At 46.0% G+C, this 576,716-nt stretch overlaps 20 protein-coding genes and 1 non-coding gene across 45 annotated transcripts in view; 10 read left to right on the top strand and 11 right to left on the bottom strand.

The window, feature by feature from the left end:
* Positions 1 to 19,895, bottom strand: part of LOC119396231 (synaptophysin-like protein 2) — a 35,647-nt gene extending 15,752 nt beyond the window's left edge. Inside the window, exons 1-7 of one of the 6 annotated variants that reach the window (XR_007416570.1) lie at positions 19,770 to 19,895; positions 19,571 to 19,657; positions 18,664 to 18,730; positions 17,741 to 17,856; positions 16,324 to 16,534; positions 14,600 to 14,797; positions 7,604 to 11,784 (exon numbers count right to left, since the gene is read on the bottom strand). Coding sequence is in view for 2 of the 6 variants with exons in the window: in XM_037663352.2 (XP_037519280.1) it covers positions 11,593 to 11,784; positions 14,600 to 14,797; positions 16,324 to 16,534; positions 17,741 to 17,856; positions 18,664 to 18,723 (777 nt within the window). In the remaining 4 variants the exon portion in view is untranslated. Of the gene's footprint in view, positions 1 to 3,129; positions 11,785 to 14,599; positions 14,798 to 16,323; positions 16,535 to 17,740; positions 17,857 to 18,663; positions 18,731 to 18,799; positions 18,824 to 19,570; positions 19,658 to 19,769 lie in introns of those variants that run through there. The other 5 variants (XR_007416572.1, XR_007416569.1, XR_007416571.1 and 2 more) reach the window with 5 other exon arrangements.
* A 356-nt stretch (positions 19,896 to 20,251) lies between these two features.
* LOC119396234 (translocon-associated protein subunit delta) lies at positions 20,252 to 32,206 on the top strand. Its single transcript, XM_037663358.2, has 5 exons — positions 20,252 to 20,404; positions 21,616 to 21,734; positions 23,114 to 23,278; positions 24,350 to 24,415; positions 32,001 to 32,206. The coding sequence occupies exons 1-5, from the start codon at positions 20,260 to 20,262 to the stop codon at positions 32,103 to 32,105; spliced, it is 600 nt and encodes a 199-aa protein (XP_037519286.1). The 5' UTR covers positions 20,252 to 20,259; the 3' UTR covers positions 32,106 to 32,206.
* A 1,797-nt stretch (positions 32,207 to 34,003) lies between these two features.
* LOC119396224 (protein SSUH2 homolog) lies at positions 34,004 to 108,918 on the bottom strand. 2 transcript variants are annotated; one of them, XM_037663342.2, is made up of 12 exons: positions 108,763 to 108,918; positions 96,055 to 96,221; positions 73,329 to 73,433; positions 67,627 to 67,699; positions 67,150 to 67,279; positions 64,203 to 64,263; positions 62,261 to 62,448; positions 61,042 to 61,136; positions 60,163 to 60,255; positions 58,583 to 58,685; positions 52,745 to 52,849; positions 34,004 to 41,879 (listed from the first exon to the last, which is right to left on the bottom strand). In XM_037663342.2, exons 1-12 carry the CDS (start codon positions 108,777 to 108,779, stop codon positions 41,733 to 41,735), a joined length of 1,284 nt encoding a protein of 427 aa, XP_037519270.1. In that variant the 5' UTR covers positions 108,780 to 108,918; the 3' UTR covers positions 34,004 to 41,732. The 2 variants fall into 2 exon arrangements, with proteins under 2 accessions (XP_037519270.1, XP_049272967.1); XM_049417010.1 differs by lacking the exons at positions 96,055 to 96,221; positions 108,763 to 108,918 and adding an exon at positions 78,243 to 78,448.
* Positions 108,919 to 121,346: 12,428 nt separating this feature from the next.
* Positions 121,347 to 132,955, top strand: LOC119396229 (testis-expressed protein 264 homolog). The gene is made up of 3 exons (XM_037663350.2): positions 121,347 to 121,873; positions 126,413 to 126,634; positions 127,862 to 132,955. Exons 1-3 carry the CDS (start codon positions 121,613 to 121,615, stop codon positions 128,216 to 128,218), a joined length of 840 nt encoding a protein of 279 aa, XP_037519278.1. The 5' UTR covers positions 121,347 to 121,612; the 3' UTR covers positions 128,219 to 132,955.
* A 3,860-nt stretch (positions 132,956 to 136,815) lies between these two features.
* On the bottom strand, positions 136,816 to 150,225 carry LOC119396226 (transcription factor Adf-1). 2 transcript variants are annotated; one of them, XR_007416573.1, is made up of 7 exons: positions 149,943 to 150,225; positions 149,262 to 149,385; positions 143,782 to 143,874; positions 142,350 to 142,442; positions 139,416 to 139,501; positions 138,134 to 138,202; positions 136,816 to 137,186 (listed from the first exon to the last, which is right to left on the bottom strand). XR_007416573.1 is itself a non-coding variant. In XM_049417012.1 (6 exons), exons 1-5 carry the CDS (start codon positions 150,085 to 150,087, stop codon positions 139,441 to 139,443), a joined length of 516 nt encoding a protein of 171 aa, XP_049272969.1. In that variant the 5' UTR covers positions 150,088 to 150,225; the 3' UTR covers positions 136,816 to 137,186; positions 139,416 to 139,440. The 2 variants fall into 2 exon arrangements, 1 of the variants encoding a protein (XP_049272969.1); XM_049417012.1 differs by lacking the exon at positions 138,134 to 138,202.
* Positions 150,226 to 159,507: 9,282 nt separating this feature from the next.
* On the bottom strand, positions 159,508 to 186,828 carry LOC119396221 (uncharacterized). Of its 4 annotated transcripts, none has more exons than XM_037663332.2 (15): positions 186,569 to 186,828; positions 186,325 to 186,451; positions 186,158 to 186,241; positions 180,315 to 180,380; positions 176,875 to 176,967; positions 176,377 to 176,445; positions 175,901 to 175,969; positions 172,493 to 172,561; positions 171,415 to 171,510; positions 169,417 to 169,509; positions 167,936 to 168,025; positions 165,607 to 165,678; positions 162,926 to 163,021; positions 161,736 to 161,813; positions 159,508 to 160,078 (listed from the first exon to the last, which is right to left on the bottom strand). In XM_037663332.2, exons 1-15 carry the CDS (start codon positions 186,708 to 186,710, stop codon positions 159,892 to 159,894), a joined length of 1,431 nt encoding a protein of 476 aa, XP_037519260.1. In that variant the 5' UTR covers positions 186,711 to 186,828; the 3' UTR covers positions 159,508 to 159,891. The 4 variants fall into 4 exon arrangements, with proteins under 4 accessions (XP_037519260.1, XP_037519261.1, XP_037519264.1 ...); XM_037663333.2 differs by having other exon boundaries at positions 175,901 to 175,966; XM_037663336.2 differs by lacking the exon at positions 167,936 to 168,025.
* A 718-nt stretch (positions 186,829 to 187,546) lies between these two features.
* On the bottom strand, positions 187,547 to 187,618 carry Trnae-cuc (transfer RNA glutamic acid (anticodon CUC)). The gene has a single exon. It is a non-coding gene; the product is annotated as a tRNA-Glu (tRNA).
* Positions 187,619 to 201,176: 13,558 nt separating this feature from the next.
* Positions 201,177 to 201,844, bottom strand: LOC119398019 (ADP-ribosylation factor-like protein 6). The gene has a single exon (XM_037665288.2). The coding sequence runs from the start codon at positions 201,760 to 201,762 to the stop codon at positions 201,193 to 201,195; it is 570 nt and encodes a 189-aa protein (XP_037521216.1). The 5' UTR covers positions 201,763 to 201,844; the 3' UTR covers positions 201,177 to 201,192.
* A 122-nt stretch (positions 201,845 to 201,966) lies between these two features.
* Positions 201,967 to 226,275, top strand: LOC119396220 (transcription initiation factor TFIID subunit 3). Of its 2 annotated transcripts, XM_037663330.2 has the most exons (11): positions 201,967 to 202,397; positions 204,634 to 204,876; positions 206,228 to 206,390; positions 207,573 to 209,604; positions 211,226 to 211,249; positions 211,347 to 211,397; positions 213,710 to 213,919; positions 214,522 to 214,592; positions 215,721 to 216,009; positions 217,965 to 218,065; positions 219,904 to 226,275. In XM_037663330.2, the coding sequence occupies exons 1-11, from the start codon at positions 202,232 to 202,234 to the stop codon at positions 220,025 to 220,027; spliced, it is 3,474 nt and encodes a 1,157-aa protein (XP_037519258.1). In that variant the 5' UTR covers positions 201,967 to 202,231; the 3' UTR covers positions 220,028 to 226,275. The 2 variants fall into 2 exon arrangements, with proteins under 2 accessions (XP_037519258.1, XP_037519259.1); XM_037663331.2 differs by lacking the exons at positions 211,226 to 211,249; positions 211,347 to 211,397 and having other exon boundaries at positions 201,968 to 202,397.
* Positions 226,276 to 227,147: 872 nt separating this feature from the next.
* LOC119396219 (E3 ubiquitin-protein ligase UBR5) lies at positions 227,148 to 343,754 on the top strand. Of its 11 annotated transcripts, none has more exons than XM_049417006.1 (47): positions 227,148 to 227,338; positions 228,390 to 228,513; positions 228,870 to 228,946; positions 229,853 to 230,117; positions 230,235 to 230,294; positions 230,867 to 230,963; positions 235,251 to 235,388; positions 236,272 to 236,307; positions 237,017 to 237,204; positions 237,760 to 237,873; positions 247,096 to 247,364; positions 249,517 to 249,759; positions 256,568 to 256,877; positions 257,276 to 257,486; positions 258,592 to 258,746; positions 261,454 to 261,648; positions 262,335 to 262,416; positions 262,599 to 262,724; positions 262,927 to 263,005; positions 267,193 to 267,377; positions 272,907 to 273,027; positions 274,146 to 274,398; positions 275,260 to 275,498; positions 286,204 to 286,325; positions 289,157 to 289,407; positions 290,706 to 290,872; positions 292,187 to 292,364; positions 295,849 to 296,004; positions 296,415 to 296,532; positions 296,612 to 296,719; positions 297,308 to 297,553; positions 303,259 to 303,539; positions 303,662 to 303,878; positions 306,065 to 306,288; positions 306,934 to 307,182; positions 307,899 to 308,306; positions 308,656 to 308,849; positions 313,992 to 314,250; positions 317,204 to 317,480; positions 320,243 to 320,466; positions 321,769 to 321,899; positions 327,312 to 327,524; positions 328,661 to 328,889; positions 334,247 to 334,372; positions 340,320 to 340,464; positions 341,164 to 341,249; positions 343,438 to 343,754. In XM_049417006.1, the coding sequence occupies exons 1-47, from the start codon at positions 227,277 to 227,279 to the stop codon at positions 343,648 to 343,650; spliced, it is 8,451 nt and encodes a 2,816-aa protein (XP_049272963.1). In that variant the 5' UTR covers positions 227,148 to 227,276; the 3' UTR covers positions 343,651 to 343,754. The 11 variants fall into 11 exon arrangements, with proteins under 11 accessions (XP_049272963.1, XP_037519250.1, XP_037519256.1 ...); XM_037663322.2 differs by having other exon boundaries at positions 289,154 to 289,407; positions 303,241 to 303,539; XM_049417002.1 differs by having other exon boundaries at positions 227,164 to 227,338; positions 230,867 to 230,939; positions 289,154 to 289,407; positions 303,241 to 303,539.
* Positions 343,755 to 349,355: 5,601 nt separating this feature from the next.
* On the bottom strand, positions 349,356 to 351,874 carry LOC119396218 (40S ribosomal protein S18). Of its 2 annotated transcripts, none has more exons than XM_037663320.2 (5): positions 351,750 to 351,874; positions 351,475 to 351,573; positions 351,304 to 351,390; positions 350,418 to 350,611; positions 349,356 to 349,463 (listed from the first exon to the last, which is right to left on the bottom strand). In XM_037663320.2, exons 1-5 carry the CDS (start codon positions 351,750 to 351,752, stop codon positions 349,385 to 349,387), a joined length of 462 nt encoding a protein of 153 aa, XP_037519248.1. In that variant the 5' UTR covers positions 351,753 to 351,874; the 3' UTR covers positions 349,356 to 349,384. The 2 variants fall into 2 exon arrangements, with proteins under 2 accessions (XP_037519248.1, XP_037519246.1); XM_037663318.1 differs by lacking the exon at positions 351,750 to 351,874 and adding an exon at positions 351,663 to 351,713.
* A 96-nt stretch (positions 351,875 to 351,970) lies between these two features.
* On the top strand, positions 351,971 to 368,231 carry LOC119396217 (vacuolar protein sorting-associated protein 52 homolog). 2 transcript variants are annotated; one of them, XM_037663317.2, is made up of 18 exons: positions 351,971 to 352,152; positions 352,326 to 352,401; positions 352,488 to 352,540; positions 352,621 to 352,696; positions 352,778 to 352,845; positions 352,929 to 353,042; positions 353,133 to 353,194; positions 353,289 to 353,439; positions 354,312 to 354,545; positions 354,898 to 354,955; positions 357,031 to 357,164; positions 357,914 to 358,069; positions 360,208 to 360,326; positions 361,368 to 361,491; positions 361,623 to 361,826; positions 363,715 to 363,892; positions 366,721 to 366,839; positions 367,876 to 368,231. In XM_037663317.2, exons 1-18 carry the CDS (start codon positions 352,126 to 352,128, stop codon positions 368,020 to 368,022), a joined length of 2,100 nt encoding a protein of 699 aa, XP_037519245.1. In that variant the 5' UTR covers positions 351,971 to 352,125; the 3' UTR covers positions 368,023 to 368,231. The 2 variants fall into 2 exon arrangements, with proteins under 2 accessions (XP_037519245.1, XP_049272954.1); XM_049416997.1 differs by having other exon boundaries at positions 354,898 to 354,965; positions 357,041 to 357,164.
* A 6,660-nt stretch (positions 368,232 to 374,891) lies between these two features.
* Positions 374,892 to 391,992, bottom strand: LOC119396214 (WD and tetratricopeptide repeats protein 1). 2 transcript variants are annotated; one of them, XM_037663314.2, is made up of 15 exons: positions 391,874 to 391,992; positions 390,900 to 390,992; positions 389,250 to 389,333; positions 388,396 to 388,442; positions 388,198 to 388,309; positions 386,854 to 387,041; positions 385,580 to 385,775; positions 384,477 to 384,561; positions 383,550 to 383,753; positions 382,871 to 383,018; positions 380,931 to 381,110; positions 379,389 to 379,624; positions 377,704 to 377,896; positions 375,978 to 376,170; positions 374,892 to 375,301 (listed from the first exon to the last, which is right to left on the bottom strand). In XM_037663314.2, the coding sequence occupies exons 2-15, from the start codon at positions 390,954 to 390,956 to the stop codon at positions 375,104 to 375,106; spliced, it is 2,121 nt and encodes a 706-aa protein (XP_037519242.1). In that variant the 5' UTR covers positions 390,957 to 390,992; positions 391,874 to 391,992; the 3' UTR covers positions 374,892 to 375,103. The 2 variants fall into 2 exon arrangements, with proteins under 2 accessions (XP_037519242.1, XP_049272952.1); XM_049416995.1 differs by lacking the exon at positions 391,874 to 391,992 and adding an exon at positions 391,226 to 391,245.
* An 87-nt stretch (positions 391,993 to 392,079) lies between these two features.
* Positions 392,080 to 403,568, top strand: LOC119396216 (proteasomal ATPase-associated factor 1). Its single transcript, XM_037663316.2, has 11 exons — positions 392,080 to 392,312; positions 392,471 to 392,511; positions 392,587 to 392,690; positions 392,895 to 392,984; positions 393,119 to 393,214; positions 394,655 to 394,805; positions 397,058 to 397,249; positions 399,045 to 399,136; positions 401,798 to 401,913; positions 402,135 to 402,217; positions 403,309 to 403,568. The coding sequence occupies exons 1-11, from the start codon at positions 392,248 to 392,250 to the stop codon at positions 403,467 to 403,469; spliced, it is 1,191 nt and encodes a 396-aa protein (XP_037519244.1). The 5' UTR covers positions 392,080 to 392,247; the 3' UTR covers positions 403,470 to 403,568.
* An 8,288-nt stretch (positions 403,569 to 411,856) lies between these two features.
* LOC119396213 (peroxiredoxin-4) lies at positions 411,857 to 414,635 on the bottom strand. Its single transcript, XM_037663313.2, has 6 exons — positions 414,382 to 414,635; positions 413,993 to 414,110; positions 413,794 to 413,910; positions 413,423 to 413,545; positions 413,178 to 413,343; positions 411,857 to 412,152 (listed from the first exon to the last, which is right to left on the bottom strand). Exons 1-6 carry the CDS (start codon positions 414,551 to 414,553, stop codon positions 412,093 to 412,095), a joined length of 756 nt encoding a protein of 251 aa, XP_037519241.1. The 5' UTR covers positions 414,554 to 414,635; the 3' UTR covers positions 411,857 to 412,092.
* A 2,609-nt stretch (positions 414,636 to 417,244) lies between these two features.
* On the bottom strand, positions 417,245 to 418,958 carry LOC119396212 (CWF19-like protein 1). Its single transcript, XM_037663312.2, has one exon. It carries the CDS (start codon positions 418,818 to 418,820, stop codon positions 417,279 to 417,281), a length of 1,542 nt encoding a protein of 513 aa, XP_037519240.1. The 5' UTR covers positions 418,821 to 418,958; the 3' UTR covers positions 417,245 to 417,278.
* A 265-nt stretch (positions 418,959 to 419,223) lies between these two features.
* On the top strand, positions 419,224 to 426,091 carry LOC119396209 (ADP-ribosylation factor-like protein 13B). Its single transcript, XM_049416996.1, has 7 exons — positions 419,224 to 419,311; positions 419,616 to 419,686; positions 420,749 to 421,001; positions 421,458 to 421,563; positions 422,096 to 422,304; positions 423,831 to 423,930; positions 425,646 to 426,091. The coding sequence occupies exons 1-7, from the start codon at positions 419,280 to 419,282 to the stop codon at positions 425,904 to 425,906; spliced, it is 1,032 nt and encodes a 343-aa protein (XP_049272953.1). The 5' UTR covers positions 419,224 to 419,279; the 3' UTR covers positions 425,907 to 426,091.
* An 824-nt stretch (positions 426,092 to 426,915) lies between these two features.
* Positions 426,916 to 428,355, bottom strand: LOC119396211 (tetratricopeptide repeat protein 32). The gene is made up of 3 exons (XM_037663311.2): positions 428,100 to 428,355; positions 427,852 to 428,009; positions 426,916 to 427,642 (listed from the first exon to the last, which is right to left on the bottom strand). Exons 1-3 carry the CDS (start codon positions 428,246 to 428,248, stop codon positions 427,539 to 427,541), a joined length of 411 nt encoding a protein of 136 aa, XP_037519239.1. The 5' UTR covers positions 428,249 to 428,355; the 3' UTR covers positions 426,916 to 427,538.
* Positions 428,356 to 428,884: 529 nt separating this feature from the next.
* LOC119396210 (iron-sulfur cluster assembly scaffold protein IscU) lies at positions 428,885 to 441,442 on the top strand. The gene is made up of 5 exons (XM_037663310.2): positions 428,885 to 429,103; positions 429,642 to 429,755; positions 431,451 to 431,561; positions 435,061 to 435,139; positions 441,217 to 441,442. Exons 1-5 carry the CDS (start codon positions 428,891 to 428,893, stop codon positions 441,324 to 441,326), a joined length of 627 nt encoding a protein of 208 aa, XP_037519238.1. The 5' UTR covers positions 428,885 to 428,890; the 3' UTR covers positions 441,327 to 441,442.
* A 27,029-nt stretch (positions 441,443 to 468,471) lies between these two features.
* Positions 468,472 to 470,443, top strand: LOC119397476 (testicular acid phosphatase homolog). The gene is made up of 2 exons (XM_037664902.1): positions 468,472 to 469,115; positions 470,107 to 470,443. Exons 1-2 carry the CDS (start codon positions 468,472 to 468,474, stop codon positions 470,441 to 470,443), a joined length of 981 nt encoding a protein of 326 aa, XP_037520830.1.
* Positions 470,444 to 502,503: 32,060 nt separating this feature from the next.
* LOC119396207 (metabotropic glutamate receptor 5) overlaps positions 502,504 to 576,716 on the top strand; it is a 410,873-nt gene continuing 336,660 nt past the window's right edge. The window contains exon 1 of the mRNA XM_037663306.2: positions 502,504 to 503,012. The gene's annotated coding sequence lies outside the window, so the exon portion shown is untranslated. The remainder of the gene's footprint in view (positions 503,013 to 576,716) is intronic.

Raw genomic sequence — 576,716 nt, 5'->3', positions numbered from 1 at the left:
GCAGCACTGCATTTGCAACACGGCTTGAGCTTGGAGCTGCAGCTTCTTCTCGACCCGTGGCAAGACAGTGATTGTGCGATGAGCAACACTACAGCGCTATTGGTGTTTTTGAGAACCACTGGACATAACGAAACTTTGTGAATGACTCTTTTGCATATATATGTGTGTTTGTGAGTCTATGTATTATCTTTGTGTATATGTGATCATTGTACATATCATGGTGACCACCTGACACCTGGAGTAGCAAGCCAGGCGATAAACCAGGCTAATGTCACTGGGAATTTCATTAAAGATTGTTATCTCTCACCAAAATAACTATATTTGCTGGAAAAATGCAAATAAGCCCAAAAAAACGCGACAAGCGGCTGGAAAATTCTACAAGCGACTCGGCGAAAAAAGAAGCCCAAATCCGCTTATTATAAGCGGAACTGGCAACTCTGGTACACACTTCTCCAGCAAAGACGAGCACTTATTCAATGACAGGCCATGCACAGTTAAAAGTCAACCATTACATAACTTGCTGAGAAATCAAAATTAATTTCAACATAGGTCAACCCATATTCTTTTGAAAAAATGAACAAACTTTAAACATGACACGCCTTCATTTACCATTGTCAGTCAGTGGCATCCATGGTTGTTTTCTAATAGTTTTATACATTGTGTAATGCTATTTTCTGCCTTTCCTATTCTGGTTTGTCTGCTTACCGAAAATGTTTTGTGTATGATGTAGCAGTGCAGCTAGTATTGCTTGAAGAATGGCAGACCCAACATAGTAACTCTGTTTCCTATCAATAGTTCTGCTAGCTTTGTTCACAAATGCAATTCTAAATTTTGTGCCCACAAATATTGGTCAGTAGCACATTTTTTATAATATTTCTGAAAACATAAAGAAGACCAGCCTATATTCAAGTTGGTTTCCAACCGTAAATAGTTACCAATGAGGTATTATCGGTAACAGGTTACTTTTTGAGGTAACTTTTGACTTGTTACTTTTTCATTAGAGCAACGTGCAACTGTAACAGTTACTTTCTAAAGTATATGGCAATGCTACTCTATTGCAGTTACTAAAATTCGTATAGTTGTATCTGACAAATAACATTTTATCAATTAAAGAAAAGGCAAAAGATGAAATAGCTGTGGATACTTCTGATACCTATGTTTATCATAGAAACGCAATATCATCTCTTAGCCATCGATCGCAATATTGTTTGTGCCTGTGGCGTTTTAGTTGCTGTTAAAAGAAAAAAAAAGTAAGCTACTTGATTGGTGGTAACTCTAACAAGTTACTTTGCTTGGTGACTAAGCCTTAATTAGCTTTAATTATTTCTACATAACACAGAAAGGTCTTTTAAAACTACCCTTCTGAAGGTAGGCACAGAACAACCAACTTAGGATCAAAGTTAAGAAAGGTTTCTAAAATGGCAACATACTTTAATCAGCAGTGTTGTTAATAGTAAGGCCTCCTCCTTCATTAAGTTTTGATAAAAGTTATCAGGTTTTTCTAATCATGTTATAAAGTATGCTGAAGGCAGAATGGCAGTAGTAGTATTATTATACAACAGAGCTGGAAAATCTACCTCACCACATGACCACATAGTAGTTGAGGGGTTTTGCACACAATTGCTCGGTAAGATATGTTGGCTTAGTGGCTATGCTATTTTACTATGAATGTCGTAGGCTTACGTGGAAAAGTACTAGTTGTGTGTACTTTGTTTAACGTGACATCCAGGGAGCCTGAATTAATTCAAGGCACTCCACTGCAGCATCTACCACAGTTTTGCTTTGGGATGTGAAACTTCATCAACCAACTGCTCGAACTTCACGACACTGAACTGGCTCATTCTTAGACATGGTCCACTTTTTTTGTTTTTCTCTTTTCTCAAACCCACTCAGACTTTCCATACTGTACTGCAGCCTTGCAGGATAGCCCACTTGCAGGACAGCCCTCATGAAACAAATCTGCTTTTATTAGCGTTATGTGACTGAAGGGGGAATATTTTTCCAAGAGGCTTCGTTTGTACATTAGACAAAACCAAATGAATCGAGCAGACAATTAGGCCAGGGAAAGCATTAAGGACATTAATTATTGTCTTTAACCCATACATGCCCAAACTTAGAAAAAATGACAAAAATATTTTTTTTTTCACCAAAAGTGTACTTCTACCCTCAAAAGAAAGCACAAGTGCTTTATTTACTGCTAGGTAAACCCAACACTTTTTTTTCAAGCCGTGCTGTACATATATAGGACACTGGGCATTAGGGGTGCTATGTGCGGGTGTGGTAAGATTTGAAACATTTCACGTGCACATCGACATTGCACTTCTTCCTCTTCATGGCGTATTTCATACAAAGTATGCGTTTGCCCAGAGGAAGCGGTCGGCATTTCACGTGCACTTCTTCCTCTCTATGACGTCTTTCACACAAAGCACGCGTTTGCCCGGAAAAGTGGTCGGCACATGGCAGCATGAAAAGCAAGCAAGCACATGTTGAGAATGAGGCCTGCTTGATGTGCTGTAGGTGGCGCTAGTCATCAGCTAAAGAAATAGCGATGTTAGAGTGCATCAAAGAAGCGTCCTATATGTAGGACACTGGGCATATATGGGTTAACTGTGGTGTGCAAATTGCGACACAAATTGAAATGAAGTAGACGAAAAATCACTCTTCCCGTCGGTAGTATCTGAACCCACAGAGCCGTGCAGTAAACTATAAAAAGTGCCTCAATATTCTTATGCAGTAAAGAAGAGCACAACTCCTTCTGTAAAGCACCACCTCCATTTGCTTGGGTCTTTGGTTTCTGGTTCTTCTCTCACCAGTAAAAAGCAGTTTAGCATTACACTATTTCTAAAATAAGCCCACTCTAGTGAGCACACCAATCCAGGAGACTGTGACAGCAAAGTGGGCCAATCCTAGAGACAGTGGCTGATGAGACCAGCATGTATCTGATGGACAGTGGCCGATGAGACCAGCAGCATACCTTGCCAGCATGTGTCTGTAGGGACGTAAAATGCAGTCACTTGTGCGGCATTTCATTAACCGCTTCACTAAGACATCGCTTCTCATATTCCACAACATGGGTCGGATCTGGATAACTTTCTTTATTGACTGTTCAGAGTAACACATTTACAACAGTTCACGTTTCGAAGCTTTATTTCCAGTAATATATTCTCTTGGACATTTACATTATGTACTATGTACATCTCTCAAGAGTGTCAACAGTAACAGGTTCCTCTGAGACAGCTTTGAACACTGGTCACGCATGGGAGGTCTCACAGAAAAAAAAAAAAAAAAGAAGGAAGGACGAGCAGCATGCAATAACTTGGCTCTTTCTATGGCATTCATGCACACGACACACACACACACACACAACACATACTGTGTAGACTGTATATACGCATGCGGTGTAGTGGCACACCCAGTGGATTGCCATTCACATGACACAAAATGACAACTGAAGTTAAGAAAACACGGGCGTTGGCAAAAAGTTCCATTACAGATTTCAAGTCGGCGACATTTACTTTCGCAAATGTACACACGTGCACAAACTTCTTGCTAGGAAATCTTTTCACACCATCCTATTACATGCTTTCGGCAAGGCAAATATGTTGACCGGTTGGTCTCTTATGGCAGCAGTTGTAGACAAACTGGTCGCACAGCTGGCTAATTTGTGCTCAAAATTTTATGAAGCAGTAGCGGCTGGTAGTATCTTTTGTAAAGGACAGCTTTGCTGCAGTATTTGCTTGTTTGAACACTTTCGTACAGAATCTGTCTAACCTAAGCATCATCATCCATTCTCGAGCCCAAAAGAACAGACACACCATTTGTGCCTGAAAAAAGAAATATCCAGCAAAAGGGAAGCCTTTTATTTCTTCCTTTTATTTTTATGCCGAGTGGCCACAGCTTATGGTCTATTTGATCTCTGGATATATGCAAGAACCATTTTCTCCAGACGAAACTATCCAGTTTATGCAGTGTACTGCGTTATACTTTTGAATCAGTTCGCATGGGAGAGGCAACTGCTGTATTAAAGCTTGGTGACAAATGCACAATGAAATGCCACCACTGTTGTGCAGTGTTTGGGTGCGTAAGAGTCAGTGTGTTTTTTTTTTTTTTTTTTTTTTTTAGCCAGGAGAGAACACTACACAATTAGAAGTAACCTGCGAGATGCTACCTCATTCACATGCTGAAGAAGCCATTTAGTAGAGATTTTCTCGGGATTATTTCATCTTTCCCTGAGTCATTTTCCGGCTTGGCACAATTGACCAGGTGGAGGAAGTTGATCAAATCCTGCTGACTTCACTTAACACTCGTGAAATTCTGTTATTAAAAAGGTTCTTCTCATGACGTGCACAGTTGATACCGGATGTCTAGAATGTAAAGCTTGTATCTAAGGCATGTCACCTCACGGCAAACTAGAGGTGGTGCTTTAAGGATGTTTCCAGGTTTCTGACAAAATGCATTTCTTTCTTAAACTCCCTTATGCTGAGCAGAAAGTTTCTATATAGTGCTGCTATAAGCTGCTACACTGCGTAGGCCATGGAACTGCAGCCTATTGTTAGTGACCATCGTTAATGACTTGAATTGGCATAATGCCGCAACAAAGTGCAGCTCAGCACACGAACTCCCAACTGCCCGAAACTAGATGAGAATAACTCAACCAGAAATCTCTCAAACCAAAGCGAGAGAATGGAACTTGTCCTTCACGAACCTCACCACAGATTCTCCCAAACGGAAAGGTGACAGAGATTAATTAGGCAAGGCATAATGGAAGCACGATAGGACTTTGATAACGTCATGGTCAGTCGGTTGGAACTGGTCGCCTCTGGATGGGAAAGCTGTCGGGCTGGCACGGCGCTTGCTTCATCCACACTGTTTGTGTGTTTGCAAAGTAGTGAAGCCAGGAGCGTGCCGCGACAGCAGAGGCAACAACAGCAGGCATGCGAGATAGCTAGAGAGAGAAGAGAGCTGGCAGTGCGCTCTTTTGGACACGCGAGCGGTGTCGCGACCGGTGTGCCCTACACGCATGCTTGTGAGCAGAGTTTGACAAAACTTAGGGAAATCCAAGAAACGACAGCATCCACACATACATACAAAAGCAGCAGAGAGATGGCGGCTATTGCCACCCAATGCAAAGCAAGTGAAGTGCTCGGGCCACAAACGGTTCACAGAAAGGTGGATGACCAAGCACTTCTTTTTTAACAAAGTCACAAGTGCTCTGAAATGCAGATCCGCACAGCAATCCCAGTGATGTTTCACAGCACACTGTGTGCGTGGCAGTAAGCGGTGGCTCTCTTTGACGCATACTGGCAGCCTCCAACATGGCGGTTTACGAGTTTCCGGTGTGCAGGCTACAGTGCATGCATGGGCGACCAAAGTGCTTGCAGTATTGCAGGTCATGCACCAGGCAAAAAAGCTCGCTAGGCTAGGACAGAAAAATAGCTGCAGATTCTAACGCTGCACGGTGCGTCAAGTAGTCCATCGTTGCTACCTCAGTTGTCCCCCCTTAACACTTTAACATTCAAAGAGAAGTGTGGTATATGGCGTATATCTTATTTCTCACTTTCTTCGCTCACGTGTATGTTCTCACACATGCACACACACATACACATTTTTACACAACAACGCTAAAGTACCACAGTTCCTAAACAGCAATAGTCTTATGTGCTCTGCCTAACAGGGTGTTTTGTATTTTGTCAATAGTTGCAGATACAGAATGCTTGGGGGGCTTGGTTTGATGGTTATGCCACTAAATAAAGGCGATGTCCAGAACTGCGACCATAACAATCTATCCTTTATGCCACTTTATACCAGGCATAACATTTCGGATATAGCTGATGGTATGGCAGCCACTAGAAACATCAGAAGTTCTGTGGGTAATAGCACAAGCTACAAAGATAAGCAGGCAATTTTATGACTTACAGACAGGGACAAAAAAAAAAGAAATTGCGACTTCAGCTTGCAACAATGCATATCTTTATTTTAAAAAAATAAATGTGCTTTAACTCAACCACAATTTTCCACATTTCTCGTGAGCAACACCCACTAGAGGGCATTGCATTCGCAGCGTAAAGTTAAGCCTCATCTCGAGTGCTGTTAATTTTGCAAGCTCCAAAACAACATTTTAAACATTTATTTTGTACTTAATGGTCACAGCAGCACTTTGGCCAATAAAGTGCAATTATTACGCCAGAAGGAATACAGCAGTAGTATTCAGCAACGCGTGACTTTCTTTCGTTCAAGCGCATTAACTCTGCTTGAAATGGCACCAAGATTATAAGTGCCACCATTCACAATGCTACCGGATTATATCTACCTTGAAGTCAATTGATACTTTCCGACGCAACAATACCGCGAAACGTGTTAGAACAAGATGTGCACAGACACAATTCTACAAAGTCTCTGCGAGTAGGAACACCAATGAAGCCCCTATACGCGGTCACTGCCACACCGTGTGTTGAAGCGACAAAACCTACACGGTAGCCACTGCTTATTGCTGGCTCTTCATTGGTTACGCTCACCATAAACGAAGCTAAAAGGGGGATATATATATATATTTGCTTCCTTTGTACAAGTGTCACACAGATGGCACCAGATTTTGAACTTTCAACAAACAAGACCACCTAATAAACACAAGCACCTTCGTTTGCACAGTCAACCTCATGTACGTGAAAAAAACAAAAAACACGCTATGTGGTAAAAAAAATGCACTCCTCACGTGTGCATGTTAACAATGCACAAGTTCTTCGTGGCAGATTCTTCTATTTTTTTTTCCGTTCCACAAACTTTAAAGGAATACTGAAGAAAACATTTGCCGCCAAGACTTACAGCCAAATTGAAAGATTGGGTGCTGAAATCGATAGACACAACCTTCATTTCAGGCAGGAAATAGAGGAAAATAATGAATTTAATGTTTTCACAAACAGGTGCACCGTCGACTATAGGAGGCGAAGTTTGGTGATGTTTTATGTACCCGAAAAGGGCATCTGAACCCGCTCAGCCCCCGCTACGGTTCCTAGAACCACTACAAACGGTGCCGGCAGCGAACAATGCTCCTGGGTGGGATAAAGCCCCTAAAGAGGGGGGACGTCTCAGCGCCTTTGTGGAAAGGGGAGAGTAAGATGTAAAGGAGAGGTGGACAGGAACACGTGCACCCTACATGTGCTGCGGTAAATGTGACGTCACGGCTCGCAGCCGCCGCGCGCTGGAAATCCAACAAAAATACAGCCAACTGTTCAAAAATACGCGAAATAAACTCCGTTTATCGGAACAGCCGAGTCTTCCAAGTAGAATTTTGAAGTTTTCGTCAGTTTTTACAATTTTTGTTCAGTATCCCTTCAAATTTTGCCAAAACTGCATTACACACAAGACCACTGGAGCAATGACACACAAATATAACATCTGTGCTTCGTTAACACAGCGTCCAAAGAAAAAATAAAGGCAGACTAACTAGACACATGCGAACAAAATATGCACGTGTTATTGGTCTTGTGACCCACACATCCAACGCATAGGCAGATTTTCATACATGGGAAACATTGATGGATGTTATATCCTTTGAGAGTGCAAGGTATTCCAAACAAGCACTTGTTATCGCCCCCCATCAAACAAGCAATTTGTAAATAGAACAAACAGGTCAAAATAAGCGAGAAAGCTGTTCACAAATTCAGCTAACATCAAACTAAGAGATTAACAAAATGAGGTAATAAAAAGCCTCCAATACCCAAAGGCCACATTTTTTTTTTAAGATTTCGTGTGGCGTGAACGCCACAATAAAAAAGAAAAATGGAATGTTGTACTAAAGAAACAGGTTTGCACTAGCGCTGAAGTATACATGTGTGAGTATCTTTAAGAGGGTGCTGCCGCCCCACTCTAGTAAGCGAATTCTCCGCCAACCACGCTCGAAGAACTTGGCTCAGAGTGAAATGTAACACTCCATGCAAGAAAAATACAACAGTACTGTGCCGTACAAAATATAAGTACACTGAACATTAATAGCAATGTCGTCACAACAGTCGCACATCATCTGACATAACGGTGTTGATTTGCAAAATATACGTGCGAAACGTGAGGTAAATGAAAGTTCGCTACTACTTATCTACATACACAACCGAGAAAAAAGGGTGGTTAAATAGAGTGAAAAGCTCACTCCGTGGTAAGGAAAGCTAAATAAGACAATCACAACCTATATAAAGTAACATGGCAGTCTCACATGCGTTGACCATATTAACATAACGGGGCCCCTTAAACATCCTTACTACCGACTCACTGTCAGTCACAAATGTGAAATCACTCAGCCTGCGTTATGTAGTTCAGTTGAAAGTGTTGTTCTGCCAGCACATTTCAAGCACGAACCTATAAGGAAAAAATTATATGTGCAAGTGTCTCCTGCATCCAGTTTTGCATTGCAAATGATAAAAACATTCATAGCGGTGTCACTGCATGCTGAAACCCTTAAATTCAAACAACTGGCAGTCCAAACATGTTTTGTTTGCCTTGTAAAAACTTAACTGACGCAAGGCAACAGTGAACATGTTTTGAGTGATATCAAACTGAAGAGAACAATTAGCACTACTTCTCCAAGTAAATAAACAGCAGAGAAGAAAAAGACTCGCTTCTGGATTTCAGTTGCAGCGATATTACATTGGTTTACACGCCCCACCTCTATATAGAGATTTAGATGAAGTTATTTACATCAACTCAACAACACTCATTTCGCAACAAATGCAAGCTAGGTAGTTTCCACGTTGTTCCCTCTGGTACAGCCAGATGACTAACCAGGCCTTCACAACAATGAAATAAATGCTAAAGTGTAAACATGCGCAGTTGTTTTGGTAAAAAAAAAAAATATCAGAACCTCCGTAACATGTTTCTCTCGGGACTGCGGAAACTGACTGCTGGAACTAGGAAAAGGCGTTACACAAATGTTCCAAATACACTGAATGTCTCAAGGACAACGAGCACTTTCCTGGGAGGACGTGTTAGTGGCTTTGCTCACATATGAGCAAACGAGTTTTCAAAAGAGTGTAGTGCTCGATGCAGGCCAAACTAGCATTGAAAAGAGCTCACCACAATAGTTCGATAACAAATAAGTTAAGAAGTCACCGGAGGAAACAAATGCACTAAATAATGCCAAGTTTTTTTGGATTTTGGCCTTCTTTAGAAATCACAAAAGTGTGTATGGCACTAAGGCTGCAACTAAAAGCATGAAGCACACATAGTGATCACAGAGATTCGTTAAGTATAATGTACAGCTATCAGCCTTTGAATCCAGAATGTAGCGAAACAAGACACCTCACAGTCAGCTGTCTTGGATAGCTTCCCTTGACAAACTACTGTGGTAAACTCACCACCATGCGATGTTTTACCTGGTTTCTTACTTTAAAGGGCTCCCCACCAGGCCTCGTCAAAACTTTTATGCACTGCAAGTTCTAAAGCACCCTCTAATGAGCGGCGAATGGCTGTTCATAATGTTCAGACCTAATGAGTGACCCTTTAAGTAGTCTGCAGCTCGTCACTCGATGCGGGGAAGTCGGTACAAGCCGAAGCCAGCTTAGCATCGGGAAACAACTGCCGCCGTAGCTAAAAAGCACTCTTGTTCATAAACTGCATAGGCAGTTAAGGGGACTTCACAAATAAAAAAGAAAAATCCTACTAATGGCAAGAGCCCAGTGAAGCACTGTTCTCTGCTCTCCAATAATGTATACAAACACACACATACTTAAGTATTAGGTCCACTCTGCAAAACCAATTCACTGGCAGTCTCAAATTTCATTGCGCTATCATCCTGAACCACACTCGCGACCTAAGTGGCTGAAGAGGCAAGGCCTGTAACATGTCATCGTACAAAGTCTGTTTGTATTGCTATGTCGAACGGAAAACAACGACAAAAAATAAACTGTCCGACCACTGCACAGTGTCAAACAAGGACTATGAATGCTTTCTTCAGGACCACAACTATGACTGGCTGAAACTATGCGAATCATAAGTAGGTGAAGAAAAAAAAAATGCAAGTCTGTGTTTGTCTACAGAGCACAACTGGCAAGAATTCAGGCATGTGGTAAATTAAGTAGTAGAAACAAAACGTGCCACACTCAACAACGTAGTACCAAAAGGCAAAAAATAAGAGACAACAGTCTGCTTATACGTAAGCTCTTGGCTTCTGGAGCTCAGCAAAATGAAATTCAAGGCTGAACGCTTCACACACATCAAAATATTGTTTAGGTTCAGCAGGCATTTAAGAGATTTATGCTCCTTTATCCAAACAATATCTGCAACTGAAACGTTATAGAAAAAATAATAACCGTCGAATGTTACAGAGCACAAGCAGTAGCTCTACATGATGTCAGCTGCTGGCAAAAGCCAAAAAAAAAAATAATAAAATGCATTCATTCTGCCAGACAACCTTGAGAAAGCACAACCAAAAGAAATATTAACGAGCAAGCTTCTTATAGCTTGTTATGGTTTTGCCGCATATATGAAGACACTTAGGAAAACTTTACATCAAGAGAGACGGAACTTTTGCGTATGCACTTAGGTTAGCCCATCTTAGGTGCCGTTAAGAGCCTGACATTAAAGTCTTGGTATGCAAACCTCAAATGTCAAAAGACTTTCAGAGGTATGTTTCTGCTCTCTTAAAGCAATGCAACTAGATCCAATTTAGCATGTTTCAGCAGGCATAGTGGCTTTCGAAAGAAACAGAAGTCTCCCGTCTTACGATTCATGAATGTGCCATAAAACAAGCACTGTAAATGTAATGGGGGCAACCTATGGAAGAGTCAAAGCAACCACCAGCACACCGGCAAAACCCCAAGTGAGGGAAGGTGGCACGAATACTCTCTCGTGATGAAATTTCCTTTTCCAAATACTCCGGCGTAGTCGGCAGCTATCCCAGCAAGCCGAACTTCCATGCAGTTTTTCTCCCTTTTTTTCTTTTTACTTCACGGTGGTCACGAGAAACAACATTGCGTCTGCTAACATGGCAAGAGCCAATTTTTGCAGACACAAGCACTGCAATGTCATGCTGCGCTTTCACTATCAGGCTTACATTGCATCAACGTAGGTAGATGAATATGCTCTCGCACAAGTGCATCTGCAAGCATTCAGATTTGCCTCAGTGCCAGCCTACATTAGACAACCGGGCTCTTCAGAACTCTGGCACATAGAGCAAAGAGTTCATTTCATGTGACGAGCATGAGGCAATAGGGTAGACAAAGGGAGGCAGGTGCATTATGCCTGTATTTCTTTATCCGCTGTACCAACCTCTGTCTTTTAGAAGAGAAAGTTAGGAGCACCAGCACAGTGAATAAATGTTGCAACAGGACAACCTTGTCTGCAATCACACCCCCTTTGTCTGCACAGGTGCCACCAGACTGACACTCTTTCACATATCGTCTAGCTCTCACAAGTTGCCCATCTATCTATTCCAAGGGTCTTTCTTAACAAATGCTTCAAACTTTCCAGGTTGCATTAGGGCAGCTTGCCTCGGTGTACTAAACCCCAATTCCATGCTTTTTTACACTCGGACCCTCCAGGCACGACTTCCCACCAGCGGGGGTTTTGCCAAGGTGCACTAGTAGGCTTAATGTGTGCTGGGGCTCAGTACTGCGTCCCAAAAGTTGGGCTCTGGATCGGTGGTGGGGACTGCGGCGGGTACTGGGCGTTAGACTGCGGGAACGGTGGCACTGCCCCGCCCACTGGGGGCGGTTGGCGCTGGCCGTGGAAGCTGGTCTCCTTGTAGACAAACCAGCATCCAGCCATCCAAAGAAGCACGTTGAAGAATCCCAAGATCTGTAAAAAAAAAAAAAAGGAAACGTGTGCCTACAGCAGGCTACCTTTCGAGACATTTCCGAACGCAGCGAAAACACCTAGACTGCATTTACACTGCCAAATGACAGAGGTCACATAACAGACCGTGACTGCTCACCACGAATCTACTCACGACGACAAGTGCTACTGGCTCAACACAACAATTAAATGTGGAAGTGTGCTCAAAGTTCATGGCGCCTTCTTGCAACATCATCACCGTGTATTACAGTAAAAGCCTCGTTAATTAGGAAAATCAGACAACTTATTAAACTCGTCCACTGGTACCACAAAGCATATGCATCACTGTATTTACAAAGACAATAGCAGGAGCACACCGAGCACAAAGTGCACAAAACTTGCGATGTGAGAGTGTGAAAACTGCGCAAGCATCCAACTAAAACAAAGTGTCACAGTCCGCATCGCCACAATCATCAGCGCTATACAGTAACAAAAAGCCAAAACACTGCATGCCTATTTGTGTTTGCCACTGCATTGGTCGTGCGCCTTCAGAACTGCATGGCCACTATCCACAATCCCATTATTAGCCGCTGCAGTATCGTCCGTGGCGGTTGTGGTAAACAGTACATTTTCGTACAGCATTACGGCCATAGAGTTAATATACTGACTCTAGAGGAAAAGCACCCCACAGGGCCCATGCATTGAAAGTTATAACTGCATGGGTTCCGTCATGATGGAACAAAACGAACGTTGCCAGATCCTGAGACGCTCGCTATATTTGACAGTAGTAATCAGTTTTAATCTACCAACCTAAGCCAGCTACGCGCTGTTGGTGCTGTTGGCACTATCGTACGAACATATGCTGTGTTTTGATGCGTGAAGCCGTGTGTTAGCATAGCATTGTCTGTGAAGCTGGACCGATTAATAACAGTTAAAATGTCCACCAGTTTGTGCATGGTTTTTAGTAGGTACGCCCTACCAATAATGCATAACGAATAAAGTTTCTCCATTCGCTGGCACAAGGTTCACTCGACGGATTCGCAGCTCGAAGCAAAGAGCATAGGCCATGGTCACGCAATGCTTCGACTTGCAATGACGAGACACATGTATCCACATTCTTTTTCAGCTCATTGCTGCCGTACTTCAACACAGAGAACCATAAAGCAGAAAAATGCTGATTGCACCATGCAGCGGCGAATGTGAGACGTCGCCCGAAAGCTTCAATCAAAACTCAAGTTACACGGCACAAGCAGTTTTCTCACCGTTAAAAAGACTAAAAACTTCGGTTGCGCCTAGTTGGTACATAACTTTCAGAGCTTTGTCTCATCTCTTCTTTGCCAGCCGTCCTGGTCTGCACTCAAGTTTTCAGCTTGAAAGAAAAAAGGCTGTCACATGAAGTCGAGTTGTTGGTACATGGCGACAGAAAACACACACGACGGGACACTATGACAACTACGATATACACGACGCGCAAACCGACGCAATCGGCTGCGAGCGCACACTCACGCACTCTGGAGTGTTGATGTGGTTATGGTGGCGCCATCTAGTAAACCAGCCTGCAAATGCTCCCTTCCGCGCGCAATAAATTGCATAAATAGCCATGGTATTCTTTCGTAAATGTTTTCAAAATAAACATAAAACAATATCCGCATGTTTTCAATTGTGCAAATGCTTATTTAGGATTGATATATTGAGTATTGTGAGCGCTGCATAACGCTAATTTTGGCGCATCTTTAAAGTAATATGATGGCAACAATGGACAATATTCCAAGACTGTCAGTGTTCTTGTGCTTAGCGGTTTCGCAGCCCAGCTTTTCCTCTAGAGTCAGTATATTAACTCTATGGTTACGGCCGCTTGCCTTCACAACCGCATACACAGTTGCCATCTGTCTTTGTGCGGTTAGTGAGCTAGGTTTCATCCACAACGATTGCACAAAAGAATACAGTTTTATTTGACTCTGTATGCGTAGGCCACACGCATGCTTTTAGAATTGCATAGACAATAGTATTTACAGCCATGTCAATAGCAACTATGGTCTTGTCTGCAGCAGCTGCAGGAAAGCGTAGTTATGTTATTGTTCCTAAAGCAATGACTGCTTGCCTTCACGACTGCATGGTCACCATTCATGACCTTGTTAGCAAGGTAGTTTTTATCCGCAGCGATTGCGGCAAACAATGGTTTCGTTTTGACTGTGTGCATGAGCCACGCGCCCTGCCGTGGATGCTATCTATGATCACGTCGCTTGCCGCCATGGTTTTGTCCTACAGTGGATGTGGTGCTCGAAAGTTTCCATTTTGATTCAGCGCAATGTGCACGAAATGTCACAAACATGCAAACATGGTACAAGCTACCAAGAATGAAAAGCAATTGTACCGCAGTCTGCATGCTGGCATCAAACTCACCACTGGCAAGCTTCATAACAATAGGTCAGACCATTGCCAGCCAGCTCACTGGTGATAAAGTTATCGTAATGCGGGCATGGTGGTGGCACTATTAATTGGGGAGGCAGTACTAGAAGACGGGTGGAAAATAATGCCTTGTATAAGAGACAGGTCGTGCGCAGCGGCCACGCTGTGACAAGACTATGAGCTTGTACACTGCTTTTATGCAATATAAGAATGGGATTTGCATATTCAGTCATTAAATAAATGTATGTTGATGTAAATTCGTGAACACGAGGTGTCGCTGGAGACAATGCTTCGACAAGCTGTTGCTGTTGAGTTGGGTTTTATGGCGCAAGAGCGACTAAGGCTATGCTGCGCCAGACACAACTTCGACAAGAGGACTTGTCTTCTTCAAGGCTACAACAGATGGAAACATGGGTCCTTGCACACTAACCAAGGACACGTTGAGAGTGGCGAAGCTTCCACTTGACTCAGGTGCGCACAAGGCCTTTTCGTCCCTACAGATGCCGATGGCGGGCCACTTTATAATGTTGTCAGGGCTCATGTAATACTTGACGTCTCGCACTCCCTGGGCCCAGGCACACGATCCCGCAAACCAGAAGAGTGACATCAGTGCTGTCAGGCCAAGATCCTGCACAGTAAGGATGCAGAAGTTCAACATTCATGCCCATGGGCATCAACTGCACTAACTTCTATTATTGAAGTGTCCGTAAAGTTCTATCAAGTTTGTGTTACGATTACAGAAAAACTCTCGCTTTACCGTTCCAAGCACGTTTGTTCATCCATCTGTTTGATATAAATAAGTTGACTAGGCGTTTGCAACTATCAACTCCTTGATTCGAAGTAAAATCGAAGCCAGCAGTAATTACTAGCATCGAATAATTTAGAAGCGAATAGTAGTTCGAACAGTGGAACCTTCATAACAGCTTGACACGTGTGCTGGATGTTGAAAAATCTGAAAAAAAAAAAAAGTTGTTTCTTTTCTTGTCAAAAAGAAAATTGGTTCATCTCTGGAGTAAGTTCACTTTCCAACGTGCTGCTCAGGCCCAAAGCCAGGAAGGGTGGGGCCTCGCAGTAACCACCCTCCCCCCAAGAAAAGTTCCTCCTGGCTACGCGCCCGGTCCTGCTATTGAGATACCTTCATGCAAAAATGAAAGTACGACATTTCTTACAACTCCAGCAGCATGGAAAATTTGTTTACAGGCTTTTGCTCACAAGAGCATTTTGTGTTCACCCATAGTGTGCTGTTGCAATGCTGCGAAATGAAACATAGAATGCAAGAAGATTATGCTGTGACACGTTATTCTTTGTCTACACATGAGCTAAATCCATTTCACCACCATTGCCTTCTTGTTATTTTCTTGGTTTCTTCACTCTTTCTGAGTTGTGCTAATTCATGAAAACATTTTTGCAGCACCATTAACTTACCCAAGCTGCCACCCTTATGAACTAAGCTTGTTCCATTTTGTAAGTGTACCGACAAACTTGGCAGGCCTGTTCTGAAGGCACTGTTCAGCACGGTTGCATGTGGGCACATGTGAGCACATATAGGTTTGCAACAATATCTGCAGAAGCGTTAGTGAGTTCTCGTGTATGCATCAGAAGTGACCTATCGCATCAATGTCATTAAGTAACATGTGCTTATGAGTTGCATGTTATACATGTGTCCTTTGGCCAATGCATGTGATTTTGCAACGCATTCACAGAGGGGTGATGAGCTGTCTACTTTCCAAGGGCTTTCTTATGAGTCTCATGAACCAATCTGCGCCCTTCTCATGCTTCTCCTCCCTTTCTTTTCACTATACGCACAATTCTACACTGCTTTTGAATTTCTCTCATGCTCTGAACAGCAGCTGCCACAGCTCTCTGACGGTGCACATGTCGCAACCTATGCATATAGATTGATCAACAGAAATCTCATGCCCCAACTGCCTAACTCGTAACTGCTGCTTCAGTAAAAGAACACGTGAACAAGATGCACAAAGCCAGAGAAACAACAGCCCGGAGCCTCTCGACACACTGTCTCTTCACAAGAGAAAACAATTACACTTTTAAACAACATCCAACAACGAAAAATTGCCGGTTCTTGTACTGCATGCAGTAAATCGAGATAGTATTCCATCTCGTTTAACAAGCACTGATCATTCGTAGACTTACCACAATGGGTACAGTTTGATTCTCCGCATACATCTTGCTGGAGAAGAGGTAAATGCCAAGAATGCCCACACAGTAGAGGAACGAGAGCACGCCCGTGGCGACAAAGAACTCTGCATTGCTGGCAAAGTTGAAGGGCAGCTCAATGCTATCGAGGTTGCTTTCGGGTGTGATAGGGCAGGAACGGGGCACTTGGAAGGGGAAGTAGGTCATCCTGCAAACAAAGAAGCCAACAGTTCATTAAAGGGCCCCTGACACCAAAATTGAAACTTCGAGATGTTTGTGTTGTTTGACTTTCCTGTATACCTGGGCACTTCTGACCAATTATTAGTGGCAAACATTGCCTTTAAGATATTTTCACTTGGTTTTAAAGTAAGTGTCAGTGCTCATCCGAGTTGGCAGCACCTCGCAACATCACCACTGGTATGACATAGATCGAGGCTCCGTGTGACACCACAGCTTGAGCGCTCCCTCGCATGGGGCACTAGTTTCTTATGATTTTTAGGCGGGCATTTCGAAGTGACGCTAAAATGGTCACAATTAACGACGCTAGCAATAATTATATAATACATTAGAGCATTTACGATTCAATTTCAGGATTACTACAAATTACAGTAAAAATGTCAGGAGGAGGAATAAACGTTTATTGTACGAAACGGTGTCGCGGTGCTAGTCCCGCGTCTACCCTAGGTGGGAGGTCTCCTCATTCCAGGAACCCTCTGGCCTTAGAACCTGGACCAACAACAACGTCTCGTCGCCAGTAAAAATGTCACAAACAAAAATTTCGCTGTCAGGGATCTTTTTAAAATGTCCCCTGTTGGCATCATCTTAAAGGTGCACTGACAGCTAAATTTCAAACTCAATATGTTCATATTGCTTGAGTCTCTTGCATATAGAGGTGCCTCCAACTGTGTATTGGTGGTGAACGTAGGATTGAACATATTTTAATATAGCTTTAAAGGGACACTAAAGAGAAAAACGATTTTTTCTTGTATTAGTGAACTACTCTTTCACGATACGAAAAATACCACACTTGCTGCGAGAAGACTCTCAGTAAGCGGGAGAACCCTTAAAAAGAAAATGCGGGTGGCGACGCCACCACTTGGAACAGCAATGATGCTGTTCCAAGCAGCACAGCCTGTTTTTGTAGGACCATCATCGGGTGACGCTGCATACAGTTGTGTCACGCCGGGCTAGATTATGACAAGGCGGAGGCTGCACCGATTTATGCACAGAGTGTCGCTACACTGACATCATCCTTCTGAAATCCTCAACAAAACAACTGGCTGCTGGCGCCGCAGGCAAACTAGCATGCAGTATCGTATGGAAATTTGGATAAAGAGCACTGCAGCGGTCATAGCAAAACAAATGCCAGCTATGTCGTCAACAAAGCCCTGTTACCGTGGAAGTATCGGCTCACCTGAATGGATACCCAAACTGGACATTGACATTAAACGGGCTTGCCGAACAGGTCACCGAGAAGATTGACGTGGTCCCAAAGCCAGATGTGGTTGCAAAAGCAAATATGGAAAATACCTGCAAAATAAATTGGTCCAGCAAAGCTCAATGTTCGCCATGGGGATGAGCATGGATTGCATAAAGCTAGACAACCACTCAAAAATCCTAGACAAGCTCGTGAAAGAGCACTTAAAGCTTCAAAAACAATCAAACCCTGTTACGACAAAGTTCTGTGTGACGTAAAAAATGCCCATCATCATGTCCCGCATTAGTTATAACCACACACACTGATATTTGGGAACAAAACATTTTGAAAACTTTATAAACTAAACACAGTTAAGCTCCATGGTTTACACAGGCCCTGAGTAAAAGCTCGGCATACACTTTAAAGGAGCTCTTCATTGGTCCTCTGCTGAAACTTTGAATATGCGTAAGCTGTTTTAACAGGTATGATTAATCGGTGATGGTTTATCAAATTTTTCACAGCACAATGGAAGCCTCAAAATATTTTATGAGATTGAAGCAAGACTACTATGGTACGTAGCACCATTTTAATTAATTTGTTTATCCCAATACACTGCAGCCTTCAGGGACTATTGTGCGGGGATTAGCAGATACAAAAAAAAAATTGCAAAACAAAAAATGAACTGAATGTGAATATCAATGGTTAGAAATATGCAATAGGAATTCAGCTAGTGGTTTCATGAGAAGGATATCCTACATATCCTTGACTACCCACTTAGCGAAAATCTCTTGATGACGATAACAAAATTACATAAGTAACAAGGCTTCTGCTGCATTACCTTCACAATATCAACTAATCAATCAACCCATTCAAACATCCACCGCCGTGACTAAAGTGAACAAAGTTTAGATCACACTTACGAACTGCAGGACTCTGATGAATCCCCTGGGTTCTTTCAGAACTCTGAAATTGAGGTCCATCGCTGGCCTGGGTGGGGCAAAGAAAAAACAAATTAAAAGAGGTCTGCCGCATCAGAAAACAATGGCAGGAAACCACCTTCGCAATTGTGCGCACGCAAAGTGCGCGACCGTCACTACTAAGCGGGTTCAGTCACAGAGGAGAAATAAAAAAATAATAATAATAAGCTGTCGTCACGTTATAGTACCCCTTCTAGCTATCACACGAGCATGATGTAGATGAGCCAAAGTGGCTGATCACGGCCGAAATAGAACAGTTCACCTGACCAACCGCAAATCGATACAGCTTTCCGTAGCGGAATAAAAACATCGCCCACGCGATCTCTAGCGAGCGGTCGCGCACTCGAAGCCTCAAAAACACCTGGCTGTGCAGCGACCGAAACAACTGTGATTTCGTCGTTGCTCGTAGGGCAACGGACCGCAACATTCCCTGCGGCCTTCCACTTAACGTCAAGCCGCAGCATTTGTACGGCGAGCGCGCGCGCGTTCGCTCAAGCGAGCCTCGGGCAAAAGAGAGCGCCGCTCCCAGCGAAGTTGCGTCACTGCCCAGAGAGAACCCGAGCGCGTAAAAATTATTGCTGTTTACATAACCGTTCGTAGTAAACACTCGCGTCACGCGGCTGCATTCCGCGACTACAAATTGGCCATCCCGACAAATTTCCACCGCGGGTTGGAAGACCGCGGACGGGGAGATACATATCGATCTTCGGTGTCTAAATGCGGACCGACACATTCCAAGAAAGACTGTTTCCCAGGGTGCGAAACACGACCCGATTAGACTCCCTTTCTGCGGCAAAACGTTTAGCATTGCCACACGCGCTTGAGAGAACTGGAAACCGAGGGGAACTACCTGAAATAATCAACCTGGAAACTCCGATGCCCGCTGTACGCCCGCACCAGCCGCTACCTTGAGTCTTCTCTCGCTCCTCCACTGGCCCTGCGCGAATGGGCGGGGAGGGGAAAAAAATCAGGGCTGCAGCTATCAATTCTTTATCAATGACTCGTTGTGGAGCGTCCGCACTGATTGCGGGTTCGCGTAAACGTTTTACCTGTCAGAGTAGCAGGCGCGCCCGACAACCAGCTCGGCTGTGCGTGTTTTCGTCCCGTGTTTTCCTGCCGCTTAGCTTATGCGGAATCCATAGGCTCCGCTGATATCGGCGCCGCCCGCCACACACAAGCAACTGCCTGTCTTTTCGAGCGTCTGCGACGTCGTGGTTTTAGGCCGTCAGAGAGCGCTAGCTACCATGTACGCTCATATAAAAAGAATTTTAACTTTGAGTTCATTACTTGGTCACAGACATTTACAACGTATTCATTGCGGAAAATTCTCGCTCGCTAGGTTTTCCAATGAATCATAAATTGCGCGATGAACGAGTTACGTGATACGTTATGCAGCGTCCTCCTGAGACGACAGTCTTCAGCTATATTTCACAAAAACGTACTTTAAATTGTCGTTTTACGTCAGAAAATAAATTAGCTGCATAACTTTGTTGCCTCAATACTAATGATATATTAAATTATCGCTAGTTCGATTAAGGAATGATTCGGTGCGAAGGGATGCGTTGGAGAGTTCACCACCACGTCATCGACGTCATTACACGTGTTCTCCCCCTCTTCAGCAACATGGCAGCGTTGAGGTGTGTGGTGGCCGCGATTCTCTTGGCGTTTTTCGAACTCAGCTATGGTAAGTTTCGTTTTCTCACCGTCGCTACTTCTTTTTAGCGTCGCAACACTAATGTGCTTAGCCACTCAGCTGTAGTATGGTGTTAGTTTACTTGTGTTGCATTGTGAAAGCCGTTCAAGCACCACTCGCCGGTGGAACATCAAACACTTTTAAGTGCACATCGTGTCTATATTTCTCTTCCTTACGTAGTAGTTTGTTGAACTTAAATGTAAGTGGTGTTAAACAAACAGCTTATTCGTTTTTGGTAACGCGCTGCAGCTTGTGTACCTTTTCTTGGGCACAGCAAACGAATCTGTGCAGTCGCTTTCAGTTGTGGAGTTGATCACCTCCCAGGCTGGTTCAGGCGTCGAGGCCTTTTCGTGCAGTTTGCGGTCATATTAAGGCATTTTTGCTTCTTTAAAGAGATACCTAGAAGTCGTTGAAGACGGTGGCTTTGTTGTGTATTCAGCGTTGGTACATTTTTGCACGAACTGGCGGACACATACAACTGTCAGACTACCCTTCAGCTTCTATGAAGTATTTGGCAAGCTCTCCGAAAATTTTGTGTTTTTGTCATAAAAAACGCGGGCCCTTCCGAAAGATAGAGCAGTTTCGAGCTGATTCAGACCTAGCCTTAACAAGCAAAATTCTATGTACAGGATTAGCCAGCTTTTCACAGTTGACAGCAACGCTAGGTCACACACAGCCTAGCTGGCGCAAGGAGCTGATTCGTAGGGACAGAATTCAAGATCTCGGTGGCACTTTCGGACGTTTATCACAAGGCAAAGCTCACACTTGGAGCACAGCAGCATGAGCATCACCAAGGTTAGGCTATGGACAACGCAGAACTCGGTGCTTATGAATTTGTTACAAACAAAAGTTTTATCTCACTCAAAAGTGCCCCGTATGACCGAGTTATGGTACTGAAACAAGCGCCTTTTGGCATTTTCAAGGTCATCTCATTTTTCTTCCGACCCCTAGCAACTGGTTTTAGTGGAACTGGTAGGATGAATTGGAGAGTTAATCTTGCAGCTTTGGGTGACCCAAAGTGGACTTTTGCATACACATTGTCACGTTGTGCTTGCGTTCTTTTGTATACTGCTTTGGGCTTTTTTGTGTCACCAAGTTGCGAGTATGGGAAATTTCGTGCTCTCTGCTGAGTCTCGGTGATTAGTCCACCACGACCGACACGGCCACACTTCATAAAGTGCATGTTGTTACGTGTCTTACAGGTAAAGTCTGTGAGAACCCCGAGGTGACGCCGAAGGTTTACACAACCACTGATGGACTCGTGGTTGCAAACATCGCATTCATCGCGGAGTTCCACTTCAGGTGCAAAGAAAATGTGCAGGTAAGGGATACTACTGGCTTCACATGTCGTGTTATCGTGTAGTGGGTGGTCGCCTAGAGTTTCCTACAATATTTACTAGAGGGAACTCTGGCACTGGTGTCTATGGGAGCTGCAACGCATGGCGCTTCAGCCAGCATGGGAATGATGGGTAGTGCACGATTTGCCTAAACTTCGTTCTTTCAGCTCCGTTTATCTCCGCGTTGCCTGTATCCGCTTTGTCGCAAGACAAAGTTCAGCAAAAGTCAGCAGTTCCACTTCACCACTTTAACCTTTTTAGGCTCACCAATTCAAATCTGGTCACGAAATTCACAACGGTCTATTCTTTAATCCGAAATGAACACCAAAACACAACAATAAACAAAGCCACAAGTGCGTTCGAAGCCGTAAGCACGAAGATTAGCAAATCCGCATACTACCCATCATTCCTATGGTGGCTGAATGATTGCAGCGCCAGAGTTCCCTCTAGGTAATTGTAGGGAACTCTATGGGTGGTCGTATTAGGAATGAAGTTTATGCTCTAGCTAGTACTGTAACTGGTACTGTGTTTCCAGTTGCCACAATAGATAGAATGATTATACATTAACATCGACTGCTGACCCAAAGGCCACAGGATTGAATCCCGGCCTTTGGGATTCAGTTCTTTAAATATTCAGTTGCTTTAAATGACTCATTTTGATGTACCCACCCTAGTGTTCTCTATTCATCTTGCCTCGATGTTTTTTAATGGCCACATAAATGGTGTTACGGTGACTCAGTAGCTGCGGTATTGCATTCTCGAGTGAGTACTTGTTGATTCAATTTCTGGCCATAGCCCGTTGCACCACAAGGGAGGCTGACTGCAAAAACTTTTGCATTTATGAATTCAGATTAAGTTAGGGCCCTTCATTACACCATTCCTCATAACCCTCCGTTTCAGCAACAGGGTGTTCAATGGCGCAATTCAACGTTAGGGAGTTGTGTTTAACGATTCCTTGTAACTTTTTAACAAGCCGTATGGCTATGCTGAAATGCAGGATTGGACTTACTGAAGGAAACTCAAATCTTCATTATTGACTATCTCGTTATTATTTATAACATTATTTGTATCATCTGTTCTAAATGTGAAAACTTTCAAATGTGTAGCTCAGTATTTAAAGCCAGTATAAATGGGATGTTTGCATTCATGGTGATTTCAAGATGTTTCCTTATTCAATACCTCAGTTTATTTTGTACACTGTGAGTGCAGCTTGCCTTTCAGCTGGTTGTAACACTGTGTGCTCACTGAACTTCATCTCAATCTCCCACTGCAGTGTTTGAAATCATGGTATACCCTTGCAAAAGCTCTTTACTCTCTTTGTTGCCTGATAGTGTAACATATATTTTGCTTTGTCACATTTCAGAATATCCCACTGTATGCGGATGTGAAAGGCAAAATTGTCCCAGTGGTGAAGTCTCCTGAGAGCAACGATTACCAAGTAAGCTGGACGGAAGAACTGAACAAGGCCCAGTCCGGAGACTACCTGCTCAGGGTGTATGACGAAGAAGGCTACGGAGCACTCCGAAAGGTAAGAGGCGTTTTTAGACACACTGATTTTGCTTCTATAGGGCAGGCATTAGAAAGTCATGACATGCAGCTTATCACTACCATCTAACATAAAAACTCACAATCATTGCATTCTGCCAGCATGACTAATGTACAAAGCAAAAACTTGCTGGTTAACGAAGTATGAAATAAACGATCAGGATTGCACACTGATTCATGAAATAACAAAAAATAATGCCATGACATTAGGATACTTGAAGACGTTGGTGTGGGTTAAAGAGCAAATCGGATGCATGCTATCCTGGTTTACATTAAAGGGATACTTAAGTGAAACAATGAATCAGTTTAGTCTGATAATTAATACTCTGAAAAAATAATCGCTAGTTGCAGCATCCTAGGTCTATTAATAGAAAATAAAATAAAAGTCAAGGTATCGTTTTTAAATTTCATGCCGAAATCTCTGCTTGTGACTTAACTGATTTCAAAGTATTTTTTCGCATTTTGACGACATTGGTTCAACGAAATATCCTGAAACTTAGTATGCTAAGACTAGGGCCCCCTCAGAGGACGATGTATTTCATACGGTCAGATTAGGAACTATGTAGGCCCTAAAAGGTGTCGTCAAAATCTATGACATCATAGCGATTGGTTTCGGGATGTTGAAGGTGGCGTCACCACCCGCATTTTCTTTTTGCGTGTTTTCTCACGCCAGGTGTGGTGATTTTCATATTGTGAAGGCGTAATTTACTAATACGAGCAAAATCACTTTTCTCTTTAGTATCCCTTTAAGAGAAAAAATGCCTTTGGTGAGACATGTGACATGCACTCAGCACATTTAGTAAGAGTAGTAGTATGATGTGTGAGCGCAGATGTGTGGTAGGATATGCAGGACGGCAAGCGCGGTCGACAACATTACATACCATGTAATGAAATAAGAAAATCTGTGGGCACAAGATGGTGTCAACTGGTTCAAGATAACTGGAGCATGCGGAGGTCATTAAGAAAGGACTTTGTCCTGCGATGGACTATGGGCTGATAATGAAAACATGAGCGTATCTTTGAGATGTGATGGCACACAATTTTGTACTTCTAGGCCCAGCGCACAGGGGAAAGTGCCCAGGGTGTGACTCCTCTTTTCACCATCAATGTGCACCATCCGGTGAGTACTCGCAGACTTTTCTATCGAGGCTGTACTCTGTAGGTATCCACTGAGTGTGCTTTGTGTTTGTAGCGTTCTACTGCTCGCAGTGAAGACACTGGTTCACTTGCCGACGGCATTGCATTTATTGATGGAGTGTGGGGGGGTCAACAGCCATGAACATTCGAAGTTGCTTATGATGACTGTCACTGCTCTGCAGCACATTTTTGTAACTAAGCATTTGTAATACATGAACTGTCCGAAAAAAGAAAGAAGGAAAGCAGATGATTTTTCAAGGGCTCGTTTATCTTTGTTAGACACAATATTAATGAGAACTAACAGACAATAACGCCAAGGAAAGTACAGGGGGTGTTATCTGTAGTATTTAGAATATAAATGTGAAGAAAGTAAAGTGGACGAAAAGATGACTTGCCGGTCCCTGCCGGCGGCAAGTCATCTTTTCGTCCACTTTACTTTCTTCACATTTATATTCTAAATACTACAGATAACACCCCCTGTACTTTCCTTGGCGTTATTGTCTGTTAGTTCTCATTAATATTGTGTCTAACAAAGATAAACGAGCCCTTGAAAAATCATCTGCTTTCCTTCATTCATAGCGAGGGTCTCGTCCTGGCAGACTTAATGCCTTCAGGTAGTATGCGAGGGATTATTGGTCAGCTGCCAACTCGTATAAAGATCACGTGCTACGTGACGCCAACAGGCAAAAAAAGAGTGTTCCACACTCGCCGCCATGGCTGCGATTGGCGCTGACTAACACTCCTAGGTTTAAATCAACATATATACCCCAGAAAGTGGACGGGAGGATGACCGCCGCCGTAGCTCAGTGGTAGAGCATCGGACGCGTTATTCGAAGGTCGCAGGTTCGGTCCCTGCCGGCGGCAAGTCATCTTTTCGTCCACTTTACTTTCTTCACATTTATATTCTAAATACTACAGATAACACCCCCTGTACTTTCCTTGGCGTTATTGTCTGTTAGTTCTCATTAATATTGTGTCTAACAAAGATAAACGAGCCCTTGAAAAATCATCTGCTTTCCTTCATTCATAGCGAGGGTCTCGTCCTGGCAGACTTAATGCCTTCAGGTAGTATGCGAGGGATTATTGGTCAGCTGCCAACTCGTATAAAGATCACGTGCTACGTGACGCCAACAGGCAAAAAAAGAGTGTTCCACACTCGCCGCCATGGCTGCGATTGGCGCTGACTAACACTCCTAGGTTTAAATCAACATATATACCCCAGAAAGTGGACGGGAGGATGACCGCCGCCGTAGCTCAGTGGTAGAGCATCGGACGCGTTATTCGAAGGTCGCAGGTTCGGTCCCTGCCGGCGGCAAGTCATCTTTTCGTCCACTTTACTTTCTTCACATTTATATTCTAAATACTACAGATAACACCCCCTGTACTTTCCTTGGCGTTATTGTCTGTTAGTTCTCATTAATATTGTGTCGAAAAAAGAAAGGGAATATAAGCTGCTTCCTTGCATATCACATTGCATGTGATATGCAAAGAAGTGGCTTATATACAAACAGGGCTTCTATTGAAAGGAGGTGCTCGTTAAAGGGACTGACAACCAATTTTTATAGTAGTACTTGTTTTCTTTAGCGCAACGGAAAGCTTACCTGTGGAACATTTTAATTATGAAATGATAATGCGGAAAATGTTGTGAAACATTCAAAAGCAGCACCGCTTCTCGGTGTTAACTCCTGTTACTTCATAATGATCATAGAATAAAGCAGGGGTGCCTTATAATATACAGACTAATTTTAAGCGAGAATCATGGTGCACCTAAACAGCAGACTACATACAGCAATCCGAGCAACTCATTCGAGCAGTATCAACGCTTGACCGCCAGGTAATGCAGCATGCCGGTTTTTGTGACTTTTAAATGCAATTTAAAATACAACTGAACTTCATCAATGCTTCTTTTTGGGCAAGTTGCTTCATCGTGAAATAAGGAGGTACAGTTGAAGCCTGCAATAACGAAATCGGCAGGGAAATCACAAAATTTCGCTTTTGCGGGAATTTCGTTGGCGTGAGAATGCGGCAGAAAAGACATGGAATTTACAAAAAACACATTTTATTTCCAAAAGTCAGTAAGTTTGCTTTGGCAGGCCTTACCATGCAGCAATTTCATGCCTCTCGATCGGGAATCTCGTTTGCCACGGCGCAAAGTTCGCCCCATGCACTGGTCAGTGACGGCGGCACTGCGCTGTCACCAGTGCCGTCATCAAGTGCGCCTACAGGCGAACCTTTTTCCGGCTCCACTGGATCAGCGCGGAATCGTGGACAGGGCGATGTCCATTTTTTTCCTGCCCTTTTCCACCTCACTGATGATTGCAGCCTTATCTTCCAGCGTGATGAACTTCCGCTTTTTCGTTGGAGGCGGCATCTCCACAGGCAGCGAAATCGGACGAAGCAATCGCAACACACAGGTCACGTTGCACCAAGCGACCAAGCAAACGCTCCACAAATGGCTCCACACACGCGACCATGTGCGTGCAAAGCCGACAAAGCCAAGCACGGAGCCAAGCCAACGAACGAAACTCCATGAGTAGTGTGGATTTGGCTACGTAGTCCGCGATAATGAGCAGGTGTTTCGGCAAGCCATCATCATCATCATTGTCGCCAGCTTTAAATTTTTTAACATGAAAGTGTTTTATGCCGGGATCCACCAAGACTTCAGTGACGTATTTCCGTCACGGAAATGACGTCGAAAAAATATACACAATCAGATGGCAAAGAAAAAAAGGTACTGTCAACGGGCATCGAACCCACGACCGCTCGGTCCGCAACAACAGATGCCGGGCATGCTATCCACTGCGCCACGGTCACAGACTGTGGAGGACTTACCAACGCGCCTTTTATATCTACCACTCTCCCGGTCGGCTGGGTGGTGTTAACCTCTGGGAGTGGTAAGGTAAAGTAATTCGTCGTTGCTGTGGCCTCCGCGACTAGCACCTGCAACGCGTTACGCGTCCGTCCCATGTGGCGCGTTTTCAATAGAAGTTGAATTTTGTCAATGCCTTAACACACTGCGAGGTGGCGGCCTTTGCCCAAGCGTCGTAAAAGCGTCGGCCTCGCTCAGCATCACGCTAATACAAACCAAAAATAGCTCTGCGACGCGCGCCTGCCTCACCTGGCTTTAACCCTGCATTCCCCGTTGTCGCGCTCGCCCCGAGAAAAATCGCGGCCGGGCTACCGGGGCGACACGACGCGCTTTGCGTTTCCCTCTAGTGCGGCCGTGGGTGTTCAATCACATTTCAACATGCCGCGGGATGGCGAACAAGCTCTGCGTCCAATATGCGACGCTCTTCTGGCTATCACACCTCGTTCACTCATTACGCTTTCACCGTTTAACTACTACAGCTACCACAAGGGTTTGTTTGATCATTTAACATGGACGTTAGTCGTCGGGATGGAGATGTACCACCAATCATCAAAGTGGGTGCATGCACGTTAACCGGTGCTATAGCTGCCAGACGTCAGTATACATTGGGCAAACTCTCTTATATATCAATGTACGGTAAACATTCAGTTACTTCTGTAAGGGCACGCTTTACTTTCGTGTTATTCCGATTCCTTTGACGGAGCGATCAACCATCTTTTTTTGTAAACAATGATGGCAGTTGCTTCTCAAGTGCGCTGTAGCGATAGTTTTGCACAATTTAAGTGTAGCATGAATGCATTTTAGCAGTTTTCGAATGTACTAGTTAATGTTGCGAGAGTAGATTATTTGCGCACTTGTGTTTTAAAAAATTTCATTAATAAGGGACTGCGGTATGAATATCTTTCGTAGTCGCGAGTTACGAAATGCATTGACTCCTATGGGTGTTCGCTGGTGCTCCGAAAATATTTCGTTGCGGTGAGAATTTTGTTCCCTCTGGATTTCGTTATTGCGGGTTTTGACTGTACCAGTGTTAACGGACACCTACAAGAGAGATGACACATACACACAAACGTACGTCTTCGTCAGCCAGCGCCTGTGTGTACGGGTCATCTCTCTTGTGGGTGTCTGTTCGCGCTGGCACTTCCGCATTTTAATTAAAATGCAAATCTTATTCAAACTGTGAAAAGAATGCTTGATTCTGTCACTAAAATTCAGTCTTTCCACTTCGGACACTGGTTGTCATATTGGTTGTCAGTCCATTTAACCACAGACATATTACAGGTTGATCTCGCCAGGCTGTTTGCGCTTAGTGGAGCTTTTCATAACTGGCACTGCCACCAGGCTGAGTGTCTCGCTCAATGCGTGGATTATATCATGTGATATGGCCAGCTGTGAGGTTTTCTTCGACTGAAGCTCCCTGTGACGACTCGCCCGCTTGGTCAGCCACCGAGCATGCTCATTTATTTATTGGCCATGCTGCTGGTGTGGGTGTTTCAACACACTGCAATATTTATAGTTATGTATTTTGTGAGAAAGAGAAAGTGGTCGTTTTACCAATGGTAGCTAGCTTCATTTCGCTTCATTTTACCTACTCTAGCTCAGTGGACCCTGTTATATAGTATATGCAGGTGGAATTAAAGAAGCTCCTAGTAATTCTTTAAGACACATCAATAAGATTCAAGTGAATCAGCCTCAAACAGCAGGCAGTAAAAATATTGTCGGCTTAAGACCACTGCACAGAACTCCATGCAGCTTCCTCTGCAGTATTCAAAGGAATGCCAGTTTACTCTTGAATGCTGTTTGTAACTTTCATTCTAGTTGTAGGGCCTCGCTGCTCAACACTTCAGTGATATAGCAGCAGTCTGTCTGCAGCAGTGGCTGTTTCGGTTATTTTGTATCAGTTGTCCCTTTGTTGATGAATACTTATTTTGCACAAATGTAATACAAATTACCCTGTGCAAAGAATGAGCTCAAAGAACTATGCAATCAATACCTTTTCCCCGCTTTGTTCTTTATAAATAAAACCACAGATAGCCCAACTGCCGTACAAACAAGTGAAAAACAAAAATAGAAATCAAGGAATTTGTGCGAGGAAGCTCAGTGCTTTTAGAGTACTGCATTTGAAACCATGCACCGCATGGTCCAGTATTTATTTATTTGCTTTTTTTTAAACCAAAGTTCCACGTCAAGTAAAAATTACGACTTGCTTACAATTGTCTCTGAACATAGAAAATATATTTGTACGAAAGAAAACTGGAGTTTTATAGCTGGAAAATAACTTTTTTAACTATCCACATTTTAAAACTCTTCAGCATATCGCAGATGTTACTGTACACTGTGCATCATGTTTACCATGCCTACATCAGAATTTCAAGGTGCCCAAAGGTCGCGGGATCAAATCCCGACCGCGGCGGCCGTATTTCGATGGAGGCTCTTGTACTTTGATTTAGGTGCATGTTAAAAAACCCCAGGTGGTCAAAATTTTCAGTGCCTTCCACTATTGGCCGCGAGATCAAGCGGAGTCGCCGCCTGGCGGCTACTGGCTGAAGCACGCCTAGTGTGGATTGCTCCATGCGTCGTCTGCTAGCCGCGTTGTGTTTGCATGTGCGCGTACGTCATGCAGGGCCTCAAAAGGTGGTTTTTCCCGTTGCATTGGTGCAACTTTAACCGCTTGTACGTATACCTAACACGATGTAAAGAAGCATTTGGCCTTGATCGGCTCTATATGTACTGTAATAAGATCAGTGAGTGCACTTGTCGAGAGTGCTGTGTGTGGTCGTCGTACCGTCCGTTCACGAGAGTCATATCAGTGTAGGTGCCGCTCTGTGGTTCAAGCGCATTACAAAGTGCACTTGGCGTTGTCCTAAAGATGAGAAGTATTAAATCTCATGTGAATATAGCCTTTTAGCGGCTCGGTGGTTAAAGAAAAGGCTCTCATGCATTTGCGCGTTGTGGTTAGGTGTACAACTTCGGGACTGTCGTTTATAGGTTACGCGACGAGCTTTAGTTGTGTACGGTCCTGGTCCCATTGCAGAGAAATATTTCTGTCAAGTCACGTCTGACACTTCCAGGGGCGTAGCCAGGGGGGGGGGGGTCTTATCTGGACTTAAATACGAAGCATTATTTGGGCAACTTTCCAAATGCTAATTTAGATCTGTGTCGCCACAATCCGCTCGCATGCGAAGCAGCGTTCTGAAGTGGCCTGTATTTGTAGAGGAGGCTGTGCTTTCTATAATCCATGGGACCACTGTCTCTATGGCCACGGAGAGCCAGACCTTGCCGCCCGCAAAAGAGAACTGTCTCAACAATAAGCTGTAACTTCCTTCGGTTCTCTCTTATTTGAATTTGCCTGCCATGGTCCAGTTGATCAACACTGGGCACACATCCTGAGAAGGTTTGAAGAAAATTATCGGCTTCCAGCTGAGCATCAGTGTGATATTTAGTGGCTTCGTGTGCACCGAAGACTTCGAGGGCGTGCTTCCACTTTTGAAATGGTTTGGATACGAGGGCCCCAGTGCGCTCATATTGGCCCTTGCCAACCTCACTTCTACTAAAAAGGGCACACACTCGGCGAAACGCACCCTCTTGAAGCGCTGAGTAGCTGCATGGTTGAAAAAAATCTTGCAGAAAAGGCACCTTCCAGGACCTTTCAACTGTCTATGGCATTGTCGTGCTCGAAAAAAATACATTTTAGACGACATCCTGGGGGGTTTTCGGTGAAGGTGGTTATTTCGGACGGCGGTGTATAATAGAACGAAAAACAGAAACATTTTCAGGGGGGGGGGGGGAGGTGGCGAGGAGGCTGAAGCGCAATAAGTCCCACCTACTGGGTGACGCCCCTGGTCGGTGGTGTATGAGAGCACGAAGAATTTCGGAGGGGGGGGCTGAAGCCCCATAAGCCCCCCCCCCCTGGCTACGCCTCTGCCCAACACTTATTATCATATCTTTTTTGGCAAGTGCATTTAGGACACGATGTGCGCCACGAGTGGGACATTTTGGATATTATCTCGACACAACATCAGAGAGTCCAGAGTACAATCAACCACTAGTAATCAAACTACTTGCGATAAAAAAAGAACCTTCCGTGCATCACAAGATGTAATAAAATGTTGCTTGTTCGTTTCTGTTTAATTAATGAAAAAAAAAGAACCTCTTGGCATTATCGTGGGGGATGACGCGAGTGGTTCAAAAGTTCTGTTTTCGTCGAGCTGTGCGTCTCGGTGGTAGTTTCGTTATCACATACTGCTGCACGTGCTTGGCTCTCGCTATTTTCACACTGTTGATACTTTACTGCTGCTGCTGGCGAAGCTAAGCTCCATTACAGTGAGCTATACAGTTTCGGAGTGCCCCGTGGCTGCGTCTTGGCAAGGTTGATAGCCGCTGTTGCGCAAGAAACCGTAGCGTTGGCGGCCGGGCAGTAAAGGCGGGCAACGTTGGGCACGGCAACTGCTACGTCAAAAGGCCCGTTCAGGCGGCTGATTTGAAGTGTGCTGACGCCGTGTGGACCACTAAAACGTGATTTTCTTTCAAAATAAGCATTTTCTTTGCACGAAACAAGCACTACAAGGTTTCTGGAACGCTATTTCAACAATCAACGTCGACATAATACTTGCCTTTAGTGTCCCTTTAAGCTTGCTAGGTATGCAGTGTGCAGTTTCGTTTTTGCTGAAGTTGTATGCTTTCGTTCTCTTTTATCCAGGGTACCTACCGTGGCCCATGGGTCCAGAGTGAGTTTGTGGCTGTGTTGGTTGCTGCGCTACTGTGGTACTTTGCCTACAGTGCGAAGGCAAAGCTTCAGTCATAGGACTTTTGTACATGCATACGTTCATGTTGTTTCATCATTTCTGTCTCCCTTTTATCTTTCCTTTTTTATATACAAAAATAAAGGGATCCAGTGGTGCCTAACATGTCTCTCTTCAATGAATCCTGGTATTCTTTCTGTGTGTAGTGCTGAGTTATGTTGCAAGCTAGTTAATGTGCTGTGTGTGCAGTTCACATGCAAAAATTTGTGTATGTGCATGTGTGTGTTTTACGAAAAATTATCTTACAAGTTAAATGTGGCTTAATGCCCAGGTCGTCTTTTTCTAGCTAAGCCTTGTGCATGTTTGTGGGGCGAAATGTGAGAACACTTGTGTAATTACTTGTTGGCGTGCATACAAGATGGTACTATAACACCATGTGGTAAAAATTAATGTGGAGCCCCGAGCTTTGGTGTCTGCCTAACATTTTGTGCACGTTGCGGGCACTAAATACCATAGTTTCCCTTTGTCGACAAACTTTTGCTGCATGCTAAGCATAGGTCAGGATTGCTTTCCGTTTTTCACTCAGAAGTCCGATACTGGTCTGTCCTGAAGTGACTGATGTTTGCGAGTGTGTGTGCATGCTCCTGCCACCGTGGATCCCGCATCTCCCATCACACTGCCTGCTTATTTGACATGCTAGACAACCGGCATCAATATGCCTAGCCTGTCAGCATGCTAGGCTATGTTGCCTGTCATGTATATTACTTGCATAGTTCCTGTTCTCTGCTCTGCCTCGCTCATATTCAGTGCCTCGGCATTGTGTTCTTCCATATGGAGTTTCCATGGCATCCTGCACAGACTAGATTACGGGCAGGACTCCCTCCCCTCCTCCACTTCGAGCCTTTGACGAATAATGGATTGGTGGTCCACATTTTTTTGCTCTTAGGTGGGGTCATACAACGAAAGTGGCAGCGTATTCTTTTAAGTGAATTTTTTTAATTACGAATGGCACAATCCACAAGCAACACATTGGGATACTGTGGTGTCATTCTCACAGTAGGTCAAATAATAGCAGTACCTGCTAAAGCTGCAAGAGGTACATCAGACTAAGACTACTTCCAGCAGCCATGCTCATCATCTGTGGTAGGCTGTGGCACTTCTTTCTTGACGTGAATCCTTCCATTTCAGAATTGATACACCATCTGGCCATTTCATAGTAGCTGATAACAACAACCAGAAATATTCTTACTTGTATGCCTCTTGTAGGACTTCACTGTAAATGATATCTGGCATGTAAAGCACAGTCTGCCCAAAACGAGAGTTCCTTCCTTTGCTCGCATATGTGGTGTTTAAGCTGGAATCCCAGTGGTATGAATCGCTGATTCGGTTTGCAAATAGCTACGATGAGGCCTAGCTGGAAAGAATCTCATTGCCAGCAGCTCAGATGCGTCATTATTGTGTACGGCATTATTCAATGGCAATTGGCCACATCATGATCATTGCTGACTGAATCGGCAGTCCATGCCATCATGTAAATACTACCATGTTAGTTGCATCCGCAGGTCATTGCTGAGTGGTCAGTCTCAGTTTGGTGGTATCCTTAATATTGACCTCAACTTACGCACTGCTTCCCATGTTTCCATAGTGACAAGCCAGTCACTCAGCATTACTAGAACTACTATAATGTGTTTTTTTTTAATAATTTATATAACAAGGAACCATAAAAAATCTTGAAGCTTGTCATGTTATAACAGACTGGAGGTTTTATAAAAGAAAATGAAGACATTAGCAGCCCACTTAGGTGTGTGTGTGTGTGTGTGGCTTACTTCCCATCAGCAAGTTCTTCTGCGTGTCCACATCTTGAAATGCGATCAGCTGAAAGTCAAGACTGGCATTTTGGTGGAGCCACCCTTCATGGCTCTGTGAAATTCTTGTCCGCCAAAGACAAACAGACAATGTGATAAGATTTAAATAAAATTTACTGACAGTTGCAACAGCTTTTAAAACGACATACATAAAATGCACACGCACCGAGTGAAAAAGAAAAAATCTTTTCATTGAATCTGGAACATAGCAATGTTACAGAAAGAAAACACAGGGTCGTTGAGTGCGTGTATATTGCCGAGTAATTGGTGGTACACCTGAGAGGACTGATAGGTGAATGTGCAGTATGATATCACTGCAAGCGCAGAACCAAGTGCAACGTTTTGTAAGCAGCAGTGATGTACAGAGTCGTCCACCCATAAGAGGAACACTTCACTAGTATTCAAGATGTCGCCACGACTTTGCAGATGTGTGGCGATATTGGAAACAGACTCATTGAAGACAGCAAAGCTGTAATATATATGAGAGTTTTCCCTTTGAAAGTACTACGGGCTTGTTCTGTTCCTGCTATAGGTCACTTGCCAACAGCCTGATCATGTGACATTCCTTTAAAAGTAAAAATTTTTTACTGTGGCAAAGATCACTTTTCAAGCCATTCTTTCTGAAATTTGATACCGCTGCACAAGAATGGCTGCACCACTCTCTTGACAGCTCTGCTGTAAATGATAAGGAACCGATATAATCACTCGGGCAGGCGTCTGTAAACCATGTAAGAATTTGTCTCCAGAGCTTAACGTCAAACTTAAGCTTCCATAAAGGATTGAACACTAGTGAGATCTAATCGTTAACATTGGACAATTCTCCTTACATCTTATTGGAACTGTATGCCTAAATGTCTAGACATTCTGCAATGCCTTTCCTTCTGGTTATTTGCAAAGGCTGCTATGCCTGTGGCAAGATGGGCAATGACGGTTAACGACTTGCGAGAACCTGTCCGAAATAATCCACACAGTCTTTTTACTCTTACGCCTGTACTTAATTTTAACTAACCTCTGTAGACTAACTCATGCTGTTTCATCTGGCAGTGGTCAGGTTAAGTGACAAGACGTACACACATACATCATCAAGCATATTTTGTCGCCTACCTTACAGTTGTGGCAATGTATGTTCATGCATTCATGTTTTACATCCGGGGTGCAGATTCAGCAATCGTATAACTTTTAGGGGGCCATTGCTTTTTGGCGTTTCAGTATTAGCTTAAACAACAGCACTGTGTGCCCCTGGGATAAATTTCAAAAGCTTTCGTATCAGTAACTTTGATTTCATTTCAATCTCCACACTTGCTTCTGATGCGTAGTACTAAGTACAGCCACAGTGATTCGAGTTTTGCGTACAAAACTTGGCTTTTGGCCAAAAACAGGATCACGCACTGTTCTGGCTATAGGGATTACGAATGCTGGCATCAAGTACATGGTGTGGGAAAACCGCCATAGTGTTGCCTTTCGTTTATCCAGTATGGCTCTAGCTTTTGCCATCACTTCATAGTTAGTGAAACTGCTGCACTGGAGCAAAACACGCCAGAATCTGGTTTATTAGAGAGATTTAGCTGAGCGTTTACACCTTGCTCCGATCAGACGTGTATGCTAGCAATTCTCACAAAAACTAATAGTGGCAACGGTAGTGCACGTGCGCAGAATGATCGTGTGAGCAGCAGTACGTAAAACGCATCTCTCTCTGCTCTAAAGCCAGTGGACCGTGATGGCGCATCTACCTGGCTTTGCTGTCGTTTCACAGATAAGTTGACTGTGTCCTTGTAAGACATACTAATCGAAAGTGTGAAATATAGGCAATTTCCTGCACTGGCTTGGGATGCTACACCTGAGCGGAGCGTAAGCAACGCGCAGCTCGAAATATTTCTCAATAGTTTTGTGATCAGAACTACGTGGCATTCACATTCAGGACATTGATGAATGCAAAGTTCTTAACAATGCCCCAAGGGTGTTCATGACACACTTCCCTTGAGTATGGTGCACAGAAAAGCTTATCCGTTTCTTGCTGTATTTCATGATAAAATTTTGGACCTTTCTGGCTGTTGACACTAAGTTTACATTTCCATCTGCTAATGTTACCTTGTCTACAGTCATTATTGCGCTGATATCACTAGCATAGAGGGGCTGAAAGCATACATGCCATCTTGGGATAGGATGCCTGCTGCAGAACTTCAGAGACTGTGTGAGTATTGAATGTGTGCATGTATTTTTATGCTTTCTGCTGCCATGTCAAACAGTAAGGAGGACACTTTCAGCAGCTGTTTTAAAGGGGAGAGTACACAAGAGAGTGCATTTGTGAATTTCTTGAACACTTGACTTGGTGAGTGAGTGAGCCACTTGTGCTATTGTATTTGCATGAATATAATGCTAGGGTTGTCTTTCTTACACTTTAGAAATAAAAATTTAATATTGTGGTCAGGATAAATGTCAACACTGCATCCAAAACCCCAGAAACCTAGTCAGCAATGTAGCCTAATATGGCAATATTGCTTGGTGCTGCTGTTGTATGCTATGTGCATAAGGTAGTCTTGTTACAGGTCGTAAATGACCTGACGGTGGTTATCTTCAATAGCTCATGTGACTGGCGCTTGAGACCAACTTAAGAAGAAAAAAAAACAAGAAAGATTGTTGCTTTATACTCGTAGTAGAGTATTTTAACGTGAGCTATAGTTTCAGAATTAAAACGACACACAATAGAAAATTATATTCATGCAAATACGGTGCTTTGATTATCTTCATACAGACGCTTGGGACTTGGTTTCAACCGCAGACGAGTTGTATATGAGACTAATACCATCTTGAGTATTTGTCAACTGATTGGACCTCGCTCCAGCATTTTGCGCCGATACGTGCGCTTTTTTTGGGGAGGAAACGCGAGAACACTTGTTTCGTCACATTTGTGTCGCCATGACGCACAGCAAATTTAGGACAGCACAAGTATTTGGTCCCGTTGGGCCGTTGTTTGCACAGTGCAAGCCTTGATTCCCGCAAGTTACACACATTAAAACAAGCTGCTTTTTATGTTCTGCTCTTTGTGTTCTCATCACTTCACAGAAATGGTACGAATAAGGGATGTGGTGGCGAGGCATGGAGTGTGTAGTGTGTAGTTTAGCATGTGTTCTTCGTGTGCTATTGTATCGTATTGTATTGTAATTTGTATCTAGCTTTGTGTTCACACCTTCAGCCGCAGAAACTTTGCGTGCAGGCTACGTTGCCTGTCAAGTATGGGCAAGTATGAATTAACAGCGGCTAAAAACGAGCGTGAACAGCCCAAAGTTGAAAGAAATGCCACACGTTCAGTTATTGTTTGCATCACTATCATTTTTCCTATCGTTTTAGCTGTTCCCCATCGACTTTAAACACAGCCCCTCAGCAGTACGCCTACAACTGTCCTTACAGATGATATTTCACGTACACACACGCACACATACACCGGTGACACGCTTACAATGTTTGAAACACATTCATGGTGAGAGTATCTGAGAGATGTGCTGTCTAGAGCAACGTACATTGTGTAGTTCCTTCTAACAACAATGCTGACATGCACGGCTTTTTCCTCCTGCGTGCTTTTCTCATACACTGAATCCACTCTGGCATCACATACAAGACACGTATAGTCTCAAGCACAACACTTAATCAGCGGGCACTGACACACTGCGTACGGTGTACAGCAATGACACGTTGCAACATCATAGACATTGCCGGACAATGAGCATCTTACACAAGAGCTCAATGCATGGCCTGTATTACAACATCTTTACAATCTACAACTCTATTGTACAAGCTCATCTTTGGAGGCAAGCCTCAGCAACAAAACATCAAGTATTTCCGAAACCAAGCAGCTACTGAGCAACCAGGCTCACTTGCAAGACAAACACTTTGGAATATCGATGCACAAAGTTCACGAACAACTATACAATTACCCGCATGAATATAGAAAGTCATAAATACTGCCAAGGTTCAAGGCAGGCCAAAAGAATGTTTTTATAACCTCTTAAGCACTTTTAACGAACCTAGCTTGTTAATATTTGTTTTGTTTCATTTATTTGGACATTTCAGGGTTTCAAGACATAATCTTTGTGACCGAAGCCTTCGCCTCAGTATTGTAAATTTTCCATTGCGATATTCCCATTTTGAAAGTGTTTTAACAAATGGAGCTTTTCCACTTAAAGCTAAGTGCTGGAAAGTCACGTTTATAGTCTCAGCATGTAAACCAGTGCCCAGACAGCGTTTTTTAAATTTCACTTCATGGAATTGTTCACGTAGAAGCACTCTAAAATACTCATTTTCCTGGTATCCTGCTGCATCTTTTGTGGCAATGACGAATTATATTACTCGGTAAAGAGGAAAAATGAGGCTTGCGCATGTGAAGTACGAAGTTCATTGGTTTTGAAAAGTGTTTTCGAAAGGGGGACGTTTGGAAATGTGACATACTAAAACAAAATAAGATGACCTTTAGTAAAAGTAAAAAGCACTTATGGGGTTAACATGTTAATTTTTTTGATAAGGAACATGTATGTCTCGTTGCACAGCGACTCCATATACTGTCTATTTAATGATCTAAGGTGCACTCAGTGAAGAAATCGATACAGCATATCGATTTGCCAATGTCTGCCTGCAGCTACCACTGCTGTAGCGCTGCTGTGTGAGTTGACAATGGCCCACAGGTGCAACAACCATCGAAAAAGTTTAACATGGCTTTTTGTACACCAGGTTTACAGGTAGAGTCTCCTATCATTGTATGCAAGAACTGCCCATCTTACGGCATTGTTTGTATGCTTTTCTTCCTTCTTTTGTTATGACATTTTGTACATCCAGCACAGCCTCTAAATGTACTCTGGGCATCACCTGTTCATAAAACCCCTACCAACATGCACAGCGAACCTTGTGTTGCTTGACCGAGGGCTACAGATGTCTCGATGACAAATGTACGGACCCGTTACATAGTAGCCCTCTGACCGTTGAACTCTTTCTCTCTCAACTCGCTTGTACTCCATCACGATAGCTTCCTTCAGTGCTGTCATGGATGCCTATAAAGAGCTGTAGGGTTCAGCCACGCCATGATTGTTTTATCACCAAAGCGTTTTATCTGTACATGTAGTGTGTGCCCTTATTCACGCATGTGACACAAACGGGGCAGCTGCGCACGATGTATCTGAAACACATATGTGAAGCATATATGTGTTGTATCTGAAGCACATATGTGACCATCCTAACGCAGCGCAATCACATCAGAGCCACGTACAAGAAAGGACTTTGCCACATTAAAGACGACACAATCACAAGAAAACGCTACGGCAAGCGTCCATGTCTCGTTGGATGGAACTGCTTGCAGGTCTTGCAGCACTTGAGGAAACTACTGCGACAGAGTACAGGTGTACAATACGTGATGAATGTTTCGACAGTTGGAGACTTCGACAGGTGTATACGCTTATACATCCACGAAGCCGTGTCTCCGGACTTCTCTTATGTAGCACGTCCACAACCACGCCTGTTCACAAGCGGCTTTAGGATCTTAAAGCCTTTTCCCAGAACCTGCGTTTCTGTAGCGTCGTCACAGGTGTACTGCTAAAGCCGTTTAAGCGCATTAGCAACATCATCGCAGTGCGGGGGGCGACTTTGTGGCGTCAAGAAATCTACCGCGAACACCACCGATGTATGCCTAGTCAGTCATGCTCTACAATGCACACCGCGTATAGGTACCACGTGGAGAAACACGCGGCGCCCCTCTGCCCGCGGCTGAAATGTGCCGTGACGTGCCGAAATTTACGCCGCCCGCGACATCGGCGCCTCCTCCCTACTTCGCGTGCAAGCGTTGTTCGTGGCACGTGCCGCACAACCGTGCGTAACACCGTAGCACCGTGGTACCATAACCGCGGGGTGCTAATCTGGCCGTTGTCAAATTCCGCCATGTTGTTCAGTTCCGGTCAACACTGATTGGCCCAGAGGGCTGATGCGGCCTCTCTGATTGGCTTAAATTGCCGCCATTACGAAATTTGACAGTATGGCGGAATGTATAGTGTACTAGAATAGCGGAATGTGACAATATCCAGCTTAGCTAGTACCCCTGTATTGCGCGCCTAAGGTCGGTTCATGCTCGGGCCTTGCAGCGCACGAATGTACACAAAAGTGAAGGAATGAAGAGTTGCAAGAAGAGTGCTACTCGTTCGTCTACGGGCGCGCGCTGCAGCTGCTGCGCAAGATAATTCTCGTCAAAGCGGTGTTCATAAATGTCTCGCAGCACCGAGGATCGATATTTCGGTAGAGCATAGCGCGGACATTCTTGCTTCTTGGGGGACATGAACAAAGGCTCGCGCTTTCAGCTGAACATGGCGCTGCTAGCGCATTCGACGAAAAATGGCTGCCATTACGCGCTTGACGTTCGCGATAAAAAGAAGCTGAGGGAGGGAATAATTCGCGCTCCGTTGGGCTCGCTCGGCAATGGAGGAAGACGCCGGAAGACGCACTGCGTTTATTTCTCGGGGGCGGCATTCGCGCGAGAAGCCGCGGGAGGACGCGGTCAAGATCAAGCGGGCGCGAACGTCATGCACGCTTGAGCGACGCCGCCATATTCGCTTGTTAAAACCTCCCGCGCGCATCGAGAAGCGAACGGAAAACGTTCGACGGGTTTACGACCTTCGATGACGCGGTGCTAGAGAATGTCTCCACGCAGGAATGACGATGAAGCGCTGAGTTATGTTTGCGAAACCTGCCGCGGAGTGAGTTGCCGCGACGAACAGCGTACTATGCCGAAGCTTCGAAAGAGGCGCATAGTACTCGCGCCCGTTGTGTTATACCGATCGTCCACAACCATAATTGTTTCTATATATGTAACCGCAAAGCGCGACTTTGCTACTATGTACACGAAGAAATAAAAACAAATATGGCGTAAAAAAAAAATAGCGGGATGCCCGAAAGACTCCGCTCAGGGCAAAAACACTGATATAAGAAAGCCGCAGCTTCACGTTGCATGTTTGAAAGATTTTCTCAAGTGCGGCTGACTGCACTTCGAGAAGTGTAGTTTACTGCTATATGTAAATACAGAAAGAAAAAAAAAACGAAATCGGCGCAGATATCGAAAACAATATACTCGGAGAAACTTCTAAAAGCAGAAACCATATCACATACTGTCGTGGCTCGTCCACATACAAAATATTGAAATGCTTGGTGGGAAGTTTAAAGCGCAATTAAAGCATAGCTGACAGCCTCGTAGTGGCGTCACTTGATCACGCAGTTGCTCTTTAACGCAACGAAAGAATACTTAAATAAACATATACAGTGATGACTATGGGCCGCAGTACGGTACCGCGTAGTGCGAAGCGAACTATAAGTACCTAATACGGTATATATATACACTGCACTCTGTGAACCGCTATAGCCCAGTTAACAGATTCAAGCGACCACTGGTCTAACAGTGACTGTCTGCTTAAATTATCCAGGGCTTTGTATTTCGGTTTGCCCAGACCTATAGCTGACCGAAGTGATCACGTGACGTTGTTTTTCCGTTCAGTCACGGTCGTGCTCCGGCTTCACTCTTTGGGTAGCAGTAACGTGAATGTGGTGTACTTTGCTTCACGGGTCATAAATAAGAACTGCGTAAGCGCAGGCACATTCGTCAGCGCTGAATCCAGAGCGATACCCCCTGAGAACAAAGCAACGGAGCCGTTTCCGCATGAACAGAAAAGTCCACGTTCACGTAACCGTCACTTTTTTCCAAGCAGGTGCGCCATGTGCAACTGCAAGAATGTGTGGTCGCGTACGTGCATACACGCTCAGCTCTTCACAGACGTGGCGCAGTCGTCCGCTGGGCGCCGTTCAGAGGATGGTGCACCCGCAGCAGCAGGTCTGCGGGTAGTCCGGCGCGTACGCTTTCTTCTCGTGGCCGAACACGCTGAAGGTGCCCACGTGCGAGCGCCACTCGTAGTACACCGTCGACACCGGGATCACGCGCACCCGTTGTCTCTGCACAAGGACACGAGGTTGTGGAGAAGTTTGAGTCAGGCTTAGCGTGCGAAGGTACTCGTTTCACATTTTCAAAAAGAAAAAAAAAATGAGTAGCGGCGAATACAGACACGGTAGGATGCTGTAGAGTCACTGGAAAAATTTCAGAGTATCGCATCTGTTTTCCGCGCGCCGCCGCCGACGCGATTGGCTTACTCGGATCACGTGACCTCTCGCCGCCATATCCCTTCCAAGCGCTTTGGGTGCAGGCGCGTTCAATGCAGAGCGTGGCAGGACATTTAGCAGTACCACGGTCCCCAGAAGTACTTCGTCGCTTTTATAACGCGTCATGCAGACAGGGGCGTAAGAAGACATTTTTTTCGCGCGGGGGGGAGGGGGCACGGGCCCGGTGTGCCACCCCCTGGCTACGCCACTGCATGCAGATGCGAGAAGAGAGTAGCTCACCATCAATCGAACGTTACTGGTGAGCTACTCTGGGAATCTCGTTTGCCGTGTGGGAAAAATTAATGTCAAAGAGCGCCGTTCTACGTGGCTGCATAGTTGGCCTGAAAGTATTCGCCCCCCTTGAATAACACTCCTTCCTGCAGTGAACTACACTAACTTTGCTGGAAAAGATCATATGCGACAGGATACTTCACCTCTTCGGTTCGTTATGGTCAGCAATATTGAAAACTACATACCTTTCTATTTGCTCGGCTCTTTATATCTCGATCTGTTGAACAGATTACGCATGCTATCCGAGTTATAAGCGTGTCACGCACGAGAGCGAAATCAAACATTTAATAAAATAATAACTGTTTACTGGTATACCTTGAAGGCAATTGTGGCATGATCTTTGGCACTGCACAAAATAGAAGCATGGAACTCTGTTAATAAACTTGGTATAAGACAATGTTATCAAGCGTATTTTTAAACTTGTTGCAAAAAAATGCTGCTAATGCTGCATTGCACCGAGCGTACCCTTAAAATACTGTATAGTTGGTGAGAAATGGTCAGAGCAAAAAAAAAAAAAAAGCAGATCCCACGCATTCAGGGAGTCGATTTTATGCGAGCCCTAGGTCTATATACATACTGTGTTGCAGTAGCATGCGCTTTAAAAATTCCGGGATGTGCTATTTCAGATCAAAAGAATATCAAGCACCGTGCCGAGGAAGTTTTAATAAGAGTGCAGTATGAAAAAAAAGTGCAGCAGTGTAGAAACCGAACCCCAGCTGTTTACGCGCTGGCAACGCCAAAAAAAAAAAAAAACTGTTTGTCGGAACACAGCAAAATATTTGCAAATTAATTGCAACGTTGGGAATATTAAGGAGACAAGACATAGGAAATGAAACGATTAGGTAGTGATGTCAATCATTTTTGATGGCCTATTTTCTACGTACCGTAAGTTAAGATGCACCTTACCTACCGCACGCCGATTCGCCCGTGCGTTCGGCTGCTGACGTTCCGAATCACGACGTCGCGCACAACTTCCAATTACACACAACTTCTATTACACACACACAACTTCTATTACACATATCAACCGGTTGAACAGCAAGCACGGTGCGCAAGCAAGCGATGCGTCAGCGATCAGTCGAAGGACGCAATGTTGAATCGGTTGAATGTTCTCGACGTTGTTCGATAACGTTCTCGATGTTGTTCGATAACGTTCTCGAGTGCAGTGAACCTGAACACCTACTGCAACACTAGCGCAAACAGTCATGATTCATCAAATGTCGAAGTAAATGGCATCTCGCACGATGTCTCTGCGCTAATGCAACTATGTTTACAGAACCGGAGCTAGCGAACACGCCCGGGCGTGACACGAAAAGAGATCGATGAAGCCATCAAGAGAGTTCGCGAGCACATGGCAACATTCGCCGTACGTTTCATTAGTTACACCGCTAACCGCGCAGTCGATCCATACCTCTCGATGACTCGAAATCACTTCTAATATCCTCTTGAATAAACACACACACATAATGCCGTTCTACCGAGCGTAACACGGCGCTGAGGCTAAAAGAGCGGTCACTTCTCAACACACGCTAGCAACGCGCCGGACGGTCTGGAAGGGACATGGCCGCCGCCACCCAATGTTTCCCGCTTGCAGCCTACCTTTGCGGTACTCTGATTTTCCAGTGACTCTAGGATGCTGCAGGCAGGGCTTAAAGTCAGGGGGGGCTCGGAGGGGCCTGGCCCCCCTTCCATTTCTTAAGGAGGGGCTGTATGTATGCGTGTATGAATGTATATATAGGCCGCCGCCCACTAAGCCCCCCCCCCCCCCCTCCAATGAAGGGAGGCTTTATGCCCTGGCTGCAGGAGGCTCAGGTGTCCGCACAACCACGTGCGGATATACCTAAGCGTACACAAGCGGTACGTCGCACAACATAATAATGTGGTCTTTTTTTTTTTTTTCGGCGAACACCTTCTATCGTAGGGAGTGCCAATGTAATTGGACGTTTCACCGCAGCCCTCCCGCCCTCCGTTTCGACGAGTCCGAGAGAAAACAAGCTTCGAAATGGAGGCAAAAGTGAAAATGAAGCAATGACATGCAGCTCAACGGCCTTCCTTTGGTCCCTGGCTTGTACAGGTGGGAAGTAGACCGCTCTTGAAATGACACATCAGGGGTGCTCGGCCTTCATTATCGTCAAGAACCCGCAAGGTCGTTTAATGTGCAATTCTGCACATTAAACGATGGACCTGTCCTCTCATCGTTTAATGCGCAATTCTGCACATTAAACGATGAGAGGACAGGTCCGGCTGAGTAAAGATATGGGATTGACGTGGCGATAAGCCCCTCCTCCCTCCGTGCGCACGCCTATGTTCGCAGGGGCGCGAAATCTAATTCATGAAAAGTTTCCGAAATTGATCGGGCAGCGCAATGGCGCAGTTGCACTGTACATCGTATCGTTTATTCGTATCAGTAAGAGGGGTTTAGAAAAAAAACGTGCCTGAAATAACAAAACAAAATATATGGCAAAAATGACTGAGAAGCTATATGAGTCGCGAGGTTTGTTAGGATGGAAGAATAAGGCCCACGATAACTAGGAAACGGTTCAGTGGGCTACTGGTATTCGTCACTCGTCCGTTTATTGAGAACACGTCAAAGGATTAGACGAGCGACTGAATGCGCCGCCGTGAATGAGGCTGCTGTGTACCTGCCTGCATATCTTCACGCAGCGCAGCACAGCGCACACTGAGATGGGGGAAGAGTGAAGTCGTCGGTCAATAAACGGTCGGTCGCTGCTAGTTAAAGGGTCTCATCACTCACGGCACGTCCCGGGCCCACGCTCGATCACTCTTCGCGACCAGGGCGCGCACCAGTGCATGGCGCCGCGTGTTTACCGTGGCACGCTGCCATCGAGGAAGGCGGGCCGGACGTGCACAGCACAAGCAAACGGTGCCGGGAGGCCCGGCCGCGTAAAAAGAAACAGGAACACGAACGAACAAAGCGGTGCATTTGTCCAACGTGCGCTCGACGCTGCAGACGGGTGATGCGTGCAGCGATATTCGCGGTGCGCTTGCGAGTTTCTGGCACGTGTACAGCAACTCTTTTCAAGTTTCGACATTTACAGCATCGCGACGAGGTGGGCGGCCAGGACGGGCATGCCAGGTAGCAGAAAAGTTAAAGTGTGCACATGTTTGCGAATACGTAGCCTTTCTTCTACATAACTGTAACACATCTCTCCAAGCCACCGACACACCAACGGCGTGACTCACCGCATATTGCCGGCCGCCAAGAACGCGATCTGGGTGCCGTATGTGGCGGGTTACTTGCGGGCAGTGCGCACGGTACGTCGCTAAGTAACTCTGCGAAGGATGCTGTTCTGCGTGGACAATGTCTAATACCGCCATATTGTACAATTATATAACTGCTGCAATTTCAGTCAATCAGAGCTTATATACAAAATGGAGGATCGTCGAATTCCGGTGTACTGCCAAGTTCTGTTACGGCGGCAACCAGGCATGCCTACGTAGCAGCCTTCTAGACAATTCAGAGCTGAGAAGACGGCGAATTTGAGGATGTCCATGATATATCGCATCCAGTTGCCGGAATAGTCTGTTAAGTAAGCTGAACTCCGCAAGCCATTTAACTCTTAACTCGAACAGATCACTCGCGGCCTTTTGGTCATACGTAGCTAACTTACTCTGACACTGAGGACATTCACAACGAAAACGTTCGGCGCACCACTCGAGCTCTCATGCCTCCGCGTGGTCATGACCTCCCGAGTGGCCTCACTCGTCAAGAGCAGGTATCGCTCCGAAGAGTTCGCGTGAGTGCGGCTGTGGCGCCTTCAATCCGCACAGAGTGAGGGTACACATCCAAACAGGATTGAGCTGCCCGTTTTGTCCTGCGCCAGTGCGGGAAGCCGACCTGAACCGCCTTTTATGGACGTGCGCCTTGGGCAACAAGCGGCTCGTCGACGCCACCTGCGGCGTGCGGGACTTCAGCACACCAGGCCGGCAGACTTACAGCAACACATCGTGTGTCCCCTCTGGACTTTATGGGGAAAACACAGCTGCACAATTCTGCGTAAAGTGTATTGATGCCGAAGGGCAAACTAACGAAACTTAAAAAAAAAAAACTAAAAGCTGGGGGTGTCACTTAATTATGGATGGTGTGTTTGCCATCGGTGCGACTAGCACAGTGTGTCCGTCACCGCAGGCACTGTGCACTCTAGTTGTTCTACACTTTCAGCTGAAAAAAAAAAATTACTGCTATAGACTCCGTGCAGTTACGGATCGCCGTGGTTCAATAGACGAGAAAAAACAGATCGATATTGAGAGAGAGCACGCGTTGGTGAAGGACCGTATAAAGGACACGTATTTAGCTCTAAGCCTGGCAATATGCTCACGCTGGGAAGACGGACACGGGCGAATGACAGGGAAAATAAGTGTAGCGAAGTCTGGGTGGATTCGGAAAAACGAGCAGACCGATTCACAAAGTACCGCAAGCACAATGCTGCACACTATTCAATGATCTCATTGGTGAACAAAATTCGGTACAACTGAACATTAGCGAGAACAGACTGTATAGAGTTCAGTCTCCGAATAGCTTTAAATCATATTCGGCTCTTTGATTATATTCGTCTCTATAGGCGTACATAGTTACGCTTGGAAGCTGGACAATATATTCATTTATGGCTCGAAACAATTATTCTAGTGTTTTAGATGCGAAGTATCTTATGGTGGAGTTCAATCCGGTGGTGGTGGTGTGCGGCGTGAACACCCTTACTGTGCATGCCCATACCCTCTCCCCTCGCCCTCTCCACTTCCCCTCTCCACTTTCCCTCTCCCCTCCCCCTCCCCACTTCCCCTTTCCGCTCTTCCTCTGATACGCGGGCTAGACATGCCGAAATTCTCTCCTGCGCAACTCCGCGAGCATGCGCGTCCCCTCCCCCTCTCTCTCCCCTCCTACGCTGCTCCCCTCTCGCACGCCTGCCGACCGCGATCCCCGCTCGCCTTGTGAGAATTAACGGCCAGGCTAGAGGGAAGACAAGACGCGCGTAGCGTTCCTCTTCGCGTTCCACGACGTGAAGTCGGTAGCATGCCCAAAGAACGCCAACGGAACGCGATCGTGCAAGTGCTCCGGCTTCGCGTCGCCTCATGGTGCCCTTTAGCGGGAAATGGTGTAATTTTTTAGTGAATGCCCGCAGGTAAAGTATATGACAATTGAGAAAATAAAGAAATATATGGCAGTTGGAGATTTTTATGTGTTTCTTATACAGACAGTCCTATGGTTGTTTTCACGAGATATATGCAGTGGACACGTTGCTGTTGTCGCTAAATAGAGTCAACTAACAGCTGCGTGCTTGAACGCCATACCGGACTTACAAGGCAGCCTGGACTCGTAAACGCTGATCTTTTTATAAATTTATGCCGTAGGGCGTACTGGCGCCAATAAAAGAATAAGCTCTCGGAGCAGTCCTTTGTGCAGTTCGTGACATAAATGCCAGCGCCGTAGTTTTTCATAGGGAATCACGTGACAATATTGAGGATACAGCCCCAGTAAGACCTGATCACGAGGTGTTTATGTACTAAGATCAATTTCATCTTGCCAGTCGCGCAGACAGAGAAATCATCGGCCGCTCAACTGTCTGCTAGATAATCCTTCTTTGGGTCGTCGCGTCCACAGTAGACAGCTCACTAATTCACTCGATCAGTCACTCAGTATACAAAGGAGTTCAACGACAATTTTCCAGCAGCGGCAACATGCCAGCGTAGTGAAGTGCACAGGTGCACTGTATACATTTGGGCGGGGGGGGGGGGGGGGCAAGGAGACGCAGTCTCTGAAAACAAAATCTATATTGTAGACCTACGATAGCTCCCTTCACTGCCTTATACAAAAGTATGAATCGCCCGAATTTGATACTCATTGGCCCTTTCATTCATTCATTCATTCATTCATTCATTCATTCATTCATTCATTCATTCATTCATTCATTCATTCCTTCATTCATTCATTCATTCATTTATTTATTTATTTATTTACGAGGCTTTAATTGGCTGGCTCGTCCACTAATTGCCTGCGCTCACTCGGCTGGTAAAGGCAAATTTACCACGCTTCGCCCGTTTCCAAACGCGCGAGCATAATCATCGCGCGCTCGGCTCGAGTAATTAAGGCCCAGTCCAGCCCACGCAACGCGTGCTTCGCGCCGAATCCGGCGATTTTTTTATCCGCATACACGGAGAAGACACGACAACGTTGTTCGCTCGGTCGTCGAATTAAGAAAGACGACTCGCGTTGGTTGCGCATTAGCGTCGTTCTCGTGGCATGCGTGCGTGCGTGCGTGCGTGCGTGCGTGCGAATATAACGAGCTGCCGCACGCGTTTGTGCGTATGTATAAAAAAATTCGCGGCTGCAATGCTCGTGGCGGGTTCGCGCGTGGCGAATACGCGCGCGTGCTGTCCGCGGCCACGCTCGATTCGACACGCTTGCGTAGCCGCGACCGCCACCGGACGCAAGGACGCACCGCGGATGCGCACGCGACGCATGCACAGGGAAAACGAAGGTTGGCGGGAGCGGGACCATATGTTAGGAGCGAAGTTCTGCGGCAAAAGCTCTTATACTTCGATATTCGTGAGAAATACGCTATAGTCGTAATTTCGTAAAGGAAAATATAATAATAATAATAGTACTTGGTCGAAGGAAGAGAAAATTCAAAACAAGAATGTGTATGTACTGTATTAGATGAAAAAAACATGGCTGATTCCTCCGTCATAGGAATCGGTATAACACGAAAGTGAAACGTGTCTTCACAGAAGTAGTGCATATGATATATGAGAGCTTGTACAATGTCTATTCGTGTTTGGCAGCTATAGCACCATTTGACGTGGATGCACCCATGTTGACAGCATGTCTCTATCGCGACGACTAACGCCCATGATCATGATAAAACCGTTGAGGTAGCTGACGGTGTGAACATATATTTGGACACAGCGAATCGTTAATCGCGCGTAAGGATGATATCAACAAGCTCATAATCAACACTGGTACCCGGTATGCGCTTCTTCAAAGCGTCGTCAATTAAGGAGAGAAACGGCACGGTGTGCGCTGTCTAGTAATGGGTAGCCGACGCCTGTGCTCATGCATACATAACACATACTGCACTTCAGCAACGCGGGAGGTAGAGGTTCGTAGCCTGAGCCGCAAACGCGTGCGTCCCGCTGGCCTCTGTCTCGCAGGCGCTGCTCTCGCTCCACCAAGGCACGACATTCGCCCGTCGAAATCGCGTCCTTTCTGCAACGCATATTGCAGCAGTTTTGTTAGTCGGTGCTCTCGCATTTGAAGTAGTCGGCGGCAGAGAAATCCCGTTCGTGCACGTGGAAGCTGCACTACTCCGATGAGCCGACGCACGCTAACACGAATCCAAAGGCAAAGAACGTAACTGCGTCAAGGGTGCCTCGGCGACGCCAGCGCGGCCAGTCTACCTCTCTGGTATCGAGACGCTTTAACTGCTTTAACCATGACCTCCGATATCACGTGCAATCTCGGAGTAAGCGCTAGTAAGTGTCGATCGTGAAGCATTACTTCTTTCCACCTCTCACAGACGGCGGCACCGCCCCGCTCCGCCCGCCGCGAAAGAGAATGTGTGAAAGATATAAGGCGCGTTCGCGCCGTGCCTAGCATCTCCCGAGTTGGCTTAGTCGGTAGAGCGTGGGGCGCTTGCCGTCGCGGCCGCAACGTCGTGGGTTCGATTCCCAGCGGGGTATCTTTTTCTTCATAGAGTTAATATACTGACTCTAGAGGAAAAGCTCCCCATAGGGCCCATGCATTGGAACCTATAACCGCATGGGTTCCGCCATGATGGAACGAAACGATCGTTGCCAGCGTTGCCAGACCCTGAGACGCTCGCTATATTTGACGGTGGTAATCAGTTTTAATCTACCAACCTAAGCCAGCTACGCGCTGTTCAGAGAAGATCAGCTGTGTTTTGATGCGTGAAGCCGTGTGTTAGTGTACGGTTGTCTGTGCAGCTGGTCCTGTTGATAACAGTTAAAATTTCCACCTGTTTGTGCATGGTTTTTACTAGGCACTCCCTACCAAAGTTTCTCCGTTCGCTGGCACAAAGGTCACTCGACAGATTCGCAGCTCGAAGCAAAGTCCGTAGGCCGTGGTCGCGCGCTGATTCGACTTGCAATGGCGAGACACCTGTATCAACGTTCTTTTTCAGCTCATTGCTGCCGTACTTCAGCGCAGAGAGCCGTAAAGCAGAACAATGTCGATTGCAGCATGCAGCGGCGAACGTGAGTGAGACATCTCCCGAAAGCTTCAATCGAAACTAAAGTTACACGGCCCACGAAGCTTATCGCCGTTAAAAAGTATAAAAAAAATCGGTTGCGACTAGTTCGTACATTCAGGGCTTGTCTCATCTCTTCTTTGCCGTCCGTCCTGGTTTGCACTGATGCACTGAAGTTTCCAGCTCGAAAGAAAAAAAAGAGCTGTCACATGAAGTCGAGTGGTATGCGGCGACAGAAGACGCACACAATGGGACACTATGACAACTACGAGATACACGTCGTGAACGAAGTTTCAGGGGCGTTGACACGACGCGCAAACCGGCGCAATCGGCCACAAGCACATACTCCCGTACTCGCGAGTGTTGATATGGTGGTGCCATCTAGTTAACCCGCCTGCAAACGCTCCTTTCCGCGCGCAGTAAATTTCATAAATAGCCGTCGTATTCTTTCGTAGAAGTATTTAAAATAAACACAAAACAATATCCGTAAGTTTTTAATTGTGCAGGTGCTTCTTTAGGATTGATATGTGATGGCAAGAATGACAACGTTCCAAGATGTCAGCGTTCTTGTGGTTATAGGTCTCGCGGCCCAGCTTTTCCTCTAGAGTCAGTATATTAACTCTATGTTTTTCTTGGTTTTTTTCTTTCTCACCCGTTGGCGTCCATTTTATCAACGTCATATCCGTGACGGATGTACTTGGTGGACCCCGGCATAAAACACTTTCGTGTTAAAATCCTTGAACAAAGGGTGTGGTTGAATATATATATAATGTTTCAACAAGTGGCCTTGTCTATACTGCAACTGCATCGTGCTATATATAGGGTGAGCTGAACCCCTGAAATTTTAACCAGCCCCTTGACATCCCCCTTCCGGAGTACCCTAAAGAGTGCCCTAAGCCCCTCCCCCCTCCCCCCGCACCTAGAAGGACCTCTCTCAATATTGAGGTGCACCCCTGACGACGGGCCGAATTAGAGCTGGTAAGGTATGTATAAAGGGCAACAAAAGGACTCGCAAAAGGACAGAATGGTGACAAAAGTGGCACAAGGGTTCTTAGTTGACATATTTAGATTAATTATGACGAAACAGTGCAGACAACTGGACAATGCGCTGCCTACGAAGTGAGTTTTCTTTTATTCGGAGTCATACACAATATGCAAGACAGAGGACACAAAAGGCACAGCGTTATCTATAAATGGCGCGGCCGGCCGGCCGGCACGAAACGGCAGTGATACATAATCAAGGACTCCTTCATTATGTATCACTGCTGTAGCGTGCCGGTCGGCCGGCCTGCCGCGCCATTTATAGATAGCGTTGTGGCCTTTCGTGCCCTATGCCTTGCATATTGTGTATGACTCCGAATAAAAGAAAACTCGCTTCGTAGACAGCGCATTGTCCAGTTGTCTGCAGTGGACCACTGGAACCATATTCCACCTCCGCATTTTCAATGTGGCCAACTGGAGAGGTTTCTCTTTATTATTTTCAATTATAGTACTGAATATACGAATACCCGAAGTGCATTAGCACCGCCGCCGTGCTGTCCGGCTGTCGACGGCGAATTTGCGACAAGCGGGTACACTTATTATGTGTCGACAGAAGACCAAAGCGTCAGTTTGACGAGTTCCACCCCGCTCCCCCTCCTGACCAAACTAACTCGTCCACAATGCCCCAGACGATGATGGGAATACGCTTCGATGACACGGACAGATAAAAGATGCCACCCCCCCCCCCTATTTTTTTTTCAGCCGCATATATCTTAGCAGCCCTATTCAGCGGATCCATTCTTTTGCGTGGTTCAATGTTCGAATAAACCTCGCACAGCTAAGCGTTCAAATTTTGATCACTACAGTGGTAGGTTTGGGCTTGACGATACCCACTGATTTTGTAGCTTGTTTCCTTGCGAGGCGACGTCCGCCAAGTGGTATAATTCGTTGTACATCAGCAGAATTTCGCGACCACGCAATTACGCTGAAGGAGCAACAAGAAGCAGGGCCAATATATGCATGCCCAACGTATGTCAACGTGCACCTCGGATCGGAAAAGAGTTGGCCCTGCGACTGGCTCCAACTGAACTGCTACTAGTCTGTGCGTCCTTCGCTTTAACGCCATTGCCGGGCACGCGCAGATCGCGTTGTGACGAGGCTTACCTGCATGAGGATCTTCTCCGACTTGAAAGCGGCCGCGTGCTTCTGCACCAGTTGCACGGAGGCCATGTTCACCGTCATGTCGGGAAAGTGGTTGATCGGCCAAATCTGTTGAGGCAAAAGGGCATATGCGCATGATGACATCCTTCTGTAATAAATCAAGCCTTTAATTCTTTGTTTAGTTCGAGTGTTACGTTCGTTCTCTGGTGTAGCTATTGAAATAAAGATGATATTTTGAGGACGATGTCTTCCCAAGTCTCCGTTACAGGTATGATGTCGACGATAACTTCTCGCCGAATTCAACTACCGCAGTTATTCGCATAGGATGCAAGCACTGATTACAAGTTTACGGCTGGCTACTGTTAGCTAAACGATGGCGTATTGATGGCGAACGTTGGCTATCCGCTTTTATAAACGGAACGTTGTCTTTATTCAATAATAATGCAAAGACTGAGTTGTCTGCCCATTTAAATGAGTGAAAACCATAAAACTTGCAAAGGAATCAACAGAAAACTTGAGAACATAATTACTCTAGATGTGGACACTTTTCCTTATGGACAAAGGATAGGAATGACATGTCACGGATACTGAATGGCTGCCCTGAATCGGATGTATTATATTGTCACGTGGTCGTGACGTCGACGAAGACAGCAGTCGGCGTTTGCAGGATGAAACTGTTTATTTGGCCGAACTTGTGGCCGGAAAATGAGAACTAGAACTACAGCAATACACGCTGTACAATAATAGCAGCGAACAGGGCGTCGTCCGTCGATCAACTGACAAGCGGTCAAGCGCGTCGGCTTTTATACAGGCGCTATGGAACTTTCCAGCAATATCGCTGGTGGCGGCGTTATCTCTCGACAAAGCTGGAACATTCGCGTGCGGCGCGCAATCTTAACAAAACGATCTACCAAAATCGTGAAGCTTCTCGAACACTGCATCGGGGCCAGCGTCGAGCGTTGATAACCGTCCTTGCCGGTCAAACTCAAACACATCAAAATAAAAGAAGAGGCGGCCGTGGCATTGCCCCCCTCTGAAAAAGCATCGTCCCGATGCTTGCAACAGAACACGGAAAGGAAAAAACAAGTGCATACACAAATAAATTACAATAACAAAGGAAAAAGTAGAGTCCCCAGGTTCGCTAGCGCGCAAAAAACGGCTTAAGGCGCACGACATGGACGACTTCAGGTCGTGCGCGGCGTCGCTGGGAGTTCGTAATGCCATCCGGGACGACCTCGTAGTCAAGAGCGCCGTGACGTCGAAGCACCTTGTATGGCCCGAAGTATCGCCGAAGAAGTTTTTCACTGAGCCCACGTCGGCGTATCGGCGTCCAGACCCACACACGGTCACCGGGTTGGTACTCCATGTGGCGTCGTCGAAGATTATAGTGACGGCTGTCGACCCTCTGCTGGTTCTTGATGCGCAGGCGGGCGAGCTGTCGAGCTTCTTCGGCGCGTTGCAAATAGGCGGCAACGTCGAGGTCGTCTTCGTCGGTGGCGGTTGGTAGCATTGCGTCGAGCGTCGTTGCCGGGCTCCTTCCGTAGACCAGCTTGTACGGCGTCATTTGCGTCGTTTCTTGCATGGCCGTGTTGTATGCGAAGGTCACATACGGAAGGATGGCATCCCACGTCTTGTGTTCGACGTCGACATACATGGCCAGCATGTCGGCGATGGTCTTGTTTAGCCGCTCGGTGAGGCCATTGGTCTGTGGATGGTACGCTGTGGTCCGGCGGTGGCTTGTTTGGCTGTATCTCAGTATTGCCTGAGTTAGGTCAGCAGTAAACGCCGTACCTCTGTCGGTGATGAGGACCTCTGGGGCGCCATGACGCAGGAGGATGTTCTCAACGAAGAACTTCGCTACCTCGGCGGCACTGCCTCTGGGTAGGGCCCTTGTCTCGGCGTAGCGGGTGAGGTAGTCGGTAGCTACGACGATCCATTTGTTTCCGGTACTGGACGTCGGGAACGGCCCCAGTAAGTCCATCCCAATTTGCTGGAACGGCCGTCGAGGTGGCTCGATAGGCTGCAGAAGTCCGGCTGGCCTAGTCGGCGGTGTCTTGCGTCGCTGACAGTCCCGGCAGGTCTTGACGTAGCGAGTTACGTCGGCGACAAGGCGCGGCCAGTAGTACTTTTCCTGTATTCTTGCGAGCGTGCGAGCAACACCCAGGTGTCCAGACGTCGGGTCGTCATGCAGAGCCTGGAGGACCTCTGGTCGCAATGTCGAGGGCACTACGAGAAGGGAATCGGCTCGAAGCGGCGAGAAGTTCTTCTTAAGGAGAACACCGTTGCGCAAGAAAAACGACGTCAGTCCTCGCGTGAATACCTTGGGAACAACGGTGGTCCTGCCCTCGAGGTATTCCACAAGGCCCCTGAGTTCTGGGTCCGCTCGCTGTCCTTCGGCGAAGTCTTCGGCACTTATGGTTCCGAAGAAGCAGTCATCCTCCATGTCGTCCTGCGGCGGTGGGTCGACGGGGGCGCGGGACAGGCAGTCGGCGTCGGAGTGTTTTCTTCCGGACTTGTAAACGACGGTTATGTCAAATTCTTGAAGTCGTAGACTCCACCGTGCGAGGCGACCTGAAGGGTCCTTCAAGTTAGCTAGCCAACACAAGGCGTGGTGGTCGCTCACAACTTTGAAGGGCCGGCCGTAGAGGTAGGGGCGAAACTTCGATGTAGCCCAGATGATGGCCAGGCACTCCTTTTCTGTAGTTGATTTCTGCCTTTGATAGCGACCGGCTAGCATAACTGATGACCCTTTCGAATCCGTCGGTCTTTTGCACAAGGACGGCGCCGAGTCCTACGCTGCTTGCGTCGGTGTGGATTTCCGTATCGGCGTATTCGTCGAAATGCGCAAGTATGGGAGGCGTCTGCAGGCGTCGTTTCAGTTCTTGAAATGCTTGAACTTGCGACGTTTCCCACGTGAATTCGACGTCGGCCTTCGTGAGTTGCGTCAGTGGCTCGGCGATCCGTGAAAATTCCTTGACGAAACGTCTGTAATAGGCGCACAAGCCGAGAAAACGGCGTACGGCCTTCTTGTCGGTGGGCGTCGGGAAGTCAGCGATGGCAGCTGTTTTCCGCGGGTCCGGGCGAACACCATCCTTGCTGATCACGTGACTCAAGAACAAGAGCTCCTCGTACGCGAAGCGGCACTTTTCAGGCTTCAAGGTGAGTCCGGAGGTCTTGATTGCTTGAAGTACAACTTCAAGGCGCCGAAGGTGTTCGTCGAAGTTTGAGGAAAACACAACGACGTCGTCCAAGTACACGAGACACGTCTGCCACTTCAAGCCGGCCAGTACTGTATCCATAACCCGTTGAAAAGTCGCAGGTGCCGAGCAAAGACCGAAGGGCATGACCTTGAACTCGAACAGGCCGTCTGGTGTTATAAAAGCAGTCTTTTCTCGGTGTCTCTCGTCGACTTCTCTTTGCCAGTAACCGGTCTTGAGGTCCATCGACGAAAAATACTTTGCGTTGTGTAATCGATCCAGGGTGTCGTCTATCCGGGGAAGGGGATACACGTCCTTCTTCGTGACTTTGTTCAGGCGACGATAATCGACGCAAAAACGTAGAGTCCCATCCTTCTTCTTCACTAGCACCACCGGGGATGCCCACGGACTCTTCGACGGCTGGATGAAAGTCGTGTAGCATTTCGTCGACCTGTTTCTTCACGGCCTCACGTTCTCGCGTCGAAACTCTGTACGGGCTCTGACGGAGTGGTCTGGCGCTTTCCTCTGTTATGATGCGATGTTTTGCCACGGGAGTCTGCCGAATTCTTGACGACGACGAAAAGCAGTCCTTGTATTGCAAGAGCAGGGTTTTGAGCTGTTCTTGTTTGTGCTTCTGAAGGCTGGGATTGATGTCGAAAGCTAGCTGCGGCGCTTTATTCGTCGGAGTAGGCTCGGGAGAATCGGTGAGGCCGAAAGCATTGCTGGCTTCTAAGATTTCTTCGATGTAGGCGACCGTCGTGCCTTTGCTCACGTGCTTGTACTCGTTGCTGAAATTCGTGAGCATAACTGTTGCTTTCCCTGCCCGCAGCTCTGTTACTCCTCTTGCGACGCAAATCTTGTGGTTAATCAAGTGGTGCTGGTCGCCTTCAACAACGCCTTCCAGGTCTGCTGATTTCTGAGTGCCGACGGAAATGATGACGCTGGAGCGAGGGGTATGGTGACCTGGTCTTCCAGCACATTCAAGGCGTGCTTTCTTGGCGGAGTGTGCGGCGGTAGTGCCTTTTCCGTGGACAGTGTTATTGACTTAAACCTCAGGTCGATGATTGCACCATGAAGGCCTAAGAAGTCCATACCAAGGATGACATCTCTCGAGCAACGCGGCAGGATTACGAAGTTCGCGGGATAAATCCGGTTGTTAATGGTGAGTCTCGCTGTGCAGATTCCTTCCGGGGTTACGAGGTGACCTCCAGCTGTCCGGATTTCGGGGCCTTCCCAGGCTGTCCTAACTTTCTTCAGCTTCGTGGCGAACGGTCCACTGATGACAGAATAGTCGGCTCCGGTGTCGACGAGGGCTGTGACGCTGTGGCCGTCGATAAGAACGTCGAGGTCGCTAGTTCGTCGTCTTGCGTTGCAGTTAGGTCGTGGCGTCGGGTCACGGCTACGTCGGTTTGTTCCGCTGCTTCCACGTTGCGTCGTCCTCCAAGGCGAAGCTGCGTCCTCCAAGGCGAAGTAGACATGCTGTAGCTTGTCTTCACTGGTCCAGGCATTGAAAAGGGCGACTCGGTCGTAGGCTTCGAGCCAGCTCTCCGGGTCTTCGAACGACGATCCGCGGAAGGTTGGCGGCTCCTTGGGCTGGCGAAAAAGGATTGGCGCAGGCTGCACGTGGTCAGTCATCGTTGCTGTGGTCGATGTTGAGATCTGCGGCTGCCTGGGTTTTTCGGGAAGGAGCCCGTGCTCTGGCTGCAGTCCCTTCTGCCTGCGGCTTGTCCGACGATCCGGGATTTCCTTGCCGTCGTCCTCTTCGCGGCTTGGGCTTGGGTCAGCGCTCCGCGGTGGCGTCCGGATCATGAAGCAGCACCTCCACCAGATGTCACGTGGTCGTGACGTCGACGAAGACAGCAGTCGGCGTTTGCAGGATGAAACTGTTTATTTGGCCGAACTTGTGGCCGGAAAATGAGAACTAGAACTACAGCAATACACGCTGTACAATAATAGCGGCGAACAGGGCGTCGTCCGTCGATCAACTGACAAGCGGTCAAGCGCGTCGGCTTTTATACAGGCGCTATGGAACTTTCCAGCAATATCGCTGGTGGCGGCGTTATCTCTCGACAAAGCTGGAACATTCGCGTGCGGCGCGCAATCTTAACAAAACGATCTACCAAAATCGTGAAGCTTCTCGAGCACTGCATCGGGGCCAGCGTCGAGCGTTGATAACCGTCCTTGCCGGTCAAACTCAAACACATCAAAATAAAAGAAGAGGCGGCCGTGGCAATATCCGGAATCGGGCGCTGGGGACCACACACATGTACTAATACCTTTGGCCCCGCCCGCTTTAGAATTATAATTGGGTTTAGTATGGTGTGACGTACGTACAGTATACTCACAGGTTGAAGCGCGACAATTTAGGGCTATAAGTAATGCGCGTACTTTCGTTTCTACCGTCTTATGTTTGTGTCATATCGGCATCATTCCATCTCGAACACTTACATCAGAGCCTACAATACATTTAACGGCCAGACTTTATACGTCTTTTTTTTATTATTAATGTCGCGTTCCAGTCCGCGAGTACTGTACAAGACACCTCAGGCTACGATCTGTGCCCTTTCTGAAAGCCTGAGTGCTAAACCACAAGTGCTGAGCACAAGGATTGCACACAAGAAGATAAGCATGCAGGCAAACTCACCCTCGAGTTCTGCTCTTCGAAGACCAGCTGGCCCGAGACAAACTTTATCTGGTCGTCCGGTACGAAGGAGTGCTCGACCACGTGGTCATCCGTCTTCGTCGACCTGCGAGTCGTCACATCGGTCACACTGCACTCGTAAGTGGTAACCACGCGGACAGCGTAGCTTTTGCACGTATTCGCAGCTTCGCTTTGCATCGCAGCGTTGTGTATGTGCGTCTATTTGACATCGCGCAAAGCGAGATGCAGGCGCGCTGCAGGTGTGTATTATATACGTATAGGCGATGCCAAAAATGCTCGCTGGAAACAACGCTGCACGTGGTTGCCGCTCCGCGTGTGTCCATCTAATTCGCTATAAGCACTACAGACTGGCCAAAAAGCAGGATTTACGAATGGCACCAAAACGCAAAACTACAGTCGTCAAATGAATGAATGACGCTTTGTAAGTCGCCTCCACAACTCGAGAGTCATGCCAGTCCCAAAGTGCAAGGCAATGAATTTCTATAACAGCAGACGTCGTTCCCCTTTTCACGAGAAAGCGCAGATCGACTGCAGTGAGCCTCACTTTTGCCCAGTTTGATGAGCGTCACTGCGAACGACGCTGAATTCCAGGGGCGTAGCCAGAAATTTTTTTCGGGGGGGGGGGGGGTTCATCCATACTTTATGTATGTTCGTGCGTGCGTTTGTATGTGTGCGTGTATATATACGCAAGCAAAATTGAAAAATTTCGGGGGGGGGGGGTTGAACCCCCCCCCCTTTGGCTACGCCCCTGCTGAATTCCCCGCGACGTATTTACTTGAATGAGGCAGTAGGGAGTCGAACATCTTCAGTCTTGTGTTCGGCATGTGTATGAAATGTCTTGCTCGAAGACTTCGACGATGCTTTCGCGTTCGTCGTCGTATATCGTGCGCGGTCGGCCAAATGATTTCAGAGCTAGCGTCGAAGACCAAGGCTGCGGAGCTGTGCATCGTGCATTCTGAGAGAAGCGTAACCGCTACAAGTGTAAGATCCCCCTGCTTGCACCTCTCTCTCTCTCCCCTTTCCCACTCTCTCTCTCTCTCTCTCTCTCTCTCTCTCTCTCTCTCTCTCTCTCTCTCTCTCTCACACACACACACACGCACGCACAAACACACACACACACACACACACACACACACACACACACACACACACACACACACACACACACACACACACACACACACACATACATACACAGGCGCGCCTAATTTCCTCAGAGTCACTACTGGAGAATTTCATGCATGCCCTTATATGTATACACATAACCACGTACTTGAAGAAGCCCACGGAATTTGCCGAGTCGCAAAGGATGAATGATCCCTGCGCTCTTATTCATATACGAGTCAAACCACTCGTGGTGGCAGTATAGGGAGATGCGGAACACGCATCTGGCACGGCACACTGACTCTACACGATAAGGCTGCGGAATTCGTGATTCCGAATGGACACCGCTATTACGATTTCATTTCTCATCAAAATCGCCCGTTGTTCCTGGGCAGGCATGGCATGGCCTATATAGCGCGCGAGTGAAATACGCAGCGGTACACGTGGACGTCACTTACCAAACCACGGTGAGCTTGATGTAGCACTTGATCTGGCCGGTACCGGAACAAGCGCGACATGGAGCCACGCCGTCGCCATTGCATTTCCAACAACTGCGGGCGGGTGTGTCATGAAAAAAGAAAAAAGAAGCCGCACAATGATATACCCGTTATAACTACAACTATACCACGGCACTTGCGCATGCGCAGTGTGTAGCCAGCACGCTAGCTTTCATCTTTTGCAAAAGTTCGTCTGCTCTATGGTTATGTTGTCATCACAAAGGTGCTATAGACAGTCGGCCACTCTGACTACAAGTAAGTTAAAACATTCGCGAACGTATGTATTTAGCTAACCGTGCTTCTCTTTACCAACTCCGTACAATGTAACGAAACCTACGGGTGTCAAGTCTAACGAGATGGCAACGAGAACTGGTCATCTGTCTCAAATAATGCTGCACTGTTAATCCCCGAGTTATCCTTTAACTTATTTAGCGTATCCCACAGTGAAATTATATCGTTCCTGATGGGTTGCTGTCGCCGTCTCGAGCTTAGTTTGTGAGACACTGCAGTGATAGTTACGCTGCGTAGAAGGTTGTCGAATGCGGATACCCTACGTCTATGAAGACTGAGGTAGTGAAGAGCCCGAATCACGTAACGCGGGGTATATTAACAGAAAGCGTGAGTTACAATAGCTTACACCGGCTGTACAATAGTCATCCGTGGTACGGGCAAATTCGTTTATCAAGAGCATCGATATAAAGTAGAAAGTATCCATAGCTGTTAAAAGCACTACGACCACCTTTGACACTCATCAACTTGGTATCTCCCCGCCGCGTGAAAAACAGGAACGCTATCGATCAACTCGATCGGCCGACAGCAACGATTGTCACTCGCACTCACCGCATCCTACCCATGCCGTGACACTGGAAACATCGATCGTTGTCGCCCGATAGACTTCGCTTCTGGCCGTCGCCCTGACAGTAGTTGCACTGCTCCTAAAAGGGTTGCACAGATAACAAACGTAACGTTTCAGTTTGACGACTCGTAAACACACTATATATACAGTTTTCAAGTCAGAAGAAGGAGTGTGTGTGGCATACAACGAACAACGCAAGGTCGCGAAGGCGAGTGACGAACTTCCGTTACTGCAAACTGCTCCTCGGAAGACAAGATTAAAGCAACATCCGCGAAACGCTTTCTGAAGGTTTTTGCAGGATACCGAAGATTAACTACAATTTGTGTTCGTCTGTGTTTTCTCTTGTCCCTTCCTCCATCACCCCCTACCGCAATGTACACCTTTGTTATTCCTAACACAGACGACCTCTGCACTATGCGTCGCGGCGCCTCCTGCTTTACGCGCATGCGGGGCTTGTTTATATGAAAACGTCCTTTTTCTATGCAGGTCAGCTTTGGTGCTACTGACAACGTAATACTACGGGCGCATTAGATGGGACAATTCAGGCGCGTTGCTCTACAGTAGCACAGCACTATAGAAGCTGCCTCGAGGCCTTCCTGTTCAACCACCCTATACCCCAAATACGATGACACCGGAACGATTTTCAAGACTCAACCCACAAACTACGCACAAGTACACTGGAACCAAGAAAACATTTTTCCTGGTTCCTGCAGTCATGACTGCGATATATCGTGTCTTGGTTGCATATCCGATCGGTTGTTTCAAAGCGTTCTGCAATCCTATACGGAAATTTCGCATTGCAGTCTGAGAACGAACACGCCTGATATGCTGGCACTAAATATGAGTTTGCTGCACTAGAGTGAACTGCGCGAAGACGGGACATGAAAGTAAAGTGACAAACAAACACGATCGTACACTATCAGCAAATGATTTATCCGAAAATACACAGAAAATATATACTTGACTCAAACGCACGCGTGGTTAGTCTAAGAATGAGTGTCTATCTGTTAGCCAAGGTAGTCAAGCTTCTTATCCGTTAGATCAACAGATTGGATGCTGACGCAACTACTGTCTCTTCGATGAATCGCATGGGCCTCAAAGATTTCGCGCATGATGATGTAAGTACGTCTTCAATGTGGTGGTATACGCGCAAAATCTGTGTTTGGGTCTTGAACGACATTTTCTATAAAGGAGAACACTCACGTATCCGTTTCCGTTGCAGGTGGCGCACCGCTTCCTTCCGACGCCGCCGCAGGTGTGGCAAGTCTTGACCGAGGCCGTGTGGGGCACTTCCACCGAGGTCGTCTGGCATTGGAACGGCGTCGCCGAGGGCACCGGCACCTCCCAGGGACCAGGAGCGGGACCCGCCGACGGCCCGTCCACCGGACCACCTGCGCCACAGTCGGCACTCTTTCTTACATATTATTCTATCTTTTGGCTGATTCGGAGCAAACTTTCGAAAATCCACGTGAGGTTACGAGAATAACTGCAAACAACTTATTGGAACGATAGCTCTACTCGTCCCTGGTACAAACCCATAAAACGCCTTTGTGCATGCGTTTGACCTTAATGCTCAGTCAAGGTCAATTACCTCCTCGCACGTGCGTCGTCATAGCAACGGACACGCGCAGCGTCGGTTTTTATTGCTTACTGCCCTCTTGACCAACTCGGAGCAATTCTTAAAATGAGTTCACGTAATAAATTAACAGCAATGAACTAGATCACCTTTAAAACATTTCTCTAAACCTAATGTCTTCAACGGAAAACTGCAGAGCGTACGTATTAATTATTGTACGAATAATTTCCGTCCGTGATAACAGCTATCGTAGTTCTTATTTTTCCTGGTTTCTAAGAAAGTGTGCGAGATTTGAAAAAAAGTACCACGTGACCGTGCACGCACCTGCGCGCAAGGACATCGGCACCCTCTGGCAGGTCACCGACAAACGATTGATGATGTAAGTTTGTCGCATTCCCGTAACACACGTGAATTCTTGACAGCTTGGCCAGAGATGGCTGGGAGACACTGGATACTGCTTCCTTTATAGTAACAGTTCACTTTTGCAAAGATACAATTAGGACAGAACTATGAAGGAAGACGCAGGCTTGAAGTGATCGTAGAAGTCATTGTACAAGGAATTTCGCTGGAGCTAGCGTTTCGACGAGAGGACTGCGCAGTGGTGAATGCAGATCACCATGTCGAAACAATGGCTCCAGCAATATTACTCGCGCCATGGCTTCTGAACACCAATGCTAAAGAGGTACTCGCATGTTTACTAGTGAAGTACGAACAGCGAGGAACACTGGCCACGGAGCCAATGTTCACACAATGTTATAAATTGGCCACTGAGCCAATATATAACAGTTGTCATGAATCTTCCGCCTCCTCCTCCCGCGTTGAACAAGTGTTCCCACAAAAATTCAAGCGCATATGTCATCCCAAAATAATTCGCTCAAGGGCAACTCGGCTGATACTAAACGGAGCCACTGTAGCGAAAATGAAAACTACGGTCACCCCCCCCCCCCCCCGTGACCCGTGTTAATTTCTTTGCATTATACGTGTTACACTATATTCCTCAGATATTTTTCTCCTAAACATTTGCCAACTGAGCTTAACATAATAATTTCTGGGGTTTTACGTGCCGAAACCACGGTATGATTATGAGGGACGCCGTAGTAGCGGACTCCGGAAATTTCGACCACCTGGGGTTCTTTAACGTGCACCTAAATCTAAGTCACGGACCTCAAGCAATTTCGCCTCCATGGAAATGCGACCGCCGCGGCCGGGATCGAACCCGCAACCTTCGGATCAGCAGCCGAGCACCGTAACCATGTTGTACCACCTCGGCGGCTTTGAGCTTAACATACGTCGTCATCATTAGCGGACAGCGCCCTTCGCCACTGCGCCATTAGTAGAAAGTTGTAGACGGTATAGAGGAGGGAGACGGTTGTGCCGATTGGGCTCAAGTGAGATCTAATATCTTTCCATGCGGCGAGTTCGTGGCCGCGTCCTCGTGCACCGCTTGTCAAGTCAATGTAGATATATGCCTTGACGGTTTCAAGCCTTTCTTTAAAGTACGGCGCGTAAGTCTAACAACGCAGCGCAAGCTTTGAAAAAGCACGGAAGGAGGCCCCCCATCTGACTGACCTGTGTATGGTTCGAAGCACCAGGCTGTCTGCCGCTTCTCAGTGAACGTCTCCAAGGTGTACTGGAAAGCGAATAACATTGTGTTACGCGAGTGCACACAACTACGGCGTGTATTCTCATATTTCACCCCCACCCCATTCCTCAAACAAAAATGTTTTTTTAATCTGGAAAATTTTGACATTTTTAAAAATTATATTGCGACAGTTAATTGGCCTTCGTCTTAAGCATACTTATGCTCCTGTATCGTATGTATCCAATATAACTGTTAGCTTGAACCAGAATAATCGATTTCGTACTTTTTAAAACAAATTTTCTGAATACTCAGGAAACGGAAATTGCTCGGAATAAAAATCAAACCGTTACTCGTTGCTTATGCCACTACAAAAAAAAAAAAAACGCATTCGCAGTTTTGTTTACAACAGTAAAAAATTGGCTGCAGTGATAGCTCTCGCAATAGCGACTCAAATAAAAAAAGAAGAAAGAAACTCATGAATTAACGTAAACTGGACTGGGAGAACAAATGCGTAAGGTTTGTACGCTGCGGCACGAACTGGATTTTTATTGCGTGCCCTGTTTGAACAACATATGTTGCTAGTTTGAACAAAAATGACAATGCAATGTCAACGTTAATAATATCTGGGGTTTAACGTCCCAAAACCACGATATGATTATGAGAGACGCCGTAGTAGAGGGCTCCGGAAATTTCGACCACCTGGGGTTCTTTAACGTGCACCTAAATCTAAGCACACGGGCCTCAAACATTTTCGCCTCCATCGAAAATGCAGCCGCCGCGGCCGGGATTCGATCCCGCGACCTTCGGGTCAGCAGTCGAGCGCCATAACCACTAGACCACCGTGGCGGGGCACCAATGTCAACGTTAGACGGTCATTAAAATGTCTCGGCGGTGCTCCAGTGAATTATTAGTACACTGCTGCATCGAGATATGTGATAGCAAAGCTGCGTGCCGGTGAACGATACTGGCAGGATTCAGTGTCATACACACACCCAAAACACTCATTCGAACAAATTCAAAAGAAACGCACATTCAAAGCAGAACACGCTAGTCATCAGAGCACAGACACTGGTGCCCTTTTATAAATGCTTGCACCGAGACCAGTTCCTGCTGAGCGCCGTGTTCTGTCAATGCAGCTCATTGCGATAACTTCAGCTGGAACCTGCAGCTGGGACACCGTGCAGTATACGAGCAAATTTAAGTGGAGTGTTCACTCATTGTAGTGTTCCGTTTAAAAATGTACCGGACTGTATTTGAAACAGCCTGAAAAAAAATGTTTTGTTTCCGTTGTTCTTCGTTAACTTATACATTGATTTAGAGAGAATAATGAACATGTTTATTAAATGTATCTGACGTCGGGTGCCAACTAGCAGGTCAATGTTTTCGGCTCTCAAAAAAAAAGGAAAAAAAAAAGGATTGCAGATATGGCTATCGTCAGATGGTGTCTTGCCTGCGGGGCTCCCATGCGTCAGAGGGAACAGTCCCATGGCGCTTCAACTACACATGGGCCTGCTGCCAAGTTCATTCGGGATAAATATATAAGCGATCGATCCCGAACGGCGATGAGGGTCTACTTCGGCGAGTCTGCTCAAACTCCAGCGTTTCTAGGCCATATAACAAGCTGTCGGGACAACGTACAGAGAGACAAACGCGGCCAGCGCCGTTTCCCCTCGGAGCCCAATATTCGCTCGCCGATCGACCCGCGAATCGACCAGCGCTACACCGCGGTGGCGTGTTCAGTGGTTGTTTGCCTTATCGGTTCGGTTTGGAGCAATGTTCGCTGGCGCTCCATGCTTATTTGTAATGTGAACTATCGCGTAAACGCTCGTAAATTCGATTTGTTTTGCGATTTTACCCGTGTGCGATTTCTATACAATACAAGGACACCGGTTACAACGCCCAGAACCGAAAGTGTGGATACACAACAATGACGACGTGGCTGAGAACCACCTCGGTTTTTTTTTTTGTTATTGTTGTTCTTGTTTGTTTGCTTTTCGCACAGCGCACAATGTTTTCATGCGATGCTGTCACGTCTCTGGTATAGCAGAAAGAAAATAAATGAGAGAAGAAACATTCTGAAGTGTTTTATACTCTTAAACATGCGCGCCTGTTACACGCGTCGATTACAGTGTACAATCTTCGAAACCAGATCCCTCAGCTGTGAGTGATCGCGTCATCTGACGTCGCGAAAAAGAAATGCGTGTGTGCAGTCGGCACCAAAAGTTTGGAGACCACTAGGTTTGAGAAAACTTCAAATTTTTCAGCAATTTGTGACTGTATCCGGTCGGACTGCACAGTACATAATCTTCTAAATTGGCTAGTGCGAAAATCGACAAGGACTAAGAAGGAACACTGATGTACAGGACAGGCAATTGATTGATTGCCTGTCCTGTACATCAGTGTTCCTTCTTAGTCCTTGTCGATTTTCGCGCTAGCCAATTTTGAAGATTATGAACCAACTAGCCCAACAACGTATACTCTTATGCACACTACATGTTGTTAGCACGCTTTAGAACAAGTCGGAAATGTGAATTCAAGGCTGCCTGCCGAAGCAACGGGAACATTCAACTTCTGCTGCTGTCTTGTGGTCCTTAAACTTTTGATGCTGACTGTACGCGTGCTCGTGCTGCGAGTTCACGCCAATACAGAGCATGCCGGTATTGATTGATTGATTGATTGATTGATTGATTGATTGATTGATTGATTGATTGATTGATTGATTGATTGATTGATTGAGTGAGTGAGTGAGTGAGTGAGTGAGTGAGTGAGTTAGTGAGTGAGTGAGTGAGTGAGTGAGTGAGTGAGTGAGTGAGTGAGTGAGTGAGTGAGTGAGTGAGTGAGTGAGTGAGTGAGTGAGTGAGTGAGTGAGTGAGTGAGTGAGTGAGTGAGTGAGTGAGTGAGTGACGTCATCCTGACTTTCATCTGGCCACTCACGTGGAAGGCGGACGTGTGGTCGATCTTGGTGATGGCCATGTCTCGTGCGCACGCCTTGCCGTAGCAGCAGTGCTTGGCCACGTGCTTGGTTAAGGCTTGCCGGGCCTCTTGCTCCGTCACCTGCGGAGTGCTGCGCGCCACCACGTGAGCGCATACGCCATCAATGGGGTGTCATAGAGAGCACGCACGAACTGACTCTTCTCAAGCTTCAACCATGCACTCGTGCTATGCATAACCATCGCACTGCTGGTACGCACAACGGCAATGATGGATCCCTGGAGGCTGGATAAACGTGAACTTGCACGCACGTCGCCATTAACTGCCCCAGTGTAAGCGTGGTATCCATATTCTGACGCTATCGATACGATCCCGAAACGTGCTACTATAGGACACAATGAGAACATGCGCCGTGCACAAGGCGATACACGTACCTCCTGGAAATAGTTACTTCTATAGACAGATGAAGCAGCTTCGTACCATGGTAGCGGCGCTCGCTTAGGAGTATCCTCTTCTTTGGGTGTCGAGGGCGTGTACGGAGGTGGTACGTCCACTGCGAGGAGCAGAGATAATCCCTTCTTATTGGTATAATATAGATATATACTATTAATATACAGCATAACACTTATATTATAAATATATAGCTCGTCATAAGGTAATTATTCTTATTGCTGTAAAAAAAGAAGGCTTTAGCCAATATGGAAATTTGCTTTTAAAAAAGGCTATACTTCTATATTGTTGCAAATTTTGCGCCTAGAACCAAGAGCTCGACCTCGCAACTTTCGCTTTTTCTTTTCTTTTTGAGCCATAATTGGAGCGAACGCTACAAAACACTCAAAAATAATTCACGTCATGCCGACGTATGCCTTCGTCGACACTTCAAAGCGAAACTTAGAATAATGAAGTCAAGTTAAGGGTTCACCTTTTCTCGCTAATAATCAACCCTTTTCTATCAAATGAATTGAAGTGAGACTTTCGAAAAAACAACAAAAACGTTACCACTCTGAAAAGCGATCTGGTGCCGCCTATTTTATAGTGTTCCTGTAATGCAAAAACGTTCGCGAAAGGATAGCACTTTCGAACGACGCTCACCGAAACCGAAGACGTACGGCTCGATGGCCACCACGACGGGCGGCTTGCGCTTGCCGAACTCGACGGGCTCGAAGAATATGCTCGTTTGGGCCATAATCTCTACTTTTTCTTTCTATTCGCCGCCGCCGTCGCCGCGCGGATGCCGAACTCCTCCGGCTTTGCGGCGCGATTCACTCGGTCGATCACGAGAAAAAATAAGGAACGCATTTTCGCTTTATTTCCCTCTTTCATACCCTCCTCTTTCTTCGATTACTTATTTATATTTTTCCTTTTACCATCTCGAGCAGGGAGGTCGCGCCGCTACGGCAAAATCGCAGCTCCTAGGAAGAGTGAGAGAGAGAGCGTCTTCAAACGAAGCGCGTCCGCGTAGGTCACGTGATCGCGCGTCTCGTAAACACAAACGAGCAGACGACGAATGAGCTCGTGCTGTCATCAATGTCTACATCCATGGACTCTGGGCCTATCCATGGACTCTTCGGAGATGCCAGGGTTTTAATGAACAAACAAACAGAAATCAAGAACATCCCCTCTCTACGCACGCGTCAGTCTATTGTCCGGCGGCGTAGTCACCTCATTGTTCTCCCCCCCCCCCCCTCTCCCCCTTCTTTACGGGCGCCGCGGCGTGATTTCGATAACAAAGGTTTCATTTGCTTCTTATTTCTTTATTTGTAAAGAAGCCCAATCGCACTGATGACATATACACCGGAAACAATTAATGGCGCTGTCGCCGAGGAGGCACGAGGTAATACGGTAAATTCGGGTATCCGTTTTCCTCTCCCGCACGCGTGGGACCTTCTGTTGCTTGCTTTTTTTATAAAGAGGAGTGGGCAATGCTTTGTTTTTCTTCGTTTCGGTGGTGTAGTTCGGTGCAGTATGTAAAATGGGACCAGTGGCTCTGCCTTGTGCGATGGATAACGCGGAAAGCATTACCTATATATAGCATGCACGAGTGAAACAGTTATGTATTTATTTTTACCAAAGAACATAACAATGCTAGGACATACATGTACACGCAGTTTTTATATAAAGTGATATATATATATATATATATATATATATATATATATATATATATATATATATATATATATATATATATATATATATATATATATATATATATATAGTGCAACGTAGGACAGTCATCGTATCAGCCACAGTGCTTACGGGAACCAGCGCAGTGATACACAGTTCAGTGATCGGATTTTCGCATCAGTAGTTGTTCGTTAACTGTTAATTAATGTGGGCGTGCGCTCCTCGTGCATTCAGAGCGACAGACACACGAGCGGGATTTCTTTTTTTTTTATCGCACTGTTGCCATAGTTTCGAAACACACGCACGACGAAAACGCATTATCAGGATTATTATCATTAGTAACTGCAATTACTCCGCATAATTCGTGGCTGAGCGAACGTGTTTTCCCGTCTAACGCATTGTCTGTGCTCGTTTTGACCAATCACGAAAAGTTCCTATAGCGACGACGGACCTACGTCATGCAGGCAACGCATTCCTCGACTCGACATGATCGACTTAGGATTATAACTGCAATGCGTGTTGGATGTCATGCATCTTGCAATATACTGCACTGTAGCGCGAACGAGACGAGGGCAGACGAGAAGCGCACGAACGCGAGTACACGGCTCCTTCGGGACTATACGCCGTCGATGAACTACCATAGCTGACGGAGCACTGCACGGAATTAAACGACGCGGAGCATGGTAGACGTTTCGCACGCGATTTGTAGACGACGCCCCGTAACGGAAGCCCATTTAAGCGACGCTATACCTTACCGGTGTCGAGACGCCACGGAACCTCCACCAAGGCGTGATGCTTCGTGACCTACGCGCGTGTTACCGCGGCCTTCCTTTTTTTCTTGCCACGTGGACCTCGCGCGTGCGACATGGAGAACAGCGACGTCATGCACCCTTGTTCCACGGAGTCTGGGGCCGTGCCGCTTACGCATCGCGGTGCTGCACCGACCTTGTATAGCCAACAGCGGAGACCAGGCGAAAAGTAAGGTTGCCTCCCCTAGAGCACTGCACGGGCCGGATTTTACGGCCCGGGCCCGGCCCGGGCCCGCTTTATGAAGCCCGAGCCCAGCCCGGGCCCGTGGTCCCAAGCGCAGGCCCGGCCCGGGCCCGGGCGTACATGACCGAGCCCAGCCCGAGCCCGGCCCGGGCCCGTGGTTCCAAGCCCTGGCCCGGCCCGGGCCCGGGCTTACTTGACCGTACCCAGCCCGAGCCCGGCCCGGGCCCGTCGTTCCAAGCCCGGGCCCGGCCCGGGCCCGGGCGTTCATTACTAATCTAATCCAGGGCGCGCTTGTTCATGACCAGGCCCGACCCGGGCCGCTAGAGGATATTAGTTGTTGATGATGATTATTAATGATGCCGTGCGCTTTGTAGCAGGCGATCGGACGGAAAATCCGGTGTGTACATGCATCGAAATGTTGCCCGCGGGGTAGCTCAGCAGTTAAGCTGTTTCGCTGTTAAGTCCTTGGACGCAGGTGCGATTCCCGCGGCCACGGCGGCCGCAATTTGATGGGGGCGAAATGCAAGAACACGTGTGTATGCACTTATCTTTAGGTGCACGTTAGAGAACTCGAGGTGGTCGAAATTGATCCGGTGCCACTACTGCGTGCCTGGTAATCATATCGAGGTTTTAGCACATAATACCAAGGAATATAAATGAAATGTACCGTATGTGTCAACCTCGAATAAAAGGACCGAAATTTTTATTCCTCCCATGGGAACAACCCTGATCTGGCCCATTGTTAGTGCTGTTAATATATATATATATATATATATATATATATATATATATATATATATATATATATATACGGGATCTGTCGTGTTTATAAGGAAACCCACCGCAATATACTTGTTCCTTTGACAAAGTCTGGTCCAGCAGACCAAACGTTAGTGAAAATATACAGTGCCAATCTATATCTATACTGGTGAAACAAAAATAGCACTTCAACTGCTTTTCTATATTTATTGCTAAGCTTTACTAAGAGCCAGCTCTTTGCACGTGTCACTTCAGCTTAGTACAGTATACGTTAGACCATGCAATGCATAACGTTCCCGTGTGCTCGGAGGCCCGACTTACGCCTTGAGTCCGGCCCGGCCTGCAGCCTCAAGCCCGGGCCCGGCTCAGGCCCGCGGCTTCAAGCCCGGGCCCGGCCCAGGCCCGCGGCTTCGAGCCCGGGCCCGGCCCGGGCCCGCACTTTCAAGCCCGAGCCCAGCCCAGGCCCGCCGGAAAACGCTTCGGACGGCCCAGCCCGGCCCGCGGGCCGGGCCGGGCCCGGGCTTTCGGGCCGGCCCGGGCCCGTGCAGTGCTCTAGCCTCCCCTACTTCATCAAAAAGTACACAAAAAAGTCATTGCTTTAATTCGCTGACATAATTAGCGCGTACTACAGTTTCCTGCGTTCCCATGTTACACACTTCACTTGGCTAACGTATACGCGATTTAAATCAAACAAATTTAAGTGGTTTACCACTAAAACTGCTCAGTCATTGATTATAAAGGTATAACGGACATCGTGCAGATCCGGATTCATTTTGACCAGCTCTGCTTCTTTAACCTGCGCTGTTGTCCCTCTGCTCACAGTTTTGAAATATCCACGGGGTGAATGATGATGAGTGGGGCGAAGCTACGGAAGGAATCATCTGTAAACCGTGAAACTCTTCCGTGAAATGCGCCCAGTACATAATATAAAGAGTGTGAAACATCGTGTGTATATTAAACATCAAACTTTTATTGTACTGTTGGTTTACGTGGTCCCTTCATTATCACTTGTGGTCGGTGAAATGCAAGGAAGAAGTCCGCTCCCGAGCGACAGAGCGCCAAGAGCGACCGCATTCCCCGCTCGCCCTGTGCGAATTAAAGGCAAGGCTAGAGGGAAGACAGGACGCGCGTTCCACGACGCGAGGTCGGTAGCATGCCCAACGAAAGCCAACGGAAGGCGATCGTGCAAGTGCTCCGGCTTCGCATCGCCTCATGGTTCCATTTAGCGTCCCAAAACCAAATATATTGCTCAAGGTGTGCCTTGCGTTTTTCGTAGAAATAATTTCTTTATCATGTACATTAAGATGAAAAGTTGAAAGCTCACTAGAGTGTATCGCCCGCAAAGTATGTCTTTTAGTGTGATTTAACTCTCGTACGGCAGGGTCCTCGCGCCGTTGCCGGTCCACCTCGCCCGTTGACGATCGGGCGAGGTGGCTACATAGAACAACTACTACTACACTTTAAGAAAAACATCTGGCGTTCTTTCGTTCTGCTTTTACAAAACATCTGGCGTCTTTCGTTGGTTTATTTCATCAATCAACGGCGTTTTGAACAAAATTTTTATTGTTTAATCACGCACAGGAGAAATCTCACCAGGCACTACCTTGGAGGTAAACAATGGCTGCTAATGGCAATGAGAGACAGAAGAAGTCGGCTTTTAGCTAACACTTACACTTCTACTTCTACTAACGTTTCCTACTGGAACATGCCAATGGCTGCTAATGGGGAATGAGAGACAGAAGAATTCGGCTTTTAGTTAACGCGCACGCTGCGAATTTTTTATTGTTCAACAACGCACAGGAGAAATCTCCCACCGGCACCACCTTGGAGGTCAAAGCGTAAGACTTGTTACTCACTACTACGATCACGACGACTACGAGGGACGAACGGGTGCCGCCTTAAGGAGCTTCGCCCCTAGAAACTGTACTATTTCCCCCTGCAAGTTCGGCTTCTCATTCCTGCTGTACTCGCAGCTGCAATGCGGCGTAAGCTACCATAGCCGCCGCGCCGCTCAGTGTCATCGCTGAGCAGTCTGGTCTGGAGAGGTGGCTGTTACTCAAGTACAACTAAGAGACAACACTGTGCTAGCCTTAAATCGGTTAGATGCCGAGGACATCGGAACTCTGCTTGCAAATGCATAATTACAAAAGCCTAACCGGACCTTTGCTTGCCCATTGTGGTTGGTGCTCCTCTGCACTTCTACGTGTAGTTAGCGCAGTATACGCTTACTTCCTAGTGGCCGAGTGTGTATTATAACAGACCGATAATGGCAGCGTTGGATTGTAATATGGCAGGTGACGTACCGGCGTCGAAGGAGGCCTGCTCGTATCCGTCCACTTTATCCATGAGCTCGAGCGGGGGCGCCGAAGGCTCTGGCTCGTCGTCCATCGCGAACGATGCATGAGACCCTGCAGGAGAACAACAACAACGAGATCAATAAGACGATTGGCTAATCGGAAAGAATTCATCGGTGTGGTGCTACGGTCACCAGCGGGAAAACTGGCTTTAACAAAGAAAAAAAGAAATAGCGTCAGCATTGACGTGAATTGGAGAGGAGTGAAACACTATCAGCGATGTCTATGGGATCGCTGTATATACCAGAAAAGGGGAATTTTTTTTGACGAGCTCTTTTTTTCGTGACATACAACCAAAAGAATCCAACAGATACAATTAGGCCAAGGACAGCGCAGGGGACAATAATTTACTTTAACTGCAGTGCAGTAATTATGACGTCAATTAAAATGAATTGAAGTGATCGGAAAATCACCCTTTCTGTCGGTGGGATCCGAATCCACAACCGTATATACCATTTACGTCGCCCGGCGGAGTAACAAGGCTGACATCTCCACTGATACATAAAAATCTGTCTCTCTCTCTCTCTCTCTCTCTCTCTCTCTCTCTCTCTCTCTCTCTCTCTCTCTCTCTCTCTCTCTCTCTCTCTCTCTCCCAGTGCTGAGTTCAGGTCATGGCCGAATTAACGAATTTGCATTCAAACAAAATATCCCTTAGAAGTCATAGACATATAACGCAAGTGCGACCGTACATACTCTGAAAGTGTCGTACGTGTTCACCCAAATCACTTGTTAGATCCGCCCAATTCGTCCCTGTGTTTTGCCCTGGTGCTAGAAGAACGATCCCTTGTTTCAATTTGTCTGTTCTTATTCGGTGCTTGCGCAACATCCGTCATAATCAGCAAGTTGTGTTTTGGGTGGTTAGAGAGCATGGCGACGATAAGAGGTGCCATTTAGAATGGGTCTCGCGTCAAGTTCAAGTTGCCGCGAGCCAAGGATGCGTGGGATATCAGGTTATCCCTGCAGGCGACTTTTGTCAATCGAGGCGAAAAGCAGTGACTCAAATAACCCAAAGCTTGAACTGATTCGTGTACCTAAAGAGTACATTTATTTACTCGCGACAATATTATGAGCGGTGGTCTGTGGTTATCGGATGCTGACGCTACACAAAAACAATTTCGCACCAATGTGACGACACATCTCGCGTACTCGCTCTGGGCGTCAGCTTCGTGAAAGAATAACCTCGCCAAAAGATACCATCATGGTTCCTATACCTGATGATGACGGCCTCAATTCGTAAAACCTAAAAACTTCTACATTGAATGGTGCCACCAAACACCAAATGAGCGGAAACATGGAATCTGTATATTTTTCTATTAATTGATTGATTGATTGATTGATCGATTATTCGATTGATCGATTGATCGATTGATCGATTGATCGATTGATTGATTGATTGATTGATTGATTGATTGATTGATTGATTGATTGATTGATTGATTGATTGATTCTAGTCGTTTACTTTGACTTGGATTCATGACGAGGAGCGTTGATCGATTATATTAGTGTCTTCTTTTTCTGGCACTAAGGCCAGTTACAGCCATCATTTATGAAGTGAACATGTAATGTGACTGTAGAGAGGTCTAGGATCAGTCGCTGTGTAAGTGCGCAAAATAAAAACACGACGTATGACAATGACAAGTGACGTGTGTTATGTTCTTATAGAGTAGCTGAGTTTGCTCTTTGAGATAAAAATTACACCATCTCCCGCTGAAGGGGACCATGAGGCGATGCGAAGCAGCGTTTCGGCATGTCGAGCCCGCGTTTCAGAGGGGGAGTGGAGAGGGGGAGTAGAGAGGGGGGAGTGGAGAGGTGAAGAGGAGAGGGGGAGTGGAGAGCAGGTGTGTGAAGAGGAGGTGTGTGGAGAGTGTTTGCGCATGTGCAGTAAGTGTGGTCACGCCGCACACCGGATTGAACTCCGCCATCAGATGCTTCGCATCTAATAGTCCCGAAGAAAGAAATAGTGCGTGACCGACTAATCCGGAACGGTAAATCTTTCTATTCGTCAAAACACAGGTGCATATTCTACTGCACTTTTTTAGTATATCACTGCCGTTGCAATTTTTAATAAATACTACTTAATTGCCCGCCGCAGTGGTCTATGGTTATGGTGCCCGACTGCTAACGCGGTCGCGGTATTGAATCCCGGCCGCGGCGCTCGAATTCGTTGGTGCACGTTAAGGAACCCCAGGTGGTCGAAATTTCCGGAGCCCTCCACTATACGGCGTCCCTCATAATCATATCGTGGTTATGAGACGTAAAACCCCAATAATTATTATTATATTCAAGGTAATTAATTAATAGAACGAAACCAAGAGTGTCCGACTTCTAGGATCTCCGCATTACCGGTAACGCTGACCCTGAGGCACGCCGTGGTAAAAATGTCTTTTTAAAAGATACCACGAGACCTTCCGAGCATCTCCAGCGTTTAACTCCGCGCCGAAAGCTGCGTGGGTGCCCGTAGACAGAAATAGAAGCGTTACTTGAAGACCTTCCACACATCGCTTGCTGTTTGAAACTTCGAACATCTTTTTTTTTCTTCTTCTTCGCTGTCAAACAATCCACGTGACAGCTTACGGATAAGTGAAAAAGAAAAAAAAAACAGAAAAATTTCGTGACCCATGCGGAAACGTAAACCATCGTCGTGTAGTTCCGGCAGTAATAGTTAACGGTTTCGCTGTACGAAAACTGGCCGTTATAAATGACACCTTCGCTGCGCTGAGACAAGCGCGAAAGGAAAGGTTTATATTTCTTTTCTGTTTTTTTTTAAACGATGACTCACGGGGACTTGGACAGTTTCAACCGCTTATCTTGGCACGTGTGAAGAAGTGCAGGAGCAAACCGCGGACGTTAAAAACTGAAGCGCGTCAGGGGCTCGCCAGTGAACCTTTAACGTTTGACCACGTTTACAGAAGAAAAAAGAAACGCGTTATGCAGGCTTAGCCACATGTCCCACGTGACAAACACAACAGCCAACTGGACAGGAAAGATACGGAAAAAGGACAGAATGTTGACAGACGCGAAAGAGAGCGTCTGTCGTGTTTGTGTACCCCTTGTGTCGTGTGTCTGCGCCGGTTTTCACGTTAACAAAAATGAGGCGGAGGCGTTGTGTACGGGTCCGTTTCCGATTTCCTTACCTAAACGCGCTTATGTAATGCACAAAAACTATTGTCAGGCAAGAGCTGGACCAGTATGAATGAAATGTGTTACACCTGAAAGAAGATAAGAATTGTGTCGATTTCAGAGAAAGCGGAATAACCAGTTACAAAATGTAAATGGAAGATGACGAGGACGACATTGCCTTGGGGAGATTGTATTGCAAGCATTTAGGAGCGATGCGCAGTACGTCAATATTGTCCGTCCACTTTAATCGAACAGCCGCACTGTGCAGAATCATTTTCAATTTCTGAGTTGCACAGTTGCAAATAGTACTTGATACTTGACATTTCTTGAGGTTTCCAAGTATTTTCTTGATCTTTTTAAATGGCTTTCATGGCGTCAATTGAAAAATCCACTTGCTACAATAAGTATAGACTTCCACTTTTATGCGCGACAAACCTTCTAATAATAATAACAGTTGGGGTTTTACGTCCCGAAACCACGATATGATTATGAGGGACGCCGTTGTGGAGGGCTCCGAAAATTTCGACCCCCTGGGGTTCTTTAACGTGCACCTAAATCTATGTACACGGGCCTCAAGCATTTCTTCTCCATCGAGATGTGGCCGCCGCTGCCGGGATTCGATCCCGCGACCTTCGGGTCTGTAGTCGAGCACCATAATCACTAGACCACCGCAGGGGGTTACGCGACAGACCTTTTAAAAATCGATGCGAACAACGCTGAGCTAAACGATTTTTTTCTGTTCCCACGCATTTAGACAGAAGAACTCGAGGTTCAGCTCCCGTTAAGCATACCGAAGCAGAACCCGGTTACTCAGCTCCATTTCCATTTGGAAGCACTAATTATTTGAATTTTGCATAGTTATTGGTGAACGGACTCCGCTGAGAGCGACTGCAAGGTGCCTGAAGATGCATCTATTGAAACTACCCAAGGTTACGTCATACGATGCCACAGTATGCCAAGGTAACTTCAGCTGCAGTGTTTACTGATCTTGAACGGCTCTTATGTTTATCGCGCACTTTGTCTATGAATTACGTATGTCTATGAACGACATAACAATGCACGACTAAGGCTTTAAGTGCCTTTTATTCCACGAGTCAGTGTCGTCAATGCTGAACTAAAAAAATATAAAAAAAAGAACTTGGCATTTGTCCAGGCCCATTTGGTATATCTCAAAACGCGTCACTCCTTCTCTTAGCCTCTCCCTCGCCCGTTTTCCCTCTGAGCATTCTACGTGACATTCACATAAGTGAAACGTCCGAGATGCGAAATTCCGACGCACTTAGATGACGTCGGAACACTAAAAATAATGCAAGACTTGCAGGCTGACACTTGTATCGTAAGTACAGGAACCATACCACAAGAAGTCCTAGATACTGCGCTTGCTTCCTTCTGGTTGTGACATTCGGTTGATCCTTGCAACGTATCCCTTAGTAAGCAGCGGACTAACCAACAAGTGTATCGAAAAAAATGCGCAAGTCCTCGACGAACGTTACAACGGAATAAAATATTAGTAAAAATGAATAATAAAAAATATACATATTCTTCGGTTTGGGCAAGTCAGCGCGACGTGCTGCAAGGTAAACCAGCACGAAAGACGAGCATGAAACAAAATCAGGACCAGTGCTGATCAGCACTGGTACTGTGCGTTCGTTTTTGTGCTGATTAACCTCGAAGAAAGAGCTGGAAATCAACAATTGAGAACAAACACGATACGAAGGACATGTCATCAGTGCTGCACGTCACCTTTGAAGCTGTGCCTTTTGTAGCTGGAGTTTGAGGACGCCACGCTGAGCTCGCGATTGAGCACACGCCGCGTGCACGGCGGCGCGCGCTTGCAGCTCGTCTTAGTGCTCCGCATCGCGAGCGGACACGATGCGCCTACTCCACAGGCGGGCCTTAACACGAACTAAAGGATTGAGTGCGAACTCCTAGCCCACGACACAGTGACTGTACGGCACGCCGAACTGCAGACAGTAGGTGCTGGTATGGAAGCGATCGACAACACCGAGACACATCTGATGCAAGGCGATCACCGACCCTTCCAGCACGTGCGAACGTTCAATGCTCGGCGACGGGCGTCCAGAACTTTCGTGTAGAGTTCAACAGTCGACGAAAGCGCGTAAACAGACGCTCGTCATGGGAGACGTGTTGTTGTTGTCGCTTCTTCAAGGTATAAAGAACGATGGAAAGTGTTCCGGGACAAAGGGTCCATGCACCGAGACGACGAGTTGAACGTTGACAGTGGTGGCCAAGAACCCAAACTTTAGCGAACCCGCAAACTCTGGTGCCCCTGGAACGCGGACAGAGCCAAGAAGATGTCGTCCTCCGAATTGCCAAGACACGCTTTTGTCATCGCGGCATCGCTTGCCAGGTTGCGCGAGAAACAAAGAGCCCTCTTGATCGGCACCACACAGAGACACACCCTCTTGGCCCGTTTAAGCGTTCGTTATCGCTTTTCTTGCCCTTGGCGGTGTGTATTTACGTCGCCGAGGGGCACACACGTCGCCCTGGCGACGAGAGACAAGGAGCTTCAATTGATCGCCTGCGGTCGTGCTGTGGTTCTTTGGGCGATCCGTCTCAACCTTTGCGACTGGATGAAGAGCGCTGAGCTGTAGGCTAAAGCGTCGACCCTCAATGGCGTAGACGAAACAGTTAGTTGACAGTGGGACGACGGGTTCTGGTGTTATATTTTGGCACCTCCGCGGTGTCACGACCTGGCAGCAGTTTCCTTACGTAAAGGTTCTATATTTCACAGGACACTCGGTTTCGCTACAACACCAATGGATACTTCAGTATTCAGGAACGGAAGTCAGTGTCAAAGCGCTTGAACACAGCAGTGTTTGTCACAAGCAGCACTTCGGTTGTTTCTCAAGTAGCGTGTTTTACCAGAGGCACACCCACTCGATGTTTTCACAAGGTTTTGGTGCAAAGGCGCTCCAGTTGCTGCAGTGCCCCACTCTAAAAGTCACACAGCGATTGTCACCTGATAAACGACCCGTAAGAACCTACAGTGGTATACTTCGAGCACTCAAACTTTCTGCGCAGTCCGAACGCAAGGATCTACGCACTCTGACCGCACAGAGTTCATAAGCGCGAATTGGATCTGCGACGATTTGCTACACTGACCAGTGTCCACGGGATGACCAGAGCTCAAGTATGTCCACAACGTCGAATTGACACGCCTTTCTCCAGCGCGTCAAATAGCCAACGCCCGGCGAGAGTCCTCGTCCTTAGGAGTGACCGCTGTGTCACCAAAGGCCCATGTAACGTTCTCCGGACGAGCTCGGCCACTCCGTTGACCACGTCACCTTCTACAGGTTCCGGATATCCCTTGCACGTCAGCAGGCTTTCGAAGAGTCGGCCCTCGAGCACTTCAACTAAGACAAGGTCGCAAACGCTCGTCCCTCTTCCGCAAGTCTTCGCGCCGACGGTACACCAGAAGAAGGAAGTCACGTTTCGCACAAGCCTACAGGCCCTCTAGCTAGCTCAATTCCAGCCTCAAGCGGGGAACTGGTTCCGCGGTTCTGGTGTCGCTCGCGCACTCGACGTCAACCACTCGACGACTCGACGTTCGAGAGAGTGGATGGACCCGCGTCGCAGCGGGCTTCTGAACGCCGTGTGTGGCGGCGGATGCGGTAGAGAAATATGTGGTTCGTTCTGGCAGCTGGGAATCGCTCGCTCGCCGACGGCAGTGAGAGGGCGACGCGGAGGGTGAGAGGATGGGGGACGACGATGAACGAGAGCGCGTTTCGCGGTTACGTTGAACGCGAAGAAGAGAAGAAAAAAAAAGACGTAAAGGCCCATGGCCGGGTCCTGCTGTAAAAGCGAGCGAGGCAAAGAAAAATACATTTTTAGGGGCCGCGCGGGAGAGGGGTGTGCTCGGATTCTCTCGGAAACCGGGCCAACCAACCGACGACTCCCGGAGACCTCACCGCGTGAACGCCGGCCCTCGCGGGCTTGAGCTTATTTTTAGGAGGAACCCCCTGGTCTCCCACCCTCAATCTCTTTTCTATCTTTCTTCGTGCTTATGTCCCCTTCCTCGCTTAATTCTTTCTTTTACGGAAGTGTATTTGTAAGTTTTGCCCTCCACAAAAACTGTTACAAGCTTAATTCCCGATGATCTACTTAGGCTATACCCTACGTAGGTACGCAAATGCGATGCACGGCGACGGACGTGCAGACACCGAGGAACGGAAAACGGTATCGTGGTACATTAAGAGCGCTTGAAACCACAGAAATAAAATGAAAGAGAGGAAACTAAAAGCCCGGTCACAAGTTTCGGAGTGGAAGGAGATGTACGGGTACGTGCAATATTGGTGGTTGTCTCTTTCCCAGGGGGGGGGGGGGCATTCCCTTTTTATCAGTAGTCCTTTTTTCGACGCAGCCGCCTCGGGAAAACGGCGGTGAGCGATGACGGCCGTCGTTCCTCGCTTAAGAAAGACAGGCCTTGCCTCGCTTGCCAAAACTCGGGGCATGTCCGCCGGGACGCGGCAGCGGCAATGGACCCCAGATACGCGGTTCCGAGGTCTCCTTTTCCTTCAGCCCCCCACTGCATTCCGCACCCTCCGTGGAGGACAACTTTCAGCTGCCGCTTCCACATCATGCGTCCGCTGATGCAGCTATATAGGAGAGCGGCAAGGCTCCTCCGGTCTGGCCTTCGTCTTTCTTCCTGGGTGAAAAGGAAGAGCCAGAGGCCAGCTGTTCAGACGAATCTGTAGCCTTGCAAAGGCATAGTGGCAATTGTCGTGTACGTGGAGTAAACATTACAGCGTAGTTAAAGGTATGGTATGGTATGGTATGGTATGGTATGGTATGGTATGGTATGATGTGGCATGGTATGCCACGATGTGGCATGGTATGGAATGCCATGACATGGCATGGCATGACATGGTATGGTATGGTATGGTATGGTATGGTATGGTATGGTATGGTATGGTATGGTATGGTATGGTATGTGACGTATGCGTTGGTCACTCCTCGCAAACACTGCTGTAAGGAGGAAGTGAACAAGGCGGTCAAACGAAGTAGGATGCCCTCGGACCCCAAGTACAGTCTCACTACATCAGGTGATTGTTGGCTCTTATCAGCTACCACTAATAAACGTGAACGCTCGCTGGACAAATCGGCTTGCCTCGCTAAGAAACTTTAGTGTGACGCGAAACGCTTCCATTCAAAATAGGTAATATATAGAAAGGCAGAGATCGCTGATGGGCCCCTAAAACACTCCGAGTTCAAAGACGAGAGAATGGTTTCTTTCTCGCGTTCACTACCCTTCCTACAGGCGCTATATCTTCCTCGCCAATTATTTCCTAATAAAAAAAAGCGGACAGTGTCAGCATTAAGCGTTGAACCAATCAGGATTTCGCTCTTTTCGGTTACACGCTGTTATCTCCGCTTACGCGGTCGAAATCGCACAAAACGAAGTCAAATCAGTTGATCGCGCATGATGGCCATGCGAGGCAAAGCAGAACGGGAGTGCGACTGCATGACAAAGCAGGATAGCAGACAACTCGCAATTGATATCCCTCGTATACGGACCAATCGAGAGCTTATTTCCTCGTGACGTCACGTGAACAGACTGCTGGCGTCACGAATTTTGCCGAAAAGACTGCAAACGCCAGAAGAGAATAACGCGCTCGATCTTTGTTTATTCGGAAGTTGTTTAGAGGGCGCTTTAGCCAGAGGTAGTCCCGGTTGCCTACCCTGTAAAGGGGAGGAAATGCCGGGATAAAAATGAGAAGGAGAGCGGAAAGCGAGAAAATAAAGAGACGCGAGTGGGTCCCTGCGGGAAGACCACAGGTCGCGTTGCGTCGTCCGCGCGTCAGGTTGGGTATACATTAGTGAATTCTTGGCTGTTGATGAGTGGGCGCGCGGGCGGCGCTGTTGTTCGGCGTTCACACGCTCCCTTCCATGTGGACAGGCGTGGCGTTGTGGCTTAACATCTCGTCGACAGATGAGGGAGTGCGCGCGTCTGAGCGTGTGTAGCCTGCTTCCTGTCGAAAACACGCCTCTTACGCACTTGCCGGCCGACACGAAAACAGTAAAACCGCGTAAACACCTCCCTCTGTAAACTCGGATCTATCTCTAGCAAAAAAGAAAAAAAAAGAAAAAAAACCTTCGCTTCCTTCATTCCGCACAGAGTGCCGCGCTTGCGGCAAACAGAATTCAATCGTCGCTCACGTTGCAAGGGGTTTGTTTATTCCGCCTACTGCTTTGTGCGTCCATTTTATCTTCTTACCGCGGAGAGGGTAGGTAACAAAAGACAAGAAACCGGCTGCTGCTTCTTCGTTGGAAAACTACCCGTCATTTTCTGACGTCCGCAGAGCTACAATTTCACAACGACGCAGTAGGATGTGTAGTAATACTCTGTTTCTTGCGTTAAAAACTCCAAATTTTTGCCAACGGATGCAGCCTTCTCCCAGTGCACGTTGTCGGCTGGGACCCGTGCCAGAGGCGCAGTTTCGATATGCAGAATAATCTTCTTGAAATCGACTACGCAAGTGCCGGCGAGTCGCTGGAATCGCGAATGACCGGATACACCATTGCTGAAACTACTATAACTTAAGCTTTCACTTTCCAATGCTGCTACCTTCGATGCTTCACTAAGTGTAGCTTATCCTCTCGTTTGACATGACGCGCAATATTTTGAGTGAGTGAGTGAGTGAGTGAGTGAGTGAGTGAGTGAGTGAGTGAGTGAGTGAGTGAGTGAGTGAGTGAGTGAGTGAGTGAGTGAGTGAGTGAGTGAGTGAGTGAGTGAGTGAGTGAGTGAGTGAGTGAGTGAGTGAGTGAGTGAGTGAGTGAGTGAGTGAGTGAGTGAGTGAGTGAGTGAGTGAGTGAGTGAGTGAGTGAGTGAGTGAGTGATGAGTGAGTGAGTGAGTGAGTGAGTGAGTGAGTGAGTGAGTGAGTGAGTGAGTGAGTGAGTGAGTGAGTGAGTGAGTGAGTGAGTGAGTGAGTGAGTGAGTGAGTGAGTGAGTGAGTGAGTGAGTGAGTGAGTGAGTGAGTGAGTGAGTGAGTGAGTGAGTGAGTGAGTGAGTGAGTGAGTGAGTGAGTGAGTGAGTGAGTGAGTGAGTGAGTGAGTGTGTGTGTGCGCGCGCGTCTGTGTGCGTGTGCGCATGTGTAAACACACCTATGTAGACGTGTTATGTGCGCGTCACACACATGCGCGCGACACACTCACGAACGAACGCAGGAGGACGGATATATCTGCGACCGCCTTGCCGTCCCCGTGCCTCGCGCTTTCGTAACTGTCAGCCGGCGTAACGCTGCCAGAAATGCCACCATTAAATTTATATAAAATATATATACAGACTGAAAAACGAGGTTTGTCCAACCAATCCCTGAAACGCTTTTTCTGAACCCCTACGCGGTTCCTGCCAAAAGATAAGGTTATTAGTAAATATACGGTCGGCCTCCAAAACGACGCCAGAGCAGCGTGTGGAACTTTTCGCGCATTTTAGAAGCGAGGCCATTAGTCCTCGCTACGCCTCCGCCCCTCCCGTGTTTTCTTTTTCCTCTAATTCCAACGAAAGATCGCCGTTCCATTCCCCTCCCCTCATCCTTTCTGATCCTCCTCGCATTCACGGCTCCCCAGTGCGAGCCAATGAGGAAAAGCCACAACCCTGTACACACTGGTTCATCACGTGGACGAAGCATTCCTGAGGCTTCGTATATGGTCTAGAACACTCGGAACGAGAGGAGACCACAGTGGCGGAAGGCTATACGGCTGAATGGCTTTGAGCCACGGGGTTTTAAGCCCGCAGGGCACCGCCGGCGTTTATTTTGCCAGCCGGCGCGCTCGGGGAACATCCAAATCGAGGGGAACGGCCTCGCTGCATGCTCTACAGCGCGAGTGTGCGCCGTGACTAATCGTCGCAAGGCTCTCTCTCTCGAGAGAGAGAGAGAGAGCACGTGGTTTACGGTAGCTAGCTGCTGCTGTGCCATGCAAGGAGGAACCAGAGGAAAGCGCAGCTGTCATCCTTCTCACTGCGATCACCACTGCGCAGTCCGTTTTAGTACCGTTTCCGGCACCCATTCCGGCCACGGTTTACAACTGGAACACGGCTCACCGCGGCGTCTGACGCCGGTTCGGGCCGCATGGTAACTAGGCACGTTAAAGAACGCGTGGCTTCCTTGCTCAGGAACTACGCACTGCGGGGAAAGGAGAGAAAGAGAGACCGGTGCAGATCGCTGACTAACAGAGGCTCTGGGTATTAGTAAACGTTGCGCTCGCTTCTTGCGAAACGTGCGTTAAGTATATTGTAAACGTTGCCATTACTGATGAATTGTGTATCCCTCTTGGTTAAAGTGCGCTGTTGTGGGCTGGTCGTGCCTGTTGGTGATTTATGCGCCGAACGCAGGCCTTTTTTGGAAGCCGGAAGGAAAACAACGCATGGCTTTCGACTAGTCTTTTTTTTTTTTTCTCCTTATTTTCTTTTTCTTTTTTTCTTTTTTTACCGTTTGCTCGCTGCACTTGTGACGTACGGTCCTCCAGGAAGCCAAATCATCACTCCTGCACATCGTTCCTCTCGCCACTCGCACCGAAATGCTGTGTATCCACCACGTGCACATACGACCACCTATCAACGTTCATTCTTCCTGCATACTGCCGGCGAATGGAATGCCCTTCCATCAGATATCGCCCTCACCACCGACATTGCTCAATTCAAAGCTGCCATTGAAGACCATCTTTTTTTCAAGTCATGAAATCTAACCTGACCCGCCAGTTTTTTCGTTCGCCCACCCCTCATGTAATTTCCCATGTGGGACCTTTGAGGTATTATGAATAAATGAATAAACAATAGCCGGATACTATGCGCACAGTCGGTATGTGCCCTACGTATCTCTTTACTGTGCGGCGTGTTTCACTGGTTAGTTACACCTATGGCACGATTTTTATTGTAGGCATGCAACCTAATCATATAACCTAGCTTCCTTGTTTTGTAAGGTCATGCATTAGCCCTGATTCTTCGTACGCCACTCAGACCCGCCTTCTAGTCCTCTTATCCCTCACCAGCTACAGCGAAGTGTCACCAATCTACATACTGAGAATTTATAACACGCCTTCAAGTGCATCGCTAACGTTCATGTATAAACAAGACGCGATCAGTAAACCCACCTTGCGTGGTTTCCTGAAGGGAATGTACGACACGGTGAAAGCCATTACGATTCCAACAAAAGTCTGATACCGGTGTCGCATTGGCACTTTTGATCGCCATCAGGGCCGATCCGGATTGGGCTCGATCCGGATCACGTGCTGCTACACGGTCAACTTTCAATCGCTATCATTCCCAGTTTGGGTCGAGACTGTGGTAGCGTAGTCCATAGGTCGGCAAACTCAGACTCAGATTGAGCCGTGAGTATGAGTCTGAGTGAGTTCGGAGGAGGAATATTTTGGTGAGCGTGAGTCCTAGTGAGTCCGGTTGAGAAAAATTTTAGTGAGTCTGAGTCTGAGTGAGTCCGTTTGAGGTATATTTCGGTGAGTCTGAGTCCGAGTGAGCCCTAAGCGCAAGATATATTTCTTGAGTGAGTCTGAGTGAGCTCCACACTCTTTTGCCGACTTATAGTTCTATCTACACAACTTCAGCATTACTATCAGCCTTATGTGGGCTCACGTTTATACTACCATCGACTCACACATACTTCAAAGCACTAGATTTCATCGCCAGCTCAGTATTTATTGATCAGAGGCGTGAGTTACGGAGGGGGGCAGGTGCCGTGACCCCCCTCCCTTCCGCAAGCTCTTTCACAGGAAGGTGTTAGTAAAAATATCTCGTGTGAGTCATCTCTTTCAATAAAAATGTCCTTACTATATTGCAACCACTGATAACGCATACCTGAATGTACAAGATCAAAAGGTGCCAAATAAAGCACCAGTTATTCAAGATATTGGTCTTAAAGAGCATAGACGCCATAGTCGAAAAAGCTAATTATACGCTAATGGACTCATGAGTCGACTCACTCAGACTCACTCAGACTCAGATAGAGCCGTGAGTCTGAGTCTGAGTGAGTCCGAGTGAGTAATATTTTGGTGAGTTTGAGTCCGAGTGAGTCCAGCTGAGAAAAATTTCAGTGAGTCTGAGTCCGAGTAAGTCCGGTTGACGAAAATTTTCGTGAGTGTGAGTCCGAGTGAGCTCTAAGGGCAAAATATATTTCATGAGTGAGTCTGAGTGAGCTCCACAATTTTTGCCGACCTATGGCGTAGTCAGTGGTAGCAAGTGCCGTTAGTATGCAATTAAATTCAGTGGTTGAAGTCACGCGACTCAGTAAGATGCCTCGTTAGACCGCACTGCCTTCAGGATCGGTCCATACTTTTCGTAAGACATCGGATATCGTCCCATCCTGCTGTATAATGCGGTTGAAAGTGTGCTAAAGAGACAATGTGTTCCATAGAACGCTTGAGTTCAGGAGAAGTCGCACGGTCAAGACGACTCGAAGGGGAAAGCCACCTTCTTCTTCTTCCCTTGCTTCTTCTTTAGTCAGTCGATTGTAATGATTCATCCGCCCTCCCGCGACAGTTTTCTGCACCTAACGTGGTTTCACGCTGCCTCCAGGATCAGAGGCATCGCAGCTTTCTGCACCCCACGTGGTTTTGCAGTAATGCCTCCGAAATCAGCACACGTTTGACCAACCGACTATGTCGTGTGACGGCGTCATCGGGTGACGCCACAGTGGCGCCAGGAGGGCGTCACAATCATGTTTTGACGACCTGTGACGTCGTGATGACGTCATATGATGCCGTCATCTCATTATGACGACATTTTGCATAACTTCGTGTTGACGTGCCAATGATGACGCATCGAGTGTTTTCGCCTTAAAAAACGGCTATCGCATCACCACCCCGATAAGGCCTGTCGCCAAATGCTTCAGACTCCACGTGGCATCCAAAGTTAAAAGGTTTCTCTCCAACGTCGCCGCCACGCGTGCGGAAAAAAGAAAGGAAACAAGGTCGGGACAAAACGAAAACGGATGCAAACCCATCGCGAGTCTCGAAAAAAAGTGCAGTCGGCGGTCCTCTTGTCGGCGCGTTTGTTTTGGCAACCGTCTTCCTCACCGTTTTTTCTCGCGCTCGCTTTGTTGCCCAATGGAGCGAGCGGTCTCGCACGCGAGCCCGTTAAATCGCGGAGAGAAACGCCAGTAGGAACAACTCGAAGCATCGGAAATGGAACCTACCCCCCGCTTTTAGCCCCGACGAAAGAAAAACAAAACATTTCCAGAACAAAAGGGATGCGTCTGCACGGCCGTCGTATACGTTTGCATGATTCCACTGAGCAAGCCTATTGGGAGAATCGGGCCAAGCTCTCCTTTTTTTCGCACGGATTTCGCCACCACGAGAGCAGCCCTCTTTATTTTTATTCCGAGTTCAGCTGCATATGTTACGTCTTGCTGCTCATGCTGACTAAAGTATACACACTTGCCATTGTCGGCAGCAAGAGAAGAAAAAAGAACAGCAACCTCTTAATATACGAGTGCTGTAGCTAAGAGCTGCAGCTGGCGCTGATTTCATCACAGCTTCTAACCTCGAACGTTTCCTTTTCTCGTTCTTCTCCCCTCAAACCAAGCTGCGCAATTCGCCAGTACGAGGCACACTTAACATTAATAATATCTGGAGTTTTACGTGCCTAAACCACGATTTCATCATGCAACACGCCGTAGTGGTGGGCTCCGCAAAATTTCGAACGTCTGGTGTTTTTTAACGTGCACTGAAATCGCACAGTAGACGGGCGTCTAGCACTTCGCCTCCACCATCGCGGGCGGGATCGAACCCGCGACTTTCGGCACAGCAGCTGAGCACTGCAACCACTTTACCACCGTGGCGGACGCCTGCTTAACATTAATACGCAATGAAAGCTGCATGCGCGCGAGCTTTTATGGGACGTCAAGCCAATATGTGTTCACTGCGAAGATATCGAAGTTAAGCGGGAAAGCAAGATTCGCTCCTGCGGTAGTTTTAACTGTGCGGCGCTTCTTTGGTTTACACGTCAGCTTTTCTCATCACAGATGTGACACTGACATAGTGTTCATTCAAGCGAGCTGATAGCAAAACGTACGTGTTCGTTCTCAGCGCGAATTCAGCCTAAACGACAAAGGACAATTATATCAACTAATTAGATAATTGCGAAACAAGATTGGATGAATGAATAGTTATTAAGCTCCGTTATTAAATACACGCTATCAAATATACGTGCGCTATAATGGTGAAGTCACATGTCGAATTGCTATGCAATACTATCGCTTCCCGGAGACAGGTTTAACCCATTCATTGAAAGTTTTACCTCGACAATGTTAGATTTCAATACGGAAAGGTAGGTCATTCGTCATTCACGTGTGAGTGAGAATAACCGTGTATTAATGTATGTCTATTAAAATGTGCCATCAACTAGCCATATTGAAAAGTTTGCAGCCACGAGCCACTTGTGGAAACCTCAGATCGGGCATCTTACGCAAACTGATGACCCGAAGTCAAACTGCTCTTCATCAACAAAAATATACCTAAGTTCAGCGCTTTAATACAGAAAATGCATACGAAAAACGGTACAACTTTTTTCAGATGCGAGTTTTATATTGGCCTTCGCCGTGCACATGAGTTCAGGACATTCTTTATCAGTGAATTGCTGAACCTTTTTTTAAGACCCACGACTCGCCACAGACATCAACGCAGAAAAATAATATTTGAACTCATTCCGGAAATTCGTGCAAACCTCGCCGTCAGGTGTTATAAAGTTGTGCAGACGGCACCGAAACTCACGGTAGTGTAACACATCAGCCCATACACAGCGCGCAAGCGTCTTCTTAGCAAGACACAGAAACCTTGCGTGAAGCACGCTTTACAGGACAAACACACTTTTGCTGGTTTTCTCTTATTTCCTCTTTTCTTTTTAAGGCGAAAGCCTTCGATGCATCATCAAACGCGAAAACTGACTGTCGGCGTCCCGCGCCGTCGGCGTCAACACAAGTCCTGACGTCACCATGGCCTCACAGATCGCCAAAATTTGTGACGTCATCATGATGTCACATAACGTGGCGTCAAATGACGACGCCATCACATGACACCGTCGCTTGAACAAGGGTGGGCCGATCACGGAGGCAATGCAAAACGAGGTGAAGTGCAGAAAGCTTTCGGAAGTGGGCGGGGGAGGATCAATACATCCACTGTGAAGAAAAAAATTCGGCAGATCCCACGTACCATGGAAGTCGATGTTATGCGAAGCATGCGGCGGGTAGGGGACGGTGGCGTAACTTTTTCTTACTGAGCGACACGTTAAAAAATGACGCTAAAGATTTGTATAAATTTTATACGCACACATATATATGTTGCAGAGCCGCATATGTGTTATATAACCAGTTGTTTACGGTTACGTATGCAACGTGGGTATTACCAACACCAGTAGCGGTAAGCTGATACGTAGTGCTTATACCTGTCTCAACGCACGCACGTTTCAGGAACCCGTGTACATGTGTGCAAGAAGTTCTTGACAGTTCTTGAAGAAGGGCATCATCACCGTAATCAGTGAGCACCAGCAGCTGGTCATGACTTGTTATAGTATCCGGTCGTGATCGTGGTGACGAGGGGTCCATGTGTAGTGAAGTATGTGGTATAGTAGAGCTGTTGGAATTCGTGGATGCCTCGGTCATTTCGTCGACAAATTGTCTGTCGACAGAGCCGGCGACATGTCGGAACCTGAAGCCACCCATCGCATTGGTGAGGTTCAGGCCGTCGAGGCTGGTAGGCCTGGATAGTGCTACCAACATCAGTGGATGGTGTTTGTCGTGTTCGTAGACTACCTGGGTGTGTGTGGCCTACGTAGCCTAATCTACAAAGCGGCTGTCAATCAATCTGGCATCATCCTCGGTCAGCATGAGGCCATCGCCCAGCCTCGTAAGAAATGAAGAGGACACTGCGCCGTTCTGGTGGACGAAGTGCACTTTACGGTGTGGTGATGTGAATATCATATGTAACTTTCGTTAATGTATTCCTCCGTGGTCGAGCAATGCTTCAATATAGCTTGCTGAATCATAGGAATACAAACGTAATGTTTATTAGACTGCTATAAAAGCGGAGCCGACACTGGAACTACAGACGTTATTCTGATACGACGCCTGTATCGTAGTACATATGTTGTGTTTATTGCTTTCTTGCAAAATTAGATCGCCAGCACCACAACCACAATTGACGTTGTACCGAATTACGCCTGCGTAGGCTGTTTTTTTCAAACCAGTTTATAGACCTGGCGTGGCTCAGTGGTAGAATACCTGATAGCCACGCAGAATTCTTGGGTTCGATTCCTGCTAGGATCCTAATTTTCATTCTTTCTATTCGTTGAGTCAATGCTGCCGATGTTGGTTTTCCTTAACGCTTTAGCATTTAAGTAACCAATGTCTGTTCTCGCCGTTCCTGGGTAGATATAAACTGTCAATCACCTGTGGCGCATACCCGTACACCGCGGCCCATGGTAAACGGGTATGTGCCACACGTGTCTAGTGGAAAGGGTTTGACGACGTACGCGACAGGATTTTAACGTTAGTCATGTCATGACCCGGCAATCATATTCGTCAAATCCTCTTACCCTCCCATGCAAATTTTGGTCTACACCAAGTTAAGGAGGGGATCATGAGAGCACCCAGACGTAGGCGGATAGATAGATAGATAGATAGATAGATAGATAGATAGATAGATAGATAGATAGATAGATAGATAGATAAATAGATAGATAGATAGATAGATAGATAGATAGATAGATAGATAGATAGATAGATAGATAGATAGATAGATAGATAGATAGATAGATAGATAGATAGATAGATAGATAGATAGATAGATAGATAGATAGATAGATAGATAGATAGATAGATAGATAGATAGATAGATAGATAGATAGATAGATAGATAGATAGATAGATAGATAGATAGATAGATAGATAGATAGAAACGCTCAAAGTGCCAGAGGTTCGCTAAGAAATGCTTCGCATTTAAAAAGGAGATGGCTTTCACCTCCGGGTCGTTTTAGGCGAATGCATGAGGGACCCCGACAGTTTTAAAGACGATAGTCTTTCTTGGGGAACTTTAAACGCAGAAATTTTGGTCTGTCTTTCTGTCTGTCTTTCTGTTTGTCGGCACGTCCCTCGATTCAGCCACTCGGCCAAAGTTGAACCACTTGCCCAAGGGCCAGCCGTCTTGAACTGGTACGGCTGTTCATACTTGTGAACGTTGTCGATCAAAAAGTAAATATCATACATATCTGAGGTGCAACATCACTAGGTAAGTATTAGGTGGCGCGTTCCTTTAATAGAAAATGCATACATACGTAATTTTAAGGACCCTAGTTTCTTAAGCTGCGCTGAAAATGCATAAGAATGGAAGCTTGAGCGAGTTGGTATGCGTTCATCTTTGTTGAAACAGCGCTCACTAGACGACGACGAAGTAAAAGAAGGCACAGGACAGGCGCTGCCTGTCCTGTGCCTTCTTTTACTTCGTCGTCGTCTAGTGAGCGCTGTTTCAACAAAGCTGAAAATGCGACTGCGCTGAAATTTGCCTTCCTCCGTGCCCTTCGCACGAGCTCATTGTTGTGTTTCGGTTTCGGTTCTGTATTGCACTGTACGAATGCCATAGGTTGGTGTTGAAAAACTTTAGTTTTGAGAAGGCCAAGAAGGTGAAAAAAAAAATATTTAAAAAATGAAAAAGCAGCGTTGTGGGCGGCCTTCAGGCTACCGGTTGTGGGCGCCGCTCTGGCGTTCCTGTTTTACCCAGGCGACGTGTAAATAAAAGAGTGTGTGGAGAGTACTCGTTGAGTGCGGACGTTTCTCTGCTTCAGCGCTTCGCGCCAAACCGCGTTTTCGGGCTGGCTGGCGTCCCCGCCGGTCGCGTTGGTCACCGCCGGTCTTCGCCTGCTGCTGCGCCGGGACTACCAGCACGCAACACAGCACTCACGTTTCCCGACGTATTGCCAGATGGCGTCCATATCTCACACAGCGCCTCTTCTATCGTCTTTACACGACATTTGCAGCGAAGCACGCAGATACGCGGCCAATTTTTTTTTCTGTTTTCTTTTTTTTTTAGCATTCAACGCAAATTGAACATTGCACAATGGAGCAAGACACATAATAAAAGACTGGCCGCTTATCTGCGTGCTTGGCTTCAAATGTCGTCGAAAGACGATAGTCATCTGCCGGCCATACTACATGAGTCCTGGTCTCATCCGCGGCCACCCGTGATGCTGTTCCCAGGGCCACCACCAGGTGGCAGCACCATATCGTCGGCAGAGGGCATTTTCATAGCATCGCATTTTCAGCGCAGCCTAAGAAACACTAGGGTCTTTAGAATTACGTATCTATGTATTTTCTAGTAAAGGAACACACCACCTAATACTTACGTATTGATGTTGCGCCTCAGATATGCGTAATATTTGCTTTTTGATCGACAATGTTCACAAGTATGAACGCAGCTACCAGTTCAAGATGGCTGGGCGCTCAGCAAGTGCTTAAACTTTGCCGGGTGGCTGAATCGTGTGACAGACAGACCAAAATTTCTGCGTTCAAGTATCCCAAGAAACATTATCGTCTATAAAACGCGACACCTCCTGAAAACCTTAAGAAGTAAACATGGGACTAAGAATGTTACGAGTCATTTCTAACTCCGGTAGTGTTAATTCGCTTCTTTCCGCACCTATCCTTTTCTTCTGTTGCTCATCCCACCGATTGCCTCCCATCCATGGAAGCTCTTCCTGTGCACAGTCCAATCACCGCTACATCAAAACCCACCTGTCTCCACAAATAAATGTTTAAGTTTGTACATGCAGAGCTTTGTTTAAGGCAAGATTACTTCCATCAAAAGGCATCCATGACCTTCAGCCTTCAGTGCAGGTTGCGATAGCTCCTACCACAATCGTTTACATAATAGACAATCTTAAATGGGCAGGAAACGTGCACGCGAACACCCAGCCCGAAAAAAAAAAAGAATGGGTTTACCCTGAAGACATGAAGGTGAGGCGTAGACAATGCTTCATTGTGCCGATGCAAATTATCCGACCGAATTTGACTTCCTTTGTGTGCACTTTTGTCGCAAATACAAACACTCATTATACTACGTAAATAATGCAACAGCGAGGGCGTAGCGCGGTGAAAATAAAGGAGGAGATGGATAAAACAGAAGACGGTGAATCTTAACATTACCGGCCAGGGTGGTCTAGTAGTTATGGTGCTCGACTGCTCACCTGATGGTCGCGGGATCGACTCGCGACCGCGGCGGCCACATTTTCGATGGAGGCAAAAATGCTTGAGGCCCGTGTACTTACTTAGGTGCGTGTACTTAGGTGCGCGTTAAAGAACCCCAGGTGGTCGAAATTTCCGGAGCCCTCCACTACGGCGTCCCTCATAATCATACCATGCTTTTGGGACGTTAAACCACAAAGATTATTATTATTATCTTAACATTATGCTCAAGATCGTGGCGTTTATTTATATTTGTTCGAGCTACGCGGAAGCTGTGTACAAGCGTTGTAATATGCGTCCAACGTGAAATGCTTCCTAATTTATTTATTTACAATACTGCCAGTCTCATGTCGAGACCATAGCAGGTGGGCGTATCGTTGTACATAAATGCAAATTTGAAACAATGGGCAAAAAGCAAATACAGCAATTTTTCAAAATCAAAATACAAAAACCTATAATACAGCAAACAAACGCGACAAACTGAAATAAACTGAAACTGGAATTTTCAACACTGAAGTATGAACACTGAAAGTAACATATGCACCTGATAGAATACAAAAAACAAACACACAAAAATGTTTGGCTCAGAAAAGTGGAATTTTAAACAAACGTCATTACAAAGAATTCGGTTCAGACAAATGGACGTTGAGAAAACATAATTACACAAACCCTATCTTTCTAACTATGTATGACATCCTCCAATAACTTAACGAAATCGGACTGTGATACAGTGTTAGTTATGGATGCATCTAGGTTATTCCGCTGATAGACTGCCTTTCGAATAGACTGCCTTTCAAATTTAATCAACCTTCCATTTTACATTTCATCTTGTTTATACTTTTGTGTGATAGTTATCACGTCATACTTTACTTTGCTGTAGTGATATGTTTCTTGGCAATGCTAGCCTCGAAAATGACCCATTTTTAGGAGAACCCCAAAACCCCCTCCGAGACCACAATTTACTTCCTACAGAGTGTATCGCGTTAAAAAAACGAAAACAAAAAAAAGAACTGATATTGCATTAGCAGCATCGGCCTCAATTAACTATAAACCGGTGTGTTCTATTTGTCCAAACATCGATCAGACGATCTTTCGTGTTTTTTTTTTCCTCTTCCTTATTGCGTTAGGGCGCACTCGTTCATGTCTGCTCATTGCGAGAGCGGTCAGCGTTAATTACCCAAGAGGGGCCAACTGCAAAGCTTCAGCCAGCAAAAAGAAGGAAAGAGTAATGTCTTTTCCGAAGCTCGTCGGCTGGACGTTGTCTGCAGCCACCTCCACCCGCTCACCGCCAGAACACCAGCGCACCGCACCCCACATCCCCCTACCGCGATTCCTTTCTTGTATGAAAAAAAAAAAAAAAGAAAGATTGAAGCGGAGCTCGAGCGCTTAGCTTAAACACTGAGCTCTTTATCGGGTACGCTAATGACTCTTGCGTCACCGAGCGCCAACATCAGGTCTCCAGACACTGCTGCTGCCTTTGTGAGCCTCTTTTTTCTTTTTCCCCTTGAAGCGGTTTCAGCTAGAAAAGCCACGTCGTCGCTGCAGTGGGCGGCGCGTAAAAGTGATGCAACGTTCGAAACGACAATATTGCCTTCCAGAATATTTCATTAATCATACTGCCGTGAGTTTCGCAAACGCTGAAGTCATCAGCGCATACGATTCGACGTAACTTAAAGCTCTTCCCGTGCTTCCCGTGTTTCTTTTGGCCGCAGAGAGAGTTACACTTGGTTATAATTTAATAAAGCATTTACCACCGCACAAAAATCGACTGTTTCTTTGTAACGTATGCGCTTGCTGCGGATACAAAATCACGCATGCGCACTGCTGTTAAGTGAGCACTGCAGACGGACGACGTTGATTGATTGATTGATTGATTGATTGATTGATTGATTGATTGATTGATTGATTGATTGATTGATTGATTGATTGATTGATTGATTGATTGATTGAGAGAGAGAGAGAGAGAGAGAGAGAGAGAGAGAGAGAGTGAGTGAGTGAGTGAGTGAGTGAGTGAGTGAGTGAGTGAGTGAGTGAGTGAGTGAGTGAGTGAGTGAGTGAGTGAGTGAGTGAGTGAGTGAGTGAGTGAGTGAGTGAGTGAGTGAGTGAGTGAGTGAGTGAGTGAGTGAGTGAGTGAGTGAGTGAGTGAGTGAGTGAGTGAGTGAGTGAGTGAGTGAGTCATGTTGCGTCCGAACGGTCACGCCCTTCGGTGTGTGGCTTCCTTGATGAGGGATTTGCCTCCGCGACATCTTGCTGAGCGACAAAGCATTGTGCCTGCCTACGCGCCCGACGTTGAAGTATAGCGGAACCCGTGCAAGTACGGCTGCGGCAGTCACGGACAGCGAGATCTCACCGTTGCTCTGCTGTTGCTGGTAGATGGCGGCCTTGTCATTCTGCTGCTGCCGGCCGCCCGGTGCGTTGGAGACGGGCGTCAGCGGGGGCGGTGGCGACGACGGCACCAGGCTGGGCGTCCACGGGGGGGCCGATGGTTCAAGCGGCGGCATCACGTACAGGACGCCCCTGGGATTGTAGAATATATAGGATACCGTATACATGTGCGCTGATCGACAACTTGGCGCATTGCGCATACTCGTTCCTCTCGTGACACGATTACGAGTAGCCGCTAGATGACTTAACGAGTCCATAAATGGTTTGTATCAAACTGATTTTAGAACAAAGACGAGTAGCATTTCAAGTTGCGAGAGTTCTTATTCACGCTATAGAGCAAGCAATTATTAAATCAACGCTCGTGGCCTCATGGCAAACAAGCAGCAAAAAAATACATAAATAAATCATATATGAACAACTCAATTGTTTGATTGAAATTGAATTAAGGCAGTTAGCCGAGATCAATCCATATTAGTCATCATGTAGCGAACAGCTATTATCCAAGCTAAAGCAATGCTGGCTGGATGCGAGTTAATAGGGTAGTTGATATCATAATCATGCCCCTTTACAGGAAGTGGGTAGAAGAGGCCCAGCGTAACATCGGACACGGTCACAGCGAATCCAGCAGCTCTATAAGTACGGAGAGACCGGACATCGTTAAATATAAGTCGCCTGTCTACATGTGACACGTCCAAATAAAATAGAAATTCAGGGGAAGACGGAAGCTTGAAGGGATGAAAAATCCTTAAACAAGGTTTGTCGCTGGATGCAGCGTCTCGACAGGACCAGGACACCCCATGTTCAAGGATTTTTCCACGTGTGACATGCGTGACAGTGACACATTTATGCGCCACTCAACTAGCAGGAGGCAAAAGTTTCTGAGCATGTACAAATCAAACCACAAAGTGCGTTAACACTGATATATATATATTTTTTTAATGCGGAGCATTTCTTAGTCGCACCTGCGGCGTCGGCCGCCGTCCACACCCCCACTGCGCATGCTCGGCTCGTCTCGTGGCGGCAGCAAGCCTCTCCTCTCCCTCCCTCGCATGCTCGGCTCGTCTCGTGCCGGCAGCAGGCCTCTCCTTTCCCTCCCTCCCTCCCTCCTCTCGATCGTCCTCTCGATCGAACGCGGGCGGTGTGTATATAAGCGGCGGAGCGCGCGTTAGGAATTCAGTCAAGGGCGTCTTTACTTGGCTTTCGCTTGACTTGACGCTTTGCTTGACTCGAGTAGATGCGATGGAAGCAACAGTACCTTCAATCAGCGTCCCATCACTCGTTGAAGGCAACGTTACCCCACCCTCACCGTCGTCGGCGTCAACAACAGCAAGCAACGCAGAAGACAAGGCTGCGAAGAGACGAGCATACGACGCTGAACGCAAGCGTTTGAAGCGAGCTGCGGACCCGGAACTTCGTGCACGAGAAGCTGCTGCGAGACGGCAACGACGGGCTGCGGATCCTTCACTCGGGGAACGAGAAGCAGCTGCGAAACGGCAACGACAGACTGTGGATCCTGAACGTCGTGCTCAAGAAGCAGCAACCGTTCGTGAACGTCGAGCAGCGGATCCATCACTCGGGCAGCGCGACGCTTCTGCGAAACCCAATTACGCAACCTTCACGCGATACCCCCACCACTCTGCGACGCATTTACTCGAGTTCCCCCCGTGGGAAGATGCGGGAGACATTTTTTTCAGTCGAAGACCAAGTTTACACAAATCGCTCCTGTTCACTGTTTACTACGCAGAATCTCACAACTTTAGGAAGAGCGACAAGTACACTGCGTGTGTACAATGATGCATCAGCCAATAGCGTTTACTCGCATCTCTGACGTCACAGTGGCGTTCGTAATTTCGAGATAATGTCTAGAAGCGCGGAAACACTAAAAAAATTACACCATCTCCCGCTAAAGGGGACCATGAGGCGATGCGAAGCCGGAGCACTTGCACGATCGCGTTCCGTTGGCGTTCGTTGGGCATGCTACCGACCTCGCGTCGTGGAACGCGAAGAGGGACGCTACGCGCGTCGTATCTTCCATCTAGCCTGGCCGTTAATTCTCACAGGGCGAGCGGGGAACGCGGTCGACAGGCGGGCGAGAGGGGGGCAGCGTAGGAGAGGAGAGAGAAGGGGAGGGGACGCGCATGCGCTCGAGCTCATCGCGGCGTTGCGCAGGAGAGAATTTCGGCATGTCTAGCCCGCGTTTCAGAGGAAGAGTGGAAAGGGTGAGGGGAGAGGGGCATGGGAGAGGGAAAGTGGAGAGGGGATGTGGAGAGGGGAAGGGAGAGGAGGTGTGTGGAGAGGAGGTGTGTGGAGAGGGTATGCGCTTGCGCAGTAAGGGTGGTCACGCCGCACACCACCACCACCGGATTGAGCTCGGCCTTAAGATACTTCGCATCTAAAAGAACACACGGTGCGATTACGCAGGCACAAACCTGCACCGAATTCTTCGGTTGTTGCCGAATGTGTTACTTGGGGGTCAGGCGCGATGTCTTCGAAATATCTACCGTCAATGTCCTTTATTATTAAGCTGGTGTCTCCGTCCCTAAAATGCTGATGCATCCTAGAAGCTTCTAATCGAACCTAACCTATCCTAAGCTAACCTAGTGCGCCAGCTGTGGCATTTCGCTGCTATGCGTGTGGGTGCGGGTTCGATTCCCTGCCACGGCAGCCACATCTATAGACGGGTTCAAATGCAAAAAAAAAAAGAATTTAGAAAGGGTGCCCACGTGCTCAGAATCAAACGGGCCTCAGGCTCCATTTGTGCAGGGTCCTCAGGGTCCATTTGTGCATTAATACAGGGTCCCCCCCTCCACCCCCCGCACACACAATGTGCCCTGTAATCATGTTTTCACCGTGGCACGTAAAACCCCAGAGTTCCTTTAACCCTAGCCTAACCTAACCAGCCTTGCCAGCAGGAAGCTCAGACTCCATAATGTACGCTGACTTCGGGTCGAGCACAACTGCACACTTGTAACGATGTGTCGCAGGGCTGAGCCAGAAAAAGTACGCCGTTATTTTAAGCAATCGCAACACTCTCGATACATCCACGTGGCGTCTACACTTCACCACACAAAAAGGGAACGTGTCCAAACCGATTTTTTTTTCTGCCGACGAGTGCGCGCTTTGATTTGGAAGTCAATTAGGCTGTTCTGGTCTGCTTAGAGGAAAACCGAAAACAAAAACGCCTGCAGGGGCCGTAGGAAAACGACGGTTTTGCAACGTCGCTATAAGACGAAGGACAAAGGGCCTCGCCTTCGTGGTGCGATGAAACCATGGTGAGATACCGCCGAGTGCTTATGTTACCGACATCCTCATTTATATCTTCTTGCTCCGCTTGCTTAACCAGGTATCCTACTCATTGGCACTAACCAATCCTGGCGGATTGGTCAAGAACTTTCATGTACACAAAATCACACGCCTGATTGAAGTTAGCCAATGACCCAAGCTGCTTATTCCTACAAGTACCCAACGGAACACGCCCATGGAACTGCATACTCCTAGCTGGCTTAAAGTGTATAATCCATAAGACAGTGGCAGCTATCAACCGGAAAGTAGGGGTGAACAACGCAAACAAACTTCGGTTTGGCTGTCAGGCTATTAAAGCGATATTAACCACAGGTATAATTTCCAAATTGTATTATACCTGTCTAAACCAAGTTAGCGTCTTTCTTTAGTGTACTTACCCTTTAAGGGCGCACGAATCACGCAATTTAAACCAGTCCCGAGAAATTGGCCAAGAACTCCCGTACAACCGATGTCACCCGACTAGTTTAAGTTATGCAATGGCCCAAGCTTTTTATTCCGACTAATACCCAGTGGCACGCGCCCATGGAATTGGATACTCCTAGGAAGTCCGAACTGCATAATGCGCAAGACAGTAGCAATTGGCACAAGCAAATTAGGCGTGAACAATGTAAATAAAGATCCGGTTTGGCTATCAGTCTACCACATCGATGTTAACTAAACAGATAATTTCGATATTACACTATTCCTGTCTAAACCAATTTAGCGTTTCTGTTTAGTGCATTCACCCCTTAAGGGCGCACGTACCGCGATTAAGGATAAGGCGGCAAATCTCGCTAACGTGTCTTCGCACCTCCGCGTATACAATAAACAAAGCGTCAGGCGTGCGCCTCCGTGAGAAGAACGGCGACGCGACCGAGACAAGGTCACTCTGCGGACGCGCTGCGTGTGTAATGGAGCCAAATGACCGAGCGAGGCGAGGAGTCAATGACAGAGCCCCGCGGCGTACACACACGGTCGAGTGAGGAAAAAGGAAAAGTATACAGCCGAGCCCGGTATCACACATCTCGTTGCTTCGTTATACGTACAGCTGACTATATAGCAGCGACCTCAGCAAACCCGACATTCGCTCCACGCTTTTCTCTGTGTCGACAGCGGCTGCTGACGAGTAATGTTACGAGCCCGTCTTTCAAGGATATGCGTCGGGTGTGTATGTCGCGTTCTTTTTTTCGTTTTTTTTTAACGGGACACTGCAGAGAGTTATAACAGCCGCGAGCCGCGTATGCGCACCGAATGACAGAAGCACCGTATCACCGAGTAAAAAGCCCGACTGCGTGAACACGTACACGTGGTAAATTGGTTGCGATAATACTGACAGCTGGGCGAGTTTGTGCTGATTCGTTTGGGATGCGCAACGCAAGACAACACAATATGTATTGCGTGTATTATGTTAATCATAACAATATAATGCTTCACATGTTTCATGTTGTTCTACTCTACTTTTTTTTTCAGAGTGATGGTTATTGCAGTATCTTAGGTACAAGCTCATTTGCTTAGTCAGAGCCTGATTTAATGTCATGTCAAACCTTTATTTGAGCTATTTTCTCTATTGCTTCCTGTTGTCCATGTTGGACTGGATGCCTTGAAAGCTGATACTTTTATGAATATTGATTGATATATTATTGTACAAACATGAGTGTTGTACGAACTGTGTACAAGGGTGTTGGGTCCCAGGCCTGTCAACCACTAAGCCTTTAGTCCCAACATCCTGTTGCTTCTTGTACAAGCAAACGATATAACAATTTTGAAACTCAAGAAAAAAAAAAAAAGACGTGTACAAGAGAGAGTCACCACGACCGCAAACTATCAAATGTTTTGTTCGGAAAGGAAAATGCACTTCAGTACTTCGTCGTCGCAGACACACCTGGTGGTGGAACTGAACAAATAAACAACTGAACCGAAGTTGGACGCCGTAAAGCGCTATCAGCCTTATGTGCCGAACAAATAAATACGTCATCATTGTCATCATTATCATCATCATTCTCAGCCTATGTTTATGTCCACTGCAGAACGAAGGCCTCTACGAATGGTCTCCACTTTGCCCCGCCTTGCGCGAGCCGATTCCATTTCGTCCCTGCGAACTCCTTAATTTCACCGCTGTACCTAACCCGCTGCCGTCTTGGAGTTCTTTTTTTCTTCCCTTGGTACCCACTCCGTTGCTCCAAGTGACCCCCGTTTTTCTGTCCTACGCATTAACGTGGCCAACCCAGGTCCACTTCTCTCGCGTAATATCGGATATAGAATATCAGCTACACCAGTTTGTTGTCTGACCCATTCTGCTGTCTTCTGATTGCTCAATGTCACGCCTTACCGTTTTTCTTCCCACTGCGCGCTGCGTGGTCCTTTAAAAAGGGACGCTAAAGAGAAGAAATCTATAATTAGCTCTTTGACAGTACCAAGAACGCCACGCCAATTGCTGCGAGAAGACGCTTGGTAAGTGACAAAAACGCGTAAAAAGAAAATGCGGGTGGCGACGCCACTTTGAAATTCTCGCACCAGTCGCCGTGACGTCACAGATTTTGACGGTGTCTACTGGGGCCCACGTAGTTCCCAATCGGTAAAAATTAAGTACACTGTCTTCCGCCAGGAGCCAGAGCCTTAACACACCGAGATTCGGGAAATTTCGTTGAGACAATTTGGCCAAAATACGAAAAAAAAAACACATTGAGATCCCTGACGTCCCCATAGGAGATTTCGGAGAGAAATTTAAAAGTGAAGCTTTCGGTATTGATTTTCTCATCTGTTAATAAACCTACGGCGGTGAAATTAACGACGCTGGAATTTTTACAGTATTTTATCAGTCTAAGCTCATTTATTGTTTCACTTTAGTGTCCTTTAACCTTTTCTCGGGTTTTTTTTTTTTTTAATCCTCCAAGTTTCTGTCTACATATGCTAGAACTAGAAGTATCCTATGACTGTATGCTTCTCGTTTTATGGAGAGCGGCAATTTGTTTGTCAGGGTTTGGTAATGCCTGCTGTATGCGCTCCAGCCCATGTTTTATCGTCGGCGCATCTCCTTTTCATACGAGTCGGGTGCCCTGTTACTATTAGTCAGAGTATACATACTCTTGTACAGACTCCAAGGGTCGGTTGCCAGTGGCGAATTCTGTTTCTTTTGCCAAAAGATTAATCATTACTTTTGTCTTCAGCATATTCATTTTTAGCCTTACTTTAATACTTTCTCGGTTTAAGACATTAATTTAAGACATTACCCTCTACAATGACACAAGCAATAGGTCACCGTCAAACACCATTGCCGAGCTGCTGCGTTGCGTGCGATGCCAGAGGGAGCTGATGAAATTAACCGGATGACCACCATTGTGCCGGCTGCATGACAGTGACACGAAGGTTATACGTTGTAGATTCAAACTGTCGTCCACTGTTCCAAGAAAGCCGCACGAGCCTTCCAATGGCTGCCACTGGCGGCGTCCTTGTTCGGCGCTGCAGTAACTTGTGCCTCCACGAGAAGAAAATAATTGCCGGTATGGTCGATCTTGCATAGCTAATAACACGAACAAGCGAAACAAAAGAACAAGCACGAGGCAACAGACGAGCGCTTGCCTTGGCCACCTTTATTATGTTGTTCCGTTGTGCTGATTCCCCTTAATGAGAAAAATTACTGATGGAGCTGTGGATAACCTCCAGACTACACTACGACTAAGGGAGGGGAAGGTCAGTCACGTGTTTCGTGTCTGTCGTCGATGTTCGCGACTTGAAGACCAAATTGCCGTTTTATTGGGCATACTGAACAATGGGTCATTTACCGAAGTTGTCATCGCAGGTCAGTTGTCAGAACACAGCATGCACTTCGTATATTGATATTGGGGACGTTGTCAGCGGTTTTTCTCACGCAACCGTTTTATAGCACTCAGCGCTGCAGCTTCCCTGTGCAGAGTAAAAAGGGAGTATACGAGGAAGTGGACAGAAAGGACTATAACAAGAGTAGTAGAGCCTTATTCCCTGCACGGAGTAAAAAAGGAATATAAAGTAGAGGACAGAAGGGACTATAACAATAGTAGAGCCTTATTCCCTGCACGGAGTAATAAAAGGAGCGTGGAAGTAGGGGGCAGAAAGGACTATAACAAGAGTAGTAGAGCATTATTCCCTGCAGGGAGTAATAAAAGGAGTGTGGAAGTAAGGGGCAGAAAGGACTATAACAAGAGTAGTAAAGCCTTATTCCCTGCACGGAGTAATAAAAGGAGTGTGGAAGTAAGGGGCAGAAAGGACTATAACAAGAGTAGTAGAACCTTATTCCCTGCAGGGAGTAATAAATAGGGTGCAGAAAGGACTATAACAAGAGTAGTAGAACCTTCTTCCCTGCACGGAGTAAAAAAGGACTGTGGAAGAAGGGAAGAAGGGGGCAGAAATGACTATAACAAGAGTAGCAAGGCCTTCTTCCTGTGCGCAGAGGAAAAAAATGGAGCATGTAGGCACAAAAGACTATAATAGGAGTGGTACAGCCTTTTTCAAAAGTACAGAGACCGCTTCTGCCGCAACTGCATACAATTATTGTGGAGCGGCAGCTCCTAAACCGCTGTAGATGGAGTTAAATCTGTGTGAGAGCTGCCCTTGCGAGAAAGGACTATAACAATCATATGTTATATATGATGCGAGAAAGGACTATAACAATCATAACCTATATGTTTATCATGTTTACACCCAACGTGAGTGAATGTACAGTGCTCACGGAATGAAACATGGGAATTTAGAGGTAAGTAATGCACATACTTTTGTTTTTCACCGTCTCGCGTCATATCGGCGTAATTTCGACTCGGACACTTACATCAGAGCCATAGCATTACACTTAGCGGTCATGTTCGTAGTGACATCACGGTGTTATCTTGAGTAGTTGCGCATACCAGTCGTTATACTAAAAGTTGTGACGTGACGTTTAAATCCGTGAGCACTGTACTCCGTTCAGAAGCAGAAACACTCCATATGGAGTCAAACTGGTGCGTGAAGCAGCTACTCAAGGAGTCATTGTCGCTCTTTGAAGTGTTTTTTTTTTTTTTCTTGGTGGGGGGGAGGGGGGGGGCAGTTAAGAAGTTGAGAAACTGATCGTCACAATATCAGGCCAAGCAAATATCTCTCAAACATATGCGCCAAATTAAAAAAAAAAAAGGAGGCGAGGTATTTAGGCGAGCAACACGGTGTTGCACAATTTTCCTTGAGACGTTCACAAACTGCTCCGAAAGTGAACATTTTGTCGGATCTCACGGCGTACGTGAACCTCTGACGATGAATGCATATTTGCTAGTGCAAAGTGCTGAGACATCTAGGCACAAACAATATGAAACAGACAAGGATTAGCGTAGGCAACTTCTTCCGAAACAATTTCTTCGTTCCGTTCTTGCCCGACGTTATATGCCCTCATATAGCTCCAGCGTAGCCCTCCCTATCGACCGCGGGAAATCTCCAAAGGAAAATTCCCTGCCTCCACACCCGAGCACGGTATCTGTGTATACAGTTCGCGAAACCGTGAGTCAGTGGTGCAGCGCGTATCTAAACACCTATTTCTGCACAAAGTCTGTATACACATGGTAAAGTGGTTCGGAGCCACGACGGACTCACCGCATCGGAGCGCCGAGCGCGTGCGTGGTGTTTCAGGCACGTGCTTCTTCGACGCGTAGCGAGCCGCCTGCGCCTGGATCTGGCCGTGTTTACAACTACCACCACCGTAAACACACACGCACACAAACACACACACGCACGCACGCACGCGCGCGGTCGTGACTCAGGCGAGCTTACTCGAGGAAGACCTGGCCAGTTAGCCTTCTCCAGCTTGCGTCGTGCGACCAAAAAGTGTTTGGACCGGCGCCTGCCAGTAGTGTGGAAACGTGGGAGACAAGGCCGATGTTGCACAAGGCCGGTTCCCTGTACCCGTCGTGTATACGCTCGTGGAATGTTCGGCGCGCTTTTGATCATGCCGCAATGTTATATAGAAGCACAGGATTGCCGCGTGTCCTGCAACCGTAAATTTTCTTGGGTGGGGAAGGGGTCCGACCCCCCTTTTGGAATGTTCGTGCGTGTGTTTGTATGTGTTATACATAAAAACACACGCACACCATTCTAAAAGGGGATCAAAGGGCGCGGGGGTGGTTGAAAACCCTCCCTCAAAATTTTTCAATTTTGCGTGTGTATACACAATACATACACACATAGAAACGCACAAACGAACATACATAAAGTATGGTTCAACACCACGCCCCCCTCCCCCGCTCCCCCCCGTATAAATTTTCTGACTACTCTACTGGTGTGCACGAATATGTACACATACACAATGTAAAATTTTCAGAAGGGGGAGGGGAGGGGTTGAACCCCCCACCCCAAGCAACCCCCCCCCCCCCCTGTTTACGCCACTGATGCTATGTATAGCATACAGTTACATGAACGAAAGAAGGGGAAATTAAGGGCTCGTTTTTATTTGTTCGACACAGCCTAAGTGAGAACCAACAGATAATTAAGCCCGGGAAAGTATAGGGGACGTTATTTGCAGTAATTAACATTATAAATGTGAAGAAGTTAAAGTGGATGAAGAGACAACTTGCCGCCGGCAGGGACCGAACCTCCAATCGTCGAATAACGCGTCCGATACTCTACCAGTTGAGCTACGGCGACGGTCGTCTTCCCGCCCACTTTATCGGGTATATGTGTGCATTTAAACCTGGCAGTGTTAGTCAGCGCCGCTCGTAGCCCTGACGGCGAGTGTGGAACACTCTTCTTTGTTTACACAGGTATCTTACCGCCACCCTATATGTATATATCGTATACAAACACCGACGACACCAATAGACGCCTATGTGTAGAGTTGTACACATAGCTGCCTCCCCGCCACGCTATATGCACCTCTCCCATGAGGGCTACTTGGATGATGCCGTAATCCCCTCTGGGCTCTTGTAAGTATGCGTGAACCTTCAAAAATACATTGACTAGGCAGCGACGCCAGTCTTTGTACTCCCGTGCAACAGTCCAGAAAGGAGTATACACTATATATTCTACGCTGAAAATGAGTATATCACTATATATTCTACGCTGAAAAGGGGTATATACTATATACCGTAGCTCTCACTTTTAAAGAACGCACAAAGTTTCCGTATTAAATTACATCGTTAAATCAATATCGCTTACGCTTAGATTACGCTTAGCTCTGCTGCGTTCGGTCCTTATCGATTCTCTCTGTCATCGCGCGTCGGTTCATTTAAAGCCCTCTTCTGTAGTCGCACTTTGAAACATCTTGTGTAACCAACAGAACGTCGAGCTGTACTCAACGACTGACGAGCCGTCCTCTCTTAATAACACACTTTCTTCTGACATGTAGACTTATTCGGTTTTGTATACCGCAAGCAAGAAGCCGTGGTGTATAATCAGGCAGTTGCAGTTGTAGGGACAGACTGCGCAGGCTTGCAAACAATACATGTCTCGAACTTGTGTACTGACACCATGCGCTGTGGCGCACAGAGTCGTTTGCAGTGTCAACCAATTAAATCGCGGATGTGCGCAATCCGCGAAAAATTTTTCAGCCGCATCGTCGACCACGCAATAAAGCTTCTCTCCACCGTCCAAGGGGCCGCTGATTAATTTCTGCATGAGGACACCGTAAGACAATGAACGACGGCTCGCGTGCTGAGGCGCACGGCGAATTACGCGCGCACACAGAGAGAGATTAAATGAAAGATAGAAGAAAAGAAGAGAGTACGCCCCTCGTTTAAAACCTCGCGGCCGGCCCGGCCCGAGCTCCATTATCTTCACGCAATGTAGGAAACGGGGTCACGGTCCGCTCATGCGCTGGGCTGCACAGAGCAGCGCACCGCGCGCAAACACGCCCGCGTCCTCGGAACGAAAAAAAAAAAAAAAAAAAAAGGAAGAACACGACATCCCGGCAGCGGGTGCGCCGACACCGGCGGCAGATTCATTATCGATCCCGTGACGTTCGAAGAGGCGCTAGCTGCCCCAACGGAGGGAAGAAGATCGAGCTTCCTTCACGACGGCCAATCATAACCCTCCCTGCAGCGAGGCAACGTACCCCGCGCCATGCCATGCCCGCTTGAGCCAAAGCAGATGGTGGTGCTGGTGTAGTACGTGGTGCATTGACTCGGGGCGGTAGATAGAGGCGCTCCACGCGCTGGCTCGATGTTAAACGAGCGGTACACACAGCGCGAAGGAACGATGCGCCAACAATTTACGCTAACCCCACGGAAAACGCCCACTATCTCTCGATTCCCCCCTTTTTTTTTTTTCTTGTTACAAACCTAGGCGATAAGAACTGGGCGTGAAATCCGGCTTGAACGCACCTATTATGGGGGGGGGGGGTTCTAATAGGGCGTTCGGAAAGGGCTGCTTTTCTGCGCACCCACGTGAGTCGGGTGATGGGGGTTCTCGTTCGCTCTCGTTTAGTTTCAATTCGACAGAAAGTATCGAAGCAAACGCGGGCTCCGTAGAGAATCGATATCGGAAGCAACACGCTCTGGCTATCTTTCTTCTCCGTTCAGTCAATTTGGTGGAAACACAAAGGGCGCGCGCGAGCGCGTTGTTTGCGCCTGCGGACAGCTTTGTTGACATTCGCAGGAGTCCGTCTGGCGAATGCGCCGACGAAAACCGCTCTTTCTGTCTCTCGGGTACTAGTTATCCTGACATGGTGGGAATCTCATTTATGAGCACGGCGCTGCAGTTGTGGAAGGGGGAGAGAAACCAGCTCCTCTCAAACCAGTAAAACGTGTACGTACCATGCTCTGTCGTGCGCACAGCCGGCCTACTTATTGAGAAAAAAGCAAAACAAAAACAAAACTGCACGCGGCCGAAGTATATTTACCGGCGCAAGCTTTCTCGCTCTTTGAAAGTACATATGTGATGTTTACTTACACCGGCAGTTTTAAACAAGGCGCGTTCACGTAGCATGAATCAACCGAACACAGCGAGGAAGCGACTGAGAACAAGGAGGATTTAAAAAGAAGCGCTGGCTCTCGGAGCGCGCGTTGTTTTGCAGCGACAAATGGAATTACAGAATAAGCACATCGCTTTCGAATGGGTCATACGGAACGGTTAAAGCTGAAAAGCGCGTCACACACAGGTTGCCTTTAGAGAGCGCGCGCAGGGTTCCACGCTCTCCCGCGAGTTGGTTCTAATGATGTCATCGACCTAACGCGGCAGTGTCTATTATCACGTCCGCATCGGCGACACACGAAGGGAGGCTATCGCGCCGCCGGATGCGCAAAGCACTGGCCTTTTCAGAGAAGCCAGGCCAGTGAAACAGCGAGAAGGCGTCACAAATGTTAGAGAAACAGCTGCCCCACGACACGCACAGCGCGCGACGCTCAGTGCCGAGAAGCCAGCGTACGGCGATCGTTCAAAAGAATGGAAGGTCTCGTTTACCCACCTGGCTACTGTGGCCATCTCCGCTTATCCGAGTGATTCGAGGTCTTTTAAGCGAGACTTCTTGCTGACGGTCATGCTACCGACGCTTCCTCCCCCGTCGTGGTACACACGCGGTAATAATTTTTACATTTTGAAATCGCGAGGAACAATCAAAACGACGGGCATCCTCGCGATGCGAGGGGAGGGGGAGAACCAGAAAAAAAATTAAAGGGGCCGCGCGGCGGCCTGACGGGTGAGGGCATCTGGTGACGGCGCGGAGAACGATATAGCAGTCGAGCAGGTTTTTCGCATCGGGTTGGTTTGGCGTCCGTTCAAGTGAATCTTTCTGGTGTTCAGCGCCAGGCACAGGAACTGAAAGCTCTCATATTGACCTTCCGAATCCGAAAAAAAAAAAAAAAAATCTGCGAAGCTTGCACTACGTCGCGCAAGGCTTGAAGCAGCGAAAATTGGCGATTCTGAAGTCTAATCTGGTTGCTTCTGGGTTGTTGCTAGGCTTTAGCTAGGTTAGTCACGACACGGATGTCGAAACTCCAGAACCGAACGTTCGCACCTCTTTATCTCTGCTTTCTTCTCTCTTTTTCTTTTTTCTCTTTCTCTCCTTAATTTATCTCTTTCTGTGTTTCTCTTTCTCTCTCTTTCTATATCTTTCTCAGTCTTTCTATCTTTTTATGTCTTTATTCCCATTATTTCTCTCAATTTCTCTCTAGCTCTTTCTTTCTATACCTTTTTCTCTCTCTCTCTCTTAGTGAACCAGTGGTGAGTAGTTATTTTTGCCCAATTTCTGTGGCACATGCCCGTGATGATAGCCATTTCTTGGGCCAATTATTGCCGTCTACGTTTTTAGTGGACCAGTGGTGAGTAGTGGGACTTGCCCAATTTCTGTGCCACATACCCGTTGATGATGATAAGAGTTTTCTGATAGGCCGCACAAATTACGGCTAGCTTAAACAGCTATGTGGCTTAAAAATAAAAAGGCAACTCTCAGTCTCCAAGTGACTTGCATCAGAAATTGAACACGCGCTGCCGGACAACTCCTGCAGTGTTAGAGAACTGCAACTTCACGTGTATGGCGTTCAACACTATAAACACTATAGAATAAAAATTCTTAATCATCTACCTTTTCGACACCGAAAGAAAAGGCAACTCCCGATCTCCGGGAGACTGCCTTTGATCATAAACTGAGCACGTGCTGCCTAACAGTTAATCCTGAAGAACTGCAACTTTTGCGTAATGTTTTGCGATCTTTAAATGCCAATGTAGCTGTCATCAGGGGCGTAGCTGGGGGGGGGGGGGGTTGGGGGGTTCAAACCCCCCCACCGAAATTTTTCAGTTTTGCTTGCGTATATATACACGCGCACATACAAACGCACGCACGAACATACATAAAGTATGGTTGAACCCCCCCCCGAAAAAAATTTTTGGCTACGCCCCTGGCTGTCATATATAACACTGTCGTAGCCAGGGAGGGGGGGGGGGGGGTTCAAACCTCATCGCCGAAAATTTTCAATTTTGCATGTGTATATAGCATACACACGCACACATACAAAGAACGCGCACACAAACATAAGCGAAATACGACCCCCCCCCCCCCCCCCCCCGAAAAAAATTTCTGGCTACGATATGAAAATGAGCCAATTACAGTCTAAAGAAGGCAAGTTTTATGAAGAAACGGAGGCGAAGAAAAAAAAGAGGCACATGACTGACACATCAAGTCAAAAGGTGACATTTTTGTGCAGGATTCATCGGGTCCTGCGAACTGCAGCTCCAGGCTTGAGCAAAGGACGGTGTATTCCCAAATGGAATCAGCACCCTAAGCCTTGGATGCGTCATGGCGTCTTCGGCAAATTCTTGCCTCAGCTGCTCCGAAGAACCACTCTCGCACATGTCCGCAGTGTACAGAACGTGGAAGAGCTGCTTTGAGCTTAGAGGAAGATTCAGCATGTCCTGTTGGACGGCGACTCCGCTTTCGACGACGTACTTCGAGAACACCGTCACAGCGGGCTCCATGGCGACGTTGTCGAGGAAGTCGTACGTCGTGGTGACCACAGAGCGGATCTTCTCGCCATGCAGGTTGTTCGAAAGGCTTCTGTACTGAGACTGCAGGCACGCGGTCGCGTTCGCCATGGTCTCCGTGGGGTTCGGCATCGTGGGCGGTCCCGGGAGCGGATAGGAGTTACGATGCAAGGATGCGATCAACGCCGTCAAGACACGTGTGGCAACGCGTGGTGTCTGGAACAGGAGTCCTGCGTCGGTGTCGGGGGCGCTGAAGTTGAACAGAGCCACAGGGACGTAGACAGAGCGGGTCTCGTAGTCAAACTTCGGGTACGTGGCAAAGATGGACCCCTTCCACTCGGGGTAAGACGAAACACTGGCTCCCGCTATGGCTAGCAACCTCCGTTCCGTTTTCTTTCTGACGAAATCCGAGTAGGCGCTTAACAGTTCTGCGGTGTTGTTAGGCGGTGCTGGAAGGAGAAGGTTGAAAGCGTCTCCGTTGTCTTCCCTGATCCACGACGGAAAGAACACTTCGAGGTTTACGTCGGAAAGGATGTTTCTGGCCTTTATCTTGTCGGCGGCTTCCATCCAGGTGAAATTGCTCACCGCAAGAAGCGCGCTGCTCTTCAGGTCGTTCAGGAGCGCCGTGACTCTCTCAATGTTAAGCAGCTTTTCGGTGGCCGTAAAGATCGCGCGCTGGAACACGAAGGGCATGGCTTCTTCAAGCATCCTCAGACAGGTCTTCCAGCGCGGCCAGCCGAGTTTTTTATTTCCGGTCAGCTGACGCATCCGCACGGAGGCCAGTTCGACAAACTGTTCGCCGAACATCAGAGGGGATATGTGAAGAATAGCCCTGAAACCCAGGTAATTGAGAAGGTCTTTGTTCTGTGTCATGTGGATCAGCGTTCTCAACGCCTTCAGGTACCGCATGTTCTTCACAAGAAGCCTCGTCTTTTCGTGCACGGTGGTGATGTCATCGAACAGCAGGCCCAGAAACTGCGCGTAAGATGGCAGGTAGTGAACGGTGGTTATTTTAGTTTCTTCTCCGTAGTTCCTCTCGCCACGTGTGCTGGTGATTCCGGCGAGCTTCTCCGAAAAAGCCAGAACCTTGTCCGCCTGGCTGAGGTACTTGTAAGGGCTGAACATTTTCATCGTTCCCCGGACAGCGTGCGAATACCAGTTCGGCAAAAAGACATCCTTGGTGCCAAAGAGGCCTATCGCGATGTCTGGCTCGTCGATGGATATCACGAGCGACGTCTCGTTTTCGGGATCCTTTTCGACCGATACTGCGGCCAACGTCGGAAGTCCGAGGTACCGATAGATAAGCGCGACGGTTGTCCACAGGTCGGCCCTGCTGGCATTGTCGTTTTGGTACGGCCATTTCTCCAGTCCGATGGTTGTCAGAAGCGACCTCAGGTGCATCCATTGTTCGGCTTGTTTCTCGCTGTCACTTTTGTTGTCGTTATCATTCATGCAGAGCTCGATGAGAGTCTCTGCATAGCCCAGAGGTGACGTCGAGTTCTCCGTGATGTCTTGCCTGTCGGCGGCAGGCCTGAACAGTTGGTTCTCGAGTTCGGAAGATTCCAAAAGCGAATCTCTCAGTCGCTCCTCGACCTCTTCCGCGTACAGAGAATCTTGCGAGAACGCCCCTTTTTCATGCGACTTCCACGAAGAGCAAACGAACTCGTAGAAATCCCCACAAGGTGACAAAGTCCAGTTCAGTAACGACTTGAAGCGGTCAGTCATCTCGCGACAGAAGGCCGTACGGCACCGTGGGACTTTGATTCTGTGTTTATCAGTCGCCTCCGTGGGCTCCTGAACCGTGGTCCACTTGGGATCTAGGTAAAAGACCCCGCTTTCCGGTTTTGCGGCGAGGGTGGGTGCCTGGTCACTTGTCGAAGGCAAGGCCATTGCACGAGAGCTAGGCTCTTCTTTCGGCGCGGCGGCCACCTTGTTTTCTTTCTCGCGGAGGACTGCGAACGGCGTTAAGTTAAAGAAGGACAGGTCCTTCTCCGAGAGCTTGCCGCTGACAACGTAGAACGAGAACAAGCTTCCCGCCATCAGCGCGAGAACGAGTGTGGCCACAAAGAAAGCCGCGCGACAGCACCCACCAGGTCTTGCTGGCGGCCGGCTCTTGCCCTTGGGCTCTTCGTCACTAGCCCTGGCGGCACGACTCAGCAGTTCGAGCAGAACTTTGTTTAGATTCTGCTGGGGTATGGCATCCAGCGGCTGGTAACGATGGTCTACGGCCGGAAAGGCACTCAGCAACGCCGGTCCTGGATAGAAGGGTGGCGGGCCCAGGAAGGCTGGCGTCGGGGGCGGCTTGAAGAGGGACTGCAGCGCTCCGGCCGGCGAGCTGGCGGTGCCACCCTTGGTGCCGTCGATGGGCGTCGGCGAGCGCACCGGAGGCTGGTCTCCCGGAGTGACCGTCGCGTAGGGCAAGTAGTAGCCCACGGGCTGGGAGTAGTAGCCCACGGGTTCGACATGACTGGGACGTCCTTCGTAACTTGGGCTCTGTTCCGGTGTGGGGAGCGATCGGCGCGAGGTTTGCGGTGGATTTGAGGAGCGTTTTTTGGGTTGTGGCGTACGCTGGTGCGCCATCTTCTTGTCTCGGCCCACCGTCTTTTGATGAGAGTCGTGCGCGGCCCGCTTCGCCGTGGGCGCAGCCGGGGCCTGGTGCTTCTGCCGGCGGTTTTCTTCTTCTGGGCTCGCTTGCTTGCCTTACTGTGCACCGCGTGACAGCCAATTCTTCCTCTTCCTCTCTCGCAAAAGCACCGCTACTAAAACGCATAGCGCTCCCAATACGCCCACATATGATTTTTAGAAAATAACCGCACTTACTTGTTACTGCAGGCGTGGTAACTGTAGCGCGAATTGGAGGAAGCAGCCATTTCGTTGCGCCGACGTCGCGCACTAAACGGGAAGCAGCTCGAGTGCCATCGTCGTGTGTTTTCAAAAGAGCGCTTCACATTGCGTTATCACTGTTGGCAACTTATCGCTCAGCGCAAAGACACACCTCTTCTGCAAATGAATTTTTTTTAACGTTGTATCTGTGTCTGATCAAATTGCGTGAGTGTCGCATATCGGCCATAATACCCAGCGCTTAGAAAGAGGGCAGCCATCTTTTGCAGAGGGCTGCGGGTTCGGTGGGACGGACGACGCGTTCGGTGCGCGTTCTTATCGCGTGCTTGCCGTCATTGTTTGCTCGCCATCAGCCGCCACAAAACGCGCAGTCTTTGTGCTGGCCGCGCCGATAGGTGATAACTGTGGTCGAGAGTGTGTGTGTGTGTGTGTGTGTGCCCACACACATACCATGCACGACAGTCATGATACGCACACTCCGCCGGTATGTATTGTATACACCGGCTGTGGTGTTGCGCTGCTGAGCACGACGACGCGGGTTCGATTCTCAGCTGCGTCGGCCACATTACGAAGAGGTCGAAAAGCAAAAACGCTCCTGTACTTCGATTAGGTGCACATTAAAACAACACCCGAGAAGTCATTCTGGAGTACCCCGCTACCTCATATGACAATTCTTCCACGTAAAACCACAGTACTGAGGTTTTATTTTTTATATTTTTTTATGCTATATACAGTCTCATATACCCGAGTACCAGCGCGCGTTCTGAAACGGATGGTGAGACGTGTATAAATTGCAGATGAAATCAAATTGACCACCGACCGGTCGACTGTTCTCAGCAGGGGCGTAGCCAGAAATTTTTTTCGGGGGGGGGGGGGGGGGGTTTAACCATACTTTATGTATGTTCGTGCGTGTGTTTGTATGTGTGCGTGTATATATACGCAAGCAAAACTGAAAAATTTCGGGGGGGTTTGAACCCCCCCAACCCCCCCCCCCCCCCCTTGGCTACGCCCCTGGTTCTCAGCCACTATCGTTGCGATTTATTTTAGTGGGTCTCCATTGTGTGTCTCTGTACGGGCTCGCCGAATATGTAGTTAGATTGATGGCTTACATTGTCGACTCCGTTTGGTTCTTTACCGTCACTGAATAACGACGCACTGTACGTCCTAAAATTATATTTTATATATAATGTTCACCGGTGATTTCCTTTCATAACACAATCATAGTGTAGCAACTGGATTAACACTTCATCGTCAGTGGCTTCCACCAAACCATCGATATAAATAACTAATGGTAGATGATCGGTGACTCTTTACTTACTTTGCAATTTAAACCCGAGCATAATCATTTGGCTTTCTCTCATTTTATAATCCATGTCTCTCTCTCTCTGGAGCACGTCAGAAGTAACCCCTAACATTTCAGCAAACTGCTGCAGTGCCTTTCGAAACGGAAAGCAGCTTTCACTTCTGTACTTCGTTTCTGCTCTCCTGAAAGAACTTCAGATTTCAGAGTTGGTTTTACGGAGAGTGCGCTCTACTTAACTGTCAAGCAATGCAAATATGATGTTAGAGATATAAATCTCAAAGGGGGGGAGGGGGCACACTTGCAAGGGGTGTCCCCCCAGCCTGAACAAAAGGGGTATCAGATCACCCTGACCCTCCCATGGTTTACGCTATTGCCCCGGCTTAAAAACATTTTTGTGTTAAAATGTAATATGGATGAATGGAATGGGGCGGCAGCATAGAGTTGTCTTTCTTGCCCGCTAAATGGACTTACGTGACCATTACAAGAACCTCCATCTCCACATAAGCCTGATATTGGTGACTGCTATCAATCACACTCCGTGTGCACTATATGACAATGGTCACAATGCCGCTCACGCTGACCCTTCTGTGGAGCAAAGCCCGTGGTATATACCGTATATCACTGCACCACAAATGGCAGGACCCTTAGGGCAAACCGCTTACACCTTCAGTCTCATATGCACAGCTTCCTCCTGCATGGGTGACTGCGTTGACCAACCCTCAATCAAACAAAATTTGATAGTACGAAGACGAAATGGAAAGGTAGGTTACATACACTTATGAAAACGAACAATTGAAATAAAGGTATAGCAATTTGGTAGAGAGAAATAGACATGGAGTATGAGCAGGGTTCGCTCGCAGCACCCTGCCCCCCCCCCACCTCCCACCCCCAAATTCCCCACCCCAACCTTGTAGGTCGAGTCCGGAAGAAAAGAAGCTTCTCTATGGATGCAAAACTGAAAATTAAGCGATGACGGGCTTATCACAAACGGCCTGTCTTTGGTCCGCAGCTTTCCGGAGGTAAAGGTGAGCCCCCCCCCCTCCCCCTCCCCCTTCCCACCTGTTACAATTAGCGCCCGCCTATATGGACACGGCTGCAGGAGCCCAATGAACAGCCGCACAACTGCGCGGTCTGGGGCAGTGATAGCATACAAGACCAACGACTGTCTTTTTTTGTTTTCTTAGAAGAATCCGCGGATGGAACGAATCCGCTTCAAACACTGCGTCTACTACGACTAATGATGTTTTCTTGTGTATTTTAGAATGAATGTGTTTAAGTTTATTTTTTTCAGTGATATGTGAACCCGTGTGAGTGACGCTGCATCATCTTTTTTGTCTTTTTGATATGCGCTTTCCCACTGTAGTGCCTGTCCGCAATGAAATAAATAAGTAAACTTCTTCCCTCATCACCTCCGGTCTCGTCTCTACACAAAATGTGTAGAGAGATGATACTTTGTGGCATCCAAGAGATCTTATGACACTTGTAGGGAACGTCCCATTCTTGATATACCGAAAGTCCAGTTCTCTCTAATGGAGTCATTTTGTAGTCAGCAAGTTTCGCTTGTTTCGCACGCATCGAGAATATTTCGGTTTATATTGGTCATACTGCATTAACTCTTAAACGACAAGACCGCTAAGCCACTGCCACAATTAATACATGTGCAAATGTCTCCAAGATTCCGCAAGTCAATGTCGTATATAGCTGTCAAAGTGCTCGAAGAAAACAGTCACTGTGTAGCAGCTTCTTTCCATTCGTAATTTGTTCATGCGCAATATGCTCCATGCAACCCGCCATGGTGGTCTAGTGGTTATGGTGCTCGACTGCTGGCCCAAAGGCCGAGGGATCGAATCCGTTGCTAATGTACCTGCATTAGTAGCCACAGGAGAGTTTATAACGGGCTCTAGAAATGCCGCTCTTCCAGCTTTCGCTGTGACTGTGCTGCGCTTTCCGCGCAGGCCTGGCGTTTTTTTAAGGAGGGGCTTGGCCCCCCCTCGGCAGTTGGAGGGGGTGCCGGAATTATTATGTACCATGCGTAATATGTTGAACCGGTAGAACTTAATTTCTTTGTGGGGCTGCTTGACTATATGATTGTCAAAAAATTTAATTTAGCTTCAAGGGCGAAGCAGTGACTGCGATAGAAACAAATAGGAATACTATACGAAGTGAGGCTATAGCAGCTAACTCCAGCAGCATCTGACGAGGCGCGGCTCAAGCAAGCGAAGCGACCGCAAACAGCGGCGAGAACAGAGCACGAACAAAGGTATGAGTCATCTGCTAATCACTGTCAAGACAGGGCGCGCGCGATCGCACCCGGCCGATCAAAGTACGCGTTACACTGAGCACTTTTTCACAGAATGTGGCAGGTATCAAAATCGAAGGCAAAGATTTCTCAAACCCCCTTTCTGAAAACTTGGGCTTGAGCTTTCCGTAATGGTATTACTCTCCCTGGTGGCGTCGGCACTGGGTCACTGCAACAGGGGCATATTCATTGATGCCCTATATAAAGGAATCAAATAGACTGCCATGATAATATTACGATTACATGTTTATTACTTTATTTCTTCATTTATTTATTTCCTTGATCTTGACTTATTTATTTAATTATTTCATTTAACTCTCTTTTCTTTTATTTAGCATTCAGTAAAGAAACTGAAAGCACCACTAATATTTTCGCTTGCCTATTAATTATCATTTCATGATTTCCGTTTTTTTTTTTTCACAAATTCTACTGCCGCACGATTCATGGCCGATCCCCCGTGGTTGGTTGAGCCATTCTTTTAGTAACCAACCAATTAGCCTGCCGGAGCCACGCATCCCCCCCGCCCCCGGGATTCCCACCCACCCAATGGGCCTTTCGCGCGCCGGAGATGGCCGGCACGCTTCCTCTACGCTTGAGCCGCGATCGTTAGCCACCCTCGCACGCTTTCGCGCGCACATAGAGCATACGATGCATGAGGCGATGTTGTCGCCCTTGGACTTTATACAGAACCTCACGGCGACCGCCGACGGCAAAAATGCGTCTGAAATGTCCATAGAATCGCTATTGCTCGACAAACTTGGTTTAACCGCGTTGAACCGCGGCAGACTTTTACAGCAGAGCTGTTATGGTCGAGGTTGGTCGTGTGTCGTAGATAGAAAATTATCATCATCATGAACCGGCACGCGCTGTCTTATCTTTACTGTCGTCTTCTGCTTCGCTCCCAGGACACGTGCGACCATTTCTCCTGCGTGGGATGCAATAACTCTCATCGGCGAGAGAAGCAGTACAGAGAGAGAGAAAGAAAGAGAGTGAAAGAGAAGTAAAGATAAAGAGAGAAATTCGTGGCGAAAAAAATTTCTTGGCGAGGGCAAACAAGCATAGCCATGTATAGTATAGACCCTTTTCGAAAAAGGGCTCCCCTAGCGCCGCGCACGCAAACTACCGTCTGCCGCCATTGTGAGGGCATCGCAGCAGACGACGCAGGCTTCGGCAACGTGCCAGCGCGTGACATTTCAGCACCGCCGAATCGTGAACTGTCATCAACGTTTTTCGTAGAGACGGCGTCCTGCAATGGTGCAGACGTGCTGCGTTCTCATGTGCAACCATCGAGGATATCGCGACGAGAACAGCGATAAGGTACGCGATAAAACTTGAACAACAAACGCACTCTCTCTCCGTACGTGATGTCAAACGGGCGTGCGGAAGGGCGCCGTTTTGTAAACGCGCTACAGAAACGGACGTGCTTATTTCACAGCGCCATGTGCAGCCTTGCTTTTACGAATGAATAGCCTTCTCCCGAGTGCCTGCATGCGGTGAATTGCGGTAGATTCTTTGTGCAGAAATACTGCGAGGGTTCGTAAGGCCAGCCAGAAAAATAAAAATAAAGTTGCGTACCGTTCATTTAGTAGCAGCAACAGTACTCGCATATCGTAAGCCACGTGGCAACATTTTTTAGTACAGACAAACAGGGGCGTAGGCAGAAATTTTTTTCGGGGGGGGGGGGGGGGGGCACCACCTTGATCGGAAGTGGGGGCCGGACAGGCAGATGTGGTCGAGTGTCATTTTGTGCTCTGTGTGCCAGGGCAGAAAAAATGGCACGAGCCTTGTGTGCCCCCCCCCCCTCCCCCTGGCTACGCCACTGCATACAAATATACCCAACGCGTGGCGTCCGGCAAATAGTTGCGTGGTGTGGCTTGCGGCAGACAGGATTTTCCACGGTTGCGTTCGCGTAGTTCCGCGACAGTGACGTCCTTCCTTTCCTTCGGTGAGAAGTTTGTAGCTTCGGCGAGCCTTTTTTTCCCAGTCCGGGCGCGCACGCGAGTTGGCTGTGGTCACGGTCCCGCAACCGCGGCAGTCGAGCCAAACTGCTCGTCCAACCCGTTAAAGGGTACAAAATGTTGCTCATTGTGCAGCGGAAGCACCTCAGAAAGACCAACGGAGAGTACTAAGAGCTCGTTCAAGCACGCAAACGGTGAGATTTCAGCGGATGACACGGAGAACTAGCCGCCAACACAAACATCACAGCACTCACGCATTTGACGGCTCGCTTTCCATGCCCTCACGATGGCGCTGGCTATCCCACGCTCCTTTGCGAAGCGAAACTGACGAAAAGCCCACCGTCAGGTGGCGTATTTATGAAAAGGGTCTATAGTATAGTACAGTATAGTATAGTACAGTACAGTATAGTATAGTATAGTATAGTATAGTATAGTAGTATAGTATAGTATAGTATAGTAAGCCGTCGGTGAAAGGGTAAAAGCCTAGCCAAGCTAGGACCAGCTAGGTGCCCACCAGCTCTGCTGTGACCCAGGGTTGCGCGACTTGGTGAAAGCTGCGGGGTTTTTTTTTTGTTTTTTTTTTTTTTGTTTTTTTTTGTTTTTTTTTGGGGGGGGGGGGGTAAGGGGAACAGCGCGCAAGACACGGCACACAACAGCGCTGCCTTCACTGCATTCTGCCTGTTTCTACTTTTCTACAAACGTCAGGCCACTGTCTGCCCTAGAACGGTAAAAACGTATTTCTTTCCTTTCCGAAGTAAAGTTTCGGCTCTCATGCATACCTTTGTGACGTGTCTTAGTGGATTGATATAGTTTGAAGAATTCACGCACATCACCGATATCAGATTAGCGTTCGAAACACGTTGTATATGTAAACGTATATGCTTGATTGTAGTGTCGTGCCCATAATAATTCGCTTTAGTCAATTTGTCCCTCTACCATCACTGCATATATAAGATGTAGATGTTGATGTAGAATATAGATGTAGACAAGGTCGCTGTTTTTTTTTGTTTTTTTTTTTAGAAAGTAGAATTATTCTAAACCATGGAAAATATGAGCTTTGAACGCTACAGGGCACTGCGTGTTCGCGGATCGCAGGCATAGGCGCGCGCACAGGGGGGGCAAGGGGGGCGCCCCCCTCCCCCCTAATCACCTAAGAGGTGGAGGCGCAAAATCTGCCCCGTACATTCACCCTTCTAGTCACCTAGGGGGGGGGGGGGCAAAATTTGCCCCATACATTGACTTAGTAGGGTGCGGGGGCGCTGCGATGAACCTTTGCCCCCCCCCCCCCCCCCACCCCGATGGGGAACCCTGCGCACGCCTATATGATCGCAGGGCTTTTTTTTTTTTTTTTAGAGGACGCGCGCGTACGAATGGCAGTACAGGTTCACAACATAACGATGTCGGATAATGCAAAACTACCGGAAATTCAAGCAAACTACTAGAAAATGATATGTAACGTTCTGAATGTTTAAATAACGTATTTAGTTTATTCGAAGTCATAAGGGTGACCAAAACGATCCCGGCATAGATTCCTTGCCGGGTCGTCGGCCTTTTTGCGAATTCCGGTTGCGACATAATTCACTGCTTTGACTGACTCCTAGATGGAAAACCTTTATTCTGTCTTTTTTTCCTTTTTTTGAAGCTGTCAGCTGTTCTGTCACAGTAGAACGAATCGTTTTGATAGACGGCCGTTACAGAAAAGAAAAAAAGAAAAGAAAAAGGTGCACGCAGCCGTGCAACAACATGATCCAAATTCATTTTGACTGATTTTGACCAACCGGGGCACTTGAACGTACGCTTTAGTGCACATTGCACGGGTGCTTTTGTATGTCGATCTCATTCAAATACGGAAGCAGTGGCCGAGAATCGAACCAGCGACCTAGAACCACAAGGGACTTCTAGTTCACTTCACTGTAGCAAATAAACGAAGAATGAGGTAGGCAACGCCAGAAGCGGTATGCTCAGAATTATAATGATACACTTGCCTGTTTGCAGAGCACGACCGGTCGTACCGTTTTGAGTTTGAAACATTTCAAAACTGAAAGCATGTGAAAGTTTAGCTTGCTATGATAAATCTGGCCAACACTATTCCTTGAAGTAGGCTGTATGCTAGCGCCCCCTATGCTTGCATATTATAACGCATATCTCTACACACGAGTAACCTCCCTCATATTTTGAGGTCTTTTGCATCACTTGCGCGCTGCGGAAGAAAGCAACAGTTGCAGGCACGAGGAAGAGCTTTCCAAAAGCCCTGGAAGCTCGCCGCAATGACGCGGCCGTGAGCGTAGCCTTCAGTATTTCCCAGGTTTGTTCGTCGTGAGCGCTCGCTTGTGCGTGAAGCCGACGAGAACGCGACGATTGACGTTTCGTTGCTCTGACGGAAGCGAACGGCGCATTACTTCCGGTACCATCTAGCACCGTCTGCTCACAGCTCAATATGGAGACTGATGTTGCGTTGCTGTTGGGCATCATCGTTGTGCTCATTCTACTCTTGTTGACGCTCCTAGGCTTTCTCGGCTACTGTGGCCTGTTCGCGCCGATAGACATTAAGGCCGAGAAGCCGCCCTTCCAGGAGTTGAAGGTGGCGTACAAGTTCTCCCGCGGCTCGTACAAAAATTCGGGCGCACTCTTCACCGAAGCTCACAGCATCGCACCCACCCTAAAATGCATCGGTGTCTACTACGACGACCCGAGCGAGGTAAGACTGCGCAACCAAGTGGCTATTTCGGCGTTCTTGGTTCACCCGCGCGCACTGCTGTTGCTGCGACGCGGCCAGTCGTAAACCCCGAAAGTTGGCAATTTGAGCGGGCAAACTCGTTCCTTTTATTGCCTGCGTGTCTTCGCCTTCCCATCCCACTGAGTCACGACTGTCACTTTCGCTACGCTGCCCGTGTGCGCGGTGTGTTTGTTTGGAAACGAAAACGCGTTTGAAAGTAAGGGCAGGCGCCTTCAACCGCCCCTCAGACCGAACGTTGTTGCCCTACGCCAGTTTGATATCACGTCGTTAAGGTATGAAGACTCCTTTATCAACGCGCTTATCTGAGGCGTATGAAGACATTGCTGTCGTTTTTTGTTGTCTTTTGTATATTTCGAGTTGAGTCATGCGCCGCTTATGGCGGAAAGATGTGGCGTTCCGAACCCCCTCAGCACACTTGCGCACGCAATCTCTCATCTATTGGCGCCCGCTCTTTTTACCTGACCCTTTCCCTACTCGGCGACACTTCCTTGGTCAACCTGGGGTGTTTGTTTACAGCAAGCCGTATTCGCGGCGTTACTCGAGAAAAGTACTACATTATGCAGCCTCTTGCGTGGCAGACAATGCAGTCGCTACATCACGCTACCTGTCATCCCATCCGCAGCATGTGCCGAAGCCACGAAACACTTCCCAACATGTTCAATGCCTAAGCGCTGACATCGTCCAAGTTATGACGCAGCGGGCGTTGCGCATTACGCTGGGAACACGCGATGTTTTGATTAGAAAGTGTTTGTTGACACAGCCCGGCAAAAAAAGATGTTTGGGTGAATACCGGGGTGTGCTATGGTTGAGATTTGTTAGCTTTTAGTAGTTGCGTGGTATTCCGATAAGTTTACGTAACAGTTTTGGAGATCTTGTGCAAGATATCGAGGGAGGCTTATGCAAGAACTGACAACGGTTTCGTGAAGTTATGTTCAGACAAATAGCTCGTGGACGCATGCTAGAAAAGAAATTAAAATAACATGATTCAGTAGCTGTCACCACCTACATTGTAGCTATGAATTTTGGAAAGACAGCAAAATAATGCCAACCGTGATGCAAGGTCAGCCATGCACGATTTCATTCGCAAAGCAGCTGGAATTGCTTTTTTATAATTTATCAAGCGTACTTTTCTTGTGTGCCAAGAAATTGCTGTTTTCCTGTCATGCTATCTGATATTATTTCAAGCCTTACAGCTATCAAGAACTTGCATATATATTTAGAACTGAAACTTCATATATTTCCATGTACTGATAACCATTAGCTCCATTGTAGCATTATTTCATCGATGAAAAGTGTTATTTAATGTTAATCTTCGTTTTCCATGTTATTGTTTTGTATCTCTACAGAGAGCAGACTTCTTGCAGCAATGTTATTACGTACTAGCCAGGTTTTAATACTTTGCATATTCTTTTAATATTTAGGAAGACAGTGTGAACAGATTGTGAACAGAGTGTGAACAGGCTAGGTGCTAAAGAGAAAAAAGTTACTGTCATGGAGGTAACTGAAACTTGTGTAAATTGCACAGCGGACATTTTATTTTATGTGTTTGTAAATAACTGCATTACCATATATTAATTGTTCCTCCAGATACTTTTTAATAGCCACTGCAAACAAGTGGCATATTTTGTGTGAATTGGCTGCGTGTGTAAAATGTAGCTTTTCTAGACATTGTCATCAAACATTGAAAGCTGACCATGTTATGTTACTAAAGCATGCCTCAATATTACTCTATTGTGATGTCTTACAGGTTACACAAAATGTTCAGACATATGTGCATAATGTTTTCTTTCTTCTTCTCATCTTATGTTCAATGCCTCTTTGTACACAACGCGTACACCTGTGTTGCAACCGTTTTGTCACATAAGCTTAACTAAAGAAAGCCCTGTCGTATCAAACTATTTCTAATGCGTACAGATTTCGGCTTGTTTTTGCATCACGCCGAAAAGAAAACGGCATGCACACAAGAACAAGAACATAGGCGAAGACAGCTTCATAGTTCTGTAGTATTGTCTTTGCTTTCATCCCTGTTATTGCATGTGCGCTTTTGTGTGTGTGTGTGTGTGTGTGTGTGTGTGTGTGTGTGTGTGTGTGTGTGTGTGTGTGTGTGTGTGTGTGTGTGTGTGTGTGTGTGTGTGTGTGTGTGTGTGTTTCAAATATTTAATCTGACTGAGAATGGAGAAGGAGTTCTGCTGTTGGTCGCTAGGCCAAGGTTCAATTTCAAGCGTCAGCTCGGCTACATATTGATAAAAACTGAATTGAAAAGCACAAGGCACTTGTTTAACGTGCTAAGTGTGCATGTTAAAAAAAAACCCTAGTTGACCAGAATTAATTTGTAGTACTTCAATGTTGCCCCTTTAATTGCCTGCTTGTGGCTTCGTGGCAGTTCTACACATTCAGTCATTAAACTAGTCGTTGGGAAAATGTCTCAGAAATACCCATTTTTGTGACTACTGGGTAGAAATCTGTCGTCCAAGCAACACAAATGTTCAAGGGAGATGAAAGCTTGAAGTGATGAGAAGTCATCAAGAAAGGAATGTCACTGGAGCCAGTGTTCTAACAAGGGTACTTGTGTTCATTGACAAAGCAAGCAAAGACCAAGTGCCCTTGTTGAAACATTGACTCCAGCAACTTTCCGGCTCCAACAACTTCTCATCTAAGAGTTTGTGTTGGATTCGCTGTGAGCTCTAGACATTGTATAAAAGTCCAGAGCTCACAGCATCTCCACAATGCGCTGTAAACAAGATTGTGCTTTAAACTTATAAAGCATCCCATGTGTGCATGATCTCTTACTTGCAGCTTCTTTGCTGTTAAAATAAAAAAAGAAGTGTTTTGAAAGTGCTTCATTTGCGTTTCACCAGCCAACTGTGCTTTCAAAGATTACTATACTGTTATATGGAATCTCAAGCTTCATGCTTTGTTTCACTACTTGCATTGTGCCTTTCACTACTTAATTGTTTACTCTCCCATGTGATGAGGGCATATAGAGTGCATGAATGGTAGTTTACCACTATCCCTTAAAGGGACACTAAAGAGAAACAATGAACTGGTTTATATTGATCAATTGTGGTCTGACAACTCTAATGTCGTTAATTTCGCCGTCATACGTTTATTAATATAGCAGAAAATCAAGTCCAAATTTTAATTTTTAAATTTTACGCCGAAATCTCCCCGCATGACGTCGCGGGTTTCAAAGTGTATTTATCGTATTTTGGCGCCATTGGCTCGACAAAATTACCCCGAACTTGGTATAATAAGTCTATGGCCTCCTCAGAGGTCAATGCACTTCATTTTTACCATTTAGGAACTACGTAGTCCCTAGTAGGCGCCGTCAAAACATGTGACGTCACGGTGAATGATGCGGAAACTTCGAGGTGGCGTCGCCACGCACATTTTGTTCTGGCGCGTTTTCTCGTTTACTAAGCATCTTCTCGTAGCAAGCGTGGTGTTTTTGGTATCGTGAAAGAGTACTCTACTAATATGAGAAAAAACATTTTGCTCTTTAGTATCCCTTTATGAGGAAAGTACATAACTGCTGCATCTTACCGGTAGGTACCTTGGAGCCGAAACCTGGAGGCTTACAAAGAGTGTTCAACTTAAATTGAGGACGACACAGGGAGAAATGGAAAGGAAAATGATAGTTGTAACATTAAGGGACAAGAAGAGAGCAGACGGAGTCTGGGAACAAACGGGTGTTAAGGACATCTTAGTCAAAATCAAGAAGTAGTGGGCATGCGCATGGCATGTATCGCATAGGCAAGATAACTGCTGGTCATTAGAGGGCCCCAAACCACCTGCGATAATATTTTTAACGTTTCAAATAAACGCGCACATAGAGTTCAGAATGCCACCACGATCAACAATGCCAAACGTGACATCGCTACGAGCCCCGTGGGTGCCCCCAAAATTCCAAGAAACAATCCCTTCTACTCTCCGTGCCTTTCGGCGTCCTTCATCCCCTCAGCGTTCGCCGTGACGTCAACATGTCTGCTCGTCTTCTGCAACGCCTGTTTGTCCACTTGCAAGTACGCACGCTTGCTGCTCTTCCTCCTCGCATGGCGAGGAGGAGTACTCTGCCAGGAGGAGAGACGAGCTAACAAATGCAGCATAGCGAAGGAAAGAGGGAAATAAGTGAGGGAGCCTTTCGTATCGTCAAACACGTGTAACTCCGCTATTACAGCACTGTTTCGAAAAATTATCACCGCTACGTGTGCGTTGTAGACTCGTGCACAACTGCAACCCCACAACTAAATCTGAACCTCTGGGTGATTTAGGGGCCCTTTAAGAGTTACACCTGGATTTCAAGAGAAGGCAAACGTGCGGGAGGGAGACAGAAAGTTAGGTGCGCAGGTGAGATTCAGAAGTTTGCGGATATAACGTGGCCGACACAAGCACAGGACCGGGTTGATTGGCAGAACATGGGAGAGGCCTTTGCCCTGTAGTGGCCAAGTCAGGCTGACGATGATGGTAGAGTGCGTCCTATAAAGGGCTCGACACTTCCAGGTGGACGTGCCGCGCCTGCGCTACCTCGTGGGTGTGGTGCTGAACGACACCGACCGGCCGGCCACCAAAGAGGTGAAGGAGCAGCTGGAAGCTGAGGGCTTTAAGACGGCCAGCTTCCCGGCTGTGGATCATGCTGTAACCACTGTGTTCCCGTTCCGTGGCTCAGTCTCTGTGATGATTGCCATGGCCCGAGTCTACCCTAAGCTCAGAGAGTACATCAAGGTGAGTAAGGAATGTCACAGTACTTTCTCTTTACAGCCTCCCATGGTGCCACAGTACGGGACTACAGAAGAGCGTACTATTGTTGGATGCAACTTCCGCTGCATTTGCTCCTCAAAGGTGGATGCACACAAGTCTGCACCAATAGGCTCCTGACTGACACCATGAGCCAGATGACCGGTGACCCACGTTCGGAAAGCATTGCTGAGTGCATGAGCGGGGCTGTTGCTTTAGTTGCGGAGGCAATTAGCTGCTATTAACACTTCCCTAGTATATGCTTGTTTCATATTTTTAGCACACACCTGGTCTATCCCAATGCACTTTGTGCAGCAGAAAAATAAAGCACTGCACGACAGTACTGCCATCTGTATTGAGGCCACGTAAATGCATGAGACTTGGAATTCAAAATTCCGATAACAGATGCAAATGTTTTGCACTGTAGCAATTCTCGTGTCGTGATGCTAACTCTAACAACAGTAATCAAAGAATCTACGTTGCCATTTAAAGTGAATATAACAATGTTTTATCGATTATAGCTCATAGTTTTCACTATTTATTATTGAAACAATGGCATTGATTTTAAACAATGGCATTGATGTCATTTCATGTGAGAGGTCAATAACTTTCATAGCTCCTGGCAAATTGCATATTCTGTGTTGTTGTTCCACAACCGTATCAATGATCAGTGACCATTAGTGTGCATTCAGTAGCTACCTATTTTTATAGAAGTAAGAAAAAGGATTCTTTGCAGGTGTATGTCATTCTGACAGCAGGTGGATCAGAGACGGTGGAATTGTATAAAAGTTCTCGCACACTTTGGAATTACTACCACCATTGGTTATTTTACTCTCACAGCCATGCTTGAATGTAGCAACAGTTGATGCTATGTTTGAGCACTGTCATGGCTGGCTGTTCCTGGCGGTGGCTTCCGCTCGTGCTGTATTGCAGCATGTCTACTTTCATTGAAGTTGTACAGACCACTGGTATTAAACAATGTCAAGTACGTGTTCCATACTCAAACGAGATACACACAAGGCAACTTTTATTTCATAATCATTGATCATTTCTTTCAAACTAAGTTCAGTGCTCAGGTAGACATTGTGTTGCATTGAGATTTGATATGGATTGCACCTCCATTGTAAAGAAAAGAGAATGAAGAGGTGAAAGAATCCAAGAAGTAAGAATGTCAATGCCCATCTTGACTTGTTGCTTGTAATCATTGCCGTGCAGGAGAAGCTGCTGTGTGCACGGCCTATGATGGAGATCTATGAGGACGAGCGCGTGCTGTTTGTCTGCCCACTTTCGAAGCAAGACGAGTTCTACGTCGAGGAAGCTACCGAGGACCCCGAAGAGGGTGCCACCTCGGACCCCGGCACCACTACCGCCTCCGAAGAAGAACGTGCTGAGGACGGCGAGGACGAGGACGAAGAGGAGGAAGAGCCACCGTCGCCGCCCACGAGCCAACCGGCGTCGAGCAATGGCAATGGCGGCAACGGAAACACCGAGGAAAGCGACCACGAGCGTGGCTCTCGCAGCAGCACCACGTCCTCCTTCGAAGAGCTGCGCCTTGAGACGGCATCCAACTAGGCACGACTCCTCTCGGGCCTCACCGTGTTCTCCCCCTCCCAATTGTCCTTCTTCCCCGGTGTTGCACGTGGGACGTACACAACATGCTCTTCCGCAAGTGCACAATGCTGCCACCTCTCTCTCCTCCATCTCAGTGCTTGAACCTCAAGTTGTTGTTTTGAGGTGTGCGCACAGTTATAGTTGAGGTGTTCGTTGAAGGAGCATGCTCCATTGGAAGAGTGTCAAAGGGACTCTGGAGCAGTGCTGAATGTAGTCATAAGGCATCCTATTCGGTAGCAGTAGTGAGCATCTGACCTCCTTGCATCAACAAACATTTACTTCGATTACTGCAGGACCTGCTAATTGACGTACAGCATTTTTTAATAGGAGGTAGTAGATTGGGTATTTCCTTTCAAACTCCATTGCTATGGCACAAATGTGCTCTTTGAAATGACGGGATAGCGAGCAATCTGTTGCAAAATGGTTGGCGTGCGACGTTGCACCACACTGTTCACCCTCTGTACCATACGAAGTGGATATTTACCAGTCTCCCCACGCATTGAATTCTGTGAAGAAGTGCGCAACTTAATGCATCATGACAGTGTCTGGTTTGTACGGCCCAAGGTACATCTCTGGATAGCAGTTGAAATGACGGACACAGGGTTCTGTTCAGGGCACACTTAGAAGTCTTGTAGAGGCCTATAATGGAATCCAAAGTAAGGTGGTGGTAGACCAGTGAACAGCAGGGCATCATCAGCCATGAGCACGTTCATTTACACCTGGCAATTAGGGCATGGCTCGTCATCTTTGAAGTGCTTACCATTCAGTGGTAAGAGCACAAATGCATGCCTGCTTTCAATGGTGAGAGGATGAAGACAGTTTTGTTTGAAATTGGCAATGTGATGTTGATGTTGGGTGACGTCATGTCCAAAGTGTATCCGAAGTAGGCTCCACGTTGTTTCAAATTTTCTCAAACGTGCATGCAAGCTTCTTCCCTGTCACAAAGAGAAGAGAGTGCATACATGGTTCGCCAATATTCTGAATATTTCTGGCATTGCATCGTAGTTCCAGAGACCTCTAAGACAGGACTCCACAATGAGCAAGAGCCTTGCAATTAGAGAACTCATCTGCAACGAGGACAAGATGCTTTTGGTGAGGGAATAAGACAAGTCTTTTTATCTATGGAGTGAGCTCCTCCTGTTTCGCGTACTGGTTTAACATTGGAAAGCAAGTGAAGGAGGGATGAAACATGTTCCCATAACTTCCATTTGACTGCTGCGCCAGTGTCCAGCTCTACCTTCCGTATTCTCAACCCCGTTTACTCGAGCCACTTCTGGATTCTTGCAGCACCGTCAAGAGTTTGGGAGCGTTGGACGTAAATTTACATAGACTGAAACCGTGAGGGCCGACTTGGACTGAACCTTCTATTAGTATGGCAGGTTCAGCGCAACTTTTACTCTCTAGTCCAGCCTTTTGAGGAAAACCACGGAAGTGAACAAGTGGGCCCTTTCACAGGACAGAGCCTCATTCTCGCTTCCGTTGTTGGCAACCTTTCAAGAGTATTTGCTTTTTTTCTACCCATCTTGCTAAATTGCCTCGTTTTACCTTTTAGGCAAAAGTACTGCTGTGACATTGTATTGTGTCCCGTTCATTTCTATGTGCCGCTTTCCTAGCAGTGTTGTGCGCTTGCTGTGGAAGCATGGTTTTACGACGGGAGCCGATAAGCTACGCCCACCGCAAGTCGCCGTCACTGGCTTGGTCTCCTCTTGCTTTCAGTTTTGTTGGGCATTTATCCGTTGCTTTCGGCTCACACTTTCGAAATAACGACTTTTAGTCTTCCTTCCATGCAGTGTAAAGCTGCGCTGTACTTTTAAGCCAGGCAGGTTCTGGACAGTGCTGCAAGCAGCAGCGTGTCGTTGAGGTGTAGCAAATAGCTACGAAGTGGAAGGGGCAGAAAAAAAAAGCATTGAAATAAAATGGCAGCAGCTTTTGTTTGCAATTTTTGGGCATTCACAAGATTTCTGTGATTCTATGCCTATGGTTTGTATGTGTATTAGGCAGGGGACAGCAGGCAGGCATCTTGTGGGCTTCGGTGTGCAGGATCCAGAGTAGATTACATCCTAGTGAAGCTATGCTGAACAACACAGAACGCAAATGCAACACAATAAACTATGAATCCTTGTTGCGGGATTTCTTTTTCCTCTAGAGAACAGTTAGATGGGGTGCTATAAAGCCTTTTTTTTTTTCTTAATCCAGTGCTCCCATATTAGCCCTTGATTCTCACGTAGGACAAGCCGTTTCTCGATTAATGAATCGCAGGCGTAGCGCCACTTTTCTACCTTCTATGTATAAAGCTTGAACGCTGATTAAGGAGTCTTCTTTTACATCGTAAGACAAACAAAAGGTTGTGTTGATGTCAAACACCAAACTTGTCACTGGAGCTACTTACACATTTTCTTGCCTTTTGTACCACTCTCGCCATTGTATGTGCATAATGTGTTTGATATTGGGTATTTCGCACCACTGCAGTTGCCTGCTGAGAGTCTAAATTGCCGAGCTATTTTGCAATTTTGCAATGAAACAGCTGTTTGTGTATGCACCTGTTCTTTTGTTTCTTTTCCTTGAGGGGAGGGGGGCATTCATAATTGAGGTTGATTTATCTGGCCATGTTAACGAGGGGGGCAGGGGGGTTAATGCAAACAAATCCTTTTGCTTCTTGTTGCATAGTTTCTGTAAGCTTGCACCTCCCGTGACGTATGCCTACTAACTTCAAAGACTTAGCTAAATCTTTCACTGTTTCTTTTCTAAGGGATTAGTTGTGGCATCTCATCATTATCAGCTTTCAGTACATTAAGATGTTCATTGTCTTTAACCCCTTGTAGGGAATGTTGTTTTTTTGCTATTCACTTTGCAGAGGGGATACAAAAGGGGACAAGAGACTGAAATTTCGTTCCAGTCTTTCTGGTCGTCAAAAGCTGAACCTGAGCTCTTAGATGAATACACCCAACTGTTCCAACTGCCGTCACTTAACCGTCCTTTGTTTCTCGGCTGGTAGCTGAAAAGAAGAAAGAGGGTTGATCTGTATTATAAACTGCTTTCCTTGTTGAGACAATGTTTTGCACATATTTATCCCACAAACTTTTTCTGAACCATACCAAGATACTCCCGCCCGCAAAGTTTGTTGATGTTGACAGATGTTTGTTGCCTCGTGTTGAGTTCTTCGCTGCCAAGGAGTGTAGTCTAGTGACTGTTTTCAAGACTTCAGAGGTTTAGCTTGCCACGTGTTCCTGCATTGTACCCTTCTTGGGTTGATTGATGGTGTGAACGTGACGTGGTAGCGAAAAGTTTTGCCTGGCATCTCGGGAGCGTTGCAGCAGTTTTATTGGGAGGGTTTCGGTGTCATTTATTCTCGAATTTCGTTGCCATCCATTCATAAAGCACCTCTTTTAATCGGTTGGTCGCATAGTTCCTACAAAAAATGCTTTTGAGTGAAGCCCTCACTCTGATCGGTGCCAAGCTGCATTGCTGTGGGTCTTCTATGTATGTCATGTTAGAGCTAACCTGGCATAACTGTCCGAGCTGCGTAAATCTTGGGAAAGAAGGAATGCTGTCGCAGGTATTTAGCAGCTGTTTTGAACCACTGACCAGCATTCAGTAGCATTTGCAGTAATGCCCAGGTTGGCTCAAAGTACAGCATACGTATATAACACAAGCGCTGCATTATGGCGTGCATTCACATTAATTTGTGCTCTCAAACAAAGAGGTCATCTCTTTTTTTCCTCCACAATACCATTCAGTGGGCCTTAAACCCTATCTGAATGAAACAAGCTTACATGCTACACGGCATTTCAGAGACCTTATTATCAACTGTGTTCTTTTACGTTGCTGCAGTTTTAAAAGCACGTTGTAAAGTAATGTAAAATACACCCTTGAACTGCAGCGTCAACTTCGGGCAAGCTGTCCATTTGTTCTGCTTTCAGGCACAATACTGAACAGTGCTTAGGATTTGCTTGTGCATGATTTCTGTAATGCACTACTTGGTACAATAGGCATGTGGAAGGTGTTGGTGTGGGACTTAATGGAAAAATTTACAGCCACAATTGCTTTAATGGTTGTCCCTTTTCAGGAAATGACTTTCCGGTATGCTTGGGTAAGTACAGGCATTATTGCCTTCTGTCTAAGCTGAAATGGTGCAACTTGAAGATTTGTAGGGGGTTTCTCCCCCTCCCGGTTACTTTTTCGTTGGCAGGGTGGAGTTGAAAGTACCTATATGAGAGGTGAGATGGTTGTAAAATCCATATTCTGTAAGCAACTGTTCCAGCCCCTCAGTCAACTGGCATGGTTCGAAGTACACTGTATAGTACTTCTGACTTGGTGCTGGGTATGCTCATAGCAAACAATTCAGATTTTCGCATGTTATTTTTAACAAGTAGTGCATTACCGAAGCTACACCATCTCGGCTAGCCTTGTTCCAGCACTGCTTTGTTCCCACACTTTTTCAAACTGTGCCTCCGTCATCTGTGCTGTGGGTTATCTATCCCACGGCATGCTGGAGATTCGTATTGCGATACCGGTAATGCGTACCATGTCAAGGCAACAGCCACTGAAGCTATGTGACCAAGCAAGGAAACTGTTTCGTATGCTTTCCTGTTGTTTTTTTTCCCTTTCTACTTGTACAATTTGTCAAGGACACTTTGCTGCATTGTTCCAAACAATTTTCTCTTTATTTTGCATTGAAATAAAACGTGGCAGACTTGAGTCATACGAACTCCCTCAGTGGCAGAAAATGCGACTGAACTGGCAACTGTGTACTTTTTAGATTCTATTCATTGTTGATCGCATTCATACAAACTTACCCATTCTTCCCAGTCATGCTGGCTTAATTCGAGTAAACATGCAGGCCCCGCAAACTTTTAACAAAGCTTTGATTGTTGGTTACAAAGTACACTGTTTTTGTTAAGTGATCGGCTGCCAGTTTAAAGCAAGTGACTGGGTTGGACAGATTTTCACTCGTCATAAGCACATGGATCTGAATCTTGACTACGAAGTGACAATGTGATGACAACACAATGACTAAAATGGAATGACCATGACAGTACGACTATAATAATGACAGAATGACTACATGGCAATGAAGGAATAGCTACAGTGGAACAAAAATACGAAATTGGCATGACAACGGCTTGTTCATGTTGTAGTCGACATTTGCAATTGCATATGCTATTTGCTACCCTAACAGCTTTCCTTGCTTTCCACTACATCCGACACCAGAATGCTTTGCAAGACTGCAGCCACCCACAAAGTGGGGGGAAAGGTAGAGAAAAGCTTTGCTTTGAAATGTAGTTCTCTTTATCTGGAGACACAAATGTCATTATTTAAACGTGTTCGATCTATTTACTGCTGCATTTGTGGTAATCGGGACAAGGAAACGTAGAGTAGGGGGAGACAGTGTGCAGGCTTCCTGGCTCTGCTCCTATGCACACACTAAACACTGTTCTAGCAGCAAAAAAAAAATGAAAATGGTAATGAGCAAAGAGCACGCTGTGGTAGCTTAACAGCTAACGTTCAATTACTTCCATTTCTGTGGGTGGCAACGTGCAAGACACCTGTGTACATCGATTTCGATGCGTGTTAAAGACCATGGAGTTTCCTACAATACTTACTAGAGGGAACTCTGGCGCTAGTGTCTATGGGAGCTGCAACGCATGACGCTTCAGCCAGCATGGGAATGATGGGTAGTACACAAATTTGTCTAAGCTTCGTTCTTTCAGCTCCGTTTGGCTCCGCGTCAGCTGCATCCGCTTTGTCGCAAAACGAAGTTCAGCAAAACTGAGCAGTTCCACTTCACCACTTTAACTTTTTTAGGCTCACCAAATCAAAGTTGGTCACGAAGTTCACAACGGTCTATTCTTTTATCCGGAACGAACGCCAAAACACAGCAATACACAAAGCCACAAGTACGTTTGAAGCCGCAAGCACGAAGACTAGGCAAATTTGTGTACTACCCATCATTCCCATGGTAGCTGAACGATCGCAGCACCAGAGTCCCCTCTAGTTAATTTTAGGAAACTCTATGTTAAAGACCCCATGCGGTAGGTAAACTAGATGTTGCTGAATGACGGGGATAGAGTTGCTGAGGTATTTAAGTGTTCTTTACTCTCTGTACCTCATTTCCTGTTCACAAATGAAATGTGGCAAAGACATTAGGTTGGCCGCTGCTTAACATCCAATCGAAGTTCACATAGTTACCGTATATTGCAGATTATAAGTCGACCCCCCAACTTGCAACCCCTTCTAGGGGAAAAAAAAGTTGACTACGAACACAGCCTCATGCTGCGGCCATAGCTCACCAATAAGTTTTTCAGAAGAGGGAGTGATGCAAAGAAACATTTATTTGCCCGTGAAACAGTGCTTACGACTCGTCGTCGCTTAAAGGGGCCCTCTAACACTCTTCAACCCCCCATTCTTTACTCGTGGATTGCGTAGACTGAAGTACGGACGAACTAGTGCAGCAAGAACGGCAGCGATAGCAGCACGCAGTACGAAGTTATTCAATTTAGAAAATTCAAAATACAAGAAACAAAATGCCTGCCCTCAACTCGATTTTCGCGGGGTCACGTGACCACATTTCACTCTCTGCTGTGACGTCGGATGGCACTCCAATGAAATGGGCTGAAAGCTCTTACGTAGGGGAAGCTCGCACACCATTGTTGCTTCTCCTTTCCAACGTATTGTTGACGTCGTTGCCATAGTAACAAACGTGGTTCCTCCTGACTTGTCAGAACTTGAGCGGGCGCTACTGCTTCGTAGCGAGGCTGGGGAGGCTTTGTCTGCTGTTCCTTACAACGACATTCCATGTCATTCCCTCTTTTCATTCTGAGAAGGGAATTTGTGGGGCGGCATGGGCGGTTAAACACGGTCGCCCCTACGCGGGTTGTTCGGTGAGCAGCCCGATGAGTTACAAGTGTGCAGCGACAACAATTCAACGAAGAGGATTACTTGCACCGTTTCAACAACAATCATGAGCCTACCGCACATGCGGAAAGAGGCAGCTCGCAAACGTACAGACGCAAAAAGAAGGAAGAGGGGCAAGCGTTTCATATGGACATCCGACCGGCGCAGGCAAAAAAAAAAAAGAAAGCCAGAGCAACCAGAGGCGAAATGGCAACCGGCGCCTCTGTCGTACTTTGTGGTTGTAGTGATATTTTTTGTTGCGACGGCGGCTATTTGGAGTTCATTGAAAAAGCACAGAAAAGAAAAACGAAACACAATAGTAATCTCAACTTTGATGCAACGCCGTTATTACTTCTAACGTTACATTTATCCAATCATAGGCCAGCGCCCATCTTCGTCATTTCCGCCCGCAATAGTTCTAGCAAGCGCCACTACGCGCTGATGCGGTCAGCAGCGATGTAGCGACTTCAACGCGTGATTAAAATACTAAATAAATTGATATCAGTGCTTAAACTTATGCTAAAATTATCCCCAGCCATCAGTCTACGCAACCCGCAAGTAAAAAATGGGGGGTTGAATAGTGTTGGAGGGCCCCTTTAAGAGAAGGACGCAGTCACTGTCATTGCCATCGTGTGAGCCACTGCTGTTGCTCGCCGTCGGAACGGGTACCGGTGGTCGTGAACCCAATCTCGAACCGCCTCCTCAACGGCACAGTATCGTCCAGACTTCGGTCCGCGAAAGGAACGGCGTGTAGCAGTGCACGCGAAGATCTTGGTCCTTTGTTTTCTCCATTCCCTCATGCACTTTTCCGACACATCAAACTTGCACCCTGCTTCAACGTTGCTTTCCGACTCTGCATAGAGGATCGCTTGCCTCTTGAAAGCAGCGCTGTACTGTTGCCGGCGTAGCGGTGGCATCTTGGCATCCGTTTGGCAGTGTTGGAAATCGCGCACACCACTGCTCGCAAGCGAAGCGAAATGCAGAAATGGCGAACAGACGCCAAGACGCTTGTGGGCGCATGTGACTTCGCCAGTCACATGCGCCCCCGCGAAGTGTTGCCAGCCCACACGGCGCTGCCAGCTTTTCTGTGGAATGCCGATGGTTTGTCAACGAATCGTTTCTATTGTATTAAAACAAAACTGCAGGCCGCATCGCAAGGCAAATTCCTCTTTATTCATAGAGCATCGTTCGCCCTCTATCAAAGGTTTGAAATGCTTCTTTCGAGACCGTGTTTCCCATGCAGTTCGCATTAATGCCGCGCAGCGGTGATTTTTAAGCGCGCTCCGTAGTTTCGCCTCACGTGGTTTCGCTATAGTTTCGCGATCGTCATGGCAGATCGCAAAAATTTCCAGCTCTGGAAGCGGCGCACGCGCGTTGGGAGATAGCTGTTGCCGCGACTCCACTGCCTCTGCGGCTGATGTTATCGATGCATCGAATAGCAGGAAATCCGAGGACGACGACCTTTCATCAGACCCCGCAGATAAGTCGACTTTACGATTCTGCGTATAGGTCGACCCCCGAACTTTGGAAGGTCATTTTATGAAAAAAATGTCGACTTATAATCAGTAATATATGGAATGTTCAGCTGTTATATTATGGTAGTCATACAAGAAAGAAATCTGACAAATGCTTTGAATGAATTTTCAATAAGCACAGTGTGACAATTTCGTTTACTTATGTTCGCATCACAGTTGCATATCCAGTCCACATGTGCAATATTAAGTACAATGTGTGGTATTTTGAATGGTATGAGAGCTCAGACCGAACTGATTTGATGTATGTGCTATTTAAAATTGCACATATATCAACTTGAGACTTGAGTGGAGCAGTTCAGGTAGTTGCTGCGGTTTGTTTTCAAGACTTGGCTGCCTTGTCGAGCATGTTGAGAATGTCCGCCTTCATCGTCCACACTACTTCTGGCTTGAGTCTCGCAAACTTCACGTGCACTTGCTTGAAGAAGCTGAGGTGCAATGCATTAGCCCACGTCATGTCCTCAAGACCCTTGTCATCTGCGCCAATGCTGCTTCTCCCGGTTCTGAAAGAGCAGATTTGAAAGACAAGCTAAAATTACTTAACGTTAGTCATTTCTTCTTTACTGCATGACTAAGGCATTCGAATACTTCAGCCAAATGTTAATACACCGAATCAGTGTATACAACAATGTTAATCTGAAGTGGTTCTTGCAGCGAAGCACATGCATGGACAATTTTTTAATGTAGCAAAGCTGCCTCAGAGCCAGATGCAGATTTTTTTATAACACTGCTCTGATACCACAGACTGCTATGTGCCATAAAGAATTGGTCAATCTAATCACTTTGACTTCACATGTAACAGTAAGTTTGGCAAATTAGTCGTTGAAATTGCCTTGGGAGGCACACAGTATATATGTAGCAGACTGGCCACTTTCTGGACATGACTGGAAGCTTTAAACACTGCGTGCATTGATGCACTAAGGTTCATACATAATAAACACTTCAGGCATATATGTGCTAATGGTGAAATATTCAAAATGTGCTGCAAGTCTGAATAACTTGTGTGAAATTTTTTTACTAAAACAAGTCTGAAGACAGAAGGCTGGTTGTTTAATTTCCAGTGCCAGTGTTTGGCTCATTTTAATAACTTTTTTTTTTCTCACTGTTTTACACGAGGCATATTTTTCAAGCAGCCAGATAGGTGCTTTATAAGTATGTTACGCATGGAGTGTTGGTGTTCTGACATTCTTCGGAGCTCTGGCATGACGTCTGCATTCTTAAACTGCAGCTGTTCACAATACATTCTGCAGCTGTGCATTTCTTATGAGTTTGGATACACAAAAAATGGTGAAACTAATTTTTCAGGGGACAGAATTCACTGGCATCCTGAAGAGCCTGAACACTTCGGCAAATATCACAAATGTCTTTTGAAAATACCGTAAGGGCTTCGTTTTTCACTAAAAAGCAAGGTTGAACAGCATTACTTGGCAGGTGGTTTGTTTTGTCGTACCTTGAGCGCTTCGGAGATGGTCCCTCAACTTTCGAGCTTCCTGTCAGCTGTTCCCGACTTGTATCACCACTTGCAAAGTTTCATAAAAAGAATATGGTATTTCACGCTGCAGACAAGCACCACATATTCATGATGGTTCTTGCCTTAGTTTCTGTTTGCAGTGATATAAAGCACCAACGAATGGAGGTTACCTACTGAGGGCTGTTTGTTTCGCAGCAGTCATCTAGAGCCCCGACACTTGGCAAAGTCAATAGACTGAGCAGAGCGAGTTATCGGCATTATTCTTAACGTCGCAAAGCTCCAGCTAAATGGTTACAATAGGCTAGTCGGCAAGCATCTTGTCCTGTTGTTTCATGTGCCTCTTGCTGCACTCTAAGTTTTTAAGATAAATGCAATAGTGTCCGGACTAATTTCCATGTGGCAACTTGTGCATTCAAACACAAACCATATCTTACTGATGAATCTGTTTGAACTACCTTGAATACTCTAACAAGCATCTAATTGCAACAGATGGCATTTCTGCATTGTAGCACCATCAAAATATGGCTACCTTAGGCAGCTATTCAACCCCCGGCATTTGCACATGGAAGGCGATTTAGATATCACGATGGGTGATGTGCAGCGCAGCATGAAGTGATGCATATCCCCTTCAGCGGCGGTGTGTACAATGGTACATATCAATTGCGGAGACACGTCGCGTGTTTCTTCAAATGTCTTGACACATAGTGTGCACATTTGTACAGGCTTCCTGAGTGGACAACTAGCACTCATTTAACTTCATTGGGCTGTGTATTGCTGCAGAGGATCACTTTGCTGGAGACACTACCATGTTCAACGATCGTTCGAAATGTTGCATTCCAGGACCAACGTCAGGAGTATTATTTTATTTTGCTTGAAACAAATAAAACCAAAAAACAAGCTGGGCATTTATTTTGAGCCTAACATTTGATTCTTTTTATGCAAAAATTAAACCTGATTGATTGCAGAATAATTAGGTATTTAATTGCATGATAATTACAATTACTTAAACTTGCAGAAAACGTTATCTCGTTTTCTTTCTTGGGATCTAATATTGAAGGCCTTGGAATTATGTTGCGCCAGTTTGACGCATTTTCAGACAGTGCATCATAATTCATGCCTGAAGGGTATATTGCAGCACACAAAATACCTGATCACAGTACATCTGGTACAATGTGTGCTATAGTAAAAATAAATTGCACCAGTACAGCTCGTCTCTGCTAGGAGACTACTACGACCGCCTGGTGTGAACAGTGTTACTAACCTTCGTTTTTCAGGAGTTACGCGGCCTAGTGTGGGCTGCTGCGCAGTACGTTGTGCCACTCGTACATGTGCTTGGCTTGGACTTTCCTGTCGGGAAGAGAAGTCCAGGGACATTTTAACTTTCTTTTTTTTTCCAGTACTCGTACCCTGTTTGGAGCAACAGCTCGCAAAAAGTGACCGACTGATTGATCTTTTTATGCTAAAAAAACAATTCTAGGGTTTTGGGTGCCTAAACCCTGCCATAATGGGGAACTCCAAATTAATTTTGACCATCTGGAGTTCTTTAATGTGCAACTAGGTCTAGAGGTACACATCTGTTTTTGCATTTTAACCGCTTCGAAACGCAGTCATTATAGCCGGGAGTTGAGCATGTGTCCTTGAGCTTACTAGTTGTGTGCCTTTATATCTGGAAGCTATAATGACGCCGCAAAGCACTAAGCTGAGCATACGGCAACTCTTTTAAAGTGGCACGATTGAGGGAAAACTATTTCACTTGTACTAATAATATATAATATTACACTTGTACGCTGGGAGAAGGTGCTTGCTAACAAAGAAAAAGCGCGGGGGGGGGGGGGGGGGAATAAAAGACTGGTTGTGATGCCACCTTTAAGTTTCTGCACCATTTTGTCATGTAAATTTTGACTGGGTCAGCTAGGGCGTATATGTATTCTTTTATTGGTAAAAATAAATTCAACTCTGATTCTGGAGGAGCCAGGGACATAATGTAGCAAAAGGTTTTTATTAGGGGTGTGCGAATATTCGAAATTTCGAATATTTTTCGAATAGTGTTCGCTATTCGATTCGATTTGCACTGGAATTTTACTATTCGAAGTTCCCAAAAACAAATACAGTCAACACCCGATTAAAAGTGACCCCTTCAGATTTTTAATATGCTTCACCACATTACACACTCGTACAGCGGCAAAGCTGCCTTTCAAGCTCCGTCAGGCTCGAACTTTGCCAAAAGACGTCCGATTGGAAGTGGTCCCTAGATTTTTAATGTGCTTCACCTCATCACACCCCGGTATTGCGGCAAAGCTGCCTTTCAAGCTCCGTTACGGTCGAACTTTGCCAAGAGACAGTCAACGTCCGATTGGAAGTGGTCCCTACATGTGCTTCACCTCATCACACCCCGGTATTGCGGCAAAGCTGCCTTTCAAGCTCTGCTACGGTCGCAAATGCACTAACTCAAGAAAACGCTGGTTCCAACATGGAGATAAAAGATGTGGCAGAGGTGGGGGCTCAATTAATGCTGTTTTGGACCTGAAATTTGGGCAGGAAGTCTGAAAAATCGGAAGCCGAAGCTTTTTAGCATCCAAAATTTCAGATGTTCTTATATATCGTCTACGAGGCAGATTTGGAACTCTGGACTTGAAGGGAGTACACCCTTGTCCGCCACATCAGTTGGGCTTCCACAGAAGTTGAACGAGGAGGAGAGGCTGAGGAAATGGCATCTTTGCCTATCACGTGTAAAGTGTTGTCGGCAACACGTTGGTAGCACCAAATCATGTACGTAAATAGAATTCGGCCTCTACATTGCCTCATTCTTGATAAGACAACTATGAAACACCACCCCACCAGTGCTTCATCTACCTAGCGAAAAGAATCACCTTCGTGTTGCTATCTCATAAGAATATGCTTAAGAATCCTCTCTAACTTTTTTTTTTCTGCAATTTCGCTTTGAAGTATTCGAAAAATATTCTAGAAATATTCGAAAAATATTGAATTCGCACTCACACTTCAATATTCGAATTCATTTCGCACCCAAAATTCTGCTATTCGCACAGCTCTAGTTTTTATTCTCTGTGAGATTGCATCAACATAACAGCATTGGAGTTTGGTGCGAAATTAAACAAATGATGTTACCTTAATTTCTTCTACTAGTGAACCAATGATCACGAAAATAATGACACTAGCGTTCTCAAAGTGTAAGTTATCCGTCTGAGGCCTATGTTTTACGGAAAACATCTTTAGCATCACCACAACATAAGCAACAATGGGACAAAACGCACCTGCCGCCATGCAGGTGCGTTTTGTTTAGGTGAGGTCTCAATGCAGAGACTGCAGTTGGTGTCATGCATAGATGGCATGCCGACTCGGGGCCGTGTGAGTGTCTGCAGAGACACCAGCGCAGCCATTAGTCGAGGGTGCAAACGGGACAAATGTATGGCCCAGAGCAGAGCATGTTGAGTACCCTGCAAGCATAATTTTTCACTAAGTGTGTATGATGTCTACAAACAACTTGTTTTACGAAAACGTGCTGATGGTTGATAATGTGATGGGCAGCGGCACAGTCAAATTGAGAGAAGTTGGGAGGTGTTTCCGTGTCAAAAAAAATATTTTTTACATCCATTGTACGTATATAACAGACGCAGACAGATGGACACACGTACACACCCCCCTTACTTCCCAGAGATATGCAGTACACTCAATAAACGGAACCTGAAAGGATCAGGAAAATATTTACTGTTCAACAGGAGTTCCGTTCACCGAGAGAAGAACAGGGGTGCAGGATTCAAGTACGAAACCAATCGTATTAGAAGAGGCAGTTCTATTTAAGCAGCAGTTTCATTTAAGAGATTCTGTTTGCCGAGACCCTACAGATTTCTGGATAACCCCTTGATGGTGGCCCTATTCTTCTAAGATTAACATGTACGGGCGCTGTTTCATATGCACGGCATCTCAATGAGAGCATCGCAAGTTCTTAAACAAGGTCGTGCTTCCATTAATATGCAAATCTAGATTACGTAACAGTTGGCATGCAAGGACTGTCCTACAGGCTGTAAACTGTAGACTGGAACTTGGGTCAACAGTCTCTCTGTATCCACTTTGCTCTCTGTTATAAATCAATTCGGTAGTACACGATGACCATAAGCCTAATACTACAGATATTCCAGAAAAGGGTTGTTCATTGAGTAAATGACCAGGTACAGACATCAAAAGAACATCAGGCTCATTCTTGCTTCTTGAGGATGGCGCAGCACCAGACGATGTAGCAGTGGTCTCTGTCGCTGGAGGTGTAGGTACGCTGCAACCGAGAAGCAAACAGCATTTAGTGTTTTCTCGCATTGGACGCTTCCGAGTCACTAACTGTAGCAACCAAAGTAACTGTAGCGAAGTGGCTATTGAACATAAATAAAGTGCTTATGACCTAATTATGCCATCATAAAGTCCAGTGCTGGAAATGTTCTTTTTTTTGCATACTGCATCTGAGCACTTTGAAAACATCAAGAACAGGAACTAGGTAACATCATCATGTTACTATTAAGTATACTAGTCGACATGGCTATAAGATAAATATTGGGAGGATCTAATTATGGGGGTAAGATTTTCAACATAGAATATGTGTTAATGAGTGTTTGTTTCTTCTGCTACCTCCAGCAGCACCAAAAAAAAGGAAAAAGCATTCTTCTCTTTGTTACTCTTTGTGCTTGCAAACTCTCTGTGGTTTTGGTAAAGGATCGTTGGATTTCGTTTTGTTGCTGCTGGCAGTCACTGCAGCACACACTGCGGCCTTGCACATCACTATCAGATCTCCCCACCTAAGGTCTATGACCATGTCTGTGTAGCTTTTGCAATAATGCCTGCTAAATATTAAACAAAAGTATAGTTTTGTAAACGAAGAAGTGATGGAAAACCAGTGGTAGCGGTTAGTTATGGTGCACATATACTGCATCCAACTGTGAGTTTGCAAACCAGTCACAGCCAAAGTGCGATTCCGATTTCACTTAAGCATATCTGTGCACTATTGCTAATTGCACTCACAACATGTAAACTGCAGTTTCAGTGTGCTTGATTATGATAACATGGCCCAGCTTTTCCTTAATTTTTTTTTTTCATAAGATTTAATTCATGAACCCTTACCAACAAGATCTTATCATAAAAAGGTTTTTTTATTTGATTTTTGCAAAATGAAAACCTTGCTTTAACAACAGTGCACATTTCACTTGATTTTCTTTTTCTAAAAGCATGACTGTTGTGTTGACCTCTGATAGTATACTACGTAGTACTGTAAATGAGAGTGTGACTAAGGTACTTTGATGACGCTTTCACAACAACCTTCACAGAAACATTCAGTGTGCACAAACATTCGGTGATTAGTTTTCCATAGAGATTTTAACAAGTTAAAGATGCTTATGACTATAGCATCAATTACACCAGCTCACTGAAGGGCAAAAAAATCCATCTAAATCTTTAAAATGTTTAAAAAAAAGAAAAAACAGTTAAGCATAATTTACAACAGTAAACATTCTCCTTTATAATCTGATTGTGGCACTCTAGAGGTGTATAAAAAAATGTAAGTTCCACACATTCTTTTTTTGCTTATTCAACTTTTTAACAAAATAAGAGGGCATGCAAATACGTACATGGTCAGATGCTGTAGTAGCTTTCCAGCTCTGGCACTTTCTAGGGCACTTTTCGTCAGAACAAACAGTGCGTCATCGGGCAGTGAGTAAGTCCTGAAGCAAGGAAATGTGGTCGATACCACGTGTAACTTAACTTGACAGAATAAGTTATTAGCTGACAGTCATTTCAAAGCACCGACATAATTTCCTTGTGGATGCTCTGCGTGGCCATCTATTTGCTTTGCGATTTTAAAAATTTGGGGCAGCTACGTACTAGTGGTGCGAAGACAGAGGAAGCAGAGGAGCTGGTGGCGTTGCCCTCGTCCTCACTTTCCTTTCACCCCTTGCTATACTATATTATACATGGCTATGCTACGCTTTACCCTCTCACCTCGTCCTTTCCCTCCTCCTCACCATCACTTCCTTTTCCCACTCCTTGATATACTATACTATACATGGCTATGCTTGCTCTCTCTTTTTTCTATCTCTTTTTTTGTGTCTGTTTCTTTCTATCTCTTTCTCTCTGTCTATTTCTTTCTCTGTCTTTCTATTGTATGTACATTGTATGTACAGCAAGAGTAAGCACAGCCAAGCATTTTCTAGAATTGATGAGTTATTGATCAGTTATTCACTGGCTATCGATTGGTTATCACAACATATCAGTCATGCATTTTTTGGGTCAGGCTAAGGTCATCCAAGCATTTTCTACAATGTATTGGTTACTTATCGATTATCCATTAGCTATTTATTGGCCATCAATTGGTTACCACAAGGTGTTGGTCATGCATTTGGGTCAGGCTAAGGTCATCCAAGCATTTTCTAGAATTTATTGGTTATTGATCATTTATTGATTAGCTATTGATTGGTTATTGATTGACAATCGCTAGGCTTTGGCCATGTATTTGGGCCATGCTAAACACATCTAAACATTTTCTAGAATTAATTGGTTATTGACCGATTAGTATTTATTGGCTATTGATTGGTTGTTGATTGGCTATCACTAGGCTTTGTCCATGTAGTTATTTGGGCCCCTGAATACCCAAATATCTGAAATTATTGCTAAGCACATCCAAGCATTTTCTAGAATTTATTGATTATTGATCGATTATCAATTAGCTATTGACTGGATATCAATTGGCTATCACCAGGCATCAATGGCTATGCTAGGAGCTGCTTGACACATATCCGCTTTGAGTGGCGCATACCTGCCGAGTTTTTGCGAACGTCGCACGCAGAACGAAAAGCTTAAAAAGCTCTGCTGTTAAAATGACACGGCAGTACTGAAGAATTGAAGCAATAGCCATTGACATAGCTGCATGCAGTTATAAAAATGCTGAGAAGCAGTGGCTTGAAAAGACTGTGACAGGAGTGTGTGCACGTTAGTTACCTGCCTATGACTGCACCCTTATTGACTAAAGGCCTGACCACACGTGCGTGTTGCAGAGTGTCAGTGCGTGACCTTTTGACGCGGCGCCATACCCTCTCCCTGTCGAGAGAGGGAGCGCGCAGCTTCGCTTAGCCGCGCGCCCTCTCTTTCTATAGGGGGAGGGCGCGGCGCGGTATCAAAAGGTCACGCGCTAACACGCTGCAACGCGTACGTGCGGTCAGGCCCTTAAGGTCAGATTCATGCTGCCGTCAAACACACTATCACGTCACCATGATGACACTGGCCTACATTGTGGCACATCATTTTATCACCACTTCGTGTTCAAAAGTGGGATGCGGGCAAGCAGCAGCCAACTTCACTGGCACGCTACTTTAGAGAAGAAAGAGGCGATAAAACGCTGCATCATGAAGGACAACAATGTCATGATGGTGACTTGACGTAGTGTTTGGCGGCTGTGTGAATTGAGCCTTTCAGTTGCGTCATAGCTAGCTCAATTCACCACTCTCTCAGCAATAGAGCCACAATCCTATGCTGATCCGCTGCCTTACACTGAGACGACAGGAAGACTGTGCAGAAGACGACGAAAGAACATCGCTTCAGGCAACTTTTCAATTTCCTTCAAGGCAACAATGATGGAATCGGTTACGAAACAGCCTCTCAGTGTAGATTAAGTACTGTGCCTTCTTTCACTGGATGCAATATATGCAGCTGCTGTTAGGAAAGCACACTTGCCCGTCTAAGCCGGTAGCCTTGGTTGCACCTTTCCTTTCCCCTTTCTTCGGGCTCTTGCCCGGAGAGCTATTAAAGGCACAAAGAAAGAGAAGAAAATTTCCTATGAAGAAAGAAGGTCAACCAGCCAATGAGGTGCACGCTTGTAGAACCCCAAGTAGCAGTTCTTTGGCACCACGTGGACAGCCGCCCAGTTACAATCAATCACTATTGTTTATAGTAAATTCACAGCGCGAAAAAACGAGAGACAGAAGAAAACTACACAGGACAAGCGCTGACTGCCAACTACAACATTTATTGCGCGTAACCCATGCTTACATAACATTGCTGCGTACCACATGAACATGAGGGGACGAACAGGTAAAAACTTATTACAAAAACCAAACAAACAGATACTGTAGTAACTATCATTGTATGCCCAGATAATCTATCTCTTTTTTAATTAAGCTGATCGAGGCCAGCGCAACGCACACATCTGACAGAGTGTTTATATGCGCAGCCTCCACGATTTCCCGCTGCGTCTGCCCCCTGTGTCAATACAGAATGGTCGTGTTACCAAATAAAGGCACACAACCACAATCGCAATAATGTAGCGATAGGTGCGAGCTAGCTTGGCCTTTTAGAGAATTATTGTGCTCACGCAGACGCACATTGATGCAGTGCACCGTCTGCCCAATGTACACACGGTCACACGAAAGTGGGAGCGAGTACAATGCGGAAGCACAGCAAGGAATGTACTTGTTTTGTTCTTATCTGACATGCACTTTCCCGTGTGCTCGACCTGTTAGCAATGCGCCGGTCAACCCTTGCACAAAGCTAGCCCAGCTTATTGGGAGCAGAAATGACAACATCAACATTGTAGCGAGAGGTGACCTTTTTCATGCAATGGGTCAGGCCATGCACGTTGGGGAGGACAGCTGTTTTCTTTCGCTGCTCTCGCTCACACCCATCACCTGCCCTTATTCCGCCCTTCTTGATGTCTTGCACCAGCTTTTCTGCAGCGAAAGAAAGCCTTTCCTCTGGAAAGCCGGTCATCCTCAGTTTCAAAGCCTGCGAATTGAGGCTATCCTACATCATGTGAGGACAGGATTTTGTGAGCGCCGAGCGGAAACATGACATCACTATGGCATTCTTTACCAGCTTTGCGTGGCCCGAGGTGTAATTCAGCAATGGTTTTACTGACCTTGGGGCGTACTGCCAACACACATGCGTGGGAGAGAACTTTAGGCGCGGGTCCAGGAAGTGGATACACCCTTCGCTCAGACGTGAAGCTGAGGCCAAGCCCTTCATTTTCAAAAATTGACAAAATCTTGCTAGCAGTTGAGTCCTGATGGCTGTCGCTCATTATTATTAAATAATCATCAACATACCGAAACACTTTTGTTGTTATGTATGCTTTTTTCAACAGCTCGGTCAACCTTGCTTAGGTAAATGTCACTCAGCATGGGGCAACTTGGGATCCAATGCAAATTCCTGCCGTATGCAGAAAGCATTTGCCGTCAAACTGTTGTTTAATTGAAATGCAGAGATGATAAAAAAATGAAAATGGAAAAAAGGACAACTTGCTACAGTAATAATAATATCTGGGGTTTAACGTCCCAAAACCCTCATAACCACGATATGATTATGAGGGACGCCGTAGTGGAGGGCTCCTGAAATTTCGACTACCTGGGGTTCTTTAATGTGCACCTAACTCTGAGTACATAGACCACAAGCATGTTTGCAAAAGTTAACCAAGCCCATAACCAATCAGGGTCATTTCTCACTTTATCATTATTGCCAGAGGGCCAGTATACATAGCTGGAAAGTGGGAGGTTGTGGCTAGGTATCAATGCTTGCATGGTGTGAAATATTTTGTGACAGACAGAGAAAACGTAGTTGGATATAGACGTTGCCAAGCTACGGGACTAAATGTACGTTTAGTGCATTCTTACACTATATGTGGCACTATCTTTAATGACCCAATGAACTTGCCTTATATTTGATGGTGAAGGATTTCTGAGGGGAATCATGCTTGCGCTTAAATTTAAATATGCAAGAATGTAAAGAGTATACTTATCTTTTATTGCTGGAAGAGTAATCCAGCTGTTAGATTCACTGCTATTCCTATCAGTGCATCTGGCAAAACCGTGACTTTTTCCTTTCCTCTTTGACTTTAATTGTTCACTTTTTTTACTGTGATCGACATTGTGTGGGTATAAGTGTACGCAGTCTTATATATAGCCTTCTTATGCCTGTAGCGGCTGCATAGGTTGTTCTTTCACTCTCTTGCTGAGGAATAGGATCTTAATTCATTAGAAGTATTTGAAATAGTGGGTGCAAACACCCTGAACACCCCAAACACCCTTCAACCCTGTAATGCTGACAAACAGTTCTGCCTAAAGAAAAATTGTAGCAAAATGCTGACCATATTTTCTGTTCTGGGAGTATGCATTTGAAGAAAAAGAAACAATGAATCATTAGTTGAGGTATAAAATAATTAGTACAGAAATTATCTAATTAGTCGATGCTTTGTTGATATGTGTAACTCTCAGTGGAACTTCATTACGGTGAATTAAAAATGCTGCAATTGGCTTTCCGTTAGGTTTTACTTGCTATAATCCCACTTTTAAAGTGTTAGTATATCCAATGTAGCATACCTTGATTCTATGAACGGTACCTAGATAACACATTCATGATTTGGACTGATTCAGAAAACGAGCTCCTCAAATTTATACAGGCATTTAACCAAGCACACCCCAGTTATGATACAGTGGGCATTACAGGGCATAAAATATTCAAGAACATTCCCCTTTCAGGGTATTTCCAGGATACCAAACTTTTCTGTAATGCTCCCACGTATAAAGGGACACTATTCGGCCTTAGAGTTGCTGCATGATATGAAAGCGAAAACTAGAAGCAGCGCGAAAAAAACGACAACAAAAATAGGAACACACACAACAGGACTAGCGCTGAACTGCCAACTGAATGTTTATTGAAGAATCACCTGCATGATATGAATTGTGTATCATTAGCTTACAATAAAATCAATAAAAATGTGTCGTTATATGTATGTATGTATGTGTGTATATATATATATATACACACACACACACACATACATACTACGAAGATGATGACATGCAAAACGAAAACGTTTCATTTTTCCAACGTTTCAGCCAGGTACTGGTCTTCATCAGGGAACACTGTTCCCTGATGAAGACAGGTACCTGGCTGAAACGTTGGAAAAATAAAATGTTTTCGTTTTGCATGTCCTCTACTTTGTAGTATTGTTTCTACTGGATCAAAGGTCACTCTTCTGCATATATATATATATATATAGAGAGAGAGAGAGATTACGCACGCTCATATGTGTGTATAATGTGTGTGACAATGTGACACATACTTTCTGTTTGCTGCTTCATCAAGAAACTTCAGCGAGGACCACAATTCCCACGCTGTATTGCCGTCTTTCCTTGCCTTGACAAACTGGTGTTTTATGGTCTTCCATTTCGTTATGCACTTGGACGCTGTAAAATAATTAAGTAGCATATTATCAACCGGTGCTGCTATTGTACTTTGTATGTATAATCGATTACATTTTACTCGGTAACGGTCGCTGTAATGAAAGTACTTTCATTTCTGTAATCAATTACTTGTAACCGTTACTAAATTTATTAATCTGGTAAAAGATGCCGCTTTTAGCATTTGAATTTGGCGCGAACATGTAGCATGCCTGCGGCCGTGGTGGAACGCCGGCACGGTGGATACGCAGGTTTCGACAGGCATCGCGTTCGACATTTTGCCATGGTTTCGTTTTTCCGTTTCACAGCTTACCCTGGATAGTGTACCAGTGTACTACTGGTACTACCACAAACTACCCTGGAGTCCTGGACTTCGTTCCACGAATTCGAAACTTTTCTGGTGCGCGAGGGCGGAGATATACGCTTTGCACATAAAGTACTTTCTCGGTCGGGAGACGGCAAATCTGCAGCTGCAATCGTTATTAACTGTAACTACAATCGGTTACATTTTCTGTAACGTACGCGTATAAGAGCGAAAACGGGCAGCGGCAAATTTCACTCACGTTGCGCTCGAAGCTCGTCGGCGATCGCTTCCCAAGCGCGCTGCTTCGCATCCTCGATGTGAAACCTTTCGTGAGATATATCGTATAATTCCGGATAGCGCTGCACACGTTTACAGAGCTCCGCAGCGAACTGATGGTCCGACATAATTCAGTGGCTCAAATTTAGAGTAGATCGGGAACGGAGACTCCGGCCCGATCGAGTTCTGCCGCGCCAGCACAGGCGACGGATATGCAAGCATGCGTGCAGTAACCTCTACCACCGACAGCGCGCGATAGGTTGCCGCCTTATCACCGCGTACGCGTTGCGCGCGGCCGTGTTTGCTGTGCGACCACGCACATCCTCCGTCGATTGCTACAGACGCAGTACGTGACGCAATGAATGCTCCGCGACTACGTCGATCGTTGCTACGTCCGACCACAGAACACTTACACATCTACGTCACCTCACCGGCAGAATTCATCCGATGGGCGGGACCCGATTATACGTACTGCGGTGGGCGAAACCGCAAAGGCCGCTGCCAGGCGTGGAGCTGCGATGGCCTCGCTTCATGAACTTTTCTAACTAGGGCCTCCACAAAAATATCAAGCGTCAGTTTGTTTAAGAATGAGACTATCTATACTAATCCACCATATATGTGTGATTAAAGTACAACCAGTATTTTCTTCAAAGCAATGAATTTTAATTTGTCAAGGGTATTATTACTTGGGTCTTAATTCGTCATTTTAAGTTGTAGGCCACCTCCATTACCTTCGGAATCAAGAACTTATTTCATGCCAAAATCTGTCTGACTGTTTTCTCGGAGCGGATTTTGATAGACACACTATTCGTTTATCGCCGCATTGCACAGAGCTTCACGCTTTTTGATGGTCGCTCCACAAAAACTCGCCGCTATGTCAAACCACATTGCGAAGCCCTGTACGATGTGGCGATAAAAGAATGTAGCCGCGTGTGTCCATCGAAGTTCGCTTGAAAGCGCTAGAGTATCGGCGCGCGACTATTTCATAATTCGCGTGTTTCGCGGGCTTTTAACGCGACAGCGCTACTTGGCCAGGTTTACAAAAACACGTGCGCGACGGGCGTCCACGAAATCCGTGTCCGGAAAGCACGTGATCTCCGCCACCGGAAGTGACCGTTGCCGACGCTAACAGAATGCACCTTTCTAACGAGCGTGGAGGTTTTAATACACTTCTTTAATATATGGCGAGCTCGCCGGCCGAATTAGTAACACGTAACACGCTAAAACTTATGCACAATATAAGACATGCAATACACCATAACATATGACAACATAAGACATACAATAAGACGACATAATAAGTATAGACCGCTTATAACGTAAGTCGCCGGAGTCGCGAATCATGCTAACGAGGGAGTCTTGCGTGCGGCCATAACACCCTCTGGGGTGTTGTAAATATGCGTGACCTCCCTAAAGTACACTAGCCGAGGCAGCAATTAAAGTTAGACTTTCTACCCCGGTGCAAAAGATCAGGATCAGGAGAGGGGTGCCCGCAGGAGGGGAAGTCCCGACTGTAAAGAATCGGGAGTTCCCCTAATGTTGTGTGCCTAGCGTCAACATCGGCAGAAGACAAGTTGACGATGAGTTCCCTTGACAAGAAGGACTTAACGGATGAGCGTGAATTCAAATGTGTATGGTCTACACCAAATACCATGTCACCAAATACGAGAAGGGAAAAGGCAGAAATGGGGAACCTGCTCGGCAAATTAAGGTTATGCATTGGACATCCGTACCTAATTTTGCGGAACATTGACGTGCTTGGTGAACTTGTCGACGGAGCGCTTGGGAAGCTGTGATACGTGCAGAAAGACATTCACGGAGAAATAACTGGAGTGTGGCGTATTCCCACCGGGATCATTGCATGTAGCAAGAGCAAATGATTTAGACGCAACGAACCAAATATTCTGCAACACAATACAGCCTCTCGTCTTGCCTCATTCAACTCGGCAGCACCACTTTGCAGTACCCCCACCTAAAGCAAAGGCAAAACACTGTCGCATTCTCATCTCATAAGAATATGCTTAGGGATCATCTGCAACTTTGTTTTTTCTCCGAGAAACAACCAGGCACATTTTGGGACAAAATGAACCCTAGCAAAAATGCCAATAGGATTTCCTATTGGTCCAATAGGAAATCACTATTGGTTCTATAGGACATCTATTGGAGCTGTATTGGTTGTATAAGACTTCTATGGGTACCAATAGACACCAACAGCCACCACCTATTGGTGTCTTATTAGACCAATAGAAGTTGTATTGGTCAAATAGGGGCTGCCTTTTGGTGTCTTATTGGACCAATAGGAGTTGTATTGGTCAAATCGGTGCTGCCTATCGGTGACTTATTGGGCCAATAGGAGTTGTATTGGTCAAATAAGTACTCCTATTGGTTTCTTAATGTACTAACAGAAGATGTATAAGGCCAACAGGAGTTTTATTGTTCAAACAGCTACCGCCTATTGGTAGCTGTTTATAACATCTTATGACTGATTGAGCGCGTCGGACCCGATCCCGATCAAATTTCTTGATCATGATTGGCTATATTATACGCAAGCTGCAGACGGGATCAATTCACTTTTGATAAGTCTGATCCCGATTGAGCTAACTGCACACCGTGAGACACCGTGTGCAGTTAGCAACTCACGCGACTAAAAGAGTTATATAAAAAGGCTGCGTGTCGACCACGGCGGTACGGTGTCTCCGTACATGCCGTGCGGTAAACGGGCACTATAGTAAAACACGCTAAAGAAGAACTTGCGAAGGAATCGACAACACAGACACCACAGAATAATAATAAAGAAACCGCCATGAGATCACAACCGGCATAGAACCAGCTAGGTGACGAACAAAAAAAAAAGTGAGACGGTGCGCGGCGTGGCGACGCTGCATGTGAGAACATTTTTTTTTTTTACACGTTCCTTGGTTAAGCAGGCTAAGCCATGTGCTAAGCTTTAAGATAAGCTTTGGATAATATGTAAAATTTATAACTATTTATGCTAAGCAATATAAGTAGTGCTGTAAAGATACAGGAGAAAGAATTGTGGATCTGCAAACGCTACCGACCGTGCGTTTGGCGCGCCATCCGCGCTCGGCCGATACGAAGACAAGCCCAGCCTGCGGCCAAGCTAAGCCAAAACGTTGTGTCTGTCGCCATAGCGCGCGCTTTGTGTGATCTCGATGCTTCACGTAAGCCTGCTTACACGATGTTTGCTTTAGTGTGCTTCCGCGATGATAACGTGAAGACTGTGTTCAGCGTGCACCAGATGGAGACGTTCTGAGCCATAAATGTCTTGGATTTCGACCGATTTCGACTCTGCAAAGTGGCACCAAGAATAATGGCAAGACGAGCAACAAGGCCCATGTGCTCCGATTGTTTGGTGAGTTGAGTGGGCATGGTAGTTACTCCTATTTAGTATTTATTTGATATCACCTTTTTTTTGTATTCAAACTTGGGACGAAGCTGAAAGGTCGGGAAAACAAGTCCCTCGTCCTTTGTCTCCGGTATTTGATGACAGCGAGACCAGCAACGCCTCGATTGCAAGTCCACACGCTCTCAGAAGTTGAATGATTGAGCGCATATATTATTGCAGTTTGTTTTTGTGTTTGTCAGTATGCACAAAAAAACGTAGCATAGATTAGAGGTAAAGGACAGGCGCCCTGCTCGTGAGTGTAGTTGGAGTCTCGCAAGCCCTTTGTAAGTATTTACAACGTGCGTGTTAAGCCGAAAACGCGTTTATCGCCTCATAGTAAAACGCTCTGGTCGATGCTGTTTGTGTGTTGTAGTGCGCGCCAATCGGCTTATCATACTTGTTCGACATAATGTCACAAGAACCACAGAAGGCCACATGATAATTCATTATACAAAATGTGCATAGCATATGTACTGCACTGGTGCGATTTTTTATTTCATATTTTTTTATTTTTACATACTGCAGCCCAATTAGGGCTATCGCAGGAGTGGGTTTATTAATGTTGTTGGCTTAATTGCATAAGCACGTAACATGCAGCACGTGTGTTATATCCAACTCATTGCAGCCTGACTGCTGTGTTGGGCTTGCAACGATATGGAATCTAGGCTGCCTTTACTACTGTCTTACATATTACCGTTGCCTCACCGTGAATCTACCCTAGCTTAATTTATTTCATGCCATCTTTAAGTTGAGATTTAGTGGCATGCTCTAGTATGATAGTCGCACCACCACCGTGAAAAAGAGCACGTCACAGATAGTAAGTGATTATTGAGTTTGCTGTAATTTAAGGACGAGTTTGCAGTTCATTCTTGGGTACAGCTCAAAAAACACAGGACGCAAGCGTGTAAACGGGATAAGGTGCTGCTTAATTTTTTAAAGAATTTTGCCCCCTTCTTTTCCTTCCTTTTTGCCGCAAAATTTTGCCGATATACTGTTTTCTTCCACGCAATAAGCCACAGTTGGGTGTGTAATATTTCACTCAGTTTTTTGCTATAGTTCAGCTCCTGCAACATTGTGAACATGTGCAGTGAATTAAGGTCTAGATAATTTCTCACTGTGCCGTCTACTTTCTATACATTTCTTTGAAGGTGAACTTTATTTAAACATGTGTTACTGTTTTCTGATTTCATGGCTCTGTTTATTTACAGAATCTTTCAGGCATTTCCTCGAGTGCGGATGAGGCCCGCAAGATCGCCAACATCATCAAGGACCAGAAGAAGCACTTGTAGTTTTGATTATGAGAATATATTTGAACATATGTCTCATTCATCCACTGTGATTATCATTGCAGGGGCGCCACTGTGCGGGCCTTCTGCATGACGACAAGACACCCATAAAACACTTGCGCAAGACTAATTCTAATGGGGCTGAGAAGTGGGCAAATACAAAACTAATACAATGCCAGCAGGCAAATACAGAACCAATAGGCCAATATAATTCCAATTGGCTAATAGAGAACCAATACACCAATATAGGTCCAGTAGGCTGATATAGAACCAATAGACCAATAGCCAAATACAGTTCCAATAGACCTATAGAACCAATAGACCAATAGGTGTCAATAACCCAATAGGCTATTGGTTTTTTATTGGGAATTTTTGCTAGGGAATGCTTGATTTCGAGCTTGTTTGAGGCAGCCTATACAACTTAGTATTTACGTATTATCGATTCAAGCAATAATTAAGAAGTTGACAAAGCTAATCAATACTCAATGATGAAAAAAGCCTGGTTGTATGATATGCATAGAAAATATGAGAAACAGGAAATTTGAAAAATAATTTATTTATGCAATAATTAGACTAATTAGCACATAAAATGGCAGAATTAAGCCTGGTTAACAATTAAGACATGCTTGCATTACCAGCACAGTCTCTTTAGCACGACCTCCTCTATAAACTTACGACCTGCTCATGCCGCCGCTCCCCGTGTCGCCAGATTTGCTTTTGCTTGTTTGCTTTTTTTTAGTTCTCCAAAGTGCCGCAGCACGCCTTGGCGCCACAACTTACCCCCATCGCTGCAGCCGCCAAGCCGCTGTTCTGCTTGGGGCGCGCGTGCGTTCGCTTGACGTTGTGGCACTCGAAGGCTATCGCTTGTCACATCTATCTTTAATAGAAAAAAAAGTAGACCTGGGCAAGCAACGTAGTGCACAGGACCTATAACCAACGTGTAGCGAGAGCGACGGAGTGGATATCGAGGGATGGCTATGCGCAGCCGAGGTAAACAGCCGAGTTAGGTGGCTTGATGAAATTCAAAAATTGATAATTGAGGGATAAAACGTTATTGGCGTGTGCAAGACGGGGCAAGAGATCATTGCGAGAGGTCTTTACCCTGCAGTGGACACAGAATAGTCGGGTCATGATATTTTTCACCCCTGCATTGAGATATTTGAAAGTTGTTTGATATCTGGGAGATTTTGTCTGGTCCCAAAAGCAGTGTTTACTGGATCCTCGGGCAGTATTTTGCTTTGAGCAGGGCTGAATTTTAGTTCTGCCAGTAGTTATTGCAGATGGAATGCTGATGGACTGTAGGAAAAGCGTGGGACGTGCTAGGTAGAATGTGCATATATATATATATATATATATATATATATATATATATATATATATATATATATATATATATATATATATATATATATATTCCTTTATGTCCTTTGTTACTTGTACTGCTCACTTTTTTTACTAGAGGTATTGTTGATTGTACTGTTAATGTTTGTGTGCACTAATAAATTGCATTTTGCAGGTATCAACATTTTCGTTGCAGATTAGATTTTCCTGTATTGGTATCTAATGCTTCAAAAGCAATGTTTAGACTAGATTATTATTTACTACTGGTGCTGCAGTGTACCATTGATTCTGGGAATAAGACATTCGTTTGAACCATAAGCTTACTTATCTGTTTCTTGCCATTGTAAAGTGTGAATACAGCCACTTACAAATGTTTTTCAGCGTTAAACTTGTAGGAAAATTCCAATTTTTAGCACTGAGCAAGCAATTTATGCACATTTATCGCCATGGGCGTCGGGGGGTGCAAAAGGGGCACTTGCCCCCCTCAAGCCACATCAGCACTGTCTCCCACCCAACCCACACCATCGCCCCCCCCCCCCTCCCCCAGCCGCTATGTAACACGGTTTTGCACCCCCCAAGACAAAATCCTACTGACGCCCATGTTTATAGCGGTCATAAGGGACTTTGTCTGCTAAGCATTTTATTGTAAGGGTGAAGGCATCAGGTGAAATAAAATTTCGTTCTTCAATCTCATGCTACAGAGGCTTTTGATGTGTGTCACATCATGCATCACACGCATGATGTTTGGCGTGCGCAGGGTTCCCTGGGGGAGGGGGGGGGGGGGCGAAGGCTCATCGATGTGCCCCCCCTCCCTATTAAGTCAATGTATTGGGCAGACTTTGCGTCCCCTCTTCTTAGGTGACTAGGGGGGGGGGGGGGCGCCTCCCTGCCCTCCCTCTGCGCACGCCTATGATGATGTGAAGGAAACAATTGGCAGCTGAAGCCTCAGGCAGCATCAGGAAAAGTACATCATTGGTGGGAAATATAATGTGGGTTAATGCTAAAAGTTCGTGGAATATAGGGAGAGTGCAAAGTGATTTAGCCAGTTAAAAAGCATGCTTTAGATTATAAAAGAAACTCGCGTTTCTATACATCGTTATTCCTATGATGGAAATAGAGCACGCGAGAGCTGTTGTCTCGTAAATGTGAATGTTCCAGCAGTAAAAGCGTGGTCGCATCGCCGGTGTGAGACGCGGCAATGCCAGCTACGCTCGAACAGAGGCCATAACTGCAATAAACTGTGTTTGATAATATTTGTTTGTGCGAGAAATTGCTGTAACAACGTTATGATATCCGCCGGTTTTGTCGCACGCTTCCATCGTTAGACGTTCGCTAGACCCAAAGCACCCAGACGATAGCACGTCTGCGCCCTTCTGTTGTCATCCGTGCACAGTATGACAACGATATACTTGAAGGGCGACGGGCAGGTCATGAAAACTTACACGGGTCATCGCATGCGTCGTTCGTACCTTATGTCGTCTTCATTTGCGTCGTATGAACTTCGGTTTCAATTCGTTACAAGATCGCACCGTCTCGCCCACGAACGAACTATTCTTGCGGCTGCTAGACAGCGGTTAAGTAAGGCGCCGCTGCACAAAATAAAGTGAGGAAATAAGGCTTACGTTCTCTGGGTTATGTGTCGCATATTGCTTTCGTTTGCCTGCACTTAGATCGGGACGCAAAAGCGCTCGCGCAGAGATTGAGATCCGGTAACGAACTTCCCGGAGCCATCCACCACGGTGCGTCTCACAGCCAGAATGTTGCTTCGAGACGTTAAATCAGTGGATTGCTCGATCCACGCGTTAGAGACTAGAAAAACAATGAGAGAAACGCGCACACACGAGTGCGCCACAACGGTCGTGCGTCGTCTGCTCTGGGGGAAAGTTGTGGCGGCACCTGGCGGTACCTCCGGTCCCTAGACGCCAATTTTAGCTCCACACGCCTCCGTAGGGATGGCACCGGTGAGCAGGTCGTAAGTTTATAGAGGAGGTCGTGCTCTTTAGTAATACTATAGCCGTTATGCGGAAAGATAACGGACATCTTCACAAAAAATGTTATATTGCATGACACATATGGGAGGCTGTACACACACACGTATATATCCACGATGGCTTTAGATTGTTGTAGTCTCTGGTGCACAACTACTTCTTCGTCATCACTGGCACTGGTCCATACCAATATTATTGCATCTTCGAATCTTTGTTCTGCATGCTCCTTAGAGTATGGTGGCAAACTATTAGACCTTCTGAGAAAGCCTTGCTTAAACTGCAGGAGAAAATGTTTTCGTGACACAAATATGTGAATAGTGAGGAGTCCATCTACTGAAGCTTTAGTGCACCTAATTGGTAAGGTCCTCTTTGGTGTAACTGCACTTATTTTTAAGAATGGCTCTTGTCTCACAAAGTATTTTGTCGACTGTGACACTCCCTTTCATCTTCACTTTCCAGAATTACGGTGACAGCTTGTGTTTTTGTAGAAAAGGCAAAAGCAGCCCGCTGTGAATTGGCCAATGTCTATGGCTAAAGACTGTCCTCAGTCTTTTTAATAACAACCCGGTATACAGGTCTATACATCCCCCTCCCCCCCCCCCTCGTTTAAGTTCGTCTGCCAGCTCTTGGGCATGCAAATGAGAAAAACAAATGCATGTGATGGCAGTGTCAAGCCTGCAGTACAAGCTGGAACATACTGCCTTTAGTGGAAGGGGCCCAGCCCAAGGCCTGCACATCGACACAGGCGAATGTTAAATTGGTTGGTAAAGCATCAGTTATTAAAGCAGTCCGTAGTTCGGCCAATTTTTATTAATTCGGTGCCTCCGTGTAACAGTGGTGCCATATCAGCCGTGTGTAGTGTTCCAGCTCATAGTGTGCCTGTGCAGTGATACAATGGTAGCTTGGGCTGTTGCGACTTCCTTTTCTTCATCCCTCGCAGCAGAAGACTAATCATCATTACTGAGGCTCCTCACGAGCTGACCTGTGGCCTTATGGCAGCGCCGGCTCGTGCTCGCTCTTTCCTTTCTTTTATCAGTTCCATTAAAGCTTTTCATCTTGCAAGGCGCGTTCTCTGCTCGATGTTGACCGCGCCGCCGTCAGAAGGCATAGAGGTCGTCCAACTTGGTGATTATATTTGCACAGCACAAAACGAACTAGGACAGATGAGAGGACACAAACACAGCGCTTGTGTTGTGTCCTCTCATCTGTCCTCGTTCGTTTTGTGCTGTGCAAATATGTCGGTGACTGTACAGTCATTCATGTGGACATTTTTACCTACATTAGTGCAATGTGGCAGATCGTTAAAGCTTAACTACAGCCAGACGTCCTTGACTCACAAAATTTCTGTTCAAATTTCCTTCAGTGAACTTCAGAACTGTTTCCTTAAATTTATCATGGAGAGAAAGGGGAATAATTTTCCATTTCGGGAATGCCAATGCATTCCTATTCGATTCGTTTGATTTCGCTACGTAGACAGAGTGCACACTGTGAAGCTCACAAGGCAGCAAGGTACTGAGAACCACACGGTAAAACTGTTCCTGAAAGTTTTTTTTTATTAAACAAGATGTTACAAAAGGCACTTGGCTCTTCTGCTACTCTAAAAATATGTCTCATCTGTGAACCTGAGATTCTAAAACAATATAAAATTCCAGTGTCTAAAAGAATGCCAAAAAATAAAAAAAGAAAAAGGAAAAAAGAAACATTGCAATGTATGCCGAACAAAAAGAAATCAATACAACTTGCACTAAATATGTGTCAGCGCGTTGCCAAACAAAGTGTTTTTTTCTGGCTCCACATCAATTCTGCTCGGTGTAAGAAAGCGACTTGCTTTATACAGTTAAAATACTCTTATGAGCCTCAAGGTAAAAAAAAAATAAAAAGCTACACAGAAACTGGAGAAAGTCAAGTATTTCAATTATCTGCTGCTTCGTCGAGCATTCTGAAGATGCTGGCTTTTATGGTTGATGCAACTTCGGGCCTGAGCTTATCAAACTTTTCTTTCAGCTGCTTGAAGAACTTCTGGTCCAGTGTATTTTCAAACTTCACGTCTGCAAGTGCATCTGGCTGTTCACTGGCCGCAATCCCGTTCCCTTCCATTCTGAAAGCACAAGATCAAAAACTGTGAATCGCAGCCTTTCCCCGTCATCAAGCGCATAAAAATTTTGCTGTGCAATATTTTCTGCAAGAAAAATTACAGGTCAAAATACGCATCAAGTTTAGGAGTGCTCTGATTTGGGCAAGCTGGTGCGACATCTTCCAAAGTTAATCAGCACAGAAGACGAAAACGCAAGAAAACATGGTTCTTCTGGTCCTGTGCGTGTTTTTTTTTTTTGCATCTTTATCTTTCGTGCTGATCAACATTGCAAGAGTTGCAAAGCATGAAGTGTCTGTGATGCTGGCAGGATGATTTTTTTTTAAAGCTCCACTCAGTATAGGAAGAGATACAAATCATATTGTCACATGGTCGTGGCGGTGAAGAAGGTGGCAGTTGGGCTCTCAAAGGCTCCCTAGACCACATCCAATAATTTTTCAACATTTCAAGTAAATATGCGCATCGAGTTCAGAATAACGGCACGATGAACAATGCCAAACACAGCAGCAATATGGGCGCGGGTGCATCACTAATTCCAAGAAACAATCCCTTGTCCTCTCCAGGCCTTACGGCAATCCCCAGCGTTGGCCGTGACATCACCATTTGCACCTGGTCAGATCATCCACAAAAAGAACCCATTTGTCTACTGGTAGGCACGCGCACTCGCCTCTCTTCCTCCTCGCACAGTGAGGAGGAGCACTTGGCCAGGAGGAGAGTCGAGCCGTGAAAGTAGCTTAGCAAAGGAAAGATCGAAGTGAGTGGGGGCCACTTTTTGATCATCAAACACGTGTAACTTCGCTATTATGGCACCGTTTTGAATAATCCTCGCGGCTTCGTGTTTGCTGAAGACTTGTGCACAACTGCAACACCACAACTAAATTTTGACCTCTGGGTGGTTTAGGGGCCCTTTAAAAGACAAAACTCTTTATTGGGTGAACTTATGCCCAGGAAATGAAAACTGAAAGCACAAGCAACACACGCTATGCACTGATGGCGGCAATCCCAGTCCTCGACCGTCAGTAACCTGCTCGCCTGTGAAATTCGCTGGCTTTTAGAGATGCCTTATCAACCTTCCAGGGTTATCGCTGGTGCTCGCGTTAGCTCTAGAATACACTTGGTCACTCATGTCCTTTTGTGTAATCTCAACAGAACAGTCGGAAACAATTGCGAAGTTTCTAAACGTTGCGCCCTGCGACAAGCGGTGGTTACACGTGTAACGGTTCGGTTACATAAAGATAGAAAAAGAGGCACACGTGGCAATAGGGGGGGAAAGCAGGGAGGTTAACCGGAATTGAAACATCTGGTTTACTACCCTATCTAGTTTTGCACACTGCAAATAGACAAGCATGGCATGAAGATCATGAGGTGGCTATTCCATATGGAAAATATCAAGCAGCTGCATGGCAAGAGACAACAGCAGAAATTTTAAATGCCACACTCACTAAACTATCATGGCAAGCTAACAAGTATTAAAAGATTAACAAGGTGGGGGGATGAACAAGAAGTACTCTTTATAATGTGCAGGTACTATTATCGAAACTGACGATGGTGTGTATTACAAATGTTAAAATTGATGGCACACCTTAAGAGGTCTTTCAAGGTGAGACATTCTACAATGAATAAAGCCGACAATCCGCGCGTACGGGCTGCACAAAGTGCTTACCTTTGACGTTTAGGCTGAGGTGGTTCAACTTGCACGTTGTCCTCCTGCTCTTCTGGAATCGTTTCAGCAGGTGCAGGCCTTAAGAAAAAAGAAGAGAGCGTATCACTACATTGTGCTTCAGGCGTTAGCAGCTAAATTTGACACTAGCATCCTGTTAACCCTGACGACCAGAGATATTCACGGCAGGAACTCAAGCATGTGGTGACTACGTGGACGTGTAGCCTTGTGACTGCAGTCTTTACAAACCAGTTGTTCCATGTCGCACCAATTATGCGTGAAAGGTGCTAGGAGCTTCTTCTTGTCCATGTTTTAATTTACGCTGGCAGCAAACTTCTATTTGTAAGACCTCGGAACATGTGCCGCTGTATTCTACTTGTGAGCATGTACTACGTTTGTGCAGTGCACAGTGTGCAAGGATTTTGCAAACTTCCAATGCATCTAACATACCCCAACCAATATTACCACATTCCTTCTGGCAGTAGCTCACTGCTAAAGAGACACTACAGTCAAACACTACATTTGTTTAGACTGATAAATTATTCTTTTCAAACTCTACTGTCATCAATTTGACAATCCTAGGTTTGTAACTAAATGTGAAAATGAAGGTAAACATTTCTTTTAATTTCGCGCTGAAACTTGAGCACATGAATACACCGTGAAGTCACATGAATTCCAAGCTATCTTTTTCTCGTATTTTGGTCATACTGGCTCAATGAAACCTCCCAAAATAAGCCATGTAATGTCTCTGGCTTCCTCAGAACACAAATTATTTCATTTTTGCCAATAAAGTATTACATAGGCGCTAGCAGACACACTAAAAATTTTGGGACGTCATGACAAGCTGGTTTAGGATATTCAAAGCAGTGTTGTCACCTGTATCTTCTTTTTGCACATTCTCTGGCTTATCAAGCATTTCCTCATGGCAAGGGTGGTGTTTTTCGGTATTGCAGAAGGGGGTAATCTGCTTATATAACAGGCATCACGTTTGTCTTCACTGCTCATATAAAGGTAAAACATGCATTCTGGCAGCTCAGACGGTACAGGAAAAGAAAGGCACCAGAAACAATGCCGGCATGTTGAGACGTTACGACAGTTCTAGCCAAAGGTCTGGCATACTGATTAGGTCAAACAGCTTGTGCAGAGAAGTGCAATACAAACACTGCAGATGTTTTAGCGTTAACGGGCATTACCTCGCACTTCGTCTTCCCCGAGGGGTGCTGCTCACTCTAGCCTTAGAAGGGGCTGGTGATGCTGCAGCCGCCTTTCTCGGGCTTCCCTTGCGGCTGCTAGAAAACAGAAATTGCTTATTAGCACTTGCGTTGTTGTGGCGAGTTGAAAAAAGATCAAAGCCAGTTCCACCCCAAGTAAAAGCTGTACGAACTGCAGAGCACTGATATCTGCTGTTTTTATGTATCTGCTCTTTTTTTTTATTTTCTAATCTTTTCATATGGTTATCTGATTTGTTTTGCAATTATCTATTTCCTGTTTTATGGTCTCCTTTCTAATGTTTTAAATGCGGAGCATTTCTTAGTCGCACCTGCGGCGTCGGCTGCCGTCCACACCCCCACTGCGCATGCTCGGCTCGTCTCGTGCTGGCAGCAAGCTTCTCCTCTCCCTCCCTCGCATGCTCGGCTCGTCTCATGCCGGCAGCAGGCCTCTCCTCTCCTCTCTCTCCCTCCCTCCTGTCAATCGAACGCGGGCGATGCGTATATAAGCGGCGGAGCACGCGTTCGGAATTCAGTCAAGGGCGTCTTTACTTGGCTTTCGCTTGACTTGACGCTTTGCTTGACTCGAGTAGATACGATGGAAGCAACAGTACCTTCAATCAGCGTCCCACCACTCGTTGAAGGCAACGTTACCCCACCCTCACCGTCGTCGGCGTCAACAACAGCAAGCAACGCAGAAGACAGGCTGCGAAGAGACGAGCATACGACGCTGAACGCAAGCGTTTGAAGCAAGCAGCGGACCCGGAACTTCGTGCATGCTGGAGCCCTTCAAGTCGTACTTGGTGTGCGCATCGTGTAACAATTAAGCATTCCCAAACCATACCCAATTATGCAACATTCACGCGATACCCCCACCACTCTGCGACGCATTCACTCGAGTTCCCCCCGTGGGAAGATGCGGACAACTTTTTTTCTACTGTTTCCTGTTCCAAGCACGGTGTGTCCAACTCCCGGCGCTGGCGTTTCACCTCCACTTCTTTCTTCTGTACATCTCTGTCTAACCCCCGACACTGGCATTTCGTCGTCACTTCGCTGGGGCGGACAGACAAATTAGCCCTTCGGCAACGCTGGTGTTCCGAACGTGCAGCCTGCTCAGCGTATGTCTACCAACGTGGGGCCTGCGTGACGCTAACACAAGACAAGAGACCGCGTTGCACCAACACCGAGACATGAGACGGCGACAGAGTGGCCCCTAAACTGCTCCGCAGTTACAAGCGCGGACAACAATTAGGCAGACCTTTTTACAAATGACACTGCACAGTATACTTGTTTGTTGTGTAACTGGTCCTTTTGCAAAATTGCTGTTTTTTTCAACAGCGAAGCTGTTAAAGCTGCCATTAAGACGTCTGTTAACAAGAAACCCCTGTTGCACTGTTACCATAACAACCACCACAGCTGCGCGCCACCTGTGCTTTTAAAAATAGGCAAGCCGCCACCGCCACGCTGAGTAACAGCTGTCAAGCCATCACCATAATAACCGGCACAGTTTTTTACACCGTGGCTCATGAACAGCGATTTCAACACATTCAGAGTGGCAAGCATTGCGCATATTCTGGATCCGCCCATCGTCGTCTCTTGGCTGCCGCTTCTTCAGCCAAGCATGCTGGATCCAATCGCCACGAGCATTGCGATTCCTGTGCTGCAGCACGACGAGCTGAGGATCAACCAGCTTCGCTGTGACAAGCTTGCACGTCTTAGCGCAAACTTCCCGCATTTTTTTTTTTATAGGCGATACAGATATTTTGATGAAGATGCTGTGACAGTAAGGCACTGGTTGTCTTCACATACGAACTCTACGTCAAGGTGGAAATACTTTGCCACTGCTAAAGTTACATTGAAACGACTAATTAACAAGAATTTGTTAATTCAAAATCTTATTCTAGACCTAAGAGCAGCTGTCTATATGAAAAGGTCGTAGGGCGTCACAAGGCATACCCATTCTTAGAAGTAAAAGAAAAAATCACACGTAATTTGAGATATTCATAAATTCAAGGCCCTGATACCAAAACCGAGTATGTCAGGTGCGAGGATAAGGCAACTGCTTTGTTACATCATACTGGAACTTCCAGATGTTTCTTATGGGAAGCACGCAAGCACGTTTGCTACATCAGACCAGAACTTCCCAACTGTTACGCTTGTTAGCCGTCAGAAGTGTTGAGAGCAGAGATTGGTGTTCTTCGACCACATTTTATGGCTTGGCAATAAAGATGGCGGTGGCACAAGCACCCTGCGTCCTTGACTTGAAAAAAAAAAAAAACACCGTTTTCAACAAGTACTGGTGATTATGACTGTATCCATACGTGTGGTCGAGCGCAAGTCGTGTCTTAAGCTGCAACTTCGCGTTGCATCATTGTGCATTAAAAAAAAAAGTTAATAAAAAATGTACAGCCAGCATGCCTGAGTGCAAACTTATTTATAGGTTTTCCTGCGAGATTTCATTTAGAAATGCCTACTTTGAGTTTTCAGACACAACCACTGCCTTGCTAGCAAGTAAAATTTCCTTTTATCGTTTTAATTGATGAAACATAAAAAGTCAGAAGCATCTCTTAATATGACATAGTATGACATAGTAAATTTCCTTCTTATTTTGGTCACGTCAGGTCACCATGCAATTCTAGTGTCACCGCATTTGTAAAGTAACTCACGCTGCTTCCGACACTGCAGCTTCCTGTGCATTTGCTGTAGGCTCCACTGCAGGCTTTTCATCATGGGTAACCCTGTAATAACATTTTTGTTGTAAAATTCAAAATATGACCACTTTGAGTCCAGAAGTATATGCAAGTAATGGAGGCTTTACAGTCTTTACATGCTCTGTTTTGTATTTATCAGGCAAGGGTGTGGCAAGTTTTCTTCAAGTACAAATAACCACGCAATGACAAACAGAAAGTGCTAATTGTGGAAACTGCATTTAAGAACGTTCTGCTCATGTGATAAATTTCTTGTTTTATTTATTTTTTATTTATTTAAAGTGCATGTGCTGCAGTCTGAAGACCAAGTAGTGGGGCATAACAAAGGCAATCAACAAGCTAAATTAAAATGCTGCAGAAAATGATAGTAGTTAAAACATGATCCACAGTGTAACACATTATAACAAATATAGTTAAAAGTTACTACAACACAGCAAAGCATAATTAGTCAAGCATATTCACATGCAATATGATACTGACAATCATCATAGTTTGTATCACATGGCCAAAACAGAAAGTTACACGTCGTTTTTGAATTCGTAATTATCCTGTTCACAAAATGCTTCCACTGGTAACATGTTCCAGTCACTGATGGTCCGCGAATAAAATGAGTACACAAAAAGATTAGTGCATGCAAAGAAATTCCCAAATGTGCAAGCTGTGTTTGTCAAGTTTTTTAAAAACATGGTGTCTTTAAGTTTCAGGACCAACGTTAAACTTGCAAGAATAAAGGGAGTGGGCAAATGGTGCTGTGCTAGAAGAAGGCACTAACTGCAAGATTTGCAACATTCAAACCAAGTAAAAAATCTAAATAAAAAATTGCAGTGGAAGAAGGCAAGAGCTCTGTGCCTGTATCTCCAATGCTGTACAACTATTTACAAATGCTCCCTCGATGACACCTTACTTTCGCCAGCATGTAACAATTTTTCGCAGGGACAAGTGGGGAGGAGGAGGAAATGCCTTGAATGTAAAATAATGTGTGTGATGACTAGAAGCCGGATTTTTAGGCATTAAAAAGTTTGTTTTAGGCACCAAAAATAGGCAGGCAAAACAACGTTGTAGGCTTATTTCAAAATCGTAAATATAGGCACAATAAAGTTTCACATAAATGCAAATAATTTCAAATAAAGACATGCGCAACCTCTATCTACTACAGGAAAACTTTTAAAAATAGTGCTTTTGTGCCATCTTAAGCAATAACAACAGTTGAACATAGCCGTGCAATTGTGCTTCCTCCCGCACAGTTCACAGAACACGGTCTCTGCCATGTTCTTCACGGTGAGTCAAGTGTCTACTGTCGAATCAACACACCCTTAGTGTCTTTTCGACATGACTGATAAGGGCAGAGTAGGAGCAGATAGCCAGATTGCTAAAAGACCAGAAGGGAGGAATTCCTCCTCTTGGCCAGGTCGAATCCCGTAGATCCAATTTCTCCCATGACAGTGAACCACTGGCGTAGCCAGGGAGGTATGGGGGATTGGGGGGGGGGGGGGGGGGGGGGGGGGGGGTGAATGCTCCCCCCCTGGAAACTTTACAGTTTTGCATGTGTATATATACATGCACACATACAAACACACACACAATACATACATAAGGTATGGTTGAGCCCCCCCCCCCCCCCCCCCCCAAAAAAATTCTGGATATGCTACTGCAGTGAACAGCTTAAAAGTCAATTACAAACAAAACAAAAGCCAGTGCACATCAAATTTTTCCTTGTTTTTTTTCCCTGTTCACTCTCATTTCCCCTGACAACTCTTCGTGGTCTCGCATTCACCAACCGCTTCTGCCATGTCAGTGCGACGACGAATGCTCGCCGGCGTGTCTCACTTCACTGCTGCTAGCGGTTGTTTTCCCGAAGTTGGCTGAACTAGAGGACTAGGTGGAACCCGAAACAGTTCCAAACAGTCAGTGTTGCCCGGTAACATGAATAACGGCCTCAAACTGCACTTGAAAGCGAGACTTGAGGCTAAACAGTGTTTATAAAAGCGCCAATTTGAAAACAGGCATTTATAGACCTTTTCACAGACGGCTCCCTGGGCACCGCCATAATTCCCTCTCTCTGGGCTGCACTAAATAGGCGCTAAATAGGTCTATAGGCATGTGCAAGCATTTAGGCACAAACGCCAAAAACAGGCATTTACAGGCACTATAAAAACACTATAAAAGCCCTTCTTAACCTCTAATTCATGCTCATATATCAAAGTGGCGCGATAGGAAAGCAAGGAACAAAATAGGCATTTGCCTAAGATCTGGTCTCTAGAGATGACAGTAATGAAGCAAGCCCCACCTGTAAGACGGCACGGGGATTCGCGACAGGACAACTTCTGGCTGCATGGTTGGCGCTGTACTTGACGCTGTGGCTGCACTACGTGAATGGCTGCGGAGGCCATGAACACAGCCAGTCAGCTTACATTCGCAGCCACAATAGCTTTCCGAACATATACAATTTAGCTGTTCGCGCAAGCGGCTGTTTTGTAATGAATGAGACAGCACATTGGTAACAAATTTTCAAACAACTTATACAGTACGTAATAAAAGCAGCAGTGAATACGTTTGGCTTGACTGTTAATACTCTTGTACCTCTGTGCTGTAGTCTGGGAGCAGCTTCAAGTCATGAATAGCATTTTCCGATCTCTTCGAACAAGCACACTTGGCCGTGAAAGGTTCCGTACTGCAGGTTCAGAGATAAAATTGAATACCTCTGCAGCTTCAGAATGCAGCCCAATTTGTATTAGGATTTGTGTATGCGCAACTGCTCGCTTATCCCACTGGGACTATCTGATGCAAAGTTGCCATATGCTATCGAGCTAACAAGCAAAATAATCATCACAAAAGAAGCCCAAAAGAAGCGGAAATTTAATCAATTTTTTTCGTTCTTGAAAATATTTTTAGTTATAATAAAAAAATGCCACTCAAATGCAAATTCAGGGGAGTTGAAAAAAACCACTTTATTTTGTATACAGCAAAGATATGAGCAACTATGAACAAAAGCCCATATTAATTTTTTAGCATTGTCGCCAGGGTAGTCTCCATTCGGTTGCATGCACGTTTGCAAGTGCATGATTAACGTTACTTGTTGATTCCCCCAACGCATGTTTGACTTTTTGACTTCAACACTCAACTACACAAAGTCATCGACAAACGCGCTACTAGTGAATGACAAACACGCTATTGGTGAACGTGATGATCACTAAAATAACTATGTTTGCTGGAAAAATGCAAATAAGCCCAAAAAACGCGACAAGTGACTGGAAAATTCTACAAGCGACATGGTGAAAAAAGAAGCCCAAATCCGCTTATTATAAGCAGAACTGGCAACTCTGGTCTGATGGCAATGCTATTGCATGCACACAGGTATTTTTAATATTGCGGGCTTTCTCGGTTTGCCAGAAAATGCAAATGTGCGGTAATGTGGATCTTCCCAGAAACACCCAATTTTCACGTCTTAAGATTCTTTTCAACTGTCTAATTGACATTCTAACATCGTGAAAACAATGATTTGATTAAGTTAGATAATTACTCTTAAATAGCTGGGTGTCGGAATTTAAGAAATTGCCACTGGCGTCTTCTCAACAAGACCCAAACAACGTGCATTCTGTCACATGACATTCTGTGTGCACTTTGGCACAGAGAATAACCTGCATTAAAAACAAACTTGATATATGCATGCTGAAATGGCCTGTATATTTTACTGGGGCTTTACAGATGTCCGTGCTTAGACTTCCTTTTGCGCACTCAGTTGCGTGAACATAAAGGTAGAGTACATACACTGCCGCAGTCTTGAGTGGAGTGCCAGATGAAGTGCCATTTGCTTGACGTGTCGTAGAGGCCACGTCCGCATCGATGGGAACCAAGTAGACCCTGCAAAAATGAAGAAGTGTCCAAATGCAATGCAAGCATTTAGTAGTTCACAGCTAGAACTTCTTAACCCTTTCAATGTCGGGTGTTTCTGGCCGTGACGCACCCCCAGTGTCGGCTTGGTTTTGGGAATATCAGGGAAGCTTGAAACGCGGGGAAATGTAATGTTGTAAAGTCAAGATGACCGATAGGGATAAAAAGGGGATACAACACCCTTGTTTACTACTGGTAGCAGCAAGCGAGCGAAAACAGCGATAGAGTTATGTTTCAGTGAAAAGGTAACGTCGCGCGAGGCGCCGCAGCAGCCACACAAACATAATAATAATAATAATAATAATAATAATAATAATAATAATATTATTATTATTATTATTATCATTATTATTATTATTAAAGAGCCCTGCAAACTTGTGGCAGGTGGCAGAATAACCCTTGTACCCGTAATCGCATGCGCGCCGCATAGTCACTCAGCCTGGGAGAGTACGCGCGCAGAGCGACCACGCTCCCACAGAAAAGAAGGGTGGGCACGGTCGCTCTACACTTTTCAATACGCGGACCAACACAGCAAGGGGCGAAAATACGTGCTTCTAAAAAGATTCGAGAAATAACACTACCAGTAGAATCACGCCAGATCACGCCGCCTTTGTGCTTCGGCGCGAATTCTTGAATGCATAATGGAAATCGTACCAGTACGTCAGTGACAGCGAAAGGGTTAACAGTAGAGCTGTGCGAACAGCAAAATTTTGGGTGCGAAGCGAATTTGAATATTGAAGTGTGAGTGCAAATTGAATTGAATATTTTTAGAATATTTCTCGAACGCTTCTTGAATATTTTTCTAATGCTTCGAAGCGAAATTGCAGAAAAAAAAAGTTGGAGAGGATTCCTAAGCATATTCTTATGAGATAGCAACATGAAAGCTTCTTTTTGCTAGGTTGATGAAGCGCTGGTGGGGTGGTGTTTCATAGTTGTCTTATCAAGAATGAGGCAATGTAGAGACCTAATTCTATTTATGTACATGATTTGGTGCAACCTAAGTGTTGCCGAAAACACATTACACATGGTAGGCAAAGATGCCATTTCCTCAGCCTCTCCTCCTATTTCAACTGATGTGGCGGACAAAGGTGTGCTCCCTTCAAGTCCGGAGTTCCAAATCTGCCTTGTAGACGTCGATATATAAGAACATCCGAAATTTTGGATGCTAAGAAGCTTCGGCGTCCAATTTTTCGGAATTCCTGCCCAAATTTTAGGTCCGAAACAGCATTAATTGAGCCCCCACCTCTGTCACATCTTTCATCTCCATGTTGAAACCAGCATTTTCTTGAGTTAATACTTTTGTGACTGTAGCGGAGTTTAAAAGGCAGTTTTGCCGTAATACGGGGGTGTGATGAGGTGAAGCATACTGAAAATTTGAAGGGGTCACTTTCAATCTGACGTTGACTGTATTTGTCTTTGGGAAGTTCGAATTGTTCGAATAGTAAAATTCCAGTACGAATCGAATCGAACAGCAAACACTATTAGAAAAATATTCGAAATTTCAAATATTCGCACACCCCTAGTTAACAGACATCATCAAACAGAATGGGATAAGTGCAGATGTGCCAAGGACTTTGCCACAGCTAATCCCTAAAGTGGAGGTTCACACACTGCATTCTGTGCAGAACCCAGGTGTTTTCACGAAAGGGGTTTTAAGAGTTCCGCGAGCAGTCAGAATGAATGTGATCTTGTTGCGTTTTATGGTCAAGTAACATAAAATTTATCAACTCCGAGAAAGCAATTTGCATCGCACTTTTGGATTTGTTGAAGCCATCGAAAGCCATGTCCGCACATCCGGATTCTGTGAGCAGGAAGACACACAAGCGGCAGTGGCGTTCAAAGTGAAGAAAGTAGAGCAATACGGGAAATACACACCGTGCACTCTGTCTGCGAGTCGAACCTCTGGTTGGTGTAGGTTGCACAGGCTCGGACAACTTGTTGCTTGGCTCAGGCATCACAGGTGCTGGTGCCCTACGCATCAGAAGCAACAAAACCAAGCCTGCGCATTTTCACCTGTTGTGAAAGAGGAAGCACGTAGACTAGTGTTGCTGAATTACTGTAAGTCCTAATGCACTCAATGAGCAAATATTCATCCTACCACTAAGCGATAATACTAACAGCACACAATCTGCGACGAAGAGGCAACGGCAGTGTAAAAACCGGCCAATTCGCATCCACAAGAAATTGCTGTATAACGGCGAATCAAAAGCTGTTACTAAAAGAAAAAAAAATAAATTATACACTTCAGATGTGACAAACGACAGCTACTACACTCTTCTGAGCACATGTAATCTAGAAAAAACAAAAAAAAGATTGCCGCAGCTAGTATTGTATTTTGCATAAGAAGCAACATGTATTTTGCGAAAACTGCAACATTTACATAATATTCCACACAAAGTGTGCAAACTGCTGTAGCTGCCGTCAAGAGCAACCACACTACAATACAAGCAACAGTGATGGGGAAAAAAAAAGTATTTTGAAAGGTCACAATTAAGCTACTGTGTTAAATGGCTGGCTATTTCTTATGCGATTTATTCCTTAAAGGTAGTCTCTTTTTCTTTCTGCCAGGCTATTCAGTTCTACTTGCATTTTCTGTAAAACACGGGGCCAGTAGCTAAGCTATACTGTATGTTGTGCTGCACGCCATAAAACATTTTTATGTGGGAGAGCTCATCCTAGCATGTCCCCATTTTGGGAGGTTTCCTAGCCTACTGTATTTATTCACATATTACGAACACTGATAAACACTGGCTCATGAAGGATGTCGTTAGCTATATGACGGCTTATGTAACGTAATGTAGGCTGTCTGCTGTTGTAACACCAAACTGCCTTCATCCAATCTCGACCCAATTATGCTCTCACACACACACACATGGATGACATATTAGTTGGCATTGCCTGGATTTTTTAAATTTCATTTTTACGAATACAACCTAGACACAGGAATACATACGTATCCTGCAGCGGCGTGCCAGTCTCACTGAAGTCCATTTCACCAGCAGTGTCGTTAACTGATGATGCCCTGTAAGAGCAAAAATCCATTGACATGCACATAAGACTAGTAAAGAAATGGAGAGTTAGGAACATTTAGCTTAACTATGATTACGTCTATGTATAGCACACACCCGATTTAAAGCCAGTTGATGTACACTGTAAATGCAATTATATGTTTTTTTTTTTCTTTCTTCTTTCTCGGTCACAGTTATACATGTCATATTATGCCCGGAGCATGCTTCATTCAGCGCTAAATTTTGCCATACCTCAGCCAGTCTTGCGGAGTCCTATAGTCTTACGAAAAGCCTGTGGCGTGACCAATGCCAGCCCTTTAGTTTGTATTACTTCTGCAGCAAGACACTACAGCATGTCCACATTAAGCCGAGCCTAGCAGGACACTGGGGTTGTACAGCCGTTTTGGAGCTTCCATGCAACTATCGTTACTCGCTGCTTAGAACTGGGTACTTATAGGATGTTGATAAATGTTGATCAGGTTAAAAAAACCAAGCTGCATTAGCTGCACCTGCCTTCACATGAGTAAAGGAGCTACGCATTGTCGGAGAAACCCAAATCAATGCTAACTCACCTGAAGTACATTGCATATGAATACATGTGTGGAAAAGGCATTTGATTCGAGTACAATAAACTAAGAGGGTATCTAGGCAAATATGTACAGAGAGTCTGCAGATAAATCCTTCAATCCTCCACCACAAAAGCCAGAAAACGCGTATCGAGAGCGGGGTCAGGCAAGAAGACACAATCTTTCCAATGTTATTCACTACACGCACATAAGAAGCATTCAAGTTATAAGACAGAAAAGGGCTATGAGTGAGGATCAATAAAGAATGTATGAATAACCTTGAATATTATTAAAACGCAGACGCCAAAGACAATGTTCAGTACAGAGCTCGTTGACAAAATGACAATTCATGATTGGAAGTCAGCCTGTAAAATCTATGCAAGAGTGCATATACCTAGAATAAATATGGATTGAGGACGATGATCGTACATAAGATATTTACAGAAGAATAAAAGAGGGTCGGATTGAATATGACAGGCATCACCAAATCGCCATTGGCACCTTAATGCTTACCCTTGAAAAGTGCACAATCATCAAGCTGAAGTTAAGAACTGCACAGATAGTGATGGAACACAAAACTTTACGCACAACATTAAGAGGTGGGGAGATAACAGTGTAGATTAGACAGCCAACAGGGGTAGAAAACATTCTAGAGAAAACAGAGCTGTGCACGGCATGTATTGCATACAGTGTGTTAACTGGTGGTCTATTAAGAGCGACACAATGGATGCAAGAGGAGAATACAGTTGAGCACAGCAGAAAATTAGGTGGTGCCATGTAATTAGGAGACTTGCAGGTGTTAGATGAAAACAGCATGTGCAAGAAAACGGTAAGCGATCATCACTGGGAGGCAGGCACGTAGGCAAAGGGGGGGCCCGGGGGGCCCGGGCCCCCCCCGAAATTCGTCCGGCCTTCTATATTCCCGGGCAACTTTTGTTTTATTTTTGCCATGGAAATACTTTCTTTCGGACAATTAGGCCTTGGGCCCCCCCCGAAAAAAAATCCTGGCTACATGCCTGCTGGGAGGGGCCTTCATCTTGCAGTGTGCATAATGAAGCTGTTGGTGATGATGACGTGTTTAGAAGCTCCTTCCCCAGAGCTTTCACTTTATAGTCAAGAAATATGTCCACAAGTACAGCTACCAACTCAAGACAGGATGACCCTAGGCATAGGGCCCCACAACTTCGAACATATGCAACGGATCCATGGAAGACAACTATGTACAGAGACACTAACTGGGGGTTACAAGTTCAAAACAGAACCAAGGGAAGGAAAAAAACAAAGACAGCAAATAAAGAACGCCCATGAAATTAGAAAAGAAAATGAGCAGCCAGTATCACTTAAAGGGGTTCAGACATCAAATATGTGGCTAGTGCGTTCTGTTTCAAATGTTTCTTATTGCTCCAGGAAGCACAATACACGCTCGAAGATTCATATATTCTTGGTAAATAATTTCATATAGCATTATTTATGTTAACAACGTCAGGTTTCAGTTTCTGGGTGCCAAGTTGGACAGTAACGTCGCTGTCTAGGAAGCATGACAACGTGGGCCCAAAAAGCTGTGAAACACACAGTACTTTGCACACACGCGAGCAATTGTCTGGATGCTCTCAACACTCGCTAAAGTTCTCTAATAGAGAACAGAGAATGGCTCCGACACCTTGTGACGCTTCGGACAATCACATTTATAGACATGTTGGACGATCAAAAGGATGTTTAAAAAGGCAATACATCCGAAATTATGCTGCTGTCGAGAATTTACACTATCAGAGAAGTAAATACACTAGGTTTCTGCAATAACAATCCTTTGCTTGCCGGATTCATCTTAGCGCCAGCAGATGGCCCCACCTATACAGCCCGCTCATGTTTATGGCTACAGTAACCAGGCGTTACACTAATGCACGGAACTGTGTGTACAAACTAAAATTCTCTAATTCTGTCACCACAGGTTCACGTGACGATGTGAAGCACATTGCAAAACGCCAGCAAGCTTGGCTAGTTCGGCAGCACACCGAGAAAAACAAGTGAACGTGGGTTCGCAGCTGATGCTCTACAGGTTTGCACGGTGCAGTGGTGCTGCGGGTCACCGCTCACTACTCGTCGCTTTAATGTGGTATGATATCTCTAAAACTGTCGTTACTCTTCCTGCACAGTGAAATCGGCATCAGCTGCGCTGGTGATGGGCCGCGATCACAAGGACGAGCATTTAGGCACACTTTCGGAGCGAATTAAAATATATTTTAAACGTTTGCTGTGTTCAACACTTCGTGTGGAGTGTGACTGCATACAGAGGAAGACCACAGCAGGCTTTTTATTGCTTCAAAACTTCATGTCTCAATGCCTGTAATTACTGTGATGTAGTCTTGTTATTCGTACCATCATGCGGCGATTGCATTAAAAGCTGCTGATCCCGTCTAAAACTGCCACTGGAAATGTTTACCTGATAGCAGCGATAACTGTGATAACGTTCCAGCATAAGAACTCACATGCAAGACGCATCAAATTACCACACAAGGTCAAAGTTCTTAGCAAGGCATTCAATCCGCCTTTTTCATTTTCCTGCGCTGCCCTCTGCCATTTTAATAGGGTTTTGGTAGGAGCCGGGACAACCGGTATCGCCAGAACGAAAGCCTCCGATATCAAGAGGCGTTTCGAGACTTTTCTGCTTGAGGAAGGGCGCATGCACCGTGGCATTGTGAAAAAGGCGAACTGCACACAAGTGGGCACACCATGCAGGGTAGGGTGAAGAAGTTGGCACACCAAAACAGTAAACACACTTGCCCATACCTCCAATACAAGAATGGTATCTGTGAGAGAAAGCTCTGCTCCGAGACCTTTGTCACGGTTACATCACTTCTAAACAAAAAGGAAACAGAAGGAAAGAAAGGAGGAAAGGAACAGGAAAAAGAAAAAAAAAAGCAGTGATCATCACCATATGACACAACAAAACAAATGTCATGTGCCACATCAAACGTAACAGCCAACCAGTAAACATATAAATTTATAAAAATATACCATGCACAGGACACCAGAAAGGGGAGAAAGAGCAGGACACACCAAAAACAACAAATTTACCATGGCTACATACTATCTGTGGGATACACATTCACATTATCCACCTTTTGAAGCACCACACAAGCAGAAAATGTGCAACACACTACACAAAAAGTGCAAGTTAAAAGAGAAAGGAAAGTGCCCAAAATAAAATTACATAAGCAAGTCTGCAGTACACTGGCACAGCTGACAAAAAAGAAATGACTTACCTTTTTGCATGAGCAGTCCTCGTTGTACCTCGCTTTGTTTCTTTCTTTTCAGGGTTTGCTCTTGAAGCACTAGAGGAGCATAAGAAAGAGACTGTTACAAAGTTAAAAGAACAACGTTAGCGATACCACATGTTCTCGAAGCTCCCTACAAAATGCCCAAGGAAATTAACATTACCAACGTTCACACTGAAATGAAGGCAGCTGCTGGCCAAGTGTTCACCTCGGTTTTGCGAGGACGTTAGCTCAAAACCACATTACCGCCAGTAGCTCATTGGTTACCCAAACTGGTTATCTTTAGGTATGAGGTGTTCTATGAAAAGGAGTCTGTACCATGAAAATCTTAAACCCTGTGGTACAGCAAAACCTTGCAAAATCGAGAGTACGGGGAGACTTCTATGGCAACAGTCCCCCATGTAGCATCCCAAAGGACCTGCTAGGCAGGGGCACCTTTGAGTTAGGGATTTCAACCTTAATGTCAGAGATGTCAGTGCTACATACGTTGCCACAGGCTGCAGTGGCGTGCCAGTTTCAGTACTGGCAAATGTGCTCTTCATAGGCATGACCACAGTCTCCTTGTGGATTGAAGAAATCCTGTAAAACAGGACAATGAGCACACATAAAAACACCGCACTTCAGAACAAAAATTCAAAGAAATAATCTTCAGCTCTGTAACGACAGTTAATCGGCATAGTTTTAATGTAATCGGCATAGACAATGTGCTACAGGACGTACATACAGCAAGAGTCAGTGCTTTGGACTGTCTTTTATTTTGTTTATCCAAGTCATGAATTACGATTCTAGCCCAACAGTGCTCGCAATACTGTATGGTTGGTGGGGTAGGAGGTTTGGATGATTCAAACACACCCCCCACTGAACCCCCTTCGAAATACTTACAATTTGTATATATGTCTAAACATGCGTATATATACAGTACAGTCCACTCTTAGAAAGAACACACGAGTGCGTAGCCGGCAGTCCGAGGAGTGCTAACTGCTGGCGAGATTTGTAAATGTAGCGCATGCCTATAGACTGGTGAATGCTTGCCCTGTGTCGTTTGTTATTTCTCTGTCCCAGTGCTTGACATGCACTAGCCAGCGCTGGCCCTTCACGTTTCCCCTCCCCCACAGTGTGAAGCAATTGATACCAACTCTGCCTTCAGCTTGTTGAACAAGCAGATATTTTATGGTCGGGAGGGCAAGCTCGGGATGCTCACTGCATCTGGCTTCAATTGCTTTGTCCATTATCAAAAGTGGCCAGTTGCTGCAAGCAGTATGTAAAAATATATGACTGGCTTGTTGTTGAGCATTGGCACAGAGCTGCGGAAGTTCTTGGTCTTGTTTTCCTTGCCCAAGGTGCATTCTTCCTTTAAATTTAACAAAAAATGGCGTGTGCCAACGCACCAGCTTTGCATCCTTCAAAAGTCCTGAGGTTATTCTTGCCCCATATACCCTCTGTCACAAAAATATAATAAGTTTTTCTCTCCAAGTTTACCTTCACGTGTCATTCTATAGACCAGAACACAGCGACTTCCATGCGCATCGCCATATTTGCATCGCGCGTCGCGCCATCTATCGCACACGCGACGAAACAACATGCGCGGGCTGCCACGCCAGCAGACGCTACACAGAGCAAACGTGAAACTCCCGAAACTCAGCCCCTCGGAGAGCGTGTTTGGCGTCTTTTCTAGCCTGGACATTTTCGCTGATTTTATTGGAATATCAAGAACATCTTGCTCATGAAAGTCCACAATGTATACAGTACGTGCTGAGTGGGCTGCGGAAGCAACCTCGTCAGATACGTACGCTGTTACATTTGTAAAAAAACGTTCTCGCAGTAGTACGCGTGAATCGTAATTGCAGTGCAGCTCGCGAAAGAGTGAAACGATGTTTTGTTGCCCCATATTACAAGTTGTGCACAAAGTTTTGTGAAAGCTCATCATTTCAGCATGCATCGCGTAATAATTAGAGTACGCTTTACGGGTAGTTTCGCGGAACGTAATTTTTGTTTCACGAGCGCTCTTACAATAATGCGTCTTGCTCACAAAAGCATGCTATCAGAGAGTACAATTTGCAGTATCGTTCAGCGATCCTTTTTGGAAGCTACGTGCGCGATTTTATTCTTCTAACGATGGTGCTTTACAAGCGAAACTGTGCTACTCTTAGTTAAGCCGGTTAGCTACGCCTGCGACGTAAAGGACACTGGCGCGAGTACTGTTTACTTACGTGCCAATATATCTATTATGTGCAGCTGGATGCCTCGTGTCCAAATAAATTTGGGGACATCAAACACTGAAATGAAAACACGAAATTCTGGCCAGCTGTTGAGGAGCACCGTGCCATTTATTACCTTTTGAAGACGAAATCTCGAAGGCGTCGATGCCACCAAAAGCACTAAAGCTTAATACTACGTTGAAAGTGGCAAAGCATGCTGATTGCTTGTGCTTGAAAGCACTACCTTGCACTAGATTTTCGTCAAAGGAAACGCTCAAAGGTATGAAGTGCCCCCCCCCCCCCCCCCCCCCCCACACACACACACAAAGCCTGCCTTCAAACCAGCTGCGTGTCACGCAAATTACGTTCGCAAAATGAAATAGGTGGGCATCACACTGCAGAATACACGCAGTTAGTGTACTTACTCGCGCATTTTCACTCGGCTCCTAGTTTTTCTGCTTGAATCACAGTTATCCACTCGCGGCGAAGCTGAAAACACCGCACCGGCACTATTTCCGAGGCGCGTCGTAATCGTCGCAGACAACGCTAATATCGTCTTGTTGCGCTGCTTGTTTTGACATCCAAAGACGACGCAGTAGTGCCCAGACGAGCTTTTATACGCTGAAGCGGCGTGAACGGGCACTTTTTCGCACTTTAAAGCCTCAGAACTGCAGCTTGCCCTGTTTACTTGGTGCAGCCCGCGCGCGCCTTGGCAGCCCCGGTCAGCCCGGCGTCTGGGTGCGAGAGTATCCGCTCGGCTCGCAGCAGCCTGGGTGCGAGACAGGCATGCTCTGGTGTATAGTAAGCCTTATTTCGTTGTGCGCATGTGTTGCTGTCACCGAATAATTTTCATAAAACAGCATGTCCTACTGATATTGCAAATATCTGATCTAAGGAGCTTCTGTGTACGTTCCTTCAGCGAGCCTAGAACCCAGTCAAGTTAAAACTGGCTAAAGACTGCAGAAATAAACAAAACAGTATATATTTTTTTCCTGCTTGCTGAATATCTGACGAGAGGCAGAGTGGCGGCTAGATAAATCGCACTTCAAAGAAGCGAAAACACTTTCTAGCACTTTCCATCGCTTGCCTAGCGCAGAGGCGGAGAATTAGCAGACAAAACCTTACGATTGTATTTACAAATCTCGCCGCCAGTAAGTGCTGCAGGGGCCGCCGGCCATGCGCTCACGTGTTCCCTCTAAGAGTGAACCGTATTGTACATACACGCATGAATATACATAAAAAGAAATAGGAACCCCCCCGCCCTCAAATGAAATTTCCTGCTATGTCCTTGTGTACGGTGCTTAGTGATTGCAAAGAAATACTCAGAGCACATGGCTGCCAGAAGTGTACTGAGGCATCGCCGAGAGCTAGGGGCAATGTATTGATGCAGTGTTGGATGCGATGAAAGCGAGAACCTTCGTGATGAATTGTGACTGACGCTAGTCTCCCAGCAAGCACCTAGCACTCTGTAGTGACGTAAAAAGTCCTGGCGGCCATGTATTCCGAGCATCGCATTTCAATTGTGCATTCTGCACACAGTCTCGCAACGATAACATTCTGACACATCCTGCTGCATGTAGCACAATAAACAGTGTAGAAATATCAGAAATAAAAATTTCTTTTTCTGACAGATGACCTAAATAAAGTACAGGGTTAATCAGAATCAACTCAGCAAATCAGTAACAGCAAGAATAAAAGAGGTAAAAGAGAAAGGAAGAAAGCATTTACCGTGCTGAACGAGTATTCCTGGTCGCTGCTTTTATTTCCACATTTTCCATGCCTGTGCTATCAGCACTGCGAAGACGAAATAATCAAAGCAACTAAAAATGAGATATCTTGGTTGTGTGTCATGCACCTGAACATGGTTCAAGCTAAGGAAAGATTTTCGACCACAGCATCTGCGAGGGAGCCACGAGGTTGAAGAGCACTGATCATTTTCAAGGAACTTAAGATCATGAAAGTTAGAAAAAAATGATTCCGTGCAGCACTACGTTCACCTTCCAATATCCATTTTGCAGTAAATGAAGCACACAAAAGCGCTGTCTGTTAATTGCACGGTTGTACACAACGTCGCAACGTCATAGCAGCGTGTGGACAAGGAACGCTTATCTGTTTCACTGACAAAATTCGCCGATACACACAGGCAATGGTGTTTGTTGCGCCTTTAGCGGCTTAACTTGCAGGTTTTTGCTTACTGTTTAACACAGCGTATGCTCCCCATATTTTGTCTAGTAATCCCTACCCAACCTAGGGGAAGCTTCCTCCGGAACAGGGGCGGCGCCAGGTTTTTTTACTGGGGGGGTGGGGGGGGGGGGGCAGCCACGAAAAGCGGGTTCCTTCAGGGGAGGGGGGAGGGGCAGGGGGGGGGAAACCTATGCGTTGTGTTTTCACTATGTTTTACTCCCTTCCTCTTTCCCATCTTGTTTTATAAACGCCTGACTTATTAGATTGGAATGTCCGAGATATAAATCTTGTTAGATGGCATATACAGAGTCGCTCAAGACTCCAATAAACATACACGGTGTTCTGCTTAGGTAAGTGCAACGTAATAGATATCGAGGCCGTGCATGATCAGTAGATGCCAATCATTGCTCAGCCTCAACGGTTCTGTTCAATGCAATTTCTCCCATCAGTCATCCAGACAGCGGCTGCCTCTATGAAGTTACATGTAAGCTTACATCATTTGATGACTTTAGGAGTTGACTTACATGGAGACAAAATATTATCTGCAAGATTTTATCTCGATCTAAGTCAACTCTTACAAGATAAATCATCGAGGCACCTGCCAAATTACGTACGGGTTAGAATTGCATTAGCTGCCCGTCAGTGTAGCCTTGTGTGAGAAAGAGCTGAGCTTCCTTGATAATATGCCAGGGCAATAGCGACTTGAGAACAAGCTGTGCGCAGCTACGATAACTTTTTTTTTGTGAAGTGTTCAGTATAAATAGCTGTGCACAAGCGAAACAACCATTTTGTTGAAAGTCAGCGCTGCGTTTGTCTTCTGTGTGCCCGTTAGCCGTCGGTACCTGCGCTGTTCCCTTTCACTGTGCTACCAGTCATGTCAGCTACCAATCAAAGGATGTGAAAAGCAAAAGCTAACATTTATGTATGTACGTTCACTACAATCTTCGAAAACACAATAGGATACAATTGCTCGGTGGCTGAATGTTAACAACAGTTTGACTGGGCTGAAGGCTCAGGTTCTAAACATGACAGCGTAAATAAGATATTCGAGCAAAGCAGTAAGATAAAAATTAATAATTAGCGTGTTTACAGAGCAGTGCTTCTGCTAATATAATGAAAATTTATGTATTGCATCGAACAGCGCATACACAAAAAGCAGTACCAAATAAAGAAAATAAAGCAGGTAACCAGCAGCAATAAAATAACACCAGTTAACTTTATATCAAAATATAGATTAGAAAGAGTAATCTCAGAGCATCAGAGATAACTAACACCACTAAGTAAGGTTCGTATCAATTCCAAGTTTCCTAAATACGCGCTAGATTACAAAAAAGGTTAAAACACCCTTCTTGCGCCGCTTGGTCGTGCAAAAAGCATTGGAAATGGGAAAAGAATAACAAAAAGCTATGTAGCAAAAGAATAACAAAAATAAAGAGAGGATAGATTTGTAAAACTAGATCACACATAGGCTTGTCAGTCATTTCACATCTGGCTATACAGTACACCAGCTTTCGCAAATGCAAATGTCAGCTCTCCAACCATACACTGTTCATCAGACAAGTTATGCCATCAATGCGGCCTCGGACAGCACCCTCTGCAGTTTGTTTCAAAGTGAGGACAAAGACCGAGAAAGTCCTCGAAGATTTCGTCGCTACCACAGGTGCCAATGCCTGCGCTGTGACAGCACACCACAAACCACGGCGGGGATTATTCAATGGTGAAGCGGGTGTTCTGATACCAGTATAGGTTTCACTCCTATGTACCCGTGCCCGAACAATTTTCCCATGAGTGCACCGCATGGGTACAATAGGGCTTCCTTATGCCAGCATATTAGTGCAGACGTATACGTCGATTACTGTGCGCAGCATCGAGCATATCAACAACACGCTGGAGATCTATCTTATTGGCAAGAGATCGCTCGACCGCAAGCACAGCTAGGTCGCTCAGATGGCTGTTGGTCATCTTACTGCGAAGATAAGTCTTCAGTCTTCAAAGGCACAAAAATGTGCGCTTGCAAGATGATGACGATGCCGGTATCGTCACAGCGATAACACCTAGCTTGTGCAGTTCGTGGAAGGCTAGCTTATACTCTCCCAAGACAGTCACCAATTGCATCAATGTTTCTAGCTTGCACTTCCTTTCGGCTTCAATGCGCTGAAGAAGTTTTATTACCAACTTGCACTCAACTTCAACGCTGTCGATGTCGCATGCATGTGCTCAGCAAAAGGCTTGAGTAAGGAGATGTCCATAAAATTTTCACTCTGTGGGTGGAGGGCGCCGACTCCGCAGAGTACATCACTATTCTCCGTGAACCGCCTAGTCAGTTCCACAATGAGGTGGTCCAAAACAGGTAGAAAAGCTTTTGCTCTGAATGCTTCCTTTGAATCTGGAGACACTTAACGGGCCATCCTTCACTCAATACAAGCTGCTCTAAATGGAGCCGAAGGTGCTTCGGTCTCTGCTTTTCCCTTTGAGGCACCCCGTTCTCCTCAGAAATACTGCAGGTTTGCGCCCACACAGTGTCAAATGCACTCTGCCAATTTCTCATTTCGGAGAACTCGTCAATGACTGTGCATGCCATGATGCATGCCTGACTAAGATTGCAGTCTCTACTTTGCAATAGGTCCGAAAGAACCTTAAAGCGGATAAGTACCTTGGTAAATAGGCTTAAATGGAAGAGAAACGAGAAGTTCATTTGCTCAAGCAGACCTCTAGCTTCCGTTGCCCGCCTGCTATTTGTAGCGATGACTTCAGCGAGACATACAAGGATTGGAGAAAAGCTTTTCATTGCAGCTCTGCAAGCCGCTATCTGGCAGGTCCATCGTGTATCGCTGAGACGCTGCAGCTCTGTCACTGACAAAGACAATCTTTTTTGCACATCTACGTACAGGGAGTGAACGGCAGATCCACTTAGGAAGACATAGAGGCATTCCAAAAGAGAAAGAATCCCTCACCGGTTTTATTGCCTTGCAGACATCCACGATGACAAGGTTGAGGTGGTGGTTCATGCAATGTACGTACGTACACTGCCTGCGGCACTTCCTGCCTGAACAGCGCCTGGACGTCCCTTGAGGTGCCGCTCATGACACTCGCACCATCATATGTTTGAGCAATGCAAAGCTGAGGATCAATGCCGCAGCAATTCAACGTTTCCTTTACGTAGCTCAGGAGCGACCTTGCATACAATTGCTCAGCGTTGCGGAATCCAAGGAACCGCTCAAAGACAGTCCCACTGACGTAGTACCTTACTACAACTGATAACTGTTCCGTCTTGCTTAGGTCCTTGGTTTCATCGACGATAAGTGCGAAGCACTGGGAGCTTTTTATCTCTTCCTTTATACTTGTTAATGTGATGTGGCTGAGAATTTCGAGGATCTGGTCTTGTATCGAATGATGACAATACTTCGCGTTCGCTGCTCCCCCCTTCAACTTCTTTCCTACAGTTTCGTCATATTTAGCAAACAAGTTCAAGAGCTCAACGAATTTTCCCTTGTTTTCACTTGTGGCACCTTCATCGTGGCCCCTCTGAGCAATTCCTTGAACGGCAGTAAATCGCAATATATCTGCAACTCTTGCTATATAGAGGCGATTTTCCTGCACCCCCCTAGAGTACATGTCGCTGAGATGTGATGCAACTGACTTGCTTTGCCCTCCCGACTTCATCTGTGTGTAGGAAACCCACGAGGCCTGGCAAGTCTTATGCGCGAGTGAGTTTTAGTGCTTTCTGAAACCAGCGTCTTTTTCTAGTACTTTCTCCAATTACTGTATCCACCATTGACAAATGCAGATTTCTCATTGGCGCCAGTTAAAAACATTTTGCAAGGGTAACAGAAAGCTGTGTCAGCCAGCGTGCTGTCCTCCAACAAAAAAAATAGGTGATACCAGTCCGAGTTGAAGCTCCTGCTAAATTTGCGTATTGGCCTGCTTGGTCGGCATCTACAGAGGCGGTGAATTCGGTCGCAGAATCATATTCATCCCTTGCTGCCCACGATGCGGAAAGCTCGTCACATTCACTGTTCATATGCACCAGCGAGGACGGCCAAGCGTCATCAGACGCGGTGCTATACACAGTCTCTTCAAGTGGAATCTTAACGGAGCACGGAGCAAAAATTTTCTTGTTCTTGGAGAGTCTCCGAATCTTCTGTTGAAGCAGAAAGCTCAGGGGGGGGGGGGCGCCTTTTTGCTTGGCCCGCTTGCTCGAAGTCGAAAAAAAGTCGGCAATGGACCTTTTCTGCAACATGCTGAGGCAATTAACCCAATGTCCTGTAGGGTAGACTGCACGTTGGAGTGGCGGCGAGACAGGCTGGCGTTTCCTCCTGCGTCACAAGCACTGCTTCGGAGCGATCGAGTACGGTGTAAGAAGAAGACTCCCACGGTGTAAGAAAAAAGTATTTGTCTTACACCGCGGGAGCGAGCAAACGAATCGAGCACCACGGCAGTTTGTCCGCTTTGTTTATTGGGCGTGCCGCATTGGCGCCGCTGAAAGAAGACATGCGCATCCCGCTTGCAATGTTCTTGCTTCGGTTATACTGCTCTTCAGTGATGCACCTGGTATCTCCGCATGGCCAAGGTTCAACTCTGCCCAGCCGCCGAGCAGAGTTTGCATGAAAAGGCATTGGGATCGGCTCCGTATATGAACGTCTAAGGTTTCAAGCCCACGCTGTTTGCTTCCCCTGTGTTCTAGTCCGCTTATGGACGACACGTGTATCCTGCATGGTATATGCGTGCTGTCTTGGGTTACCCAGCGCTCGCGGTTATGCGACCCTAGCAGGGCGAAGCTTATTCTCTGCAGAAGCGGTATGCGAGGGGAAGGCACCTCAAAAAGAGGCTCTCGAATCCGAGGCATGAACTTGCTGGTTCACGCAAGCAGACCGAACTGCAAAGTGTAGACCCTTTCTAAATCTATATCAGTCGGAGCACTTTTTTTTTTTTTTTGCACCTGTTCGGACTGTATTTCAAGCACCTGTTTATCACAGGCGAGAGGGCGCAATCGCTTGTGAGAAGAAATTTCCTACAGTAAAGTGTTATGCCTAAACAACATCGTCATGTGTATAAGCAGCACTGCTGTCATGCACCTGCCTTAAAATAATGACCGAAATTTGACATTTTGTTTCCTACCGCCTACCTTGGGTGAGCTTTTCGGAAGGGGGGGGGGCTCCAGCACCCCCGTGCACCCCACTGGCGCCGCCCCTGCTCCGGCAACGGTTCCGGACCCACAAACAAATGCGGCACGGAAATAGTTGTCGTAACGCGCGGAAACTGAACACACTAACAAAATGAACTCAATTGACGGACGGTTTAAACAACGCTTCACTTTCTAGTACTTCACGCAGAGCTGAAAGACAAGCGTCCGCGAACCATATTAGGCTTACGGACGAGCTTCATACCTGGGCATATCGACGTCTGTCAAAACGGGAGTCTCCATCCTCATCGGTGTCGCTGTGCTCTCACGCTTACGCTTCTTTGGACCGCTACAGTGCACAAATAAAAGCAATCGATCGTACGTGCAGGAAAACCATTCGTGCGGCGGATGACAAGCTCGGCGGTACGCTACCTTTTAGCTGCAGCCGTTTCGTCGAGAAACTGAAGATAAGGCCACAGATCCCACGCTGTATTCTCTTCCTTCTTCGCCTTCACGTACTGATGCTTCAGGGACTTCCACTTGATCACGCACTTGGACTCTGCAAACGAAAGTGATCCGATTCACACCGCGCTTCGGCTCGCACTGACCTGCTCGCGTCGCTGACAGGCGAGGACAAACGCGCCGTGCGTCTACTGCCGTTGCTGCGTTCACTTACGCGCTACTCCTAGGTCCCGGGCGATCTCTTGCCAAGCGTTCTTCTTGGCCTCTTCGTCGCGAAAACTTTCATTGTATATGTCGTACAGCTCAGGGTGCATCTGCACAAGATTACACAGCTTGACACTGAATTCGTCCGGCATTTTCCTTGTTCGTTTGAAGGATACAGAACTTAACAAAGGCAGCAAAATTCAAACGCGGCTTGCGTTCGCCGAGCTTCCATACATACACTCCACCTATATAGATGATGATCGTGATTCTAGGAAGCGGCAGATATATATTACGTGGTATGGGTGGCGACGCGACTGTTATTACTGCCCGACGTTGCTATAATTCACAGCTGTGCCGTTCTTTAATTAAGCTAAATTTTACTACAATATTATTATGGTCGTTATTTATGCGTCTTTCAGTCTGCATGAGGCTACTGTACCTTCCGGACGTGTAGCAGGCTGGTGCAGTATGCAGCGCAACCTGGTGCGAGAGGAGTTATCCGAAGAGATGGTAATAGTGAGGCCAGTGAGGCGCTATTTCCAAGTAAAGCCCCTGAATAAAAATTTCTTTCAGAGGCTTTACTCCCAACGCCTCCTTTTCTACTCCATAGTCATAATCACGACCGTTATGGTTTCAGACATGGACTCGTAGAGCTTGCTTAGCGTGGGGATATAAAACCACACAAAGCAGAAAAACACAAGAAACAAAAGGAAACACACAGACGCCCACATACACAAAAATTGTGTCCTATTGTTTTTCGAAACTTCTCGTGCTCATTGTCCGCAAGGATCTGAACATGAAGTGCGATAAGATTATATTCTGTCGAGCCACATCTCTGCTGAATCTGAATCGCACATACTTGACTAATGAAGTCAAAGTGGGACATTTGTTCCATCTTCTATTCCGTCTGACAATACACCGAGGTTACACACAATAGAAGCACGAAAAAAAAAAAAAGGAAAACCTTGCTTTATTAAAAAAAAAGTTGTTCCGACACCGGGAATCGAACCCGGGGCTCCTGGGTGAGAGCCAGGTATCCTAACCACTAGACCATGCCGGATTCAAAAGTCAGAGTTCTATAGGCATGTTTTCAAAATTGTTCTATTACATGATAGAACAGTTTTGACGCCATTTGTTTACTCGTGCGTTTATCAAACGCCAATTTTTAAGGTTCTTACTGTTAGTTTTTGAACTCATGTTTACAAATCTACCCGCCATTCTGATGCGCGGCAGAAATCATTGCATGCGGGTGTGGCGCCAATTTTGAATGGCGGTGATCGCCTCTAGATATTTGTACTCCATGATTTGCACGAAACAGCAATACTTTGCCATCTGTTAATAATTAAACACCAAGAATATAGCTTACGTGTTCGACTACTGGTCATCGTTACGTGAAAATGCTTAATCAAACCATTATGGACAGCCGAGGAAGACCATTGGCCTTTGCCGCCTTTCGACAAAGAACACCTGCTGAAAAGGCATTCGCGGGCCGTGACATGCACGAAAGGAGAGATGTATTGATGGATCTTAAAGAAGCAAATTGTGCATACATGAAGTAACGTTGTCTAATTTTTACGCTTTGACCTCCTGACCTCGGACATTCGACCCCACTACAATGCGTAAAAAGTTTGAAAGAGCGAAGAATTGGGCTAGCTGGCGGCTGCAGTTTGTGGGTTCTTGTTGCGCTGTGTATACAATACCGAATGCGAACAGGACACTGCGACAATGGGTGGCACGCATCGTGGCTAGCCAAAGAAGGGGACACACGACACAGCGCTGTGTCGTGTGTCCCTTTCTTTCCTTCGTCCGCGTTAGCAGACGAATCTGTGCCAACTCGCCCAGTATTCCATCCCGCTTGATGGTACGCGAAGTCACAACTGGTTTAACCATTCGTATCTTGCGACGCGTCATATAAATGTTGATGATCTGATAGGCAACGAGAAGATGAAAGGCCGAAAAAAAAAAAAACAACAAGAAAGAAACAGGATAATTAAGCACCAATAAGTGATGCCTCCATAAGCCACGGTTACACATATGGTACATATCAGTGTGTTTTAAAGGTGGTTCTCTCTGGTTGGGAAGGAACTTATGAATGAAACAGAGTGACACCAACCAAGGTAGTGAGTAAAGGTGTGTACCAGTGTGTACCTATCCTCTTGTAGTTGATTTCTGCTTTCGTTAGCTGTAATAAGGGTATGCTGGCACACACTGATGTTTTGCTGCTATAATGGAAATTGCGTCTTCGATCTTCCTGACATATACCATGCACCGCATACGAGAGACTAAATTAACTGTGAGAAGAGGTTCAATAAGCCAGAAAATATGCAGAAACGAACGAATGGCGGCGCCATCTGGAAGTTCCCGTACCAAGCTCGCCGTAATGTATAATAGATTTTGACGAGGGTCTGCTTCTGAACCTGTAACTATTTTTTTCCCTCTCCCTGGTAAAGACGGCGATTGCATGCGTTGTATTCTGAAGGAGCCAGAACCGAACACGGTGAACTTCGAGAACGTCTACTATAGTAGCAACGGGCCTTTTAGAAAAAGAAATAACTTGACGTCTGTGACGTCATGGCGCGCGAGGAGGATAAGGAAGGAAGGAAAGACAGGGAGGTAAACCAGACGCGCGTGGGGTTTGCTACCCTACTCTGGGGGGAAGGGACTAAAAGAAAGAAAGAAGAGGGAAGAAAGCACTGTCAGGGTCCACGTGCGCCTGTCCATTACACGCCTATACAAGCGATCGCTCAACCCGGTCGAACTTAAAAATAGTAGCATTGCCCGCGTCGCTGTGCTGGCCTGCGACGCGTAGGGCCACGATCCGAGGATCTTATCTTCTGAAAACGGCCTGTCATCTAGTTTGTTCAGCGCATTACGTAGAACGTTGCGTTCGCTCACAAAACGATCACAAGAGACATAGATGTTCTATTGTTTCGTCACTGTTGCGCGAGTCACACCTGGAGGTGTCTGCCATTCCTACGCGATAAAAGTACACCTTCGTGAAATTAACAACAACAACAAAAAGATCGCAAGCTTGGCCTTCATGTTCTCTTCCACATACACTCTAAGGAAAAAAAAAACAAATAGTACGTGTTACTCTTTTCACTGACTACTGACTTGCCAAGTATACGACAACCTTTAAAGAGACACACTTACTTTCTTTTGGGATCCCACGACTCTCCGAGGAGAGTATATATATAATGATCTCCAAAGAGAGTTAACGTATCTTTTTAAAGAGAGTCATACACGTGGCACGACAGGACTCGCAAAAGAGAGTCAAAGGACTTTTTTTTTTCGGGGGTGTAGTAGAAAATGTCTTGACGTTAGATAATACTTAAAGAAACAACGTAGTTTTCAAGTAATACTGTATCTGTCTAAGCTCATTTTAGAGATTTCTCACCGAACGTAACTGCTCTTGCAGGAGAATCATATCTAGAAGAAGAAAGAGAAGAAATTGAGTAGGAAGCACGTTTACAGGCCGTCTTTACAACTCCGACCGCAGCGACTCTATATGGACTTCTTCACTCCACTCGGCCTTGATGTGAGTTGATGCGCTCCCCCTGCTTCTATATGTTATACGCATCTGTATCTTTGTATACTTATACAAAGCACAATTCCTGCGTTCTGCTACTGAAACTTCCGTACTCCCTAAGGCAGCATGGTCGTCACGATTACCATAGATGTTTAGCGCAGTCATGAACAATCTCGTGCATGCCTCCGCAGGGTTCTCCAATAGACCCTTTTCATAAATACGCCACCTGACGGTGGGCTTTTCGTCAGTTTCGCTTCGCAAAGGAGCGTGGGATAGCCAGCGCCATCGTGAGGGCATGGGAAGCGAGCCGTCAAATGCGTGAGTGCTGTGATGTTTGTGCTGGCGGCTAGTTCTCCGTGTCATACGCTGAAATCTCACCGTTTGCGTGCTTGAACGAGCTCTTAGTGCTCTCCGTTGGTCTTTCTGAGGTGCTTCCGATGCACAATGAGCAACATTTTGTACCCTTCAACGGGTTGGACGAGCAGTTTGGCTCGACTGCCGCGGTTGCGGGACCGTGACCACAGCCAACTCGCGTGCGTGCCCGGTCCGGGAAAAAAAGGGCTCACCGAAGCTACAAACTTCTCACCGAAGAAAAGGAAGGACGTCACTGTCGCGGAACTATGCGACCGCAACCGGCGAAAATCCTGTCTGCCGCAAGCCACACCACGCAACTATTTTCCGGACGCCGCGCGTTGGGTATATGTGTATGCAGTGGCGTAGCCAGGGAGGGTGGGGGGCACCCACGGGCCCGTGCCCCCCCCCCCCCCCCGAAATATTTTTGCCATGGCACCCAGAGCACAAAATGACATCCGCTCACATCTGCCTGCCCGGCCCCCACTTCAGATCAAGGTGGTGCCCCCCCCCCCCGAAAAAAATTTCTGCATACGCCCCTGTTTGTATGTACTAAAAAATGTTGACACGTGGCTTACGATATGCGAGTACTGTCGCTACTAAATGAACGGTACGCAACTTGATTTTTATTTTTCTGGCTAGCCTTACGAACCCTCGAAGCATTTCTGCACAAACAATCTATCGCAATTCACCGCATGGAGGCACTCGGGAGAAGACTATTCATTCGAAAAAGCAATGCTACACATGGCGCTGTGAAATAAGCACGTCCGTTTCTGTAGCGCGTTTAGAAAACGGCGGCCTTCCACACGTCCGTTTGACATCATGTACGTAGAGAGGGCACGTGCGTTTGTTCACGTTTTATCGCGTACCTTATCGCTGTTCTCGTCGTGATATCCTCGACGGTGGCACATGGGAACGCAGCACGTCTGCACCATTGCAGCACGCCGTCTGTACGAAAAACGTTGATGACAGTTCACGATTCGGCGGTGCTGAAATGTCACGCACTGGCACGTTGCCGAAGCCTGTGTCGTCTGCTGCGGTGCCCTCACAATGGCGGCGGACTGTAGTTTGCGTGCGCGGCGCTAGGGGCGCCCTTTTTCGAAAAGGTCCGAGGGGGAGGGGTGGGGGCGGAGCTTCACCGCAGTGCCTCCTCCCCTCCCAACCCCCTCCCACTGTGGCCGATGTGTGAGAGGGAGGGGGGGGGGCAGAACTGTTGATGTTGCTATGTGTTTTTACACTAAACAAATAGAGATTTAACGGATGATCCGGTCTTTCATTTTTTCACAGTCCGCAGAGCATTCAATACTGCAGAGAATGCTATTTCAGTTTACGCGCCTAAGTGAACACTGCCACGCTTTTTTTTTATTATTATTAAGCAGCGCGTCTCTAAATGGCGACACGCTGACCTGACGGGTTACTACAAGATTGCCTCATATGGCGCCGAAATTAAGGTTTCTTTATATACGGTGCAAATTATGTTTGGATTTACACGAGTTCAGATGCCTTAACGTCGCGAAATCGCGATGTTAAGGGGCGGGCTCACCCTTTTCAGTGTACCTCTTTTCAAATACGGACACGAGCATAACACATGCTGACAAGCGCGTCCTGCCTTCGCTCTCGCGTGTTTTTGATTCCCTGCACAGTTTGAAGTTTCTCATATATTAATTGTTCGACTTGCAGCAAGAAGAGCAAGAGTCCGATGAAGGTACGTGGATTCATCAGAAGGAATATATTGTCGTGCGAATGCTTAAAGGTATTCATATACGCGTCTTACTCGAGCTTTGTGTACATCCAGCTGTAATAATAATGCATAAAAATTCCTCGACAAGCCCGGCACTTCGCCTTCGCACATCGCGACGCGTACAGCTAACGGCGACAGGCCACGATCGATGCTCGTGTCGTGTACACCTCGCCAAGTCAAACGAGCTTCGCGTCATTAATAGGTTCATGGGCAGATTTGGTTGAATCCGCTCAACCACGCTGTATTTCGAAGTCATCACGATTTTAAATGAAATGAAATTCTGGCGACCTGTGACGTCATGATGACATCATATGGTGATGTATCACGTGATTGTGCATCACTCGTCTTGACGAAGCCGACGCTGCCGACGGTCACGCCTTAATAGTCGAAATCATGCCCCGTTTCACGGAAACCGCTCTTGCATTCGTTAAGATTCCTTCTCCGCAGTAAGGATCATTGTGCGAGGGAGCCAACTTAAAATACTATAATCACTTTATAAGCAATACCTTGCGTCTGCGCCTTAATAACCTATGTGCGAACTTGCGAAGCAGACCTTTTTGTGTACATTAAAAGGAAACCTTTACACTTTTGCGCAAGGGAAGTCGAGCTTTAGTTTCTCAGCAAGCGCGGTGGCAAATACCCGCCATGACGGCCTAGGCGGTGTGGCGTTGCGCTGCTGAGCAATAGAGAGTTTTAGTGCCGAGGCCCCAAAGCGGCTTGCGTACGTAAGCCCTTGCGTTCTTTTGTATTCTCCATGGATGCGGATGGGAGTACAAAGGAACGCAAGAGCGCGCGTGCGCAGGTGGCTTGGGTCCCCGGCACTAAAACTCTCTAATAAGTCGCGATTTCGGTTTCCGGCTGCTTTGTAGACAAGACCGCAGTTTGATGGCGGTCTAAATGCACAAACGCCCGTGTACTTGTATTTAGGTGCACATTAAAGAACCCCGGTTTCAAAACCAATCCAAAGCCTCATGCAAGACCCGAAAATTTAATTTTCATTTTTAGAAGAGGCGTATTGGCGTGTCTAACATAAGAATATTAGCGAAACGTTCGCGTTGGCTACACATATTCTCCTGTGCGGGCGTAGTTAGGAACATCAGCATAACAACGATAAGCGTCGTCGTATATAACTATACGAACCTGGAACCCCATGTTCTGAGACAGGTGCTCACTCCAAACGCGCCGTTGGAATATCTGCTGCGTTAGCTGTACTACCACGTGCATGCTCCAGAAAAAAAAAAAAAATGTGCGTCATTTCTATGCGGCATCCCTGTCCGATACACGCCTGTCTATGCAATAATAATTGTTGGGGTTTTACGTCCCGAAACCACGATATTATTATGAGGGACGCCGTAGAGGAGGGCTCCGGAAATTTTGAGCATCTGGTGTTCTTTAATTGCACCTAAATCCAAGTACATGGGCCTAGCATTTCGCCTCCATCGAACTGTGCCACCGCGGCCGTGATTCGATCCCGCGACCTTCGGGTCAGCAGTCGAGCGTGTGTGCGTGCGTGCGTGTGTGCGTGCGTGCGTGTGTGTGTGTGTGTGTGTGTGTGTGTGTGTGCGTGTGTGTGTGTGTGTGTGTGTGTGTGTGTGTGTGTGTGTGTGTGTGTGTGTGTGTGTGTGTGTCGGTTTGCTTTAACTGAGGAAAGGAGGTGATGAGAGCGTTGCATGAGCCTGCTACCACGCGTGGAATGACACTGTTGTACGCTGTCCCATATCGACCACAGAGGCACGCCGCCACCGTCGCGAACAACGTTCACGAGTCCGGCGTCAGGCCCACGCAGCCGCCAATTCCGAGGGGGCGGAACCAAAGGCAGGCGCAGTTCCTCGTCGGCGTAAGTATCGCGCTCTCCTCTTGAAGGTAAGCTACGGGGTCCCTAAACCACCGACCGAGAGGTCTAAATTTAGTCGTGGTGTTGCAGCTGCGCACTAGTCTGCAACAAACACGTAGCGAGAGATCTATGACGTAGCGTCGGCAACCCAGCAACTGCGAACTTTGGCCATAAGGGCACGGTCGCGAGCGCTATCTCGATAGACATCGCTAGACGGCTCATATACGTGGTGCGTATGCTCTCACTGCTTTGTCTTGAGACGACCAACATCACTAGAACCGCTTCGCTCCCTGGAGCGGCCTCATTTTTCCGCAGCGGCCGCAGCGTTTTGTAGAGTCAAGGCCGAGACAGACGGTACGATTTTCCATGCGATGCGACGGCCGACGCGGTGGTGCGGCAGCTGGAGTGGTGACCTTTCATAGCATCGCGGACAGCCACCATTCTGGCTGCCGCACCGCCGCGTCGGACGTCGCATCGGAAGGAAAATGGTACCGTCTGTCTCGGCCTTTACGCGAAATCGGATCCAAAAGAGGTATAGCTGTTAGCCTTCATTTGTATAACGTTCCACTTTGTTGCTGTCCCATTCACTGCTTCGCCCTTGCGGCAGAACTATGATTTTTTTCGCCTATACCGTGGGTGGCAACCGAGCGGTCATGCATGTTGCGTTCTGCAGGTAGCAGCCGGTCTTCCGTCGCGCCAGGAATCGTGGATTACGCGATACCGGCCATGCAACGGCTCAGGCCCCGCGAGGCATTGGCGCCATGCACGCCCTTCGAGGTCTCCGAAAGCTCCGACCACAACGCGCCTTCGTTAGGCGAGTAGCGCATGCTTTGCACTACGCGAGAACGGGGCTCCGAACTGTACATTACTCACGTATTGAAATAGGACAATTCAGGGCTAAGTAATGCACAATGTTTCCGTTACTACGGTCTTCAGTTTGTGTCATATCGGCGTTATTTTGACTCAAGCGCGTAGATAAGAGCCAACATTCCTCGCGACATGACGTGGTTTTCTCGAGCACTTGCGCATACAAGTCGTTATACTAAGAACTTTGATGTTTCATTTGATTCTGTGAGTACTGCACATTGCATATGCACTCCCCAACTTATATAGTTAAAGTTGACAAGCATAGAGGCTTGGGCTTGATGGAAATTCATCACGGGGTAGACGTAATTATACAGCGCGAGGACGTAAGCAAAACTTTTCTGTTATTTTTTTTTTCACAGGCAATTTCCGATTGGAACGCTCTTCCTAAATTCATTTCGGGGAAGCTGATTTTGAAGATGCACTTGAACATATCATATGTTGTTAGTTTAGTCGGCTTGTTTATTTGTTACAAACTATATGTACTATACACATGCCGCGATATAACCCTGTCCATTTATTTGTGGCGTTAGTTTGTAAACCCGATTTACACTAATGGCGTATTGATATTCCACTCCTGCCTGGGCCCGCCAGGCCTGCAGTAGTGTGAAATAATAAGATAAATAAAAAAAAAACGCCAGGCCTGCGCGGAAAGCGCCGTTGGGGGGTGGGGGAGCCGGCTTTCACCGCCTCCTCTCCCCCTAATTTTTGCCCTTTGCACACACACACACACGCACACACACACACACACACACACACACACACACACACACACACACACACACACACACACAAACACGCACGCGCGCGCGCGCGCACGCACGCACGCACGCAAACATACGATCGCACTCAAGAACTCGCTTGTTGGATTACGTCTAATTATTTGGACGTATACAGGCTTTCGTTTTTAACGAGAGCAGCTTGACGTCATAGAAATCAGCTTCATGAAGCCACCTGCAAATCTTTTAGTGGAGTCGGCGGCGGTTACCGAAATCACTCGCTGGCTGAGGAAGGCTCTGGGAAAAAAAAAAGCTTTTCTTTTTTGCTCGCCTTACAACTACGATTCACTTCCGAAATTCCGTACGACGACACTGCTACCAAAGCCTAATGGTGACTTGGTGACTGGTAAAACTGGGCTTTTCGACTGATGTTCGACTATTACACGTCAGTGACGTCACTCTCCGTGCTCACGTCGCAGGCAAATCTTCCACCGGTTTCAAGGGGTCGGTGCATTCGGCCACCAGCGCAGGCACAGCCGAGGCGGTGCCCTCTGCGCTGCCGTCGCCTACAAGTTCCAAGAAACGAGGTACGCAGCGTAACCCAATGAAGAGCAGGGGACGTCGCCGGGGGTGGGGCTCGAAGTCGAACTAATTGTTGGCATCGAGGGAGGCACAGAAAACAAAACCACTCCATTAGGTGGAGGGGGGGGGGGGGGGGGCAAAGTTTCACCACCACCCTCACCCGCTTTTCCTGGCCCCTCACACTTAGGCCCTTATAGCATCCCCACGCAATGCAAAGGCGATTTTAGCAAGGTAGTACGGAAATACGGTACGCAAATATACGGTAAAGCGGTACGGTATCCGCTCCTCCTTTCCCAGTCAGTGTGCTTTTGCCGCTCCTAATTCCAGTGAAGGCACCCCAACACCACAAAAGCTTTTTCAAAAATTACTGTGGAGTTATCACGCCTCATTGTTGCCTGTCAGCCAGGGGCGTAGCCAAGGGGGGGGGGGGGGGTTCGACCCCCCCCCCCGAATTTTTTCAATTTTGCTTGCATATATACACATGCACACATACAAACACACGCACGAACATACATAATGTATGGTTGAACCCCCCCCCCCCCCGAAAAAAATTTCTGGCTACGCCCCTGCTGTCAGCCTACGCATTGTTATCGAGGAACCTGTCGTTCGGGGGGCGCATTAATTGTCACTGGAAAGGAATGAGCGCTACCGTATACTGCGCCTTATCGTATTTGCGTACCATATATTACCGTAACTTGCTAAAGGACTCTATAAGCATTCCTAAGTGCGTGTGAAAGCATGCAAGGACTGCCGACGATGGCAGCTCAAGGGGAGATGAAAACGCTTTGGCCGTCTCCGGCGCATGGGAGTGAGTGACAGGAGGGGGGGGGACATGAGACGTACAGGATGGACGACAAGTCGGACGGGGCAGTTGCCTGCAAATGCATCGCGAGGGTAGATCCGCCGGCAACCTACAACATCCTGCTCCTCCTCCTCCTCGAAAGCCATGTTCTTTCTTTTTTTTTTTTCAGTCGACTTTATTGATCATTTCCCTCCCGCCTCCCTGGAGCTTTCTGCATATTACGTGGGGCTGCGCTGCTTCCGGGATCAGCCCATGACGAATCGATGATGTCATATGTGATGACACAACGGGATGTTACGTGACGTCGTAATGACGTCATGATAAGGTCGCAAATTTCGGTGACGTGTAGTTACGTCACGACGACGCCATAGATGACGTCGTCTGTGAACGCGTGCCTTTTTGCATCGTTCGTCTAGACGCCGATGGCCACATTTCAGTCTTTTTCTTAGTATGGCCACATTTCAGTCTTTGCCCTTAGTAAATGACCGCAGTGACTTAGCCAAAATCAACGCAACTGTAATATATCTTCTGCCAGGATGGTTTGCAATGCCTCTTAAATTCCTTTGCTCCTCATTATGCACTATCCACTGCGCCACCGAATCCAGTTATCTTTCGTCTCTGTTACCCTGATCTCTATTTGACAGATAAATTAAGGCGTGCGATACAAGGGCAACACTGGGCTACATACTGGTAGTATTCAAGCTTAATAATAATAATAATAATAATAATAATAATAATAATAATAATAATAATAATAATAATAATAATAATAATAATAATAATAATAATAATAATAATATCTCGGCCTTTAACGTCCTAAAACCACGATATGATTATGAGGGACGCCGTACAGGAGGGCTCCGGAAATTTCGGCCACCTGGGGTTCTTTAACGTGCACCTAAACGGGCCTCAAACATTTTCGCCTCCATCGAAAATGCAGCCGCCGCGGCCGGGATTACTCGAGCTTAGACGACAAAGCATACAGAAACCACGAGGAGGCAGTCTCGAACCGCAGGGCGCGCTGGAAGGAGACTGTGCTTAGCTCCGCATTCGAACAACAGCCGTGGGCCGGCCGCCCAGTGAGCCGAGGAAGCCGCCCGAGCCCAAGGGCTCGAGACCGATGCATAGGCCGGGGCTGAAGCCGCCCCGAATCAACTTCGCTGGGCTTCATAAATAAAGTTGTTTCATCATCATCCTCATGCAATCAATAACGCGTTAATAATCAACAAACACTATCACTTATTTTTATAATTACAAACGAACATTGATATATTAGTAAACTACTTATACGCCAATTCGCGTCCTTCACAGTCAACGGCGCTTCTGCCACCAGAACGGAGGCCACGCAGACGGAGCCAGCCGACATCAACATGTCTCCTCTAGTCCGTACCAGTGAGGCGGATTTCCGTGACTCGGCTGCGCCTGCAAATGCATCACCGAGTAAAAGTATGTATCCCGGAGAGAAAACTACAAAGCGCAATCCACTTTCGACGTTGTCCACAAAACCCGCATATACCGCAACCCGCATATACCGCAACCCGGATACACCGTAACCTAGTTACGACCGGTTTAATTATGTTGTATTTCACTGGCGCAGCAAGAGCTCTCGCCATGCACCTTCTATAGGTCATAACCTTCCGAAGGTTCGCTCTAAAATAAATCTGATCCTTTACTGATAAATAGTTGCCGTATACGTGCGGACCGCGAAAACTCCTCTCCCCACTCCCCTTCGTAAATGACGCCTCTCCATGGGAGTACGTGTACACGCACTCCCAGCATAGTTTACACCTTTCTGGGGAGTTACGTTCAGCTATGCTTATTCCATGTCTGACACTCTTTTTATGAAGGATAATGCCCTGATAAGAGCACGTACGTTTAAATTACAGCTGCGGTGAAAAAAAAAGCTGTAGTTGAAGGCTTTCTTACTATTAGTCTTTGTCGAATGCATAAGAGGCCCTGTGAGTTTACTTTATTGACAGGAAACCGTTAATTAGATCTGTGCAACTTAACGACCCATAATCAATCAATTTAGAACCAAGCAGTCAATCGAAGAAATGTTAATCACAGCTGTTCACAAGTGGCTGTATCATATGAGCAAAAAGCTTACACGCTGTTCTTTATCGTTGCAGCTACCGACCACTGAAACGGGATTCGCACCGCACTGAAGACATCGGCACATTTTTTTTTTTCTTTGAAGACGCGCCTGTGCGCTTACTATCCGTGGTCTTCAAGGCGCATTCACGATAGGTCCAAGAACAGCCACAGTGCCGTGTTTGATGTTTGCATCTGACCAGGTCTCGCTTCGTTTCCTTTATATATATATATATATATATATATATATATATATATATATATATATATATATATATATATATATATATATATATATATATATATATATATATGTTTAACAACCGTAATGCGACCGATTGCAAAATAGCTAAAAAAGTTTGGCTATCTATGGGGAACTATAATATATGCTTCAATGCACTTTGGGCTCGCCTAGCTGAAGTTCTTTGTATTGAATGTTTCTCGAATTAAATTACTGCATATATAGAATCAGGCAGATACCACACATTGTGGGAATCAAGTTCGTGCGAAGAGTCGGGCCGTAACAGCCTATGCCGGATTTTTCGCTTTGAACCAAGCGTTACGAGGTGGTTCGACGTCTTCGTGTAAATTGAGCTGTTCTATAGGTAGACGCGGGACTAGCACCGCTATACAGTTTCGTTCAGTAAACGTTTATTCCTCCTCCTCTGTGCATAGCGTGTGCATGCTTAAATGGGTCATGCAACACTTTTCCAAGTAACCATCGGATGGCTTCATTAAAAAAGCTTATTGCCTCACGAATCGACCGCCGCAAAAATTTTTAGAACCGTCAAGTACGAGCGGAGTTAGAGAGATTTGTCGCACGCTGAAATTGCTTTCTCTCTTGTTTCGTCCTGGCGGCCGCACTGGAAGCTAATAGGGGAGGGATGGCACGGGAAAAAAGTTACGTCACGCGCGCGTCATGATCTTGAGCACTTTTTCTTTTCTTTTTTTTTCTTCGAATGCGCCGCCTACTTTCAGTGCGATCGCGAGCGCGCGCACGGGAATGTGGCGACCTCCCGCGGCGACCGCGGTAACCATGCAGCCCACGATGCTCAAATCAGCCAATGACCGTGAAATTGAGTATATGGAGCGGTCATTTGACTATATGGCATCATTTGTGGAAAGAAGAGGGAACGATTTCCAGCTGACTTTGAGAATTAATTGTAAATTCCAGGCCGCGTGCTGCGCTATGGTGTGTGGCTCGCGTGTTCTCAGGAGCCTCGACTACCGATCGGCAGCGTCTTCTGACCATGCTGAAAAAGTGTTAAAGGGCCCCTAAACCACTCAGAGGTCGAAGTTTAGTTGTGGTGTTGCACTTGTGCACGAGTCTACAACGAACACATAGCCGTAAGAATTTTTCGAAACGGTGCCGTAATAGTGGAGTTACACGCGTTTGATGATACAAAAGAGGCCCTCGCTCGTTTCGCTCTTCCCTTCGTGCGTCGGCTCGTCTCTCCTCCTGGCCGAGTGCTCCTCCTCGCCGCGCGAAGAGGAAGAGCGGCGAGCGCGCGTACCTGCGAGCGGACAAACAAGTGTTGTAGATGAGAACAGACGACATGTTGACGTTACTGCGAACGCTGACGGGATGAGGAATACCGAAAGGCACGGAGAGTAGAAGGGACTGTTTCTTGGAATTGTGGCTGTGTTTTCCCAGCGATTTTTTTATCTTATGAAAAAAAAAAATCGCGGGGAAAACACAGCCACAATTTTGGAAAGTGATCGATATGTCTTCACGTATATGGCATATATACACGCGCAATTACCACACAGCAGGGCAGTATAAACAGAAGCAAACGTGATTTATATAGGTCTGAAAAACATTTAAACTTTACACAATAACAATAATCGCAAAGCTAGCCGTTGTATATCGTATACGCGTGCCATGTTATTTATTCACTTAAAAAATATAGCTCGAAACCTGCGTGGGTTATACAGAGCAATTCGGCTTTTGTTCGGTACATATCGTGGGCGCATTCGAACGAGGGCAGAACCGAATTTCATTTATCGCACACGATATCAGTACGTTTAAATTGAGTCAAATGATTCGCATATGTGACAAAATCAATTCCGCGGCATTTCGTGATCAGATCGAATTAAAATAGTGATATATTTTTCTTCCGGCTACCTCTTTTTCTGCAGAAGAGCCTGTATTTGTTCGCTGAGCCACTCTAGGCCTTCTTGCAAACCTTCTCCAGTCAGAGCATTGCTCGCACAAATGTGCCACGGCTTCGTTTTCAGCACATCCAATCCCAGGGCCTGACTTACTTTCACACTAGACAAAGCTTCCTTGAGGTCCATTTTGTTCGCGAAAAACAAGATCGGCACAGGACGATCCTTAAAATCCTTGTGCTGTAGCATCATGTCCAGTTCATCCTTGGCCACGACCATCCTGAGTGCGTCCGTACTGTCCACAACGAATATTATGCCGTCCGTGTCCTTGTAATAGTGCTCCCAGAGATTCCGGTACCTTCCCTGGCCGGACATGTCAAAAGCCGTGAGTGCCAAATTCTTCATCTTGAAGGAGTCCACGTTGAAGCCCACAGTAGGCACGATGTCCATCGCCTTCTGGTCCTCGGGCTTGAAATGGTTTAGGATTGTGCTCTTGCCGCTGTTGTCCAAGCCGACCACCAACACGCTGGCGTGCTTCTTTTTCAAGCCGAGAAAACTGACGAGTTTGTCGAAGAAGCCCATACTTCGCGTGCTTTCCGCCTTGCGACGCGAGTTCTACTTCGCGCAGAGCCGTCGCAGTAGGTTAACCTGTGGCCTCCGTCGAAAGAATGTGAAAAAAAAAAAGTCAGCGTGGCACAGTCGTTTGTATACAAACATTCAGTTGCTACGCGACGGCGCCTTCCCATGATGCTCCGTAAAAGTCGCTGGTGCTGCCCTCTAATAAACTTCAACAACGAGTTCACAGCATGGCGATTATTTGTCGGTGGCTGATGTGTTACGAGATTTGTTTCGTGTGAAAGATGCCGTGGTAATCGTGTTGAACGTTCGGACCAATTTCTGGGCCCCTCGGCTGGAATCGCGTAGCGCGGTGTGTGAAAGATGGCGTGAAAGGGAGTGCAGTACAGTGGGAAGATGCTTGGACGATGCACCTTGGCGTTCTACGGGAAAAATCATAGCGTTGATTTATTTTTCATGACTTCTTGGACGTAGAATGGCAGCTCTGTTTAGTCGTAGTGTCCTGAAGGTTTCAGTTGCTCAGATATGTCAAAACATTGGCTGGCACGCCGTGCATCAGTCAACGTTGGAGTTGCTTGCTGACATACTTCATCGCTATGTACTTGAAATCGCCAGGACAGCGCAAGCCTATTCAAATCAAGGTGAGCACGGTCGCTAGCTACTCGGAAATATCCCGGAAACACCCCTCTCGTGTCTTACTAACTAAACCTGCTCCAAGTAGCGCTTCGTTTTTGTGCGTGCTTGTACGACCTGCCGATGATGCTATCGAGCCTTTAACCGCGTGCTATTGTTTTTGTGCATAGTTTGGGAGCACCGCGAGGGCATTTAAATCTTGTTGTTCGTTGAATTTGACGGGAAAACGTCGGTATCACAGCCCGCGTTCTACTATCCCAATGGCCAGCATTCGAAGTCATGTCCTCTATCGAGTAGCTGTGCTGAGATAGTAGCTTTCTTCAAGGGATGAGCGCGCCTTTTATCTGTGTTCCTCGACCTCAGCTGTCTGCGGTCGCCAGCGCGTCCGAAGTGATTTTCACAGTAAACAAAATCGTTTTTTAACACTGCGCCGAATTCTGTAATCTTCTCAAAAAGGTGTTATATAAGTTTCGACTTGCAATCCAAATGTACGAGATTTAGCGGAACTGTGTAACAGCCCTGAATCGGCCCATGTGCAATTGTGCGAGTTTTACTCTCTCAATTTCTCAGTCAACCATAAATAAGCTACTTTTTCTTAAGTCATTCATTTGCTGTGTAAGCTTTTAAAAAGCTTCTCGATCGCCAATAGGGATGAATTGCTCTAAATTTCATATTGTCAAATGTTCTGCATTCCAGCACGTATGCTCAAATGTCAGGGCAGAACTTAGGTTTTTTTTTTTTTCTTCAAATGTCAGGCACACGTGGATTTTGCTCGCACGCGTAAAGTTTCGGTGTAATTTAAGCTCTATTGACGTCAAAACTAAATACTAGAGCTTAATCGGTCACGTTCTATGAAACTTGCTGAATTTAGATTCAATTCAATGCTTTATTTTTCTTTGTGTGAAGGAAAGGAGCACGAACAAAAAAGCTAGTACGGCGAGAAGCTCGGTGAGGTGGCTGGCCCCGTCCGACGACAGCAAAGGACACTTGGCGGGACAAATGTAGAGAATGCGTACTAAAGATGCTGCATACATGGTTTTAAGAACTGAGTGAAGTGGAAGGCTACATTATTCCTAGCAAGCAGTTATATCAAACTAAAACAATCTGCACAAATAAGTAATGCGACAGTGCAATACATTACCACTTAGAAAAGAGGCTGTAAATTAAAAGAAAACAAAACTATAATCCATAACGCTGCAGGAATCGAAGATATGTAAAAAGAAATGTTTGTCACGGGAACATTTCATGCAGTTCTTGCGATGTGATTGCTACGGTGACCGCTTTTTCTTGCTACAGCTTATTTAACAACAAAGGTAAACGATGTCGAATCATTTGTTCTCCATGTTAGTTTGTGTGACAACGCACAGTTCTGTATTATGAGTGTTGTATGCAACTCTGTTTAATTTAAGGTTGGGAAGGTTTTCCTGTGCACTGCCTTTCCTTTTTAAATGTAAATCATAATAGCATCAGGTATTGTTGTAAAGCCATTACTGCAGTTCTGTCTCAATCATTGCACCTTTTCTATGTGCTCTGCTAGTGGTATCCTCTTCTTAAAAAAGAAAAAGAAACCCTTGTGGACATTTTGTCTATAATCAATCAATCAATAAAACTTTTATGTTCACTAACACAAGAAATGTGAGAAAGATATTTGGACTGATAGCCTAATGTGACTAGTGGCTGGACCTATACAATATGCAACGAAATATGTTCAGGCCAACTAAGAGCATATAGCATACATATATACGCACATTCATCATGCACACATGCTTATAGATATTTGTTTATAATACACACACACACACATATACAACAAAAAGTGAATGTAAAATGTAATCATACCTCCTGACAAAGACTCGTGTTCGCAGGTCTCGTATAGCTAGAAGAAAAAACTTACATGCTAGTCCAGAATTACTTGCGGTTTTTGTCTGGGTGATTATCTGTAAGTCTGTTAAAGATGGGGGGCCTCTTTTTCACAAGTGTTGTGCGAACTGAGAACAAGGAAAAAAAAAAGAACAAGAGAAGACAGGATAGGGAGCCCTGTCCTGTCATCTCTTTTTTTTTGTTAACGTCAGCATTTGGGCGAGTAGCTGTTTCATCGTTAGGGAAAATTTTACAGCGTGACAAAAACACGAACGGATGAAATTCTTTCCTTGTTTTCAGTTTGTGCCACAAGTCTTTCGTTAAGCTATGCACCGACTCGCCCAACGTTACACCCTTCTAAAGACCTGTTTGTGTTCGCCGCAGATGGGCGAACCGAGCCCAACTTGGATGATCTGTCGCTAGCGTTCAATGACCTGGGCATCCTGCTGAACGAGCTCGAAGAGTACATTAACAACGTCGAGCCCGTGGCGTTTGCCAAGAGGGTTCCCCAGTTTCCTGTCGCTCGGCCCACAAACCTGCTGCACCCCAAACCTGGCAGCCGAGAGCTGCTGCAGAGGCCCGAGTGGGTGCACGAGTTCTTTCCCCCTATGCACCCTGAGCTCGAAGGTGAGTCTGCGAAAACTGTATATGAAACAAGGTCTCCAGGTCTGCCATATAATAACATAAGTGCAATGCACGCACAATTGCAAAAGCTTAAACTGGTTGGTGTAACCAACGAAAGGGGGATTTTAAGGGCTCGTTTTTCTTTGCTAGATGCAACAATAATTAGAATTAACAGACAAAAGCCAAGGAAAGTATAGGGATATTATCTGTATTAATTATGATGTAAATATGGAGAAAGTAAAGTGGACGAAAAGATAACTAGCAGTCGGCAGAGACTGAACCTGCGACCTTTGAATAACGTGTTAGTTGGTGTAACCAACTAGTTCAGCAAACCAGGTTTGGGCATTGCAGGCAGACAAGCATGGTACGTAGATCACACACTCGTTATTGTATCTGCTTATTATGAAACACCTTTGTGGCGGAAAAATGACTTAAATTTAAAAAATAGAAGATCGCACTTTGAGATAGAGTGAACGGTCACACACACACGCCTGCCTACGTCATGCGTGCTTCTTGGAATATCCATTGCCATTCTGAAGTAGCTTGCACATGCATGTGGGGCTATGCTGCTTTTAGATGCTACCCAAAGCAGAGGGCTAAAGTGTCAGTCCTCACATTGAAGCTCGTTGCCCGGAGGCATGATAACAGGACTATGCACTTTCTTCTAACGTGACAAGTAATGGATCAATTTGAAAAGTTCTGGTAGAAGTTCCCCCAGATGGCACCTTGTAGCTCACATTGTTAAGCCAAACTTTGCAATGGTGTCTGGAGAGCTGCCTTTTAGGTGCAGTAGTCAATGTGGCATCTGGCATAGCATCTGTACTTGTCTCTTTGCTCACAGATCTGTACAATTCCATACTACACTCACGTCACACTCAAGCCGGCTAGCCCAACATGCCACCTTACTAAGTCCATACTTTGTTTTAGATGTGCATGGCCTACTTCATTTTTATCCCTTCAAGACAGAAGTTCAGCTGCAGATGGAAGCTTGAAGCGATGAAGAAATCGTTGACCAAGGAGTGTTGCAGGAGCTAACGTTTCAACAAGTGGTCTTGTCTTCGTCAGGGCAGAAACTGTCTTCCTGGTTAATACAAGTCCTCTTGTCGAAATATTGGCTGCTGCAACATTTCCTGTTCAATGATTTTTCATCGATTTTTGTCCCTTGTTGTCCAGCCTCAGTGCCTTGCTTTCTCATGTGAACTGCTGCAAAGGATGATTTAACGATTAGTGTGATTATACGAATGTAGACATTAGTCAATCACTGGCATTGTGCTTCCTCTTTAGTCTTGTTCTTTGGAATTTAGTTTTGAAGAACACTTAATCCGCATGATCATCTCTCTGTCTTGTTTCTCAGAGGAGGAAAGTATGCTCTTGTCTCCTGGGTCGGCCAATGATGGCATGAAAAGAGACATGGCGTCCAACAGTGCTGGCGAGGAAGTATCTTCTCCCCAGGGAAGTCCGCAGCCTGCCAAGCGAAATTCCGATGGCTCGGAGACTCCCACACCCAAGCGTTTCAGGTGAGATCCTGAGTTATTGGGCTACTATTTAATTGTCGCGTATTTCGAGGTCATCTTGTTAATCAGCATTTTTTTTATTAGAACGAAAACAGGAAAGGGTATGGACGGTGTGGGGTCTGAAGAGAGTGCTGCTTCTGGAACAAGTGGACACAGTTGACTGCATTATGCAACGAACACATGAACATTTATTAGCAGCTTTTACACAACAGCTAATATACACACTAGAAATGCCAAATATACGTATTAGAAATGAAATTCCAGAAAGCTTGCTTTAGGCTGGTTGATATATGGTTTAGAGTGAAAACGTCCAAAATTTGCAGGACAAGCAGGAAGTCTTTCTCATTTTTAGAAAGGGGATGCAGAGTCACACTTTGTGACTCGAACAGCACCACTGCTGATGTACTGCTTGACAGCTGTTTTCTCTCCCGAAATACACAATGAAACAATAAATGCTGTCTAAATGTTCCCACTGCAATAAATATGCACCTTTAATTGCATCATCCCTTTGATGAAGCAAATAGCTTTCTCAGAGTGTTCACCTATTCTCTTACATTGACAGCGATTGTTGTTTCTACACAATGTCTTGTGAAGAGGTGGTCATCTGTTGTCTGCACCATAAGTGCCTGCGTTAGTACAGCTTGAACGAAAGAAGGGGAATTGATTTAGGGGTCTTTATTATTTGATTAGACACAGTTATAAGAAGTCAACAGATAATGTATCCAAGAAAAGTACAGAAGGTGTTATCTGTAGTTTCTAATCAGAGCATTTTAATTATGAGATAAAGGAAAAACTGATAAAAGTGGATGAAAAAACAACTTGTCGTATGTCATGTATCTGCTGTTAATGTTACTATGCCTTATTAGTATAAATATAGTTTGCATAGATGGTATATTTTTTTATAAATGCACCGCATACTCTTGCACCTTTCATCTTGTTGGTAATCTTCACGAGGGTGTTTCAACTCATTCTTCAGCTCTAGCTTCTTGGACACTGCCTGTTTCTTTCTGGAGTGGGCTTGATAATTTGCTCCTACATGTAGCATTTTCCTTCCTCATCTGTACGCTTACTGCTGTTGATATGTTTGCTCCGGAATCCTGGAGTATGGCTAAGGGATGAAGAAAGGCTTGCTGTGCAACTATTCTGTCGAAAGAGAGAGATTCAGAATGCTGCCTTACCTTGCAGGCTCTGCACAGAGGAAGAGGGCCAGCCCATGCGAGAGGTGACGAGTGTATTCATGACGCCCTCGGGCTTCATCTCGCCGGCTCGAGAGGGCAAGCTCCCGGAGCCAAGCGCTCCATCGTCATTCATCAAAACCCTGCCGGCTGGCATGGCCTTTGACTCAGATTCTTCGGACAGCATAGATTTGCCACACAAGGAGGTGAAGATGAAGGAGCCCAAGAAAACGATAAAGGTGAAGAAAGAGGGCAAAGATGGCAAGAAGGCCAAGACGAGCAAAAAGGACAACAAGGAGAACACGCATCTGAAGAAGACCCCTCCGCTTTTCGTCCCTTTCATGAGCAAAAAGAGTTCAAGCAGCAACCCCATGCTCAAGATTAAGAAGAAGCTTGCCAAAGGCCTGAAGCTGTCCAAGGAACTGAAGCTGTCCAAGGAGCTGAAGCTCTCCAAGGATGGCAGCAGCAAGATAGCCAAGATCAAGTCCAAGAACAAGGAGGGAAAGGTGAAGGAAGGAAAGATCAAAGAGGGCAAGATCAAGGAAGGCAAGAACAAGGAAGGAAAGAGCAAAGAAGGAAAGAGCAAAGACGGTTCCAAGTCAAAGTCGAAAAGCAAGAACAAGCTGGGTAACCCAGGGGGCACAGGAGGCTTGATGGCTGTGGCTGGCCTGACGCCAAAGCCTGCAAAGATTAAATCACTCAACAAGTCTAAGAATCCAACGACTTCAAAAGCAGAAAAGAAAGAGAAGAAAAAGCAGGCAGCTGCAGCTGCAGCAGCAGCATCAGAACAGGCCATTCCCTTCTTATTTGCACCGTTGCCAACACCGCCTTCCCTTGCACCTGTGGCAGCACCGCCCCCAGCCCCACCGCCTCCTGCTCCCCCACCACCGCCTGCACCGTCTTCACCACCGGCGTTGTCTCCTCCTCACTTGCCTCTGTCGTTGACGTCCATGATCCCTCCCTCCATGCTGTCGACCATGACACCACTGCAAGTGATGGCATGCAAGGCGGAAGAGGAACGGAGCAAGCTGAATGCAGCCGCCGCAGCTGCTGCTGCGCAGGAAACTTCAGCGGTCGCGGACGACCCATACGAGGACGAGCCACTTTCTCGCGAGGAGTCTCCAGAGCCGAGGCTCGTCATCGACGACTCGCCCGAGACGCTCAGCAAGCAGGAGAAGGAAAACCGGCTGGCCGACATAGAGCTGTGCATTGACGCCGTGATCCAGAAGGCAAGAGAGGAATCTCGGCTCGAAGAGAAAAGGGAGACCTTGGAGGCAGCTATGTCAGGCATGCTGAACCGCAAGCTGGAGCCGCGGGACGTCTACGACTTCACAGACTCCGACTCGTCGCCGCCACCGACGCCCAAGACTCCGGATTTAGTGGGCTCACCAGCTCCAAAGAAGGAAGTCAAGGAACCATCGCCGGAGCGTGTTCCAGGACCACCTGTTGTCACGGAACACAAGAAGTCTAAAGAGAAGACTAAAGGCAAGAAGAAGTCGGGAAAGAACAAATCGGCCCCGGGAACACTGTCCCCAAAGAAGGGGCTTCCAAAGACACCGGAAATGAAGGCATCTCCTCTCATAGCCCTCTCCCAGCGGGCAGAAACATCTCCAGAACCAGCACCCAGCTTCTCGGGCGTGTTTCCCTTCTCCCAACAACAGCCGCAACTGCAGCAGCCTCAGCAACCACCAACTGGTCCCCTGTTCTCGCCGAAGTTCCCTGCTTTCGGATCACCGCCCACTCAGGGTTTCCTGCCGGCGTTTCCATTCTCCTCACAGCTTCGAGCAGGCACGTCGTCCCATTTTCCGACACCGCCACTGTTTGTGCCACCACCTTCCTCCCGCGAAGACATGTCCCCAGCGTCCTCCCCTACGGCACCTCCCCCTGGAGGAGGCCTTATGGGTCCTGTGGTACTCGGTGGTAGTCCCTTCGCCGTCAAGACCTTGGCTGAAAAGAAAGCCATCCCACCCATTGTGCCGTCCACAAGCCGAATGGATGAAGACAAGCCATCCTTCTCGAAATCTGATAAAGACGGGGAAAAGGTGAGCATCGCTGTAATTGCCATTCCTGTTAACATTGGTGTTATATCATTCTTGTCTGGGCTATGGAGACTGCAGTTTTTAGGGTCTCTAGGACTTCATAGAACCTATATCTTCATTGGAATTTTGGACTTTCAGCTTTATGAGGCAGACCACCTGCAGTTTCATCTCCTTATAATAAATGCCTTGAGTGCACTTGTTTAATGCGTTCTCTGTATTATTCATTTCAAGTTCTACTCTGCTGCTGCTAAAGAGCAAATGGATTTGTGTGTTCAGAAACGCTTATTGACGTCGTGATTATTGCTGTTGGAAACTTTTTAGGTGTTTCAGATGCCACCTAGAGAGAACAGTCATGTCAACGATTGCATACTAACTTGTTTTGTTTCATTTCTTCTTTAATTAATGAGGCTTATGCAGGGTACATTCTCTCCAGTGAGCTTCACATTGTGGGTATCGCTAAGGGACCGTTTTCTCCGGTGTCCTTGTTTCTTGAATGCTTTCGTCCAAGAACATTAGCTGGTAATCTGATGATGTTGATACTTGTTGCTCAATAGCACTAGAGTAAGGACTGGCTAAAGAGCGCCAACTGTGATGTCACAATATATTCTTACAAAGCTCCAAAAATAGAGTTTGTTGAACACACACTAGTTCTTTTTCTGTAAGGCATATGCGAACAAAACAGTGCTGCCTTCTTGGTGCTTTGTGCTATGGGGAGTCTTCGCGAATTCCTTTGTGTACTGTGAGACGAGTGTTAGATTAGTTTACAGATACCGGCGAGGGAAGTTACTAACAGCTGAAAAAGCTACTTAAGAGGTGCCCCAACGGAACACGAAGAAAAAAAAAGACCAGGAGACGAAGGCGCACATTCTTTTTAAGATACTTTAGACATCCATTGAAATGGCATACTTGCATGTGCGGAGGGCCGTGACACATTACTGAAAAGTGTCAAGTCAGAAGGTCACATGTATTGCTTACGATGACAATTAAAGGTTGCATTGCATGTGTTGGATCGTGCCGGTACCCCAGAGGTGCGCAAATGTGTCAGTGAGAAACATCCTTCTCTATAAGAGCACAAACAATTGTATGTTTCAAAGAAAACAGGAAAGTTACGCCTTGTTCTTGCGAGTTTCGGTTGTGTTACTTTTGATGTTTACATGCAATAATAGCTGGACCTGTACTGTTATGGATCATAATCATCATCATGTGCCTGACTATGCCCACTGCAGGGCAAAGGCCTCCCCCATGTTTTGCAAATAAACTTGATCCTGTGCTTGCTGCAGCCACTTCATCCCCCCAAACTCATCTGCCCATCTAACTTTCTGCCTCCCCCTTGCGCGCTTGCCTTCTTTTGGAATCCGATTTGTTACTCTTAATGGCTCAATGACTGTTATGGGTATAAAGGATCAATTATATTGTGTGCACGGCTTACAGACATCCTATCCTATAGGGCAAAAATCGCAGTTCTAGAATACATTACACCTAAGTCAGCTTTCACGAATGCCGTGTGCAATGCTTGGCCTCGTTGCTGACTGTTTCGTCTAAGGCCCGCATGCAGAAAGCACACCTTACTAATCTGTGCTTTTTTTTTTTTCCCTTCTTTCCCTGTCCTTGCTTTCATGTCCAGTTTTCAATGGACAAATACTGGAAGGTAATGTGTCTCACACTGCTTTCTTTGCGCTGCTAGAATTCTATGTTTTTATCCCTTGCAAAAACTGCAGTAAGTCTCGTGTTTTCATTGCAAGCAGCCTGGACTGAGGAAGGGCAGGCTGTCGGCAGCCGTAAGACGTGTCGTCAAGGTCGTTGAGGACGTTCTTTTTTCTTCTTGTCAGTGCATGGGCGAGATGCATCTTGCGGAAACATAATCGGGTGCATGAAAACGTGCCTTTTTTTTGCTGGTTTCGGGTATTTATCACATCAGACTTCATTTTAATAGTAAATTAAAAAAAAAGGAATACTGATTTAGGAACTCTGCTGCAATCACTGCTGTGACTGTTACATACATGATGACAACTGATGAACAGGTTATGTAATTTATAGTTTGTCTCGGTGTGTAAGCAACAGTGAGAATGTTGTTGCAGTGCGAAGCAAAGTACCCATCACAATAGTAACATCAAGCAGCTTTAAATTTATGTACGTGGGGGGCTTTGTTTACGTGATGTATATGCAGGGAACGCTGCATGAACCATATGCCTGAAGCCTTAAAGGGGCCCTCTAACACTCTTCAACCCCCCATTTTTTACTCGTGGATTGCGTAGACTGAAGTACGGACGAACTAGTGCAGCAAGAACGGCAGCGATAGCGGCACGCAGTACGAAGTTATTCAATTTAGAAAATTCAAAATACAAGAAAAAAAATGCCTGCCCTCAACTCGATTTCCGCGGGGTCACGTGACCACATTTCACTCTCTGCTGTGACGTCGGATGGCGCTCCAATGAAATGGGCTGAAAGCTCTTACGTAGGGGAAGCTCGCACACCATTGTTGCTTCTCCTTTCCAAGGTATTGTTGACGTCGTTGCCATAGTAACAAACGTGGTTCCTCCTGACTTGTCAGAACTTGAGCGGGCGCTACTGCTTCGTAGCGAGGCTGGGGAGGCTTTGTCTGCTGTTCCTTACAACGACATTCCATGTCATTCCCTCTTCTCATTCTGAGAAGGGAATTTGTGGAGCGGCATGGGCGGTTAAACACGGTCGCCCCTACGCGGGTTGTTCGGTGAGCAGCCCGACTAGTTACAAGTGTGCAGCGACAACAATTCAACGAAGAGGATTACTTACACCGTTTCAACAACAATCATGAGCCTACCGCACATGCGGAAAGAGGCAGCTCGCAAACGTGCAGACGCAAAAAGAAGGAAGAGGGGCAAGCGTTTCATATGGACATCCGACCGGCGCAGGCAAAAAAAAAAAAAGAAAGCCAGAGCAACCAGAGGCGAAATGGCAACCGGCGCCTCTGTCGTACTTTGTGGTTGTAGTGATATTTTTTGTTGCGACGGCGGCTATTTGGAGTTCATTGAAAAAGCACAGAAAAGAAAAACGAAACACAATAGTAATCTCAACTTTGATGCAACGCCGTTATTACTTCTAACGTTACATTTATTCAATCATAGGCCAGCGCCCATCTTCGTCATTTCCGCCCGCAATAGTTCTGGCAAGCGCCACTACACGCTGATGCGGTCAGCAGCGATGTAGCGACTTCAACGCGTGATTAAAATACTAAATAATGTGATATCGGTGCTTAAACTTATGCTAAAATTATCCCCAGTCATCAGTCTACGCAACCCGCAAGTAAAAAATGGGGGGTTGAATAGTGTTGGAGGGCCCCTTTAATTTCATTGCACTCCAGCTCGTTTGGGATCACCCGCAAGCTTACTGTGGAGCTTCCCACATTACGTGGGTGTGCAGTGTGAACGACAACGAAGCCAAGGGGACCAAAGACAAAGAACTAGGATAGCAAGACACTAGCCATTTCTGAGCGTGTGTTGCTAGGTGTTGGTGAACCCTGCTGAAGTTGGGTGCAGACGACGACAAGCAATCGTTTAGAGCTACGTCTTTGTTTAGGTCGTGCAGTTAAAATGCGGAGAAGCAGCATACGCTTACTCAGACTTGGGCCTTTCGTTGTGAGCATGCGCGTCTCTTAACCCGCAAGAGCTTTACATGAAATGCAAAACCCCCTATGTACCTGATGCTGCTACTGTTTCTGAAAAGCCCAGCGATTCAATCTGGGGTGGTGCCCGCCAACAGAATCCACAATCATAGAGGCAACATTCAAATTTGTTAAACATCATTTAGCATCGTGTAATATTTTTTTCGGCTTGTATCGCACTTTTGCCAGCATGCCGTTTGTGGCTTGGAAACGCACGCATTGCCTCATGCACTATCACTGGAGAGTGGTGCTATTTGTAAGCGAGGCAATGATTCGAGCACCTGCGATCGTGGTCTTCTTTTTTTTCTCTCTCTTTTGTTGTTGGTGTGTGGTAAAGGTCATGTGTTGTGGGTGTGCGTGTCGTGTGTGCCTGTCTTTCCATGTGCTGTTTGCGGGTTTCTTTGCGTTTATTAGCGGCCTGACAGCGTCTAGTTTTCATGAACTAACCGGCGCTACTTTAACGTGCAGAGCAAAGCCAAAGAGAAGAAGGAGAAGAAGGTTGACAAGAAGGAGCATGCCAAGAAGAAGCCAAAGGAGAAGCCACCCAAAGAGAAGCCGCCCAAGGAGAAGAAGGAAGGCAAGGTCAAGCTGAAGGCTCCCGAGAAGACCAAGGCGGAGAAGAAGGTCAAAACGAAAGTTGGCAAGGAGAAGGAGAAAAAGAAAGGGAAAGAGGAGAAGGTGATTTATACTTTAATGCATAGACAGCAGATACACTTTGGAGCGGGGTGTGCCTTGGAGCAGGGTGTGCTTTGGAGCAGGGTGTGCTCTAGCAGTTGCTATAGCTGTACGTGAAAAAGTGATTTGTATGACAGCATGGGAAGTATTTTACCGGTATGCTGCTTGGAGTTGGAATTTGTATATCGAATGAAGCCCGCTGAAAATTTATAAACTGTTTTACCATTGTTGGCTTCGTAGCGGTAGCTTTTGCTGTTTCTTTAGCGCGCAGCGTGTCTGGATATCCACCTGTCCATAAGCTGTGCTGCAGGTACCATACATTATCTCGGTAATGTTTAAGGGTGCATTGATATTACCTGAATTTTCTGCAGCACTGGTAGCAGTGTGAAATGCTAACATTACCTAGAAAGAATCATAGCGCAGGTGCATCTTTTGAAGCATAATTTCGAAATCCTATACTGACTAAATTTTTTCCCGAGTAGAACCTTTCATCTTTCAGTTACCGATGATGATGAGGAGTCATCTTATTAGGACTGTGCTCATTTGGGTCTCATTGATATGAAAGGAAAGTTGGAGATTACAGTGAACTTTTTTTTTTTATGCAGAAGAAGGATGACAGCATTCCCAAGATCACTGTGAAGCTTGGAAGCACTCCGAAGCCCAGTGCAACGAAAATGTGAGTACCAATAGTCCCTCACGCTTCCCTATCTGAACTTCAACTAAGTGCACTGCAGGACGACAAAGGCCTCTTCTAAAATTCTCTAGCTTTTCTAATTAGAATATTTTGGTTAATTGCTACATAGGGAAATTGTGATTGATGGTGGAGAATGAAACAGCCTCCTGGGGAGAAGCCTGCATACACAATACTTTTTGTGCCTGTCATACTACATCAACCTCACTGATAAAAAAAAAAGTAGTAAAAACCAAGAAGGCTCAACCGTATTTGTTATATCCTTAGTGAAAAGCATCAGTGTGTAAGCACTGAAAAATTCGTAAATTTTATGGGCTGAAACCACAGTGTGATTATGAGGTATGCTGTAGTTGGGAAATCTGGATTATTTTTGACCATCAGTGCACCTAAATTTAAATACATGGGTGTTCTTGCATTCCACTCCCATTGAAATATGGCTGCCATGGTCGGGAATCAAACCCAGGTCTTCGTGCTTAGCAGTGCCATGCCATAGCCACTAAGCCATCGCTGCGGGTACTGAATTCATTTTGCTGAAGACACATCCAAACATTGCAGTTATATAGAAGGAATTGTATTAGTTTGCCTTTGCATACTACATACTTTACATAATTGCAACCTGGGCTGCGTACCATATTGTCTCGCATATAGCCCACACAAAGAAATACAGAAAATTCAGAGGTAAAGTTGCAGTGCGGCTTATACGCGAATTTTGGGGTGCATGTTGGCTTCATGGCACAGCTGTGTGTCAGTGCAAGGAAGGTGGCAATGACAGCGACGGCTGAAACTGACAGTAGGGGTGGACGGGCGAGTGATACTGGGGACTCAAACTGAGTGAAAATAAAGCTTCCACATCCTTAGAGCTTATTTAGTGGGATCATTTGTGTCGAAGTGTAAAATTAATTTACATGGTTGAAATGTGGGGGTAATACACTAGGATGAGTTTTTTTGTCTTCTTTAATTTTTCCACGAGTTGTTGTTGGGTGTTGGAAGTTTTATGCAGGAGCGTGTCATACGTGAGAAAATAAGGTACATCAAAATTCTTCCATGCTATGTATGCCTACTGAAGCTTACTGAAGTCGCTGGCTCTTAACCTTGCACTCCAACTGCGTGCAGCCTCTTCAAAGCGTTGGCCCAAGGCAGCTCTCCTCCGGACCCATTTGCGGCGTCACCGCCGTCCTCTCCCGTGCGAGCCCGCAGCCCATCGCCGCCAGTGTTGGCTCCCGTGGCCGCGCCTCCGCCGCCCCAGCCGCAGACGAGTGGCCGGGGCAGCAAGGCATCGTCCAAGGCCTCCAAGGGTGCGGCTGCCGCACCCCCTGCCTCCCAGCAACCGCAGCTGGCCGAGGCCGTCTCTCCGCTCCCCACGGCCAGGATGGTCATCACCGAGACCGTCGGCACCATTGTGGTGAGGGCTCGGAAAGCGCTACGCTAGCCTTTGTCCTTGCCTTTTTTGTTTCAGCAGGCTTGTCTGTTATACCCCTGACACACGGGCACACTAAAGTCCTTTAGGTGAGGGGACATCTTTCCAAAAGGCGTTCGTGCGCAGGTGTATGTCCCTCCCGGAAAAGTTCTATTGCAGGAAAGCAGATCCCGCATCTACTTTTCAAACGTAAAGGATGCTCTCTTGTGTAGAGTGTGCACAACTCAATAATGCTGCTTTTCAACGTACGGTCCCTAGGTGCGTCATAATCCCCTTTAGGACTGTTGTGAATATGTGTGACCCCCCCATAAATGCACTGTCGAGGCAATGACGTGTTCATCTGAGGGAAAGGAGCTAATCGCAGAGGCCGCGAGCCACCTAAAGAACTTAGTGCAGTGCCGTGTGTCATCAATGCAACTTCTTTCTGCAAAGGGTCCTTCAGAGCAACAAAGATGGCTTACTGCTAAGTACTTTAGTTTTTCCCATGTGTCAGGGGTAATAAACTGTTCTAATACCTCTTCCCCCTTTCACCATATCACTTCCCATCACAGCATATTTTTGCCCTTACATTTTGTTCCCTAGCTTCCCACTCTAAGTTCTACTGTGTGTTTCAGTTGGCGTATCCGAGTTTATTGCAAGATACTGGGTATTTTCTGGTCCTCTCAATACTCTGCAAGTGATCAGGGGAGGAGGTGTATATTGACATACCCACAGGACAATTTGTTCACGGCTCATTTGGAGTCATCGATAATGTACAGACATGAGGACCGGAGATCTGTTCATATTGTGATGAAGCACCAACTGGATGAAATATGTCACGCATGTTCGCAAATGTATAGTAAGGGCGCCCTCTGCCACAAAAAACTAAATCACTACACCCCCATGAAAGCAATTGACTGTGGGACATGGAGCTAGCCTACTGCTATTATTATGACAAAGAAAAAAAGGCAAAAAATTTTAAGCAGAGTTAGTCCCTCTGTCTGGAGTTTTGTCTAGATGGAATGATAGGAATTGCCAATGTTCTGTCCAGACGAAACAAATTATTAAAAACTGAAGTAGGTAGTATTCCATCTACATCAGATTTTTACAACAAAGCTTTATATGGCTAAGATCTGGGGTTTTGTGGCGTCGTCTGTGTGCAAAAAGTCCAGGTCATCATCAGGTGACTAGTTTCCTCAGGCTCGCTTCTGCGAGGTGGCAGTAGCCATCCATGCCGGAGCATGATGAAATGAAACCAGCAGCTGCTGTGTCCACGCTCTGCAAGGACACGTACTTACCTCAGGACAACAACAAACAATAAATAAAGTAATAAACAAAAAGTCCTACGGCCGTCATATTTTGATATAAAGACAACTTGTATTGCCCCCGGAAAGATGTCTTCCCAGCAATGCATTTGTGTTTGGAAGTGAAGCAGACTTTTAGGGGATCGATATAAGCTTGGTCTTTGTAAGCTGGCTTTACCACATGCTGTGTCACAGTAAAGCCTACTCATAAAGAGAAAAAGTAATCCACACTGGAGCACAATGAAATAAATGAACACAGCAGCTGCCGAGTAGTACATTCTATTTATGTTCTGTTTATTCTGTGTATTTATTGACATTCTATTTATGTCACCTATCAGCCGATAGCAGCAACTGTTTGACGACATACAGGTGGTGCCCCGCCCACCGAAGTGAGTGAGGACGTGTCCTCTGTAAGGAAGGAGAGTGGCACCTCTGCGCTCTGCTTGTGAACTCTGCGCGCCGCGCATGACTACAAAATTTGGCTGAACTGTTGACAGCAGTGTTTGCAGTTTGTAGGATGTTTTTCAGCAAGTTTGAGGGGTGGTTCAAGAGCCCTCTGACTACTTTGAGATAGGGCAGCCCTGTTTTACTGTTCTGGTGAAGGTATTGAAAGTCATAGTCACCATGCTTAACTACGGTCCTCCATCTTGTTTGCAGGATGAACGAGGAAACAAAATCTGGATATGTCCCGCATGCGCCAGACCAGACGATGGCAGTCCCATGATCGGCTGTGACGAGTGTGACGACTGGTATCACTGGTGTGTTGTGCTTCTTTTTGTTCACTCATCTTTGCCTTTCCAACATGAAATGTTCTATATTGTAATTTAAGTCTTTTAGTGGGAAGTGCTTGGTGTATCGTCATTTTCTAACAGTAGTACCTTTGACTGTGTTTCAGAGCTGATTCGAGCAATGCGTTTGTTATTAATGTGTTCGTGTGAGACTAGCATGCATGTTTTTTTGCGGTGCCCTTCATCTAACACCCCTTTAAATCCCTAAAGGAGGCCAGCTTGTTTGCTACCATAATTAATGTGTTGCTGTATAAACAGCTGATCAATTCAGCGTTTAAATCTGAATGATGTGAAGCTTTGGCTAGTGAAGTGTCGGCGACAGTGGCTGGCACGGTGCGTGGCCTTGTTGCCTGTAGCTTTTAGTTGTCCATGTTCCTCTCTAAAATTTAAAGCGTATTCCGAGCTTTTTACTTGCCAAAATTGCGATTCGATTACGAGCCATGGCGTAATGGGGGATTCTGGACTCGGAATCTGACTGGCCGCCATGGCCGGTTCTACTCCAGGTCACAGCAGCTGTATTTCGGTGGGGCAGAACTGTAGGGTCGAGCAACTGATGATTCTAGAGACCGAATCGAATATGAACGTGGTACACTCAAACCTCATTATAACAAAGTCTTATCTGCCACGAAAATAACTTCATTATATCCGAAAATTCATTATAAACGTTTATTTGTAACACTGTATCTATGACAAGACTATTCTTCATTTACTTCGTTATAATTGATAATTCGTTATATCCGTGTTCATTATATTGAGGTTTGAGTGTAGTTGAGGAAGGGGACCAGATTGAATACAGAATAGTTTTCAAGTATTTAACAGCAGCTTTTACAGTTTGGTGGGAAAAATTCATTTGAAGGAGATATTGCAAAAATGCCTATGTACTTTATGCCTATGTGTTTGCCTGTGTGCCTGTTTATTATGCCTAAGGAAAGAAGTGGAAATCTTAAAGGGATACTGAACAAAATTTTCACCCCCGAGATAAATGGCCCAATTGAAAGATTGGGTGCTGAAATTTGTTGAAACAACCTTCATTTCAGTCAGAGACTAGCAGAAAATAATGAATTTAATGCATTTTTCGCAAATTGGCGCGTCTAGCGGCCGCGCCGCGAACTAGAGAGGAAGTGACGCGAAACTCGCCGGATACTGACTCGCCAACCGTGCTCGCTGCAAAATCGCTTACCAATCGACATCGCAAGCCGCCACCCGCTGCCGCGCTAAAGCCGCGCGTCTCTCTCAAAACGTGTTCTCACGGTCGGGAAGGTGTTCTTGAGAGGAGAGGTGGAGAAAGGGAAGTGGCAGGGCAGGAGAGAGCGTGCCGGTTGCCCCCCTCTTGCTGGAGCATTTGACGTCACGGCCGTTGACAAGCGCAGTGGTGTGCAGCCGCCGCGCTCTCACAATCCACTAAAGATACGGCCAACTGCTCGAAATTACGTGAAATAAACGCTGTTTATAGGAACAGTCGTGTCGTCCGAGTCGAATGCAAGTGTTTTCGTAGCTTTTTCAAATTTTTGTTCAGTATCCCTTTAAGGGCTCGTTTTTCTTTGTTATACACAATATTAATGAGAACTAACAGACAAAAATGTCTGTTAGTTCTCGTTTATTATGCCTGTGTGTTTAGATACACTTCATGGAACCTTGGGTGGTTGGAATTAATCCGGAGTCACCTTCTGTGGCATGCCTCGTATTGAAGTTTCACCGTATACAACAATAAAGTTTAAATTAAAAAAAAATATATGCAACCCTGTTTAAGTGTTACGGGGGCAGTGACTTGGAGACATTCATGTGTTCCTTCCATCTCTTTGTGCCAGGGTGTGCGTGGGAATCGTGGTGCCCCCGAAGGAAGAGGAGAGCTGGTATTGCAACCGCTGCATTGCCAAGAGGCAGGGGGCCCTGGCCAAGAAGAAGAAAAAGAAGCACCGCAAGGACAAATGAAGTTGCGGCGCCTCTTTTCCCTGGGGACGGTGGCACGCACCCAGGTCCCGGAGAAGCACAACCCCCTCCTTATCCGCGCAACTCTCATCGTCGTTCCTCCCCGACCACCACCCAACCTGCACACGTTCTTCGTTCCCATTTGTCCATTTCGTTTGTCGGAACGCGCGCCACGATCGCGAGGCGACCCTGTGGGCCGCACGGTGAAAACGTGTTGACTGCACCGACCGGTCCCACGCGCGATGTGCTGCCCCCTTTGCTCATGTACTATTTTTTTTTCTTAATTAAAGAATCCTTTTTTTTTTCTTTTTAATGGACAGCCCTCAGTGACTTTGAGCTGTGTTCCGTTCACCTCGTTTGGACAGAAGAGAGACGGTCGTTTGCCTCCCGACTTCGGAAAAGGAAAAAAAAAGAAGAGTGGTGTCTCTTGGCGAATCCTGTTCCTCGCGGAAATAGTTATTTAGCGTGTGTGTACCCCGAGGGTAAGTGTATCATCGTTTACGCCATTCATCGTCACTCTTTCACCCTTACAGTGTACCTAGTTTTATGCGGCGCATTCGCGCTGCTCGTTTGTTATCAGTTGTTATGTGTGCCGTCGGAGGCACGCTGCTTGATCGGGAAAAAAAGAAAAGTTTGTCGACTCACCGTTCACTAATGTCCCCTGGTCTCGTACGGCAAGAGGCTCGTTCATCCGTTGTGCAACCATTCCTTCCATTCTGTTGCTTTCTTTTTCGTTGCATAATCTTGCCAGGTCCGCCAATAATAGTACGAGGCTGGGTCATTCACCTCAGTTACCTTGGTGCAGGACTTGTAACTAGGTGCTGGGCATGCTATTTTTACCATCGGTGTTTTAGTTGTGGTAGTCTGTTCGTTCAGACATTGTTAATTTCATGCGTTATTCTCGCGTACCAGTAGCCGCTTTGTGTTTAGTACTATTGATGTGTACAAACTGTTGTTTCAGAGCCCTTGGTTTAGTGGGATTAGCCAGCTCCCCCCCTTTTTTTTTTCCTATACCTGGTTAGAAAGTTATTAGGAATGGGGGTGTGCGAATATTCAAAATTTCAAACACGAACAGAGTAGTCTGTGCTGCTTGATTTGAGAATTTCTTATTGCAAGTTCTCAGGCAATCATTTCTTTAGAATATGTATCCCTTGTAATGGATCATTGGCCCAGTCGAGTTGTTTTTGTTGAGCAGCTTTTAGCCAGAACTATCTACCAGAACTATTGTATTTGTGGAAATAAATTTGTATTGTATTGTATTGGATTTAAGAGCTATCGACACCTTCTGAAGTCCAGAGCGAAGGAGCATGATGGACTGAGAACTGTTTCGAATGATCCTTCTGCAGGATAGCTACATAAACTGTACTCAGCAATATCAAGTCATTCACTAAGAATGGGTTCCTCTTAGCTATGTTGCCTGCATATGAATTTGGTTCGATCTGCAATTGGACCGGGCTCAGCATATTCTCATTCCTTATAAGCAATGTATGGTGCTTTAGTATGTTGCTTCTCTTCTTTTGCAAACATGTACAGTGCTCATGGATTGAAACGCGACATCAAAACTTTTAATGCTACAAGTTGTATGTGATAAACCGTGTTTGCACGATTTTAACACACCCTTTTTTTTTAGGGAAATGTAGCCCTCAAGTTTGCATGCACATTACAGTCAGGCTGAAAAATGATACTGGCATCAAGTTTTTTTCTTCAATTTTTCTAATGTAAGATTACCTGCGCATTACAATTGGGGGCGCGCTAGAATTGCGTCAATATGGTAACCGTGTTGTATTACTATGTATGTAGCTGCTAAAGGTAATGTTGCCTCTGATGTAAACGTTCGAGTCGAAATTATGCCAAAATGACACGAAGTATTTGAAATCGGTGGTAACGAAAGTACTATATACATCAACTAGCCCTAATTTGTTGCGTTCCAATTCATAAGCTCCGTACTTCTCGTAACGTGTTTCAGTAATGCGACTGCTATGCTGTCCACGATATTTCAAAGCTTTCATTAAAAAATTTACAAGGTCCATTATTTGAGCGTCTCATTGTGAAAGGCCTTTGCATGTACATATGTTAAACGTATATGAACCCAATTTCTTCACACGTCAAACAGACTGTGAAGGCTTTGCATTTGATGTCACATCAAACGTGAGAATGTATTGAACACTCCAAAGGGGTTTCTTTTACTATTCATACTCAATTAGGTCAGATTAGAAGTTTTGCTATTCGCACACCCCCAACTAAGAAGCACTTGCTACTTTGTGTGCGCGCATATTAGCGCTGGTTTGTAGCCCGTGTCACAGAATCGTGATGTCCTAAACCTTATCGTCAGACATAACTCACGTAGCTGGTTTCGGAGTGCAGCAGCTGTAAATATAGCATGTGCATCTATTTATTTGAACTTCACACCTTTATTGCTGTTGAAGAACTTATGCTTGGAGAGATTCTGCTACTGGCATCGTTTACGATTACACCAGTGCAGTTTTAGCAATGTAATGGAAAAAGCGCGAAGTTGGTGTTTCGTCGGCAATTGGATCGCTCGTGTGAAACGTCCAGTGTCCAAAGATTCGCACACATGGTTCATGCCAGTGTATCGTCGATTGTGTCGTGTCACGGCGGCTCACGTGTCGCTGCTCATGTGCTTTGAGGTTGCATGCACTCAGCACTCTCACACCTTTGAGGTTCAGTTTAGGGAGGTTTTTTTAATGGTTGTTGGTTCTTTCCTTTTATTATTGTTTCTACATGTGCATAGCGCTTTGTTACTTACGATGCAGACTGAGACCGGCAGTAATTCACTGTTGGACGATTGAAAATAGCTGTCAGGTCGAGCAAATCGTGTGATTACGGTTAGCCTATCAAGTTTTACGTGCATCTTGTAGCCTTAATTCGAGCAGCTTGAATCGATGATTTTCGTTATATAATTGGTTTCGGCCTTGTCAGTTGGAGGAGTTAGTTCAGATACATTCAGCACGAGACATTGACGAGGCTTGAATGGTTTGATATTGAGGCCACTGTTGTGCTAGTATGAAATTGTGCTAGCCTGCATGTCCACTCTGAATTGGACTAGCCAATGTATATGCGGTTTTATATTCCTGTTCTGATAGGAGTTTCATTGAAGTATGACTGGCTGTATTTGTCTACTTGTGTTATTATGTTCTACCACCCAAGGTTTTTTCAATGTGAGATAATGCAAGAATTTCTGTATGATGCAAAGAATTTCTGTAGTATTTATGAATTCGAATTGACGTGAGTTGACTCTACTGCCCGGGAAACCGTGAGGAGTAATTTCTCCCATACTCGGGCAGTTACCAGTTGCAAACGGTATCTAATGTGCACTATTATAACAAAATATTACAGTGCCCTGCTCTTGTAAAATTTTTTATTGTTATTTTCGCAGTTACCATGTGAGTGGTGGGACATATTGTGTTCTTTCAGAACACTCTGTCAAATTATTTTGGAAAATGTCAAATTACTTTGGAACATATTGCGTCTTAATCGTGCTCTGTGACTGCGATATGCATGCAGAAAGCAGAAACTGATTCACGGTTGCTCTACACTTTTGTGTGCACAAGTTGCCTGTCTATATAATCGAACCTCAGTGTGACAGTTTATTAGTTATAACGAAGTAAATCTGAAACATTGCTTGTCAGTGTGAAAATGTCACAAATGTGCCCTTGTAATGAATATTAAATACAGTGAATGATTTTATGCTGTATGTGGATTTATACGTAAATGAGGCCTAATAGTGTGTGCTGCTTGCAAGATATGATCTTTTTTTGACAACCTAAGGTTTCAGATTGCGTTGCCTTCACAGTGGAAAGGTTATTTTTTGTTGGAACTTTTGTTTGGCTTAATCCAGGGCTCCTCTGCTCACTGTTGTGTATTGTGGTGTAGACCAAACACCATCACCGTTAGCCTGCGAAATGCACGTAAGAGGACGGCAGAGTTCAAAGGATCTGCAATCATGGAACCCCCCAAAAACGTTGCAAGCAAAAGCCCACTTTTTGGTGCAGTTGGCTTAGGAGTGGCCTGTCCAAACGTGGTTGAAGCACCGAATATGATGGATGTTGCAAATGCGTTGAAATATTTCAAGTATTGTTAGAGATGATGGAACGAGACCATCAGAATCGTGCTTCCTAGGTGTACATGTGAGGAAGAAAAAGAAAGTATGCTTTTTTTTTTCTAGACTCTCAAAAGGAACTGCTGTCTATGTTGCCAAATCTGGAGTAAGCAGTTGAGTGTCGCTAATGTGTTTCGAATTGAGCATATGTTTTACAAGTTGTTGAGCTGCTGCAACGCTGATCGGATACTTTGCACGGGCCAGTAATTCTAAAACAGTCTTTTATTTGGTTTCTTTTTGTGTTGCTCGGATAGCAGTCTTTTTTGCTGCTTTTTTTTTTTGTCGTTTCTCACATGCAATCCCTCTTGATTGCTTGAGAACTGATGCATCTGGTATGAGATTCCTTGAAAATATTGGTGACTGTCATTACCAAGGATTACCAACTTAAGATTGTTGTAACTTTGCTTTTTTTGTGCAGTTTGTGTTAAATATCTTAGGTGGTGTAGCACTTAAACATAGAGGCTCTGATTCTGTAACATGGCTGTAATTTGTGCTACAGGCTGTTAACGTGGAAGAACTGAACATGTACAATTTTATTGTTTTTTTTATGTTGCATATGTTGATTTTAGCACTTTCAAACTTGTTTCGTTTGTCCAGTAGTGCTTGTATTAATCACTGTTATATGTGTATGAATTAAAGATGCTGCCACATCAGTGCATGAATTATGATGTTTGTCACATTCGTAACGGTTGAAAATGAATACTACTGTGCACTGATGTGCAAATGATAAGCCAATCAGTACAAAAGTTGGTGTAATAGCTGTTCCTGCATCTTCTAAATACATTGCAGCACACATTTTGGTCTCATGGCACCTGGTACATAGTTGGCACATATTTTAAACATGTATACGTTCCTGTACAGTAAAATTGCTGGTTGTGTTGACTTGGCTGGGCTGCCTTGTGCTTGCAGTTTTGCACGTTGCTTTCACGGGGTTTTAGGTTGATTTGAACATGCATGTTTTCCTACACCCAGCTTTCGAAGGTTGCTATGCTGTTTAGAAGCAGTGGATACATTTTCGTATAAGCTGCTTTTGCACTAACAAGAAATGCTTCTCGCTGTAGCCATAGTGGTGAAAAACCCACAGCGATTGTAAAGGTGCACTTTCCTTTAGCAGACAGAAAGGCTCTGCAACTTTCTTTTTTTTTTATCTTGTGGCGCTGAGAATAAGACGGAAAACTGCATGTGTTGTAATGAGAATGTTATATCTTAAACCAGTGTAGTCAGAAACTCTCTGTAGTGATTAGGTACTGCGGATGTAGAAGTTTGTTTTGTAGGTGTGTGGAATAACCGTAGCGTTTTGCCGAGTGCAGAGCTATTGTGTTTGTAAATGATCCAGCTGGAAGAAGAATGTGCGAACAGAAGGAAGCCAGGGGGTGCAGGCATCATTGGATGGTTTTTTTTTTACTATGGATTTTTTTTTCTTACCAGTTAATTCATTCTGTTATTATCAAAACCTTGAAAAAATTTAAGTCGGTGTACAGGCCCTGTGAATGCGCACGTATTATAATTTCATGGTCCCTGGCTTTTTGCTCGGATAGCAGGGCGAACCCCAACTTGCATGCTCGTGTTGCCTCTGCAACATGCCATTTCCGGAGAATTATTTTTCAAAGTTTGAGACCGGGAGCTTTTGTTTGTATTGAAGCTGAAGGCACGATTACGACAACATACGTAGGTGTACAATCACGTGTGTCGTCGTCCTTGGGGTTTTCACCTCAAAAATGCTAAACCAATGCCCAGTTTATCGTTCTGACTTTGTTTCTATGATGTTTGAATTCTACTAGCGACAAATGTGCATTGAAATGTCCTTTCTCATGCTGTGGTCCTTGCAATATGCCGACATGCCTGTCAAGGTGCACTGTAGCTTATATATTTTGTCCTTCGTGAAGTAGCACCCAGTTTACAGGGGATTGTCTGACATGCGTTATTTCATTGTGTGTTTCTTTGAGACTCGGCTACTTGATTTCTTTTTTGTACAACCTTACATGTTCATTATGTTTGCTCCAGCCTCTCAAAAAAGGAATGTATCATTCATGTAAAAGGGAAGAAAATCATCATAATCCCGGAACACACCCGCCATTTGTTCACACTCTGCTGTACGAACGACATTAAAGATATTTTATTCATTCTGTAAGTATGGTACTTTCGCTTATTTACTGCACCAAATTCTCTGCATTTCTTTCAATACTAATACACTTTGTAGGGCTACTTGGTGCATGATATTTTACTGAAACTGTGGCACAGCAAACTTGCATACAAGAGTAGAGTATACAAGAGATGAAAGAAGCGACACTGGTGCACTGCACTGGTGGAAAAAAATAAATTTCTTTGTTTTTTAACCAGGTGCCAGAAGCTATTTCGATGCGAAAAAACCAGCACACAATCGCGACGTAGAAAAGAGGACACCACCACAGTACTAAACTTGCAATTTTATGAAAGTAAGCCACTCTTTAATCGAGCCAAAATATTCAGCAAGCACATAAGCAAGTAATAACTGATTGAAGAGAGTTGAGGCAGCGATGTGTGCAGTGATGTGGTTCACAAAAAAGTTATTACAAGTTCAGTGCCGCAGTGTGGTGGTGTCCTCTTTCTTGTCCGTTGTAATTGTGTGCTGTTTTTTTTTTTTTCACAATGTTGAACCAACAAGCCGACGTTTTAAATATGTTGAAGCCATTTCAGGTAGTGCAAGATGTTTAAGATGCAGCAAGAAACATGCGCACATCGCGTTTTTCACATTACTCGACCATTCAAAGATGCGCGGTCAAAAAAACGTCAGCGGCACGCATTTCCTGGAAACAAAAAGCGAAACTATGTAACAGCCGTGCTACTCCGGATGCAGTCTCCGAACTCCTCGTGAGCTTGCATTCGCTAGAAGTGTATATAGAACTATAGAATATTCCAGAATGTTACGTATTAAATCATCGTAGTATTGCTTCACCGCCAGGTGTCTTACTCGTCACTATCGGAAAAGACCGGAAGCGAGAGTTTCGGTCGGCTTCGTTTTATTTGTGTTGTTTTTCTGCTTGGGTCGTGGTAGACAGCGGTTTGAGTTCAGCGTCGCTCCTCTGGTGGATATGCCGATTGCCGTTCGAATCAGACGTGCTGCGTGAAGAGACTCATGATACACCGTCAGTCATGTCCTATTTGCATTTCCTGGCATTTCCTCTCCCGGGAAATGAAGATCAACTGAACGAAAGGTATGTTACGGCCGAAATCTGGCGCAGTGTGCTTGGGGGAAGTTAGGCTTAAATCTACTACGCTTGTTCGTTTCGCACCTGTAAACTAGCGCAGGAATTGAATGAAAAGAACGTGTGACACCCACCGTGCGAAGGAGTTGAAGACTCCGGTGAACGTCGTGTTTTAAATATTCCTCTCGGAGGTAGCCGTTCCCTTCGCGTGTGACGATAGTCTTGAGCAATGGGGTTGTTTGCTCTAGTTTTCAACTGCAAGCTCTGCGATTCGAATTGTGTTCTACCTTACCTTGCGCCTTCGCGAGAGCATTGCATAAGAGCGTCATGCACTCCTTGATTTGTCTAAGACACCCTGTATATCGATTTTTAACTCGTATTGGAAAAACGAAACAAGCTGTTCCTGTAGTAACTGGACGCACTTCAATGTGGGAGCATGTTCAATCGTAGAATCGCCGAGCTTGTGTTATCAGTTTGCTTCGGTCAGTCGAAACCATGCGGACGTAATTCATCTGGATACGGGAAACACATCGCGACATATATAACGTGTCTGGTTATATTGTGTAACACCCTCGTATCGCGTCATGAATCTCGGTGACTTGAGATCAGATAACTTTATGACGATATGGATTGCGTTATGAACTGACATTTCAAATGACGCATGTTTTACTTCAAGCCTTTAAGATGTTTGCACCCTGCACTTCACAGCTGTTGCGCAGATAACGGTTTTTCGATATCTTTGACTACAGTAGAGAGTAATCGATTTTTTTTTTCCAAGTAGCGACTACTCGCGACGGTAATTCGAAGCCTGCGTGGAAATACGCATCAAATAGCTTTGCCCCTGAGTGCTTCGTCTCTTGCAGTCGAGCACAGACGTTCAATCCCTGTGCATTTTTAGGCACAGGTTTAGGATATGAACCATTTAGGAACCAAGTAATCGAACCATGCAATTGCTTCTAGAAATACGCACCATAAGCAACACTATGAATGTTTCTTATTATTATTGTGTGTGTTCCATCATTTCCACTACATTCCCCCTCCCCCCCACCTTTTTTTGCAGGTTGAGGGAAGTTGGTGAAAAGCTACGCACTGGATATTCACCTCCGGCTGTTGTTAACAACTTCAGAAATTCTAATGTTATACAATGTGTTGTTGGGCCGTCGCACATAGCATTCCTATTTGAGGTGAGCCCCTGTTTTACTGTATTTTTAGGATGCAGACTTATTCATTCATTACATGAAAATGTGTAGAGGATCATGTTTGTGAACATTCATGTGGCTTCGTTAACACTTCCTTGACCATTTTGAAGTGTAGATAATAAAAACGCAGCACAAACGAAGAGGCTTACATGTGAATGCTGCACATTCCCAACTGCACCTTCATTGGAAAGCAAAGAACTTCAATGAAAACCAGAACTGTTCTTGTGTTTTGTGTCTTTGTGCTTTTTTTTTACGCTACAGTTCAAAACTTGTACCAACTCACCCAATGTTCTGTGACTACTTCGTCTCTGTCACCTAAAATTTGACGATTTTCTTTACAGGATGGCAAAATATGCAGAGTTGCATTTTCCGTTTTGACAGACCGGCTGGATTTGAGTAAGCATGAAATATCAAAAGTGTGAGTATGCATCACTTAGTTGATTGTATGGTACATTGTTTCAGAAACGGCCAGTCCAAATAGGTACTGCTGCCATACAGTCATGTATGATCATAGTTTTGGCATGGCTCCTAGTACACAGCATGTGATCGAACATGCTAGTGTCTTTAGAAAAGTGATCCTCTGCAGCTGTACACAGCACTATGAAATGTGCGCTAGTTGTCCACTCGGGGAGCCTGTACTCAATGGTTTACTGCCATTCAGCAATGGTTTACTGCCATTCATCACCATTGACAGGTGTGCATATCCGGTTTGGCAGCACTGCGCGATCACCCTGTAATGCGATATTTTCGCTGCTGTTCTAGGTCGGATATGGTGATAATGGTGACCTGCGTGTGCGTGCGAAGATCTTTTTGTTGTTTAGCTTTTCTTTTGTTTATTTTATTTTTTATTTCCGAGTATCAGCACTAGAATTGAAGCAAGAATATCTCACTATATAGGGGCAAGTGCAGTCCTGCCAAACCGGATGTGTGCGCCTGTCAGTAGTGATAACCAGATGGCGTGCACTATACCACTGCTAATGCTTGACGCTGTTCACGTTCCATTTGACGGTGGTAGTACTAGTCTGCACATCGCGTTTCAAGTCCAAGTGACGCGTGGTGCGTGGATTGCCTCTATAGTTGATGCGTGCAATTGTACACATTGTCGCTGAAGGGGTTATACTGACCTACCGACGCTGAGATATTGTCAACAGATCTCGAGAAATTTGGCTTCAACCTTTGTTTTCTTTTCCAGTAGTCAACTTCTTACTACAAAACAAAAATATATAGTTTGGAAGGAGCAACGTTCTAAACTGTTTCAGTGTTTCTCTTCGGCACTTGTTTAAAAGTTTGTCATCCAGATACTCAAGCGGACTCTTCCATGCAGACTACTCTCCAGCGCGGCTTCTCACCACCATTCCCGTCTCAACCTCAAGGGAAGTGGCGGAGCCGGTGGAGCTTCCGGCGGAGGCTCCGGGACAGCAGCACCCTCCGGCTCTGCTTCCTCGGGAGCCTCTGGCTCGAGGTCGGCCACCAGGTCACGGGGTCGCATTCTGCGTTCCACGGCGGCACGCGGCCGGGGCTCGGGGGTCATCATGGGTTCGCGCCCCGTAGTTCCTGCCCCTTACGTTCCAGAGGAGCTCGTCTCCCAGGTGGGGTGCTTGCACGTGCCACAACTCGTTGATTCGCGTGTGTTGCTTCTTGGGTGTCGCCTTGGTGCTGTGTTCTAACACTGACAGGGATATCATTGTTGTTTCTTTCATTCAAAGGCACAAGTGGTGCTTCAAGGAAAGTCTCGAAACCTCATTATTAGGGAGCTTCAACGTACGGTGAGTTGTTTCTTGTGCCTGGTCTTTTTCTCTTGCATCTTAGAAGGTGCGAGATGATTACGCTTCCTTTTTTTTTTTTCATGGATGATTTAAGACGGACATTGTCTCAGGTGATACAGTTGGACCGAGAGATGTCGAATCTGAAGGGCATCACAATTCAATATGTAAAATATTCCATACATAGAAAATATTTCAAGGGGATTTTACAACTGTTCTCTCTCTCTCTCTACACACACACACACACACACACACACACACACACACACACACACACACACACACACACACACACACACACACGCACACACGCACACACACACACACAATAATTCGTTATATGTGGGTTTGGTATATGCAGGTTCGGCTGTACAGCTAAAGGCAACTTCTGTTCAGGATTCAACTAGTGCACCTTTGTGTCCTTTGTTGTCCATAAAGCTCAAAAGTCTAAAGTCATTTAGCTTCATGTTTTGCAGAAAGTTGGCAGTGTAAGATGTGTCACTGGTGTTGTACGGTTGTGGTGGACACTGATAGACCTGGCTTATAGTTTGTTCCTGTGTGTGCCTCCTTTTCAGAACCTTGATGTGAACCTGGCCGTGAACAACTTGCTGAGCCGTGATGACGAGGACGGAGAAGACGTGGATGATGGTCAGGAGTCATACATGCCTGGAGGCTAGTGCCACTGCTTTTCTTAGTTTTGCTTTGCGTGCCTCCTTTATCTCAAGAGTAGTTGCGGCACTGTGCAAAAAAAGAGAGAGAGAAAGAAAGCAAGCAAGCAAAGCTACAGCTGTTTGAAGTAATGCTGCGAAGTAGGCTATGCCAGGAGGAGGCTGTAGAGGGCTTACATCACATTAGTGGTCTGAGGCAAGGCAAATGCGCTATAAAAAAAATGGGTTGGTTTACGTAAGGTTTTAGGGATGGGTGAATAGTAAATTTGAGGTTCGAAGCAAATTCAAAGCGAATAGTAATTTGGTCGAATAATTTTGAATCGAATAGTTTGAATACTATATATCACATATTGTTAAGAAAAATGAGCATTTTTGTCATGACCCCAACTTGCACAATTTGTCATGCCCAATTACTTTGCTGCTCTTGAATAAGGCATGTGGGAATGTCGCTTTTTTGGTTTGAAGTGAAGTGGAAGCAACCTTGAATTGCAGCAAGGACTTGAATAGCAGTAGGGTGCAACTTATAAGTGGTACAGTATGTTACCTTTTAAAAATTACTATGCTTAGTGCATGTAAGCCCGTATAACACATGTTTATTAGACTTAAAAAAATTAATTGAGGTGAAGGTAATATGTACATTTAGTAAAAAAAATGTAGATGTTACATGTTTTTTTACAATGTTATACCAACTAGGCCCCCACCGCATGCTTCTTGATGTGCATTTAACCTTCAAGTGTGGCTTCGCGGCAGTGCAAATTTCGCCTAGATGATTGGTTTCACGGCATAGCACCACCACAATGCAGTGAAACAACCTTTACAGGGGGTTATATGCGGTCAAATTTGTATACATCCGTTCATTTCGAATACTTCGAAATTTTGAATAATCTAAATTCGGGTCGAAGTGAATTTGAATACAGTGATATTCGCTAGAATATTTGAAGTGCCCGAATATTTGCCCATCCCTAATAGCTTTCTGTGGTCTTTCCTACTTTTATTGGCTGCTGAGCAGTATATTTGCATGAATATAACGCAAGTTTCATTATTATTTTTTTATGCGTAGCAATTTGCTAGAAGTAGCACTTTCATCAGGTCAGTTATCCATACACAGTCGCTGACCGTTTATTTGGACTCAGCGGGAACCGCCGAAAAGTCCTAATAATCGGTAGTCCAAAAAAAGGGATTCACCGGAAAAAAGCACCTTTATTGGCCCAATGGCCGGAAAAAACTTGTCAGTGCACATCTGTACAGATGCACGCTTACGCGCAACCAAGTCGGCCTGTATTTTAGCCAATGTTTGGCCACTCCTGTAGGTCGGCAGTAGCACTGTAACGGCCTGCAAGTCTGCATTTGATGGCTGTGGTGTGGGAGGCGTGTCATCATGGCAGTCACTGTCCACATGCGCTGGTTCCAGTAGCTGATGGATCTCATCGCCAAACTAGGCAAAAACTCCCGAGCAACTTTGGATTGAGGTCGGCCGCCTTCCACCTGGCGAATAATCGCTGCTTTTTTTGCCCGTCACGGCTTAGTAGTTTCCGCGTTTCTTTAGTTCTGACATGGAACGGGTGGCGTCAGGGCCATTTCAGCAGATCAGGCCTCGCACGCCAAGCAACAAACATGGAAGCGAGACACGAAGCGTGGGACACAGATCAGGCCTTGCCTCAGAAACGTCTGGCAACGTAAACCCTCAAACACCAAAAGGGAACGACATTGGGCTAGTTGGTGTTGCAGTGCTCACATTGTCATTCTCTCTTCATCAGGGTTGGGGTCCATGTCATACTCATATGCGCTGTCATTCACCTCAAACGCCGCACCAAGCAGACTCCGAGTTGTCTTGGCTTGGCCTGCTGTTTGGCCTTGGTAGCCGTTCAATGGATACTTGACTGGCTAAAGCCAAAAGGGAACAGTTACGTGGAGTCAACAAACATAGCCTTCGAGATCAGCAGCTGTAAATTCTACATGGATTTTGACACTGGCACGATCTCCAGCTATAGCCAGCGCAACATTTCAGTGCTGGCAACCTAACAAAAATGTTGTAAACATCGCTGACAGCTTGTCATGGCATTCAATGTCGCACTCGATCAGCCGGCTGGAGTCTGAAAAATCAAACGACGCACTGTGGGGTGTCCGAATTTTCTTTAGTAATGCTAAACGGGAACCCATCAGGCAGCCTGGACACAAAACAGTTGCGCATGCGAAACGGCAGAAGAAGGCAGCAGCAAGTACATGCCCGCGAATCTGTCGGCCATGCGGTGAGCTGAAAACAGCAGACACCATCTGCACCTCAAACTATATATACATATACCGTCTTTAAGCCAACAAAAACCATTATATCTAGTGCGTCTAATTCTTCTGTACACAGAAATTTTTTTTCACGTTTTCACGTGCGGAAGCATGCTGCGCACTCAATATTGATGGAAATGTTATTACATCGTAGACTAAAGCGCATCTCAAAACGACATCGTGCACCTTCAGCACTGCAGACACAATGGACGATCAGCAAACAATCGCCCTTGATAATTTATCGCATTGTTCATATTCACTGTACTTATTTTGTAAATACACAGTTGTTGTTTTTGAAAGCACGGAGGTCCTGAATGTCGGGTCCCACGCTTCCACGCACCCGCTGTCCCAGTTGCAACAGCACCAAGACGTAGGCGGGGCATGACCTCCAGCTATAGCCAGCACAACATTTCAGTGCTGGCAACCTAGCAAAAATATTGTAAACATCGCTGACAGCTTGTCATGGTGTTCAATGTCGCACTAGATCAGCCTGCTGGAGTCTGAGAAATCGGAATGGCGCACTGTGGGGCATCCAATTTTCTCAGGCTTTTTTTTCCTATCGCACTGCATTCATGTAACCAGGCAGGGGGTTCTTGATGGACAAATTCTGCACTTTCTGGTGTGCTTCTAGAGGGATTGTGGTGGCACCTTGTCTAGTGTATTGCCTGAAATCGCATTGCTTCGGGAACTGGAATGGAAGATGCAGACCAAAAAGTGCTTTCATTTTACGAGCAAGACATGTTATAGTTCATGGTAAATAGACTAAGTTGTCTTCTGTTTTCAGCTCACCGCATGGCCAACAGATTTGCGGGCATGTACTTGCTGCTGCCTTCTTCTGTCGTTGCGCGTGGGCAACTGTTTTGTGGCCAGGCTGCCTGATGGGTTCCCGTTTAGCATGGGCTTGTTGCATGGGGCGCAGCTGCAAGCCTAGAATGTCGCGTGCTTCAAATACCTTATTGTCGGGCAGTGGTGCACAAGGCACACGTAAACTCTATCACTGATACATTTTGAGTAGTTGCGAGCGCTCAAATTTTGTCTTTGCCAATGTTTTTGGCTGACAGGAAAAAGTGCTAGAGAAAAATAAAGGAGATGCATGAGGATGCAGTGACAAATTTGAAGTAACAATAAAGTTTAGCTAGAGGGATTACACTTTTGAACTCTCATTTATTTAGGTCAGTCTTGCCATCTTTGGAAAGTTGGTATCTCAGAAAGGTGTAAAAATCCCGCCACGGTGGTCTAGTGGTTATGGCGCTCGACTGCTGACCTGTAGGTCATGGTATCGAATCCCGGCCGCGGATGCTGCATTTCGATGGAGGTGAAATGCCGAAGGTCCGTGTACTCAGATTTAGGTGCACATTAAAGAACACCACATGGTCAAAATTTCCGGAGCCCTCCACTATGGCGTCCCTCATGATCGTATCATGGTTTTGAGATGTAAAACCCCAACAATTATTATTGGAACAGTGTAAAAACAAGGTGTAGTCATGCTAACATCGTGCACTATCTTTGCGATATTGTGTATATCTTGCTGACAGCCAAGACATACATCATGACAGTATAAGTTTTTCTATACGTTCTGTGTATAATTTTTATACGCAGTCTTTCATGTCATTAGTGTAGCATTGCTGTTGCTACTGCTGCAAGCCAAGTGCTGCTCCTTGCAAAATTCAGCCACTATGGCAGTAGTCAATACCACAACCTTGACTTCAGCAGTGGAGTACTGTTGCCATGTTGCTTAGTTACCATAGCGGGTAAATCGCGCAAGTAGGAAAGCAGCATGATGTTTTCCTTCTTCACCTGTGTGTTGTCAGTCTAGTCTTGCACTGTTTGCTCCGGTGTGGATCATCAAAGTCAGCCCCGCCCTCATTCATGTTGACCTGTACAAGAGTTCAGTCCCTGTTGTGTGCTGTTTGCATTGTACAGTAAAGCCATGTGATTTCGTGTAGTGTTTCTCGTTGGTGTTTGCGTGCTTCCAGTGTTTTATGGACCGTCCCCACCTATGACCTCGCAGATGACCTCATATCCCTGCTGGACGCTGGTATCCATGGAGACCACCCCAGTGTGATCATAGATGCCGATGCCATGTTCTCTGAGGACATGTTTGGCTATGCTAATCTCCGAAATCGCACTGGCAGCCGAGGGCGTTCCGGTGAGTTGGTTTTTTTTTACCATGTGCATTTTGGAGGAGGAAGGAGAGTGGATGTTTTTTGGTTATCTGATATAAAAATGTATGTCCTATGTGACTTGCAGGGTAATTTTTGAAATTTGCAGTGCCTATTGTTAGGGTGTGCAGAGATACAAAAATTTTGAAGACTCATAAAATATTTTTTTTGCTATTCATGTTTTATCAAAGAATTAGCTCTCTGAACTTGTGGATTATTTGTTGCTGTTTGAATATTTGAAAATCATCTCGACCGATTTTTCATGGCATGGCACGCGTGCGTCAAATAAGGCAACTAAGCCTCTTTGTTTTACCAAGCCAACTCCTTAAAACCTTTATATTTTGGTATGTTTTGGAAATTAGAAAATTTATTAATTATATTTAATTTTAACATAGCTAATGTGGTCAGAATGAATTCTTAGTTGTCATCTCTACGTATGCTTGCATGCGACTGTTGTACGAACAACCTTGTGAAACAGATATTTTGGATTTACGTTGACATAAGAGATGCATGTGAGTGAGTGTGCATGTGCAGATGAAAAAAAATGAAGTGAGGAAAGACATGCTTGTAATTGATCAGCTGTTTTGGTTTCGCGTTACTTGTTTTTCGTAGTCACTGCACGCAAAACTTGCCCAAATTTAGTGTCCATGCTTGCGCTGACGCTTGCACTACACGTAAAGGTTTAAGAGAAATTTATGATGCCAGTTTTTTTCATTGCATCTTGTCTAACTTCGACGTAATTTTGTTTGCTCTTGTGGAAAAGATTCTTTTGGTGGCTATGCGAATATGGTGCTTGTTGTTGTATTGCAACTTTAAGTTTGACGCTTACGTGATGCACGTTTCTTAAACAATATGTGGATGCTGTTTTAGCTGTGAGACCTTTCGTAAGTGCGCCACGACCTGTTGGTAAGCCAAGTTCATGCGTTATTCTTTATTTTGAAATTTTTGGGGCATCGGCTCAGATTTGCATATTTTAGGCGAGGCAAACGCGACCGTGGTTTTTGGTCTGCAGTCGTTTTCTTTCAAACTTTTCTTCTCTTTTTCACGTTTTGCTCTGCATGTTTACAAATCTGAGTGCATGTTGATTGGCAACAACTCTGAAGAGTTGCAAGGTAAAAAAAGCTGTTTAGTGCTTCGTGTGTGTCTTTAAGTCATGTTTCTAAGCAGGGACACCAAAAGTAAAAATTAATTGAGCTCTGTTGGTAAATTACCCTTAATGTCACAACATTTGACTCTTGGGGTGAGAAAAGCCAGAAAATAGTCTAAATTTAAAGACTACTGGTTTTCACACAAGCTTGTTGTGGATATTATTGGCTCAAGCTGAGTGAGTTTTCCTTAATGGATTAAGATTGACTGCATTGTATTCTGGGTTGTCGAAACTTATAATTTATAAAACCAGTTTGTTATATTTTATATTTGATACCAGTTGGACTACAAGATTGGTTAGCAAGAAAAAAAAACAGCAGTAACATGCACATAGTGTTCTCTACTTACACAGTGACATAATAAATACTAGAAAGTAATGATATTGCTGCAGCCACTGTGCTTCATTGCTTGGTTCTAGTGTTCATGCACAATGTGTGGTGTGCGTACCACTCGTGTTTTTGCCTCGCAGGAGACCAGGACCGGGACAGAGACAGGGACCGTGATCGTGACAGCATGTTTAGGGTCCGGGAACGCCACTACTCTGGTTCTCGACGGTGGCTGGAATCGGCACTGCGCGACAGCAGCTCGGACCTTGCCGACGCCAAGAAGATGAGCCCGCTTTGGCTTTCGGAGGAGCCAGAGTACTGGCCTGACAAGGCAAGTGAAGCAAAGGGCTGGTTGTTTCATCGCTCTCGAATTTTTTTTCGTATAAGTAGGCTCTCGATAATTCAAACTCAAGGGGACCTCAGGACTTTGAATTATCTGAAATTCTCATAAATATGACTCAGGGCAACATAACAACTAGTGTTAGGATGTTTATTGCTTCTCAGGGCGGCAGCAACATCATAGACAACGCTGCATGATTGCCAGTAAAGTTTTCAGACGTCAGTTATCATACTGGTACTTATATATAACGCGTGTATGCATGCTTTATTCATGATTTTTAGTGATATAAAAATGTGAATGTTCAGCTAGAAGCAACAAAGGCAGCAGATATTTCCAAGCAGAGATAATTTGGTTGAATTAACCGAAGATGCGCAGTGGGGCAGTTTGATTAAGTGGCTTTAACATTTACTTCAATCATTTCCCACACCGTGTGGTATTTCCAGAATATTTAGTCTTCAGTTTGAGCAGCTACAACAATTGCGGCTCGCACGCCACTCTTTTTTCTGGGGATGCGAGCTCTGATGGAACCTACCTTTTCTCTTTCAGGGCACCAAATTTGTGCACATTGTGGCCCTCTACTCGGAGCTTGTGGCCCTCAGTTCTACAGGACAGCTGCACCAGTGGAAGTGGAGTGAACCTGAACCTTACAAGAATAGTGAGGTATGTACCTGTTTGTTGGGGGACATGTTAGAAGCCATAAGCCTCCTAGAAGGAACATTTGGAAAAAAATTATGCTTAGTGACAAAAATGACCTCATTACAATTTGTGCCACTCAAATGCACAATATTGCAATCCCGAGACAGATGTAAACGACGTTGAAGAGAGAATGTTTAAGACCAGAACTTGAAGCGAATCGTGTCTAGCTGCAAGTTTGTGCGACTTGAGCGGCAATGACTTGGTGTTTTGAAGAGTGTATAAGGCAATGCATGGTAAACATGTGGAACAGACCGAGGCAGGCTTTTTGTGGCCACTTACCGGACACTCAAGCAGTTTTGCTGGAGGAGGAGAGGTTGAGGTTAGGAAAAGACGCTACTTCTGCAGCCCAAGTTGGGAGCATGGCTCAGGATCTGTAGGAGGATGGGGAAAGGGCAGAAAGCTAGACTATTTCAGTTGAATTTGTATGTACGGCATATTTTGCATGACATGTGTGCTATGTACGGCCTGCGTGCCGAACTGTTGTAGGAGCAGAAGCCTTTGTCAGGCCACATGGTCTTAAGCTTCCGCTTCCTTTCTGTCGTAAGCAGGAGAAATAAACTCAATTCAATTCAAAAGGATGGGAATTGGTGAGGAGGAGATAAGGAGAGGAGTTTGGCGTTCATAGATGAGGACTTGGCAGGTTGCCTGTACAGCCGGTCGTCCAGTCCAGTGCCTCCAAGGAAGTGAGGGACTACCCTAAAGACTTGCATATGGCTGTGGGTAGGGAACAGGAGGTCCCTCTCTGCATACCTGCCAACTCTCCTGATTTGCCTAGGAGACTCCCAATTTCCGACCTGTCTTCCCGATTGTGCGATTGTGGCCATAAATCTCCCGGCAAACTGCCTCAACCCAATTTCGAAAAAAACAATTAGAGTAAAGCGGACACTGGTGATTAAAACATGAACTTACCGTATTTGCACGTAAATAACGCGACCGCGAAAATAACGCCATGAGGGGCAGTTTCAGTTTCAACGAAAAATAAAAAAAGTATATTACGATTATAACGCAAAGTGATGCAACTGGAAACAGCAATCAAAAGGTGGTTGCCTGCAGGGCTCTATCTTTGCAGCCATCGAAAAATGCAAGAACTACGTGCTTGTGCAATTATTCGCCATGGCTCCTTGTGTCTTTGTCACCGTCGGCAAAAACCATGTCGTCGTCCGTGCTGTCCAGACTATTCGAGAGACAGCACTTCAGGAATGCCCGCGACACTATTGCCGATGGCAAGCCTCCCAAGCATTGCTTATCCATCGTGTAACCTTGCTGACTGACGCTCACTTCATGCGACCAATGGCGTCAGTTGACGATTGCTAGCCTCCAGCTGCTGCTTGTATTCCCGTCGTACGAAATCTTTGAAGGGCTTATTTATGCAGACATCTGTTGGCCTAGCGAGCGCTTTCTTGACCGCATCGGTAAAGTGGACATTATATGCATCCAGCACGAGCATACCGTATTTATTCGATTCTACCACGCCCTCGATTGTAACGCGCACCTGTTTTCCGCGACAAAAAAAAAGGTAATACATCGATTGTAACGCGCACCCATTTTTCGTGAGAGAAAAGAACAAAAAAAGTCCGTAGGAGTCAAACTTCGCACATTCAGAAGAACAAGTACTTGGGTTTTAAAGAAGTAAAGTTTCAAAAAAGTAAAACACAAAGTCAAAAAGCGGGCCTTGCTGCTAAAACTGTCACCACTATACGGCGGCGATACGAGTCACGTAATGGATCAGTCCTCGTCGCTGTCGGACAACTCCTTGTCGCTGTCAATGCTCTTCGATTTTGGGAAACCGGCCCTGCTTTGGTCCACTGAAACCTTTTTGTGAAGCTTTGCTGTAAAAAATCTTTTGCTTCTGTTTGGCCAGTCTCGCACGCACGTTTCGGGAACTCCAAACGACCGCGATGCGGCCCGATTTCCGTCCGTCTCTGCACATGCAATAACTATTCTTTTAAATGTGGCATCGTGGTGCATTCGTCGAGTATTTGGAGTCGGCACGCAGAACGGGATGACAATCTCTTCAGCACACAAGAAATGGCCAAGGCGCGTAGGAGGCGGCCATTTTGAAATGCCGATGGCAATATGATAACAGAGTTTCTTTTTTTTTTTTTTTTCAGTACTCGATTCTAACGCGCATGCGATTTTTGGACTTGTTTTACTGAAAAAAAAAAGGTGCGCGTTAAATTCCAGTAAATACGGTAGCTGGAGTGCTGCAGTTTATTGACACTTCCTCCATCCTCGAACGGTTGACTCGCTCAGTCCGAGATGCCGTGCCGTACATGAATTGCCCGTCTTCGGCCAGCAGGATTGCCCTTTTTTTTTTTAATGTGGCGGTATACAGATTACGCCTGTTCATTGTAACAGTGACAATGTGGAAGCAAGCACGAACAAAGCACAACGAGAAGCGAAAGCACGGCGTAGGGTCTTAAGGGTGGCGAAGTTATTCCGAAATGATTGTTATCTATGTGTTGTCACCGTGGCTCCCATGGCGCAAGCAGCACAATGCGATGGCTGCAGCATACCCTAGTAGTGTGTGCGTCGACTGCGATACGCACGAGCATTTCCGTATTGAGCGGTGGTGCTCTAAGACGCCGGGCAGGTGTTGACGCCATGGTGCCTTCCCATGTGCGATCACTGGAAGCACAGTTCAAATTCAAATGTGCTATATTGCGCGATGAACCTGCCAAGTTTCTGGATTATGCGAGGCACGTTCCCAGGACGTTCCAAGATATGAAAAAAAAAAGGCTAGAAAAAGGTTCGCACTACAGTCAAACCCCGCTACAACGAAATTGACGGTGCTCGGAAAAATGTTCGTTGAAGCGAACATTTCGTTGTAGTGAAATCGAAAAAAATAGGACTGACCTGAGCTAGTAGAACAGTGAAACTCCAATATTCAAAAAGTGTCTGCTGCTTCCTTTGCATCCCCAGCAGTGTTACGACGCGATTCTCATATATGCATAGCGACGCGACGTTGAAAAGCACGCAGAAACAACGGCTTCCGCGAACGAATCAAACAAGCACGGGCGCGCAACACGAACTGCACAGTTGCACCAACACGCTAACACTAGCTATTCGCTGACAACGGCGACATGCAGGCGTGCTATTGCGGAGCGATGATTTACGCCTTATTCTATGCTATTCTTATCCACCACTCGCGTCTGGCTGATCCCACTGATAACGCGGACGAACTGTCGCTCCGACCACCAGTCGCACTGGCCAAGCGCGAAAAGCACGAAAAGCATTGGCATTGGAAAAGGCACCATTCCGCGACTGCACCCCAGGGCTGCTCGCGTTGATAACGCGAATGTGGCGGATGTACCGTCGCTCTGACCACTAGCGAAGCGCGAAAAGCACGAAAAGTTTTGGAAAGGCATCGGAAAAGCTATCGTTTCGCGATTGCACCCCAGTGTCGACAACTGAGCTTTGGCTTCGGATTGTCTGCGACTCAGAAGCAACTCAAGCCAGTTGCGAAAGCAGGGCAGTCTGATCGCCGTCGCTATCACGCAATGGCGGCCCCCATGCTCAGTCAACAGCGGCGGTTTCTGGTGGTTCCAACACGCGATTCAGACTTTGAATTCGTATTTTTATGTTCTAAAATGCATCAAAATGTCCGAGATTGTGTTTATTGCACGGTAAATTAAATTTTTGAGCCCCGAATGGCATCGTCAAATTTCGTTGAAGTGGAACGGCAGCAGAAAAAGTGTTCATTGTGGCGAGCATATTTATGCATTGACTCCTATGGACTGTTGACGGGGAACCGAGAATTTTTCGTTGTACCGGAAATTTCGTTGAAGCGGAGTTTGTTGTAGCGGAGTTCGACTGTATATTCGTGTCATGAACCCGAATATAATGCGAGTCTCTCGCCTTTCTAACTCAAATTATGGAGAAAAAATTCGCCTTATATTCGTGCAAATATGGTATTTATATGACACACCAAAGAAAAGGGACCATCCACGAAGCTCGAAAGTTAGCTGGCCACTGCTGTTTCCTGTCGTCCTCCGGGCTCTCCTCCGTTTACCAGATACAGTATAACCTCGTTACAATGGATCTGTTTACAACAGACATTCGGATATTGCATACCAATTTGCGACGTTATGTCGACCTCCATATTTGTTCCATTGATTGAGCTTCGTTTATAACGGATTCTCGTACAACGGACCTTCGGATATAATTGACTAAAATGTCAGGCCAGCAAGGTGGTCAGGACTCCTTTAGAGCGGACTTTTCTACAATGGACATACCAAATTCAATAACTTCCAACTTCAAACATCGCTTAGCATACTTTCGGGACGGGAACAGCGTGCCGCAGATATCGACGTACCAATTTAAGAACGAAGGCCGCCAATCTCCGGTCTGTCAATGATCAGCTATGCCTAGCTGTAGCAACAAAAAATCAGCGCGCAGCGTGCTTGGTGTTGCGTTTTGGGACGCCGACGCGCGAAATTGCTAGCCACTCCCACCGCTTCTCCGAGCGGCGCTGCACGGCGAGCTTGGCCGGGGGGTCCGCTGCTGATGTGCAAAATGCCCATGCGTGGTTCTAAGGAGCCAGCGGGCGATGTGATTCCTTGCTTGCGACGAAGGACATTGCGGCTTCTTCACTTTCGAGTGTCTGCTAGCGCGATGTTTTGCCCGTCAATTTCGGATTTGTCTCGTACATTGGCATCGTGAGCAGAGTTAGGCCTAGCCACAGCATCGAGTAGAAAGCTCGGTTGCGATGTGCGTGATGCACGTAATGCTCGATTGCGTAATGATCAAAGCACGTAAATGCTCGATTGCGAGTACAAAGAGTTGTCCCGCGGTGGTCTTCGTCATAAGCTCCGAAGTGCTGATAAGAAGAACCTCTAACAGCGGGTCCAACGAGTCAACACTATTACAGTCGCATGTCTGCGATGTTCGCGACGAGTGCGGTGTGCTATCGTAATCTGATGATTGAGCTTCCGCTTGAATTCTAAATTATTGTCGACCCGTGAACACAGAACGAGTGCGAATGCAGCACTAAGTAGTGCAATTTTCGACAGCCACGACCTCGCGACGCACAAGCAGCAGATGATCCCAGAGCGAGCATCACGGCAGAAGCAGCCAACTGGATGCCTTGAATTGAACTTCAAGCATGCGCTTTTTGTACGCTTGTTATTGAATGGAGGAGCTAGCTCAAACGGAGAACTTGAAGACTGAGAAATGCTCTTTCGAGCCCCAAATGATGGCGCCCGGTTGCGCCGTTGCCGAGCTATAATTTTGAAAAATGCTGCTTTTTTTTTTTTTTTGCTATTTCCACAATTCTCGCCAAGTCGGCAGACGCAAAAAATTTTTTTATAGCACTTCTAAGTGGTTTTCGGGGAAGATATTTTGGAATCAGATAGAAAATGGGCTACAGAAACTGCAAATGCGATTTTCCAAAAATCGCATTTTTTTTGGTTCCCCGTTAAAAATGAGACCATGTTTGTGACTCGTAATCCTCTCCGGTTATAACAGACCCATTCAGCATTTACATATAAAAGTCTTTTACAACAGACCAAAATCTTCTTCACTGTGAAGGTCTGTTGTAATGAGGTTATACCGTACGCACAAACACTTACACACCCCAGCCGCTGACACAGGTGGGCACATCCCCCATTTTATGGCGCAGTTCGGAGAGGGCACAGTAACAGCAAAGAGGCTGCAACGCTTTCATAGTAACAGTGTTCAACAGTGTACAAGCGGGTATGTGCCACAGAAATCTGTGAGGCACTATCAGAAAAGTATCATCATGAATTCTTATGTGCCACAGAAATTGTGTAAATCCCACTACACACAACTTCCACTAAAAAGGAAGAAGGCCCTACAGCCCAACAAATGGCATGCGCATTATCACAGTCACATCACTGTCTCGCGATACTTTGTGGCTGTGGCTATAAAAGGTGATGGCTATACTACCACCTCAAAGCTTAACAAAGAGTGTTTTAATAAAGAGCAGTGATACAACATATCGGAGCATCTTAAGCGAAGGCTTCTTTGTAAACCTCTGTCTAAGAGTGGCAGGGTCAAATGCAATAAAACTATACTACCACCTCAAAGCTTAACAAAGAGTGTTTAAGGGGAGACTCTGGTCTTCTAAAAAAAACTTTTGTTTATTGTCATATTCAAATGAAATTTTCAGGCAATGTATATTTTAACCTGCTATAAACAGATATGCAATCCATTTTTTCTTAGCTCAAGTAGTTTTTGAGATATTAAATAAATAATTAATGATCAAATTGCCCAATTGTTCTGCAATTTAATCATTGAATATCCTAGAAAACTTGATATGGCCATATTCTAGAACAATCGAAGGATCACAACTAAACCATTACTGTAATTTTAGCTATATTTTTATAAAAGTTATTGCCATCTGTAATGTAATGGTTGGGAACATGAAAATTTTTATCAGTTTTATCAGCATATAAAAAATTTTCTATTGACCAAGTCCATAATTTAGTAGTATTATTGTGTATAGGAACTCATAAGCTTTCAATTGCAACAAGAATCATTCAAATCTGATCACAAGATCAAAGATACTGTGGGCAACAGTATAGCACATAGGCGAAAACGGATTTTGAGAAAACTCAGAAAGAAGTTTGAAGACTTGGTATAGGTTTCTTCTTGCTACTAAAAAGCAACAGATGGAAGTCCTTTTCGCTCTAGAAGCCACCAGGCACATAATCACTATCATTTTCTTCACACGCCTCCTCTTCATGGCTTCCCTGAAGTTTTCTGCTCTGGTATGCTTCTTGTCACATGCCGCTAGCCGCCGCTGGTCCTTTTCTAGACACCTTTCAACATCTGTGCTGCCTTGACTCAAATGCAGCTCCTTCAAAATGGCCTCAGAGGCACGTTTCTTTCCGGCATTGAACCGGGCGACTGCTTCCGCAACAGCAGTTTCGACTGTGAAGAGCGAGGCGTGTTTGGTTTTTGGCACAAGCGACCAGATTACTGAATGGAGGCTCTCATTTGAATTCTGAGTTTGCCTCGTTGACAGCGCTCCAACAGCTTCCGATCAGAGAGGCGAGTGTACACTGGGAGGAGGGCTTCAGCAACGTATTCAGGGAGGTTGTACCGGTGCTTGGGAGGAGGCCTGCTGCCTTGCCACTGCCTGTTGTGTGCACACCATGATTCTTCACCTTTTGGGCACCGTGAATGTTGTTGCTTTGTATCTGTGGAAGTCACATGATAGTACGTGGCAAGGGACAGCATTTCTCCATCTCATCATTGTTTCCCTGGTGTGCCTTGAGTGCCCAGCCATAATAATCGTAAGCTTTGTAACAAGCTCAGCAGTGAGCTTGCTTTGGCCACCGAGGCTTGGCCGACCTTCCCTTTGCTCTTCTGCAAGAGGTTTTCTCAGTGCAGCACCCATTCGTTTATGAATGTGATTAACACAATCCTCCTTTTGATGGGCACACAGCCATACACTTTCTCCTCCTGAAGGCTGTTGAAAGCGGCGGCTATTCCGTCGCACAACATCGTTGTGTAACGCAGTCCATGTTTTCAAGGGACCGGCCAAACAGAATTTTGGCAGCCTCCACCTCCATTTGGCCAGGCTTGCTCGAAGAGTTTTTTTGGCACTTATGACGAGCTCGCCACTCACTGTATCGTGGGTCACCGTCCTTGGGGCCAATTTCGCAACCCAAACAGAAGTTCGATAGAACTTTGAAGTCCAGCACGTATCCCGAAAGAGTTCGATCACAGTTCCCACCACAATGTGTGACAGGTGTCCCACGAGTGAGCCAAGTCCGTCAAATGAACTGCGATATTGCCGGGGTTCCCGAAGTTCAGTTCGGAATAGGATGGCCTTCACAGCTGTCGCGCACTCACTCATGACGCCCGCGGATGCGTTCACGGCGGCAGGGTTCATCTTTGTTTTTACGTAGTTTTGGTAGGTTTTGTTGTGCATACCGCGCGAGAAACGTTCAGCGCCGAGAAATGTCTAGCACGGTCTGCCATTTCCCGTGCTCATAACTGCCCGAGCAGCAAGCACATTCACTTCGAATGGGTTGCAGGTTGCATTCCCCCTGCTCTCGGCGAGCTCCATCCGGTGCTGACATCTCCACAGACGGCACAGTTCACCACTATTTTAACTGCCACTCCGTCCTCACGGTCACCTCTTGAAACGTTCAAAGGGCCGGAGCAGAATTCGCATTTCGCGCACCGAAGCAGTTGGTTCAGCAGCGGTAGGCTTAGCAGCGTAAACTCGGTGCCGCACCCCGCCGCTTCCGGGGAATCTCCGAAGCGACTGCTTTCGGCGCGTAGCTGATGAAGAGAAAGCTTCTGGCGTTGCGCTTCCGCGCGATGCTCAATCGCCACTTTCTCAGCTTCTGAAACAAGGAGCGTGTCAACGCGCATTGTCCTCGACGTGTCGTCGGCCACAGGCATCGCTTGCGCGGCTGCAGCTTCGGTGGATGTCGTACCCGCTGGCGCATGTCGCAGAGCTCGTCGCCGTCGATCCACTCGATGCTGCTTTAGGTATCCGAGACCGACGCTTGCGTTTTTTGCCGTAGGCATGAGCCGTCGCGAACTTGCGTCGCCCGCCAGCCATCGTCGCGTCCGAACAATTTTTGACAAGGCGTCTCGCATTGTCGGGCAGACGAAACTCCGGTCGTCCAATCAGAGAGCAGGATTCACCCCACGTGGTACAAACGCGCCAATGCGTGCGAGTATTTTCTTTTTTTCGGTGGCGTGCAGCTCCATAGTCGCCAGACCTAGAGGTGTTTTCTCGCTAAAAACGGAATGTAGAAGAATTCAGCTCTCGAATGATTCCAAAATGGCCACGCTGCGGCCAACGGTTACCGCAGGCGACGGCATTGAATTTGCCTGTTTTCGGGGGGCGTTTTCGAGCGAAAGCGATCATGAAGCTCTCTTTAGAGCGCAATAACAAAATAAATACTCGGCGGAACGCGTTAATATCGCAGCAATAGATTCTTTAGGACGTCTAGATTGCGAAAAAAAATATTTCAAAAAGTCGATTTTTTGGCGATTTTTTGTTCTAGAAGACCCGTGTCTCCCCTTAATAGAGAGCAGTGATACAACATATCTGAAAGACTTGCAAAACATAAAGATGTGTTAGCCTGGCAAAGGGAATGCCACCAGCTTTGCTGTTTCATCGGTGTCCGCAAAGTGGAGCTACTTGACTTTTTTTCCATTAAAGCGACGTAAGCTAACACTTGCGTTTTCCACATGCAGCAGCCAGGTGTCCACCACCCCAAGACTCTGTCGTTGGGTTTGGTCGGGGACCGGTGCGTTCTGGTGGAAGCACGCTGCGTGCGTGCCACAGTGGTGACAGAGTCTGGCCGCGTGGCCACATGGCTGGACGACTCGCTGGCTGCAGTGGCTCCCAAGCTGGAGCAGCCCGCACAGAGCTTTCCAGAGTTCCAGCAGGATCCAGTGGTGGCCCTCTACGTCTGTTCCCTCTACTCGTGTGTGAGGTTGCAGTCGGGCGCCCTCTACTGGTGGTGAGTGTCTTCATCTCCTCTTGCGCAGGTAACTACAGTCAGATGCAAATTTAGAAGTACGTGGAATTTGCTCCTCAAAGGTGGATGCGCGCAAGCCTGTACCAATGGGCGCGCACTCCAGACTGACGTCACGAGCCAGACGGGTGGCGACTCCACCTTCGGAGGACATAGCCAAGTGCTTGAGCAGGACTATTTTTTTAGCTGTGAAGGCTATCTGCAGCTGCGCTTTAGTTGTCTGGGCGGGGCCTCTCACGACTTATAAAGTTGTATCCGACTACATAATGCAATAAATCTGGGTGCATGAGTCGTAGCATCTTGGAGCGGTAATGTTTAGGGGTGTGCGAATATTCGAAATTTCGAATATTTTTCGAATAGTGTTTGCTATTCGATTCGATTCGCACTGAAATTTTACTATTCGAACTATTCGAACTTCCCAAAGACAAATGCAGTCAACGTCCCGTTGAAAGTGACCCCTTCAGATTTTCAATATGCTTCACCTCATTACACTCTCGTATTGCGGCAAAGCTGCCTTTCAAGCTCCGTTACGGCGAACAGCCAAGAGACAAAGTCTGGTTGGAAGTGGTCCCTAGATTTTTCAATATGCTTCACCTCATCACACCCCCGTATTGCGGCAAAGCTGCCTTTCAAGCTCCGCTATGGTCGCAAATGTATTAACTCAAGAAAACGCTGGTTCCAATATGGAGATGAAAGATGTGGCAGAGTTGGGGGCTCAATTAATGCTGTTTTGGACCTGAAATTTGGGCAGGAAGTCTGAAAAATCGGGCGCCAAAGCTTTTTAGCATCTGAAATTTCAGATGTTCTTATATATCGACGTCTACGAGGCAGATTTGGAACTCCGGACATGAAGGGAGCAGACCCTTGTCCACCACATCAGTTGGGCTTCCACAGAAGTTGAAAGAGGAGGAGAGGCTGAGGAAATGGCATCTCTGCCTATCACGTGTAAAGTGTTGTCGGCAACACTTTGGTTGCATCATGTACATAAATACAATTCGGCCTCTACATTGCCTCATTCTTGATGAGAAAGAGAACTATGAAAATATGACCCCACCAGAGCTTCATCAACCTAGCGAAAAGAAACACTTTCATGTTGCTATCTCACAAAAACATGCTTAGGGATTCTCTGCAACTTTTTCTGTAATTTCACTTCGAATTATTCGAAAAATGTTTGAGAAATATTCGAAAATTATTCGAAATTATTCGATTCGATTCACACTTAATCTTTATTATTCGAATTCGCTTCGCACCCAAAATTTTGCTATTCGCACAGCTCTAGTAATGTTATTAGTAAGTTGGGTTAACAAACAAACAAAAAATAGGCTTACTTAGTGCACAACAAGGAAGTTGTAGTGAGACAGGCACTCTCCTTGGTTCTCTCTCTCTCTCTTTTTTTTTTTGCTAAGTAACCAAATTTTTATGGTTCGTTAAACATGAACTGACTAGCCCAGCAACAAGTGCTGCGTAGTAAGCTGGACTCAGAGTTCCAGAAAGAATGAAAACAAGGCAAATAGGAGTCCAGATTACGTGATAAGCTTGTGGCTCAGGAGGTGGGATATTTCAGTTCAAAGCAAATGGAAATTTGTGTGTATTTCTCCTGCTGCCATGTGATGGCATGGAGCGAAAAAGACGATCTGGCCTGCTGGCCAGGATTCATGCAGTGGCTGTGGCTTGCAGGTGAAATGCTTTATGGTGTCCTCAATTGGTAGCATCAAGTTGCCAGCATTTGAGCTCACCAATATATTAGTTGTTTCTGCGACCCCAGCCACATTTAGTTGAAAAGAGGGAAGGCCCCCGGGTTGCCATCCTGAGGCCACTTGATTAATCAAGTTAACACCTCCGTCTTTGACTTCATTTTGAGGTTGCCGAAAATGCCAAGCTTGGGAGGGCCAGATGATTGGAAAATATCAAAAAATAGCTTGACAGAATGCTAGAAACTCTTATGGCTGCATGTGCCAATTCATCTTTTGCATAGTCGTACGAAATCTTGTGAGATTAATTGCTTGATAGTACTGCCACAAAGTTCAACTGGTGTTGCCTTTGCAAATATTAAATGCAACACTCATTCTTTAGAGACCTGCTTCACAGTTGATTCTTTGCTGGAGTTCACTTGCACTTCCTTGTCCCGTGGATGCAGGGGTGTGTTGCCCTTCAGCCAACGAAAGAAGCTGTGGGAGAAGGCGACCTCGCGTGCAAAGAAGCATAAGATGTCCAGCCACGCATCCGAGATTGTGGCTGGGTCGCAAGTGTGTATGCGCAACAGCCCCATGTACCACCCGGGTGCCCTGGCCTTCACCACTGCAGGTGGCCTGCCTAGGGTTGGCCAGCTCCTTTCTGCTGCGTGGAATCTGCCCGACACCTGTCAGTTCAAGATCCTCAGGTGAGTTCACTGCTTTGGCATAATACGGACAAGTGGTGACTCCGGTGAAACCCCGATGACGCCATCACAGTTTGTGCAAATTTCGGTGCTACGCGAATTCTGGATATTCCCTGACCACACTACGTCGTGCACAACTCGCAACACGTTGGCTGTTCCAAAAGCATTGCCATGCTACTGTGGCAACAACGCGAGCAAAAGCAGCCAGCTCTGCTGTACGGCCACTGTAGCCATGGGATGCCAATTACCTGTAGTTGCCGGGTCACCACGCTAAAGGCTACGTTGCTGTGTACTATGATGAAGTGCATGCTGGTAGGTGACAGCCTTTGCCACGAAGATGCAGTTTTTCAAATTTTGTATTGTCTTGAAGCCTGCCGAACTTTGTGTGTGGGCATTCCGTGAACTTCAAATACAGTCAACTGCCGATTTTTCGGACGCCCGATTTTCTGGACATACAGTCAAACCCACTTATAACGATCCCACACATAACGAACTATCGGTTATAACGACCATATTTGGGTGCACTTACGATTTTCCTATGCTAACCATTGAAGCTGCGTCCAGATATAGCGAACATTTTTCAAAGCCTCCTACTTTTACAACGAACGCTTCAGACACGGTCGCGGTAAAAATAGGGCGCATATGAAGCGAAAAAAAGTTAAAACATGCCTTCTAAAGCGTGACAGGGGCGCGCGCTCGTGCATGCCCCGCTCCAGTTTACTTGCGACTAAGATACCCGGATCGGCGAGCATCGCACGCAGATTTCGGACGCTGCGAGCGACGTCGCTCACTTTCCAGGCGTTTCTGCAGTGGTAAAATGGCAGTGAGGGAAAAAAACATAGTAGGCTGCATGAAGCCTCGCGGTCAGCTTTCGCACAGTAACCTTACCTGACGCCGTTCTCTGCAGCTACGACCGCCTGCGATGAACCAAACAATGCCTTGTGACGCAAGAAGGCATAAATGCAAGAAGTGATAACCGTGATAACTTTCCATCGCAAAAAGGTTCACTGCGTCCCTAAACTCGTCGACGGCACAATGTGCCGCGAAAAGTCGTCCATCTTTTCGGTAACGGCAGAGACCGGTCGATTGGTGATTACGACTTCCGCGCGATTGCGGCGATGCCTTCGCTGATATAAGCATAAGAAAAGAGCGAAGGCGAGGTGGCGACCGTCGATGAACGTGCCGTTATGCCTTATAACCGACAACCTTATCACAGTCATCTGTAGATATCTGCTTGGCTGCGCGTGTGGCGTAAACCGTACACTGCGGATTGACGGCGGTACGAGCGCGCCATGCTTAGCCATGCTGCCGTTCGCAAGTTCGCCACCGTCGCGTCGTGCGAGACCGCTTTAAAGTGCGCGTCGCTTTGTAGAAACGAAAGTAGCTCGCTGTTGAGCGGCGCGGGCACCGAGAAACGCCGATGTACTGACAGCGAGCGTATACTATGTGTCTGACTAGGTGGAAACTCAAGTGCGCCGCGCATCGTCGTGCAGGGCCGCGAGAGCATCGTGGAGACGTAGAGTGCGCGTTGCTTGGAAAATGCTTGTTTTCGCCGTGCTGAACGAAGAGGCTAGTCGCCACACTCGTGCACGTTCCGGAGTGAAGCAAGCACGAAGAACGTACAAACGCGCGCATACGGCATACAGCAAGCGGCCCGGCAGTGACTCCGCGACCCGAGTAGGCGACGCGCTGCATGCAACTAGCCAGGGATGATCGGCTCCACGTCGCGGTACCGCGCTTCGGTACCGCGACGCCACGACGGTAAGGCGGTTAATTCAGATGTGATCACGCAGCGGGCGTCGCTTCACGACGCGAAAAGGCTTAGCTTGTCACCGAAGGGGTTGTTAGCACTTTAATAAAAGTGCACAAAGAAAAAAAACGGCTTGGCCGCTGAGCGCACGTTTTTAAGGGCGAGTCCATATACAACGAACTACTGATATAACGACCACTTTTCGCGACACTTTCGAGTTCGTTATAAACGGGTTCGACTGTACTAGAAAATTCGGACGCTATCGCGGCACCGTCACCAGCCCCATAGACGTCAATGTATAAGAACGTCCGAAATTTCGGACTCTGAACCTCTTCGGCGTCTGATTTTTCGGACTTTCTGCCCAAATTGCTGGTCCGAAAGGCATTAATTGGAGCCCTCACCTCTGCTGCGTCAATCATCTCTTAGGTTCGAACCAGCGCTTTCGCGAGTCGATCTGTGTGCGACAGTAGCAGAGACCGAAAGTCAGCTTTGCCGCAATGCCGAAGTGTTATGGGGTGAAGCAGACCAGAAATTCAAAAGGGCCGCTGTCACGGCGCCATGCGGCGATATCTTTACGGATAAGCAGCGGAAATGCACGGAGGTGTGATGGCGGCACATGGCAGTCGTGCCAGTACAGCTTAATCGCTGACAACCCTTACGATAAGCATCTTCAGTTAACTGCTTGGTAGTGCATGTGGCCTAGCGCAGTTGCATGCGTAGTGCACACACGAGAACATAAATGCGCCGCGCCGTCATTCGTGCTGCGCTTTGTGCGAGACCGCAAAGTGCGCCGCACAGACACGTCATCAGGAACCCTTTCATGACAAATGCGTGCGTACGGTACAGCAACAGTACAGTGACGTTGTCAGCTTAGTTGGAGATGTGCTGCACACAACTAGAAACGATCGGCTTCACACGGCAGCTGCGTATTGGCGAAGATTCGGCGATGTGTGTGCGCATCGTTTACGTGCGCAACGCATCTGGGAAAGCCGGACAAGTCGCCCACTTTTCCGCCACAGTCTTTGTGTTCCTCGTCATCGCTTCCAAACGCTCCATGCGACAGAGCTGTAATCTATTCTGTGCTTGGCTGGTATCAGTGGTGCTCATCACGAGACGCAAATTTGCAAGTGGCAGTTGGCACGTAGTTAAGCGGGGTTCGCGGCACGTACCGAATGTATCAGCGAGAGGCTGGGCGCACTCCAAAATGCCTGATAAGTGTACTGGGAGGCATTAAAGCTACTTTGTACCTGGCTGTGGCGATTTGACCACTTGAGCTAAATAAAGCATGAATTCGATTTTTCGGACGATTTCGCGGTCCCCAGGGAGTCCGAAAAATCGGACGTTGACTGTATTTTGCAGCGCAGCTGTTAAGCTTTTCATTATGCCGTTAGTCGTCGACAGAAAACTATCGTAATCATGAACCGGCACACACTCTCTTCATCCTCTTATTCCGCTCCGTTCTCTTATTCATCTTCTGGTTCGCTATTAAAACACGTGCGCCGAATTGTCCGGGGTGGGATGCAATAACTGATGGGTGAGAGAACGAGTACAGAGAGAGAAAGAAAGAGCTAGAATGAGAGAAATTTTTTGGCTAAAAATTTTTTTTGGTGAGGCGGGATTTGAACCACATACTCGCGATCTGAAGGTGAGTGTCGTAACCACTTGGCTATCCAGGCACGCTAGCAGAGCATAACATAGCCTTGTATAGTATAGCGTAGCAAGGGTGTGGGAAAGGGGAGGGATAGTGAGGAGGAGGTGAGAGGAAAGGATACCATAGAAAAAGAAAGAGGGAAATAGAAAGAAAGTGAAGAAAAACAAAGAAAGACAGAGAGAAAGAAATACATAGGCATAAAGAGCAAGCGAGAATTAGCGAGAGAGAAAGAGAGAGAAAAGGAAGAAAGAAAGATAGAAGGAGCGAAAAATGGAAAGAAATATATAGAGAGAGATAAAGAAATAAATATAAATAAACACACAAAGAAGACAGAAAAATAGAGAGAAAAAGAAAGAGATAAAGAAAGATAGATGAACAATGAAGGCTGCCCAGCTCCACTAGTGGAGGCTTGGCACCACTAGTGGCAAGCTGCCTTAATACAGTGAAACCTCGGTGATACGATCACAGCTCATACGAATTTCGGGGTGATACGAATTTTTCGTTGGTCCCGGCCAAGGCCCATTGGCCTGCAATGTTATGGAGTACGGTCGTTGCGAACCGATTTTCACCCAGCGACGTTTGATACGAACGTACGCTACCGCCCAGGTACGAAGAGGTGCTGTCCACGCTGTCGTGGAAGACGCGCCAAGCACATGCGAGCGCGGGGAACGCAATCGTGTGCATGCGCGCCGCACCGCCAAATCATCAGAATCACGGTGTAAGAAAAACACTTTTCTTAAGGTCAGAATAAACCTTCAGAAACGCGTCACGGGCTCCGAGGTAGTGTGTGCGAATCTTTGAGGCTCTTATGAGCCTCCGTGTGCCTTCGTGTTTAGATTACAGAGGACATTAGCGCCATGCTTTTTTTAACGCGTCGACGCGGGCTGATGTCGTTGTACTGTGTTTACACGTGCCCATCTCGTGCATCAGACATCCTATGAAAGGTGGACGAGGACCGAAAGTAGGCGAGGACGGTGTCAGCGAAGGAGTCAGGCCTCACAACCTCAACATGTGCGGCCGTTGAGGTCGCACTTGTGCGGGCACGGCCGTAAATTTCCCAGAAAACATCCCCAACACCTCCGTCATAACAAAAATCATAACACAGGACCGTGGTTCTGTAAATTTGTGGCCTTGATCCATCGCGTCAAAGCGCTTCTTTTGTTACTTTCGCTGCAGTACTCTGGTGTTATGCAAAACAAATGTGCCCGCATGGGAGCCTTCGTCCCTTTTTTCTATTCTTCTAAGCTTGATTTCGGCTGTTGTAGAGCTACATTTTTTAGTTGGGTCCTCATAGCCCTCGGCGTGCGGCGTCTGCTAGCGCACGCTGCCCATATTTTCCAAGGCGAGGCGTTTGTGTGAGGCGGGTGCCAGTAAAGTCGAAAGAACAGGGAAAAATCTAGGGACTTTAGGTGCCAGCGTGCGCTGCCCATGGTTGCCAGGCGTGGCCACGCATGCGCAAAGGAGACCCATGTGGAACGTACTGCAAAGAACCTCTCCCCCAGAAGAAATGTGCTCCTTCTCTAGGACGGCCACAGCAACATGCAGCTGTGGATTACAGACGAGTGGAATCTCCACAGCAGATGGGGAAGTGGCGACTCGAAGCGAGTGCGCCATTGTCCGCCGTTAGTTGGCCTTCAACTTCTGAGAGACAGCGCCCGGCAAGTCGCAGGAGGAGGCGGCATCGACTCACAAGAAAGAAGGTTCCGCCCGCTAAAGCCTTGGTGGCAGAGGACTTCAGTCAGAACGCGCCAGCTACACCATGGTTCCTCGCAATCATGTGGGCAGAGGTCAATCTCAAATTGAAGACACCCATTCAAGCCGTCACGACGTCGAGAAAAATTACACCATTTCCCGCTAAAGGGGACCTGAGGTGATGCGAAGCCGGAGCACTTGCACGATCGCGTTCCGTTGGCGTTTTTTGGGCATGCTACCGAACGCGCGTCGTGGAACGCGAAGAGGAACGCTACGCGCGTCTTGTCTTCCCTCTAGCCTGGCCGTTAATTCTCACAGGGCGAGCGGGGAACGCGGTCGGCAGGCGTGGGAGAGGGAGGCAGCGTAGGAGAGGAGAGAGGGGGGGAGGGGACGCGCATGCGCTGGTGCTCATCGCGGTGTTGCTCAGGAGAGAATTTCGGCATGTCTAGCCCGCGTTTCAGAGGAAGAGTGGAAAGGGGGAGGGGAGAGGGGAAGTAGAGAGGGAAAGTGGAGAGGGGAAGTAGAGAAGGGAAGGAGTGAGGGTGAGTGGAGAGGTTATGCGCATGCGCAGTAAGGGTGGTCATGCCGCACACCACCACCACCACCGGATTGAACTCCGCCATAAGATACTTCTCATTTAAAAGCATACTAAAAGTTGGAAGGGGCTACTGCTGTCGCGGGTCACAATGCACCTGGTTCATAAATTAAATACGTCCGTACAGGCCGTATATTTACGAGTGCTGGTATGATTGCCGACATCTAAAAACTTAACTGACAATCGTTTAGGGTTTTTCCTGACGTTGCTGCGGCCCTGAAAAGCAATAAATGAAAATGTCCGCCAGCTTTCTTTTGTCGCTGCTAATTTTCCATGCTGTCTGGTGATACGAATTTCGGATGATACGAATATTTTTGGTGGTCCCGTGAGATTCGTATCACCGAGGTTTCACTGTATTTTTGCTTTCATATTACGATCAAAAAAAAAGGGGGGAGCAGATGAGTGCTCATCTCTTCTTGTCTGGCTTCGGAAGCTGTGCTGCTGCTCTGCTAAGGCGGGCATATTGTGTGCCCTATCTTGTTGATAATCTGCAAGGCAGGGCACAAGGGGTGGTCGTATGGCTATGTGCACTCTCCTTCAAAATGTCTAGTAGATTTGGAAATCCATCAAAGAGAGAAGCAATTACAAATGCTTGGTCACCTCTACCTTTACCTATGCCTGCACTTGTGTTCTTATGTGCGACTCATGCCAGCGTTGTGGCGGCATATTTCCGTGGTTACCAAAACACACCTGTTCAGGTTTACCTATGCACGTGTGCATGATTGTAATTTAAGTAGTGAATGATCATTACAATTTATGGGGCCGTACTTCGTAAAGTTGTCTAATACTCTGCTTAGTCCCCCCAGCAGCTCCATCACTCCCCCCCCCCCTTTTTCCCTTGATCCCGTTTATAATGTTTGTCAGTTATAGCTGTTAAATTTTTTTTTGTTGAAACATTACAGATGAGTTCAACTCGACATCATTTGGCATTTGTCGTTGGACTGAGTGTTTGGTTTTTAAATTTAGAATGCAGTTGTGGGGTACGGTACTTGACTAGCCTGCTCTCATTATTCTTAACTTGTAGTGCTTCTTAAAACCGGCTATGATTTTAAGCACTGCGTGTAAATATTCATTAGCCTGGTGTGTTCGGTGTTCACTATGTGTGCTTTGTGCCTGGCTGCAGTGAGAAAAAGGCTGAGGCGTCTGACAGCTCCGGGGCGGGCAGCAGTGGTAGTGGTGGCAGCAGCAAGGTGGCTCCCTCCAGCTCCGAGAGCAAGTCGTCGGACCGTACCGAGATGCCGCCACCACCGTCACCGGCCTCGTCGACGTGCAGTGAGCCAGCACACAGCCCTCTGCCACACAAGCGCAAGCACAAGGCCAGCACGTCGTCGTTGGACGCGGCTTCTGAGCGCCGGGATGAAGAGGAGTGGCATTTACGTGACGTTGTCTTCGTGGAGGATGTGAAGAACATTCCCATAGGGCGAGTCATCAAGGTGAGTCCCCGAGCCTCTTTCGTAGGAGGTATGGAACCCACTGTGGCCTAGCACTGTGCCTTGTTCATGTGCCTAGCTGTCATATCACTGCTGTTCAATTTGTAGTGTTACGGACCACACAAAAGGTGCCAAGCTGTTTGTGGCCACATATTCAATAACTATAATAAGAGCTTGAAAATTCAAACTCTCGTTAATTCGCTGGGTCATCTTGTCTCTGTAAACACCGTAAATACCGGAATATAGGTCGATTTTTTTTTCTTCAGAAAACCGCAATAAAAAGTCGACCCCCCATTTATATACCGGTCGTAAATGCCCTCTTCATTGCCATACCCTGACTTTGAGCAATCTTTGATGTGTGGCAATTGTCGAATGATTCCAACGTAAGAGCTCTGCTCCAGGTGGACGGTGCCTATGTGGCAGTGCGCTTTGGTCGTGAGAGCGGGCCTGGAGAAGATCCTCTGGCCGAATGTCGACTGCTGCGTCGAGATGAATTGCAGCCCGTGAGAGGATCGGCTACGCCGCGCCTTCCCGACTGCTTGCAGCGCACACCTCGACGCGTCTGCTTACCCGACGGGGTGCAGCTGCTAGCCATGGCCATTGACTCCCAAGGTGCGAGCTTCGGCAGTAGCGTGTGGCACCTCCCCACCCCCTTCCCCAAAGCTTTGCTGTTTGTCTGGAGTAGAGAAATACTGAGGAACGGAGTTTTCAATACCTTGCTGCATGATATTTTGTTTTTGTACTTCAGAAGGCTCGATGTGAGGTATCAAATGAGGGGTGGGCGTAAGTACAGCGGCACTTGTTCCTGAAAAAAGCTGACTACATACGAGGGCTCTCCTTATATTACATCGAGAATTTTAAAATCTGATTTTGCAGTAGCTGTCAACGTTGGACAGAAACTTGCACATGTCCTATCTTTGTTCGGTTTTTGAGCGTTAGTCTACTCACGTGTTTGGCTGGGACCAACCCGTCGTCATTGAATAGCTGGCCAATCACGTGAGCAGATGCCAAATGTGTGCAAGATCCTGTTAATGTTTTATCACTGCATTTTTCCTGGCAGGCGTTACAGGTATCTCAATTTCTTAGTCACAAGCCAGGATTCAGTACTTGTACACCTTATTCCGGTTGCATACGATAAAGGGGCCCTGCAACACTTTTTCAGCATTGTGAGAAAACGCTGCCAATTGTTAGCCGAGGCTTCTGAGAACACGCGAGCCAAACATAGCGCATGCGGCCTGGAATTCCCAGTGAATTTTCAAAGTCAGCTAGAAATGATTTCCTCTTCTTTCAACAAGTGATCCCATGTACCCAAATGACCGGGCATTATACCCAAATTCAATGCCATTGGCTTATTTGAGCATCGTGAGCTGCATAATTATTGAGGCCGCCGTGAGATGCCACCACATGCGCTTGCGATCTCACTGAAAGTAAGCCATGCGTTCGAAGAAAAAAGAAGAAAAGGTGGTCAAGGTCATGACGTGTGCGTGACGTAACTTCTTTCCCCTGTGTCCCTCCCTGCTTAGGTTCCAGCGTGCCCGCCGGGGCGAGAAAAAAGAGGAAGCAATTGCAGCGTGTGACAAATCTCTAATTCCGCGTGTACTTGACGGATTCTAAAAATTTTTGCGGCAGACGATTCGCGAGGCCTACCTTGAAGCCATTTGATGATTACTTGGAAACGTGTTGCAGGGCCCCTATAACGGTTCTTTTTCTTTATTAGGCATCCACGCTGTGGTGAAGAATGGCGGCCAGCTAAGTTACATGGTGTACAACATAGTCACTGGACGGGCTGAACAGGACAGTCCTTTCCCCACCTACCTGCAGTCATTCCTTGGCTTGGACCAACGTCAGATCTCCTTGTCCATCAGTGGAGAGGTATGCAGACCCCTTTCCTGCGATGTTCATATAGCTTTGCCATTTTTGTTTTATAAGCATTGGGGTCATGTCCATAGGGCCGCAAACTCACTCATTTGTCGACTCGTTCAGACCCAGATTGAGCCTTGAATCTGAGTGTGTGTGAGTCTGGGTGAGTAATATTTTGGTGAGTCTTGAGTCCTAGTGAGTCCGGTTGAGAAAAAATTTTGATGAGTTGGAGTCGAGTCTGATTGAGGAATATTTTGGTGAGTCGGAGTCCGAGTGAGCCCTAAAAGCAAAATATATTTCTTGAGTGAGTTTGGGTGAGCTACACGTTTTTTGCCGAACTATGGTGATAACTAGTTAACTTTAGGTTTACTATCAGCCTTATGTCGGCTCATGTTTATACTCACGTCTACTCACACATAGTTCGATGCACTAGCATTCATACACCAGCTTAATATTTATTGATCAGAGCCATGAGTTGTGTGTGTGTGTGTGTGTGTGTTTGAGTGAGTGAGTGAGGGGGGGAGGTGCCTTAAGCTCCCCTCCTGCAAACTCTATTGCGGAAATTTGATAAAAATATCTTGTGTGAGTCGTATCTTTCAATTAAAATGTCCTTACTGGATTGCAACCACTCATAACTCGTATTTCAAGGAAGGAGATCAAAATACACCTCGTAGAGCTGCAATTATGCGAGATATTGGTGTTAAAGTGCATTGACACCATGATCGAAAAAGCTTATGATATGCGAACGAACTCGTCAGTCTACTCACTCAGACTCTCTAAGACTCAGACTGAGCTGCGAGTCTGAGTCTGAGTGGGTCCGAGTGAGTAATATTTTGGCAAGTTTGAGTCCGAGTGAGTCCGGCTGAGGAAAATTGTGGTGAGTCTGAGTCTGAGTGAGCCCTAAGGGCAAAATATATTTCATGAGTGAGTCTGAGTGAGCTCCACATTTTTTGTCGACCTATGGTCATGTCTGATGCATGGCATCCGTTTTAAAGCTAAGGCTGCTACTAAAAGTCTTGTATCCAACATTTTATTAACACACTTTTGTTGCAGGCTCTTGCACATGGGCTATTGCTGTCTTGATCAGAGCTGTTGTGGATAAAAATGTTGTGCAAAAAAATATTGATGGGGCTTCTGTTTAAGTTTCATCTAATATATAAAAAAATGTGTCAGTCATCAACTCGTACAGTGGTGGTAACAGAGGTATTTAACAGAGTCTTTTACATGATTTGTATTGCCTGAACATTAGAAGTTTCTTCATAAGCAAAAAAATATGGAAAATGCAGGTATGATTTGGCTGCGGTAGTAGCAAAAATAATAATGAAACATAATTGGCAAAAATAAAAATAAATAATGACGACCAATGTTTTCCAGAGAAATTGAACATAACAACCTTAGTACAGAAACCCAATAATATTAACTGCCGTGTATGGACGCAGGTACACTGCTCTTAAAATTTGTTTCTCATTTCTTGATCGATTTCTTGATCGATTTTGATGATACTTGGTGAGTCTATGTATATTTGTGTGCAGATTTCAAATATGCAATTATTTTTCTAGTATAACCGGTAGTTTTTAAAATACAATATATTTCATGTGCCTTTTGGGGAGGAAGATTTTTTTTAACTGAGAGAGTTACAAAGTAAATCAGCATATCACAATAACCTGTAATCAGAACTGAGTGCAATGAAACAAAAACTGATGTTCTAAGCCCATTAGAACAAAAGTTATGGTATGTTGAACATTCACGAAGGAAATCGCAGCTTGAAATTGACGCACTCGTGAATGTTCAACATATTGTAACTTTTGTTCTAATGGGCTTAGAACATGTATTTTTTGTTTCGTTGCACTCAATTCTGATTACAGGTTATTGTAATACGCTGATTTACTTTGTAACTCTCTTTGTTGAAAAAAAATCTGCCTCCCCAAAAGGCACATGAAATATTTTGTATTTTAGGAACTACTGGTTAACTAGAAAAGTGATTGCATATTTGAAATCAGTGCACAAATATACATAAACTCACCAGGTATCATCAAAATCAATCAAGAAATGAGGAAAAAAGTGTAAGAGCAGTGTCCCCCCTTAAGAACTTTCCGCCTCCAAGCAAGCACATTGAGATACTTCACGCTTTTTTCATTATGTCACGGATGCATGAGCCCCACCAGCTCAAAGCCACACCCAGAGTCTCACACTCCAGTGATTTCCACGAATCTTTGCTGGTTGATAGCGCTGCCAACGTACAATGCGCTGTCACAGTTCAGCATTATTAAGGTGAAAGCCTTAGATGCCTCATCAAATGTGAAATTTGACTGTCGGCATCCCGCGTCGGTGGCGTCTCACGGCGTCTGGGACGAGGGATGCAAAAAATCATCACAAGATGACGTCACCATATAACGTCACATATCAGCAATATTTGGGACGTCACGATGAAGTTGCAAATTTTGGCATGATGTCACGTCACATGATGCCGCCATCACATGACATCGTAGCTCGTTCAAAAGTGGGCGGATCGCAAAGGCAGTGCAAAACTTGCTAAGTGCACGAAGCTTTCATCGGGTGGCGGTGCAGGATCAAATACATTGACCGAGAAGAAAAAGAAGGTGGCTTTTGCCTTTGAGCCGTCTTAGGTGAATGCATAAGGGACCTTGTGAGTTTTCCATGCCACTTCGCCAGTGGGAAGCTCAATTTAGTTTCTTTTTTTCTTGCTTACTATGTGCAGAATGAAGCGTTGACACTGCTGCGCGACGGCAATAGCACCATTTACCCTCTGGCTAAGGATTGCGTTGAGAGCATTCGTGACCCCCAGTGGCTCGACTTGCCTCCCGTGCGAGCCCTGGGCCTGGGCGTGCACCCGCTCAAGGATGCCGCGGCCAACCAGAAGAACCAGATCGGCATTGTTGTTCTTGCGCTCGAGGTGGGAAGCTTTTCCTGTCTTTGCTAGTTCTGTCAATTGTGTAGTCGTGTCCATAGGCGTGCGCACAGGGGGGGGCAGGGGGCGGCCACCCCCCCCCCCCCTAATCACCTAAGAGGGAAGGGGCGCAAAATCTGCTCCGTACATTGACCCTTCCAGTCACCTAAAAGGGTGGGGGGGGGCACAAAATCTGCCCCATACACTGACTTAGTAGGGTCGGGGGGTGCTGCGATGAACCTTTGACCCCCTGATGGAGAACCCTGCGCACGCCTATGGTCGTGTCCTCTGAAATACCTCACAGAATACTTTATTGTCAGGGCCATGTTAAAGGAGTATATTTGTAAAAGAACGAAAAATTTCGAAGTTTCTTACGTGGCATAGCCACAGTATGATGGAAGCAAGCTGCAGGGGGCGACTCCTGAATAATTTCGACCACCTGGGGTTCTTCAGCATGCACCTAAATCGAAGTACACAGTTCTTGCATGTCACCCCTGTCGAAATGTGGCCCCCGTGGCTGGGATTCAAAACCAAGGGTGGCGCTTTTGGTATTGCGAAAGGGTAATTTACCACTACAAGGAGGATTATTTTTCTCTTCGGTGTCAGTTTTAGGCAAATCTGAGCAACGAGTTGGACGTGTAATACTGCTGTTGTTTCGACAGCTCTGGATGACATAGCTTGGTTCATTGCAGGCGCAAACGCTGATGTCATCGGTCCTCAGAGGGGACGTTGAAACTGTACGTCAAACATTATACAGCCTGGAGAACACATGTGGTAAGTTTGAATCATCCACAGAGATCTTTATATTTACTGGGCAATGGTCTAACTCCTTTGCATAAATATAAATGTTTAGTTTCTAAATTATATTGTGTTGTGTTGGAGACCATGCCTTTTTCTTTTTCTCTTATTCCTATTTTGCATAGTGTTTTCGTGCAAATCTCTCTTCTGTCTTCTAGACACAGAAGCAGGCCGTGCAACGCTTCACAATATCCTGAACGAAAGATGGGATGGCAACCGCAACATACTTCACGCTGCTGTCTCCACCTGTTTTCCAACATCTAATAAGGAGAATGAATCTGGAGGTAAGAGATCATTGTGCATTTTGGCCATTGTAAAAGATGTTCCTTGCAGTACTATTGTACTGGCATGTGCCTTTTAGGATGCTCAATTTCTATTGCAGAAATGTTGGATGCAACTCTTTGAAATATTTGCAGTGTTCATGAACAGTTCAGGCATATTCTTGCAATTAATGAAGAAAATAATGGCGCTGTTTTTTCCTTCCAGAAAACTCATCTGGTAACATGGATTCATTGGATCTTCTCTCATCGTCCTCTTCAAGCATAGCTGTTTTATCGGGCCGCAAGTAAGTGAATGGTGCATTGATCACACAGGTGTAACACAAGAACAAAGCAGTTGTGTGTGTGTGTATGTGTGTGTGTGTGTGTGTACGTGCTTGCGTGCGTGCGTGCTTGTTTATGTACAACTACTACTATTCAAGGGGGGATGCAGAATCAAATTGCAAGAAATGCAAAAAAAAAATAATCTTTTAAAAAGATTTAGAGTAGTGCCCCTTTTCTATTGTGCCTGAATATTTTTCCTCAAAACAATCTAAGTATCATAATTTTGTCTATTTCATAATGTTGCAAAATTTTGACATGAATCAATAGTAGAAGTGTGTTTTGCTAGAGCGCTATCCTCAAAGGCACTAAGAAGCGCAGCCATTATGCTATTCTCGAAAAGCCCACTCTTTTGCCTCTCTGTAACCCCATGGCAGGTTTTCTTGTAGAGGGAGAAGCAAACACACAAAAATCAGAAGTGTTGATTATGCAAACAACTGTTTATCACTTGCCAACTGATCAATGTTTGATTTTGTTTGCTTTTGGTTCATATCCGATTATGCACACCTCTACCTGTTATACCAATTTAGTCGCTTACTAACTGATGAAACCCTTTTCACCATTAGGCATGGGCGAATATTTGTGCGCTTCGAATATTCAAACGAATATTACAGTATTCGAATTCACTTCGACGTTAACTTGGAATTTCTGAAGTTTCGAAGTATCCAAAACAAACAGACATATTTTACCACATGTACCGTAAAAACCGGAATATAAGTCGGACCGGAATATAGGCTGACCCCCCCACTTCTAACTACTGAAAATCGAAAAAAAGAAAGTACATGGAGTAGCCAAAGTATCAGAAGGCGCATGCCTTTACCGTGTAACAAACGCAATTTCAAGTAGTGCACAGTGAAAATGCCATTTATTTACACGTAAGTTCCACGTGGCAGAAAGCCAGAAGATGGGCTCAAGCATTATCTTCGTAAAACGTCACAACCGTCTTGACAGCATTAATTTGGATGCACTTTGAGGTCACCGGTAGCAATCACGATGCGAGCGCGGCTCCCGGTTGAGCTGTGCAGCCTTCGTTCCCACCTCTAGATATGCTGCAGTCTGGCACCGAAACAGTTTTCTTCTGATCCCTGCGTGTCGTCATGTGATCCTTCAGTGTCCGCCAGTAGTGAATGCTTCTGTGGTGAACTCGATCTGCCCGCTGATCATAGCCATACGTGCCCCGCTGTAACCAGAGCTGCCAGTGTCGCAGGAAGCAACAAAGAAACAGTATCCGGCGAGATTGGAAGAGCGAGAACACCCGTGCAAAGATAAACTTTCAGTTATTGTTTGTGACTCACGGCTCCGCGTTCACGTGTGCTAGCATCCCAACACACCTTTCACACACTTCAGACCAGATTTCTCAGTGCCTTCACGAACTCGACCGCTGCTATCTTGAAGGCTACGGTGAACTGTCATCGGCCACCGGTCGAGAACAAGAAAAAAAGCACCTCAGAGCCCAAATAGATTCACAAGACAACAACAAAAACGCAAAATGAGGTCGCCCATGGCACAAGGCTGGTGGTAAACAAAGCGATGCCGATGATTGCGATGCCGATGGAGGCGGTTGACTTCAGTTGCCCATAGCGGCCAGACTTGCGAAGTTTTTCTGGCAATGACCGGTATGGTATAGGGAACTAGCGCTGGAGTTTCCGCGGTGTGGGCAGTGCCGCCCTGGCGGTCAAAGCGCGCGTACTCCAGCCGCTCCCGCGGACGAGGGTGGCGACTGGTTGAGGCGATGCGAGTGCGTATCGTTGAAACAAAACAAAAAGGATGCTGGCGGTACTGTTGCGCATTCAAGTGCCACAATACGTAGAAATTAGGGAGGACCTATCCTTCTATGCTTTTCCTTCTAAAACATGTGAATAGGAACGGATGCGGCGTTGCATCCCGGCAGTCACGCGAGCACAGTATGTTCTGCTCTTGCTCTCCTGTTTATTGGCGTCGGGCTGGTTTCTAAACCAAATTGCGCGTGTCTGCTAGATTTATTCGATAGTGAGGGCCATCAGTGGAAACCAGGGCCAACGAGCATAACTTAATCGGTGTTTTGTCGTAAATAAAACGTACATATTAGGCAGCATGCGGCATGTGTAACAACTTTTCATCTGACCACCACCACCCCCAAGCTCCTTCTGATGCCACCGCGTGCAGTGAATGATACGATAGGCAGGTAGTCTACATTATTTGCAAGCAGTTACGCAGAAGGAAAGCTGTCTGTCTACGAGATGCGTATGGGGACACGTTCGCCGAAGCCACTGAACTGTTATGAGAAATACGCACGCGATGGATGCCTCTGTTTAACTTTACTTGTGGCACAGACAGAGATCTTGTCACGAACAAAGCAGCGGACTATTCAAAGCTTAGCTTTCTGGAGTCAGCCGATGCGGTAAAGCTTCTTTGTGCATTGGCTGCCGCGGCGAAGTAACATCGGAATTTATGCCTCGCGAGAAAAGGGACAAATGTCTTGGAATTTTACTCGCCGTTTAAATCGCATAATGTACTGTGTTAGTTTTCTCGCTTGCCTGTGTCTGCTTAGAATAAAGGTGTTTGATCAACATCGACAATCGCTGGGGTTTTATGTGCCAAACCAGGTCTGATTATGAGGCAGGGCCGTAGTGTGGGAATCAGGATTAACTTTGACCGCTTGGGATTCTTTAATGTGCACATAAATCTCAGTACACGGGTGTTCTTCGTATTTCAACCCCATCAAAATGCTGCCACCGTGGCCGGGAATCTACCCCGGGCCCTTGAGCATAACAGCGCTACACCATACACACTATGCTAGCACGGTGGTTTGCTTGATCAACGTCCGCATGCACACATACCGCGGGCTGGGCATACATACCATGGCATAAAAACGTTGACGCAGCTACCCCTTGCCTTTTACTTTTTTTTTTACTGCAGTAGTGGGCAGCTGGTATCGACGCAGCACGTACTTATCAATGGAGGCTGGTGAGCCTGCACTAGTTTGACACAAATCCAAGCATGCAACCAGAATATGGTGACGATGGAGTCGCCACCACGATACAGCACTGTCTTTTCGACGCCGTATGCACAGACGTAGTCTGCTTTGCAGGGCTTCTCTCCGTTTTCCAGTGCTTTCCTGAGAAAGTAGCCTTCAGACAAAGTTATTTTTTTTCTAAACTATAGTGCAGTATTACTGGCGCAATGGCTGCTCGAGCTGTTCGCGCCAAAATGAAGCACGGGAACGACGCATGCGCGTGCGCTCACCGCGGTACAGTGCGGCCGGTCGTCTGGGCGCAAGCGGCTGAGTTATGTCGCGACTCCCCGCCAGGCGCCCTTTTCCGGCGCGCCACCTATCCGGCGCTGGTCTCCCATATAAGACGGGGGTCGACTTTTTAGGGCTGTTTTCTGAAAAAAAATTCGACCTGTATTCCAGTTTTTACGGTAACCACTTCAAGAGGTGGTTTCTCTGCAGCTTAGGGCTGTAATGCCGTGAAACCAGCTATCCAACGCAAATCCGCACTGCCACGAAGTATCACCTCAAGGTTAAATGTACATAATACCTGCATCTCGATTCACATTTTTTTACGTGTTATTCGAGCTTATATGCACTAATTATACGGCTTATAACTTGCACCCTACTACTATCAGAATCCTGCTACTATTCAGTGTTGCTTCCACTTTGCTTCAAACCAAAAAAGTGACATTCGCACAAGCCTAGTTCCAATTCTTCAAAATATTTTGCAAGTTTGGCCACGACAGAAATGCTCATTTTTCTTTTTATTTTATGTGTGCTATTTGAACTACTCGATTAGAAATTATTCGACCAAATCTCTATTTGCTTCAAATTCACTTGGAACCTCACATTTACTATTTGGCCTTCCCTGTGCACCATACGTTGTAGTATAGTTGATGCCCTTTGTGTGTTTGTGTGAGTACCCCTTGGGGCGCCTTCCGCAACACAAAAGTGCTGTTGGTGTTTTTGAGGACCACTCGACTTAACGAAACAGTAAGAATGACTCTTCTATATATATGTGCATGTTTGTGAGTACGTATTATTTATGTGCTTATGTGATCATTGTATGTATCATAGTCATCACCCGACACCTGGAGTAGCGAGCCAGACGATAGACCAGGCTAACATCTCCGGGAATTTTGTTGAATATTGTTATCTCTCTCTCTTCCTGTTGTCCAGCATGTCGCTGTGCGAGATGATGCGGAGGGCAACGTCGGCCGCACTGAGCCTGTCGGGGCTGGAGTCTCAGGAGACCGAGCGGGACTCGGACTTCCCCATCCCGACGCTGACCTGGCCACCCGAGCCATCAGACTCCTCAGCTTCCTCTTCCGCTCCGGGCAACGGTCGCAACAGCAAGGGCATCGGTTAGTGTGTCTGCGTTAGTTATTGCATAGCTGGTGTTGCGTTTCGCATTTTCATTGCTCAGTTGCTAGCCATGCTAGCAGTGTCCACGTGTATTTTATAAGCACTAATTAGCACTATAGCCAGATACAACTTTAGAAGTCCGCAGCATTTTCTCCTCAAAGGTGGATGCGCACGAGCCTGCACCAATGGGCAGGCACTCCAAATTGATGGCCGGTAACCCCACATTCTGAGGACATTGCTGCATGCATGAGCGACACTGCTTTAGTCCTGGAGGCGATCAGCTGCTGTTCTTCAGTCACCTGGGCGGGGCCTAGCCAAACTTATTAGGTCGTACCCAACTATAGCAACAGTTTCAACGTAGAGTGTTTTAAGAAGTAATGCCTCAACTCAACATTATGGGCTAAGGCTTCAGAGTTTTACCCATCTTCAAATCTGTATCGTACATACCATACGGGACAACTGGCAGTGGCTGTGGCACTCTGCTGCTGTAAGTTCAATTCCAACCTGCAGTGATGGAGATGCATTATAAAACTTGTGGGATCTGAGAGGTGTGTATTCGCCGCTCTCAGAACACACGGAAGACAGCAGACGCGGTCGGTTCAACGAACACTTTCTTGTTTATCACCCATTTCTTTACATACGGCGAGCTCGCCGGCCGAATCCTATTACAAACTAGTTACTCGCTAAAACTTATACAGTGAAAGCTCGTTAATTCACACCTCATTAATTCGAAATTTTGGATAATTCGAAATGGTCGCCGCAGTCCGGTCCGCAGTGCATAGGAGACCATGTGTAAAACGATTCATTAATTCGAACAGAAATTGCCGCCTCTACGGATAATTCGAAGCGCGCGCCGCCGAGCGTCATCATCGTCAAACACTAGTAGAAGCTTTTACGGCCGAACGATAGGTGGCACGACCGGTTTTTTTCGAGCTTCAAGTGGCCTCCGAGCAAAGGGCGAGCAAAGTATGGCCTCCGAAATCCAGGGAGCAATTTTTTTTTTTTTTTTTCCGTAGCCCTCTCGCTATCTCAGCGCCTGGCGCCACTTGTATACGCGGGACCCGCGGGACGCTGAGGAGTCGGCGGAGTAGTCCTAGCAGTCCTAGGCCGCACCCGGCAGCGTCACTTTGTTCCTCGAGCACGTTGTTCGTTCACGCCGTCAAGCCGTCTTATTCCGCATCGAAGTTGCAAGATGCCGCGGGGAAACTACTGCGCGAAGACTGTCAAGGAGAAGGTGGAGATTTTGCGAGAGGTTGACCAAGGGAACTCGAGCAAATACGAAATTGCGAGGAAGCACGGCATACCTCCGAGCACGTTGTCAACCTACATACGCAACAGGACGGCCATGGAAAACGCCTATGAAGCCGAGGATTTTGGCGCCAGTCGAAAAAGGCTAAGGACAGCGAAGTTCCCGGAACTGGAGTCGGCTTTGATTATCTGGGTTAAAGAAATGAGAGCCCAGAGTATCGCATTGAGCGGCCCTATCATCATGGCCAAGGCAGCCGATTTCGCCCTGCGCTTGGACATTGAAGACTTTGTCGCCTCCGAGGGATGGTTTCATCGTTTCAGGGAGCAGCACAATCTCGTATTCCGCACGTTATCCGGCGAGGCAAAGGAAGTGGACGCCGAAACATGCGCTACTTGGAGAAGCGACACCCTGCAGCAGTACTTGGAGAGCTACTCACCACAGGATGTGTTTAACGCTGACGAGACAGCGTTATTTTTCAAGTTGCAGCCAGACAAGACGATCACCTACAAGGGAGACAGCTGTGCCGGCGGCAAGCGCAGCAAAGAGCGTGTCACTGTTCTGGTCGCCGCAGATATGACCGGTACGGAAAAGGTCCCCCTTTTTGTGATTGGCAAAGCACTCAAGCCACGGTGCTTCAAAAACATTCGGTCACTGCCGACGGAGTACGCCGCAAACAAGAAAGCCTGGATGACAGGTGACCTATTCAGGAAGTGCTACTGAAATTCGACAGGCGAATGGAACTGGGTGGCAGACGCGTTCTTCTTGTCGTCGACAACTGTTCGGCGCACAAAGTCGACGTTGAGCTGAGAGCAACAAAGTTAGTGTTCCTTCCAGCAAATACGACTGCGGCCCTACAGCCAATGGACCAGGGTGTGATAAGGAACATCAAGTGCTTTTATAGGCGTCACATGCTGGAGAGAATGATTTTGTGCGCGGGCAACAGGAAGGACTTCGGCATTACGCTGCTCACTGCCATGCACATGTTGGTGCGCGCATGGGAACAGGTGACCGCGACCACAATCGCAAACTGTTTCCGCCACAGTGGATTTGCAGCTGGAAGTGCGCAGGATAGTTGTGACGTCGACGTGGACGGGGCTGAGGAGCTCATGCCAGTGGCATTGCGCGACACTCTTCGGGGCGTACGTTTTGCCGATTATGTTGAAGTTGACACCGGTGCATCGGTGTGTGGTGCCCTGACTGATGAGGACATTATTGCTCAAGTAGCCGGTGCGCAGCCTGTTGCTGAAGAGCCAGAAGGTGAGGAAGACGAAGATGACGAAGCGCCTGTGCGCCCGTCAGCTTCTGCGGTGATGGAGGCACTTAATGTGGCGCGTCTCTTCTTCAGCTTTGAAGAGGGTGAAGAGGATTCCCTGCGCCGCGTCCGCGCGCTGGAACAGAGAGCCGCAGCTGTGGCATTCAGAGAAAAGAAGCAGATGGTCATCACCGACTTTTTTGGCCAATAAATATTTTTCGTGCCCCCACCCCCGAAATCCACCCATTTTTGCTCACTTTTATTATTTCGAATTTTGTTTAATTCGAAATTGCTCAGCGTTCCCGTGGAATTTGAATTAACGAGCTTTTACTGTATAATGACAATGAATATCCGGATAACATAAGACACACTCAAGACACATAAGACATAAAATACACCATAACATAAGACAAGCAATAACCGCGAATGCGGCGTCGCGAGGACGCACGACTCACCACTACGAGGGGCCCCGAGGGAAACGAGCCGCGGTAGCGTCCCCCACGGGACCCACCGCCCCGCGGGAGCCGCCGTCCATGCCAGCTGCCAAATCCCAAGAGACTTCCTTTTTCCTGCCCGGCGGCCGCGGCGGCCTCGCTCGCCTCTCTCCGGTGGCGTGGCCGTCACTTATGCACAAACCCCAACACTCGCGAGCCCAGCGCCACTGCCCCCGATGGCCTATCCGCGAGGTGCGCGTGTGCCATGAGGCGCAGACAACTTTACAGGGGCTGATAGCATCCCCACATCTCCCCAACCTTAATTCAACACATATCCCGAAAAAAAAAAACTTGAAAACAAACAGCTACACAAGCTCTACGGCAGACAACACATGTGGCCTAAATGTCCCTAAAGAATGTCGTGCACCGCGACACAGCCGCTGGTCGACACCGCTGCACTGGCTCGACGGCTTGGCCTCAGTCCCGGAACCGCAAAGGCGACGTGACTGTCGGCGCGAGAGAGCGTCGCTCGCACCGACACGTCCTCCGGTTGTGGGCAACACTCACGAGGGCTCCAGCTTGAAGGCAGCTGCGCAGGTCACAGGCATGTCCATTGCCCAAGATGTCTCGACCGCATTCCTGGCCAGCGGCGAAGATGATGTGCAGGGGACAGCCAGCCGCGGGTTACGTCAATCCCGCTGCGTACATTCAAAACACTCTCGACAGAACGGTGCAGCAGGACAAAGGGAAGGGAGCCACGGGCGCAGCGCCCACGTAGTACGATGTTCACTACGGCTAGCAATGATATCGGCGGTGACAGACGACAAATTTAAGTGAACCACTGTTGCTTTTCTTAATTTGTGCAAACACAAGCTAAATTAAACGAGGGAAGCAGAGTGCAACACCTCATTGCCACGATCCAACAGGTTGTGTCCCCCGCGCGACAGGCGGCTCTGCAGAGCCTTAGTCCTAACGAGTCGCTCGACAACAACCGGCATCCAAAACGAGCACCCCGCACAGGCGCAGAGGAGGCAGCCGCGAGGAGACATCAGCTCTGTGAGGTGGCCCTACGCGCTCGCTGCACGCAGCAGCTTACCGAGCGATCGGCGCCCACCGTCCCGGACGATGTCACGACGCCCCGGCGTCGAGCCGCAATACCAGCAGCAACGACACCCGTGACCCCTGGCCACCCGGCTACACAAGCCGCGACTCCCAGAGTCTAAGAGACAGAAGAAACTATTTACAGAAACCCGGACCACCTACGAGGCTTCCGTACTCGCTCGCTTCGGGCTTGCCTACAATCCATGTACTCTATGCCTCGCTCTCCCATGATGCGGACCACATGGCTCGTACCGAAAACTCAACGATGTTCTTAAAAATAAAAATGAGCCACTTCTGAACAGAAAAAAAGAACTCTTAGCTTGCCGACGTGTTCAAACATGCCACAACAACCAATCTCCCCACTTGCGAACAGCAAAAGAAAAAACACCAGCGGGCCGACATGTTCAAACATGCCACAACAACCGATCTCCTCGCTCTCAAGAAAGCACGCCGCCAACGGTAGCGATGACAATCCCCCCCCTAGGCCTACTCTAACCCGGCTCACACAAAGGATGCCCCGAACCGCGAAAACTGTCGTCCGATGCCCCAAGAGCCCCCACATTGGGCAGCCAGTGCGGGATCTGAGAGGTGTGTAGTCGCCGCTCTCGGAACACACAGAAGACAGCAGACGCGGTCGGTTCAACGAACACTTTCTCGATTATTACCCATTTCTTTACATACGGCGAGCTCGCCGGCCGAATCCTATTACAAACTAGTTACTTGCTAAAACTTATATAATGAGAATGAATATCCGGATAACATAAGACACACTCAAGACACATAAGACATAAAATACACCATAACATAAGACAGCATAAGACAAGCAATAACCGCGAATGCGGCGTCGCGAGGACGCACGACTCACCACTACGAGGGGCCCCGAGGGAAACGAGCCGCGGTATCATCCCCCACGGGACCCACCGCCCCGCGGGAGCCGCCGTCCACGCCAGCCGCCAAATCCCAAGAGACTTCCTTTTTCCCGCCCGGCAGCTGCGGCGGCCTCGCTCTCTTCTCTCCGGTGGCGTGGCCGTCGCTTACGCGCAAACCCCAACGCTCACGAGCCCAGCGCCACTGCCCCCGACGGCCTATCCGCGAGGCGCGCGTGCGCCATGAGGTGCAGACAACTTTACAGGGGCTGATAGCACCCCCACATCCTGCGTGTATACCACGCTTTTGGTGGAAGTATTGAGAAGCCTGGGTGATGTGAAAACCTTCACTATGATATTCCCTCACAGTGCATTGTCAATGTGTGGGTTCTGGAGATTAAACATTGCAATTTATTTGACACATGCACAGGGGGTGGGGTGGGGGGGTGGCAGTGATTGTACTATGATAGCTTGACACATTTGTGTCCCTTTTTTTTGTGACATGGGTGCTTGATAAGTTTTATATGGGTAAAGAATGTCACTTAACATGCAAACTCTTTGCTCTGTTAAGCAGTGACAAACTGCAAGCGTTTATTGAATAGAGTCTTTCTTTTGGCGGCGTGCAGGTCTACTACCGCAGGCGAGCAAAGGGGAGCATGGTGACCGCAATGCCGCCCTCACAATTCTCTTCTTTCTTTGTGATGCTGTTGCACTGAGGCCACATCTGAAGGAGCTGCTGATGGCCAGGTCAGTGACCTAGGAATTCAGCATACGCTTCTTGCCATCAATTGCTCATCATAGGGTGAAGCTAAAAATCTGTGTTGGTGGGAGCTGGGAGATAGTGGCACAACAAATACGTTTTTTTTAACTTCCAGAATGCTGCATTAGTGTGAATAAATTAGCGCTTTTTCTTTGCTTCAAATAGATAACTACACTTTTCTAGACAGATAAGCTTGATAGTGGCATTTGTTGAAGGATAGCCGCCCTTCAAATTTTGAAATAAGTTGGTGCTCGTGAGCGTAGTGTTCTAGTTGGCAAGAGGGTGTTTACGATACCACTTCTGTCAGAGAATGTATCGAATCTAGCCCATGTGAGCACACCCCCCCAAAAAAAAGACAACAAAACAACATCTGATTCTTCTGTGCGATGTGGTGCCAGGCCTGGTTCTGCGCAAGTCGAGCACTCTGTGGCCAGAGCTTTGTGAGCTGCACCAAGTTACCTTACAGAATCGCAGTAAAGGCAACATCGGTACGCCATAGGCCTTCTGTGGTGAATCCGAAACACACATATGGAAAAGAAATGAATTTTGGATGAAATTTTTTCCTCCCCTTTGATGCATTGTTCAAAGCAACACTACTCGTGTCTGTCTTTAACCACTGCTTCTGTCTCTTCCCTTGATTCCTCTCACTGTGTCTAAAGCAGGTGAATGTGAGTGTCCGCACGTGATAAAGCAACATCTATCACTGTGTCTGTCGTGTATTTCATAGTGCACTGGTGCATATTTTTTTCTTTGGTCTTCCTATAAACGGCCTGATTGAATTCCTGTCACATTGTTTTATTTTTTGCTACATGTTGGTATTATTTGCTGTCCAGTTAAGATAGTGATTCTATATTGCATTCATGTATAATTTTGGCCAACAACATTCTCTGTGACCTCAAACCACACCCTGTCTTGGAGGCCATTGCATTCTTGTAAATGGAGGTATCATGATAGGATAGTTCAAAATGCTGAGTCGTAGTTGCCAGCCTTGCAGTTGCTCATAGTTGTCAGGTTGGCCACTTCTAAAGTTTGAATGCCTACTCATATTTTCCGTTGCTGATATGAGATAACACTAATGTGTCTCCCTACATAATTGTGTGTTCAGGGATGCCCAGGGCTGCACACCCTTCATGACAGCCGTGTGCGGGAGGGCGTACCATGCGGCACTGCTGCTGCTGGATGCAGCACAGCGAGTGCTGCAGGAGTCTGGAGGATCCAGCGGGGGCGAGGGTTCGCGCAGGGCCCTCCAGAACATGCTCTACCCTCCCGGCTCAGCACCCGACGACTCACCCTTGCACGTGCTCTGTTGCAACGACACCTGTAGCTTCACCTGGACTGGTGCCGAGCACATCAACCAGGTTGGTGGCACTGCTGCAGAACTAGAGAAAAGGAAGAGGGAGAGAAGAAACTCCTGTTATAGCAAGCACTTGGAAATATTGCAAAGAGTCACTAAAGAGAAAGCTTACTTCACTTGTTTTTGACCTTTGACTGAAACTTTGACCTTCATTTTCTGTTCAGAATGCGACAGGAGCATGGTGTAGAGGAGAAGTGGAACTAGCGGTCAGAGGGTCCGGTTGCAGTAACAGTGAACTTACGATTGCGAAATTGTGTCCCTTTAGGAGTTTCCAAAAAATAATTCTGACTCTGTGTGAATATTTGAAAAGCCGGACTAATGGGGGCTCTAATATATTGAACTGGTCAGGAAATAAGTGATTTTAATGGTGCAAGAAGTTTGTTGGCATGTTACTGCATGCTCATACGCTTGCCCAAGACCAAAGACAGCCATCTTGTACGATTGTGTTGGTGGATACGTCAATTTTGCAGGCTTTGAATGGCTCTGCAACAAACAAGTAGAAGTATATGGCCATCAGTGTTCTTTGAACAGTGCCTGGAATGCTGTCGACCACATGCTTTGACATGTCTGGGGCAGAGCCACTTGAGATCTCGCGAAAGTGGTCACTCAGAAATGGTCAGTGTATGTCAACCTTTGCAATGCGGTCACTGTAAACAGACGAACGAAACTTCTTCGCTGCTCCTCTGCCTTGGAAATTGGGAAACCTGTCTGTGTCATACCCTGGCTGCTCAGGATGTGGTCTCAAATGACATTGAATGGTGTTTCTACGGTACATTGCATGATGTTGGCTGCAAGTATTGTCCTGCGTGCGTGGTTGCTGTGCTATGGGCAGTTTTTCCTGAAATATCTGTCATCGGACATGCAGGACATCTTTGAGTGCCGCACCTGTGGCCTGGTCGGATCGCTGTGCTGCTGCACGGAGTGTGCCCGTGTCTGCCACAAGGGCCACGACTGCAAGCTCAAGCGCACCTCGCCGACGGCCTACTGTGACTGCTGGGAGAAGTGCAAGTGCCGTGCCTTGCTAGCAGGGCACCAGGGGATGCGTGCTACGCTGCTCAACCGCCTCGTCACCGACACCGACCTGGTCACCTTGCCCAACAGCAGGTTTGTTGTGCCTCTGTCTCCGGACCATGGAGCTGAAATGGGGAAATGGGGGTTCTTCATTGTGAGGCAATGTGGAATGCCTAAGCATAATGCCGAGCAGTGACAATGCATAATCTGTCATCTGGAGAAGCATTGTGCGAATCGTTATAGCACAAGACGCAGACGTGACAGTGAGTTTGTGTTGCCCATGAGTATGGACTAAAAATGAAAACGCGGCAAACATCCGAACAAGCCAGATTGCATGCGGGAAATTAAGGGGGACGTGGGGATCAAATCGCGAAAAATGGAAAAAAAAAATAGATTTTCTGAAAATCACATTTTCAGTTTTTGTAGCCCTTTTTCTATCAGATTCCAAAATATCTTCACAGAAAACCACGTAGAAGTGCTTTAAAGAACTTGTTACGCCTGCCAAGGTGGCAAAAATTATTGCGGAAATCTAAAAAAAAACACTGATTTTCAAAATATCATAGCTCCGCAACGCGCCACAGGGCGCCGATATTTTGGTCTTGTCGGAAAGGGCGTTTCTCTGTCTTCAAATTCCCCGCCTCAGCTGGCTCCTCCCTTCAAAAACAAGCGCACAAACAGCAAATGTCTGAAGGTCGTTTCGAGGGCTCCAATTGGCCGCGTCCGCCATGTTGCCCCAGCGCGGCTCGCCATTGGTCCGATGCACGCTTCGGGAGATTGTCGCCTGCTGCTGTGCTGCTTGCACGACGTCGTGAGGTCACGGCTGTGGAAAGTCACGGTCTTTGTGATGCGTTTGCATTCGCACTCGTTCTGTGTTCACCGCTCGACGATCACGTGGAATACAGTCGATTCCGGATATATCGAACTCGAAGGGGACCGCGAAATAGTTCGATATATCGATAATTCGAAATACGAAATATGCGTATTTAGGGGTTTAAGGGGGGACGCGGGGATCAATCGCGAAAAATGGCAAAAAAATCGATTTTCTGAAAATCACATTTTCAGTTTCTGTAGCCCTTTTTCTATCTAATTCCAAAATATCTTCGCTGAAAACCACGTAGAAGTGCTATTAAAAATTGTTGCGCCCACTGAGGTGGCGAAAATTATCGCGGAAATCGCAAAAAAGAAAGCGTTTTTCAAAAAATTATAGCTCCGTAACGGCACGACCGAGCACCACCATCTAGGGCTCGTCTGAAAGAGCATTTCTCCGTCTTCAAATTCCCCGCCTCAGGTGGCTCCTCCATTTAAAAACAAGCGCACAAAAAGCAAACGTTTAAAGGACGTTTCGAGGTCCCCGATTGGCCGCGGCCGCCATGATGCTCCAGCGCGCCTCACCATTGGTCCGATGGTCGCTCCCGGTGTGCGTCGTCTGCGGCTTCCGCGTTGCGGGGTCACGGCTGTCGAAAATCACGCGAATTACTGAAGCGTTCGTACTCGTTTTGTGTTCGCTGGTCGACGATAATTACACGTTAGCAGCTGCACCCAGAAGCTCGTGCATCAGACTGCGATAGCCCGACGCGCTCTTCGCGAACATCGCAGAAGCACGTCTCGGTCCTGTATTGCGTTCACTCGTCGGACCCGCGGTTAGAAGTTCTGCCCGTCGGCATCTCGGACCTCGTGACGAAGACCACCGCGGGACGACTTTTTGTGCTCGTACTTTGAAACATCGGGCACCGCCGCAGCGCACACCGCGACCGTGCTTACTGCTCGGAGTCGTGGCTAGGCCTAACTACGTTCACGGCGCCGACGAATTCGAACTTTGCGGGGAAGGACATCGTGCTAGCAGACATGCGAAAGCGAACAATCCGCAATGCGCTTTGTTGCAAGCAACTAATGATATCGCCCGTTGGCAGCTCGGAATCGCTGATCGGCATTTGACGCATCGGCCGCTGCACCGCGGACCCCACGGCTACGGCCGCTCGATCTCCCCAAGTTCGTCGCACAGCGGTCGCTCGAAGCACCGCGACAATTTCGCGCGTCGGCGCCCCAAAATGCGAGGCCAAGCATATTGCACGCCGTTGTTTCATCGCTGCGGCCTGGCATATTGCGCATCGCCACCAAATGCCGCCACCCAGCATATCGGGCACCGACTTCCCGAACCCCGCGGCCGAGCACTTCGCGGGGAAATAAGCCCTCAGTGGTGATGTAATTTAGGCGCGCTTCAAGCCATGCATGGTATCGCAGCAAGCTTTTGTGAATGCACTGAAATAATGAAAGCCTCGCCAATTACCATTACCACGACCGGGTGAATGATGAAGCGTATCAAGGCGGGGGTGACAAATGAACTTGTGTAAAGGAGTGGACGAATTTTTATCTGCCAAACTCGCTTCATTAAGTACTACTCAGAAGGTTCTGTGCCACCAATGTCTTGGCCATAACTGCCACAGCACACCTAAATTTGCATGCCACAGACTTGTAATATGCAAGTCTGGCCATTAAACCTGAAGGCTCACCCTTCGAAGAGCTGACAAAAATAACCAATAAAGAAAAAGGAAAGCACGTAGTGCAGAAAAATGAAAGATCAAGGACATAAGAAAACCCCTGCAAGCAAAGACACTAAATATTACAGCCCCAGGGCATTTTGATTTACATGTAGTGGCTGTGCAACTTTAGGGCCCGTTTTCTCAGAAGTGTGTTTTGACCCGACTTTCCCGCTTGCAGAAAGCGTAGCACGACTATGGCTTGATGGATTTTCATGAGGTCTGTTGCATTGTATTCCCTAGTCAATTCTCTATGCTATGACATTCCTATATTTTTTAATTACTCTCTCGTTTTTTTACTCTTTAGCTAATTTGACATGACAATAACGAATGCATTATGCAAGCATGGATGCAATGTTCAGTGTAAAAAAAAAACGGGCTAATAAAAATATTTGGAGAATGTCATAGCATGAACCATTCCTATGGCTAAAATATAAGGGCAACTTTGGGCTTTTACCATGTTTTGTTGTCATGCCAGGCTTTCTGCAAGTTTGGTATAACACTGATGCAAGTAAAAATTTATAATGTCAAAACTGCTCGAGCTATCTTAATGAAACTTTGTAAATAGTCATTCAGTGCACTTCCCAATAAGCATGCCAAATTTCATTGTTCTACGACAAAAAATAAAGAATTTCAGCCTCGATCCCCACCTCCCCCCTTAAGGGGGGAGGCTACCCCGGAGACCGAACTTTTTTATTTCTTGAGATATCTAGGTGAAACTTTCAGGGTATGTTCACTACACTAAAACTTGAGAAACTGCAAAGTTTCATGAAATTGTGTTGATCAGTTCCCGAGTTACTGAGGTCTAACTGGGTGGTTCACATGTGTGCCTGAGGAAGAGCCGGGAGAAATCCCAGGACATAGTAGAAAGCTGAAATTCTTTGTGGTCATCCCTGGATAGATATCCTAGGGTGCTACAAAGCCCTTTTTTTTAAATTTCCCCTCCAAAAAATTTTTATGCAACTTTGAATTTGATGTAGCCAGTAATGACCAGATTCATCAATAATTAATTGTTTATTATAAATTAACGGCACCAATTTTCAAAAAAAGGAGCTTGTTACGCCCGTGCAAAGTCATTCAGGAATAGAATAAAAAAAACTGCACGCAAATCTGATGAGCAGTTCTTGAGAAATCGCTTTCTTCAGCACCACAACTAGCTAAAAAATCCATTCTGAGAAAACGGGCTTTGAAAGTTCAGTACATGTGTTTTTCTCAAAAAGCTCGTGCAGAGTAACTTGAAGTGTCCTTGTGCACTCTTTGCCTCTTTTGTCTTCCCTCCATCTTCTCTAGGTGTCGTTTCGAATTTTTTTTCAACCATAGGGCATATTTTTTAACAGCTCGCTGGATGGCTAGGTGCCCTGGTCGAAGTCCAACGGCGTCAGATATAACTTGCGTTGCTTTGCAGCAGCCGGCGTTGTAACGCAGCACCGCTTCATGCAGACCTGTTTCTACAGCAATCAAGGACGAGTGCTGCTCTTTTGGCATCAGCGACCAGAGAACGGAGTGGAATGGCTCTGACGCATTCTGGGTCTTGGCTCCCAAGCAGCGCTGAAGAAGAGACTCGTGTGAAAGTCGCTGGTAGATAGGCAACATAGCTTCAGCAACATAGTCTGGCAGGTTGTGCTTGTGCCTGGGTTGTGGCTCACCCTTCGCTTCTGCAGCTCTATGGCGGCACCATGACTCGGCTCCCACTGGGCAAAGGTCATGGCGAGGGTCTTCGTCAGTCGATGTGATGTGCCGATATGTTGTCATCACTGCACGCTGCATTGCTGTCACATCACTGGAGTTGTTTCTCAGAGCCCAACCGTAATAGTCAGTGAGCTTGTCGATGAGGGCTTTGGTAAGCTTGCCCTTCCCACTCAGTGGCTTGTCACTCTTTTGCACAACGTTCCGAAGTGCGCTCCCCATCCTTTTCTGAACATGGTTCAGACACTCCTCTTTGACAATCGGCACTAGCCCGTAAACATTCTCTTCAGTGAGGGCAGAGAATGTACGGCTGTCCCCGTCAGACACGAGGGTGGTGTACCGTAGGCCATGCTTGGAAATGGACCTCTTGAATAGAGTGAGGGCCGCTTCCACCTCCATGCCTCCCGATTTCGCATCGGTGTTTTTCTGGCAAACATGGTGCTCATGCCAGCTTTCATAGGCTGCATCTCCAGGTTTGGGCCCTGTTTGGCATCCAAGGCAGTGGTTTGACAGAACTACAGCATCTAATATGAGGCCCGTGTAGAAGTCGATGACAGCTCCCACTCCAATGTGTGATGTGTGCCCACGCTTGTGCCAAGTGCCGTCGTACACCACGGTGACGTCCTTGCTAAAGGTGGGGTCCATCTTTTTATACGTGGTGATCACTGCTGTGGCAGATTCAGCATAAAACTTGTCCAGAGCGGTGGCTTCTGGCTTCCTGAACGTCTTTTTCAAATGTTTCTGAAAGGTCTTGTGGTGCAGACCTCTATAAGAGACGTTCATCGCTGCCCAAAAATCGTTCAGGGCTGTTTGCCCCTTGCCTATCTGCTTCATGGCCGCTATGGCGTGGACATTTACGTCAAAGGCCTGCGAGTCCTGTTTGCGCGGTGATGTCCACAGCTTATCGATGGTGCCGCAAGAGGAGCACACGACTTCCAGTTTTGTCGCCAGTCCAAGCTTGGTGCTCTCTCGGACAGTCATACCACCTTTCAAGCACTGCTTGCACACTGTGAAGTTGAGCACGATGTTGAAGAGGTTCATTTGAACGAGCGAGAAATGTTCACCATCATTTGTCACTGCAGGTGCAAGAGCCGGCTCCATCAGTTGAAATTTTTTCTGCGTCGCTGGCGTAGCTTCAAGTTCAGCGCGAACGGCGTCACGGCGTTTCGTATTCGCGTCGATTTCTTCCCGAGTTAGAAAACGCGTCCGCACATGAATGGTCGACGGCCCACTCACGCTCGATGGCCCCGATGCAGACGAAGTGGTGGGTCCGGCGATCTCGGAAACACTCGGCGTCACGCTCGATGGAACCGATTCAGAGCACATGCTGGGTCCAATGATCTCGGAAACACTCAGTGCATCTTCTGTACTGGTGGCAGCTGACAGCACAGTGCTGCAAGCATCTTCGCAGTGGGTACTCGCAGCAGAAAGGCGGAATTTCGATGCTCGTAGAACCCGCATATCGCGTTTCTGCGCCGTCTTAGGCTTCGTTGCCGGCATCGCGCGCGACAACAAAGATGAAAGGCACAGAACTAGTGCGAAAAGTAAAAAGTGAAAATGATCTGAAATATAGCGCAAGGCAAAAAGCGACTCGTAAGCAGACGTCTGTCGAGGCGGACGGAGCAGAGAGCAACAACGTGACGAGCGCGCCGGACGCGCTGCTGCCGGGAGCGACCGCCCCCGCTGCCAGCGCAGCAGCCAATGGCGAGCACGCTTTCTCCCGCGAAATATGAATGCGCTGCTCTAGCCAATCAGCGCTCTGCATCGCATCGTGGGAAAACGCCAATAGCGTCTCAACCGTGCCGCCGACGCCATTTTGCAAGGCGGCAAACAAGAGAGAAAGAATTCACGGTCAAAACAACACCAAGATGGCGCGGGACGACCGCATGGTCTGGGAATGGCACGCGCGCGAAGTTTGGTTTGATTTCAGGATTTGCGCGTGTTTTGGACGCCGCGGCGGCCTCGAAAATAGCATTTTTTTTGCACTTTGCAGTTGAATTAGATGCTGATAATTACAGAATAGGTAGTTTATGAGACATATAACCCAAAAATGTGGTTTTTCAAAAATCGACTTTTTCCCGATTGTTCGGTTTTCAAGGGCCGCGTCCCCCCTTAAATAAAGCACTGCAGGCCTCGACACAGTTTTCCGAAAGCGTAAAAAGCGCGAACATAACGATTCACTCACATATGCTAAAGAACAAGGCGAGAACTACTTCTTTTGCAAGTTAGCGCACTTTATTTCGCATGCAAATAGTCCATAAACTTGTCTTGCTTCTTACGCGCCGTGAATTTATTAAGCCATTGTCAATATCATTGAAGCTTTCCAGATAAGTAAATTCAATTTCCAGACAAGTAAAGTCGATCACCGCTGTTGTGACCTTCGGCCACAACAGCGGTGATCGACGCTGAACGCTGATGCGAGCTCTGTAGCGCGGTAAAGGGTTTAGCGGTGGCAGCGGCGGCTGGCATCTTCAAACCGCATGGGTCCATTTCCGCAGCACCGGCAACGTCAGCTATGATCTCGGCATCGATGCAGTCAGAAACAGCTACATCGTTATCTGCACCGATAAAGTCACTCGCTGTGCTCCCATCCGATACGGCGCCCGGAAACGCTAATTTTAAGTCGTAAAATTCACTGACGCGCCGTACGCCGTAGTCGGCGGTCATGACGCGCTCAAAGTCGTCACCTGGCACCAAGGCCCGTAAGGAAACAGTGCACGATGGTGCTTTACTTGACGTTGTTCCAAGCACCAGTCATCATTTTTATCGCTACGAGCGGGACAATACTCTTGAATGACGATTTATGAAGAACGGAGCGTTGCACGAAGAAACATTTCTCCACCGTCGACATGTTGGCGATACCGATGGCACTCGTGGCTTTGTAGAAGGCAGCCGCTACTTTGGCGAGAAATGCGAAAAAAAGCGTAGCCTCTAAGATCTGCATTTTAAAACCGAAAACACTAGAAATACGTCACGAGGTTGCGGATCTCGAAGGCCATGCTTTGCGGGCCCGTATGCCATCGTAGGAAGGGAATGCAAACATTCCCTTCCTACGGCTGCCAGTCACTGAGGCTGCCAAGTCACTTCGAATTCTCATTTTGGTGCCCTCGGCAATCAGCCCCTTTGAAAAACACTAGCCCATGCATTAAAACCTGTGGATCGCGCGTCAAATATACCGGTGAACTGACAAGCGCTGCGCAACGAACTAGAGCAACGCAATTTCGTCACCTGCGCGCTACGTGGGACTGGAACTTATAAGAATGCGGCCGAAAAATTATGAATATTTGTTAGGAAAAATGCACTTTCTGGGCAGCGTTCGATATAGCAGATGTTTCGCTGTGCGGGAGTTCGATATACGTGCACACCAGCCCCATACTTTTGCATGGGAAATTCAAGGGGATTTCTCAACTGTACGATATAGCCAATAATTCGATATATCTGAGTTCGATATATCCGGGATCGACTGTATAACTACGTTTGTTTGGAGCTGCAAGCGGAAGCTCCATCAGATTACGATGGCGCGCCGCACTCGTAGCGAACATCGTAAGCGCACGTCTCGGACAGACCCTGTAGCGTTGACTCGTCGGATCAGCAGTTGGAGGTTTTGCTTATCGACACTCCGGATGTCGTGACGAAGATAATTGCGAGACGACTCCTTGTACTCGCGACCACGCATTACGTACTTTGAAACAAACATCGGGCACCGCGGCTGGCGCGTCTACTTCTCGAAGTCATCGCTAGGCCTAACTCCGCTCACAGCGCCGGTGTGCGAGATGAACCTTGAACTTTGCGGGCAAGAACAACGCGTTAGCAGACCCGCGGCAGTGTGCTTCTTCGTAAGCAATGAAGCTCATCGCCCACCAGCTCCTCGGAACTGTGGATGGTCATTTTACGCATCGGCAGCGGACCCCACAGCCAAGCTCGTCGCGCAGCGGCCACGCGTCGGTGTCCCGAAATGCGAGACCAAACGACCAAACACGTTGCGCACCGTTTTTTCATCGCCGCACCTAGGGATATTGCGCACGTCACCGAATGCCGCCACCCAGCACATCGCGTGCCGACTTCCCGGACTCCGCGGCCGAGCACTTGGAGGTGAAATAAAGCACTGTTCCTGCAATTTAGGCGTGCTTGGAGCCGTGCGTGGTATCGCCGCAAGCTCTCGTGAATAATCTGAAAAAATAGAAGCCTCGCAGATAACCGTGTTGGCAATCGGGTGAATGATGAAGCGCATCACAGTCGAAATTTACCAGTGAGCTTGAGTGAAGCAGGGAGATGAATTTACATCTGCCCATTCGTGTCTTGAATAAACTGCTAAGTAGGGATGGGCGAATATTTGGGTGCTTCGAATATTCGAACGAATATTACAGTATTCGAATTCGCTTCAATACGAATTTAGATTATTCGAAATTTCGAAGTATTCGAAATGAACGAATATATGTATACATTTGACCATAGGTCGGCAAACTCACTCATGAGTCGACTCACTCAGACTCACTCAGACTCATATCGAGACGTGAGTCTGAGTCTGAGTGAGTCCGGGTGAGTAAAGTTTTTTTTGAGTCTGAGTCCGAGTGAGTTCGGTTGGGAAATATTTTGGTGAGTCTGAGTCCGAGTGAGACCCGTTGAGGAAAATTTTGGTGAGTCTGAGTTCGAGTGAGCCCTAAGGGCAAAATATATTGCATGAGCGAGTCTGAGTGAGCTACACATTTTCTGCCGAACTATGGTCCTATCTACTCAACTTTAGCATTACTATCAGCCCTATGTCAGCTCACGTTTATACTGCCGTATACTCCCGCATACTTCAACGCGCTTCCGTTCATACGTCAGCTCAATATTTATTGATCAGAGGCGTGAGTTGAGGAGGGAGACGGGGAGGATGTGCCTTGATCTCCCCCGCAATCTTTTTCACGGGAAGTTACTGATAAAAATACCTCGTGTCAGTCATGACTTTCAGTAAAAACGTCCTTATTGAACTGCAAACTCAGATAACTCGTATTTGAAGGTACGGTATCAAAAGGTGCTAAGTGGCGCATCGATTATGCAAGATATTCGCGTTAAAGAGCATTGACATTATGGTAGAAAAAGGATAATTAAATGCTAACGGACTCATGAGTCGACTCACTCAGACTCAGATCGAGCCATGAGTCTGAGTCTGGGTTAGTTCGAGTGAATAAAATTTTGGTGAGTCTGAGTCTGAGTGAGTCCGGTTGAGAAAAATTATAGTGAGTCTGAGTCCGAGTGAGTCCGGATGAGGAAACGTTTGGTGAGTCTGAGTCCGAGTGAGCCCTGAGGGTAAGATATGCTTCGTGAGTGAGTCTGAGTGAGCTCCACATTTTTTGCCGACCTATGCATTTGACCGCACATAACTCCTTGTAAAGGTGGTTACACTGCAGCGTCTGGTTGCAACTCCCTGTAAAGGTGGTTACACTGCAGCATCTGGTTGCTGTGCCATGAAACAACCCATTCAGGGGAAATCTGCACTGCCGCGAAGCCACACTTCAAGGTTGAATGTACATATTTTTTAAAGTTTAAAAGCGTGTTATATGGGCTTATATGCACTCAGTGTAGTAATCTTTAAATTGTAATGTATTGCACCACTTATAACTTGCACCCTACTGCTATTCCTCTTCATTTCAAACCAAAAAAGTGGCATTCACTCATACCTAGTTCCTGAGGGGGAGACAAGCCCATTTTTTCAATATATTGTGTCTGTTGTTTATTATATTTAATCATAATTTGATTGATAATATCCTAATCACCAACACTAAATTCAATCGTCTGCTAAAACTTTTCAGCAAGGAAATTCAAAAAAAGGGCTCTGTCTCCCCCTGAAGTATCAATGTGGGAATCATCATAGTTAATTTCACAGTCCCAGCACCTTTTGAAAGTTCTCCAGGCCTGGGATAAGAGAGCCATGTGCACTATTCTGACATACCGCCGTAACTTGAGAACCAGTGAATATAACTTCATGAAATTTTGTAGTTCTTCTAATGATTTTGCTATGAGTCTATCCTGAAAGGTTCATTAAGATATCTCAATAAACAAAAAAGTTGGTATCTGATGGTAGCCTCCCCTCTTAATGGTGTTCTATTCACCCCATTGACACTTGCATCCGTGGCTTCATCGTTAAAAGTATTAGGTTTTCATGCTGGAGGCCCTACGTTTGAGTCTGGGTCGTAATTATGTGTATTTGTTATAAACCAACTTAATTTGTTGCACCACAATAATTATGGGGGTGCAACAAAAGCAAGAAATTCTTGCATGGCTGTCATGGTTTTCACCACACTTTGTACATTGTGTCATTTAACTCATATGTGTACACCTTGCTATGTTTGAAGCTTGGGCTAGTAGTGTTCACGGTTGCAACAGGAAAAAAATTGTGCAAAATTTTTCACGGAACGCAAGGCGTTGTCGTCCCTTCGTCGTCTTGTCTTCTGTCAAAAATTTTCTGCTGTTTTCTTCCTGGTGTACACCTTCTTTTCACTTGTGCTCTCTTCACAAGTGCCTTCTTCTTTATTATTTTTTTTTTGTCATGAAACTATTCTTTTTGAGCATTGCCAACTTTCTTGCTGCAGGGGCGAAAACATCCTGCTGTTCCTCGTACAGACAGTTGGCAGGCAACTGGTGGAGCAGCGCCAGTATCGTCCGTCCAGATCTCGCTCCAGTGCCCCTCGAAAGATCTCAAACTCTGAAATGGGTAAGGTGGCATTCTTACCTGGAACCCTTGGCTGTAATTTTCGGTTGGAAATGTAGGCTGCAGACAAAGTAAGCGATTCCTGTGGTAATGCGTATGTTTTGTGTATTGGGCGCCACTGTAACTTCAGAAGCATTATGTAAGGGAACGCTTTGAAGACTCAAAAGAACTTTGGCGTTACAGTTTTAACACTAAGCATGAACTGCAGTGAGATCGAGGAAAGTACAGTAGACTCCTGTTAAACGAAAGCTGAAGGGACCAGGAAAATATGTTTCATTTAACAGGAGTTTCGTTTACTGAGAGATGAAAAGGGGTGCAGAATTCAAGCACAAAACCAATCATGTTAGAGGCAGTTGTTCCATTTAAGCAGCAATTTCATTTAAGAGATTTTCGTTTATTGAGAGTCTACTGTAGAATGAATCTTTCTGGCTATTTCACCCTTTCTTAAGTAGGTCACCACTTTAAGAAACGCACTTTCTGAAAAAAGAAATATTTTTTTTTAACAGTTTCAAGCTCCCTCTATATTCAAGAATATTTAGCAAAAAGAATTATGTGGTATCTTGAGCTGTTCGAAAGTTACGATCATTTTTCCAACCCCTCCTAGATGCATGCGAAACCGAAACTGAAGCTTTCGGATTCCACAACACCTGCCATCTAGTCATAAATGTCTCTTCGTATACATATTATGTAGTGCTAAGTTGTCTGAGCGCATTCTAAAGCTTGTGGGGCCTGATGTTTTCGATTTATTTAAAAATTTCCACTACATGGCTGCGGCACTGTTGTTTAAGAGGGACGCGCCCTTTAAAAATCGAAAAACCGTATATTTGGGCTGTACGTATTATAAATTACCTTTTCTGTAATTATGAACGCCAAATACATCGTAAAAGTACATCAGATCGGGTAATAACAAGCAGCGGCAGCTGCTGCGCCGATCAAACAAGCGCCGAAACAAGCCCAACTTTGAGCGAGCACCGCTCCCACGTCGTTCAACCGATCGGCGCCGTCTTGGTTTTGTTCTGTTTGCGAATTCCTCCGTATTTTTTTACCGCGTGGCCAAAGCATGATTCGCTTATGATTGGGGGGCTCGCAGGGGTTTGAGTTTCCCACGTCTCGACGTGAGCTGTAATTGGACTAAGTGCGCGCTCTTTGAGGGAGTGGAGAAACACGCGGCTGCTATTGGTTGCTGCGCGCGATGACACGGTAGCCTTCTCCGGCGGTTGCTCCGTGCATCGTCTGCTGCAACTAGTGCGAGCGCTTGCTTCGTTCTTTGCTGCTGCCATGCAGCCAGCCTTTGTGTGCACTGTTTTGCTTTTCGTTATCACTCGTGGCACTTTCTGAACTCTACACAGTGTTTACAATTTCGCATCGTGCCCGCCGACTAAGAAGTCATGTGCCTGCGATCGTAGTTGCGATCATTGTGCTGTCGGACACGCCGGTAGTCGCGCTGCAGGCGTTCGGTGGGTTGGCGCGCTGAACTGTTATATAAACTTTGTTACCGTGGTCAAGCCCGCCGCCAACAGCGATTATGACAGCCCTTTTCTCAGCGAAGCTCTGTCTGTGCTCTTTCGTACACCATTTCGGGCTCCCAGATTTAGTTCTGGCCTTTCAAAAAGAAAGTTATAGTACTTCATGAAATATGGTGAAGTATAGGATGAAAAAAAGCATCAACACAAGTTATGGAATCAATATATCAAGCGTGGACCCACTGTGGAGCATGTAGATGAGTCAGCTGGACACTCAAAACGAGCTAGAAAAAAAATAAATACGTGCTTCAGCTCACTCAGAAGGAGATTGTGCCGCTGCAGAGGAGGTTCCATGCTCTGAGCCTGGTGAATTTTAGACATATTGAATGTTTCTTTATTACATGGACGTTCGGTTCAAATCTTTAAAGCCATTTTTCTCAAAACATGATTTTTGCATCCTACAGTTAGGTGAAAAGTGATAACTTTCCTTCTAATAAATATTTTCACACAGTTTTGCATGCTATTTCTTTATAGGTGTGCATTCAAGTAGAATGATTGAAAATTAGCGTTAACTTTTTGTTCTATGGCCAACTATGTGCAAACAAACCTGCCAAACTTTATCAGTCTTTTTATAATAACGTACCTTAGCATAGAGATCTCGTGATAGTGGAGGTTAGATGCAAAGGATATTGTCCTCACTACGTACCTGCCAAGTTGCGTTTGAATCGCGCCTACCATTTGGTACTTATGACTGTTGCTGCAACATGCATATTTTGGTGCACTTAGATTTTTAGATACCGTATTTACTCGAATGTAACGCGAGTTTTTTGTCCAGATTTTTGCCACTTTCGCGTTGCAATCGAATACCGTAATTCTATTTTTTTCTTGCTGGACGCAATGAAAAGTCAGCACTCGTGTTACAATCATGGTCGCGTTACAATCGAGTAAACACGGTATTTTGTTTTTTACATTTTTACAAGTTTATCATTTTAATGTTTAAATTCACCTAATCCCTACAAGCCAAAACCATAATTATAACTTTTGGACTGCAACTGCAAAATTTTTTCTCGAAGGTGTGATCTACCTTAATAAAAGAAAGGGACGAGCTAAGCACCCGCTGTTTTATATATTCGACATCTTTGCTATAGGCCCTAATTTAGGGGTGTCGCCTCACACAGATACAGTGTCATACAGGAGGCAATGTCGGTAACCCTCTTATCCCTCCATATGCCTCTTTGCAGGCACTAAATAGGGGGTGGGGAGAGATGAGCGTGTGAGTGCATTTAGGCTCCTCACGGTGGCGGTCATAGTGGCTTTCGCATTATAATGTGTAGTCTTGACTAACGTACTTCTTGCCACGTTTTTCAGCAGAGCCAGACATGCCGGACCATGACTTGGAGCCTCCGCGGTTCTCCAGACGTGCCCTGGAGAGGCTCCTCAATGACTGGAATGCCATCAAGACCACCATCATGGCTGGTTACAAGGAAGACGAATCTGTTGCCTCCCGCTTGGCTTCCGGTGGCTCTGTGCCCGAAGACCAGCAGCCTCACCTGGTGGCGCAAAATGGCACTGCCCTGCTCGACAAGTTCGTGCACTGCCTGCTCGTCAAGTGTAGCATTGAGGTGAGGATGGCCGCTTCTGGCTTTTGAATACAGGAAATGCATGAAGTGGCCCATCAAGAAGTTTGCTCATTCTTTCGCTTATTTGACTCCTGCGAACTTGGAAAGAAGATTGAATGATCTGGACAGGCCTGACATCTGGTGCTAGTATAGTAATACAGTAAAAGCTCGTTAATTCAAATTTCATGGGACCAGAAAAAAATATGTTTGAATTGACTGAATGCCGAATTATTAAAATTATCAAAAAAACAAGTGTCTGTTACACCAATGCATTTTCATTTTCTTGATGAATACATAAATCCAGTATTTATTTTGCATGAGAGCAGTGCTAAAGCCGCACTTTTTGTCATTCGCGACATTGTTAACAGTGTGACTCAAGACTTCTGTGTCTTAAGCCGAAACATGATCTGAACCAATCCTTTATTATGTACTGCCATCACCACCACCACGCGCATGCGACGATAATTTTTTTCGCTAGAAAAATGGCCGGCACCTGATTGTTTGTCCATCACAATGTAGCAAGCGAGTTTTATGCCAGCATGCAGACCGTGGCTGAGGCTCTTCAGCTTCAACAGCTTCCATTATGTTTGATTTTTGTGACATTATGCGTGCATTGCTACCGAGTGCCGCCTCCGCTGTGGACGAACCGTGGTCGCTAAAGACATGATCCTAGCGTCTATGCAGTTGTGAAGGCACGCACGGTCTACATCCAGAGTGGAAACGAAGCTGCTGAGCAGCGCATTTGCTGCTGAACAAACCTGGCTCGCTAATGCACAATCATAGATGGTGACTGCACAGTTCTCAAGGCATGCGGTAAAGATGAAACTACTGCTTGTCGCAGCTTTGATCCCAATCTCTATTGACGCTATCATAGATTGAGCCCATGCAGCTCGCGTGTGTCGAGTAAAATTGAGTATGAAACAAGTTTGCCGTAGCCACTGAAGCCTTGGTTGCCAGCAACGCTATTGTGGTAAGATTGTGGATGGCGACCACTCCTTTGCGTCGCATATTTGCGGCGCTTGGAGTATCGTCCTCGAAGAGCTGGCAGACTCAGTTGTGACGAAATAACCTTAGACCTTTTGGACAGGAACATTTGTCACAATCACACTTCCTGTGTATTGTATGTTGAAACCAGTCACACAGTAGGTATTGTTTTCGAGCTTGTCACTTCACCTTGCTTTTCTCTTTTCTCTCCATTGTTTTCAGTTTTTTCTTGGTTCAAAGGTAATTAAAGTGCAACCTTACATGTAGAACATCCCTTCAAAACTGTAGTTCTCAGGGGTCCCTAATGATTATTGCAGATGCTGGACACTCTGCTTACCACTCTCGTGCGAGAGATCCAAAACGAAAACATTCCTGGCAGGGCAGCTGAAGCCCGGAAAGTCGCCCATCGCTTTGTGCGCAGTGTTACGCGCATTTTTGTGATCCTGTCCGCGGAAATGGCCCCCAATACAAGCCGCAAAAAGAGGTGAGGACAGTAGTCACATGGAGTATGTTTGATGCCTTTCTTGCTGAAGTGTGTGGCTTTTATTTTTCTTTTTTATGTTGTGTGGCAGCCTTTTATCAGTCTTTGCCTTGACAGAAGTCTGACATCTTATGCACCAGTTTGAATTATGTCATTGAAAGGATGTTCCTTTAAAATGGTCACTTTCACTTGTGTTTTGAGAATTAGGTTACATTTACTTTTGTAGTTTATGTGGTAGTTGGTGTACCTCTAATTCAAAAGCTATTTGGTGCTGAAGATTGTTGGCTAAGGGTAAATTATCGTTAGTGAAGCAAGTAAAAGTACGGTTAAACCCCTTCAACTCAAAGTTGTAAAGAACAGAGAGAATTTCAAAACTTAAGGGAGTCTGGAGGTCAGTGAAATTGCCAAGATAGTCTGCAGGGCATGCATAAACCGTGTGAAGCCTTTCTGGAATGGTGCAGGCAATGTTTTAAGTCGATCAGTTCACTTGCATCTGCACCGGGCAACCAATTTCACTGGTGTGGTTCCAGTTAAGGCAGAGAGTTGGGCTAGTTGGTATCGAGGAAATTTCGCTAGTACCATGACCTATTATGGGGGGGTTCAGTATGCTTTGACACTGCTGGTGTGGAAGTGGTACACATCTCATCTTGCGCTGGTACATGCATGGCCACTAGACCTGATTGCGTCTACTGCAATACCCATTAATCTACAGTTAAGTTAGTAACTGAAAGTCTGTGAAGTCTGCGCTTTATTTACCAAACGAAAAAACACTCGCTCATTGTGCATCTGTGTGTGTGTGCATTGTCGCATCAGCTGATTGGCTTGCTCCTGTGAGCCACACCAGCCCGGCAAGTGCAAGCGTTTGATTGAAGTGGAAAAGAATAAGCAGGAGCAAGACCGCCCACTGCAATGATCCAGTGTTTTTGGTGCTTGACTGCTGTCACGAAGGTCGTGGAATCGAATCCTGGTTGCGGCGCCACGCTTCTATGGAGACAAGATGCTAAAAGCCCATGTGCTTACATTTAGGTGCATGTTAAAGAACCCCAGGTGGTCGAAATTTCCAGAGGCCTCTGCTACGGAGTCTCTCATAATCATATTATGAGCAACATTGACTTAACGGTTATTTCGAGATATCGGAGTTCAAAGTTATCAAGGGTTCACTGTACCTCACAAAAGGTGTGCTATCTTCTCTCCCACTTCTCCCTTTCCAGTTCGCCACTTGCCAGGTAGGCACATAACTGTCATTTCCTGTCCCTGCGGTATTTAATTACATCGTGTTTCATTTTGGCTCAAAGTGTTGCCCCTTGTTGTTTGCAGCATGTCTGGCACAACGCAGCCACTGATGAAGTGCCGACGAGTGTTCCAGTCTCTAGTGACGTTGTCAGTAGAAGAATTGTGTGAGGCAGCCGATGCCCTGATAGCTCCAGTGCGGCTCGGTGTGGCTCGCCCCACAGCGTCCTTCAATCTGGTTTCTTCATGTATAGATGCCATTCAGGTAAGTTCTTGCAGCTTTTAAGGGGAAACACCATCCTCTGTAATAGTTCTGTGTTGTGGGCCCTGTTGTGTTTTCACATAGGAGGAAGTGTTTAAAAGCAATAGTCTGAAGTGGCTATTGCATAAACTTTATGAGGAGAGGATATTTGTGTAACGATCTCCTTACCATTTGCTTACCATACCCGTAGGTCAAATTTTAGATTACCAGTGGCTGTGCTCACCACTGTTGCCGTGTTGATTCTTCTCCTGGGCGCATTTTTGACCAATAGGGTTTTCTTTAACTAACGCTGTGGTTTATTCCATTCTTCACCATCACAACAATGTGACAATATTTTTATTTCTACTTTTTTTCAGTGCAATGTAAGCATTTTCCATAGAATACACACTTGACCCCGTAATAATGAACTTGAAGCAAGAACCGAAATTGCTTTATGTCTGTTTGTTTTACCCATGTATTGCCCTTTACTTTAATGTTTAAAATAAGGTACAAAACTTAAAATGCCGATCAAGACTGTGGAAAGTAATATGTTCGACATGAAAGCATGGGGCTTTTCATATTTCAGAGACGAATTTGGTTGGTTATATCTCTTGACAGGTCAATTTTTGTTAAAAAAGCGAATTTGAAGAAAAATTGTATTGTCACCATACATCCATTTCGTTATTATTAATTATAACGAGGTTTGACAATATTTGGTATTTTACAAATTTTATTAGCTATTGTGGCTTGATGTGTCCAAAACGTTCATCTTGAAAAAGCCTTTTTTTTTTTGTCAGCTTTATACGTATAGCATGTTAAAATTATCATATGCCATTAAAAATCAGTATTACTGACGAAATGTTTTGTTGCTTATGCTTTAATTCAATAGAAAGTTCTCCCGCTATATATATATAATAGACTTAATGCCTTCAGGTAGTATGCGAGGGATTATTGGTCAGCTGCCAACTCGTATAAAGATCACGTGCTACGTGACGCCAACAGGCAAAAAAAAGAGTGTTCCACACTCGCCGCCATGGCTGCGATTGGCGCTGACTAACACTTTTAGGTTTAAATCAACATATATACCCCAGAAAGTGGACGGGAGGATGACCGCCGCCGTAGCTCAGTGGTAGAGCATCGGACGCGTTATTCGAAGGTCGCAGGTTCGGTCCCTGCCGGCGGCAAGTCATCTTTTCGTCCACTTTACTTTCTTCACATTTATATTCTAAATACTACAGATAACACCCCCTGTACTTTCTTTGGCGTTATTGTCTGTTAGTTCTCATTAATATTGTGTCTAACAAAGATAAACGAGCCCTTGAAAAATCATCTGCTTTCCTTCATTCATAGCTAGGGTCTCGTCCTGGCAGACTTAATGCCTTCAGGTAGTATGCGAGGGATTATTGGTCAGCTGCCAACTCGTATAAAGATCACGTGCTACGTGACGCCAACAGGCAAAAAAAAGAGTGTTCCACACTCGCCGCCATGGCTGCGATTGGCGCTGACTAACACTCCTAGGTTTAAATCAACATATATACCCCAGAAAGTGGACGGGAGGATGACCGCCGCCGTAGCTCAGTGGTAGAGCATCGGACGCGTTATTCGAAGGTCGCAGGTTCGGTCCCTGCCGGCGGCAAGTCATCTTTTCGTCCACTTTACTTTCTTCACATTTATATTCTAAATACTACAGATAACACCCCTGTACTTTCTTTGGCGTTATTGTCTGTTAGTTCTCATTAATATTGTGTCTAACAAGATAAACGAGCCCTTGAAAAATCATCTGCTTTCCTTCATTCATAGCTAGGGTCTCGTCCTGGCAGACTTAATGCCTTCAGGTAGTATGCGAGGGATTATTGGTCAGCTGCCAACTCGTATAAAGATCACGTGCTACGTGACGCCAACAGGCAAAAAAAAAGAGTGTTCCACACTCGCCGCCATGGCTGCGATTGGCGCTGACTAACACTCCTAGGTTTAAATCAACATATATACCCCAGAAAGTGGACGGGAGGATGACCGCCGCCGTAGCTCAGTGGTAGAGCATCGGACGCGTTATTCGAAGGTCGCAGGTTCGGTCCCTGCCGGCGGCAAGTCATCTTTTCGTCCACTTTACTTTCTTCACATTTATATTCTAAATACTACAGATAACACCCCCTGTACTTTCTTTGGCGTTATTGTCTGTTAGTTCTCATTAATATTGTGTCTAACAAAGATAAACGAGCCCTTGAAAAATCATCTGCTTTCCTTTATATATATATATATATATATATATATATATATATATATATATATATAATATATATATATATATATATAGCTATATATGTAGCTTGTGTTCCAGACAGAACATCGAATTTTTCATGTCCTTTAGGCAGTGTAAGTAGAAAAATTTGCTATATTTCAGAATACATTTTCTCTTCATTTTTCAGTGTGACGTAAGCATTTCATGCTCATTTTGGTAAACCTTGTGTTTCACAAACTTGCGTATTACGCCATGACCTGTTAAAATTTATAGATCTTTGGAAAGCATGTTTTTGTATCTTGCAGCAAAATAACGCAAAGCGATGATGTTTGTATTAATTTAGTTAATATAACCATCACCATATACTCTATAAAAGTACTAAAGGGATGTAGAAGGGGCCTTCCTTGAGTATTATTAAGAAATAGTTAACTGCGTTTCACTGGTTTATGTGTGTGTTGTCTATGACACAAGACAGCGGCACCATTATAGGTCGTATTTGCACTGCTTCCTACAACATATGGCCGAGATTCACTACAGCGAGCTCAAAAGTGTGTGATGTTTTTAAAGTGAATTTGGGGCACCTACTTGGAAAGATGCTATCTCAGTGGGCAAAAAAAATTTTTGTAGGTCACATTTTTTATAAATTGGAATGCTGCAGCTTTTATGTGCCATTTGGTCGAGCCTTATGTGGTATATTTTATAATATTTTTTCATTTTATATTTTCAGTGTAACGTAAGCACTTCCTCAGCATTTTTGTAAGTTTTGCATGTGATAATTTACGTTCTGTGTCTCACCTCGACCTCCGAATTTATACTTTGGCTGTTCGCATCCCAATGTGTGTGATACGGTGTGACATCTTGGCCAATAATTGTGGTCTACCGGAACAAGGCACTTTCTTTTAAATTAAGCTGGAAGATTTTTTTTTTTTACTCCACAACGGTTATGAGCTGCAGCCTTGAAAACTTCCATTGGATGTTAGAAATTGAAGTGAAGAGCAGTTTGAACATATATTTTTGAATGTCTTCTATTCTTTCTTCTTATGTGAACAGCACATGATCGTAAGTATTTGCTGCACTTTCCTGGAGTCACATATTTAATAAATTAATGTTACGTATTGCAGCCTAACTTGTGTTTTTAAAATTTGTACATTTGGGGTGCTTCCCATTTATGAGGCATTGCCAACACTCTAACTGGATATGCGTTTATATTAGCCAGTGCCAGAAAAATGTTCTAAGTAGAAGATATACACGTTTGTTCGGTGCTTACAGGGAAGCGAGGAGCTATTTGTTGTTGAACCCATTGTGCCCCGTGCCAGTCAACCAGAGATGGTGGCATCACCAGCTGAGCCACCCTTGGGCCAAAATCCTCTGTCTGCCAGGCAGCCACTGGGGCTCAGGGATGCGTTGGATGACGACGAGGCAAGCGTAAGTGACGCTGGCTTTGTTAGAGTTTACACAGCAGAGAAGTGCTGCAATGGGTGTAACGCCTTAAAATCTGTTTCACTTGCCAGTGCAGCGAGTCACTTTCATGTGGCTTTAAAGCAAATTGCACTGACAGCCCCTAAGGAGCTACGTAGATGTTGCTAATAATTGCTCAGCAAAGTGGGCCTGTCTGATACGGTAGAGATGTGAGCACTCTATAGTATTCGTTTCGTGCGGTATTCATTGCTGCTAAGCGTTTCAAAGATTGAATCGACTGGGACACTATTAAATTTGGCATTTAAAATTTTCAAGTATTTTCGCGCCCCTAGTTCACACTTGTAAATCCAGGATACGTTTACTAGCTTTATTGCTTGTGGTTTGCGATCATTCATTTGTTTTTGTGGTTCGATTAGGTTGATGTCGTGGATGGAGCTGTTGGCGAAGATCCAGATCACGAGGAAAGTGAGCGGGACGAACGGATGGAAGCCTCGGAGCATGATGGCACGCCAGCCCATGAGCACAATGACGAAGGTCTGTAGAGTTGTGCGTGTGCGCACTTTTGACTGGAGAAGGCAGTGGAAGTGTTTGTTAACGAAGGGTTTCTGTGCAGAGAGTGACAGCGACAGTGACCCTGACAGTGCATCGTACCAGAGCAACCAAGACAATGCCAGCGCCCAGCGGAGCGCCACAACTGGTGCCACGGCAGGGTCCGATGCCGGTACGCATGTCAATATGTTTGTTGCAACTTAAGGGTCCAGCTTTCATTATTTTAAACCAAGCTTTTGTAACTCGCAGATTTTAGTGGCGGCGTTCTATGCGAAAAAACCCGGCGCCAGCTAGCGTACAGAAATGCAGCCCACGGAGATGCGCCGATCGCGTGCATGTTTGTATGCTCCATTTTCCGATAATTGATACTGTCACAATTGTGGGCTTCTCGGCGATCAGTGGTTTCTGATATGGCAGTCTGGTCTTTTATCAAGGTGACTTGTCATTTCTCGTTGCCACATTTCATTGTGGCCTGGATATGAACGTGTAACCTTTGTTGTGGCCTGTAGCAACTGAAGTGTTGTACTGCTAAGCATGTGGATGAAGGTCCGATTCCTTGCATGGAGGAAGGAAACATTTGCTGGGAGCATTGCGCAGTGCAATAAAAAGAAAAAGTACTATGTCAGGCATGCAGACTCAAAGCTTCGACCTCCCCCCCCATTTCCCGATACGGCAAGGGCTCCTGAATTTTTTAAAGGTGCAATCTGTCTGGAGACAGAGGTTGCTGCGTGTCAGGCTGAACACCTGTTAATGCTTGCAGAGGACGAGTCTGCTGAATCATCCAACATGGAAGAAGAGGAGGAGAGTGAGGCGGGCGACACCGAGCCTGACACGGAGGAGCTGGCACTGCTTGATGAACAGCTGGAGCGGCGAGGGGGACCGTCCAGCAGTGGTGGCGGACCGGGGGGCCTCGGAGGCTCGCGTCCAGGCAGCCTGGCCCCCCAGCATCTACAGTGGGCCCTGCGCCAGAGAGACCCCGCTGGCCGCTCGCATGTCACCTCTTCCGGTGAGCATTGCTTTTGTCTTTTACGTGGTTTGCCCGTAGTTCTCAAAGCATATGAGCGCTTCGAAGAAAGGCTGAGTTTCCTCACTGGGTGTCCACACAATACTTTTCGTGTTCCTGGGAGGGACTACCATGTTTCACTCCAATATCATGTACAGTCGACTGCCGATTTTCGGGACGCCCGATTTTCCGGACATGCTCGAAAATTCGGACGTTTTCACGGCACCGTCACCAGCCCCATGGACGTCACTGTATAAGAACTTCCAAATTTCAGATGCGGAAACTCTTCAGCGTCCGATTTTTCGGACTTCCTGCCCCAATTGCAGGTCCGAAAGGCATTAATTGAAGCCCCCACCTTTGCCGCGTCTATCATCTCGTAGGTTCGAACCAGCGCTTTCGCGACTCAAACTGTTTGCGACAGTAGCAGAGTCTGAAAGTCAGCTTTGCTGCAATGCTGAAGTGTCATGGGGTGAAGCAGACAAGAACTTCAAAGGGGCCGTTACCACAGCACCGCACGGCGATGTCTTTACGCATAAGCAGAGGAAATGCACGAAGGCGTGATGGCGGCAGGCGGCAAACGTGCCGGTACGACTTAATCGCTGACAACCCTTACGATAAGCATCTTCAGTTTACGGCTCGGTAGTGCATGTGGCCTAGCGCAGTTGGATGCGTACTGTACACATTTAAGGGGTGACGCGGCTTTCGTATCGCGAAAAATGGCAAAAAAATCCATTTTTTGAAAATCACATTTTCAGTTTCTGTAGCCCTTTTTATATCCGATTCCAAAATATCTTCACCGAAAACCGCGTAGAAGTGCTATAAAAAAATTGTTGCGCCTGCCGAGGTGGCGAATATTATTGGGGAAATCGCAAAAAAACACTGATTTTCAAAAAATCATAGCTCCGCAACGATGCCACCGGGCGCCGATATCTTGGGCTCATCGGAAAGCTCATTTCTCCGTCTTCAAATTCCCCGCCGCAGCTGGCTCCTCCCTTCGAAAACAAGCGCACAAAAAGCAAATGTTCGAAGGTCGTTTCGAGCCCTCCGATTGGCCGTGTCCGCCATGTTGCCCCAGCGCGCCTCGCCATTGGTCCGATGCTCGCTCCGGGAGATCGTCGTCTGCAGCTCGTGCGTCTCGAGCTCACGGCTGTCGAAAGTCGTGCTACTTCGTTGCGTATTCGCAATCGCTCTGTGTTCACGGTTCGACGATAACTTTGAACAAGAACTGCGTTTTAGTTTGGAGCTACTAGCGGAAGCTCGGTGGGATTACGATGGCGCGCCGCACTCGTAGCGAACATCGCAAACGCGCGTCTCGGACCGACTCTCCAGCGTTGACTCATCGAATCCGTGGTTGGAGGTTCTGCTTATGCGCACTTCGGACGTCCTGACGAAGATGATCGCAGGACGACTCTTTGTACTCGCGACCACGCATTACGTACTTTGAAACATCGGGCACCGCGGCCGGCGCGTCTACTGCTCGGAGTCGTCACTAGGCCTAACTCCGCTCACGGCGTCGGCACGCGAGACGAACCTCGAACTTTGCGGGCAAGAACAACGCGTTAGCGGACTCGCGGCAGTGTGCTTCTTCGCAAGGAACGAAGCGCTTCCCCCGCGGGCTCGGTACAGCGGATGGTCATTTTACGCATCGGCAGCGGACCCCACGGCCAAGCTCGTCGCGCAGCGGGCGCGCGTCGGCGTCCCCAAATGCGAGGCCAAACACGTTGCGCGCATATTTTTCGTCGCCACACCTAGGCATATTGCGCATCGTCACCGAATGCCGCCACCCAGCACATCGCGTGCCGACTTCCCGGACTATGCGGCCGAGCACTTAGAGGTGAAATAAAGCACTGGTGATGCAATTTAGGCGCGCTTGGGGCCGTGCTTGGTATCGCCGTAAGCGCTCATGAATCATCTGAAAAAATAATAGCCTCGCAGAAAACCGTGTCCGCGACCGAGTGAATGATGAAGCGCATCGCAGGCGAGGTTTACAAATTAGCTTGACGAGTGAAACAGGGAGATGAATTCATATCTGCCCTGTTCGCGTCTTGAATAAACTGCTAAGGAATTCCTATTCCACCAATGTCTTGGCCATAACTGCCTGTTATTTAGGAGGAAGGGATAGGTTGTCATGATGAGAGCCGCTCTTAGTATCCTATAAAAATGATTCAGTGATCAATTGCAATCAAGACTTAATTATGTTAATGAGAGCATGAATACAAGAAAGCTGGCAAATCATCATAGTACATGACCTACTTGCATTACAATATCTTGTTTTTTTGTCATGTCTATTACACCACCTCATAACTTCATTTAACATTCATGCTACATGTTCTTTGTATATCAGAAAAGGATTTTAAGAAAAAAGAAAGAAAACAAAGGCACAACAGATGAAAGGCCACATGTGCAGGAGGTCCAACCTTATAAAACACCTTAAAGATCACAATCTTCTTGTGTTTTAGAGAAGCAAGGCACCTCAAACTAAAGACAGGGCACTCAAGAAACTGCAAATTACGAAGGACTCAAAAGATTACGACACCAGTGCCTTTTGATGAAGTAATATCGTTGGTACAACTAAAAGCCGTTTTCTCAAAACGACTTTTCTTGCTTCCTGCTTCGCTTGTTCCGCTGATTTCTCACTGACCGCTGGGTCTATTTCAGTTCCGTTTTTTCTTCTATATTCCTTGAAGCACAGTTCAGGGCGTGACATTCTTGCTTTTTCAGTATGGCCTTTTGATAATTAGCTTTTTGACGAGTTGCACAAAGCCTCGATGCCTGTTGCACAATCACCTCATGAAAAATGAAAACTAAAAAAAATTTTGTTGCAAATAAAAAAATCTAAGAATGTCATGCCCGCAATCAGACATCTTAGAATGCATGGCACTTTGAACGAGTTTCCTATCGCATTTTTTAAGCGAGTCGGACTCGGAACAAGAGCAGAAGGTGAAATATATTGTACATCAAAAAGTTGTAAAGATATATTCATGAAATTTCTACAGTAGCATTAAAAAAACAGTTCAAATAAGTGTGCCAATTTTCATCAAAATCCATGAAGAAATAAGAAAGTTGGTACCGAAAGCCACGTCCCCCCTTAATAGGCAAGAATCGAAACATGCCGCGCCGCCATTCACGATGCCTTTTTGTGCGAGACCGCTAAGTGCGCTGCACAGACGCGTTGCCTTCACGAACGAAACCAGCTCGCCATCGCCGCACCCGTGTTTGGTCAGGAACGGAGTGGGCATCACTAACTCTTTTATGACAAATGTGTGCGTACGGTACAGCAACAGTACAGTGACGGCGACCGCTTAGTTGGCGGTGTGCTGCGCACAACTAGAAATGATCGGCTTCACACGGCAGCAAATGCTGTGTATCGGCGGAGATTCGGTGATGTGTGCGCACATCGTTTACGTGTGTACACGGATTGGGGAAAGCCGGACGAGTCGACTGCCGTTCCACCACAGTCTGTGTTCCGCGTCATCGGTTCCAAACGCTACATGCGAGAGAGCCGTAATCTATTTCGCGCTTTGCTGGTATCAGCGGTGCTAATCACGAGGCGCAAATTTGCAATGGGCGGTTGGCACGTAGTTAAGTGGGGTTCGCGGCAGGTACCGAATGTATTTGTGAGAGCCTGGGCTCTCACCAAAATGCCTGATAAGTGTACCGGGAGGCACTAAAGCTATTTCGGACGTGCCTGTGGTGATTTTAGCGCTTGAGCAGAATAAAAAATTTGCAGTGGCTTAGCTCGGCTATGCCAGGATATACGTAGCGTTAGCAAAGGTTCAGCTGATTATTCTGAGCTTTCCAGATTGTCTAGGATTAGCTTGATTGTCATGCTTACTGCTGCTCCAATGACACACATTCAGCCACATCGTTCAGAACCAGTAGACCTGGTGGCATGGCTGGGTAACGATACCCATTGGTAACGCTAAAGAGTGGAATGTTCTGCTTAACGAGAAAGTTCTTGCACGTTGTACAGACCCGCGCCACGGTTTCACCCCACTCAGGCGCCGCCACTAAACTCAACGTTTCACGCATGGCACTACTTAGCGCCGTCAAGTCTTTCATGTGCCATAGACTTTCACACACATCGCACACGTATCCAAACGGATTGTTTACGAAGTCCGTCTCGAAGGTCCGAGTCGCACTGGCGCTTTCGCTAAGTTTCACAGTATAGGCAGTCGATCGGCAAGCCTTGACGTCATCGACGGTGTCTTGTTGTTTCTGCTGCAGAGGTGGTCGGGCACGTCGCTCAGCATCCTGGCGACGCCGCTTTGCTAGACGTTCCTCCCTTTCCTCCAGTGTCTCTGCAGCACGTTTAGCCTTCCTCTGTTCATTCTTCGTACGCTGAACCGCTAATTGCCAGGCAACTACTTCGGGATCCGATGACATAAGCTTCTCAGCTCTTCTGCGCCGTTGAGCAGCATTTGCGCTCTCCTTCTCCATGGCGTTACCCACCTGCAAACGCCAGTCAGAGGCGCTATGAAGCGGCACCAGCGCATTGTCAGACGGCAACTGCACAGCGAAGGCAAATAGCTACGCGCGCCATGGCTACGACGTCACCCCTCTCGAATGTGCAGAGCAGCAGCGGCGAGTCGCGCGCGCCAGCGCCAGTCTGTCTGCCTGGCCACGACGCCACTCCTCCCGCTCTCTACCACCAGCAGCGGCGAGCCGCGCGCAGCGGTAGCAGAGAGCGCGTAAGATGCCGGCTCCGCACTCATCCTCGCGCATGCGCAGCACGGCTCATGATGACCCACGCGAAATCGGCTCCGGCTAGGCAAGTGTAGCTAACACTACAAAAAGCATGAATTCGTTTTTTCGGACCGCCCGATTTTTCTGACGACTTCGTGGTCCCTAGGGAGCCGAAAAATCGGACGTTGACTGTGCACATTTCTGAAATAGAAACTTTGTTGTGTAAGCAATTGCCTTAGCCAAGTAGTGTTATTCTCTCATGACCGCCTCCAATTTTCCATGGCGAAAGAAAAGCTGCTGTGGCAGTGTTGTATTTTTGCAGAAGAAGAAAAGTGAGTAACACTTCTTTAGTCACATATGTGCACTCGCTTTCATACCTTTGGCAGAGGACTTACAGTAAGGTGCTAAAGTACTAGGGTGGTGCACAAACTGCATCACTGTGGAGTCAAGAGTGCACAGCCATGGTGGATGCTTGTTTTCACTCGTGGCAACGCTCACCGTGAATAGATTCCTCAGCAAACAGAAAATGCTTAACATGGGCATTATACTGTGAGAAAGCACATTTATGCAATTAAGTTGCTGCCACAGCAGCAGAGAGACTTCATTATTCACCTAACACTATGTGAGGATTTACACTTCTTGCCTGCTTGCCATTGCTGGTGTGTATTTTTTTACAAATTGATTAGGGTGTGCACAGAAGCCCAACGTTTCACTTAGTGCCACCATGATGTTAGAGTATTGAACAGGTGCCAAGGGAAAGGAAGCATAGTCGATGATGGTGGAGAATTGGACAGTGTAATGAAATTAGTCAATTTGGAGGCGCAAGATGAAATTGGCTCGTGCAAGACTGGTGCTTATCAGAGAATGTTGGGAGAAGCCTCTCCCCGTGTAATTAACATAGATGTGTCGATGATGGCAAGAATGATAAAGGGCACACAGTGGTTTTTGAGGCGAGATTTGCGGTGTGCGTAGCTTGACAGTGGGGTGTGCCTCGTTCTGGGAAGGGTCGGTTTCCTTGGCAGGGACGGGCGGCCTGGTGTACATCGACCCGGGCTCGCTTCGCCGATCGGCTGCCGTGGCTGCGGCGGCAGCCAGCGGTGCCAGCTCGGGCTCGTCCGTGGCTGCCGCTGCTGCTCTTGCGCCCGAGCTGAGTCCCGGCACGACGGCCGTGGGGCTGGCGCGAGCTTTCGGGGCAGTTCTGCGTCAGGTTGCCGACCTTCTTGGCTCTCTGCAAGATAACCAGGCTGGCCTCGGACTTCCCAAGATGCTGGAGGTCTCCTACCAGGACACACTCAACATGCAAGTGAGTAAACCATAATCTGCACTGAGCTTGGGTTTGTGCACATCTGGCTTCCAGCCTTGGTGTTGTTGACACAGTATTTTTGTGTCGGTACTCCTTTAAGAGCATTAAATTTGCTCCGGCAGGCCTACTTGGATTTCCACCTAAAGCCCACTTGGGACTGGCTTGTGGCTGTCATGGACTCCACAGAAGCCCAGCTTCGCTTTGGCTGTGCCCTGAGCAACCACTCAGACCCAAGCAGCACTCTGGCAGCTCCACGTGCGAGGAGGGGACTCTTTGAGGACCGACTGGTCGCTGCTGGAAGCCTGGACGGCCGCCGGAGGAACCGCCTTACAACCTATGGTAAGTTGATGACAAAGGGCACCAGGCTGAGTTAAGGGGAGACGTGGGTCTTAAAAAATGGTTTTTTAAAAGTTGGGTGAATGGCATGAAATTTAATACACTTATTCAGCTTTTTCTGCAGATTCAAAATCTCTAAGTAGATTTTTAATAGCTGCATTAGAACAAAAGATGTGCAATTTCTAACACATATTTAAGCATATTTCTTACGGGGATTTTTGGCAACTTTGCTTTGTCAAACGCAAAAATAAAGTATGTGGCAAGATTGCCAGGAAGCTGGTCTAGCCGGTGATGCTATTTATTTTCTTATAATGTTGTTCACCAAATTATAATTCTCGATTATCAGAAATAGTATGCAGCAAAAAAATCTCACTCACATTTACGTCTATTTATTTTGCATTCAAAGTTTCTCGAAGACAATCGGATTAGCATCACCGGCTAAACCAGCTCTCTGGCAGCCTTGCCACATACTTTGTTTCTGTGTTTGACAAAGCAAAGTTGCCAAGAATTCCCGTAAGAAATATGCTTTTAGAGATTGCACATCTTTTGTACTAATACAGCTACCAAAAATCTAATTAGAGATTTGGAATCTGCAGAAAAAATGGGATAAGTTTGTTAAATTTCGTTCAGTTCACCCAGCTAATAAAAGAAATAAAAAAAAGACCCGCGTCTCCCCTTAAAGAAGTTTGTTGCATGGTAGAAGCTGTGTACCGGTCCACAATGAACATTTTTGGAGATGCTCTTTTACAGGCGTTTGGTGGTAGACCATGAAGCTGCCGCACTTTGTCATTCACTTTTGGTACCGTCCTTGTGTGCACTCTGCCCTGGTCCCACACTATCACCAGTTCAATGCAGTGCAGTAAAATAAAGCTACGAATTGCATCAACACACCAGACGAAAGGCTCCTCCATTGCCCACCTGCAATTGCTGTGGTCATGAAATGGAGCCTGAAACAAGAAAAAAAAAACGTGGCCGATTCCTCCGTCATAGGAATCGGTGTAACCCAAAAGTGAAATGTGTCTTCGCAGAAGTAGTGCTTATTGTGTAATGGTATATGAGAGCTTGTACAACGTCTGTTCGTGTTTGGCAGCTATAGCATCATTTGACGTGGATGCACCCATGTTGACGCCTGGTGTCATGTTTCCATCACGACGACTAACACCCATGATGATCATTAAACCGTTGTGGTAGCTGAAGTTGTGAACATATGTTTGAACACAGTGAATCGTGAATCCTGCGTAAAGATGACATCAACAAGCTCATAATCAACACTGGTACCCGATGTGCACTTCTTCAAAATGTCGTCAATTAAGGAGAGAAATGGCACGGTGTGCGCTTTCTAGTAATGGGTAACCGACGTCTGTGCTCATAAACATATTTATTTAAAAAATGAAGAAATCTGGGACGAAGACAGTCATATGCGAGCCAGGCCGCTAGCAAGAGGTCCGTGGGCCGCATGTTTGAGACCCCTGGATTATGCTGTTCTGCTGGTGAAACCGAATTAACATGATGGATGGGATGAACAAATCAACCGTGTGACATATGATATGAAATGCTGTAGATCACTTAGCAGCTAGCATTTGGTGTTATCAATGAATGGCCGACAGTGCAAAAGCACCAGATGCTGCTTGCGTTCACTTGATGCCGCCAATCTAACAGTGTGCACATTTGCCGCTAAGTCTGGTGGGCACATTTCAATTCAGTGAGCAACTTGGTCTCTCAAATGGCATTTTGCATTACAAAGGAAGGGCGGGCATGCAAACATAGATGCAGGAGACAAGAACGAGACAACACAAACACTGAGCGTTAACTCATGTTTGTGCTGTCTTGTTTTCTTCTCTTTGTCAGTGTTTTCACACACAACCTCTTTTGAGATGAATGCTTACCAGCTAGCTCAACTTTCTGTCGTTTGAAGGCATTTTGCAATCGGTAACTCTTTTATCAAAAATCTCCGACGGGGATTTGGCATTAGGCTATATCATAAATTCCTTCTGGGAGAAAATGAGCATGACAAGAATGGGTGATGTATGCCCTCATGATGTGCAAATGCACCAGGTCATATCGTGATTTGCTTTGTCGTGTGAATGTACAGCTTTTAGGTTGTAGGTGTGAATATGCAGCTTGTAGGAACACGAGCTTGTTGGTTGTTTGAGGGAAGAAAAAGCAAGTGTTACTTTCATGTGCTGCAGGTTCGGAAGGAGTCTCTGCCAGGAGGGATTTCCTCTCTTACGCACTGTCGCTGATGCGTGCTCACAACAACGAGCACTTCGACTCCTTGCCAGTGATGGATGTTGCTTCGTTGAAACATGTTGCATATGTCTTTGACGCGCTCATATACTTTATGCGTGCGGGAGCGGATGACTCGGACACACCGCGTGATGGATTTCTCCTGCTGGATCCATGGTATGCGGAGGTAAGCACTTCTGATTTGCACTTCTCTCGATGGTTTCAGTTTCAGGAAATTTGGTCTGTTTTTGTAAATTTGGGCTAAACAGAGGCTGAAGTCATAACATCAGTTAATCGATTTCTAGAACATCCTGTCTGTTGGATTACCCGATGAATCTGCACCAAATATATCGCCAAACGTAAACATCCAACATTCACTTTAATCCTTGAGTGAAATGTTCTTGCGTGGTAATTTTTGGGACTAGGATTGTTTTTGCAAGATTTTGTGAGAATCTCCATTGGGTCCGTAGAATTTTGTGGCAGACAGTGTTCTTGGCGCTGAACAAAGATGGCATCTTGGCACGGTGCCAGGAACACTCGGTTATGTTTGACTACATGTCAGTGGGAAGACATGTGAAAGTGATGGCCCAAGAATGCTGCCCCTGCTGTGAGCAAAATGTTGTGGGATGGCCATGGCAGCTACATTGTATGGGGGGAGAATGCTAAATGTTGCATAAAAGAACACAGTGCAGTTGTACGCAACTTCTATCCCTTCATTATTGTGTGTCAGACAATTTGGTCGATCGGTCAACCACCTGTGTTATGGTATGGCCTGCATGACAAGTAGGTCTTGTCTGCCACGCATTGAGAACAAAAAATAACCCTCGTGCAGGACTACAATGAAAATGAAGACCCTGAGGAAGAGGCTGGTGGAGGTGGCTCGGCCATGCAGGTAGACATGGACAGCTGCTGCGAAGAGGACACTGCGGCGGGTGCCTCGGGTGCAGCGGAGGGTGCCTCGGTGAACACGGCAGCTGCTGGCAGCAACCGTGGACGTCGACACCCCTTCTTCCAGCGTTCGGACTCTACCCTCTGCCTGGGCTGCCAGGCTCCGGACCCCTTCAGCACGCCACTGGCACAGGTACGGGAATCTGCCTCTGCTGGGCTAGAGAACTGCAGTTTAGCACTTAAAACCAACATTCTGTGGCATTGAAGGGAAAAGGGCAGGCAATCTGCGATGCAGCCAGTGTTGGAGGTTGTCACAGTTTCGGAGACACATTGAAGCGAGCGGTAATGCACTGTGTTGGCTCACTTTCTGCACTGCTCATCACGCCAGCACGTTGACTTCTAATGTTCATGGCCATTGAATGATATCTCTTGGGTGACGTTCATCTTGTGCCACATCCTTTGTAAAACTATGAACCGGCTAGCCCAACACACTACCTTGTTAATCAGTATCATTAACTGTCATCTTCCATGGGACTTATCTTGGATTGCCAAATCGGCATTGCCTCGACTTCCATTTCACACTGTGCAGACGTCTGATGATTATGGGCTACAATTGTTTATTGAAACCTAGTGCGGGTTCATGGCAGTTTGAAGTGTGTTAGTATATGTGTGGAAGTCTGGGTGATTTCACAGTGTCCAAAACCACCATCCGTTTGTCCGTGAATTTTACCATGAGGTATAGCTTTGTGCTGTTATGAGTGTTGCCCCCCTAGGTGTAAACTAAAGTTTGCTGTTATTGTTCTTCTGGTGCAGTGCTTGTCACTGAATGACCTGTGACACTCCGAAGGCAACTCTGCCTTGACTCTGTTGTTTCTCACCGTAACCTATTAATCCGCCATACGCACGCAGGCCTTGCCACTAGCTGACCGACCTCAGCTTCTGACACCGACGGCAACACGCCAGGAGCTCTTTGGGGCACCTCGCATACCACAGGCCTCTAGCGGAGGCGAAGGGGGACCCTCGCCTCTCCTGCCCCCTCGGCTGGGCCTCTCGAGGGCCTCCGGGAGCAGCCTGCTCACAAGCACGGGACGTGTAGCCGAGGTCACCCGAGCTCCCATCATTGTAGCCGCGCCGTCGTCGACGCGCAAGGGCGTGCTTCCCACTGCCGCTGCATCAACGAGCACTGCGCCAACCCAGGAGGGTCCTGCTATCATTCCAACATCATCGGGGCTCGGTGGACCCTCAGCACTGCCCTCCACTCAAGGAAAATCCAGCGTCATCGTCCTTGCTGGCTCGCACCGGAGCCAGGGGCAGTCGGTGAGGAGGCTCAGATTTCTGTTTTTATTTTTCCCCGTGTTAACATAGTGGACAGCAGTGTGAACACTTGGAGCCTTGTTCACAACGTTATATCTACTACACGTTAAATAATACTCCGTGTAGGAGCCAACGCATCAGTTCTTGAAAAGGAATTTTCACTGTGATCGGCGCCTTTCTTTCTTTTTCTTTTTCAAACCAATCTAAACTCATTGAGTTTTCAAGTCTTACTTGTGTAGAAAACACCAGATAAACAGTGTACACAGCCATGTTCAAAGGTAGGGTCAATGCTTGTTTGCTGTGCCAACCAGGTATGTCTCCTTACCTTGTCGTCTTCAATTTTTAATCACAGTCTTCAGACGGCCATGTTCCCACATCCTATTCTGGTGCACCTAGTCCTGCTGCTGAAGTGACAGTTACCTCAAGCAACACGTTGCCCTCACTAGCGAGAGCAGAAGGAACATCATCAGCAGCAGCCCCATCTGCCAACCTGGCAACTGCACAGTCAAACTCAAGCAGTGGGATTGGCAGCATGTCATCTTCAAGGTGAGCATTGTTGTTGCTGAGCTTATTTCCAAGGAACAGATATCTTGTACCAGGATGACATGGTCACTTTCAGTCACGATTGAACACGACCTAGATTAGGCCCGATCCTGACCAAGTTATTGTAATCTGTGCATCATGATAAGGCTCTTTAACAACGGTTTAGCCGACGTCTAGAAATGACGCCGGTTTGCTAGATAATTCTAGAAACATTAAACATGTTCAATAAAAAGCATACTTTTTATACACCAGAGCACGCCTGTCTCGCACCCAGGCTGCTGGCGAGCCGAGCGGATACTCTCGCACCCAGACGCTAGGCTGACCGGGCTGCCGAGGCGCGCGCGGGCAGCACCAAGTAAACAGGGCAAGCTGCAGTTCTGAGGCTTTAAAGTGCGAAAAAGTACCCGTTCACGCCGCTTCACCGTGTAAGAGCTCGTCTGGGCACTACTGCGTTGTCTTTGGATGCCAAAACAAGCAGCGCAACAAGAGGATATTAGCGTTGTCTGCGACGATTACGACGCGCCACGGAAATAGTGCCGGTGTGGTGTTTTAAGCTTCGCCGCGAGTGGATAACTGTGATTCAAGCAAAAAAACTAGGAGCCGAGTGAAAATGCGCGAGTAAGTACACTAATTGCGTGTATTCTGCAGTGTGATGCCCACCTATTTCATTTTGCGAACCTGATTTGCGTGACACGCAGCTGGGTTGAATGCAGGCGCGAGCTTTGTGTGGGGGTGCACTTCATACCTTTGAGCGTTTCCTTTGACGAAAGTCTCGTGCAAGGTAGTGCTTTCAGGGCCAAGCAATCAGCATGCTTTGCCACTTTCAACGTAGTATTAAGCTTTAGTGATTTGATGGCATCCACGCCTTCGAGATTTCGTCTTCAAAAGATAATAAATGGCACGGTGCTCCTCAACAGCTGGTCAGAATTTCGTGCTTTCATTGCAGCGTTTGATGTCCCCAAATTTATTTGGACACGAGGCATCCAGCTGCACATAATACATATATTGGCACGTAAGTAAACAGTACTCGCGCCAGTGTCCTTTACGTCGCAGGCGTAGCTAACCGGCTTAACTAAGAGTAGCACAGTTTCGCTTGTAAAGCATCATCGTTACATGAATAAAATCGCGCAGGTAGCTTCCAAATGGGATCGCTGAACGATACTGCAGGTTATACTCTCTGATAGCACGCTTTTGTGAGCAAGACGCATTATTGTAAGAGCGCTCGTGAAACAAAAATTACGTTCCGCGAAACTACCCGTAAAGCGTACTCTAATTATTACGCGATGCATGCTGAAATGATCACATTCCACAAAACTTTGTGCACAACTTGTAATATGGCGCAACAAAACATCGTTTCACTCTTTCGCGAGCTGCACTGCAATTACGATTCACGCGTACCACAGCGAGAACGTTTTTTTACAAATGTAACAGCGTACGTATCTGACGAGGTGGCTTCCGCAGCTCACTCAGCAGGTACTGTATACATTGTGGACTTGCATGAGCAAGATGTTCTTGATGTTCCAATAAAATCACCGAAAATGTCCAGGCTGGAAAAGACGCGAAACACGCTCTCCGACGGGCTGAGTTTCGGGAGCTACACGTTTGCTCTGTGTAGCGTCTGCTGGCGTGGCAGCCCGCGCATGTTTTTCGTCGCGTGTGCGATAGATGGCGCGACGCGCGATGCAAATATGGCGATGCGCATGGAATTCTCTGTGTTCTGGTCTATAAGCAAGGACATACTTAACAATAAAGTAGAGCTGTGCAAATAGCAAAATTTTGGGTGCGAAGCGAATTCGAATATTGAAGTGTGAGTCCGAATCGAATTGAATATTTTTAGGATATTTCTAGAATATTTTTCGAATACTTCGAAGTATTTCGAAATTTCTAGAATATTTTTTAATATTTTTCGAAGCAAGAAAGCAGAAAAAAAAGTTAGAAAGAATTCCTAAGCATATTCTTATGAGGTAGCAACGTGAAAGTGTTTCTTTCCGCTAGGTTGATGATGCACTGGCGGGGTGGTGTTTCATAGTTGTCTTATCAAGAATGGGGCGATGTAGAGGCCGAATTCTATTTATGTACATGATTTCGTACAACCAAAGTGTTGCCGACAACACTCTACACGTGATAGGCAAAGATGCCATTTCCTCAGCCTCTCCTCCTCTTTCAACTTCTGTGGAAGCCCAACTGATGTGGCAGACAAGGGTGTGCTCCCTTCAAGTTCGGAGTTCCAAATCTGCCTCGTAGACGTCAATATATAAGAACATCTGAAATTTTGGATGCCAGAAAGCTTCGGCTTCCGATTTTTCAGACTTCTGCCCAAATTTCAGGTCCAAAACAGCATTAATTGAGCCCCCACCTCTGCCACATATTTAATCTCCATGTTGGAACCAAGGTTTTCATGAGTTGGTACGTTTGCAACCGTAGCAGAGCTTGAAAGGCATCTTTGCCGCAATACCTGGGTGTGATAAGGTGAAGCATATAGAAAATCTAGGGACCATTTCCAATTGGACGTTGACCGTGTCTTGGCAAAGTTCGACCGTAACAGAGCTTGAAAGGCAGCTTTGCTGCGATACCGGGATGTGATGAGGTGAAGCGTATTGAAAATTTAGGGACCACTTCTAATTGGACGTTGACTGTGTCTTGGCCACGGTGTGAGATATATACACTTTAGGTGAGGACACTCGCCAGACGCCATCGACCAGATAAAGTAACAACGCTGAGCACCCGTCGGTCCGCTGACGGCAACGGATACCTATCGGCGGGATGACGCAACTTCAACACAAAAACGCATTCCCGTAGCAACTGGTGCTTCACGGGAAATCAGAATTTCCTAGTCAGCGAACGCGACCATGGCACGCCAGCAAATAGCTGACATGCGGCGGACGCCGGCGTTGCCACCGACCACGTTGGTTGCTGTAACAACGGTGCAGAAAGCATTTTTTCTCTTTAAGTTGCGTCTTCCCGCTGATAGATACCCGCTGCGGTCACCGGACCGACAGACGCGCGCCGTTGTTAGTTTATCTGGTCGAACGCGCTCTGCATGCAAGCCTAGTAGTGTCCCCACCTAAAGAGTATATATTTACACCGTGGTCTTGGCAAAGTTCGACCATAACGGAGCTTGAAAGGCAGCTTTGCCGCAATACTGGGATGTGATGAGGTGAAGCGTATTGAAAATTTAGGGACCACTTCTAATTGGACGTTGACTGTGTCTTGGCCACGGTGTGAGATATATACACTTTAGGTGAGGACACTCGCCAGACGCCATCGACCAGATAAAGTAACAACGATGAGCACCCGTCGGTCCGCTGACGGCAACGGATACCTATCGGCGGAATGACGCAACTTCAACACAAAAACGCATTCCCGTAGCAACTGGCGCTTCGCGGGAAATCAGAATTTCCTAGTCAGCGAACGCGACCATGGCACGCCAGCAAATAGCTGACATGCGGCGGACGCCGGCGTTGCCACCGACCACGTTGGTTGCTGTAACAACGGTGCAGAAAGCATTTTTTCTCTTTAAGTTGCGTCTTCCCGCTGATAGATACCCGCTGCGGTCACCGGACCGACAGACGCGCGCCGTTGTTAGTTTATCTGGTCGAACGCGCTCTGCATGCAAGCCTAGTAGTGTCCCCACCTAAAGAGTATATATTTACACCGTGGTCTTGGCAAAGTTCGACCATAACGGAGCTTGAAAGGCAGCTTTGCCGCAATACTGGGATGTGATGAGGTGAAGCGTATTGAAAATTTAGGGACCACTTCTAATTGGATGTTGACTGTGTCTTGGCAAAGTTCGACCGTAACGGAGCTTGAAAGGCAGCTTTGCTGCAATACTGGGGTGTGATGAGGTGAAGCATATTGAAATCTAGGGACCACTTTCAATTCAATTTACGGTCTTGGCAAAGCTCGACCGTAACGGAGCTTGAAAGGCAGCTTTGCCGCAATACGAGAGTGTAATGAGGTGAAGCATATTGAAAATCTGAAGGGGTCACTTTCAATTTGACGTTGACTGTATTTGTTTTTCGGAAGTTCGAATAGTAAAATTCCAGTGCAAATCGAATCGAATAGCAAACACTATTCGAAAAATATTCGAAATTTCGAATATTCCCACACCCCTACACTAAAGTAATATCGAAAATTTCACTCATGTATTTTGCTCATCAGAATTCATAGCCACAACCCCATGCAGTTCTGATTCGTAAAACTAAAAGAATACTGCCACTTTTTTCAGCATGATGGGCAAGTTTTGCAAAAGCTTCAAACCCACCAACAGCACCTGGTACTTATGAGCTCACCCAGACTCAGTCAGGACTTGGATCACGTGGCAGTGATCATCGCCGATCGTAATAAAATTATACCTAGATAAGGCCCGATCTTGACCAGAAGTGACCATGTGACGCTATTGTTTAGTAACATCTGGCGACAAATTTCTAACCTGAAACCATTTTTTGTTCTCTACTGTAAGTAGAGATAGGCGAATATTCGGACGGTTCAAATATTCGAATGAATATTACAGTATTTGAATTAGCTTCAACACGAATTTAGGTTATTCGAAATTTCGAAGTGTTCGAAATGAACGAACTTAAGTATATTTCAGCACGTATAACCCCCTGTAAAGGTGGTTTCACTGCAGCGTGGGGGTGCTAGGCTGTGAAATTAGCTATCCAGGGGGAATCTGCACTGCCGCGAAGCGACACTTCAAGGTTAAATGTACATATTACCTTCACATCGATTAATTATTTTTTAAATTTTGAAGTGTGTTATGCAGGCTTGTATGCTGTAAGTATAGTCATTTTTAAAACGTAACGTATTGTACCAGTTATAACTTGCACCCTACTGCTGTACAAATCTTGCTACTATTCAAAGTTGCTTCCAGATCACTTTGAACCAACAAAGTGACATTCACACATGCTTAGTTCCAATGCTTCAAAAAAATTTTGCGCAAGTTAGTTGGGTCATGATCGAAATGCTAATTTTTCTTAATAATATGTGGTATGTACTATTCAAACTATTCGATTAGAAATTATTCAACCAAATCACTATTCGCTTTGGATTTGCTTTGAACCTCGAACTTACTATTTGCCCATCCCTAGTAATTGTCCAAGTGTGCACTGAAACTGTGCTCATGGTTGCATGTAAATGTTTCAGCCGTGGAGGCACATCATCTGTGAGTGGCGGCAGTGGTAGTGGCACCAGTGCCTTAGGCCAGCTGGTGTCTCACGAGGTGTTGCTAAGCCGGTGGCAGCTGACGCTGGAGCTGTTTGGGCGGGTCTTTGTGGACGACGTGGGTGCCGAGCCAGGCTCCGTCATCAGCGAGCTGGGTGGCTTCCCGGTCAAGGAGGTGCGATTTCGCCGAGACATGGAGAAGCTGCGCAACTCCCAGCAGAGGGACCTCACGCTGTCCAAGGTGCGATGCCTCTCCATCTAGTATTGATGAGCAAATATGCGCGGCAGATAGTATTCCATTAGAGAGGACGTGGGGGTGTCTGGCATGTTTTGTAATGCCTAGAACCGATAACTTATGGTTCTTTAGACTAACTGAATGGCTGCGAACGAAATGCAGTCGAGGGCCGTGGTAGACGAGATGGTGTGGTGTCAGTGTTAAGTTTGCTGATGCTTGGAGGGACAAAAGTCACAGGCTATTGTCCTAGAGAGATCTGCGTTCAAGTACAGACCAATTTATTGAAGCTTGCATGGGTTTTACAAGTAATTGAATGCGGAAAAACCAAATTTAAGATTTGTTTTTTTTTTGCCTGCTGGTGGAAGTGTGTATGCTTGTCATCATCATAGTATGTAATGAAGGTAATATTGTGTATGTCACGACTTCATTATGTAAATGAGCCATCTTTCGGCAGATAACTGCAGGTGCAAGGCATTATTTTAAGGGGGGACGCGGCTTTCGTATCGCGAAAAATGGCAAAAAAATCGATTTTTTGAAAATCACATTTTCAGTTTCTGTAGCCCTTTTTATATCCGATTCCGAAATATCTTCACCGAAAACCGCGTAGAAGTGCTATAAAAAAATTGTTGCGCCTGCCGAGGTGGCGAAAATTATTGGGGAAATCGCTAAAAAACACTGATTTTCAAAAAATCATAGCTCCGCAACGACGCCACCGGGCGCCGATATCTTGGGCTCATCGGAAAGCGCATTTCTCCGTCTTCAAATTCCCCGCCGCAGCTGGCTCCTCCCTTCGAAAACAAGCGCACAAAAAGCAAATGTTCAAAGGTAGTTTCGAGCCCTCCGATTGGCCGCGTCCGCCATGTTGCCCCAGCGCGCCTCGCCATTGGTCCGATGCTCGCTCCGGGAGATCGTCGTCTGCAGCTCGTGCGTCTCGAGCTCACGGCTGTCGAAAGTCGCGCTACTTTGTTGCGTGTTCGCAATCGCTCTGTGTTCACGGCTCGACGATAACTTTGAACAAGAACTACGTTTTAGTTTGGAGCCACTAGCGGAAGCTCGGTGGGATTACGATGGCGCGCCGCACTCGTAGCGAACATCGCAAACGCGCGTCTCGGACCGACTTTCTAGCGTTGAGTCGTCGGATCCGTGGTTGGAGGTTCTGCTTATGCGCACTTCGGACGTCGTGACGAAGATGATCCCAGGACGACTCTTTGTACTCGCGACCACGCATTACGTACTTTGAAACATCGGGCACCGCGGCCGGCGCGTCTACTGCTCGGAGTCGTCACTAGGCCTAACTCCGCTCACGGCGTCGGCACGCGAGACGAACCTCGAACTTTGCGGGCAAGAGCAACGCGTTAATGGACTCGCGGCAGTGTGCTTCTTCGCAAGGAACGAAGCGTTTCCCTCGCCGGCTTCTCGGTACAGCGGATGGTCATTTTACGCATCGGCAGCGGACCCCACGGCCAAGCTCGTAGCGCAGCGGGCGCGCGTCGGCGTCCCGCAATGCGAGGCCAAACACGTTGCGCGCCTATTTTTCGTCGCCGCACCTAGGCATATTGCGCATCGCCACCGAATGCCGACTTCCGGGACTATGCGGCCGAGCACTTAGAGGTGAAATAAAGCACTGTTGATGCAATTTAGGCGCGCTTGGAGCCGTGCGTGGTATCGCCGTAAGCGCTCATGAATCATCTGAAAAAATAAAAGCCTCGCAGAAAACCGCGTCCGCGACCGGGTGAATGATGAAGCGCATCGCAGGCGAGGTTTACAAATTAGCTTGACGAGTGAAACAGGGAGATGAATTCATATCTGCCCAGTTCGCGTCTTGAATAACTGCTAAGGAATTCCTATTCCACCAATGTCTTGGCCATAACTGCCTGTTATTTAGGAGGAAGTGATAGGTTGCCATGATGAGAGCCGCTTTTAGTATCCTATCAAAATGATTCAATGATCAATTGCAATCAAGACTGTTAATTATGTTAATGAGAGCATGAATACAAGAAAGCTGGCAAATCATCATAGTACATGACCTACTTGAATTACAATATCTTGTTTTTTGTCATGTCTATTACACCACTTCATAACTTCGTTTAAAGTTCATGCTACATGTTCTTTGTATATCAGAAAAGGATTTTAAGAAAAAAGAAAGAAAACAAAGGCACAACCGATGAAAGGCCACATGTGCAGGAGGTCCAACCTTATAAAACACCTTAAAGATCACAATCTTCTTGTGTTTTAGAGAAGCAAGGCACCTCAAACTAAAGACAGGGCACTCAAGAAAGTGCACATTACGAAGGACTCAAAAGATTACGACCCCAGTGCCTTTTGATGAAGTAATATCGTTGGTACAACTTTAAAAGCCGTTTTCTCAAAACGACTTTTCTTGCTTCCTGCTTCGCTTGTTCCGCTGATTTCTCACTGACCGCTGGGTCTATTTCAGTTCCGTTTTTTGTTCTATATTCCTTGAAGCACAGTTCAGGGCGTGACATTCTTGCTTTTTCAGTATGGCGTTTTGATAATTAGCTATTTGACGAGTTGCACAAAGCCTCGATGCCTGTTGCGCAGTCACCTCATGAAAAATGAAAACTAAAAAAAATTTTGTTGCAAATAAAAAAATCTAAGAATGTCACGCCCGCAATCAGACATCTTAGAATGCATAGCACTTTGAACGAGTTTCCTATCGCTTTTTTTAAGCGAGTCAGACTCGGAACAAGAGCAGAAGGTGAAATATATTGTAAATCACAAAGTTGTAAAGATATATTCATGAAATTTCTACAGTACCATTAAAACAACATTTCAAATAAGTGTGCCAATTTTCATCAAAATCCATGAAGAAATAAGAAAGTTGGTACCGAAAGCCACGTCCCCCCTTAAGTTGGGCAAGAATGCTGCGCTGGATTTTTGCCCTGTCACGTTCGGTCCTCTTTAGCCACTAACACTTGCTATCGCTTCCATCTTGCAGATAGAGCGTGAGCGTAACAGCCTGCTGCAACAGACGTTCAAGGAGCTGAACAACCAGTACAGTGCCTACAGCCGCCGCAGCATGGGGGGCACCCCTCCGCTGGCCATGAACAGGGTCAAGGTCACCTTCAAGGATGAGCCCGGGGAAGGTTCCGGGGTGGCGCGCTCCTTCTACGCGGCCATCGCCGAGGCCATCCTTTCGCCCGAGAAGCTTCCCAACCTGGAGGGCTGCCAGGCGGGCAATCGGTCACTGCAGTACAGTGAGCGTCACCTCCCTTGTAAGGTCGAACATTGGGCATGGGGGGGTGCGCAGTAGGCTGGGTGAAACGAGCGACCTCACGCAAAATCCTAGCTTGTCAGCTGAAGCTGCTGTATGCATGATGACAGACTCTTGGGGGATGCTCTCATTCGCTCTGGTGGCTTAGCGACAGTGGCATTGCACAGCTGAGCACGTGGGCATGGGTTTGATTCCTGGCAATGGTGACTGCATTTGGTAGTGGCAAAACGCAAAAATGTTAGTGTAGTGGTTAAATTTAGGGGCATTTTTAAGAACCCCAGATAGTTACACTATGGCATGCCTCATAGCCATCTTTGGTTTTGCCACGTAAACCCCAGAATTTAAATTAAATAGGGGATTACGAAAAAGTGAGCTAAAGTGGTAACGTTGGTCTCTTGCTTCGAGTGCAAATTTTTTATTTAGAAACAGGAATTAAAATTAATATTTTAAGCTCGAACATAAACCTTGGGAGACGTTCTCCACATAAGTGAGAAGTAACAAATCGCTATATAAGAGCACTTGCGTTGCTGTTTGGCCCATTTCCCAGCATATTTTCTTCAAAATTTAGTGATGCTTCCTCTCACTGGCTCAAAGTAAGCAGTAACAATGGCAGAACACATGCAAGCGATCCGGCACAATGCATGATACTTGCGTACGTGAGCCTTGTCTTCACGTGCGATGTGACCGGACATAAAATTTGAAATTCACTGATCATAGCCTCAGACGGGCGGCATTGAATGGGAACAGACACTGTGGAAAACTCTGCTAGAAGAGCGCACGTAAAGCTGCTTATTCACATGACTGTACTGTCATCAACTCTTGAATGAAACGTTATTTCTGCGCTTGCATAAGGAAACTGCCATTACACATCAGGGGCTGCGTGCCTATTCCTGTAGAAATTCGTGTTTCTCACGATACATCGGTAAGTGGCTGTTGGTTGTTCTGGCAGGGCCAGAGATTTAAAGATTAAATCTTGATGCCGACGACGCTGTTACACCACCCTGTGGCAGGTATTAGCACCTTGCTGATATGCCTTCCTGAGACTTGACGGCATGATGAATGAATAGCAGAGGTGAAGGTATGGAAGGGGCAGCATTTAGTTGCTAACTCCTTTCAGATTATGTTGAACCTATTGCAAAGATTTGTGAGGTGATGTTTTGATCACACATCCCACACCTTTCTTAAAAGGTGTCCAAGGGTTCTTTGCGATCCTTTCAGAGAGGAATTACTCCTGGTGTTCTTGTTTCACCCAGTCTGCTGTGTTCTCTCTTCCTTGACGATTGTCAAGGTTCCAGTATCACCTCGGCACGAATGGCTTGCTGCTGTAATGGTGTGCTTTCTTCTTTTCTCCTCATCTTTCTTGCCATTATCCCATCTCCTAGTGCAGTTTACACGACCGTACAAGTCACCTGGTTAACCTCTCTATGCCCTTCATCTCTTGTTTTAAAAACGAAAGCATTTCTTTGGCTACCTCTGCCCACTTAGGCCTGGCTTGTCTGGCATTGATGCAACAACTAGGTAGCTGTCAACAAACTAGAACCTAGCAGCTGTAAACAGAGAAAACTGAGAAGAAAGATTGAAATGGTTGAATCCACTTAAAGTAAGAATTGGAATTCATAAGGTAAGAGGTTGGTTCCCCATGAGAATTTAAACCAGGTCCAGAGCTTGATGAGAGAGTATTGCACCATGGCACCACGCTAAGATTGGGAAAGGGCTTGTAATTAATTCGTGCACATAAGTTTCGTGTGGTCCAATACGCTCGCATGCACATATGTTCCGCGAGAGCTCTGGTGTGCTCACACACACACTATGTCAACCTCGGGGAGCTGTAAAGATTGACCAGCAACCATGCGCCGCAGCCACTTGAAATGAATTCCACAAACACCGCGCACAGGCGAGGTTGAAGAAAGGGCAGTGGCGGTATGCTGTTGCAGAAAGCAGTCACTATGACACCAACTCTATTGCTGCCAGGGATCACTTAGACATTCATAATGAGATGGGTTCTGCCAACTTTTCTTCTTTCTGTGCTCTCCTGTAGTACAACTGTGGCCGTCTTCATTGTTGCTTTTTTCGTATCACTGTTGTCTTGTGGCTATATGTAAAAATAGAAAGTGTTGTCTCACAAGAAACCTAAAGACAAGTGGTGTAAAGATTTATCTGTCCAATCGGACCTTGATGTAACGAACCTAAATTTTATGAAGCCTACTGTTAGACAATCTCTAAATCCTTTGTCCTCTTGGTTGCGCATATTAGTGATGTAATTTTGTTTTGAAGTTTCAACTAAGTTTATGTGTGTCACGTGCATCAAAAGGGAGCGCTCGTGCCAAGTAAATTAAGAAGGAAAGGTTGCTAATTGCAAAATTCACTAGCTCATTTCCTGTCACAATCGAGCATTGCTTACTCGTCGCAGTGAACACTTGACCATCTATCAGACGTGTCGATGTGCTGATGTACATGAATATTCATTCACGCAGATTAGCTTCAACGATTGTTGTGCCTGTGAACAATAAGCCATTGATTGTCAGCCATACTGTTTGGCTGTTAAGAGTTTTGAAAGAACCTTGGCATTGTTGACCTGTAAGCTATGGCGTGAAAGCTAAAAGAAATATTGCTATCTCTTCTATCTCTGTTTCTCATTCTGACTACAGTGCACGACAGTAGACCAGATATCGAGTTCTTTTGTGCAGTCTTTGAAGAGCAGCTGTTGCGTTCCTTTTACAGACAGTCTGTCCTCACCTCACCCTCTAAATTTTTTTTCCTCAGACATAATTCAGCGACTTCGGTCGCGTGAGAGGGACAAGGAACGGCGCAGTGGAAGCGCGGGCGGCCAAGCAACCAAGTCGGGAGGAGGCCTGCGCTATGATGCGCCACCGTTTGTGATGCCCGGCGAGGCAGGTGGCAGTGGGCAGGCGTCAAACGACCACCTCAGCCCTCATCGGCAGCAGCTAGGCCAGAGACTATATCCCCGCGTCCATGCCTTGCGTCCCGTGAGTCTAGAGACATTTAGTAATGAGAGCATGATCAGAATGAAACGAGCACTCGTGTGTAGCGTGTAAATTATTAATTATTGTGTGTATCTTTCAACTTTATGGACACTAAAGAGAAAACTTGTGTTTCTTCTATTAGTGAACTACCTTTAGATTCTTTACACAATACCATAAGCTTCGAGAGGGTGCTTGGCTAGGCAAGAAATGTAGAAAAAGAAAACACATTTGGTGACGCTGCCTTAAGTTTGAAGTTTCTGTACCAACCCGCCGTGATGTCCAAGATTTTGGTGGCATCTGCCAGGGCCTGCATAATTCTTTATCTGTCAAAGTTGAATTCTGTTGTGTTCTGAGGGAGCCAGAAAAATCAAACATGGCAAAAAGCCAAGGACATTTTATTGAGCCAGTGTGGCCAAAGTATGAAAGAAAACATTGAAACCCACGTCACACTGTCATTCATGTGTTTGGATTTGTGGGAAATTCAAAAATGAAACTTTGACTTTAATTCTTTCATTTAATAATGGTCCTGTGGTTGTGAAGTTAAGTATGTTGTTCCCAGTGAATAATGTAATGCTGTAAACTGACTTGGTGTTTCACTTTAGTGTCCTATAAGTGAATGCTCATTTTAATTTGATCCCTTGCTGCCCTTGGCTGACGGAAAGGGCAAGGTACAACCTTGCCCTTTCTCTCCATATCGATGAAAAAGTGTGCACGGAAAGCTGGCTCCATCAAAATGTGCCAATCGCGTCATGGCTGCACAGGTAGCGTAACAGTCAATCTCTGATCGGCTGGGTCTACTTCCAAATTCCAAAAAGAGTGGTAGCTACATGTGCCACTTCTCTACTTCAGTAAGTGTGTTGATATTTATTGGCCAGCTTGAATGTCGATGCACGGCATGTAGGACTGAATGGTTTGAGGCCGATTCGCTTTATGTCAGGGAATTGCTGTAACCATCAATTCATCACCAGAGCTTATCTCATTGGCATGCTCCCAGAGGTGGCCTTCCTAGGTGCTGTCCATGCCCTGGTACTGCACCACCATTTTTAGCAGTTTATCGCAACGTTGAAGGTCTGATATTTGTTGGGACATTTTTACCTCTGGACAGGTTTTACATGAGGAGTGGGTCCTGCACGAGCAAGTGTGGTACGTTGGTTTAGTAGTCTTAGTAAAGATGTTTTGCTGTGTGCAAATTTTGCCAAGAGTGCTGGTTCGGTGCGAGAAGTGACAGTTGTCCCTTGCTTTTCTTTTGCGTGCGCACTCTGCACGCAGGAAGTACGGTTGACACCAACCTTTTCCTCTAATCAGTCCTTAGCCAGCAAGATCACAGGCATGCTGCTTGAACAGTCCGCTGCCCAACTGCTCCTCCTTTTGGCTTCGGAGGATGCCCTTCGCGAAAAAGTTGATGAGGCTCTGGAGATCATTGTGTCACACGGACGGTGAGTAGACTGCTTTGGAGCTCATTATATACGGCCAAACCTGGATATATCGAATCTGAAGGGGATTGTATAAAAGTTCTATGCATAGGTAATTAGTAATTAGAGCTATAAAATATTTTATAGACCGAAAATACCGTAAAAACCCGTGTATAGCTCGGACCCGCATATAGTCCGAGGTGCATTTCGGGGATAGCAAACGTGAAAAAAATTTCACCCAAATATAACCCGAAGAAAACAGAAGCTGGATACATTTATTCACACACTTATTCATCGTCATCTGGTGCACTTCACTCCGAAATTCCCTTGTCAGAGACTTCCTCCCCCAGCACTTCATCCTCAATACAGTCGTTTGAAATTGAGCACTTCCTGAAGGCACGACGAATGAGCACCTCGGGAATGCAGGCCGAAGTCTCCGTGATCCGCGTGCACAGTATCGCTGGTGAGGCTCGTTCCAGCCATCCGACGGCAGGGGTCTGGATGGCAGAAACGGCTCTCCGAACCTCATCCACTCTATATACAGGTGCGTGATGTGGTCCTTAAATGGTTTATTTGGGCACAGCAGCTGCAGCCGGGATGCCATCCCCTGGGATGACGACGAGATCGGCACGGGAGTCGCGCAGCAGTTGCTTCACGGGGGTGACACCGAAGCCGATGCTTTGTTGCTCTCGAGCAAAGTCTGTCAATTCTTGTTCAACATCGATAAGTGCCCCATTTTTTCGGCCCCCAGAAACTTCTTATGCCGCTGCACACAAAGAGGGCTTCTTTCAGTTTCCTCCAACTGCGAATGCTTCGCTCATTCGCGCCGAACTGCCGCTCTGCAGCACAGTTGCTGATGTTTTCGGCAGCTGAGATCACCTTTCTTTTAAAAGCAGCCGAATACTGCTTTCACAGTCCTTGCATAGTGTAATATCGTGTCCGTTGTGAAGTGTGCCAAATGATTGCAATGGCGACTGTTACATAAGCCTGATGCTGATAGTGCCGCGCAATGCTGAAACTGTGAATTCCAGCTGAAAATTCTTGGAACCCGCACATAGTACGGGGGCAGACATTTGGCAACATGAAATCTGGAAAAAGAACCTCTGACGATGCACGGGTTTTTATGGTACAGCATAGACCGCTTATAACGTAAGTCGCCGGAGTCGCGAATATCCGCACTATAAGCGGTACCGCACTATAACCAAAACAACATTTTTGAAAGGTTGCACGTGTACAAAACATGACCAACAGGCAGGCGCGCGATTCCGACTATCGCGGCATGCGACTGGGGCGTAAGTTTGCATCTGCTTACATTTGAAAATGTTGAACTGTTAGCGTCCGCGGACCTGCGGTGCCGACATAACGAACGCAGAAAAAATGCACCGTCACGGGAAGTCGCCGCGGTAACACACTGCGCGTCCGCGATGTCGAAAACGGTGGCGACCACAAACCACCATTCGAGTGTTTCACGCGCACGCCCGCGTTTTCGTAAAAGATGTAAGTCACCCCTTCTAAATGCAACAATTGCAAAATGTTTCATTGACTCGGCACCAAACCGCAACTTCTGTAGTCCGCGGCCGCCGACATGGCAGCTAGCGCTCGTTAGGCCTAGCGTGCACGTTGCAACTTGGCATGCCACCGCGAGAAGCTTGCCCTAGGCAACACGGAGATCGGGAGTAGAAGAGATCGCACTCGTGAGCTAAACCGAGGGCATCACGCGTGAAACGAAGTTTCGGTTCGCGATCGGGAGAACAGCCGCGGCAACTATCCCGAAAAAGTCTTTCAAGCTTGTAAGTCCGCCTGTTGGTGGCAAAGGCGAAAGCTCAATCGCGTCTCAAAGCATTGTTACTTGCAGGGGAATCGAGGTTGCACGCGCGATATCTGCGCTCTATGACGAAGCAACGACGAAGCGCGCATGTCAAGTGGCCGAAGGGGGCAAAGGCTTCTCCGTCGGCCGCGCAACCGCTCCCCCTCGTCACACCACGCACCTGCGCCGGGCTGCTGTCCCCCACAGCCATCCCTTTTTTTTTTCTCCCCCCGCTCCTTGTTCGTTCGTTCCGCGTCCCCTCCTCCTTTGTAATGCCGTCGCCGCTCTCTCCCCCGCCGGCGCATCTCCGCTGAGAAGCACGCTCGCACCCTCGCATCTCTGAGAATGTTCCGGCAGCCGCATTATAACCGGTCTTTCATCTCGGGGGTCTGCACAATAAGCGGTATGCGTATACATGGAGTTCTATGGGAGAGTAAACGGGAGTCAGAAAAAACCGCATTACAGTGGAACCTCGTTAATGCGTACCTGCCGGGAACGCCGCATAACTACGCACTAAACGGTAGTACGCATTAACCACCAAGTAAAAATTTGCATGTCCTCGCTTACGCCATCGCCGCCAGCAAAGAGATAAATACAGTGCCACAGCAAATATTGCCTAAAGTACCCACTGCAAAGCCTTTTTTTTCTTTTTCCCAAACGGGAGAAAAGATTCTGGTGCTCTCGCACGACCGTCCGATAGTGCTGACAGCGTGCGGTGGCGACGCCAAGGAGCATTTCGGAACTATTACAGGGTCCGGTATACGCAGTGACCAACGTAGCAACAGAACGGACAGTGTCGGCTTTCCGCGATATATGTGTGTGCGTCTGTACCGCGATCTGCTACTAAATGAAAACTGACACAGTTCCAGCGAAACGCGGTACGGCTGCGTGGAGCCGCTCGTCTCCTGGCTAGTTGCGTGCAGCGCGTCGCCTTCTCGGCTCACGGCGTCACTGCCGGGCCGCTTGCTGTACCGCACGCGCGCATTTGTCGTGGGAGTGTTCTTTGTACCCACTTCGCTCCAGACCGCGCACAGATGCGGCGATGAGCACAGATGAGCTTGTTCGGTTAACGCGGCGATGACGAACTTCCTGCAAGCGATGCGCACTCCGCGACGCTCTAGCGGTCCTGGCAGCGGACGGAAGCGCGTTTGGGTGGTCGCCCAATAAAAGCGTGCAGTATGGTTACAACAGCGCTACGCTTGCTGTACCGTACGCGTGCGTTTACCGTGATAGCGTCTATGCAAAGAGGTTTCTCGTCGCCCATGGCCAGCAACGCTCAACTCCGCAACAGCGAGCTGCTTTCGTTTCTACAAAGCGGCGCGCGCTTGAACACGGCCCCGCGCAACGAGGCGGCAGCGATCGGCGGCCCAGCGCGTTCAGGTTGTCGCCTATTAAAAGCGTGCAGTAGGCTTAAAGTAGTGCTGCGTCGCACGCGTGGCCGAGCAGATATCAGAAGATACTTATTGTGATAAGGTTGTCGGCGATAAGTCATGCTGGCGCTTTCTTCGGTGGCCGCAGCCTCACCTTCGTTCTTTCCCGATGCCTACGCGCAAAGGCATCGCCGCAATCGCGCGGAAGTCGGAATCGGTGATCGACCGATCTACGCACGTCTCGAAACGACTGAAAACCTTTGGCGGCACATTGTGGCGTCGGGAAGTTCAGCGGCGCAGTAAAATTTTATGGCACAAAACGTTATCGCGGTACGCAGGGTACGCACTAACCGGTAGGCGTAGGGTGAAGCACTACGGCTTAAGCGGTCAGCGAATGCATTGGGCTCTATGAGACTCGGTCGGGGATTCGTCGCAACTACGTTTTAACCGTTAGTACGTTTAAAGCGGGTACGTACTAACGAGGTTCGACTGTATAGCCGGTACTGCACTGTAAGCGGTTACGTTATAAGTGGTCTGAGCTGTATATTCAAGGGGATTTTATGACTTCTCTATATACACAATAAGTCGTTATATATGGGTTCGATATATGCTGGTTTGATTGTAGTAGTAGTAGCAGTGAATACATTGCTGCTTCACCTGTGTGCACATTCTGTCTCTCTCTTCGTGCTCAAATTGTATGAGTATGCACTGTGAGCCCATCAGATAATTCAAACATTCAGAGCTTAGTAATACTTGGAAACAGTGATATGCAATACATAATTTCTTCCGATGTTTCTTTTGACACATTTTGCACATTCAACATCAGCTCAGCAGACGTGAGAAATCGTGCTGTACTCGCTGATCAGGTTCTTTCTCTCAGTATGAACTGATAAGAATGTTAACTGATAACATTGTCATCATTGCTAAAAAGCTGGTTATTAGACGTGAAGTTTATGGATTGAACTCGACTTTTCACTGCAATTTCCGCAACTTTGCTTATCTTGAAAATCCGCTTATGATGAAATTTTTTCCAGTTTTTACTAGTTCAAGTTACGAAGTTATGACTGTACACAAAATATTTCTCATTCATACATCTATGCAAGAAATTAGTGCTTACAAGAGCATCGGATGAAATGGATTCTTGTTTTTTCGTAATGTGCAACTTCGTTGCTGTGAGACATAACTGTAATATGCAACAGCTCCTGCATCACTAGAAGTACAGTACACTAGAAGTACAATATAACAGATATTTTTGCTGCCTGTGTGTGCGTGAGAGTGTGTTTGTGGGGATCGTGGCGTTCTTTTCTAGCTGGTAAGTAGCCACTAAACCGGCACTGACGGTTAATTCGTACATCGCTTAGTGCGTACCCAAATGTCATTCCTGCCAACTACGTATTAACAAGGTTTGACTATAGTGCTTACTCGTTTTCGCAACATCAAGCTCTTCTCAAGTGCTTCACATAGTTGATTTTCCCATAGAAACATACATTTGTGTTTTTTTTTTTATTGAAATAGAAAACAAATGAAGGAGTTGTTGTCACCATTGCTTGGTGACGGCTACCCCTTTCCACATAGTTGTTAAGATAACAGAATAAATAAAAAAAAATATATCTATATATATATATATACATAATATATATATACATATCTACAGTCGTACAAGTTCAAGAACTCGGTAGCTATCGCAAATATTAGTGTCTTCAAAAAAACGCTGGAGCACTTTCATTGCTTTACGGTTTATCCTAGTCGGCCATGGGCCTAGTATTTTCGCTAAGGAAAACGTTCGCTCAGAGTCCAGCGTGTGAAGTTCTTGTTCGAGTCGCTGTCTATGCGTGTCGTACTTCGGACAGTCGAGCAACAGATGATGCACATCCTCGTCGTCGTGGCCGCATGAACATGTTGACGATGATGCACGATGAATCCGAAATAAGAAGTGCTTCGTGTAAGCGGATTTGTGTTGCTGGTTTTAGGTCGGAAACTTGAACGCCCTGGCGAATTTTGTGAGGGATTCTGGCACCGCTGCTCAGCGAAACATAATGTTCTAGGTAGTAATGATGAACCCTTAACTGCTAATACGCGTAGTATCTACATTAGCCGAGAAAAAGTGCTTGCAGTTCTAGCAGAAACCAGCTAGCACGAGCACAGTTGTACTTCACAGGTGAAGGGCAAGCATGCCGTGGTTCTGTGGGCTGAGCTAGCAATTTTTTTAGGCTGTAACCAAGTATAGTCCCCTCTCAACTCGCCTTGGCACGCTTGCAGGGAGGCGGAAACACTCCTCGACCTGGACGTGTTCAGCCTTGGGGAGCGAGGCCGACGGAGCACGGCAGCACGGCGGAGTGACGCGGAGGAGGAAGAGGACGATGGAGAGGACTGCAGCCCCCTTGTGTATCAGCCTGGCAAAAGGGGCTTCTACGCCCCACGCCAGGGAAAGTGCACACCAGACAGACTTAATGCATTCCGAAACGTTGGCAGGTAAGTAACTGCACATTCTATACAATGCCCACAGCCAATGTTTCGATTCTCATTTCTATGCCCTGTTTTGGCCTTGATTGGTTCTTTTCTGCAGCTTGTGACCAGCCAGTCGAAAGGCTTGGGCTTATTGCGATTGCGCTACAGTAAATGCTTGTTAATTTCCACCTTTTAATTAAAATTTCTGACTAATTCGAACTAGATGGCACAGTCCGGACTAGCTGTATAGAACTTTATCTATTAAAGAGCTCATTAATTCACATGCAGATCACATCCATCTTGGATAATTCCAACTATGCGCTGCCACTACCTGCTCTCGCACTGGTAGTCTCTTTTTCCCACTAAGAAACACTTAAAACAGCTTGCTATCCACCATCATCCTCTGATTACTATCGTCGTTGATTGACACCTCATCAACAGTGCCCTGGAATTTTGAAGGCTGCTTTGAATTCGGTTCAAGCTTTGCGGTTTTAAACTAGTTCGCTATCCCCGTGAAATTTGAGTTAACATGCTTTTACTGTAGAGAGCTTCTGTGTGGCTGGGATGTTTGTCAGGCAAGATCAGTGAGTCACACCTGCCAAAGTTGCATGTGAGCAACAGTGCCACTTGTGCCTTACCCCTTTTGATGTCATGGTTCATGCATACCCCTTGTGCCTTTTTTAGTTGTGCAGTCGAACCCGCATATAATGAATTATTGTGTATATCGAACAGTTATAAAATCCCCTTGTATATATTTTATATATTAAATTACCTGTATATCATCATCAGCCTGACTACGCCCACTGCAGGGCAAAGGCCTCTCCCATGTTCCACCAATCAACCCAGTCCTGTGCTTGCTGCAGCCACGTTATACCCACAAACTTCTTAATCCCATATATATATATAGAACTCCTTTGTCTTCCGCTTTAGATTTGATATATCCGGGTTCGACTGTAGTAGAGGGTGCACTGAGATGCCCATGGAGCTAGAAAGCTGTGCAGTGGTGTTTTTCAGATGCAAAAGGACACTTCAATCCGCCATTTCCGAAGCTTTCCTGTATCTTGCTTATCTTAGAGGGCGAGTGAAAAGTAGAAAAATACATGCAAGTTGTACTGTGTGTCTTCACTAGAGAACAATGTTTCTCCAAACTCTGTATGCAGGATTGTTGGGCTATGCCTGCTACAAAATGAACTGTGCCCCATCTCGTTCAACCGGCACGTTATCAAGTACATTTTGAACAAGCGCATCGGCTGGCACGACCTGGCATTTTTCGATCCTCTGCTTTACGAGTCCCTACGGCAGCTGGTGTTGGAGGCAGAATCACGAGACTCTAGCACCGTGTTCTCTGCCCTCGACTTGACCTTCTGCATCGATCTGTGTTCTGAAGAGGTGAGCAAGGTGACCTTCGACATACCCAAAATACCGCTGTCGTTGAGGGTTGGTCGTATCAATTGTTAAATGGCCAATGAGTGCAGAGGTTTATACAACAGAATGTTTCTGGCACTTGCCACTAGGATATGGTGCATGTACAGGTTGTGCAGGGGAAAACTCAAAGCACATTGCAATGCGCTCAGAGTTTTTCCCTAAGTGTGAAACAACTTTTCAGTCCGAGCATGCAAAAAAGGCGTACAGTCGTCGCCAACTGACTTTCTGGGCCTGGCAGGGAGTGTAAAGTACGGTGGAACATCAATTATATGTCCCCCGGTTTTGCGACGACCTGCATTTTACAACGAATCTGTTTGGTCCCGGCAAAACCCCCACATAAATGTTTTAAAAACCTCGGTGATACGACGCAATTTTGTGCCAACCCTCATCGTATGACGACTCTCTGATACCGTCCAAGAAAAAAAAAATCGCCTTCTTTTACTTGAATCGAACACCGACCAAATATCTGCGGGTGCTCCTAGGTTGATGATTACAAAAAGATACTGAGACAGGTACAGTATGCCTTCGTAGAATGGAAAGCTTATTCTCCTGGCAGTTCATTTGCTTCTGTGATTCTGTTTTCCTGGCTTTAAGATTGCTTCTGGATACACCTCAATCGCATGCATATCCAGGGCCTTTACCTAGACAAGCTATACCTACACAGAGTAGCTTCAGCCATAGAGTTTCCTACAATGCTTACTAGAGGGAACTCTGGCACTAGTGTCTATGGGAGCTGCAACGCATCGCGCTTCAGCCAGCATGGGAATGATGTAGGGGTGTGCGAATATTCGAAATTTCGAATATTTTTCTAATAGTGTTTGCTATTTGATTTGATTCGCACTGGAATTTTACTATTCGAACTATTCGAACTTCCCAAAAACAAATACAGTCAACGTCCGATTGAAAGTGACCCCTTCAGATTTTCAATATGCTTCACCTCATTACACTCTCGTATTGCGGCAAAGCTGCCTTTCAAGCTCCGTTACGGTCGAACTTAGCCAAGAGACAGTCAACGTCCAGTTGCAAGTGGTCCCTAGATTTTCCATATGCTTCACCTCATCACACCCCCGTATTGCGGCAAAGCTACCTTTCAAGCTCCGTTACGGTCGAACTTGGCCAAAAGACAGTCAACGTCCAATTGAAGCAAAACTGCTAGCCGGCCTAGTTGGAACGAATTCATTGTAGTACTTGCGCGAAAGCAAACGGGGACGAAGAAAGGAGACACATAAATCAGTTGTTAGATTGCGCTTGTCCGTGTGTCTCCTTTCTTCGTCCCCGTTTGCTTTCGCGCAAGTACTGCAATGAACGTCCGATTAGAAGTGGTCCCTAATTTTCAGTATGCTTCACCTCATCACACCCCCGTATTGCCGCAAAGCTGCCTTTCAAGCTCCGTTACAGTCGAACTTGGCCAAGAGACAGTCAACGTCTGATTGGAAGTGGTCCCTAGATTTTCAATACGCTTCACCTCATTACACCCCCGTATTGCGGCAAAGCTGCCTTTCAAGCTCCGCTACGGTCGCAAATGTATTAACTCAAGAAAACACCGCTTCCAACATGGAGATGAAAGATGTGGCAGAGGTGGGGGCTCAATTAATGCTGTTTTGGGTGTGAAATTTGGGCAGGAAGTCTGAAAAATCGGACGCCGAAGCTTTTTAGCATCCAAAATTTCAGATGTTCTTATATATTGACGTCTACGAGGCAAATTTGGATCTTTGGACTTGAAGGGAGCACACCCTTGTCTGCCACATCAATTGGCCTTCCACAGAAGTTGAAAGAGAAGGAGAGGCTGAGGAAATGGCATCTCTGCCTATCACGTGTAAGGTGTTGTCGGCAACACTTTGGTTGCACCAAATCATGTACATAAATACGATTCAGCCTCTACATTGCCTCATTCTTGATAAGACAACTGTGAAACACCACCCCGCCAGCGCTTCATCAACCTAGCAAAAATAAACACTTTCATCTTGCTATCTCACAAGAATATGCTTAGAGATTCTCTGCAACTTTTTTCTGTAATTTCACTTCGAAGTGTTCGAAAAATGAGAAATATTCGAAAATTATTCGAAAATTATTCGATTCGATTTGCGCTCAATCTTTATTATTCGAATTCGCTTCACACCCAAAATTTGCTATTCGCACAGCTCTAGAATGATGGGTAGTACACAAATTTGTCTAAACTTCGTTCTTTCGGCTCCGTTTGGCTGCGCGTCGCCTGCATCCGTTTTGTCGCAAAACGAAGTTCAGCAAAAGTCTGCAGTTCCACTTCACCATTTTAACTTTTTTAGGCTCACCAAATCAAACCTGGTCACGAAGTTCACAACGGTCTATTCTTTTATCCGAAAAGAACGCCAAAACACAGCAATAAACAAAGCCACAAGTACGTTTGAAGCCGCAAGCGCAAAGACTAGGCAAATTTGTGTACTACCCATCATTCCCATGGTAGCTCCACGATCGCAGCGCCAGAGTCCCCTCTAGTTAATTTTAGGAAACTATGGCTTCAGCTAGTCGACAAGCTCGTCGTTGAGATCCGGATATTATCACGTTTTCGGCCACTGGAAACTTTTCCTGGTCGGCATGCAGCTGAAGATCTCCTCCCTTTGTTTACTGTACTCGGTCACAGGCCTGAGACATGCAAAAAGGACACGACACATCTATCTTCACCATGCAAAATAACTTTTCCTTGTCGTGAGTGTTAATAATAACAGAAGCAAATCACGAATTGTGCTTCACAAGGGAACAAATACGACGCTCACAGCTCAGTCATGCACGAAAGCATCCTACGCGAACTCTCAATGAAATGTGCTCTGTCGCCATTATGTTATGGCGATGACACTGTATCTGACTCTACTGATGGGAGGCTGTTGCCTACATGATTTCAGTTTCGTTTTTACGGCAAGCAATTTTCGGAGTTGATTTATGCGAAAGAAGAAGCGCGTTGGATTCTTTTTTTTTTTTTTTAAGTTGAGAATAAAGATACCCTTAGCTTCAATTAAATGCTTAGCCATTAATTTTGTCTGTACCTCTTTTATGGGCAAGGCTGAGTGTCACTGCCTATATTCTTAGCTTTTCGATTATACGACGCTCGGATTATACGATGGTTTTGTGTGGGTCCCCTCAAAGTCTTATAATCGGGGTTCCACTGTAGTATGAAAAATCGAACAGTCCGAAAAAGTTGTTAAGACATCAAAATGTAGTTTATTTGTGTTAGAGCAGCTTAAAAAAAAATCTCTAATAATGCCCCGCTGCATGCTACACCTGGGGACGAGCAGATTTGGTCATATTTGGGCTGCAGTGATGTCAGTGCATTGGTGATTGTTGCCGCCAGCCGTTATGGGTGGCACAGGAGGTGACTTCAGCACCAAGCGCACAAAATTTCAAGCCGTACACAAAAAGATGCACACGTCTCGGTTGGTTGGTTTGTGGGATTTAATGACTGTATTGGCTAAGATTTAAGGCTCATTCACACCTGCGACTAGGATTGGTTGCACGACCAAGTTAGTCGCAAATGGCTGCTTTGGTCTCAAAGCGACTGCTTTGGCTCAGTCACTTGCTGCTCGATTGCTTGATTTTTCAATCGCAAACTTCTGAACAAATCAGGTGCGCAGGAACAAGACGGCAGCTTATTTTACAGGGCAATGCCATTGCGAGCAGACGTGAATTCTGTGTGGCGACGGGTATAGATGACTTGCACCGACGTCACGGAAACCCCGTATGTTGGAGCACCAGCATGTAGAGACGCGACGCTAGCGATGCCAGATTAATGCTATCAAAGCATCACATGCAGGTTATTTCATTACGCACATGCAGAGACGCTCCTGCCACGTTGTTTTCACATTGTCGCAATTTGTTTGTCATCAAAACCACCATCGTGGAGTACCAGTACATTCATAAGCGGTGTCCATGACGTCACGTGCAAGCCATCTATACCGTATTTATTCGAATCTAAGCCGATGTTTTTTTCGAAAAAACGTTGTGCGAAAGTGGGGGGGTCGGCTTAGATTCGAGTACAATGATTAGGTTTTCTTTTGTTTCTGGCCTTGCGAATTTCGGGGGTCGGCTTAGAATCGGGGCCGGCCTAGATTCGAGTAAATACGGTAAGTTGCATGCAGGTGTGATCAGTTGCCTTGAGTCGCTTTTTGGTCACCACTCGCAAATGGTAAGCGCGACCGGTGCTAGTTGCAGGTGTGAATGACCCTTCACCTGTGACAGGTGTAGGCAAAAGGCGCTGAGTCGTGCTAAACTATTTCTCAGATTTGTTGGCTGCACTCACAAAGCAAGAAACATTTAGGAGGTGCAACCCCACTACTTGAGGCGGCCAGATAACGTCACATTGCCGGAGAGCCACTTCATGCTGCCAGCGTCTGGCGGCAGGCAAGGGAATTGCCGCCGTTGCGGTTTCCGTGGAAACCGGTCACGCGCGTTGCTCACGCTCCGCCGCAGTCACAGAGCATGGACGTGGAGCGCGTTCGGCCGCGTTTATTCCTTGCTTCGCCTTTTCTCTGCAAGACTTGCACCCGCTTTTGCAGGTTTAAACAAAATACCTGCGTCCCATCTTATGCAAGCAAGTGCCGAAGAAGAGCCTAATACCAAGCTGCTGAAGAAGAGCTGTAATAACGCTGCTTGCAGCAGTGTTATTACAGCCCTCTAGCATGCGCTGACCTGAGCTGTTACCACGGGCTGTTACTAAGAAGGCAATCCACACATATTAAAAAAAAGAATTAGCAAGCCCGCCGAAGCAAACACTGCTGTCATCTGCTCACAAACGCTGCTAAAGAGAACGCGAGCGCGCCCAGCCGGTATCACTTTTTTTTGCGGTTGCGGCTTCGTGTCGCAAGGCACTGCCAATTGAAGTGCCCCCCTCGGCGCTTCTTATTTTTGTATTTTTTGTGACGTTATCTGGATGCCCGCCAACGCCCATTCTAATGGGAGTTTCACCACCTAAATATTTCTTCCTCCGTGGCTGCACTTAAGCATTATTGTAACTAGTGAAGCCAGTGGGCAGTGTATCCATGGACACAGTCTGTGAACACGCACATTAAGGCCATGTGTGCACCATTAATTGCTAATATTTTGGTTATGACCATTGTACAGTAGACTTTCGTTAAATGGAACCTGAGGGGACCAGGAAAATGTGTTCGGTTTAACAGGAGTTCCATTTACTGAGAGATCAACAAGGGTGTGGATTTCGTGTACGAAAACCATCAGAGTCAGTTGTTCTATTTAAGTGGCAGTTCCGTTCAAAAGATTTCTGTTTACTTAGTCTACTGTATTTGCAGTGACCATTAAGCTGAGTGCATTTCTCTTGCTTTCCTGTGGTTTAGGGTGGAGGCACTGTGGAGTTGATCCCAGGAGGCAGGGAGCAGGAAGTGACCGCGAACAACGTCTACCTCTACGTTCGACGCTACGCCGAGTACAGAATGATAAAGTCACAGGAAAGGGCCCTTGGGGTAAGGATAAAACATTTCTCTTGTTCTTTTTTTATTCTTTACAAAGTCAAAATTCTTAGTGGACTTCATTCAAAACAACAAAAAGTGATGCAATTCTTGTGCTCTTGTATGAGAGCAGGAGAGAGTGAAAAGCCCATGGAAGACACTTAGATCTTGGTGAATGATGTATTCACAGACAGGTGTCTTGAAAATGACGCTTTTGCTCAGTGTAACCATCACCTTGGCCCCTCCTTAAAAAAAAGAATATAGACTGGAGTATACTGCGGTTTAAAGGCGTTTCTCACTGGTTGATCCGGAGCGGCAGCAGAAAACCAGGACCGAGTACTTGGATTTCACGAATCTGTATCTGTCAGGGAAAAGCGGAAACGCTCTGCGAGGGAGTATACAGGAAGTCTGATAACGCATGGCACAAACCGGTACCTGAAGCTACGCCTTGGCACAAGACACGATGGATGGGACATGGTCAACGTGGGCTATTTCTGCCAGAATCCGCACGTCTCCGCAGGAGCAAGTGAGAGCGATCTGGTGCTGGGCGATTTGATCCAAAACGACCACTAAAAAACGTGAACCCATTCCAAATCAACTACAGTCAAATTCCGCTACAACGAAATTGATGGGACGCGCGAAAAAGTTCGTGGTCGCGGAATTTCGTTGCAGCGAAATTTCATCTATAGACCACAAAAGTTAGGAAGATCTGATGATTATGACTCGTTCTTTGGTCCCGGCAAGCACATGCATTGTCTTTTGCATTGAATTCTCACTAACTCAGATGTGCTTGGCCGCACACCGTGTGAATGTATGTTCTTACGCATAACACGTACAAAATATACCGAAAGTTTAGAGCTAAACTCGGGGTGTGGGTTATACGCGAATTCCGGTGCGCAAGTTGGCTTCACGGCAGTGCAAGGAAGGTGGCTTTGCGTCAATACGCGAGTTATACACGTGGGTTATACACAAGCAGATACGATATGCAGGCTACCCACGAAGCGTGCCGAGCACATAGCGCCACGAAGGAGCATGCCATTTCGCTAGAAGCTAACTGAAAATGAAGTGCCGAAGCTCCGCACTACCACAGTCATAAGCGAGTGAAAGGAAAGCCGAAACTCTTCATGCTGTTTTACGACTTGACTGCCTTTACAGTCGAGCCCGACTATATCGAACCCGTTTATATCAAATTATCCTGTATATCGAACAATTTCTAAACACGGTAAATTTACATTGAGAATATATAGCAAAAGTTGCTGTTACATCGAACGAAAATAGCAACGACAACCGATATATCAAACTCTATGTGCCTCAAAAGTGCCCCAGCAAGTTGGCTTTCCCTCGCGGTGGCGGGGAAAACTGCCGGCACCACCCTAGAAAAAGTGGTTTAGAATCGGTTGTGCACGGGGAACACCCCCCTGCAAGAAATGATCCTGGCCCGCTTGCAGCGCTTACAGCCAATCAGAGGCCGTCGTGCTTTCTCCAAGGCGCATAGGCGGTAGAAGTGAGCGCCATTTTTTCTTTCTTAATGCTTGTGTGCCTGCTGCTGCCTGTTTTCCTCGAGTCCTCATTCAGCGTGGTCCGTGCTGGTGGTGTTGACTGTTGGTGCTCTGTGAACTTTATTGGCGCGCTGTCGTCATGGCTTGTGCAAAGAGGCAGAATTTGCAGTTCGCCGCGAAACTCGAAATCATAAATCGGGTCGAGCGCGGTGAAAAGAAGTCCGACGTCACCGCCGCGTACAAAATTCCAAGGAGCACCTTGAGTACTATCCTGAAGAACAAGGCAGACATCAGGGCCAAGTCGGACAAAAAGCCAGGTGCCCGTGGCGCCTGACGTGTGCGCACTGCTGTGTGCGAAGATGTTGAAGTGGCCGTTTACAAATGGTTTGTGGACGTTCGGTCGCGAAACATCCCAGTGTCCGGCCCTATGATCGAGCAGAAAGCCAAGGACCTTGCTTTCCTGCTTGGCAGGAACGATTTCCAAGGCGGTTCAGGCTGGCTCCAACGGTTCAAAGAATGGCACGACATCGTTGGCAAAGCTGTTACAGCTGAAAGAGAGCGGCGGACCTGGACAGCGCAGACAAATGGCTCGAGGAAAACTGGCGAGATATCGCAGCAAGATATCAAGCCCAAGATGCACATGCACATCGATGAGGTTCTTGTTCGTAGGAAGCGTCAACGGAGGATTTGGTTCAGAAGGAGATGATGCAGCACTACCTCCAGGAGCTGCACGATCTAGTTTTCCGTCGGGTACGATGCAAAGTTGGGCGGCGAGGGGTGGCGGCGTGGTTGGGGCGACGGGGAACGACGGCGTTGAGGGGACGGTGAACGAGCAGGAGGGCGGCTGTTGGGTGTGTCACAAGTAGGGTCTGTACGGCTGGGAGGATACCGGCGAAGATCTTCATATGGGCGGGAAGGCGAGAAAAGTTGGGTCCTATAGGGCGGCGTCCAAGTGGCGCGGCAGTAGCGGGAGACATGACCAACGCGGTGGCACCGGAAGCAGATGGGTCTGTCGTCGGGAGTTCGCCATTCCGCTGGGTTGCGAGATCGTGGAGGAACGAATGGGTCACTTCGAGATGCATTCATGGGCATTGGTCGGGACGAGGGGCGAGAGACCGGGCAGGCGACAGGGAACCCGAGGTTGGCGAATTCTTGTCGTACGACCGCCTGAATAACGGAGACCGCGGGGGTTGGTTGTATAGTGGCATGGTCGAATGGAGAGGGCTGGAACGGCGCTGGACTTGCCGCTTCAAGTTCCCGTCGAACGATACGCGTTACACTCCGCTCAAAGGGCGGTGTAGCGGCGGAATCGGAGCAGGTGGACGTGGCAGCTGTGTTTGGCAACCGAGAAAATTGAGGGTGCACACGACGGCTTTTGGCCGTTTCGAAACGGCGGCATTCTTGAATGATGCGGTCGATAGTCGAGACGTTGGTGTAGACCAGCAAATGAAAAGCGTCGTCCGCGATGCCTTTCAAAACGTGACCCACTTTGTCAGCTTCGGGCATTGCCTCGTCCACTTTCCGGCAAAGAGCAAGCACTTCTTGTATGTAGGAGACATACGACTCAGTAGGCGACTGGACACGGGTAGCGAGCTCTTGTCGTGCAGCAGCGTGGCGACCGGTCGGGTTCCCAAAGATGTCACGTAGCTTCTCCTTGAATGTGTCCCAGCTGGTGAGCTCGGTCTCATGTGTTTCGTACCAGATGCGCGGGGTTCCGTCCAAGTAGAAGAGGACATTAGCGAGCATCATGGTAGGGTCCCACCGATAAGTTTGACTGACCCGTTCATACAGGCGAAGCCAGTAGTCGACGTCGAGGCCAGGTTGCGCGGAGAATGTCCCGGGATCGCGGGGGGTGGGGACCGCGACAAAGGTTGTCGTAGGAGCCGCAGATGGAGATGGGGACGGGTTGTCATTGGAAGCCATGGCGAGAGGCTGAATGACGCGGCCACTGCGGAGCTGCGTGGTGAGGACGGGGAACGTTCCACCTCCACCAAATATGTTACGTGAGTGACGAGTCGCTTTTACAAGTCGCTATTCACAAGATATATTTGCAAGAGCGGCTGCAGCGCTGACCAGACCGGCTCCGACGAGCTCGAGCAGCTAGCGACCTTCGTCCTCTTCGTCGGGCACACACGCGCGTCGACCATATGAATTCCGGCAGCCTACATGTAGCAATATCTTCAATGCGGATGAAACCGCTCTATTTTGGCAAATGTTGCCAAACAAGACATTTGCGTGTCGGGGCAACAAGACTTGCGGCGGCAAGGCAAACAAAGCTCGTGTGTCCGTGCTGTTGGCAGCTAATTTAAACGGATCGAAAAAGCTTCGACCTCTGGTTATCAGGAAAAGCACGGCACCGCGGTGTTTTCGAAATGCGCTGTCGCTTTCAGTTACCTACCGAGCGAACTCAAAAGCGTGGATGACCGGGGAGCTTTTCGGCAGGTGGCTATCGTCGTGGAATGATGATTTGGTAGGCGAAAATCGCAAGGTGTGTCTGCTCGTGGACAATTGTTCATCGCACCACTGCAGTATGACCTTCAGCAACATCGAGCTGCGTTTTTTGCCCCCAAACACTACGTCTGTTGCAACCACTGGATCAAGGCGTTATACGCGCACTGAAAGCCGGCTATCGGAAGCGCCTGGTGGAGAGGCTGCTGCAGAACCTTCGTGTCGGCAGGGAGATTGACTTGCTCGGAGCTCTTTCTATGTTGAGTAGATCGTGGGCAGATGTCACGAAGGAGACGATCCAGAACTGCTTTAGGCATGCCGGCTTCCGCATGCCTGGTGATGACACCCCAAATTCCGATGACAGCACTGAAGACACCGCAGGTGTTTCCGCCGAAGTTTGGAGCGAGCTGGCAGAGTTCCCGGGAGATATCGACGGATCGACATTCGACGAGTTCGTCAGTGCGGACGATGATGTCGCCATCATGGGTGAGCTACAAGATGAGGACTACGTTGCAGACGTCGTGCCGACCACGAGCCAAAGCGACAGCAATAAGGAAATTGACGATGGCCCATTGCCTACATCCTCCGAAGTGATTAGTGCACTTGCGTTGGTCCGGCGCTATTGCGTGAATGTGGAAGGTTGCGGCCTCTCCTGCTCCGACTCGTTGGACAACATGGAGGCGTGCGTGCTGTCACAGGCAGCGAAGTCGTTGACACAGAAGAAAATCCAGGACTATTTTGTTCCAAAGTAGGGCACGCAAGTAAGCCACCATATTAATAAAGTACTTTTCTTATTGTTATGTGCCTTTGTGTCAAAATCCTATAGCGGGCCTATATCGAATTATGCCATATATCGAACTAATGAACGTTTTTTGGCTAGTTCGATATACCCGGGTTCGACTGTAATCTTTCTTCCGATGTGTTAGCTGCGTACTTGAGCATATTCGCTATCGATAATCACGATAGCGACCGTGGTTTTCCACGCAGCGGTTGCAGCAAAACGGTAGTCCCACCTTCAATCTGTGTGCACTGGCCGTACGCGTGCCTTGCGTTGTTGCTATTTGTGATCACGTCTACCGTGGTTTTGACCGCAGCATTGCTTTGAGTCGGTGCACGTACGTTGGATGCACGCGTACTTTCGTGGTCGCCCATCATCGCGTCGACACAACCGCATCGGTTGTGTCGCAGCTGTTGCAGCAGAATGTAGTTGGGCTTGGACTAGGTGCGCACTGGCCGCGCATGTGCCTTCAAAACGCCGTGGATGTCATTCACGATCGCAGGGCTTGTGACGACGAGCAGTAGTTATGTTTTGAGTGCTACTTCAAAAACATGGCAGGAGTTCTCGAAGAACGATTCTTCCGCGGCCCGCACGTACATCAAACCCACCGGCAGCATCATGGCGGATGGACGATCTGTTGCCGAGCATCTCAATGACGAAAAATTTACTGGGATGTGCGTGTGGTGGCAGAAAGCATGTCTCCAATGAAGACACGGGTCTTGCGATGCGGCCGCACGGCTCTGGCAACGAGAAATGGTCGAGTTTCTAGCGGAATTTCGCGGCAAGCTCCTTTTCCTTATATGGTGGCACTCGCGAAAACTTCGTTCAAGCGGAAATACCCAGAAAAAGTATTCGTTGTGACGAGACATTTTTCGCATTGTTTTCTATAGGCGGCTGACGGGGGAATCGAAAATTATTCGTTGTGGCGGAAATTTCGTTGTAGCGGTATTCGTTATAGCGGGATTTGACTGTAGTCAAATTTGGTGCGGAACAAAAAAACCTGCTCTGGATCGACCAGCGAAAAACGCCACAAAACAGTAGAGTTGAACTGATGTATATTAAAGGGGCTGTCATCCGATGTACTTTGGTATTTGTTGAGAGCCTTGTCAGTGACCTGGTGATGAGGTTTTTCTATATTTTATTCTATCCTAGCTATTTACTTCACTTCACTTACGTAGACCACTGCTATGGTCCTGATAGTTTCATCGTTTTGTTTTTTTTTTCTCTTCTGTTTCAGGCCATTCGCATGGGAGTGTATGATGTGCTTCCTAACAACACTTTGGAAGGTCTCACGGCAGAGGATTTCAGACTGCTACTCAACGGTGTCGGTGAAGTCAATGTACAGGCACTCATCAGTTACACATCATTCAACGATGAGAGCAGTAAGTGCACGTCGACAGCTGTACAGCTGGTGACCGTTTTATTAATGGCAGTGATAACACCAACACTTGATGCCCAGCTGGCGTTGTTAAATAGGAAAGATATTTCACTCTAACATTATCAAATTACCCTTCCGCAATAGGAAAGATTCCACTCTTGCCGCGAGGAGAGCATCGATAAGCCAGAAAATGCTGAAAAAGAAACGTAGGTCGGGCACAGCTACAAATTTCTGCACGAACCCGCTGTGACATTAAAGATTTTTGACAGTATCTGCTGGGTCCTACATAGCTTCTTATCGGTATAATATTATGACATGTGCCAGAAACGTAACGTGGCAAGTTTAGGGAAACCTTATTGATCTCGGATGGTTAAAATTGTAGTAGAGACTTCAAAACATGTCGTCACAGTGACATTCAGATGCTGAGGTTTTGGTGCAATGAACAATAGGAGGCACTGCTGTCCAGCTCGTCCTTCAGTGGCCAGATTGGGCTGATCCAGAGGGCAGAGATGGCAAGAGCCAGCGGAGCCCTGCACTAGGGACTCCTACTATTTGCGATGCCCTCTTCTGTGGCCACCCACAAGGGCTCTGCTTGTACTTTCAATAAAGTTTATCATCGCCATCAGTGCAGTGAACCTATGATTGTAGTATGTGCCGACACGGTAGTCCTCTATAATGACATGGCATGTCTTCTCCTTTACAGAGGAGAGCAGCGACAAAATATTTAGGTTTAAGCGCTGGTTCTGGTCTATGATGGAGAAAATGCCAAACCAGGAGAAGCAGGACCTGGTTCGTATTTTTTTCTCTTCTTGTGAACGTCAATTTTCTTGTTCGTGCCTGTACAAAGGCGGGCGAGTATTAACGCACTGTAATACTGGACATGGCTGCAATACAGTAAAGCCTAGATACAGTGGAACCTCGTTAATGCGTACCTGCCGGGAGCGCCGCATAACTACGCACTAAACGGTAGTACGCATTAACCACCAAGTAAAAATTTGCATCTCCTCGCATACGCCATCGCCACCAGCAAAGAAATAAATACAGTGCCACAGCAAATATTGCCTAAAGTACCCACTGCAAAGCCTTTTCTTTCGTTTTCCCAAACTGGAGAAAAGATTCTGGTACTCTCGCACGACCGTCCGATAGTGCCGATAGCGCGCGGTGGCGACGCCAAGGAGCATTTCGGAACTATTACAGGGTCCGGTATACGCAGTGACCAACGTAGCGACAGAACGGACAGTGTCGGCTTTCCGCGATATATGTGTGTGCGTCTGTACCGCCATCTGCTACTAAATGAAAACTGACACAGTTCCAGTGAAGCGCGGCACGGCTGCGTGGAGCCGATAGTCTCCTGGCTAGTTGCGTGCAGCGCGTCGCCTTCTCGGCTCACGGCGTCACTGCCGGGCCGCCGGGCCACTTGCTGTACCGCATGCGCGCATTTGTCCGTGGGAGTGTTCTTCGTACCCACTTCGCTCCAGACCGTGCACAGATGCGGCGATGAGCACAGATGAGCTTGTTCGGTTAACGCGGCGATGACGAACTTCCTGCAAGCAATGCGCACTCCGCGACGCTCTAGCGGTCCTGGCAGCGGACACAAGCGCGTTTGGGTGGTCGCCCAATAAAAGCGTGCAGTATGGTTACAACAGCGCTACGCTTGCTGTACCGTACGCGTTCGTTTAGCGTGACAGCGTCTATGCAAAGAGGTTTCTCGTCGCCCACGACCAGCAACGCTCAACTCCGCAACAGCGAGCTGCTTTCGTTTCTACAAAGCAGCACGCGCTTGAACACTGCCCCGCACAACGAGGCGGCAGCGATCGGCGGCCCAGCGCGTTCAGGTTGTCGCCTATTAAAAGCGTGCAGTAGGCTTAAAGTAGTGCTGCGCCGCACGCGTGCCCGAGCAGATATCTGAAGATACTTATTGTGATAAGGTTGTCGGCGATAAGTCATGCTGGCGCGTTTTCGGTGGCCGCCGCCTCACCTTTGTTCTTTCCCGATGCTTACCCGCAAAGGCATCGCCGCAATTGCGCGGAAGTCGGAATCGGTGATCGACCGATCTACGCACTTCTCGAAAAGACTGAAAACCTTTGGCGGCACACTGTGGCGCCGGGAAGCAGCGGCGCAGTAAAATTTTATGGCACAGAACGTTATCGCGGTACGCAGGGTACGCACTAACCGGTAGGCGTAGGGTGAAGCACTACGGCTTAAGCGGTCAGCGAATGCATTAGGCTCTATGAGACTCGGTCGGGGATTCGTCGCAACTACGTTTTAACCGTTAGTACGCGTAAAGCGGGTACGTATTAACGAGGTTCGACTGTAATAACGAAATTCTGGACGTAGGCATATATATTTGTTTTTATAAATTTATGTTCATCAAACTGTGTGTACCCTTAACCTCAATATAGCAGTGCACAATCCACAATGTAAGTATCTGTATAACAAAAGATTGCTTAGTGGAAGCATTGTGATCGACAATGGGTTGTCATTCACTGATTGCAGTTTTGTGTGCCTCATCTGCTCTGTTATTGCTTGTTTTTCTTGTGAAAAGTGCATTTATATATCCGCAAGCAGGAAAATAAACCCAGTTGTATGCTCAGTGCTGCGTGTGTCATTTTTATGTCGTTCGTGTTCTTCACGCTTGGAGAACATCAAATCAGTGTGCGACATTTACGCATTGACACTCGTACCAAAGTATTTCAAAGGTCCAAAGCACTTAGTTTTAAAGGCGTTTGACTGTAAAGATGTTTATTCGCTATTTCATTGCAACATAGCTTCACTGCTGCCAGAAAGGAAGACCAAGGCAATGAATTGAAATTACTGCTTGTGCCTATGGTCAAATGGTCAAACAACCTTTATTATGGCATCTGAGGGGTTCTGACGTTGCATTTATTGTACTGTGCCATCTTCATTTCGGTAATTGCCATTAGTAGACAAATTCTACTTAGGCAGGTGTGTGATGCAACCTTGCTCTATTCCTCAGGTGTACTTCTGGACAGGCAGCCCAGCCCTGCCCGCCAGCGAAGAAGGCTTTCAGCCCATGCCAAGCATCACCATCCGACCTCCCGACGACCACCACTTGCCGACGGCAAACACTTGCATTTCCAGACTATACCTACCGCTCTACTCATCCAAGGCTGTGCTACGGGCTAAGATCCAGATGGCCATTCGCACCAAAAACTTCGGATTTGTCTGAATGACCTCCATCATTGCCACTCAGTGTATTCTTGTTTATAGCGCCACCACACCACAAGTGAATAAAACACACCAGGGAGCGGCTGCTCTTCTGACCAAACACGACACTGGACCATAGTGTGGCCTTACTGGTGCTATAGCAGTTGTGCACTTTGCCTAGTGTCGGAGCATTGGGTGTGATTGACCATTAAAGGGAAGCTGAAGAGGTTTTAGAATTCGATAAAACTTTGTTTTTAGCAACGACCGACATTATTGTAGACGATGTCGTAACTTTTTCCGCAGTTGTTGCAGCACGAGCTTTAGAATACGCAAAAGAAAAGTTTGTCTTGCTCCGCCCCCGCGAGCACTCCGAAAGTGTGGGCGCGGAACCTGCATCATCTTCGGTCCTTCTGGTGGAGCTGTTCTGCGCTCCAACGCAAGGTTTCGTCGCTCACTAGGCACTTTTAGCTGAACGTAGCTTACGCTCAGCCACGCGCAGATGTAGTGTCCCGAGTCAGTATAGGGAACTGCATAGACTTTGCGTTTTTGACGAGCGCGTTTTGTTGAGATGCAGTTGGCTTGGCTGCAAAATGACGGCGAAACCAAGTGGACGCACCTTCAGCCTACTTGAAACGGAGCAAGAGGTGTGTTCTATGTTCCGAGCGCTACATGAGCAAGCGTCTCTCGTATCTTCAACCATGGCCTCCGTTACAAACTCATGACATGCCTTTGCCGGAGCTGATCGAAGAGGCCACACTTCAGCAGTGTTGCTGTTGCAGATAACGCGGCATACCGACGATGACGTCACCGCATTCGCTCAGAGTCTCAAGAAGCCCTGTGGCCACCGCTTCTGTTTTTTGCCAAAAAGTGCTATTTGTGTTCACTTTTGAGAACTCTCACATCGCTTTTCCAATTCAGCAAAGATGAAACTGTTGTTGCACGCTTCAAAGTCTTTTTTTTTTTAAGTGCTTTAGCTTCCTTTTAAGGTCAAGGCACAGGTGCCACAATGTTCGTTAAGAATAAGCACAGTTCATCACGAAGACATCTTTACATACTGTACTCGGTTACAACCTAAGAAAAAAAAAAGGTCAGCTCTGCCCACAGTCATCGCTGTCCCTCCCAGAGAGAATTTGCATAAATGCTCCATCCAATAGCACTTACTCATTTTCGTGACTGGAAGCACTTCTAACGTGTTTAAGATAACTTGCAGACACGAGTTTGTATCGCTGGATTTAGGTTGGAAACTTGAACATCCTCGGAAGTTTTGTCAGGGGTTTTGCAATTGGTCTCAAACACATGGCCTGCCGACCTTTCGCTAGCAGACCACGGCCCGCACACGACTGTCTCCGTTCCATATTTCTTTACGACTTTGTGACTGTTTGCGACATTGCTAAATAGTGCTCGCATTATTTTCTCGCATATCGTGATTAGTAATATGCTTTGTTCAGGTTAGACGCACTGACGTGACTGGTCTTAAGCTTTTCTTTTTTTTTTTTGTAACGTTAGCTACACTGGGCCGAGGTTCAGCAGTTTCGCGTGGCTTCTGAAGAGCCGTGCTGCGCAAGCGGGAGGAGCAGTGACATCACACGGCGCACGGCTGGCGTGCACTCCGCCGTGCGAGCCTTGCGGGTCTGCATTCCAGAGGAGTGATGTCAGCTGCGGTAGACGCACTGGTGCCGGCACATGCCCAGCTGTGCGCCTCCGTTATGCAGTAGCAAAGTCTGACGCTGCGCCGGGCGTTGGGGCCGTAGAGACGGCAGCGTGTTACTACACTGACCACCGAGCCGTCTTTGTGGCAATAGAGAAATGACGTTGAGCAAAAAATATGCATGTCACATAATGCGTATACTGTGTGTGTGTATGTGTTTGATGAGCAACAGTGGATGTGGACAAGTGTGAAATTGTCACTGTTCCAGAAGTAGAGAAATTAAAAAAAAGCTATCAATACTGTGCATTAAAGAGTAATCTTGAAACCTATTTTGAATTTTTCAATACAATTGCTCAAGTGAATAGTTTCACTGAAAAGCAAAATAGTGATAAGTTAATCGCAGTGCTTGGAATACAGTGCCGCCTGATGCTATGCAATTAGATGTTTGTCGATACCCCTGAAAAGAAAAAAAAAAAATTCGACAGAACCCACGCCTTGTGGGAATCGGTTTCATGCAAAGCAGTTGGCGAGTAATTGTTTATGTTGCATTTTTTGCCTTTGAGCCAAGCATTACGAGGTGGATTGACATATGTTTTTGTAAGCTTATTAGTGAATGGCTAGAATGGCCGTCTGAGAATTCTAGCCGCCCTAATCTATCGCGTCTGAGGTGTAAGTGCTGGCACGATCTATTTGCATTGACACTGTCGTTACTTCGCTTATGTCGCATTGATAATGTTACTTCGCATTGGTACTGTAGTTACTTCGCTTATGTCGTTTTCCCATCATATCAAAATTAAACTAAAAGGAAAAGCCGGCAAGCTTTTGATGTGGCCGTCTGGCACGGCATGTACACTCGGTATACGCTTTTAAAGGGACACTAAAGAGCAAAACGATTTTTCTCTCATTAGTAAAGTAGTCTTCCACGATACCAAAAACACCACGCTTGCTGCGAGAAGACGCTTAATAAGCGAGAAAACGCGCAAAAAGAAAATACAGGTGGCTACGCCACCTTGGAATTCCCGCACCATTTGCCGTGACGTCACATATTTTTGACGGCGCCTGCTTGGACCTACGTAGTTCGTAATCGGTTAAATCGAAGTACATTGTCCTCTGAGGGGGCCAGAGTCTTGACATAACGAGTTTGTGGAAATTTCGTCGAGCCAGTGGCGCCAAAATACGTTAAATGCTCTTTGAAACCTTTTGCGTCACGCATTACAAAGTTCGGTGCGAAATTTAATCATGAAACTTTGAACTTGGTTTTCTCCTCTAATAATAAACCTATGGCGGTGAAATAAACTACACAAGAGTTTTCCGAGCACACTTTATCAACCTAAACCTGTTCATTGTTTCTCTTTAGTGTCCCTTTACATAACGAACTGGCCAAGGCGGCCTGCCTCGACACACGGAATAAAATCCCGCGCAGAGAAAACGCAACGCAAAAGAAAAACGGCTATTCTTTCTAAGCGGCCGCTGTGAACGGGAGGAAACGAGATAAAATGCCCTTCGATCGGCTGCAGCCCGCCTGCTCGTCGGCGAGAGCGATGAAATCAAGACAATCAGGCGCGTCGGAATGCAAGCGAGATTTGAGAAAGCGTCGCGACGTATGCGCGCGCGAAGGAAAAAAAAGCAAGAATAAAGAAAGAAACGCGATAAGAGAGTCGTTTTAGGCTGGCCCCAGCAGCGTGCAGGATGCCCAAACAAAGCCGTCATGGGATTACCTTGCACTTGTGAACGCCGCTTCTGAACTGCCCAGCTGTGTCGGCCGTCTGTGCGCGTTTTGCGAGGAAAACGGCAGCGCCGCGGTCAAACTACATCAGGTTGGTCCAGACCGCGGATTCAGAATGCTCAGCTCGCTATCCAGCGTCGTCATAATCGGCAGCTACAAAAAAATTCACCCCACCTCCCCGAAGGGAATCGTGAGGAAATGCGAATGCATTTCTTTGGGCGCGAGTGTGCGGCGAAGTAATTATACAATGAATGACGAGACGGTGATTTGCTCCGCTGCATTTATATACGCTTGCGAGCGAGCGAACGGGAGAGAGGGGCGCCCGCCGAGAGGAGCGCCGAAGCACGCGCCTACCCTCGCCCACTCTCTCCCACACACGCGGGAGCTCGGCCGAGCTCCCGCGATGCGAGCGCCCTCACGTGCTCCTCCTCTCCACTCACTCTCCGCTGATCCGCCCGCACCAGCTGCTCCGGTTGCTAGGGGCGAGGAGGAGCGCGCGCGCTCGCAGCTGTTGCTATGGGAGAGGGGGGCGGGAGCGGAGAGATCGCGGACGCCGCACGGCGCCTGACGTAGCTCGACTAAGAAATGCATTCGCATTTAAAACGCTCTGATGTGACACTAAACATACCGGAGCCGTGATGAACGTCATAGGACTTCCTGGGAACCGGGAGGCAGCCGAATGGCGTGCCGGCAGGGTTGTGGGGCCCAGGTTGAAAATAAGTTTCTGTCGGATGGGTGGATTTTCCGCAGTTAGTTCAGGGTATGCATGGCAGTCCGGGTCTTCATGGCAGATCCGGTCTTTCCAGTCCGGTGGAAGCTGACATCGAGGCACTGGATGTGCAGTTATGTGGCTCATTGGCGTGTATTATGTTCACACCGCTGTATGGCGGCAGGTGAATGTGTTGCCCTTGTGGCAAGCGCGTTTGTGAGGAGGTCAGTGAGGATTGAGCACGTATGACATCATATATGTATGGTCATATCGAAGCGGCCCCGGTCACCGATGGCTCAACCGTTATGCATATATGTATATGGTATGCACGTCAACTCTGCGATGAGGGACACGGCACCGTGTCTCTCCTCAGTTTTTTGGAATGCGTTGGTTGCGTCAGTTGCTGGTTTTGTGCGCCGTCCTGTCTTGCTGGTTTTGTGTTTGAGCGAACACGCGCATCTCCGGTGGCGGTGACGCCAGGCTCGAGGTGACGCTTGGAGCAACGTTAGCTTGAAGGGCGGAATATTCATGTAGCTGCGTACACGGACAACGTGCGCCTATTAATGGCGAGTGCACTGCTTTCGTAGGTACTAATTATACAGCTTTAGCTGGGCGTCTGCTGTAGCTCCGCGGAAGTAGGTTGCCAGCAATTTCCAACAGCAGCCTGCGTCTGCGGGGCTGTTGCGGATGCCCAACTAAAGCTGTCACTTAAAGGGACACTAAAGGCAAATATTAAGTCGACGTTGATTGTTGAAATAGCGGTCCAGAAACCTCACAGTGCTACTTTTGAGCCAAGGAAGTGCTTATTTTGAAACAAAATCGTTTTGGTGGTCTGCATCGCTTTAGCGCACTTCAAATCACCCGCCTGAAAGTGGTCTTTCTCATGTCACTGTTGCTCGCCTTTACTGCGCGGCGGCGTGCACCATTCGGCTTTACCGGCAGCGTCACATGCATGCGGCATTTTGTCGAACTTTCTGTCGGAGCGACTTTCACGAGCGCGTGAGCGAAGCAGGGCGCGGGCGAAGCGTAGTTCGGCGAAAACAGAACCTTTGAACCACGCGCGGCGTTCCCCATGGCAACGCCAAAGATGTTTTTTCTATAAATGAACAAGCAGCGTTTTATTACGTCTCTTGATGCACGGAAGGTTCTTTTTTTATTGCAGCTAGTTTGATTACGAGTGATTAATTGTAGTCGGACTCTCTCACGTCATCGGACTCATTTCCAATGTCCCGCTTGTGGCGCTCATCGTGATACACTTCGCTTAATTTCTCGGTAAGTAGGGCACTGCTGTTGATATTGCCGTTTTAGACGTTGTCATACATTGAGCTCTGACAAACTGTTATTTGCCTTTAGTGTCCCTTTATGTAGTCATGGCACATGCATTGCTACTGATACAAGTGCTTTAGGTGCACATAAAGAACCACAGGTGGTCAAAATTACTGTATAAACTTATTTCAGGTGGCCCCTAAATGGTGAAGGATGGATCTTTCAAATCTATTTTTAGCACGCAAGTATTCTTATCTTGGGTGGTGGTGTTCACCAATTATGAACGTTCACCAACTCGCCTAACAAAAAGTTCTCTTCGGGTGGTGCTGTTGATGGGTTGAAGAGAAACCGAGCAATGACTACAAGCAACGCCGAAACTGCCTGTGAATGTTTTATTAGGGAACAGTCTAGTTCTTCTTCTTGGACACACCAACAGTCCTTCCCCTCCGGCCAGTGGTCTTTGTGTGCTGGCCCCTCACACGCAGGCTGCACAGAAAAACAAAGTTCATACGATTACAATCACCACATTTAATTAAGCCAACCAAAAACATGTAAACCAACTGGGGCGTGTTAAAATTTCTGTGGAACTCAATGTAACTGGTTAAATTAATACGAAGAATGGATTTCTACATAAACCAGCATTGTGTCGAAGAAACTGCACTCATGTCAGTGCCAAGCAGGCATAAACAGTTTTGTACATCATGCATACAAAATCGGTCAAAGGAGGCCTCGGCAAGCTGCCGTCATGTAGACCAGTCTGGGTTACAGCTTTGTAACGCTAGAGGCATCACTGTAGTAAAATGTCGTTTATATTTACTATTTGTACAAACTCTCACTGCATGCTCAGCTAATGCGTAACTACTGGAAAAATACCCACGCCTTATTTGAAACATATTGCATGTCTTGTAACAATTCTCTATGGCGTTTCCATGCACACAACAAACATGTCTGCGTGCTGAGAACTTTCCATAATGAATTCCTACCAACTCACCCAGCCTTCTACACTTTTACATTGCATTTCTTCAAATGATTCTAATGAGACCTATGCCAAACGAATGATTCTCATCAACAACCATATTTTTACACTAATCCATCATGTTTTTCAGCACAGTAAACATATGTGGGGTGCCAACAATGGGCAATGTGGCTGAAAAGATGGCTTGCACTGACATCCCTGAAACAGTTACATAGGAGCAACATGGTGGGACACGAACTTTGTGATGTCACCAGTTATGTTCCATGCTGATTCTTTCACTATTCGTGCACAGCGGCCCAACAACACTCCAGCAACGTCGCTTTCACCTTAAAGCAGGTTAATCTCCACGTGATTATACTGCCTTGACGTCATGTGCAAGCTATAAAAACAGCGTGCACTTTACAGCAGGTGCCAAAGCGAGCTAACGTGCTCGAGGGGGAAAATCAAACGTGCAGGTAACGCACCCCCAGAAGTGTCGAAGACCGCGGTGGGCACGGATCTTCTTCAGCCTCTCGAGGTCCTCGCGGAGCTTGTTCTCGAGAGCGTTGGACGTCACTTGGCTGTACTTGCCATCCTTGATGTCCTTCTGCCTGTTCAGGAACCAGTCGGGGATCTTGTACTGCCGGGGGTTTGACATGATGGTGATGAGCTTCTCCACCTGCATGAAAGAAGAGAAAACTACGTGTAAGAGACGTCACACCAAAGCTGGATAAAAAAAAAAATCCTGAGCTTAATGCAGCTCCACTACCGTGAAACCTGAGGAAGTGCGCTGCACAGGCAACCCAGCGATCCACTTGGCTCCTGCCATCGCCTCGTCCATTGCGCGCTTGTCGAGGCGGTGGCGTCCTCTCTTGCATGGCGCGTGTATCAGCCAGAGGCTTCACAAGAGTTTTTCACGACCTCACGTGAAATATCGCGATTAATTTTGCTTATTTCTGTTGCTTATATTATTTCAGACCTTGTTTGCTCATTGAGCACTGATTTTGAGCATTGTCAGCCTTGTTAGCCTGTATTGACTACTGCGTGACCATGCTACATGAAACGATGGATGGATGGATGGACAAGCCGGGCCCCCAAAGCGCTACGCACATGGGGCAGTCACAAGATGTGCTCTGTTGTTTACATGCGCCTATCGGAAACTTCGGGCGATGTACGGGAAGGTGTACGTTACGATTATTAAGAATAGTATTCTAGTCAATGGCTGTTATGATTTATAACTTTGATGTGCGTCGATGTATTGTTTGTCGTGTTCGTTGCTACGGAAACTTCGCAGCTTTGTCACGCTGTTCAAGGCAGCTCTGGCTTGCATATCGTTCAGGATGAAAAAATAAACATGCTTAATAAGCTTACCTCCTCGTCAGTAAGCTCTCCGGCACGCTTGTTGAGGTCCACATCGGCCTTTTTGCACACCATGTTGGAGAACCGGCGACCGACACCCTGCACGCAACAGTATTTTTGACTCAGCGACGCGTTGAACAAGTCTTTTGCAAATGTAAAAGAGACGTCAGAATAAAACAATACCTTGATGGCGGTGAGGGCGAACATCACCTTACGCCTTCCATCGATGTTCGTGTTCAAAACACGAAGAATGTGTTGAAACTTGTCAGGAATCACGAGAGACTGCAACAGAGAACATAGTACCAATGAGTGCGTGCGGACGTATCCGGAGGAAGCGAAACAGATTGAAATACGTTACGAGTTACATTAACCATTATTTCCTTTTCTCGTTTGACAAAACAGACCATCACTTGCACCGATTAAAGACGATTGAAAAAGGAATCGTAAAGACCACCTACCATCTTGAATGCCGATTCCGACTGAAAAGAAGTCGATACAAGCCGCGCCGCAGCAGGAAGCTCTCATGGCTGCATGAAGTTGGTAGCGTTTCAAGCAAGTAACAAGCAAATTAGCGTTATTACTATAAATAATTTTTATGTTAAGCTCTTGTTGGCTATTTTGAGTTACAATTGTTTATATTAAGATTCTTACATTTTTCTGAATGCGTTACGAAGCAGTGTCCGCATTACAGTGTGCTGACTCAATCTCTCTCAGCTGCTGCTGGCTGCTGCCGTTATTTGAGGGCCGTACAATTTTTACGATGAGCGCTCGAAATCACGCATTCTTATGACTAAAACGTTATCTCATGATTAGGAAAGAACTTACAAAGACGTAATGGACGCCTTAAAACAGCCTGTTGAGGTAATTCCACGTCTTCTTTGCGTGCCCCGACTTCGAGAACGGTTTCACATCACACTGAAGTGACAGTTTCACTTCCTTTCCTGAATCCATACTCATTCTCTATCTTTGGGACAACACATTTATCGGCACGTTACATTGCCCGCAAGTCCTTGTTTTTTTTTTCATCGTTACAGGAGGGAAATGGTGACGCCGGTCACGTACTGGAGAATCCCTTTGAGCTGGACGACCCAGCATTTGACGAAGTCGATGGTAAACAAAGTTTTTGACAGCGCAAGCTTTTGCTGTCGTGCTTGGTGCATGTTGTCTTCTAACGACTCACTGTTAATCCATATTAGTGCACATACAAGAAAACCTCGAAGATGAATTTATTCAAGAAGCGTTGCAATCGGTACGTTCCTCTCACTGCGTTCACAATTACCGTCATTCTGAGCGCGCTGGCTGACGTTGTAAATATCTCTGAAAATACAGGGCATGGACCTGAGGCAGTACTCGCTTCAGGTTGAGAAAGACCTCAAAGAAGTCGAGAATGCTTCCATCCAAGACTGTATCCTTTTCTTTCTCGTTCTAAGCGTCAGTGTGCACGTTTTGGCAACTGCGTCTTCGTGTCCTTAACTTGATCCAACAGATATCAAGGAAAGCGTCAACATCGCCAGTCTTCACAACCAAATAGCAGCCTGTGATCAAATACTTGAGGTTTGACCATTTGACCATCTTTCACTTGGTTCTATGAGTACAATTGTAGTTTCATGTCGCTAACTTAACTTTTTCCTGTACAGCGAATGGAAAACATGCTGAAGACTTTCCAGGAGGATTTGGGCAGTATTAGTCACGAGATTCTGACACTTCAACAACAGTCGGTGTCTATGAACCTTCGTCTCAAGAACAGACAGGTAAATGCGAAATGAAATGGGCAGGCTGACGCGTATTGACTGAACGTTACCCCTTCGATGAACACCTGCGAGATTTTTGAATATTTGCAGGCTGTTCGCGGGGAACTCAGTCAGTTTGTCGACGACATCATCGTGCCGGAAAGCATGATACTGTGAGACCCTTCACATAACTCCATGAAGCAAAACCTCTCTCACTTCTCACTTTTGTGATCTTCACGCACACGCTGCTTGTTGTACTCTCCACAGAAACATCCTCGAGGCACCCGTCACGGAAAAAGAGTTTCTGGAACAGCTCTACGTTCTAGACCACAAGATATCCTTTGTCAAGGAGCAGTCCTTCAAGGACTCAAGGTCCTGCCAAGACGTCAGGGACATACTCGAGAAGCTTAAGCTGAAGGTAGGTAGCATGCTACAGCGCACAGCCTTAACCGCTTTGCTGTACGTCAGTAGTAATAGTAATAATAATATTTCAATGCTCGTGCAATGTGGGAGTCCATGTTACTCAAGTCATTTTTCAGGTTGTTTCCTTTTCATCGTTGTTTGGGGTTTCACAAAGCATTATACATTTCTACTTACCTTATTATGAGGCGAGAGGCACATAGACGATGACAGACAAGCAGAGATGCACACACACTGTCATCTGCCTACGTCTTTGTGCCTTTCGCTTCTGAATGTGTCAAACAAAGCACAATTATCTATCTTAACATTGCATACTTATGTACACCCAGCAGCAAAAATTTATGGCACATGGGTGCCATTGCAAATTCAAATTTCTGCTCTGTTAGTGGACGACGCTTCCAATGTAGCAGTAACTGGATAGGTCGCAAAAGCAACCACAGGCTGACATTTATTTGAGGCTATATTCCTAGACAAAGCGGGAATATAGCTTTCTTGAAAATTTCATGTCCTGCAGTGTTTACTTATGCCTAAGTCATGCGATCTATGTTAAAATGATGATCGCAATTGTAGTCCAGTAAATAAGCTTTAACACTTGCTCAACATGAGCCGATTGTATGGTACAGCGTCACATGACCTCAGCATGGTGCTAGCTGCTATGACGAATGTACTAGGTGATGAGGACAAATCCCAAAGGCACTCGTAGCACACTGTCTCATAGCGCCAGCTGTACAGAGGTAAGAATGAGAGGAGCTGGCATGCAACACATGCCCGATTTCCTAAGTTATCCCGGCTGGAAGAGAAAATGGCATTGGCCTAGCTTAGTGTGCTTTATCATTTGCAGAATGCGAGTGCGCCTTTGTTCTCTCCCAGGCCATAGGAAAAATCCGGGAGTACCTGCTGCAGAAGGTGTACTTGTTCCGCAAGCCCATGACAAACTACCAGGTGCCCCAGAATGCCATGCTGAAGCACAAGTTCTTCTACCAGTTCCTCATGACGCACGAGAGGGAAGTAGCTCGTGAGATCCGAGACGAGTATGTGGATACCATGGGCAAAATCCTCTTCTCCTACTTCAAGACGTACACCAACCGGCTGATGAAGCTTCAAGTAAGGGCACACAATTTCCTGAATTTTCCGCAAACGTCACGTATCTGGACTTGTTCTACAATTTTAGAAATATTTTTTAGTAACTCGAAAATACTCTACGGCATTTTCTTGCCCATTTAGGAGGGACAGCTCGTACCTTACACATTACAAAAAAGAAAAAAACGGTGATGAGGTGAAATTTTGTCATTTTGCAACATTTTAATTTCAGTAATTGTCTGTGCACCACCAGTAATTGTCTGTGCTTGACTTGAGGCTATGCTATCTGAAATCAAATTCACCTGCATTGTTCTCTCTTTGCTGTGAGTAAGGTTTCTAAATGAGTATCTGTTGTTTTTATTCTTCACCTTTTCAGTATGAAGAAGTTCCTGAAAAGGATGACTTGATGGGTGTGGAAGATACTACAAAAAGGGATATCCTTTCGTAAAAGACGCCAATCGCCATGGCTGCGATTGGCGCTGACTAACACTCCTAGGTTTAAATCAACATATATACCCCAGAAAGTGGACGGGAGGATGACCGCCGCCGTAGCTCAGTGGTAGAGCATCGGACGCGTTATTCGAAGGTCGCAGGTTCGGTCCCTGCCGGCCGCAAGTCATCTTTTCGTCCACTTTACTTTCTTCACATTTATATTCTAAATACTACAGATAACACCCCCTGTACTTTCCTTGGCGTTATTGTCTGTTAGTTCTCATTAATCTTTATTATTTGTACATCTGGTGGCCTTTTTTTTCTCACTTCATTATTTGTCTGGAGATTACTCTGGGAATTAATAGCCAGTACTAGCTTCAAGGAATACAGTGTTAGTTTATAGCTTTTTTCAACCACTCATTAATGAATTTGTGCTTATTGTGTAGTGTGAAGTGCAGCCCAATATAAATAGCCATTGTTCTTGCTTAGTGACATTTCTTCACCACATAATGCTAACAATTGTTTTTTTTTTTTTGAGTAGGGCTTTGACTTCCCACCAACAAAGCTGGGGAATACAAGCGTATACCAAATCCACGGAGGGCATTTTCAAGTGTTTAAGGATTGCTTTCTGAACAAATTTTTGTTCATGCATCTATAAACCTTGGGATATTGCAGTGCCCAATTGTAGCTTGTGTAGCTTCCTCATAAATGACGGTGCTTTAATGACAGTTGGATGCTCTTGTACTCTTGCAAAACAGTCTGTAAATGATGCACTCAGATTTACAGAGCTATTGCCCTAGTAGCTTGCAATGTTGGCACAACGTTGCTGCCACATTGAGAACGTTGCTTCAACATTGTGGCAACATTTGGAGCCACTAGGGTGATCTGGTTTCTGACAAGTGTACTAAAGAATTTGCTTTGCATAGTTCAGCATCTTCAGGAAAGAATCAGAAACTTTTTTATTTCGTTTTAATCTCTGAAGATAGTATGACGACACGAGCTAGTAGTTGATGTATCATCCTTTTATCACTTGACACACTACTTTGCAGCAGCCGTACATGGTTCAGTAGCAAGTTACATTGCCCTCTAAGCTCATGTTTTAACCACGGGAATAGCTGAAGTTTTCAGTATACTTATGTACAAGACATCCAGAATTAAAAGACAAGCATCATAACATTGCAGCGTGTAGGCCTTTTTTTTTAAGATTATCAGAACTGTGCGTGGAAGAATTGTGAAACCTTCTTGCATTCCTTGTAAAAGGGTCTATACATGTTCGTTTGCTATATCTAATTTAAAATAGGTAGCCTACACAATAGAAGAGTGATTCAACACGTTCCCCGTTAACAAATAAACCCTCACAGTTTCACGCCAGTAGCTTTATTGATTGTGTCAGATCTGTCAGTGTATTGTATAGATTCTGTCAGTGCATTCACCCAGCTATTAGCTATACCACGAGGCTGAAGTACCTGACATATTCTCTGTAGTTTCTTTGGGTACCTCACTGTATGTTGACCCAGTGTTTTGTTAGTGTTTGTAACACTCATTAAGCACTAATGTACAATCAGGAACTATAGTGCATGCTTATTTTTTTTAACTTAATATAATCATTATCATAAGATTGGGTTTTATGTTTGTCAAAAGTTAAGTGCAAGGAAAGGTTTGTTGTGCAATTAGTATAGATTGCTTAGTGCATTACAGAAAAAAATGTGCTGTATATTTACCATTTGTTGCTTTCTATTTTCCCAGTCTATAACACTCCACATAATCTGTGGTGCAGGAGCATCTATCACTGTTAAAGGTAGCACCGGGGTTCTCATTTGTTCATCCTTCATGATCTTAGTCATATTCCTTGACTTTAGGTCATGGGATCGAATCCCGGCCGCAGCGGCTGCATTTTCGATGGAGGCGAAAATGTTTGAGGCCTGTGTACTTAGATTTAGGTGCACGTTAAAGAACCCCAGGTGGTCGAAATTTCCGGAGCCCTCCACTACGGCGTCTCTCATAATCATATCTTGGTTTTGCGACGTTAAACCCCAGATATTATTATTATTATTATATTCCTTGACTTCAAAACCACGCCTGTTCAGCTCAAAACCATCGCTGAAGAATAGATCCACCGTGTTTACGCTGGGAGCTCGCAACAATGTCCTTACCACTGAGTTGGAGAGTCCCATCATTGTGCCCCATGCTGCACAGAAGAATGAAGTTAGGGTAAGCACCCTTGCATCCTTTTTTCACAGGGTATTTTCATTCTTTTTCCTGCAACGAATGATATATACTTGTGCATATCCTAGTTTTGATGAGGACAGTGGGCACAGCCCCAACCCTTTTGTAGGTTTATATGCAGCACTTGAATCTAACCGTAAAACCTGTGTGGTGCCTTTTCTCTTTTTGGCTTGTTTTCCATGTCACTAATTCCGAAAGTCTTGCTTTAGAGTCTAGAGATAATAGATGTTATGAGAATGAAACCAGACAAAAAATTGTACCAATAGCTAAAGGTCTCAGCGGATGGCAACACGCAAAGGCAATTCTTTGAATATATAGCAGAAGGTGGCGAAGCAGAGTTCTGGCCACTTTGGCCACATTTTGATGTTCTTGAAATGCAAAATTGCCTAATTACTGTGCATTGTGTTCACTTGAACCCCAGATAGTCAAAATTCCAGAATTCCCTGGTATGGCATGTCTCATAATTGAATTGTTGTTGTATTGTTGTGGTGAACTTAATTTTTTCTAATGAATAGGACAGAGCATTAATAGCACAAAGATATCTTTAGACAGGTCCTCTGCACCGAGTAGCATTATTGAAAGAAGTGTTTTTTTTTCTCCAATGATAAAAGTTTTGTTCTTGCCTTGAATTTTCAGCACGTGCTTTTACCATGCTTTTTCTCAAAATGCTCACTGTTTCACGAGACGTAAGTGTTAGCTATGAGTGACTGAGGTGACGCTACATCTTCTTCCAGTACCCCTTCGAAAGCCTTTTCAGAAGTCAGCAATATGCACTACTCGACAACGCTTGCCGTGAGTACCTCTTTGTCACCGAGTTCTTCATGGTGTCAGGCCCTGCAGCTCAAGAACTCTTCAATTCGATCATGAACAGGACCTTGACCATGTTCGTGGTGAGTCTGTTATACTATTCGCCGTTGTCGTTGACCAAGCTCGCATGGGCTGCTCATTTATTGGTATGGTTGGCAGGCATGTGAAACTGGTGTTCATTAACTTCAGGAACACCAATCAACATACCACATCAAGCAACATACCACATCAAAGAAAATCAAAACAACTTCATGACGTTTGGTAATGGCCATGGAGAATAAATACCTCAATGTGAAAGAGTGAAATGATTTTGAATATAGAACAATTAATGTAGCAATTGGTGTTCTGAGATGTAATCTCTGTTGACTGCATTAAGAACTATTATGGGCTTTGGGTTAAGTTTTCTGTACATAAGTAGGTTTTATACCTCTAAACACCGTCATTAATGATGTATCAGGTTTTATGGCCTTTAAGTGCACTTAGGGCGACCACCTGTCCCGTGACTCGCAAGACTGACCCGCTGTGAGGGCTACTGTCCCGCATCCTGCAAGAGGTACAAAAATCTTTGGAAATGTCCTGCATTTCATGTTTTATTATTATTGTTCAACAGTGCCCTGAGTTCAGTCCCATCTGGCCACCCTGTTGGAGGATGTGCTAGTTGCAAGCGTTCCACGCTTCTAAAAAGATTCAGCTAGCCACATGGTTCACGGCTGCAGCGAATGCTTTTTGTCACCAGCTGTGATTGCTGTCCCGCTCTTACCCCAGATCATGCAACGGCATGAGCGCGTTCAGCCGGACCTCTGGACCGGTTGAACAAGCTCATGTCGTTGTATGTTACCACGGGTTGACAGTAGCCAATTGGTCTTAAGACAATGAATAGTGTGGGCAAGCCAAGCCGCAGCTGTTTAATGAAGGAAAGAAGGTTACTTTTAAGGGCTCGTTTTTCTTTGTTAGACAGAGCGTTAATGAGAACTAACAGACAAAAATGCCAAGGAAAGTATAGAGAACGTTATTTGTAGTAATTAGGATATAAATGTGAAGAAAGTAAAGTGAACGAAAACATAACTTGCCGCCAGTAGGGGCCGACCCTGTGACCTTCGAATAACGCGTCTGATGCTCTACCACTGAGCTACGGCGGCGGTCATCCTCCCATCCACTTTATGGGGTATATATGTGCATTTAAACGTAGGAGTGTTAGTCAGCGCCGATCGCAGCCATGGCGGCGAGTGTGGAACACTTTTTCTGCCTGTAGGTGTCACGTAGCATGTGTTTAGTGAGTGACTGTTTCTTGAGTTGCCGAATTTCTACGTTTATGTTTATCTCTTCCTCTACCTCCTCTTATCTGCACCGTCACAATATCATTAACAAAGTCACAATATTGTTATCGTATATGTGATAATAATATTATCATGTTGTAGCATATATGTTACTGTGATGTGCGAAATAGTTTTGTTTACACAGATACATATGTGAACTTCAACTTGTATCAGTTACTCTATTTCCCTGTTTCAGAGATGACAAAATATTGCAAGAGAAAATTTCTTGCCAGAAGTAAAAAGTAAAAAACACTATCATAGTTAACTTCGAATTGTGCCATGTCACCCCCCCTCCCCTCCCCGTGGTGAGTGTGTTCCGCATTTCGCTAGTAGGAAGGTGGGCACCCTCAGTACACTCTTTCTCTCTTTGTAAAGACGTTACATTTATCATATTTGTTTCTGAAAGTCGTGTTTTTTTACTAGTTTCTTCCAAACATTTATTTTTATGAGGTTTACACTGACCCTGGCTTGAAAGATATAAAGAGTGTAGTCTCCACGAAAAACATGTGAAACAGCATTCAATTTCAAGCAAACTGATTTTCTTTTCATGCTCACCATGTAGAAAGGTGATCATCTTAACAGATTAACTGCTGCTGGAACTCTTGACTGGCATGAGGGTTCATACGTGATGGAAGCAGTTCTTTGTATTTATTTAGATGATGTGGGCACACTGGTTCACAACCTGCCATTGTTCACAACCAGCTGTTGTTGTGCCCAAGTTTTTGGTACAATGTAAGTCTGAGAAAGTGTTATGCAAGAGAAAAAGGCTAATATTTCCATTAGGCTGTTCACTCACCTGCTTGCAAGCATTACTTCTTGTATGAACAGGTGAGAAACAGCTGAAAAATTCTTATCCGGTCATGACTAGGATAAATGTGCGCATTTCCTTTATTGTTTTCTTTCAGAAACATGTGGAGCTGTATGTGCAAGATTGCTATGACTCCATAGCTCTCTTCCTGTGCATTCACATAATACACCGGTTCCAGTTACTGATGCACGAGAGATCGGTACCTGCACTGGACAGGCAAGTAGTAATTAAACCTTTGCTACCCATTGTGGAGGTATAGCGGCTATGGCATTGCGTTGCATTGATGGCATGGGCTCAAGTCCATGCCATGGCTGGTGCATTTAAGTGGGTGCAAAATGCAGGAACACCCGTGTACTTCGATTTAGGCATACATAAAGGAACCCAAGTGGTCAAAATGAATCTGCTGTTCAACACTATTGCGTGTCATGATCATATCTTGGATTCAGCATGTAAAAACCCTGAATTTAATTTTCTAAGTTAACCATTGTCAGGGGGTAGTTCCGCAGCAATTCATGCTAATTTAGACTTTGATTTTTTTTTTGCCTAGCAATCCCACCCTTCTTTCATTGTGACAAGCGCTTTCGATGAGACAGCAGGCTACACCTTTATTGATTTCGTAGTCAATCTTAACTGAGGTTGATTTTTTTTTTTTTTGCTTACAGCTTACGTGTGCTTTGTTCAAGTATTCAGAGATAACTACCAGTGGCACCTTTCACTATAAATTATAGGGTCATGGGGCTTGTTATCATGCTGCATAAATGACAAGAAAAGTTTTTATGCTGAAAAAGTTAAATTAAAAGAATGGCTCACATTAAAGGCCCGTTTTTTAAAGGTGAGGCACAATCTGAAGTTCGCAACATAATCTAAGCAATAAGTACCTTGGAGTATGTGGAACTCATTTGAAATAAATTTCTTCAGCAGTAACATGTTTATTTCCGAAACTATGGTGCCATTGTGCGAGGAGCAATTGTACACACTTCCAAAGTGTATCTGCTACTTTGACAAAAACCTGCACAGCCTTCATATTTTTTTTCTTAGTGAAAAGATACATGCACAATTGTTTGTGAAAGCACCACTGATTTTGAATGGCAAACTAGACCTTGAAATAAGTTTGTAAATTTTTAGTGACAAAACCTATACCAGAGTCCTACACTTTGCAGCCTGATATGGGAAATAGTATGTTGCATGACAGATTTTTTTGTTTTAAATTGCATTCTAATTTTCAACAAAACATTATTCTCTATCTTTGAATTTCAGGTACTGGGAGTCTCTGCTACAGCATCTCTACCCAAGGTTTGAATACATTCTGAAGCTCAACATACAAAGCATCAAGGACTGCGACCCTCAGAAACTGGGGAGCATCGACATGCGGCCACATTATGTTAGTGTCAATCGGTGTTTACGCTCTTTGATGATGTACTCAACAAACATACTGATAGTCATGCCAGTCACTGTTTACATTCGTCGATGGTGTTTGGCAAACATACTGAAAGATAGCCTTGTCATTTTCAGATTACGAGGAGATATGCGGAGTTCTCGGCCGCCATAGTCAGCATCAATGAGAACTTTCCCAGTGATCGGGTGGCTGCGCTGCTGGCGTCCCTGCAAGGTGAAGTTGAGAACTTCATTCTGAAGATGGCCGCAGAGTTTCAAGGGAGGAAGGAGCAACTCATTTTTCTGATCAACAATTACGACATGATGCTGAGCGTGCTGCTGGTGAGCTGGCCTACCTCTGCCCCTGTAACATGCGTGTTATTTACTGTTGTGCACCATATGCCATGTATAAGTGCCATGTAAACTTGCTACATCACAGTGCAATCCACTTATAATACGAAGATTATAGCAATACACTCTCTTTACATCGTGTATCTTCCCAGATATAATGACAGCTCTATTTAGTTACAGTGGTAAGTTTGTATTGGGGTTTTGTGATTATGTAAGTAGATCTTTTTTTTGCATGTGTCGTTCCACAGTTTGAAGAGCTTGTGCTCACGCTACAAGCAGCAAAAAATTAGGCTTTCATGTCACTCTAAAGAGCCTGTCACATTTTGCAATGATCAAAAAAAACCTTGCGCAGAAGCACTATCGCAATGTTTTTATGCAACTTCAGTGTATACGTTGTTGAAAAAGAATTGTTGCTGCATTTGAGAGAGATGACAAAGACATAACGATAGATGAGGGCACTATAAGACCATTTTACATCTGACTGGCAACACTACAGAGGCTTAAATAATGTGTCACATATAAAAAAAAATATATATATATATAGGTATGCATCATGTTTATGTATACCTACTTTTAGGTCTGATATCACTATTTAGGTCTGATCCTTTTATGTCACGAAATATGGAGTAAATCACTACATGGAAGGTATTGCGGAATCGAATCCACATATTTACCAGTGGATGAGAAGAGCGACATGTCTCTGCGACCAGTGGCCACAGTACACTGTGTCCACTTGCAAGCAAGGGATATCGTGTTGAATAAAGGAAGCACAAAGGCATACAAGTAATAGGTATATCATGCGACATAACATTGTGTTCATAAGTTGTAGTTGTTAATACCTGCAGTACATAGCTGCTTTGTATATTCCCTTCAGTGGTGGTGTGTACAGCTTTACATATCAACTGCAGAGGCGCGTCGCGCAATGCGTGTTTCTTCAAATGGCTTGAAACGCAGTGCAATATATGCAATAATTAAACCTGTCTGATTGCAGAACAATTCGATATTTGATTGCCTGCTAATTATGAATAATTACTGAAACTTGCACAAAACAATATATTATCTTGTTTTCTTTCTTGGGACCTAATATCGGGTGCCTTGGAATTATGTTGCGTGAGTATGACACATTTTCACACAGTCCGTCATAATTCGCGCCTGAAGGGGATATAGTGTCGTAGCTTGAGAACAACTACAATGCGACACATTTAAAGTGAGACTTGCACAAATGCACCACTTATGTAGCTTCTGAGTATGATCTTTGGTTGGCTGCACTTCATTTCAGTGACATTTTTACTTGTATAACAAAACCAAAAACGCAAGCGCCGCCGTGATATCGGCTATAAAGAAGAAATATTAGGTTTGCGCGAGGCTCAAAACTGGAAAGGTAGCATGAAAAGCAATGACCAGATTTAGTGTCACAACTGCTCTTTTTTAATAAATGTGGTTGTGACACTAAAACTTTGGTTAAAAGCGTAGTCGCTTGCTTCTTCAAATAAATGTGAATGCAGGCCTGTTTTGTCACACAAATTTTGTTCTTTTGTAATTTCACCTTCTTATTGCTGAAGATTGCTGATTTGTTAGTGCCAATTTTTATCGCAACTGTTACAACGAATATCGGATATAATGTGGTACTTGAACAACAGTGCAAAAGACGGGATCAAGAAAGAGAAGATACATACAACGCTGTACTTGCAACTGAGACTACTAGTTTGTTCTACAAGTATCATGCATTTCAACCAACTCACCCTGTCTGCCATCCTACTTCGGGTATAGCAAATTAATTAAGGGTCCCCATGCTGCTTCGTCGTAAGAAGCTTCGACTGTACTCTATTTTCTCTTGTGTGTGAGTGACTTGGCACGGAGCGTTGTCGTTCTTTCGCAGGAGCGGACGAAAGAGGACTCCAAGGAGACCGAGAGCTTCAAGGAGCTGCTTCAGGCACGTACGCAGGAGTACGTGGAGGAGATACTGGCCCCCCACTTTGGTGGCATGATCAGCTTTGTCAAGGAGTGCGAGCTGCTCCAAGAGAGGGGCCAGGCTGACCAGATGCAGAAGGAAGAGAGTGAGTGCACCCAGTTCTTGTTCAGTGCGTGCTCGGTGCAGACGTTTGCATAACTGAGCTGAGAGTGATCAGCAGTAGGGGACTTGTCTTGTTGAAACTTGGGCTACAGGGATATTCCTTGTTCAACTGCTGTTGATTACTTCTATCCCTCTGTATTGTTTTGCGTCAAAACATAACCTGAAGGGACCAGGAAAATATGTTCCATTTAGCGGCAGTTCTGTTTACTGAGAGATAAACAAGGATGCAGTGTTCAAGTATGAAACCAGTCATGTTAGAGGCAGTTGTTCCATTTAAGCAGTGATTTCGTTTAAGAAATTTCTGTTTACTGAGAGTCTACTGTAGTTTGTTCAGCATGGTTTTGATAATATAAAACTCACAAGGTCCCTTATGCACTTGTTGGGATTCACAAGGTCGCAGCAGTGCAGACAAAGGAACCAGAAACGCAGACATTCAGAACAGAACTGCGCATGCCGGGCTTGCACCTCCAGCATGCGCTGCCCATATTAATTTTTTTCTTCTGCAGCTGAGCTGAAGGCACCGGCTAAGGACGTGGACTTTAGTGTCCACGTGTTGCGGCATCTCTGGGCGCTACACATTCACCTGAGACGACTTGAAGGCGAAAGCGATGTAGTGTAGCTATTTTGCCATGTACTTAAAGGGACACTAAAGAGAAACAATGAATTGGTTTAGATTGATAAAGTGTGCTCGGAGAACTCTTGTGTAGTTTGTTTCACAACCGTAGGTTTATTATTAGAGGAGAAAACCAAGTTCAAAGTTTCATTTTTAAATTTCGCACCGAACTTTGTAATTCGTGACGTAAAAGACTTCAAAGAGGATTTAACGTATTTTGGCGCCACTGGCTCGACGAAATTTCCACATACTCATTATGTCAAGTCTCTGGCCCTCTCAGAGGACAATGTACTTCGATTTAACCGATTAGGAACCCAAGCAGGCGCCGTCAAAAATATGTGACGTCACGGCAAATGGTGCGGGAATTCCAAGGTGGCGTCGCCACCTGTATTTTCTTTTTGCGCGTTTTCTCGCTTATTAAGCGTCTTCGCACAGAAAGCATGGTGTTTTGGTATCATGGAAAACTACTTTACTAATGTGAGAAAAATCGTTTTGCTCTTTAGTGTCCCTTTAATACCACGCGAACGCCACCTTTTCGAAATTTTTTTTAGTCGTACGATTACCGCAAGGACACGGTGAACTTGCAGCTCACATTGTCACGTGATGTTTGCATTTTTTATTTTTTTATTCATGTGAGTAAAAAAAACAAAAATGAAGGAAACGCGCAGCTCACGTGGTCAGGTGGTTTTTTTTTTTGCTTCATTTTGCTCACGCCGGCATTTCGTTCACATTCATGTTCGCGTAAGACATATAAATGGCTTATACTTTAAAGGGGTACCGACACCTTTCTTTGAAGGCAAGTTTACTGTGCCATACAAATCTCCTGTATGCAGAGACGGCTCTGAGCAAGTGTGAAACTCAGCAAATGCTGATAAGATATTTTATTTTGACATTAAAGTCAATTTTTCTGTGGCGCACCTACCGACATCGACACTAGCTTGACGTCAGGCTACAGTACGAATTCCGGTGACTTCACGCAGCAGTCTGCCTAGTTGTGATGATGTCAGGCACCAAAACTTCCAAGATGGCTGCTTGTGCGTCGCCAACGGAGCCACGGTGCAGAGCGGCCGTGGAAACATCACTATATATTTTGCGAGCATGTGACAAGAAGCTCATACCATGTTGTGACGTCAGGGTACAGTAGGAACCGAAACTAGCTTTTAAAAATATACTCTAATTACTTTTTCAGCGGTGCACTCGCACTTAGTACTACCTTTTCTGGGCTCTCGAGGGCTTGGCCTTTTATTTTACGCAGCCCCGCCACGGTGGTCTAGTGATTATGGTGCTGGACTGCTGACCCAAAGGTCGCGAGATCGAATCCCGGCCGTGGCAGCTGCATTTTCGATGGAGGCGAAAATGTTTGAGGCCTGTGTACTTAGGTGCACGTTAAAGAACACCGAACACCAGGTGGTCGAAATTTCCGGAGTCCTCCACGACGGCGTCTCTCGTAATCATATCGTGGTTTTGGGATGCGAAACCCCAGATATTATTATTGTTTCATTTTACGCAAAAAATACGACAGCTGAAAATTTTCGTGTCAGTACCGCTTTAATAAACAACGAGTGGAGGGTTTTCTTGTGAACAAGGCAATAAACAGCATCAGCACCCTGTTCTTGAGTTGTTAGTCGACGCTTTGTGTGCGATTCTTCTGTTTACCATCATAAGCCATGCTCGGTGCTTTCCACCGGTACTGTGCTCGCAAAATGAAACACAATAGGAAGACTTGAAGTAGAACACCCCGTATATGCAGTTACACCAAAGTGTTATGCTGTGGCGTGATGCATGCTCCAATAAAAGTGTGCAAACCAAAATTACACTGATGTCTCACATCAGTGCAATTGTCTTTTGAACTTAGCAGCACTTCCTTTATCACCCAGTATGTTCCAACTAGCCCTCACACAAGCTCTTCTGAGTGAAAATGAAAGTCTACACGTTAGTTAGCCCTAAGGTGACCAGTTTTATTCTGTGAATACAAGCGGACATTGCGAACTGGTGCATTTTACGAAATGGGAAGCTGAGCATATTGGCTACAGTTTAGGGCGTCTGCAATTGTGTCTTAGTGATTATATACACATTAATGAGTGTGCTTCACACAGCCAAGGTGCATAGCCTCGGAATGTTAAAGCTGGGTCATTTTCAACAGCTTGTCTCTATGCCTGACTTTGTTTCTTTCTTCATGCCCGCCTGCTCTTTTTCAGAAAAAGTTGTTATGCTGATACGCTCATTCAACTCGGGCTGGAAGAAGGCCATTGATGACATCAACCAGGACATCATGCAGACCTTTACAAATTTCAAGAACGGCACCAACATCTTGCAGGTCTGTGAACTGCCCCGCTTGCTCTCTGTCGAGTCCTACCTAGCCATTGCATTACGTCACCCAGAGCACAGTCATGGTTTAGGTACCCAGTCATTGACAGCTGCGCTTTGGCATAAGCACAATGCCGTGATGGAAGTGCCGCTCCAATTGCTCCAAAAGAGAAATGCGGCTACATGCTGCTCCAAATTGTGATTTTTGCTGGTAACTGCTCCGAACCTGCTCTGAAACGACACTGAGAATGAAGGCAAGAAACTTTACTTGTGCAAACATCTCGCAAGCCATTAAGAAACTGAAAACAATCTGCATACTATCATCCTAGTGTGCTACTAGTATGCTGCTTTACGGTCCTTATCTCATTTATGCAACAAGAACTGGCATATCAAGCATGTAGTTCATCTAGCTGTTATTTTTAACTTGAAATGCAGGCTACTTTGGTTAAATGTGAAAATGACCAATATTTGTTTTGATCCCGCATCAATTAACAACTGCTGCTTTGGCAACAGTTATATGTCACTGTGGTTACTTCTATAAAATGGTGCTCAGCTTCACCGATTTGATCTCATTTCTGCCACAAGGACTGGTATTTTAATATATGGCTCATTTCACGGTGCATTTGATAACCGTCTTTTTAATTGTTCGCTTCTTGCAATTTACACTGATGGTTGTGTGTGAAATAACTTTCGTAATAAGTATTAATATTTACGAGACATTTCAGCAATGCTTTGAACTCCAGGACTTGTATGGCATATTTTGCCCTCTGCTCCTAAAACACCAATAGCTGCTCCAAACTAGCATTTTTCCTGCTCCGTAAACACTTATGGCTGCTCCAGAATGGTACTTTTTCTGCTATGAAATGTGCTTCAAAAAGTAAAAAGTCACTTCCATCAATGACAATGTAAAAATGTCCACTGGTTTAGGTTGGCGAATGTAAAGCACTGGTAGCTGCACATGCGTATAGAAGGTGGCCTATGCTCGGCCATCGTACTGCTAATTTGTGTTTGCAGCTCAATACTTCCCCTGTTCTTTTGCACTGCAGGCCGCCCTGATGCAGTTAATTCAGTACTACCACCGGTTCCAGAAGGTGCTGAGCCAAGCACCCTTCAAGCAGCTCACAGTTCGCTCGGAACTGTTGAATATTCATCACCTCATGGTGGAGGTGAAGAAATACAAGCCAAACTTCTGAGCAATGCGAGACGAGGCTGGCAGTGTACATACATAGTTTAGCTCACAGCACACACTAGATAGAGTGTGCAGAGGTCGCTTGTTTCTTTTTACTATATATACAAATTTTTTTCTTCCCTCATGCGAGAAATCGCAGGAGCTGACCATTCCACTGATGCTAGGCTAACGCTCATTGTCATAAGGAAGCATTAAATTATTGTTAACCAAGTGGCATGTGGGCATGGTTCGTAATAGGGCATTGCGTTTAGCTGCCCTTACAATTAAAAAAAAAAAACCTTTTCCTATTCTGACCATGTAGTATTTGTATGGCCATTATAGAGGTGATCACAGTTCAAATTTTAGGTACGCGGGACCCAATCCGAAAAAGCTTCGTTACAAGTCGAAGAACATAATGTGAACTAGTTTTATGTATATTTTACATTTCCTTAACTGCTTAAGAAAAACAAGTTGCACAGATACTTTTATCCAAGCAAAGTCAACTGATGGGTGAATTGGCACGTGTTCATGTTTTAAAAAACCGTGCATGAAATATGCACAAGGATAAGAAAGATGGCTACACAAGTCATTTCTCTAGTCGCTTCAAGAATCGTTACAACAAAAAAAGAAAAATGACATCACCAAAATGAAATGTGCTGGATCACAACAAGTTGTTTGTATGTTTGTCATACTGTTTTTTTTTTATGCATGTCACGCATGATTGCCAGTTTTATGGTAAAAGTCGAGTTATGGTGTAGGTAGAGATTATTGCTCAGCTGCCAGCTCGCAAAATGATCACGTGCTACGTGACCCCAACAGGCATAAAAAGAGTGCTCCACACTCGCCGCCATGGCTGCGATTGGCGCTTACTAACACTTCCTAGGTATAAATGCACATACTATATACCCCATAAAGTGGACGAGCGGATGACCACCGCCGTAGCTCAGTGGTAGAGCATCGGACGCGTTATTGGAAGGTTGCAGGTCCGGTCCCTGCCGACGGCAAGCTATCTTTTCATCCACTTTACTTTCTTTATGTTTATAACCTAATTACTTCAAATAACATCCCCTATACTTTCCTTGGCATTATTGTCTGTTAGCCCTCATTAATATTGTCTTACAAAGAAAAACGAGCCCTTAAAAGCATCTCCTTTCCTTTAAGATGTCTACAAGGTATCTTAAATGTGGCAACTTCCTTTTGAGCTACCTTAATCAATCTGACATAGCAAAAGTTAAAGCCAAAACTAGACTTGAGAAACCTATGCGGCAGCAACTCTTTAATAACAAAATTTGTACAAACTTTGTTCGGCTTATATTTGTGCATTTTCTGTGGTGTGGGGCAAGTCATTGCTTTTTCATTAAATTTTAGGTGCACAACATGCCACATTGTTGGAAGTCTGCCTCTTAGTCACAGAGCATTTAACATGTTTACAATGGCAAGTAAATAATCTGAATAATTTGCGCCCACTGTTCGCACAATCGCGGCTGAAGTTTACAGGCATGAAGCACCACGAGCTGTCTCTTATGCATAGTGAATTTGTGGTAGCCTGAATGTACAGCGAGAAATTACTTATAATTTTCCTTTTCCATTCTGGTGTACAGGTTGCAAATTTGCTTTTGCTTCGGAACCAGACCAAAAAAAGTGCTATTTTGTTCCCTTTAGCGTAACTTTGGCACACCACAATTTCAGCTGCGGTATGCGAAAGCTGAAGGGGATAGTATGCACACTGGGAACTTCGGCTCACAATTTCTGTAATTAAAAATTTTTCTTTTTGGAAAGGGGAGGGGGGGTTGAGATGGTCACATGACTGTCTGTTTTAAGAGCTATCCACCACGTTGTAAACGTCGGTAAGTTTACATTGTGCAGCCATCGCCACACACTCGTTCCTTATCTTTGCACTTTTTGGTGCTTAGCCCAACGAACTTCTAGTAGCTTTTATTCATAGTTTATTTTGCATTCACATTTTGTTAATTTTTCTACAGTGAGTGCATATCTTCACTGCGACCACGCGACTGGTGGCCGCGATTAGTACAAACGAATTAATTGTTCTGAAAAACACTTGGTTGGAAGTTGGTGCCCTTAGAGTCTTGCATGCTCTTGCATTTTGATCGAAATACTCGTACAGGCAATACACACAAGTTCTCTATAAGAAATGCAGAAGCAAACAAGATGCTCACTTTGCGAGTACTTGAAGACAGATTGTGCCAGACAAAAGATTACACAAAGCCTTTTATTAAAGTAACAAGAGATGACTTGAGTGACTCGGACATGGTACAAAGCATAGAGCATACTGAGCTAGCTGTTAGTAAAACAACAGCATCTTTCCAATGCAACACAGAAAAGAAAAAGAAAAGCTCTTCTCTCAAGCGCTGCGTGCATAGCTTACCGTGTTAAAAAATTGCAACTTTGTTCTTGCATTCCTAAGAAACAAAATTCTAAGGTTCTTGTCAAGGGAGAAACAAGAAAAGTAAACCACAAAGTAGTTCTTCCTAAGTGCAAACACTGTAAGCTTGAGGAAGTAAGAGTGTAGAACCTTGCAAGCATGAATTCATGAAAGTCGGCGATCGTCTCGTTCAGTTGTCGACGAGCTTTTAAGTGGCACTTTTGCTAACTCTTTTTTGTCATTAACACTTTAGGGTTCTGTAACGATAACTTGCTTAAATAACCTGTAACACTCACTGCTTTATTATATAATAGATATATTTTTATATATATATATATATAGCACTGTAAGTCACCACCTAAAAACTGCTCTTTCAACCCTGACAAGTTACTAAACGATGTCTATCAACATCGCCGTGATAACACTTCACACAACTGTAAAAGAAAAAAAAAAATTATGTACACAAGCCAAGGCAGTACCCATCACTGACTCCCTTCTCTCTTTCTCTCTCAGTTTTCTCATTGTGATAAGATGAAACAGAATAGCACACTAATCAGCACTGACACTGCATATCTTGGGTTTCCATAGTGGTCCAGTTCTATGGTGCAGCCAGCAAGGTGTAATGGATTCATCGAGTACCTACTGCAGCATCTTAAAAAGTGCTTCCTTTTTTGTGTAGCAGATATTATGAATGATTCTTTTTTGGAACAGCAAAAAAATTTTTTAAAGAAACCTTGCCAAGGGTTTCATAACTTATTTTATGTCATTATAGCGTCGGGCATTCTCGGGGAGAAAAACCTGAATTTAGCACATTATTCATCTTTACGGGAAAAAGTTGCCGGTATAAGTAAAGCAGTTACCTTATTAAGGGTTAGTGTGTTGGCCTTCATTTTAAATTTAGGCAACTATGGGTGCAAAAGCTTTAACAATGCATTTCCACTAGATGTAGGTGGCTCCACACTGCTGTAGTGTGATGCAACAGACTACCAGTAACAGCCGTTTACGATTTAACATCGTGCGCACACGCTTCTTAAAACCAACATGGTGCCAGTGTTTTCAGGAACAACAACTATCGACCAAACACCACTTGCCTATGGAGTTTGATGCTTCATGGGGCCATGCAATGGAAAAAATTGTATGTCTGACAATGGACAGCACTTGTTGGGAGGGTTCGCACTGCACTATGACGCAGCTTTCCATTAGAACGTGTCATTTGCTTCATGGGACAGAAAGTAGCCTGTTCCAGTGTGGAGTTCAATGCAGTGTTTCTTAATCTGCTCCTCTTGATGCCCATGCCTTTTGAAATAATATAACAACAGGGCCGTTCAGCAAAAATAGCAAAGTTAGCTCCCACACTGAAAATTGGAACAGTACCAGTTGTACAAGCCGGCATTCAACCCTATAAATTTCAAGCCATTACCCGCCCTCATTAGTTACCTAATAGAGAATGCATGCAGTTTAAATAGTTTAAATACAATAAAGTACAGTAGGACTCTGTCACAGCAACAGACAACATTCTTAAAGATGTCTCGGAAATAAAAGGGAAGTCCTTTATTGAATGGACTCAATATTCTGCTGGTATTTTGTTGGGTTTCCACTTCAAACAAAAGCTTGTAGGCATTTTTTGAAGACTCATTCATTATAGGTTGACCAGCAGTTCCTGTTGCTATGTGAAAAAAATTGGCCTTTTAATACCAATATCTGCAACATTTTTGTCTGGCACAGAATGCAATGCTGCTGTTTGCATTTTTTGCTAATTAAAAAATAATTAGTAAGTTTTAATCCTTAACACTTCCTGACCGCTGCTGCGGCTAGCAGTTTCCTTCTGAAGAGGTTTTCTTGTTTTCTCGAAGAGCCTATTTTTAATAATTTTTGAAACTATATGCTGAGACACCTTGTATTACTGTCATCATACAATCAAATAAATGCACCTGAAAAAAAAAAAAGGAGAGGGGGGGTTGCTGATATAATTAGATATACCTTTCCAACTACAATACACTGTGTTCAATACTGTGTGCTTAAAAAAACGAGATTCTGCAAAGCTGCCACCTACCGAAGTGGTCACTAATGTCGTAATTCACCTGTTTTAACGATCAGCGCCCACCTTTAGTTAAACCACCTTTTCTCAAACCCGTAGTTCTGAAAACTGAGTTTGCGTTTTAACTGAGAATTATTCTAACCGTAGTTCATGTCTACCTATAATGTTTAGGCAATTAAACATCCAATTGTTTCAACCTCACACCGTTAGATCTTGGCGAATCTCGCAAACCTTTAATCCAATGTACTAGACCATATCTATCAGTGTAATGAGTAGTCGGCAAGTGGACAGATGATGAACTGCTGTCATGCAATCGCAAAGTAGGCTTACACGGAACAATACTTAACGACATGTGTGCGACCCTGTCATCCTCTAACGCAGTAGCATATCTGTGACCACCTGCTTGTATCTACGTGCCTCACCATGCTTCAGTGCAGAGAACAACACTGTAGTAACCTAGCTGAACAAGACACAATTTGAGCACTCATGGCAGCACACTACATTAAACGGATGGCGAGTTTTTCCGGGAAGGCTGGGTTCACTTGGCAAGCTTTTGCACCTGTTGCATTTTAGACCTGCTCATCTGTACAGTACATTGACCCGACCACTGCAATTAGCTTTGAAGGTTTACGTGTTTAGAAGCGCAGCAATTATTCTCTGAAAAACAGTAGGCTAACGGATGGGATTCAATGTGCCATAGCAGCACACACGACCCGCGAGAAGAGCCGCAGTGAAAGACTCCAAAATAAGCCCTTCAGGCACGAATTATGATGAAATGTCTGAAAATGTGTTGGGTTTTACAAAACTTGATTCTGTAATTAGAGTAATTAAACATCTATTGATTCTGGGGCCAGTCATGTTGCAGTTTAACATTAAAAACGGATCAAACCTTGAGCTCTATACTCCGTTTCATACATAGCTGGGGAAGCTATGCAAGAAGTTCGGTCAGCAAAATGTATAACTTTGCGCGTCTCATGGTTCATTTTGTCGTCGTAAATGCTCGCACAAGCCGCCGCGCGACGCGTCACGGCAGTGCGTAAATGAAACATCAAAAAAAAAGGGAAGACGCTAAGCAATTCAGCCGTTTTGATAGCAGCCTAGAACAGGGTTTGCTTATTTCTAAGGCACAAAACATCTTTGTTTAATAATCAGCCTAAGAGCGAAAACAAAAATCTATTCTGGGTGGTAAAAACGAGGAACTTCTTCTTAATGCGAACGCATCTACTGCAAGAAGTCTTGCTAGCCTTCACAGCGTTGCACCTTATGTGTGAAACGGAGTTAAAAAGATGCGCAACTTTTTTTTGTTGTATTCGCTTCGAGAAAATAAAAATTATAATTTTGACGTAGCTGGTGGAACACGGCACATCGACTTTAAATGACATTTAATATGCGGGAAATTCGATTAATTCGGAGATCAACTTCTCTTGCTGTTCTTGGCCACTAGTTGATGGAACTCGCAAAAATAACTAGTGTCCACAAATGTGGACATCGTGCCTGAACGAAACAATTTTGGCCACCTGCGGATCTTTTATTATGCACCCAAGGCAGGGTACATGAGTTCTTATATTCTATCCACGTTAAAATGCAACCGAATGAATGGGCATAGAACCCGTAACCTTGTCCTTGGCAGTAGCATGTGACAGCCACTGAGCAGCCATAGCAAAGAGCATTTCTATTATGGGGCCCCGATTTCAAAACTTGTGTCGGCATCCCCAGCAGTACATGACAAAAACTTTGCCATTACAGCAACTGACGCAATGTCACCACTAAGGTCATTAGAGCCTAATTTGTCATTGCTTTTTCTTTGCCAATGAAAGCATTCCAGGTGGTAACAAAAAATACTGCATATGCATTTACTGCGATGGTGTCCTACAGAATTGCTGGAATCAATATTTGAGCTGCTACAAAGAAATAGCTACATGTGCCTATACACTTCCCACTTACAGTCTTCGCAAGGCAAGTTGACACAACTTGAAGCAAAGCTCACTCTTTTCTAACATTTGTGAACCCAAACTCTAGTTATACATGGTGTGTATAGCTACATGAAATGGAGAAGTGATGTTTCGAGTATCACTAGTGGGCGAGTTGTTCAGCTAATTTTTCACGTCGGATGCAAATTAAACAGCACAACCTGGAATCCATCATATCGCTAAATAGGCGGCATTGTAGAAAAAAAAGCATAACAGCATGGTACTACCTAGACAGGTCCAATATGGCTGCCTCATTTCTGGTGGACACTCGGTGCATTCCCGAATGTCAGCACCATAGCACACAGGAGCAAAACATTACAGTGTTGCACTCCACAGTGATGACACTATTTTGTTGTCACTGTGTAAACAAAGTGTCACTTCCGAGGGTGCCCGATGGCTTTCTTTTGCACTTAAAAATAATGATTAACTAGCTCTGATATCTCTATAGTATGAGCAGTTTCTGGAGCTTCTTAAAAGACATGCAGCAAGTGTGACAATCAAACCTCTCTCCATCTTCAAATTTATTAGCGTCAATGTCATCCCTGTTCCGCTTCTCACGCAGTTAGTGAAACCCTAAGCCTTTTTATGGGACAAAAATAAAACGAGGGAAGGTGACAGGGGGGGTTGCTGCGGTGCCATCAGTGTCATTCTTTGCACCAATGAAAATGCTGGGCATGGAAGCCTTCATTCACCACAGGGAACAGACGGCATTGTCCTAGCTCGGTCGACAGGAGACCACGTTGGCCTCTCCGCCCCGGTTCTCGAGTTCCACTTCGTCGGACTCTAGGAGTCCGGGAACACGGTAGCCCATGTTCATGAGCATCACTTCCAGAGGGTCTGCGTTCATGCGACGCTGATTCGCCACTGCGGCGTCCTCGGAGTCTATCACTTCCCTGTCTTCTTTCCTTCCATCCTGCAAAAACACAATGAATGCAACGAGTGTGAGAAGATGTGATTATGAACTTGAGTGAATGTTGGTGTGTGTGAGTGAACACCTCTGAGTGCGGGTAGACGTGAGTATGAATGTTACAAGTGTAAAACCTTCATGAGGAAACATTCTGCACTGCTACCAAGATCGGGCCAGTTTACCAGCCAGACAGCCACATGTGAAAAGCACGGAGAAGAGATAAAAAAGAAAAGCTTCAATGTGTCACTTTCGAATTTCGCGCCGGAATCTCGGTACCCGAGCGTCAGAGTGACGCCACAAAACTGTAACTTCTTTTGTAGTTTGTCCACATTGGTTCAACAAATTTTCCTGATACTGGCCACATTAAATTTCTGGCCCCTTTAGAACACAATGTTTCAATTTTTACCGATAAAGTGTTTCATAAGGCAAGCAGACGGCATCAAAGTCTATGACATCATGGCGAAATGGTACGGGAACTTCAAGGCAGTGTCATCACTTGTTTTTTCTTTTCGAGAGTTTTCTGAATTATGGAAAGTCTTCTCACAGTGAGACTGGCGCAAGGCTAATTTACTGAAATCAATTTTCTCTTTAGTGTCCCTTTGAAAAGCATGTACGAAAGGAGTGTGGTTAACCTTGTACATTTTCCGCAAGGTTGCACGACAATGCTCTAGCTACAAGTCACCTCGGGCTTTGGGCTCCACAGCCGGACCACGGGGTCTATTCCACTGGTGGCTAGAAGGCAGGTACTCGGGTGTGGCTGTAGGCAGTTGACGATAGAGTCGTCGCCCCGCATCACCTGAACGAGGTTTGTGCTCTGCTTGTCCCACACAAAGAACGAGCCGTCGTCCGAACCTGCCACCACGAACTGACCCGCACTGCAAGCCACGGGATGAGGGACAGAAAAACATGCCTTGTGAAGAACCGAGGCAGGTAAGGAAAGGTGCTTTATTAATAAACCTCAGGGCACACACTAGATGCTACAATTGGTGTAGCTCTAAATTGTGCGCTAAATGCAGCTCCACTATTGTGAAACCTGAGGAAGTGTGTAGAACGGGCACCCAGTGATTCCCGTTCCTAAAGTTCCCACTGCTCCGTTTACCAGACCGTCGACGATGTCAATGTTTGAAGTAAGTGCATAGTGTTTCTCCGCCACGAACAGAATCTTGTTATGGAGATTCGCAAACTATGTGTGCGACATGTGTTCTACTTTTTGCTGCCCTTTATCAATTTCCTCCTTGTTACGGCAACTAAGATACGTGTCATCTGCAGCGAGTTTCGTCAGGTTGTTCCCCCCTTCAGATGTAGCAACAAACGCGCTGGCTGGAGAAACAATCGCGCGTGGGGAGGCAGTGGTGCCCCTTGCGCGGTGCTGGTGTCAGCCGCATGTTTCCGAAGCGTTTTTAGCTATCTTAGGTTAATCCTTGCGATTACATCTTGGTTATTTTTGTTAATTATATTATTTTAGACCACATTCGTTTATTTTAACCCAGTTTTGAGCATTGCTAGACTTGTTTTAGGACTTTATTGACCACTTCATTTTTGAGCTTGATCACACCACGAGATCTGTGAATGGACAAGCCGGGCCCCTAAAGTTCTGTGCACTTACAATCGCCTGTGCATTAGAATCGAATACGAAACCATGTTCATGGCATTGGCAAGAGTCCCCCATCAGAAAGGGTCAAATGCAGTCATTGCCATGACAAAACGGCGACAGAGCACATTTCATTGAGAGTTCATGTCGATTCGTTTCATGCATGACTAGGACCTGCCCTATTAATTACTGTCTGTTTATCAACACAGTTGTGACTTGTGACAAACAAAAACACAGTCCCTCAGGTCCCATATTGACTATACAGACTTTCTCTGACAGAATGTTTGCCTAATGCAAACAGCGTACAATTCAAAGGAACCACAAATATTATTTTAATCTACCTGCCTATCCGGTACATCCCTCGCAATGTTGTCACATCATAAGTGATGTTAAGGAAGCTAAAACTATGAAATCTGAGTCAAAAATCTTAAGTCGTTACTGGGCAGACCTGTGCCCAGAAACAAACAAGCAAATATCCAAGCACAATGACGGATACCAGTACAGTTGTTGGTCATTGAAATGTGATCCCTCGATGAAGTACTACATCTGTTATTCAAACCTGTATCATGATAGGCTCTAACGTAACCACTGATGCTTGCACGGATTAATGCCATTCCTTTCATGTGCGCAAACAGATTAGACATGATTCTCTTGTTATAGAATTACCAATAACATTAAAAAAGTTTCAATGCAGTATTCGTATCTTATGCTGAGCAACAAATCAATAAAGGTGACAAGCCGATGAGAAATGGCCTTCATCAAGAAACGATTACATATTTGAAATACATATCTGAAACTTAATTTTGCATGGGCTTACCTGCCAAAGAAGTTTGCCTCCTTAATATCTGTGGTGGTGTTGCAGTGGCCACAGAAGCGCAACTCATAATCGTAGGCCACAGCGCGCCACGCCTTTTCTTGCTCAGAGATTTGAGGCTGCCTCCTGTGCTTTGGGCTGGAGTTGGCGCTGCCATTGGAGCTTTGAGATTCAGACCGGCTGCCTTCCTCGGAGTCTGCAGTGGCCAGAGATACAGGCTCACAACACTCAAGACTGAAAATGATTGAGAGCAATTCTAGTAAACAGAGTTTTTTTTGTAGACAAGATAAGAATTACAAGCTTAGAAGAACAGAAAGTTGGGAGAGTTTGTACGGATCCACGAAGGTACTTGGAAGCGCAAAACACACAAAATACACAAGAAAAACTAGACAAGACGAGCACTCACTTCAAACTAAAGTTTATTTACAGAAAGTGGCCACGTTTTATCATACACCAACAGCAACAGAGAAATTCATGTGTGAAACAACAAACTAACAGCTGATGAACGAGTATCACCTCAAAGATAAGTAACCATAACTAAAACAAAATTTGTGTGTTTTGTGTGTTTTGCACTTCCAAGTACCTTCATGAATTACAAGCTGTCTTGACAGAATCTTACCGTTCCTTTCCAAACAGTGTTTCACAGTCCTCCGTAGAGTTATTTTTATAGTGCTTTCGTTAATCATAAAAACACTGCATCTGAATTAGTATTCCTGAGACAGTATGCCTGAATTAACTGCAAGTGAAAATGGCAAATACTACATAGTGCACAAGCTTTAAGTAAGTAAACAGTGTGAAGCCACCTGCAGATGTGATGAAATAAGGAGGCACGGGACAGGATGGTGGCCTGTATATGTCTCAAGAAAGTGAGGCCGATAAAAGGGTTTGAACTTGAGCTTGTTGGCACAGCTTCAAAACGGGAAACAGTCCTGTCTCTCTTTCTTGTCCTGTTTGCCTCACTGTTTCCTGCTATGCCGTGAGTCCGACATTATAAATACAAAGCAGCTTCAGATTACAATGCACTGGATCATGTTTGTGCCAGTGCAAAGCAATGCCTATGTACCGCACAGTATGTTGCAGCTTGTAGCAGCGCATTGCAGTACTTTGTATAGCATTACTATGTCGTGCATTGAGAGAAGGCTCCCTTTAGGAGCAGCTTTATATTTTTTGTGTTAATTATAACCACTGAACAATAACTTAATATACAGTATCAGAGGAATACAAGATGAATTATAGCTACAAAATAGTTTTGCGAGAACTTGGCACATTGTTCTGGAACTTATTTGGCTGTTAATGCCGACAGCATCATTAAAAGCCATAAAGCATAGGAAACATTTACACACACTGCTCTAAACAACATATTACTTCATTATAATTAATATGCAAGAACTGTCTATCTGAACGTCAGGTGCAATAAAATTGTCCGACTGGTGTACTAAACGATCTCTTAAAAATTAGCAGGTTTCTATAGCCAACACAGCCTATAATGCAAAGTGAAGTCCAGCTGCATCTAAACGTAGTGAACTTGGAACGTCTCAGACATGCTACTAATTAAATCACAGTCTATCTATTGCACCATTTTAGGTTTTCTTCAACAGCGAAGGATATTCAGCGGCATGTGTACCACATCAGTTCTAAGGCCTAAACACTGCACAAGAAACGGGTGGGGAAATGGCGAGCATCAGTACCATTGTCAGTCTTGGAGAATATGGCCGCCTTGATGTCCCGATCCAGTGCCTGGCAGGTCTGACTGAGGGCGCAGTCGGGGAAGCGTGACTTGAAGGCCTGCAGGCAGTCGAGGGCCTCCTTGGTCCAGCGCAGCTCATACAGGCAGCGCACCAGCCGCAAGTGTGCCTTCACATAGTCTGCCTCCAGTTGTAGAGACGTGTGACAGTCCCTCAGCGCAGCATACATGTCCCCGTCCCTGCGGTCACAGGAGACAGACAAAGCCATAGGGCTGCTAACTCACAATACAGGAAAATGCGAGTCATTCAAAGCTGAAGTGCTGGACCATTGTGTCGCCCTACTAAGATTCAAGGCATCTACACACATTGTCACAGTCCAGAACTGCCACTGTTTCATATTCATCTTTATGCTGGGCATGTTAATGCGACATATGTGCATCGTTGTGCTGCACTGGATGTCATCCAATGAGAATTTGTTTGCGATGCTGTTTGTATGCAAGATCAGAACGAGTTTGGTTGACAGTGATGGGCAAGCCAACAATGAATTGTCCTTATCATACAGTCACTGTTGTGGATTCAGCTAGCGAGTACCAAACGTCTATGTACGTACTACTACACCTTCCACAATGCTGAGCAGTTCCATAAACATTGTGCACACTGTCTACATCCTTTCCTACAGTGGGATTTCAACCAGCATAGTTACATGCACTGACACTGCTGACAAAACGATTGGCTTAAAACTGAGTATATAATGACACGATTACATGAACACCCGGTGACCTGTGCATTAAAAATGGAAAAATGCACATAAGGTGATGCCAATTACCACTTGTTGTAGATGTTAACGGCCATCATGTGTATATTTTTTTCATGCCAACAAAGCTATTTGTTGGCAGCAAAACACACATTATCATCTCTGTGCACGAATTAATGCAGTGTGCCGCGGTGAAACGGTGGTTACGGAGCTCTGCTGCTGACCCGCAGGTCGTGGGTTCGATCCGGGCCGCGGCGGTCGCATTTCACTGGAGGCAAAATGCTGGAGGCCCATGTACTGTGTGATGTCAGTGCACGTTAAAGAACACCAGATGGTCAAAATTTCCAGAGCCCTCCACTATGGCAAGCCTCAATCATATTGTGGTTTTGGCGTGTAAAACCCCAAATATTATTATATTATTAAAAACTAATGCAAGGACTGTATAACACACGGCACAGCCAAGCTGGAAGTCAAGTTCGTTAACTCCATTTTAGTGTTTACACAATAATGGCCAGTGCTGACGGCAGCATGTCTTACGAGACTATGGTGCAGGAAAGTGTATGAAATGAATGTGACAAGCGCCACAACATCATCTGGCCTTCTGTGCAAAGTGTTGACAATGCAAACAGGAGATTCCTCCCATTAGTATCATGCCCAACAGAATTTCTTGAGCACTATTTATGACAGAAAAGATAAAAACAGGCAGATCAAGCAGGCAACCCTTCTTTCTATGCGATATGTCAACAAATTATGATGGTTGCTAATAGAAGAAAAGCGACCACAAAGCTCACCATGCTCGCTTCATGAAGGCAGCTGCACGATTGCAGTAGAGAACTGGCGAGTCGGACACCAAGCCAATGGCCTTGTTGTAGAGGTTAATGGCCAAGGTGTACTTCTGCTTGCCAAACTTCTCATTTGCTTTGCATTTTATGGCCTCTACACGGGGTGGCAGTGGCTTGCTGTTGGCAGGCCTAAAGAAGGACGGGTCACTTGAAAAGACTTCATTGGCACGACACCCAGCTGCAAGTGCAGTCACCAGCTTTTGTATTCAACAAAAAAGATCTTTCTTTATGTTGTTAAAATTAGTCCTTTAAGTTTCGCTGTTCCGTATTCTGCACTGTTCTGCCATAATGAAACTAGTTCTTTTCGTACTGTCGTTATACAGATATCTTGTTTTGCAGTGCCTTCCATGTAAAAAGAACCCTTTGGAGACTGTACTTTGCATGAAAGGCTGAATTTTAATACAATAGAGTTAACTGACAATTTCACGGACTTCCTTACACTGAGCTCAGTATGGGTGTCACTGCTATATGCACTTTTAATTAGGGGTGTGCGAATATTCGAAATTTCGAATATTTTTCGAATAGTGTTTGCTATTCGATTCGATTCACACTGGAATTTTACTATTCGAACTTCCCAAAAACAAATACAGTCAACATCCAATTGAAAGTGACCCCTTAAGATTTTCAATATGCTTCACCTCTTTACACTCTCGTATTGCAGCAAAGCTACCTTTCAAGCTCCGTTACGGTCGAACTTTGCCAAGAGACAGTCAACGTTCGATTGGAAGTGGTCCCTAAATTTTCAATATGCTTCACCTCATCACACCCCGGTATTGCGGCAAAGCTGCCTTTCAAGCTCCGTTACGGTGAACTTTGCCAAGACACAGTCAACGTCAGATTGGAAGTGGTTCCTAGATTTTCAATATGCTTCACCTCGTCACACCCCGGTATTGCGGCAAAGCTGCCTTTCAAGCTCCGCTACAGTCGCAAATGTATTAACCCAAAAAAACGCGGGTTCCAACGTGGAGATGAAAGATGTGGCAGAGGTGGGGGCTCAATTAATGCTGTTTTGGACCTGAAATTTGGGCTGGAAGTCCGAAAAATCGGACGCCGAAGCTTTTTAGCATCCAAAATTTCAGATGTTCTTGTATATCGACGTCTACGAGGCAGATTTGGAACTCCGGACTTAAAGGGAGCACACCCTTGTCCGCCACATCAGTTGGGCTTCCACAGAAGTTCAGAAAGGAGGAGAGGCTGAGGATATGGCATCTTTGCCTATCACGTGTAAAGTGTTGTCGGCAACACTCTGGTTGCTCCAAATCATGCACATAAATACAATTCGGCCTCTACATTGCCTCATTCTTGATAAGGCAGCTATGAAACACCACCCCGCCAGTGCTTCGTCAACCTAGTGAAAAGAAACACTTTCATTCTGCTATCTCATAATAATATGCTTAGGAATCCTCTCTAACTTTCTTTCCTGCAATTTCGCTTCGAAGTATTCGAGAAATATTAGAAAATTATTCGATTCGATTCGCACTCACACTTCAATATTCAAATTCGCTTCGCACCCAAAATTTTGCTATTCACACAGCTCTACTTTTAATCATAGCGCTATAATAATGCTGCGCATGTTTGCAAGACTACCCTCAGTGTATTGTCAGCTGCATTACGTTCACATAAACGTAAGCAAGCAGGTTGTAACAATCCCAAACACCTGTAAATTCAGTTGCTTTAAGATATGCATATGAGGCTTATATAATATTCAAGGTTTTTTCAAGCGCCAGAACTATATCCTTGGCAAGTGGTATGAGAGGTTGGGGTAAGTTAGTTTCAGAACTGCTGACATTTGTAACAGCGCAATGCCATGCCTAACACCATTAACGTGAGCACGAATGCGCTAGAGCAAGGGAATGCACACACTATGGATTCACAGGTTTGATCCATACCCCCACTTTGTACTGGACGAAACAGGAGGAGTGTCTGAGGATGCAACAATTCCATTCTGCTTCATTCCATTGGAAATCATTCCATTGGAAATGCCGTTCTTGTGAGTGCTGAATCCATTTGCAGGACTACTGCCTCCCTCGGCCAAGTCTAGGAGGGGAAAAAAAATTAATGGTGATGTTCTTGGCACAGATTTCCTCTCGACTCCTCATTAGTAATAATAACATACACACAAACCTCGATATAACGAACACAGATATAACGAATTATCAGTTATAACGAAGTAAATAAAGAATAGTCTTGTCATAGGTACAATATTATAAATAAACCTTTAATTTTCGGATATAACGAAGTTACTTTCGTGGCAGATGTGACTTTGTTATAATGAGGTTTGAGTGTATTTGTTACTCTGCAAATCTAATGCACCAATCAAGCTTCAGAAAAACATGTCACGTTACTGCATGCAGTAGATCTGTTACAAATAGAGTGGTTCAAACACTCAAAAACCAAGATAACAGGATGAAAAAGTGCATGGAAAGTAGGTCATGCATGTTTACATAGCTTCAATCACCGCTGAATCTTTTTGTGGTGTCATTTTTTTTTCTCGTTTATTAACACCTTACAGACCATAGCAGAGAGAAATATTAAGAACAGTAATAAAGCCAAAAGCTGGCCGCTTACTTTTGCACAACCCATTTGAGTGAAGTGATGATGTGAAGCTCTGAAGGTCAAAGCTTTTTGGCTGTCGCGGGTGGTTGATGTTAAATAAGTAAATCTGCTCGCCACCTAAATTGGCAAGAAGTTCGCTGCCATCGGGGCTGAAGGCAACATAGGTAGAGGCTAATGTGCGATACCTCTTCCTGGGGTACTTTAGTGGAAGGTGACCTGCAAAGAAAAAAAAAGAAAAGAAAAGGAGCATGAGATGTGCTGCGCGAGCACTTCACGTCATTTCCTCATGACAAATTACTAGGGATGGGCGAATAGCGAATTTGAGGCTCGAAGCGAATCCGAAGTGAATAGTGATTTGGTCGAATAATTTCGAATCGAATAGTTCGAATAGTACTTACCGCATATTATTAAGAAAAATGAGCATTTTTGTCATGACCCTTGCACAATATTTTTAAGGACTGGAACTAGGTATGAGTGAATGTCACTTTTTTGGTTTGAAATGAAGTGCAACAAACCTTGACTAGTATCAAAATTTGAATAGCAGTAGGGTGGAAGTTGTAAGTGATACAATACGTTACAATTTAAAAATTACTACACTTAGTGCATATAAGCCCATATCATACACTTTTAAACTTAAAAAAATATGTACATTCAACCTTGAAGTGTGGCTTCGCGGCAGTGCAGATTTCCCCTGGATGGGTGGTTTCACGGCACAGCAACCCAACACTGCAGTGAAACCACCTTTACAGGGGGTCATGTGCGGTTAAACATACATATATTCGTTCATTTCGAATACTTCGAAATTTCGAATAATATAAATTCGTATCGAAGCGAATTCGAATAATCGAAATGCCCGAATATTCGCCCATCCCTACTCCTATGCTTCAAAGCACCCCTCCGAGAAACAAACTTCACAAAAACCACAAAACGGGCACACACCTGCAGCAAAATAAGTTACACAGCCAGGTGCGAGGTTGTCGGACTCCGCATCGGGCTTGGAAGAACTACCGTTGAACCTTGTGAGCTGCGCACAAGAAACAAATTCTTCAACTCTGCAAATTGTCTTTGCAAGAAAACCATTAGCACTGCATGTTTGCTTTACAACTACTGAGCAGTTCGTTACGAGGAGCATGTTTGTGACCACAGCAAACACAATGATAAGGTCAACCAATGACAGCACAGCTAAGAGCACTTGATAATGGCGGTGCTGTTTAGGAGTAGTATGATAATGCCACTTACAGTGATGAACTATTTTCTAACCTCTCCTATAACATCAAGAAGGCCCGGATCGTCAAGTGTTTTATTCTGCTGTCCCAACAGATTATTGCTCGTTTGCAGGTTATAAACACCACTGCAACGGAAAAGCTTTATTCTGCTGTCAGTGACCCCACCAGATTTTACTTGTACGATGGAATTCTCCATGAATAATTACCAGCACTCATTGTCTAGACACCACGCAACTATAGCAGGTTAAACAGAATGTGACAGAAGATATAGTTCTTTTACAGAGTAAATGTGTTGTGACAGAAGTCACCTGAGATTCCACACTAGGTGACCCATATTTGACCATTCACTTAACCTAGGCCTTTGTGTGTTATTATTGCAAAGCAAAAAGCAAGGGTGGCATACAAGAGATTTACAATCGTATCAATCGCAAAATCTTCCAAAGATCACAAGCTTCAGAATTTTAGCTCACTGATTGCGCTGATAAGCATAGGTGTCCCGTAACGTCAAATTCTTTTGGGAAAAAAGAAGATAACCATCCTAGTACAAATAGAAGTGCTTCCATGATGACACTAGTTTGTTCACAAATGCAAGACAAAAAAAATTTCAAGAATTGCTCCAATTAGCAACATTTTCAACTTATCTGCCAAGTCAAACCTAAATGGTGAAACTTCGATGATAAACAGCCCCCCCCCCCCCCCCACACACACACTTTTAGGTATTCTAAATATTCCCAGAATCGGAAGTTGTGTTTTCGAAGTGACATGAGTGGAACTGGTATGATAATCGTGGTTCAACAGAAGCATCAAAGTTCTAACCTTAGTGGTGTTGATCATTCGCCGGTCATAGAGACGAATGTATGAATCGTTGGCACCCACAGCCAGCAGGTGCGGTTGGAGCTGGTTCACAGCTATACACTTGGCTTCCACATTGCGACCCAGGTGGTAGCCAAGGTTTACTAACACATGATTTGCATCCGCTGTGCACTGATGTGGTGTCCGGTAGTCAAACTGCCTGCAGAACAGTGAGACACATGCACCAGTGAGAGAGAATTTATTTACAGAAAGGTAGAGAGGTCGGCCTGAGCTTGCGCATTATCCTCATGCCGTGCAGTATCCTCATGCTCACAATGGCTGCTAGTTTAGCGACCAGTTTGGAATGAAAGATCTTATACAAGGTAACAAACAAGTGACGCATGCTGACACATGCTAAGGTGTTGCATTGAATGAGACACTGAATGGAAACACTAGATCGGCTTAGGCTGACACGTGGTTCTTTGAGAATGATATTATAGCACACACTACCATCAGACATGTTGGGAACATCAAAGAACCAGTCTTTTCTAGGCGCCATAGCACTTTGGATTACTTGCCCCCCTGTGCAGCAAACAGCCTGGTCACCCTTCGCTTTTGTCACTTGTAAAATAACTGGCCCTCAACATAGTGGTTAGCAAATTCAGCTTGTAAAATACGTATAGTTTGAATCTATGCCATCATTCAGCATCATAATCCTAAATCATCCATAGCTGCAATTTACTTGAACTACGGTTTCCAGTCACGATAAGGAGCGACTAGCTTAAAACAGAATCTTGCCTGCCACCTCAGCAGCACAAAGAAAGTATCTCATGACTATTGAATGCAATGCCATCCTTCCTTGATAAATTATTATCTTGAAGCAGAATGTGTCAAAATCGATATCACAGGATGCTGATGTGGAAACTTCCAGCCGATGTCAGTACCTGCCTTTCGTTTTTGTCTTTCCTAGCTCATGAATACTCTAAATAATTAACATATGGACTATATGAAGGGATTTTATAACTGTAACCACCAATATGGCTTCACTATTTCTCTTCAGTGCCCCTTTAAACTCTAAAAGAAATATTTACAAAAAGTGCAACTGAGGAGTAATCTAGTTAAGTTACACAAGCTCAATCAAAGCTTCCTCTGTAGGGACACACTCGTCAGAATTATACTCAAATGAATAGACAACAACAGCAACAAACGGCTTCCCCGAGCGATCAGTGACAATTTTAAGAGGACCAAAACTCCGATTAGGCATCGGAGTGGAATACTAGAGACACTGCAGCACTTACAGAATGACACCGTCCTCAGCAGCACTCCAGAACACAAAGGGCACACTGGCTGCAGTTGCTAGCCGTTTGACCCGACTCGTGTGACAGCTGCAGACCATGGTGGTCTCTCGTGCATGAATGTCGTGCACACGGATCTTGAAGTCCGCCGCTCCACTGGCCATTAGGCTGTCGCCAGAGTAAGGCAGGAACTGGAACGAAGGAATCAGAGGTGGCGCTCTAGCGTGACGCAAGCTACTCAACGCGCGCATCTCTTTACGGACAGTCTTTCATGCAGGAATTTGACTGGTATCTAACTGAAACATCTTCCCCTCCTGTCACCCAAAGTTTCTCTTTCACAGGCCACATGGTACAATGACCTTGCTAAATTTAATACTGCATCACACCAGCAGCTTGCGATGCTGGTGCGATTACGCGCCAGCGTAAACGACCCCGCTGTCAAATTGGCTTCGTGGAGTATGTCCCCACAAGTAGTGCCACTTAGCGGCAAAGTGAAGAGAAAGACAAGGTAATGAAGTGTCACGAAACAGGTACTTTAGAGTCAAGAACAACAACTACCACGGTGTCTGGTTGCACAAGGAAAAACGAACACATCTCGCTCGATGGCCCTGAACATCCGATTTTCCAATGCGAATGGCCAATGTGAACTGCGACAGACGTCATGGCCCTGCATTGACCAATTGCATGCGGCTAGATGTAATGGACCGCCTCCGTCCGTTTTAAGAACGTGTACAAAATCGCGCCACAGGTCAACCCTTTTTACACGCAAGCGTAAGTGCCTGGTTTGTCAAATCGCTGTCATGAAGTGTGTCAAAGCCATCCTGGATAACATAACGAGATGTTCTAGGGGCAATGCACAAGGGGATAGCACTACTAATTCACTTACGCATCACTCACGTTGACAAAGTAAAACATCACCTGTATCTTTTTTCATGAGGTGTGTTACCACACTCACGCTTCTGCAAGCTAAGCTCCGCAAACCATATCTAAAGCATGATGATAGAGCTCATCAGCATTCCACAAACTTGAGGCACTTTCGTTTTGCAACTGTTGTTAGCTATGTATGGTTAAGTTGCATGATTGCAAACAGAAAGCATTCGAAAGCATTAAAAAAAAAAAAAAACATGAAGAAACCATCTGCCGATAACATATACCTGTGAAAACGCACCTGAGTCAACATCACTATACCTCTGAAGGAACAAGCTGCTAATGAGGCCACCACTTTTATTAATAATTTCACTCTTTTGGTGAAGCCCTTAAAGTAATGTTCTTTTGTACACATTGCGTACTCATAAGACACATGCTTTTTCTCATTGGAACAGAAGCAGCAGTATGGCTAAATCTTACCTTTATTGAGAATATGTTTCCATGATGTCCACTTGGAATGGCATGGAGCCTCCGATGTCGGAACGGATCCCATAACATTATCTGCACATCGTCCGAGCCACTGGCAAGGATCCTGCAAGCCGTGAACATTCGCTTTAAGCGAACCAGTAGCATGCAGTAGTGTAATTAAGCGTTACGAAATAATGTTGTGCCACTTACTCTCCCTTCTGATTCCATTCCAAGCAGTTTACACAACCTGCATGACCCTGCAATAAGTGCAGAAGAACATAAGGCAATGGAAGCCGTTTTAGAGTCTGTTCTTTCTCAATCAGCACTGCCAGCTTTAACAGTTCACTATGCACACACACAAAAATAAAATGGTTGTATGAACCTTAGTTTGTTAAAAGCTGTACAAGAATACACAAGGCTAGGCTGGACAAAGTGATTCTGCCTTGCTACCATAAGGAGGGTGAAAGTTATTTCCTTGCGTTCAGCGAGTCCAGTGATTAAGAGGGCTACGGTTAGGCTTACGATAGACCTTCTGCTTAGAAGTACTTCTCAATAGCAGTCAGTTCAGCACCATCTCTCGAAGCCAAATCTCTCGCACACCTAACCCCATAGTATGGAACTTCTTCGATTCAAAAGGCACTGGACTAGGTCTAAAATGAAGGTTGTTATCTTCCAAAACACCCAACTGAAACATGCTTGAGTGCGAAAACTTGGCCGAAACTACGTGTAGCATATAGAAGCTGAACTGCGCCATTTACAAGAAACAGGCCCTTTGTTCCAAAAGAATGCATCATCCATATTACAACAACACATCAGCTGCAACAATGCATGCTGCACAAATTGCTGCACAACTTGCTATAGGTTATGGTTCAAGAAGCAGTGTGAAGGAGCCTCTCTGCCAGATGCTGCGTAATGTCATTCATGTCTTCAAAACACTTGACAACCACACTAAGCTTTGTAAAAAAATGCATACACAAACTCTTCTTCTAATTCTTACAGCTTTTCCACATTATACCTAGACAAATTCTTAAAATTAAACTATCAGAAATGACTGGATCCATTACCTCAAGTTCAGCTTCAAGACCAAGTCTTGCTACCAGATCTTCCGTAACTTGCAACTTCCTCTGGACATGTGTGATACACCTGTCCTGAAATTTCAAGGCACACAGTTTGCTTCGGCGGCACTCACAAAATCTTCACTGCAGGAAAAAAGAAACATTTGCTCTGTAGCTAAGAACCTTCAAGGCCACATCGCAACATTTTCCAGATAGTCACAAAACGGTGCACTTAACATTTCACAACAGTCCGTTTATCACCAGGAAAGAACTGATGATTAGCAGTGAGAATGGAGGTCAACATTCTTATAACAAACATCGTGCCAAAAATGGCCTGTCATTTACAGCAAAACGAACGTAGTATATTTATCTTTATAGGCCCGATTTCTGCAGACAATATGTCAACAAAAGCTGCCAAGAAAGATTTGCTAACCACATTACGTAGTCATTTATTTTTCCATTCTTTCGGCCCTCTGTCAATGGCTGGCACAATGCCAAGCCATTGTTATCGCCAGTATTGACCGCTAGCTGTTATGATGATAAGACACGAATGGAAACGAGAACAATAGAACAGCTACAAGTTTAATCTCTGCTCCCTTCTGTTCAACAGTCATGTTCAACAAATGTTCAACAATTATAGTGCTGAACAGACCAAACCAAAATCTGACATAACATGTGGAGGTGGTGTGCAAATATCATGGTGGCATCACTAAATCCTTTATTAAAAAGCTTTTCTGGCTCCCAAAGTATACCTAAACTTACGGTTGCAGAACTAATTAGGGCACCTATATAGGTTAACTTTATTTTTCACTCAATCGGCTTATGGGCCTTAATTAATGTCACAGACCTTCATCAACTCGTGATTGTGATTCATTTATTGGGTGTGCCCTCTAGTACATCAATCCAAATGTTTAACTGCACAGACATGGCACGCCCACGTCTGTGCAATTTATAAAAACCATGCCTTCGAGCCATGGCATACACTTCAAATTATTTCAACCAGTGGTACTGAAGTTACGATTGCCCATGGGCATGATGTGTTCTCACATTCACTTGGATACGTCAGCGAACTCAAGACCTATTAAGGCTGTAAGACTTCTCAACACGCACCCATTAATCTGTCAGCACTTACAGCTGCGAGTTCCACGCAATCTGGTCAAAATAATGGGCAGAGTGGAACTGTTCTTCATTTCGCAAAGAAGAAAACAAAAATTGACTACGCAGCAATTCGAGCAATTAGTTCATGCACAAAAAAATATAGAAATGTTACAAAAGCTGGGCGAACTCATAGGTGGCGAAACATCTATCCCACTTTGTTAACGTTTGTTTTTTTTTTTTTAAGTCGGAGTAAACCTTTTACAATCGGTTCCCGCACGAGAACCACCGGACACACCTATTTCTTGGAAACCGTAAGATTACATTCAGCATCAAATATGGGGCCAGCACGAATGTGTTTCACTGCGAAAGCGTGCTCTGCAAATGCTTATAGGTGCGTCAAACTACAGTCTTTCATGGACAAAGTTGTTTCGGATTAAACATCGATATATACGCAACGACGCAGCTAGGCATTCTCCGCCAATCACAAAATGAGAAGCAAAGCATAGCTTGGCAAAGCATGGTTCAATGCGTGCAGTGATCGGATTACCGTAAGCGATTTACCTTGAACTGTCGTTCGCCAAGCAGCCGCACGATGTTCTCTTCGTAGCGGTGCCCCATGGTGACGGGGGTTCAATCACGCGCAACTCATTCCGCCTGTAGCATAGAAAACCAGACAATCGCTCACACAAGCTGCACGAACTTGCAAGGCAAATCATTCGCGGGTGCTTTATGGTCCCAGCATAAGACAAGCAAGATCTTGCGCGAAGTGCGCACATCTGCGGCGCTGGTTGATCTACTGCCCAGTGCACGCGTGAACACACGCCTTTGTAGGTCATGTAGCGCGCTAAAGATACCCGTTATATTTATCAAACCAGGAAGTTCGTTACCCCTGCACTGGAAACGAGCGGCTAGCTTCTCCGGTCGTTTTAATGGGAGGAATCAGGCACGGAAGGAGAGTAGTCCCTTACGTAGTAGGCTAGCCCCCGCGACTGCATACCACACAGCTCACGAAATGGTGCCTTGCAAACGACCATCGCGATCACAGTAAATAAAGAACATCGGCGATAACGTCTGGGATCGCTATCACGATTACCTTGCCGGGAGCGTGAAACAAAAACGCACACGGACGCTGGGAGCGTTTTCTTCCAGCGGCGATCGGCTTTTTTACTTTTTTTTTTTCTTGGCGTGTAGATGTAATCGACTTTCGGATGACGGCCGCGGAGTTAGGTAGCTACGAAGTGCTGTCACTTTCGGTCACGTCGTTGATTGAAATATCGAAGTGGACCTGAATGCAACGCGACCGTGATAACGGCCTACGAACTGTCAAGAAAGGAGGCTACGTCAAATGCGGAATTTATTAATGGGAACGAGCACAAAAAAAAAAAAAGCGATTTCCCGTCTAAGCCTACCGACATGGTCGTGACAGTTGTTGCAGAGAAAGCGGGTGCTCGGCTTACGACGCGAAGATGCGCAAAGATTTCGCGAACTACGATAATGAAACGCGGGCGCAATACCAGCGAGAACGAGACGCTTACCTTTACGAAGAAAACGCGACAAGTGAGAGACATTTCGCATAGAGCGGCTCCATGTTTACAAACTACGTCGATCAGCTGACTGACCAATCAACTCTAGATGCCTGCAGCGCGAATGCTTTAAGCTGCTCGATTCTTATACTAAACCCGTTTTATTTCTTTTGACATCTACAGGTTGCGAAAGGAGCGTAAATGAGCAAAACGAGTTCGACTGCATTTGTTTGCTTAGAATACGAAAATAGGCTCGCAAATCGATGACTCGTATGCCCGTGAGCGTGAGCGAGCGAAGTGGCGAAGTTGTTCGAATGTGAGCTTGTGAAGTTTGTGATGTTCGTTGCACGCTAAAAGAAGAAAAGAACTCCGATTAACGTTTGATCATGCAAGTGACACTCATTGAAAAGCCGGTCTTGAGCGTTCAGTGCAACTGGAATGAAGCCTTGAGGTAAGGAAGCGACTTAGATGCTGTCCAACCTGCGTGCTCATTGCGTAACGTTTTCTATCATTTCTTTAACATCTTGTCATATTGCGCAATCACGTCTCGTGCTAAGGGGCGTTCCCTTTTGAATCTTCACTTTCCGTGGGTGCTGTTTTTCACGACAGGGAGAGAAATGGAGACGCCTGGGTGACTTGCAAATCTCGAGGTTAGTGATGAGCACGGTGGCGATTGTCAACTGTATTATTTAGCGCTGTTAGCCTGACCTGTACTATTTTCTTAGGCCAGCCAGGAATACATGGCAAACTGAAACGAACTGGTTCAAGTCAGGACGGGACTCCCATTGTGTCGACCACCGACAAGTTTAGAGTGACCGGGATAACCAAGGTGAATTCATCATAACAAGCCTTAACTGCACTCAGCTTGGATGTTAATTAAACCTTTCAGAATGTTAATTGTGGCTTCACAGGTAAACGAATCACTGTTCCAGGGTTTTCCTGATCATTGCGAACTGTGTTTAAATGGCGCGCGCGCTCTAGGCAACGTGTTTTTTGCAGGGATTACACTTATTTTTGCCCCCTTTTCTTCCAGGACACTATTAACGTCTCGCACACTGACCCAAACTGCCAGACGTGTTTCATCGCCCCAACAACAGCATTTGCCAACGTGCACAACAAAAGTGTAAGATATATGTCTTTCGTCTCAAACATGCGTCGTTGATGTTGCTGTCTAGGAAAGTATGAGCAAGTTATATCAATACACACGCACCAACCGCAGTGTTTAATGTGCTCGTTCTTGACACTGCTTGAATACAGGTGGCATGCCTTGACGTCACCAAGGGACACTTGGGTGTTTCGGCCAGTGGAACCAGTGAAATTCGTGTCTGGGACTCGCGGACGGGAGAAGTCAGGGTAAGAGGATAGCTCTGCTGTGAATACTTCGAAGCTGCATGCAAGTAGTTAACTGGTCATCAACATTGTCACATTAGCAATAAAACACTCTTAAAGGCTCCTGCGTGAGTATGTTACGACTATCGCATCTGAGCACTTGCGTGGCATTACATATCTATGGGTTGGTTACATGATGAAAAACATGAAACTTTCATGAATGAGCACAAGTGCTTGCACACATTTATATTTCCAAGAGGCACATGCCTTCTTTATGTAGAGAAGGAACTAACTGAACGACAGTGCATGTGTTCTCTGGTAGACAATTAAAATACGAAAAGTGTGTTTTTCTAGCACAGGGGTCTTGAACTCGCCTCGGCTAGCGTGCCACAGTCACAAATTTAGTCCTGCGAGGGCTGGGACAGTGAAGAAGGTGTAAGCGGGGGGAGAGGGGGATCAAAGTGTCAGCCAAATCCCCTTCAGATATGACCCCCACATGCGATATGGGAATGCCTTTTCCATATCACAAATGTGGGTCATTTCGGAAGGGAATTTGGTGCTCGGATTCAAGAAACATATCATTACCAATCTCCAAAATGTCTAAAATCTGGATGCCAGATCTGAAAGATAGTTTTTGTTCCATGTTTATGTTTCACAACATATGGTGACTGCATGGAATGAGGTTTTTCTTTTGTCTTATTAAGAAATTAAAAGAAATGTGGGACAAAGATGGTCATGTCTGGGCAGGGTCGCTAGCAAAAGTTCCGCCGGAGGCGTACTTGAGACCCCTGGTCTAGCACAACATACAGCATTGATAGTGGGCCTGGCTGATTCAGGTGATTGGAACATGGATGTGGGGCTCACTTTAGTGTAATGGACCATCGCTTTATATGTTCGCTTTTCCACTACATCATGCAAGCCCATAGGCTGTTTTTACCATACGAAACTGATTGTGCTCTGATCTGAAACTTATCACATGAAACTGATTGTGCATACTAGTGCACCGCAAGCTGCAACTCCTATGCTATTTTAGACCAGCATGGGTGGTTGTAATGGTGTCGACTCAGTTCAGCTTATTTGCCATTGAGAGCCCTATAATACAGCGTCAGAAATGCACTTAGAAGTCTGCTATTCACCAAAACTGAAATTTTTTCGTAAGAAGAAAAGGTAGATATCCCAGAAAATGACTTCACCGATTTATGAGATCATCTAGTGAAATTTTATAATGGAATATAAATGTTTGAGAAAAGACTTGCTGTTAATATCTTTAGATACTGAGTATTTTGTCATTTCTACACTGAGTGAAATGTAAAGCTTGCGTGAAGTTTTTGTACTATCCTTCTGGAAGTGCTGTCATCTGAGAAGTTTGTAAATGATTACATCGCTCATAGTCCACCAAGCCATTTCAAAGCATTAAGCTCAATAATTCAGTGCTTTCCCTTCCTTTTCTTTGTGTTAATCCAGAGGGAACTGGAGGGACATGTCTGGGATGTGTACACCTGCCGTTTCTTCCCTTCCGGTGTGGTCGTCCTCACGGGAGGAGCTGACATGCAGCTCAAGATTTGGTCTGCCGAAACGGGAAAGTGCCCCGTCACATTGAAAGGCCACTCTGCAGGTAATTAATGCATGAAGTTCAGGAGCATAGCCAGAATCAGAATTTCTTTCTTTTTCTTCGGCTCGGGAGCGGAGGTTGGGGGGGTGTTGTTCCTTTGGCTGAGGATTCAATATGTATGATCTTATTTTCAGTGCCAGAGCACCGCACCCGCCACAATGTGCCACAGTGCGATAATAAGATGGCTGCTATTGCTGCACATCACCCTTTACCTGAAAGGCACATGCAGTGAGCCAGGGAAAGATATACCTTTCGTAGGGTATCAGAACAGTCGTACGCCTTGTTTCAGTTTGGGAGTCCTTGAGCTTGCATTTTGGGTACCCCAAGTACTACAGTTTTGTTGTAGAGAGATGATTGTGTGTTGCTTGAGGGTCATTAAAACTTTAAGGGTCACTTTTTTTTAACTAAAGGTATCGTATTGGCTTAATTTTTTTATGGTGTTAAATGTTTCAGCAAGATTAAGCTGCGAAACTATGTCGTATTACATCATTAATGAGATCTGGTGCCTGTCTAATCACTACATTGTCTCGCTGCCACACACACACACACACACACAGCTAAATCTGGATATAATGAAATGGAGAAATTTCCGAAAAAATTCATTACATTTATATGCAGTTTCAGCACGAAAAAGAAATGCAGAAATTATACACAAGTGGAATTGAAGGCAGAGCTCACCCAAAACATTTATTTAGCAGCAAAAAACTGCGTTATTTTGCTCTATTGCTTGTTTGTGAGGGATGGCAATACTGAACGTTTGTAGGACATCAATACAACATTGCCCCGTCACCGTCTGGCTGTGGCCTCCGTTGATGGAGGCCACTGTCTTGCAAACCGATGGCGCGGTGCAAGAGGGTGAAGTGTGTCACGACACTGTCAAGTCAACCTCTGAAGATCCGTCGTCGTCACCATGGTCGCAGACAGATCTGACATCTCCTCAGAAGTGACGACACAGTTGTCGGCATTAAAAAAAATCGCAAAAGCTGCATGTCATCAGGGGCTGCTTTATGCACGTGCAGTGAAACCACACACACGCGCACGGCATCAAATACAAAGAGCGAACTTCATATGCGGCGCGAACTGATAACAACACGGAGCAAGGATTTTTTTTTAGTGCCGTCACCTGGTGTCACGTTAACGAAGTGCAGTTCAGAGACTACTGCAACAACCAAAGAGTAGTGCTGCCAATGCAAAAGCCGATTTTCTTTCTTTTTTTCCATTTTCTTTTTAAAGAAAGCCGGCACGGTTAGCGTGGTGGCACCTGTGAGCGGCTGGATGAGGTTTGAAGGGGGGGGGGGGCACGCCTGCACACCTGCCCGCGGCAGCAAGGAAGCCGGCTCGAGGAGCGCAGGCCTCGCCTGCCTGCCTCGTGCACACTTGCATGCACAAACGAGCGCTCGCTCTTGCCTCGCAGTCGTCGGGGCTTCGAGCGCGCCATGCGCGACGCCATCGCTTCGCGCTCTCGTTGGCGGGGAAATCGCAGAAGATGCATGCAACTCCTGCTCGTGCCATAATGACAAAATTCGGGGCAAGATTCCTAGGTTGTTGGCGGTGAAAATTCGTTATGTTGAGGGCGTCTTCCGCTACCACTTTGTTACCTAGAAGTCGCGAATACATGTGCTTCCATGGAGTAATGGCGGGGAGTAAAAAAACTTCGTGATGTCAAAGAATTCATTGTATGGAGATTTGTTATAGGCAGGTTTAACTGTATCTGTATATATATATATATATAAGAAGATGAGATTTCTAAAAATAAATCTGTTGGAAATTAGTGCCTGTGTTTATTGTATATATGGCAGTCTTTGTGGTATGTTGTGTGTTAAGAGTCTCAATAGGAAAACAATATGACAGGCAGAAGAGGGTCATGTTACATGCATTAAGAACACAAGACAAGGCACGACGCAACAAAGACGTGAAGACAAGTTTAAAAAACATGGCAAGGAGACAGTATCACCCTTTCTGGGATAAAGTGTACACAACAGGATTATCGGCCTCTGCATTTTTCTTTCAACACCTATGTTGTTATTTCTCGGACACAACAGCACAACTTTTAGTAACCGTAACAAAGTAACATTGCATTACCTTGTAAAAAAGTAAGTGGTTGAGTTACGAGCTACTCAAATGAAAGTAGTGATTTCGTTAAATGTAATCTGAGAAAGTAACCATTTGACGACAATGCGCTACTAGTAACTACCTACTTACTGCCCAAGACTGCTTGTGAGGCATTGAGCACTCTCTCGTCAAAACTGCTGCAGCCATTCACGACACCTGCATTGTGGAACAAGGCCGTAATATCATCTCAGTAAGCAAGGATGGCACTGCACGACTCTGGGACTGTGGCAAGTCGGCCTGCTTGGGCACGCTCACCGACACCCTGCACGACTGCATTAACTGCTGCGCCCTCGGACCTGCGGCCATCGACTTGGGCACCAGGGATGAACCAGCCAGTAAGCTCCCCGGTCTTGTATTGTGCTGTTTACTTCTCGCTGCTCAACGCAGAAATTTGGTCTAGTACCTTCGACATCTTGACACGTTTAAAGGAATTCTAACACAAAGAAGAGACGCATAGATGGACACTCAGTATGATCTCAGTATGAACAGGATAATCAACTCAGTTGGTGTCTAGCGCTGGTACTGTCTATGTGTCTCTGCTTTGTGTTAGTGCTTTTTAAGATCTCTAACTTCTTGCTGTTTGTATTTCCACTTTTAATTTTTTTCGTCCAGGGAAAAACAGTTTGATGCACATGAAAGTTCTTGAAGTGAGAACACCCAGAATTACCTTCACATTATTTACTACCGCAGTGGGGTTCTTATCAGACTTATCGGGTGTCTAGCACAAATGAGCCATTTTCTTACTGTGCATCCTTCAGCTTAGGAAATTAATTGTGATACGTCGTCTGACTTCCAGCAGAACAAATTATATTGCAGGGACAACAACTGGAGTTTGTGCACGCAATTTGGCGCTGTTGTGTGAATTTCTTGAGAAGCGTTCACCCTTATCAAAACTCTATGTGTAGGGCATTGTCTTCTCTGTCAAAGATGGTGGTATTCCGGCCACTTTTATTCGACGACTACAGTTGGCATCATGTTCCAAATTAAGCTCAAAGATATTACAAGGTTGGTAAAAAAAACATTGAGTTCGTTCTAAGTTGGTAAAGCCTGGTTTGCAAAATAGCCTGAATGGGTTATTGTGAGACCGCATTTAAATTCTTGTAACAGTTTTCTGTGAAATCATAGATTGTGATGTCTGGCACAGAGCAGGTAGCTGCGTCTTCCTTTTTTTTTCTGTAGAAAATATGACATGTTTTAAACAAATAAACAGCCAGCGTGAAGACATAGCACTACACTTCGTGTGCACAGATATGCACGAATTTATCGTAAAATCTGCAACATTATGCTGAACTCATTGAGCGGTCTGCTGACCGAGTAACAGGTCAGAATATTTATTCAGGCTGACCTCCTAGCTTTTCTACCATAATAAATCTCTTCCTGGACTTCAAGAAGGAAAGTTCACTCATGACTTCCTCTATCAAATTGACCCTTCCATACTAGTAGTATATGAATTATTTGGGAGCTTAGAAAAGCTCTCTAGACCACATAATCTGTGTTGCATCTTTTGGCTTGGAGTAAGCATGCATAGTGTGTTTGTTAGATTACATAATGATTAAATTTTATGTAATAGCAAACATATCATCATTACACATAAATGAATATAACAGCACACCCATTAGTGTGGTGGATGTATTTTTGACTTGACAGTTTGATTCTTGAGTTGTTTTGCCGCCACAAAATGAATCACAAAAAAACATAAGCACAAACATCGGTCTCCTCTTCATGTTCTATGTAATGTGATGCTCGTATCATTAGGGAATATAAATTCAATAACCAATTAACTTGTTTAGTATTTCAAGGAGGTTTATACACGGCTCCATCACGGATGAAACCAGCCTTATGTCAGTTGCTGCTTTCATTCATGTACACTTTTGCACAGCCATCTATCGTGATGAAAGGGCCAGTAGATGGATCATGAGTAGTAGTTGTGTAGAAGCATTGAATAGTAGATAGATATACTAGCTATAGGTGGTTCATGAATCCATCCATAACGCATACATTCTTACCCTCTGAGATCTTTGGTTCTAAAGAGCCCAGTTCGGCAATCCATTGTGTAGCTAGTTGCCTCCTCTCACTGTACCATATCACTCTGGTGCTGTTAAGTGAAGCAACTTTTTTCTCTTATTTCAGACGAGAGGGAGGTAGCTACAGATGGGAAACTCCTAGTCGTAGGCACAGAAGCAGGAAAACTTAGGGGTGTTGGTGTGCACTCCAGGAAAACGGTGAGCAGACTAATTCTCTTTTAGAAGTTGTTTTGTGTTCTGTTTGCTACAGAGGCCTATATAATGTGCGGTCCCCATTTGAGGACCATCTGCAAAAAAATTTCACTCTGGCTGACTTGTTTATGAACCTTGTTATAAACCTTGGTTAAGCCACAGGGCAGCTAATAATAATAATAATTAGAATATTAATAATAGTTTTTTATTTCCATCAATACATCTTGGCACAAGAACAAAAAGCACCAATGCATTTAACTAGGTTCTTATTCCCCCTGCAAAGAAATGCTGCCGATACATAGATGACAGATAAACAGCTGTATAAAACACTGCTCAATAATAAGGTCACATCTCTTACAAGGCATCAGGAACACTGTTGCAGCATAGGCATAAGCATTGACAGAGCATGCTGCAAATATGTGTCATACGCTGTTGTCCACAATTAATAAGGAACACGGGGTGACTTGGTTTAGTTGCTAACGCTGGTAGAACTTAGTCTCACTTCTTAAGCGATGAAGTTATGAGGAATTCTCAGAGGTCTGACAAAATAATCTGAGGGAGGCTAGTACCAGAAATGACTAGTTTGTTTATTATAAATGGTAATTGAGAGCCAGCTCTCTCATGGCCATAGTTAGTCGGAGGTAGTGTCCAGTGCACTTTATGGCAGAAAGAATCAGGTGATTAGTAGTACACACGCATAGAGGCTAATGTGGATAATGAGTGTAAACATCTACGTTGCTCTAATATTTTATAACACTTTAATAACCTCTAAATGCATGATTTATGTATAATTATCATTTGAAGTAAGTTTGATTAGTTAGTAAATCATGTAATTTTTAGAAATTTAACAACTTTTAAACAACGGCTAAGCAGACGATGCGGGAGATTTGTGCTTAGGGGATATGAAGCAACTTCTCAGACTATGACCACAAAGAATTTTTTCACTCTAATTGTGTTCAGGAGTTGTGTTGGTTCTCAACATCTTGTGTTCATTTTCATTTCTGGTGAGTAACTTTTTCAATTTTTGGCTGTCAAAAACAACCTGTTCCAAGGTGTTTATGGGACATGCACAGCCTTCACACAAATGTAGAGATTTCATCAGAGTCTGCTTTATATTTTCACTACTTGAAATTCTGAGGCCCTTACACCATCCAGGGTTTCATTTCAGTTATGTGAAGATACAGTTTTGTGACATGTGATTTTTCATGACTTTGGTGAAGTTGGGAATCTCTGTTTGGCATGCCCACACTTACTGAAGTAGATTATCCAGTTGTGCACCTAACCCACTCATCGCAACTCTGCATGTTATAAAAGACTAGTTATCAAGGCATTCCATGAAGCATCTGTTTATTGAGAGTCCTTGTGATACTGGAAAGCCCCGAAGGAGGATGCTGAAGCGAATAAATGCACACAATGAAATCATGCAAAACATTTAACATGCTCCTTGTATGGTGTACTACACTGCTTCTGATTATGCTGTATGTCAGCCATGAGGAGCTAAAAGCGGGTTTCAAGGCCATGTAATACCCTCCTTGACGAAAACAGCCCATGCAGATTATAGGATGTACTGTGCAACTTTTTTTTTTTCGTTATATAATGCTTGTCAAATTTGATATTTTACTTTTTTTGCGAGCAGTACGATTATGAGCACAGTTGTAATGATGTAGACACAAAGTGGTCCGCTCTCTGCTTATGTTGTGGTGTCGTCGTCCAATCACCACCGCGGGTTCGAGCACTGGGAGATTCATGCAGGCTGCCGCGTCCTCGTTCGTCCCACGCCGTGTACTGTTCGAACTGCTGCGCGCGAGAACTTGGCCCATCACCGCGAAGGGACGGCGAGCCGTCGCGCGCAGCGAGGGAGACCCTAGGCGACACTCTCCAAATTAGTGATTTATTACAAGGGATTTTAATACAAGAGAACAATAATTCATTACAACCAATCGCACGTAAGATATTTACACAGGACACCAATTAGCTAATACAATTGTTACCAAATGTGACCGCGAATGGCACACCCACAAAACGAACAAACAAAGAAAGAACCAGGTTTGGAGAGCCGACCTACCCTTCGGCCAGTGCTCCCGCGATCTCGCACCCCAGAGCAGAAGACACAGAACAGATAAAGCAACACTTAAAAGGAACATACGGTGCATGATCGCGAGGCGCTGCCTCGGGACTTCGAGACCGCGGAGGGTAGCGCGCGCCCGCTGAGGCCGAAACCCCGACAAAACGACGTAACCGCCGGCCGGCGGCGAAGAACAAAGAACAAAGGATCGCCGCCGGCCGGAGCGGCCAAAACGCGTACGCACCCTTTGAGGTCCCCAAGTGGTCTCTCTCGAACCTGGTCACGCGCCCGCCGCTTCTAGGCGAGCGCGAGCCAGGTCCAAATCCCGCCAAAATTGGGCCAATCGGCCACCGTGTTTAACCTTCGAGGGCGGGGTGGCAGCAAAGTGACGGCGATTTATGACCAGCTGCCACCCGTCCGGTCGAGAGGAGAGGGACACGAGAATTCTCCAAGGGAAGATGGCGTCGAGCCACTGGCGCGGACGCCTGAATTCCCACAATGTTTATCAAAGGGTGAAGTTTAAAGCTTGCTGAAAAGGCTGAGTAGTAAAATATTTAAGGCGGTAAGAGGTCGTTCAATTGTCTGTTCCTTTTCTCATCCAGGTGTTTGAGCTTGATCATCCAGCAGCCATTAACTGCTGCTGCTTCCTTGGACAAAATCGCTTTCTTTACGGGACACAGGATGGAAATGTTTCCGTGATTGATGTGAGGCAGACGAGGTGAGTTGGAGTCATTCAAAGCATAACAACGCAGTACAAAAGAACGAATCATTTTATTCTGATCAAACTATCAAGCTGTTATAGTGGTACTTTAAATCGTATAGAACCAAGTAGCCATATCTTTGCGACATCGCCAAGTCCAAGTGATCATGACATGGAAACATCTGTTGCCCTGCTTTCCATTTGAAATATCATATTTGCTGCAACGTTATTTTTTACAGAGAGCCTTGCATCACTTGGAAAAACTCATCGTCTCCTGTGCTGTGCCTATTGCCATACAAGCAAGGTTTCATGGTTGGAAGAGGCAAGTCTGCTTTAATTTGTCATTGACAAACCTCTTCTTTTCGTCAATAGTGGCGTACATATATCGTAAGCAAGCTATTTGGTAGTTGGAGCGTGATGAAGTGTGAGGGACGTCGTCTTTGCAAAGTGCTATAGCTTGCAGTTTTTGTGTGCAGTTCAGTGTAGTCCGACTTGCACAAGGAAACCCCAGTACGATGAAATCACAACCTTAGATTATTTGCCCACAAGCAAAACACATAACACCAGTGTCTCAACCTTGGCAAACAAACAAACTGATGGGCCCTATAGCATGTCCACCTCTATGCATTTTTGCATAAGTGTAGCTTTGAATGCGGTATTTTCAAGAAGAAGGCTTCATGTTGAAGTAGGCCAAGTAGCCTTCAAAGATGGTATATGTGCCTCAGAGCGTTATTCCAGAGCATTTGTTACTGGTGACTCTTTGCCTGCTTTCACTGTAAAGGCGTGACATTTAGTCGACAGTAAATCAGATCTTAAAATTTAGTGACGCTGTTAATCTCCGACGCTTGTGCACGTCATGATGGAAAATAATGTTCAGTAATTTCACGTAAAACGATAGGAATAACATTAAGAGATCAGAGAACGGCAGAATGGGTAAGGGAACAGACAGAAGTTGCAGATCTCCTAGTTGACATCAGGCGAAAAGATGGGACCTGGGCTGGCCACGTAATGCGTAGAACAGACAACCGGTGGACAGTAAGAGCAACAGAATGGGTACCAAGGAATGGGAAACGCAGTAGAGGAAGGCCGAGAGTTAGGTGGAGTGACGCAATTGGGAAGCCCGCAGGAATAAAATGAAATCGGCACGCACAGGATAAAGTAAACTGGAGATCATTGGCAGAGGCCTTCATCCTGCAGTGAACTAAAATGGGCTGCGAATGACGATGATAACGAATCTCATTTCAAGGACTAAAGATTCCATTAGTAGATTCGATGTGGTCGTAAAGACATTCCCAGGGACAGCTGTAACCAAATGCAGCTCTTTGCAGTGGCACGCAACCACCAAGTATGTGTGTCTTTTTATTCCACATGGAGACGACATAGACATCAACGATTCTGTTTTTCCTCTCGCAGCCGACGGCTCTTGCAACTTCGAAGCCCTGGTGGGCGCAGAATCTTTCAGTCTGACAGGACCAGACTGCGAACCTGTTTACCGTGTGGCGTATGATGGGGAATCGTTCTACACTGCCTGCAGAGATGGCCTGATCAGGAAGTACAGGGTGCCCAAGTCATAACGTTCATGCCTGTTGCCAGTGGTTACAGTGACCTGTCAAAGAAGAACATATACAGACGTGTTTTGAACATTGCCGTATAAAACTATTGGCCCCTGTCAAGTTACTTGTTGCTTTCTTTATTTGGATCTCACTAAATCCTACAGCGATTTTTAGATTATCTGCTGGCTTCTAGCAAGAGGCAGAGATTCAGTATAGGATGGGTTCGCCAGAACACAAGAGGGAGTATTTTCCATCAGCGATTGTGATAGCATCTTTAAACTCTGTGATAACGTGCCAGAGACAGTGTCTCATTGGAGTATTCTTTGAAAAAGCAAACGCACAATAATTTCTGCCTATTTACTTTATTGCCAACTCTAATGGTTTTGAATAAAAGCTGTTTACTTTAACCCCTTTCGTGTCACTATTGTTCCAGTTTCTGACCAGAGATGTTTTTTTTAGCACAATATCTTTTACGCAAAAAACTGCAGAGGATCCTGAAGCATATTTTTAGGACATGAAAACACAAAAGCGTTTCTTACGAAGTGTGCCGACTATTCCTGTGTGCTTTCCGTCTACCTTTCAAATTGGGGCTTCCTCTTCTGCTGCGGGAATTCTTGTCTCCTACACCGCAGCAGCTGCAGGCGATTGCTGTGGTAGTTGGCACCGGTGTTGCCTCTGGTGGGATAGGTCATGTGCATTCCATACACGGCTTTTGCGGATGCCAGCTGGGTGCAGTTTCGCCAACCGAGCCATGAAATGCTTTCATGTTATCTCTGCAATTATTGCAGAACTGAAGCTTTACAGCACTACCGATACTTCAGTATGATTGCACGACAAAAAAGACACGGGCAATAGATAAGAAGACATTCAGCACAATTGCAAGGCGTGTGTGTACCGATATGTCTTGCAATTAGTATAAGTAGGTCAACTGAGTCATACGCAAGAAATGTCTTACCTGGAGCAGCCAAAAACTGCAGTCAAGATGGGCATGCCCCTGAGGAGCATTCTTGACCTCATGTTTGTGCCTCTACTTTGTGGGGTTGCACACGCAACCCACTGGCTTCAACGCGGCGGCACCTCGGCTTCGCGCTACGTTTGTACGCGCAGTGGCGAGAGGGGTTGCGTGGGAGAGGGCACAGTGCCGCTCCCGCAGCCCTTCTCGCCCTGTTCCCTGGCCGAAGTCGAGATGCCCCGTTTTCCCTCCTTGCCCTTTTCTGGAGAGACTCCTCTCCAGACCCCGGGAAAGCGCGCCGCTTTCTTGGGGGCCCCCGTGTTTTCGGTCTTGGGAGGTGTGACTGACCACATCGGACCCAAGCCGTGAGCACCACCGCCGCCATCAACCCCTGCAGCGCTCCGGCCATGGAGTGCGAACTACCGCCCCAGACCGGAGTGCAAAAGCAGCCACGCGAGGTGAGATGAGCCTTTATCATTCCCTCGACGTGTGCTTGCTATTTTGTTGTTGTTTCCCCCAGTAGTGCGGAACGCTCCGCCTCTGAGGTGTTAACTTGATGTGCTTGCTACTTTATTGTTGCGATTGGCATCTGAGGTGAATAAACACCTTCAGTTGAAAGACTTGTCTCTGTCCCCACTGGCCTGAAACCCGCCGTGGTCGCAACTCACGCGAACCGCGGGATAGGGGGTCACAGCTCTGACTGTTAGGGCTGCTGCGTAGCACTAGTAGCGAGTAACTACACTCCTCTAGTGCGCGGTGTGATCCAAAAGACGGGACAGTTTCGCACGCGCGGTACTGTTCGTTACAAAGTAACCCCTATAACTTGTGGGGTGAAAGTAATCAAAAGAGATGCTCTCATCTTCATTAGTAGCCTTTGACAACAAGTTGAGCGCATAGAATAACAGAGTTGTCTTTATATATTGCTGATTTGCAATATGTGGCCAGTTGTTTCGAGTTGTCGATGAATTCGCCCTCGCGCTGCCAATTGCTAGCTTCCTGGTTAGCTCAATTGGTAGAGCGACCGCCCTGGAAAGGCGTTGGTCCCGGGTTCGATCCCAGGACCAGGACGAATTTTTCGGCAACTAGGAGGCTTTATTTTCTGAGAAATCTGTATGGTTACTGAAAAACCAAAAAGACGCGTACCATCAAGGAAAAAGTAAGGACAGGACAGAAAGGGCGTCACTCGCAACTAACTTTATTCCCAGAACATCAGCGTCATATATAACCCCAGCGACCCTGCGCGCGCACATCGCCTCACACGCTCGTCAAAAACCCACGATAACAAGATTAACTTTCGGTGAAAAATAAACTTTCAGCACATTTGCCTGTGCATTGTGGTTCCTGCAAGTGTGAGCCTGGGTTTGCCAGTGTTTCCGTTCTTGGAAAGAGTAACGATGTCTTAGCGCGTGAAATTATGGAAGCATACTATATTAGAAAGAAAAAAGAATGCTGTGTTAGTGACACATCTGTTGCTCTGCGTGGGGGTGAATTTAGTTTCATCGATTCATTTTTCGATTAGTTAATCTTGTTATCGCGGGTTTTTGACGAGCGTGTGAGGCGATGTGCGCGCGCAGGGTCGCTGTGGTTATATATGACGCTGATGTTCTGGGAATAAAGTTAGTTGCAAGTGACGCCCTTTCTGTCTTGTCCTTACTTTTTCCTTGATGGTACGTGTCTTTTTGGTTTTTCACTAAGCATGTACCAACTAGCCCAACAAAAAGTTCTATTAAATCCATATGAATTTCCTTGTAGCTTCGTGCTACAAACGGGTGGTTGTCTATTTTCCCTTTCTTAGAGTTGTCTTTACTAGAGCAATTGAACACTACGTTTCTGGAATTGTACGATGCATTGCTGAGGTTAGCTTTTTGTTTTGATGATGGAAATCAACGAACCTGTCTGTAGCTTGCTGACGTGGCCAGAGTTTAATACCCTGTTGCCAGTGCACTTTTTACTTTCTCAACCATAATCAACTCCCTCCTGCTTATGGCCCCGCCACGGTGGTCTAGTGGTTATGGCGCTCGACTGCTGACCCGAAGGTCGCGGGATCGAATCCCGGCCGCGGCGGCTGCATTTTCGATGGAGGCGAAAATGTTTGAGGCCCGTGTACTTAGATTTAGGTGCACGTTAAAGAACCCCAGGTGGTCGAAATTTCCGTAGCCCTCCACTACGGCGTCTCTCATAATCATATGGTGGTTTTGGGACGTTAAACCCCAGATATTATTATTATCCTGCTTATGTTTCTGTCCAGTAGAAGAACAGCTACACACTTGGCACTTGGATGACATCAATTTCTTCATGACATTACTGGAAAACTAAAAATTAGAGCTGTGCGAATAGCAAAATTTTGGGTGCGAAGCGAATTCGAATAATAAAGATTGAGTGCGAATCGAATCGAATAATTTCGAATAATTTTCGAATATTTCTCAAACATTTTTCGAATAATTCGAAGTGAAATTACAGAAAAAGTTGCAGAGAATCCCTAAGTATGTTCTTGTGAGATAGCAACATGAAAGTGTTCCTTTTCGCTAGGTTGATAAAGCGCTGGTGAGGTCATATTTCATAGTTGTTTTTCTTATCAAGAATGAGGCAATGTAGAGGCCGAATTGTGTTTATGTACATGATTTGGTGCAACCAAAGTGTTGCCGACAACACTTTACACGTGATAGGCAAAGATGCCATTTCCTCAGCCTCTCCTCCTCTTTCAACTTCTGTGGAAGGCCAACTGATGTGGCAGACAAGGGTGTGCTCCCTTCAAGTCCGGAGTTCCAAATCAGCCTCGTAGACGTCGATATATAAGAGCATCTGAAATTTTGGATGCTAAAAAGCTTCGGCGTCCGATTTTTTGGACTTCCTGCCCCAATTTCATGTCCAAAACAGCATTAATTGAGCCCCCAACTCTGCCACATCTTTCATCTCCGTATTGGAACCAGCGTTTTCTTGAGTTAATACATTTGCGACCGTAGCGGAGCTTGAAAGGCAGCTTTGCCGCAATACGGGGGTGTGATGAGGTGAAGCATATTGAACATCTAGGGACCACTTTCAAACGGACGTTGACTGTCTCTTGGCTAAGTTCGACCGTAGCGGAGCTTGAAAGGCAGCTTTGCCGCAATACGGCAATGTGAGGAGGTGAAGCATATTGAAAATCTAGGGACCACTTCCAATCAGACGTTGACTGTCTCTTGTCTAAGTTCGACCGTAACGGAGCTTGAAAGGCAGCTTTGCCGCAATACGGGGGTGTGATGAGGTGAAGCATATTGAAAATCTAGGGACCACTTCCAATCAGACGTTGACTGTCTCTTGTCTAAGTTCGACCGTAACGGAGCTTGAAAGGCAGCTTTGCCGCAATACGGGGGTGTGATGAGGTGAAGCATATTGAAAATCTAGGGACCACTTCCAATCAAACTTTGTCTCTTGGCTAACTTCGACCGTAAAGGAGCTTGAAAGGCAGCTTTGCCGCAATACGAGAGTGTAATGAGGTGAAGCATATTGAAAATCTGAAGGGGCCACTTTTAACCGGACCTTGACTGCATTTGTCTTTGGGAAGTTCGAATAGTTCGAATAGTAATATTTCAGTGCGAATCGAATCGAATAGCAAACACTATTCGAAAAATATTCGAAATTTCGAATATTCGCACACCCCTACTAAAAATTTCATTGATGAGCTGAGCTGGCCCTTGGCTTTTTTTTTTTTTTAAGAGGAATGTGTACATCTGGTCTCAAACTCGCATCACAAAATTTAGTCCCGCAAAGAGCTGGGACAGGAAAGAAGTTCGAAGGGAGGGGGGGGGGGGCTGAATCAACAAAATGTCAGCTAATGTTGCCATTTGAAAGAAGGCTTTTCCCATATCTCATATATGGGTCATTTCTGAAGGGGATTTGGCTTCGGGATTTGCGAAACACATCTATACTGATCTCCACAACGACTACAATCTGGACGCCGATCATCAAGTATAGAGTTTTTGTTCTGCGGTTATGTTTCAACACAAGGTGACTGCATGGGGTGCCTCACGAAAAAAAAATACTTAAGACCAGTCACGTTTGTGTAGCTTACCCGAAAAAAGCCTTATTAATGACGATAGGCGAGAAAATAATACAAGCACCGTTTAGCAATGTCACAAACAGTCACAAAGTCATTAAAAAAGTTCGACAATTACAATACTGCCTAAGGCGAATTCTGCGCGCAGCTTCGTGTTGGGGCAAGGCTAAAGTTTTGGCTTTCCGCAAGGTATCGACTACGCCATAAATAATAATTTTTGTAAAGTAGGACAGCACCCATTATGCCATTATTCGTCTTTCTGCGGATAAGCGAGGTACCTGCTACACATATGTAAGGTATTATGTGCACTTTGTTGATGCTGCATGTGGCTGATAAAGATGAAGAATTATGGCTGAGCACTTTGCAGTGGGTGGGAAGCATTAAGCCACACACCCGTTGCGCAATTGGCATTGTGTGATGACTGGTTGTTATTTTACTCTTCTGCCACGCTATATTACATAGGTTAATGCGATTCCTTGCCTGACATGATGCCTTTATAGGGCCTTCTTGCAAATGAGTTTCAAGCACCAGCGTGGCTTTGTGCATGTCAAGGTATTTCTAAAGGAGCATGGTTTTTTCTTACCTTGGGGCTCAGACTGCCTTATCTGTAATAAGCTAGAAACTATTGACCACGTTTTCTTACATTGCTGGGAGGGCGTGTACTTTTGGGATGTACTACAGAGGACAATCAAGAAGGAATTCCTGTTGAATTCATATAGCATCAGATTTCCCCAACAGATAATGAGGATGGATTGCTGTTAGATTTAATAATGTTAACTGGCTTCCACTGTTTATGGCGGGCCCGTATGGTGGGATTTTGCCGCGATCCAGATGCAAGCCCCGCAGGAATGTACTTTCGAGAGTGCATCTCAAAATTTGTTGAAATACAGAAAGCGCAAGAGTTTGCACCTGAGTGGTTGTCGAGGGTGGAACCCTGGACAGTGCACAAGGAATTTTAAAATGATGTCCGTCCAGTAGGACTGACACTATTTGTTATTACCTTTATGTGCTTGTTTGGCTTTCCTTTCTCTTCGTGTCTCGTCCTACTGCGCAGTTCGACCAGAATGTGCTTGTTGATGTACATCATGTCTGGAAACAGGCAATAAAGCAAAAGAAAACAGTGTGGCTCTGTGGTAGAATGCCGACTGCCACGTAGAGGGCCTGGGTTCAAATCCTATTCGATCCTGGGTATTTTTTTCTCATTTTATTTTTTCATGTCTATCAGTTGCTCTTTAATGTCCATCGGTCACGCCACCGACGGCGACAGTAACGCCGGTCAACGCAGGAACGGGTGCCTAAGAGCTGCGCTCTAAAAAATATGGGACGAAGACTGTCACGTGCAAGCCGTGGGCCACTAGCGAAAGGCTGGGGGGCAGCATGCAGCCTGCCAGCCTTTCGCAAAGGTGCTCGCGTTTCAGACCCCTGGTGTAGATGAACCCATATGGTAGTAGCAGGACAGGAAAGCGCACACCGGCACCCGCCTCAAAGAAACAATCCCTTTTTCTCTCCGTGCCTTTCGGCATTCCTCATACCCTCAGCATTCACCGTGATGCCAACATGTCGTCTGCTCATCATCTACAACACCTATTTGTCCGCTCTCAGGTACGCGTGCTTGCTGCTCTTCCTCCTCGCACTGTGAGGAGCACTCAGTCAGGAGGAGAGATGAGCCAACGAATGGAGCATAGCGAAGGAAAGAGGGAAAGGAACGAGGGCGTCTTTTGTATCATCAAACACGTGTAACTCCACTATTAGGGCATTGTTTCGAAAAATGCTCACGCCTACGTGTTCGTTGTAGACTCGTACACAACTGAAACACCACAACTAAATTTTGACCTCCGGGTGGTTTAGGGGCCCTTTAATTGTGTCTGTGTGTGCTTCCCACCCTCTTTCACGATGAAAATATTCGTGTTAGCTTTGAATGCTGCAGTAACACTCAAGGGCTATGGACAGAGCCATCTGTGAAGAATGGGTGCTTACAGTGACGGCTGTTACTATCCGATTGCTGTCCCAAACGAGTGTAAAGCATTAAATGCAGCTTATATCTGCAGCAGTCTTCTTAAGACTGCTGCTATCAGTAAAGCTTCATCTCAAGGTTTTATTCTAGTTTTAACCACACTAAGCACTGTACATCATTTGTCAGGTTTGGCACTTGTTGCATTGAGTGTGCAAGACCAACTGGCACCCCAAAGACTACATATTCAAGTTATTACTACTACTATCTGTCCTTTTCATAGCACAGAATGAAATCTAGTATTGCAGTAGTTCTAACCGAGTTCCTCTTTGCAAATAAAAGAAGAAAGAAATTTTTAGGTAATCATTATACTGTAAAATCATGAGCAAGCACCCCCCTCCCTTTTTCGTGAGGTTTGAAATATGCACCTTCCCCCCTGCTATTTTCACTGTTTTTATTTGCCTGACGAGAGCAAATAACAGTGAATGCATGCATATTCAAGAAAGAATTCCATTGGAAGCACAGGTGTGAATTCTTTATTCTTAGTGGCTCTTCTGCCGCCATCTTGAATTTTTATCCACAACTGAGCAAGGGTCCCCCCTCCAAATGTCGGATTATCTTTCGCCGTAGTGGGGGCATTGCTCGGGATTTTACTGCAGTGACCAAAAACCTAAAGAGCTGACATAGCATGCCAAATGACATTGTCAGCGCTTTAGCTTAAGCAAAGCTGCATATGTTACGAAATTTTACTGACAAGTCTGACAAACGTGCCTGGCCAAATTTTCACTTTCAGTATACCCATCATTGTTCAGTATGAAGCTCTCCAAGTGACCCACCCTGTTATGCAGAACTGTTACACAATAGAATATAATAAACTGTGCAAGTTGGTGTACACACAGCAGCAAAAGTTTTCGGGACACAGAGATTTTTGAGTAGAGGATGTAACAGTGCGAATAGAACAAGGACAACAAAGGAACAAAGACCATGGGATAAGTGCTGGCCTTCGTTCCTTCATTGTCCTTGTTCTATTTGTGCTGCAACATCCTCTGCTCTAATTATGAACCAACTAGCTGTCATCAAGCTGTTACTAACGTTTTTGAGAAATTGGAATCGGAAGCTTGGGAACATAGGCTCTATTGATAGTTTTAAACTGAGGCAGTTTTTTTTTGCAACATGCACGATTATCTATCACGTTATAAGCGTTGTACACTAACTCCACGGAAGTCTGCATTTACCGTGCAGCCCACATCCTGTGAAAGTTTTGTCGCCACGTGCACATCTGTACGAGGGCTGTGCAGCTGCTGTCAAGTCCACACAGCTGACAGTAACATCCTTTTAGTTCAGAGCAGTGTTGCATAGTGTTTTTTCTATTAGCAGCTTGTTTTTTAGCTGTATGAATTTTATGCTACTGTCGGAACTTTGACATGTCGCGTCAAACTGCTTTGATTGCTGTAGGCATTTCGCAACAGTGGCACAAGGTACTCTTTATTGAAAAACTATTTTCAATGGAAAAATGTGAAGTGTGACATAAAACAGACTAGGTATATTCATGTATGTTGACCAGGAGAATAATGTATAGGACTGAAATTTGTCATGGAAAAATTGAGTTTCAATGCTTGCAGATGCACACGTTTTCTTCGTCCTTTTTTCTTATAGCGATGGAGGTATTGTGAAAGAAGTAGCCAGTGCTTGTCGTGAAAGGGAGTTACTCCGGATCGACAACTTTGCTGAAGTACTTCAGTTTTTCCGATGGAGTAGGGATAATCTGTAAAGAGAGGAAGGAAAGAAATTTGCACAGTTCCTTCAAACTAGGAAAGAATTCCCGACTGTATGTACCTGTAACCCCATTCACAATATTGATGCTCACTTCACTGTGCAAGCTCAACACCACATGCTACTTTCCAAGCAATGAGCAGGCATTCATTTAATAAATGCACAAGTGCTACTCTAGCTCCTTTGATGCCCCAAGTAACACATGCACAAAACTTATGCATTGGTTATAATTTATACTGTTTAGTTTTTATAGAAGAGCTTCAATGCTGCCATGAGAACCAGCACTATGTCAAAGCACAACAGCACAACAAGCTCTGGGCTAAAAGAAAAGACTTGTTTGTATTGCTTGTCATGTCCATACCTGCCGATCCTCCCAAATTTCCTGTAATTTTTATGGATTTGGGCTCATTTTACAATTTTACTAGCCTTTCATAAGTTTTACAGGGGAGATGGAAAACTTCTCACAACCTAATTTGCTTGTCAGTCTCCGAGGTACCTTAGATGACTTCCGACTGTGAAATAACACCAAAGAGACGCTAGCTTTGACCAAGTTTACTTAAAAAGTGCCTGAAGCTTGTGAGAGTGACAACAACGGAGCCATTGTAATCTAGAAAGGTGTGTTGCTTCTCGATTTGTTGCTGCCTGCGAGTTTTATCCAAATGCACGCTACCATTAATAATGCGCAGGTGTGTCCCATTGAAGGCATGTGCTAGGGGCAAACTTCACATGTGCATTTCCAGTGATGCACCCAATGCAATTTCACAAATTTTAAAGCTCATGTAGGCTGGCAAGTATGCGTGTCATTTAGTCTTTTCTTCATCCACTGCACAATGCTGTGACTGTGTGCCACACGAATTAGTCTGCCATTCTGCCCTTTCTTAAATAAGCACCTCAAGTTCCTTTTCCCATTGACAGTCATCAGTGGTAAAAAGAACCTGAGGAACCTGTATACATTCTATCTGATGGTTAAGACAATAACTCATTTTCATTTAAAAAGCCAGACTAGAATTCCCGTACCGTATCTCCACCGGGCTTCCATCCCGCAGGACAGACTTCGCCGTGCTTGTCGGTGTACTGGAAAGCCTGCACCAATCGTAGCGTCTCGTCCACAGATCGACCCACCGGCATGTCGTTCATGGTGATCTGGCGGAGGTTGCCTTTGTCATCAATGATGAACAGACCCCTGAAAATTTTAAATGCAGTGTTAATATCAACAGCTGCAGCACAAAATCTGCGCATCACTTAGTTGTGTGTATGCTGACCTCAGTGTGTGGCCCAGGTCTTCTAGGTAGACACCATAGTCCTTTGAGATCTGGTGAGTGAGATCGGAGAGCAGCGGAATCTTGATAGGTCCGAGGCCACCCTGTTTCCTTGGTGTGTTGATCCTATAAAAGGCATGTGAGCATACATTTCACGTATCGGTAATGTGGTAGTGTATTTTGTTTCTCCATACCAGCACTTTTCGTCAAAAAAACTACAGAAAAAAAAAAGAATGCACCGGGATCAGGTACAAGCTAAATCATCTTTCAGGTAAACAAGGCCACAAATAACGAAAAAAATAACATCTTGGTGCATGATTTCTAGAAGAGCGCATTCGAATTATAAGACACGTAAGGAACATCACGCCGCTTACCATGCAAGGTGGGTGAACGGCGAGTCGACAGAGCATGCCACCACTTCCGCGTTCAGCGCCTTGAATTCCTGGACGCGATCACTGAATGCAATGATTTCCGTGGGACAGACAAAAGTGCTGAAACGAGAAACGACGCAAAATACCATTTGTCATCGGTGACCTTCCTTGATACAAAGTAGCCGCGCTTTAGTTTACTTACAAGTCCAGCGGATAGAAGAAAAACACCAGGTACTTTCCCTTGTAGTCCGAGAGCTTGAGCTCTTTGAACTCTCCATTAACAACCGCTGTCCCGGAGAAGTAGGGCGCCGGCTTGGAAACTATGTAATAAAGATAACGAAATCAAGTTGCTTTTACATCACTCACCAATGCACATCTCGAAATGAGTATCGTCACAGCTGATAAATGAGTTTTGCGACATCAGCGGCTTCGTTCGATCACTGCGACAAATCTGGATGAAACTCGCTGATTACGTGTACTTGCAAAGACGTGGGTGAGACGTGCAATCTTGCGAGAGATCGCAGCGTGGCCCGAAGAACACGCGCACGTTTTCGAACGCTGATGCCGGCATCTAACACATCACGTACTCACTTTGGGTTTTGCTCCAGTGGAGGTTATGCGCCGAAGACTTTGTGTTCTCTTGCGGGTAAACTTGGCCGCCGCCGTACGAACGACACGCTTCCTCGGCACAAACGATCAGTTGTGGGCCGATCGTTAATGAGAGGGCGATCAAGAACCACCTCCCGCAACTTGCCGGCGCCATCCTTGTTTGCTACTCTACCTACTCGCTACCACGCCAACCACGCTACTGTTTTTCTGCCAACTTGCAAAGGGAAGAGCGCGCGCAAGAACGCTTTGCCCTTTCTATCTCCCTTCCAACGCTCTCCCACATCGCCTGAAGAGGGCGTCACAAATCAAAATTGGCGCGCTTTTCAAAAATTTTACTAATGGGTTGGGAGCAAGTGTCAGCGGGGTACATACAGCGCAACAAATGTAGGTAGGGAAAGCCTTGCCTTGTAGAACAGAGGATTGAATTTGCAGTTCTTGCAATGCCCAGCCATACCATACCTATTTTTTTTACTTTGTATGCATGCTGCCTGGCTTGATCATTGAAGTGGTGGTCTGTTTGTCCTATATATATCTTTCCACAGCTCAACAGTATTTTGGGGACGACTTCTGATTGCCAAGCAGTAAAGCTGTGCTCGTGACCAATGTTGCATTGTCGATAGTCTTGTTGCTATTTAGGACGTACACTTTTGAAAGCTTGCAAGGGGCGAAAAAAAAACAAAAACAAATTGATATCATATCTGATCGCTACTTTATTCAAATTATAAGAGAACTTATGTGCGTACGGTATAACATGCAATGGTCTTTGATCATTTTCTATTCCTCTTGGTACTGTCTTTCTGCACTTTACTTTCTGCAGGAGGGTTTCACAAACAGGTATCATGACACTGTTGGGATAGCCAGCAGCTTTTAGCCTTTCGACCTGTTTAGTTATACTGACCTCAGCCTTGCGCTTAGGTGATTTGTGAAGGGCGGCCTAAATACAGGTGGTGGCAATGACTTTTTTGATTACCTAACTTTGAATGGCCGCTATCACAAGGAAGGGCATTCTTAGCGCTCCTGGGCCGATGGCACTAGCAAGTATGCCCATTATCAGAAAGTGAAAGGCTAATGTCTAAATATTGACTGCATTTGTCTTTTGGCAATTCAAATGTGAATTTGAGCCCCCAGGAATGCTCTTTGAAGATGTTGAGCACTTCCTCAACCTTGTCATTAAAACACCAACTGCCCCCTTCCTCAACAAAACTCAGCTGAAAGTCAGCGCCCTTTCCTGTCTCTGATTTTCTTTCCTACATTTGTTGTGCTGTACCTACAATATTCAGCACAAACCAAGCTCTTGTTGATGCAGGGAGAGATTGGGGTAAGACTCAAAAGGCAGACAACAACGACAAATACCTCTGAAGCCAAACTTTTGCACCTTGGTATACTAGTGGCCTGACATTTGCCAGATTGCTCACAAGCAATCACGCAAAATTTCAATGTAAGCATTCCAGATGTCAAGAAGCATTTTACATTTGATCAAAAACTTCATATGGACGATGCAGGAGTGGCAAAATGACCAAATTATTTGAAATATTATGTAATGTGCTTGTCACCGAACAAAGAAGACAAGAAAATCGTGCATTTACGTCCATATTTCACATCCCTCCACCACTTGTTGCAAATATATGCACAGTGATATTACCAACGTTAATTTTAGCCTAATCCAAACATTTGGTTATTTAGTAAAACTTGTTCTTGGGCTAGTTGGTACATGATTACTGAAATACAAAAAAAACGCGTACCATCAAGGATGAATTCAAGACAGAACAGACGCCCTTTTCTGTTCTATCTTGAATACTTCTTTGATGGTATGCGTCTCTTTTGTATTTCAGCATTTGGTTATTTTCAGCCCTGGAATGGGGCTGATACGCCATGCACATTTTCTTTGCCTCGTTACTGTGAAAACCAGCACAATGTAATATGGATTTTCTATCTGTGCTAGTTTGAATGTTTAAGCTGTCATGCTGATATTTTCACAGTAAAGTGCGATTTTGATTAATGGCCAAGTTGTGAGGAAAGGTAAAATTAAAAACTGCTCATTTGACCCATAAACAGAATCAGATGGATAGCTTACTGCTAAAACATAATGCAGCCTTCCTCGTTGCATGGAATGAGACTTCATAGTTTATAGTGTGCTTTTTTTTTTCATGTTCTGCTTTGTACATGAATGGCAGTAGCTCATTGGGCTCAAATGCAACTACAAAATGCATGTCAAATGCAGACATTTCCTTACATAGGTCAGAAGCTGACCTGATAAGCCATTAGTTGCACATAATTTCAAAATCTTGCTTACAGTTTTCTTCCTTTTTTTATTTGTGACATGCTTTCTTCTCAGATCCTGAATGTAGATTCCTGCTCTGTAGCATTCTTGACTGCCTCTCAGTCAACTAAGCGGTAGTCAGGTAAAGATTTATGGTTGAAGAAAAATAGAAAATCGAGATAATTTTCGAAGTTAGTGTTACTGTTATTAACACATGATATGTGGAGAAAACAATAGTTTGCATGTCCTTGGAAGGCTCTTGATGTGAAAATTTTTATGTAGTAAGTAGTTCACTTTCTTTGTTTACGTGGAGTCGCAGAGACATTGGAAGTAGAGCTACAAGCAAAGGTAACCTCAATGCACAAAATTGTGTGTTGGAATTTGCACATCTACTAGCTGGTCAGACTGGTTTTTACCTCTTGTTTGTCATTTGCCACACAAAGTTTTACCTGGAAACATACTTTCAAGCAGTGTGTGAAATTTACATGTTCCCTTTGATGTCATGATTGTGATGACATGATACAAGCACTTTTCTACATCTCCGAAGCTAAATACGGAAATAAGCACGCATAAATACTGCCATAGTGTTGTGTCGTCTATTTACAAAAAGCACAGTGCATCACAGTGTAAAATCAAAGGGCTCAAACTGTTTTCGAAATTCGGCCACCATCGACACTTCCTCATCCCTGGACATTTTGCAGTCCTTCCAGTCTGCTTTATCCGGCAAGTTGAGAACTTCTTCGCAGGCCAACACTTCCCTGCCAAATTGGAGGGGAAAGTTCTTCTTAATCCTGTGCAGCAGCTTGGTATTATCGAACTCCATGTAGAAGTACGGCCGCCCAGGGTCCACGATCTGGCGCAGGCTCGAGTTTCGGGGTATTTCGTCCAAGTCGACACCGAGCGACATGCCGTAGTCCACTAGCACGGACTGGAGACCGGGCATCAACGGCTCGGGCACGGGCACAACTTGGATCTGGAGGTGGGAGCTCTTGTAGTTCCTTTCGAAGAAGACGGGTCGCTTTTTCTTCGACTTGAAGTACTGTTTCAAGCTTTCCTTGAACTTGACGACGTCTTCCAGCGTCTCCTCGTCCAATTCGACCGTGCTCTGATGGTGACCTATCGGCAGGATCAGCACGTGATCCGGAATGAGCGCCCCCTTGGCCAGCGCCAGGTAACAGCTTTCACCAATGCTGATGACAAGGTGCTTTTCTACTTCGGGACTCGCCAGACAAAACCAGCAGGGCCCTTTGGGAGCTGGTGGGGGTCGCTTCTTGCGTTCCTGCTTGTCGCCGGCGTCACGATTTCGTTTCTTGCCCTTTTCCGCAGCCGGCGTGAGGTCGTAGAAGAACTGCTGCGACTTGGACGACGCGTCCTTGAGGTCCGACTCGCTGAACTCGTACGGACATTCGGTCACATCGGTGGGCTGCTTCACGAGTTCCGCATTCGGCATGCCCGACATGGGCGCGATGGAGAACGCGTACAGCCACTTGGCCTTTGTCGCGTTGCCGACGGAGGCCAGTGATATGAATCGCGTAACGTGGCGAGCTTGTTCCTGGAGTACCTTGTGGTTCCTGTACGGAGTCCTCTCGTAGTAGCTGTTTCCGGAAGACGTGAAGTGGTATCTGGGCCGGAGGAAATAGGCGAGTAGAGAGATGACATCCGAACCGTTTTCTTCTTCCGCGGACGCCGTGTGAGCATACTTGCTGACGTTTCTTGGCCACTGGGACGTGATGAACAAGTCTATGCCTTTGTGGCTCGTACTTTCGGCGATCGGGGCTAAGAACTCAACCGCTTCCTTCTTGACAAACTCGCCTCTGGAAGGCTTGCCGTCTTTGCTCTCGTTTCCGCAGAAGTAGGCGATCTTGAGGCCCGAGGCGCCGGTAAAGATTCCACGGGAACCCAAGTGGACGACGTTGTCCGCGAGGTCCGAGTCTGAATACGACTCCGGCGTGACGCCAACGGCGTATGTCTGCAAAGGGACCTTGCTACCGCTTAGCTTGTACTGAAGCCATCGCGAAGTGTCGGGCCCGAAGAAGTCGCCGACGCATAGTAGCATGTCAAACGGCCCGTTCTTCTTATTGACGCTCGACACGCGGTCGAAAAGTTTGTCAAACTGACCGCCGACATCGCCGCACACGAGTAGTTTCATGGACGACGCCATCACGGTTCTAGCGCCGACGCTGGAGCAATGCTAAGGACGTGCGCAATACACAAGCACAGTACACAATCGCTAATTTCGCGGCATTTTCGACAGTGCAAGCACACTGCACAGAGACCTCCACTCGCAAACGAACAACGTGCGATTTCACAAAACAACAACAAAACAATCACCTAGGTTGCCCGATTGTGACGCGCTTTGTTCCGCATTGCGTGTCAAAACGACATATTTTTGTAATTCACAATTAACTTACTGCTACATCCGTTCCGCTTTTTTTGTACACGTAGTTATGTTGTAATAGTGCAAAAGTTGGTCTGTATTTTCCAAACGATGGAGAGTGAAAGTGTGCCACTTGTGAGTAGTTTCGGTTTCGAAAACTATGTCCCGTGTTTCTGCGTTTGTTTCCGTGGTAACGCGTGTTTCTGTTCGCTTGCTCCTTTTCAAAGGAAAGACCGGAGTGAAATGGGGGCATGTCCTTCTAGAAAGTCCAAAAGGTAATGTTCACAAAGCCCCTACAACCTACGTTTGAAATGTTGAAATCTCGCCACTGTGTCACGCGCCAGAGTGCCTTCTACCACTTTATTATGTGCAGCGAATCATGCGCAGCATTGTAACTGAGTAACATGAATGCGTTTTGACTTTACTGGCGTAAATCATTGTGCCAAAATTTTTCTTTATCTGTATCTGATACATAACACGATATGTTGGAGTTTCATACAGAACACAGTGCGACAGTCTTCTTCGGTTTTTTATCGCTGTCCGAAAAGATGTGCGTCATATCTCTTTTTTCTGTTCCAGGCACATCACACTTCTCATGATTGGTCTTGACAACGCTGGAAAGACATCGACAACGAAGCACCTGTTGAGAGGTGCGTGCATATGTGTTAAACGAAATATGCCCCACTTTACAATTGAATCATGTTCTTCAGTTAATTTTAGCGTAATACAACAACAACAACAAAAAAATCTGTTCAGTTACATATTTTTTAGCTAAGCACGCACCTAAACATCTTGTCTAACCAGATACACTTGTAAGTTGACGCGGATTTAGGTGTGATCAATCCAGACTCGGCGGTGAACCAGCTAGTGAGAAAACGTTTATTGCAGAAAGGCTTGTGAGTGAAGGTGGGAGGGTCCCTTATTCCAGAAACTTTCTGGCCTGGACCGGGCGACAAGTTCACGCTAGTCGACCAGGTCCGGCCAAGACAATAAATTTTTATTTTGGAATTTTCTAAGACGTTTTCTATATTTTTTTCTTTCGCAACTTTGTTCCCCACATCTCGAAGGCATTTGGTCGACTCACGATGATGAATTCTCGGATTATTCTAGGTTCCGGTTAATTCGAACTGGTCTCATTCCCAACTCTACAGAAGATACAGCGCCGTTTCTTCTTTATAAATATTTGCTTGTTTGTATAAAATTGTTTTCAACCAAATTACATGTATTTGTCCACGTTCTCCGCATCTCATTCAACGCGTTAAATGGACGTTAAAGTGAAACAACAGATCGATTTAGATTGATAAATTGTGCTCCGAGAACTCTAATGTCGTTAATTTCACCGTCATAGGTTTACTGATAGAGGAGAAAATCGAGGTCCAAGTTTTATTTTTAAATTACGCGCCGAAATTTCTGCGCGTGACGTCACGGATTTCAATGTGTATTTTTCATATTTTGGTGACAGCGGCTCAACGAAAGACAATGTACTTAATTTTTACTGATTAGGAACTGCGTATAGAAACTAGTGGATGCCGTCAAAATCTATGACGTCACGACGTTTGGTGCAAGAATTTCGAGGTGGCGTCGCCACCCGTAAGCATCTTCTCGCGGCAAGTGTGGCGATTTTCGAATTGTGAAAGAGTTGTTTTTCTCTTTAGTGTCCCTTAAAACACCATCAGTTGGCTGATCAGTCGATTATATATGCCGCGGTGCAGAGGGCAATCCAGAGGACGTGGTTCCGACGGTGGGCTTCTCGAGCGTCGAGACAGAGCGCTGCGGCTTCCACGTGACTCTGTGCGACCTGGGCGGCGGCGCGAAGATCCGCGCCATCTGGGAGCGCTACTACGCTCTCGCCCATGGCTTGGTGCTCGTAGTGGACGCATCGGCTACGCATAGGGCACCGGAGTGCCGCCGCACCGTCGCGGAGGTGCTGGCTGACCCACGGATAGGAGGGAAACCTCTGCTAGTGTGAGTCTTCAGTGTACATGGGGGTCAGCTCTGTGCGACTTCCATTTTGATAGGTAGTGTTGCCGCTAGTGCTGGCTGCAGCTAGATGTGTCAACGCACGACGCAGCTGCACTGACCACCCGCGAGTGCTGCTCTGCTGCAAAGCACGCGGGCAGCTACTCTCTTACCAGAGGGGAAAAAAAGAAAGAAAACTTTGGTCAGGGCGTCATAAGAACATATCTGAACACGTGAATGCCTCTACACAGCCGTCATATTTCTTTATCCGAATATGATAAGTATCCATAATATACTACACCACGAATTTTTCCGTCCGAAGCTGTAGGTAATCAAGTCCACCGTTGATGCTAAAATGGTGCTCTGGTGATTGCAACATTGCAAGAGACGACAAACCCGCGGATACAATTAGGTAATTCAAGTTACTTATGTAACCGCTTTTTTTTTTTGATGCACGTGCAGGTTGCTCAACAAGCAAGACCTTGAGACGGCCGTCGACGAAATTGAGATGTGTTCCCTGCTAGACCTAGAGAACGTGGTCAACCAGCACAAGTGCCCCACCCGAGTGGTATGTTCCCTTGAACCTCACTTCGAACGTTGATGCATCGCTGGTAGGCATTCACCACGAAAGAAAGCATAAACCATGCAAACACAGACACAAGAATTCGCACGTCTTTACCTTCGGTCATGATGAACCTCATGTATGTGCCTAAAAAAAATCCCTAGAAGTTCTCCCGCTGTCATCAAAGGAGCGGCAGATCAGAAAAACGTCATAATTGGCATTGTGCATAGAAAATAATAAGTGCCGACAAAAAAGCGGATTCTATATATACACTTCACTGGGCTAACGTGCTGTGAACGTCGGTTGTCTCATGTTGCTTAATCATTCGTATTTTTGTTCGAATTCCGCTGCAAGGAGCTTATATAAACCTATGCCATTCGTTTTCAGTCGAAAGTATTTCCAGTTGAAAGACAACTCTTCTATTCGCCTTTTACGCGCATCCGTCCTCGTTCAAGAAGTCATGCTCTTATATGTCTAATAATGCATAACTAATTAGCCCAATCCTTTGACGTTGGTTGTTCATTCCTGGGCCGTGCAGGAGAACTGCTGTGCCATCAGATTCGGCGGCCGAAAGCGTAAGCGAGATCCGGGTATCGACAAGGGCTTCCAGTGGCTTCTGGGACACATCGCCCGCAACTGGGAGGAGCTCAAGGACAGGGTGGAACGGGACACGGCGCTGCAGCACGAACAGGAAGAGAGGGACAAAGAGGAGCGCCTCGCCAGGGTCCAGAAGGCCAGAGAGCTCAGGTACGGTTCCTGGAATGCTCAGGTGGGCACGGTTCGTAATGCGCACTTGTATACTTTCCAATCAGTCGGGCTTTGCAGCATCTGTGAGGAGTACTGCTTACTGTAAAGTCTGTCTGTCCCTTAAGTATCTTCGCGTTCAGCTCTTATCTCACTGTCTGAAATATGGAAAGGCCGGCCCGAGGTACGCGTCAGGGGCGTAGCCAGAAAATTTTTTCGGGGGGAGGGGGCATCTCCTTGATCTGAAGTGGGGGTCGGGCAGGGAGATGTGATTGAGTGTCATTTTGTGCTCTGTATGTCATGGCAAAAAAAAAAGAAGAAAAAATCCCCCCCCCCCCCCTCCCGTATACGCCACTGGTACGCGTAACGAACGCGGTATACCCGAATGTTCTTGGACAACGGCCATGGGTTCTGCATTCTTCAGTTGTACCACCAAGCTGCGCACTGTACGTGATCCAGTACTTGCGCGCTAATAAGCGATCACAAGAAAAGCACCGTATAATGTGCAAGGCCCCTATTTCAAGAGGACCTACTTGATCATTTGTGCGCACATTATGTGTGTATTATCATGATCATATGCACCACTCTCTTTTTTAATTAACGTGCAAGTGTTTCATGCCGGAATTCGTCGGTAATTTGCCGACGTCATTTCCGTCGTCAGTAAAAAAGCACGCAGTACACGCAAGAGATAACCGTTACTACGATCCAAGATGCATATAGTAGCTTCGCTGTAGTAGGTTCCAAAAGTGCGTGTTGGATCTATTCCATAAATTTATTTAATTTTTTGCAATAGATGCCGTACAAATTTATGCACTTGTACCACTTGTACTTAGCATACAACAAAGCTGCAACTACTTCTATGCATACGTACGACGTCTCACTTTTGTGTTATGATCGAGTTCTACGAAAGAAAGGGATGAAAAATTCGTTGCCGTATACTTTGCGTAATTGCAGTTAAATAAAAAGAAGTACGGTAGAGCTTAAGTCAAGGTTCTGTAGGGCCACCGATTGTGTTTTGACTGCGGCACCGTCCAGTGTGAGCGCAGCCCACGGAAGTGCGTTTCTTAAATCTGGCTTTCTCGCAACAAGGGTCAGCTTGAGGAGAAGCTAGCTTTACAGGCTTTTCACGCGGCACTTGTGCTAGTGACACTTAAATGTTTATTGATTGTATCTGGACTTGCGTAGACTATCCTGTTCGTTTATATATGGGCTGACTACCATCTTTGCGTAATTTTTATATCTATGCTCTCGCTTCATCGTCAGTCTCTTTAGCTGTAAAGCAGCAAAGGTGTTTTATGGTCAACCACCCTCACTCCGTTACTTTTTATTTTCTTGCATCGTTTTATTCCCCCCCCCCCCCCCCACCCCCAGAGAGTTGCCAAAGAATGAGAGAGTTGCCAAAGAACTTAGTCTGAACAATGGTTCTTCACAGCTTGCTCGCTCGTTCGTTGTTATTGCTCATGTGCGACTGCTCTGTATTTACCTGGTTTAATTAATTAAGTAGACAAGTAAATTATCTTTTTGGACAGGGCCAAGGCACGCACGAAGGAAGGCGGCATACCTGAAGATGAAGGTGACAAGAACGGCAACAAGATAGCCAGTTTTGAGCGCGAGCAGGAAGAAGCAAAGGTGAGGAATAATTTTTTTTTTCACATTACAGCTGTGCAATGGAATTTTCACAGCTTTTATCAGGGGAAGAAAAAACACCATTCGATGCTTCTATTCTACAGTAGAATAACAACGTCTCTGCGTGGGTTTCAGCAGAACATATACATTGAGTGACTTTATACAATTGTAGTCCGACAGCTATTATGAGATTTTATTTTTCGTACATAAATAGGAGCCGGAGAGGTCATTATATGATTGTAAACAATATATTAAATATTTAATAAATTTTATTTTGACTGTGTTCAGAATAGCATTCTTGGACACAATCAGTAATCCCGTGCACTATTTCCGAATTCTGCAACAGCGGCATTTTCGCCATCTTCTGACAAGATGGCGAATTTGATAATATGGCGGAATAAAAAAAATTACACCATTTCCCGCTAAATGGGACCATGAGGCGATGCGAAGCCGAAGCACTTGCACGATCGCGTTCCGTTGGCTTTCGTTGGGCATGCTGCCGACCTCGCTTCGTGGAACGCGAAGAGGAACGCTACACGCTAGCCTCTAGCCTTGCCGTTAATTCTCACAGGGCGAGCGGGTAACGCGGTCGTCAGGTGCGCGAGGGGGGGGGGGAGCGTAGGAGAGGAGAGAAAGAGGGGGAGGGGACGCGCATGCGCTGGCGCTCATCGCGGCGTTGCGCAGGAGAGGGGCGATGCGAAGCAGCGTTTCGGCATGTCGAGCCCGCATTTCAGAGTGGGGGTGGAGAGGGGTAGAGGGGGATGGGAAGTGGAGAGGGGGAGGTGTGTGGCGAGGGTTTGCGCATGCGCAGTAAGAGTGGTCACGCCGCACACCACCACCGGTTTGAGCTCCGCTAAGAGATGCTTCACATCTAAAACGCTTTCAATGTAAGTGTCGTCACGGCAGGTTAGTGTGAAAACTTCAAGACGGCGTCGCCACAAAGTTTTTCTGGCCCATGTACTAAGCCTGGTCTCATAAGCACCGCGCAATGAAATTTTCTATTTGCGATAGCCTCGCCAGAATGCACAGCTTAGCCGGCAGAAAAAAAAAAAAAAAAAAAAGGACACGACTCGCGTCGGATTTTTCTCGTACCCCAAGTGGCCGATGTCGGCGACATTGGCTCGTTAAATTAAATCTATGCAGCGCCCTCTGGTCAATTTACGATTCTTCGTTTTGTTGTGACGGACAGAAGCGTAATTTACTAATAATAATTACAGTTTACAAGAACTGTATTGGCCGAGTTTGTAGGAGTTCATACTTGAACAAGAAGCACAAGAAAACGATGACAAAAGTGGTCAGGTTTTTTTTGCAGATAACCCAACACCTTTTGAGTCTTCATGATAAAGGCATGAATCTGAGCATGTCATATAATTTCAAGCTTTCAAAGCTTAGCGTTTTTTAACTGTGTCTCATCTTGTTCAATTTTGGGTTTGGGGGCGGGGTAAGGTGTTCTTGCGTGATGTTGTACTTTACATCGTTTTGGGGGTGGGATGAGATATACTTACATGATTATCTACTTTATGTGGTCCGAGTTGACTGATAAATAGTGTGGATTTACGAGAAAATCTTCAGTTTGAAATTAGTGCTAATCTGGTCTTGTGTTCCTTTTTGTGTCGTTTTCTTGCACTTCTTGTACAAGTATAATTACAGTATTCATTCTTAGCGTGCCCTTTTCAGAATATCCTGTAGTTATCCAGTGCCATCTTCTTTTTATCCAGGTCGAGTGCTCCAGAGAAGGAGATCCGCAGGAGGAAAGGAAAATGGAGACACCTGATGGTGCCCGTGTGATAGTTGTCAGTCCCGTTCAGCGGCACTGCTCACCAACTGGGGGAGAAGAGAATCATAGCTTGCGTGAAGGTCGTTGTGTGGAGCAGCTTTCAAATGACCGTCGTCCGTCCACACCCTCAAACAAGACGCTGGGACTTTCACTTTACATCCCGGATGCATCCTGCCAACCAATGACTCAGATAGAGATGTGACCACGCACGTTGAACTTTCTCCCTTTTCATGTTGTGCAACACTACGTGCCTGTACATTTTATACTGCACCCAACTCTCAGTGCTAAACTTCTAGCACCGACTCTGTAACCTATTCATTAATTATGCTTATCTTCTCTACTCAGCCGTACTACCCCGCAGCAGCACTCAACACATAATATAAATAACTGGACTAAAGAAAAAGAAAACCCAGGGTCTGTGAAAATCAGTGTTGCATCATAGCACACTCTTTTTAGCCACGCGGGTAAAAAGACTTGCCGAACACTTACATGGTTTTGTATTCTCCCATTGCTCACACGTCTGGCAGTTCTAAAGGTATCAGATCACGTGTCTGTTGTGAATATTGGTTGTTTCCCAAGTTTATAGGCACATCGTGATAAATACTTATTCAAATATAGGGAGGCTCTACACCTGATTGAAGGAACAAACAGAGACAGTAAAGTGGAAGGCACCAGCGATCGTGTTACATGGTCAAGCAAAGTTGTAAAATAGGCGAATTAACAATAATGCTCATCTGTGCTGTGTCCATCCATAGACCACAATATGCAGACAACTAAAGTGAGTGGGGGGTACCAGGGTGTACATTCGGTAAGAAGCCACCCAGTTATAGTTGTCATTACCTTTTCCCTTTATGCACTGCCACTTTTAACCTTCGCATGAAATGAAGTAAGTGTTAGAACAACAACACAAATACAGTTGTACCAAGTGGTTTTTATAGGAAATGGTGCCCCTGGTGGTGTTTGACATGTCCGTCATGATTACCAGTCTGTCACGCCCACATTTCCATAATATGTTTTTTGGCACAAATGTGTAACGCTGTCCTCTAAGCATAGAGACATTGTATATTCAATTTTTAGGAATGAGTATACCACTAGTTGGGAATGAACATGGGGTCGGGACCTACATTTTTTACATGCAGTGCACAAATTGTAACACTCTGTACTGAGCATTTTTGTTAAAATTTTTATGAAAAAGGCCGGTCACATTCAGTTTATGCAAAATAGTTTATTTTCTATTCGGTGTAAAAGTTCATATGTCACAGTAAACAATTACATAGTTCAAAAGTTCATATATTACAGTAAAGAATTAAAAAGTACAACTGTAAGTGTTCACCTTACTTTCTGTTACAAAAACTCAAGATTCTGCACCTAACTCGATTGACACATCCACCATCACTGAAACTACTATCATTTTGCTATTAGACTTTGAAGACTGTTATCACACAATTAAAACACACTCATTTTGTTCCCGATGAAAGGTATGTAATGCAATTGTAAGAATCACAAGGCCAAAGTGCACACATTCACTATGTATCGTGCGAACTCCTTATAGTTTGTGTGCTTTTCATTCCATGCCAAGACTGCTTAGTGCTCAAGTAATATGTTTTGCATTGTAGCTTCACAACACAGTTTGCATTTCATGTGGTGACACAACACTCACAATAATTATACATAATAAATTTTATCTCTAAAAAATAAAAAAAAAAAGCTCTCGGGTTCGACTGTTCTAGTATTGGTCCCATTCACTGCTCTGTTTGACCACGGTATCAACGACTAGTCTTCAACTTTCACAACATATGTGGGTTGGTTTTCGTTTATTTGGTAGAGTGCAGCTTCAAAGCTGCGCTTTGGTTTCTTTTAGTCCCAGTTGGAATTCCTTGTTGGTCGGATCCAGCGAAACAGCCTTTTCCATGTCGGGCAAAGCAACGTCGAAATAACCTGTGAATAAAGCACGAAAAAAAAAATATTATTGAATGTCGACTAGACATTTTTACAATCGGCACCCACCAGATATTTGACGGTTCTGTATGCAACATTACTGCGACATACTCCCAAACATACAAGACATCGAGGATCTACTGGTGTCAGCTGTGGCCCATACATTGCGTACATTATACAGTCAAGCTACACAAGACACCTTGTCTTACCCATCCGGTACTTGACGGTTCCACGATTGAAGTACGCAGCCGCCAGAGAATCGCAGTAACGCACGGCTTCCGTGTAATCCTCCACGGCTTTGTCGAATTCTATCATCCTGTAGTTCATCTGACCGCGCTCGTTGTATGCCAGCGCAAGCTCGTACTTCCTGAAAGTGGCAGCGAATGACTGGAGTGAACTCTCGCTGAATCTTACGCGCCAAAATTTCATTAAAAGCAGGCCGCTAGGGGCCGGTCACCTTTGGTTTAGGTCCTCGGCGCTTTTTGGATCGTGTTCCTGGCTTTGTTGAAGGAGGCTCAAGTACTCGCTCTTCTTTTTTTCGATCAGGTCGTCAAGCTGCGCTTTCTTCTCGTCTTTACTGGGAACATCACCCGTCGCCGAATCCATACGGCTTCGCGCGATTACGTGCAAAAATTACTGCGACACAACGGGTACACAGCGCACAGTCGCAAACGAAAGAGACGCGCCCGCTCCTATTAGGATCGGCTTTGGTTTGGATTGGATGCAGTTTGGATTTTTTCACAACCATGGCGTCCATGACGTTTTTTTTTTTTTTTTTGCTCTGGTAAGTAAGTAAGAAGAAAAAATGGATAGGCTCAGAGCATCGAGTTTTGTATGGCTCAGAGTTTCATTTTGTAACAAATTGTATGGCTGTCTATGATATCCAAACAACTCAGAAACAATGCCCCAGCGATCGTCATTGGTCGTCATTATTAAAAAATAAATTAGGCCATGGAGTAAACTGTTTTTTTTTTTACATAAATTTGGCCCTCACCGTAAACAAAAGTATAGCCTTTGAGATCTGCAACTTCGACGGTGGGAAATTTTTTCAAACTATCGCCAGGGGCGTGAATGTGCACACAGAGAAAGAGAATAGAAAAATAAATTTATGTCATAATCAAAGTTAACTTATAAGCTACAGCTTCTACGCGTGCATAGGTTATAACTTGTAGAGGTTGAAGACAAAAATATTTTGAAAACGAAACAAAAAGCAAACGTCATTATCATCAAGACGCACGCACGGCGCGCATGCGCGCTTTGGAGCGGTGCTGGGCGCCTGTACACGGAGTCGTCGTTGTGTGGAGAAGTGATTCGCGAAGTTGGCGTGGAAAAAATTCTAGTTTCGAAGACATTCAAAGGCTGTGTCGCATGATGTTTATGCGAACGCTGCACAGGTCTCTGTCGCCGGCAAGGAAGACATTGTCTATCGTTCCTGTCACCTCTGCGAGCTACCACGAGAAGGCAAGTACTCGCAGCGCTCGCAGTACCCGTACATGCATTCCTATGTACTGCGCACTACAGCGTGCGCGGTTTTCTGGACTGATCCTCTCAAACACCCACACGTTGTCCTTACCTAACTCGAGGACCTTTAAGTTATCGTGCCATTACTCAGCATTTAACATGGATTTGCGACCTTATTCATTCGATACTTTGTTTCGATGGTGTGCACACGCGGTCAGGCATGTTCAGATGTTGCAATGACCGAATTTTAGGTGAGGGGACAGTGCCGGCCGCAAAATGAAGTAGATTACAGTGAGACGCCTCGAAACGAGAGGCATGCGCACGTCGACTCAATATAGGTGAAGGCATTTCTTTTTTTATTTCGCCTTGGCAACAGCTTCTGTGGTTAACGAAACTAGGTCAACGCTACTAAACTAGTTCCAAACCGTTTTCCACTCGTAATCACGAACCAACCGGTCCAAATGCGTAACCTACTGTAGTTCATCGCGTCCACTAGAGTTTTCCTGCCTCGTGCCGATTCTCTCTCTTTCATTACCAGGTTATTGACCACTACGAGAATCCTCGCAACGTCGGATCCCTCAATAAGGATGATAAGAATGTTGGCACCGGTCTTGTTGGAGCCCCAGCCTGCGGCGATGTCATGAAATTGCAGGTAAGTGTTATTAATCGATGTGATGTGCTTTTGAAACCGACGCTTCTTTAAAGCGACAGCGAAAAGGTCTCTTGGCAGGCGCAGGATTACGGTTGGCGGTGGTATCCCGCGATGTTTGCTTATCGTTGCATACCATTCGTGTTCTGAAATGCGGCAAATGCATTCGCAAAAAAAAAAAAAAACACTGGGAAATGCAATAAACTGCATTCTCAAAGAAATATGAGAAGTGCAGTTAAGCTGCGTTTCCCAATCTCGTGTGCAGGTTGCAATAATATGCGCAGTTCGGTTTGGGTGGTTATATTATATTTGTGTTGTGTTTCGAGGACCATTTAATGCAAATTAGTTGCTTAGTAAGATAGCGCCTTTTCGGATTGCGAAGTTGAACTAAGCTGTCTTGACAATACCTGTGCCACACGGGCACAAGAAATGGCTTTCAGTAGTTAAGGCATTAAGTTCCTGAATGATATTTTTTTCAGGGGAGCTGCCGCACGTCTAAATTTAATGGCGTTTGACCAGATGATGCCGATAACAGTGACTTTTGAAAGGAACAGTTTTTGAGTAATAAAATATAAACACGCATTTTAACAACTCAAATCTGTGTTCAGGGATAGTGAAATGAAGAAGTGAGGATACTATGGTGCCATTAGCTTGAGTTTGTTGCTGCCCTTTACAACGTTGCAACTGGCCACAGCAACTTCGGTCATTGCAAGTTGAATCCGAAGCCCAGAATCCCACACCTCACTGTTCATGCCGAAGCCGTAGAAATTCTGAGTGAATGTCACTATAGTGCAACTGCGAATTAACGTGCGATTTGTTAAAGGGCTCCTTAATGACCTCAGGTATTTTTTTAGCATTTCAAGTAAATGCGTGCATCGAGTTCAGAATGCTTTCATGATCAACAATGCCAAACTCAGCAGCGCTACGAGCCGCAGGCACCCCACAAACAGTCCCTTCTCCTCTCCGTGTCTTTCGGCATTCCTCATCCTGTCAACGCTCGCCTTGACGTCAACATGTTTTCTGCTTGTCATCTACAACACCTGTTTGTCCGCTTGCTGCTCTTCCTCCCCGCACGGTGCGGAGGAACACTCACCAGGAGTAGAGACGAGCCGACGAACGGAGCATAGCGAAGGAAAGAAAAAACGAGCTAGGGCATCTTTCGTACCATCGAACGCGTGTAACCCCTCTGTTATGGCACCGTTTCGAAAAATTCTCATGGCTACGTGTTCGTTGCAGACTTGTGCTCAACTGCAACACCACAACTAAATTTCAACCTCCAGGTGGTTTAGGGGCCCTTTAAAAGTAACATATAAAGTATTTTTGAAATGGTAGATGCTATTTCAGATGTTTTATGTTTACTGCATTGAGCAAGTTTTGGTGTTGAGAGTACACGTTTCTCAGTCAAACGGGTTCTAGCAAAGGCATTACATAACGAATGGCATTAAGGTGAAGGCCATTTGATTTACCCATGTGGCACTGCGCAAATAGCATTACATCTTAAGGCATTAGGTAGTTAATGCCATTTTCTGTGCCCATGTGGCACAGGTATTAAATATTTAACTGATTTAGGCCTCATGCTGACCTCGCCTTTTTAAAAATGTTTGTTACTTTTATTATTCCTCTGCTTGTCTTGGTTCTGTATGAAATAAACATAATTATAGTTAACATTCATGAACATAACACTTTTGTTCGCCTTAGATCAAGGTGGACGAGAGTGGCAAGATTGTCGATGCCAAGTTCAAGACGTTTGGCTGTGGTTCAGCCATTGCATCCAGCTCCCTTGCAACTGAATGGATTAAGGGGAAAAATGTAAGTGACTTGTGAAAGCTTTTGTTGACCATTGCTAGTGAGAAAGCTTCGTTAGCTTAATTTGTTGTTCAATATTAAATGCCAAACTTATTTCTTGCGTTGTGCCAACACTTTAAAGGGGTCATGAAGCACCCCTTGGGCTTGTTGAAAAAACGCATCCTGCGGAAAGCTGACACGGCTATGAACTGCTCTGTCAAATATTACAGTCGTGCGCGCCGCGTAAAGGCCACAAGTGGAGCGCGAAGTTGCCGTTTCCTCAGGCGCCCTCTTTTCAAACAGAGGCCTGTTCTCACTCTCGTCGGTGGGCGGGGCGTCTGCACGTTGACATCGTGGATCTGCCTGTTTACGTCGCAAGAGACATAGCATGCTTATTCGCCGATAGCCGACGTAAATCGAGAGCGGTGTTCGGATCAGATGCGCTTCTTGCCACGGGGTGCCGGCGCCGCACTTCTCAGTACACGGTAGCCGCACTCGCGCACACGAATCACAGCGGAGAGCGATCGCGTTTCATGACGCGTGCTGACGTAACTTCTTGCCCCCGTGCCATCCCTCCCTGTCTAACTTCCAGTGTGCTCGTTGGCACGAGAAAAGATAGAAAGCGCTGAGAGCGTGCGCCAAACCCCCGTAACTCCGCTCATTCTTGGCGGATTCGAGAAATTTTTGCGGCAATCGATTCGGGAGGCAGTAAACTCCGATACTGAGGTCATTAGATCATTACTTGGAAAAGTGGTTCATGACCCCTTTAATGTGTCAATGACATCTGAATGAATGATTTGGTGAAAACTAAACAATGGCTTGAAATTGTAATTAAAACAGAAAAATACTAAAGCGGCTACGACTTCAACTGAATTTTGTTTGGTAGAGATCGCATATAGTACAATAAAACATTACCATATTTAGTCATTTATATCACAGGAAACGTACTTAGAACTTAACTGTCTTTTTTACCTATAATAGTGAAGCCGTGCAGATGCATCCATCTATTTGTTCACTCAATATTGATGTCCTTTCAGTGTGCCTTGTCTGGTTTGGGCTGAGTTTTTTTGTGGTGAACCAAAAGAACCTTGGTGGAGGCCATTAGTTTGCTCCAAGGTTCTTATGGCAGCATGAATGTTGTATTTAAATACATGATTTGCAGATTACCCTTGATCCAAGACATGCACTGAATTGCTTAAGCCACAGGAGCGTGCACTGACAGCAAGTGCTTGTACATTATTACATTGAGAACACTTACATACCAGTTGCTGTTACATACCAGAGACATAGCAGTACCTAGTGTCATACCTTGACAGCTATGTTATATTCAGTGAGTAAATCGATTGATCACGTGATGCTGAGATTATTTAGTATAAATGATATTATGGGAATGCAATAAACCGAGTAATAGTGCAGTGAACCATGGTCTTTGTCAGCGCAACTATAACAACATTCAGCTTTGTGTTTTGCCTGAAAGGTAGGCCTGTTTATTTTTGCATGGTGTAGCAGCATTGCAGTGGAATTTAAGGGATAGTATGACGAACAGAAGTGTGGAAATACACCACACTTACGTAGTGCAGTTACACTACATTACACGTTTGCTATCGAGCACAATGGATAAAGAGAAACCAGTAAAAGTAGAAGAGTGCTGTAACAAAACATCACCCTCCTGCCAAAGTAAAAGTGCAGAGAACAGAAGAAATGCAAACAGGGTTTTACTTGTACCTGTTGTCATAGGTCGGCAAAAATTTTGGAACTCATTCAGACTCACTCAAGAAATATATATCGCTGTGAGAGCTCACTCGGACTCAGATTCACTGCAATTTTCCTCAACCAAACTCACTCGGACTCAGACTCACTAAACTTTTTCTCAACAGGACTCACTCAGACTCAAGCTCACGAACATTTTGCTCAGCCGGACTCACTCAGACTCGTGGTTTGACCTGAGCCTGAGTGAGTCGACTCATAAGTCTGCTGGCATTAAGTCAGCTATCCCGATCATGGTGTAAATGCTCTTCGGTTTAGTTTCAGTTTATTATTTCTTTCAAATACAAAGGTACATGGTTAGTAATATGCCAATATCTCAAATAATGGGTGCTTTGCGATACACCTTTGGGTCTTGTACCTTCAAATACTAGATTTCAGGGGTTTCAATCTAGTAAGGACGTTTTACAGCGAAAGCTGTTATGAGATCATTTCACCGGCCGTTTTTGGTGCCGTAGTTGTCCGCCGCCGCCGCCGCCGCCGGTGTCCGTAACCAGTATCGCTCGAAATAAGAAAAAAACTAAATAAGAAAAAAATTCCAGGATGGAACGAGGTTCGAACCTGGGCCCTCTGCGTGGGAGCCCAGTATTCAACCTCTGAGCCATGCCGGTGCTTGAAACTGCTTTGCAAAAAGGTCCTATACAGGCTTCATGTTGGGAAGGAACCACATTAGCATATGCAATATAGCGTGGTAAAAGATTAGAATAAGCACCAAGCGTCGCACAACGCGAATTCTGTAACCAGGCGTCACACAATGCAAATTGCGCAACGAGTAGGTTGTTGAATGCTTCCAACCCATTACAAAGAGCTCTTCCATAATTCTTCATCGTCATCACGCACAGCATCAACAAAGTTCGCATAATGCCTTACATGCATTTAGCAGGTACCACGGCTGTCTGTAGAATGACGAAAGTTCCTCGCAAGTGCACTTCTGTTGGTTGCCAAGGAAGCCCATAAGGCTCCTATGATCCATTTCCTCAGAGTCTCAATAAAGTCAATTCTCTCTCTCTCTCGCTCTACGTTTCTCTGGTTAAAATGTGTTATAAAGCGTGGTGGGACAGTTAAATAACGACCGGGCGTCACACAATATGCATTACGTAACTAGTGGGTCGTTTAAAGCTTCCAACCCATTACAAAGGGCGCAACCATAATTATTCATCGTCATCAACCGCCGCATCAACAAACTGCACATAATCGCTTATATATGGTACCTCGCTTCTCCGCAGAACAACGAATAATGTCGTGCTGGGTGCTTCCCAACTTCCCAAAAATTACGCTTTGTTGCGCAGTGGGTACGTTGCTAATGTACCTGTATTAGTAGCCACAGGAGAGTTTGTAACAGGCTCTAGAAATGCCGCTCTTCCAGCTTTCGCTGTGACTGTGCTGCGCTTTCCGCGCGGGCCTGGCGTTTTTTTATGAAATATGCGACTCACACGACATATTTCTATTAAGAAAGTCCGGTGAAAGAGTTGGGAGGTTGTAGCACCTTCTCCCCCCCCCCCCCCCTACTCACGCCTCTGATCAATAAACTTCTCAGGCAGTTGTGTTGCCTGAGAAGTTTTCTTGGACATGCAGAACCTTAGGTTACGCACATGTGACTGATTCATGTTTTCAGATCAAGGAAAGTGAGAGATGCTAACAGTGATGAATTCCTTCTTTTGTTGAGGAGTAGTTTCGTTTTGTGATGAACAGTGCTAGAGTTCTAAGGAAGTTCAGCTTGTGTCAGCGGTAAATCCCACGTTACTGCTCTTTATTTCAGGTAAATGAAGCCATGAAGATTAAGAACACAGACATCGCTAAAGAGCTGAGCCTTCCTCCCGTCAAGCTTCACTGCTCAAGTAAACAGTCATTTCGTACCCTATAACATGTTTAATTTTTTTTCTTCCACAGTGGGCACTTGTGAGCATCGGGACGCAAGAATTTACATTGGATAAAATATTTGCAAACTATACTATGTCGCACAATATACGTGCCGTATCAAATGCTTTTGTGGCACAACAAGTAGATTTTGACATCGATTGTACAGGCTCTGAAGTGTCCGTTTTATTTTAGTATTACCGTATATTGCCGATTATAAGTGGACGTTTTTTTCATAAAATGACCTTCCAAAGCTTGGGGGTCGACCTATAATCGGAGTAGACCTATACGCAGAATCGTAAAGTCGACTTATCTGTGGGGTCCGACGAAAGGTCGTCATCCTCGGATTTCTTGCTATTTGACGCATTGATAACATCAGCCGCAGAGGCAGCGGAGTCGCGGCAACAGCTATCTCCCAACGTGCATGCGCCGCTTCTGGAGCCGGAGCCGGACATTTTTGCGATCTGCCATGACGGTCACGAAACTATAGCGTAACCACGCGAGGCAAAACTACGGAGCGCGTTTAAAAATCACCGCCGCGCGGCATTAATGCGAACTGCTTGGGAAACACGGTCTCGAAAGCAGCATTTCAAACCTTTGATAGAGGGCGAACGATGCTCTATGAATAAAGAGGAATTTACCTTGCGATGCACCCTGCAGTTAGTCGATTCCACGAAAGATAAAAAAACGGTGTATATTTGATGTTTCCGATTTTCCTGATAATTTTGTATGTTGTGTACATATGACTGCACAGCACGAAATCGCAGTTCGTTTTCAAATAATTTTTTTCATCACAGGAAAATTCGACAAGTGTCGCCGGTTGACGACGACCATTTTACGAAGAGTGCGTTTTCGTAAATTCGCAATCGTGCTGGCAGCTACTGAAGCTATATATTACAAATATCTTTCTTTTTGGCGGAAGTAGAAGTAAAGAGGAAATAGCTCTTATGATTTCATGAAATTCTGAGCAAATTATGTATTTTTAAAAATTCACGAAAAACGCTGCGTTTTTGAAAATCTGTCAGATTTGGCACGCTATGGCTACTTCTGTGAACATCTTAGCTTGTTCATATTTGCAGTATGAATAGGCCTTTATGCGAATAATAAACCTCTGCATTTGTATTTCTCTAATAATTTTCAAAGTAGTAAATTTTCATGCTCGAAACACTAAAAAGAGAAAAGTGCTCCTCGATTAAAAAATCTATAATAAAAAAACCCCAATCGAAATTTTGTTCAAAGTCCCCCAAATATTCTCAAAGGACTGCAGAATGATATTATGAAAAAACATGTTGCATCATTTTTATTAGAACAAAAGCAGAAAATGTCAAACATTGTGTTTCCAGAGCGTGGTGGCTACTGCTTGAAGGACATCTCTAGTAACAAGAAAATACAGCAACACGTCTTTTTTCTTTCCGACAACAGTAATGATCTATTGTCGGAAATTGGGAACTGTTTTGTAAAGAAAAAAAGATCGTTCCAATTAAATGCATTTGCGACACCACTTATATTCCTCGTCGACAGGCAGCACAGACATTTTCATTCCTCTGGATAATTTTTTTTTTTTGAGTAGATGTGCTTATATAAAAGCAACGAAGCTAAACGCGAAATTTGTGTAGCTGAGTCGATCATGCATTGTAAGAATGTGAGAAATCGCAAATGGCGACAGTGGTGAACGGTGAGTACCGCAGTGCAACCTAAGCACAGCAGCCACACATTGTTTGCCAGGCTTTGTCGCTCTGCACGAGAAAATGCTGGGGTGCCGATTGCGTTGGTTACACGATACATTTTTCACCGCTCGTCGCTCTCCCGCCCGGTCTCTGGATCCACACCGTGCGGATCGAGTGGCCCGCGCTACAAGCACTCGTGTAAACGGAGTAGCATGCGTTAGGCGGACAGGTGCAAAGGGTGGCGCGATAGACGCCCGCCTGAGCAGACGACAGCAACGAGCACGGCTGTGCCAGTCAGCCAAACACCACCCGAGATAGAAGTTAATCATCCAAATCGTGCTTCACTTTGATGCAATCACTGTCCCACACTCTGAAGGTGGCTATGGGTAGGCGTTATAGACATGACCGAGATTTTGTACGGACTGCCTCATGGTGCACAAAAAGAAAATTCCGCTGCAGCGGAAATTTCGTTATGTAGAAGATATCGGATTGGGTCTCTTTTGCGGAGGGTCATGAAGTAGGGTGCGCGCTCAATTCAAGAGGGAGACCAGATCTGCCAGCACTGCTTCAAGACATACAAGGAGATGCAAAACAAAGCAGATGCAATGCAAACAAAACGTGTTTTGTCCGTGGCCAAAACTGCTACCACCAATCTTCACGTAATCGATTCTTTTTAAACTCTGCATTGATCACATAAGATTTGACAACGTGCACATTTGGGCCAACAAAAACCACACGTCTTGGCGACCGCTCTCCAGAAATTCATTTCCATTCATGAAGAGACCTTGGCTTTTATACCAATCTCTCAATTCTGGCACAGCACATCATCATAAGAGACGCATGGAGGGAATGCATTCTTTAGCACTCAAGATATGAATTATACTCAACTGAAATAGATGAAAGAAAAGGAGGCTACAACTGAAAGTGCCTACTGTGGTCTGAGGGATATCTAACACTGGCGTGAAGTTGCAAACCACGCGAATGCATTTAATTGGAACGATCCTTTTTTCTTTACAAAACAGTTCCCACTTTCCGACAATAGATCATTACTGTTGTTTAGCGAAGCTCAGAGAAGAAAAAAGACGTGTTACTGTATTTTCTTGTTACTAGAGATGTCCTTCACGCAGTAGCCACCACGCTCTGGAAACACAATGTTTGACATTTTCTGCTTTTGTTCTAATAAAAATGATGCAACATGTTTTTCCATAATATCACTTTGCAGTCCTTTGAGAACATTTTGGGGGACTTTGAACAAAATTTAGATTGGGGTTTTTTTATTATAGATTTTTGAATCGAGGAGCACTTTTCTCTTTGGTGTTTCGAGCATGAAAATTTATTAGAGAAATACAAATGCAGAGGTTCATTATTCACATAAAGGCCTATTCATACTGCAAATATGAACAAGCTAAGATGTTCACAGAAGTAGCCACAGCGTGCCAAATCTGACAAATTTTCAAAAACGCAGTGTTTTTCGTGAATTTTTAAAAATACATAATTTGCTCAGAATCCCATGAAATCATAAGAGCTATTTCCTCTTTACTTCTACTTCCGCCAAAAAGAAAGATATTTGTAATATGTAGCTTCTGTAGCTGCCAGCAAGATTGCGAATTTACGAAAACGCACTCTTCGTAAAATGGTCGTTGTCAACCGGCGACACTTGTCGAATTTTCCTGCGATGAAAAAAATTTTTATTTGAAAACGAACTGCGATTTCGTGCTGTGCAGTCATATGTGCACAACATGCAAAGTTATCAGGAAAATCGGAAACATCAAATATACACCGTTTTTTGATTTTTCGTGGAATCGACCAGTTTTGTTTTCATACAATAGAAACGATTCGTTGACAAACCATCGGCGTTCGTGTGGGCTGGCAACACTTCGCGGGGAACTACACTCAAACCTCATTATAACAAAGTCGCATCTGCCACGAAAAAACTTCGTTATATCCGAAAATTCGTTATAAACGTTTATTTGTAACACTGTAGCTATGACAAGACTTTTCTTCATTTACTTCGTTATGGCCGATAATTCGTTATATCCGTGTTCGTTATAACGAGGTTTGAGTGTAAACCACATGACCAGTCACATGCGCCCACAAGCGTCTTCGCGTCTTTTTGCTCTCACGTCTGTTCGCCACTTCAGCATTTCTCTTCGCTTGCGAGCAGTGGTGTGCGCGATTTGCGACGCTGCCAAACGGACGCCAAGATGCCACCGCTACGCCGGCAACAGTACAGCGCTGCTTTCGAGAGGCAAGTGATCCTCTATGCAGAGTCGGAAAGCAACGTTGAAGCAGGGCACAAGTTTGATATGTCGGAAAAGTGCGTGAGGGAATGGAGAAAACAAAGGACCAAGATCTTAGTGTGCCTTGCTACACGCCGTTCCTTTCGCGGACCGAAGTCTGGACGATACCCTGCCGTTGAGGAGGTGGTTCGAGATTGGGTTCGCGACTACCGGCACCCGTTCTGATGGCGAGCAGCAGCAGTGGCTCACACGATGGAATGACCGTGACTGCGTCCTTCTCTCAAGTGACGACGAGTCGTAAGCAATGTTTCACAGGCAAATAAATGTTTCTTTGCATCACTCTCTCTTCTGAAAAACTTATTGGTGAGCTATGGCCGCAGCATGAGGCTGTGTTCGGAGTCAACTTCTTTCCCCCCTAGAAGGGGTTGCAAGTTGGGGGGTTGACTTATAATCGGCAATATACGGTATACCCATGCATTTGCTAAGTGTTGATCGTCAGGCAATGCACCTAAGCATGTGTTAGTGTTGTTAGCAAACCTTTCATTGGGCAACTTTCTTCGCTGTGTTTGGAAGCCAAGTGCCCGGCATAGCAACATGATTGGCACAAAATACCTCTCATTGGAATGACGGCCATGATGACATCTGTGTACTTTTAAGATGCTGTAATGCTTTACTGTATGATGCTTTCTGCCTGTAGAGACAAAGAGTCTGCAGCATGTTATGCCCTCTGTAACATTTCAAGGCGAAAGCCTGCTTGACACTTGGTAATACATTCACTTATACAATCGGGGACCACACTTCTTGCAATACATAATGAGTTGCAGTGTGTGAGACGCGCATTAAGTTACCTCGACGTTCTCAGTCGAATGCGTTGTCCCCCCCTCCCCCTCGTCCTGATGTGGAAATCAAACCCAGGACCAATCCCAACTCCTATCTTTCATCGACTAAGAAGCTTTCGTTCTGAGAAATCGGTATGGATTTCCTCGTAGCTTTGTGCTGCTATACAGGTGGTTGTAAATCTATCGCTTTCATAACCCTTCTACCACTTTGTGGGATTTCTCAGAGCTGATCTGCGGAAAGTATGATTGCTGGTACATAGATTGGTAACCTTTGCAGCTGGTTCCTTTACTAAAAGGCCCACAGATTACTTTTTATACATTGCACATGCCGAGTCATAACGGTCAGGTATGTCAGCCAGTTATGTTTGCTTGTTACCTATGGCATACTGCTGCTTTCATGTGCATGTAGAAACAGCAGACAGAGAAGAGCTAGAAAGGGTGCAGAATTTAGCCATTTGGTTTGTTTCTGGACGTTATGACAGAAATTTCAGTTCTGCACGTATGAAAGAATTATTGCAGTGGGGTACATTGGATTGTTGACGACGCAGACTCTGGTCTAAATTTTTCATATTTATTATTAAAAAGTTGGCATTGACAGGCATATTTGCATAAAAGCATCTAGCTACTATTCCCATAGAGTGACCTCAAGTTTAAGGTATTGGAATTCGTCTGCAAAACGCACTCATTTAGTGTGTCATTTTTTCTTAAAGAAGTACGTGACGAATCAATTAGATCAGCCTGTCGTAATTACATTGTCTAATGACATCTTTTTTGCACTGGTGAAATAATTATTCCTGTGTTAGAGTTATGGATCCCTTGTGCTGCTCCTTGTGATCACTACTATATACTTGTGCGCTTGTAATTTATTATTGTTTATTATTGTTCGTATAAGTTTGCTTTTATTGATTACTGAACATACTTCCTTGTTACATTAGTGAGTTTCTTATATACCTTTTACTACAGCTCTGTAGTATGTTTGCCTATCATTTTTTTGGTGGTCAAGAGGTTCTTTACTACCGTTGTATGAATGTATGTATGCATGCATGCATGGGTATATTATTATGCTACTAGTGCTTGCTACCACACTGTGTTCTTTGAATTTTTTCTCCCCCCTCCCCTGATGTAATGCCGTGAGGTTCTCTGGGTATGAAATAAATAAATAAGTAAATAAATAAATGTAACAGTTTGCTCTGTGAACTAAATATCAGGATCCCTAATTGTACGTTTTGCTCAATATTGTCAAGCTGGACTCTTTCACTTCCAAGTAATCTGATGAATTGTACAATTTCTCAATCTTGCTTCATTGTTTCAGTGCTTGCCGAAGATGCGATCAAGGCAGCTCTCAGTGACTACAAGCGAAAGCGGGGTGATCAGGAGGCACCCAAGACGAGCGCAGACGCCTCTGCAAGCAGTAATGGCTGAGGGTTTGTAATGTTTGTTTAGGTTGTAGAAAAGCAAACTTTGTTGGACTCGTCGACGAAATGTAGCTGCCTCTCTTGCAAAGTAGAATAAAGGGCAGTTGGCCTAGATTAACTGAAGTCGAATGTATGATGTTTCTGTTTTGCACATGATTACAGGTCTTCCGATACGCATTTTTGTGTCATTGTGTGGGAAAGCTCTGTACTGAGTAGCTTGGTATGGAAAGATGTATGGCTTTAAAGGTACTGGTATCTGAACTTGCGATTGGCAGGTCATGCTAGCTCTTGTAATGTTGTCATTGCAGGACTAGAATTTGTGTTCTTAGCCTTGATTCCTGGGGTTTTTGATATATATATTTTGGGTATGATACAGACCCAACATGGTGAGCATTCCACGGAACAAAGGATTTCATCAACAAAGCGTTACGTTTGAGTATCCTGCAAGAGAGTATCGTGGGTAGTACTGAACACATGTGCACATTGTTGATTGTTGATGAAAGTAGCTTTATGAACACGCTGTGCACGTGAAGTTTACACCATTGGAAGGGAGGGCTGGGTCAGCTTATCTATTGCCAGTAAGATGTTGCTTGTCATTGCAGACTGGCATACACAGCGATATTTGGCCATGATACAGGATCCATGACATTCAAAACCTGTCATCACACTCTTCGTAGGCACCACAGTGCCCCACCTATGAGCATTCAAAATTTTAACTTTTATTACTGGTATAATAGGAGGCTCGTATATTTGATTACTTTGCTTGGTATTTGTAGACCTGCTTCACTGGTCTGCAAATAGTAGGATTTGGATTTGGAACCATTTGGATTTGTTTGTTTTGGACTTTAAGTACATAGGTATTCAGCCTGATGAGAATGACTTCGCATGTGTAACGGGCGCCCTTTGCACCGACACATCATTATCATTTGTTCACCAGTTCTTGTCAGTATCACTTTAAAAGAAACTTTTGCATAGGTGTTCAGCACTTACAGTATAGACAAATTACATGCCAAACAGAACTTCGAAAAAGACATTCTTAATATTTTTTTTTCTGCGGTGGCAAATTTGGCTTGTGGGTGATTCTGCAATAGTCACTTGAGAACAGTAGCACTTCCAGTTTCCCTTGTTTATTAAGATTTTATATTAAGTGTATGCCATCTCTTGCACTTACTTTTCTGCATGATTTTTTAGAAACCAAGTTCTGTTTAGTTGAACATGTTCGTTATCCTCCTCTGGTGGAGGATAATTATGACTGAGACTGTTGCCTTAATCCCTAGCCCAGGTCCCGGCTTCTCTGGTGATGATCACTGGTGAAGTGCCTGTCACTTCATGTCTGTGACAGACAGATGGTGGCTGTCACAGCCTCTGGAGTGCTGGAGAACTGCAAGACCATTTTCCCTAGCCATTTTGGGTGAGGACAGCACATTTATCGGAAGGAGCTGGTGATCAGAGCTTTGATGGCTTGCTGAGGAGTCGCAAAGGCTTCGTTGGCTGAGGCGTAGTATAGTAGAGGCAATCTAATTCAAGGGCATTTGCTGAAGATTGGTTCCCAAGACCGATAAAAACTGCCAAGCAGGGCACAGACATAAAGAAAAACGAGGTTTCTACATCACGAAATTGACATCCAATTCTGTCATTCTTTCTTTTTACGTTAGCACGCGGTCATTTTATTTTTGCCATATCTTTATGAAAGAGGATGCCATCAACCTCCTGACACTCCCGAGCCATCTCATTGTACTTATTTTGATCAAAGCATCCAAGTCGTCGATTTGCAAGGCATACCATATGCCTCAAAACGTCAAGCTGACTGTTTGTTCTTCGCTTTGATGAATACATGTCTTATTTCTGAAACATGAAGTGGAACAGAGAATAAACAATCAAACCGCCAATCTTGCACCATGACTTCTTTGTTTTCCCGAATGCCTGTTTCTTGATTGTATGATTTGAAATAAAAGACATTGAATCAAACTTCTGATTTTGTACAGTGATCCATTTTCTACACAGTAAGTTTTGCTACAGTCAGTCCTGGAGAGTAAGCTAAATATACAAAACACATCTTTGTAAGCAGGCTACCTAACCAGTTGCTTGTTTAGAACGTCAGTAGCTGACATGTCGGGTGTGTTGCTAACTGAATTGTCCAACAGCTGAAAGCTAGGCCGTGATATTCACAACCTCCACGCCACCTTTACGGGCTGTGGCAGATCAACGATAAGACGTGCCACCCCACTCAGTGCAGGCTTACTTCACCTTATGCTGTGTTTTATTCACATGTATATATTGTGGAACTCTACATTGGGAAGTGTGTGCTGAACGTGCGACTATATTGGCGATGTCCTGTGTGTGTTTTGCTTCCCGTTGACGAGTGCGAGTGCTTGTAGCCTACAAGAATGTCCATGATAGTACATGCATAAATGAGCAAGACACAACTCTGCACCTTTTGCCAGATGTGGCCAATTTGTTTCATTCTTGCATATAATATGTAGTTTTATGTTTATTTAATACACACGTAGGATTCAATATCACTGTCGTAATTCATGCAGCCGCTGTCATGAAATGTGCGAGGGGCAATGAAATCCGCCATCAGGTTGTTTTTAAAGATGCTGCTGCATACTGGCATGGGCGTTGGCAGGGGGGTGCAAAAGAGGCACTTGCCTCCCACCCAAGCAACACCAGCGCTCCCCCCCTTCCCCATCGCCATTCAAGATGGGTTTGCACCCCCCAAGACAAAATCCTGCTGACGCCAATGCACTGTAGATAGCCACTGTACCGACAATGGCAATGCAGGTGCCACAGTGAATGCAGATTGAATGTCCTTATAACAGTCACTATAGGCTTTTACTGCTGCAATTGTTTTATTCTTTCTGCATTATGCCAATTGGTGGTAGCACAAGCAAGTGCTGTTGGCATCTAGTTTAAGGCATTCTTCCAACTTGAAGCTTTCTGCTTTGTGCCACGAGTCAGACGTGATAATGTACCTTGGTGCTTTTACAAGTTATATAAAGAGACATAAGATGTAAAGATATTGCGATATTGTACGCGATATTGTACCTTGGTGCTTTTACAAGTTATATAAAGAGACATAAGATATAAAGAGACATAAGAAACATGGAAATGAAGGCGATTCGTAAGCTTGCGCCATGATGATAATATTTTTGGAGGAAACTACGCACTTCCATTACTCATGGAATGTTTGCTTTATGTCGTGATAGTTACACTTCGTAAGAAGTGCAGTAGTTGCAAGTGTTAGTGTGGAGACACATGGTGCCCTCAACAATGCTGAGGTTTTGGCTTTCATTTCTCTCTCCCTCTTGTCCCCCACAGGATGACTTGCATATTCATATATTGCAGTGCTGCTTAGAGGCTCAGGTCTTCTTCCATCATATGCTCATTAACTTTCATTGCTTTTTCTTTTGAGCATTAGGCTGTCCTCAACGTATATAATGAAAACATCTTTTTCTTTATTCATTGAAGGCCTCTAATGACATTTCCTCTCTGAGCAAATACATTTCACATCAGAATAACAGAGAGCTGACCTATTTGGTAAGTATTCATTCTAAAGAGACAGCGCGTGCAAACACGGACTCAAGAAAGAAGTCTGAACACCACAAACTGTGTCCTGACTTCTTTCTTGTGTCCGTGTTTGCACGCCCTGTCTTTTTAGAATGAATATATTTTACATTTCCTCTGTTACATTTGTTGGCCTTTTTTAATAATGTCTTGAGATGCTGTAGCTCACAGATCAGAATGACAGGTGCTGTTCAGTATTACCAAAGCACAGTAAATGCATATATACCTGTAGAAATGCAAGCGTACAATTGTGCGGAATGTTGTGCTTGAAACTCACTCTATATTGGAAATGTGATAGAATTGGTTCTGACTGTGGAGAAAGACTAGAGAATTTTAAGAGTTTTCTCATTCACTACTCAGGTAGAAATCTGCTTTCATAATTTTGTTCAGCTGTCATGGGACTTCGCTTAGTTGTGGTACTTAGAGTGGCTGAATTGGTATGCCTTTTATGCCTTAAGTTCTTGCATCTAATCATTTGTCATTGTAGTTATGACTCAAGCTCATTGGTTGGTTGGAATTTATGATAATTTTAGCTTGACTATACAGTGATAGAGAAAAAATATAGCTCACAGATGCAATGCTAGCTTTCAACTATGATTTCATTTTTGCACACGTGCGCACACAGACACAAAATCATTTACGGTTTCATCTGTGTTGAAGGTGTGTTGACTAGTTGACTATGGTATGTGCATGGCTGTGAAACGTGCGGCATGTTTTATGTGCACTCGCTGTAAAAAAAAATTAATGATGCTTATGTTTAGTAAGGCACAGGTCCTTTTTATATGCACTTGGAGGCGCAGGGGGGGAGGGGATGCTGCTATTCAGAAAGGGACTAACCGCTGCAGTAGACCAGTGCCTCTGTGATGATGTGCAGCTGAGCTAGAGGTTGAGGGTTCGATCTTGGTGGCTGGATTTCGACGGGATCAAAATGCAAATATTTTCTGTGTGTGCGCTAGGGAGTCGAGTTGCCCTTATCTTTTCCTTGCGCCGCTGACAAGCATTTACATACGTGTCGGTACCTCGCGTTGCGCCATATCCTCAGGTGTATCAAGGCCAAGGTGGCCAGAATGGGGAGGTGTGCTGAGCGCCTCGCGTTTCCCTTGCCAGAGAGGGTCCCTCTGCGCGCCGATGCCGCCAGGGGCGGTCGAGGCAAAAATTAAAGGTGAAAGTGAACGCTGGATGACAGAGATTCGCGAAAAGAAGAAGGCCGCGCCTAGGATATTTTGGAGCCACCTAAAAGCGCTGGGTAGGAAGTCTGTCACAATGCAACAACATATGGTAGATGAAGGAGGAAATCAATTGGAAAGGTATGAAGCGCTAGGTTACATCCGAAAGATAACAGCTGATTCATTTAAAAAGGTCGCCCAGGGGATTCCCCCAGTGAGTAAAAGTACGCAAAGGAGTGCAACCGACGAAGATGTAGTACTAGAGAATTTCAATTGGAAGAAGGCCGAAGGAAAAATTCCTAAGCGCACTACTCCGGGCTTAGATGGGGTTCCCGTCAGCCTCATTAACGAACTCGGACATAAAACTAAAGAAGCACTGCTGAAAGCCGTAGAAAAGTGCTTACAGGAGAGGGAAATACCAGACAGTTGGCGAAAAAGTAAAATGAACTTAATCTATAAAGGCAAGGGAGAAAAGGATAACATTCGCTCGTATAGACCGCTAACCATTACATCGGTGCTGTACAGGTTGGCGATGCAGGCAGTAAAATTAAAAATAGAAGCGTGGGTAGAACAAAATGATATTTTGGGAGAACTTCAGAATAGATTTCGAATTGACAGGCGGTTAGACAATAATCTGTTTGTTCTTACCCAGTGTATAGAAATATCGAAAATAGAAAACAGGCCCTTATACGTAGCTTATCTAGATATTACCGGGCCTTATGACAACGTTAATCAGGAAATTTTGTGGGATATACTGAAAGAAGTGGGCATAGGTGACGACTGTATGCAGCTTTTGAGGGAAATATACCGAGAAAATACAGTTTGTATAGAATGGGAAGGAATAAGTAGCAAGGACAGCGTTGAAATTAGCAAGGGGCTGAGACAGGGATGTCCTTTGTCCCTGCTGTTATTCATGCTGTATATGGTGAGGATGGAAAAAGCGCTAGAAGGTAGCAACATTGGATTTAATTTGTCACACAAGCAGGTCGGCACGATGGTTGAGCAGAAGCTTCCAGGTCTATTTATGCTGATGATATTGTCTTATTTGCGGACAGTCAAGATGATATACAGCGACCGGCAGATATATGCGGAAGGGAATGTGAGGCTCTAGGACTAGGATTTAGTGCAACAAAATGTGGATTGATGGTATTCAATGATCACGAAGACCATGAGGTCTTTATACAGGGCCAAAAAATACCGAGGGTAAGCGAGTACAAGTACCTCGGAGTATGGGTAAATGAGGGGGATAGATATATGGAGGTACAAGAGAAAGCTTCGGTAGCAAAGGGAAAGAGGAATGCTGCAATTATGAAGCACAGAGCTTTATGGGGATACAATAGGTACGAGGTGCTTCGAGGGCTGTGGAAGGGTGTGATATGGTCCCGGGGCTTACATTTGGGAACTCAGTAGTGTGCATGAAGTCAGAGGTACAATCGGGAATGGATGTAAATCAAAGGACGGTGGGCCGCCTCGCGTTGGGCGCTCACGGGAAGACGACAAATGAGGCTGTAAAGGGTGATATGGGATGGACAGGCTTTGAAGTGAGGGAAGCTCAGAGCAAAATGAGATTCGAAGAGAGGCTGAGGAAAATGAAGAAGAGTAGATGGGCAGAGAAGGTTTTCAGGTATTTGTATAGAAAAAGCGTTGACACGCAGTGGAGAAAAAGAACTAGGAGGCTCACCAGTAAATATACGGCTAGCAGTGCGGGCGATATGGCAACAAGGAGCATTAAGCGGAAGGTCAGAGAGGCGGAGAGGACTTATTGGATGGCAGCGATGGAAAAGAAGCCGGCTCTGAGTAAAGGGACACTAAAGGCAAATAACAATTTGTCAGAGTGAAAGCCCAATGTATGACAACTTCTAAAACGGCAATATTATCAACAGCAGTGCCCTACTTACCGAGAAATTAAGCTAAATGTATCACATGATGAGCGCCACGAGTGGGACATTTTCGAAGTGATCCCGATGACGTAGGGAAGTCGGCCTACAATAAATCACTAGTAATCAAACTAGCAGCAGTAAAAAAAGAACATTCCGAGCATCAAAAGACGTAATAAAATGCTGTTTGTTCGTTTCCGCTTGATTCATGGAAAACAATACCTCCGTGGCGTTGCCATGGGGAACGGCGCGCGTGGTTCAAAGGTTTCGTTTTCGCCGAACTGTGCCTCGCCCGTCTCAGTGGTAGTTTCGGGATCGCGTACTGCCGTGCGTGTTTTGCGCGCTCGTGAAAGTCGCTCTGACAGAAAGTTCGACAAAATGCGGCATGCGTGTGATATTGCCGGATGCCCGAATGGTGCACAACGCCAGTGCTGCAGCAAGGAAACCGGTGTGTCTTTTCACTGGGTGCCGCGGAATGAACCCTTACGCTCGAAGTGGCTTAGTGTCATGCCATTGCGCCAGTGTGCTAAACAGTCAAAACCTCTGCGTGTGTGCTCGCTGCACTTTCGTACTGAGGATTACGAGACCAACCGCAACTTGGTGACGGCTTTGAATGTGCCCATCCGAGCAAGTCTTTGCCGCAGCGCCGTTAGGGTGCCCATTCTAGCCACCTTAGCGCCGTTGTTGCTACTGAGGGTCCCGCTACTTCCGCTCGGCTGCTGCTAGTGTCGGCGGCCGCGCAGTAAAAGCGGGCAACGTTGGGCACGGCAGCAGTGACGTATGAGAGTCGTATTTTCAGGCGGGAGATTTGAAGCGCGCTAACGCGATGCGGACCACTAAAAACGTGATTTTATTTCAAAATAAGCACTTCCTTGGCACAGGAGGCTCACCAGTAAATATACGGCTAGCAGTGCGGGCGATATGGCAGCAAGGAGCATTAAGCGGAAGGTCAGAGAGGCGGAGAGTACTTATTGGATGGCAGCGATGGAAAAGAAGCCGGCTCTGAGTAACTACCGAAAGGGAGAAAACGAAATAAGGAGGGAAAGGTTTTATGATAATTCAAGGGGAAGCGCTTTACTGTTTGAAGCAAGGTCGGGCTGCCTTAGAACGCGTAGTTATAAAGCGAGATTCAGTAACGAAGAAGAACAATGTACATGCTGCGGGGGAACTAAGGAAACGATGGAACATGTACTGATTGAATGTGGCGATATTCACCCAGGTATACGTGTGGGCACGAGTCTACATGAAGCCTTGGGTTTTAGGGACAACAATGGAAAGCTGCACACGTCCGCGATAGAAATAAGTAAGAGACGGTTAGAGTATTGGTGGCAGAAAAGTAGAGATAAAGAACAAAAATAAATAATGGGGGAAAAATAAGTTCATTCTGCCTTAAGAGGCCGAGAGATGGACCGTGAATTTATATTTTTTTGGTATAATAACATAGATTTAATCAAAGTAGATAAGGTATTAGGGCAACATGAAACAAGGAAGTTTTTTTCTTTTTCTTTTTTTTTTTCTTTTTCTTCGAGCCTGGTGGCAGACATGTCACCGCCCCGTTTTAAAGGGGACGCTCATAGCATCCATCCATCCATCCGGGTACAGCCGCCGCTGTCGCAGATTGCCCGTTGGAAGGCTATTACAAGGAAACGCGGCGTGATTTTTTTTCTTTTCACCATTTACGCGCTCTTTATTGTGCACGAGTCATGCATTAGTGAGCTGTGGTGAAAATACCCTATAAAACGAAGAGAACTGAACGCTGGTGCTTCGTTCCTGGCTGCTACGAAAACTTTGAAACCAAAGAACTGAATTGCGAAGAAATACAATGATAATGATTAACAAAATGTATGTTCGCCCTATCCCGGTTTAGGGCGCCGTCTTCTTGTTCTTTTTCTCTGGCAACGCAGCTTAAAAATGAAACCTCTAATACTATTAGAAAGGAATGATTTGCGCTTGTGCCTTGGACTTCTAATGTTCGCTGCAAACAGCGTGTTAGATATGGAAGCGCGATTACCATGGTCTGTAATTAGATCAGATACACCAACAGTTAAAACGTACATTTTTAAAGATATACAGTTCGTATCAGGGACAATCATTATATGTTTTCATTTAAAAACCTAGTTTATTCTTTGATGCACATTGGTCGTGAGTGAACACCCCTCAGATTATATTCGCATTAGCGCTGCTAGAACTACTCAATGTAAAAATATAACATATTGGCTCTTCAAGTAAGCTCAGTTCGATCCTTCGCACACAATGTCGTGATATTTTTTTTTCTCCTATAGCTAAACAAATGCCATTTCTGTATTTAAGTTACCAGTACACGATTACCTTACCCACATGACAATTAGCAATACAACTCATTATGTCAATAAAAAAAAAAACGCGACTTATGCATCGGTAGAGGGTAAGGTTAGGCAACGTCACTAGACTAGGTTGCTAACCTAGTTTAGTAACGTTGGGTTAGGCATCATCTCTCGCTCTTTTCAGTGGTCTTTTTCAATTCGACTTCCCAATCATACACCTAAGGCGCTTAGCCGTGCTCCCTATTGGGTTGCAGAAATTAGCGCTTTTTTTTTTCTATCTTCCTCTTATCATCGTATATATACACCTATTTAATTCCAGAAACACTGGCTGTTGTTTTATGAATCTCCCGTCAAATGAACCAACAGCAGTTATAGTTACAGATTACCTTTCGGTATGTTCAGCACTTCCTATATACGGCGGCGAATTCAACACTCCTGAGCGTGTTTCGTTATCTAATACCTGCAAACTTACAAAAAATTTGGTTGCTGAGGGTACTGGGCCACCGCGGATTGTATCTAAATGAAATGGTGGCTTCATGAGCCTCAGTATCTCTATGTGGAGTTCTGATTCCTAGTTTACCAGATACGGCTTATGCGACAGCTTTAAGGTATAGAAATGCTTGTTTGCAAAGCGACACTGGCAAATTATCACTGGATAAATTTAAAAACTTCGTACATGTAATGTATTGCTGGAATAAACAGCGGTGTGCATCGTGACAATTAGAAGTTTCTTACAGCAGAATACGCGGTCAAATTCCACGCGTGAATTTTTATTTATATAATGCTGGTCTCATGGCGTCCCCGGCCGTTGTGCAAATTTTGCAATCAATTGAAACAACGGACCACTTCCTTTTATTCTGTCGCCGATATTACAATTAGAAAAAAAGGTGCCTCGTAGCTCCACTTCAGAAGATATGATTAACAATAAGTTACTGTTTTTATACTCAGAGGGATGTCCGGTTATATAAATATGATCAAAAGATTACCGCGATGATTTATTTTTCTTTCCCTTTTCTTTCTTCCAAATCCATTTTGTCTAGATGGATCCTTTGCATTACTTCACATCTAGACATTTACTGCCGCGAGGGTTCTCTTTTTCATAAATTGCATCTGACAGTATGACCTCTTGCTCATTTATCATTTTAATTTACTCGATGTTTTCCTTTTAATCTAAATTTCTAGTTACCCTTGGCTTCATATTTGTTTTTTTTTTAATTATCCATATTGTGTGTAACGAATTTTTTTCTTTCAAGGAAGTAACACCAATCGACATTTGCTGGTTGGTGCGCACCGCATGTCACTCCGATATATTCTTTCTCGCGTGCATTCCTTCACGAAAATCAGTAAAAAAGGAGAGGAAGATTAGAAGCGCACGAACTTGAGCTTGTTGGTACACATTCATAGTAAAAAACAGCGCGAAAACTACAAGGACGAGACAGCGCTAGTCCTGTTTCATCTGTCTTGTCTTCGTAGTTTTCGCGCTGTTTTTTACTAGGAGAGGAAGATGTTACAGTGTACCCTTTTTTACTGCACCCGCTGAAAGAGAAAAGGAAAAAGACGATTAACGCAGCAAACTGTTGCAAGCTAATAGCGCGAGAAAGGTTTGCCGTACATGAGCGGCGCTACGCAGCACGTCGTCTGCTCGACTCCCCGGATGGATGGATGGATGCTATGAGCGTCCCCTTTAAAACGGGGCGGTGACATGTCTGCCACCAGGCTCGAAGAAAAAAAAAAAAAACAAAAAAGAAAGCTTCCTTGTTTCATGTGGGCCTAATACCTTATCTACATTGATTAAATCTATGTTATTATACCAAAAAAATATAAATTCACGTTCCATCTCACTGCCTCTTAAGGCAGAATGACCTTATTGTTCCCCCATTATTTATTTTTGTTCTTTATCTCTACTTTTCTGCCACCAATACTCTAACCGTCTCTTACTTATTTCTATCGCGGACGTGTGCAGCTTTCCATTTTTGTCCCTAAAACCCAAGGCTTCATGTAGACTCGTGCCCACACGTATACCTGGGTGAATATCGCCACATTCAATCAGTACATGTTCCATCGTTTCCTTAGTTCCCCCGCAGCATGTACATTGTTCTTCTTCGTTACTGAATCTCGCTTTATAACTACGCGTTCTAAGGCAGCCCGACCTTGCTTCAAACAGTAAAGCGCTTCCCCTTGAATTATCATAAAACCTTTCCCTCCTTATTTCGTTTTTTCCCTTTCGGTAGTTACTCAGAGCCGGCTTCTTTTCCATCGCTGCCATCCAATAAGTCCTCTCCGCCTCTCTGACCTTCCGCTTAATGCTCCTTGTTGCCATATCGCCCGCACTGCTAGCCGTATATTTACTGGTGAGCCTCCTAGTTCTTTTTCTCCACTGCGTGTCAACGCTTTTTCTATACAAATACCTGAAAACCTTCTCTGCCCATCTACTCTTCTTCATTTTCCTCAGCCTCTCTTCGAATCTCATTTTGCTCTGAGCTTCCCTCACTTCAAAGCCTGTCCATCCCATATCACCCTTTACAGCCTCATTTGTCGTCTTCCCGTGAGCGGCCAACGCGAGGCGGCCCACCGTCCTTTGATTTACATCCATTCCTGATTGTACCTCTGACTTCATGCACACTACTGAGTTCCCAAATGTAAGCCCCGGGATCATATCACACCCTTCCACAGCCCTCGAAGCACCTCGTACCTATTGTATCCCCATAAAGCTCTGTGCTTCATAATTGCAGCATTCCTCTTTCCCTTTGCTACCGAAGCTTTCTCTTGTACCTCCATATATCTATCCCCCTCATTTACCCATACTCCGAGGTACTTGTACTCGCTTACCCTCGGTACGCCTCTGCGTACAGCGCCCCTTGCGGCATCGGCGCGATTTGGGGACCGGTTTTCGCGGCCGCTTTTCACACCTCCCCATTCTAGCCACCCTATCAAGGCCGCGCCTATTTGTGGAGGCTGCCAGGTTCCGCCGTGGCCTCCGCGATCTGCACCGGCAGCGAGCGGTTCCGCTCTGCGAGTTGCCAGGTGTAGCCGAGCGGTGGCGCCACCATACCCATTGGTATGGTGGCGCCACCGCTCGGCTACATCTGGCAACTAGCAGAGCGGGAAACTTATAACGCAGGTACCAACAATAACGCAGGGAGCAGATGAGTTGCGCATGGGACCGTCATCACACGAGGCGGATGCGCTTTCACCAGCGCGCCAAGTTCGGCTTCTGCGCACGCAAATATAGACCCCACTGCCTAGCTTTGGAACCAAATGTCGGTCCTATGCGCAACTCATCTGCTCCCTGTCTTATAAATTCCCGCACTAGTTTGCAGTGACGACCTAACGAACTTTGACGGTATCTGCTCAGACCTGTAATTTTATTAGTTGCATTGTGGAAATTGATTTCATGCGAAGCAGTCGGCGATGGCTGCCCATGCCGCATCTTTGTTAAGGCGAAAGCCTTGGTCCCCTCATCAAATTCGAAAAGTGACCGTCAGCGTTGGTGTCAGCACGAGTGATGCAATAATAATCATGTGATGACGTCATCATGACGTCACAGATCAAAATTTGTGACGTTACAGTGACGTCACATAACGTGCGATAACGTACGTGTGACGTCACATGTTGTGGCTTGGTCACAAGTGGACCGGTCTCGGAGGCACTGCAAAACCATGATAGCTGCAGAAAGCTTTCGGGGTTGGGGTATCAGTACAATCGACTGGGAAGAATAAAAAGATGGCTTTCGCCTTCGAGTCATCTTAGGCGAATGCATAAAGGACCCTGTGATTTTTTTTCTCTGAGCCATGCGTTTCGAGCAGGTATTTGCATAAATTGAGCAGTTATTGGCATATCGAGGGCTTACTAGGCAAGAGTGCTACACACGTTAAAGCACATACGTTACGTTAGTTTTATCGTTAGGAAGTGCATGCTACGGTGCGATGAGGTGCGTATCATAGGTAGCGGTCGTTGGCGTATTCCTCGTGGTCGAGCAACGCATCACTATAGCTTGCTGAGTGATAGGAGTTCATATATAATGTTTATTACATTGTTATAAAAGCGGTTAGCCAGCGCTGCAACCACAAATGACGTTGCCCCGAGACGCTGGCGTAGCCAAAGGTGGGTTCAACAACCCTTCGGGAGTCTTTCAATTTTGCATATGTATATATACACGCGCACACGAACATAAATAACGATTGAACCCCCCCCCCCCCCCCCCCACCCCCGGCCCCGAGAGGGCCACTGTATTGGTTCTTTTTCCGCAGCAATTTCAAGCACATGTGCGGCTCTTCATGTGGTAGGATACCTGACTGCCACGCAAAGCGCGCAAAGTACCTATTCATAGCTTGCACGTGACTTCATGGACGCACAGCATGGCTACAACATGGCGGCTTAGATGACGTCAAGGCAGTATAATCTCGCGTCGATTAACCTGCTTCAGTGCGGTAACGACGTCGCTGGAACGTTATTCGGCCTCTGTGAATAACGAAGGAACCAGCACTCGATGTATTGACAACACTAAGTGACGTCACAAAGTTAGCGTCCCGCCATGTTGGTGCTCCAACGTGGCTGTTTCAGTGTCGTCAGTGCAAGCTATATCTATAGGTTCGATTCCGGCTGGAACCGGAATGTGTATTCTTTGCATCTATCGAAATTTTCAGCGACGCGGGCTCCTTAACGCTATCGTGCGAACATTTCCGCCGGTGCCGGGTTGATAGAGACTAAATCACTTGAGGCGCATACGCGCATTCCATTGGTATATGCGGGTATGTGCCACACTTGATTGAGGGAAATGGTTTCATGACGTTCGCGGCAAGCATGTCGCGATACTCATGACATGACCTGTTAATTGTCTTCGTCATTAACTAATTTAATACAGCCTGACTGGAGAGGAGGAACACTTATAATTACTAGGCCACAACCGCCCAAATGAGTAAACAAAGCTACATTGACAACCTTGACCTTGTGCTGAAGTACTGGCGCTAGGGTTTCAGCAGGAAATCATAATAATTAAAAAAAGTTCAGCCAGTTCCACGCCGTGAAAACCGGCGGAGAGCGAAACTGTAAGCGCGCGGGCGTACTTGATTGACTAGCGAGATCATGTGAACCATCACCATTTCGTTTTGTTTTTTATCCCCCCCCCCCCTGTAGTCACGTGTCCTGCGTGACGCCTACTGCTGCTACTACTATGACGACGGCACAGTGTAGACTCGGGGTGCTATCCTGGACACCCAAATTCCGCCATTTTGTCAAATTTCGTAATAGTGGCATTTTAAGCCAATGGGAGGGACCGTAGCAGCCCTCCAGGCAAATCGGACTTGACCAATGGTGGAATTCGACAACATGGTGGACTTCGACAATGTCCAGAATACATGTCAGAGTAGCACCGTAGGACTGCCTCGCGGTAAAACTGGATATCGTTTCGTCTAGTTATAATCAACCTATCATGGCCTCCACTGATTGTTTTTATCACAGCCCCATCTAATATCCTGGTCACTCCGTCACATGTGGCGTGGGAAAATATAGTCTTTTAACAAACCGGGGGTCCAGCTTCGGGACATAAACAGAGCCGGGGCATAGTCTGACAGGCATAGTCTGGCAGACTACCTTGCCTTATAGATGACTCCGTAGAGTCAATAAAAGTTTTTTCTTCTTATTCTTCTTTAGCACAAGCAAAGCAAGTAAAAAAATAGAACAAAAGGGACAAGACCTAATATTCAGATGAGAATATTTTACTAAGTATTTTGTGGGAAGGTGGCTATCGAATTGGGCACTACTGCTTCTGCAGGAGCAACAAGACAACCGATGGCACCTCGGCGACTGTGACGACGGCAATGATATCGGGACGCTTGCTAGGTGCGTCGCAAATTCAGGTTGCTGCTGCTCAGCAGCAACTTGAACAGAGGCCCGCTGTTGCACTTGCGCCCACCTGCGGGTTTTTATGAACAGATTGTTGCTGCGCGTGGTGACGCGCGCACTAACGTATCTAAACATGCTGGCGGCCGTGATGGAACCGGCCTAGCTAGAGTGATTCACTTGTTTCGCGGGCGCATTCAGACAGCACTCTGCAAGTCACTGTATACGAAGTTGTTCATCAATTGCATCGGAGCGCAAAGTAATTACTTAAAGAACTTAAAATTTCCATTGGCTTCAACGAGAAAAACCACTGGTATAAGCAACACGTGCGCCCGCGAAATGAAAACAACATTTATCATGAACTTTTTAATTTATTGAACAAATTACATTCCCCGAAAGGAAAAAAAAAAAACGTGTGAAACAGCTTCCTAGATTTCATGCACTTCTGACGAGAAATCAGCCGTACTGCACTATCAGCAGATGTATACTCCGACAGCCTTGTTCCTGAACTGGTGCTCTTACGTGCACGCGCGACGTTCCAGGTATTCGCAGCATCAGGGCCACGCCATCAAGCAAGCTAGTTCATCCATTCATTAAACGTTCGCTGCGAGGTGTCTTCAGGAACGATTTCGAGTGAGACACTCGCGGCGCTTAGATGTAGTCCAGCTGTTGTAGGACTCCCATGTAGTCTTCCTCCTTTAAGAAGACAACTGATTGGGACACGAAGAGCCTTCTGGATACGTTGCTGTACCTCCAGAAGTGGATGGCATGGCCGCTCTTGGCGCCGGTATAGTAGCCCTTGGCATCGGCCAAGAAGAACTGGCCGCTCTCGAAGCTTAACTGGTCCACGCTGAGCACGTTGATCATCATGTCGTTCGTCAGCGGATGGTACAAGGTGCAACCACGTGGTTTCAACTCTTCCGTCTGGAACACGGACGCACTATGCCGGATGGCCAGGAAGCCGCGTCCGAACCGAGGACAGCGCTGCTGGCTGTCCGCCGATCCCGGGACGCAAGTGGTCCCCTTGTTGCCGGCTTGCAGCATTGCAGGTCCGAGGAAGTCTGCCATACGCTGGAACACGTCCGCTGCCTGGGGGAACGTCAGAACGGGCACGATCTCTTCGACGGGTTTGTTCTGTCCGGGATGTTGTGGCCGGTGCTTGTGGACGGTACAGTCGGGGGCTTCGGCCTCACCGGCCTTTCTCGCTGCAGTTTGGCGTGCTTGCCCTAACTGGACCGTGGTGCAGCGGGCCTTGCGAGTCTCCTTGTCGACGCTCAGCAGAACGGCGTCAGACATGGGAGAGTGGTCGTCGATGACCTTGGGCTTCCTAGGAGCCGCCGGTGCGCCGCCGACGGCTCCGACACGGGATGACTTCTGACGCCTCAGATAATACCGTTCGAGAGGGAACCTGGCGGCCAGCAACGACAGGAAGACGACCCCCAGAGCGTCCAGAGGGTTCTTGACCGAGCCTCGGTAAGACGCTGCCGCGAGCAGGCGCTTGCATTGTTCCAAGAACGTCGAGAAGCCTTGATCAGCGGGCCGCCTTCTTGCCGAGCCGCTGTTGCCGAGCGGTCTGGCCACGGTCATTTTCGCAGGGTAGCCGGGGTTGGGTCCGGCCGGCCTTCGCGCCACCGGACGGTGTGCTTGGCGAGGCCTAACGGTTGCACTCTGTTTCTTCTTCTTGGAGTCTTCTCTCGTGGCGTTATTTCCGAGCTGTCCGTGTCTGTCGATATCCTTTAAACTGGGCCTGTTTCGATTCTCCCCTCTTTGTTCTTTACGACTGATGGCGTCATCACCAGGTTGATCCGCGGGGCCGCCCTTCACATGGATCGGTGCCCCGTCATCTCGTAAAGCTGGTGGTGCAGACGCCTGAGCCATTGGTGTTTCGCCTGTGAAAGGCGCGTTTTCAGTCACACTAAGGATGCTGATGAACCTGACTTACGCTCCGCGGTAAGTTCGCCAGCGTCTTCTTGCCGAGTGTCACACGGCGCGTAGTTCGCCTTCACTTTCAGGTTGCCCTTGTACTTCAGAGTAAGTGTCCAGCAGTCTCACTTGCTGCGCTCTAGCAGACCAGCCGCAACGCCCCAAAACGGCTGTTGAGGGACTGTTTTTCACTTTGGCGACTGACAGCCTCCTATCGGCGATAGCTGATAATAAGATACGGATTCGGCAATGACAGGGCTCAGTTAGGTTGTCAACTGCTACGTTTCACTTCTGCGTTGGTTTGCAACTAGCCGCTTAATTGTACGCACTGCCAGGACACTTAGTGTATCGCAGAACGTAAAGTAAGAGTGAATATGAAAGTTCTCTCGCGATGCAACCGATAATTTTTCGGTTATCGGCATGGCGGGAAACACCTGATAGCGTGAAATGTGTCTGCGCGAGCTTGTATCTAGCATGCAGGATACGAGCGTTTTCCACCTTTTCTTTTTTTTTGCGTAGAACTTGCACAATGACGGGTACCTCCTGCCTTAATTGTTATACTATCTGGGGTTTAACGTCCCAAAGCCACGATATGATTATGAGAGACGCCGTAGTGGAAGGCTCCGGAAATTTCGACCACCTGGGTTCTTTAACGTGCACCTAAATCTAAGTATACACGGGCCTCAAGCATTTTCGCCTCCGTCAAAAATGCAGCACCGTGGCCTGGATTCGATCCTGCGACCTTCGGCTCAGCAGTCTAGCACCATAACCACTAGAAACCGTGGTGTGTGTTCAACCGTTTATACACAGCTGTTTGTTTGTCTCTTGTGTGGTCTACCGCGTGATGAAGGCATATCGCTGAGTACATCTTTCTTGCGCGCAGTGTATCCCCCATTTTGGTTCTTGTTCTGCGTTTAGTTACGTTCCTGACCATTATTGTGACCATTGCTCGGATCTCCTCGTTTGAATGCCTCGCTTTTCGTCAACGTCATTGTCCCTGCGCAGCACACGAATTTAATGTTTTGTACAGCATCGAGGAATTTGAAATATTGAATATTAGTATTAAAAATGAAATAAATATTAACCGTAATGTAATTGCTTTTTACAGTGTCTTGTTCGAAAATTTTGGTCATTTTTATTAGCAAAGCGGTATGCATGTCAATGGTCAAACATAAAATTTTTTTTATGAGGACAACTAATACTGACGCTCACTCCTTCTTAGGCCAAAGAGCCATATTTATTAATAAAAATTTCATTGTATTTCTCAATAAGATACAACGTTTCTTCTCTATCGTAAAGAGGTTTAGTCTTTCCTATAGTTAAAAAAAAGCAAAAAAAAAACATGGTTGATCCTTCCGTCATGGGAATCGGTATAACACGAAAGTGAAACGTTTGCTCGCAGAAGTAGTTGATTGTTTGTTATAAATTTATACACGAAAGCTTGCGCAATGTGTATTGGTGTTTGGCATCTATAGCACCGCTGGATGTGGACGCACCCACGCTTACGCCTGGTGGCACATCTCCATCCCGACGACTAACGTCTATGAACATGATTAAACCTTTGTGTGTAGATGTAGTTAAGCATACACCTGGACACAGCATATGGTGAATCCCGTGCAAAGATGGCTTCAACATGCACATAATAAACACTAACTCGGCATGCACTCTTTCAAAGCGTTGTTTGAGGAGAGAAACGGCAAGGTGTGCGCTCCCTAGTATAGTCGGTGCCAGTGCGTTGGAAGCTAGGCGGCGGAGAAACACCGTTAGTCCATTCGGAATCGACCCTACGCTGTCGAGGAGGCGTCACATGCTGACGCGAAAGGCGAATCGCGTAACTGCGTCGTCACCGAATCGAATCACCGTGGACGCCGCATTTGACCGACCATAGAGTTTTCTACAATATCGCAGCGAAAGCCTCTGCCGTGCTGAGACTACCGAAACGCTCGCAGTCGGTGCTCGTTAGTGTCGTAATGCACTACTTGTGGTCTCCGAGACTGGCTCCAGAAACGCACCCTTTGCTAGTGTTGCTCAGGCCGTCCATTTGCACTGGGAGAGCATAATCAGAGAAAGCGGTGTGGCAGCCAGAAGAGCGTCAGTTATTGGACGCTGAACCTCTTTATTGAGCTTGGGCTAAAGTCGCCATCCTGCGGAATGTTAAAGATAATTAATAATAATATCTGGGGTTTAACGTCCCAAAACCACGATATGATTATGAGAGACGCCTAGTGGAGGGCTCCGGAAATTTCGACCACCTGGGGATCTTTAACGTGCACCTAAAGCTAAGTACACGGGCCTCAGACATTTTCGCCTCCATCGAAAATGCAGCTGCCGCGGCCAGGATTCGATCCCGCGACCTTCGGGTCAGCAGTCGAGCGCCATAACCACTAGACCACCGTGGCGGGGCGGAATGTTAAAGAGGTCGGACTAGTAACGCGACGGGAAACGCAACGCGCGTCTTGTCTCCCCTCTGGTCCGGCCGCGATTTTACACGGTTCGAGCGGGAACGCAATGTGACCATATTTCTCTATGTTGTGACAGCCAGGCGAGCGTCGCAGAGCTATTTTTGAATATGGATGGACGCTATGAGCGACGCTTGGGCTAAAGCCGCCACGTCGCGGTGTAAGGCGTTGTCAAAATTATGCTTCTTTTGGAAACGCGCCGAATGGGACGGCCGTAGGAACGGTGCGACGGCGCGTTGCCAGAGCTCATCGCGGAGGCCATGTATTACGTCACTCTAGCGCTTCCAGACGGTGACAGCAACCCGCGAACCAAGAGCACTGTGAGAGGAAAGTGTGAGAAATAAAAATCGCATCGTGAATTCTCCTAAATGTGTGACCGTGGCTCAGTGTTAGAGTCCGTCACCTATCGTCGCGGACCGAGAGGGCGTGGGTTCGACTCCCGTTTACGTTTTTTTTCTTTGCCACTTGATCGTGTGACTTTCGCTGACGTATTTACGTGACAGAAATACGTCATGAAAGTCTTGGGGGACCCCGGCTTAAAACGCTTTCATGTTAAAACTAGAAAAAAAAGGAGAGTCGCAGCGCGAAAACATTCGCACATTTTTTAGAACTCTGCTTTTTTTACTGCGCTTCGAGTAATTCTACAAGGTTTCTCTTCCGCACCTTTCTTTTCTTATCTACATTTTTTATAGCTCCAATTCAATTTTATTTTGCAGACGTAAGAACTGCGCAGATCCCGCGCATTGTGCGAATGGACTTCATGCGAAGCAGTCAGAGAAGGCAGCCTATGCCGGAATTTTGTAGCGTTAGCTACACTTGCCTAGCCGCAGCCGATTTCGCGTGGTTCCTCATGATCCGTGCTGCGCATGCGCGAGGATCAGTGCGGAGCCGGCATCTCACGCGCTCTCCGCCACCGCCGCGCGCGGCTCGCCGCTGCTGGTGGCGGAGAGCGGAAGGAGTGGCGTCGTAGCCGGGCACACAGACTGGCGCCGGCGCGCGCGACTCACCGCTGGTGCTCTGCGCATTCGAGAGGGATGACGTCGTAGCCATGGCGTGCGCAGCTATTCGCCTTCGCTGTGCAGTCGCAGTCCGACAATGCGCTGGTGCCGCTTGATAGCGCCTCTGACTGGCGTTTGCAGATGGGTAACGCCATGGAGAAGGAGAGCGCAAATGCTGCTCAACGGCGTAGAAGAGCCGAGAAGCTTATGTCATCGGATCCCGAAGTAGTTGCCTGGCAATTAGCGGTTCAGCGTACGAAGAATGAAGAAGCAACCTGACGTTGAGGAAAAATAAATATGCATGTGCCACATAATACGTATACCGTGTGTGTGTCATTGGAGCAGCAGTAAACATGACAATCAAGATAACCCTAGACAATCTGGAAAGCTCAGAATAATCAGCTGAACCTTTGCTAGCGCTACGTATATCCTGGCATAGCCGAGCTAAGCCACTGCAAATTTTTTTAAACACGTCGATCCGCCTCGTAACGTTTGACTCAATCAATCAATCAATCAATCAATCAATCAATCAATCAATCAATCAATCAATCAATCAATCAATCAATCAATCAATCAATCAATCAATCAATCAATCAATCAATCAATCAATCAATCAATCAAATTTTATTAGTCTTGTCAAAAATTGCAGGTAAATATTTTTTGTCTCAAAGACAAAAAAAATGCAGCATAAAGAACTACTCAATGATTGCTTCGCATGAAACCGATTCCCACAAGACGTGGGATCTGCCGAATTTTTTTGCTTTCAGTCAAGCGTTACGAGGTGGATCGACGTGTTTGGGTCCATTTAGTAATTGTGCGCCCATCGTTGAAGGCAGGCACGTCGGCTATATTGGTATGCTTATGGTCCGACGTAACGTCAGCGCTCACCTGAAAGCGATGTCAGTTTTATTGCACCGAAGTGCACGCTACGGTTCGATTATACGTGTATCATAAGTAGTGGTCGTCGGCGTATTCCGGAAATGCTTGACTACAGCTTGCGGAGCGAATGTTTCTTACAATGTTATAAATGCAGATAGCCAACACTGCAATCACAAGTGGCATTGTCCCGACACTACGCTTGCATAGGGTCTCTTTTCTAAGAAGTTCAAAGCACTTGCGTGATCTTAGGTAGAAAGAATACTTGACTGCCATGCAGAATCCCTGGGTTCGATTCCGGGGCGAGCCATGATTTTTAGTATTTGCTTTGATCGGTATATTTGGCTTATCGACAACGCCTTCGCCAACGGCACAAATTTCTGCTACAACGGATCCTTACCGCTATCACTTTAAGATTTTTAAAGTCTATTCTCACTTTCCAAGGGCTGATATAGATTGTGAATCACCTGTGGGGCATACCCGTATACCACGGCCCGTGTTATGCGGGTATGTGCGACACCTGACTGGTGTAAAAGGTTTCGTGACGTGCGCGGCAGGCAAGTCACGTCATTCATATCGCGACCCGTGCATCGTATTCGTCATACACTCATGTCCTCCTGTGCCAATTTTGGTATATATTAAGCTGAGGAGACGACCGCGAGACCGCCCAAACGTAGGTGGATAGATAGATAGATAGATAGATAGATAGATAGATAGATAGGTAGATAGATAGATAGATAGATAGATAGATAGATAGATAGATAGATAGATAGATAGATAGATAGATAGATAGATAGATAGATAGATAGATAGATAGATAGATAGATAGATAGATAGATAGATAGATAGAAACGGTCAAAGTGCCTTTGGTTCGCTAAGAAATGCTTCGAACTTAAAAATGCAGTTCCGGAAACTGCCCTCTACTTACTAATTTATTGTTTCATTTCGAAGGTGCCGCACGCTTAACTACATACAAGTTTACTATCCGTGGTCCCTGTGTGCATTTACTCCCGCTTACAGCAACGGGAACACTTGTGCTGCCATTCAAGACCTTTTACTAGATTCAATGATGTTCACACTCGAAATTCAATATCAAAATTATATTTTTCTCACCACCAAGTTATTGTAAATACCTTTATCATTTTTGCTACCCGTTCCTTATTCTCAAGAGCCCACTTCACCCTCCCCCACCCATCCCCGCCCTTTTTATATTTGTATATCGTTATTATAATAAAAAAATATTATTTCGAACAATAACAAACAAGCGTCCGTGTTTTAATGACGGAGCTGTTCGAGCTCGAGGTTTGGTGCGAGCTGTTCACAAAAACTATCATCTTCATGAAAGGCCTCTACCTTATACGAGAGGGAGAGAATAAGAATAGAATAATACCTTATACGGCATCTCGCGTCACCTAGCACATGGCACGGATGCGCATATAGCGTGTGAACGCAATAACTCGGCTAGCGCGCATTCTTTTCGTCCTCTTCTTCATCTTCTGCTTCGCTTCCCGTACACTTGCGCCCGGCACGCGCCCTCCCGCTGCGCCGATTTATCCGGCGTGGGATGCAATAACTCAGATGGGCGAGACACAAATAGAGAGAAAGACAGAGAGAAAGAAAGGGAAGAAAGAGAAAAAAAGATAGAATGACTGAGAAAGAAATAGACGGAGAGAGAGAGAGAGAGAGACAGAAGGAGACGCAAAAGAAAAGAAAGAAAGAACAGAGAGGAATACAGGAACAGAAAGAGATGGAAAGAAAGAGGAAGCGAGAAATAGAGAGACATAGAGAAAGAAAGGGAATATAGAGAAAAAAGATTGAAAGAGCGAGGAAGAGAGAGAAGTAAATAGATAGACATTGAAAGAAAGAAATAGAGAAAAATAGAGACAGGAATCAGATAGAAAAAAAAGAAGAAAGAAAGGAAGAGAGGAAGAAACAAAGATAAAATAAATATTAAGGCAGCCAAGCCTGAAGGAAGAGCGGATCCTGGCGGTCTTCCTTGTTTCTGTTTTTGTAGCGTTAGCTACACTGGCCTAGCCGAGCCAGTTTCGCTCGCCTCCTCAAGAGCCGTACTGCGCATGCGCGAGGATCAGTGATGTCACACAGCTGGCGCACCGGAGCCAGCACCTCCCGCGCACTCCTCCGCCGCCGCGCGCGACCCGCCGCCGCCGGTCTGCGCTTTCCAGAGGAGTGACGTCGTAGCCGTGGCAGACGTACTGGCGCCGGCGCGCGCGCAGCTATTCGCCTTCGCTGTGCAGTCGCCGTCTGACACTGCGCTGGAACCGCTTGATAGCGCTTCTGACTGGTGTTTACCAGTGTGGTATAGCCATGGAGAAGGAGAGCGCGAATGCTGCTCAACGGCGCAGAAGAGCGGAGAAGCTTAAAGGGGCCCTGCAACACCTTTCTTAGTTATATTGGAATAGTCTCATTATTGACGTATGACTCTTCACGAGTCATATGCCGCAAAAATTTTTCGAATCCGTCAAGTCTAAGTGGTGTTACCAAATTATAGAGATCACGTTCCGCAGCTTTCTCCTTCAACTCAAGCAGCGAGCGCGCGGAAAGCTGCGCGCGGCGTGAAGGGTGGGAGGGCGGAGGTGCGAGGAGGCGACGTCAGCGCCGGCGGCATTTTTTCCTTCATTTTTTTCTCTCTGGCGTCTCGGCGCAACCATGTGGTCTGTGGCGCCACTTCCGGTCGGCTTGCGCGGTCGTCGTCGAGCGGCGGAGCCCATGGCACCGTGTATCGCGCGTGCTTGAAAACTGCGAGTCGGTTTGGTAATGTTGGGTGTGCACCTGGAACAGCCGTAGTGTTTTCATCGCTCTGCCAACCATGGACGCAAACTTGCGTGCGCGTTTGGAACGAATGACAGCTGAGATGGGTTTCGACCCACACTCCGATACACCGCCTCGTCGCACTGCTCGCGCTTGAATCGTATTCAATACGGCAAAGGTGCGTGCACCCTTCTCCCAGTGGCGGTACTTCGATGCTGTTTGCTCTTCGAATGCGGGCGCACAGCGAGTGCGGGCTGATGACAACAAAGAATTAAAGACTAGAAGAAAGGATCGTGGGGCATCGGGCCGGCGCGGACCCATCCCCCGGCTGTCTGCAGCTACCGTGAAAATGCGAGTCTGCTTGTTTGTTGTGTCGCGGTTTCTCGGGAACCTGAGACTACGGGGAGGATACGCCGAGGTATGGCTCGATGACATACTGAACAGACAGCGAACGGGACTCTCGCCATACAGCGAACACAGGTATCCTAAGCTAGCCGGCGCCAGCATTGTTATTGGAAAAATGCTGCACCGCTGCCTCGGTCGGTCGTGAGAACGTGCCGACGATGCAGTTTCCAGCTGACGAGGCAACACTCGAACGGCTGCCACTCTCAACGGCAACCGGCGATGGTCAAAAGCACAGAAATATTCACGATTTCGGCACTGCACATGGTGAAGAAAACGCAACCACGCAACTACGAGCAGACGAGCTGTCGGTGAGACCGGAAGTGCTAATATTAATGTTTGTTCGGTGTTTTAACGGCATAACACAATATAAACATACATATTATCTACTTATTGAACTCAAAATTAACAACTAAGGTAATAATGAGGGTGTTATCGTGATTATAACATCAGCCAATGGTGGAACTGTCGACAATCGCGTCATTTGTCGAGAGAAGAGGGAGCGATTTTCAGCTGATTTTGAGAACTTAATGCAAATTCCAGGCTGCTCGCTTCGCTATAATATTTGGCTCGCGTGTTCTCGGGAGCCTCGAGTCTCGACTACCGATTGGCAGCGCTTTTTGACCCTGCTCGAAAAGTGTTGCAGGGCCCCTTTAACTCATGAGATCCCGAAGTAGTTGCCTGGCAAAATAAATATACATGTGCCACGTAATACGTATACCGTGTGTGTGTGTGTGTCATTGGAGCAGCAGTAAGCATGATAATCAAGCTAATCCTAGACAACCAGGAAGGCTAAGAATAATCAGCTGAACATTTGCTAACGCTACGTTATCCTTCCATAGCCGAGCTACGCCACTGCAACATTTTTTTTCTATCTCTTTTCTGTCTCTATTTCTTATTCTGTCTTTTTTCTATCTCTTTTTTGTGTCTGTTTCTTCCTATCTCTTTCTCTCTCTGTATGTTTCTTCTCCATCTTTGCTGGTTCTCTCTCTGTCTTGTATCTCTATCTCTTTCTCTCTTTCTTCCCTTTCTTTCCCTCTATTCCTCTCTTTCTCTCTCTCTCTGTGCTCGTTTTCGAGCCCATCAGGGTTACCGCACACCACCACGCCGGACAAATCGGCGCACGTGTTCTGAGAAAGAAGCAGAAGATGAAGAAAAGGACGAAGAGAGCACGTTCCGGCAGAGTTAGTGCGCTCACGGTGACGATAGCTTTTTGTACACGACCGACGGGGCCCGTCCTCGCGAAGAATTAATTTCATTTCGTTTTATTTATACCTTCTCCTCCTCTCCACTTCGCCGTGCAGAGTTTTCGTTTAACGCTCGCAGCTGCTGTATTCGGTAGTGGGGCTTGCCCAATTCCTGTGACGCATACCCGCTCGAGCTTTTTTATTGCGATAGCAATTATATGGACAGTCTCGGCTGAATTTTGCCGTCGCCGCCGTCATGCACCGTATGTGTATAAGTATGTATATATATATATATATATATATATATATATATATATATATCTATATAAGGCCCAAAGAAAAATAATTCAGAAAAATGCTTCCGAATCGCGGAATCGAACCAGGGACCTCTTGCTCCGCAGCGAGTGGCGCTAACCACTACGCCACGAAACGCAGATCCTTCACGTAGCTAACGGCGAGCGTTATATACACACCCTTTACCGCTGGACGGACTCAGAGACGCTAGGCGCTTATAAGCGTTTCTTCATTATCAGCGAGATGGCGCTAGGAGCGCGACGGGCGGATTTAAAAGTCGTCGGCGAGCTCGCTCGCTTCTTCTTATATTTGCGCAGGGAGAACCTTGCCCTTCCGTTGTCTGCTCGCGCGGTTTTCTCGTGCTGAGGGGAAGAGGGATGTTTCACGCTTTCACCGTATATGTCCGCGCTCATATTACGGAGCGTACGAAAGTCACTCGAGCTCAAGGGACGCCGCTAAACGAACAAACAGATGATGAGCGCGAACTATCAAGTGTGACCGCTCGACACTTGAAGCACGCTAGTTTCCTTCGCTGCTTCGGCCGCCTTTGCAAAAGGAGCGCTGTTCAAACTGAGAGTATCCATTGGCGAGCCTCACTTCGTATAGCGTTAGTTTCTTGCTATCGCATTCATTGCTTCGCCCTTGCGGCGAAGCTGTGACTTTTTTTCTGTCCATGACGGACGGACTAACGCTCGGCTTAAACAGCTCCGCTTTTAAAAGAAAAACAAGGAAGGCCGCCCAGACCCACTGTTCTTTCAGGCTTGGCAACACAAGGGGGAAGCTGCATTAATTTTTTTTGCTTGACTCATTTTATTTTTGAACTTCCCGCTTGGCCAGTCGTACAGAGTGGGCCAATACACTTTATAAAGATGTTTATTGGCGGACACTCGGCGAAGATGATCGACAGCGACAGTCAAGGCGGGGCCGACTCTGCGCGAGCTGCGCTCTGTCCGAAGAGGGCAACCCACTAGAAGGGGCCGGAGAGGACGACCCACTTCAGGGTTCCAATAAGCTTCGCTACAACTTAAAGATCCGCATCAAAATATGCATATACATAGGCGTGCGCACAAGGGGAGGGGGGGGGGGGCAAGGGAGGCGGCCGCCCCCCCCTAGTCACCTAAAGGGGGGGGGGCGCAAAATCTGCTCCATACATTGACCCCCCCCTAGTCACCTAAGAGGGGGGGGTGCGCAAAATCTGCCTCGTACATTGACTTAGTAGGAGGGGGGGCGCTGAGATGAGCCTTCGCCACCCCCGATGGTGAACTCTGCGCACGCCTATGTGCATATACTTCTTGGTAAATCTACCGATGCGGCTATGCACCACAGTGCAGGTATCATCATCACAAACAGCAGCAGCTATCGTTATCATCATCATTATCATGAACATCATTATTATCATCATCGTCATCAAAAGCACCAAGGAGAATAGATCGGAGAAGACGAAGGCTCAAGAAATTCCGTGTTGCTGCCCGAGATCCGTGAAAAGTGCGATGCAGGCTGACACTTCCGCCGCAGCGAAAGGTGTGCCAGCTCCCGACAACATGCTGTACGCTTTCGTCGTAAGCCGCCACGGCCAGCGTACGCCCATCATGTGCTGCAAGATGCTGCCCAAGAACGTTCCCGAAGACCACGGCCAGCTCACCAGGGAGGGCCACGAGCAGACGTTCAAGCTGGGCCTGTTTCTGCGAGTCCGCTACAAGAGATTCCTGGTGGCCGACGAGCCCGACCAGTTGCTGGCCACGCACGTGCGCCTGCAGCGTTGTCGGGAGAGCCTGAGCGAGACCGTACGGGGTCTTAACTTTCCCACGTCGACGCCGCTCGAGCTCGATCCGACGCGCTACGACCTGCTCTTCCAGGCGAGCCTCATCGAGAACATCGACTTGGTGCTGCAGGCGCCCGTCGCGCCTCCCGGTCAGAGTGACTTCCCGTGCATCGGAGATCTGCTCGCTTTCATCGCGGAGAAGACCGGTGCCCCCACGCGCGAGAAGCGGCAGAAGTTTCTCGTCATGGACAGCCTGCTGACGTACGTGGCCGTCGGCAACCCAATCCCCGCATGGGCGCACCCGATCTGGAACGTCTTGATCGCCACAGATCACAGGATGTTCGGATTGGCGCTTACGGGAAACGAGCTCTGGTACGCTCATCAAGGCGCACTGCACAGCTGTTCTTCGAAACGAAACAGCACGCCGTGGTAGCTTTAGGGCTAAGGTGTGGCACTGCTGAGTTCGAGGGCACGGGTTCGATGCCCGCGGCCATCATTACGATAGGGGCGAGGTACATGAGTACCAATGTATTTATATTTGGGGTTACATTAAAGAACCTCAGGTGATGAAAATCAATCCGGAGGTGCCTAGTGCCGCGATCCTCATAATCACGCATACCCTGGTTTTGACTTGTGGCGTGCGTAGGAGGAGACACTGATGGGCCACAGTAAAAAAAAAAAACTTGGAGGACGCCTAAGCTTCTCCTCAGTCCAGAGTAGAATGCGATAGCGTAATCGGACCCTGTTCGCATCTAAAGTGGATGCTTGGGCGTGTTGGTACGACATAGCGGAAAGAAAACAGCGCAATTAGACACAAACAACAGCGATGACTTACAACACAGACACACACAATAAAACTGGTACGAAATCGATGGTTCTCGTTCAAGTGAAGAGTTATATTGGATACATTTTATAACAGAGCATAAGATTACTTAAGATTTTATGTTTGCTTAAGTTTACTTAATTGAGGAAAATTCATTGAATGAGCAGTCAAAGAACGGACGGTTTTCTCGTGAGCAGCTGTGATCATCACGGCACATGGCGGAGCAGATCTCAACCACGAACTTCTTTCCATGGCCTCCGAGATTGGCTGGCGGAGCGCCGTTGCCGATCTCGGAGGCCATGTTCTTTCTATGCAGCCTTTGAGATACGCTGCAGCAGTGTGACGAAATACAGTTAAACCAAGGAATACACTAGGACACAAGAACGCCGACGTGCGAGTGCCATTCACCTATGTCAAGGCTTAGGGTCGCCTCCAATTCCGAAGTTTTGTTTCTCGCTTTAGTGCTGCCGATAAAAAAAAGAAAAGCACGGCTTTTCCAGATCTTTTCTTTTTTTTTTTGCGGCCCTTAAACATCTGCAGGTACGCTGAGAACGTGCTTGGCGAAGTCGTGGAGACGCTCTCCCAGAAGTTCGAGAAAGGAATCGAGCGTCCAGACAGGTTGCACGTCTTCTCAATGTCTGACTCGAGCGTGTACTCGATCCTCAAGCTGCTCGACACGTCGTACGACGACCACCCTTGCTTCTGTGCCAGCGTCATCTTCGAGGTCTTCGAGGACGCCTCGAAAGTAAAGCGCGTCCAGGTTCTTCTCTCCACGAAGACCGACGAGGACCCGCAGTTGGTGGCGACGGATAAACTGAAGAACCCGTGCGAGCTCAAGGAGTTCCTCGACTTTGTTCGCGGCATCCTGAAGTCTTAAGCGGCCACAGTGAGCCACGGTCGCAGCTTATTTTTATTTATATATGCAAAACATGGGAAGGTAGGCTACGTTACAGCCGGCTATCCCATCATCATGATATTATTATTGAAAGAAAAAAAAACACACACACAAAAGCAAGTAAAGCAAGGAGGAATAAACTAATAAGAAAAGAATATAAATAATCAGAAGTGCAATGTACGCATACGATTTCTGGCGTATGGCTGAGAGGGCAGGTGAATCCTACTTCAAGTAGTTCTATCTCACCCCCCCCCCCCACACCGACCCACCCTCTTTATTCAGTTGCCCCCTTCCATTTAAGCAGGGATAAATGAAGTTGTTCGTTAATAAATAAATAATTAAGTTATTATTAATTATTGATTAATTAATTAGTCAATTAATAAATAATTCATTCATTCATTCTGGCGTATAAAGAATACCTCTAAAGGCAGAGTCCAATACACACAGGATGATCACGCATGGTCAAGTTACTGCACTTCGTTTACGATGTAGAACGCCGCTGCAGTAAATCCATGTGTGACGCGGCAGGTAGTTGTGTATAAATATGAAGGGGAAAATGGGGCAAGAAGAGATAGAAAGTTACAGATTTTATTTTTCTATTACAGGTACTATTTTTTAAAATCTTTCCAAATATTCAAAGTAATTATCACAAATTATGGCATGGTCATCACTGCCAAACAAAAGAAAAATTTAGATATTAATAACTTGATAATGTCTCATTTTGTATCTAACCCCGCGTAATAATGAGACAGCTTGCTGTGCAAAATGAGACGCCGTCTTAGGTGAATCGGAAGCCAGTACTTGTATAGTTTAAGTGAAACGGGCATCTTAAGCTCTGACACGATATGTTAACTGTACTGCTATGCCGTTGTGTATGTATGGGAGGGGGGAGGGGGGGGGGATGGGCAGTTTTCTCACGCTGCTTGTGAAGCTTCTTGCACGACCTTTCGCAACTGAGTCGAGTTAAGTTCAATTAAATTCGTTGCTCCACATATCTTGGTCGTGTTTACCATAGGCACAAAGAGAGCTGAGAAGCAGCGCGGACTGAATGAAGATTTCGCGATAAGATTTCCGGCTCTTTTTCCATGTATTCCTCCTGCCAGACAAGCGTGTCCATTCCTCTTTTACGTGATCGGATCAGCGCATATAAAAAGGCAAAAAAATTATTCTAGGAACACGTGCACTAATTACGCCCGCCGATTGAAACCTTCAGCAACATCGAATTATCGTGTTCGTTTTCTCCCATTTAACTTCTTTTTCTTTTTTTTTAGAGAAAGATAAAAGCGACGGACGATATACTCATCGCGAATTCAGTCCAGTAAACAAAGGTATTATTTCTGCGGGCTTTTCCTGGGGTGCTGCCGTCCTTCAAACGAAACAGTGTGCGCAATTTGCGACCTTTTCGGTCACTATGACGTTCACGTGGAATCAATAATTTTTCTTTCCGCTGCATAGTCATTCCACTAATCATGACGATTTTTTTTTGTTTTACTTCATCTCGAGCTGACGAACCTACGCAGGAACGCCTACGCCCTGTGCTTGAGCGCGTAGGAAAGCTGGATCCCTATATCGTCGGCGTTTGTTAGCGACTAACGGAGGAACCAGGCACGCAGGCAAGTGAGGGGCCAGCCCCCCCCCCCCCCCCCCTTGAAATTCATCCAGCCTTCTACATTCCCGGGCAACGTATGCCCACGGTTGTAACGTGCACACAGTAGAGCTGTGCGAATAGCAAAATTTTGGGTGCGAAGCGAATTCGAATAATTTCGAATAATTTTCGAATATTTCTCAAACATTTTTTGAATAATTCGAAGTGAAATTACAGAAAAACTTGCAGAGAATCCCTAAGTATGTTCTTCTGAGATCGCAGCATGAAAGTGTTTCTTTTCACTAGGTTGATGAAGCGCTGGTGGGGTCATATTTCATAGTTGTCTTTCTTACCAAGAGTGAGGCAATGTAGAGGCCGAATTGTATTTATGTACATGATTTGGTGCAACCAAAGTGTTGTCGACAACACTTTACACGTGATAGGCAGAGATGCCATTTCCTCAGCCTCTCCTCCTCTTTCAACTGCTGTGGAAGGCCAACTGATGTGGCGGACAAGGGTGTGCTCCCTTCAAGCTTCGGCGTCCGATTTTTCGGACTTCCTGCCCAAATTTCAGGTCCAAAACAGCATTAATTGAGCCCCCAACTCTGCCACATCTTTCATCTGCATGTTGGAAGCAGCGTTTTCTTGAGTTAATACATTTGCGACCGTAGCGGAGCTTGAAAGGCAGCTTTGCCGCAGTACGGGGGTGTAATGAGGTGAAGCATATTGAAAATCTAGGGACCACTTCCAATCAGACGTTGACTGTCTCTTGCCAAAGTTCGACCGTAACGGAGCTTGAAAGGCAGCTTTGCCGCAATACGCGGGTGTGAGGAGGTGAAGCATATTAAAAATCTAGGAACCACTTCCAATTAGACGTTGACCGTCTCTTGCCAAAGTTCGACCGTAACGGAGCTTGAAAGGCAGCTTTGCCGCAATACTGGAATGTGATGAGGTGAAGCATATTAAAAAATCTAGGGACCATTTTCAATTGGACTTTGTCTTTTGGCTAAGTTCGACCATAACGGAGCTTGAAAGGCAGCTTTGCCGCAATACGATAGTGTAATGAGGTGAAGAATATTAAAAATCTGAAGGGGTCACTTTCAACCGGACGTTGACTGCATTTGTCTTTGGGAAGTTCGAATAGTTCGAATAGTAAAGGTTCAGTGCGAATCGAATCGAATAGCAAACACTATTCGAAAAATATTCGAAATTTCGAATATTCGCACATCCCTAGCACACAGGTGCTCGAGAGGAACGCCGATGATGATAGTGTTTTCAGATGAGGAAATAACGTTTATTGAGGCGAAAGCCTTAAAGGGACCGACAACCAATTTTTATGGTGCCCATTTTTTTTAGTGCAACGGAAAGCTTACCGGTGAGCAGGGGCGTAGCCAGAAATCTTTTTCGGGTGGGGGTAGGGGTGGAGGTTTCAACCATACTTTATGTATGTTCGTAAAGGTTCATGATGAGGTCCTGGGTCCGATCCCCAGTTCCGTCGGGCACACACCGTTTCTTCCTATAGGAAGAGAGGTGCCGCAGCCTGTCGCTCGGTGTTGTGGGTACTCGTATATTTAGAAAGTGGCGTCTCCTTTCCGCGTTTTTTTTTTCACGCTACTTCTCTGTACGACGCTGCGCCGTGCTCCGTTATGGGTTGCAGAGATAAGCGCCATTCTTATCCTCAAACCCACACCACCGAGCGCCAGGTCCTGGTACCTTTCTCTCCTCACTAGAGAAACAGGTGAATGCCTGGCTACACTATACTTGTCGAACGCAGTGCGCGTCGCCGGAAGTTTTCTAATTACACCCACGCCTTAGACGCGCATGCGCCGTCGATACTGCAAGAACACACTGGCGTCGATGCGTTGAGTGTCAGTGTAATTGCGATCACAATACAAATCACTGTCTGCGTTCCTCTGACGCCCTTCGTCCCGTCTTGTATGATTTGTGCCAGTGTCATTTAATATGACGGGCCAAGAAGCCCAACGAGCTACTTTTTAATTTTTTTAATTTTCCAGAATTAAGTTTCCGTCACCCAGTGGTTCCTTCGCATTTATGCCACAACTCCCCCCCCCCCTCTCACCCTTGACGTCACTTACTTCCGTCACCTGACTTCCAGGCACGATGCTTCCAGGCAATACTAAATTTCCCTTGTGTCACTTCCGGTCCATCACGTGACTTCCTGGTTTCGCTCGTGACTTCCTGGTTTCGCACGTGACTTCCTGGTTTCGCTCAACTACCGGTCGACACCTCAGAGGTTAGAATTTAGCTGACTGAGGCCTTTACTCGAGACGAGTTGAATTCGATAAGAAATTGCCGTCGACATCGTCCACTGGAGAACTTCCCGTTTGGCTTTTTTGTGCGGTCAAAATGTCAAACAGTAGACATCGTCCACGTTATTGTGGACACGTTATTCTGGACATCACTATAAGCCTTTACAAATGGCGGGCGAAAGAGAAAGACCATAGCATAGAATAAACATAGCATAGACATACATAGCATAACAAAGCATAAACATAGCATAAACAAGGGTTAGTAGGGTTCTGTTTTAGCGGCGTAGTAATTTTTGACTTAGTTTACCTCCCACCCAGTTTTTCAGCGTATTGGTTTTATGCCTTCAGGGTTCGGTGGGATTTGGACGTGGGTTCGAATCCGCTTTGCCGCCGGTTACCTACCGGTTTTTCAAAAAGCAACTCCGAGCACTACCGTGGCACTCGGAGTTGTTCAGGACTGAACTTTCTGGGAGAGGACCATGTACTACGCAAATCCCGTCCAACGTAGTGGACTCAGGAGAAGAAGCTTCTCCGCAATAAGAGTCCGTCTGTGGAGAAGCCCGCTTTAGCGGTCTATTTTGCAGGCTTGTGTGCTCGTAGTTTCTTAATGACACGAACACCGAATGACGCTCCCGTTTCTCTACCGAGCACTTCCGGCCGAGCACTTACTTCTGGTTTTCCGAATATTCAGAAAAAGTCTTCTAAATAGTAAAACTGGTACAACATCGACGGTTCTCGTTCAAGTTAAGAGTTATATTGGATGCATATGATATCGGAGCATACGTTAACTTAAAATAAGGTGCAGTTAACTGTCAGAATAATTACTGAACTTTAATTGAATAAATTCATCGAAAGAGTAGGCGGTTTTCTTGTGAGTAGCTGGGATCGTTGCGGCACCTGTCGGAGCAGACCTCAACTACGCGCTACTTTCTACGCGGCCTCTGAGATCCGCTTCGGCATTGCGACGAAACAAAAAGTTAACCAAAGGAATACAACAGAGAACAGGAACGCCGAGGTGCGAGTGCCACTACCAGATACCTAATCCAAGGATTAGGGTCGCCTACATTTTTTTTCATATGTATATGTATACACACAAACGAAAAAAAAGAAAAAAAATTACACCATTTCCCGCTAAAGGGGACCATGAGGCGATGCGAAGCTGGAGCGCTTGTACGATCGCGTTCCGTTGGCGTTCTTTGGGCATGCTACCGACCTCGCGTCGTGGAACGCGAAGAGGAACGCTACGCGCGTCTTGTCTTCCCTCTAGCCTGGCCGTTAATCCTCACAGGGTGAGCGGGGAACGCGGTCGGCAGGCGTGCGAGAGGGGGGCAGCGTAGGAGAGGAAAGAGAAGGGGAGGGGACGCGCATGCGCTGGTGCTCATCGCGGCGTTGCGCAGGAGAGAATTTCGGCATGTCGAGCCCGCGTTTCAGAGGAAGAGTGGAAAGGGGGAGAGGAGAGGGGCAGCGGAGAGGGTGAGGGGAGAGGGAAAGTGGTAATGGGGAGAGGGGAGCGGAAGTGGAGAAGGGGAGGGGAGAGGGTATGCGCATGCGCAGTAAGGGTGGTCACGCCGCACACCACCACCACCACCACCGGATTGAACTCCACCGTAAGATACTTCGCATCTAAAAGCAGCATGTAACAATTTCACATGGTGTCAAGTATCGTCATAACTAAGTGAACTATACAGATCCTGCTTACCGGCGCAGGTCGTGTACGCGCTCAGTGAAACGTGTCGACATGCAGTGGAAAGTAAATGTTTCTACGGGGAAGGCGTAGGGCAAGTCACAAAATGAAGTAACAATGTCACGGTTTCTCTGCAAAGACGAACCTTTCCAGGCCACTTAGATACGCTGTCTGCAAGCTCTCTAAACGCGATATGGATTTTTGTCGGTGCTTTTTCTCGACTTTTAAACTCTCTGCAGCGATTTATTTTGTGACCGTCACCGCTTCATTTTTCAGCCGCTGCATTCGTAGGAAAGAAAAAGAAAGAGAAATAAACGCTTACTTTAAGTACGAGCGGCGACTCGGGCTTACGATTCATCCGCGGCGGGCGTTTGTCATGCGGGAAAAAAAAAAACACAAACGGCGAGCCGAATAAAGTGCCGTCGTTTCCTCTCACATTGTCTCTCTTTTCTTTACCTCAATCGGTCTTCCGGCTCATTTACATATCCCGCGGTTCTTGGGCTGTCTTCCTCTCTCGAATGGGCAGAGCTTGCGATATTATGGGCATTTATCAAAAGTCGGGATGCGAGTTACACAATGGAACCCTTTAGCTTTCACAACAAATACTTCCGACGGGTCACCGGAATAATTTATTAAGCCGGCATATGCGACCCAAACTGTTCTGCACTGCTGTATTGTCGCGGAAGCTGCGCGTGGAATGCGAAAATACGCCTGCGACGTTGCGGAAGTCTGTATCGAGAAAGCGCTTCCACTTTCATTGTTTCGGATGAAAGACTCTGGGCAGCCAAGTATGTCGCATTTGTGAAGGAGCCGAGGTGTTTTATGATACTGTATGGCTTTATGAAAGCGACATTCTTTTCCCAAGACTCTGATGACCATTGATAAAAGAGAGAGAGAGGGAGAGACTTTTTTAAAACGAGTACTGGAGAGATTATAGTCAGATGCCACGTTGAGCCAGCTCCTTCAGATGAGTGTGACGAAGAACGAAGGAACGTACATAGTGCAGAGCAGACAAAGAACACGCGGCAACACTCAACAAACTAGAGTACTTCAATGACACCGTCGTCTCCGAGAAAGAAAGCGCTGTCGTTCCGGGGATGGTGCTGCTCCTTTCCGAATGCCTCACACAGAGGTAACAATATAAAACGACATTACGTGTCCGATGAAGTGACCCAAACTTCGATATCTCAGCTTATCAGTCCGTTACCAAACCCTCAGTCCCTGTGCTGGCCGCGTCGACAGGTGATCACTAGTTGTCGAGATGCCTGTTCTAAACGCGGGGGCGGGACTAAAAGAAAAAAAAAAAGGCAGATCCCACGCAGTGTGGGAATCGATGTAATGCGAAGCAGCCAGCAAAGAGCTGCATACATCGTCTTGTTTGTCATTGAGGCTAATGAAGTCATTCATGTGGTGACATCTAGTTCGCCATATATAGCGAGATTGTCATGCATGCATGCGTGTACAATCTGGTATATGCCATGCTAATGAAACATATATTCTGCTACATATATAGGATGCGTGACCTGCTATTTATGTTCGGCACTCCTGTCATGCCATACCAATTTAGTTATATATCCAGTTAACAAAATGGCCGCGAGTGCACTGTGAGCGTGGCGTCTAAATCATACCTACACGACATGCATGTCATGATTTTCGAGTTACCACCTGTTATTTATGTTCGCCACACAGAGGTCGCGAATTACCAATTTTGGTCTATATCAAGCTAGCGAAACGGCCGCGAGCGCACCATGAGCGTGGCACGTAAGTCACGCTGTACATGACATGCGTGTCATGATTGTCATGTTAATTCCTGTTATTTAGGTTCGTGATAGTCACGTCGCGAGATACCACTTTTGGTGTATATCAAGCTAGTGAATTGGCCGCCCGCGCACCATGAGCGTGGCATGTAAGTCATGCTGTGCATGACATGCGTGTCATGATTTTCATGTTACACCTGTTATTCGTGCTCGTCACACAGTCACGTCGCGCAATACCAATTTTGGTGCATATCAAGCTAGCGAAACGGCCGCGAACGCACCATGAGCGTGGAATGTAAATCATGCTGTACATGACATGCGTGTCATGATTTTCATGTTAACTCCTGTTATTTAGGTTCGTGACACAGTAACGTCGCGAGATACCAATTTTGGTGTATATCAAGCTAGCGAAACGGCCGCCAGCGCACCATGAGCATGGCACGTAAGTCATGCTGTGCATGACATACGTGTCATGATTTTCATGTTACCACCTGTTATTTGTGTTCGTCACACAGTCACGTCGCGCGATACAAATTTTGGTGTATATCAAGCTAGCGAAACGGCCGCCAGCGCATCATGAGCGTGGCACGTAAGTCATGATGTATATGACGTGTGTGCCATGATTTTCATGTTAATCCTGTTATTTATGTTCGTCATACAGTTAGTCGCGAGATACCTTTTTTGGTGTATATCAGGCTAGCGGAACGGCCGCCAGCGCACCATCAGCATGGCACGTAACTCATGCTGTGCATGATGTGCCTGCCATGTTATGCGCGTTAGGACCTGTCACTTATGTTTGTCATACACTCTTGTCACGCCATACCAATTTTGGTATATGGCAAACTAACGAAACGGCCGCAAGAGCACCAAAACAGTGGCATGTAAACCATGCCGTTCATGACATGGATGTCATGATTTTCATGTTATGACCTGTCATATATGTTCGTCATAAAGTCATGTTTCGCCATACCAATTTTGGTGTAAATCCTATTAACGAAACGGCCAGGAGAGCACAAAGTCGTAGGCGGCTAGATAGATAGATAGATAGATAGATAGATAGATAGATAGATAGATAGATAGATAGATAGATAGATAGATAGATAGATAGATAGATAGATAGATAGATAGATAGATAGATAGATAGATAGATAGATAGATAGATAGATAGATAGATAGATAGATAGATAGATAGATAGATAGATAGATAGATAGATAGATAGATAGATAGATAGATAGATACGCTCAAAGTCGCAGAAGTTCGCTAAGAAATGCTTCGCATTTAGAAATGCTATCTGGTTTATACCGAAAATTTAGCAAACCAAGCCCGTGGCAGCTATTATTCGAAACGGTGCGATGCGACAGCCTGAGCGTTCTCATTTGCGGCTGCAGTTGTCGACTAAAACTGAAATCGTGTTACGAGACCGGACTCCTACGCTTCGAAATGCTTCCTACGCAGCGCTCATAATAAGTTGCCCCTTAACCGTCGTCTCCACCGACAGCGTCCTTCATTACCTTGCCCAGTGCTAGCAGCGGCCGCAACTTAGCCTCTGAACTAGGCAAGTGTCTGTTCTTCTTCTAAGTTCTAATAGCTCGGCTGCTATGAAGATAAACGTTTGCCTCCACCCGAGCGCTTTTTTGCGGTCCATGTTTTCAAGCGCTGTCTCAAAGTGGAGGTGTCGTATACATACCAAATAGCTCGCACCCTGATCATTTTGAATATAGGTTTGCGTTGCTGGGTTTATGTGGGAAGCGTACTCGTAGCTAGTCGCGTATGACGTGTGGTTTGGCGTGTGGTTCGGCCTTAAAGAGCTGCGCGTTAAAAAAAAAAAAAAGGCGAAGCTTGCACTAATTCGCATAAGGCTAGAAACAGCGAAGCTAGACGATTCTGAAGTCTAACTTCGTTTCTTCTAGGTTGTTTCTAGGCTTTAGCTAGGTGATGCTAGGTTGTTTCTAGTTATTTGCTAGGTCTTTAGCTAGGTGGTGCTAGGTTGCTTCTAGGTAGCTGCTAGGCTCTTAGCTATGTTCCTTTCTAGATTGATTCTAGGTCGTTGCTGGGCTTTAGCTAATTATTGTTAGGTTATTTCTAGGTTATTGGGTGTTTTCTTAGATTTCAAAATCGTCCAGCTTTAGTGTTTCTAGCATTTTTTAAAATTAAATGTGTTTAAGGAGAGGTTGGTGCCTATACATGGCTCCGGCTACTCCTCTTCCCTTACTTATTAATTAGCGTCACGAACTAACAAATAAAAGTACACTCACTCACGGCAATGTCCATTGAAAAGGAATGTTCACACGTCATGCGTAATGTTCACGTGATGACAACAATGTCCACACACAAGACACAAGACACACAAGAATCGTTTGCACTTTGCCGAAGAGTTCAACCCACAGTGCCACAGTCATTTGTATAGCGCGATCACATCACATAAAAGTCACTGGGCATTGCCCACACTTTAAACACATTTTAAACACAGCTGTCGTGAATCAATTTTGAATCAAATGTGAATCAATATCTTTTTGATACTCCCGACTCTTCTAAAAACTGTACTAGGGCGCGTGCAGCAATGTTTTGAAGAGTTTCAGTGCGCGACTTAGTGCAAGCTTCGCCATTTTTTTCCCTTTTTCTTTCTATTGCTCTCTCTCTCTCTCTCTCTCTCTCTATATATATATATATATATATATATATATATATAATATATATATATATATATATATATATATATATATATATATATATATATATATATATATTATATATATATATATATATATATATATATATATATCGAGAAAAGATGATTCTAGGTCCGGGTAAATATACGCAGTGAAACAGACGCGCGTACGAAGCGATTTATTGACGTTTCGGCCGCGGGTCCGGCCTTCATCAGACAGTCTGATGAAGGCCGGACCCGCGGCCGAAACGTCAATAAATCGCTTCGTACGCGCGTCTGTTTCACTGCGTATATATATATATATATATATATATATATATATATATATATATATATATATATATATATATATATTATATATATATATATATATGGGTCATTCCATGCCAAATCACCCAGCGTTTTTCCGACCATCACAAATATGGCTGAAAAAAATTCCACGCTTTTCTTGAAGTTCAAAACTCGTTCTGTTCGTTTATTTCTGTTGCCAAAAATTTTCCCGCCTGTTTTTGAGAGTCTGTAGTTTTGCGCCGACTGAGCTAAAGGGCATCAAACAACAATTTTTTTCAAAGGGTGTTTATAGGATGCACTCAATAAAATGGTATTTCCGGCAAGCTAATGAAGTGATGTAACTGTAAAAATAATGACTTGTTTATGTATATCGATTCTTCGAGGGCTTTTCGCACGAGCAAAATTGAATAAAGTTGCAAAGTTTGATATTTTGTTCCAGGAACAAGGCAACCTCAAAGGGTAGAAATTAATTATATACTGGAAACCTAATCGACATACTACAAAAGAAAAATAATTTAGTCGCTGAAGGTGTAGCAAATCGTCTGAAAAAAAATTGCGAATTTCACTTTTTTTGTGAAAAGCTCTGTATTCATCGTCAAAAAACTTGCCTTGGTGGTCGGACTAAAAATATGCACGATACTTCATTTGAAAGATCTATGTATTAGCTAAACATAGACAAAGTTACAAAAGGGTATTGTTTTTTTAACTTGAGAAATATTTTTTTGAAATTTTGTATCTCCACCAGCTTTTCGCCGACAACTCAAGCGGCATGAAGCACTCGCAAAGGCAATCTTCAGCCCATGCCCACTGACCTGGGATGCAGACGTCAAGCATGGTGCTGTCTATAAAGCAACCCCATTTCCTTTTCCATTACTTTATAGACAGCACCATGTTTGACGTCTGCATCCCAGGTCAGTGGGCATGGGCTGAAGATTGCCTTTGCGAGTGCTTCATGCCGCTTGAGTTATGTCGGCGAAAAGCTGGTGGAGATACAAAATTTCAAAAAAATATTTCTCAAGTTAAAAAAATAATACCCTTTTGTAACTATGTCTATGTTTAGCTAATACATAGAGCTTTCAAATGAAGTATCGTGCATATTTTTAGTCCGACCACCAAGGCAAGTTTTTTGACGATGAATACAGAGCTTTTCACAAAAAAAGTGAAATTCGCAATTTTTTTTCAGACGATTTGCTACACCTTCATCGACTAAATTATTTTTCTTTTGTAGTATGTCGATTAGGCTTCCAGTATATAATTAATTTCTACCCTTTGAGGTTGCCTTGTTCCTGGAAAAAAAAATCAAACTTTGCAACTTTATTCGATTTTGCTCGTGCGAAAAGCCCTCGAAGAATCGATATACATAAACAAGTCATTATTTTTACAGTTACATCACTTCATTAGCTTGCCGGAAATACCATTTTATTGAGTGCATCCTATAAACACCCTTTGAAAAAAATTGTTGTTTGATGCCCTTTAGCTCAGTCGGCGCAAAACTACAGACTCTCTCTCACAAACAGGCGGGAAAATTTTTGGCAACAGAAATAAACGAGCAGAACGAGTTTTGAACTTCAAGAAAAGCGTGGAAATTTTTTCAGCCATATTTGTGATGGTCGGAAAAACGCTGGGTGATTTGGCATGGAATGACCCATATATATATATATATATATATATATATATATATATATATATATATATATATATATATATATATATATATATATATATATATATATATATATATATATATATATATATATATATATATATATATATATATACACTCTTTCGCTTTATTTCTATCTATATCTCTTTCTTTCTTTCTTTCTCTCTCTCACGTGTTTCACGTGCTCCACTTCGCCGAGCAGAGTTTTCGTTTAACGCTCGCACCTGCTCTACTCGGTAGTGGGTCCTGCCCAATTCCTGTGGCGCATGCCCACCTGAGGAGTTTTGCACGACGGAGCTCAAGTTACTGATAGCTTAAACAGATTCACTGTAAAGAAAATGAAGAGAGCGCATGTCAGTTCATGATGATATTTCATCATCATTTATTAACCCTTAAGGACCCTAAACAGGGCATTACATAAGGGGGAGGGTTACAGGGTTGAAATGAGGCATGGTTCAGCAAATGCTTAGATCAAAAACCGAACAGCGTTACAGAAAGTACAAAGCACGCAAGAGAAAATATTTCACGAGCAATTTTTGCTGAAAAGAGGCGTACAACACAATGATGGGAGGGAGCTAAAATTAAAATTAACAAAAACACAATAGACGAAGAGAAGTTAAAACAAACTGGACTTCATGACACAAGTCATAGTGGGCACAGAACATATTAAGTACAATATTTTTTTGTGCACATTGTATACACCAAAGCTTTTACGGCCGGCGTAAACCGCTTTGCTGTTAAAATACTTAAGCTTCGAACGGACTCCAGCTAGTGTGACTTCGTGAAGGGCCGGCGCACCGCGTCTCTATGGACGGATCTTAAGTTTCTCTTCGAGTTGTAACCGACTTAGAGGTGCCTGCGCTGACCATCCACTACGGCACGCCGGTTCAAGCTCTCCCATCGATGCATGGCTCTCGTCGAAGATGCCGCCCTGCGTGCGGTGCCGCTTCCCTCCCTACGAGAGCTGCCATAACTCTGACCAGTAACTCTGGCCTGCCTATAATCTAATTATGCGAGACTGGCGAGCCTGGGATCACAGGGCTCGATAGGATTGCATGTATTCCTAGGCACGCTTCGTCTGGCCAGCCAACCTCCCTTTCGATGTAGTTGCGCTCGTGGGTGGATGAGTATGAGAGAGGGAGGAAGAGAGGGAGGGAAGGAGGGGGAAGAGAAAGAGTAATGATGCAAAGCGTCTGGGACGTGGCCGCCGTTGCCAGAAGTTTTGAGGCCGAGTTGGTTCGATGACGTTGTTGTTCGCGAAGAAACACGCTGGCGATCACGAAAGGAAAACAAGGAAGAAGCGGCGTATGGGCGGCGTATATCGCGTGGGATGAACGAGGTTTGGTCAGAGAGTGCTGGTATTTCTGGAAGAGTCGCGAGCCTTCACGTGGTATGCGGCAAAACACCGCGTTTTCCTAACGCGGGTTTACTAATATATATTTTTTTCGTAGCTGGTACGACGTTGCAGGCTTTTGTTTTCTAGAGTGTATATTCGAGTGCTGAAACACATCCTTCGTGGCTTTCTCGCGGTGGTTTCTTTTTCTCGATTTATCAAGCGCGTGAACCGCCAAAGCACCCGCTTCGAGAACTCTTTTTTGTTATCTTATCCGCGCCGCTGGTAGCATAAACGCATCCATGTTGAGAAAGGCTAGGACACGTGGCAATGTTTGAAACTCTGAGTGCGTAAATCGCAACAAGCTACCTTCTCCGCATCGTATAGGAAGCTACATCGTCTTTCTTTTTTCTCTATCTCACTATCCTCTAGACATTCAAGTAGTTTAGGACCAGTGAAAACCAAGTCGCGTGTTGCTGCTTCACGACAACTCTTAAGAGACGTGAAATAACGTTCAAGATGGGCTCCAGTGAAGAGACGTCGCATGTTCGAGCGGCTTGACTAGTTTCCATGGTTGTGAAAGAAAGCTAAGCCTCAGGTGTTAACTTTGAAGGCAAACAAACAAACAAACAAACAAACAAACAAACAAACAAACAAACAAACAAACAAACAAGCAAGCAAGCAAGCAAGCAAGCAAGCAAGCAAACAAACAAGCAAACAAACAAACAAACAAACAAACAAACAAACAACAGACAGACAGACAGACAGACAGACAGACAGACAGACAGACAGACAGACAGACAGACAGACAGACAGACAGACAGACAGACAAAAATATCTCGCAGCTCATGACACTGCAATGCAGGTAGTAGGGACGTTCAGTCATTACCATTCTATAAAATGCGCGTAACGGAAGTGCAGTATGATGAATAAGGGGTGAAATTAACCGCGATCACATGAAATATGCAAGACGTCGGCGCAACTTACAACAACTCACTTGTTCTTGTTTGGAAAATAAGTTAGTGTGCGGATAGACCAGTCATATTGGAACGGTGGCGACATACAAGGGGTGCTCTAGTTGTTCGAAAGCCGCGACAAAATGTGCAAGCGCCCGTTGCACACTTTACCGTCGAAACGTCGCGATACACATTGGCTACAGACGTGCTGACGGAGTGGACTATTGAGATGACAGTGCGCGCGGAGGCTGTGCTATGGCAAATTAGTGTACTTGTAATGTCGCTTCTTCGGTTCTGCTTGTTCAATCTTATGTGATTCTTTCCTGAAGTCCGCGCACAACGTCAGACCAAGTTCAATAGGACAAGTTCCAAGTTGAACTACTGAATCGTGTATAAAACGTGAGGACAAAAAGCAGGGAAACCAGCTAATGATAGCGGCGGTACAGTCATAACTTTATAGGATAACAGGCACCGACAACGAACACAAATTAGGCGTCCTGAGCGCTGCCTCATGCGTCGGTCCAAAAAGAACGAAAACCCACGATATGAGGGATGAGTTGTTCGTTATCAATGACGTTTTCTTTTTGTCAAGTGTGTTACGTTTTCGCGTATCGTAATTAGCGGTGGAATAGTTCGGGGGTCTTCTCCTAATGACTAATCCAATTAGTCGGGCCAGCTCCACCACTCCAACTGACGGAGCCGAAGGCCCCTCACTCATGTAGCGCACACGCTGATGACCCGGGCAAAATTTGAGACGGCACACCGAAAAACCTCAGGCGGGCACTTAAGTGTTTGATGTGAGTGACGACTACAAGAACGAGAGAGCGAGTCGAGAGAGAGAGAGAGAGAGAGAGAGAGAGAGAGAGAGAGAGAGATCAGTTTGTGTCGTCTTCCTTTCAACGAAAAGTCTGCGTGTTACGGATTTGTCTGCTGCCTCGAAATCTATGCACCTCCTGTCGTTATATAAATTTGATTATTTTTTTTTAAAGAAGCTCACTAAACCGAGAAGTGGTGGGATTCGCTTATGATATCTACGAGATGATCGATACACTCAATCGAATGTAGCGCGTGGTACGAGCTACGCAGTTCGTTGTGGGGGCAAACCGCGAGCCTTGGGGGTTAAAGTACACGCGAGGAAAAATTAACCGTCAAAATTTATGTATCATCTTCGCAGTTCTTAACGGGATCGGAAAGACGTTCCTCATTAGAGTGGGAACGATTGTCACGAATTCAAAACACACACACGTGTGCGTGTGCGTGCGTGTGTGTGTGTGTGTGTGTGTGGAGAGAGAGATTTAATTATATGCTTGAGGTAGATAGGTTTGGCGATCGCCTGGAACGCTTCTCTAGATTGAAGCTATAGAACGGTTAATGACGTTGTATTTTTTTTTTCTGATATTTGTCTGAACGGTTGCGTCCGTGAAACCATACGTAACAGAAAGCTGAAGCACTGTGAATACGAGAAATGCTTAGTAACAGTGCTTACAAATTTGTGCGCTACTTCTAAATCGCGAAGTCAGATGACTGTTCTGACTGACGATCAATAATGCGTGTCTTTAAGTTATGTGCACCATTGCTGGGGGGCGCGATAAACAACTATTTTGCGTTCTACATATAGGTGCCGCCATCTTGAACTGCTAAACGAATTTTTGCTTGTTTTTATATGTCTTGACGTGAAATTAACAAGGTCATGAAACATGGTAAGCACCGACCCAATCGTTTCCGGGCATATGCGTCTACCGCTGAGCTGTTCGTTCTTTTTTAACATCACCGTGCGCACACATATATGTGATTGTTGAATGTGTTGTTTTGACTATTATGTTATGTCTTGACTGTTACGCTAAATTGTATATTGTATGTACTTCGGGTTAATTATGATTAGAAATTTGAACCCTATGTATTCCAAGAGCTAAGTAGTAACCTGCGCCTTATTTGTGTGCCAACATCTCCTTACGTCACCTCAATAAAAAAAAATTGTTAGATACGAAACGCAGAAACTAACAGCTCAGTATGGCGGTACCGAAACTCGTCCGTAAAGTAGCCTATAGGAGATGCCGTGGAACGAAGTAAATTGAGGTGGTCTCGAGGAGGGGGGCTATCGTCACCATACTTCTCCCCGCCGTGCATTCGGTGAACGCAACTTTGAGGCTCTATGCTTGCACATGTCGAGGAATCTCGTCCTCGGGGGTGTTGCATGGGCACATGTGAAGAAATTAAATACTCTGTATCAGTTAATACTCAATACTCTATATTATAGAGTCAGCTGTCTAACGCTCCAGGAGGGGGAGGGGGGCAGTGGGGAATAGAGGAGACTGACTCAACTTGCGTTCGTTAATGTTTCGATGGAGCCATCTGGTGTTCTCGGTTAATTACTAAAGCCGCCGCTCATTAGCACAGCTGAAGGGCATTCATAAATTTCCTCCTCGCACCGAATGACTCAGCTGTTTTATTATACCGAGAAAACGAACAAACAAACATTAATCATATTTAATTTTTCTTTTTGCAACAGCCCTGCCTCTTCGATAGCGACAATTACGACATGCATAATGAGGCCGGAACAGAACAACGCATCGCGGCACAGCGCAGGTCTGGGCTTCGGTAATAGAAATGCCAGCTCCCTCGTTATTTTTCTTTTCATTCTTTTCTCCCCCACTCACCTCGAAAACGTCCAGCGAACCCAACTCGCTTGTCGAGCTCACGAGTGCGCTTGCGCGAGAAAGCCACCGCAAAATAACAAGCCCCTCCCCCTCCTTTTTTTCTTCATTTTTTTTCTTTATGGTGGAAATGCCGAACGCCGTCGAACTTCGTCTCTCATCTCTTGGGGTGGAAATTATTTTTCAAAACGGGCCACTGGGTCCTGCAAAGAAATTTATATAAGTAGAGAGAGAAAATAAGCCTTTTTCAAAGTGTCGGACGTACGTTCATTTGAGCGCCGGCCGCAGTCGAACGTGTGGTGACGCCGAACGTGCCTCGGGCCCGCCTTTCAGCAGCGGTTCTTCGCTGACCGCGTAGGAAGAAAGTTCGGCCCGGTTCTTCTGTTATGTGTCCGTTAAAAGTGACGTACTTTGTGTAGTTGAGGATAAGGCAGAATTGTACGTGAACTAAAGGCACACATCGGAAAGAATTCGACGATTTGAACCGATGTCGGGTTTTTAAGATCAATGTTCCCTTGTTGGAAAACTGCGGAGTTTTTGGAGGTGGAACTGAAGGTCATGTTTATTAAGAATGTTAGTATAAATGAAGGCTCTGATCCGAATACTCTGTAAGAATGACTTTAGAAATGTTGACTACTTTCAAGTCGCTAGGTGAAGTGACTTACCGAGTTTGTGTGTAGATATCGAAAAAGGCTTACTCAGTATTCACAGTATCTTTTTACGCACGCTTGAAATGCCGTTAATGAAAAAAAAAGTCGGTTTAATTGAGGTGCTTGTAAATGCGAAATAGGTGCTTCGTTTTTCTTCTCTGCTTTCAGTCATCGATGTGCTGCAGCTGAATGGTTTGAAAGATGCCTCACATACAGTGACCTCCATCCGTCGACATTACGTAATTGTTATAATCCCGTGCGCTTGGAGACAGACGGATATTAGAAACTTTCAAAGGTCGAACTCTCGAATCGACTTTGAATCAAAATAGCAAGAGCGGTTTGATTCGTATTCGAAATTTCGAACTGTCGCACGCCATTCAAGACTTGCTGTATGGTGAGCTAAGTTAGTGAAAGATCGGGGATGGATCGATGAGTCCGACTTCTGTTAAAGCAGCCATTTGAAGCCGACAGATAATAACTTCAAAGACAGCGTCATGATCACACTGACTACGCTCACTTCAGGGCAAAATCATATTTCACGTTTCCCCAATTAACCGGTCACGTGCTTGCTGCGGCCACGCTATCCCCGCAAACTTCTTAACCTCATCTGTCCAGCAAACTTTCAGCTTCACCCAGGCATGCTTGCCTTTTCCGTAATCGAGTCCGTTACTCTTCACGACCGCGATTATCCTGGCTTGCCCCTACATGCCATGCCCATGACCACTTCTTCATTTCAACTCAGACGCCCTTAACGTGCGTTTGTTCCTTGACCACCTGTGATCTTTTCTTGTCCCTTAACGTTACACCTATCATTTTAGTTTTCATGGCTCGCTGTGTCGTCCTCAATTTAAGTTGAACCCTATTTGTAAGCCTCCAGGTTACTGCTCCTTAGGTGAGTACCGTAACATGCAGCTGTTATATACCTTCCTCTTGAGTGATAGTGGTAAACTGCCGTTTATGACCTGAGAATACCTGCCAAATGCACTTCACCCTATTCGTCTTATTCTATAGTTACTTCAGTCTATGGTCCCATGGTTCATGAGACCACATACTTCAGAATTCAGTCTTCAGTCTCACTATTCGGATCTGCGGTTGATATACCCGCCCCAAGCTGTCAGTGTTTCCTTACGACTTTGACTGCCTCGCTACCTATCGGAAAGCTTAGAAGGCGTTGTTTGCAGCTCTTAATTCAAATTTAGTAATTTTGGGAAAAAGAGAAAACGAACTATAAGGTAGACAAAAGAACGAACTCGCTGCCAGTGGGGACCGTACCCGCAACCTCCTCATTACGCGTACGACGCTCTTTCAACTGAGCCACGGAGACAGTCGCTCACCGCGTCCGCTTTCTTGGGTATTTCCGTATGTGTAACTGCAGGAGTGTTAGCCAGCGCCACTCGTAGCCATGGCGGCGAATGCGGAATATTCATTCTGGATTTGCCAGAGGGCGTCATGTATGGCGTAATCTCTTTACAAGCTGGCAGCTAACCCATAAATCCACGCGTGTTACCAAAAGGCATCAATCCCTGCGTGGTCGGGACCCTCGCTAGCCGGTTATTAATTACAGAAACCTTGGAGGACACTTAAGATTCGCATTTAAGAGTGGAATGCGATAGCGTAATCGGACCTTCTTCGAATCGCCTTCCCGTTCGCTTGCCGTGCTCCGTATTTCTCCAGATCACTTGTAGAACATCACTTTGAAGTTGGCGGAAGTGTTGTCGACGCGTGTTGAATTGTCCTTGTTTTCTTCTCTCTCCCTCTGTCTCACTCTCTTTGTGCCACAATATTTATATCTAATGAGTAGAAGATTCCTTTCTTGCACCTCGAGTCACGGCTTTGAGTATACCTGCGTGACGTTCAGAATGAAACCTGAAAAAAAAGAAGGTTAATTCTGCGATACAACATTGATGTCACCGGAGCTAAGATAGTGACGACTGTTTGAAGATAAAAAGGTTTGGGTGTAATTTTTTCCCCCGTAATAAACGACACTTTTCCCCCAAGAATCGGTCACGGTATAATTTAGTGGTGCTTTAGAATGTTCTGAACGAATTAGCTTCATAACTGATATGGCGTGGCAATTGAACGACCATTGAAGAACTATAGAAGGAGGAGGAATAAATTTCATTGATTCTAAACGGGTCGCACTCCCCTTTAGGAATTATAGTGTTCCTGACTATTGCAGGAGATTTGTAGCTGCGATGCAAGCAGTGTCTGTTCTGGTGAATTTACCGATGCATTTGCAGTCACGTAGCCGCACAGTCTTGTCCAACTCGGCTTTCATTTTTAGGTGCAGATCACATTAGGGGCCCGGGCTGTCGTATGCTGTCGCCGCTTGGCGTAACTCAGGCAAAACAAATAGAAAAAAGAAAAGAGGAAGCAAGAGAGAAATAGAAAGAGAGAGAAAGAAAGGGAAAAAATAGAAAGAAAGATAGAAATAAATAGATATAAAGAGAAAAAAAAAGAAAGAATAAATGAAAAAGAGAAAAAGAAATAAAGAGAGGAACAAAGAAAGAGAAAACCGAAGAGAAACAAAGAAGGCTGCCCAGCTCCGCGCTTCCTTCACGCTTAGCACCACGAGTGCGAAGCCGCCTTAAATTTTTCTTTCGCTTTCGCATTTAACTGTCGTTGTCACGTATATCGTTGCGATGCTGGTACCGCCCACTTCTTTGATTGTTTTTAAATGCGAAGCATTTCTTAGCGAACTTCTGCGACTTTGAGCGTATCTATCTACCTATCTATCTAGCCGCCTACGACTTCGTGCTCTCCTGGCCGTTTCGGTGATCGGGTGTATACCAAAATTGGTGTGTCGTAACATGGCCTTATTACGAACATAAATGACAGGTCATATCATGAAAATCATGACACGCATGTCATGAACAGCATGATTTACATTCCACGGCCTTTTGGCTCTTGCGGCCGTTCCCTTAATTTCATATATACCAAAATTGGTGCGGCGTGACAAGAGTTCATGACGAACATAATGACAGGTCCTAACATGCAAATCATGACGCGCATGTCATGTGCAGCATGATTTACGTGACATGGTCTCGGGGCGCTCGCGGCCGTTTAAATGAAGGGATATATACGAAAACTGGTATGACGAGACATTTCTGTATGACGAACATAACTGACACGTGGTAACATGAAAATCATGACATGCATGCCATGTACGACATCATTTACATGCCACGCTCATGGCGCACTCGCGGTCGTTTCGCTAGATTGATATACACCAAAATTGGTATTGTGCGATGTGACTGTATGAAGAACATGAATAACAGGTATTAGCATGAAAACCATGACATCCATGACATGTATGTCATGATTTACATGCCACGCTCATGGTGTATTCGCGGCCATTTCGCTTGCATGATATACACCAAAACTGGTATTGCGCGACACGACCGTATGACGAACGTAAGTGAGAGGTGGTAACTTGAAAATCATGACATGCAAGTCATGTACGACCTGATTTACATGCCACGCTCATGGGGCGCTAGCGGCCGTTTCAGTAGATTGATATACACCAAAATTGGTATTGCGCGATGTGACTGTATGAGGAACATCAATAACAGTTGGTAAGATGAAAACCATGACATGCATGTCATGTATGCCATGATTTACATGCCGCTCATGACGCATTCGCGGCCGCTTCGCTAGCTTGATGTACACCAAAATTGGTATTGCGCGAAGCGACTGTATGACGAACGTAAATGAGACGTGGTAACATGAAAATCATGACATGCATGACATGCACGACATGATTTATATGCTATGCTCATGACGCACTCGTGGCCGTTTCGCTTGCTTGATATACACCAAAATTGGTATTGCGCGACGCGACTGCATGACGAACGTAAATGAGAGGTGGTAACATGGAACATCTTCCTGACAGATTTTTTAGTGGAGACCGGACTGGATAAGCGCCTGTGATAAACCGCCAGGGATTGATTTATATGAAATGTGTTAGTGCATATACTGATAGTAGAAAAGGAAGGTGTGCGGGTGAACAGTTTATGACAGTGTGAACTGCTGCAAGCAAACTGTGTATTGGTATGATTTTTTTTTCGGATTGTTCATGTTTAGGTACCGTTCAGTATTATTCTTTTTTTTTTCGCGACATAACTTCGTGATATGGAGTAGCCGAGGCAATATGGACCTCAACCTCTCCACAGCAAAACAGTTAGAACAGAACAGAAATCATGACATGCAGGTCATGTACGACATGATTTACAAGCCACGCTCATGATACATTCGCGGCCGTTTTCCTAGCTTGATATATACCAAAATTGGTATTGCGCGACGAGACTGTAGGACGAACATGTATAACAGGTGGTAACATGAAAACCGTGACATGATATCATCTATCTCATGATTTGCATGCCGCGTTCATGGTGCATTCGCGGCCGTTTCGCTAGCTTGATATACACCAAAATTGGTATTGCGCGACGCGACTGTATGACGAACGTAAATGAAAGGTGGTAACATGAAAATCATGACATGCATGACATCTACGACATGATTTACATGCCATGCTCATGGCGCACTCGTGGCCGTTTCGCTAGACTGATATGCACCAAAATTGGTATTGCGCAATGTGACTGTATGAAGAACATGAATAACAGGTGGTAACATGAAAACCCTGACATGCATGTCATGTATGTCATGATTTACATGCCACGCTCATGGTGCATTCGCGGCCGTTTCGCTAGCTTGATGTACACCAAAACTGGTATTGCGCGATGTGACTGTATGATGAATATTAGTGACAGGTGGTAACATGAAAAAACATGATATGCATGTCATGTATGGCATGATTTACATGCTATACTCATGGTGCACTCGCGGCCATTTCGCTCGTTTGATATACACCAAAATTGATATTGCGCGATGTGACTGTATGACGAACATAAATGAGAGGTCCTAACATGCGAATCATGTTATGCATGTCATGTACGGTATGATTTACATGCCACTGTCATGGTGCGCTTCCGGCCGTTTTGTTAACTGGATATATACCAAAACTGGTATGGCATGACACGAGTGCGTGATGAACATAAACAACAGGTCATGCATTGTATATACTAGAATATGCGTTCCATCGGCGTGGTGTATACTAGATTGTGCATGCATGCGTGCGTGGCAAACATGCGATATATGGTGGACTAGATGCCATGGCATGAATGTTTTCACTTGGTTCAAAGACAAACAAGGCGATATATGCAGCTCTTTGCTGGCTGCTTCGCATTACATCGATTCCCACAGTGCGTGGGATCTGCCGGATTCTTTTTTGTTCGAATTTTGATCGCTCAGTATTGAACAACAGATCATCGCAATCATCACGTTTCTTTTTTGTTTTTTTTTTGTTTCTTTACAGCGAAGCTCTGTATGGCTGGGCGAAACCGAAATTTGTCCGTCCTGCTAGCGCAAAACCTTCTAGCGTGTATATGCCACACAAATTAGGCAAGCCCCACAACCCACCTCTGCTCCACTAAAAAACGAAAAGGGGAACACACTGGCACCAAACACCAATTGTGATTTCTGGAAAGACGTAACCAATAATTGAGAAATACTTTAGTGAATCGTCGGTATTAACCCAGTGGTAAACTACGGGCCGCGCGTTTCAGCTTCGCTGGTTATAACCGGAGTCCTGGGGCGGTGACTTTTCTTTTTACTATTATAGTGGCAACGGACGTCTCAGTGGAACGCGAACTTGAATGTAATAAGAGCATTTACCTCGGAATGCCAACGTAAAAAAAGAAAAACAAAGTAAAACAAAGTGTAACTGAGGCATGGACGACAAAGTTTGAAGATTGATTGATTGATTGATTGATTGATTGATTGATTGATTGATTGATTGATTGATTGATTGATTGATTGATTGATTGATTGATTGATTGAAATGACTTTATGAGGTTCTGCGGGACGTGCCCTAGCGCGCAGTGGGTGACTGCCACGTCGGGACCACCAGGCCAAGCCTTTCGGCCGCTTCGCGGGCCTGCTGGACAGCCCAAAGCTGGTTAGCCAGGAGGCTTCCAGATGTTACTGAGGGAATCTCAGCACGCGACCTTCGAAACGGAGGCCACCATTTTGTTCCCCAAAAGCGCGGTTTGGGAACTTAATTTCTTTAACCCGGTCGTTTAACCGTTAATAAGCAGCTATACAGATGAGCTCACGCTCGGGCTGCTGCTGTAAACGATTTTTCTTTAATCCATTTAAAAGTGAGGCAGCGCAAATTAGTTTAAACGGCGCAGTGAAATCACAAGTTTACGCTGGTGGTTTGTTACTAGTTTTCAAAAGCATGTTGCGTTGTGGTTAGTATCTGTTTCGCGCTTGCGTAAATCAATCGTGAACCTCTTGCTTCATTAACATCAATATAATATGCCGTGCTCAAAGGCAATTCGATTTCTGTTAACCGTTAATACATCTTTATTGGATCTGATAATTTCGGAGCCGCCGCTATATAGAGCGGGTCTGGAGAACAAATTTGCCGGTCAGACTGCCGCGACTAATTTGACTAATCATCTTTCAACGTCTGCTCTAAGTACATCATTAATCGCATGCATGCTGAAGACGCATGCGCAACTGCCGTACGGGCAAAGAAAATAAGAGATATAATAATTGTTGGGGTTTAACGTGCCAAAACCATGATATTATTATGTAGGATGTGGTAGGGGAGGGCTGCGGAAATTTCGACCCCCTGGGGTTTTAACGTGCACCCAGATATAATTACACGGGTGTCTCTAGCCTTTCGCCTCCGTCGGAAGACGCTACTTCACAGACTTTTACTGGAAGTACAGTATAAAAACAGTTTCCTGCACAAGATACACCGATCCAACTCACCGGAATGCCACTGTGGTCATGAAGATGAGAATGCTGGGCACATCCTTTTGGAATGCGTACAGCATGCAAATGAAAGAAAAAACTTAGATAAGAAACTAGCAAGTTTCGACAGACGCCCTCTGAGATTACAAAAATTACTTGGACCGTGGCCTGAAAAGCATCTTCACCAAAAGGCGAACGTCTTCCTAAAATACTTCTTAGTGGGCACTGGACTAGATAAGCGCTTGTGATTAACAGCTAGATGTTACTATATACGAAATGATGTGTTAATCCGTTTACTGTGGGCAGAGCTTGGACAGAAACGTGTGTGTGCGTACGCCCTATTTCAATGTGAACTCCTGCAAGCGAACTGTACATTACCATGCTATTTTTTACTTCCTTCAGTGCTTTTTTGCCCTACTTGTTAATTTTTGTTTTTAGGCAACTACTTTTTTTCCGCTGCAGAACTTATAGAAATGGTGTAGCCGAGGCGATATAAACCTCAGCCTTTCCACAGCGAGCCATTTAAAACAGAAAGCTGAAATGTGGCTGCAGCGGCAAGGATTCGATCCCGCGACCTTCGGGTCAGTAGGCGAACACTATAACCTCTAGACCACCGAGGCGTGTGAAGAAGAGAAAAAGGGCTCTGGAAACTGCTACTGAGGGGAGGCTCGACGCTTGCCCGCTCTTCAGGATAGGGGTAACAGAGCTATGAGAAGATCTAAGGTCGATAAAAATAAGAAAGAAAGACGATGAGGGGTTAGCTGCGCAAAATTTTTTTTTTTTCATTTAGATATCGAAACTTGGGAAGGCATGCCGCGTTATAGGGCCGGCCATTCTAACAGCGTGAAATCGACATCGAACTAACAAACAAAAAAGAAAAACAAAGCTAATTAAAATCACTACGTACATATACTATCTCAAGTGTACAAAGAATGAAATGCTTCAAGCCAACAAATCATTCAGGCCAGCAGCGGAAGCAGTCGTGAGGGGCTCAGAAGAAAGGAGTCGGAAGGAAACAAAGACTCAGGGAGGTTTGCAAAAGGAAGAGAACATGTTCAACGCGGGTTTCTGACTAGCTGCTCTAATCGTTCATGACTTGTTTCTATCGCACGCTATGCATCTCTCGTTGTCAAAGTGGTTGTCACAAACAGTATATAATCGATCAGTCGTAAATATCGATCGCGTTGCCGTCATTATATTGTTACAAACTTGGCTAATGCCAATGTTTTTCGTTTTCGAGGACAGTTCGCCAGTTTCACCGCAAAAATATGAAACAAAAAATAGCACTACAGAACTTACGGAGAGCGTGCGTGTCCTACGCTTTTGAACGCGCGGATAATTAACGACACTCATTAACCCCAAGGAGGGCGCGAAACACATCTCAACCTTTCGGAATTATCGACGACCACAACGATGCCGCCGAAAGTTTTCCAGCAATACAGGCACAATTTCTGCCACCACGAGGGCTAAGATCAACCTGCGTACTTTCGCTACGGAGTACAATAAAGCGGTATTGACTCACCCAGTACCAACATACGCGTCTGCTTCCGTACATCGGCCCGGGCAGCCTTATGCGACAGGAGGCCAGGTATTCATACATCATCACCCAAATCTCCCACGTCGCTATGAACGACCACTTCATACGCACCCCCACCTGTACGCTGTAACCCAGGCAGCGACTCGGGAACGGTCGTCGTCAGCTGAGAAAGCCGCGACGCCGTCTCATCATAAATCTCTCCCGGAAGCAAAATAGACACAGTTTTTGACACGACGTAAGCGCACCGCTGGCGCTTTACAATAAAGCAAGGTCGGCTGTTTTGCGTACGGTTAACGCTGCACAACGCAGGCTAGATTTTCTCCATTCACCCAGCTCTGCTTCAGCGTAATCCTGCATCGCGAGGTGTATATAGAAGCCAGCCCTGCCCGTATATCTTTATATATATACCATACACTGCTGTAGGGCTTTGCACAAAGGGTGACGGTGAGAGTGAGTGCGTCTGAGTCCGTGAGTGCGTGCGTGCGTGCTTAGGCACATAGTGTGGCAGTGTTTTATATAGTGTGTAGTATGAAGCCCCTCCCACAGTGGAGGCGGCATGATTTACGATGACCGAGTCGCCGCCGCCGCCGGTGTCCCTCACTGCTGTCGCCATCGGTGCACGCTGAATAGAAACACACAGGCGAAGCGGAACACAAAACGGACGCCGCGCTCGTGTAGCGCAGCGTACACGCAAAGAGTCCAGGCTCGCACGCCGACCGGCGCCCGCCTATAAATCTCTCGGGGCAAGCTCCACGCAATGGCTCGAAACAATGGAGGTCGCCCGCGCGCCGTCGTTAGCGCAAAAGAAGCGAACAAGAAGTCGTGGAAGGAGAGAAAAGGGAAGGAAGGAAGCAGAAGGGAGGTAGAGAGAGATGCGCAGTTTAGGTGCGCACACACACAGTAGCCGAGGGTTTTTTGACCGTCGACGAGGCTTGCAAAACGGTTAACGCGGGTGGCACGTTTTGGCGTTCTTGTCGGGCTGTCCGGACCGAGTTCGTCGACGTCGCCTGGCCGAGGCATGGCAGCGATTCACTGCTGCGGCCGTCGGCAACGTTCCTTCCTTCGAAGCTCGTCCGCACGCATTGTTGTGTGTAGTGGAGCGGAGAAAAACGACCGCAGAGTTTTGGGGGTGGGCTGTCCAAAAGTCTCGTGTAAGTCGTAAAGTGGCCTGAAAGGAAAGGGGGAGGGGGTTACTTCAGCGAGCTTTCGGGACTGTCGCCGGACCTTATTTGCATGAGAGGAGTACTTTGTTTTTCCTGTTTTCTGATTTTGTATGCATTCTCCATTCTCTCTCTTGATACTTTCTTTGGGGAGTTGAACCAGTTTCGACCCCGAGGTTCGAGTTCGGCGGGGGTTACTTTAGAGACAACATTTAAATGCGAGCGTTTCGTTGTGGCCTCGGACCGGTTGGATGCTGTGGTGGTTGAAATGGAGAAAGGTTGAAGGCGAGGTACTGACTCTGTTGGGTCAGAGGACGACGTCACGCACGCACGCACGCAAGCGCACACACACACACACACACACACACACACACACACACACACACACACACACACACACACACACACACACACACACACACACACACACACACACACACACACACACACACACACACACACACACGCACGCACGCACGCACGCACGCACGCACGCACGCACACACACAAACACACACACGCGCACACACACACACACACATCGGTTTCCTCATCTTCTGTAGACCTTGTTTGTGTTTTAAGATATATGAGATACACACCTCAAAGCCAGAAGCCAAACTTAATAGCGTCCTGAAGTTGCACAAGAGAACACAGCGTTGTTTTTCTCCACGAGCATGTGGCCTGTGACTTTTTTCAGGCAAGAGAACTGGCTGAGTGGACCCCTCTCGTGTTACGCTCAGCAAGAACATGAGAACACTCTTGCTTTCGTTTGTTGCGACCTTTACGAATGGCAAACAATTGGCCAAATCGTCATATCGTGTTACAGCATCTCCGAAACCCGAACCTTTCGCTTCGCCGAATACGTCCTCTCCATTGCGTACAACGTCCTGTGTACCAGACTTTGACCTCTCGGGGTAATATTATATACCTCTTCGGAGAGAAAGGGTGGGGAGTGGTGGGGGTATATTCGTGTGGTCCCGTTGCAGTCAAATACAGGAAAAGAAAGCGAACTTGGTTGCAATAGAAAGGTAGGGCTGTTGCACTGTATTAGTAGGTGCATAAAAGAGCTTTTGCTATAGGAACTCTTTCTTTCTTTCTTTCTTTCTTTCTTTCTTTCTTTCTTTCTTTCTTTCTTTCTTTCTTTCTTTCTTTCTTTCTTTCTTTCTTTCTTTCTTTCTTTCTTTCTTTCTTTCTTTCTTTCTTCAATCTAAACGCCTTTGCGGCTGTGGCATTCTGAGCTCCAGTTTTCCTTTTATTGTTATCGTATAAGTGCGTGAAAATAATGCACCGGCTACTCAGAAGCTGGAATATACGTCATCATCACCATGACTACCATGACTACGTTCACTATGGAGTAAAGGCCTCTCCCATGTATCTCCAATTAACCTGTGCACAAAAGTTTGCACTCCAGCTTTTGGCTCCACTTTCCATTTTGTTTAAACACAGGAGCCGAAGGGCACATTAACTTGTTGAGGCTGCACACATCTGGAAACTGTCGCTAGTATGTGCTTGGTATGTGTCGTTCAGGCTTCGGTAACTCTGCACGATAAAGAAATATCGTATCTAGGAATAGGATGAATGAATAGAATGTGCTGTGGGTGTGTTAAGATGGTGTTGCGTGCATGTGTCGGCGTATCTTTAGCGCATGCACTTACGGACTCTTTCTATGTATATTTTCGTGTTTCCTTCCGATTAAAAGAAGTCAATGCTTGTCCCCGCCATCCTGTTTGCTTTCGTCTTATTTGTAGCACTGTTTTTACGATGCATTAAAACAATTACATACGGCAATGAACACGAATCTATAACTGCACAAAACAGTGCTTGACTGACATAGTTAAAAACAAACAACCTGTCTACCATCTGGCAAGCAAAATGCCAGAATTTTATAATATAATTTTTCAACGATTCGCAGCCTATGTGTGACGTTCCGCAACCAAGTGCGAACAATCAAAACAATTGTTTACTTGACGTGTCCGCTTTTCTCTAAGTTGCCGACGCTTACGCTGTTACTGGTACGTTAACAACCTTCCCTTTGTAATGTCCGGTAATATACCAAATTTAATAGGAATTTCTTCCCTTTCCTTTGGTTATCTTGTACAGTCTGTTAATCGGTGTGTCACGCTTCTATTGGCATTGTGTTTAATAATATTCGCGTAGTTCTTTTGTCACAGCGTACTCTGTACAGAATAAATTCTCTGTAGTGTATGGTCTGCTCGCCGGTGCGTGATTTTACCAAAGGACAAGGCTTGCCTTCAGATCGGCCACTAAAAGCGTGTTTTGTAGCGTTAGCTACACTGGCCGAGCCCGAGCGCTTTCGCGTGCCCGTACAAGAGCCGTGCTGCGCATGCGCGAGGAGCAGTGATGTCACACAGCTGGCGCACCGGAACTCTGGAACAGTCTAACGCTATGAGCCCGTGGCTGCGGGCGGGCTGATCGCGTCCCTGTCGCGTGTGCAGCGTCGACTGACCGAGTGCGTCCACTGCTGCCACTGCATGAACGCGCAAACTGCGCCACGCGCGATAGCGTCCCTCTCCGTCGGGCAAGATCTGTGACGTCACGGAGACATTGCGCAGGCCTTCTGCCGTCTCTATGACTCCAACACCGGCGCTGCGCCGGGCGTTGGGGCCATAGAGACGGCAGCGTGTTACTACACTAACCACCGAGCCGTCTTTGTAGCAATAGAGAAATCGCGCTGAGCAAATAAATATACGTGTGTCACATAATGCGTACACCATGTGTGTGTCATTGAAGCAGCAGTAAGCATGATAATCAAGCTAATCCTAGACAACCAGGAGAGCTAAGAATAACCAGGTGAACCTTAGCTCACGCTACGTATATCCTGGCATAGCCGAGCTAAGCCACTACAATTTTTTTAAAGTGCGGAGCACTTGAGGGGCCCGGGCTGTCGTATGCTGTCGTCGTCTCATGCAGCTTGGCGTAACGCTGGCAAAGCGTGTCTTCATGTAACGTATAGGACAGGATAGGCTTGACACGTATAGCGTGCTTGGCACCACTAGTACGAAGCTGCCTTAATTTTTTTTTTCAGCTTCGTGGTAGACAACCCGCCGCCGCAACGAAATAGTTATTTAACGCGCATATAATGCACTTTAGAGAACCCAAGGTGCTCGAAAGTAATCCATTCATTACGCAATGTTTCATGATCAGATGAAGTTTTCGGCACGCCTAGACCCGAAAATTCAATTTAGTCAATTGTCGTAAACACGAGAGCGTGTACACACACGCACACGTATGTGCACACGAAGGATGGAAACTGTCTTTCGAGGATAATAGTATGTTGCATTTACCGGTGCATTGTAGGGCCTGTTCCTGTAAGTCGTTACTGTGCAGCAACTGAACCGTGGTGGTGGGCTTGCTCGAGAGGTAATGGAAGCGGATGCCATGTCAGAAAGAGTGAGAAGGGTTGCATAAGCGGCAACTCTGTTTCGTTTCCCAGCAAGGAAAGAAATAATGTTATCAGAAAAACTTGTATAATTTGTTTTCACTGCAGGCTTTTAATGGGACATTAAAGAGAAACAATGAATCGGCCTAGATCGATAAATCGTGCTCTGAGAACTCTAATGTCGTTAATTTCGCTATCATAGGTTTATTTATAGAGGAGAAAGTCAAGTTCAAAGTTTCATTTTTAAATTTCGCGCCGAAATCTCCCCGCGTGACTTCAGGGATTTCAAAGTGTATTTATCGTATTTTGCAGGGGCGTAGCCAGAATTTTTTTCGGGGGGGGGGTTCAACCATACATTATGTATGTTCGTGCGTGTGTTTGTATGTGTGCATGTATATATATGCAAGCAAAATTGAAAAATTTCGGGGGGGGGGGGTGTTGAACCCTCCCCCCCCCCCCTTGGCTGGTGCGGAAACTTCAAGGTGGCGTCGCCACCCACATTTTGTTTTTGCGCGTTTTCTCGCTTACTAAGCGTCTTCGCGCAGCAAGCGTGGTGTTTTTGGTATCACGAAAGAGTACTTTACGAATATGAGAAAAAGGAAGACGAGATGTGTGGCGTCCATGCGCGGTGCGGTCCGCTCACCTATACCTTAAGCTGATAAACACGTGCGGATGTTATTCCCAATTCAATTCAATACTTCATTTATGTTTCATCGAACATTGAAAGAAAGGAGCCGTCACACGCACAAAAAGAAAGGCTACTACAGGGGGCAGCTTGACTATGTCACTGCCCCTTTGTAGAACTTAGAATAATACTTAGTTGCGAGTTGGCCCTTGTCCTTTGTCTGTTATTTTGAGCCGTTAATAGTTCGTGCTTTATTAAATACACTGTTGCGAGTCAACAGTGTAAGCATTTTTTATACCGGATTCAGCGTGCACCATCGTCGACACGTTCGTGCGGCCACGACGACGTGGATGTATACTATCTGCTGGTCGACTGTCCCAAGCATATCACACATAGACAGCGACTTGAACACGAACTGCCCTCACTGTACTCGGAGCGAACGCTTTAGTTGGCGAAAATACTAGCCCCGTGCCCATGTAGGATAAACCACAAAGCAATGAAAGTGCTTCAACGTTTTTTTTAAGAAACTTATATTCGCGATGAATATTGAACGGACTACGTTGAAAGTGTGCACCCTGATTTTATGTGCGCTCTGTTCAAACGAGAAGTTTTGAACTCACCATATGTAGGACTATATGTATGTACGTATATTATTTTTGTTTCTTTTTTTTACCCTAACAGCCAAGTGGAAAAAGGTAGCCGTCCCCAAGCTATGGTAACAGCAACTCCTTTATTTATTTTTCATTTCAATTAAAAAAAAATCTTACACTGTTAGCAGGACAGCCCCGTTCTGCTCAGATATTGCGCGATGCCCGTCGTTTCTTTTACGACACCGGCATCCGCCAAACCCCGCTTTCTCCGCCTCCCGCAGCGTGGCGCCACCTACGAAGGCGCGCGCCCGCTCGGATCCCGCTCACGTCCTTGCGTCGCTCGGCGGCGTTGGCGTCGGCGCACCCTCTTCCAATCCGGCTTCCTTTTTCGCCGCCGCGTTGTTTCAAGCCGCGAGCGGGCAGAGATCGCGGAGGCCCGGGCTTCACATCATCGACGGCACACGCACCGTCGCCGCCCGCCCCCTCACCTGGCTGTTTTTTTCACTCTTTACTCCCTCCGTGGCGTGCACTACCAGGATCTTCGCTCGCTACCGCCACGAGCCCACCAGTTGAGTAGAAGTGTTCAGCGCCGTTGTGCGCCTACTGTGAAGGATCGAGTTTCTTAACCAAAAGAAAACAACAACAAAAGAAAGCACGAACGTCGGACGTGACGAGGGTGTACGGACGTGGGTGCGACGACCGCACTCGTTCGGACCATGTGTTGCCCCGACCCGAGAGTCTTGTGATAGTTAGTTGACGATCTCGGCCCCACTGTTCCGATGCCGCCGTCTATCCTCCTCTGTGCTCCGAGTTCCGAGTGACTCAATTTTTCTTCGGCTTTGTCCCGATCGACGACGGTGATAAGAAGACCGAGGGATTATCGCATTCGAGCAGCCCGTTGGCAGGTAAGACGCGCTCGCGCATGCGGTGCTCGAATTGGTATGCGTGCGCGCGCGTGTGCTTGTACAATGCGCGTAAAGTAGGCAGACACGCTACGGAATCTGCCTGTGAAGTAATCCAGGAATCGTTGGCACTTTCAACGAAAACAACGCTTTAGAAGAAACTAAAGGCAATCGCGTTGAGCTGCGTTGATAAATTTTTTCGGTTAATTGGGAAGGCCACTAACTGCTTCCTCGAGCGCACGCAGAGGTCAGTGATCTTTCTATTTGTGATGCCACAAGTCTTTCGTAACCTACAAAGTGGAAGGGCGTTTATTGTTCTTGGGCTTGTTGTGTAAAAGGGCGAAAACACATTGAAAGAAGTGCGCTTTCAGTGCCGGTCCATTTCCTCCCAGTACTTGTTAGGCGCATATACCGCACTGGTAAGATACAGTAATCAAAAGTGTAGGTAATCAATGCAAAAGTATAGGTAATCAAAGCAAATACATTCGCGCTGGGCAAGTCTATCAGCGAAACATCACCGAAGCTTAGGCAGTTGGACGAGAAGATGCGGGCGGGCGCAGTTTCTTCTGTCGTTATCGTCAGCCGTAGTGTAAATAAGTCCTGGCTATTCAGATACAAAGTTTCAACACCAAATGCGTGGCTGCACTACTTTTGTTTGGGATTTGTACACCTCTGTCGCTAAAATGTTAAAACTGCAATAAAGAAACGTGGGAAAGGAAAGCTGATGTTTGCAGATAAGAGCCCGTATTTGCAGAGCGATGGTCACTATGGTAAAACTTGTGAGGACAGGCTGGTTATTAGTGGTAGATAAATATTACGCGAGGATCCAGCCAATCGCGCGTTTCATCATGCTCGCCCCGGGTTCAGGCGGAAAGACAACATGACGTATTCCCCGCATATATCTTCAAATACACAGCATTTCTCTTTAAAGATCTGTTTCTCTTTTCGCATGAGTAAAGGAAATTAAATGAAACGGTACTGTCCCGTAGGGCTTGGAACCTGTTTTTTATCCTTGCTTAGGAACTTTGTATCCCCCATAAATGTCCGTCTATCCTGTTCATCGATACCTTATTCGCGTTAGTTGCGTCTTCGAAGTAGCGAGAAGCTTACAGCTGCAGAACGGATGTAGAATTCTCAAATTAATTCTTCAGTGAGCTTTGTCAAGTTTAGGGAGTGTGGACGCTTCTGTGCAGTAAGTTTCTGGCAGAAGCGTCAGGCGTAAGTAGGTCAGTCGTTTTATGTTTAGCGTGCTTGGGAGAACACCTATTCGTGGCCATACGATGTAGCGATGAAGCAACGATAGCGATGAACACATTACGCGTCGACACACGAACGCAGGGAGCGAGCGCTCAGCCGTATAAATTCCAAACTCGTTCTACTAAAACACTTTATACGTATCATTGTAGAAAAAAACTAGAAACGTTTCACGATGTACGCGAGATGGTCTGAGTCCCATCTGGTCTGAGTCCCATAGATGGTCTGAGTCCCATACATCCACACCAGCTGTCGCTGGAGCCGACGTTTCGACAAGCAGGTTTGTCTGCTTCAAGGCGGCAACATGAAGAAGACAAGAGCATTTATCGAAACGTCGTCAAGATTATTCATCTCTTCAAGCGTCCATCTTCTCCTGATCTTCTGCCGTTTTTGAATTATATTCAGCAGTGGTTTTTTTTAGATATGTTTTATCTTGACGCTCCCAGTTGCGCACATAGAGCCTGGAATAGTTGTCGTTAGCTGTATATGCTAGCCTTCCCGGCCGCGGCGGCTGCATTTTCGATGGAGGGGAAAATGTTTGAGGCCCGTGTACTCAGATTTAGGTGCACGTTAAAGAACCCCAGGTGGTCGAAATTTCCGGAGCCCCCCACTACGACGTCCCTCATAATCATATCGTGGTTTTGGGACGTTAAACCCCAGATATTATTATGTATATGCTAGTACATCTATAAAGGGCTCCTCACCAGCCTCTGAAAATGAAAAAAAAAAAGAAAGAAAACGAGCGTGTTATTTTCTCCCGGCATTTCTCGTCTTTCTGGCGCACTTCGTGACATCATTACGGTAGATACTCTCGATTGGTACATACCCGCGAAATATCAGTTGTGAATTGTCTCCTACCCCACTTTGCCATGCAGTGGCCCACTTGCTCTTGCTTGTCTCGCATGACTATCGTGCGCGATCAACTGATTTCCCTTCATTTCGTGTGTTTTGGACTGCGCAAGCGGAGATAACAGCGCGTAGCCGACAAGCGCGAAATCCTGATAGTCTCCACGCTTAGTGCTGGCATTGTACACGTGCTTTCAAGAAATAAGTGGCGAGGAGAAGATGTTGCCTGTAGGAAGGGTAGCGAAGGCGAGAAAGCAACCACTCCCTCGTCTCTGAACGCGAGGTACGTAATTACATTTAAACGTAAGCACAGTTTGCTTAGTTAAAAAAAAACGTATTATTCTCTACCTGATAACCCTCCCATGAAACACTGACGTCCGTTCTACACTGGATGGATAGACGAGAATAGCTAAGTAATGACTCCACAGTCGAATATTAGGGTGCAGAAATTTCCTTTTTTTCAGCGCAACATAAAATAGCAACGAAGTAATAAGAAGAAATAAACGAAAATTTGAGCGAAAGAAAGGCAGGAGGCTAGTCATGGTGGCACCCTGCTTGCAGCCCTGCTAGTGGGAAATGAAAAGGAGAAATGTAAGATAAGAAAAAGAAAACAAAAAAAGCTTTACGAGTAATGATTTAGCGCTTAAAATGTGCAGTGGGGGGGGGGGGGGGGGGGAGAAAGAAACGCGAACAGAGTGGCATCTACATTCTCTGCTGTTTCGCATTTTTTCAAGCGGTTGTATCCTGGACGTCAATAAAGAACCACTAGAGTCATCCATGATACAATCAAGAACCACTCTAGCATCTTTTTATTGCCACCGAGGTCCGAGCATGATGAAAACAGCGCGCCGCGCTGTTAGCGTTTCTTTCCGCCACCCCTGTACATTCTGACATTTCCGTACACACGCGAATTGAAAGCTCGAACCAATGAAGTTCGTTAATCGCAATAATAGAAAACGTTTTTTTTCGTTTTCGATTAATTTTCTTCTCCTGCGAAATACAAACCTAGCGTAGTGGGTTCTGCTGAGCTTTAAAAGCGAATACCGTCCGACCTTAAAAGAAATGCTTCATTAGTGTCCAGCTGTGTGTAACGCAAACATTTTGCCGACGCTATGAAGGAAATTCGACCGGAATGAAGTCTAGGGAAGATAATCAGATATAAATTAATCTGAGGGATTAGATACTAATTAAATATGTACCCTGATATCCGGTGAACATGTACATCGAAGAGATGAAGAGATTCGGCACTCGCATGCGTAATAAGGCACGTGCTGTAGTTACATGTAGAACACGGGACATTATATTTTTGACGAGGCAAAAGGGCTTGGAGAACATTTCTTTTGGAAACTTCTTTTCAACGGAAGTCTGTTCGAGTGACTTGAAAGTACGGTATATCACATGCATTCAAGTAACTGCGCGTGACGTACAGTATTTCGACATAGTCCACCGACTACTTCGTATGATAAAGACTCCAGGCCTGACTTTTATACGGACCGCAACGTTGTAGCGATGGCTTTTTTTTTAACGCTATTTTCGCGTTTTGTCAGCGGTAAAAGCGACCCTCCCCTAGCGTTATCTCGGAAAGCACCTGGTAACGAACGTTTTACGATTAGGGTGTCGTAGAATCGAGCGATAGGCATCACTGCGAAATTGCGGCCCTCCTAGCATGCTCTGAAAGCAGGCCCGTAGAGAGGGAGGAGGGGGGGGGGGCAGCCCCCCCCCCCTAAATTTTGATGACACATGGTGTGTTATCGAAAATAAATCATGAAAATAGGCGTTTTTCTCAAATAGTCAAGGCTTCCAGCAAGTGCCCCCCCGAAAAAAATTCCTGGCTACGGGCCTGTCTGAAAGGCTACCTTAAGTCGATAGCACAGAAGAGATTAACCAATTGCGACCAAGCTTCAGTAACACAGTTTATCCATGTCCATATGGTCCAAAGGTGGCTTATTGTCAGCTATGTAATTAACGTGTCCTTTTCTGCTCGGCTCTTGCTCCTCGGTAGGAACACTGATGAGGAGCCTGTTGAACGCTGCAGTTATAGTGGTAAAGTTCATCTAGATAACCTTATAGTTAAAACCATGCGTTATACGTATTCAAGAAGCACTTCACCGAGTTCTAAGCGCCCAAGCTGGAATGCAGGTCAAACAGCTTGTTTATATTATGTAAATTAATCCATTTTCCAAGTGATTGAGCTCTGCTTGCTGCCTGACAGATGTACAGTGATGTACAAGTGAATTTTTTTTTCATAGACTTTCATATGAAAGTACAAGTGAAACGCGAGCGATATCTACAGAGCAATATCTCGCGCAGCTAACATGTGCGAGAAAGAGAGAGAAAGGTGGAGGAACGACAGGGAGGTTAACCAGGAAGAACTAAGGTTTGCTACCCTCTACTTGGGAAGGGGAAAAGGGGTGCGAAAGAATGGAAGAGAAGAAGAGAGTCTGTAACGACACTACAAAGGCATGACAATAGCGCTGCCTAAAAGCGCAAGCGGCTATGGGGCGTTGCTTACTAATAAGGTTGCCAGGTATAGCATAGGCCTCAAACTAGGCATGCAAGCCGAAGTTGTTCCGACATTAAGCGTGTATGCCAGCGATAACAAGAACGAAATAACGTGCTCTAGTTAATACTAACTCGTTCGTATTACATTTGTCCGTGACCGTACGCTTATAATACTTTTAGCGGTAACACTGACTTGACATGCTTAGCAACGCGGCTGAATTTGATTTACACTCAGTTCAACACCGAGCGTTATTACTTTTACTGCAAGCAAACAAAGCGTACGTTGTTCTCATAGCACGAGGCTTGTGACGTGCAACTACGTAATCAACCATTTTCACCTGGTTGCAACTACGGCGATGGAATAGCAGAATTTTTTAAAAATATTTGCCCACCGAAGCAAGTTTGCGCCAGAAATTACGTGAACCAGTCTGTCCATCATGACGGCGGCAGCCAATTCTTGATTTCCTTTGATGCAAAATTTCCAGCGCTTACGCGAAATAACAATAATTGTTGGGGTTTAACGTCCCAAAACCACGATATGATTATACGAGGGACGCCGTAGTGAAGGGCTCCGGAAATTTCGACCACCTGGGGTTCTTTAACGTGCACCTGAATCTAAGTACACAGGCCTCGAGCATTTTCGGCTGTATCAAAAATGTGACCGCCGCGGCCGGGATTCGATCCCGTGACCTGACGAAATAGAAAAAGGGACAGTAAGAACTCTGAGCGTTCATGCTATCCCTATTTCTTTGCGTGTCTGCGTGTTTTCTTCCAGTTTCGCGTAACAGCTGGAAATGCATCAAAGTTCAGTATTCCAACTAGCCAAGCAAACTGCTTTAGGTCTTGATTTCCTTGCTTATAATTATCACTATTTTTCGTTCACCATTTAAGTTTTATTGTATTTATCAATATATTTCGTTTAAAGAACCCCATGTGGTCAAAATCAATCCAGAGTTCGCCGATAGGGCGTTTCATGATTATATCGTTGCTTTGACACGCAAAACCCCAGAAATTATTATCTAGACATTCGATTACTCTTTCTTGTCATGCGTAGTTAAGGGTATATGTATTAAATGGCACGTTTTGTAGCGTGCTCTTCCGGATAAAGAACGCAAGAAACGTAAGCTCGAACCCACAGATATTTTCGTTCTTAAGTGATCTTTGTCATTCGCGGGATGCCTTCGCTAATAAGTCATCATTAGGAATGTCTAGAACAAGTCAACATCAGGGATGTCTGGAATATTTTCGTAAAGGCAATTCTAGCATATAAGATGTGTTTGCGAGTGTGGGGCATGGTTTCTAAAGTGTAAATAAAATAAGTTCACTTAACCACAAAACTTACTGCAGAGTAGTCTCAAAGTAGCGCCTAACGTCAACATACTTCCCCCTTCTGTAATATTCACGCAGTGACGACGTGGTGCATGAAAGGACCGCGAGAGCCGCGGCCTTTGACTGTTGCCGGTGGCGCGCTTTCATACAAAGTTCGGAATATTTCTGATGACGTTAAAAAAAATTACAGGCGGCAGTAATGATGGGAGAGGAGGGGTGACGAGTTTTAAAACGACGTATCGCTGGTGTTGAAATCGACAAAATGCGACCCTGCGGGTGCATTACGCAGCGTCTGAATGAAAGGCCGAGCTCGCGCGCGGCCTTTCACAAAAGTTTCGACTGGCCATCCATAGAAACGATGGCTTTTCAACGCCATTCTAAGAGCCGTCCACGATAGCAGGGCGCTCAAAGGCGAGAGTTCGTGAATGCGATGTGTGGCGTGGTTTGCGTTATGGTAATGTGCTACAGTGAAAGAGACAGACAGACAGACAGACAGACAGACAGACAGACAGACAGACAGACAGACAGACAGACAGACAGACAGACAGACAGACAGACAGATAGATAGATAGATAGATAGATAGATAGATAGACAGACAGACAGACAGACAGACAGACAGACAGACAGACAGACAGACAGACAGACAGACAGACAGACAGACAGACAGATAGATAGATAGATAGATAGATAGATAGATAGACAGACAGACAGACAGACAGACAGACAGATAGATAGATAGATAGATAGATAGATAGATAGATAGATAGACAGACAGACAGACAGACAGACAGACAGACAGACAGACAGACAGACAGACAGACAGACAGACAGACAGATAGATAGATAGATAGATAGATAGATAGATAGATAGATAGATAGATAGATAGATAGATAGACAGACAGACAGACAGACAGACAGACAGACAGACAGACAGACAGATAGATAGATAGATAGATAGATAGATAGATAGATAGATAGATAGATAGATAGATAGATAGATAGACAGACAGACAGACAGACAGACAGACAGACAGACAGATAGATAGATAGATAGATAGATAGATAGATAGATAGATAGATAGATAGACAGACAGACAGACAGACAGACAGACAGACAGACAGACAGACAGACAGACAGACAGACAGACAGACAGACAGACGACTGACAGACAGACAGATAGATAGATAGATAGATAGATAGATAGATAGATAGACAGACAGACAGACAGACAGACAGACAGACAGACAGACAGACAGACAGACAGACAGACAGACAGACAGATAGATAGATAGATAGATAGATAGATAGATAGATAGATAGATAGATAGATAGACAGACAGACAGGACAGACAGACAGACAGACAGACAGACAGACAGACAGACGACAGACAGGACAGACAGATAGATAGATAGATAGATAGATAGATATATAGATAGATAGATAGATAGATAGATAGATAGACAGACAGACAGACAGACAGACAGACAGACAGACAGACAGACAGATAGATAGATAGATAGATAGATAGATAGATAGATAGATAGATAGATAGATAGATAGATAGATAGATAGACGTCCAGCAGTGTGATAACAAGCCGCACTTATGCTACTATGGGAAAGAAAACTGTATGTGCCCGGTATACTGTGGACACTAGTAACATTTTGATTTATGGAAGGCACACGTTATGGGGTTTTAATGCTTCAATGCGACCCGAGGTATGAGAGACGCCGTAGTGAAGGGTTCCGGATAATTTCGACCCCCTGGGGTTCTTTAACGTACACTGACACTGCATAGTACGCGGGCCTCTCGCATTTCACCTCTATCGAAAGGCGACTGCCGCGGCCGATATCAAACCCGCGTCTGACGGATCAGCACCTGAGCACCGTTAGCACTGAGACACCGCGGCAGCTTCAGGAAGTCACACTCTTCAATATTTCTTTTTTGAATGGTTCTGGGGTATTTTGAATAGTTAGATTCGAGGCATCGAACGAAATCGCTGAAATTCGTTTGACAATTTCATTTAAAGATGCATTCCCGACAAGCTGAAATAATCTGGCTTGATTACATCACGGGCATCTAACTATTATTGCCCAATGACTTTTAACGATGTCATTTGGAGACATTTTCCTGACGTCATAAGTTCATTTACTAAGCTGCAGAGGTTCCAGTAGAAGGCTACCGACTGAAACATGGTCATGAACGTATTGAACGAACGGTAGAGCAGAAGAGCTGAAACCATTAATTGTTCACCTTTTTGTATATGCGTCAGCGAGAACACTGAAAAAAAAAAGAAATGTATAATTCGCATCAGGGTATACTCGAAGCCATATAACGAGACCGATTGGACAGTGTTGGTAAACATGATTGTTTTAGTTTTCATGCTCCATGCCATGCCGATGAACATTAGGCATCATCTGAAGTCAGGATTTCGTTACCTTTATAGCAGAACATCAAGATAGCTGAAAATTTCCTCGGTACTTTGATTATCAGTCTCATTTTCACCGCCGATGACTGTACCATTCATGTGCTGTACGTACCCTTGAGTTTAGTGGGCAGATTAATGGCAAAAGAAATGCACTTCGAAGAAATGCGCGCCGCGACACTGAAATACGGTAATGGTCTACGAGTTGGCGTGAAAAGAATCGCAAAGCTGTGACTTCCATTACACCTTCGGGAAAAACGTTTCGCCCAGACAGAGATGTTACACTGTATCAGTTAAAAAAAAGGTTTCCGCAAGGTAATTGTGCATGAGTGTGACTACAAATCCAGTTAACATATCCTTAATCTGATTCGCTGTTTAGATGCACGTGTGTCAGTGTTCATTTTCGGCATGTGAATTGTAGCGATCGGGATACGCCGAGACACATTTTTGACTTTTGGCAGATGCGGATACAAAGCTACAAATGATAGCATTAGTACTAGTCACTAACTATAAGTGAAAATATGAATTGGCCTTTTAAACTCAATTCATAACTGGCCCCTGTGGCGCATTTATAGATCTCACGTCCAGTGCAGTTTCTCGGCTTCTGCAAAATGCAAGTGCGTGCGACTCCGTATTGAGGCTTTGATGCAGCGAAGCGCTTTAGTCATGTTTTTATAATTCTCGTATAAATAGATAGATAACAATTTTTTAAATGATTACGTCGGAGGTGTTAACCTGGTTCACCTCCTGGCTTGCTAGTCAAGGTGTCGAGTGTTTACGTTATAAACAATGATCACATATACAGACGAATAACGCGTACAGTCACGCACATACATATACACAAAGAAGTTATAAAGCTTCGTTAAGGCGTGCAGTCCTCGAAAGCACCAACAGCGCTGTCGTACTGCGCATCGCACAGGCGCTGCTTTGCCACAGGCTGAAGAAGGTGCTGCAGTTCCAAGCTCAAGCTGTGTTGCAGATGTGGGGCTGCCTTCAGGGTCTGTCGTTCTGCGTCATAACGAGAACAATCACACAAAACGTGTTTTAAGACTTCCCGAGTGTTACGCGTGGTGCACACGTCATAGAAAGTCGAACTGTTCATTCTTGTACTTAAAGCAGCTTGTATAGGCGACGTCGAGTCTGAGCCGGTGAATGCATGTTTCATCTTGCCTGCTTAATCCTTGAAGGAAAGAAGTGTTAATTTTAAGGGCTCGTTTTTGTTTGTTTACACAATATTAATGAGCACTAACAGACAATAATGCCAAGGAAGTATAGGGGACGTTATTAGTAGTAAATGTAAGGTAAATGTGAAGAAAGAAAAGTGGACGAAAAGGTAACTTGCCGCGGGCAGGGACCGAACCTGCGACCTTCGAATAACGCGTTCCTTGTGGCATATAAGAGCTACACGACGGGTCTATTCATAATTTGTGTATCTCTGCGTTGGCTTCATCATGTTAGCTGGCGGTGTGCGGTAGCCCCTTTGTGTACGTTTTCGTGCGCGTTCCACCAGCGTTTAACTTACATACTTGTCTGGGTGTGCCATAAATAGCGTCCGCTGCGATCGAAACGAATTTGCCAGCATCTAATACTGGCTTCTCTAATAACTGTCACGTCGTCGAGTGAAACATTACTTGATTATTTGCTCAGTCATGGGAACCACGCTCAGCTCGACTCAAACGTGGTCGTGGTCCCCTTCCGTTCAAACACGTAGCCGTACAGCAGCTTAGCCAAATTGCCCCGCAGAGGACAGCTTCCCATGGAAGCAACAGAAGCGTAGCAGAAATATCGCCGCTCACGCTATAGTCTGACCCCGATCTGACGGTCCTCTAATTAGGACGAGAAACTGGCGGAGTTAAAACGACTATTGGCCTTCTCTGCGCGCTGGCGAGGTCAGTCGCTTTCCCGCAATTTGTTGCTTATTGCGAAAAAGCCAGCTTTACAGGCGGCGCACGTGCGTCCGACATGCATGGCGGCTGCACTGGTCGCCGTCGCGGCATGCCCGACCGCCAAGGCTTGTCTGAGCGGCCAGCCGGTTCATCTTCGCCGCTATATTATATAAATTGTGCCATCTTCCGACGTGCGCCGGGGATCACGTCGAGCGCTACAGGGTTGCGTCCCAGATTAAATCGGTCAGTTTTGTCCGCCGTCCATGTTTGTCTAATGTACATGTTTTTGCGGCTTCAAGATACTACATCGAGGACACAAGTGCCAAGGCCACGGGTTTTGCGAAAGAAAAGAAACGCAACCAAATCCACGCTTAGCTACAAAACATTACTTTAAAGAAAGTTGGAGGCGGATAGATAGATAGATAGATAGATAGATAGATAGATAGATAGATAGATAGATAGATAGATAGATAGATAGATAGATAGATAGATAGATAGATAGACAGATAGATAGAACGGGTTTTGCGAAAGAAAAGAAACAACCAAATTTACGCTTAGGCACAGAACATTACTTTAAAGAAAGTTGGAGGCGGATAGATAGATAGATAGATAGATAGATAGATAGATAGATAGATAGATAGATAGATAGATAGATAGATAGATAGACAGATAGATAGATAGATAGATAGATAGATAGATAGATAGATAGATAGATAGATAGATAGAACGGGTTTTGCGAAAGAAAAGAAACAACCAAATTTACGCTTAGGCACAGAACATTACTTTAAAGAAAGTTGGAAGCAGATAGATAGATAGATAGATAGATAGATAGATAGATAGATAGATAGATAGATAGATAGATAGATAGATAGATAGAGCGGGTTTTGCGAAAGAAAAGAAACAACCAAATTTACGCTTAGGCACAGAACATTACTTTAAAGAAAGTTGGAGGCGGATAGATAGATAGATAGATAGATAGATAGATAGATAGATAGATAGACAGATAGATAAATAGATAGATAGATAGATAGATAGACAGATAGAACGGGTTTTGCGAAAGAAAAGAAACAACCAAATTTACGCTTAGACACAGAACATTACTTTAAAGAAAGTTGGAAGCAGATAGATAGATAGATGGATAGATAGATAGATAGATAGATAGATAGATAGATAGATAGATAGATAGATAGATAGATAGATAGATAGATAGATAGAACGGGTTTTGCGAAAGAAAAGAAACAACTAAATTTACGCTTAGGCACAGAACATTACAAAGAAAGTTGGAGGCGGATAGATAGATAGATAGATAGATAGATAGATAGATAGATAGATAGATAGATAGAACGGGTTTTGCGAAAGAAAAGAAACAACCAAATTTACGCTTAGGCACAGAACATTACTTTAAAGAAAGTTTTAAGCAGATAGATAGATAGATAGATAGATAGATAGATAGATAGATAGATAGATAGATAAATAGATAGATAGATAGATAGATAGATAGATAGATAGATAGATAGAACGGGTTTTGCGAAAGAAAAGAAACAACCAAATTTACGCTTAGGCACAGAACATTACATTAAAGAAAGTTGGAAGCAGATAGATAGATAGATAGATAGATAGATAGATAGATAGATAGATAGCAGGGGCGTAGCCAGAAATTTTTTTCGGGGGGGGGGTTCAACCATACTTTATGCATGTTCGTGCGTGCGTTTGTATGTGTGCGTGTATATATACGCAAGCAAAATTGAAAAAAATTTGGGGGGGGGTGTTGAACCCCCCCCCCTTGGCTACGCCCCTGATAGATAGATAGATAGATAGATAGATAGATAGATAGATAGATAGATAGATCAGCAACGGCGCTCGGGCAGCAAAGCTGCGAACTTTGATAAAAGGCCACGGTTTCTATCAAGTTCATTGCTTCTCCCTTTCGGCGAAATTGTGATATTTTTTCCTTTTTTTTCTCTTTTTTTCATTTTCTTTAACGTTCAGGTGCCCTTACACTTTTAAGTTCAGGCTGCATACATTCGTGCCATCTTCCGACGTGCGCCGGGGATCACGTCGAGCGCTACAGGGTTGCGTCCCAGATTAAATCGGTCAGTTTTGTCCGCCGTCCATGTTTGTCTAATGTACATGTTTTTGCGGCTTCAAGATACTACATCGAGGACACAAGTGCCAAGGCCACGGGTTTTGCGAAAGAAAAGAAACGCAACCAAATCCACGCTTAGCTACAAAACATTACTTTAAAGAAAGTTGGAGGCGGATAGATAGATAGATAGATAGATAGATAGATAGATAGATAGATAGATAGATAGATAGATAGATAGATAGATAGATAGAACGGGTTTTGCGAAAGAAAAGAAACAACCAAATTTACGCTTAGGCACAGAACATTACTTTAAAGAAAGTTGGAGGCGGATAGATAGATAGATAGATAGATAGATAGATAGATAGATAGATAGATAGATAGATAGATAGATAGATAGATAGATAGATAGATAGAACGGGTTTTGCGAAAGAAAAGAAACAACCAAATTTACGCTTAGGCACAGAACATTACAAAGAAAGTTGGAGGCGGATAGATAGATAGATAGATAGATAGATAGATAGATAGATAGATAGATAGATAGATAGATAGATAGATAGAACGGGTTTTGCGAAAGAAAAGAAACAACCAAATTTACGCTTAGGCACAGAACATTACTTTAAAGAAAGTTGGAAGCAGATAGATAGATAGATAGATAGATAGATAGATAGATAGATAGATAGATAGATAGATAGATAGATAGATAGATAGATAGATAGATAGATAGAACGGGTTTTGCGAAAGAAAAGAAACAACCAAATTTACGCTTAGGCACAGAACATTACTTTAAAGAAAGTTGGAGGCGGATAGATAGATAGATAGATAGATAGATAGATAGATAGATAGATAGATAGATAGATAGATAGATAGATAGATAGATAGAACGGGTTTTGCGAAAGAAAAGAAACAACCAAATTTACGCTTAGGCACAGAACATTACTTCAAAGAAAGTTGGAAGCAGATAGATAGATAGATAGATAGATAGATAGATAGATAGATAGAACGGGTTTTGCGAAAGAAAAGAAACAACCAAATTTACGCATAGGCACAGAACATTACAAAGAAAGTTGGAGGCGGATAGACAGATAGATAGATAGATAGATAGATAGATAGATAGATAGATAGATAGATAGATAGATAGATAGATAGATAGATAGATAGAACGGGTTTTGCGAAAGAAAAGAAACAATCAAATTTACGCTTAGGCACAGAACATTACTTTAAAGAAAGTTGGAAGCAGATAGATAGATAGATAGATAGATAGATAGATAGATAGATAGATAGATAGATAGATAGATAGATAGATAGATAGATAGAACGGGTTTTGCGAAAGAAAAGAAACAACCAAATTTACGCTTAGGCACAGAACATTACATTAAAGAAAGTTGGAAGCAGATAGATAGATAGATAGATAGATAGATAGATAGATAGATAGATAGATAGATAGATAGATAGATAGCAGGGGCGTAGCCAGAAATTTTTTTCGGGGGGGGGGGGTTCAACCATACTTTATGCATGTTCGTGCGTGCGTTTGTATGTGTGCGTGTATATATACGCAAGCAAAATTGAAAAAAATTGGGGGGGGGTGTTGAACCCCCCCCCCCTTGGCTACGCCCCTGATGGATAGATAGATAGATAGATAGATAGATAGATAGATAGATAGATAGATAGATAGATAGATAGATAGATCAGCAACGGCGCTCGGGCAGCAAAGCTGCGAACTTTGATAAAAGGCCACGGTTTCTATCAAGTTCATTGCTTCTCCCTTTCGGCGAAATTGTGGTATTTTTTCCTTTTTTTTCTCTTTTTTTCATTTTCTTTAACGTTCAGGTGCCCTTACACTTTTAAGTTCAGGCTGCATACATTCGTTTATAATGTACAGCTTCTCACTACGACGATAAAGAAGGTGAAGGCACCGACCTCGTTGTGTGTTGTACTTTTGACACGGAGTACACAGCGACTCATCTTGTTTTAGCGATACATTGTACAAGAACGTGCGCTTCGCGATTTCTCAGCCTGTTTGGAGGAAAGGAATGCAGTCACTAAATATATGGCGAGAAATGTTGCCCGACGGGAAAAATAATAGGCTGCGATCCGCTGACAAACGTGAACAGCCCTGTCAGCCGCGCATGCTTCGCAGCGAGGCGTCTTTCGTCGAGCCATTACCGGGGACGTGGACGAGGTTTTGCACTTAGCGATAACAAAGAGCCCGGTGCGTACTTTTCTTAATCCGTACATTCAGACAACAGAGCGCGGAGCTTCTCTTTATAAACAACCGCGCGCAACCAGCGAACATAAGCGTACAAGCGAAACAAACAGCGGGAAAAATACAAACAGATGCATATAGGTTTATATAGGCAAATGCACAAAAAGAGGACACATATTGGAATTGATCAATGTGTGTTCTTTTATTGATGTGATATATTAGTAAGATAATGGCGCCAGACGATGGTGCCAACTGCCGTATTTCACATTAGGAACGTCAAGATATGTATTACATGCTACAGAACATCACAAAGACAAGCGCATCATAAGAGGACAAGAACAACAAATACCAATTGCCTAAACTGTTACATCAGAAAAAAAGGCAGGTGATTCACGTCACAAGCGCTCTAGCCTGACAGGAGATGTTAGCTTTCTTATATGCGTAGTCGATGTTGCCAGCCACTCAGCGGCAGCGAGACCAGGGTTTGGATGGCCTACACTTTCATCAAGAAAGAAAAAGATAAAAAAGATAAAAAAGATGAATTCACTTGAAACTTTAATGAGAATTTTGTACAAAGAATATAGTAATGTATGTCGGTACAATAATCGGTCAAATCTTATATTCCGTGACAAATTTCATTAACCATCAAGTAACGAAAAAATAAAAAGAAAGAAGAATCTATCCCTTTATCTATCGATACTTTGGTGCTCACAGTATGAATGGTTGTTGACATCACGCTGACATAAATGGAATTGACGAATTGACGACCGCATTGACGATCTTTCAAAATAAAGTGGTAACCGGGTTACAACGACAATGACAGCACAACAACAACAACAACAACAACAACAACAACAACAACAACAACAACAACAACAACAACAACAACACAACAACAACAACAGACGAGCACAGGAAACGGTGAAGGTCTCCTTCATCGTTTCCTGTGTTCGTCTGTTTTCGGCTGGTATAATTCCTTGATGCAATGCACCAACTAGCCCAACAACGAGTTCTACCAGAAATACTTCAGAACCGACCCGAGGTCTGATTCTGGTGAGCGAGGCGAAATCAATTTAGTCTGGCAAAGTGTTCTTTCAGTACTCGAATTTCAGTCATTTAATGAATACCATCGGATAATACTGGAAAAGATGGAAGGCCTAAAGTGACCCATTTGCGCCGCGAAACAACCTCGATGAACTGGGGAACGCGGTCGTTACTTTGAATGCCTCGATCATTCCAAGATGGAGCTCTATCAACCGGAAAGCCATCTGCGACAGCCTGCCGCGATGTCTTTCGAGGAACGAAGCAATAGATATAATCCGGGGTACTGCGTGCGCAGCACCACGGGGATTCTCAATTTTTGTTTTCTTTCAAGAAACGATTTTCATCTTTTGGCGCTCTTATCCCGCCGTTCCTTGAATTTCGCGCCAAATCGCAGACACTCGTGAGTGAGTGAGTGTGACGTAATGGATTTAAACTTACGTACTCGTATATGGACCGTTTTAGCTCGAAAAAAAAAAAAAGTTGAAGAAACTTGCTAGATTGAATCATTTTTTCTTTTCAAAACGCAAGTTAATGTGTATCTATTTTCCTAATTTTGAAAGCTTGCCCTAAGGCTCGTATTCATAAACCAACCTTTTAACTTTCTGTACACTCTACGCGCGGTATAAGGGCACAAAAATGGTATCAGGGTAAAAAAATTCGGCAGAACCCACGTACCGTGGGAATCGAGGTAATGCGAAGCATGCGCAGGAAGGTGACTGTGTCACAATTTTTAACATTGAGCGAAACGTTACGGAATGACGCTAGAGAAATGTGCAAATGGTATACGCACACACATATTTTGAAGAGTCACCCATGTGTTATTATATAATCAGTTGTTCATAGTTGCTTAACGATGCCAACAGCAACGTAGGTGTTACCAACACCGAACGCAGTAAGCTGATATGTAGTGCTTATACTCTTCAATACTGGATAGCGCGAATTCTAATAGGACAGTGAAGGAACACAGATGCACAGAACAGGCGATACTCGCCACTAAGCTTCATTCAGGAAAGTTTCTCTAGATATATACACAGCCGAGTGGCACCGGCCTCTTTTGTTTATCAAACGCACTAAAGACACAAGACCGATAAGGAAGACGCGAGATAAGGATAAGGTTAGTTTGTGAATACGAGCCTTAGACAAGACCGACAACCGGTGGGCAGTTCGAGCAACGGAATCTATATAAAGGGATGGAAAACGCAGCCGAGCACAGCAACGAATTAGATGGAGTGACGAAATTAAGAACTTCGCAGGAATGAAACGGCATCAGCTCGCACAATATCGGTTCATCTGCAGATAATTAAGAGAGGGTTTCGCCCCGCAGTAGACGTAGAAAGGGCGGATAGTAGTGATGATGACATTGCCAAAATTATCTCGGGCATGCTTATTAGTGCTTATTATAACTGCTCTCATTACGACTGTGGAGACATGCCGAAGCATGCTTGATCCGCGTACAGCGTGCGTAGTTGGCGGGTGGCAGGATCGGCCATGCTTAGCACTATGTCGGTGACGCAATTAGGGAGCGCAGATCCTTTTAATTCCCGTCCCATCTGCACCGGGGCCACAGTGCAAACCTTTTCCTTAGTGAAAAAGAACAATAATATTAGTAGTGAACTGGTTGCATTCTCGCTAAGTAATAATAATAATAATAATAATAATAATAATAATAATAATAATATAATAATAATAATAATAATAATAATAATAATAATAATCCTAGCTTGCACAACGTCGCGCAAGGCTAGGTCACAGCAGAGCTGGTGGGAACTTAGCTGGTCTTGGCTTGGCTATAGGCTTTTACCCCCTGACCTCTCTTTCCCGTCCCTTGCTATACTGTGCTATACATCGCTATGCTCGCTCTCTATTTTTATTGCGATAGCAATTATATGGACAGTCTCGACGGGTTTTTGCCGTCGCCGTTGCCGTCGCCGTCATGTCCTTCCGGTATGAACTCCAAATTGATAAGATGCCCCCGCGTATTGTACGTTCTACCGCGGGTAAAAGCGCGCGAGCGGGGGCGACGAACGCGGCCGAAGCAGAGTTCAAACGAGCCGTCGCTCGGAGGGTGCATGCGATAACATCACCCCGCTCAGGAGGCCTGCCGTCGCAGCAGACAGGAAACGCCCCTCCCGTCTTTAACGAACATTGAAAGACGCGAAGACGCAAGGGGGGGGGGAGGGGGGGAGGTGTCGCGCCAGGAGCAACTTTGAACTTTGAATCTAAGGGCGTGGTCGATACCCTTCTACGTGCTGCGATCTCAGCGCGAAGTGAAAATACGGAGAGCATCGCTCCCTGGAGCGGCCGTATTCTATTACACCAGCGTATTGTAGTTACGCGAGATCGGATACAAAACAGTTGGCTGCCAGCCTCACTTCGATAACACTACAATTTGCTGCTATCGCATTCATTGCTTCGCCCTTGCGGTGAAACTGTGCCTTTTTTTTGTTATTTTGAGCCTGTGTCTTTCTATCAATTTCTCTCAATGTCTATTTGTTTCACTGTCTTTGCATCTTTTTTCTTTCCAGCTCTTTCTCTCTCTCTCTCTCTCTTTTCTATGTAGTCGTTCTTTCGCCTTCTATCTTTTTCACTCATTCTTCCCTTTCTCCCTCTCTCTCTCTGTGCTCGTTCTCTCCTCCTCACACTAGTGCCTGTCCTTCTCACCCTCACTTCCTTTCCGCACCTCATTGCTATACCGTACTACACAAGGCTATCATGTGCTCTGCTGTCATGTCTGGATAGCCGCGTGGTTACGACGCTTGCCTTCGGGTCATGGGGGTGCGGGTTCGAGTCCCGCCTCGCTAAGAAACTTTTTCTCCAAGAACTTCTCTCTTTCTCTATCTTTTTTTTTCTCTCTCTATACTCCTCTCGCGCGTCAGAGTTATTGCATCCCTCGTCGGACAAATCGGCGCACATGTTCTGGAAGCGAAGCAGAAGAGGACGAAGAAAGCGCGTGCCCGTTCGTAATGGCGTTTATACGAGTACGTGTTTCTTGTGCTTGTTCGCAGGCAATGAATATAGAAAAACAGAAAGCATAAATTATCTAAAAATAAGCAGTAACGGATGTAGTTCACCAAAATTAGCAATTAGCTTCTACAACTGCATTGTTATGTCGCTGAAGATAACATCTGAGATAATTCATCAACGTTGAATACTAATACCACTACTAATAGTAATAATGAAACGTTGCCAAGAAGCCTTTGTACTGGTACACTCATAAAATAATACAGAAAAAACAAGGAATAGAACAACGCGAATTTACATGAAAGAAGTTGTACGAAAGAGACAACAGGTGAAACAATTCGAGCTGTAGAAACAAACAAGGTAAAAGGGAAAAAAGTCATGTAAGTGTGAGCAAATTATAGAACATGATTACCGAAATTTCTTCAGAGGTCAGAGAATAATAACCGGATTAATAATAATAAAAAAACCACAAGGTGCCGCCGCCTTACACAGTGCCGGAAACATTGCAGCAAAACGGAAGTAATTCCTTCAATTTCGTACGTGTCTCTAATTGTATAGTGTTGATACACTCAAAGCCCATTGCCACCGAGCCTTCTCAGTCTACAAGCAGAATTTGCCGGTGTATACGCCTTGCACATTTTGTGGATAATTTCTACAGTTACAGCGTCGCAACTTGTGCGCAAAGAAGCGCGTAAAAAAGAATCCGTTCTCGGCGGCTGCTCCTAAAAACGAAATCTTTAATTCCTTTCAGAGTATCAACTTTCAATGTTTCAATGTAATTAGCAGGCACGGGTTGACGAAAGGGAGGGGGCCGGGGGGGGGGGGGGGGGGAGGGGGAGGTGCCTTAAGAAGCCGGTCTACGCGAACGCGTCGACAGACTTAACGGCGAGATAAATCTACCGGCGGTCTTTTCTAATCTGCGCTTCAATTATCAACTCTTCTTCTTTTTTCTGGCTTAATTGAATAACGGGGCGAATGAGCGAAAGCGTGTGAGCTGTGGCATATATTGCGCTGGCGGTCATTTAATTAAGAGAACTCATTTCGATTTTTTTTTTTGCGACTGGCGTTTTCGGTTTCTTCACTTTATAATAAAGGAAATGAGTCGTATACGCTCGACGTAAAGAATATAGAAGTAGGGGGGGGGGGGGTAGGGGGCGGGAGAATTGGGTTTTAGGGCGTAAGAGGAAAGGTGAGAGGACAATAGGTGTGGCGCTAGAAGAGACGGGGACGAAGTGAAGACACAGACCGTCAAAGACGGGCGCCAACTTCCAACTGTTTATTAACAGAAGCCACGCCTGGTGCCGAATTGATGGTGCCGAGTTTAAAGCACTTATAGGTGATGCCGAGTTTGAAGGTGAGAGTTTACCACTCCTTTCCCCCTTCCTCATCTCCCCTTCCCCATTGACGCTGAGCCATGGTCCACATAGGAGCGAACGAATAGGTTCCATTTGACTCGCGGACAACGGTTAACTGTTGCAGACTTTTAGGCCGCGTTTCTCGCTCGTTTACCATAACATGGTTGGAGACATGGCCGAGAAACGCCCCCCCCCCTCCCCTTGCCCTTTCCCTTCTCGTCGTATTCGCTCGGAGCGACAGCGTCGGAGTGGCCGTAGCCATTGCTGTAAACGCCTGATTAGATTTGGCCCCGCCTTGGCGGCGTGACAACATTTACGACGGCCTGCCGACCCTTCGGTGGTGATGACAACAGCAGCAGAGACGGCGAGACGAAGGCGACGACCACCTCGCTAGGCCTATTCGCCCTTGCTTCCCCTGCAATGCCACAGTTCTATTGCTTCGCATTGGAGGGAAGACGGGAGCGGAGACAGCAGCGGAAGAGCTGGCGCGGCTACATTGCTTTCTTAACCGTTTGTCTACAAGAGACGGTGGCGTCTACGCTCCGGCGACTCGCTAATACCGCGCAGTGGTATATAAACCAAATTCGGAGGCAGCGTGCTGCTCAAGAGCAGTAATTTTCGAAATTAACGACACATTCACGGTGATTAGCGCTAAGACGTGGTCGCCTACATTACGAATCTGTGCCGTGCCCAAATTTAAAGCCTTCAGAATCTTTTTAATTACGATAAAAGTTATATTATACGTGATCGCCCAACGTCTGCAAGACAGCCGTGAGATTTGGCAGCGAGATTTGAGCACGGTCACCTTGAGTATAGAACAAAAAAGGGCTCCGTGGAAGGGCGATCTCAGTTTAGCTCAAAGTATCAGCGGATAGGCAGTCTGGCACAAAGGATTCGACACCGAGCCAGAGAGTGAGAGAGAGAGAGAGAGAGAGAGAGAGAGAGAGAGAGAGAGACAGACAGACAGAGATATATGTAGAGAGAAAGATAGATAAACTGTACGTGAGTGCTTTCATTGAACGGTCATTTCGATAACGCATCGAGATATCAAATATGAAGTTCCTAAATCTTGTAGCTTTTCGTCGAACTGAGATATCGTTAACTTCCTCGGAAGTAATGGAATATGCCAAGTATTGACCTTTCGTCTTCTCAGCAGGTATTACTTTTCGCGTATTTAGCCGAGTCAGAGCTTCGTTAGTTGCATTTGTGCTGAAGATTAGAAACACTATTAGTCGTTATATTCTCATTAACCTACCACGATCACATTTTTTTTCTTGGATTCTAGGTCCACTGTCGTTAATCCACAGTTTGGCACAAAGAGAATCCGTCGAGAGATTAGATAGATAGATAGATAGATAGATAGATAGATAGATAGATAGATAGATAGATAGATAGATAGATAGATAGATAGATAGATAGATAGACAGACAGACAGGCAGACAGACAGACAGACAGACAGACAGACAGATAGATAGATAGATAGATAGATAGATAGATAGATAGATAGATAGATAGATAGATAGATAGATAGATAGATAGATAGATAGATAGATAGATAGATAATCTTAATGAAGAAAAGAATAGAAAGGATGCTAGTCACGCTTAGGGGCGTGTCTAGCCTGGCAGTGCTCATTTGGGTATAGGAGAGACAGAAAAATGGAGAGAGAGAGAGAGAGAGAGAGAGAGAGAGAGATGAAAAGTGATGATCCAATGGTGCAATGAACTACATAACGCGTTGTACAATGCGCGGCATGGGCACTGAACCGTACACGCACACCATAACAGAAGCACTGTATCTACAAAGAAACAGAGCGGACACATTATCTTGTGGCGATGGTAGGCCTCTGTCACCGTTCGGGGAATACATCCTTTGGGACGAAGTATCTGCTGATTGAAATGATGAAAGCGTGCGTCCAGTCGATATTTTAGTAAGCAAGCGACGCGTTCCCTCTCGCTGCCTCAAGGCACGACCGTTTTATGGGCGAGGCTGTACAGGCCGAGCGCTGCGGCACTGCGCGGAATTAATCATCACCGTTATACTCACGGGCCTTCGGGACGGGCCGTCCGCTGATATGACTGAAATGACGAAATCACGCGTCCAGTCGGCGTTGATTAAGCGACGATAACAAAACAAAAAAAAAAAACAGCGGCGTTCCCTCCGGAGTAGGCGATTCGCGTCGTCGTTATGCGCAGGCGGAGCACTGCACGGAATTAGGACCCCGAATGAAGGTACACTTTTATGCCTCCGCTTTTATCGCCGCCGTTGCCGGTGTGAACCCGGGAGAGCCTTCGAGGCGAGGCTTTCCTCGCATGCGCCTTGTTCGACGTGTACGCAAAACGAGTTTGCTAGGAGGAGAGGAGGGGGGAGGGGGATCGTTTCGTCGTTCTCGTCGTTGTCTTCTCGAGCTCGGGGCGCGTGAAACACCGTCCCGAGCTTGATTGCGGGTTGTGTCGCGCGCAGCTTTCACCCTGTGTCCCTTCGCAATGAAACGACCATGCCGAGAAGAAGAAGAAGAAAACGTACAGCAGAGTACTAAAAAAATGAGAGAAAGGAGAGTAAAATGAGAGCAACCGAAATTGCACTTCAATGTGCCAAGCACGAAGCCCGACGCCTTAACAAGGTTTCATGTTATTAGACACCCAGGTTTGCCGGTGGAAAGCTAAGGAACCCAGTAAAGGAGGAAACACAAATATGTGGTTGTTTCGCTTCGCCCCACCGAATGGTTACACAAAGCGCCACCTGAGAGCCGTTAGGGGAGAACACCGGTCGGGGTCGTCGCTTCATAAATACCCGTATGTTCAAACGACCGAGGACGAAGTCTTTGTTTGCCGAGGCACGGCGGGCCGTTTTGTTGGCTCGCTTTCACGATCTGCATTGTTTGGTTTTCTACTTCTTTCTTTTTTTCTTTTTGCTGCGTACAGACTCGGTTCTTTAGACTAGACGTGGATTTGAGGGATGGCCTTAATTTGTATTGTTTTTTTTTTGTTTTCTGGGTACGCGACGCGCCTCAGAAAACACGGGGAGCTTTTGTAACGCTGTTAAATTTATGGAGCGTCGCTTAAGTATACAGCGAGTGCCGAGACGGTCAGCACAGGATAAAGAAAGAAAAAAAGAAGCGCCAAACCCTACCTTTCCTGGATTACGGACACAACAGGGAATAACTTTTCTAGCAAATTCAATTAGGCAGCAAAACATTCGGTGTAGAGAGTATACCGGCACGAATTCCTGAAACCGCACAGAAAAGGAATACACACTCGCACGGGAGCGGTTTATGGGACCTTGCAATCCTAGAGGCTTTCCCTACACGTGAATTGGCCAGCGAAGAAGGAAGTTCTTTAAGTCATGTGCTGCCCTACTTGTTTATTTTCCCCAAAAGCTTTCGTAATTTGCTTGCTTTCCGGACCTATAGCCTTCTCCTTACACACTATTAATTTCCGCTGCCTTTATCTGTATACGTGTTCCGTCACAGGTCTCTCGTGGCGGTAGCCCAATGGATATTCGTAGTGCTGGCTTCTGAGCACGAAGTCGTGCGTTCAATCCCGCGGCCATTCTCACCATAGTCCGATAAAGCCGAAATGCAAAAAGAGAAAAAGAAAAAGCCCGCGTGCTTAAATATAGGTGCACATTAAGGATCCTCAGGTGCTCAAGATTAATCCCGCTTGCTCGCTATCGGCGCGCATCGTAAATATATTTGTTACGCATGTAAAATTAAAAGCACAGAACTGAAGCTTTTAAATTTTAATTCTGGGAGGCGCACTTGTGTGCAGCTTCTGACAGGACTTCTCACTGGCGTGCATTTTGCGTACGAGTGCGTTGCAACTATCATGACTATAGACACATCATGGCTTCACTGCATAAATTGAATTTTTATTTTTTTCTATGCTGGGGGGGGGGGGGCATTCTTTATTGGTTTTTAACACGAAAGTGCTTTATGCCGGGGTCTACCACGGCTCCACTGACGTATTTCCGTCACGGATATGACGTTGTAAAATATAAAAACTAACAGTAGGCAAAGAAAAAAAACCAGAAGAAAAAGTTCCATCACCGGGAATGGAACTTACGACCCCTCGCCCCGCAGCGCGCAGCGCGAAACGATTCGGACACGGACGGCACGTTCTTCGCAATGCTAACGGCGAGCTATTTATATACACCATTTGCCGGCGACTGTACTCGGAGATCTGTGTTACAGCGTGTTTTCGTTTTTGCTAGCGAGATGGCGCGAAGGGCTCGAAGAGCGTAGAAGAGCGTAGAAGAGCGCGCTTGAAAGGTCGTCGCCGTTGCGACGAGCGCCCGCGCCTACAGGGCGTGGTCGCTTGTGCGTGCGCTTATCTCATGATCGCGGTGGTTTGTACGTCTCGCGTTGAGAGCACGAAGGTCACTTGGCTCACTGCAGCGGCCGCTTTTGTGAAAGGAGCGCGGTGCTCACGCAGAAATAAGTTACAAATGTGAGAGTTAGTTCGCTCTCATCCTGTGTATGTTCGTTCCGTGCGTCCTTTCTGCTTGAGCAGCGCGTTGCCAGTTTCGAGCTGCTTGCCGTTCTTCGCGTGACATTACAATTTGTTGCTGTAGCATTCATTCCTTCGCCCTTGGGGCGAAAGAATGCGCAACAAACGCTCAACTACGTCTGTGAAGACAGGTTTCACTCTCGTGTGATACCGATTCCTATGACAGAGGGATATCAGCCATGTTTTTTTTTGAAAGGTCACCGCCATTTACGCTGCCGCAAAATTTAGTTTCACACTTCGACTGCTGTTGCAGGCGGAGTTTCTATTTAGGCACGGCGACATATGGTGTCCAGATTTTTTACACATCCGCACACACAGGCACGCTCACATACATACGCACAAACACACACATAAACACACATAAACACACACACACACACACACACACACACACACACACACACACACACACACACACACACACACACACACACACACACACACACACACACACACACACACACACACACACACACACACACACACACACACACACACACACACACACACACACACACACACACACACACACACACACACACACACACACACACACACACACACACACACACACACACACACACACGGTCACACACACACACACGGTCACGCACGCACACGCACGCGCACTATAGACAGAACCACACCAACATCGTCGCCAAACGAATCACGATAGGCGTCATCGGGCGGCCCGCTCCGGAGAGCTCGCGATCCGAGCCGAGGTGCACGGGCGCCGGCGCTTTAACAAGGTTTCGTCGTGTGTCACGACGCCGGCGCTACATAATTTATGACGAGTATTCTCTTCCAGGCCAGATAGGGAGAGAGAGAGAGAGAGAGAGAGGACGGGCGCGCCACCGTGCGACCGACAGAAGAGAGGCGCCAGAAGCTATCGTGTTTCTCCCGCAATTTATCTTGTTCCTCCGTGAAGAAGAACTTAATTCTCTCGCTCTATATCTTGCGACAAGAGGGAGAGAGAGAGAGAGGTTTGATGGGTATACGAGTTAGGAATCGCGAGCAAAAGAGGGAGACACTTGAAAAGGGCATGCGAAGGTCTAAAAAAGGCGGTAAAGAAGTATATGGACGCTGAAGTGCGTAGATATGGAAAGATAATAAATGTTCAATGTCGAGCGATACCGCTAAGGATTGTCGCGTGCATCGTAGGTCTTCTCCTCGGACTGCCTTTCCCTTCCTGCGTAGTTTTGTCAGCTGGTGAAAGCGGGAATTCTCGTTGATTTAGAGCAATTGCGGCGCACAGGGCGATTACTCTTACTTGCTCTCTTCGTACCGCCTGTACTATAAAGTATATGGAAGACGGAAATATGAGCGGCGATAGTCTTTGACATACGCTTCTACCGTCGCGTACGGGTGATTTATCATACCATATATAGAAAGTGAAGGGGGGGGGGGTCGTCGCAGGGTGAATACGGATACGAAACACCCGTACGTGCAGATGGACGTCGTTTCGTTTTGCAATTTTGCTGTTATATATGCCCCAGCGTTGAAACCACAAAAAAAAATTGACTTGGTTTAAGTGTTTCTTGATAAAGCTTTCGTGCTTGCTATAGTTGGCTTGGAGGCTCATGCGGGTTCATTCAGCGACTGTGGCCATATTCACTAAACCGGAGGCGTAGCCAGATATTGTTTTCGGAGGAGGGGCAAAAATCAGCGCAGTCAAAAACATTGCTGTGCCACGATCTGCAAAGGTTGTTCGCAGCTTTCTCGGACTATGTTCTTACTTCCGACGCTTCGTGAAAAATTTGGCGGACATACCGAGACCTCTTACACAGCTCCGCAAGCAAGACTTCCCGTTTTCATTGGGATCAGAAGAGGCTTCTGCGTTCTCGAACCTCATCGCGCTCCTCACCACTCCTCCGATTTTGGCCCACTTTGATCCTATATACTGCCCCTACTGAGATCCATACGTATGCAAGTGGCCATGGCATCGGCGCAGTGCTAGTTCAACGACAGCGTGGCCATGAATGCGTTATCGCATACGGCCTCCTATCCGCCCCTCAACGCAATTCAGAGAGCGCGAGTGCTTGGTTCTCGTTTGGGCGGTCGCGAAATTCAGGCGCACACCTATACAGACGCCCATTTTCGGTAGTTACCGAGCACCACGCTCTGCTGGCCTAACTCTCTTAATGATCCCTCAGGGCGGCTTGGTCGCTGGGCTTTGCGCCTGAAAGAATTTTTCTACTCGGTCGTGTACAAATCTAGCCGCCTGCACCAGGATGCCGATTGTCCCTCCCGGTGCCCCGTCGGCGAACCTGATGACACCGACGCGAACGTGGTGCACTCCATCTTTTCAGTGTGTCCGACTTCATTCACATTGGGGAAGAACAGAAACGGGCCCCGCCACGGTGGTCTAGTGGTTATGGCGCTCGACTGCTGACCCGAAGGTCGCGGGATCGAATCCCGGCCGCGGCGGCTGCATTTTCGATGGAGGCGAAAATGTTTGAGGCCCGTGTACTTAGATTTAGGTGCACGTTAAAGAACCCCAGGTGGTCGAAATGTCCGGAGCCCTCCACTACGGCGTCTCTCATAATCATATCGTGGTTTTGGGACGTTAAACCCCAGATATTATTATTATTAAGAACAGAAACGGGATCCACCGCTGCTTGACATCATCAGTCGCATGGAATCATCTCCAAACGAAGCCTCCGTCCGTCACTTTGTGCTTCAACAGAGCGTCCTATACCGCCGCAATTTTCGACCTGACGGGCCCAACCTTCTTATTGTCGTGCCTAAGCATTTACGGCGCAGTGTCCTCGCTGAACTTCCCTATGCGCCCACAGCTGGACACCTTGGCGTATCTCGCACGTACGGCGCCGTTTCTTCTGGCCAGGCCTTGCTCGCTCGGCACGCCGATACGTCGCCACGTGTGAGTTATGTCAACGTCGTCCAACACCGTCGCTGCTACCGCTGGCTATCTTCAATCAATCGACATACCCACAGAACCGTTTTACCGCGTTGGGTTAGACTTGCTTGGTCCTTTTCCCGCATCAACATTGGGAAACAAGTGGATAGCCTGGGTACTCATTACGCTACACGCTACGCAATTACGCGAGCTCTACCGACAATTTGTGCAACCGACGTTGCTGACTTCCTGTTACGGGACGTTATATTGGTTCACGGTGCCCCAAGGCAGCTGCTCACAGACCGTGGCCGTACATTTCTATCTCAAGTCATCGCCGATATCCCGTGTTTCTGTTTCACGCAGCACAATCTGCTGGGTGAAACACTGCTTGCCACTCTCAGACCAACGGCCTCACGGAACGCTTTAATCGCACTCTTACGGATGTGCTCGCTATGTATGTGTCGCCGGACCACTGATACTGGGATCTTGTCTTACCCTACGCGACTTTCGCGTACAATTCATCGCGTCACGACACAGCAGGCTTTTCACCTTTCTACCTATTGCACGGACGGGAGTCGACTTTACCACTGGACACAATCATTTCGGCCAATACCTCGAGTATGCCCGTGACGCTATCGCGCGAGCCGATCGTGCCCGTCAGCTCGTCCACGCTCGGGTGACGGCGTCGCAGACCAACCAATGACGTCAGTACGATGCATCACATCGAGACGCACCTTTCGCTCCCGGTACCCTTGTGCTGCTCTGGTCCCCTCATCGTAGGGTGGGCCTCTCTGAAAAAAAATTTGTCTCCTTACACGAGACCTTAACGTGTACTGCGTCAAGCCACACCTGTTACCTATGAGATTGGCCCCATCTGTCAATCGTCATCTGTTATCCGGTCCAGTGATGTTGTTCCCGTCTCACGGCTCAAGCCCTACAACACATGTTTCTGAAAACAATCTTTGAAGCTCCGGGACGGTGCTTCCGCCGCCGGGGATAATGCTACGTACCATGCAGCGGCATCACGATCAAGAAAAGAACGACAAAAGACAGACTGGAGCGAGCTGTTCGCAACGGCAGCGCTGCTGTAAATACATCTATACATATACAAGTCTGTGTCTTTCCCGCCTCCATCGAAATTGTGGCCGCCGCGGCCGGAATTCGATCCCGCGAACTGCGGTTCAGCAGTCGAGTGCCATAACCACTAGACCACCGTCGTGGGTCAGAAGCCCAAGAACGAAAACGAGAAAGATTAACAAAACTCGTTGCCGGGCTAGTTGGTTAATAATCTTAAATACTGCATAGCACGGGTTGGACACGGGACAGAAAAAGAACACTGATGCACAGGACAAGCGCTGTGCGTCAATGTTCTTCGTCCGTGCCGTGTTAAATCCACGCTACCCATCTTGAAAGACGAGAAGGATTAGAAAAGTTCGACGGGTCTCGCTATTGCCTCGACTAGAGTCATACTTGAAGGTGACAAGCACAGTATCCGGGGTCTCGAATGCGGAAAACCGTTTCCCCTCGTCGCGCTGATAGACGGCCTTCCCCTTCCGCCACAGCCGACTGTGCCAATGTCACCATCGGCGACGTCACTAAAAGCTTGCTTAGGAAGGGGTCGGCGCTAGCGAGCGTGCGACGGAGGCCGAGGAGGCGTTGCTAATTTTAAGCGCGAGTCATATTTAATCCACCTTCTCCGCCATCGGGAACATCGCCGCATCTTCTTGCGGCGCGTTCGTGGGCTTAGCGTCGTCGCGACGGATGAACCTGCTCGAGCTTCGGGCCCTGGCTCTTGAAGGTTCTATTTTCGTCGCCACGCTGCATCGGCGCAAGGTGGTGTTGGCGCACCCTTCGCGCTCAATGCAAGCTTCGCGGTAAGACGTTGCCGACGCCGAGGCGACGGTATTTTCAGAGTGGAGCCGGGTGCCGCCGCCGCCGCCAGCTGGTGCTTTTTCCGCGGTTACGCAGCTTGACGCTTTAGCTTATAGCGCGCGCCAGCACGTTGCCTGCCGCTAACAAGCGCCGCCGATCAGCACTGAGCACATAAATGGCACCTCCGTTTGCGCTAAGACGACGGCATCGTTTTCTAGCGTTAACCGCGTGGCATTGTTTAGTTTTTCCGCGCGAATCACGTGTTATAGGTCGAGTCCCCGAAGCTTCCTTGCAGAACAATTTCACCCTACGTTATGTCTCTTATCTCACTTATCGCACGTGAATCGTTAATGACGCGATTGTCTGTAAATGGTGAATGCGTTTGGGCTGGGTGGATTGTCACCTAATTAGGAAAAATAACAATAATTGTTGTGCTTTAACGTCCCAAAACCACGGTATGATTATGAGGGACGCCGTAGGGGAGGGCTCCGGAAATTTCGACCCTCTAGGGTTCTTTAACGTGCACCTATATCTTAGGTATACGGGCCTCAAATATTTCCGCCTCCATCGAAAATGCGGCTGCCGCGGCAGGGATTCGAACCCGCCACCTTCGGGTCCTGATTAGCAAAAAATACCAACGCGAAGAGAGCGAGACGTACGTGAGGAGGGGTCGCAGGACGGCTCATCTTGGACGTTCTCAAGTGCCATGCTCCGCGGACAGTGTTCGCGTGTGTGATTCTTCTTTTATGAGATCAGTGTAGCCAACAGTGTGGTACAAGGTACTTCAACATCGCTTGCGTAGGAGCCGCATAATGATGATAGTGGTGATAATAATAATACTGGTAATGATGGCGATCACGATGAAAACTGTCGATTGGGCACAATACTCTCATATCAGAGTCGTTTCCTGGCTCAGACTCTGCAGCAGCGCGGGCTGGAATGCGTGCCGCCAGATGATGACATCGGTCTTAAAGATATCGACCACTTGTGGCAGCCACGAGGGACACGGAGAGGTAGGAAAGGGGGGATAACCAGAGTTTTGGTTACATTTTCTTGAAGGAAGATGGTACAATGGCTATATATTTCTCGTGTTGTCACAGCGAAGAAAAAATCTACCACTAGCAATCTAAAGCCAACTACAGCGTGTCATTTCGTTTCTTTGGTAGCTCCTTCAAAAAGCCATGTGTGTCTATGCAGGTCGAGTTAAGTCTTCTGGTAATTGCACACGCCGAGATATTGTGCCACCCGGAACCCTCAAAAGTTTGCGTTTTAAGCCTTACATGCCTCATCAAACACAAAAATCGACCGGCGTCCCGCGTCGGCGGCGTCAGCACGAGTGATTAAAGAAATCATCATCACGTGATGATGTTACCACATGACTTCATCGTGACGTCACATATCACCAAAATGTGTGATGCCATTATGACTCCATCATGACGACACTGTGACGTGACATCACACGACGACGTAATCACATGGCATCATCGCTTGGTCAAACGTGAGCCGATCACGGAGGCAGCGCAAAAGCAGCCGAGGTGCCTCCGATCCTGGAGGCAGTGCAAAATCACGTTAAGTGCAGAAAGCTTTCAGAGGGTGACGGGGCGGGATCAAGATATTGAATGTGAAGAAAGAGAAGATGGATTTCGCCTTCGAGTCGTCTTAGGTGAATATATATGTGTACAGTGAACTGGGCTAGTTGGTACTGGTTCACTATGTTACAGCGCGACAAGAACGAGGAAAGAGCTAATTAAGGTGACTGCATAAGAGGCCCTGTGAGTTTATTCATGCGCACGTGTTTCCAATCATACGCATGCATTCATCTGCTACGCTGTGCCCTCTCATCTTCAAATAACGTTACGTTGATGAAAGTCAAACCTCCCTGTAGCTCAATTCGTGCGCACTAACTTCATGCTTTCTAAATTTAGCTTATCCACGTGACCTTGCTTTACGTTTCGGTATGTTTTATGGGACCCCTTTCGGAGATTGTCTTTAAAGCATTTACGTCACTTGATTGTAAATTTGACTTTTTTTGTTGTGTTGGATACCGGTGGTTCGTTCACTGTCCCGGCGTGTTTGTTATTTCAATTTTAATGTTTTAAATCTCACTTCTCTCGCGTTTTATTTGTTTCATGTCCCCCCTTTGTTTGCGCAAATACCCTTCACAATGGTTTACCACCTCGCCCAACGCTTTGTTCTTCTAATATTTTAAGAAAGAAAAGAAAATCAGCAGCCCGTGGCACCTGAAAGATCCCGAAACGTCTTAAATATCCTGTTGTATAAATATGTTCTTATCCCATGGTTCGCGTTACCCGCCTTCATCTGCGGTGTAATCTTCCCTGTGCGGCATCGAGTGGCGCGGTGGTGTCCCCACCTGCGCAGCGCGTCCATTAAAGCTCGAACGAAGCCCTGCCTGTCCAGTCTTGAGAATAGTTTCTATCGATTTTGAAATCAGGAACAAATTAGTCCTCTCTCTTTTCTCTCTCTCCCGCGTGACTCCCTCAAACGAGTCAACGCGCACCCAGCGAAGCACGAGACGATGTCGGGTCGAAGCGGACAAAAAAAAGTTAAAAATAAAATAAAAGAGCAGTAAAAATAAAATGGGGAGCTACCGTCTCTAGAACCGAGTGTAGATGCGGTTGAGCGATCGTTATAACTACAGTCGAGGCTATTTTGGAAACTCGGAGTTTGTTTTTGATAAGCCGAGGCCACTGGTTGAACAGGAAGAAAAATAATTAACTTGTAATAATAATTGTCGGAGTTTTGCGTGCCAAAATAACGACGTAATTATGAGGCACGCTCTAGTGGAGGGCTGTGAAAGTTTCGACCACCTAAGTTTCTTTAACGTTCACCTGAATAGCACAGTACACCGACCTTTCGCATTTCGCCTTCGTCGAAATGCGACCGCCGCGGCCGGAATCGAACCCGCGAAGTTAAGTGATAAGCACCAACAACAATGATCGATCACGTTGATTATTTTAATAGCTTAGTAATTTTCTTTTTGCTAAATAAGCTATTCAGCAGTGTTAAGCGATGTTGTGTACCTGTATTATAAAAGGTGAGACAGCTTAAGGACTTTACGGAGCATATTGTGCGGTTTACGCGCTAAGCTGACTGGACTCACAGTATACTATAGAACGCTCTATGAGAAGGAGGAGTAAACGTTTGTTTTTTGAGACATCGAGAAGGTTGTTTCTTCACCCGAGGTGGGCGGATGTCTCAGTCTACAATTTCGTTGGCTAATGCCGCGTCCCCCACCTGGTTCACCAGACTTTTCTGGTCTTCCCAGCTCTGTGCCGTCAACATTGCCTGCCACGTGTCTTCGGCGGCCTGTCGGGGTCTTGAAGCTTCGTCTTGATTGTTTTATAGCGTTAGATACACTTGTTTAGCCGGAGCCGATTTCGCCTGGATGGTCATGAGCCAGGCTGCGCATGCGCGAGGATCAGTGATGTGACACAGCTGGGTCACCGGAGCTGGCTAGAGCTGGCATCTCAAGCGCTCTCCGACACCGCCGCGTGCGGCTCGCCGCTGCTGGTCTGCGCGTTCGGGAGGAGTGGCGTCGTAGGCGCGGCAGACACGCTGGCGCCGGCGCGCGCGCTGACTCCGCCACCGCCGCGCGCGGCTCGCCGCTGCTGGTCTGCGCCGCATTCGAGAGGAGTGACGTCGTAGCCATAGACACAGTGGCGCCGGCGCGCGCGCAGCTATTCGCCTTCGCTGTGCAGTCGCCGTCTGACACTGCGCTGGGGCCGCTTGATAGCGCCTCTGACTGGCGTTTGGAGGTGGGTAACGCCATGGAGATGGAGAGCGCAAATGCTGCTCGACGGCGCAGAAGAGCCGAGAAGATTATCTCATCGGATCCCGAAGTAGTTGCCTGGCAATTAGCGGTTCAGCGTATGAAGAATGAACAGAAGGCTAATAATCCTAGACAATCTGGAAAGCTGAACCTTTGCTAGCGCTACGTATATCCTGGCATAGCCGAGCTAAGCCACTGCAAATTTTTTCTCGCGGTGAGGGCACTCCAACACTACGTGTTGAAACGAAAGTAATTGGACCCCCGACAACGTATGTCGAATGGTGACGTTTTTTGAGGAACGCCCACATCCACGACTAATGTGTATGCGGCTCTTCTCTCGTCTCTTGCAGATGCTCATTCCCTTACACGCAGCGTAGGGTGGCAATTCGGACGCTCGTCCCTTTGTTCTTCCCTTGTCCTTCCCTCTGGTGCTTTTTCTCTCTCTATCTCTCTCCCTTTCTACGTCAGGCAAGTAAAACGAAGACCGACTCCGCTGTAATCGTAGTCGCTTGCGGCTCTGGACTTTTCGTCGCTGCTAGTGTTCGTGAATACTCCAGTGCACTTAAAATAGAACGTAGCAATACTTTTTGTGTTAGTTGCTACATTGCCCCGATTATTACTGCGTATTTATTCTTATGTTATACGGAAAATAAAAATGACACCGAGCGCACTACACTCTAAGAAAAAAACGTGTCCTTTGACTCTTAATTATAAGTGTGAGAGTCACACACTCTACAAAATGTATTTGGGGGAGTATTTCTGCCGCACAACAATAATCGTCATGCACCTCGCGTACTTTCCTCTCGTTATCACCGCGGTCCCGGCACTTATCGGTCCCGAACGGCACGCGCGTTATCAGCGTGACATAGCATTTTTGAGAGGAAAGTGACGAGAGTCGGGTTTTCAAGAAAGGAAAACGTGAGCAAGCCAGATGACGATTGTTGCTGTGTGGCAGAAATACTCCCCAAATAATCGATTTTTTTTCTCAGAGTGCATGTGACTCTCCTGAAGAGAGTTACGTGCCTCTTTAAAGGGACACTAAAGAGCAAAACGATTTTTCTCGCATACGCACTGCGGCGACTGGATGATAGGCCAATTTCCGTGCAGGTGCTACTACAGCACCGTCCACATCTCTCGGCGGCCCACAAGGCAGTGAAAGCACTCTTGTGTTTTTTGAGAACGACGGGCTTATGCGAACGCCTCTGACTTGTGGTGCAATCCCGCACGCTGTAGTGAATGCACTGCATCTCTTCTCTCTCTCTTATTTCTTTTTTTTCTCTTTCCTCCCTTCTATTTCTCGTCTTTCTATTCCCCTTCCCCGACCCCCCAGTGTAGGGTAGCCAACCGGAAGTGTTTCTGGTTAACCTCCCTGCCTTCTCCTTTTTCTGTTTCCTTCCTTCTCGCATTAATAAAGTACTCTTCCACGATACCAAAAACACCACGCTTGCTGCGAGAAGACGCGTAATAAGCGAGAAAACACGCAGAAAGAAAATACACGTGGCGACGCCACCTTGGAATTCCCGCACGATTTGCCGTGACGTCACATATTTTTGACAGCGCCTGCTTGGGCCTACGTAATTCCTAATCGGTTAAATCGAAGTACATTGTCCTCTGAGGGGGCCAGAGACTTGACATAACGAGTTTGTGGAAATTTCGTCGAGCCAGTGGCGTCAAAATACGTTAAATGCTCTTTGAAATCTTTTACGTCACGCATTACAAAGTTCGGTGCGAAATTTAAAGGGGTGGTGCCATCAAATTTCGAGGCTATAACAAGCCTGTTGTGGGTTTCCTCTGTATGCAAGGACATTCCACACGAAGGGTCGGACACAGCAGACGTTTAGAATATATTTTAATTCACTTCCAAAGTGTACCTAAATGCCCATTTTCCCGATCGAAACCCATCGCTAGCGCGCCAACGCTGACGTAGATCTGTAGGAAGGGCAACAAAAGTTGTAGTGACGTCACACCAAATCTGCTGTAGTAACGTGAGTGACCTCCGGACCTCCGCCACTTCCGCAACCTACGTACCGGCTGTAGTGAACTAGAATATATTCTAATTCACTATAGTACCGGCAAAGCATCGGTTGCTACATCACTCGCCGAGTTTCGATCGCTTCGTGGCTAAGTGCGTCACAGCCTTGTGTGGTCACGTGACCACGCCTCTTACACTTCTACGTCACTGCCAACCTCGGCGTCCAGAAACCGAAACCGAAAGTTGTCCACATCAAAACGCGATATTAAATTATTTAGCGAGAATACATGAATCTTGGTGCGTGCATCATGCTTCCTGGAGCTATAGGAAACGCTTACAGCAAAGAACACGCAAGCCACAAATTTGGTGGCACCACCCCTTTAAACATGAAACTTTGAACTTGGTTTTCTCCTCTAATAATAAACCTATGGTGGTGAAATAAACTACACAAGAGTTTTCCGAGCACACTTTATCAACCTAAACCAGTTCATTGTTTCTCTTTAGTGTCCCTTTAAAGAGAGTGCCACACATGTGACTCTCAAATGTATGAAAGAAGAGTCAAAGGACACCTTTTTTTTTCCTTAGAGTGTAAGCTGGTGCATTTGTTTAGTATATACGATTTATCAGCATTCAGGTGGTCTGATATAGGGGAATTATTTTTTGAATATAGAAAAAATGTTGCACTGGCTTAGCTCGGCTATGCCAGGATATACGTAGCGTTAGCAAAGGTTCAGCTGATTATTCTTAGCTTTCCGTGTCTCCGCAGTACGTTTAGCCTTCTTCTGTTCATTCTTCCTACGCTTAGCCGCTAATTGCCAGGCAACTACTTCGGGATCCGACAAGTTAAGCTTCTCCGTTCTTCTGCGCCGTTGATCAGCATTTGCGCTCTCCTTCTCCATGGCTATACCACACTGACAAACGCCAGTCAGAGGCACTATCAAGCGGCTCCAGCGCAGTGTCAGACGGCGACTGCACAGCGAAGGCCAATAGCTGCGCGCGCACCGGCGCCAGTTCGTCTGCCACGGCTAAGACGTCACTGACTCTGGAATACGCAGACCAGCGGGGGCGAATCGCGCGCGGTGGCGGCGGAGTGCGCGGGAGGTGCCGGCTCCGGTGCGCCAGCTACGTGACATCACTGATCCTCGCGTATGCGCAGCACGGCTCTTGAGGAGGCGCGCGAAACTGGCTCGGCTAGGCCAGTGTAGCTACGCTACAAAATATGGCTGTTGTAACCGGTACAACTTTTCCCAGCCCCGAGTGGCTACGGCGTTCTATAGTTGCTGAGCACTAGGTTGCCAATTCGATTCCCGACCGCTGCAGCTGTATATCAGTGGCCGGGGAAATTGGCGAAAAACGCAAGACTTAGTACGCTTACATTTAGACTTAATGAAAGTCGAGAGGAAAAAAATAGTTCGCAAAGCCGTTTGCTACTAGACGTCGCAAATGAGGCCATGCTGGATTATCCCTAATCGATATATGTATGCCGTACTTATTTATGTTTCTTTATACCATCCGGTGTGTGTGTGCGCGCGCGCCGCCCACATTGACACGCGATGCCATTTGCCTGCCGATACGCTGTCGACTTGTTCATGAACGTCGGTGAGAAACGTTCAGCGCAAGTCTTTAGAGCGAAGCTAGACTCTTCCCTGTGATTTGAGGAATACAACGTGATGATCTTATGCCATGACGACCCCATTTTCTTTTCTTACCTTCCACTACAGCGAGTAACCTGCGCTCTGTTGAGCCATCAGCCCGCATCATATGACCATTACATGGCCAATCAAGCCTAGGAAAAAATAGGACTTGCGTCCTATTCAACGATGGATCACACTACTGCCAACATTGAGATAATTAAGAAATCTGCGGAGTATAAACAACCTTTTTCTGTGTCGCTTTCATAGGTTGCTAGGAGGCGTCCGATTCAGTATAGAAATACCTGCGATCATAGAAGATCTGCGCAGTATTAGAATACAGAAAGCATGCGTGAACACTTCCGCCACGGTTAGCTTGATCATTCACGTAAAAAGTAGGGAAAGGCCAGCGAAGAGAGCGGATAAACACTTTTCAACGCTGTTTTTCTTAACAGAAACGTTTCGATGGTTGTTACAGGAGCATGGAACTGAACAAAGTCGTACTCAATCGTTGCAACGTTTGCGCACTCAAGCAGCGAAGCGTTTAGGGAGTGTAGGTATATAGAGTCAACGAAGTCTCGAACGAACCTGCGACCCTCCCGCTGCTTTCCCTCTCTGCAGAAATTTGCATTCCTTTTCCGCCGTAACACCGCCGCCGCCATGGTGAACCCGTGCAAACACGTAACATATACCCCGGAGCGCACGGAGCTCCAAGCTTGTTACGGCAAACGAACCGCTTGGGCGGCGCTCTGTTTGAACAAAGGCGGGAGCCTGACGACACGCACCCCCCTTCTCCCACTTTTTCTCTCCGTACAAACTGAAATGGGAACGACCGACGACCTCTACCGAAAAAAAAAAATAAAGATACGACGAAAACAGGTGCAGAAGCCGGGGGCGACGTAGCGGGGGCGCTGTTTAAACAAGAGCAAAGTAGTAACACGTCCACGCTACAACTGGAAGGAAGAGAAAGAAGCCCAGACAAGCCACGGGACGCGCCCTGAGGGGAACCCTAATGAAATCGAGACCTGCGCGAGTGAGTGCGCGAGGCAAACTGCGAGTTGATTCTTCCAGCCATCGCAACGCCGTTAAAGGCGTATGGAAACGATAGACAGATGAGGGTGAAAAGGAAGTATAGAGAAACAAACGGCAGGTTTCAGAGGGAGAACGAAGCCGGAGAACACGGAGAACGAAGCCGAAATGAGGCTGGGAAGAGTGGTGTGTAGTGTGTAGGGAAAGTGGTGATGGCGTCGTCTGCTCGCTCGAACCCAAACATGCACGAATGATGGAAGGAGAGGAGATGAGGAAGCGGAAAGTTAGAGAGGGGGGTCAACAAAGCAAGCAGCGGAGGTTGGGAGGGAAGTCCTACCGAAAAAGCGACTGCTGGAGCGTGTTTGTTAGCTATCTGTCACTTTCATCGTTGGGTTTCTGCGAAAGTTTAGAGTTAGTTGGTGCTTCGCGGCGTTTGGAGCACCAACGAGCTGTCGGGTAAGAAAGGACGCTTCACGCCACAAAGAAAACTGTTGCCCTCATCTTCTCTGTCCAGCGGTAGCGTTAGACCGCTATAGCACCCGCCTACGCGAACTGGCCTCCTCGTTTCTAGATATCTGTCCTTCCGTGAGCTCGCGACTCGTCTCCCCCCACCCCCCCTTTTCCCGGTGGCGCTGGTTGGAAACTCAATCTTAATTACCCCCAACTAATTACTCCTTCTCGGCGGAAGCGACCGCTCCCCTCCTCTGCCGTCCTGTCTCTCTGATTTCTTCGCCGCTTCGTTTTCGCTTCGCGCGACGCAACAAATCCGACGGGTTGGTTCGCGATCTAACTGTTCTCTTTTTCTTTTTTCACTCCATCGCGCACGTTCGTTCCATTCGGAGTGTTTTTCGAACACTGTTTTTTCTCGGTTGTTTTTACTTTTTTTCCTTCGGCTTTCTGTCACACTATCTCGACGTGTGGTCCCACTATCCGCCGTCTCAGCTCTATGTTGTGATTCTCTAGCCTGTTATACCCTGTTAGATTGAACAGGATAAACAAAGAAAAAAAAGGAGAAAAAGAAAGACGATGAATATTTGAGGATATAAACTGAGGAACTGATCTGTCTGTGCATGCCGTTTTGTCTTTTGGAACCCCGTTTCTGGGTTATACAATGCGAAGGTTTGCTTGGCTGCGCGGAATTGTCTTAATGAATCCAATCGGATAACTAGCTATACGCGTTACTGTTGTCTTTCTGTATGTACACTTATCTAAATAAAAATTAGGGTTTTTATTTATTTATTTTTATAATTAATTACTATTATTTATATAAGAGCTTTGTTTCTTTATATATATTTTATCGTGCACCAAAATTTTCTCCATGATTTCGTAGTGTTTCTACTTTATAAATTACGCTATTGTTAAGTTTTGTATAAATTCATAAAAGCACCCAATTCCTGGCGATTTCCTTAGAGTGGTTGAGAGTCGCAGTTAATAGGAGAGCAAGAACAAGAAATCGAGCTTCACCATCCGGTGAAACTGCGTCATATCCGGCGAAGAAACAAATGTTGACGATTTTCTCGCGTTTGTGGTAATAACACACCGTCCAGATCTCCAATTTCTTTCTTTCTTTTTTTGCTTCTTCTAAACCTGCGTATTTATTTTCCTCCGCGCACTAATGTTCATTTTGTATCGCGTCCCTTGCATCGTCTCGTATAGCTTTCTCATCCTTCTCGCCCCATGCACTTAACCCCGTTCATCTCGTTCTAGTGTGCTCGAATCGGAGAATCTGCTTTAGAATCTCCGCGTACACAGCTTTTTCCATTTGTTTGATCAATCGTTAGCCCGCTGAACGGCGGCTACCTAAGCTTATCTACCTCCGAGCCCACTTTCAACCCCCCCCCCTTCCTCACATTCTCTTCCTCCTCCCTTTGTCGCTATTCGAGCGGCGAGCCATGCCTGGCCTTATCTTTACCCTTCATACCTAGAAAACCGTTGATTTGTTCTCCTTTCACTCACAAAAAAAAAGAGAAAAAGAAACGCGATCACCATCTCCTAGTATCTTTTTGTCTTTTATTAACCTTATTTGCTCATTTCGGCAGCACTCACCGACAGACATTGCTTTATCGCGTCGCATGGCGTTAATTTCAATTTGCCTCGAAAGCAAAAAAAAAAAAAAAAAGGATGAACAGCCAGTGGCAGGCCGCCGATTTCTCGTTTTACGCTATCCTCAGATCTTGTTTCGTTACTCGTTTTCGTTTTTCTAGCGTAGCCGTCCTTGTCCACGTATATATATTTACGGGACTCGCCACGGTTATCGCGTCTTGCCTGGAGCGAGCGCTCGCGCTTTTAGTTTTTGTTTGTCGTTGCTCTGTCCGTTGGCGGCGTCGGCGTGCTGTTGTCCGTACACTTTATTCCCTCATTTGTTCCCGAGCCGAGGCCTGTCTCGTTTGCCTCTCGCGAGATTCGCTTTGGCGTTGAGAAACGAGCGGCGAGGTTTCCAGCGACTGCGTCGCACACACATACACAAACAGTCCGCTGGCAGGAAACAATACGACTAGTTCTCCTCCGCATCCCTCTTCCCCAGCAACCCTACACTGCGTTCCCGTATCTTCCCTTATATTCCTCCCCACTCTCTAATTCCCAGTTTTTATTCTATTCCGTCGTCCCTAAATGGTTACAAAGTCCTGCGCCAACAATATTTCAGAGGCCAATATCGGGACTCCGCCCCCCTTTACCGAAAACCCCTTTCTTTTCATATCCTAAGCTTACGTTTCGCCTTTTTCCGTCCATGCAATACTAAATCGTTCCGCCCGCTGGGTCGCGCTGCGAGCGGTTTCTTTCGGCTTGTTTTTCGTGGCTCAGGTGAAAGATTGCGCCGTCTGCCAGCGAGCGGGCGAGCGACATGGCTTGGCTCGGCTGCATAAATGTTGTACAATCTTCTCCGTCACGGATCTCGGTCTCTCTTCTTTTTCTTCGTTTATTTCCCGTCTCCTTATGTTCTTCGGTTGCCCGTAGCGACCACGCTGGAGAGTGTTTCGGCTTGCGCGGGCCGCTGTAGTCTTTCCCGTGCGCGAAGATTGTCGGTCTCGTTTGTGTCGAATACGCGACTGTCTTCGAAATATCACCGAAGATAAAAAGAAAAGTGTTTCTGAACAAGTATAAGCGTAATATGAATATCGGGAGGCATTCGCGGGCCCGGGCGTAATATGCGGGATCCGAAACGCGAGTTGTCGGCCGTTCCTCTCTGAAAAAAAAAAAAAAAAAAACGAAAGAAAAGAAAACGGGCGTGAGGAATGAAACGCGGGACAGAAAACACACTCCATTTTCGAGTTGACTTGTAGCTATTCCTTCAGGGCTCGCCCGTCTCCGTTTTCTTTCCTTTTGTTCGGCTTAAGGGAGGCAAAATGAATGCGTGCGCTCTCGGCGCGATGCGCCGAAAATCTGCATGATCGGGTCATTGGATAGATTGTTTTTCGGGCGGACTGGAAAGGAAAATCGTATGCAAACGAGCCGACCGCGTACGCACCGCCCCCGCATTCGGGGCATCGACTGAGTGGTAAGAAAGAAAGAAAGAAAGAAAGAAAGAAAGAGAGAAAGAAAGAAAGAAGGAAAGAAAGAAAGAAAGAAAGAAAGAAAGAAAGAAAGAAAGAAAGAAAGAAAGAAAGAAAGAAAGAAAGAAAGAAAGAAAGAAAGAAAGAAAGAAAGAAAGAAAGAAAGAAAGAACGGAAACGGACAGCCGCGAGATTTCGCTGAAAGCGGGGGCGGCCGAATTGTACGGCAGCGGCATCGGGTGGGTTGGAATTCTTTAAAAAAAACAGAGAAAAAAAAGAGAAAAGAACTTAAACAAAAGCAGAGCATTACACGGAGCTCGACATTCGGCATCAAGATTGCTAGAACTCTCCGGGCGTGGAAACGAAAATATAAACAACGAAATCGCGGGTAACATTAGTAGCGAGAATGCTGAACGCACGGCGCATTTGCGTCGGTAAAAAAAAGACGATAATGTACAGCAACGAAATGAACGAAAGAGTGAGAGTGTGTGGGTATGAGAGAGAGAGAAAGGAATGCGATTGGTCGTTACGAAATTCTCTCTCTATCCACGTCAGCGCCGTGTGCGAATGTCGTAAGATGGCGCGCTCGCAAGTTCCATCAGTCAGGTCTCGCGGGAGCGCTCTAAGCCCATCGCGGGAGGCGTTAGAACGACGTGCCACCGACGGGGCTTTACTTACGGCAGAGCCCTCCTCGCTTCGTGTGTAGTATAGCTTTCGGAAATTATCGGCACTGCTACTGGTCTTATCTTTCGGCTCTCGATCACGCCTCATCGCCGCTTTCTTGTCGCGAGATAAATAATCGTCGTTCTCGGTTAGACTATGGCGAAAAAAAAAAAGCTTTACTCGGACGTCTCGGGGATATTCTGGTCGTTGATCCTCTCAGCCTCCCCCCGCCCTCACCTTTTTCTTTTTGTTTGTGTGCTGCACGTGTGGTCGACCTGACGTATTAGGCGTTGAGTAAGGGCTTTGCGAAAAGACAGGAATTGTCTTTCGGCTCGTATTAGACGCAACGCAGACAGAAAAGGAGCGAGAGAAATGCCAAGCGGATCGGGGTAATGTAGCAACCTCATTTGAATTCTTGCCCATTCTTCTCGCTTTTCACTAGATACAGAGCGAGAGGCTTTCGATGGCGTTGATAACACATTCGGTTTATCGTTAGCGAGAGACGATGTAGGAACGAAACAGAATGAAGTGACAGGATGGTTACATCAGAGAACTCTGTAGTTTCATGCTCCAAAATTTTATGTCAGTCGACAGTGACGCCCTTTTACTCGCTATCATTTCCTGTTACTAACGAGGAGGAGGAGGAGGAGGAGAAGGAAAGAAAGGAATGAAAGGCAGGGAGGTCAACCAGACGAATGTCTAAAAACCGGCAGGAAGTGGAAGATGGAAGCCTGCGATGAAAAAGCCGACGTTTCGACAAGTGCACTTGTCGAAACGTCGGCTCGAGCATCATCCCCTGTTTACTGATTTTTTTTGAACGAAATGTCGATTACTGATGTCTATTGCTGATGCCAATACCGCGATACAATTATGAAGCACGCCGTACTCGGGGACTACGGTTTAGTTTTGGCCACCTGGGTTCCTTTGACGTGCAGCTGAATCTAGGCACACGGACGTTTGCAACCTCACCCCATTTGAATGCGGCAGCCGGGGTAAAAATCGGGACCTAATGAGTGTGTTACTGTCTATCGTATCCTTACTTTGCAGGCCTTAGCAGTCGTTTTATGTTGTCAGATCTACAGGTATAATATCAAACGTTAAAAAAGAACGCGTGAGGAAGAGGAGGAAGAATCAAACTTTTTGTTTCGCTAACGTAGAATAAAGCAATCTGGGTTTCCTTCCCAGCTGCTCCAGACCAGCAGTCCTGTAGGCCTTGGCTGCTTACCGGGCTCGTTACTCCAGCGGTCGCTGGTCACGCCCGTTCGGCTCGGATAGCACTGTCTCCCACTGTTCTGGTGTGGGGTGTAGGATAACCCAATACGCGTATTCTTACGAATGCCTGCGCCGAAAAATACGCATCACTGTATCATTGTATGTCGCACAAGAACCCAATACAAGTGAGAAATTCTAAAATTCCAAGCGCTGTTCACTAGTTGCAGGGGCGTAGCCAGGGGGGGTGGGGGGTTTAGGGGGGTTTAAACCCCCTCCCCGAAATTTTTCAGTTTTGCTTGCGTATATATACACGCACACATACAAACGAACGCACGAACATACATAAAGTATGGTTGAACCCCACCGAAAAAATTTCTGGCTACGCCCCTGACTATATAGTTCGTACACGGTCGACCGACCGCCGTACCGTACCCAAAACACCGTGACAGGTCCGTCCTCGGGAACGCCGTTTTACGGCAATTCCTCATGCCGCACAAATGACGCACGAGCGCGCTCGAATAATTCCAGGGGACGTATAATGCCAACAGAACGTTGAACAGAATCGCGTAAGAAAACGCTGTGTGTCCCCCGAGCTCTTTCGAACAGCATATGGGAGACACTGCTACTACTCCATGCATGTATTGTTGACCAATATAGGACTACGATGAAATATAGACAGAGGCAGCGCAAATTTTCGCCTCCCCTTATTTGGCCCCACTAGAGCAAACGTAGTCAAAACACTTCCTGCTCCCCCCACTCCATTCCCCATCCCATTAAAAGATCCTTGTGCCGCCCCTAACCATAGGAGAGCTGTGGTATGGCTTACTGCGCTAATATGTGAAACTACTGTACTTTACGGTCGTCTTTCGTGCACATGATTGCTTTTATATTCACAGTATCGAAAATAACGACCGCCCTACCTATGTTTTAGCGAGCTCTCCTTCATTCTTTCCGCCGGCGTCTTTAACGCTGCACGAAACCTGCGCGAATACAGCGCCCGGAGCAACAGTGCGAGCACGTAGTGGCGAGCGTGCCTTTGAACTCGCGTGTGTGTTTCTTTCATACATACCTCCGCTGTCAGCGCAGGCCCTCGCCTTTTGTGAGAAGCGCTGTTGCCATGGCTGTCACATTCAGCGCCTCATCGCCTTCCTCGCTCATAGTACACAGTTCGCGAGGCGCCACTGGGGTAGTCGTCAAAGAAAGCCAGCGGCAATTCCCGTCCGCATCGTTTTTGTCGATTTGAGACGCGAGCGCGCGTGCGCTCTCCTCCTTAAAAGATGGGATTCTTTTCTTACCTCGCTGTCCTGCCTCCCATACTTGCGAGTTTCGCGTTTATACCTTATCCCCCCTCGCCTCGCCGCGTGAAGGCGTTGTATTCGATTCCAATCTTCTCTCACTTGGCACGTTGTCTGCGGCATCAGTTCGATTGTATTGCCCAGTCGTATTTTTTTTCTCTTTTTTTTACCATCACGCTCGATTTCCTGAATTGTGTGTTCGCTGCCTGACATAGCTTGCCGCCGAAATACTAGAATACGACTCCCCATTGAAAGCTTCCTTTCTCTTTTCTCCTGTCTCTCACCAGGACCTATCGGTAGCACTGCTATTCAGAAAGGATGTCGTTTCCGCCAGTACATCAAATGACACCTCTATATATATAGACAAGTTTCGATGCCTCACATTTTCAATGTATTCTTTCTTATCTTTAACTCCTTCGCCGGTCGCTTTTCAACGCCGAGGTGACTGTCGCGACTTATTGGAGAGGTGCTCTGACGTATACAATATACTAGACGAGGAAAATCTTTTTTTTTTTAGTGCGCAGAATGCTCGAAGAAAAGGGAGGACTCTGTCATATCTTGCCCGCTCTTTTTTTTTTTTTTTTCAAGCCTCCTGCGCAGTAAAAAAAGGTTTTCATTGTCAACTATGTTATACCAAGCAGCCCGTGCAGCCACCTTGTTGATGTATGCGAACTCTCGCCTATTGAAAATGATGTGTTACATTAAACCATCGTATTACGTCAGGACTCCTGTCAGGTTCGGCAAGAAAGTTTAGGCTGACTCATTCCTGCATCAGGAGTATTGAGCAAAACCAAAACGCCAGCACTTGCTTTCAGTGTTTCGTTTCCTCTTTGTCACGCTCTACTTGAATTGTTTAACACCATGTCGACTGCATTTTTAATTCGCTTCAACAGTGTATACATATAGGGGTGTTAGAATAGTTATATTTCAGGGTTCCTTCGCCGCGTGTCGGGTAGCAAACAGGACAATGCCCAGTTCAATTCCCCGAATTGTTTCTTCTTACGTCTCTGCTCTCATTTCTTCCGTCCCTTACTCGAATTGTGTAATGATATTCAAGAAAAAAAGTGTCAGATATCACATCGATGGGTGCGTAACTTCTAAGTTTGTAAGCCAAGTGAAAAGTAAAGATTGCGTTAACTTACAAGAGGTAAAAAAAAAAAAGATCGTCTTAAACGTTATTTTATATACGCACGTTTATACCACTAGCAACAGGGCACCCGGTTAATTGAGCAGCTTGTCCATTAAATGACAACCGGTTTCCGCTATTTGTCTCGCTTTAAGAACGAAAGTAATGAAATAAGGTAAGAACACACCGTTAGATAAACGTACAGTGCTGCGTTTGTTCATGGGGGGAGTTGCGGTAACCCAGCACGGAACACTGAAAAAGCAAAAGAATGCAAACACATCGTGTACACGAGAAAGCGAGGATAAGGCGGACATCTCTCACAGGCGCTGTATATTAGCAGCGATATTTATGGCCACAAACATGGCTGGCAAGGAAGATCGCAACTTTTGTTGGATCTTCCCCAGCGTCGCTTAGGGAGGTATAGCTACAGACGCCATTGCGCAAGTGTGTGTGTTAGACTGCGCACACACGCACGCGCCGGATGCCTCCGGGGCTTTTCACACTTTTAAAGATAACGCTACAAGCGTGCCATGCTCCTTATCTCGTCCACATTGTTTCAGAGCGCCCAAGGGGAAACCGTACAGACGAAGAAGAGACAAAGTTTAATATAAACGATATCCGAGTTATAGTCATAAGTTAGCCACGCACACACACACAAAAAGAAGTAATCGCCAGTTATATATAGCGCTAGAGGTCTACGCCTTCCACGCTTTTCGGCTCCTCGGTTCGCGAGCCCCTTCACGGGTTATAAATTCTCCAGTCGAGCGTGGCGAACCGCTCGCGGCTTCTGTGCACCACGGGGCCCGGATTCCTATGGTACCGCTTCTCGCCTCATTAACGGGCTCCTTCGGACCTATTGTCTAAATGCCGTTGAAATTGCCATTGTTCGTCCATGCGACCGCGGCGGGGCCGGGGGTCGGCAACAGCTGCTCCGCGCTTCGGGCAATGCGGCGGAGCCGAGGCATAACTTCGGATCGCCTCTCGCTTTACTCGTGGACGTTCACGAAGCCCGAACAAAACTTCCTCCCCTAGGGGAGGGGGCGCAGGCTGGGGGGAAGGGGGGGAGGGGAGGAGGGGGGGGGAGAGGTAGCTCGCGTCCCTAAACCCCCTCCTCTCAGTATGAACGGCCTCGTGAATCCGGGGCATAAATTAATGATTCATACGCTCCTCGCTTCCGCGCACGCGCTATCAGTCGTTCGACGACATAACTTTTTTTTTTTAACTCCGTCTTATCCGGATCACACTAGCGCGCGGCATTCAATGACGCGATATTTTAGTTGTCTTTTTTCTTTCTTTCGCTGTTTCTTTTCGACTGCTGTACTCGAACTCGTTTATATTTGATATATCCTCGAGAAACTCGCGGCAAAAAGGCGGGGGCAGATGTTCTTTACGTATCAAAGAACGGATCCGGCAGACGCCTCCCCCCTCCGCCCCCCCCCCCCCTCGCACACACACAGACGGACATGTTCACTTCCCGCTTGTTATGTTTGCCGCTCATAAGTCGATCCTGCAGACGGGACGGCGCGGCACGGTACGTCGTACAAAGCTTCTTTCTCGGCTCTCCCCCTGCCTGGTCTTTTCGCTGGGCAATTATCAACGGAAAGCAAACGGCTTCCATTGGGGCAGCTCGCTCCCACGCTGGCGCCCACGAGTTCCGAGTACGCGACCGTTCTCAGAGGTCGGCTTCGGGATTATAGCCCGAACGGGTGGGAAAATGAGGAGAGCAAGCATCTCCTGCTTGACCCCCAAGCGCTTTAGGCGCGCCGACGGCAAAGAAGGGTTGAGACGCAACAATGCACGGTCCGAACGCGGGAACGCGAGGACACGCAAATTGTCTTTCCGGAACCGTCTTGACGACAGTCACCGGGGGTTTGACTCGATGAGCGTGAGAAACGGAGCGAGTGCCTCAGGTGTGCGATACAGATGTATTGCAACCGTGGGAACTCCTGAGAGCGTGGGGTAAAGAGAGAGCCATGATGGGAAAGAGTGCCAAAACGCCTGTCTGCGCTGTAAAGACACTGCTGTCGAGATTAAGGACAGCCCGGTAGGGAGTGGCTTAATCTGAGAATGAACGGATTGGATAAGGGAATGTCGAGGCGGACCACCAGTGGCCACCTCCCCTTTTCTTTGTTACCGCAAGGTACTTAAGACTGGACGGAATTCGTTTCCCTTCAGTCTAGGCTGTAATCACTAAACTGATCGATCAGTAAGACTCCGTACGATGCAACTTTCGTCTGGGCCGTAACCACTTGGTGGTCGAACAGTGAGACTCGGTTCTTCGTATGTAGTAACAGTGTTCTAGGCTCTAACTTAAGAAAAGTTAAGTAGAAGAGTAAGACGCTGTTGATGTCTATGTTATCATCAGTGTGCTTCGGCAAAATGTACATATGACTGTAAATATTTCGCTGCAATATACCTTCAAGTTTTTATTACCTCCAACCTGCCTCCTGCTTCATCGAAGTCGATCATCTCCTTGACGGGACTTCAATCCACATCAAGGAGAAAACGAACAAAGGAAAAACATAACTCCGCTGTTCCTTTTACGCTAATATATGGACGTTTTAAAGTACGCGCGTGGGAGGTCTGTCTGGAAAAGGACCTTGCTATCGCTGTCGCGTTTTTGCCGGAGTTTTTATTGCTTCAGTATGTGATGTTACGGCGTCGATTGTTGACTGGGTTATTTTATGATTGATTTGTCGTGTATTTATTTATGTACTTGCCTCAGGCCCACTTCAAGCTTTTAAGGCAGTGGTACTCTCACCCACCTTGCTGCCTGGGAAAAAATAAAGACAATATTTTTCCAGAAAGTTTCAGGGTTGAAGACAGAAGATGGGCCGAGTAAGAGAGACGCGCATGTGTGATCTGCATGTGTTAAGACAGTTGCAGCGGCTAATCGTTTGTTTGTTCTGTTTGATCTGCTTGTTGTAATCGTGGTCGTTGCTGTTGCTGCCTCACTGACTGGCCGTACCGTTTGTTCTAAACAATTTTTCTTGTAAAAAAAAATTAATCGATATCACCATTTCTTTATGCGGGGTGAGGAAAGTATTATACAACCGTACAGTACAAAAATACTAGATGTTCTTCATCACTGCATCTCTATAAAGGCATTCCATTGAAGGCAACGAACACTTAACAGAAACACGACGTTATCTCTATAGCATTTCTTCGTCAGGGACGTATATGCGGCCAATAAGCTACATTAACTGATGCAAGAGCTAATAAATTACTAATTGCAAGAATTACAATGCGACATGATTTAGAAGTTGCATGTGAGTCCATGTGTCTAATGTCGCCACGGTACTGCGTAGAGATAATCTGCACACACACACACACACACACACACACACACACACACACACACACACACACACACACACACACACACACACACACACACACACACACACACACACACACACACACACACACACACACACACACACACACACACACACACACACACACACACCTTCCGAAGCTCGTTCTGGAGATGAACAACTTCGAGTTTAATAACACGCACTATGTCCAAACTAATGGAACCTCGATGGGAACAAAAATAGGCCCCAACTATGCCAATATTTTTATGGGCAAGCTTGAGTCTGATTTTTTAAGCAGCACCCCATTCTGACCCCTTTTAAATGCGAAGCATTTCTTAGCGAACCTCTGGCACTTTGAGCGTTTCTATCTACGTATCTATCTATCTATCTATCTAGCCGCCTACGTCTGGGAGCTCTCATGATCGCCTCCTTAACTTAGTGTAGACCAAAATTGGCATGGGAGGGTAAGAGGATTTGACGAATATGATTGTCGGCTCATGACATGAATAACGTGAAAATCCTGTCGCGCACGTCGTCAAACCCTTTCCACTAGACACGTGTGGCACATACCCGTTTGCCACGGGCCGCGGTGTACGGGCACGGCCGCTCGATCTCGGCCGTGGTACGGGTATGCGCCACAGGTGATTGACAGTTTATATCAACCCAGGAGCGGCGAGAAGAGACATTGGTAACTTAAATGCTAGAGCGTTAAGGAAAACCAACATCGGCAGCGTTGACTGGACGAATGGAAAAAATGAAAATTAGGATCCCAGCAGGAATCGAACCCAATCATTCTGCGTGGCAATCAGGTATTCTACCACTGAGCCACGCCAGGTCTATAAACTGGTTTGGAAAAACAGCCTACGCAGGCGTAATATCGCTGCAACGTCAATTGTGGTTGCGGTGCTTGCTATCTAATTTTACAAGAAAGCAATAAACACTACATGATACTCCTACAATAGAGGCGTCATATCAGATTAACGTCTGTGGTTCCAGTGTTGGTTCCACTTTTATAGCAGTCTAATCAACATTACGTTTGTATGCCTATGATTCAGCAAGCTATATTAGAGCATTGCTCGACCCTGCAAGAATACATTAACGAAAGTTATATATGATATCCATATCACTGCACCGTAAATTGCACTTCATTCGCCAGAACTGCGCAGTGTCCTCTTCATTTCTTACGAGGCTGGGCAATGGCCTCATGCTGACCGAGGATGATGCCAGATTGATTTGCAGTCGCTTTGTAGACTAGGCTACGTAGGCCGCATACGCCCAGGTAGTCTACGAATACGACAAGCGCCATCCACTGATGTTGGTCTACGTAGCACTATCCAGGCCTATAAGCCTCGACGGCCTATACCTCACCAACGCGAAGGGTGGCTTCAGGTTCCGACAGGTCGCCGGCTTTATCGAGAGATAATTTGTCGACGAAATGACCGAGGCATCCACGAATTCCAACAGCTCTACTATACCACATACTGCACTGCACATGGACCCCTCGTCACCACGAGCACGACCGGATCCTATAGCAAGTCATGACCAGCTGCTGGTGCTCACTGATCACGGTGATGATCCCTTGTTCAAGAACTGTCAAGAAATCTTTCCACACATGCACACGAGTTCATTGAACATGCGTGCGTTCTCGGGACACGTACACTACATATCAGCTTACCGCTTCTGGTGTTGGTAATACCGACGTTGCCATTGGCAGCGTTACGCAACCGTAAACAACTGGTTATATAACACATATGTGGCTCTTCAACAATGTGTGCGCATAAAATCTATACAAATCTATAGCGTCATTTTGTAACATGTCGCTCAGTAAAAAAAATTACGCCACAGTCACCTTCCCGCCGCATGCTTCGCATAACATCGACTCCCACGGCACGTGGGATCTGCCGAATTTTTTTATCGAAGGTTCATCGATGACATCTTTCTCATTTGGTGCCACGGGGAAGAGAAACTCAGGAATTTCATAAGTGCTTTCAACAATGCCCACGAGAATATTTCATTCTCCCATTCATATTCGGCCTCTACCATTAACTTCCTTGACGTTTCAGTGAAAATATCAGACCGTAAGCTCGTGACCTCAGTGTATAGGAAGCGAACCGACCGACACCAATACCTTCATTTTAGCAGCAACCACGTCAAGCACTGTAAACTCGGCATACCATACAGCCAGTCTCTTCGGTTTAGGCGTATTTGTTCTGACCAGGCCGACTTCGCCTCCAACTGTCAACAACTAAGCACTGACCTCACACGGCAACAATACCCACAGTCTGTCATCAACGATGCTATTAGGAAATCTGAAAAGAAGGACCGCCGCCACCTGATAAAGAAGACAGAATCCGAACCCGCAAATACTACTCCCAATCTCATTCTAACATATTCAGCTTCCCCGCCTAACATAAACCGCATCCTCAGAAGGCACCACAACATTCTACTTGAAAGCGACAAGTTACGATGTGTTTTCCCGGAACTTCCACGCGTTGTCTAGAGACGGGCGAAGAACATTAGCGATATTGTAACGTCCTCTAAAGTCAACACTCCTGAATTCACAGGCAGCGGCCCCTGCAACAAGCCTAGGTGCAAACTCTGTCGAATGATGAACAAAGTGTCCACCGTCACAAGTACTGCGTCTTCGTTTTCTTATCAGATAAGAGGCAACTTGAACTGTGACAGCGCGAACATAATCTACCTTCTCGAGTGCACCTTATGCCATGCACAGTACATTGGTCAAACTGAGACTGCGTTCAGGATGAGAATCAATCATCACAGGGTACACGTAAAGGCTCTACCGCACCTTCCTCTATCTAAACATGTTAATAACCTTGGCCACCCCTTCCATACATTTTCCGCGGCGGTACTCCAATCCAATTTCAAAACCCATTATGACCGGGAGGCTCGTGAATCATACCTGATCCACAAATTGAACAGTGTCTCTGGTGGCATAAATGAAAGCATAGGCCGACTATCATGCTTGACCTGCAACGAAACCGAAAAATTTGTTTCTGCCGGCAACTAGGTGACCGATTCCCAAGAAACTCTTGTACTCGGGATGCACAATTTGAAGCATCCGTTTACCCTGATGTGCACGCATGTACACATGTGATTACACACGTCGCGCATTGTGCTATTCGAGCCTGGACCCATTTCTTGATAAATACATATGTCATTAAGTTTGGTACTGTGATTACCGGTATTACGTGCGTGCTCGTTCCCCCCTTCCTGCAAGTACGAATGCGGTACTTTTTTTTTACGCTTGAACATCGGTTGTTGGTTCATATGAGTACGTATGTGCATGTGTATGTATATCCTTATGTATCTATATGTGTGTGTGCATGTACGGAACGGATATGTATATGTATATGTATATGTTTATCATGTCTCTTGATTGAAAGAAATATGTCATGTGCCCACACATTGCGCCTAACAGCATCTGTCCTTAATTTTGTTCACCGGCGAGTCGTATCCTTCTTTTTGAGGGAGGGCTATGGTCACTGCCGCGAGCACCTGCAAGATGCCCGCGGAGACCGGTCGACTTCAAAAGCCGTACCGAACCCCCTTCTCTAAAAGGCGCATGGATGGGCAAACACTTAACTGCTTTTGACGCGCTTTTTGAAGGTAGCACTCTCAACAAGGAAACGCGTGCTGCACATCCGGCGTGCGTGAGCGTTTTCTCCTTTCGTTCCGTAGTTGATGGGTCTCCACATTTAGCGTGGTAAGTGCGTTCGCATCTTTGTCATTTTTTTCTCTTTTCTTTCCCTCCGCCTCTCGTTCCGAACCACACACGTAGGTTCGTTTCGCTGTTTGTTATTTATTTTGTGTATGTTCTGACCCCGCCTATACTCTACTCTTCACAGAGTTCAATGCTGTGTGTGTCATCTTGTATGTGTGTCGCTCTCTCCCTGGGATTTGTTTGCTGTTGTTGTTGTTCTGGCCCCTCCCATGTCATAGTCCAACGAATCACGATGGTGTGTCTACATCTATGTATTGACAAAATCTGTACTTAAACCCGTACGCCATGTACGAATGCATTCTTTGATAAAGGCCGGTCCCCGGCCGAAAGCTCAGAATAAATGTTGTTATGGTTTTCACTGTGACTAGCTTTCTTTCATATATATGTATATATATATATATATATATATATATATATATATATATATATATATATATATATATATATATATATATATATATATATATATATATATATATATATATATATATATATATATATATATATATATATGCCCTACATGTCGGCGCGTTCTAGAATAGGTGGGAAATCTAAATTCGGGGCTGCTCTGCCGAAGCAGCGGAAATATGCGGCTTTTTCTTGTGACTCGTACATATCGTGTTCTGCAGCTTCCCTAATGCGCATATAGCATAATAATGCCACTTTCCCGGGAAATAAATAAAACATAGGTATAACGTTGCATGAACAGCTGTTCCCTGCTCGAAGCTTGCTTGGTCCTGTCTTGAAGCTAAACGGGGTGGCCGAAAGGATGATGAAGAACGAGCTGTTCCTTAGCTGCGAAGTGCGGATGATTGACAGTTATTTGACATACGGTGCTAGTCTGCCTGTCAGGCTCGCAGAAAGGTGACATGCGGTTGACGGCCGAGCGAGAACAGCTCAGCGCACTGTCTCTCACTCACTTGGTCGAGTAGAAGAATATCTGTCGAGAGAGCAGAAGCAGAGAATGAGAAGAAGTCTAGAGTGGTGCATGTTCAGAAAAAATGACGCATGTGGAAGCACGTTCAGGATGAAGCAATAATGATCGTAAAATAAATATTTACTGTGGGAGGGGCGCAAGGAGCAAGGCGAAGCCAAATGTGAAAGAAACCACCTTTCATGACCTATCTCCAGACCCCGATTGCCGGCTGTTCGACCGCCGCTTCTCTGTCCGCCGCCAGCGCCCCCACAATACATATATGAAGTTGAAATATGCGCGTAATCCTGATTACTCATCTTATGAAGCTGCTTTATTGGACATTGGGTAAACCACTGTTTTCTGTAACGCCATTGGGCCTTGAGAGTATTTGAAATAAATAAATAAATAAATAAATAAATAAATAAATAAATAAATAAATAAATAAATAAATAAATAAATAACACGAAGACGTGATAATAGGGGGCTCAGTGACGAGATTTCACTATTAAGTACAAAGTTTAGAAGCACACATTTCTACTTGGGTTCCGTATGCTATAAAGAGCGAAGCACTGAATATAATTAAACATAACTACTTAACATTAACGCTCAGTGTCTACTGAAAAGTCTTATTATTCTTGACAAAGCTTTCTCTGTCCAATTGGTATAGCACCATGCGCACAACACTTTCTTCCCCCCTAAGCCTGAAATGGCGACGCACGCTGACAGGTTTTTTTTGGCTGATGGCCACGCTTGATATTCGAATTAATAATTCTCTCCCTAGTGACCGGTGCGTATTCATGAGCTCAGTTACGGTGCGTCGCGAAGTCGCGACAACAGGTTGGAAAGAGCTTAAATGTACAATCATGCTGCCGGCGCAGCGTTACTATCGCAGGGCCAGGGTTTCATCTCACAGTTTTATAGGACGAAGTTGTACGCCAGACGTGACGCTAAGTCTTGTTCTATTCTGACGTCCTTTTACGGCGTGGGCACATTTCTTAACCTTATAAACTCTAGTATAACTAGTCTCGGCCTAGTGTGCTTTGCATACTTAAAAAAAAAAAAATGTTGCTCCAAAAGAGACACGTGCTTAAAGGGGTGGTGTTACCAAATTTTGAGGCTATAAAAAGCCTGCTGTAGGCTTCCTCTGTATGCGAGGACAGTCAGTACGAAGTGTTGGACACAGCAAGCGCTTAGAATATATTTTAATTCGCTTCCAAAATGTGCCTAAATGCTCATTCTCGCGATCGAGACCCATCACTGGCGCGACTGACACTGATGTCACTGTATAGGAAGCGTAACGAAAGTTTTAGTGACGTCACACTATATTAGAGTGACGTACAACGACAAGCGCAATCCCCGCTCGTCCCCGTACCCTTCCTTGTGAAAGTGTTTTTTGTTTTCGCGCAGCCTTTTTCTTTCATTTCTGAACGTGTTTTTCGCGCTGTATTTTTCAGCGCTCGCTTTCCGTGTCTGTCTCACTTCCTCTGTCTTTATTATTTCACGCTGGCGTCTGTCATGCCATGCTTGCTCGCGCGATTCACAACTCGTCCACCTCCCATGACCAGGGATGGCTGCGTGTGCAATTCTCGCGCGGGCGGTATCCATCTCAATCAAGGCTATCCCTTTCAGTTCGACGCGACCGGGACGGCGTCAACACCCATTCACCGTCGAGTGGCGCAGCCGTCCGCTTCGACTTCCGTTCGTGCGCCGGCCGCCGCCTTCGTCAAAAAGGGCTTCCATTCGCGGGCAGGCCGCGCCGCGCTAGCTGGCCTTGGAACCACGAACACATCATGCACTGTGGCGCCGTTGATGGTCGAGCCGGCGCTTTATTTTTCGACATAATATAACTCTATACGCGCGTCTCGTGCCCTTTTTGCCAAATGTCAAACAGAGAGAGAGAGAGAGAGAGAGAGAGAGAGAGAGAGAGAGAGAGAGAGAGAGAGAGAGAGAGAGAGAGAGAGAGAGAGAGAGAGAGGTAGTAAGAGTGAGGAGGAAAGATGGAGGACAGAGATAACGAGATGACTTTTTCTCTTCTCCTCAGCCATGTATTTGTGTAGGAGTGTCTAGAATAAAGACTCAGAGCTAGAGATTGGGAAATAGAAGAGAGCGGGGAAGATCGAGATAGTGAAAGAGAGGTGAGAAATAAAGAGGGAGAGATAGCGAGAGAGAGAGAGGGAATGAAAGAACAGAAAGGGTGTTTTTAAAGCTGTATAGCGTTGAAAGCCCGCTGACGATTCGCCTACTTTCTTAGCACATCTGTATTTATTTTTTTCTCTTTTTTAACTTTTAACCGCCTCTCAACGTTCGCGACTCCACCGTGTTATTCTTTTCCGCGTAATTACTTTTTCCCCATTGCGCAAGCCCCGGGGGGTCAGAAAAGTCGCGTGCCATTTCAATGCGCTGAAAGCGACAGTGAAAAGAGCCGCCGTTGCGTAGTTGGAGGAAGCGACATATAAAGACGGCGCGTCTCTTACGCAACCGCAAAAAAGAGCCATTTCGTTCTTTTTAAAATTTATTCTTTTTTTGTTGCCTGTGTGCGGTAGATGCGGAACTTTATGGTATGAAACAGGGATCTACAACTGTAAGTCCGTAAAATGATCTTATAATTTTGAGTTGAATTTCGTAGACTTTGCTTGCACTAAAAGCACCACCAAGAAACGGATGGAAGTACTAGTATATCCTGACACAGCTCGAGGAAGCTGCTACGCATAAAAAAAAAAGAATGAGGATTGCAGCTGCTGCTCATGCAACGAAGAGCATGCAAACACATTTAGATGCAAATTCGTGTGTGTGTGTGTGTGTGTGTGTGTGTGTGTGTGTGTGTGTGTGTGTGTGTGTGTGTGTGTGTGTGTGTGTGTGTGTGTGTGTGTGTGTGTGTGCGCGCGTGCGTGCGTGCGTGCGTGCGTGCGTGCTCACATTGTATGTGATCTTAACCCCGAAAACACATCAATAGTATACTTAGTCTGCCAGGGCTTCGCGAACGCAAGTTCCGCAGTTATTTGCTCAGTTAAGCAGCTCAACCGGCCGTTTGAACATTTTTATGTCTCGAAATAAAAATTTGATAGCACTGTGCGGCTCCGCAGTGATAGACCTACAGCTTACAGACTAACTCACAGTCTATAGACTTCAGGGGCCGCGCGCGCTTTGCTCGTGCATCACCTCGCCGACCCAACGGTCCTTGTTACCCCGGCCCAATCATGATCGTCGCAGATTCGTTTGCATATCTACTCATCACTCCACGCTATAAAGAGTGAAAGTATCGTCGTATGGCATAAGCCACCTAGAAGGTGATAAAACAGGATTGTGACAATGCGGCAGGCATAGTGTACCACATAACAAATGACAGCTCACCCTTATTTTTGAAAAAAAACAAAAACATAACCATGGGAATCTGTTAATACTTTTCATTTAATCGAGCGGATTGTGTCATAAAATATTGTGCTAGAGAATAGCGAGAATGCGTTAAATATCGATTGTCACCTCACTGTTAATGAGACAAATAGGTTTAACCCTTTTCCTACCGAAGACGAGCTGAGCTCATCCGCACAGTTTGTAGCGCTCCTATCGAAGACGAGAGACGAGCTGGGCTCGTCCATCATGAAACATGCATTTGGGGGCACCGCAGCTAAGCTACTAGGAATTCATTTTGCTGTGTTCTCTTTGGCTGTAACAGATAGCACTGAAAAAAGAAAAGAAAAATAAGACGCGCTGAAAACATGCATATTGGTCGACAAAGGACTTGATAAAGTTTTGCACCACCACCACTACGGCCACAATCAATCAAATGGTTTCACTGCTTTCATACCACACGCGCCTCCATCGAATGTGACCGCCGCGGCCGGGATCGAACCGGCGACTTTCGGGTCAGCCGTCGAGCACAGTACCCACTGCGAAACCGCGGCGACTTCCGGCCCTGTGACAGTGCTGCGGGCAATTATGTCGACGTGCGCTGAACACTTGCAGAGAAGGGAGAGCAGTCGGCCGTCACGGAGATGGCCAATGAAGACGAATGCGCAAGAATTAGGAGACGGAGACTTGGGTTAGAAAGTAATTGCGGTCATCAATCTTCATTCCACAGCGTGAACGAGCTGAGCTGACAGTTCGTGATCTTAACGTCACGAAGAGCGAAGAGCGCCTTTGCTTTAAATTGCGAGAAATCCCGCTAAACATTCGTTCTGCCCGAATCCAGTAGTGATACCATGGGCATCGATTTCTTGTATGGTATTGGCCGAATATTATCGTTATATGCTGCAAAGGCGCCAAAAGGAAGCCCCGTGCAAGTGTTATCAGTTACAGGAAGCAAGCTTCCTGAAAAAAAAAAGAAAACAAAAAAAAACGGGAATAGTGGCGCATTTTTCTAATGGGAACTATGATGGCACTCAATGGAGGAATGCCGAGGCGTTGAAGCACATTATAATACTTTGATACGTTGGCTAATTAGTAGATAACAGAAGTCGACGGTTAGCCTACACTATAACCAACATTAGCAAACAGTAGTCAATATTAAACAGCATTTATTAACACTTAACCAACTTTAACCACTTACGGTAATATGCGAGAAAATACGGCAGGCATCACACAAACCACACACTTTTGTTTATCAAGATAGGTAATGCACTAGGGCATACATTGCCTTGATTATAATTTTATAGGATGGCTTATAGGCCTTAATTTATTCATTAGCGTTTTTTTATTAATCTCAACTTGGAGCAATTATTGTTATTGTTTTTTACTCTGCACACCGAAACTGCGTCTGATATTCCAGTTTATTTGTCATAAAATGCTTCGCATTGATGTGCTAGCCCGATCCTCATATCTATACCAGCATTCCACATTGCGCTTTGTTTAAAAACACCCGGCGTGTCCGCAAAATGTCGCTGTTACGAGGAGGAATTGCACAGACGCAAATAAAACAAGCCAAAAAAAAAAGACACAGAATAAAGAGATGCCTAGTGGCTCTGCAGGCCACGTGGAAGCTCGAAGTCCAAACTTGGCTGTTTACCTCAGTACTTTACACAAGCGCCATACTGTGCTTCGTGCTGCAGTGGATGTGCGCAGGCCATATCTCTCTCTCCTTCATCTTCTCTTCCTAATCACTCACCCTGCTTGACAGTGTTGGGTTGCCAACCAGATATTTTCCCTTGACAACAACCCAACGTTTCCATTCTTTCTTCTCTTGCTCTCCCTTCCTCCGTGTATTTCAACACTGGTGATAACTTTCGCTCGCGAGCCTCTTGGTTGCGTCGCGCGATCGGGGAACGGTGAAAACGAAGTCATCCTCTCCTCTTTCGTCGCAACTCTCGCCTTCTTTCTTTTACTCTCGCCTCCTTCTTTCATCAGACAGGAGGCCGCCATCGATTTTTGCTGATCCCCTTTGAACATTGAATCCGCCGGGAGGGGCCTGCGCTTAATATACCGAAGGAAAGAGGGAGGGAGGGGCGGGCGAAGTGTAATGCAGGAGGCGTCAGCGCCAGAGCCAACGCGGCAGCGAGAAAAGATGAACAAAGAACAACAACAAGGAGAACATCAAGAAGAACATCAAGAAGAACAACAAGAACATAAAAAAGAAGAAGATAAAGGATAAAGATGAAATGGCGTCCTTAGAAAAGGAAGGAAAAGGGTTCGCTCGATAACCTCGGACACGGCTTTGGTTTTGAAGGCCTTGGGTCCCTGTAGATATTTACGCACGGTGTGGTGGTTGCGGGGGTGGGAGGCTAGAGAAAGATGGTCGCCTACGACTCTTCCTCACACCGAACTAGGCTTCATCTTCTTTTTCTTCTTTCTCCAACGGTTAGGCTCTGTGTTCTGACCGCACAGAGCGCGGACGTCGCCGACGTCTCGAGATTAATCGTCGCCTCTGGCTCGGTCGCTGTCGGCAAATGCCGCGACCGAGTCGTGGTCGGTCGCGGGGCCACATTCTGTACTAGCCCGCCCTGCGGCACACACCCTCCCTCCCCCCCTCCTTGCACCCCCATCCCCTCGCGTTAGGACACGACGCTGACGTGTCGTACCCTCTGAGAGGAGCATGCACGCTTCCATATGCGCCGGCCTGTTGACCGACCAGCCGTTCCTCGTGCCTCCGTGAATGCTTTGCGGAAGGCCGCACCCTCTCCTGCGTAACGTGACGAAACCGTTCTCTCGGAAAGATTGATTTCGGAGAAGGAAGGTTTGATGGCGTTCGCGCTTGAACAAAGAAAGGTTGAAGCTTCGTCCATAATGCAGAGATCGATCGATCGATCGATCGATCGATCGATCGACAGACAGACAGACAGACAGACAGACAGACAGACAGACAGACAGACAGACAGACAGACAGACAGACAGACAGACAGACAGACAGACAGATAGATAGATAGATAGATAGATAGATAGATAGATAGATAGATAGATAGATAGATAGATAGATAGATAGATAGATAGATAGATAGATAGATTAGTGATCTTCGTACGATCCGGTGGCCAGTACGACATATCAAGTCACAGGGACCCCGTGTGAAACGTCGAATTAAATGTATTTCTTATATTTTGCTCGTGCGCCTGGACTTCTTACGGTATGTCTACAAATGGAGAAACATAGGGCTTCGTAAACAATGAAATATATATACAGAAGCTGCTCCCTATGGGATCACATCAGTTCATCCCGTTAAACAAACCCCCTCACATCGTGTGTCTTTTTCAACTCGAACGAAATAAACGTTAAGCAGCACGGAAGAATTATGGCGGGCCGGCGATTCTTCTCCATCTCTTCCTCCTCTCTCTCACAGTTTTTTCCGAAGTCCCAGCGCTCTTCGTGGCATCCGCGGCGGCAGGCATCCGCCGAGGGAGGCGTGGATCTGGATCGCGCAAAGCATGATGGATGTTCTCTCGCTGTTTCCCGGCAAAGTTCGGATACCGAGACAGCGAAGCGACGGCGGTGGTTCATATAGTAGTGTCGCCTTCGAAAACGGAAGGGAACGTCGAACGGACGTGCAGAAGGGAAGACAAATGAAAAAAAAAAAAAAAACTAAAGATCGGAGAACGAAGGGTGATTTGACGGCAGCGCTACGTTCCCCGACTTCTGACGCCCTCCCAGCGCTGAGAAAAAAAGAAAAAAGAAAGGAAGAGGGGGGGGGGGGGCGTACCTTTTGTTTGAGGCTGACTTTTTGTTCCACCTTAAATCCCCCCGCCGCCGGCGTGGCTTGCTCAGTCGTTTCTTCCTACTTTATGTTCTTTGTTTTTTCGCTGAGCGGCGCGTTACGGTGTCATTTCACTTTTTTTTTTTTTGGTTCGCTACTGCTGTTTTCTCTGCTTCTTCTCTTACGTAAAGTATCCATCGGCGGGGTTCTCACTCTGCAGAACGCTGTCGTTGTTTTGCTCCGCTCAACTCTCACTTCATCTCACTCGCTGTCTTCTTTCTGTTCACTTACAGTCAAGTCCGTGAGCATTTCAGCTCTCCGGACTCTTCGGAGCTCCCCTATCCCCCGGGGGGTAGCGGAACGAAAAACTCGCGCCGATATGGCATCCCGAGAGGGAAAAACATAAAAAAAGAAAAATATAGTACAAGCAGCGTTAGGTTGCGACTTCGACTTCGTCTTGCTTAGAGACGGACGCGCCTTCTTTGCCTTATTTCCCCGTTATTTCTTTCCCTTAAAGTTAAAAGCGACCTGGGGGTCCCGAATGACATGTACGCCTTTATATAGGACCCATCTCTCTTCACGTGTCTTTCTGCACGTTTCATATGGTAGCGTGCAGGGTTGTTGGTTTGCTCCAGTATCGTTTTTTTTTTCTTTTTGACAGCGCAGCTGTCCATGGCTAGGTTGCGGCGGATCACGTCCGCGGACAAAGCGATGCCTACAGCAACAATTTTCGGCGACCCTCACCCCTTCGTCACCACCGATGCCTCTTACACAAGTGTCGCGATACTCGGCGGCGTCACTTTCCACCAATCGTTGCGCCCATTTTGTCTCGTAACGTTGAGCTCGCGCTAGTGCTGTTATCAGCACTTTGGACGCGCTATGAGACGGATGTGTGCCGTTCGCCCGCAGGAAGAAGAGCGGCCATAGAAGGAGCGCCAACGCGCACAGAAGCGCGAATTGGCGCGAAAACGACGTGAAGCCGCAACCGCTGGCTTCGCTGACTTCCAGCTACGCATTAGTGGAATGGCTTCGATTTTTAACAGCGTATAGCTGTTTAAGTGAATAGTAATTGCATGGTTTGGTACGCGATAACTCTGGGTTCACACAAGCACATATTCCTTGCTTTGTGGCCTTATAAAAAAATGTTGTAATGCACTACTAGCTGTTATAAACTGAATCGTGCAGGCAGGTCTCAAAGTATGAATGTTCTTCTGACGACGTTTGGTTTATTGTTATGAAAATTTGTGTAAGTATGGCTGCTTCTTTATTACTATTTTTGCTAAATGTGTACGTAACTACTCTTTGTGCGTTTTACTGACTGGGACGGTTTACGGCACTTTGTCAGGCATTAAATTGCCTTCTTGCAAACCCTGCCCGCTTACCGTACATGTATGATCAACGTACAGTAAACTGTACACTGCAACTGATTGATTGATTGAATAAACATTCATTTATTCACACAAGTTTGGCAACACCCCGAGTCGATTCCGCAAAATCTCGGCCGGGTATGCGCCACAAGTCCCACTACCGAGTACAGCAGGTGCGAGGGAAAGCGAGGACAATGGAGAGAGAAATCGGAGAGAAGGATAGTGAGGGAGAGCGGTGGAACCTGGGGTGGGAGAGAGTAAAGCCTAGTAAAATAATGAGAGCTGAGGCAAGCAGCCGGGAAGGAGGAGGGAGGCGAGCGTTAACCGAAAACTCTGCTCAGAGAAGTGGAGAGGAGGAGGAAAGGAGGAGAAAGGGAAAAGTGGAGAGGAGGAGGGGAAGAAGTAAATAAAAGTAAATAAAATTTCTTGGCGAGGCGGGATTCGAAGGCGAGCGTCGTAACCACTCGGCTATCCAGCCTCGCTAGTAGAACAAGCTTTTATGGGAACCATATGATTGCGTTGCTATGGGCCAGAAAGCGAGAAGAAGAGAGAAAGTGAAAAAAAAAAACGGATAAAGAAAGAGAAACACAGAGAGAAAAAGGAATACAGTTAAAACTCGATCTAAATACCCATGGGGTTCAGTGTTGTCACTAACCCAAATTAACGAACTAATTTGGTCACCAAACCAAATTTAACGAAGTTTTTCTTGAAATAACCGAGTAAAAGACGACGATTTCTTTCTAATTTTTGACAGAGACTGTTTCTTCTTTGAGCGTGCGCTCTAACTATTTCACGTGAAGACAACTAGGCGCCCTAGTTAAGTCCATAGCTTTACTTTGACCAGGTTTCACCCCGTGTCAAAGCACAGAACAGCGGACTAGACAGTCGGTAGCGCTCTTACGTGCCGGATGGTGCTAAAAGCGGCTGTGGTTGCTTTTGTTACTTCACGGCTCATGCGACAGATAGCACTGATCATCTCTTCGCAACTTTTTCGCTCGGCCTGCTCGCACAATCAATCCATTCGTTCCCCGCGTCATCGCATATCGGTAGCCTGTCACAATTCCACGTGACCGTCTATTTGGTCTGCGTCACCCGGACATGGTGCCCCTTATGTCTGGGCCGTCATCGGCCTGCCCTCGCGGACTTTTCAAACGCGCATGTGTGGGTTGACGGCAACAATGTCGCGGTAGCTTCTGGATATCGCTACGCAACAATTTTAGGTGTTGAAGGACCAAAAACAGTTTTTAGATTTTCCGAAATTCCCGATATAACGAAATAATTTTCAGAACGGTCATTACTTCGTTAAATCGAGTTTCAACTGTACATGCCCAACGACAAAACTTGGAGGACGCTTGAGCTTCGCCTTCAAGAGTAGAACGCGATAATGTAATGGCATCGCCCGTTCGCATCGCTTTTCAATCGCTAGCCTGCCTTCGCATTTCGGTGGACACCGTGCCGCAAGGAAAGGAACGTCCATGCGAGTAACATTGGCCACTTCAAGCTATCCTAAAATGCCTACTGCAAGTACAGTTGCGAAGGGCCCACGACGCCATAATTATTCATTTTGCGAATTGGCGAAGTAACCACTTCGCGTCTGTAAGGTAACATGTGCATTCGCGCAGCTGCACACTTCGTTGATGCTGTGGCTGACAATGATGATTAAAGCTGACAGTTGCCAGCTTGCTCTCTCCTTCTTTTATCTGTGTAATTTTGCATCTGTGTATGCAAATCAAATAATAATAATAATATGGCAGTGCGCTTTGTAATTGATGGGCCTTTAAACCAACCACTCGTTGAGCAATTCACATGTTTTGACGCCCAGTGCGATTCTGCGCTTCTGCCATGCAATATTACATGCGTTAATTAAGGAGACTTCTCGTGCTACATGGCATTCTTATGGGATTTTTTTCTTCAGAACAGTTTCCAGCACTGGCGTGGCTCTGTAGTGGAACACCTGCTTGCCACGCAGAAGTCCTGGGTTCAACTACCGCCCGAACCAAATATTTTTATTTTTTATTTATTTAGATCTATTTCGAATTTTCGCTCACGACAAAGCTGATTTCTCGCTCACAAGCAACAACGCTGACAGCGACGCCCACACCTAAATTTCCGCGAAATGAGCTCTAACGCCGTCGCGTTAGAATACTTGAAGAAACGTAACTTTGACTTCTAGCTACGACTCCCAAGTCTATGCTGTTCTATAGCGCTTCCACATCTCGGTTAAACATCAGAAATGATACTCTGTACGTGCTTTCTTTGACTTAAATGTTTCCTTCATACGCGGATGTTCCGTGATTTTCGGACAACGTACAGGAGTATGCGATGTCAAAAAATCTTGCTCATCAGATAGTCTAATGGGACTTCGATGGTTCCCAGAAGGGCCACGTAAGAAATATGATCTATTTTTTACAGGCACGGCAACTGTATATACGGGTTTGTTTACCAGCAGCCCGCTTTTGCGCTGCTTTGATTTGTTACACACACGTAGCCTCTCTTGCGGAGGGCTGTTGCTTGTCCCCGCAGGAATACGCCAGCGAACGCTTTTTATGATATGCACATCAACACACCGTAGCGTGCTCTTCATTTCCATAACGTTGACATCCGTGCTCTAACGCGAGTGCCGACGTGGCGTTGGAGCAAGGCATAAGGTGCCCTTTAGGCTCCAAGGTAGTCGAGGTGCCTGGTAACCACCATATGCACACCACTACTCAATTTACACAAAAGTTCATCAATCCCTGGTAACGCTTGGCCCGAAGCGATAAAAATGCGGCATAGGCACTCGCTGACTGCTTCGAATGAAAATGATTCCCACAATGCGTCGGATGTGCTGGAATGTTATCTGCAACAGTGTGCTTATGACCTTGCAGTCATGGTTAAAGGGGTGATGAAGCACCCCTTGGGCTTGTTGAAAAAACACATCCTGCGGAAAACTGACACGGCTATGAACTGCTCAGCCAAATATTGCAGTCGTGCGCGCCGCGTAAACGCTACAAGCGGAGAGCGAAGTTGCTGTTATCTCAGGCGCCCTCTTTTCAAACAGAGGCCGGTTCTCACTCTCGTCGGTGGGCGGGGCGTCTGCCCGTTGACGTCGCGATCTGCATCTCCACGTCGCAAAAGACATAGCATCCTCATTGGCCGATAGCCGACTTAAATCGAGAGAGGCGTTCGGATCAGATGCGCTTCTAGCCACGGGGTGCCGCCACTTGCAGGCGCCGCACTCCTCAGTCTGCTAACTTTACACAGTAGCCACAGTCGCGCATGCGAATCGCAGCGGGAGAGCGATCGCGTTTCATGACGCGCGCTGACGTAACTCCTTTCCCCCGTGCCATCCCTCCCTGTGTAGCTTCCAGTGCGCTCGTCGGCACGAGAAAAGAGAGAAAGCGCTGAAAGCGTGCGCCAAACCCTCGCAACTCCGCTCGTTCTTGGCGGATTCGAGAAATTTTTGCGGCAATCGATTCGGGAGGCAGTAAACTCCGATACTGAGGTCATTAGATCATTATTTGGAGAAGTGGTTCATGATCCACCTAAATAAGTTTATGGTTGAGGGGGGCGACAAGATAAACCAGAAATTCGTATAGAGATGTGGCAGATGCGCACTAGTGGTGCGTAGACTGGGGAAACAACGGGGCTGGTGGCGTTCCCCTCCTCCTCTCCCTTCTCCTCACCATCACCTCCCTTTCCCAACCCTTGCTATGCTATACTATACAGGACTATGTGACTGTATATGCTATGCTTTACCCTCTCCCCTCCTTGGAGTGGTTACAACGCTCGCTTTCGGACCGTGCATACGAGGGTTCGAATCCCACCTCGCCAAGAAATTTTATTTTGTTTCTTCCCCCCTCATCTCCTACTTTCCTTCCTCCAACTCGTTGATAGGCGACGCGAGATACCATATAAGGTAGAGGCCGTTCATGATGGTTATATTAACGCGATAGCGTTAAAGAGCTCGTTCCGCAGAAATTCCGGTGTCGGCGTCGGCGTCGTTGGTTGTGAGCGAAAAAGCATCATTTTGTCCGTGACCGAAAAATCGAGAAATATACAAATACAATAAAAAAGTCTTAGGTTCGAGTGAGAATCCAACCCAGCCCGTCTGCGTGGCAAGCAGGTGTTGTACCACAGAGCCACTCCATTGCTTGGAACTGCATTGAAATTAACTTTAATGCTTCACAAACTTACGAGTCATGTGTACAGGCGTCACAGTACGAAGTGTAACATCGCCGTAAAACGGGGTACAAGCGTATATTGCCATCGGGCGTCACACTATGGGAATTACATAACGAGTTGGTGATTTAAAGCCAGTCACCCATTACAAAAGCCACACGCATAACTGCGCGTATTCCCTTACGAACACGTAGTGGGTGCATCGCAACTTCGAAAAAGTATGACGCGCGTAATTGCTGCTGGTTTAAAGCATGCCACCCATTACAAAGGGCATACACATTAGTGCGCGCATTCTCTTTCACACACGTAGAGTGTGCACTGTTGTCCTTAAGGTGTCGTTGAAGAGGGCGGAAACCTTTACCTTCACTATAGTATAGGTATGTCATGTGTGTGCGTGTGTGTGGATGGCTGGGCGACTGAACACAATGGCAAGCGAAACAGAGCGCGATGAGAATGACGCCGGGTATCACTATCGCGTTCAACTCTTAAAGGCGAAGCTTAAGCGTCCTCCAATTTTTGTTCTATTAACGCAATGCGGGCCTTTGTGGTGCGCTTCAACAGCGCCGCTGTTAAAAGAACTGGATAAACAGCGCATGGTGTGCTCTCTATGCCGACACGAAACAGTGTGAACATACCGGACGCCTGGTCACACAAAACGGAGAACTCCGCCACCCCTCCTGTGGTACCTCATGCAACACCTTTTCAATTCTTGTCTTACCTTCGAGAACCAGAAAGCTTAGCGAGTAGCATGCGTTGCACGACCCACCAATCTGAAAGGTCCGAAAATTGATTATACAGGTCATCCATGAAAAAAAGAACAAAAAAGTTAGCGCAGCTTGCACTAAGTAGCGCAAGGCTGGATCACAGCAGAGCTGGTGGGCACCTAGCTGGTCCTGAATTGGCTATATGCTTTCATCTTCTCACCTGTACTATACTATACTATACTATACTATACTATTACTATACTATACTATACTATACTATACTATACTATACTATACTATACTATACTATACTATACTATACTATACTATACTATACTATACTATACTATACTATACTATACTATACTATACTATAAATGGTATGCTTGCTTCTTTTTTTGCTCTCAGCTTTCTGCCATTCGAAGCGTGGATATTTACTGTAGTTCTTTCTCTTCTTCTCTATATTTCTTTCTCTCACTCTTTCTCTATCTCGCTGTACTTGTTCTGTCACTCATCAGTGTTATTGAATCCCACGCCGGACAAATCGGCGCATGAGGTCTGGGAGTGAAGCAGAAGAGGAAGGCGATGAAGAAGATGATGAAGAGAGCGCGCGCCGGTTCATGACGATAATTTTCTATCTACGACGAGCGGCAAAACTCGACCATTAACAGCTCTGCTGTAAAAGCAAAAGTAAGACAAGGATAGTGTAATTCCGACGTGTCGGTGACACGAGATAGCATGACAGCGCAATACTATGGCACCCAACACGCCTTCACACAGTCGGCTTACTGGCAGAATATACAAGGCTTTGGCTCTCGTAATTTGACACAAAATACGCACAGTTTATAATATGTAGCTAATCGCAACGCGCATGCCGTGCTCAACGTCGACGCTGCCGTCCAAAAACACACTGATGAGTTCTTATTAAGGCCTCGCTTTTAGGACAGTGGAACGCGTTCGCGAAGTCGCTGATGTACTGCAGCGACGCGTTGATGGTTTCAGCCACTTTTGGTTCCCAGTTAGTCGGACACTTGTAGAAGGTGGTGAGAATGTAAAAAAAATTGCGCGTGCGAAACGCGCCACGCATCGCGGATGACCACGGGCTCGTACCAGTCGGTCGCGTTGAGCGCGTGCAGCGCCGACGCCAATCCCAGAGCCGTGATGACTAGCGAGAAGGGTGCCGCGGGCCAGTTGCCGCCCGGGAGGCTCTGCACGAAGCAACGCGTGAACCTCTCGATGTTGGCGACAGTCCTGGGAGACCAACTGACGTGCGTCACCAGCATGTACCACAGGGCCTCGGCCAGAATCCGGCCCACGAAGGCGTAGTTGGGAAGGTCATGCTCGCCGGAATCGACTCTGAGGTACCTGTACATAACCGACGACAGCTGGAGCCACTTGTCGCCCGAGAAGTCCACGTGACCGTACCGGAACACACTTGCACCAGCGACTCTTGACAACCGCCTCCGGACCACCTCGAACCCGTACGCCCGACCTCGCAGCAGGTTCTCGCCGAAGCTCTCCGTGGCGTTCGGAATCGGAACGGCGCTTTCAGGTAGTTCTCCGTAGGAAACTATTTGCAAGCTTTTGAAGAAGCTCTCAGACCGTTCCGTGTCCTCGTCGTCAATCAGCGAGTAGCGCTGAAGGCCGGCGTACACGGAGTTCTTGAGGCGAGCGAACATTTTCCGCACCTCGACGTCCTTCTCGGGGCTCGTGAACTGGGATGCCGCGAAGGTGCGCTCTATTTCCGATATGAAGTGCAGGCTGGACGTGCACACCCTGAACATGCTCGGCGCGGTGCCGTCGTACGACCGGTAGAAGTAGCCCGATCCGAGGACGACGCTATACCACACAAGGTAGGCTACCGTCTTTGCCATCGCCTCGCGGTCCCCGTTGGCTGCTAACGCCGAGTAAAGGGTTCGTGCTTCGCCGACTCCCTGCACTTCGATGGAGGTCGCGTTCCACAGGGAGAACCCGCACCCTTGGAGGCCGGCTCTCACGTCCTCGATGTTCCAGACTTCTCGATCAAACGCGGCACTCTCATTCACCGTGGCGTACCTTTTTCGTGCGCGGCTGGCTGCGGGAAGGTCGCTGCACAATTTGAGGGCATACCTGCGCACTGCTTCCACCGTCGTCGCCGTCGCGTTGAGAGTCGCTGAGAGGGCGTCCAGTACGGGAGCGAGTGCTTCGAAGTCCTGCTCTCCCTCGTTGCAGGCGAGGTTTATCCTTATGGACATCGCTGCCTTTAGCACTTCGAAAGAGACGTAAACCACCGACGGAAGTTTGTACACGACCGAGGCAGTGATCATGTAGGTGAACGCTTCTCGGCTCTTGAAGACGCCCGTGCCATTCCACGCAACCTTAACCAATGCACTGGCGAAAGAACGCATAAGGGACGGTCTGCGTGTGGCGATCTCCATGCACGACCTGTAGTACGCGGTCACAAATCGTCCGGTGTCGCCGAGGCGCGCATCGACATCGGCAGCGGTGTGACCTGTGATCAAGGCTTGCCACAAGTGCATGCTTTGGTCGTCGTGCATCAAGCGTCCGTCGGTGACGATGTTAGAGCAGACGTAGCCGAAGAAGTCTTTGCAGGGTATCACGCTCCTGTTGACGTACCAGACCACTAGGTCGACTTCGTTGGGGCAGCAGAAACGCGTCTCGGCCATGTCCCGGTTACGGTGCTCGAATAGGTAGGTGACGTAGACGGCACCGACGACGAAGGCGACCACCACCGTCAGACCGCAGGTCAGTATCGGGAACGGATGCCACGGGTGCTTGCTCGTCAGGAAGCTGCACAACGCTGCGGTTCTCGCCACGTGTCTCAATTCGTGTGGTGAGGTAGGGCTCTCTTGCTGAGGTTCTGGTCTCGCAGCGCTGTCTTTCATGGCTGCATCTCTGCAGTCCACGTTCTTCTTCTTCATCATCTTCGCGTCAGTTTGACAGCCTTCCCTTCCGCGCCACTTGGTGGAGCATTTTCCACGGAAATGTACTCGCGAGTGATTTGACTTATTTCGCGAATTTTCCAGATAATATTCGGAAGAAACCAGCGAAAATAAAACGAAGACAGCGAAGAACAGCCAGGCAAGACAAGCGCTCTCAGATGTTTGCCTGGATGGCTGATTCTGATTGCGGTCTGAACGCAATTACCATAGCCTTGTAGCCACATCATAATTTTTTCAGATGTTTTGCCATTTCATTCATTCCGTGTGCCACTTTACTCCTAGTGCGTTGCGTTGGTAGCGTAGTCAGGAATCTTTACCGCGGTGGGGGGGAGGTCGGACTCCCCCCCCCCCCCGCTTATCTGTGTTCGAGCCTGTGTTTCGAGGGGGGTCAAGCCCCCCCCCCCCCCCCCCCCGAGCCTGGCTACGTCACTGTATGGCGTTGAGCTTCTTGGCTTACAAAACGAAGCTTCTCCAACTCTTCCTCCGACCACGAGCGTGCCCTGCTAGTCACTGCTTCGTGTCATGCTGAGCGTTGGACTTGGGCCACCGGTGTATCTGCCCTTGGGTGCGTGCCCGAATGAGGGCAAAATAAATTGGCGTGCGCGTTGCCATTTCCAAGATCAGACTATGTTCAAATGTGGCCGAGATAATGTATGGTGTAGAAGAGGGTGCAGAGCAGCTTAGGCGTCTTGTTATGTGCGGCTGCGCATGTGGAACTTACAACGTGGGCATTCCTTGCGAGTTCCCCAGGAAGAGCATGCACCTTTGTGTTGCCTACACATGTTCCGGCTTGAGGCAACCCCCATCCTCTCTATTTTCTGCGCACCTGAACGTGCGATTTTGCACTACAGGTACAAAAATGTAACCCACGTATTGCGCATTTGCGAAACCCAGACAAAAAAAAAAAACAAAACAAAAAAACCAAACATTGACATCCATTGGGAATTCCAAGTGATCTCAGTTGACCCCAGATGGTCTCACCCATTATCGAACGGGTTTGAATTGGATGGTCTGAAATGTCAAGTTAGAGTGTTAACCTGTTGGATCCACTACAGTTAGTTCTCCAATAAAGCAAAAAATCACACCATCTCCCGCTAGAGGGGACCATGAGGCGATGCGAAGCAGCGTTTCGGCATGTAGAACCCGCGTGTCAGAGGGGGAGTGGAGAGGAGAGGGGAGAGAGGCAAAGGGGAGCGGGGAAGTGGAGAAGGGGAGTGAGGGGAAAGGAGAATGGGGAGGGGAAACGGGAATTGGAGAGTGGGAGGGGAGGGGAGAGGGAGAGGAGGTGTGTGGAGAGGGCTTGCGCATGCGCAGTAAGGGTGGTCACGCCGCACACCACTACCACCACCACCACCACCACCACCACCACCACCACCACCGGATTGAACTCCGCTATAAGATGCTTCACATCTAAAAGAAAAAATTCACTTGAATCAACTGGCCATACCGATTGGTCCCCCATTGGAACGAATTAAAACCAATTGCAACCTCGCACTTTAGTGGGACAGGCCAATTGGAATTCACAGTTCCAAATGACCATGGCAGTTAATGAACAATTTTCCATTTGGGCCCCCTATTGGAATGTTAGTCCAATTGATTGGGAAACTACAATTGGGGTCAACCCACATCGGAACATTGCTCTCCTGATCGGAATGTTTGAGCATTATTACCAGTACAATTGATATTGGGCGTTCGAAGTTAACATTGTTGTAATGGACCAATTGGAGGTTGTCCTGGGTCCATTTAGTACTTTATAGGGCAGTTAGAGAGTTGAACCTCGTTACATGCCTAATTGATATTAGTTCCATTTCATATCCAGTCGAGAGACATGTATGAAGGGACACGTTCATCGTATGATTAATCGAGAGTTTCATAGGAAAATATGTAAATAGGAACGGCTAAGGACCCTCCACAGCAGATGTTCTAGTGGGAATTGAATTGGTTTTAATTGGACCTCACTGATATGCCAACTGGTTTCAATTGGACGTCACAGAAATTAGTAAAGCTGTGAAACAAGAAAATAGTTTATGGAAATATATTCACAATTACACCATGACTCCAGAAATAAGATACCTTTATACTTTAATATGGTCTATGAGGTCTAGCATTTATCTGATCTTTGCATTATAGGGTCTGCCACAAAAATTACAGATTTGTTGTGGAGACCTGGCACAACTTACTTGGCAGAAGTTCCTGGCATGGTGAGCGATCTTTCCGTTCAGTCAAATGAACATGACATCCATGGAGCAATTTTTCATTTTACATTTGTCCACAGGTAATCTTCACTAATGTTAGGCTCATGGAATCCAACATGGTTTCACATATTTTGATGGTGAACTATTTCAAAGCTTGTTGATGTGTCTCCAATGAGATGAACAGGTCAGACCCTTAATTCAGTGTTTCTGGGATAGATTCAGGGATGGGATAGATTGGCCTAACCAATAACCCAATTGGCCAAACCATTTGGATTATGTAGGCCCATTGAACACAACTGAGAAATCAAATTGGAACTGTATGCTTTTTTTTGCAAGGGGTGAGCTAGTATAATTGGTCATACCATTTGGATTTTGATTGTTTCCATTTGTTGCGTTGGTCAAGCCCGTTAAAAAAATGGGGTGACCAATTGGATCCCCTGGAATTTCCTAACGAGTGTCCCAAAACCAATTGCAAATTTCCAACTGGTCTCAGAAACTTTTTTTCTTTCCTTTTTTTGACTGGGAAGCCCTGGTTATCCCTGGTAGCCCGTCATGCTTCCTGCCTCCCAATGGGTCAGTTGAAGTAATACCATTACTAAGTTCTAACACATCTGCATTTCCGCACTGGCATTGTGCAAACACGCGCGCTGGCAAGTATCGTGGCACGTCGGCCGTTGTCTGTGGCATTTGTGCCAACGAACCACAACGAGCCGTTTCGCGTGTGCTCGTTGTGACCATTCCTCGTGTCACGCGTTCTGTGGTTTTGTAGCGTTAGCTACACTTGCCTAGCCGGAGCCGATTTCGCGTGGAGGGTCATGAGCTGTGCTGCGCATGCGCGAGGATCAACGATGTCACACAGCGGGGTCACCGGAGCTGGCATCTCACGCGCTCTCCGACACCGCCGCACGCGGCTCGCCGCTGCTGGTCTGCGCGTTCGGGAGGGATGGCGTCGTAGGCGCGGTAGACACGCTGGCGCCGGCGCGCGCGAAGACTCCGCCACCGCCGCGCGCGGCTCGCCGCTGCTGGTGTGCGCCGCATTCGAGAGGAGTGACGTCGTAGCCACAGACACAGTGGCGCCGGCGCGTGCGCAGCTATTCGCCTTCGATGTGCAGTCGCCGTCTGACACTGCGCTGGGGCCGCTTGATAGCGCCTCTGGCTTGCGTTTGCAGGTGGGTAACGCCATGGAGAAGGAGAGTGCAAATGCTCCTCGACGGCGCAGAAGAGCCGAGAAGCTTATCTCATTGGATCCCGAAGTAGTTGCCTGGCAATTAGCGGTTCAGCGTACGAAGAATGAACAGAAGAAGGCTAATAATCCTAGACAATCTGGAAAGCTAAGAATAATCAGCTGAACCTTTGCTAACGCTGTGTATATCCTGGAATAGCCGAGCTAAGCCACTGCAAATCTTTTATTCAAGCAGGTTCTGCGGGTTGCATATATATATATATATATATATATATATATATATATATATATGCTTCGAGAATAACACAAATAGATTTCGTAGATGAAAAGAGATAGAAAGAGAGAAAGAGAAAGAGAGGGGCTCAACTTGGCTTTTTTAGGCTTAACTGGCCCTTTCTATGGTCATGTGGCTATATCTAGGCTTAACTGGTGATCTCTAGGCTAGGTTTGGCTGGTATGCTAAGGAAGGCCGCCCAGATGTTCCTTCAGGCTTCGCATCATCAGTGCAAAGCTAGCCTCGTTTTCTTTTCCTCTATTGGTGGGCTGGGTGTTGTCCCAACCTAAGCTCGTTGACGCGAGGGTAAGATACAGTTGAACTTTCGGCATACCTGTCACTGTTGCCGTCGCTGTCTTTCTGCAGATCGAGCAGACGACACGTGAACTAGCAGAAGTAAAGAAAAAAAGAAGAAAAATGCATTGGACGGCCCTAGCACTGCACAGCTCTGCGT

The sequence above is a fragment of the Rhipicephalus sanguineus genome, chromosome 6, assembly GCF_013339695.2.
Source record: "Rhipicephalus sanguineus isolate Rsan-2018 chromosome 6, BIME_Rsan_1.4, whole genome shotgun sequence".
Taxonomy (NCBI): Eukaryota; Metazoa; Arthropoda; class Arachnida; order Ixodida; family Ixodidae; genus Rhipicephalus; species Rhipicephalus sanguineus.
The sequence above is the reverse complement of the archived record's forward strand: the minus strand, read 5'-3'. Positions and strand labels throughout refer to the sequence as shown.

What these genes read in the sequence shown, in the direction of transcription:
- LOC119396234 (XM_037663358.2), top strand. Translation starts at nt 20,260, where the DNA reads ATGATTCGGTGCGAAGGGATGCGTTGGAGAGTTCACCACCACGTCATC. An exon ending in GGTGCAAAGAAAATGTGCAG is followed by an intron (nt 21,735 to 23,113) that starts GTAAGGGATACT and finishes GTCACATTTCAG; the next exon opens with AATATCCCACTGTATGCGGA. An exon ending in GCTACGGAGCACTCCGAAAG is followed by an intron (nt 23,279 to 24,349) that starts GTAAGAGGCGTT and finishes TTGTACTTCTAG; the next exon opens with GCCCAGCGCACAGGGGAAAG.
- LOC119396224 (XM_037663342.2), bottom strand. An exon ending in CACGGCATGGGTAGGATGCG is followed by an intron (nt 60,256 to 61,041) that starts GTGAGTGCGAGT and finishes ACCCGCCCGCAG; the next exon opens with TTGTTGGAAATGCAATGGCG. An exon ending in ATCAAGCTCACCGTGGTTTG is followed by an intron (nt 58,686 to 60,162) that starts GTAAGTGACGTC and finishes GACGACTCGCAG; the next exon opens with GTCGACGAAGACGGATGACC.
- LOC119396229 (XM_037663350.2), top strand. Translation starts at nt 121,613, where the DNA reads ATGGAGACTGATGTTGCGTTGCTGTTGGGCATCATCGTTGTGCTCATT. An exon ending in ACTACGACGACCCGAGCGAG is followed by an intron (nt 121,874 to 126,412) that starts GTAAGACTGCGC and finishes CGACACTTCCAG; the next exon opens with GTGGACGTGCCGCGCCTGCG. An exon ending in AGCTCAGAGAGTACATCAAG is followed by an intron (nt 126,635 to 127,861) that starts GTGAGTAAGGAA and finishes ATTGCCGTGCAG; the next exon opens with GAGAAGCTGCTGTGTGCACG.
- LOC119396226 (XM_049417012.1), bottom strand. Translation starts at nt 150,087, where the DNA reads ATGTCGGACCATCAGTTCGCTGCGGAGCTCTGTAAACGTGTGCAGCGC. An exon ending in GATGAAGCAGCAAACAGAAA is followed by an intron (nt 143,875 to 149,261) that starts GTATGTGTCACA and finishes TCCTTGCTTCAG; the next exon opens with GACTTACTCACTGCCCGATG. An exon ending in GAGCCTGATGTTCTTTTGAT is followed by an intron (nt 139,502 to 142,349) that starts GTCTGTACCTGG and finishes TCTTCCCGACAG; the next exon opens with GAAAGTCCAAGCCAAGCACA.
- LOC119396221 (XM_037663332.2), bottom strand. Translation starts at nt 186,710, where the DNA reads ATGCCGGACGAATTCAGTGTCAAGCTGTGTAATCTTGTGCAGATGCAC. An exon ending in ACAGACGTCGATATGCCCAG is followed by an intron (nt 180,381 to 186,157) that starts GTATGAAGCTCG and finishes TCGTCTTCGCAG; the next exon opens with TGCTGATAGCACAGGCATGG. An exon ending in AGGAATACTCGTTCAGCACG is followed by an intron (nt 176,968 to 180,314) that starts GTAAATGCTTTC and finishes CCTGTTTTACAG; the next exon opens with GATTTCTTCAATCCACAAGG.
- LOC119398019 (XM_037665288.2), bottom strand. Translation starts at nt 201,762, where the DNA reads ATGGGCTTCTTCGACAAACTCGTCAGTTTTCTCGGCTTGAAAAAGAAG.
- LOC119396220 (XM_037663330.2), top strand. Translation starts at nt 202,232, where the DNA reads ATGGCAGCTCTGTTTAGTCGTAGTGTCCTGAAGGTTTCAGTTGCTCAG. An exon ending in TATGCACCCTGAGCTCGAAG is followed by an intron (nt 204,877 to 206,227) that starts GTGAGTCTGCGA and finishes CTTGTTTCTCAG; the next exon opens with AGGAGGAAAGTATGCTCTTG. An exon ending in CCGTAAGACGTGTCGTCAAG is followed by an intron (nt 211,398 to 213,709) that starts GTCGTTGAGGAC and finishes TTTAACGTGCAG; the next exon opens with AGCAAAGCCAAAGAGAAGAA.
- LOC119396219 (XM_037663322.2), top strand. Translation starts at nt 227,277, where the DNA reads ATGTCCTATTTGCATTTCCTGGCATTTCCTCTCCCGGGAAATGAAGAT. An exon ending in AAGGAGCTGCTGATGGCCAG is followed by an intron (nt 273,028 to 274,145) that starts GTCAGTGACCTA and finishes TTGTGTGTTCAG; the next exon opens with GGATGCCCAGGGCTGCACAC. An exon ending in ACCAGGAGAAGCAGGACCTG is followed by an intron (nt 341,250 to 343,437) that starts GTTCGTATTTTT and finishes TCTATTCCTCAG; the next exon opens with GTGTACTTCTGGACAGGCAG.
- LOC119396218 (XM_037663318.1), bottom strand. Translation starts at nt 351,698, where the DNA reads ATGGTCTGTTTTGTCAAACGAGAAAAGGAAATAATG. An exon ending in GAGAGCTTACTGACGAGGAG is followed by an intron (nt 350,612 to 351,303) that starts GTAAGCTTATTA and finishes TCTTTCATGCAG; the next exon opens with GTGGAGAAGCTCATCACCAT. An exon ending in GGTCTTCGACACTTCTGGGG is followed by an intron (nt 349,464 to 350,417) that starts GTGCGTTACCTG and finishes TTTTCTGTGCAG; the next exon opens with CCTGCGTGTGAGGGGCCAGC.
- LOC119396217 (XM_037663317.2), top strand. Translation starts at nt 352,126, where the DNA reads ATGGACGCCTTAAAACAGCCTGTTGAG. An exon ending in CACAGAAGAATGAAGTTAGG is followed by an intron (nt 357,165 to 357,913) that starts GTAAGCACCCTT and finishes ATCTTCTTCCAG; the next exon opens with TACCCCTTCGAAAGCCTTTT. An exon ending in CCAGATGCAGAAGGAAGAGA is followed by an intron (nt 363,893 to 366,720) that starts GTGAGTGCACCC and finishes GCTCTTTTTCAG; the next exon opens with AAAAAGTTGTTATGCTGATA.
- LOC119396214 (XM_037663314.2), bottom strand. Translation starts at nt 390,956, where the DNA reads ATGGGGCACCGCTACGAAGAGAACATCGTGCGGCTGCTTGGCGAACGA. An exon ending in GTCTTGAAGCTGAACTTGAG is followed by an intron (nt 388,443 to 389,249) that starts GTAATGGATCCA and finishes CACTTATTGCAG; the next exon opens with GGTCATGCAGGTTGTGTAAA. An exon ending in GAAACATATTCTCAATAAAG is followed by an intron (nt 387,042 to 388,197) that starts GTAAGATTTAGC and finishes CCTTCGTTCCAG; the next exon opens with TTCCTGCCTTACTCTGGCGA.
- LOC119396216 (XM_037663316.2), top strand. Translation starts at nt 392,248, where the DNA reads ATGCAAGTGACACTCATTGAAAAGCCGGTCTTGAGCGTTCAGTGCAAC. An exon ending in CCAACGTGCACAACAAAAGT is followed by an intron (nt 392,985 to 393,118) that starts GTAAGATATATG and finishes GCTTGAATACAG; the next exon opens with GTGGCATGCCTTGACGTCAC. An exon ending in GTGTGCACTCCAGGAAAACG is followed by an intron (nt 399,137 to 401,797) that starts GTGAGCAGACTA and finishes TTTCTCATCCAG; the next exon opens with GTGTTTGAGCTTGATCATCC.
- LOC119396213 (XM_037663313.2), bottom strand. Translation starts at nt 414,553, where the DNA reads ATGGCGCCGGCAAGTTGCGGGAGGTGGTTCTTGATCGCCCTCTCATTA. An exon ending in CCGTTCACCCACCTTGCATG is followed by an intron (nt 413,546 to 413,793) that starts GTAAGCGGCGTG and finishes TGCCTTTTATAG; the next exon opens with GATCAACACACCAAGGAAAC. An exon ending in GGAAGCCCGGTGGAGATACG is followed by an intron (nt 412,153 to 413,177) that starts GTACGGGAATTC and finishes CTCTCTTTACAG; the next exon opens with ATTATCCCTACTCCATCGGA.
- LOC119396212 (XM_037663312.2), bottom strand. Translation starts at nt 418,820, where the DNA reads ATGGCGTCGTCCATGAAACTACTCGTGTGCGGCGATGTCGGCGGTCAG.
- LOC119396209 (XM_049416996.1), top strand. Translation starts at nt 419,280, where the DNA reads ATGGGGGCATGTCCTTCTAGAAAGTCCAAAAG. An exon ending in GGAGGGAAACCTCTGCTAGT is followed by an intron (nt 421,002 to 421,457) that starts GTGAGTCTTCAG and finishes ATGCACGTGCAG; the next exon opens with GTTGCTCAACAAGCAAGACC. An exon ending in CAGAAGGCCAGAGAGCTCAG is followed by an intron (nt 422,305 to 423,830) that starts GTACGGTTCCTG and finishes CTTTTTGGACAG; the next exon opens with GGCCAAGGCACGCACGAAGG.
- LOC119396211 (XM_037663311.2), bottom strand. Translation starts at nt 428,248, where the DNA reads ATGGATTCGGCGACGGGTGATGTTCCCAGTAAAGACGAGAAGAAAGCG. An exon ending in GCCGAGGACCTAAACCAAAG is followed by an intron (nt 428,010 to 428,099) that starts GTGACCGGCCCC and finishes TGCCACTTTCAG; the next exon opens with GAAGTACGAGCTTGCGCTGG. An exon ending in AACCGTCAAGTACCGGATGG is followed by an intron (nt 427,643 to 427,851) that starts GTAAGACAAGGT and finishes CTTTATTCACAG; the next exon opens with GTTATTTCGACGTTGCTTTG.
- LOC119396210 (XM_037663310.2), top strand. Translation starts at nt 428,891, where the DNA reads ATGCGCGCTTTGGAGCGGTGCTGGGCGCCTGTACACGGAGTCGTCGTT. An exon ending in CTGCGAGCTACCACGAGAAG is followed by an intron (nt 429,104 to 429,641) that starts GCAAGTACTCGC and finishes TTTCATTACCAG; the next exon opens with GTTATTGACCACTACGAGAA. An exon ending in CGTCAAGCTTCACTGCTCAA is followed by an intron (nt 435,140 to 441,216) that starts GTAAACAGTCAT and finishes TCATTGTTTCAG; the next exon opens with TGCTTGCCGAAGATGCGATC.
- LOC119397476 (XM_037664902.1), top strand. Translation starts at nt 468,472, where the DNA reads ATGCAGGCTGACACTTCCGCCGCAGCGAAAGGTGTGCCAGCTCCCGAC. An exon ending in CTTACGGGAAACGAGCTCTG is followed by an intron (nt 469,116 to 470,106) that starts GTACGCTCATCA and finishes AAACATCTGCAG; the next exon opens with GTACGCTGAGAACGTGCTTG.